Below are 576716 nucleotides of genomic sequence, written 5' to 3'. Positions count from 1 at the left end.
GAATGTCAAGGGGAGGTGGTTAGACTCTCTCTTGTTGGAGATGGTCATTGCCTGGCACTTATCTGGCGCGAATGTTACTTGCCACTTATGAGCCCAAGCCTGGATGTTGTCCAGGTCTTGCTGCATGCAGGCTCGGACTGCTTCATTATCTGAGGGGTTGCGAATGGAACTGAACACTGTGCAGTCATCAGCGAACATCCCCATTTCTGACCTTATGATGGAGGGAAGGTCATTGATGAAGCAGCTGAAGATGGTTGGGCCTAGGACACTGCCCTGAGGAGCTCCTGCAGCAATGCCCTGGGGCTGAGATGATTGGCCTCCAACAACCACGACCATCTTCCTTTGTGCTAGGTATGACTCCAGCCACTGGAGAGTTTTCCCCCTGATTCCCATTGACTTCAATTTTACTAGGGCTCCTTGGTGCCACACTCGGTCAAATGCTGCCTTGATGTCAAGGGCAGTCACTCTCACCTCACCTCTGGAATTCAGCTCTTTTGTCCATGTTTGGACCAAGGCTGTAATGAGGTCTGGAGCCGAGTGGTCCTGGCGGAACCCAAACTGAGCATCGGTGAGCAGGTTATTGGTGAGTAAGTGCCGCTTGATAGCACTGTCGACGACACCTTCCATCACTTTGCTGATGATTGAGAGTAGACTGATGGCCAAGGATTGTGCCAAGGATTGTGCCAGACTTCAGAATGGGCAAATTGGAATGATATAAAGAACAAGGGTGGATTAATTGGGAAATGGTAATAATTAGCTGATAGAAGAATTGCAGACAACTGGCTTTTTGGGACATAAACTTTATTAGTTTATTTCCGTATCAGGTATATAAAATTTCCAGGGAGATATTACATATTACTTCAGTCACTTTCTCAACGGTAATCTAAATTCATTTAATCAGTAATCATATAAAGTAAAGTACACAAATGATTACATACGCTCCCAATGCCATCTTCAACACTGAGAAGACCGAATTAATAACTGTCTTACAGAAAGTTTTAGAGGCAGGCAAAGAAATCTGTAACCATTCAACAATGATATTTGACACAGCCTTTTTTGGATGGATACAGATTATTAAATTGCAGCTACCTCAGCTGTTTGGGTTTCCTAACACAGTCTAGCTTAAGCACTTGTGTTGATGCACTGCTCACAGTCTTCTACATCACTGACAGTCTGGCCACAGTTCTACACCACAAGTACTGTGGAATAGAGTAGTTAGTCTAAAGTCTACTGTGGAGAAAATGTAGAAACACACATTATAGGGGACTATCAAAGCCTGTCTAAAGAGCACTGAGACAACAAGGTGCAATCAGCATGGCTTTAAAAGCATATGGTCATGTCTAATGAATCTATTGGAATTCTTTGAGGACGGTATTTGAAAAAGGATATGCAATCTGAGCAAATTATCAAACTAGTTTAAGGAATTGAATAATTTCATGTGAACAAATGTGAAATAATGCATATTGCTACACAAAACACAAATACAATGCAAAGGTGGAATTTTTCATTCGTTGAAAGTAGGCAGTCAAAGCAAGACAATTATTAGCAAAGCTAATCAAATATTTGGGAATTGAAAATGAGATGGTGGATGCCCTCATATAATCAGGAATGGAGGCCTGATGCCTGATTCTTCTAGCACGCCTCAATATAGCCGGCCAGTGACTGGAGCACTCTGCACAAGCCCGAGCAAGGGTCATTAAGGCCATAATGTGATTGGAGCACACGAACAATGTTCCAGTCACACAATGCTTGTTTGGAATGGGTGCTGAAGGGGAGACCCAATTGTAAAAAATGTACATTTTTTGCTTGCTGACATTATCAGGCAGGGGTCAGCTCAGTTGCCTGCAGACAGCACCTATGGGGTATTGTTTGGAATGTGGTGAGGCTACATCGGAAAATTGCACATTTAGGCAACTTCCCTTCAAAAGGACATTGATTCTTTGGAGGGAGTCAAAAGAAGCATGACAAAGATGATTTCTAGAAGTCAAATATTCAAACTATGTGGAGAGGCTGACAGAATTCAACTTGTTTTGAATGATGAAAAGGTTGGCAGACTACATGATCCATGTGTTTATAATACCGAAAGGCAGATAATATGGACATATCCAGGATATTTAGATTATAGGAGTAGAAGTCACAAATATAGAATTGCAAGCCTCAAGCAAGACTAGAGAAGAAAGAAAAGCACAAGGTACTGAAGTCACAAGCAAAAGCGGTTAATTCCATGTCACCAAGCTCCTTTAAAAAAAAGCTGGTTAAAAATTGAATTGAATATTTTAAGGATAAATGTAAATAAGAATGATCAAATACTTCATGGAACATGATGGTTCCTGTGCTACAGGGATCATAGAAATGTCACTTGTGGAATGCAACTGGTTAGAGCTGAATGATGCAGGTTGTGATATTAGCTTGACATCCTGGAGTTTTACAAGATAACCTTGAGGATTCAAGGAAAAATTTCATGGAGCTTTAAGTTTTTCACAGTTTTACTGTGTCACCTTCCTTAGCACATTAAATAGGCTGGGTAGGGGCCGTAATAAAGTGAAGTGTAATAAGGGAATAGTTTTAAGGGCTGAATAACTCTTTCTGATCCTAATTTTCTTATAAGAACATAATCATTTGCCCATATTACACTGCAGATTGATAGAGGCCTTGGAATTGGTCATCTATCTATTTGTCCTCTTAGTTAGGAAACATGGCTTGTGAGAGTCTAAAGAGTAGAAAATATTGTTTTAATGTGGGATTAAGTGAAATGCAGGAAAAAAAAGCACATCCTCAGTGGGAGAAAAATTAAAGCGACTATTTTGAACCAACTATCAAAACAAGATAATACTGGAGGAATGATAAGGACACATACCTGTTTCCCAACTGGAATGCACAAATGTGATGAAGGCTGCATTCTTAATGTTTCCACATACGCAAATGCAAGTGTTACAATTGCAATGCCAAGGCATAATATGTAGCTAATATCCATTTTGTGTTTAAGCAGAAAAATTTAGCTAATAGCATTGCATTAGTGCTGCCTCAAATTACTTGGGGAGGCAAGGGGATATCAGGAACAACCTCAATTGAGAACAATCTCAATCCTTTTATTCTCTCCTTATTTCACAATTTCAGCCAAGTAATGCAGCAGGATTTTGGCAATGCAAGATGACATTATCAGCATAATCTTTCAAGCTCCTGAAATATATTGGATGTAATTCATGCATTACAGACAGATTACATTGCTTATTTGACCACACATGGCAGGCAATGACAGAAGTAGGATAAGGATAAAGATATGTTTGATTTTACAGAGATCTTTGTTTCACAGATGATCAGTAAAAATGGACAATTGCTCATACATAGTCATATTATTAGCAATGGTTGCTACAGTTCAATACATGGTAAGAAGCCAGATAAATAGGACATTTTCTGTAATAAATACTCCTTTCTAAGTCTATTGCCAGTTCTAAATCTATTTATAATTTTATTTTTACTTTGATGCATTTTGGTAGGAAGAATGAAGAGAGGCAATCTAAACAAAATGGTACAATTTTAAGGGAGGTGCGGGAACAAAGAGACTTGGGGGTTTGCATGTAGAAATCTTTGAAGGTGGCAGGATATGTTGCTAAGGCTGTTAATAAAGCATATAGGACCCTTGGTATATAAACAGAGGCAAAGCAAGAAGGTTATGCCACACCTTTACAAATCACTGGTTAGGACACAGCTGGAGTATTGCGTCCAATTCTGGGCACCACACTTTAAAAAGGATGTCGAGGCCTTGAAAAGAGTGCAGAGGAGATTTACTAGAATGGTACCAGGGGTGCAGGACTTCAGTTACGAGGAGAGACTAGAGAAGCTGGGATTGTTCTCCTTAGAGCAGAGAAGGTTAAGGGGAGATTTGATAGAGGTGTTCAAAATCATGAATGGTTTTCATAGAGTAAATAAGGAGAAACTGTTTCCAGTGGCAGAATGGTCGGTAAGCAGATTTAAGGTAATTGGCAAAAGAACCAGAGGTGAGATGAGGAGAATGTTTTTTTACGCAGTGAGTAGTTATGATCTGGAATGGACTGCCTGAAAGGGCGATGGAAACAGACTCAATAATAACCTACAAAAGGGAATTGGATAAATACGTTCATAGTATCATCGTAAGTACAGCACAGGAGGAGACCATTTGGCCCATTGTGCCTGTGCCGGCTCTTTGAAAGAGCTATCCAATTAGTCCCATTCCCCTGCTCTTTCCCCATTGCCCTGTAATTTTTTTCCCTTCAAGTATTTATCCAATTCCCTTTTGAAAGTTATTATTGAATCTGCAACCACCAACCTCTCAGGCAATCCATTCCAGATCATTACAACTCGCTGCGTAAAAAAATGTTTCCTCATGTTGCCTCTGGCTCTTTTGCCGATCACCTTAAATCTTTGTCCTCTGGTTACTGACCCTTCTGCCACTGGTAACAGTATCTCCTTATTCATAGAATCATAGAATAGTTACAGCACAAAAGGAGGCCATTTGGCCAATCGAACCCGTGCCGGCTCTTTGTAAGAGAAATCCAGTTAGTCCCATTCCCCCGCCTTTTCCTCGTAGCCCTGCAAATTGTTTCCCTTCAAGTATTTATCCAATTCCTTTTTGAAAGCCACGACTGAATCTGTTTCCATCACCCTTTCAGGCAACGCAATCCAGATCGTAACTACTTGCTGCGTAATAAAGTTTTTCCTCATGTCGCCTTTGGTTCTTTTGCCAATCACCTTAAATCTGTGTTCTCTGGTTCTCGACCCTTCCACTAATGGGAACAGTTTCTCTTTATTTACTTTATCTAAACCCTTCATGATTTTGAATACTTCCATCAAATCTCCTCATAACCTTCTCTGCTCTAATGAGAGCAACCCCAGTTTCTCTACGTAACTAAAGTCCCTCATTCCTGGCACCCTCTCTAAGGCCTTCACATCCTTCCTAAAGTGCAGTGCCCAGAATTGGACACAATACTCCAGCTGTGGCCGAACCAGAATTTTATAAAGGTTCAACATAACTTCCTTGCTTTTGTACTCTATGCCTCTATTTATAAAGCCCAGGATCCCATATGCTTTTTTAACCACTTTCTCAACCTGACTGCTACCTTCAAAGATTTGTGCACATATACCCCCAGGTTTCTCTGTTCCTGCACCCCCTTTAGAATTGTACCATTTAGTTCATATTGTCTCGCTTCATTCTTCCTGCCAAAATGTATCACTTCGCACTTCTCTGCGTTAAATTTCACCTGCCACATGTCCGCCCATTCCAGCAGCCTGTCCATGTCCTCTTGGACTGTATTACTATCCTCCTCACTGTTTAATATACTTCCAAGTTTTGTGCCATCTGCAAATTTTGAAATTGTGCCCTGTTTTAGGGGAAAAATGTGCAGAGCTATGGGGAAAGGGCGCGGGAGTGGGACTAATTGGAAAGATTTTTCAAAGAGCTGGCACAGGCACGATGGGCAGAATGGCCTCCATCTGTGCTGTATCATTCTATGATACTATAATTATTACTGAACGCACGTACTTGCTACTGAAAAATCTATCCCTCTATATGGTCTAAATTTTTACTCCAAGCAGGAAGACGGTGGAGAGGGGAATGAATTCCTGACGGGAAACCCAGAGGAACGGGCTTCCTGGACGCCCTTACGATTTTGAAGTAAGAACGTTTTTTTTTTGTCATTTTCCCACCCGACAGCTCAGTTGGACGGGAGAAGAGGAAGGAAACGGATGCGAGAAGGTGATTCTTAGATTGGGGGTGGGGAAGGGGGCTCAGTCATGGGGGAGTGCGGAGGTCGGGGTCGGAGATCACCAGTGGGGGGGAGAGGGGGTCAGAGGCCTCCTAAGACTTGTTAGACCTCCTAAGAGCAGGTTGGTCGCTCGCCCCTCGTCGGGTTGGAAGCGAGTTTTAGATTTTTAAAATTTTTACTGCCCAACCCACCCATTTTTCTGAGTTAAAATTTAGGGCTATATATCAGTAATATTTAGAGTGTTCTCTTTATGAGGGTTTCTGTGCTAGTTTGAGATCTCAGGAGCTGGGAGACAAGTCTGAGATTCAGGTAAAATACACATCTCATCATTTTCAACCTGAGCTCTTTGGTTTCATCAGTGTTCACTTAAGGTACTGAGGAACCTGCCATGGTCTCTTGTGATATCTACAGATAAAGCAAAAGAACCTAGAGAAAAGGTGCATCCCCAAGCAAAGCTCTCACCCTCCTGAGTGCCTTATCCCACTGCCCTATCCCACTGACGTTGGGATAGGGCAGCAATATTCAAGAGGATGACAAGAATGGAGGGGTCAGAGGAAAGATCATAAAAGAACTACATGTATTTAATTGCAAGGAAATTAAACCTTAAAGATTTCTGCTTTCTCTTGTGAGTCAGGATAGTAGCTCTGGGGATCAATTTTAACCCAACCCACCCGGCGAGGACGACAAGGAGGAATAGCGTACCAAGGTCATGCTTTGAAGGCAGTGCTATAAAATACATTCACCCCTTGGTTCATTCTTGGGGTAAGTTATCCTGCTTTATACTTTGCTTGACTTCTTCACTAACATTACAGAGAAAAATATACCCACTTATGTCCTTTCATTGAAATTCATTTAAAATTTAGCCTGCTGGAAAAGGATTCCATACATATTGTGTGACTGGCTGGCACATGCTCCCAGACCTGCTTTCCCATGTAGCTTAGCGGAACTAAGTTTATCTTTTTTAAACATAATCTTTTATTTCACTGCTCTCCCTTTCTCTGGCCTCTCTGCCACCTCCCCCTCTTATCACTGGCCTTGCTACTGCCACTCCCCCTGGCTGCTGACCTCACTGTGGTCACTCCTCCTTGCTTCTTGTCTTGCAACCATTGCTCTCCCTGGTCTCGAACCTCATTACCGCCGCCTCTGCTTTCGACCTCAGTCACCTTACTCCACCAGCTGTGGCCGCCTCACTGCTCCCCCTCACTACGGTTGCCAACTCTGGTTAGATGTATTCCTGGAGGTTTCAGCACATGATCTCCCGTCTCCCACCGCCCTAGCCAGTCAAACAGACTTTTTCTCCCCATCTCCAATATTTGCATAACTAATAAACAAAAGTATTGAAAGAAAATGAAAAAAACAAGCTTTTTTTAAAGCCCCTATGATTTTCCTCCCGGGTTGCTCACATCAGTATCCAAGGGATTAATCCTTAATTCCTGAAGACTCCAGGAAAATCCTGAAGGGTTGGCAACTGACGTCCTGATTGGGAGAGGAAAAGGAGTATAAATTCCTTTTGGGCAGTTGAGCAAAACGGGCGATAACGAATCAACAGCCCTTTTTACATTCCGCCTGATTTTCTTTTCCATGGACTGGTTAAGTGCCGGGGGGGGGGGGCGGTGGGGGGAGAGGGGGTGGCGATCGCAACCACTGTGGATTTGGGGAGGCACCCTTGTTCCTCACAGTTACACAGGAAGAGTTTTTTTTTTGAATGTTGTATAAACTTACCTTTAGTTGGCGGCCGCTGAAGAATTCTGTACGGGACAAACCCAATGCCTGTCCTGCTCATCGAGAACTCGTTTTGCAAAGAGGTCCTACAACAGGTGTTAGGCCCCTCATTACTATTTTCAACGGGTCTGTTTTAGGCGTCTGCCTGGGATACCTAAAAATGGGCCCCACAAAAATAGCAATCGGACCAACGCCTGCGCAGATTGGACGCGGGCCATTCCACGCTAAATTGGTATGCTTTGCTCCTGTTTTATGCATGAAAAATGGGCACAACGTATAACAATTTCTACCCCATGATATCAAACTACCAACCTGGCTTGGACTTACTGTTTAAAAAATAATCAAAATCCAGCACTTAACAGTAACAATACAACAATATTATGGATAATTCAGATGTGCTTCATAAACATGTCATTCAATAACAAAAATAATAATGGCAATATTTTATTATGTATTTAATGCAGTTTTTACGCGCCTGACACATCGTAAAAGTTCAGGTATAAATGTAATAATAAATCAATTGCACCATTGTGCCAGTGAAAAGGATAGATTACACCAAATGTGAGAGAGTTTCTAAAGATTGAAAAACCACTATGTTTTGGAACATATTTTAAACAGTGGCAAACATTTTACAAAGTTTTATAGTTCAATCTTTCGAGCATTCCTGAATTTACACTCTAATTATTTTCATGGAATAAAATAGACACCCAGGAGTGTGCTACAGAGATTCTTGAGAGGTTTCAATGTCCTAACGGCAAAAGTCTTGAACACACTTACATGTGAATATATGAAATGGATTGCCAAGGGAGGCAGTGAGGGCTGATTATATCAGCAAATCTAAGAGAGAGTTGGATAAGTACCTGGTGATAAATTTAATAGAGGGTTATGAATGACATCAAGAGATTAAATTACAAAGAGACAGTGATAGATTAAGTGAGCAGGTAGAATTGTGGCAGATGGATTTCAACGCAGGTAAGTGTGAGGTCATCCATTTTGGACCAAGAAAGGAAAGATCCAAGTAATTTTTAAATGGTGAAAAGCCAGGAACAGTGGAGGTCCAAAGAGATTTAGGGGTCCATGTACACAGGTCACTAAAATGTAGTAGTCAGATACGAAAAATAATCAAAAAGACTAATGGAATGTTAGCCTTTATAACTAGAGGGCTAGAATATAAAGGGGAGGAAGTTTTGCTACAGCTATACAAAGCCCTGGTTAGACCACATCTGGAATACAGTTCTGGGACCTGCACCTTAGAAAGGATATATTGGCCTTCGTAGGAGTGCAGCACAGATTCACCAGAATATTACCAGGGATCCCAGGGTTAGATTATGAGGAGAGATTACAAAAACTAGGCTTGCATTCCCTGGAATGTAAAAGGTAAAAGGGTGATTTGATTGAGGTTTTTAGGATTTTGAAAGGAATTAATAGGGGAGATAGAGAGAAACTTTTTCCGTTGGTGGGGGAATCTAGCCCAAGGGACATAACCTTAAAATCAGAGTGAGGCCATTCAGAAGAGAAGTTGGGAAACACTTCTTCAACCAAAGGATGGTAGAAGTGTGGAACTCTCTCCCACAAAAAGCAGTAGATGCGAGCTCAATTAAGAATTTAAATCTGAGATCGATAGATTTTTGCTAGCCGAGGGTATAAGGGATATGGATCCAAGGCAGGTTGATGGAATTAGGATACAGATCAGCCATGATCTCATTGAATGACAGAACAGGCTCAAGGGGCTGACTGGCCTACTCCTGTTCCCATGTTCCTAAGTTCCTTTATGCGGCTAGAAATTAGGGAGCCCCCGATTTTAGGAACTGATCCTGCGCACAAATGGTGAGGTCCGAGGAGCCCCTGGTATTGGGCTTCAGATCTCATTGCCATACTGAAGGCGCTGCGGGAGGAGCCCCAAACAGGTAAATGCAGGAAGTTCAGGCTGCAGCTATCGCAAAGGTAAGTGATGGTCGTGGGGTACATTGCTAGCCTCGAGGGAGGCATCGCAGGCCTCGAGGGGTGGGATCACGGCTCACAAATAAGAGATTGCGGTGTTCAGAAGAGCGATCGGTGGCCTTGGGGGTTGAGAGTGTGGAGGTCGGGGAGCCTGGAGGTTGGGGCCAGGAGGGGAAGGAGATCAGAAGACCAGAGCCTGGTCCGGGATCTCGGGGGTGGTGGGGGGGGGGGGAGGGAGGAAGGAGATCGGAGGTCGGGCCGGGGAGCCCAGAAGTGGCGGCGATCGGGAGGATGGTTTACAGATAAGTTACTTACTTTTATTCTGCAGGCGTTCTGCAGGATTGGTTTCCCTGAGTGCAGCCAGTGATGTTGTTGGCTGGCTCAGGGCAAACAATGTTGCAGTGGGGACCTCAAGCAGGTGTGAGCCCCCTTATTTGCATATGCAAAGGGCCTAATGCCTGCTTCAGGTGTGGGTAAAGGACACCTCTTGATTGTTCTTACCCAATATAGCAGGCTGCGTGCTTCCTGCCTGCCATTTGGGGACTTCGGAGGCCACGTAGCACCTGAAAAATGGGCGTTGCATGACCCAATTTCTAGGTCATCATATCGCCTGGAAACAGGACCCAGCCAGATGGACTGCAGTGATCTTTCCCAGTCCTATACATCCACAGTTCCCCTTCCTACCGTTCTGAACTAGGGATTGTGACTTTGGACTGTTGCTTCTCTTCCAACCAATGTATGGGTAATATTCCACTTTGGTATCATGACTCCATGCAATGGATCCTATTTAGATTGACAGAGGGAAAAATCAAGCAAAAGTAAGCTTAGTTTTACAAATACAAAAATTCAATGTGTATTGAACAAATACTGCACACCTTCAAAGCACAAAACCTTTTCCCCCTCAACCCCCATCCGATTAGGCTATCAGTGTGTAGACTGAAATTTTTAAAATGCAGGAGCCTTTACCAAAATGGCGGGCGGCGCTCCTCTGGTGCTGAATGAGCGTGCGCTGTCCACCATATTGGATGCTTATGAGCCTGTTTCACACCTGTAAAACAGGCATGACGCTAAAAAAAATTTTCTAGGCCTAGATTTCTGTTCCTGGCTTGTAAAGAAAGTCAGGAAAACAGCAGTGAAATAATGAAGTGCTTTAGTGTTTCATTTTGTTACTGTGAATATTTGTAACTCACAAAATGGCATATCCTGCTGTCCTGTCAAATCAATGAGGATTTTGATTGGTGCTGCTGAGCTCAAGAGACCAAACTGTGATAAAAGAGCAGGTGGAAATCAATCTGACTGCCAGAACTTCTGCAAATAAGTGTTTTCTGCACATAAATGTATTCAATTAAGCAAGCTTGTACAGGAAATAATGGGTGAAAAATCAATTCTGGAAGCTCTTTATGGGAGAATCCAGAACAAGGGGGCATAATCTTAAAATTAGAGCTAGGCTGTTCCGGGGTGATGTCAGAAAGCACTTCTTCACAAAGGGTAATGGTAATCTGGAACTCTCTCTCCCAAAAAGCTGTACTGCCATTTACAGTTTTTGAATAATTTTCAACTCCAACCCCCAAGATTTCCTTCTGACCCTGTCATACTATCAAGTTCAGACCTTTTTCATTCACTACATGTTCCTCCAATAAAGGATGCAATTTTCCTACCAGGCGCTGGACAGATGTAGCATGCCCAAAGTGCACTGCATCTGTCGAGACCCAAGAGTACCAGTATGTCTTGTCCCAAAGCAATAGCATTTGTGCCTCCCCCACCAACCCCCTCCCCCACCCCCCAACCATCCGAAATGGCCTGCCTTGGACCCATATCCCTTGATACCAATCCCTAATAAAAATCTGTCAATCTCAGTCTTGAAAATTTCAATTGACCCAGCACCCACAGCCTATGTGTGAAAAAGTTCTTCCTAATTTCACTCCTGAATGGCCTAGCTCTAATATTAAGATTGTTCTTAATCCACTTATTCTGGATTCCTCCACCAGATGAAATAGCTTCATGGTATCTACCCTATTGAATCCTTTTATCATTTTAAATGTCGTTCCTTCATCGTCGCTGGGTCAAAATCCTGGAACTCTCTTCCTAACAGCACTGTGGGAGAACCTTCACCACACGGACTGCAGCGGTTCAAGAAGGCGGCTCACCACAACCTTCTCAAGGGCAATAAATGCTGGCCTCGCCCGCGACGCCCACATCCCATGAACGAATAAAAATAAATAAATAAATACAATCACCCTTCAACCTTCTAAGCTCAAGGGAATACAAGTTAAGTTTATGCAACCTGTCCTCATAACAACCCTTTAAGGCCTGGTATCATTCTGGTGAATCTGTGCTGTACCCACTCCAAAACCAATATATCCTTCCTGAGGTGTGATGCCCAAAACTGAACCCAGTATTCCAGATGGGGTCTGACCAGAGCTCTGTACAACTGAAGCATCACTGCTTCATTTTTGTATTCCAGCCCCCTTGAGAGGAAGGCCAACATTCCATTAGTCTTTTAAATTATTTTTTGTATCTGTCCACTAGCTGTTACTCAGCGACATCATCCAAAAACACAATGCCAGATTCCACACGTACACAGACGACACCCAGCTTTACCTCACCACCACCTCTCTCTACCCCTCCACTGTCTCTAATTTGTCACACTGCTTGTCCGACATCCAGTATTGGATGAGCAGAAATTTCCTCCAATTAAATATTGGGAAGACCAAAACTATTATCTTCCGTCCCTGCCACAAACTCCGCGACCGACTCCATCCCCCTCCCTGGCCACTGTCTGAGGCTGAACCAGACCGTTCACAACCTTGGCGTCCTATTTTACCCTGAGATGAGCTTCTGACCACAAATCCGCTCCATCACCAGGACCACATACTTCCACCTTCGTAACATCGCCCGCCTCCGCCCCTACCTCAGCTCATTTACTGCTGAAACCCTCAACCATGCTTTTGTTACCTCTAGACTTGACTATTCCATTGCTCTCCTGGCCAGCCTCCCACCTTCCACCCTTCGTAAATGTCAGCTCATCCAAAACTCTGCTGCCCGTATCCTAACTCGCACCAAGTCCTGTTCACCCATCATCCCTGTGCTTGCTGACCTACATAGGCCAGTCTGGCAATGCCATGAATTTAAAATTCTCATCCTTTTGTTCAAATCCCTCCATGGCCTGACCCCTGCCTATCTTTTAAACTCCTCCAGCCCTACAACAACAACTTGCATTTATATAGCACCTTTAATGTAGTAAAATATCCCAAGGCGCTTCACAGGGATGATTTTCAAACAAAATTTGACCCACCAAGATCTCTGCGCTCCTCCAATTCTGGCCTCTTGTGCATCCCTGATTTCCATCACCCCACCATTGGCAGCCGAGCCTTCAGCTGCCTAGGCCCTAAGCTCTGGAATTCCCTCACTAAACCTTTTCACCTCGCTACCTCTCACTCCTCCGTTAAGATGCTTGTTAAAACCTATGTCTTTGACCAAGCTTTTAGTCACCTGTCCTAATATCGCTTTATGTGGCTCTGTGTCAATTTTTGTCAGTTAGCACTCTTGTGAAGTACCTTGGCACTTTTTACTACTTTAAAGGCGCTATATAAATGCAAGTTGTTGTTAGTTATTTGTCTACCTGGACACCCAAATCTCTTCCCTCCTCCACAGTTCCTAGTCTCTCACCATTAAGAAAATATTCCAATTTGTCTTTCTTGGATTCCAAGTGGATGGTCTCACACCTCCCAACTTTGAACTCCATCTGCCACAGTTTTGCCCACTCATTTATTCTGTCACTGTCCCTTTGTGACTTCCTGTTCCTATCTACACAACTTACTGTACCTCCTAACTTAGTGTCATCTGCAAATTGGATATAAAACTCTCTATTCCTTCATCAAAATCATTAATACACATGATGAAAAGTTGAGATCCCAGTACAGATCCCTGGGGAACATCACTTGTCATATCCCGCCAATCAGAGTACATTTCCTTTCTCCCTACTCTCTGTCTCCTACCTCTCAACCAATTAACAACCCATATTACAAGGTTACCTTCAATTCCGTGCGCTTTTACTTTTGAAAATAATCTCTTGTATGGAACCTTATCAAATGCCTGGAAGTCCATATAGGTAACATCCAAAGACAGGGGAGTATTGGTTACCTCCTCAAAAAATATCAACTGGATTAGTCAGACATGACCTATCCTTCACAATTCCATGCTGGCTGTCTTTAATCAATTCATACTTGTCCAGGTGCTCAGTCATTCTGTCCTTGATGATAGATTCCAGTAACTTCCCCACAACTGACTTTATCAGGACTTCAAAACTGTGGAACTCCTTATCTCATTTAGGCCAGGAATTTCCTCACAGCTGGTCCAACTCTGCCGCTGTACAACGCATTATCTGGTTTTCCACCGCACTTTTGACGAAGATATGGCAGCGGAGGAGGAGCAGCTCCAATAAAGTTCCTGGCCTTACTCTTCTCTTCTTCCTACAATCTATAAGCATTTAAAACTCAACCTTTACATCAACCGTCAATACTTATTATTTTATCCTTTCTTTTACTCTCCTCAACCTTTGTGCTGAGCTTGGTCCTTGGCTCAATTCTCACCTAGAATTTTTATATTATTATTATTATTATTATTATTAATAATAATAATGATGTGATGAAGAATTGCCTAAAGAACAATGACATCAAAATGTCATAGACACTCATTACAGTTCTGGCATTGGGAGTCAAAGTGTTACAGTGTGACCCATGTTTATAGAGGTTTCATTTTCAGCACACGACTAGCAATAGTGCCACAACTGATCACGAATTGTTGTGCCACAGAGCCGAAAATATCATCAAATTTTAATGCCGACACTACAAATATTGTGCTGAACTGTCAGTAAAAATGGTCACAAACAATGGTAGGAATTAAAGAGGTAATTAAATTTCTGGGCAATTTGAAGAACCACCTTGAAATAATTTGAAGAAAAGAAGACAAAAACCATTCAGAATGCCCAGCCTATCAGAGTCTATACTTTTTTTAATCAATAGAAGATAACATAATTGTCTCTGTCGTTCTGCTAAACCTGTGCAAGGTTGTCTTATTGTAACATTAATCCAAGGCCCATGCAGCAGCAATTCAAAATGGTGTTGGCACTTATTCCCACCCCAGATAAAAGGGTTTATTTGACTCTGCCCCTCACTAGCAGTGAAGCACAAAACTGCATCATTCATCACCAGAGAAAGAAATGATGCATTATATTTTTGTGTGAAATTACATGGCGTTATTATGTGTCAGCAGGTAGCACTTTCACCTTTGGGTCAGAAGGTTGTAGATTTCAGCCACCCACTAGGACTTGAGCACATAACCTGACACTCCAATGCAGTACTGATGGGCTGAATCATTGTCAATGCACTGGTCTTTGGATAAGATCTTAACAAAGTCCTGTTTGCGTGTTCCAGGGAACTTTAAAGAGCCATTGGCACTACTTAAATAAGTGTAGGGTGTTCGCCCAATGTCCTGGCCAACATCCTTCCCTCAAGCAATACCACCACAAAAACATATTAGTTGGTCATTCTTCTCATTGCTGTTTGTCAGCTATTGCTGGATCAGAATGGCTATTATGTTTGTTTACATAATGATAGTCACTACACTCCAAAAGTAATTGACTGGGACCAATTTTGGTCTTGTTATCGCCCCATTTTTCGCGTACAGGGTGGCAGTGAGACCAAAGTCACCGTGCAGTACTTTCCACCCCATTTTTGCCAACATCCAGTCTACCACGATTTTAGAGCAGGCCTGGAAATAGTTGTCCGGCGCTCCCATTCGAAACAGGTAGAAGCCTTGTTAATTTATGCAAATTGAGATCCTGCACAAGCCCTATGGAACTCAATGTAGAATTGCCTAACCAGCGGTCCTTACCACACACACACACACACACACACACACGCACACACAATAGTTAAGATGTCTGTCAGCACTACAAATGCGCAGACAGTTCGCTGAGATTATTTTATGAAAATGATTCGGGCCTCTGACAAAGTTCATTGAGCAGGTGGTGGGTTTGCTCTGCTCAGTGTCAGCCCGATGAACAGGGTTACACAAAAAGTCTTCAAAATAGTAAGACCTAATATATAAATGCTATTATTTATAGCTGCAGATGTCATCATACTAACAACGTATGGTGATGCTACAAATTGTTAAATGATTTTCCTAGAGTGAATTGTACAGTTTTTGCATTAGTCCATAAACAATACCTGTTGTGCCAGAATTCAGGGATGTCGCACAGCATTAAAGGAAAAAGCTACTGAATAAACATTACTTTTCTCACAGAAAACACTCTGAGATTCTGTCCGCGAGGAATATCCTTCACAGGATTTTATGCGCATTTTCTGAAGACACTGATCTTAACATATTGCAGATGCTGTGTTGGCATCAACAGCCAAATGATTATTAATTGGGATTTATCTGCAATTAGCAGACTCAAACAAAGATTCAAACAAGGATACAAAAGCTGTTTTTTTGTTGCATTGCTATTCCCAGCTGCCTCAAAGATGCCATACGTCTCTGTTGACGTGTATCACTTCAGTGCACAGGTCAGTGAACCCATCATCACCTGAAATGCTGCAGAGGTAGATTTACTTTCAGAAGCTATGTCCTGCACTACATCCTTTGTACCTCCAGCCAAAGTCAATATATTTCCGCCTTAGTGAAATAACATTTTTATTACCACACATTATTCTAAAAGTATGGCCATTTGTCTATTTTTAAACTTCTAACAATAGGTTATGAATTTCTATTTGTTTTGTCACCAATTAGATGGGATATTAAACAGATCTGACTTCAGTTAAATATTTTGTGTGTGTGTCTGTGTCACTTATTCATCCACAACCAAATAAACATTGTTGTCAGGAATCTGTATGGGGTTTTTACACTTGATGATTGCAGCAGATAGTGAACACACAGTTTCACCCATCACTGGTTGCAATTCCACCCCCCACCCCTCCCATCCAGGGAGCTGATGGCATCATAGGTCCATGAAAATGATGGGTCTGTGAACATGCTATCAGGTCAAGGTTTCCTGTTCCAGCAAAATAAATGCGGGGAGCTGCCTCTGTGTGTTTGCGCCTTCAGCAATTTGACCTGCCGGTGTGTTTGTTTGGATGCCCCTACTATAGTAGGAAGGGATTGCAGTGTCTCAGATGGAAATGTTGTAAGGGTCCCACTATTTCAGGAAGGAAAGACCTTCTGGCTTGAAAGATTTGAACTACTTCTCCACATACCTGCGCAGTAGGAATTCCTCAGGATAATGAATTCTGCAACGTTTGCAAAGGACATAACATAATCCAAAAAGGAATGTGCTCCTCGGTCTGCCCCCTGAACAAGTCTCTGGTGGGCTAAACAGGGATCGGAATAAAGCACCAGTATAACCATGTCAGAGTGGTACATAAAGGTCGCTCACCATACATTGCAACACCACCAAAGTAATATAAAAGCACCTCTGTCTTACAAGCTAGAGATCCCTGTATTCAAACAGTGGGCAGCATGGTGTTACAGATTCCACTGATGTCCTGATATCAGGTGCTCTGCTGTGCAGAAGGCATCTAATGGAGGCTGGGTATTTTCCTGCATGGATGGGGGAAATAAATCAGTAGAGGTGTCTCCATGCTGCTGTCATGTACCTCCTAGTAGGTATCTAGGAGCGGCACTGGCAGAGGCCTGGGAGCAGGTCATCTGTCATCTTGGTCGCAATCAGTTCATGGCCTAGAGTAAGTGAGGTGGACCAAAGGTAAGTAAAAACATCAGTCAGTTCAGAGCAACAAGGGTATCAGCAGCCCATTCACGGAACCATTCCCAGCATAAGTTAAGAGAATAGGAGGCGAGAAAATCGAAAGGAACAAAGGAACATTTAAGAAATTCACTTCTTTATTGCCACTTTTGGGGATAAATTTTAATGCGGAGCCAGGAAGAGGGTGGGGGTGTGGGTGGCGGGGGGGGGAGTTCCTGATGGGAAACCCGGATGTATGGGTTTCCCAGAGGTCCATACAATTTTGACGTAAGGACGCCTTTCAATTTTTTCATTAGGTTTCCCGCCCAACAGCCAGCCAGATTGACAGGCTAGCTTTCGGTCAGACGGTAGAGCAGCCAGGGAGTGGATGCCAGAAGGTAAGTCTTAGATGGGGGGGGGGGGGGTCATTCATTGGGGGTGGTCGGTCATCAGGGAGGGTCATCGGTGGGGGTTGGTCATCAGGGGCTCAGTCATGGGGAGGTTGGACATGGGGAGGTCGGAAATCGTGGAGGGGGTCAGAGATCGTCGGGGGGTGGGGTTGGACATGGGGGGGGTCGGAGGTCATGGGGGGGTTGAACAAGGGGGGGGATATCGGAGATGGTGGGGGGGTCAAACATAGGGGGGGATTGGAGGTCGTGGGGGGGTCGGTCGATCGTTTGTGTGGGATCGCAGGTCATTGGGGGGGTCGGTCGATCGTTTGTGTGGGATCGTGGCATGTAGGCTTGTTGGGTCTGGAGGAAACACTCCTGCTCTTCTTGGCCCACAAGCAGTGCAATAAAGGCACTTACCTGCTAAGCTGGGCAGTCTCGTCTTCTCACATCCTCTTACGTGGTGTGAAGCAGAAGGCCCGGGAACCCTGGCCCCCAGGAGTTAAAAATAAAAAACCTATTAAAATGAAGGCCCGCAGCCTCCTTTAAAGATTTCACTGACCGACTCTCCTCCTGAGAGCAGGTTGGTCGCCCACCCCTCGACCCGTCTCCGTTAAAACCGGAAGTCGGCGGGTTGGGGTCGGGTTTTACCTTTTTATGATTTTTACCTTCCCACTACACCTGAACTCTTTCAGAGAAAGAAATGAAAACTTTCCGAAGCAGAAAATGCTAGCACATGTCCAGAATGTGTTTTTGTACAGTACGGACCTCCTTATTCAAAAACTAAGCCAGGCAAGTTTCAGATAGGAAATGGTGCCTTATCTACCTTTCTGATTCCTATACTTGTTTGTGTTTTAAAAGTTTACTAGAATTTCATTCCCTGGTGTCTGATGTTTACTATTCTTTTAATTCAATGGCATTCCTCCATTAAACCAAATAGCAACCTTTAATTCACGGTACAATGGATTGAAATTACGCTGTGCAATATTACTAACACATCAACATTTAAAATAAATGGGTTAACACCTTCATTAAAACAGTGGTTAAAGGAATAAATGTTGTAAATATCGCATAGTACAGTTCCAACTGGACTAATAAGACCAAATAACATCTAAACCTTTCTGTATCAATCAGGAAAAGACAGCCATCTTTGTCTCATTGAAAACAATAGAATTCCTGAGATTGTTGTGAGTTAATGGCCCTGAAATTCGGGAGCGCCCATTTTTGGGTGCGCGGGGAGGTGCAGAGTACAATCCCTGCGGCAGAATGGAAAGGTCTGAAGAATATTGGGCCTCGGTCCTCATTAACATCAAGCCAGTGTGGCGGGAGGAGCCCTCCAGTGAAAAGTTAAGTGAAGGCTGGGGTGTGGGTGGGGTGGGAAAAAGAGAAATCAGGCCTTGGGGAGGGATCGGAGATGGGGCTGGAAAGAGATCAGGGATCTCGGAGGGAGAGATTGCGGGCTTTGGTGCGGGGAGCGATAGGTAGCCAGGAGAGTGGGGTGGGGGGGGAATGGCGAATGGCGAATGGCAGCCGGCAGCGGCCCACATTCTTTTGATGTGGGGCTGAGAGGATCACTTCTGCTTCTCCCAGCTCCACGTTCAAGTAAGTATTGGGGCCTTCCTGCCGGTTTGCACCACATTGTGCTGTGTGAGTTCAGCACGTGGCAAGTGAAGCACTGGGGCAATTGGAAATCGAAGCTTCTCACAGGACACTAGCTTACATAAATTATTCTGTGATTAAAATGTTCCTGACATGCGGTCCTGCCGCGAGCGCATCTACCTTTTCCAATATGGCGGTTGGTATACTTCTGACTGGAAATGTGAGCACACTTCCTGCCCGCCATATTGGAGGCTTAGGCCTGAAAAATGGGTGCCGTGCAGCCGAATTTCTAGGCCAATGTATTTTGCCTAACAAGAAAGACAATTTTTCAATGACATCCAGAGCTATTGGTAAAAATGTGCACCCTGCAGAAAAACAAATAATCATGGCCCTCGTAGGGGGAGCTGGGAAATTCAAAACCAATCATAATAATTAAAGTTACAATTTCCCAACCTCACGTTATTTGGCATCTGTCTAAGATATTAAAAAAGGAAATGTGTCAAACTTTCTCCAAAGCTGGATTTCTAACACAGATGTTAAAAATTCAGAGTCAGATGTTATTAAAATGTAATAATGTAGTTTGAAGAGCATGGAACAGCTATTCCCCAACTATTAAAATAGGCAAAGCCATAAAGATTATTGTCACTCTTTTCTTTATGCATCACATCACTGCTTGGTAGCGTAATTTTAGAAATTTGTTATTTTAAAACTGTCATTTTTTTATTGCACATTTGCTTCCTATAGTATTCATCAATCTTGTAGGAGTGAGCCTTTGTCGGAGTGGTAGTATACCTCCCTCTGAGTGAGAAGGTGCTTGGTTCGAACCCCACTCCAGACAGTACCAGCAAGCAGAGACTGGAGCTCCGGCTCAGAATTTTGGGTTGACATCTGGTGGGATCCTCCTGTCCAGTGGGTGTAGGTGCCCCCCACCGCCCTACTTTCATCATATGGGTTGTGGGATCCCATAAAATCACTCTATCAGTTGGTATAAAGATGGTTACGGCCAAGGAAGGAGAGTTCGCACCGTAGCCTGTAGACTGTTAATCAGCATGCGAATCCTTCCCCAACTTTACATTATTCTCCAAGGGACGAGTGTGAAGATAAAATTAAAAAATAAATGTTGTCATAAACCAAAGGTTATGAAGCTGGCTGCATTATTTTTGAAGTAAAATACACTGCAGTATTATACTCCTATTAAATGACACCATCACCTCTACAGCAATTTCATTATTTGTTACATGGGATTGAACGGGAGAATGTATTCAACATCCACTTAAAATAAACATGACTCTCTTTTACATTTTAAAAGTTTCTTTTCTGATTCCTGAAGGGGAACTGTGCACTCCTGCAATTAAATCCTGGAAATCTTTACACTGATAATTCTTTCAATGTACATGCAGAAATGAAATCATGTTGAAGTGGTCTGAAAATGGCTAAAGATGTTTCTAACTTTGTGTTACAGCAGAAACTAGTAACTTTGAACACTCAGCATACATTCTATATCATACAAGTATCCCACAACATGAGTCCCCCATAGCCACAATTATTTAACCACATTTAGAGACAAAAAGAAAATAGATGATTAGACTGCAAGGTGCCCATCCTTCAGCTCTGGATAATCAAATGCGCAAGAACTGAATAGATTATATTTTAAAACTGAGTACAAAGACCTCTGCTGAATCTGTAGAAAAAGATACCATCACAATCTCTAAACAAGCTAGGTGTACACCATATTTGGTCACAATCATATCCAATATTTGCATATATCTCTCTCTCCAGAGATTCTCACAGAAAGAAATCACAACACCCTCACTGAACGAAATGCCTTCCTCTGCAATAATCAAGAATGCACCCCAGGTAGTTTCTGTCTCTCTACCAGTACCAGTCTGTTGTAATCGACACTCTCAAAGGGAAATTGGTAAGTAACAACAGTGTTTCCGAATGATGTGATAAAGAAAATGATCTGGATAGTCATTTGGTCAAATACATCTAATCCAAAATGTTCAGTGACATCATAAGATTAAAGGTCCCATAGTCCCTTTAATCTTAGCAGGCAGAGAATACTGAAGTATAGCCAGAACAAAATGCTTCCATTTCCCCGTAGCATATGATGACCAGCCTATTCACAGGATTGAATAGAAATATTAATCAAAGCAGTTATCATGACCTAAGATTTCCATTAATTCAAAGAAGCTGAAGACAAGACAATCAATTAACTCCATAGATCCTAACCCTGATATCAAAACTTGCTGATTCATCATTAAATCGTTGTAAAACAATCAGTTGGTTATATGTACGCCATCAGCTATAAAAGCTAAAAAAGGTATAAAGTGTCTCTTTTCTACAATACACAAAATATTAATTTCACTTATATTAAATCCCACTGCAACAAGTTTCCTTCTTCAAATATCAACCATCCAATAATTATTGTTTGCATGCAATATCTATTCCAAGGCTTTTATATTATTTTGCTCTTATATATTTGTCCTTTTTGTCATGATAGTCAGGTACCAGATGGATGCATATCAATGAGAGGAAAAAGGCTACATCCAGCTGCACTTTCTGGGATGCTTTCCTCTTGCAATTCTAGCGGTCTACTTCATTAACCTTTGCTGCAATCAATATTCATCACCCCACCCTTAGCAGGTTAGCTCACTGCATCAGCATCAACCACCTACCATTCCGTGCCAACTGAAGAGAATCCTGATACGGCAACAGTCTTCCACTGCAATCTGGATTCAAAACATTTTGTTTTTCATGAAAGAAAGACAAAAAAAAACAATGGAATGTAGAGGATGCACAGAAAGAAAGGGAGAGAGAGAGAAGAAAGCTGCTGGAGAGGAGAGACTTTGCTGAATCACCGCCTTCACCCGTGTTAAACCATTGTGCAGTCCAATGCTGGCTGTACCACTGTGGAACCTACCAGATGAAGCAGACAGAGGGCCTGGGGAATAGGTTGCTATGGCAACTGAAAGGAGCACACATGACGTCAAAGCTCACAGAAGCCTGGGGTTGGTGGGGGGGGGGGGAAGACTTTCATATCTGCAACTATCTCCTGGTAAGCCACTATGCTTCCAGTAATTACTTATATAGAAGCCAATGCAAAACAGTTTATCCGATACACTGTCACTTACAACATAAAGGATGCAGATTTGGCTAGCAATAATTAATACAGGGAGTGCACAGATGCTGCTCAGGTCAAATGCTGTTTATTCCAATAGTCTTTAAAACATGCAGAATAATAATTTTGTCACTGAAATTTTGTAGGAGAACAAAAAAGAATGCACATTAGTTCACAATAATTATACATTATATAACACACATATATATAATGAATATTTACCCTACACAATATATCTGAATACAGTATCATCATCATAAAAATAATAAAAGTGTTACTTCTTGAGTTAATCTTTAAAATATTCATACAGTTCTCTTGTACAACAATGACAGGAAGTGACACCTCCCCACACGCACATCCCCGCACAGTCACACACATTCTCTCACACAAATTTTCACATACACATTCTCACATGTCCATCTTTAACTCTTTGAAGGCTCGAATGCTATATTATTACTGCATTAGTGCTGTGTTTATCTTGAGAACACCAGCCAATGTCCTTTGTCATTGTGTCTATAGGTATTTACTGCATTGAAATTCAATGCTTTGGGGTTAATGCACTGTATGATGTTCATTAGCCAATCGGGTTATCACAGCCAGTATAAGAGTTGTTCCACAGTTCAAACACCTATGGCAATTGTACAGTTCACAGAGTAATGATTTCCATTTGCAGTAGAGAAGGTGACTTTGATGACACACTTAACTATTAACATTTTAATTTAGTGTAGCCTCAGCTGATCTATTTTCAAAATTGTTCATTTTGTTAAATTAGAATAAATTACTATTAATATTATTATACCTTAAAAAAGGACAGTTAAGCTAATACTAATAAATAATTAAAACTATCAACTCAAGCACAGCTCAGACATTCAAATAGAATACCACATCATTCTGTAAATTAAAACATTCTGTATGTCTGAGTTTCTTAAACACTTCTAAGACCTAGAAATGCATGTAGACTATTAACATATCTTTCACAACTTACATCAAGGCAACATCACTATAGGAGTGGAATAATAAAATTAAATTAAACTTAAAATTGCTTGCATGAAGTTTGCTGAAATACTGTACAAAAAATATACTTCCTCAAGTTGTCTTTAAAAAGCAATTAACAGGTATAATTTACCAAGTTACCTTTTTCTCTTGAACAGATCCAGTTCTTCAGCTTCAACAGTTACAGACATTTAAAGTAACAGGCATTTTACAACTTTTCACAATACAATGAAAAAAGTCATTTCCACCTTGCCACCTCCTACCCTCAAAAACCTCCTCCAAGCCTTAATTGTGCCTTTGGTGAGATCCCCCGCACCCCGCTTGGCATCCAATGTTTGATCCCCTTTTGAGTGAAGTGCTGTGAGACATTTTTTTTGCACGTGAGGAACATCACAGAAACATAAGTTGTTGTTTACTACTTAAAAATATTAGTGGACGTTAGAACCAAATATAATGCTTTCTCCTTCCATTTTGAGTTTACCACTAACAGGATGATAGGACCTAAACACTGCAGTTAGTTATGCCACCCTTTTATTTGCTTCTTTAAAAAAATCTTAGTCTTATATGCTTGATACATATCACAGCTATCCAGAGGGGATTAAAATTGGTTGTTAGGATACATAAATTGGCAGCACATGTTCCTGTGTTCACCTGTGCCACTGGCTTCCTAACACTGACATACACAAAGGAATAAATATAATTTGGCTTCATTTGTTGCTGCAAAATCTCCATTTACACCAGTGATGTCGGTTACTAAACATTCGCACCAGCACTGAGCAGTGTTTGGGCTGTTCTGTCAAGATCTAAACCTAGCTCCATGCTTATAAAAAAAAATACACATTATTTCAAATTTATTATATTAATAATAATTATACTTTAAATCTGATGTAAGATCACTTTGTGTGCATATCTTTTAAAAAATCAATTAGGTCACTGCATTGTTGGAACTATCATTAATATCACAATATATGTACTAGGATTCTGTATTTTTAACTGACTAACTGCATTCTGCCTTTGTAAACTTTGTTGTTTCAAATTTCTGTGTTGTGAGTCTTCAGTGTGCTGTTCAATGAAATTGCATTTATATAGTGCCTTTCACAATCTCAGGATGTCCCTTTACAGCCAATGAAGTACTTTTTGAAGTGTAGGCACTGTTGTAATGTAGGAAATGTAGCAGCCAATTTGTGCACAGCAAGCTCCCACAAACAACAATTAAATAAATTACCAAATAATTTGTTTTAGTGATGTTGGTTGAGGGATACATTTTGGCCAGAACACTGGGGAGAATACCCCTGCTCTTCTTCGAAACAATGTCGTGGGATCTCTTACACCTCCCAAATGGGGAGACAGGGCCTCGGTTTGACATCTCATCTGAAAGGCAGCATCTCCAACTGTGCAGCACTGCCTAATTTCTTAGATTATATCCTCAACTCTCCACAAGAGTGGGGCTTGAACCCACAACCTTCTGACTCAGAGGGAAGGGTGGTACCACTGAGCCAAAGCTGGCACACAAGGATAACTTATCAGCCTATGGCAATGCATCTCTTGAATCAGTAAACCCTGATTCTCCTGGTGATCTTACTTTAGATTTATTGTTAATAATAATGTTCATTAAAATACTTCATATTTTAATAAATGCATTCAAAATAGTAATGACAATTAACTTGGCACATTCATAATGTGGAACAAATTATTTGTTTTTAAAAAAATTAAATAAGGAAATCAGCACAGTTTGTCACTGGCTCAGCCTTCTCATACGCACCCCGTATAGAATGACTGTTTGCTATCCTTGTACGGTTCCTTATATGTAAGTCATGTCAGATAGATGCAGTGTTAGTGAACCAATCAATGACTGGATATCTAGTGACATAATACACTTCTACTGCTGCTGCTATTTTCCCCCGACCTTTCAGTTTTTCTGCATTTAGAACCAACTTCTCTTAAGTAGTTCTTTTAAACTTAGAAGCTGCAGTGACAATCATTATTACTTAGATTAATAAAACATAGATATTTATTTTAGTCAAGAACTCAATTAAGTTATTAACATGAAAAATTGCATGCGGCAATGTTCTGATAAAGGTCCTAACTATATAATTAAAAAAGGCGTAGAGTCGAGACTAAGTCATGTCTCGTGACCTCCTATATTCCAATTGTGCATGTTTTCTCCACACTGCTTTGCTCCTACAAAGTCAACAGCTTTTAATGAATCTGAAATGCTCTGTTGCCATAGCATGGCAATGGGATTACTACAATTAAGGCAAGGCCTTTTTTTAAAAAAAATCCTTTGAACAAAGCATTAGTCAGTGCAAGTGATATTTGGTTTCCACCTAAGATCGGAAAAATACAAAGCAATTTGGACCCCCATGCTGGAGACTTACACAAGAACATAAGAAATAGGAGCAGGAATAGGCCAAACGGCCCCTCGAGCCTGCTCCGCCATTCAATCAGATCATGGCTGATCTTTGACCTCAACTCCACTTTCCAGCTCTATCCCCATATCCCTTGATTCTCAGAGTCCAAAAATCTATCAATCTCAATCTTGAATATACTCTCTCTCTCTCTCTCTCTGCCATTTTGAGTTTCTTTCTGCCTGCCTGTGTAATCGACACAATGTATATCCAGTGTACTGGGACGTGCTGTTCTCCGTGACTGGCCTGTTTGAATAACAACGACACCTTTTGATTGGTGTGATGCTGTCCCAACATAGTATAAGATATGCGATTTGAGAACCTTTTCACTCATTCATCTGACGAAGGGGATAATCTCCGAAAGCTTGTGATTTTAAAATAAATTTGTTGGACTATAACCTGGTGTTGTAAGATTCCTTACATTTGAATATACTCAACAACTCAATCCACAGCCACCTGGGGTAGAGAATTCCAAAGATTCACAACCCTCTGAGTGAAGAAATTTTTCTCATCTCTAAATGGCTGACCTCTTATCTTGAGACTATAACTCCTAGTTCTAGACTCTCCAGCCATGGAAACAGCCTCTCAGCATCTACCCTATCAAGCCCTCTAAGAATTGTATATGTTTCAATGAGATCACCTCTCATTCTTCTAAACTCCAGAGAATATAGGCCCATTCTACTCAATCTCTCATCAGGACAACCCTCTGATCCCAGGAATCAATCTAGTGAACCTTTGTTGCACCCTCTCTAAGGCACGTATACCCTTCCTTAGATAAGGAGACCAAAACAGTACATAGTACTCCAGGTGTGGTCTCACCAGAGCCCTAAATAATTGCAGCAAGACCTCCTTACTCTTATACTCCAACCCCCTTGCAATAAATACCATTTGACTTCCTAATTGCTTGCTGAACCTGCATGCTAACTTTCTGTGATTCGTGAACAAGGACACCCACATCTTTCTGACTACCAACCTTTCTTAGTCTCTCACCTTTTAAAAAAATATTCTGCTTTTCTATTCTTCCTACCAAAGTGGATAATTTCACATTTCCCTACAGAATACTCCATCTGCCACCTTCTCTCCCACTCACTTAACCTGTCTATATCCCTTTGCAACCTCTTTGCGTCTTCCTCACAGCTTACTTTTCTACCTAGCTTTGTATCGTCAGCAAACTTGGATACATTACACTCGGTCCCCTCATCTAAGTCATTGATATATATTGTAAATAGCTGAGGTCCAAACACTGATCCTTGCGGCACCCCACTAGTTACAATCTGCCAACCCAAAAATGACCCGTTTATTCCTACTCTTTGTTTTCTGTCCATTAACCAATCCTCTATCCATGGTAATGTCTTACCCCAATCCCATGAGCCCTAATCTTGTGCAACAACCTCTTGTGTGGCATATCGAAAGCTTTTTGAAAAGCCAAATACACTACATCCACTGGTTCCCCCTTATCTACCCTGCTAGTTACACCCTCAGAAAACTCTAATAAACTCTAATAGACCAGCGTCGACAGCGGCGGAGGAGGAGCCTTTCTTTCTCTCTCCCACAGAGCGGTCGGCAGCGGGGAAGGAGGAGCGGACCTGGTTGGAGCGGCGGGAGCGGCGGCGAGTCGATAAAGGGAGCAGCGGAGGCCTGAGGTGAGTAATTAAACTCACCTACGTGAGTCTTTTTCCCCAGCGGGGAAGGAGCTTCGCGGGCTTTTTCAAAGGCAGGGGGCGGGGCCAATTCATTGGTACCCGTATATAGGTGGAGCGGTTGCTAAACCCGAGACACGACACGAGTAGTGACTCCCACCCTCCCACCTCCTCTAACCTTTTGGGGGGTAGAGGGAATTTAAAGGGTAGGTTCGATTTTATATTTTGTTTTCAGGGACTTAACTCCTGGACCAAAGATAAATAAGAAGCAAAAAGTAATCCAAGTGGGACGTCACCAAGGAAGAGGTAAGTGATTGGCTGGTGAGTATTTTCCTGCTGAATTTGTCTAAGGTTAGAGTTTGTGGATTCTCTGGTCTCTGTTGTGTAGTGGGGGACTGCTGTTCAGCAAGGGCCCTTGAGTATACCTTTTAATTGAAGTGAAATTGGTGGGATTCATTTAATTTGAATTAATTAGTTAAAGGGTAAGTCATGTCAGGACAGCCCAGCCCCGTGTTATGCTCTTCCTGCTCTATGTGGGAAATCAGGGACCCTTCCGGTGTCCCTGACGACCATGTGTGCGGGAAATGTATCCAGCTGCAGCTACTGACAAACCGCATTGCGGCACTGGAGCTGCGGATGGATTCATTATGGAGCATTCGCGATGCTGAGAACGTCGTGGATAGCACGTTTAGTGAGATGGTCACACCGCAGGTAAAGGTTGTACAGGCAGGAAGTAATTGGGTGACCACCAGGCAGAGTAAGAGGAGCAGGCAGGCAGTGCAGGGGTCCCCTGTGGCCGTCCCCCTCTCAAACAAATATACCGCTTTGGATATTGTTGAGGGGGATGACTTATCAGGGGAAGGCAGCAGCAGCCAACTTCCTGGCACCAGGGGTAGCTCTGCTGCACAGGCTGGGAGGAAAAAGAGTGGAAGAGCTTTAGTGGTAGGGGATTCTATCGTAAGGGGAACAGACAGGCGTTTCTGTGGCCGTAAACGTGACTCCAGGATGGTTTGTTGCCTCCCTGGTGCCAGGGTCATGGATGTCACTGAGCGGCTACAGGGCATTCTCAAGGGGGAGGGTGAGCAGGCAGAGGTCGTGGTCCACATTGGGACCAACGACATAGGTAGGAAGGGAGATGAGGTCCTGCATCATGAATTTAGGGAGCTAGGTAGCAGATTAAAGAGCAGGACCTCAAAGGTTGTAATCTCTGGATTACTCCCAGTGCCACGGGCTAGTGAGTATAGAAATAGGAGGATAGAACAGATGAATGTGTGGCTAAAGAGTTGGTGCAGGAGGGAGGGTTTCAGTTTCCTGGATCACTGGGCCTGCTTCTGGGGAAGGTGGGACTTGTACAAGTCGGACGGGTTGCACCTGAACCAGAGCGGGACAAATATCCTTGCGGGGAGGTTTGCTAGCACTGTTGGGGGAGGGTTTAAACTAACTTGGCAGGGGGATGGGATACAGAGTGGAGCTACAATAGGGGGTGATGTGCAGCCAAATATAGAGAAAAAAACAAGTCAGCTTGGAAGACAGGGCAAATATGTAAGGGCAAGGCTGGATGGCATCTATTTTAATGCAAGGAGTCTTGCGAATAAGGTGGATGAACTGAAGGTGTTGATAAACACATGGGAGTATGATATTGTTGCTGTCACAGAGACATGGTTGAGGGAGGGGCAAGACTGGCAGCTCAATATTCCGGGGTACAGAATCTTCAGGCGAGACAGAGGGGGAGGTATAAGAGGGGGGGTCACAATATTAATTAAAGAATCAATTACTGCCATAAGGAGGGATGATATATTAGCAGATTCCTCTAATGAGGCCATATGGGTGGAGCTTAAAAACAAAAAGGGGGCAAGCACTTTGATGGGAGTGTACTATAGGCCCCCAAACAATCAGGGGGGGATAGAGGAACAGATATGTAGGCAAATCTCAGAAAATTGTGCAAATAATGGGGTAATAATAGTGGGGGATTTCAACTTCCCCAATATTAACTGGGATACTCAGAGTGTAAAAGGCTTAGAGGGTACAAAATTCTTAACGTGCATCCAGGAGAGCTTTTTGAGCCAGCATGTAGAAAGTCCTACAAGAGAGGGGGCGGTACTCGACCTAATTCTAGGGAATGTGGCCAGCCAAGTGGAAGAAGTGCTAGTAGGTGAGCACTTTGGTGACAGTGACCATAATTCGGTGAGATTTAAGGTGGTCGTGGAAAAGGACAGGGAGGGGCCGGAAATTAAGGTTCTAAATTGGGGGAAGGCCGATTTTAATAGGATAAGGCAGGATCTGGCCAAAATGGACTGGGATCAGCTGCTTGTAGGAAAATCCGCATTGGAGCAATGGGAGTCTTTCAGAAGGGAGATTGAGACCATACAATGGCAACATGTTCCCGTAAAGGTCAAGGGTGGTTCCAAGAACTCCAGGGAACCTTGGATGTCAGGGGATATACGAGAATGGATTAGGAAAAAAAGGAGGGCTTTTGGCAGATACAAAAGGCTAAAGACGGAGGAAGCCCTAGAGGAGTACAAAAAGTGCAGGGGGATACTTAAAAAAGAAATTAGGAGATCAAGGAGGGGCCATGAAATAACACTGGCGAGCAAAATAAAAGAAAATCCTAAGATGTTTTATAAGTATATTAAGGGTAAGAGGATGACTAGGGAAAAAATAGGGCCCATTAGGGACAAAAATGGCAATCTGTGTGTGGAGCCGGCAATCTGTGTGTGGAGGGGTTCTAAATGAATTTTTTGCATCTGTTTTCACTATGGAGAAGGACGATGTAGACATAGAAATACGGCAGGGGGACTGTGATATACTCGAACATATTAACATCGAGCGGGAGGAGGTATTGGCGGTTTTAGCAGGCCTAAAAATGGATAAATCCCCAGGCCCGGACGAAATGTATCCCAGGCTACTGTGTGAGGCAAAGGAGGAGATTGCGGGGGCTCTGACACATATATTCAGAACCTCTCTGGCCACAGGGGATGTGCCAGAGGACTGGAGAACCGCTAATGTAGTACCATTATTCAAGAAGGGGAGTAGGGAAAAACCGGGGAACTACAGGCCAGTGAGCCTAACATCAGTGGTAGGAAAATTATTGGAAAAAATTCTGAAGGACAAAATTAGTCTCCACTTGGAGAAGCAAGGATTAATCAGGGATAGTCAACATGGCTTTGTCAAGGGAAGATCATGTCTGACTAATTTGATTGAATTTTTTGAGGGGGTGACTAGGCGTGTGGATGAGGGTAACGCAGTGGATGTGGTATACATGGATTTCAGTAAGGCCTTCGATAAAGTCCCGCACAGGAGACTGGTCAAGAAGGTACGAGCCCATGGAGTCCAGGGTGCCTTGGCACTTTGGATACAAAACTGGCTTAGTGGCAGAAGGCAGAGGGTGATGGTCGAAGGTTGTTTTTGTGACTGGAAGCCTGTGGCCAGTGGGGTACCACAGGGATCAGTGCTGGGTCCCTTGCTGTTTGTGGTCTACATTAACGACTTGGATATGAATGTAAAAGGTATGATCAGTAAGTTCGCTGATGATACAAAAATTGGTAGGGTGGTAAATAGCGAGGAGGATAGCCTCAGTCTGCAGGACGATATAGATGGGTTGGTCAGATGGGCGGAACAGTGGCAAATGGAATTTAACCCGGAAAAGTGCGAGGTGATGCACTTTGGAGGGACTAACAAGGCAAGGGAATACACAATGAATGGGAGGACCCTAGGCAAGACAGAGGGTCAGAGGGATCTTGGTGTGCAAGTTCACAGATCCCTGAAGGCGGCGGAACAGGTAGATAAGGTGGTAAAGAAGGCATATGGGATACTTGCCTTTATTAGCCGAGGCATAGAATATAAGAGCAAGGAGGTTATGATGGAGCTGTATAAAACACTGGTTAGGCCACAGCTGGAGTACTGTGTGCAGTTCTAGTCGCCACACTACAGGAAGGATGTGAACGCTTTGGAGAGGGTGCAGAGGAGATTCACCAGGATGTTACCAGGGCTGGAGCGCTTCAGCTATGAAGAGAGACTGGGAAGATTGGGTTTGTTTTCCTTGGAGCAGAGGAGGCTGAGGGGGAACATGATTGAGGTGTACAAAATTATGAGGGGCACAGATAGGATGGATACTAAGGAGCTTTTTCCCTTCGTTGAGGGTTCTATAACAAGGGGGCATAGATTCAAGGTAAAAGGCGGGAGGTTTAGAGGGGATTTGAGAAAGAACTTTTTCACCCAGAGGGTGGTTGGAGTCTGGAACTCACTGCCTGAAAGGGTTGTGGAGGCAGGAACCCTCACAACATTCAAGAAGCATTTGGATGAGCACTTGAAATGCCATAGCATACAAGGCTACGGACCAAATGATGGAATATGGGATTAGATTAGACAGGGCTTGATAGCCGGCGCGGACACGATGGGCTGAAGGGCCTCTATCCGTGCTGTATAACTCTATGACTCTATGACTCTATTTGTCAAACACGACTAGATCCTCTCATGAGCACCACAGCATCACCCCTATTTAGTGACACACAGGCTGATAAGAGAGATAAGATAATATCCCAATCCCTCCTGCTTAAGATACCACAAGACCAGTAATCCAATCCAACAAAACTCTTTATCAAGGTAAGGTAACCCTTATTTTACAGGCATAAAATAGACGCAGTGGGGCCTAATTTCAGGGACCAATGTCCTGTGCCCCAAAGACGCCTGAAAAACATCAGACCCGAAATTGGGTTGGGCCATTCCTCAGGCGTTCATGGCAGTGACCTAAAACAGGCATTAAGTGCCTTAAATATGTTTAAACTAAAGTGGCAGGGGGTTGGGAACCTGAGCAGGGAGAGAGAGGAAAGCGTAACAGGAAGGGACAGAAGGTATGGAGTAATAGGTAAAGTGTTAAAAAAGGAAAAAGCAGGAACTAAGCGTCACAAAACAGATTTGAAAGTTCTTTATCTGAATGCACGTAGCATTCGTAATAAAATGGACGAGTTAACGGCACAAATAACTACGTATGGGTATGATCTTGTGGCCATTACAGAAACATGGCTGCAGGGTGACAACGACTGGGAATTAAATATGCCAGGGTATTTAACAATCAGGAAGGACAGGCAGGAAGGAAGGGGAGGTGGGGTGGCTATGTTAATAAAGGAAGGAATCACTGTAATACAGAGAAATGATATTGGGACAAAGCATCAAGATAATGAAACAGTTTGGGTGGAGATAAGGAATAATAAGGGAAAAAAAACATTAGTGGGCGTAGTATATAGGCCTCCTAATAGTTGCAACTCTGCTGGAAGAAGTATTAATCAGGAGATAGTCGGGGCATGTCATAAGGGAACAGCCATAATTATGGGGGATTTTAATTATCATATTAACTGGACAAATCAAATTGGGCAGAGCAGCCTTGAGGACGAGTTCATTGAGTGCATCAGGGATGGATTTCTTGAGCAGTATGTAACTGATCCTACAAGGGGGCAGGCAACCTTGGACCTGGTCCTGTGTAATGAGTCAGGATTAATTAATAATGTCCTAGTTAAGGATCCCCTTGGAACGAGCGACCACAACATGGTTGAATTCCATATCCAATTAGAGGGTGAGAAGGTTGATTCTCAAACAAGCGTACTAAGCTTGAATAAAGGAGACTATGATGGTATGAGAGCGGAATTGATTAAAGTGGACTGGGAAAATAGATTAAAGGGTAAGATGGTACATGAGCAGTGGTGTTCATTTAGGGAGTTATTTTACAACTTTCAAAATAAATATATTCCACTGAGGAAAAAAGGGTGTAAAAGAAATGACAGCCATCCGTGGCTAAGTAAAGAAATCAAGGATAGTATCCGACTAAAAACAAGGACATATAAGGTAGCCAAACTTAGTGGGAGGATAGAAGATTGGGAATTCTTCAAAAGACAGCAAAAAGTAACTAAAGGATTGATTAAGAAAGGGAAGTTAGATTATGAAAAGAAATTAGCAAAAAATATAAAAACAGATAGCAAGAGTTTCTATAGTTATATAAAAAGAAAAAGGGTGGCTAAGGCAAACATAGGTCCCTTAGAGGATGAGACCGGGAAATTAATGGTGGGAAACATGGAGATGGCAAAAATGCTGAACAAATATTTTGTTTCAGTCTTTACAGTAGAGGACACTAAGAATATCCCAACACTGGACAAACAGGGGACTCTCGGGGGGGAGGAGCTAAATACGATTAAAATCACTCAGGAGATGGTACTCAGTAAAATAATGGGACTCAAGGCGGATAAATCCCCTGGACCTGATGGCTTCCATCCTAGGGTCTTGAGGGAAGTGGCAGTAGGGATTGTGGATGCTTTGGTGATAGTTTTCCAAAATTCCCTGGACTCAGGAGAGGTCCCGGCTGATTGGAAAACTGCTAATGTAACACCGTTATTTAAAAAGGGTAGTAGGCAGAAGGCTGGAAATTATAGGCCAGTTAGCTTAACATCTGTGGTGGGTAAAATTTTGGAGTCTATTATTAAGGAGACAGTAACGGAACATTTAGATAAGCATAATTTAATAGGACAAAGTCAGCATGGCTTTATGAAGGGGAAGTCATGTCTGACAAATTTGCTTGAGTTCTTCGAGGATATAACGTATAGGGTGGATAAAGGGGAACCAGTGGACATAGTGTATTTAGACTTCCAGAAGGCATTCGACAAGGTGCCACATAAAAGATTATTACTTAAGATAAAAAATCACGGGATTGGGGGTAATATTCTGGCATGGGTGGAGGATTGGTTATCGAACAGGAAGCAGAGAGTTGGGATAAATGGTTCATTTTCGGACTGGCAACCAGTAACCAGTGGTGTTCCACAGGGGTCGGTGCTGGGTCCCCAACTCTTTACAATCTATATTAACGATTTGGAGGAGGGGACCGAGTGCAACATATCAAAATTTGCAGATGATACAAAGATGGGAGGGAAAGTAGAGAGTGAGGAGGACATAAAAAACCTGCAAGGGGATATAGACAGGCTGGGTGAGTGGGCGGAGATTTGGCAGATGCAATATAATATTGGAAAATGTGAGGTTATGCACTTTGGCAGGAAAAATCAGAGAGCAAGTTATTTTCTTAATGGCGAGAGACTGGAAAGTACTGCAGTACAAAGGGATCTGGGGGTCCTAGTGCAAGAAAATCAAAAAGTTGGTATGCAGGTGCAGCAGGTGATCAAGAAAGCCAACGGAATGTTGGCTTTTATTGCTAGGGGGATAGAATATAAAAACAAGGAGGTATTGCTGCAGTTATATAAGGTATTGGTGAGACCGCACCTGGAATACTGCATACAGTTTTGGTCTCCATACTTAAGAAAAGACATACTTGCTCTCGAGGCAGTACAAAGAAGGTTCACTCGGTTAATCCCGGGGATGAGGGGGCGGACATATGAGGAGAGGTTGAGTAGATTGGGACTCTACTCATTGGAGTTCAGAAGAATGAGAGGCGATCTTATTGAAACATATAAGATTGTGAAGGGTCTTGATCGGGTGGATGCAGTAAGGATGTTCCCAAAGATGGGTGAAACTAGAACTAGGGGGCATAATCTTAGAATAAGGGGCTGCTCTTTCAAAACGGAGATGAGGAGAAACTTCTTCACTCAGAGGGTGGTAGGTCTGTGGAATTTGTTGCCCCAGGAAGCTGTGGAAGCTACATCATTAGATAAATTTAAAACAGAAATAGACAGTTTCCTAGAAGTAAAGGGAATTAGGGGTTATGGGGAGCGGGCAGGAAATTGGACATGAAGCTGAGTTCGGATCGGTCAATGCCCTGTGGGTGGCGGAGAGGGCCCAGGGGCTATGTGGCCGGGTCCTGCTCCGACTTCTTGTGTTCTTTAGATTTGTGGTTGGGATCAGATCAGCCATGATCTTATTGAATGGCGGAGCAGGCTCGAGGGGCCGATTGGCCTACTCCTGCTCCAATTTCTTATGTTCTTATGTTCTTATGTAAATGAGGGGCCTAACGTCTCATTGGACAGCGGTGAGTGGGGAAGGCACCAGACCTTCCTCGCTGAGGATCCGTCAGTGGCCACCATCAAAGGCAAGGTTTTGAGAATTTTTTTTTTATAAACTTCCTTTGGAGCCTGGAGGAACAGGACTGCTCCCTGACTCCGCAATTGTCACAATTGAGCCCCCACCTCGGTTGCCCACTCCAACCCCCCCCCCCCCCCCGCCAGAACTTGCCTTCAAGCCGCTGCCGGCAAGTAAATTCGCGAGCTGCCTGTGAAGGCGCAACAGGCACTAGCAGCTCACAGGAAAAATTTTAATGAGGCCCGAGGCCCAATTCTGGGCTGACCTCGGGTCTCCCTGTTGGGGTTCTCACTATATGTGCAGCACTGGTTGAGGGCCCGAAAACGTGTATTGACTAATGTGTTAATGTTACTTCAAAAGGGTTTGAATGATCATCACAGATGACTGCAATTATTGGAGCGCTGACTAGCCCATCAGGAAATAGGCTATCAACCATTATATCAGACGTGCTGTTCTATAGGTGTACACATTATAGGATGAACATCCTTGGGCCCACTCCTCTGGTGCAAGTGAAATAGAGCAAGTGCTGGTGAACTTCACTCCTGGCCTACTATTTGGTGAGCACCTGTGCTACTATGGGAAAATCGTGGGTGCCCGCCACTGGAGAAGGGATGGGAAATCAGTTGAAGGATGGTCACTTGAGTGGGGGAGTCATCATCTGAAGTTCAGGCAGCAAAGCAGAACAGCCTCCTTGATAGGAGAGCTGGTGCAGGCAGATGTTTCCAGTATTTCCAGTGTCTACCAGGCTATCTCTCTAGCTTGGAGACTCAGGTGTTCCCCACATCCATCCCCTGTAAGATCTGTAGGCCGGATTCATCTCCGCATCCAGTTCGGCAGGCCAGAGCTGAGGAAATTCCTGGTTTGGGAAATCCTTCCCTTTGGCCCCACACCTTCCAACATAACGGGCCATTTTTGTGCTGCCCGCCTCAAACCCTATTGAAAACATCCAGTGTTCTGGGGTCCCACGAGAGTTCCTGCCTCTGTTGGGTTTCCTGTTCCCATATTACACCCCAGGACCGCTCGGCCCCATTTAAGGAAAACTTGCCAGCCAGTTTCTATGCCTCAGAATACATCTTCAAGTAGCAACGTTGTGCAACTGGGAAAGTCATCTTTGTATTTTCTTCTTTTGTCCCAGTTCAGATTTAAAGTAAAGCCAGGCAATAATTGGAAACAAGTTTCAAGATTGTTTCAGTGAATCTCTACTTCGCCGGTCAGCTAATGAAGTGGGGCAAAGAAAACATCATGAGTATTCAATTTCACGTATAAACTTCACTTCGCAGGTGCTGGTTGAAAGTAAAAGTGTAACACTACAGAGATAGGCAGAATTTCAAGACATTTTATTGTTTTATAATAGATTCTGTAAATTAAGAGAAACACTGACTTATCTGCTTGCAGTTGTGTTTACCTTAGCTTCTGCTGATTTTAAAAGGCTGTGGATGCTGGGTCAATTGGAGCTTTCAAGACTGAGATAGATAGGTTTTTGTTAGATAAGGGTATCAAGTGATTATGGAGCAAAGGTGGGTAAATGGGGTTGAGATGCAGAGCAGCCATGGTCTAATTGAATGGCGGAACAGGCTCGGGGGACTGAAAGGCCTACTATTGTTTCTAATGGTCCTTTACTTCACACATAAGGTCACATTTCCTTTTATTGAGAGCACGGTCTTGACTTTGGTAGCTGGTCTTTCCATTGGGGATGAGATAAAAGGCATGATTTTAGCCTGGAAAAACGGGTGGGTTGGGGGCAGGGGGGGAAGTAACAATTGCAAAAACCCACCCCAACTCACCTATTTCCAGTTTTCACGGGGGCAGGACAAGGGTTGGGCAACCAATCCACTCTCAGGAGGCGGGTCGGGCGTTAAAAGCTTTCAAGGAGGCTGCGGGCCTCCATTTTCAAAGCTATTTTGATTTTAGCCCCTGGGGGCTGAGATTCCCGGGCCTTTTCCTTCACTCTACGTGATAGGAGACGAGAAGGCCCGAGACTACAGTTAAGTGCCTTTAAAGCACAGCTTGTGTACCTGGAGAAGAAGACATGCTGCCCCCAGACCCACCCCCATAATCTCCGACCCCCCGCTACGATCTCCAACCCTGCGATGACCCCCGACCCCGACCCCAACCACCCTCCCCGATGACTGACGCCTCTCCCCCCCACCCATGACTGACCACCCCCCCACCCTGATGGCCTCCGACCCACCCCCCCCAATCTAATGCTTACCTGATCACGTCCTCTTCCTTGATCTTCTCCCGTCTGACTGAGACTTGCCTGTCAATCAAGCGCCCAACAAGCCTATCTGCATTGACCTCCCAACGATCGCAAACCCCGCCCCCCCAATCCCCCCCAACGAGTGTGGACCCCCGTGATGACTCCCAATCCCAACCCCCCCCCCCCCCACCCCGTGACTGACCCCCAATCTCTCTCCCCATGACTGACTTCCCCCCCCCCCCCGCTGTGACCCCCATGCCAACCGGTGCCCCATGCCTACCCATGCCCCCCCCCCCCATCCATAAAATTCAAAGACTTACCTTAACACATCCTCTCCCTGGCTGCTCTCCCATACTTTTGGGTTTCCCGTCCACAATTTGACACCCCCGCCCCCTTCCTGGCTCGGGGTCAAAATGATGCTCTATGTCTCCAGTCAGTCACAACTCTAGAACACTTTGTACAGGATAATCTACTGTCCTGATTTATTTACAATTAAAATAATTTGCAGAAGCAGACAGATAAGCAAAATACTACGCAGCACAATTGGTAGTTTACAATAAATACAACTGGGACGACCATTTAAAAGAATCTGTTGTTCATCCAGCTCCTTTTCACAAACTCTTAGATAGACACAGGGGCTAATCTCCCCTAGTCAGATGCAGTGCACCTGAAGAGTATTACGCCTCGTCTGAACTGGCTTTGTGATTTCCGATCAGAGGGCCTAAAGTCACTTCTTCTGGTGAACAAAGAGGAAAATGAGGCAGAGGGGTCAAGGAAAGGCCCCTCCTGCCTCTTTTAACATGATTGACTTTAGCCTGCACCTTCTGTAGGTGAAGTCATTCCGTGCCCATCAAGGGATGCCCTGGAAATCGTAGAATAACGTACAGGAGATGGAGACTCAGCTTGACAGGCCTCCATCCTGTTCCCTGTGCTTCGCACCTGACGAATAAGTGGTCCCTGGGCGCAAAGCACTGGAAAACCAGCTCCACAGTCTCTGGTAGTAAATACATAAGCGCTGCTTGCAGATATCTACGTACCTCCAAATGTAGGGCACAATAAACAGAAACTGGTGATTCGTTTTTCCCCTTAGAAATTACCAGCAAATCCTAACAGCTTTAACATTTCCATAAACAATGGAATGACAGCATGGGAGTTGTAACCTTCCCCTGGAATGTCCCTACATTACCACCTAACACGTGACAACCACTGGGAATTACACGTTAGTTCGCCCTGTCACACCAGGGCAAATTCACACAAAATATTCCAGCTGCAGTTTTCATGGCATGTTAATGAAATACATATTTTCTGGATTAATAGAATCATAGAAAGGTTACAGCACAGCATCAGGACACCAGCAGGCAACCTAGCTCGCAATAATCAGAAGCACACAATCTATTTCACGTTCAGAGTAGGTGGCTGTCACTCAGACTCCCTAAACAGCCATTTCAGTGATCAGATGAAGCAGGGTTAGAGGGTGGGGGGCAATTGGACCAGCACCTGCAAAAAAAATTCTGTCCCCATTTTAAAGTCAGGTATTCTGTCCTTGTTATATTTCCATTATAAATTCCTACGTCCATATTTATCATGGAGAAATGGTGGCAGGAAATGGGTGCAGAGATAAGATATAAAATATAGATTTTAAAAGATATATATGTATTTTTAAAAAAATGTGGAATATTTTTTCGATAATGTGTATAAACTGTTGAACATAATTTTATGTAGTATCATAAATGATATAATAAAGTTTAATATTTGTATAAGTGTATTTCTGTGGTGATTTCAGTGGAAATGCAAAGTTCACCATGTGACAGTTGAGAAGGGTAGGTTGGGGAGTTGCACTGAAGTGGTGGGAGGGAATGAAATGTTAAGGGAGGAAAGAGTTGGACTCTGGAAAAGTTGGTCGTAGTGAGTGGAAAAGAGGTTGTGGCTGGCAAACGTTGAGTGACAGGAAGTGCTGTAATGTTTGAGAAGGAAATTTAGGGGCTTTCAGAAGATTTGGTGGTAGTGAGTGGTGAGCACAGCAGAGCATTAGTGGGATGAGGCCTGTGTAGAAAAGAAAGAGTTGGGCCAGTTACAATCAAGGGAATAGTGAGAGGAAACATAGGGAGGAAATTGGAAATAATAATTATTAGGCAGAGGAGTCGTGGGAGATTTAATAGTCTGTGGACTGTCAGCAAAAGAAAGCACAAAATTAAATAGGGTGAAAACAGCAGAAAAGTAGCAATTAAAAAAAAACAAAGACCAGCTGGGACACGATTTAGCATAGCGGTGGGAAGTCAGCGGGCGGTGGATTTGCACGTGAGGAACCTGGAGGCAAAGTGAGCATGTTTAAATCTGCGAATGTATCTCGATTGCAGCCAATTACCTTTGCTTTCAGGTTTTGCGTCTCCAAACTGTGCAGTGGGCCTGCTCACCCAAATGACGCGATTTAAAGCCCACTATTTAAAGGGCCAGTCCAAGAGTGGATTTTGAAGAAGAAAGGAGAAATGGAGTCCAGGAAAGCAAAGGCTGCCTCTAGATTTAATGATGCCTCCCTGGATGTACTGCTGTAAACAATTTTACAACACCAAGTTATAGTCCAGCAATTTTATTTTAAATTCACAAGCTTTCGGAGACTTCCTCCTTCCTCAGGTAAATGTTTCAGGAGCTCCTTGAAGCCTACGCATTTATACATATAGAACAATACATGGTGTTTACAGACTGCCCCTGCAACTGCCCGTTGCCAAGGCAATCACCGTGTTCAGACAGAGAGGTGTCACCTGCAGAACCCCCGAATACACATTCAACAAAAAAACAAACAGGGAAAAAAACAGAGAAAAAAAACAGAGAGAGGCAGAAACATCCGGAAGGCAGAGAGAGCCAGCAAATGACCCATTATATTAAAGGATGTACTGCTGGCTGCAGTGAAAGCCAGGATGGAGGTAATGTTTCCAATGGATGGCAGGAACCTGGCTCTGTAACCAAAAATGCTTGGCTGGAGGTTGCAGAAGAGGTCAGCAGCAGGAGCACGGTGTCCAGAACTTGGCTGCAGTGCAAGAAGCAGTCTAATGACCTAACCAGGTCAGGAAAAGTGAGTACATTTACTGATTCATTCACATCTTGTGAAATGCAACAACCCACCACCCCCCCCCAACTCTGTGTTGGCAAGCCTACTCCGTCACATTACTCTTCACACCACTTAAGTTTCAGCATCAACCATCCTTCACTTTCTGTGCACTTCCTCATTTCCCCATTTATTCATCCACCACTGCCACTCACCCCAATCCTGATGAAATGTGATGCATCTGACTGATAGACACCCACTGATGCATCTCTTTCATTGTCCGCCTCACACAAAGCAATGCATCCATCGGGTGAATACGTCACCTTCAGTCACCCACAGGTCTGTTCTTTCTCCCCTTGTAGGAGAAGAGAGCACAAAACGCAAGGGAGAGGACGAGGACTGGAGATGGACCTCTACAGATAGAGCATCTAACAGATGCGGAGGAGGAGGCCATGGAGATAAGTCACACCGTGGCACACCTATCCGTCAGAGATGGAGAGACTGGCAACCCGCAGATGGCTGGTGACAGAGCTTTGACATCTTTCACACACATGATGAATTGCATTTATCAACGATTGAATTGTCCCAGACCTCAGTATGGTCAATGGAAAGATCGTCAATTTTCCAAAGAATAATTAATAAAAGCTTCTGTTGTCTTCCAGGGCGTTGTTCCAGGAGGCCTGAGTATTTCAGTCTTTAATTTACACATTTCATTATAAGAACCTGTTAGGCAGTGGGAATCCCTGGCATTAGGGGCAGCAATGTGCGCCGCTGCTCTGGCGATGGGTTCCCCACCTTCCTTTTCCTCCTCCTCTTCCTCCTCATCTTCTTCAATGTTGCCACCAGATAAGGATGCTTGATGACCGCATTCGACCTCCTCCACCTGTAACCATCACTGCTGCGCTATGTTGTGCAGGACACAACAAACGATGATTATTCTGCACACTCTCGCTGGTGAGTACTGAAGGGACCCCCAGATCTATCCAGGCACCTGAAGTGCATCTTCAACATTCCTATGGCTTGCTCAATGACACACCTGGTGATGATGTGGCTCTGGTTGTACCGCTGCTGTGCCTCATTGGTGGGGTTTCTCAGAGGTGTCATGAGCCATGTCTGCAGGGAATATCCCTTGTCTCCAAGGAGCCAGCCCTTAAGTCTGTCTTCTGTGTGGAAGAGGGGCGTGATGTTGGACTCGCGCAAAATGAATGCATCATGGCAGATGCCAGGGAATCCAGCACACACCTGCAGAAATCTCTTCCGGTGGTCGCAAACCAGTTGTGCATTGATGGAGTGATATCCCTTTTGGTTGATGAACAGTCCTGGCTCATGTACAGGTCCTTGGATTGCCACATGTCTGCAATCAATTGTGCCCTGCATCCGTGGGAAGCCAGCCAGAGAGTTGAAACCCACTGACCTCTCAGTCCAGCTGATATCGTTGCGGGGGAAGTTGATGTAGTGGGATGCCCTGGCAAGCAAGCATCCCTGACCTGTCGTATACACTTATGGACAGACGACTGAGAGATCCTGGAGATGTCACCGGCAGTGCCCTGGAAGGATCCAGAGGCGAAGAAATTGAGGGCAGTGGTGATTTTCACTGCAACAGACAATGCATGGCCACCAGCAGGGAGCAGTTCTTCATGAAGGAGCTTGCAGATATCTGCGACCATCTGCTGACTGACTCAATCTGAGCCTGTGTTGGCACTGCTCCTCAGAGAGGTCCAGGAAGCTCAGCCTCTGCCCTCTCACGTGGGTAGTGCCTCCTGCAAGACTCTACTCTTCTCCAGGTCCTTGTTGCGCACCTCTGTCTTGTGCACTTGCAGATCCCAGAACTGCACGCCGTGCTTGCCGTGAATAGTGTTGTACCTCCTTCTTAGATGTTCTGTAGAATAGACCCATTGTGTCCCCCATCCTGATCTTGTCAGTTTGAGTGGCTCCGAAATGTAGGTAAATTTGTATGAACACAAGAATGCCCAGTCTCAACAAAGAAATCTCAGTCTAAACACTAAGAAATCTCAGCCAAACGTTTGTCCGAGAGAACTGAGTAACCAGCTGCAATACCTCACCTTTTATCCAGATGTTTCAATCATTGGTTTAAAGGGCCAAATGAGAGTCAGCTGCAACTCGCCTCCGATTCAATGGCGTGTTTCAGAAGCCACGGGAGACATGTTCAGAAGTATATAAGTCCATTTCTGTTGCAGAATCCACAAAAAGTTAAGTACCTAAAGTGTTTCAACTACCTGAACTGGACCTTTAAATATCGGCCCGCCGGCTTTAAGTGGGGACAGGACTTCCGGGTTTCTGTTCCACGCGAGCATCCTAATACGCCTGGGCGCGTTGGAGCTGGGATGAGGTCCCGCTACACAAAGCCGGTACTTGAACCTCCCACCCGCCCCCAATTCTCCAGGAGTGGGATTGGGATAAAGGAAAACAAAACTAAAACAAAACTGGAAGTGGGAGTTAAGAGAAAAGAGAGCTATATTTAAAAAACAGAAATACTGAGAGCGGTGATACAAAACACAGCTGGGCCAACACTAAATAATGAATAAATACTGGGAGTGGGAATAAAAGTGAAGAGCAGTGCTGTGGATAAAAGAAGAAAAACTAGAAGTAGCAACTGAAAGGCAACAGCAAAAACATATTTACAAAAAAGAATGAGTAACACTAAAAGAAAGTGCAGAAAAAAATTGGAACAGGATAATCGGATAAAAAAGCTGTTGTCCTGCAAATTCAACTATTCACATCAGAATTACACCTGAGTTAAGTTACATCTCACTTTACTGGGCACACTGGTCACGACTATGACGTCGGGCTCCTCTGTGAATCATGAACGGGATACTCCGTCATATGTGGTAACCGGGTCCTCGCAAGAGATACAAGTGGAGACCGGTGGAACACCCGAGGAATTTCAGGGCCTAACTCTTCAGCCTGAGTCAGTCTTTCATAGTTTTTTGTAGCTGAGAATTTTTCTAGAAGGATTTATCTTGTGATGTACCGCAAGGTATCTTTCAAAATTGGATGCTGAAGAGAGAGGATAGACAAGATTCAAAATTTGAAAAAAAGGAAGTGGGCTGCAAAAATTGTTCGGGCATTAGAGATAGGAATTGTTTTACTATGGCCTCCACTCCACTACGTTTGAAACAACTGAGAAACGTTTACATTATCTCACAATTTCCTGAGAACGCTTCTAATTTAGACATGCATGGTAGCTTGTATCAAGAGAGACCGCTTTCTCTGGAAAAAGAAAACTGCACTGAATATAGGGACAAAGGAACAGAATGCTGTGATTTGCCTAGTGATGAAGTGCCAATAGCCTGGGGCTGTATCTGTTAACATGGAAAATCCATGAGATTGATAAACAACAGTAGTCTATTTCTTTGAGTATAGGTTACAGTCAACTATTACTGCCTTATAGCCACGGTGATGCATCCGAACTACATCACCAAAACAGGTCATCTCTTCATTTATGTTTGTGGGACCTTGCTGTGTTCAAATTGACAGCTACATTACAACAGTGATCACACTTTAAAATACTTAATTGGCTGTGAAGCACTTTGGAACGTCTTAAGGTTGTGAAAGGCACCTTCTTTTACCTGAAAGCAGTCATCTTGGCCTCCACTTCAATCTATAAAAATGCCCCTATGGTGGGGCACCCAATGGTTCCATTCAAATGAAAGTGAGGTGGGAGGTTGAGCACACCCCATCCAGCCTCATTAAAATGATAATGCTGGGCCTGCGGTTAGTGCAGGTGCAGGCCCAGTAACATCAATTTAGGAAGATGGAGGAAATGCCGAGGCAGCACAGTGCAGGTGGAGACGTGGTGTAACAGGTCTATGCCCCTTTTTCCTCTTCGCTGCATCTGGGAAATTGCTGCAACAAAGAGGAAACTCCCCCCCCCCGCCAGTTGTTTTCCTGTTCTCCCCTGAAGGCAAGAACTTGCTGAACAATGGTTCCTACAGCAGCTATCATCCAATACCTCATCCAAATGGTTCTTCTTCATCTGAGCCTAGAGAGTGAGTTGCAGCAAACTATTCTTCCATGAAGGTAACACTCACGCACGCATGCACACACCCACACGGTTTTCCATCAGGACTCGCTCAATGGCACTCAAGAAAGCAAGCTGTTTTTCTTCCCTCCCGAGTCTGGGATGCTGAGTTCAATTATAGCAACCCAGCTGCTGTTCCAGCAGAGATCAGCTAACTTAGCACAGACTGGATCAAACCCTGGTCTGTATAGCTCAGTTCTAAATGAGACAGTGTACTTATAAACTGAGGCACCAAGGCAGCTCAGGATTGCTTTTATATACTGACCAGTTCACCAAAAGCAGAATCAGCTTTTCTATTGTGAGCATCTCAGAATAATTGAATTACAGCTTGTACATGTTTATAAACTGTTTTATGTGTTCATAAGCCTCACGTTAGATGACCTGCTAGCTGGCCTGAAATTATGATGAACAGCTGGCATTCTATCTACTACCCAGTAAGGGTGACCTTGTAACTAACATGCCAAGGTCAGCGCCTTGGAGACAATAAGGTTGTTTTGAGAAAAATAGTCATATAGATTACAAACCAACTGAAATTAATAGCACTGGATTTTTTAAATGATCACACTTGATTGTTTTTTTTAAAGAAAAAGCAGCGAGTGTCACTGAAATAAGTGAGACTTTGATGAGTTTGCAAAAGAAAATGAGAACTTTTTGGAACAGGGAAAGACCGTTCGTGTCACGGTGGTCCTTTTTTATAGACCAACCCCACCTAACCACCTTCTCACCACATCCCTCAGTCCTTTTTCTTTCCAGAAACACATCTAACTTTTTAAAAATACATTTACACTATCTGTTACAAAGATCTTCTCTGATAGCATATTCCACAATACTATTACCCTTTGGGTGAAAAAGTTAGTGGGAATGACATCAGAGCCGGCAGATGGGAGTAGGTGCTTTATGCCAAACTACTCAATAGAGGAGATTGGGAAGCAAAGTGTTAACGCCACACTGGAAAAGAAGGTTATAGTTTCCTTTGCATTAACTGGAGATTTTTGTAGAAAGTGAACACAGCTGTGGTGAGTGTCAACATAATGTTTTGTTTGTCCAAATTTCACTATGAGCCCGTGTGTACCTTTTGTATATTATTTTAAAAATCATGTAATAGGCCACATATTTGAAATTGCAGCACTGATTTATAATTGCACAAACAGCTAAGTTCAACAAATCATGGCCCTGAAATTCCGTGGGGGTTCTACCAGTCTCCCACCATAACCCCAGCGGGAGGTTGGCAGAGTTCCCAGGGAAACAATGTAAGCAGCTGTTTTCAGCCATTCAGGCTGCTTCCCTTCAGGTTCTGCTGCCTCTGGAATTTCAGGGCCCATCTATCAATATTCAACTACTTGTACCAAAGATTATTTTTGTTCTATTTGTTCTTAGGATGTGGGAGACACTCGCAAGACGACATTTATTGTCCATCCCTAGTTTTCCTGAGAAGTTGGTGGCGGGACTATAAAAACAGGGAGGTATTGCTGCAGTTATATAGGGTATTGGTGAGACCGCACCTGGAATACTGCATACAGTTTTGGTCTCCATACTTAAGAAAAGACATACTTGCTCTCGAGGCAGTACAAAGAAGGTTCACTCGGTTAATCCCGGGGATGAGGGGGTGGACATATGAGGAGAGGTTGAGTAGATTGGGACTCTACTCATTGGAGTTCAGAAGAATGAGAGGCGATCTTATTGAAACATATAAGATTATGAAGGGGCTTGATCGGGTGGATGCGGTAAGGATGTTCCCAAGGATGGGTGAAACTAGAACTAGGGGGCATAATCTTAGAATAAGGGGCTGCTCTTTCAAAACTGAGATGAGGAGAAACTTCTTCACTCAGAGGGTAGTAGGTCTGTGGAATTTGCTGCCCCAGGAAGCTGTGGAAGCTACATCATTAAATAAATTTAAAACAGAAATAGACAGTTTCCTAGAAGTAAAGGGAATTAGGGGTTACGGGGAGCGGGCAGGAAATTGGACATGAATTTAGATTTGAAGTTAGGATCAGATCAGCCATGATCTTATTGAATGGCGGAGCAGGCTCGAGGGGCCGATTGGCCTACTCCTGCTCCTATTTCTTATGCTCTTATGTTCAAAGTGATTGTTTTAAAACTGAGTAGCTTGCTAGGCCATTAGCAGTCAACGTGCATAGTATGAGACTGGAGTTGCATATGAGCCATACCAGGTAGGGGCTCAGGTTCCCTTTCTTAAAGGATGTTAGTGAGCCATTTTGGTTTTAACAACGTTGCTTTCATGGTAATTTTTTTCTGGTGCTATCTACAAATTACCAAATTTATTGAAATCCATTTCAGAAACTTGCTATGGAGCACTTTAAACTCATGATCTCTGGTTTGTTAGTCCAATGTCATAACCACTACATTACTGTACCCATAAATAGAATCATACAGCACAGGCCCACCGTGCCTGTGCCAGCTCTTTGAAAGAGCTATCCAATTCGTCCCACTGCCCTGCTCTTGATACCCGCAAATATTCCCTTTTTAATTATATATCCAATTCCCTTTTAAAAATTACTATTGAATCTGCTTCCAACACCCTTTCAGGCAATATATTCCAGATTTAACACCTCGTGCGTAAAAAACATACATTCTCCTCATCTCCCCTCTGGCTTTTTTGCCAATTATCTCAAATCTGTGTCCTCTGGTTACCAATCCTCCTACCAGTGGAAACAGCTTCTCCATTTCTACTATATCAAAACCTCTCAATGTTGAACTCCTCTATTAAATCTCCCCTTAACCTTCTCTGCTCTAAGGCGAACAATCTGATCTTCTTTAGTCTCTTCACATAACTGAAGTCCCTCATCCCTGGTACCATTCCGCTAAATCTCCTCTGCATCCTCTTCAAGGCCTTGATATCCTTCCTAAAGTGTACTGCCCAGAATTGGACACAGCACTGAGGTCTAACCAATGATTTTTAAAGGTTCACCTTAACTTCCTTGCTTTTGTACTCAGTGCCTCTATTTAGAAAGACAAGGATCCCTTATGCTTTATTTACAGCTTTATCAAATTGTCCTGTCATCTTCAAAGAGTTGTGTGTGTGATCCTCTCTGTTCTAGCACTCCCTTTAAAATTGTACCATTTCATTTATATTGCTTCTCCCCATTTTTCCTTCCAATATACATTACTTCACACTTCTCTGCAATAAATTTCATCTGCCACGTGTCCGCCTATTCCACCAGCTTGTCTATGCCTTCCTGAAGTCTGCTACTATCCTTCTCGCTGTTTATTATATTTCCAAGCTTCAAAAAATTTTCCTCTTTTATATGTAGAGGGTTAATGATTGACTGAGGGCTTCCTATAACCAAACAGGTAAAAATCGGATTGTTTTTCCTCTTATTCAGTGTGTCCATACAGCATCACCAGCTCATGACAAAAAGGCCTGAAATCACAAATCTCTGAACATGCAGTTTTCCCTTATTTGGCCAGTGACCCTTAAGCTCAGACCAAACCCTCAATGTCATTACTTTTTTGGAACTATTCATGTTGAAGCACTCAAAGATTCAACGGGATTCTGCTAAATTATTTTTCTGTACTGTAGGACCTAAGTGTCCTATTAAACTGAATATCATCAATTCTTGGTCTAGGTCAGGCTTAAAGCTGCAGGCATTGAAAAGGCTGACATTGGTAGTCACCCTGTTAGTGGATCTCCTGTGACTAAAGTAGACAAAATCAAAATACTGCAGATACTGGAAATCTGAAATAAAAACAGATAATGCTGGCAATACTCGGCAGGTCGGGCAGCATCTGTAGCGAAAGAAACTGAGTTAAGGTTTCAGGTTGATGACTAAAGTAAACACCTCAGTTGGACAATTAATATTATGCTATGTTGCATTTATTCACTTAAGTAGGTTAGCTATTTTCTCCAAGAATCTAATAATTATATTGTTTTTTATTTCGGATCTATGTTGTGTTAATGTTCATTGACGATGCTACCAGAACCTTTCTCTATGACCTTGAAAATATGCTTCGTGAATGTAAACTATCAAAGTTTAGCACATTTATATGATATCCATTTGGCTGCTATTTTAACAGAGGCATTAACAGTCCATTTTGTCAGACCCATCAAATTATTGAAGTTTCAGATTCACTACAGACTCTAACCTAGAAATTCGGATGCTAAACAGATGTCTAAGCCACAAATATGGTGAGCAGAGAGCACACACTCATTACGAGATGGAAGTGCACTGCCCACCTTATTGGTGTAGGCAGAAAAATAGGCATGCTGGGGCAGCTAATAAAGGGCCTAACCCCTGTTTCAGGCCACCAGTGTTCAGGAAAACTAAATCTACATGCGGCCTAACTGGGGACACTTAAAGGGACCGTTGCAGGCTGCCACCAAAAAGGTAAGTTTGTAAAACAGTACTTACCTGAATGTGGAGCTGGAAGGAGCAGGAGTGCTCCTCCCATAGGAACAGAAGTAGGCCATTTAGCCCCTCGAGCCTGTTCCACCATTCAATGAGATCATGGCTTCTCTGTGACCGAACTCCACATACCCAACTTAGCCCTTAATATCTTTGGTTAACAAAAATCTATCAGTCTCAGACTTAAAATTAACAATCGAGCTAGAATCAACTGCTGTTTGCAGAAGAGAGTTCCAAACTTCTACCTCCCTGTGCATATAAAAGTCTTTCCTAACTTCACTCCTGAAAGTCTTGGCTCTGATTTTTAGGCTATGTCCCCTAGTCCTAGACTCCCCAACCAGTGGAAATAGTTTCTCTCTAACCTATCAATTCCCCTTAATATCTTGAAACCTTCGATCAAATCACCCCTTAATCTTCTAAATTCCAGGGAATACAACCCTAGTTTGTGTAATCTCTCCTCGTAATTTAACCCTTGGAGTCCAGGTATCATTCTAGTAAATCCACGCTGCACTCCCCCCAAGGTCAGTATATCCCTCCTAAGGTGCAGTGGCCAGAATCGAACACAGTATTCCAGGTGTGGTCTAACCAGGGCTTTGTACAGCTGTAGCATAACTTCTACCCCCTTGTATTCTAATCTTCTAGATATAAAGGCCAACATTCCATTAGCCTTTTTGATTATTTCTGTACCTGTCCATGACATTTAATGATTTATGTACATGGACTCCCATGTCTCTTTGGACCGCCACTGTTTCGAGCTTTTCACCATTTAGAAAGTACTCTGATCTTTCGTTTTTAGGTCCAAAGTGGATGACCTCACACTTGTCTACATCGAAATCCATTTGCCACAGTTTTACCCATTCACTTAATTTATTAATATCGCTCTGTAATTTTATGCTTCCATCTACACTGCTTACAATGCTTGCCTATCTTTGTGTTGTTGGCAAACTTGGATATGTGACTCTCTATCCCATCATCTAAGTCGTTAATAAATACAGTGAATAGTTGAGGCCTCAACACAGATCCCTGTGGGACACCACTCGTCACATCCTGCCAATTTGAGTACCTGCCCATTAACCCCAATCACTGAATCCTGCCACTCAGCCAATTTCCTAACTGGGTCAATAATTTGCCTGAGCTTCGACTTTAGTTAACAGTCTCTTTTAAGGGATTTTATCGAATGCCTTCTGGAAGTCCATATAAACAACATCCATAAACATTCCCCTGTCCACTACTTTAGTCACTTCTTCAAAAAATTCAATCAGTTTCATCAAGCATGACCTACCCTTTACAAATCCATGCTGGCTCTCTCTGATCAGCTGAAAATGTTCAAGGTGTTCAGTCACTCTATCCTTAATTATAGACTCTAGTAATTTCCTGACAACAGATGTCAGGCTAACTGGTCTACAATTCCATGGTTTCCCTCTCTCATCTTTCTTACATAGTGGAGTGAAGTGCAATTTTCCAATCTAAAGGAATGGTTCCTGAATCGAGAGAACTTTGGAAGATTATAGTTAGGGCTTCTGCAATATTCTCATCTGCTTCCTTTAAAACCCTGGGATGGAAACCATCTGGTCCTGGGTATTTGTTACTCTTTAGTGCCATTATTTTCTTCAATTTACTATTAATTTGCTTACGTTAATTATGGTGAATCCCCGACCCTGATCCAAATTTGTTTCCTTGGGGCATCCAGCATGCTATCCTCTTCCTCTACTGTAAATACTGACGCAACATAATTGTTTAACATATCCGCTATTTCCTTATATTCATTTATGATATCACCATTATCAGTTTTAAGGGGCCCACACTGCTCTTGACCACCCTTTTTTTCCTAATACAATTGTAAAATTTTTTGTGTTGATTTTGATGTCCCTTGCAAGTTTCTTTTTATACCCCCTTTTTGTAGCTCTATCTGTTTTGTCAACCTTTGCTGTTCTTTGTATCTCTCCCAATCGCCAGGATCCGTGCTATTATTTGCATTTTTGTATGCTTTTTCTCTTAGTTTTATATTGTCCCTTACCTCTTTTGTCATCCATGGCTTTTTTTTGGCAAGGGGAGCTTTTGCTCCTTAGGGGTATTAACCAGTTCTGTATCATGTTAAATTCTTTTTTGATCTTCTGTCATTTTACCCATTAACAGATTTGCCCAGTTTACTGTGGACTGTCTCTGTCTCATCCCGTTGAAGTCAGCCTTACCTAAATTTAAAATTTTAGTAGCTGATACGAGTTTCTCCCTTTCAAACATAATGTTGAACTCGATCATGTTATGATCGCTATTAGATAAATGTTCACGCATCGTTAGGCTGTTAACAAAACTGGCTCATTTCTCATTATTAAATCTAATATGGCCTGCCCCCTTGTTGGTTCTAGGACATTTTGTTGCAGAAAGCTGTCCTGAACATGCTCAAGAAATTCGCTACCTTTCTGACATGAGCTCGTCTGCTTATCCCAATCTGAAAGCTAAAATCCCCCATTAAAACCACTCTGCCTTTGCTACATGCTTGTCTAATCTCTGTATTTATACATTCTATGGTCTGAGGATCCTAGAAAAAAATGCCCTCCCAAAACCCATAACAGGATCCCTGCTAGATATGTTCAAACCTCTATTTTCTAACCTATAATACTCTGCAAGTAAAACCTTAGCTTTATAGTATTTTTTTAATATTCATTCATGGGATGTGGGCGTCGCTGGCAAGGCCAGCAGTTATTGCCCATCCCTAATTGCCCTTGAGAAGGTGGTGGTGAGCCGCCTTCTCGAACCGCTGCAGTCCGTGTGGTGAAGGTTCTCCCACAGTGCTGTTAGGAAGGGAATTCCAGGATTTTGACCCAGTGACGATGAAGGAACGGCGATATATTTCCAAGTCGGGATGGTGTGTGACTTGGAGGGGAACGTCCAGGTGGTGTTGTTCCCAGGTGCCTGCTGCTCTTGTCCTTCTAGGTGGTGGAGGTCGTGGGTTTGGGAGGTGCTGTCGAAGAAGCCTTGGCGAGTTGCTGCAGTGCATCCTGTGGATGGTACACACTGCAGCCACAGTGCACCGGTGGTGAAGGGAGTGAATGTTTTGGATGGTGGATGGGGTGCCAATCAAGCAGGCTGCTTTGTCCAGGATGGTGTTGAGCTTCTTGAGTGTTGTTGGAGCTGCATTCATCCAGGCAAGTGGAGAGTATTCCATCACACTCCTGACTTGTGCCTTGTAGATCGTGGAAAGGCTTTGGGGAGTCAGGAGGTGAGTCACTCGCCGCAGAATACCCAGCCTCTGACCTGCTCTTGTAGCCACAGTATTTATATGGCTGGTCCAGTTAAGTTTCTGGTCAATGGTGACCCCCAGGATATTGGTGGTGGGGGATTCGGCGATGGTAATACCGTTGAATGTCAAGGGAAGGTGCTCACCCCTCTACTGCACAGTATCCTCCTTTTACTACTGACTGCTTTCTAATTATACCAACATACAGCATAACCGTCCCTTTCTGCTGATTCAGCAGACAGTGTAGGGTTGAAGTTTCATAAGGAGCCAAAAGGCTACCAGGTAATTTCTTCATCCCATTTAAAGGCAATGTCACTTTGAAGAAAGATACAAGAGGTGATTTACATATTCAAACAGTATTGTATTTTTAAACTTCAATTAAGGACCCAGTATTCATTCAAATAGTAAAGTCAATGTGAATAAGGCATTGAGTCAAAAAATGCAAAACTTTCCTCTATCTCTCCTTTATATTCTGCTTTAGGGAAGTGGAACAAAATGTCAAATGTGCTTGGTAGACTGCCAGAACTGACAAAAGGTATCATCCATCCTTCTCTTTCATTTTTTATTTTAGATTTCTACTGTTCGTGTTTTTTCCTCACACTGTAGGATCTTCCGAGATTGTCAATGTTCTAAAATACCTAGTTTTGGATGAAGGATGAAGGTTCTCAACTCTTTTCACCAGACAGTGACACCAGCCAACCCCTTCCTGCCTACACAGGACTTTCCTTTTTTTCTTTTCACTGGGTTGACTGGGCAATATTGCTGGGTTTACTTCATTTTATCCCATTGATTGTAGATGAGCACTTTTTGTGTTGTACAAGTTTTTCTGCTGATATACTAGAATTTTCTCACGTTCTTACATACCTGGAAAAGTTCATACATTGGGAATTTCCTCAGGGGTTCTCCCAATCGGCCAAGTAACTGTGGCGGAAACCACACTCATCTGGGATTTCCGCTGATCTTCTACTGAAGTTACAGCAGCCGATCAGGAAAAGCCCTGAGGAAATTCCCGGCGATGGTTTCTTCCCAAGTACACAAGGTAGCCTTTTTTTGAAAAAGGAAGACTTGTATTTATCACATCTCTAAGAAACATCTCAAAGCACATCACATGCAATGAATTACTTTGAAGTGCACTGACTGAATTTTAAGCGCTCATTGATACAATTCTCTTTTTGTGATAGCAGAACAGTTGTCTTTTTAACATCACACAATGTTTATTCTATTATAATAATATTATTACATAAAGTTACTTTAAGACAGCTGGAAATACCTTCATATCAACGGCTTCATTTTTAGTTGAATTGTTTCAATGCAGTAACTTTAGAGGCTACTTATATTTATAGTACTGTATTACATTACCTATTGGGCCTTGATTTGTCCAGTCCAGTATGATTTCTGGTCACTTCAAGCTCCTATATATCTCCATAGGGTATCCTGAATGTCAGTGGTAAATATAGAGTGTTGCAGCAGGGAGCCACTAGAAGATCAAACAAAATAGTGCTTCAAAATTATTAAATATATCAATAAATTTATCGAATTTATTATATTTAATTAGGGGCTTCATAAGCGAGACAGAGGTTGCATCCCTTATACAGGCTGTGGCCTTTGCTATGTCCAGTGCGCTCAGTCGTTTCTTGGTGTCACGTGGAGTGAGTCGAGTTGGCTGAAGACTGGCTTCTGTGATGGTGGGGGTCTCGGGGGGAGGCCGAGGTGGATCATCCTCTCGGCATTTCTGGCTGAAGATGGTTGGACCCACTGTTGGACAAGATCAAGGTCAAGGACTGAGGCTCGTCCATCACTGCGTTCTGGGTCCCCATACCTGCCTGACTCGTAGTCACATCCTCCTCTCCCTGACCACAGAACGAATCTAAACTACTACCTAATCTAAGGGGTGTGACTGACTCCTGGATCAAAGTGTCGAAATGACTCTTCCCCCTCCCTGATGGATCACAGTGTCTGCAGCTCGGACTCCAACTCAACAACTCTGAGCCGAAGTTTATCGAGTTGCAGATACTTACCGCAAATGTGGTTGTTCGGGATCTCGCTAGTCTCCATGAACTCCCACATGCTGCAGTTATGACACACCACCTGCCCCGCCATCTCCATATAATCTTGTTTTATTTATTTACTAAATTCACTCAATATTTTTAGTTTTATTAACTAATTAGTTTATCTGCTTTAAGTTATTAATTTAAGCACTTAGTTTAACCCATTGCCATAACTTAGAGAGAAAAAAAACACCAACTAGTCACCTTCCTGCTGTTCTATGACATCACTCTTTCAAATTTCTGTCTGTGTGAGATGATGCCAACTGAAAGTGTGCTCTTACTCCGCTCGGCTCCCTCTCCCGCTCGGCTCAGCTCAGCTCCCACTCTCGCTCAGCTCCCGCTCTCGGACCTGTGCGGCAGCCAATCTTTATCTCCCCGCTCTCGCTCCGCCACGACTCTCGCTCAGCTCCCGCTCCGCTCTGCTTCCGCTCTCGCTCCGTTCAGCTCCCACTCTGCTCTCGGGCCTGTGCTGCTTTCGATCTTTATCTCCCCGCTCTTGCTCAGCTCCCGCTCCGCTCAGCTCCCGCTCCGCTCAGCTTCCGCTCCACTCTCGGGCCTGTGCTGCTGTCGATCTTTATCTCCCTGCTCTCGCTCAGCTCCCACTCCGCTCTGCTCACGCTCTCGCTCAGCTCCCACTCCGCTCTGCTCACGCTCTCGCTCAGCTCCCACTCCGCTCTGCTCACGCTCTCGCTCAGCTCCCGCTCCGCTCTGCTCACGCTCTCGCTCAGCTCCCGCTCCGCTCTGCTCACGCTCTCGCTCAGCTCCCGCTCCGCTCTGCTCACGCTCTCGCTCAGCTCCCGCTCCGCTCTGCTCACGCTCTCACTCAACTCCCACTCCACTCCGCTCAAGCTCAGCTCAGGCTCACGCTCTCCTCCCGCGCCCGCTCTCACTCAGCTCCCATGTCCACTTAGCTCCCACTCCGCTCTCGAGCCTGTGCTGCTGTTGATCTTTATCTCCCCGCTCTCGCAAAGCTCCCGTTCCGCTCAGCTCCCTCTCCCGCTCTCGGATCTGTGCTGCCGCCGCTCTTTATCTTCCCCATGACTGGAATAAACTTTTTCCAATGCAGACAAAAGCAGTCCAGCTCCAGCTGTTGTTAACAAAGTTGTTAACAGAAGTCAGAATTCACTTGTGGATTGCAGAAAATAGCCAAAAAAGGCCCAGAAGTTAACTAACAGCCTGAGGATAAATCAGCAACTAACCTGTATGGAGGGGATGAACCCTTTACAGAGCTTCTGCAGGCCGGGGCAGCGGGACTAGATGGATTGCTCATGCATAGAGCCGGCGTGGATTCGATGGGCTGAATGGCCTCCTTCCGTACTGTAACCTTCTATGATTCTTTGGCTTCAATTTCTGACCCATAATTGCTATACTGCTGAATGATTGCAATGGACCAGAGCATGCTAGAATTTGTAGTTTGCAATTATAAAAAGATTTAAAAATATTTAGGGCCTGATTTTAGCAGGCCTGCGGGTTTCCGGCGGGATGGGTTTCGGGAGCGTGGTCAACACGCTCGGTGAAATTAGTGGGTTGTCCGCGCGATCGTAGCAGGCAAACCACTAATTGGAGCCACTTACCTGCTCCTCCGGGCTCCGCGCTGCTGGGCTGCGCGTCGGGCGGGCTGCGCATGCGCAGTACTATCTGTCAGCTGGAGGCTCTCTAGTTAAAGGGGCAGTCCTCCACTGACAGATGCTGCAACCAATAGAACACATTACAGCATGGAGCAGCCCAGGGGGAAGGCTGCTCCCAGTTTAATGATGCCTCACCCCAGTCATCACCAGATGGGGTGAGGAGGAGGGGGAGGACAGAGATCTTCCACCCGGCGGGCGGGAGGAAGCGGCCTGCCTCTGCCACCAAGAAGGCCTGGCTCGAGGTGGCAGAGGAGGTCACCTGCACCACCAACATATCGCCCACCTGCATACAGTGCAGGAGGCGCTGCAATGACCGCAGTAGGTCAGCCACAGTGAGAACACGTAGTCTTTCCCCTACACTCCATCTGCCACAACACTGCCCCCACCCCACATCTCCTTCGGCACCGCCAACACCACTCTGTCACATGACCCCTCATACCCACTCAAACCCCATCCTCATCTTACCTGCACCTACTCACCTCGCCAGTACTCATCCCGCCACTACCACTCAACCCAATCCTCATATAATCCCATGGCTCTATCCCATACGCACCCTCTCGTGCATCTCCCTCACGGCCAGCCTCACTCAACCTGCCACCACCTGTGCTGCAGCCACAGGGCATGCATCACATATGTGCAGTAGGCAGCGTAAGGCAAACGTGTCGTGAGCATGAAGGGGATGCACAAAGGTGTTTGAGGGTTTGTCATGGGTGTTACCTATATTGAATTTCAGAACAACTCACATCACACATTATATTGGCACCACTACTGCCATGTCTCCACGAATCTTGTCTGTTTTGCGCAATAATGCCCGCTCCTGGGTATCACTATGAGGACCCACCACTGATGCCACCCATTGTGTCACTGCAGAGTAGGTGCAGGTGTATTTGCAGGGCTCCTCTGCGCAGACGACTGAGAGATATCGGCGGTGTAGCCGGCTGCACCCTGGAAGGATGCGGAGGAGAAGTTGTGGAGGGCAGTGGTGACTTTGACAGCGACAGGTAAGCAGATGGTGCTGGGGCCAGGCAGGAGCAGCTCGGCATGAAAGAGGCTGCAGATGTCCACGACTACATGTCGAGTGAATCTGCGTCTCCGTCTGCACTGCTGCTCGGAGAGGTCCGGGGAGCTGCGCCCCGGTCTATGGACCCTGTGGCGAGGGTAGTGCCCTCTGCGACGCGTCTCTCTCTGCAGTAGCCCTCCCTCCTGCTGTACAGGTGGATGTGTCACAGCACTCTGTTGTGGAGCTCCACGTGTCAGAGGTGGACGGCGTGGATGGCGAGGCTGGTGAGGCTGGTGATGCTGTTCGCCCTCCGAGGGGGTCATGACTGCAGCTACAACGGCCCCCATCCGCAATATGTACATCTGAGGGGGTCCGCAAGGTAGGCACATGTCTCCGGACCCCGGGGTGAGTGTGCAGGTTGGTGACTTTGACCGTCAGGAGGGGGGGTGGTGGAGGCCACACTTTGTCCCAAGTGACAGAGCGGCCTCCTGCAATGGGTGAGGGTCTCCCCCCCCACCTGTCAAATGGACCTTTGCAGCTGCCACAGGATGATGGATGCAACACGTCCAGTTCAACTAGGACTGTTTCCCCCAGTGTGTGAAACAGTCCCATGTTTCTCCAAAATCACACACAGTCCCTTAATCAGGTCAGTTAATGACCTGAACAAGCGAAATAAATACTGTCAAGTGGCATCCCGCTGGCTTTAATTGCCTGCAGGATTCCCACCAGCGGGGGCTACGCACGCACCCCTGCACGTCATTGGGGAACCCGGAAGTGGGCGGGATCGAGGCGCGATCCGGTCACGTGCCTGGATATCGGGATTTTCGGGGCACCCCCGCTGGAAACGCACAGGAAACCCGACGGTAAAATCGAGCCCTTAATGTTTAATAATGTTACTAAACTTATAAATACGTTAACTTCAAGAAAACCTGATATAATTTCTATTAAATCTACTCTCACAGCAGCCATCAAAGTTTCAAATGGAGCCTTGCTGCAGTGCCAGCGTATATTTGGTTTTGTACTTTATAATTATATAAGTGGTAGCATCTTGCAAAATGTTGTTGCATGAAGCTAAATTAGAAATATCAAACAGAACCATGCTGTCTGATGTGCTTTAATTGTGGCTTTCACCAGTTTCAAAGATGCTATCTAAACTATGTTAAGATGTTTTAAAAATGATAACATACGCCATCAGGATTGGCAAACCATCAATAGAATTAAGGAACAAACTTAATACACAACTGTATCAGATGTCTGAGCTAGTTTGGTTGTGAAAATTCAATTCTTCACCAAACTTGTCTGGTAGTATTTGCTCTACTTAGCAGTAGCAAAGATCTTGGCCTAGAAATTTGATTGCGCAGTGCCCTTTTTTCAGGCGGAAAACAGGCGCTGCACAGCCAATATGGCATGCAGCTTGTGTGTGTGCTCAGTCCACACCAGAAGTGCGCTGTACGTCATATAACTAAGGGCGGCCTTTAGTCGCCCAGGTTCCTTGCCCATAACTGGTGTTAGGCCTCTAGGTTTTGCACATCAGGGTCCTAACTCCTGCTTCAGGCCCCTTTATGCATGTTGCAGTCTGTTTTCTCAGGCGCTTAATAGCCAAACCAACGGTCCTGAAAGCAACCGCTTGAGGCTGCCACCCAAAAGTTTTTTACTTAGCTGAATGTGGAGCCAGGAGGAGGAGACGTGCACCTCCTGGCTCCACATAAAAGCTACAGGCCACTGCTGGTACGCCAACGCCCATCCCCCACACCCAATTGCCTTTTCCCCCTCTGGACATTCCTTAGGCCCTTGCTCAACACCCTCCACCACCCCCCGCCATGCACCGACATGCTGCCTCCGGGTCTGCGGCTGGCGCCCGCAGCTCATCATTAACATAGGCAATAGCGAATTGGTAGCCCATTTTACACCATTGTGGAAAAGAAAATTGGGCACGGTGTAAAACGGGCTGCCGATCCGCTATTGCCCATTTCGTGCTAGTGCCAAAGATGAATTTTGCCCCCTCTGATTTGATATGTTCGAATTTTATCCACAATTTGTTCATCCCTCACTGCAGTAACATACAGAGAGGGACACCATTCTTTCCAACCGACTTCTCCCAGTGTAACAAAGGGAAAGCTTTAACTATTTTCATTTCTTGAAGGGGGAAACATGGAGGTTAAAATACTATTGAATTATTAAGCAGCTCAACTGTATGGGCTAGATTTTGCTCTTAGCAGAGGATAGCAGCTTTTTGTTAGCAATTCTGCTGAATATCTGCAAAATTACCCCAAAGGGCAAATGTGGTCACTTCTACTTTCAGCCTGGTGGTAAATTTGTCAGTTGTATACCTAGCGACTCAATCTCCTTCAAGTTGAAATGAAGCTAGTTAGTGCACTTACCTTTAAAATAAACTGCTTGACCTCTTTAAATGAATTTATGGTAAATGTAAACCAGCAGTGGTATAAACCATATTTTCAAGGGAGAAGTTGGAGTGCTGGTGGAGGGAGTTTTAAAATATGGATGGATCATTTCTGAATCCAGAGGAAAAATTAAACGCTGGAGAAGATTTTTTTTCAAAGTAGGAATGGAACAACCAGCACATGGGAGAACTATAATTTGTAATCGAAACTGGACTAACCCGAATGGATAACCCCACCATCAGATGCACACAATAGTGCAAATCAGTTACAGCAAGTGGCTGAGCAGGTTGATTCACTGCAAACTCAATCCATCTCCAAACCTCTCCCACTCAACTCAAAGATCATTTCAGTCAGGCAGCCCACTGATGATTTGAGTGGAATGTTGTAAAGCTATCTATTGGACTGTTTATATAATCAGTGCAAACTAGTTCCTTGTAAGGAAATCAGTCTCAGCTGCTCTGTATAAGAGCAGTCCTATACTGAAAGCTTTTTTCAGTGAAGACTCTTAGCAAAGGCTTTCTTAATTTTGTGATGTTGCTAGTCCCCAAATAATGCAGATGTGTGAACACAATTATAATGCTGTGACATCATGGCCAATGTCAACTTTGACTAAACACCACCATAAAGCAGCAATGGAATTTGAAGTTGAAAATTACAGGGGACTATTATTTCTACCTCCTGTAAAACCTGGATATAAAACATTGCAGCTCTGCAGCAATTTCTTCTCAGTGAATTTACCACCACAACATTCCTTCAGCTGCTACTATTATAAAAGAAAATCTAACCAAGATGCTGTTTTTATTTGAAATACAAAAGGTTTTAAAACCTTGTTCATGAACTAAAAGTCACACCTTACCAGAGTCACATTTAGATTCAGACTATATTTTTGAACTGATCTGAATATTTGGATAAATTGAACCACAAGCAGGCTTTTGCTCTGTCATTTTATTTTAATGTGCCAAATGAACACACCATCTATGCTCAAAAAATTGTCCTAGAATCCTGCAAAGGAACCACGAGTTTGACAATCCAGTCTGTACCTCTCGAAGCTATTGTGATAACTGGACAAAATTATTGCTTGAATGAAGATACAGCAATTTACATAAATCTGTGTCTTTAAATGTTGCCAGTGATAAATTAAGACTCTAATCAGAAGTTGGCTGTCATTACGCAAATCTGTAACCCTAACAAAACTATTTTTTTTATTTGTTCATGGGATGTGGGCATCGCTGGCGAGGCCAGCATTTATTGCCCATCCCTAATTGCCCTTGAGAAGGTGGTGGGGAGCTGCCTTCTTGAACCGCTGCAGTCCGTGTGGTGAAGGTTCTCCCACAGTGCTGTCAGGGAGGGAGTTCCAGGATTTTGACCCAGCGACGATGAAGGAACGGCGATATATTTCCAAGTCGGGATGGTGTGTGACTTGGAGGGGAACGTGCAGGTGGTGTTGTTCCCATGTACCTGCTGCTCTTGTCCTTCGAGGTGGTGGAGGTCGCGGGTTTGGGAGGTGCTGTCGAAGAAGCCTTGGCGAGTTGCTGCAGTGCATCCTGTGGATGGTACACACTGCAGCCACAGTGCGCCGGTGGTGAAAGGAGTGAATGTTTAGTGTGGTGGATGGAGTGCCAATCAAGTGGGCTGCTTTGTCCTGGATGGTGTCGAGCTTCTTGAGTGTTGTTGGAGCTGCACTCATCCAGGCAAGTGGACAGTATTCCATCACACTCCTGACTTGTGCCTTGTAGATGGTGGAAAGGTTTTGGGGAGTCAGGAGGTAAGTCACTCGCCCCAGAATACCCAGCATCTGACCTGCTCTTGTAGCCACAGTATTTATGTGGCCGGTCCAGTTAAGTTTCTGGTCAATGGTGACCCCCAGGATGTTGATGGTGGGGGATTCGGTGATGGTAATGCCGTTGAATGTCAAGGGGAGATGGTTAGACTCTCTCTTGTTGAAGATGGTCATTGCCTGGCACTTGTCTGGCGCGACTGTTACTTGCCACTTATGAGCCCAAGCCTGGATGTTGTCCAGGTCTTGCTGCATGCGGGCACAGACTGCTTCATTATCTGAGGGGTTGCGAATGCATATTATAATGGCCCAGAATTTGCTCTTAAAATAACAGCTATGCTAACAGGGCTCACCGTTATTTCAGGGCAAATGGAAGAGCAACTTCTGGTGAGTGCACATGTATAGTCAAATGCGGAAATCCGGACATGGCTCTAACAGATGCTCTGCTCCTCCAAAAGCTGTGCGGGGAGGACAGCTCACCGGCTGACTCACCATTAGAATGAATCGACCAGCGTGAAGTTGCTCTCCTGCCTAGCTGGAAACAAATTATTTTCGCCATAGAAAGGTACGTCAAGTTTTATTAGTCTAACCAAAATTTTAATGCCGTTGTAAGTCTTAATGACTGCTAAACAACCTCTCTGGCACTGAAAATTGACTTTTAAAAATGTGGAGTCTTATTCCTTCAGATTTTAATTCTTGTCGGACATTTAAAAATTTTAAAATTTTTTTACTTTTTCTTTCTGTCTCTTTTACCTCCGTCTTTTATTCAATATTTCTTACCCTCTTTTTATTTCGTTCTCCGTAACTGATTTTACATTGAATTTACTGTTCTAGTTTGTACTTCCTGGTTCTGTGTCTGCGTGGCTTGTTAATGATGCTTCAATCTGATTGGTTGAGGGGACAGACAGTTCCTTTCCCCGTTCACACAGCTTACAGATGCCCGGGAGAGGACGCTGCACTTTTTTCCACTCCCTATTGCAGGAAGTTGTCACCCAAAAGCCTGTGGATAGTTTGTGGGTAAGTTTAAATCTAACAAGCGGCGGGCACCGTTCGTTCACCGCTCAGCGCAAAATCCGGGCCAATATATGCTAATGGTTGTAAATTAGCATGATTTCAAAAGCTGCTGGTTGTAAAGGTGCAAATGGGAGTCCAGCAAAAGACAACATGTGCGACTCTCAGTCTGTGCTTTTTATTTTTGGTTAAAACATTCTGCCAATCAAATTGCTTTCCTAGGAACAGTCACATTGCTAACAGCGTTAGAAGGTAGGGCACATGATTAGACAATTATAGTAAAATAAAATTAACAAAATATCAAAACTTGTTAAAACTGCACAAGATGATCTGAAAAGAATCAATAACCTGAAACTATTTGTGAAAAGTATAATGAACTGCTGTGGTTCAAGGAGAAGGCTCACCACCACCTTCTCAAAGGCAACTAGAAATGGGCAATAAATTCTGGCCTTGCTAGCGATGTCCACATCCAAAGAATAAAAAAAAATACAACCTCAAAAGAGGAAAAGGGGATGCCTCTGAAAAAGTCAAAGTAGTTGCACTGTGCATGAAGTTAACATGCAAGATGCCAAAAAATCTACCTTTAAAGTCTCTGATCAAAAGAAAAAAAACTTGCAAGTGCTGGAAATCTGAAACAAAAGCAGAAAATGCTGCAAATACACAGCAGGCCAGTCAACATCTAAAAAGAGAAAAGATGGGTTAATATTTCAAATATACCCATCATCAGAACTATTCGGATGAAGGGTTATACCTGAAAGGTTAACCCATCTTTTATCTTTACAGATGCTGACTGACCTGTTGTGTAGTTCCAGAATTTTCTATTTTTGTTTTAAAATCTAAAATACATGTAATTGTTTTTGTATACAATAATATATCGTTATATATTTGTAAGTTCTTCCAAAATGGTGATTACAGATGACTATCTCCAGTTCTACTGCATTGGTGCATTTAACAAATGAGGGTACAAATACACACCCCTGGCATGAACTTTGCCTGCCGCGAGGACATATTGAGAATTCAAGCGTGGGCCCCGCAGAATTTTCCATCCATTCCTGCAGAGCCCACTAACTTCTATGCCTGAATTCCCAATATGCACTCCTGGTAGTTAAATTTACCCTATAACTTGCATACTGTTATTTTTTCCACTGCTCAGCTAGGTCATCATCTTCCAGCTCCACTCCATTCATTGCAGAAGCTATTTTGCATTTCTGTGGACTCTGAGGAGACTGGCAAGATGTTTCTCCTACCTCACTGACAGTGAGCAAATGGGCTTCTGACAGTAAATCAATGGATCGCATCGACAGAGACACTCAAGTTTACAAAATGATTCAGGAAAGTATCTACCCAGGAAGGGGAGTGGTAGGAGGACTGTTGCAGATTATCCATTGGATCTGCCCCAAAGCGGCCTCAAACGTTGTGCACCAACAGATGAGGGGACATGTCAGCTACAAGTTGCCAGCCATCTTACTGCCCTCTAACTGTCCAGACTCTTGTGAGAAAAAGTATTACTGAAGCCAGCCATGGGCAATGTCCGGGTCAGTGTGTGATCTGGCAACAATGAGATGAACACTGATGTGGTCTACTTGCATAATATACAGATGGAATGGGAAGAGTTCGCTGGGCAAGATGAGCTGTTGGGTTACTCTGCTCAACAAACTGGTGCGTAGCAGCAATCCTCCACATTACTCTGGGAGGTAGGCATACAGAACTCAGTAGAATCATCTGAAGGCCTTTCTCTTTGGGGGCGAGGGAACGAAGCATTTGCTTTGCCTGTACTTTAAAAGTTACCCACCCAGGTTATCATCCTGTGTGTCAATGGGAAGATGTTCTCAAAGCCTGGCAGACAGTCTTTCTGTCAACTGAAAAATAAAAAAAGGCACATGCTAGTGTTTTCTTACAACCGCAAGTATCCTGTACACAGTGATGTAGGGTTATTGCTGTTTAAGTAATGTTATTTATCTTTTACAATATTTTTGCATATCACATTTTTATTGAAATACAACTTGGTGCAAGAAATTGCAGAGGGATATATTTAAGTGTTATGTACATATCATCCATTCAAGTGAACAAGCCTTTCAGCCTGTCTTGGGCCTAACTGCAGTTATATGTATGTAACTCTTGTGTATTATTTCTCCACAGTAAAACAATATTTTGTTTAGCTGTAAATTTTTTTAGTTGCCTCAGTGAAACATGTTAATTCTTCTCACTAACATCTTCAGTGACTTCTCTCTCTCTATCTTCCAACCCATTCTTTCAAATTCAGTTCATATGCTGGTTGCACTCTTCAGCCTGGTGGTTGCTTACCCTTCTTCCTGGGTGGAACTGCCCTGTTACTGGAACATTCAGTCGGATCCGGCATTCTTTCTGCAGGATACTCAGCAACATTATGGTACACATGTGGATTGCTCAGCCGAGTTCCAATTGTGAAACTATGTTACTACTGCATAACTACCCTTTTACACTTAGATGTACATGGTGGGCATTAAATCACTGCAAGACACTCCCCCCTTCCCCCATGCTGCTCGGCCTTTAAAAGTTGCTTCCTATCTGCTGTGGCTCAGTGGGTAACACTTTTGCCTCAGAGTCAGAAGGTCATGGGTTCAAGACCTACTCAAGACTCGAGCACATAATCAAGACTGACACTTCAGTGCAGAACTGAGGGAGTGCTGCACTGTCGGGGGTGTTGTCTTTCAGATGAGACGTTAAACTGAGGTCCCGTCTGCCTTCTCAGGTGGATACAAAAGATTCTGAAGAAGAGCAGGGCAGCTCTCCCCAGTGTCCTGGCCAATATTAGCCCTCAACCAACATCACTAAAACAGATTCTGTGGTCATTATCACGTTGCTGTTTGTGGGACTTTGCTGTGCACAAATTGGCTGTCATGCTTCCCGACATTACAACAGTGATTATACTTCATAAGTACTTAATTGACTGTAAAGCACTTTGGGATGTCCTGAGGTCGGGAAGGATGCTATATAAAAGCAAGTCCTTCTTTTCTTTTTTTAAAAAAAAGTATTAATATCTGCAAAAGATGATTTGAGCAGACAACATTATTGGTGGCATTTTATATGAATCATAGAATCATAGAACGGTTACAGCACAGAAGGAGGCCATTCGACCCATCGAGCCCATGCCGGCTCTTTGTACGAGCTACCCTGCAAATTTTTTCCCTTCAAGTATTTATCCACTTACTTTTAAAAAGCCTCGATTGAATCTGCCTCCACCACCCTTGCAGGCAGCGCATTCCAGATCATAACAACTTGCTGCGTAAAAAGGTTTTTCCTCATGTTGCCTTCCGTTCGTAGGGGTAAACTGGTCATTTTCAGGATGGCAGGCTGTAACTAGTGGGATGCCACAAGGATCGGTGCTTGGGCCTCAGTTGTTTGCAATCTATATCAATGGCTTAGATAAAGGGACTGAGTGTAATGTATCCAAGTTTCCTGATGATACAAAGCTAGGTGGGAAAGTAAGCTGTGAGGAGGACACAAAGAGTCTGCAAAGAGATATAGACAGGTTAAGCGAGTGGGCAAGAAGGTGGCAGATGGAGTATAATGTGGGGAAATGTGAGGTTATTCACTTTGGTAAGAAGAATAGAAAAACAAAATATTTTTTAAATGGTGAGAAACTATTAAATGTTGGTGTTCAGAGAGACTTGGGTGTCCTCGTACAAGAAACACAAAAAGTTAGCATGCAGGTACAGCAAGCAATTAGGAAACCAAATGGCATGTTGGCTTTTATTGCAAGGTTGGAGTACAAAAGTAAGGAAGTCTTACTACAATTATACAGGGCTTTGGTGAGACCACACCTGGAGTACTGCGTACAGTTTTTGTCTCCTTATCTAAGGAAGGATATACTTGCCTTAGAGACGGTGCAACAAAAGTTCACCAGATTAATTCCTGGGATGAGAGGGTTGTCCTATGAGGAGAGGTTGAGTAGAATGGGCTTATATTCTCTGGAATTTAGAAGAATGAGAGGTGATCTCACTGAAATACGTAAGATTATGAGGGGGCTTGACAGGGTAGATGCTGAAAGGTTGTTTCACATGGCTGGAGAGTCTAGAACAAGGGGGCATAGTGCAGGATAAGGTTGACCATTTAAGTCTGAGATGAGGAGGAATTTCATCACAGAGGTTGTGAATCTTTGGAATTCTCTACTCCAGAGGGCTGTGGATGTTGAGTCGTTGAATATATTCAAGGCTAAGATAGTCAGATTTCTGGACATTAAGGGAATCAAGGGATATGGGGATCGGGCAGGAAAGTGGAGTTCAGGTCAAAGATCAGCCATGATCTGATTGAACAGCGGAGCAGGCTCGAGGGGCCGTGTGGCCTACTCCTGCTCCTATTTCTTATGTTCTTATCCCGTATGCTTTTTTAACCACTTTCACCTCATCAAAAAACACAATCAAGTTAATTGAACATGATTTACCTTTAACAAATCTGTGTTGGCTTTCCTTTATTACTCCATACTTGTCCAAGTGACCATTAATTTTGTCCCGGGTTATTGTTTCTAAAAGCTTCCCCACCACCGAGGTTAAACTGACTGGCCTGTAGTTGCCGGGTTTATCCTTATACCCTTTTTTGAACAAGGGTGTAACATTTGCAATTCTCCAGTCCTCTGGCACCACCCCTGTATCTATGGATGATTGGAAGATTATGGTCAGCACCTCTGCAATTTCCACCCTTACTTCCCTCAGGATGCATCTCATCCGGACCAGGTGACTTATCTACTTTAAGTACAGCCAGCCTTCCTACTACCTCCTTTTTGTCAATTTTTAGTCCATCCAGTATCTCAACTACCTACTCTTTTACTTTGACTTTAGCAGCATTTTCTTCCTTGGTAAAGACAGATGCAAAGTTCTCATTTAGTACCTCAGCCATGCCCTCTGCCTCCATGTGTAGATCTCCTTTTTGTTCCCTAATCTGACCCACCCCTCCTCTTACTACCCGTTTACTATTTATCTGCCTAAAGAAGACTTATGGATTCCCTTTTATGTTAGCCACCAGTCTTTTTTCATACTCTCTCTTTGCCCTACTTATTTCCTTTTTCACTTCTCCTCTGTACTTTCTATATTCAGCCTGGTTCTCACTTGTATTTTCAATCTGACATTGGTCATACACCCCTTTTTTCTGCTTCATCTCACTCTCTATCTCTTTCATCATCCAGGGAGCTCTGGCTTTGGTTGCCTTTCCTTGCCCCCAGGGTAGCCCTACCTGTAGCCAGGTAGAAGTTCTTCAGCAAATTATCCAAGCAATTGTATGAACACAAAAGCAAGGCTGAGATGTTTAGCAACCTGCAGTAGTAGGGTTACTGCAAATATTTATGTGGCATGTGTAAATCCACATTAGCCCTCTGCGTGCCTGGAATCAGATCTCACAGTTTAAATACAAATGAGGTTTGTAGAAGCTGTTGTATGTGTTGTATTTGCATTCATCGCCTGACAGTCAAAATGAAACTATGTTCAAAGCAATGACTATAGGAGTATTGTTTTCCTTTGTGTTCACTGGGATGAGCTGCCAACAATTCCAGATCCTTCCAGGTCAGGCAAAGTGAAAAGTTGTTCATTGTAGACCAAACGAAAAGGCCATTTGGTCCATTAAGCTCATTCCATTTACTGAACTGATGCTACAATAGGCCCTTTCCACTGAAATTCTCTGATTACCTCAGGCACACAACCACAACCCTCTTTTTCATAATCTGCCCCTGGCATAAGATTAAAGTTTAATCATTAAACACTTCCATGGTCTATGAGCCTACAATTAATTGATCCCAGTTGCTAAAGTTAGAATTCTGAGCCTCTTTATTCTTTTTTACTCTAGATATCATTGGTTTCCATGTGTCAGATTTCCCTTGTAGCTGAGACTCAGCTCCTTAAATCCCAGAGAGGGTGTTTGCACTTCACTAAATGTCTAGTTAAATTTGTAGCAAACCCAGAGAACAAACAGAGAACCCTCTTCAGTTTATTTTGGCCACTGGTTTACTTCAGCTGCAAGTGGCAGAGCTCAGGTTATTTTGTTCTAAGGATCAGACAGTGAGTGTCAGTAGACTATTCGATTAGAAGCATCACAATGGAGCCCAATCGTGACTTCATCCAACTTCTACACAGATGCACTTGCTAGCAGGGATCACTAGATAGCAACAAGGAGGGGTTCCTGCCCAGTTTCTCCTACCTAAGCTAATAGCAGAGCCCCAGCTGAGATCAGCTAATAGCACCAAGCGATTGAACTGGGGATGTTTCTGGTATGTATAGCTCAGTGTCACATCTGAATGTTCATTCACTGACTCCTAATAGGGGAGCCATACTGCTTGATTTTGTAATAACGAAAATGAATCAATAAATTCTTTGCATTAAAAAATGAGTCGTAATATTAGCAGGCATTCATCAGTGCAGGTATATTATTTCAAATACTTTAATTCTAATGAAGTGTTTTTAATTATATCAAAATACTACAAGACTCAGCCACCAAGCCTACAGCATCTCTGTAACATTAGTGTATGCTTCATATTTACAAGGATTGTGATCCTTGCGTCACACTTGTATTCTATAGTGCCCTCTAGTGATATTTTAAAAATATAATCTAATTAGCACTTTATAACCTATGCTCAAATTTAAATACAACATTATTTTTGTGGGTCTAAATATATTTATTTATTATTCTCCCATTTCAATTGTGCTCTCCCTATTTTTAGGCTGCTTGGTCCCATGCTTCTGCAATAGACCTATGGAACTCGACAAGGGGGTGAATAGGAAAAGTTCAGCAACACTTGACTGGCAATTGTTTCCTGTGTCCTTATAAGGAAGTACCTCCATTCGCACCTGATCACATGGATAAACCAAGATCAAGAACACTCTGGGGGTTAAATTCGCTAACTCCCGAATGCGGGTGTGAAGGTCGCGGTGCGCGATTAACCCGCGCCGTGTTTCCGATGCGTGAGATTTGTAATGCCGGCTCATTACCATGATTCCCACGTGCAGCCAGAGCTACCTGCGCAGTTGAGTGGCTGCACGCACCAGCAGGAGGCCCAATATGGGGCATGGCCAGCACTACTTAAAGGCAGCCTGCATCTCTTAAAGGGGAGGTGCACAGTCAATGGAAGTAGTGCACGATGACAGGCAAAATGGCTTGAGTGGAAAGAGAGCGTGCCCTGAGGTTCTCCGACAACGCACTGGAGGCCCTAGTGGAGGGAGTGGACAAAAGTAGAGCCATCCGGTGCCCGCAGAGTGGCAGGAGACACTCCAGACTCCATTTGAGGAGGCAGCGGGAGGAAGTGCGGATATTACACAGTGTGCTGAGAGTTCGGTAAGTGTGGGAGTTTGGTGAAGTGGGGGAAGGAGGTGCTGCTTTGCCTTGCTTTTCCAAACTTTTCCTGCAGAGCGGTAGTGGACCTGAGAGGAGAAGACTGAGATTGTGGAATAAAAGCAGCAGCAGACCTGCACCAAGAGACAACTACTGTGCGACATCACAGGGACTTAACTCCTGGACCTAAGATAAATAAGAAGCAAAAAGTAATCCAAGTGGGACGTCACCAAGGAAGAGGTAAGTGATTGGCTGGTGAGTATTTTCCTGCTGAATTTGTCTAAGGTTAGAGTTTGTGGATTCTCGGGTCTCTGTTGTGTAGTGGGGGACTGCTGTTCAGCAAGGGCCCTTGAGTATACCTTTTTAATTGAAGTGAAATTGGTGGGATTCATTTAATTTGAATTAATTAGTTAAAAGGTAAGTCATGTCAGGACAGCCCAGCCCCGTGTTATGCTCTTCCTGCTCTATGTGGGAAATCAGGGACCCTTCCGGTGTCCCTGACGACCATGTGTGCGGGAAATGTATCCAGCTGCAGCTACTGACAAACCGCATTGCGGCACTGGAGCTGCGGATGGATTCATTAAGGAGCATTCGCGATGCTGAGAACGTCGTGGATAGCACGTTTAGTGAGATGGTCACACCGCAGGTAAAGGTTGTACAGGCAGGAAGTAATTGGGTGACCACCAGGCAGAGTAAGAAGAGCAGGCAGGCAGTGCAGGGGTCCCTTGTGGCCGTCCCCCTCCCAAACAAATATACCGCTTTGGATATTGTTGAGGGGGATGACTTATCAGGGGAAGGCAGCAGCAGCCAACTTCCTGGCACCAGGGGTAGCCCTGCTGCACAGGCTGGGAGGAAAAAGAGTGGAAGAGCTATAGTGGTAGGGGATTCTATCGTAAGGGGAACAGACAGGCGTTTCTGTGGCCATAAACGTGACTCCAGGATGGTTTGTTGCCTCCCTGGTGCCAGGGTCATGGATGTCACTGAGCGGCTACAGGGCATTCTCAAGGGGGAGGGTGAGCAGGCAGAGGTCGTGGTCCACATTGGGACCAACGACATAGGTAGGAAGGGAGATGAGGTCCTGCATCAAGAATTTAGGGAGCTAGGTAGCAGATTAAAGAGCAGGACCTCAAAGGTTGTAATCTCTGGATTACTCCCAGTGCCACGGGCTAGTGAGTATAGAAATAGGAGGATAGAACAGATGAATGCGTGGCTAAAGAGTTGGTGCAGGAGGGAGGGTTTCAGTTTCCTGGATCACTGGGCCTGCTTCTGGGGAAGGTGGGACTTGTACAAGTCGGACGGGTTGCACCTGAACCAGAGCGGGACAAATATCCTTGCGGGGAGGTTTGCTAGCACTGTTGGGGGGGGGTTTAAACTAACTTGGCAGGGGGATGGGATACAGAGTGGAGCTACAATAGGGGGTGATGTGCAGCCAAATATAGAGAAAAAAACAAGTCAGCTTGGAAGACAGGGCAAATATTTAAGGGCAAGGCTGGATGGCATCTATTTTAATGCAAGGAGTCTTGCGAATAAGGTGGATGAACTGAAGGTGTTGATAAACACATGGGAGTATGATATTGTTGCTGTCACAGAGACATGGTTGAGGGAGGGGCAAGACTGGCAGCTCAATATTCCGGGGTACAGAATCTTCAGGCGAGACAGAGGGGGAGGTATAAGAGGAGGGGGGGTCACAATATTAATTAAAGAATCAATTACTGCCATAAGGAGGGATGATATATTAGCAGGTTCCTCTAATGAGGCCATATGGGTGGAGCTTAAAAGCAAAAAGGGGGCAAGCACTTTGATGAGAGTGTACTATAGGCCCCCAAACGGTCAGGGGGAGATAGAGGAACAGATATGTAGGCAAATCTCAGAAAATTGTGCAAATAATAGGGTAATAATAGTGGGGGATTTCAACTTCCCCAATATTAACTGGGATACTCAGAGTGTAAAAGGCTTAGAGGGTACAAAATTCTTAACGTGCATCCAGGAGAGCTTTTTGAGCCAGCATGTAGAAAGTCCTACAAGAGAGGGGGCGGTACTGGACCTAATTCTAGGGAATGTGGCCGGCCAAGTGGAAGAAGTGCTAGTAGGTGAGCACTTTGGTGACAGTGACCATAATTCGGTGAGATTTAAGGTGGTCATGGAAAAGGACAGGGAGGGGCCGGAAATAAAGGTTCTAAATTGGGGGAAGGCAGATTTTAATAGGATAAGGCAGGATCTGGCCAAAATGGACTGGGATCAGCTGCTTGTAGGAAAATCCGCATCGGAGCAATGGGAGTCTTTCAGAAGGGAGATTGAGACCATACAATGGCAACATGTTCCCGTAAAGGTCAAGGGTGGTTCCAAGAACTCCAGGGAACCTTGGATGTCAGGGGATATACGAGAATGGATTAGGAAAAAAAGGAGGGCTTTTGGCAGATACAAAAGGCTAAAGATGGAGGAAGCCCTAGAGGAGTACAAAAAGTGCAGGGGGATACTTAAAAAAGAAATTAGGAGATCAAGGAGGGGCCATGAAATAACACTGGCGAGCAAAATAAAGGAAAATCCTAAGATGGTTTATAAGTATATTAAGGGTAAGAGGATGACTAGGGAAAAAATAGGGCCCATTAGGGACAAAAATGGCAATCTGTGTGTGGAGCCGGCAGATGTAGGAGGGGTTCTAAATGAATTTTTTGCATCTGTTTTCACTATGGAGAAGGACGATGTAGACATAGAAATACGGCAGGGGGACTGTGATATACTCGAACATATTAACATCGAGCGGGAGGAGGTATTGGCGGTTTTAGCAGGCCTAAAAATGGATAAATCCCCAGGCCCGGACGAAATGTATCCCAGGCTACTGTGTGAGGCAAAGGAGGAGATTGCGGGGGCTCTGACACATATATTCAGAACCTCTCTGGCCACAGGGGATGTGCCAGAGGACTGGAGAACCGCTAATGTAGTACCATTATTCAAGAAGGGGAGTAGGGAAAAACCGGGGAACTACAGGCCAGTGAGCCTAACATCAGTGGTAGGAAAATTATTGGAAAAAATTCTGAAGGACAAAATTAGTCTCCACTTGGAGAAGCAAGGATTAATCAGGGATAGTCAACATGGCTTTGTCAAGGGAAGATCATGTCTGACTAATTTGATTGAATTTTTTGAGGGGGTGACTAGGCGTGTGGATGAGGGTAACGCAGTGGATGTGGTATACATGGATTTCAGTAAGGCCTTCGATAAAGTCCCCCACAGGAGACTGGTCAAGAAGGTACGAGCCCATGGAATCCAGGGTGCCTTGGCACTTTGGATACAAAACTGGCTTAGTGGCAGAAGGCAGAGGGTGATGGTCGAAGGTTGTTTTTGTGACTGGAAGCCTGTGGCCAGTGGGGTACCACAGGGATCGGTGCTGGGTCCCTTGCTGTTTGTGGTCTACATTAATGACTTGGATATGAATGTAAAAGGTATGATCAGTAAGTTCGCTGATGATACAAAGATTGGTAGGGTGGTAAATAGCGAGGAGGATAGCCTCAGTCTGCAGGACGATATAGATGGGTTGGTCAGATGGGCGGAACAGTGGCAAATGGAATTTAACCCGGAAAAGTGCGAGGTGATGCACTTTGGAGGGACTAACAAGGCAAGGGAATACACAATGAATGGGAGGACCCTAGGCAAGACAGAGGGTCAGAGGGATCTTGGTGTGCAAGTTCACAGATCCCTGAAGGCGGCGGAACAGGTAGATAAGGTGGTAAAGAAGGCATATGGGATACTTGCCTTTATTAGCCAAGGCATAGAATATAAGAGCAAGGAGGTTATGATGGAGCTGTACAAAACACTGGTTAGGCCACAGCTGGAGTACTGTGTGCAGTTCTGGTCGCCACACTACAGGAAGGATGTGATCGCTTTGGAGAGGGTGCAGAGGAGATTCACCAGGATGTTACCAGGGCTGGAGCGCTTCAGCTATGAAGAGAGACTGGGAAGATTGGGTTTGTTTTCCTTGGAGCAGAGGAGGCTGAGGGGGGACATGATTGAGGTGTACAAAATTATGAGGGGCACAGATAGGATGGATACTAAGGAGCTTTTTCCCTTCGTTGAGGGTTCTATAACAAGGGGACATAGATTCAAGGTAAAAGGTGGGAGGTTTAGAGGGGATTTGAGAAAGAACTTTTTCACCCAGAGGGTGGTTGGAGTCTGGAACTCACTGCCTGAGAGGGTTGTGGAGGCAGGAACCCTCACAACATTCAAGAAGCATTTGGATGAGCACTTGAAATGCCATAGCATACAAGGCTACGGACCAAATGCTGGAATATGGGATTAGAGTAGACAGGGCTGATGGCCGGCGCGGACACGATGGGCCGAAGGGCCTCTATCCGTGCTGTATAACTCTATGACTCTATGACTCTAAGTGGCCCTGGAGGTGAATGGCAGGAGCATTGCACAACACACGTGGACACAGTGCCGGAAGGAGTTCAATGATTTGACACGAGTGGTCAAGATGAGTGAATTCAAGTGTCAAGTGGCACATCCTACCAACCGCAGCACTGCTCCACGCACGACACCCTATCACCCACCCACCAACAAACGCTGCCTATCCGTACACAATGCCGCACTTTGTATGCTACATCTCACCCTCACATAGTACCACATCCATCACTCGCAGGTCACACACACTGGCATATATTCGACTATGACAGGCACATTGCAGGAGAATTACTGACACACTTCCCTCTGTCTTGCAGAAGGAGGTGGCCCATAAAGCTGGCAGCACGATAGACCTGAGGTTGGACAGGCACACCTACATGTCCTGACCCCCATGGAGGAGACCGTACTGCGGATCGTTGGCCGGGCCATCACTGCGGCCGTGGCCACTGGTGGCAATGGAGGTCCCAACGATGGGGGTCTCTGCATACCTAATCCTCCTTCTCCTTTCCCACATCTCCCTCATCCCACAATCTTTTCAGACTCACGTGCTGCAGATGGTGTCAGCACGCACATCTTACTTTCTCCTCTCCCCACTCCACAACTCAACCCGTCTCCCTTTGTCATTGCAGATATCCAAGAACTGGAGCTGGCACCGTCCGAGGAGGAGGGGGAGGTTGACACTGACAGTGAAGCCGCACTGTCACTCGATCTGACACTCGCATCTACCAGCTCAGAGACTGACAGTGCACATCCTTTAGATGCTAGTTTGGAGGAGGGATCTGCACGTGGTGAAACACCAGGTACAAGTGCGCAGGAGCCGGGGCGGGGGGAACGGATACCACAGGTGCCAGTTTGCCAGAGGGCGAGGTCGCTCACTAGTTCTGCTGCAGAGGAGTCAGATGGGGACTTTGATGGGCCAGGCTACAGAAGAAGGCTGATGGACGTATACCACCAAATTCACTGGAAAGCCTGTCAGAAAGCCTGTGCACAATGACAAAGGGCATGGAGGAGTCCACCTCGAACTTGGCACAGGGCTTTGCGCAGAACTTGGAGCCGATCCTTACCCACATGGGTGGTCACCTCCATCAGCACACCTGTGGAACCTACCATGTTGCAACTTCTGATGGCCGGTGTTGCGGCTTCCATTGCAGCATAAACAACTGTCATTGCAGCACAGACTGATGTCATCAAAGGTCTGCAAGCTTCAGTTGAAGCTCAGACTGCTGCAATGGCAGCTCAGACCGCTGCTTTGGAAGCGCAGCCCGCTGCTATCGTGGCTCTAGGTATCACTGTGGAACGGGGCTTCCAGGACGTCACAGCATTCCAGCAGAACACCAGAATTGCTGAGGCGCCGCCTCTCTCAGGATGACAGCATTCCTGCTCCCACCCCTGCCACTCCACCAGTGCCCTTGCTGTTGCCTGTCAACCAGCCAGGCCAGACTGCTGCAGCCCAGGCCAAGATGGTGCAGTCTGAAGCTGGGCTCTGCCGGCCCAAAGCTGCTCGAGGTCGTCCTCCAAGGCCATCTGCACGCTCCTCCATTGAAGTTCAGCAGCCTTCTACCACCCATGCTCCAGCCACTGGGGATGCACCTCGTCGGAGCACAAGGAAAGGCAAAGGCACACGAATGACAGGCGCTGAGGAAATGCACAAGAGTGAACAGTCTAATGTTGTATACTTGAGCTCATGTGTAACATTATAAATATGTATTTGAAGTCGCAGTTGGTGGTGATTTTTATGTATGCGATAAGCTGCAGGAGGAAGCATTGTGTAATCATACAGAGGGCGATTTGATGATCATGTGGGAGAGAACGGGTGGGGAATGTAGGACTGTTGGTGACTTGGGAGGTGTTTTTGAGGTTATTGATGTCGCTTATGAATAAGGTGAGCTCGCAGACCCCTGACAGACAGAGCCTCCTTGCGCCTTTCTCCACTTCCTACTCCGTCTCCTCAGCCTCTTCCTCCTCCTCCTTCTCTTCCTCAGAGTCTTCCTCTTCCTCCTCCACCACCTCTTTAGCCTCTTCCACCTCATCCTCCTCTTCCTCTACCTCTGGCTCAGGGTCTTGCCGGATAGGCGGTGGCAAGGGCTGTTCCCTCATAGGGACGAGGTTGTGCAGCATGCAGCATACAATGACGAATCTTGACACCTTCTCAACTGAATACTGCAGGGCTCCTCCAGAGCGGTTCAGGCAGCGAAAGCATTGCTTTAGGATGCCTACGGTGTGCTTGATGCCAAATCGTGTGGCTGCATGGCTCTCGTTGTAGGCCTACTCTGCACGTGTGCGTGCGTTCCTGACCGGAGTCATGAACCACCTCATGAAGGGATAGCCCTTGTTGCCCAGTAGCCAGCCTTCGACTTGCTGTGACAGTTGAAAGATAGGTGGGACGTTGGACTGCCTCAAAATGAAGGTGTCATGACTGCTGCCAGGGTAATGGGCATTCAACTGAATGATATACTGCGTGTGGTTGCACACCAGCTGCACATTGAGGGAGTGGAACCCCTTTCTGTTCATGAATATGGCTGAGTTCTGATGTGGAGCATGCATGACAATATGCATGCAGTCAATGGCACCCTGCACCATGGGGAAGCCTGAAATGCGAGCAAACCCTCGTGCTCACTTGTTCTGCTTCTCTCTGTCAAGCGGAAACGTGCTGAACCTGTTGCATAGCTCGTACAGTGCCTCCAGGACCTCCCTTATGCAGCAATGAGCTGCAAACTGCGAGATGTTGTTCACATTGTCAGCAGAGGCCTGAAAAAATCCAGATCCGTAAAAGTTCAGCACCACGATTACCTTCACAGCCACAGGCAATGCTGTCCTTACCCTGCTCTGAGGCTACAGTTGTGGCTGCAGCAGTTGACATATCATGACCTCTTTCATGAACCACAGCTGTCGGATGCACTGATCTTCGCTCATGTTGAGGTAAAAGTATTGTTCCCTGAAGAGCCTCATGGGATATGGCCTCCTGCTCAGTGCCCTGTGCCTCCTCCTCCTCCACCTCTCTCTCCTTGCAGCTTGACCTGATCTGCGTGGCCTCTCTGCATGCTCCCAGTCGTGTTCTATGCCCAGCGGGTGCCCTAGCAGGCCATCCATGGTTGCCAGGAATCTTGTTCAGTACACTGTTATAAATGACACTAACAGTAATGCTGGACCTGCCAAACCACTCTCTATATAATATTGCAACTTTCTCCAAGTATGGGAAACTTCAATAAACATGTACAATTTTACCAGTAGCCAGAGGCAATAATCCAGCAATTTACCTTCAACACCTGCCTGATCCCATTAAATAGCACTGGTGGGGGATCCCCCAGGCTGTCTAAGACATGTTCAGCTGTTCGTGGTTAAGACAATGCATTGGCTGGAGCGTTGAGTGCCAAAATGGTATGAATGTATCAATGCTAGAAGCATGTGCTCGCATTCCAAACACCATTTGGTGTGGACACTTGGGGCCTGAAAAACGGACGCTACACGGCCTAATTTATAGCCCTCTGTTTGGGTTGAACTCATGTTCTACCATTCTTTTAAGTCTTCGGCTCTCATTGGAGCCATTATGGCATTAGAGACCTTATTCTACTGAAGATTTGGGGCTTTCAGAGGGCCTCAAATTGACTCACGCAGGGTCTTAACTGGTGTGACTTCTGCTGAGGCTTATTAAGGGCATAAAGTTAGTATTCTCAGGGAAGTGCCAGGAACTCACGGACCCACAACACACCAGATTCGCCAACGGCCCTTGTAGTTGAATTTTATAGTGCTTGTTTAAATGGAGCAGAATACCAGTGGAACCAGGTTATGCCTCATTTTCTGGGACACTCGCCCCCTTTGGGCACAAATCAGACTTCCGTCTTCTCCAGCCCTAGGAATTTCAGGACATCAGTGTCTGGGCTCATATATGAAGAATGGCCAATTGGTTCATGTACCAGAGGACAACCAGAAACTGTGCAACCACATCCCAGCAAGGAGTCAGCACCCTCTGGAGAGGAGGGAAGAAAATTGGTGGAAAAAAGGGACAAAAAAATGTCAGATTGTGAGTTGTTCCATGATGCCTGTACTTTTACAAATGTAGAAAAAGATTTACAGTTGTCAGATATCAGGTTAAAATTGTTGCAGTAGTTAATGCGACCATCAATTAAACAAATTTATATGAAGGATTTCTTTCAAAGGCCAGTGCCATGTTCAACTAGATTAATTGTCCAGCATGCTGCGATAAGAACATAAGAACATACGAACATAAGAAATAGGAGCAGGAGTAGGCCCTACAGCCCCTCGAGCCTGCTCCGCCATTCAACAAGATCATGGCTGATCTTCGACCTCAACTCCACTTTCCTGCTCTATTCCCATATCCCTTGATTCTCTTGGTGTCCAAAAATCTATCGATCTCAATCCTGAATATATTCAATGACTGAGCATCCACAGCCCTCTGGGGTAGAGAATTCCAAAGATTCACAACCCTCTGAGTGAAGACATTTTTCCTCACCTCGGTCCTAAAAGGCCGACTTCTTATCTTGAGACTATGCCCCCTAGTTCTAGACTCTCCAGCCAGGGGAAACAGCCTCTCAACATCTACCCTATCAAGCCCTCTAAGAATTTTATATGTTTCAATGAGATCACCTCTCATTTTTCTATACACCAGAGAATATAGGCCTATTTTACGAATCTTAATTACTTCAAGTTCCTCACTCTCATTAGATCCTTGGTTCCCAATTATTTCCAGTATGATTTTTGTGTCTTCTACTGTGAAGACAGATGCAAAATATTTGTTTAATGTCTCTGCCATTTCCTTATTCCCCATTATAATTTTTCCTCTCTCTGCTTCTAAGGGACCCACGTTTACTTTCGCTAATCTCTTCCTTTTTACATACTTGTAGAAGCTCTTACAATCTGTTTTTATATTTCTTGCTAGTTTACTCTCATATTCAATTTTCTCCCTTTTTATCAATTTCGTGGTCATCCTTTGCTGATTTCTAAAACCCTCCAAATCCTCAGGCTTACTGCTCTTTTTGGCAACATTGTAAGCCTCTCCTATTAATCTAATACTATCCTTAACTGCTAGGAGAAGAATTGTTACTGGATTAAACTGGCCTTATGTCCCTGGCTGTTTGCTTCCATCACCAGGTTGTTGCAGCTTCTTGTCCTTCACTAATAAAGCACAAAAAGGAGCCTCTGGAAGATATACAGAAATGCCAAAATGAATGGAAATGCTGAGCAACAACACATTGCAAATATTCTGTAGTCCCTCTCAACCTGCCAGGATAATCAACAGTACATTTTCAAATGTACATGTCAAATGCACATTCTACAGTCATATGAATAGATTTGTGTTCTTCATATCTGAACGTGGAAGGGTCAAAGCATTAAGTGGATAAGTCATTAACCATTTCTTGAGGCTATATTCCTCTGGAGTCGATCATCTCTCTCGAATATTCAGGTCACAGAATGGTGACCTAGCATCAAACCATAATTCGAGCTGGCATAAATGCCACACACACGTGATTACATTTTTGGTATTATATACCATTTCAAAGAATTCTTTCCTATTCAGGTATGGAACTTCATTGTGAATAAGTGCAGATATTTCAATGTGTATGCACCTAACACTGTGGTGTGCTCTTAGACAAGGCCTTTATGATTTTTTTCTGTACGCAAATCAGCTTAATACCTGACTGTTTCCTGCATAATTGTTATTTAGTGTCTGGAAGGAGCATAGAAGTTAATGACTATTCACCATCACATTGGCATTAATGCGTAATGCAGTGGAAATTGCAGATTGTGTATCTGGAACTTACTGAGTAATGTCTGATAACTTTTCTACTGAGCCTAATAGCACATTTGGTTTCCCATACTGCCATGGCAAGCCCACTATTGGCACTGACCTGTAAAGTAAACAAGGAAGCACTGCTGCCTCCAGAGGCTATGCATATTATCCCTTTGAGCCACATGAACAAAATCAGATGTGAGGCAGTTGCTTTTCCTAGTTTTTCCCTTGTTGGGCTGTATACACCCTCCACAGTAATTAGGGGAGGTACAGTGACCAGATAGTCACAACTGACAACTTAAAAACGTTTATTTCATCTGCTGTGTAATCCATGCAATAATATAAAAAGGGCAGTTTCTACACCGTTCTATTTTTGGTATGATGTGGAGATGCCGGTGATGGACTGGGGTTGACAATTGTAAACAATTTTACAACACCAAGTTATAGTCCAGCAATTTTATTTTAAATTCACAAGCTTTCGGAGACTTCCTCCTTCATTTACCTGAGGAAGGAGGAAGTCTCCGAAAGCTTGTGAATTTAAAATAAAATTGCTGGACTATAACTTGGTGTTGTAAAATTGTTTACTATTTTTGGTAGGTAAGGGTATTAATGTATTATGGAACCAAGGCAGATAAATGCAGTTGAGATACAGATCAGCCATGATCTAATTTAATGGCGGAACAGGTTCGAGAGGCTGAATGGCCTACTCCTGTTCCTATGTTCCTACATCACCAAGGACTCCAGTAATACAGAATAATTCAGGAAGCAGTTTGAATTATAAATATACAGTAGAGGCAATTTTCCTGGATCGGCACCTTCTGGGGGCACTGTGACTGGAAGTGAGCTGTGCCCAGGAAAGTAATGGTGCACCAGGACTTCCTGCAGACCCTCATCAGCATAAAGAGGGTGGATCTTGGGTGCATGTGGAGGCATACAATTGGTATAAAGCTACCAGCTGACTGGAAGATTAGGCACATATCGGCTTAAAGGCCAGAGGCTGATTAAAGTGACATGGAGCAATGGAAGGTAAATTAGAAGAACTGTTGCAGAATGTTTGTTTACTGGCCCTGAGATTCCTGGTGTTTTGGCTGCTCCTGATAATTTTAACAAAATCAAAATACTGCAGATTCTGGAAATCTGAAATAAAAATAGAGTTAGCGTTTCAGGTCAATGACCTTTCATTAGAAACAATGGCCCCAATGTTAGAATGGAGGCGGGATGGCAGCGGGGTGGGGGGGTTGGGGGGTGAACAGGCATGCGGGTAACCTGACCAATAAAAAATGTCCGTTTCCCACGCGATCCCAATTGAATTGGTGCCACTTAACGTGGCTTCCGGGTTTGCCGTCGGAAAGCTGTGCAGTGGGCGGACTGCGCACCCGCATCACAGGCTGTCAGCTGGAGGAGCTCTATTTAAAGGGCCATTGCTCCAAAGGCTTTTGCTGGAGCAAAGACCCAGAAACCACAATGGAGCAGCACAGGGGCAAGTCTGCTCCAAGGTTCAACGGTGCCTCACTCCAGGTGCAACTGGACGGGGTGAGGAGAAGGGAAGTGTTTTACCCGGCGGACGGGAGGAAGTGGCCTGCCTCTGCCACCAAGAAGGCCTGGCTCGAGGTGGCAGATGAGGTCACCAGCAGCAGTGACATATCCTGCACCTAGATCCAGTGCAGGAAGCGCTTCAATGACCTAACTAGGTCAGCAAAAGTGAGTACACTGACTGATTCTCCTGCATTCCGTGTTACACATCACCGCCCCCCCCATCCCCCAACTCATTCTGCACTGCCAACACTACTCTAACACATCACGCCTCACACCCACTTAAGGCTCATCCTCAACTAACCTGCATTTCCTCAGCACTTCCTCACCTCCCCATTAATCACCCCACAACTACCACTCAACCCAATCCTCGTCCAATGTGATGGCTCTGTCTCAGACTCAATCTCTGATGCACCTCTTTCACAGTCAGCCTGACCCAAAGCAATGCATTCATCGGCTGGCCACTTCACCATCACTCACTCACACGTCTGTTCTTTCTCCCCTTCTAGAAGAAGAGAGTGCAAAATGCACGCGAGAGAGCAAGGACTGGAGGGGGTGGGGGGCGACAACAAGTAGTGGTCCTCACAGACGCGGAGCAGGAGGCGCTGGAGCTCAGCATTTTTTTAATTCGTTCATGGGATATGGGCGTTGCTGGCGAGGCCGGCATTTAATGCCCATCCCCAATTGCCCTCGAGAAGGTGGTGTGAGCCGCCTTCTTGAAACGCTGCAGTCCGCGTGGTGACGGTTCTCCCACAGTGCTGTTAGGAAGGGAGTTCCAGGATTTTGACCCAGCGACGATGAAGGAACGGCGATATATTTCCAAGTCGGGATGGTGTGTGACTTGGAGGGGAACGTCCAGGTGGTGTTGTTCCCATGTACCTGCTGCTCTTGTCCTTCTAGGTGGTAGAGGTCGCGGGTTTGGGGGGTGCTGCCGAAGAAGCCTTGGCGAGTTGCTGCAGTGCATCCTATGGATGATACACACTGCAGCCACTGTGCATCGGTGGTGAAGGGAGTGAATGTTTAGGATGGTGGATGGGGTGCCAATCAAGCGGGCTGCTTTATCTTGGATGGTGTTGAGCTTCTTGAGTGTTGTTGGAGCTGCACTCATCCAAGCAAGTGGAGAGTATTCCATCACACTCTTGACTTGTGCCTTGTAGATGGTGGAAAGGCTTTGGGGAGTCAGGAGGTGATCACTCACCGCAGAATACCCAGCCTCTGACCTGCTCTTGTAGCCACATTATTTATATGGCTGGTCCAGTTAAGTTTCTCATCAATGGTGACCCCCCAGGATGTTGATGGTGGGGGATTCAGCGATGGTAATGCCGTTGAATGTCAAGGGGAGGTGGTTAGACTCTCTCTTGTTGGAGATGGTCATTGCCTGGCACTTATCTGGCGCAAATGTTAATTGCCACTTATGAGCCCAAGTCTGGATGTTGTCCATGTCTTGCTGCATGCGGGCTCGGACTGCTTCATTATTTGAGGGGTTGTGAATGGAACTGAACACTGTGCAATCATCAGCGAACATCCCCATTTCTAACCTTATGATGGAGGGAAGGTCATTGATGAAACAGCTGAAGATGGTTGGGCCTAGGACACTGCCCTGAGGAACTCCTGCAGCAATGTCCTGGGGCTGAGATGATTGGCCTCCAACAACCACTAACATCTTCCTTTGTGCCAGGTATGACTCCAGCCACTGGAGAGTTTTCCCCCTGATTCCCATTGACTTCAATTTTACTAGGGCTCCTTGCTGCCACATTCGGTCAAATGCTGCCTTGATGTCAAGGGCAGTCACTCTCACCACACCTCTGGAATTCAGCTCTTTTGTCCATGTTTGGACCAAGGCTGTAATGAGGTCTGGAGCCGAGTGGTCCCGGCAGAACCCAAACTGAGCATCGGTGAGCAGGTTATTGGTGAGTAAGTGCCGCTTGACAGCATTGTCGATGACACCTTCCATCACTTTGCTGATGATTGAGAGTGGACTGATGGGGCAGTAATTGGCCGGATTGGATTTGTCCTGCTTTTTGTGGACAGGACATACCTGGGCAATTTTCCACATTGTCGGGTAGATGCCAGTGTTGTAGCTGTACTGGAACAGCTTGGCTAGAGGCGCAGCTAGTTCTGGAGCACAAGTCTTCAGCACTACAGCCGGGATGTTGTCGGGGCCCATAGCCTTTGCTGTATCCAGTGCACTCAGCCGTTTCTTGATATCATGTGGAGTGAATCGAATTGGCTGAAGACTGGCTTCTGTGATGGTGGGGATATCGGGAGGAGGCCAAGATGGATCATCCACTCGGCACTTCTGGCTGAAGATGGTTGCAAACGCTTCAGACTTGTCTTTTGCACTCACGTGCTGGACTCCACCACCATTGAGGATGGGGATGTTTGCAGAGCCTCCTCCTCCCTTTAGTTGTTTAATTGTCCACCACCATGGAGTGACTGTCCGTCGGGGAAGCCGAGACTGGCACCCCACAAATGTCTGATGACACAACTTTAACATTCATCACACACAATATGAATTGATGTTAACATGCCTTGCCATCTTCAACATCTCATTATGCTCATCGCAACATGACACATCTGTGATGAGGCTGAATATTGCCTTATGTTCTCTTACAGGCCGTTCAGCGACCGCAGTGACGGCAGAGGCCGATTCCTCAGAGGAGTTCCCGGCCTCTGAGGGTGCATCGTCACATCTTAGTGAGCCATGGATTGAAAATTGGTTAATGAGACAGGAAACTGAGAGTAGGAATCAATGGGTCTTTTTCGGGGTGGCAGGCGGTGACTAGTGGGGTACTGCAGGGATCGTTGCTTGGGACCCAGCTATTCACAATATATATAAATGATTTGGATGAGGGAACCAAATGTAAAATTTCCAAGTTTGCTGACGAAAACCAGTTGCGAGGAGGATGCAAAGAGGCTTCAAGGCGAATTAAACAAGTTGAGTGAGTGGACAAATACATGGCAGATGCATTATAACGTGGATAAATGTGAAGTTATCCACTTCCGAAGGAAAAACAGAAAGGCAGAGTATTATTTAAATGGTGATAAGATTGGGAAATGTTGACGTACAAAGGGACCTGAGTGTCCTTGTGCACCAGTCACTGAAAGCAAACATGCAGTTGCAGCGACCAGTTAGGAAGGCAAGTGGTATGTTGGCCTTCATTGCAAGAGAATTTGAATACAGGAGCAAGGATGTCTTACTGCAGTTATACAGGGCCTTGGTGAGACCACACCTGGATTATTGTGTGCAGTTTTGGTCACCTTACCTAAGAAAGGATATACTTGCCATAGAGGGAGTGCAGCAAAGGTTCACCAGACTAATTCCTGGGATGGCAGGACTGTCGTATGAGGAGAGATTGGGTGGACTAGGCCTGTATTCACTAGAGTTTAGAAGAATGAGAGGGGATCTCATTGAAACGTATAAAATTCTGACAGGGCTAGACAGACTGGATGCAGGAAGGATGTTTCCCCTGGCAGGGGGAGTCTAGAACGAGGGGTCACAGTCTCAGGATACAGGGTAGGACATTTAGGACTGAGATGAGGAGAGATTTCTTCACTCAGCGGGTGGTGAACCTGTGGAATTCTCTACCACAGAAGGCTGTGGAGGCCAAGTCACTGAATATATTTAAGAAGGAGCGAGATAGATTTCTAGTCACAAAAGGCATCAAGGGGTATGGGGAGAGAGTAGGATTGTGGTATTGAGATAGAAAACATAAGAACATAAGAACATAAGAAATAGGAGCAGGAGTAGGCCAATCGGCCCTTCAAGCCTGCTCCGCCATTCAATAAGATCATGGCTGATCTGATCCTAACCTCAAATCTAAATTCATGTCCAATTTCCTGCCCGCTCCACGTAACCCCTAATTCCCTTTACTTCTAGGAAACTGTCTATTTCTGTTTTAAATTTATTCAATGATGTAGCTTCCACAGCTTCCTGGGGCAGCAAATTCCACAGACCTACCACCCTCTGAGTGAAGAAGTTTCTCCTCATCTCAGTTTTGAAAGAGCAGCCCCTTATTCTAAGATTATGCCCCCTAGTTCCAATTTCACCCATCCTTGGGAACATCCTTACCGCATCCACCCGATCAAGCCCCTTCACAATCTTATATGTTTCAATAAGATCGCCTCTCATTCTTCTGAACTCCAATGAGTAGAGTCCCAATCTACTCAATCTCTCCTCATATGTCCGCCCCCTCATCCCCGGGATTAACCGAATGAACCTTCTTTGTACTGCCTCGAGAGCAAGTATGTCTTTTCTTAAGTATGGACACCAAAACTGTATGCAGTATTCCAGGTGCGGTCTCACCAATACCTTATATAACTGCAGCAATACCTCCCTGTTTTTATTTTCTATCCCCCTAGCAATAAACGCCAACATTCCTTTGGCCTTCTTGATCACCTGCTGCACCTGCATACTAACTTTTTGATTTTCTTGCACTAGGACCCCCAGATCTCTTTGTACTGCAGTACTTTCCAGTTTCACGCCATTAAGATAATAACTTGCTCTCTGATTTTTCCTACCAAAGTGCATAACCTCACATTTTCCAATATTGTATTGCATCTGCCAAATCTCCGCCCACTCACCCAGCCTGTCTATATCCCCTTGTAGGTTTTTTATGTCCTCCTCACTCTCTACTTTCCCTCCCATCTTTGTATCATCTGCAAACTTTGATATGTTACACTCGGTCCCCTCCTCCAAATCGTTAATATAGATTGTAAAGAGTTGGGGACCCAGCACCGACCCCTGCGGAACACCACTGGCTACTGGTTGCCAGTCCGAGAATGAACCATTTATCCCAACTCTCTGCTTCCTGTTAGATAACCAATCCTCCACCCATGCCAGAATATTACCCCCAATCCAGTGATTCTTTATCTTGAGCAATAATCTTTTATGTGGCACCTTGTCGAATGCCTTCTGGAAGTCTAAATACACTACGTCCACTGGTTCCCCTTTATCCACCCTGTACGTTATATCCTCAAAGAACTCAAGCAAATTTGTTAGACATGACTTCCCCTTCGTAAAGCCATGCTGACTTTGTCCTATTAAATTATGTTTATCCAAATGTTCCACTACTGTCTCCTTAATAATAGACTCCAAAATTTTACCCACCACAGATGTTAGGCTAACTGGTCTATAATTTCCAGCCTTCTGCCTACTACCCTTTTTAAATAAGGGTGTTACATTAGCAGTTTTCCAATCTGCCGGGACCTTTGCCGAGGATCAGCCATGATCATATTGAAAGGCAGAGCAGGCTCAAAGGGCCGAATGGCCTACCCCTGCTTCTATTTTTCATCCACCAGCACAGATACTCACACCTCGCTGGGTCCTAGTAGTCAGTTAGTTGGGTAGGCACTTAGTGAGTCAACACACAAGTGAGCACAAGCAGACACTGGTGGCAGGGGCAGCTGTGGAGAGTCCACATCGGTGGGAGCACTCCTCTCTCGGCTCTGTTCAGCTGGACGCAGATGCTGAACCCCGGGGCCATCCTTTACAAGGAGAATGATCGAGGGACAGCAGCACATTTGCGAGGTACTGGAACAGATGCCACGTGTACTCTCCACAATAGTGCAGAGGATGGAGGAGTCCAACTCCTGCATTTGTGGAATGGTGGCACAGGTACGAGAGAGAATCTCTGAGATAGTGTTGCAGGGATGTGAGCAACTGTCTGTGAAATAGTGTTACAGGTAAGTGCGGGAATGTCTGCGATGGGGAGAAGGCTAGCCTCCGTTGAGCTTCAAGCACAGCTCATAAATGAGTCCATTCAGGCCCTGACAACGGCCGTTCAGACTCAGGGTGAACAACATTCTGCCGCCTTAGACAGGCAGACAGATACACAAGCACTGGCTTTAAGAGGCATCACACATGTCCTCCAAACTGTTGTCCAGCAGAGTGGTAGGAGTGATGTGTGCCTGGCCCAGGGGAGGGATGATGGCGAAAGCGGACATTGCCCCACTCTCAACCAGTACCTGCAATGCTGCCTCCTCTCCAGGTGGCCGAGTCTGCCCCTGCACAGGTGCAGGTGGAGCAGTCTTCGGCGGGGCCCTCACGGGCTCTGAAATCCAGAGGGCGTAGGCCCAAAGCATCTAAGCAGTCAGGGCGTGAACATAAGCAACCTGCCACTACCTCTGCTGCAGCCACAGGGGAAGCACCATGTAGAAGTAATCGTAAGAGAAAGGCGAAGGTTTTGTGAGCACGAAGGGGATGCACAAGGGTGTTTGACAGATGATCATGTTTTTCATTTATATTTGCTTTTGTTAAACTCACATTAAATGTTATGATTGTCACCACTACTGCCACGTCTTGCCCATTCTTGACTGGCTTTTGTGATAAGGCCCTTTCACGAGGTTCACCATGAACGGCGACACTTGATGCCACCCATTGGATCACTTTACAGTGGGTGTTTGTGTAGTTGCAGGACTGTTTTGTGCAGGGAGGGGTGGGCGGCCTGGTGTGGCCGCTGCTCTTTCCAGGTGGTCTGAGGACTGGACTCTTCACACTTTCTGATGTTAGGAGAACCGTTCACATATCAGTGATTCCCTGGCCTCACGAGCAGCCAGGTGAGGCGCTGCTCTGCCCATGGGTTCCTCCAGCTCCTCCTCCTCCTCCTCCTCAATGTGGATGGCAGATGTGGAGGGGGCCTCCTCATGCGGCACCCCTCTCTGTTGTGCCATGTTGTGCAGGGCACAACACACTACTATAATGCGTCCCACTCTGGTGCGTATTGAAGCGCTTCCCCATAACGATCAAGGCACCTAAATTGCATCTTGAGCAGCCCTATAGCTTGCTCAATTGTAGACCTGGTAGCGATGTGGCTGTTGTTTTATCGCTGCTGTTGCTCAGTAATGGGGTTCCTCAGAGGTGTCATGAGCCATATGTGCAGGGGGTATCCCTTGTCCCCAAGGAGACAGCCCTTAAGGGTGTTCGATGCGTGGAAGAGGGACGGGATGTTGGATTCCCTCAGAATGAAGGAATCGTAGCAGCTGCCAGGGAGTCTGGCACACACATGAAGGAATCTTTTGCGGTGGTCACAAACGAGCTGAGTGTTGATGGAGTGATACCTCTTTCTGTTGATGAACAGTCCTGGCTCGAGTGGAGGTGCTCGTATTGCTATATGGGTGCAATCGATTGCACCCTGTACCCATGGGAAGCTAGCCACAGAGTGGAATCCCACTGCCCTCTCCATCTGGCTGAGGACATCCATGGGGAAAATGACGTACTGCGCGATTCTGCGAAACAAGCCGTTGGTGACCTGCCTTATGTGCTTGTGTACAGATGACTGAGAGACCCCGGCGATGTCCCCATTGGAACCCTGGAATGATCCGGAGGTGAGGAAGTTGAGGGCAGTGGTGACTTTGACAGCGACGGGTAACGAGACGCTGCTTGGCCCAGCTGGGAGCAGTTTGGCATGAGGAAGGCTGCAGATGTCTGTGACTATCTGGCGACTCACTCTGATCCTCCGTATGCACTGCTCCTCAGAGAGGTCCAGGAAGCTGAGCCCCGGTCTGTAGACCCTGTGGCGAGGGTAGTGCCCCCTGCGACATCGCGCTCTCTGTTTTTGCCCTCTGTGCTCTTGTGCAGGTGCCTGTGGTGCAGCACTGTGTTGTGGAGCTCCAAGTGGCGGAAGTGCACGCCGTGCCTGGCGAGGCTGGTGATGTTGCTCGTCCTCGGATGTAGTGGTGAATGCAGCCATGGCGCCCCCCCCCCACCACCATCCTGATGGTGTGAGTTTGAGGGGGTCTGAAAAGTTGTTAAATATGTGTGAACAGAAGAATTGTGAATGGAAAGTAAGAATTTTCAGTGAAAACACAAAGATCCCTCAGCCAAAAGTTTGTGTGAAAGAACAGAGTGCCCTGCTGCAATAACTCACCTTTTCTCCCCATCTGTCAAACAAGCATCTGAATGTCCTGCTGGCTGAAACACGTCTGGTAGAACAAGGAGTGTTTCCCACAGCACGGGAAATATGCTGAGGATGTTTAAAAATCGGACCATTGCCTCAATGTCCCCAAAATTAAGTACTTCAAATAATTGAAGTATCTAACTAAGTATCTTAACTATCATCCCACTGGCTTTAATTGCTGGTGGAACTTCCGCATTCGGGAGGCAAGCGCGCACCCAGAAGCATCGGTGGGGAACGCGGAAGTCTGCGGGTTAGAACCGGGTTCCGAACCCACTTGGGATTGCCACGATTTTCAGAGACCCCCTTACCCTCAACGCACTCGCTACTTCACTCGAAAATCGAGCCCATTAACTCTGTTTCTCTCTCCACATATGCTGCTTGACCTGCTGAGTGTTTCCAGCATTTACTGTTTTTATTTCTAGTTTTAAACTGTTCAAAATTAAAGCTGCCTGAAGGTTTTGATAAAAATCCTTAAACTGTATTTTTGACTGAAGTGTGCTCTGGAATGTAAGTGCTCTCTGCTGATTTTAAAATTTCATCCCTTTATAATGGTTTTCTGCTCGTTTGGCAGGATAAATGACAGCAACAAATAGAGGAAAGCAAAAAGCTCCATTGTTTGATGAAGCAAACATGGAAGTGTTGCTGCAGGCTGTGGAGAGGCGGAAGGCAGTTTTGTACCCTGCATTGGGCAAAAAAGTCCGAATAACAGCTGGACACACAGCGTGGCAGCAGATAGCTGATGAACTGAGCTCCGCTACACTCTCCAATCAATGCATATGGATGCAGTGCTGGAAGAAGTTCACTGACCTCATCAGAAGGGGTAAGGGAGGGCACTGGATCGCTACTTTTCTCCCCAAGGAGAAGGTGATGTACTTTGTGTGCATGTCAAGAATTTTTCTCTCACAATCTCTCTTCTTTTGCAAGTGTCTTAAATCCTTCTGTCTTCATTCCTTTAAATCTTCTTTCAGTGCCATGCATTCTCACAGCACAAACAAGCCCAAGTCTAGAATACCCACGCTTCAATATCTCCTCATCTGCAGGTAGCATTTTTTCCTCTTACCAGCCCCCTTCTGACATGGGCTTCTTCAATGTCACTTCTCAGTATGTTATAACACTCATCCCTGTTTCATTTCCTACAGGAGAAAGCAGGTCACAACAGAGGACAACACCTGACAACTTGAGGAGGGGAAGTCTCCATAAGGCACCTCACGCACTTTGAGGAGCAGACCACCTCCATTCAAGGGCACCAAATCCTGGAGATTGTGGGAGAATGAAAAAGCCAAAGGGCAAGTCCCAGCAAGGGGTTAGTATCCCAAGGCTCCGTCCAGAATACCAGACTATAACATCCTATCTGAAGGACTGTTTCCACAAGCACTGGACACATGTGAAATCCTTGTCCATGTCATGTTAATATGGTTGTTCTAAGTTACTTATAGTCGCTCTGTCCTTTTTGAGTTCTGCAGGATCTCCTCAGGCTTCTAGAGCTGCCCCCTCCCAGGAGTCATCTGACACCAGCCCCTGGAGAAGGTGCCAAGGTAAGGGACATATCTTATATTGTGGTCCGTGTGGGAACCAATGATGTAGGTAAAGAAAAGCTTGAAGTCCTGCAAGATGAATTTAGGAGATTGGAAAACAAGTTCAGGAGCAGGACTCAGGATTATTTCCCCAGCCGGAGGATGCTAATGTACTGGCAAAACAGTTAAACAGGGAAATGACAAGATATTTAAACTAGGAACGGGGGAAGGGCTGGGAAAATAAAACCAACCAAGATCAGTTAATAGTGAAGGGAGAAATAGATGTGGATAATATTACAATTTAGCAAGAGGGGTATGGAGTTGAGAAATAAATTAAACAGATAAGTTATAAATGGGAAGACACTGATGTAAATGTAGGGAGTAGCTTAGACAAAAACAATCATGGGAAAAGAAATAATGTTAAAAAAAAACAAAAAAAGTTAAATGCATGTATTGCAATGAACAGTGTGAGAAATAAACTGGAGGAACTGGAAGAAATTATTTTACAGGAAGACCTAAACTTAATAGCAAACTGGACAAGGATGGAAAATAAACATATTGAGATTATAATATATTTAGGAGAGAAAGAAAAGATAAGAAAGGTGGTGGAGTGAAAATGTTGGTAGAAGAGGGAGAAAATGCTACAGACAAATAAAGGGCTTTTTACATTAGTAGGGGTGTATTACAGACCTCCAAACTGGGAAGAAATGAAAAAAGAAATCTGCAGTCAGATTAGAGAGATGATTAGGAATAACAAAATTATTGTTCTGGGAGATTATAATTATCCACTTAATGAGAGGGAGTAAATGGAGAAAAGGAAATGGAATTCCTAAAATGTATACAGGTCCCCTTCCTCAAACAGTATTTTAGTAGGCTGACATGGACAGGGACTTACATTGCTAGATCTAGCTATGAGCAATGAGGTAGATGAGTGATTGTGGGTGAACACCTTGGGAGTAGTGACCACGATATGATAAGGTTTAAGATCTAACTAGAAAGGGAAAAAGTCAGTACAAAAACAAGAACACCAGATTGGATTAGGGCAAATCTAAAGTGCCAAGTATGTCAAAAACAGATGACTGATTCATGTGCATTTCCAGAACTCTTTTCAATTGGAAGACTACAGTGCATCTCCCCTCGAAGATGCCAACCTGCAGCATTTCTAGAAGAGATGCATGAGGTTTCCTTCAGCAGTCCACATCTCTAACATTGGTTCATCCTAAGCACTCTTGGCTAGAACCATTGTGTAGGAGTGTGGGAAATATATTCAAAATCTTAACTTGAATCAGATAGAGCTTGACTTCAGAAAAGGTTTTCTGAATACCTTTAGAGACACAGTAACCATAGATATCGGCCAGGCAGTTAGACTTGGACTTATCTCAAGGAAAGACTTAAACTTTACTCTAAAACTAAACCTAAAACGTAAATGCATTTGAAACACACCTAGATGTGTGCTTTTGCATCAAGCAATCTTGTTTCAAAGCAATCTGAATTCAGTTTTCTCCATTTCTTCTAATTAAGGCAATCTGTAGAGATTATTGCATCTGATCCTAATGAAAAGAAAGACTTGCATTTATATAGTGCCTTTCACAAAGACAGGACATCTCAAAGAGCTTTACAGCCAATTAAGTACTTTTGAAGTGTCGTCACTGTTGTAATGTAGGAAACACGGCAGCACAATTTGTACACAAACCTTATCATATCGTGGTCACTACTCCCAAGGTGTTCACCCACAATCACTCATCTACCTCATTGCTCATAGCTAGATCTAGCAATGTAAGTCCCTGTCCATGTCAGCCTACTAAAATACTGTTTGAGGAAGGAGTCCTGTACACATTTTAGGAATTCCATTTCCTTTTCTCCATTTACTCCCTCTCATTAAGTGGATAATTATAATCTCCCAGAACAATAATTTTGTTATTCCTAATCATCTCTCTAATCTGACTGCAGATTTCTTTTTTCATTTCTTCCCACAGTTTGGAGGTCTGTAATACACCCCTACTAATGTAAAAAGCCCTTTATTTGTCTATAGCATTTTCTCCCTTTTTTACCAACATTTTCACTCCACCACCTTTCTTATCTTTTCTTTCTCTCCTAAATATATTATAATCTCAATATGTTTATTTTCCATCCTTGTCCAGTTTGCTATTAAGTTTAGGTCTTCCTGTAAAATAATAAGTTGTAATCTGATAATCTGTTTTTATAGTGATGTTGGTTGAGGGATAAATATTGGCCAGGACATCGGGGAGAACTCCCTTTTTCTTCAAATAGTGTCATGGGATCTTTTACGTCCACCGGAGAAGGCAGATGGGGCCTCGTTTTAACGTCTCATCTGAAAGACAGCACCTCTGACAGTGCAGCACTCCCTCAGTGCTGCACTGAAGTGTCATGCTAATTATGTGCTCAAGTCTCTGAAGTGGGACTTGAACCCACAACGTTCTGACTCAGAGGATAGCACTGAGCCATGGCTGGCATTTATCAGCTAATAGGCCTTGCCCTCCCAGATTACTTATCAATGATGGCTCAGATGCTACACTCCTTCCCAGATGACAAGCCAATGGGATTACCTTCTATTAGGTGGCAATAAGATACCAATTGGGTAAATTGAAGGCAGTTGTGAGGAACAGCCCACGAAAGAATTATTGGCCGAATGCACTGAAGAAGGAACTTTTATTGGTATAGTACCATATCATGTTCTCGGAATGTCTCAAAGCACTTTACGTTTAAAGTGCTGTCACTATGTTTATGTAGTTAAATGTGGCAGCCAAGTTGTGCACAGTAAGATCTCACAAACAGCAAATTAATAAATGACCAGATTGTCTGCTTTTGGTAGTTTAGGTTGAGGGAGTAATGTTGACCAGAGTAATGTTGACCAGATTATTGAGAGACCAGGTGATCTCCCTATTCTTCTTTGAATAGTGTGATGGGATCTTTTACGTCCACCTGAGCAGGCAAAGAGGGTCTCAGTTTACTCACACTGGGTACATTTCCATAGGTCATACAGATAAGTATAGAAATCTACGTTTCCCCCTTCACACCACCTAGAATAATTCCAGAGCTTAAGCCTTCACTATTCTACCCAGAAGCCCATTCCAGGTATTGATCATTCTTTGCTTGAAGAAGTACTGCGTGACAAGAGTTCTGAACTTCTTTTACCAGTCTGTACCTATGTCCCCTTGCCTTGCAATCATGGTTTAACTTAAAACAGTGAGTCCAGATTTACCTTATTTTCCTATATGCATCTGTATGATCTTTTCACCTTCTTTCAACATTGAGCAGTTTAAATGTTTCTAACCTGTCCTCATATCTCAGTCCCCTGACACTAGAGATCAGCCTTATGGCCCATTCCTGCACTGCCTTCAGGGCTTGGATACTTCCCTCATAGCTCCATAACCAGAAATTAGTACAGTACTAAACAGTATCAGCAAGGCAGTCTCAGGTTCATATTCTAATGGTTAAAACTAATTTAGGATTGATGATAGGAAGTTCTTCTTCACACAAAGTGTGATTAACACATGGAATGAAATTCCAGATAGGGTAGTAGAAGTGAAAACCCTGGAATCATTTAAGAAGCAACTGGATGCCATTATGGAAGGTAGAGTCTATCTGGAAAGAGCTAAAATGAGCCCAATGGCATTTCTCATCTGTATTTATCTTGTGATCATGATTTGGCAACATAGCTCAGTAGTCTGTTAGCTTTATTGATCACTGCTCCACTGATGACAGTCCTTGAGCTACTTCATTGAAGTGATCATTTTTTATAAATAAGCCTAGACTGTGAGTGTCAGCAGGAAATTTAACATTGTGGGGAGGGGAAGGAGAAAGGAGAAATGGAGTCCAGGTAAGCAAAGGCTGCCTCTAGATTTAATGATGCCTCCCTGGATGTACTGCTGGCTGTAGTGAGAGCTAGGAGGGAGGTAATGTTTCCAATGGATGGCAGGAACCTGGCTCTGTAACCAAAATGCTTGGCTGGAGGTGGCAGAAGAGGTAAGCAGCAGGAGCACGATGCCCAGGTCTTAGGTTCAGTGCAGGAAGCATTTTAATGACCTAACCAGATCAGGAAAAGTGAGTACACTTGCTTATTCACCCACATCCTGTGTTGTTCAACAACCCCCCCACACCCCCCCTCCCCGTCACTCTGTATTGGCACACTTATCCCATCACATAACTCCTCACACCCACTTAAGTATCAGCAGTAACAACCATCCTTCACTTTCTATGCATGTCCTCAACTGTTCATTTATTCACCTACCACTGCCACTCACCCCAATCCTAATGCAACGTGATGTATCTGTCTAATAGACACCCTCTGATGCATCTCTTTCATGGTCAGCCTCACCCAGAGCAGTGCATCCATTGGGTGAATACATCACCTTCAGTCACTCACAGGTCTGTTCTTTCTCCCCTTTTCGGAGAAGAGAACGCAAAACTCAAAGTAGAAGAGCAGAACTGGAGGTGGCCCTCCACAAATAGTGGAGGTGACAGACGTGGAGGAGGAGGCCACGGAAATAAGTCGGACCAGCTTATGCCTATCCATCAGAGATGGAGAGGATGACAACCCGCAGATGGCTGGTGACAGAACTTTAACATCCTTCACACACATGATGAATTGATTTTATCAATGATGTAACTGTGCCAGACCTCAGTGTGGCCATTGTAAAATTGTCACTTTTGCGATGAATCATTAATATCGCTTTCTGTTGTCTTCAGGGCCTTCATGCCATCACAAGCAATCAGCGGAAATGGAAGAACGTGCTTCCTCAAAGGCGCTCATTTCTTCTGAGGGCAAACTGTCACAGGACGTACAGCCCTGCACCAGCGCAGATACTTGCACTTTGGTGGGTCCTGTTAGCCAGTTAGTTGGGTTGTCACCTGGTGATTCACCACTCACAAGAAGAGCATGAGCAGACGCTGGTGGCATGGGCAGCTGTGGAGAGTCCGCGTCGGGGGACGCACTCCTCTCCAAGCTCTTCTCAGCTGGACATAAATGCTGAAACCCGGGGACCATCATTGAGAAGGAGAATGATAGAGGTGCAGCAGCAACTTTGTGAGGTAATGGAAAAAGTGCCACGCAAACTCTCCACAATAGCAGAGAGGATGGAGGAGTCCAACTCCATCGCTAGTGGATTGATGACATAGGTAAGTGCGAGAATACCTGCAATGGAGAGAATGGAAGCCTCCATTGAGCTTCAAGCACGGCTCTCAAATGAGTCCATGCAGGCCCTGACAACTTGTCTGCCACCTTAAACAAGCAGACAGATACTTTAGCTGTGGACTTACAACGCGGTACACCTGCTCATCAACCCGCTGGTCAGCAGAGTGGTGGGAGTAATTTTGCACTGACCCGGGAGAGGGATGATGGCGAAAAGGGACATGGAAGTGGGGATTCCACTCAAAGCGCTCCCACATCTCACCAATTGCCCCCTCAATCAGTACGTGACATGCTGCTTCCTCTCCCGATGGTCAAGTTTGCCCCTGCACAGGTGCAGGTGGAGGAGTCTTTGTCAGGGCCCTCACGGGCTCTAAAACCCAGAGGTCGTGGGCCGGGAGCATCTCAGCAGTCAGGGCAGGGATCTGAGCAGCCTTCCACTGCCTCTGCTGAAGCCACAGGGGATGCACCACATAGAAGTAGGAAGAGAAAGGCTAAGCAATTGTAATTCACCAAGGGTATTCACAAGGGTGTTTGACGAGCTGACAATATAAATTGTTAATTTATATATTTTTGTTGTTATGGAGCATTAAATTTAATCATTACCACCACCACTGCCACATCGTGGCCATTATTGAGTCCCTTTTGTGAATTCGCCCTTTCATGTGCTTCATCATGAATGCCAAGACATGATGCCACCCACTGGGCATGTGTGCAATGGGTGTATGCATGGTTGAAGGACTGTTATGTGCAAAGGGAGGGAGATGGGGTTGGTGGTGGTCGTTCCAGGCGACCTGAGTATTTCAAAGCCTTCAATTTGCACATCTCATTTTGAGAGCCTGTTAGAGATGAGGGCATCCTCAACGTGCACGGTTGCTCTGGCGATGAATTCTCCATCTACATTTTCCTCCTCCTCAGATGTACTGTGGAATACATCCACTGCACCCCCATATCTTGATTTTGTCAGTTTGAGGGGCTCCAAAATGTAGGTAAATTTGTCTGAACACAATGGGCTCGATGTTAGCAGGGCTGCGGGTTTGCGGCGGGGGGGCTATTGGGCGCGTGGGTAACCACTGCTGATCTGCGCATCGGGTGGGCTGCGCATGCGCAGTAAGATCTGTCAGCTGGAGGCGCTCTATTTAAAGGGGCAGTCCTCCACTGACAGATGCTGCAACAAATAGAAAAAATTACAGCATGGAGCAGCCCAGGGGGAAGGCTGCTCCCAGTTTAATGATGCCTCACTCCAGGTATCATTAGATGGGGTGAGGAGGAGGGGGAGGACAGAGATCTTCCCCCCGGCGGGCGGGAGGAAGTGGCCTGCCTCTGCCACCAGGAAGGCCTGGCTCGAGGTGGCAGAGGAGGTCACCAGCACCACCAACATATCGCCCACCTGCATACAGTGCAGGAGGCGCTCCAATTACCTCAGTAGGTCAGCCAAAGTGAGTACACTTACTCATTCCCCTACACCCCATCTGCCACATCACCACCCCCACCCCACATCTCCTTCTGCACTGCCAACACTACTCTGTCACATCACCCCTCATACCCACTCAAAGCTCATCCTCATCTTACCTGCACTTACTCACCTCACCAGTACTCATCCCGCCACTACCACTCAACCCAATCCTCATACAATCTCATGGCTCTATCTCATACTCACCCTCTCGTGCATCTCTTTCACGGTCAGCCTCACTCAACCTGCCACTACCTGTGCTGCAGCCACAGGGCATGCATCACATATGTGCAGTAGGCAGCGTAAGACAAACGTGTCGTGAGCATGAAGGGGATGCACAAGGATGTTTGAGGGTTTTTACTTATATTGAATTTCTGACCAACTCACATCACATATTATATTGGCACCACTACTGCCACGTCTTTGCGAATCTTGTCTAGTTTGTGCAATAATGCCCTTTCCTGAGGATCACAATGAAGACCCACAACTGATGCCACCCATTGTGTCACTGCAGAGTGGGTGTAGGTTTATTTGCAGGGCTCTTTTATGCAGAGGACTGAGAAACGTCGGCGATGTCCCCGGTGGCACCCTGGAAGGATCCGGAGGAGAAGTTGTTGAGGGCAGTGGTGACTTTGACAGCGACAGGTAAGAAGATGGTGCTCGGGCCAGCCGGGAGCAGCTCGGCATGAAGGAGGCTGCAGATGTCCACGACTACATGTCGAGTGACTCTGAGCCTCCGTGTGCACTGCTGCTCAGAAAGGTCCAGGAAGCTGAGCCTCGGTCTGTAGACCCTGTGGCGAGGGTAGTGCCCTCTGCGACGCATCTCTCTCTGCGGTTGCCCTCCCTCCTGCTGTACAGGTGGATGTGTCACAGCACTCCGTTGTGGAGCTCCACGTGTCAGAGGTGGACGGCGTGGCCGGCGAGGCTGGTGATGCTGTTTGCCCTCCGAGGAGGTCATGACAGCAGCTACAGCAGCCCCCATCTGGAAGATGTACATCTGAGGGGGTCCGCAAGGTAGGTACATGTCTCTGGACCCCGGGGTAACTGTGCAAGTTGGTGAATTTTCTTGTCAGGAGGAGGGTGGTGGAGGCCAAACTTTGTCCCAAGTGACAGAGTGGCCTCCTGCAATGAGTGAGGGTCCCCCCCCCCCCACCTGTCAAATGGACCTTTGTAGCTGCCACAGGCTGACAGCTGCAACAGGTCCATTTCAACTGGGACTGTTTCCCACAGTATGGGAAACAGTCCCAGTTGTCAATAAAATCCCACCCCTCCTCACATATTCACTTAATCAGGTCTGTTAATGACCTGAAAGACCAAGGTAAATACTGTTAAGTGGAACCCCGCTGGCTTTAATTGCCTGCGGGATTCCCACATGCGGGAGCTGCGCATGCACGTCGGCGGGTCTGTGGGGAACCCGGAAGTGGGCGGGTTGGAGCCGGGCTCCAAACCCGCTCCGGGATTCCCCGATTTTCGGAGCCCCCCCGCCAGGAACGCACCCGATAGCGGGTGCTAAAATGAAGCCCAATAATTTTCAGTCTCAACAATGAAATCTCAGTCTAAACACGAAGAACTCCCAGCCAAACGTTTGCCTGAGAGAACTGAGTGCCCAGCTGCAATGCCTCACCTTTTATCCAGATGTGTCAATCATTGGTTTAAAGGGCCAAATGAGGGTCAGCTGCAACTCACCTCCATTTCAATGGCGTGTTTCAGAAGCCACGGGAGACACGTTCAGGAGTAGAGAAGTCCGTTTCTGTTGTAGAATCAATAAAAAGTTAAGTATCTAAAGTGTTCCAACTGCCTGAATTGGCCCTTTAAATACCAGCTTGCCGGCTATAAGTGGGGACGGGACTTCTAGGTTTCCTAATGTGCCTGGATTAAAGCCGAAAGTGGGCGCGTTGGAGCCGGGATGCAGTCCCGCTCCAAAAAACTGCTACTTTAATCTCCCACTCGCCCCCAACCCACCCATTCTTGGGGGTTAAAATTACCCCCAAGGAATCAAGCTGAGAACTTCCTAATCTGTATGTCTCAATACACCGCCGCGTGGCGCATTTACCCACTCAGCCACTGGAGGAGCCAAAAATGTTTTCTGTTTGTTGTCAAGTCCCATTTACAGCTATGTCTTTTTAACATGCACAGATGGGGAACTGGGTGGTGCAGTAGCTTAGACACTGGCCTTTGACTTTAAAAAAAATTCTCAGGATGTGGCTGACACTGGCAAGGCTACATTTATTGCCAAACCCTAATTGCACTGAGACAGTGGTGGTGAGCCTTCACCTTGAACTACTGCAATCCTTGTAGTGCTGGCACTCCCACAATAGTGTTAGTTAGGTAAGGAATTCCAATATATTGACCAAATGACGATGAACGGATGGTAATATATGTCCAAGTCAGGAAGGTGTGTGACTTGTGGGAATCAAGGGATATGGTAGGAAAGTGGAGTTGAGGTGGAAGATCAGCCATGATCTTATTGAATGGCGGAACAGGCACGATGGGCCGTATGGCCTATTCCAGTTCCTATTTCTTATGTTGTGGTTTGCTCATCCAGGCGAATAGTGAGCATTCCATCATCCTCCAAATTTGAGCCTTGTAGATAGTGGAGAGGCTTTGAGGGGTCAGGAAATTAGACACTCAGTCGACCCTGCAAAGTCCTCCCCACTAACATCTGGGGACTTGTGCCAAAATTGGGAGAGCGGTTCCACAGACTAGTCAGACAACAGCCTGACATAGCCATACTCACAGAATCATACCTTTCAGCTAACGTCCCAGAATCTTCCATCACCATCCCTGGGTATGTCCAGTCCCACCTGCAGGACAGACCCACCAGAGGTGGCGGTACAGTGATATATAGTCAGGAGGGAGTGGTCCTGGGAGTCCTCAACATTGATTCCGGACCCCATGAAATCTCATGGCATCAGGTCAAACATGGGCAAGGAAACTTCCTGCTGATTACCCTCTACTGCCCTCCCTCAGCTGAGGAATCAGTCCTCCTCCATGTTGAGCACCACTTGGAGGAAGTGCTGAGGGTAGCAATGGCACAGAATGTACTCTGGGTGGGGGACTTCAATGTCCATCACCAAGAGTGGCTCGGTAACACCACAACTGACCGAGCTGGCCAAGTCCTGAAGGACATAGCTGCCAGTCTGGGTCTGCGGCAGGTGGTGAGCGAACCAACGCGAGGGAGAAATCTACATGACCTCATGCTCACCAATCTACTTGTCGCAGATGCATCTGTCCATGACAGTATTGGTAGGAGTGACCGCCGCACAGTCCTTGTGGAGACGAAGTCCCGTCTTCACACTGAGGATACCATTCAACGTGTTTTGTGGCATTACCACCGTGCTAAATGGGATAGATTCAGAACAGATCTAGCAGCTCAAAACTGGGCATCCATGAGGTACTGTGGGCCATCAGCTGCAGCAAAATTGTATTCCGGCACAATCTGTAACCTCATGGCCCGGCATATTCCTCACTCTACCATTACCAACAAGCCAGGGGATCAACCCTGGTTCAATGAGGAGTGTAGAAGAGCATGTCAGGAGCAGCACCAGGTATACCAAAAATGAGGTGCCAACCTGGTGAAGCTACAACTCAGGACTACATGCATGCTAAATAGCGGAAGCAACATGCTATAGACAGAGCTAAGCGATTCCACAACCAACGGATCAGATCAAAGCTCTGCAGTCCTGCCACATCCAGTCGTGAATGGTGGTGGACAATTAAACAACTAACAGGAGGAGGAGGCTCTGTAAACATCCCCATCCTCAATGATGGCAGAGTCCAGCACGTGAGTGCAAAAGACAAGGATGAAGCTTTTGCAACCACCTTCAGCCAGAAGTACCAAGTAGATAATCCATCTCGTCCTCCTCCCAATATCTCCACCACCACAGAAGCCAGTCTTCAAACAATTTGATTCACTCCACGTGATATCAAGAAACGGCTGAGTGCACTGGATACAACAAAGGCTATGGGCCCAGACAACATCCTGGCTGTAGTGCTAAAAACTTGTGCTCCAGAACTATCTGCGCATCTAGCCAAACTGTTCCAGTACAGCTACAACACTGGCATCTACCCGACAATGAGGAAAATTGCCCAGGTATGTCCTGTCCACAAAAAGCAGGACAAATCCAATCCAGCCAATTAGCGCCCCATCAGTCTACGCTCAATCATCAGCAAAGTGATGGAAAGTGTCGTCGACAGTACTGTCAAGTGGCACTTACTCACCAATAACCTGCTCACCGATGCTCAGTTTGGGTTCCGGCAGGACCACTCCGCTCCAGACCTCATTAAAGCCTTGGTCCAAACATGGACAAAAGAGCTGAATTCCAGAGGTGAGGTGAGAGTGACTGCCCTTGACATCAAGGCAGCATTTGACCAAGTGTGACCCCAAGGAGCCCGAATAAAATTGAAGTCAATGGGAATCAGAGGGAAAACTCTCCAGTGGCTGGAGTCGTACGTAGCACAAAGGAAAATGGTAGTGCTTGTTGGAGGCCAATCATCTCAACCCCAGGACATTGCTGAGTTCCTCAGGGCAGTGTCCTCGGCCCAACCATCTTCAGCTGCTTCATCAATGACCTTCCCTCCATCATAAGGTCAGAAATGGGAATGTTCGCTGACGATTGCACAACGTTCAGTTCCATTCGCAAACCCTCAGATAATGAAGCAGTCCGTGCCCACATGCAGCAAGATTTGGACAACATCCAGGCTTGGGCTGATGAGTGGCAAGTAACATTCACGCCAGACAAGTGCCAGGCAATGACCATCTGCAACAAGAGAGAATCTATCCACCTCCCGTTGACATTAAAAGGTATTACCATCGCCGAATCCCCCACCATCAACATCCTGGGGGTCACGATTGACCAGAAACTTAACTAGACCAGCCACATAAATACTGTGGCTACAAGAGCAGGTCAGAGGCTGGGTATTCTGCGGTAAGTGACTCATCGCCTGATTCTGCAAAGTCCATCATCTACATTTCCACTATCTACAAGACACAAGTCAGGAGTGTGATGGAATACTCTCCACTTGCCTGGATGAGTGCAGTTCTAACAACACTCAAGATGAAGCTCGACACCATCCAGGTCAAAGCAGCCCGCTTGATTGGCACCCCATCCACCACCCTAAACATTCACTCCCTTCACCACCGGCGCACCGTGGCTGCAGTGTGTACCATCCACAGGATGCACTGCAGCAACTCACCAAGGCTTCTTCGACAGCACCTGCCAAGCCCGCGACCTCTACCACCTAGAAGGACAAGGGCAGCAGGCATATGGGAATAACACCACCATCCCGACTTGGAAATATATCGCCGTTCCTTCATCATCGCTGGGTCAAAATCCTGGAACTCCCTACCTAACAGCACTGTGGGAGTACCTTCACCTCACGGACTGCAGCGGTTCAAGAAGGCAGCTCACCACCACCTTCTCAAGGGCAATTACGGATGGGCAATAAATGCCGGCCTTGCCAGCGACGCCCACATCCCATAATTGCAGAATACCCAGCCTCTGCTCTGCTCTTGTCACCACAATGTTAATTTGGCTGGTCCAGTTCAGCTTCTGGTTAATGGTGACCCCCCCACATCAGGATGCTGATGGTGGGGGCTAGGTGATGGTGGTGCCATTAAAGGTCAGGGATTGATGGCTGGGATTTCTTCTGTTCAAGATGGTCATTAGCTGGCACTGATGTGGTGCAAATGTTGTCTGACACTTGTCAGCCTGAATGTTATCCAGGTCATTCTTTAGGCTGGCATGGGCTGCTTCACTGTCAGAGGAGCTGTGAAAGGAGTAGAATTCTGTGGAACACAGCCCCATTCCTGATCTTATGACAGATTGATGAAATAGCTGATAATGGTTGGCTGGGACAAAGATGCTTCCCTGACGATGTCTTGTGACTACGAATGGTCTCTGACAACCACAACCATCTTCCCTTTTGTCAGGCATGACTCCAGCCATGCTTGTGATTGTTGAAAGCTGCCTTTATATTGAGGGCAGCTACTCTCACCTCTCCTCTGGCATTCAGTTCATGTGTCCATGTCTGGGAATTAGGTTCCAATCTAGCTCAGACTAATGAGATGAAAGTCTCCTCCGTCTACTGGTTATAAGGGTCCTATGGTGCATGAGCTTGGACAGTCTTAATCTAATGCCTCATGGACAAGCCCGCAGCGCAAAACTGCTCATAATTTGGCACTCATTGGAAATCTTACTGATAGTAAGAATGGCTAGCATAGTAGAATGGAAAAGTGGTGTAGTATCAGGTGCTCTTGTGAGGTTGAAGTTAAGGCCATTGTTGGGACAAGGTAGAGGGAGCTTTCTGTGCATCTAGCTGTGCTATACCTGACACGAGAGTGCTTAATGCTGAGACATTAAATATGCCTCATCTTGCTAAGCATAATATATACTTTTAAAAGTGCAGATCCTTAAGGTGGAGTGAACAGTTAAGATTTTGAGCATGCTATTTGGAAATTCCTAGGAGGTAAATCAGAATGAAGCTTCTTTCTTTTAAAATAAAAATCCATTGTGCTTATTAACTCCTGTGCAATTAGTAATTATAGAAATTATTGAAGTTTTTGATGAATTTTTTTCAGTAAATCTCAGAACTCAACCTGAATTACCTCTGCTAAATGAATGCTTTTGTCTCTATAGAAAAGCAGAGCAATTACTGATTATTAGCAATTATTTCGAATCCTTGTCTACTTCACCCACTCATTCCCAGAGGCCAGTAACAACGTGACAGTGATTGTGAGCTTTGCATATTCTCCTAAAGATAGGGAAATAACGTTGGAAGCTTTTGTCCAAGTCATTTACATATATTAAAAATGAGTGATGAATTGGAACTATTTCTTCAGTAGAATTTATTCAAAACATATCATGTAGGATTTTAGTACCTGAAAAACATGAGGTCAGAGGGAGATTCTGAAATGTTAGAACTTTAAGACAATGACACCTTTAATTTTGAATGTGGTATGGCATTATACTACATGGCATATTGCACTAGTGAAGGAGGATCATTATAGCAGTTTATTCAGATGAATAAAAGAACTACCATAGTATATCACTGGAGTGACATTGCATTTGTTCCATTGAAGATCAAATTCAACCATTTATTTCTAGCATCAGGCTATTCAATAACACTTTATAGCTATAAGTTGTCACAATGTAGTGAATTGAATTCATAAGGGCTGATTTGAAGTAGGCAGCAACTTGGGAACAATTGTAATGGTAGTTTTGAGGATACAAAACACCCGATTCTGAGTGAGTTTAAGTTTCAGGCTCTGACCGTTTCATTTAGTAGCTTAACTAATGGAAAGGAGAAAAAGTGGCAAACCACTGCAAAAAGCTCATAAAAACTAATTTAAGAAGTGGCAAAACAAATTAAATAACTCTTTAATAGTTTGTCAGTAGTTTCTCCCTGAAATTGTGTCTATTTTGTATGTTAAAAGGCATAAAGTTTGAGAGCCTGAGCAGAAAGACCGGAGTGCGTGAAGGCACTTTATAACTCCTTTAAACCGATAGCAGTGTAAGAGGCTTCATTGCTGGACATCAGTTCAAGAAAAGCGGAAACAATTTCTTTCTGCAGCTTTCCAAATTCTCAATCACAACACTTGCAGCACAATCAGTTACAGCTGATTCCTTCAGAAAATCATAGTGATTTCCAAATTGTGTTTTTTTAAGTATATTATGAACTTATATTTATAGAGATTACCAGGTAAACATAATTGTGCCAGTTATGAATTCATTAGAACAAAGCAGAAGTTTATTCATACTCCTGTGACTCAGCCAACGTTGTCTACCTCATACGTTGCAGGAAAGGATGCCCCAGAGCATGGTACATTGGCGAGACCATGCAGACGCTGCGACAACGGATGAACGGACACCGCGCAACAATCGCCAAACAGGAGGGTTCCCTCCCAGTCGGGGAACACTTCAGCAGTCATGGACATTCATCCACCGACCTTCGGGTAAGCGTACTCCAAGGCGGCCTTCGAGACACACGACAACGCAAAATCGTCGAGCAGAAATTGATAGCCAAGTTCCGCACCCATGAGGACGGCCTCAACCGGGATCTTGGATTCATGTCACGCTACACGTTACCCCACCAGCGAACAAATGTTATCTGTTTTTAATATAATGGGTCATTTGCTGGCTCTCTCTGCCTTCCGGATGTTTCTGCCTCTCTCTGTGTTTTTTTTTCTCTTTTTTTTCCCTGTTTGTTTTTTTGTTGAATGTGTATTCGGAGGTTCTGCAGGTAACACCTCTCTGTCTGAACACGGTGATTGCCTTGGCAACGGGCAGTTGCAGGGGCAGTCTGTAAACACCATGTATTGTTCAATATGTATAAATGCGTAGGCTTCAAGGAGATCTTGAAACATTTACCTGAGGAAGGAGAAAATCTCCGAAAGCTTGTGAATTTAAAATAAAATTGCTGGACTATAACTTGGTGTTGTAAAATTGTTTACAATTGTCAACCCCAGTCCATCACCGGCATCTCCACATCATTTATAAAAGTAGTGTTAGGAATTGCACCTTAACCTATCCAATGCTTTTTGGCAGCTATATACTGCACATTGATTACAAACAGCTGCTTGATGAGTGAGAATAATAAGCTAAATGAGTTTGTTGAAAACCCACACTGTAATGTTTTGACCTTGTTCTTATGTCAACAACGTAAAAATTAACTCATTCACAGAGATAAAGTTTGTGTATCAATATGTGGCCCACTGGATTGTTTGAAAAGGGCTACTGAACTTAAATGCACAGTATTGCCATTGACCATGGTGTGAAACCTGGGGTTCACACAGAAAACTGAACAAATTCCAGGCCTTGGACTTCTGTTTTACAAATCAGACATTCTTTTGTTTGCTATTTAATGGAGGCATTAATCCATTTATTTTATATTAGCAATAGTATGTTATTACTCAGAGTTAAATTTCAAGGCATTCGTGCACAGTTTACATTTTAGACATTTCCTGACAACTGGCTCAAAAACTGAATAATCGGGTCCAAAACTGGAGAGTAGCTATTTTTAAAATTATGTTGCACCAAAAAGAGACTGTTTCCCAGAGCTGTTTGTGCAGAGCTAGAAATACCAGCCTGAGTTTGCAGAGGGAGCTGTTGGCCTGTTTGTTTTTGTTCTGTTAATCTGTCATCTCTAGATGGATTTGCACTGTGGGATTCAGTGATTTAGTGCTATTGTACTGAACAGCACATTGTACTGGACACATCAACACAAGTCCTAATATGAAAGTATGATTTTAAAGATTGTTCCATTCAGATATTTATCTGTTGAATACCATTGTAGCATTCACAGTTCAGTTAGAAGATTAAAGACTAAACAAGCTGGAGTTCTTTTCTCTGGACAATTGGAGACTGAGAGATTAACTAAAAAAGGTCTTTAAAATTATGAAGGGGTTCAATAGGGTGAATGTAGAGAGAATGGGCTATAAAATGGGCTGAATAGCGCCCATTTTCTAGGCGCTTCGCGGCCTCCTAAGGACCCAAAATGACGTGTGGAATGCGTGTGCATACTTCTAGCGTGACGTGCGCCAGATGCCATCTTGGTAAAGGCATTTGCGCTCGCGCAAATAACAAACACCAGCGGCATGTAAAGTAGGGAGAATATGTGGTAGATCTGTATGTAATGCTGATTTAAAGGGACAGATGCAATGTTGGAACTCAACCACGCACAGCTGAACAGGTCGTAAACAGCATGGAGGAACCCCCACCCCCCACATCCCAACCAGCGCTATTTAAAGGGATCATGCAGGAGTTACAGTTGCTGTATTATTGCTTCTGGCTGCTGATGCATTTGTACCTGTTTTTGGAGGTCTCCTATACTTGAATACTAGGACTAGGGGACATAGCCTAAAAATTAGAGCCAGGACTTGCAGGAGCAAAGGGTGGTAGAAGTTTGGAATTCTCTTTCGCAAACAGCAGTTGATGCTAGCTCAATTAGTAATTTTAAATCTGAAATTGATAGATTTTTGTTAACCAAAGGTATTAAGGGATATGGGGCTAAGGCAGGTATATGGAGTTAGGTCATAGATCAACTATGATCTTGTTGAATGGCGGAACAGGTTCGAGGGGCTAAATGGCCTACTCCAACCTTCCTATGTTCCTATAATAACGTTTCAATACTCTACAGGGATTGTGCTGGCTAGCTGACAGGCAACAGCAAGGGCACTGGCAGAGTGGCAGGGGTGGGACAGGAATGCTGTCAAACTGAGAGAGGACAGCAGGTTCATGTTCCACGGAGCCACTGCCACTTGCTGTCTCCTGTTATGCGCCACCGTCTCCTGCAAGAAAGCGGGACGTGTGCCTGTGAGCGTCCTGCAGGATGTTTGGGCGATGTGCCTGTCATGGTTGAATAGCTGCCAGTGTGTGTGACCTGTGAGTTGTGGGTGTGCGGCTTGCCACAATGGTAATGTGTGAGGGTGAGAGGAAGCATCTGATTAGAAGGGTTGAGTACTGATTGAAAGAGTTTGTTGGTATGTTGGTGATGGGGGATGTAGTGCGTGCAGTGCGTGCGGCTAGTGGTGCAGTTGGTAGGAGATGCCCCATAACAGTTGACCTCACTCACCTTGACCACTCATGTCAAAGTATTGAACTTCTTCCTGCACTGCATCCATGTTCATGGTGCTATGAGCCTGTCATTGATTTTGTCCCCTATTTCCTCCCACTGCCTCGGGAGCATATGTCTGGAGGGCCTCTTGCACCCCCCCCACCCCCCGCCAAGGATATAGGATGCCCCTCCTTCTGTCCACCTCTTGCACGAAGACCTCTAGTGCATCATCAGAGAACCTTGGTGCACGCTCTCTCGCAGGTCCTATACAAACTCAGATCGGCAGATTGGTGAGGTCTGACGTGCAGATTGGAGGGTGTAGGATTTAGTAGTGTGCAACCTTTATTCAATGTTTTAACATAACTCAACAGTTTGTAAATATAGGGATGGGACCTGCATCTGTGTTTTATGTGTGCGATGTCTAATCTTCGTTCAGACTCTGTGCTGACCTGTATCTTATATTTTGCAAATTAGAGGTGCAGGCTGTCTAAGTGGTGCTAACCACTCGTGTAATATTGGGGCCTACTGTTGGTGAGCAGCCACTCAACAGCACAGGTAGACCTGGCTGTTCGCAGATATCAGGTAAATGACCAGGCAGCAGGAATGTTACATGCTACCTGCATCTCAACGACCGGGCGTGGGTTAATCGCATGCTGCAACCCCTGCGCCCGGTTTTGGGCATTATCCAATTAAACTCCCAATGTTTCCACTTGTGGGGGAGTCCAAAACTCGGGGCCATAAATATAAAATAGTCACTAAGAAATCCAATAAGGAATTCAGGAGAAACTTCTTTACCCAGAGAGTGGTGAAAATATGGAACTTGCTACCACATGGAGTAGTTGAGGCAAATAGCATAGATGCATTTAAGGAGAAGCTAGATAAGTACATGAGGGAGAAAGGAATAGAAGGATATGGTGATAGGGTGAGATGAAGTATGGTGGGAAGAGGTTCATGTGGAGCATAAACTCCGACATAGACCAGTTGAGCCAAGTGGCCTGTTTCTATGCTGTAAATTCTATGTAAATTGCACTCTTCATAAGAAGGGCGATTTTTTGCTTCAGTTATTATTTTCCAAATTCAAGTTTAGAATTTGGGCTTAAAAAATCAGATCAGAAAATTGGTGAATTGTTTTTTACTTTCTGAACATTCACATATAACTGAGTTAAAACTCTTTGAAATCAGGATTTGGGAAGGCCAAATGTAAACCTATGTTTGTGACCCTTTCCCAATAACTGGATAAACACAAGGCAAAGACAGATTACAGCTTCTCAAAGTGCAGATACCTGAAATAGATTAAATGAAACCTAAATGGCACAACACAGTCTTACAAAATTACTTCTGTAGAGTGTTATGTTTTCCTTTAGTGTGAACAAGTATGGGGTCAATCCAAGTTTATTGCTTTAGAATCAAAGTGGGGTAGGAATCAGATTGCATTTGATGCAATTTAAAAACCATATAAGTATATTTTTAAAAAAAATATTCATAAACATAAAACTAGCTTTCCACCATTAGTTACTTAATTTTTTCAACATAATTTTCTTCCACTCTCTCATGAAAGTGATGACTCATGCTAAGGGAAGATCTTGGCCAGTCTGGAAAAGCTTTAAATGAATGTTGTATTTGTACAGCTATCGACTGTTGCAAAATCTATCTTGCAATATAACCAGGTGAGATTCAACATGAAGTGAAAGTTTATGGAGACACTGGGAGTCATTTTAATCTTTTTTCCGCCCATAAAAAATAAAATTACCCCCACAAGATCGTCCGGTACCCAACAGTAATTACCAAACAGTAATTGCTGTTTGTTTCCTGGGAACATTACTGAAACATTTCCTGGATTTCAAGGCAAGCATGTACACTCCAAAAGCTTTGGGTATTTTGGAATCACCCGTGAGAGTAATTCTGAAATAGCATTTTATTATCCAATTGCCTTCAATGGAAGTGGTTCTGTAATACCTTCATCACCTTCCAGAAATTATAACTCATTCAAAATGCAATGTTGTGTGTCTTTGCCTGCATATAGCCCACACTACTATCACCCCCATCCTTGCCAAGCTCCACTGGTCCCCTGTGCTCCAGTGAGTTGACATTAAGATCCTCATCTTCACTTGCAAATCTCTCCCTGAGCTTTCACATCAGTGATCTTCACCCGCCACTTCTCCAATGCAATTTTACTCCTTGTGCCTCTGGAACTCTCTCCCTAAATACCTTCCATCTTTCCACATTCCTCTCTTCTTTCAAAAAGCCTTCCAAGAACCATACTTTTTAAACTGGGCTTATAGCTTCCCGCACCAGCTATTTTCTTCCCGTTTGGTTTCTACTATTTTCTGCTACCCTATAAAGCACTGAGATATCGTTCTGTGTATGATAAACACTATAGAAATGCAAGTCATTGTTGTGCACAAATGTATATCAGAGGCCGGGTATTTCCCATAAAGGGAAAGGACAATTCAAGGAAGAATTGTCTCCTGGCAACCAGTCTCAGCGCAGCATTACCAGATTGCTTGGTCAGATTCTTGGTTACAATCAGTGTGTGGCTAGAACAATGAGTTAGGTAGAAAACAGAAAGATATGACCACCTGTGAACAAACCAAGAATGTAAATGTTAAAAAATAAACAGAACATAGATATCAACTGATGATTATAATGTAGTTGTATACACTCATTCTGTGTTTGTAACAGATTCATTTTATGATACATCAGTTTCATGTTACAAATATGAGTTTTGCTAACAACTATAGTAATAGACTAGGAACAATTTATTCCAACAATGTGCCTTAACCTCAAAAAAACATTCCCTATGTACAACAAACATCTTGTGCAGTAGTTAATGACCTGGAGATTATTGTTGGTGTTACAAGGGCTGCAAGTGGCTGAGAAGGGCCAGAAAGAATAGAAAAGGGTTGTAGTGATGTCAGATGGCACACAAGACATACTGTGACTTCCCGCCAGTACTCAAGACTCAGTTTCCCATTCCAGACAGTTACCTGGAAATGAATGAAGAGCAATGCCTTAGGAAGTTGAGGCTAAGTAGGGAGGCAGTGACAAAGCCGTAAACATTTCTGAATGTAGACCCCTAGATGCAATCCTACTACATTTTCAATATCAGCCAATTTGCTATCTGCAGATGTATCAAGGAAGTTGCACGTGTATTATTCAGCAGTACCAATAATTTCATTGCTTTCCTTACTGATCAGCAGCAGCATTATATGACAACACAATTCTACAATTTTGCTGGCTTTCCAGTGGTCCAGGGGATCTTTGATCGCACCCATGTTGCCATTGGGCTGCTGTGCACAATGCAATGTCCTAAATGAACCATCAGTGTGCAGCTGGTATAGCACAGAATAATGCAGGAGAATGCCTGCTTCTCTGGGTGCTCTCACAATGCGGTAGATCTTGACTTTGTGAGATAGCGTAAAATGGGTGATAGCGAATTGGCAGCCCATTTTACATCTCTCCCGATTTTTATTTCTATTGACGGCAAACTGTAAAATGGGCTGCCGACTCGCTATCACCCGTTTTACACTATGGCACAGAGTCAATATCTACCCCAATGCCATAATTTTAAGGCAATCACCTGCACCACCCTTATTTGAAGGGAAAGAAAAAGAGGAAAGATGATACCTAGGAGACCAAACTACCCTCTGCAGCCATGGCTCCTGACCCATAGACACCAACCAACAGAAGCAGAGGTACATCGATGATCGTGCTACAAGCAGAATGACTAATGAACATATCAGCTGAACCCTTGAAGCAGCACATCAGATATCTCAGTCAGTCATGGGACACCTTACTGTACATCCCTCCCTAGGGTCTCATAAATAATTACCATCTGCTATATGTTAAGTAACTTTTCCCTGAAGAAAGGACCTACGATGCAGTTTGACGAACAGAATGCCAATGCCATGGAAGAACAGGAAGATAAAAGTGACCATGAGGAATTCACTACAAGGAAGACTGGTGCAACGGGATCTTTGCCCAAATGTGGGATTGTCTTGAGAGACAGCCAAATCATTTGTGACAACTGTAGCCATGCCCTCGTTATTGACACTGTCTCAACATGTCCATTGATCTAAGAGTCGAACTTTGGACAGCTACGAGGTCTCTGAATCCTTAGCTCAAGGTTATTTGTATACTGTTCTCCAAGGATAACGAGCCTGCCCTAGAAAGCATCTTTAAGATTAAAGCTCAAGGCTTCTATAGCAGCATTTTTGAGCATTTCTAAGAGTTACTCCAAATGTGTCCATGAGGGCTATACCACTGAGGGCTTCTCTGTAGATGCCACAAGAGTTTCCCTGTGATCCACTGCAGACTGCACTCTGCACTCCAGACAACTGCAAATGTCAGCCTTGGCTCAGTGATAGTAGTCAGAAGATTATGGGTACTCAAGCCCCACTTCAGGACTTGAGTACATAATCTAACCAATGTCGGTGATGTTGTCTTTCAGGTGAGACATTAAACCAAGGCTCTGCCTGCTCTGGTAGTTATAAAAGATCCCATGGCACCATTTGAAGAAGAGCAGGGGAGTTCTCCCCAGAATCCTAGCCAATATTTATCCCTCAACAAACATCATCAAAACAGATTGACTGGTTATTCATCTAATTTCTGTTTGTGGGATCTGATGTTGGATCAGATAGGCTGCCATGTTTGCGCATATAACACTGACTACATCTCAACAGTATTTCATTGGCTATAAAGCATTTTGAGAAATTCCAAGGATGTGAAAGGTACCATATAAATACAAATTGTTTATATTTAATACTGTGCAGATCTAGGTCACAGTCTTCTCCTGAGACCTTGCATGGACACAAGTTACTCATGCAGATGACCCTGCTCAGGCAGCAACTTATGTTTGCAAGCAGCCCCTGTAAGGCCTCAATTTCTAGGTGCTGCAGAATAGCCAGTAACAATGCTGGACCTCCTGTCAGCATGTGCCTGGCCTTGAGCAGCCAACACAACTTGCTCTTTGTCAGCATACTGTAACTTACGCTGTACTCCCTCAAGTTCACTATCTACATCCTCCAGGATGTGCGTGAACCACGTATGGCGGAAGTGCTGATTATGGCATGATTAGTGCTGTGAGGCGCAGGCCTGATTACAGACAAAGACTATGGGCCTGATATTAGGAAGGAGACGGATTGGCAGCGGGGGGTCAATTGGGTGCGTGGGTAATGCGCCCAGTGAATTTGGGGTGCTCCGCATGCGATTGCAGCCTAATTGAATGTACTTACGTGTGTTTCCGGTTTCCCGTTCCAGACATGCGCAGCGGGCGCACTGCACATCCGCATCACATGCTGTCAGCAAGAGGAGCCCTATTTAAAGGAGCAGTCCTCCAATGCTCCTCCTGCAGCAAAGAACCAATTTTGGAGCATGGAGCAGGCCAGAGGCAAGGCTGCTCCAAGGTTTTCTGACTCCTCACTCCAGGTGATGCTCGATAGGGTCAGGAGGAGGAGGGAAATTCTGTTCCCATCGGATGGGAGAAGGTGGCCTCCCTCCGCCACCAAGAAGGCCTGGCTGGAGGTGGCCGAGGAGGTCAGCAGCAGCAGCAATGTGTGCAGAACCTGGGTCCAGTGCAGGAAGCGCTTTAATGACCTAACCAGGTCAGCCAAAGTGAGTATACTTACGCATTCTCCCACATTCCGTCTTCCACATCACCTCTACCACCACACAACTCCTTCTGCACTGCCACCACAACGCTCTCGCATCACTCCTCACATCCACTCAACCATCATCCTCACCTTGCCTGCACTTACTCACCGCCCCAGTTCCCATTCGAACACTACCACGCAACCCAATCCTCATACAATCTCATGGCTATGTCTCACACACACCCTCTCATACATCTCCCTCACGCTCACCCCCACCCACACCAATGCATGCAGTGGGTCACCATGCAACCATCACTCAATCACGCCTCTGTGCTTTGCCTTGATAGGAGAAGAGATGCCAGAATGCCCGGGAGAGGGCAAGGACCGGAGGGGGCCCGCCACACCAGGTGGTCTTAACAGACGCAGAGCAGCAGGCATTGGAAGTAAGCCGGATGCTGGAGTGCCTGTCGGTGGTGGACGTGGAGACTGGGAGTGCACAAGCGGCTGGAGTCTATAATTAAGGATAGGGTGACTGAACACCTCGAGAATTTTCAGTGAATCAGAGAGAGCCAGCATGGATTTGTGAAAGGTAGGTCGTGCCTGATAAACCTGATTGAATTTTTTGAAGAGGTGACTAAAGTAGTGGACAGGGGAATGTCAATGGATGTTATTTCTATGGACTTCCAGAAGGCATTTGATAAGGTCCCACATAAGAGACTGTTAGCTAAGATAGAAGCCCATGGAATCGAGGGAAAAGTACGGACTTGGTTAGGAAGTTGGCTGAGCGAAAGGCGACAGAGAGTAGGGATAATGGGAAGGTACTCACATTGGCAGGATGTGACTAGTGGAGTCCCGCAGGGATCTGTCTTGGGGCCTCAGTTATTCACAATATTTATTAACGACTTAGATGAAGGCATAGAAAGTCTCATATCTAAGTTTGCCGATGACACAAAGATTGGTGGCACTGTAAGCAGTGTAGAAGAAAACATAAAATTACAAAGCGATATTGATAGATTAGGTGAATGGGCAAAACTGTGGCAAATGGAATTCAATGTAGACAAATGTGAGGTCATCCACTTTGGATCAAAAAAGGATAGAACAGGGTACTTTCTAAATGGTAAAAAGTTAAAAACAGTGGATGTCCAAAGGGACTTAGGGGTACAGGTACATAGATCATTGAAGTGTCATGAACAGGTGCAGAAAATAATCAAGAAGGCAAATGGAATGTTGGCCTTTATATCTGGAGGACTAGAGTACAAGGGGGCAGAAGTTATGCTGCAGCTATGCAAAACCCTGGTTAGACCGCACCTGGAGTACTTTGAGCAGTTCTAGGCACCACACCTTCGGAAGGACATATTGGCCTTGGAGGGAGTGCAGCGTAGGTTTACTAGAATGATACCCGGACTTCAAGGGTTAAGTTACGAGGAGAGATTACACAAATTGGGGTTGTATTCTCTAGAGTTTCGAAGGTTATGGGGTGATCAGATCGAAGTTTATAAGATATTAAGGGGAACAGATAGGGTGGATAGAGATAAACTATTTCCGCTGGTTGGGGATTTTAGGAGTAGGGGGCACAGTCTAAAAATTAGAGCCAGACCTTTCAGGAGCGAGATTAGAAAACATTTCTACACACAAAGGGTTGTAGAAGTTTGGAACTCTCTTCCGCAAACGGCAATTGATGCTAGCTCAATTGCTAAATTTAAATCTGAGATAGATAGCTTTTTGGCAACCAAAGGTATTAAGGGATATGGGCAAAAGGCAGGTATATGGAGTTAGATCACAGATCAGCCATGATCTTATCAAATGGCGGAGCAGGCACAAGGGGCTGAATGGCCTACTCCTGTTCCTATGTTTCTATGACTGTTGCTCAGTTTGTGCTAGTGTTCCAGGTTGATATGTATGCTTTTCTCACTTCCTCAAGAATTGCCTCCATTCTATAGCAAAATTGCTGAGTAAATAACTATGATATGATATTACAGAGGTTTCTATGGCTGCTTAGCATTATTTATGGGTGCTGATCTTGATAACTGATCCTGCTACTCCACCGGATGACCCTAACTGTGAAGGTGCTCCAGCATATGTTTTACTGCAGGTGCTGAAACTAATAAAATTGCAGATTAGCCAGCATGCTTAATAATCCTGGAAAAATTTAAGGAATGCTCCGTTAACTCTTGAATAGCAAACAAGCGTACAATTTCTAAGCTAATAAGTTTCCTCCCCACAACATTAGTCTTGTTGTGTGAGATTGTCCAGTAAATTATGGACACTTTTTATTCCATCCATTGGAAACTAGATTGAGACTGGTCCACTTTGTTTCATGGGACTCTTAACAACAGATTGGAGGCTTTCAGCCTATCCTGACTAGACTGGAACCAGACGTTGCAAGGGCAACACCAAACCCATTTCACCATGCAATGCTTGAAAAAATACAATGATGAATATTATATTGAATAGAATCAAGAGCACCCCTGTTGGCCTAATTTACCTATAAGTCTTAACCCCCAGACAGTCCAAGGTTCGATTCCTAGTATATGTTGCATTTGCAATTAGGGCAGCAATTGGGATGCAACTATTGGCCACAGCACCCCAGGCTAGGGAGGGGGAAATCGGCCAGGGTACCTACTCTTAATTAGTGTCCAATAATGCCTACTGGAAGAATGTTTGTATGGCTATCAGGTGTGGACAGAATCAGGCTTGACTATGATGCCCCCACTGTTAAACTACTGTCAAACTACTATTTTCATTGTTGAGCTTCACACATGAATTATGGCTGTTTTGGTAAGATACCCAAAGGTTGCTGGCACCCAATGAGCTGTCAATGTCTTCAGGGGAAGAAATTAACAAAAAATTGAATCAGAAAAATATCAAATATTTCTTTAGTGAGGTCATTCTTTGAATATATATTTTTTTAAAATTATTTTGGCATAGAAATGTTGCTAAGTCTAAATAAACGTATCTAAATAAAATTCCCAACCAAAATGCATGTTATTATTTAAAGACAGCCTTCCTTTTGTGCTTAAATGTGATTAATACAATTATATGAAATTCAAAGCAATGATTTATTAGGTTTCATAATTATTTGTATGCCTGAGGGAAGTTTACCCTTCCCCCTAGGAAGTACATTAGCTGCCTGACTAATCAATGCCATGTTGTAAAAACAAGTACAATCATGTTTGTTGCTGTCATACAATTATTAAAGCAGTTAATTTAGCCACTCGCCTGCTGGCTCAGTTGTAAAGCTACGGCCCAGAATGAAATTGAGGCATCCAGACCATGAAAGTCACAAATTTGATTCACAGTCTATGTTGAGTTAGTTAAACTGAGCTGGGGCACTAGTAAGGAACTACACTTGGCATCAGTGACCCATGGAGGGGAATAATTAGCCAGGCCTCCACTATCCTGTGACCTAACAAACATGTGGATGTGAGGTAAAAATGAATCCAGGTTTGGCTGTCTCCCTGATAGCCTATTGACACCCAAGGTAGATTTTGACTTTGTGGGATAACGTAAAATGGGTGATAGTGAATCGGCAACCCGTTTTACATCTCTCCTGATTAAAACCAAGAGAGATATGAAACTGGCTGCTGATTCGCTATCACACGTTTTACACTATCGCACAAAGTCAAAATCTACCCCTCACTGTCTTGCTCAATGGTTTTCAAACTGAAGTTAGCAGACCTTTGGGAATTCCCAGAAGGTCTGCAAGGTCCCAGCACTAAGGTCACCCCCCAAACACTGTCTACATTTTTAATATTGGTATTGCAGTGGTTTTTCAATAACTTAGTAGTATGATGCATTCTCCAGCACTGGGGAAAAATAATTGAAAAAAAAACTGGCGCTGCTATACCTGTTCAGTCAGTGAATTAACTCTGTAGGGAGATTAGTCATCCTGATACCACAGTGCCTGAAGAGAAGAAACTGGAATATTTAAATATGTTTCTTCGGGATTAATATCACAGGGCAGTATTCGGCGGAAAGAATGCATACATGCATTTTATGATGTTGTGCTACAGTTTAGTATATACTTACTAGTATACACTTACATGGAACACATTGACGCATTGAGGTTGGTACAGTTTAGCTGTTGCAATTTGGGGATCAGAGTAATTTGGTGATGACCCTCTGGTTCAGTTTTCTATATTCTGCTTAACTGTCATTAATCATGTTCTAAATATTATTTGTTGATTGTGCAAGCCAATCATTATGATATAAGAATCACTAGCAAATAATGAAAGCAATTGAACGATCAAGAATTTCCCCAAATTATTTAATAAAAGAAACATATTTTAAGCCAAAGCTTTTGAAACTCAAATTTTAACTAAATGTTTCATATTAGGATTGCAGCCTTGCTGGGCACTCTAGTGGCTAAATCCTGATTTACAGAAACACCTGCTCCGTTTACTTAATATTAGCCTGAAATTGACATTTTTTATTTCTTCCCTCCTGTGAAATAAAACAGCGGCCAGCAATTGTAGGATTTTAGAATCATCATTTACTGTTATTTTGTAGTGCAAAAATAAACAAAGGGCTTTGATGTTTATTTTAATTGTTTCATTTCTTCCAACACAAAAAAATGCATCACACTGAAAAAATAAATCCTTAGGTGAAGAGGATGTGGTATGACATAAGGAAATAATGGACAAACGAAAAAGCCAGCTGGTCCATCGGGAGTGTCCCATTCAGTCTTGTTGCAATTAAGCATCATGCCCCCAATGTTTTCAGAAGCCATGTAATCTCCTGGGAGAGGCAAAAGATAAAGATTTTTTAAAAACTTAGGCCAATTCAGAGAAAAATCAATTCTGGGAAATTCCTCTCTGACTCTTGAAGATGCTCAAAACGAGTTCCAGGAGATTACAGTGACCAGGAGGCATATCACCCAATAACCCACCTATCTTCTGTCCACAGTGATATCAGCCACAGCCAGGAAATCGTCCAGCTCCCTTTTGAACGTTTGCAGCGAATCTGCACATTATATCGACTTTTTCAGTGCAAGGGCACTGTGATGGAGGCATGGGTGACATCGTTTAAAAGCCTCAGCCCAAAGTCACTGATTTATTGATCCCAGATGCCCCTCCTAATGCATTTTTAAAAATTTACTTAGTTGCTTTTAGCTGTGATGGGGAAAGAGATTCTGAATTACCTTCATTGCATTTTGAAAAGTTCATTTATTCTGAGCAATCCCACAACTAATGATAATATGCCCATCAGACTTCTTTCTCCTGTGTGTGGTGGAATTCTGGCATGTTGATTTGAAATACATTAAAAATACCATTCATTGTGGGGTCATACTGCACAGCTCAAGCTTGGCATTCCTCTCTTCTGTAAAAATGGGAGGAAAGCATGTTTTTCCAGTGGTAATGAAATTGCAGAAATGCATGGGCTTTCAAATGTGCAATTTGTGAGAATGCAATTTTGCTGGCATCAAAGAAAAACTTGAAACCAATAATAAACTGCTGCAATTATGATCATTTGAAGCTTCTTAGGTAACTAATGAGCCGCTTACCTAGTGTAAATGTCAAAATGTTTGGTAATCCAACTGTGAAATGTGTAGTTGTTGGAGAAATTATCTGAACATCAGCAGGGGAAAAAGCAATTTCGTGATGAGGCATTGCAAATGCTGGTAAGCCCAGTAATGAAGCAATGTGAGCACTGTTTTGCTGGGGCAAGGCTGCCTCCTATCATTCATGCTCAGAGAATCTGGCAGAAGGTTCAGAAGAAGGCGCATGTTAAAGAAGAGCATAAAGGTAACGCAAGAACATTATTGTAAAGCAGAAGCACAGCAGATATAGAGGTGTGAATGAAGGTCATAATTCTAAAAGCTATATGCTTACAAATACTGTACTGACACAGAGAAATATTATCAAACATGCAGCAAGTAAGGTAATAGAAGTATGATTAGCAGGATTGTGCAAATTATATTATACACTGCCTATGTGTTGTCAGACTCCTTTCCGACATCCAGTCCTGGATAGGGTGAAATTTCCTCCAATTAAACGCTGGGAAGACCGAAGCCATTGTCTTCGGCTCCCGCCATGAACTCCGTTCCATAGCCACCGATTCCATCCCCCTCCCTGGCCGCTGTGTCAGGCTGAACCAGACTGTTCAGAACCCCGCTGTCTTATTTGGCCCTTCCAACCCCATATCCTCTCCATCACCAAGACCACCTACTTCCACCTCAGTAATATCGTCCGTCGCTTATTTGATAACAGTCCTGTGAAGCATCTTGGGACATTTTACTACGTTAAAGGCACTATATAAATGCCAGTTGTTGTTGATGAAAAACAATATAGGTGGTCACCCTATCCTAACTGGAGAGTGGTGTAAGTAGCGCAACACAACTCTGTGCTACTTGCATGCTATTCTACAAGCAGATAGTAGTGTCAAACAGTACTTGAAGTATAACTGCAGCATAAGATTCCTTCAGTGAAACTAAGCTCCACTTTGCACGATTAAACAAAATGTTTTTTTAGTTCTCCAGGGTGCAGGGCGCTCTTCACTGCTCAGTCCCAACGTTGGTACAGAGGGAAATAAAACCTAGTCCACATTCTTTTTTGATATTTTATACATTTCAATAGTAAAGGCAATATTTTTTAAAGCTTTTTTTCTCTTTACATTTTTGTCAAGCAGGAAACAATTGAGGTACTTTTGGCTAAACAATCACAATTCAGACTTCCTACTTTTCCTGCCTTTGCACTGATTTCATTGGCTGAGACATCATAACTGTGAAATGATATTCAGAAATTTGTTATATGGGCCTTACTCCAAGTCCAGCACTTAGCTCTGACCTCAATCTCAGGGAGTACATGTTGCCTTTGTAATGTTTGCAAAAGTAAAATACAAGTAGCAGAAATATGCTGTCAAGACAGACTGTTAAGACACACTAAATGTTCAGTTGTACATCAAGTACCAGTTTAGTAGCACCATGTGCTTTGAGAGCTCTACGAGAGGACAGCATTGAGTTACAAGCTAAATTTTCAGTCTACAGCAGCAGCAGCAAGGTATGTTGCCCACCACCAGTGTGTGTCAGGATCTCATGGACAACATGCCTGCAATATTGTGATATGCACTGCTGCCGGCATAAACTTGGAAAATTTACCCCATCATGAAAGTTATGAGGGAGTGAATCCACTTAACTTAGGTATCTCGGCATATTCTGACATTTTAAAACCGTTATGCTGTTAGCATAACAGAATAATTATAGATAAGGAAGAAGTACCAAATAAAATAATGGAAATCAAAGTCCTTGGATATGGAAGTTGTGCCAGAGGACTGGAGGGTTACCAATGTTAACACCTCTGTTCATAGAATCATAGAATCATAGAAGTTTACAACATGGAAACAGGCCCTTCGGCCCAACATGTCCATGTCGCCCAGTTTATACCACTAAGCTAGTCCCAATTGCCTGCACTTGGCCCATATCCCTCTATACCCATCTTACCCATGTAACTGTCCAAATGCTTTTTAAAAGACAAAATTGTACCCGCCTCTACTACTGCCTCTGGCAGCTCGTTCCAGACACTCACCACCCTTTGAGTGAAAAAATTGCCCCTCTGGACCCTTTTGTATCTCTCCCCTCTCACCTTAAATCTATGTCCCCTCGTTATAGACTCCCCTACCTTTGGGGAAAGATTTTGACTATCTACCTTATCTATGCCCCTCATTATTTTATAGACTTCTATAAGATCACCCCTTAACCTCCTACTCTCCAGGGAAAAAAGTCCCAGTCTATCTAACCTCTCCCTATAAGTCAAACCATCAAGTCCCGGTAGCATCCTAGTAAATCTTTTCTGCACTCTTTCTAGTTTAATAATATCCTTTCTATAGTAGGGTGACCAGAACTGTACACAGTATTCCAAGTGTGGCCTAACTAATGTCTTGTACAACTTCAACAAGACATCCCAACTCCTGTATTCAATGTTCTGACCAATGAAACCAAGCATGCCGAATGCCTTCTTCACCACCCTATCCACCTGTGACTCCACTTTCAAGGAGCTATGAACCTGTACTCCTAGATCTCTTTGTTCTATAACTCTCCCCAACGCCCTACCATTAACGGAGTAGGTCCTGGTCCGATTCGATCTACAAAAAGGGAGAAAGAGATAAACCAGATAACTATAGACCAGTCAGCCTAACATTGGCTGTGGGTAAGCTTCTAAAGGCCATAATAGGGGATAAGTGTAATACTCATGTCGAAAGACATAGGGTATTTGAGGAGAGTTACTTTGGTTTAAAAAAATCAAGTTCTGTCAGACAAATATAATAGAGTTCTGTTAGGAAATAATGGAGCACGTTGATAAAATTAAAACAATGAATGTTGTGTATGTAGATTTTTAAAAGGCGCTGCATAAGATTGGAAGAATGTTGTTAAAATTAAGGCGCATGGTATTAAAAGAATTGTGGCAGTATGGATAGTAAGTTGGTTAAAAATAGAAAACGGAGATTAGTTGTTAATGAGTTTTTTCCAAACCGGGGGGATGTAAACTGCGGCATTGGGACCATTACTCTTCTCAATAAATATAAATGATCTGGACTTGGATATTGGAGCACAATATCAAAATGTGCAGGTGAGACAAAAATAGAAAACATCAATAAATGTGACTTCAGGAAGACCTAGACAGGTTAGCAGATTGGACAGATAGATGTCAGATGAAATTTAATGCAAAAACATGTGAAGCGATGCATATTGGGAAGAGAATGAGAGGGCGTGTACACTAAATAAGATACAACAACATAAAAGGGAATCCAAAAGTCTTCTACAGGCATGTAAACAGTAAATGGATAGTAAGTGGATGGGTGGGGCCATTAGGGACCATAACGGAGATCTACTCATGGAGGCAGAGGGGATGGCCGAGGTACTAAATGAGCACTTTGCATCTGTCTTTAACAAGGGAGAAGATGCTGCCAGAGTCTCAGCAAAGGAAGATATAGTTGAGATATTGGATGTGCTAAAAATTGATAAAGAAGAGGTACTTGAAAGACTAGCTGTACTTAAAAGTAGATAAGTCACCCGGTCCGGATGGGATGCATCCTAGGTTGCCAAGGGGGGAAATTGCAGAGGTACTGGCCTCCGTAGATATGGGGGTGGTGCCAGAGGACTGGAGAATTGCAAATGTAACACCCTTGTTCAAAAAAGGGTGTAAGGATAAACCCAGTAACTATAGGCTAGTCAGTTTAACCTCAGTGGTGGGGAAATTTTTAGAAACCATAATCCGGGACAGAATTAACAGTCACTTGGACAAGTGTGGATTGATTAACGAAAGCCAGCATGGATTTGTTAAAGGCAAATCATGTTTAACAAACTCGATAGAGTTTTTTGATGAGGGAACAGAGAGGCTAGATGAGGGCAATGCAGTTGATGTGGTGTATATGGACTTTCAAAAGGCATTTGATAAAGTGCCACATGGTAAGCTCATCATCAAGATTGCGGCCCATGGAATAAAGGGGTCAGGAGCAACATGGATACAGAATTGGCTAAGTAACAGGAAACAGAGAGTAGTGGTGAATGGTTGTTTTTTGGACTGGAGGGAGGTGTACAGTGGTGTTCCCCATGGGTCAGTGCTGGGACCACTGCTTTTCTTGATATATGTTAATGACTTCGACTTGGGTGTTCAGGGCACAATTTCCAAATTTGCAGATGCCACAAAACTTGGAAGGGTAGTAAACAGTGAGGAGGATAGTGATAGACTTCAAGAGGATATAGACAGGCTGGTGGCATGGGCGGACACGTGGCAGATGAAATTTAACACAGAAAAATGCAAAGTGATACATTTCGGTAGGAAGAACGAACAGAGGCAATATAAAAGAAAGGGCACAATTCTAAAAGGGGCACAGGAACAGAGAGATCTGGGGGTATATGTGCACAAATCATTGAAGGTGGCAGGGTAGGTTGAGAAAGCTGTTGAAAAAGCATTAGGAATCCTGGGCTTTATAAATAGAGGCATAGAGTACAAAAGTATGGATGTCATGATGAACCTTTATAAAACACTGGTCCGGCCACAACTGGAGTATTGTGTCCAGTTCTGGGCACCGCACTTTAGGAAAGATGTGAAGGCTTTAGAGAGGGTGCAGAGAGGATTTATTAGATCAATTCCAGGGATGAGGGACTTTAGTTACTGGAGAAGCTGGGGTTGTTCTCCTTGGAACAGAGACGGTTGCGAGGAGATTTGATAGAGGTATTCAAAATCATGAAGGGCTTACAATTGTAAACAATTTTACAACACCAAGTTATAGTCCAGCAATTTTATTTGAAATTCACAAGCTTTCGGAGGCGTCCTCCTTCCTCAGGTGAATGCTGTGGAGAAGGGTCTAGACAGAGTAGATAGAGAGAAACCGTTCCCATTGGCGGAAGGGTCAAGGAGCAAAGGACATAGATTTAAGATGATAGGCAAAGAACCAAAGGTGACATGAGGAAAAACTTTTTTACACAGCAAATGGTTAGGGTCTGGAATGCACTGCCCGAGGGGGTGGTGGAGACAGATTCAATCATGGCCTTCAAAAGGGAACTGGATAAGTACTTGAAAGGAAAATATTTGCAGGGCTATGGGGATAGGGTGAGGGAGTGGGACTAGCTGGATTGCTCTTGCATAGAGCCGGCGTGGACTTGATGGGCCGAATGACCTCCTTCCGTGCTGTAACCTTTCTATGATTCTAAATGGTAAAACTTTAAAAGGAGTAGAGGAGCAGAAAGACTTAGGTATGGACATCTTCAAAACTTGGAGGACAAGTTGATAAAGCTCTAAATAAAAAGCATATTGATCCTAGGTTTAAGAAATTGGGGCATAGACTACAAAAGAAAAGAGAATGTTAATCCTACACAAATCATTGGTTAGGCCACAATTAGAATACTATGTCCAGTTTTGGGTGCCCTACTTCAGGAAGGATGTCAAGGCCATGAAAAGGTTACAGACGAGATTTAGTAAGATTATACCAGATATGAGAAGAGACTAGAGAATTTGGACCTCCTTTCATTGGAACAGAAAAGATTAAAAGGAGATCTGATAGAGGTATTCAAACTTAAGAAGGAAAATAGGGTGAAAACTATTTCCACTGGTTGATGAGTCAGCAACTAGAAATCAACACCAAAAGAATGAAGGGACAGGTTAGATTTTTTTTTACACAGACTTGTTAGGGCATAGAATGCCCTGCCAGAAACATTGGTGGAAGCCGAGTCCATAATAGCTTATAAAAGGGAAGTGGATAAATATTTGAAAATAAAAAATGTAAATGGTATAGGAAGAGGACAGGAGAAGGGGAATAAGTGGAAAACTGTTTCAGACAACTGACCCAGGCACGATGGACTGCATGAGCTCCTTCTATGTAATAAAATTCTACAATTCTATGTAAAGAACATATGCATCAGTGACAAATATAAAGCATTATTTTCAATACCTGATAGAATTTCAAATGTAAAATCTTAATGGTGCATTATGATTATGCATTATCATGCAATACTAACAAGCTTCTTTTTGAAAATTGCTGTTAGTCCAATATGTGTTATGGATTGATTGCATTACAATCTAAAACCGTAGCTTCTGAATGGACACTTAGGAAAAGTTTGCAATTCAACATTTTCCTGTAAGAGATCATTTGTATGTTTCAACTGAGAAAAGCCAGATTCCTTTCTGGATACATATGTTAATGAAACAAGATCTAATAGATGAAAGGGCACCGAGAGTGACACAGAATTTTGTAAAGTGTAATCCCTGCACCAAGAAGGATGAACGTGCAACAAGTCTGCGTATAAAATGGTACGGCAGGGCTGGTATGATGGAGAAAGAAGACACTGATATGTGATATATAAAAATATATGGTCAAACAATTTTACAAAATTTCACAGGTACAAAAAAAATCTTCTTGTTATTTCAAAACATTTAGATGAAAAAAGGTACTATATTGAGCATTAAAAATAAATAACATGTTTTTACAATGTTTCAAGTTAAGAAGTAGCTCTTCTCAATGCTTTGAAACGATGTTCTTCAAAAAGATTTAAAAATAAATATATCCTGTTTGTAAATGATGTAAATACTTTGTAACTTTTGTGTTCTCAAACCATGCAACCTGTTCCATTTACAGAATTTACAAAGGAATGGCTGCCCAGCTTTGGAGGGGCCCATCACATGAAGACTCCTTCACAGGGTCATAGCCTTGATTTGGTAACACAGCAACTCCACAACATGGCCTTTAGAGAATTCCAGAAAACTTTAAATGGATACATCGTAGAGCTGTGAGGAGAAAAATTGCTGGTTTCTCATAGGTGCACAGAGCAGAACATGTAAAGAACTCACTTGTTCCACCAACTTTGTCCAAGCACATTTGGTAATGTAATATTACTGTGGTTTTACCAGATTGTACACTGTCACCAACATCATGAAGGCAATGATGAAAGTAGCAAACACCCTCCTCCAGCATGCTCTGGGTATGTGGTCATGGTGTTGAAATGCCAGCACCTGTTGTTTGTGACAGAGGTGTCCCCTTGCCTCTTTTTTATGGGGCAGTCTTTGTGCAGAGTCTTGTCAAGTGTGTAAAGCGCTCTGGCTGCCTGGCAGCACACTAGATAGCCTGAACTCTGATCGTTCCTTCTAGTACTCTTTCATTTCCTTGCACACATAGCTTCTGTGGTTGTTCATCTGCATTCTTAATAACCTCTGAAGCATAATTTTATGTTCTTATCTGTGTGCTGGCCTTCGTGTATATGTACTGAATTATTTGTACATTGAGGTCAGAAAAGTGGCATTTATTGGTGTGAAATGTAATTTTGTGCTATCTAATAAGCTTTCAAGAAGGACACAAGTTCCCAACGACCTTTGTACCATTTTCCCCTTACGGCTTCTCAAATCCAGGGAGGAAACGGTTGATACAACATCATGCAATGCCAACCTGATTCCCTCCAGCAGCATTGCTACATAAATTCAATGTGGTAGTACAAAAGTTAGCAAATTGACATTAATTAAAAATTTGTATTTGCTTACATACTTCTGATTGCTGCCAATTGGATTGAGTCTGTGCTGCTGGTGGAGAGCTTTACCTCCAGGAGAAGCACTTTGCCACTAGCAACCATCTCCTCAGATAGCCAGTTGAAGTCTGGAACTCACTGCATGATAAATCAAGGAGATAACCCAAATCCTAACATTCTGAAATACAGGTTAATGCACTGAGCTGCTGACACAAACAATTTAAAAACATAATCTGAATCTTAAAGTATTATAACATTTAATGTTCTGAGCAGGTATTAGTTATTACCACTATACTTTTGGTGATGCCACAGATGGCAAATTCTAGCATTTCAACACCCCCACCTTACACCCAGAGCATGCTGCAGGAGGGTGTCTGCCCCACTTCAAACAGACCACTTATAATGTTCATAACATTTACAGTCTGGTAAACCCCAGATACACAGTAACATTACAATATTATCAAATGTGACTGGAACAAGTGTATTCTCTAGATATTCCAAGAAATCACGGGCTCGATTTTCGGACCTCCGAGCTGGGGGGTTCGTGGCGGGGGGGGGGGGGGCTCTGAAAATCGGGGATTCCCGGGGCGGGTCCGGAGCCCGGCTCCATCCCGCCCACTTCCGGGTTCCCCAGTGACGCGCTTAGATGTGCGTGCAGCCCCCGCATGCGGGACACCCGCCAGCAATTAAAGCCGGCGGGATGCCACTTAAACTAATTAGGTAGATACTTCAGGTCATTAGCAGACCTGATTGACATGATATTTTAGGAGGGGTGGAATTTGCAACTCAACTGAGACTGTTTCCCGTACTGGGGGAAACACTCCCAGTTGAAATGGACGTGTTGCAGCCATCAGCCTGTGGCAGCTGCAAAGGTCCATTTGACAGGGGGGGGGGGGGGGGGGGACCCTCACTCATTGCAGGAGGCCACTCTGTCACATTGGACAAAGTTTGGCCTCCACCACCCTCATCCTAACAATCAAATTCACAAACTTGCACACTTACCCCGGTGTGCAGACACATTTACCTACCTTGCGGACCCCCTCAGATGTACATCTTCTGGATGGGAGCCGCCATAGCTGCAGTCATGACCTCCTCGGAGGGCGAACAGCATCACCAGCCTCGCCATCCACCTGAAACATGGAGCTCCACAACACAGTGCTGTGACACATCCACCTGCACAGCAGGAGGGAGGGCAACCACAGAGAGAGATGCGTCGCAGAAGGCACTACCCTCGCCACAGGGTCTACAGACTGAGGCTCAGCTTCCTGGACCTCTCTGAGCAGCAGTGCACACGGAGGCTTAGAGTCATTTGACATGTAGTCGTGGACATCTGCAGCCTCCTTCATGCCGAGCTGCTCCCAGCTGGCTCGAGCACCATCTTCTTACCTGTTGCTCTCAAAGTCACCACTGCCCTCAACAACTTCTCCTTCGCATCCTTCCAGGATGCCACTGGGGACATCGCCGACGTCTCTCAGTCATCTGCACAAAAGAGCCCTGCAAATACACCTACACCCACTCTGCAGTGACACAATGGGTGGCATCAGTTGTTGGTCTTCATAGTGATCCTCAGGAAAGGGCATTATTGCACAAACCAGACAAGATTTGCAAAGACGTGGCAGTAGTGCTGACAATATATGTAATGTAAGTTGATTAGAAAACAAATATAAGTAAAAACCATGACAAACCCTCAAACACCCTTGTGCATCCCCTTCATGCTCACGACACGTTTGCCTTACGCTTCCTACTGCACAAATGTGATGCACGCTCTGTGGCTGCAGCACAGGTAGTGGCAGGTTGAGTGAGGCTGACCGTGAAAGAAATGCATGAGAGGGTGAGTATGAGATAGAGCCATGAGATTGTATGAGGATTGGGTTGAGTGGTAGTGGTGGGATGAGTACTGGCGAGGTGAGTAAGTGCAGGTAAGATAAGGATGAGGTTTGAGTGGGTGTGAGGAGTGATGTGATAGAGTAGTGTTGGCAGTGCAGAAGGAGATGTGGGGTGGGGGCGGTGATGTGGCAGACAGAGTGTAGAGGAATGAGTAAGTGTACTCACTTTGGCTGACCTACTGAGGTCATTGGAGTGCCTCCAGCACTGTATGCAGGTGCGCGATATGTTGGTGGTGCTGGTGACCTCCTCTGCCTCCTCGAGCCAGGCCTCCGTGGTGGCAGAGGCAGGCCACTTCCTCCCACCCGCCGGGGGGAAGATCTCGGTCCTCCCCCTCCTCCTCACCCCATCCAGTAAGACCTGGAGTGAGGCATCATTAAACCTGGGAGCAGCCTTTCCCCTGGACTGCTCCATGCTATAATTTTGAATATTTTCTGCAGCATCAGTCAGTGGAGGACTGCCCCTTTAAATAAACATTAATGAAATTCCTGGTGTTGGAACTGTTGTGTCACAGTAATTCACAAAATATGTAATTGTACACAGAAACTTCTGTAACATTCTCTAGTTTGAACCAGAATTTTCTAGAAGTAGTTGAATTCTATAATTGATGTAAACCGCTATACAACTTTCAGCAAACCAGCTATTAATGTTTGCCACAATTATAATAAAGCAACAAAAGAAATATTTTTTTGGGAGGGTGTTTTCACAATCCAGTGCTCCTACTGAGAAGTGGTACTCAAAGGAAGTGCATCTCAGGAGGTAATCCTGTCACAGCTTAATTTGAAGTAGCATCCCAGCTTTTCCTTTTCTATTGCATTTACTGTCTAACATACATCTATAAGATCATCCTTCAGTTGCTTACTTTGAAGACTGAAAAGTCAGATGTTTTTAATAGAAATTCCAGCACTGGGGAGAATGGCTGGTGTAGTGGATCAGAGACTAGCCTTTCACATCTAGCACCTGGATTGAAATCCAGCTCAATCTTAAGGGATGAAAATAAGGACACAATGATTCTTCTCACCATACCCTGTAAACCCTTCTCTTTTTAGAAATTAATCTAACTGTTTCTTCAACCTATTTTTACCAATCTTTTCAATGACTTTCATTGATAACTTATTCTACAGCTCTATTACTCTTTGGATGAAAATATTCCATCTGACTTCACTCTTTACACTTAACTTCCTAATTTAACGTGAGTCCCCTGGTATTTCAACTTTTCACCAGTGAATCATTTTCTTGGATCAACTTTGTCAATTTCCTCTATAATTTTAAAAACTTCAGTAAGATCACATCAAGATCTCCTTTCCAAAGGAAATAAGCATAACTTCCTTAATCTTTCCTCACCGCTTAAATTCATATTATCTGGAATCATATTTGTTGTTTTCCTCTGTAACCTTAAAAATAGCAATCAACATGGATTCAGAAGACGATCCTATCCGACCAACCTCTTTGACTTTTTTCAGGAAGTGACATCCCAATATGTGTGGAAAGCCTATGGTGTGGTGTGTCTAGACTTCCAATAAGCATTTGACAAAGCGCCACATGAAGTTGTGGGGATTCATGGTAAATCTTGGGAATGGATAAGAAATTTCTATCCTACAGCCAATTTCTGTCACCAAGACACAGCCAGTTCTGGTCACCAAGACATAGGGAAGATATTCAAGTGCTGCAAATAGTGCAAAGAAAAGCTACAAGGCTAATACTTAATGTTAGAGATCTGAGTTATCAGGAAAGACCAGAGAAACTTAGGCTTTTCAGCCTTGATGGAGGTGTCTAAGGGGTGATTGTAAAGAGGTATATAAGATAGTAAACAGTATGGAAAAAATAAAGCCAGAAAATTACTTCAAACTAAATTGGGAAGCAGGACAAGGGGACATAAATTCAAACTGGTAAAAGCCAAATTTAGGACTGGTATCAGGAAGCTCTTCATACAAAGAGTGATCAATATGAACAATTTAACCATTTCATGTTTTTACTTAAGCACTTTACAGGTCATTCTATTTCTTTTCCTGTGTGTGTGTGTGTGTTTGTGTGTGTTTTGTGTTTTTCCCCTTCCCCTTGTTCCTTTTTAAATGCTGTTCATCTGTAATATCTTAGTATACTCTGGTTTCTCCTCAGATTGTATAAATCTTTTGCCTTTTACTAAGGATTTCAAGTTTTGACAAAAGGTCCATACCTGAAACATTAACTTGCCTGTTCACTCCACAGATGCTGTGTGTGACCTGCTGAGTGTTCCCAACATTTTCTGGTTTTGTTTAAGAGTGATCAGTACGTGGAATGGACTTTTGGGTGGAGTTATGGAAGCAAAAACCTTAGAAACAATTGGATTCTGTCATGTGGAGATTATAGGTTATTTCTAGATGGATGAACTAAGATAATCAAAATGGTCTTCCTTATCCTCAAATATCGTACACATATATTTTTTAATTAAAACCTCCGCAAAATACACTTCAACAATTAATTTTATCAAATCATAACACCAACTGTTTTGATATGATTTGTTTCAGGTATGTTGCAGTTCGGAAAAAAAACAGAAAAGAATTGAACAGTGTGAACATTTTAATTAAAAAACACACCCATGAATTTAAACTGATACAACTTCACTTAATTTTGCTTTGCAGGATGTGAAATGAAGGGTTCAAACACTCAGATTTGTCTGAAGTCAGAATACAACCAATAGTGTGCTGAGGATGTGCTGGGACCTGTCAAATGCAAAAAGGGTGCAAAAAAGATTCACGAGGATGATACTAGAACTGAGAGGATATACTTATCAGGAAAGGCTGAACAGGCTGGGACTCTTTTCTCAGAGAAAGCTGAGGGGTGACCTGATAGAGGTCTTTAAGATAATGATAGGGTTTGATAGGGTAGATGTAGAGAAAATATTTGCATTTGTCAGGGAATCCAAAACTAGAGGTCATAAATATAAAACAGTCACCAATAAATCCAATAGGGAATTCAGGAGAAACTTCTATACTTCTGTGGTAAGAATGTGGAACGTGCTACCACAAGGAATAGTTGAGGCAAATAGCTTGGATGCATTTAAGGGAAAGCTAGAAATTTACGGCACAGAAGGAGGTCATTCAGCCCATCGTGTCCGTGCCGGCCGAAAAAGAGCTATCCAGTCTAATCCAACTTTCCAGCTCTTGGTCCGTAGCCATGTAGGCTATGGCACTTCAAGTGCATATCCAAGTACTTTTTAAATTCGATGAGGGTTACTGCCTCTATCACCCTTTCAGGCAGTGAGTTCCAGACCCTCACCACCCTCTGGGTGAAAACATTTCTCCTCAACTCCCCTCTAATCCTTCTACCAATAACTTTAAATCTATGCTCCCTGTTTATTGACCTCTCTGTTAAGGGAAATAGGTCCTTCCAGTCCACTCTATCTAGACCCCTCATAATTTTATACCTCAGCCTCACATGAGGGAGAAAGGAATAGAAGGGTATGATGAAGTAGGGAGGAGGTTCGCAAGGAGCATAAATGCAGGCATAGACCAGTTGGGCGGAATGGCCTGTTTCTGTGCTGTAGTTTCGATGTAACGCGATATGTTACTTGTTTGGAGTGGCAATCACTCTTTGCTTTTAAAATGCGACCTAGCATTGTGAAAGATAAAATACACCGACCTTACGTTTAAACGGTTTGTAACCTGGGTCACTGCGGAAAAAATACGTGTCCTGACATGACTTCTTTCAGGACTGACAGATCTGCCTCATGCATCACCTCATGCGGACGGCACAACTGCCTCGAAACAGAGTGAAGAAAAAGGACTCCATCTCCCAGGCTGCATCAACAACAGCGCGCTGGGTCGTGCAGAGTGATGTGCATGCGCCGTGAGATGCGAAAGTCTGAACGACACTACGTTCGATACAATCGGATAGCAGCAACAGATCGCAGGCACACGGCGCTGATACACTGTGTCAAGGCTGGAGCAGCGATACCGTGCAAAAGAGAGAAAAAATACACATAATTACCAATAGAAATGTCCGAGTTGCTGCAGAAGCTGTCGGGATCCCTGCAGTGAGAAGCCCTAACCTGTTGTGAAATGTTCATCTCCTCCCAGACGAGTCATTGCGGAGATGCGGCTGCTGTAAGGAGCACGGCTGCGAGGGCTCCACTGCGCGCCTTGACCGCTGTGCCGCGAGAGCGCCGTGTTTTATCTTTTTGTCACCGCCGGTAGGTTGCAAGAATTTAAATAGATTGCTTCGAGCTGAAGGAGTTTGAACTGAACCCGGGGAGGCGGTGAGATTCAGTCGACTAACGAACGAGTATACGGTAGGATGCACATTGCCAGTGTGGTAGCAGTAGAAGAACTTGTCTTGGTGATTTGTAAAAGGGGGGGGGGGGGGAGTGCAACAAGAGGGGAAATAGGTTAAATCAGTCTTTGTTTTCTCTCAAACTCCTATTAAAACATATCAGGTCGGATTTTAATTTGCAATATAGTGATAGAAATCGGATACTCCTTATTGTATTCAATGTGGAATCGACGTTTTGTTTTCTCACACATTATTGCTAAGTTGTTTTTTGCGTTTTCAGAATTTGGGTTTTGGTAAACAAACATCATTTGACAGAAAAGCGTATAGTTAATGGCATGGTCTTAATGCTTTATGGGGGAAGAGGAATGATTTTATGAACGGTGGGAACTTCAGATCACTTTAAAATTGTGACTTCACTGTGTAAGACGCAATGTTACCTTTGATCGTATTGCTGCACCCGCCGTTGTGTGAAGTTAGTTATATCAGTTGTTTTCTTGAAAAATAAACTGGTTTTGTACTCTCCTGCATGCTTGCTACAAAACATGGGCGGAGATTAGTTGAGATCATCTCGGTAAAGTTCAGAATCGAAAGAGATTAGTGGTTTTCAAATGTTCCAATGCACTTCTTTGTGTTTCGGATGAAGGATTTGGGGGGTGGGGGGAGGAGAAGGCACCTTGTCAGAAACCTTTTTGCTATGTATGATTTTACAAAAGCACGTTCATATACTGCTGTGGTGGTCACGAGTCGTGCATTTTAAATCTAGCAGTCAGAAAACCACTGGATTTGATTTTTAAGGTTGTAATCCGGGTGGCCAGGCAGTGCCACGCTCTATGAACCATTATCCCCATAGCAACGATGCAATTAGCACAATGAGGCAGGAGCAGTCAAACAGTAGGCCTAATGATGAGTCTGCACATGCCAGATTTTTAGAAAAACAGTGATTTACATAGTTCCACTGAAGAGGGCCAATCGGTTTGTCACACACCACTTTGTACTCGGTTATTACAAGTACTGTAAAATCATTATATTTGGCTACATCAAATGAAGTCCAATATTTAAACTTATTTCATTGATTAACTAGTTATCCCAATGCCATTTCTTTCCATTTAATAGATTGTTTGCTTCTCTAGCCTAGTAGTTCATACAAATGAAAATTTAGTGTTTTTCCTTACAATAAGCAAACGTTATTTGTTTTTTCCAGGAAGGGAGGAGGCGAATCAAGACATTTTTCTTGTTTCATAGGTACAGTGATGTGTAGCATTTCAATTTGACAGTACAGTTTCTTAAAATCTTGATTTTGATGGAATTTTTAATAATTTGTAGATCTTTGTTTTATACACACTGAACCCAACATATTTTCCCCAATGTCCAACCTCTGATTTAAACTATCATTACAGACATGGTAATGAACTATTGGATTTGACCTGTACTCTCTTCTGTCTATGAAATGTAAACAATTTTACAACACCCAAGTTATAGTCCAACAATTTTATTTTAAATTCACAAGCTTTCGGAGGCTTCCTCCTTCGTCAGGTGCACATCGTTCACCTGACGAAGGAGGAAGCCTCCGAAAGCTTGTGAATTTAAAATAAAATTGCTGGACTATAACTTGGTGTTGTAAAATTGTTTACAATTGTCAACCCCAGTCCATCACCGGCATCTCCACATCATGTCTATGAAATGGGGTGAGGTTCGCCCTATAGCTGGGTGGGGATGCACAGTTGTGCTAGAAAATGGCTAAAAATGGTTCACTTTAAAAGGAAAATAATCTCATTATAGATGAAAGTGTATAATAAGACTAGAATTAAAGTTGTGTTGAAGTCACAACTTTCTAAACATAATGACATCAAACTAGATGCCCTGGGGCTGAATTTGTACTGTATATGCATTTAAATTTGTCCTTCAAACATTTTTCTACTGCAGATCATGAATGAAATTGTAACGCAGATGCACAGCTAGAATAATTCCATTTATTGACTGGACAGTTGATGTATTAGATGGAGAATTTAATCTGAACAACATTTATTTAGCATGCTGTCAACATGTACTGTACAGACACTGAACTTGGAAACTGCAATGTTTTTATGATGTATCAAGATTTTCAGTAATAGTTGGAGTATTTGGTTACAGTACTAAAATAATCTGCTGGCAAGGTCCTAGGTAAAGTATTTGATCTTGACTGCTTCACTGAATTTGTCTCAACATTTTTTCTATGAATTTGAAAGTATCAATTGAAGTGCACTTGTCATAAATCAACTGGTTTATAAAGGGAGTTACAGAAAGTTGGGCAAAGTTGGCTACCACTGACGGTGGGGGTGTGTGGGGAGATTAGAGTTGGAGGGCTAATGGGCACCAGCTGAGTCATAGGGCTTGAAGAGGTTACAGAGGTAGTTGGGCGAGGCATCAAGAGATTTGTAAATGAAATTGAGGATTTTGAATTTAGTGCATTAGGAAGCTAATAGTAGTTGGTGAGGATGGGGGAGATAGGCAAATGGGACTTGGTGTGGGACAAGATGCGGCCAGCGGAGTTTTGAAGGAGGTGGAATTTCTATTGGCTGGAGCTCGGCAGGCCTAAAAGAAGGTGTTGGAAAAGTTGAGTCTGGTGGGATTGTACTGCCATTTAGAATCATAGGATCATAGAAAGGTTACAGCATGGAAGGAGGCCATTCAGCCCATCGAGTCTGCCGGCTCTATGCAAGAGCAATCCAGCTAGTCCCATGCCCCGTCCTATCCCCGTAGCCCTGCAATTTTTTTTTCTTTCAAGTACTTATCCAGTTCCCTTTTTGAAGGCCATGATTGAATCTGTCTCCACCACCCCCTCGGGCAGTGTGTTCCAGATCCTAACCATTCGCGGTGTAAAAAAGTTTTTCCTCATGTCACCTTTTGCCAATCACCTTAAACCTGTATTCTTTGGTCCCTGGCCAATGGGAACAGTTTCCCTCTATCTACACTGTCTAGACCCTTCATGATTTTGAACAGTTCTATCAAATCTCCTCGCAACCATCTCTGTTCCAAGGAAAACAACCCCAGCTTCTCCAGTCTGTCCACGTAACTAAAGTCCCTCAACTCTGGAATCGTTCTAGTAAATCTCTTCTGCACCCTTTCTAAGGCCTTCACATCTTTCCTGAAGTGTGGTGCCCAGACCTGGACACAATACTCCAGTTGTGGCCGAACCAGTGTTTTATAAAGATTCATCATGACTTCCATACTTTTGTAATCTATGCCTTGATTTATAAAGCCCAGGATCCCGTAAACTTTTTTAATCATTTTCTCAACCTGTCCTGCTACCTTCAATGATTTGTGTTCATATATCCCCAGATCTCTCTGTGCCTGAACCCCTTTTAGAGTTGTGCCCTCTAGTTTATATTGCCTCTCCTCGTTCTTGCTACCAAAATGTATCACTTCGCATTTTTCTGCATTAAATTTCATATGCCACCTGTCTGCCCATGTCACCAGTCTGTCTATATCCTCTTGAAGTCTATCTTTATCCTCCTCACTGTTTAATACCCTTCCAGGTTTTGCGTCATCTGCAAATTTGGAAATTGTGCCCTGAACATCCAAGTCCAAGTCATTAATATATATCAAGAAAAGCAGTGGTCCCAGCACCGACCCCTGGGGAATACCACTGTACACCTCCCTCCAGTCCGAAAAACAACCGTTCACCGCTACTCTCTGTTTCCTGTCCCTTAGCCAATTCAGTATCCATGTTGCTACTGCCCCCTTTATTCCATGGGCCGCAATCTTGATTTGGCAGGCTGCAGAGAAAAAAATGAACCTTATTTGTGAACTCTGGGGCAGTTTAAACAAAAGCTTCGTATTGGAATCCATCCTCTACAACGTTGCAGAAATATGTCTGGGTGCTCAGTCCCATGACTAGAGATGCTTAAGCTGAACATTCATCTTTAGAAATGTGCGAGCTATTGCAGCAGTTAAGCTCCATATTTCTCCTGCCTGTGGAGTTATTTTCCAGTATTCTCATCTGGGATTTTGCCACTTACATGCAGAAGTTCAAAGGCAGAGTAACCTTCATCTACCAAATTGTTGGAGCTTTTGTTAGGTCATGGGGAGAAGTGAGCTCTTGGGGCTTGTCCTTCAGCACTCCAAGACACGTTCTCCAGGCCTATCTACGCTTTTAGCAGCCACTAGGATCACTCTCTGTGAGATGCCTATTCTTCGTCACATATACATCGTGACGTGATTTAGTTTGATAGTTGACTGCAGATCAGAATATTACCCTGTTGGCAGGTTGGAATATTTCCCAATATCGGGCAAAATGTTGAATAACATATATTTATGCACTAGTTTTTGTGAAGATTTAATAGTGTGGGAAGCTAAATGCACTAAATGGTATATGAAAACCGATGAGATCTGAACTTTTGCTTTTGACCCTTCTCAAAAATAATTATAAATCTAGATGTAAGCTGACCTCCAATGCTGTGCCCCTGTGTGCTTATGTTAACTAACAGTTTCCACTATATTTAATTGTGCATATAGCATTTTTTTAAAGTTTAATTTTCTAATCAGGATTCCTTTAACCAATTCAGCTAACAGTTCTATTATTTTTAACTACACTGTAACACTTTTTATAATGTGGAGATGCCGGTGATGGACTGGGGTTGACAAATGTAAAGAATCTTACAACACCAGATTATAGTCCAACAATTTTATTTGAAAATCACAAGCTTTCGGAGGCTTTCTCCTTCGTCAGGTGAATGTGGGAATCCTTGAACGTTTTGCATTTATATTCAGAGAACAATACCTGGTGATTACAGATAATCTTTCCAACTGCCCGTTGTCAAGGCAATCAAAGTGTTCAGACAGAGAGGTGTTACCTACAGGACCACCGAATATACAAACGGCCAGAACACAAAACAGGCCGCCTTGGAGAACGCTTACCCGAAGATCGGTGGCTGAATGTCCTTGACTGCTGAAGTGTTCCCCGATAGCCAAGTTCCGCACCCATGAGGACGGCCTCAACCGGGATCTTGGGTTCATGTCATGCTACACATAACCCCACCAGCGAATAAAAGTTATCTGTTTTTAATACAACGGGTCATTCTCTGTCTTTCTCTTCCTTTCGGATGTTTCTCCCTCTCTCTCTGTTTTGTGTTGTAAGATTCTTTACTTATAATCATTCCACCTCACAAGAAACAGGTTGAGCGTCTTTGGTAAATACAGTACAGTGTCTACTGTACTTAAATCAAAGTTTTGTACAGTTCAAACCCATTGATGCTTTCATTTTGGTCATGATGACCTAAACTGAATATGATCCCTGAGGCCTAAATCGAGCATTTTCATGTGCCAGGAGGAATTACTTTAACTGCCTGATATATGTGCTAACTTTTGATTTCCAGCTGCAAGAGATTTGCACAGGTATTTGTACAGGTTTGATTGAAATCTGCAGCCTGAAACCATGACCAACAGGAATGGGTTTATTTAACATCTATGTATGTATGTATATAAAATCTTGCATTTAGCATTAATATGTCATATTACAGAAATAACACTATAATGAAAAGTGTGAAAGAAAGGCAGACAATCCCTGCAATTTTTTCTGACCTGGAGCCAGGAATTTTTAAGCACTTGTCAACCTCCTCATTTCTCTCACCGAACTAATTGACTTCAGGATGTGCCGACTTCCAGCAATTAGACTTTGTGGCCTCAAACAAAGTAACCACACAAAATACATCTCCATCTTAAAAGCAGAATAACAATTTGGCAATACAAGGTATAACACTAATGTTGTTATAGCGCAGTACATATCTGACTTAACCATGAGTAAAGCCATAGCAGATCAATCATTATTTACTCTAAAGTTGAGCCACAACAGGTTGAACTTCCAAAGTATCTTTAACATAGTAAACCACCGCATGTTTCACTAAGTGGGGCCAAGTAGGAGTTTGAGAGGAGGGTTAGGGAAGGTGATCAAGGCATATTTGAAGCAACATTTGGGTGTGTGAAAAGATGTGACAAGGTGCAAGGCTTTAGAAGAAGTGGTCCATTGTGTTGGAGCATGATGACTGAAAGCAATGCCACTGCTAATACAGCAGAAAGGGGGGGTGGGTAAGATATGGTGAAGATGGGCCCTATTGCTCAGGTGGAATTGGCAGTCTTGGTGATGAACCAGATTTGAAGTTCAGCTTAGAGTAAACTAAGGCACAAAGGTTGCATACCATTGGGTTCTACCTGAGCAAACAACTGGGAATAGGTTTGGAGTCAAGGGTTAGAATGCAAAGCTTCAGTCTTACTGATAAGCTGGAGAAAGTTCCTGCACATCCCGCAACAACACCATTTACAGGAATACATCTCAAAGTGCTTTCATTTAAGGGGAACACAACAATGGGTTTGGTTGCTTAATGGTTATGGTACTGGACTGGCAACACGGAGGTCGTAAATTTAAATCCCGCCATAACAAATTGTGAAATTGAATTCAGTAAATCTGATCATTTGTAGTCTAACACCAGAAAATGGCCATGAAATCTGCTGGATTGCAATGAAAACCCAACTTGTTCATCATTGTTGTTCAAGGAAAGGAACTTGCTGCCCCTACCCAGTCTGGCCTATATGTGATTCCAATCCCACATTATGTGGTTTACTCAAAATGTTCTCAAGGTAACTAGGGATGGAAAATAATACTCCCTTGCCAGTGTCACCCATATCCTAAGAACAAATTTTTAAAAAATGGATGCCCAACGGGAGGGGAATAGGGGAAAAATAATGGAGACAGTTCAGGAGTGTAGGGAAAGGGTCAGGGCATAATTTGAAGAGAAGGATTTTGAGGACGTTTTTGAAAGCTGAAAAGAAGGTGGCAAGGTGGAGGGAACTGGGCAGGGAATTCTAGAGGGAAGCAGCATTGAGACTGAATGAGCAGCCATCAGTGGTGGAACTGGGCAAAAGGAGAAGCCCATGTATTAAAGGAATTTAGAGTGAATGCAATGTTTTGCTTAGACAGTTCAGCAAAATTTGTGGAGTCGAGGGTTTTAGTCCAGTGGTAAAGCTAGGTATCAGTACGGTACATATACAAGCTGTCACAGTCCTTACAAATGATGTTGCTGAAAGGAGCATATAGACATGGAACAGGAAGGGGCTAAGGATGGAAACTTGGCCATGTGAAGGTGACAGGGTGGATCTGGGAGCAGAAGCAATTACAGAAAATGTGGTGACTACATTGGGATAGATTGGAAAGGAACCATGACATAGAAGTGGGCCATGGAGGAGACATAGTGGTAGAGGAGGGTGGAGTGGTTGAGCATGTCAAAGGGCACAAAGAAACCAAAGAGGGTGAGGTATCATGGTTATGGACGCACAGAATATCATTTGTGACTTTGAATTATTTCAGCCTACTTTCAGCACTGAGTTAACTCTGATCACACAGTGATGAAAAAGGTGGGTTTGGAATTGGATGGTGATGACATTTTTGAGAAATTTGGTGAGGAAGGGGAGGTTGGAGATGGGGTGGTAGTTGGAGAGGACAGAGAGGTACAGAGTGGACTTTTGAAGGAGTGATGTAATAACAGCAGTTTTGAAGAGAAGAGAGAACAGCTGATAATGTCGCCTGAGGAGGGGTAGTTAAGACATCAGTGGGCTTGGGAGGAGGAGTTGCTAGGTTTCATGGATGAAGTGATTCTGGTGAGAGCTAAATGGGAGATGCAGGAGAAACTACAGATTGTTCTGGGGTTGGTTGGGTGGATTTGAGTGGAGGAGGCAGTGGGGCATAAGGAGGCTGAGGCACCTAAGACAAAGTTTCAGTTTTAAAGATGCGGAAATTCTAGAGGTCCTCACACTAAGGTTTGAAGGTGAGGATAAAGGGGATTGTTCTTTCCCTCCATGGAAGTGGAAGAGGAGAGACCTTGAGGTGCAAATTCCTAATTCCTTAAAAGCGCAAGTGCAGATAGATTAAAACCATCGAATTAGGCCAGTAGCATTTTGAGTTTTATAATTAGGAGTGTAGAGTACAACAACACAGAATTTATGATAAAATTGGACTACTGTGCACAGTTTTGGGGACCACATTATGGAAAGAACATGAAGGCCACAGAGGGTGTACAGCAGAAATTTACCGGGATGATGTGAGGGATGAGAAACTATATGTGAAGAAACTTGAGGTGTTGGGACTATTTTTCACTGGAGAGATTTAATAAACAATTTTAAAGTTATGACAGATTTTGATAAGGTGAATGGGGAATCGGTGATGAGGGGTCATCAATTTAAAATTGTCAATAAGAGTGAAGAGAGACATTAGAATAAATTTATTTACGCAGAGTTGGAATACTTTGCCACAGTTGTTGAGGCTGAGACAATTGCATCTTTTATAGGAAAAGTGGATAGACATTTGAAACAGTGGCCATAGCAGGTACTGTAGTCTAGTGGTTATGTTATTGGACTAGTAATGCAGAGAACATGAGTTCACCATCATGGCAGTTTGAGAATTTAGATTCCTTTTTAAAAAAACTCTCTGGAAATAAAAAGCTGGTATGAGTTTAAAAATGACCATGAAGCTATCAGATTGTCGTAAAAACCCAAATGGTCCACTAATGTCCTTTACGGAAGGAACTGTCCTTACCCAGTCTGTCCTATATGTGATTCCAATCCCACACCCAACGTGGTTGAATCCTAACTGCCCTTTGAAGTGGCCTAGCAAGCCACTAACTCATCAGAGTAACTAGAGATGAGCAATAAAAGCTGGCTTTGCCAGTGACGCTCACAACCTGGGAATTCATTTTTTTAAAAACATGGCTTTGGGGAGAGAGCAGGCAATGGGATTCATTTTGAACTACTCAGCAAAGAGCTTGCACAAACAAAATGGGCAAATGACCTCATTCTGTGCCATAAACATCTGTGGTTCAGATGTAACAGTAGAAGAATTTGGCAGGTGAGAGGGCAAGCAATATTGCCAGAGGTGGTTGAACTGGATCTGGTGTTGGATGACCAGACCACAGACCAAGTACATTCAAACCTGCTTCCCATAGAATAAAAAATACCATACTTCACCAATTGGTGTGATCATTAACTCATCAACTGTTAACATCTGTTTGCTCAGTATTTTTAAAATTATAGATTAATTAGTAAGATTTTAGAATGAGTCATTGCTTTCATAATTTGTATTGTTTGTTGGGGATAAATGATAAGAGTCCATAAATTCTTTTAAGAGAATTAAATAGTTGCTTGCAAAGGGTAATATTAAATAGTATGGCAACCAAGCATGAGTGTGACTTTGAGCTAAAGTGGAGAAAAACGTTGACGTAGATTTGATGGATGGAATGGCCCATTTCTGTGCTGTTCTATAATTCTGTGATTGTATGTAACACCCTATGAAGTTGTTACACCAGTTAAGTAATTATGTCATATTATTACATCAAACACTAGCAACTGAGCAACTCCTAACTAAATTGCCCCCATAGTGATGAACTGCTCTTCACAGTTACACTTTTTAATGAAGTGTGTACAGCGGCATTCAAAACACCATTTTGCTAAAGTGAGAACCTGGCACAGGTCCAAGTTTCTGTTTACAGTAGGAATTTGAAAATCTTTGATCCTGATCCGGTTAACCGTTGTAGTGATTCATCTAAGATTGCATACATCTGCTTGTAGTCCTCTTTGCTGATACATGCCAGTGCAGTAAGTAGATGAAAAAATACTGAAATTGAAGGCCTTTTCTGGTAAATGTTTTGGTCTAGTCATCATGAGTAAATTTTTGGGAAAAGCAGGAAGAAAAATTAGATATTCAGCTCCTATAGAATTATTTGAACTCATTAATGGTTCAGTAAAACTAATATTCTACCCATCTAGCAGTCACCAATTAATTAATGAGTGGCATATTTGGAAGAAAAAAAATATTAGAGCTCAACTGATAATGTACTAGATATTCAAACAGACCAGGAACCTCCTAGATTTTATTCGTGATCTGTTCTGAGTCAGCTGAATTTAGCCGGGAAGGTGGTGAGGGTGCAACCTGGGCAAAGAAGGGGAACTAATAGGCTATTGGTCAGGTTACAGTTTGTTATCTGGTGGTCCTTGCTGGAATGTACAGCCATGTAGCTGTTGAAAAAAGATGGCTGTGTTGTCCTCTATGAAGAATAGCCTGCTGTCACCCACGCTTAAAAGAGCTTGTGAAAGGTGCTATATAAATGCAAGTCTTTTTTCTTTTTCTTTTTGACTGGAGCATTCTTTTTAATATCTAATCTATACAGGCAGTATGAGTGGGAATGGTTTGATTCCATTTTGTTTGGTGGCTATTATGGCAGATGCAAAGGGTGCTGGGTGCTCGCAGTTGAATTTTGTGATTTAATCTGATATTCCTTTGTACCTCAACATTTGAAATAAGGTGATCTTTCACTGCATGTTCTGCAGATCCAGAATATATTCTATCTTGCAAAAAACAAGCTATGTAAATGCTCTAACTGCACTTTATTTGTTCTATCTATAAAAATGACAGTATATTAAATGCAGTGCATTGAAACTGTTAATGTTCACACCTTTTATATTGTAGCTTGTTTTATGTCCAATTGAAGATCATATGAAATTATTCTAGGTTACAGCAGAGCTTTCACTTACAGATGTGAATTCTGTGCTCTCCATGTTAATCTTTTCACCTATTTGCTAATCTGCACACTCTTAATGCCATCCACATCTCATTCTTTTCAGTCACAGTTTTCATTGTTCTGTGTCTCACCTTCTAATGCAATATTTGTCAATTCCTTTCCAAGCAACTTTCTCTACTTTTTTGTATCAAAAATATTAGCCCCCGTAACTGCCTCTGAATTTGTTTTTGAATATGTGCTTGATGGGGATCATGCTTCAAGTGCCCTGCCCTTGCTTTTTAATAATATACATTTTGCCAATGGATGAGGCATGTAGTACTGTATTGAAAAATGAGTAAATTCTGTACCGTCATTGTGAAATGACTAGATTCTTTTCCCCCTGTGAGTGACATACAATATTGATGCAAATGTGGGTTTCCAGGCACCATGGTGCGTAATGGGATAACTGTTTTGCTGTTGCAATGGAATTTCTTCAGATGTAAAGCTGGCATGGAAGGAGAATGTTGGGTAGGTTTTTTACTCTGGAGGCAAATATTATATCTGATTTAGTGGCAAATGGTAGCTGAATTAGTGAGGGGGCAGAGGAAATGACTCAGTTCCCTTTTGCTCCAAACAAAAGCATGTGTGGCTGGTAAAAGTACCGCATACAACATCCATGAATAGAGATTTTTCCATCCCCACATTTTTAGCTTTAAACTGAAAAGATAAGCAAATTGAGATGCGTTGGAAGAGTGTTTGGGATAGGAGTTTTTTTTTAGTTCCTGTATTGCTTGATCCCAATCGTGTGACTTGTTCTCTTGCCTCGTAGTGAATTGCTGCTGCTAGCTGACACAGCGAGTCCAAGTAAAAAGAGGGAAGCAAATGATAGCTGAGGAAAAATAGAAATATAATTAATTTCTTATAGAATGGTAGGGGAAGCAGTGTTTGAATTCGTATCAGTTAGATTTTTTTGGAGAGGGGTTTGTACGTTTTTTATAAGGAACCTATAGTCAGACTAATTTTTTCATTTAAATTGTGTAATTTAAAAGCCTAATTAACACAAACTTGAATGTTAGGTTACAATGATAGTTGCTTTTTAACCTGCTCTGAACCCAAACACTCTATTTGGATTTGGGTGGAGAAAAAGGAAGGAAGGATTTTTCTGAGTTTTGCATACTTCCTTTTCATCTTCTACATAAGAACATTGGAAAAGTGGAGAGAAGATATTTGGTCGATCTTCCAAGATATTTAATGCTTACTTTCGGAAGAAACTTCATTGTTTTACTTGATTAAATGAGTGGGCAAAACTGTACGAGATGGAGTTCAATGTGGGAAAATGTGAGGTCATTTACTTTGGACTTAAGAAAGATCGATCAGAGTATTTTCTAAATGGTGAGAAATTAGTAACTGTGGATGAGCAGAAAAATTTAGGGGGCCAAGTACAGAAATCACTAAAAGCTAGTGGACAGGTACAAAAAATAATTTTAAAGGTTAATGGAATATTGGCCTTTATTTCAAGAGGGCTGGAATACAAAGGGGTGGAAGTTATGTTGCAGTTGTACAGAGCTCTGGTTAGACCCCATCTGGAGTACTGCATTCAGTTCTGGGCACTGCACCTCAGGATGAATATATTGACCTTGGTATCATAGAATTGTTACAGCACAGAAGGAGGCCATTAGGCCCATCAAGCATGTGCTGGCCCCTGATAAGAGCAATCCAATTAGTCCCTTTCCCCGCTTTTTCCCATAGCCCTGCAATTTTTTTCCAGTCAAGTATTTATCTAATTCCTTTTTGAAAGCCACAATTGAATCTGCTCCTACCACCCTTTCAGGCAGTGCATTCCAGATCATAACTACTCGCTGCGTAAAAAAGAAAGTTTTTCCTCATGTCGCCTTTGGTTCTTTTGCCAATCACCTTACATCTCTGTCCTCTGGTTCTCGACCCTTCCACCGATGGGAACAGCTTCTCTTTATTTACTTGATCTAAACCCTTCATGATTTTGAACACTTCTTTCAAATCTCTTAACCTTCTCTGCTGTAAGGAGAACAATCTGAGCTTCTGCAGTCTATCCATGTAACTGAAGACCCTCATCTCTGGAACCATTCCAGTAAATCTTTTCTGCACCCTCTCTGGAGATTCACCAGAATGATACCTTTGCTAAAAGGGTTAAATTATGAGGACAGGTTGCATAGACGAGGCTTGTATTCCCTTGAGTATAAAAAATTAAGGGGTGATCTAATTGAAGTGTTTAATTAGATATGGGGACAGTGCTGGAGGGCTGATGGATTGCAAATGTCACACCCCTGTTCAAAAAGGGAGAGGAGGATAAATCTGACAATTACAGGCCAGTCAGCCTAACGTTGGTGGTGGGGAAACTTTTAGAGACAATAATCCGAGACAAAATTAATCGGTACTTGGAAAAGTATGGGCTAATAAATGAAAGTCAGCACAGATTTGTTAAAGGAAAATTGTGTTTGAATAACTTGATTGAATTCTTTGATGAAGTAATGGAGAGGGTTGATGAGGGTAGTGTGTTTGATGTGTATATGGACATTCAAAAGGCACCTGATAAAGTAGCACATAATAGACTTGTTGGCAAAATGAAAGTCCATGGGATTAAAGTGACAGCGGCAGCGTCGATACAAAATTGTCTACGGGACAGAAAGTAGAGAGTAGTGGAGAATGGTCGTTTTTCAGATTGGAAGGAAGTAAACAGTAGTGTTCCCCAGGGGTCAGTATTAATATATATATTAATGACCTGGACTTGGGTATAGAAGGTATATTTCAAAGTTTGCAGATGACACACAACTCGGAAATGTAGTAAACAATGTGGAGGATAGTAACAGACTTCAGGAGGACATAGATAGACTGGTGAAATGGGCAGACACATGGCAGATGCAATTTAATGTGGGGAAGTGTGAATTGATACATTTTGGTAGGAAGAATGAGGAGAGGCAATATAAACTAAATGGTACAATTTTAAAGGGGGTGCAGGAACAGAGAGACCTGGGGTACACATACACAAATCTTTGAAGGTGGCAGGACAAGTTGAGAAGACTGTTTCTAAAAAAAAAAAGCATATAGGATCCTGGGCTTTATTAATAGAGGCATAGAGTACAAAAGCAAGGAGGTTATGCTGCACCTTTATAAAACACTGGTTAGGCCTCAACTCTGGGCACCACACTTTAGGAAGGCTGTCAAAGCCTTAGAGAGAGTGCAAAAGAGATTTACTAGAATAGTACCAGGGATGAGGTGCTTTATTTATGTGGAGAGATTGGAGAAGCTGGGGTTGTTCTTCTTAGAACAGAGAAGGTTAAGGGGAGATTTGATAGAGGTGTTCAAAATTATGAACGGTTTTGATTAAGTAATTAAGGAGAAATTGTTTCCAGTGGCAGAACGGTTGGTAACAACAACTTGCATTTATATAGCGCCTTTAACGTAGTAAAACACCCCAAGGCACTTCACAGGACCGTTATCAAACAAAATTTGACACCGAGCCACATAAGGAGGTATTAGGACAGGTGACCAAAAGCTTGGTCAAAGTGGTAGGTTTTAAGGAGCGTCTTGAAGGAGGAGATAGAGAGGCGGAAAGGTTTAGGGAGGGAATTCCAGAGCTTAGGGCCTAGGCAGCTGAAGACACAGCAGCCAATGGTGGAGCAGTTAAAATCGGGGATGCGCAAGAGGCAAGAATTGGAGGAACGCAGAGATCTCGGAGGGCTGTAGGACTGGAGGAGGTTACAGAGATAGGGAGAGGTGAGGCCATAACGGGGTTTGAAAACAAAGATGAGAATTTTAAAATTGAGGCGTTCCCGGTCTGGGAACCAATGTAGGTCAGTGAGCACAGGGATGATAGGAGAACGGGACTTGGTGCGAGTTAGGATACGCAGCAGAGTTTTGGATGAGCTTAAGTGTATGGAGGGTGGAAGATGGAAGGCTGGCCAGGTGAGCATTGGAATATAGCAGTCTGGAGGTAACAAAGGCATGGATGAGGGTTTCAGCAGCAGATGAGCTGAGGCAGGGTTGGAGACGGGCGGTGTTACGAAGGTGCAAGTAGGCGGTCTTGGTGATGGAGCGGATATGTGGTCAGAAGCTCATCTCAGGGTCAAATAGGACACCATGGTTGCGAACAGTCTGGCTCAGCCTCAGACAATGGCCAGGGAAAGGGATGGAGTCTGTGGCTAGGGAACGGAGTTTGTGTCGGGTACTGAAGGCAATGGTAACCAGCGTACACAGGTTTACAGTGATTGGCAAAAGAGCCAGAGGCGACATGAGGAAACATTTTTTTACGCAGTGAGTTGTAATGATCTGGAATGCACTGCCTGAAAGAATGGTGGAAGCAGATTCAATAATAACTTTCAAAAGGGAATTGGATAAATACTTGAAGGGAAAAAATTTATAGGGCTATGGGGAAAGAGCAGGGGAATGGGACTAATTGGATAGCTCTTTCAAAGAGCCGGCACAGGCACGATGGGCCGAATGGCCTCCTCCTGTGCTGTACCTACGATGATGCTTTGATTAGATGATTTGATGGAGTAGATAGAGAGAAATGATTTTCTCTGGTGGGAGAGTCCAGAACAAGGAGGGCATAACCTTAAAATTCGATCTGGGCCGTTCAGGTGTGATGTCAGAAAGCGCTTCTTTACACAAAGTGGAAATCTGGAAATCTCGCCCGAAAAGGTGTTGAGGCCAGGTCAGTTGGAAAATTTCAAAACTGAGATTAATAGATTTTTGTTAGGCAAGGGTATTAAGGGTTATGGAACCAAGACAGGTAGATGGAGTTAAGATATGGGTCAGCCATGATCTAATTTAATGGCAAAACAGAGTTGAATGGCTGAATGGCCAACTCCTGTTCCTATGTTTCTATTATGTATATTAGTTGGAGACCAGGAAAACAATTCTGTACTGAGTAGTGCTTATACATTCTTTACTCTGGAATGGGTACATGGAAGTTCTTTCCAGGTCTGTGGGGCAAACAGGACTTGAGTTCTAAGTGCTTATATGCATGGTCAGTATTGTTTCATTGCGAATTCTGATGTTGGCATATGGTTCACGAAAAAGTTTGCATTGCTTCAAAACCTTTCTTCGCAATGCAGAGATTGGGTGATTCTGCCCAGGCCAAGCCTCTGGCTGTATAGCGTAGAATCATAGAAAGGTTACAGCACGAAGGAGGCCATTGGCCCATCGAGTCCGTGCCGGCTCTATGCAAGAGCAGTCCAGCTAGTTCCACTCCCCTGCCCTATCCCTGTAGCCTTGCAAATTTTTTCCATTCAAGTATTTATCCAGTTCCCCTTTGAAGTCCATGATTGAATCTGCCTCAACCAGCTCTCAGGGAGTACATTCCAAATCCTAACCAGTCGCTGTGTAAAAAGTTTCTCCTCATGTCAACTTTGGTTCTTTTGCCAATCACCTTAAATCTATGTCCTCTGGTTCTTGACCCTTTCTCCAATGGGAACAGTTTCTCTCTATTTACTTTATCCAAACCCTTTGTGATTTTGAACCCTTCTCTGCTCTAAGGAGAACAACCCCAGCTTCTCCAGTCTATCCACGTAACTGAAGTCCCTCGTCCCTGGAACCATTCTAATAAATCATTTCTGCACCCTTTCTAAGGTCTTAACATCCTTCCTAAAGTGTGGCGCCCAGAACTGGAAACAATACTCCAGTTGTTGCCGAACCAGTGCTTTATAAAGGTTCATCATGACTTCCTTGTTTTTGTACACTGTGCCTCTATTTATAAAGCCCAGGATCCCGTTTGCTTTTTTAACCGCTTTCTCAACCTGCCCTGCCACCTTCAATGATTTGTGTACATATACCCCCAGGTCTCTCTGGTCGTGTACCCCTTTTAGAATTGTACCATTTAGTTTATATTGCCTCTCCTTGTTCTTCCTACCAAAATGTATCGCTTCGCATTTTTCTGCGTTAAATTTCATCTGCCATGTGTCCGCCCATGCCACCGGCCTATCAATATCCTCTTGAAGTCTACCACTATCCTCCTCTCTGTTCACTACACTTCCAAATTTTGTGTCATCCGTAAATTTGGAAATTGTGCCCAGTACGCCCAAGTCCAAGTCATTAATATATTTCAAGAATAGCAGTGGTCGTAGTACCGACCCATGGGGAACACCACTGTACACCTTCCTCCAGACTGAAAAACGCTTTTCACCACTACTGTCTGTTTCCTGTTACTCAGCCAACTCTGTATCCATGCTGCTACTGCCCCTTTTATTCCATGGGCTTCAATCTTGATGTCAATCCTATTATGAGGCACTTTATCAAAAGCCTTTTGAAAATCCATATACACCACGTCAACTGCATTGCCTTCATCTACCTGCTCTGTTACCTCATCAAAAAAACTCTATCAAGTTGGTTAAACACGATTTGCCTTTAACAAATCCATGCTGGCTTTCCTTAATCAATCCACACTTGTCCAAGTGACTGCTAATTTTGTCCCGGATTATTGTTTCTAAAAGTTTCCCCACCACTGAGGTTAAACTGACTACCCTATAGTTGTTGGGTTTATCCTTGCACCTTTTTTGAACAAGGGTTTAACATTTGCAATTCTTCAGTCCTCTAGCACCACTCCCGTATCTAAGGATATTTGGAGGATTATGGCCAGTACCTCTGCAATTTCCCCCCTTACTTCCCTCAGCAACCTAGGATGCATCCCATCTGTACAGGGTGATTTATCTACTTTAAGTATAGCTAGCCTTTCTAGTACCTCCTCGTTATCAAATTTTAGCCCATCCGTTATCTCACTTACATCTTCCTTCACTGAGACTTTGCAGCATCTTCTTCCTTGGTAAAGATAGATGCAAAGTACTCATTTAGTACCTCGGCCATGCCTTCTGCCTCCATGAGTAGATCTCCTTTTTGGTCCCTAATCGGCCCCACCCCTCCTCTTACTTCCCGTTTACTGTTTACATGCCTACAGAAGACTTTTGGATTCTCTTTTATATTGGCCGCCAGTCTATTCTCATATGCTCACTTTGCCCCTCTTGTTTCCTTTTTCACTTCCCCTCTGATCTTTCTATATTCAGCCTGTGTTATCAACCTGGCATCTGTCATATGTCCCTTTTTTCTGCTCCATCTTACTCTCTATCTCTTTTGTCATCCAAGGAGCTCTGGCTTTGGTTCTCCTACCTTTCTCCCTCGTGGGAACGTACCTAGATTATACCCGAACTATCTCCTCCTTAAAGGCCGCCCGTTGTTCAGTTACAATTTTGCCTGCCAGCCTTTGATTCCAATTTACCCGGTCCAAATCTGTTCTCATCCCACTGAAATTAGCCCTCCTCCAATTGAGTATTTTTACTTTAGAATGGTCCATGTCCTTTTCCGTAGCTATTCTGCACCTTATGATACTATGATCACTGTTCCCTAAATGTTCCCCCTCTGACACTTGCTCCACTTGGCCCACCTCATTCCCCAGAACCAAATCCAGCAATGCCTGCTTCCTCGTTGGGATGAAAACGTACTGGTCAAGAAAGTTCTCCTGAACACACTTCAAAAATTCCTCCCCCTCTTTGCCCCTTACTGTCCAACGGTGCATGTCCCGTTGAAAGTCATAAAACTGGTAAATTTTTGGTATGGATGGCATGCCTTCTATCTTAGACTCACATCTGTGCACATTTTAAATGGGACGAGTAATTATGGTTGTCTATGGCTCTGCTATGATGATTGGAGTAAAACAGCTGCGTATTCTCCCACAGCCAATTTTAGCCACAATTATACAGAAAATCAACCAAGGAAAGAAGTTTAATTCCTCCTAAAATCGTTATTCGCAAAGTGCAGAAAATAAGAAACAACATTTTTGTGACAGCATTATTGTTTGTTTACTTAATAAGCGGAAGTTGCCACTATATTCCGCCCGTTTAATTTTGCTGATTGATCAGACTAACACTTTGTAGCATGAAATCATAATTGCATCCTGTTCCAAAAAACTTTTTACACTGGGTACAGTTGAATTCCATGCTTAATTTAATCAAAAATGGGGATAATATTTCTCGACCTTTACATATCAAGTTGCAAATAATTTTGCAACTCAGCATGATATGTGACAAAGTTCTTTGTGGAAAACAAACACACAGAGTGCTCCACTGCTACAGCATCTGCTTCTTGGAAATTATAAAAAAAAATGATGGAAACTTACAAAAGCTCAAACAGATTTTTCCACAATTTTTAAACCAGATGGATTTGATGAGTGAAGACGCTTAACAAGACCTGGGTTTAAAATACTGAAGCACCAATCCGTGTTTCAAGATTTGTTTTTACTATTACTTCCATTAGTTCACTTGGTAAGTGCACTCCTGGTGTAGCACTGAACTATACAATCCAGGATGATCCCAGATTTAATCCCCAGTCTGCCATTCCAGAGCACACAATGTTTAGCCATTCCTTAATGCAGAATAATGTTCCTAATCTCTGCTCCGTGACTATGCTTTCTTCCATCTCTTTATCATTGTTCAGATATTCTGCCACAGAAATTCTAGTCTATAAGTCTTCATATCTTTGAGGCTTGGTTTCTCTAATGCTGTCCCAGCTGGCCTCCCTCCTACAGGCTTCAACTCATCAAAAACTCTGCAGCCTGCATCCTGACCCACATTGAGTATTTATCCGGAAAATCAAGTACCGGAGGGATATTGGCACCTGCACAAGTGTCCCCAGCAAGAATTGGCACTTTCAGGCGAGGAATGGGAAAAGACCTCTCACTGCTTTGGAATTGACTCCCCGCGGTTTGAAATTCCCTTCCTAAACCCTTCCGCTGCTCCATTTCACTTTCCTATGATCCTCTTTATAACCCATCTCTTCAACCAAGCTCTTGGTTACCCCTCCTAATAGCTCGTTCTTTGACTTGGCGTCCGTTGCTTCCTTACATCTTTGAAGCGACTTGGGATGTTTTTAATGACCCTATATAAATGCAGGTTGATATTGCTTTAGAACAGTATATATTTGTTTATATTAACATAGCTGAAGTGAAAATTTGGACTTTTTAATGTAGAGTTTTCTCTTTGAAAAAACCTTGTCTCCATGAACTGGAAGGGTACATTTTGCATATTCTGCTCTTTGAGGTTACAGCACCCTAGCAATTACCCCAATTGCAGTAAATTGTGTAGTGGAATTTATGGAGGCTTGCACTATGTCTTCGATCTCCTCTGAATTGTGGAAATAATAAATGCAAGATGGCAGTTGAACAGCACAATGAAGCATAAAGAATATCCTATAATTCACTACAAAGTAGAGAACAATACAATGTAGAAAATCCATTAAAGCATAAAACTGCTGTGATATTTTTCATTAGTAGAAATAGGCTTGTGATTTTAAGAATTCTTGCCGAAACTGCACCTGCAGTGACTTTATGGTGCCTTGGAAAATATCCTCTTCGAGGATTCTGGGATGAATCCAAGATCATTTTCCCTGCAACAGCCAAAAACTTTTTTTTGATGCCAGAATTGCCTATCAGTACTGCTGGGGACACCCAGAAATCATGTTATCAGTCCTAATATTACTTTAAAATTAATTATGTTACAAAAAACAGCATAGAATGCTGATGTAGAACTTCAGCAGGGACCTCTTTTTTTGGTTCAGCTATGGGTGCCAAAACATCAAATGCACTCCAGAACTGTGTCTCATGCTGTGCATAAATTCACAATTTACCTCATCTTAATTAAACAAGATCAAGGGACCAGCCAGACACATTGGAGCCTGACAGTTATTTTGGATGTTGCAGAAAACATGATGAAGTGCATTTCAACTTCAGTTCTGCAAACTTTAAAAATATATACACCAACCATAGGACATATTTTTACTCTTCAGTCAGTAATACAATCCAAACCATCTTTTCATTCACCTTAACTTCACTACACACATTTTTTTTAAAAATCCTAAATCGTAGTCCCAGAAGTTTTCCCTCAATAATCTCCCTGCAGATGTCTGTTACAGCATCTGGAGCAGTGGGATGTGATTTCAAAATTTTAAAAAAATCCAGGTTGAGGGCTGAGTCCAGGTGGCGCTGAAACAAAGAATTGCCAGCTGGCAATTGAAGCTTTGCAGCAGTCCTATTTATATTGAACATAAAATGTGAACCGAATTATTGGGCCATAATTTGCGTAGCAAGGCATCAAATGGCGACTGCCGTTAGTTAGACTTGCCCGTGGACGTTTAGGTTTTTAAATTTTTTGCATGGCAAGTTGCTGAAAGTGTGAGCTGGTAATGTCGCAGTGAGGGAAACAGAGCATCTGGGACCTGAGTGAACAGGGCAAGCAACTATATATCTCCTTAACCAATCAGATTGAAAGATTGTGAAATAAACTGCACAAGGACTGAGAAGCAAGTGTAAATTAGAGTGGGTGAATTCAATGTCAAATCAGGTACAGAAAGAGAAATAAAGAGAGGGTAAGAAAGATTGGATTAAGAGAGAGGAAAAAAAGAGACAAAGGAAAACTAAAAAATGTTACATTTTTAAAATCTCCAACAACAATTAAAACCTGAAGGAATGAGACTCCACACTTGTAATGGTTAATTTTCAGTGCTAGAGAGGTTGATTGGCAGTAATTAACAATTATCACATTGTTTAAAAAAAAAGTTAAAAGGGTACTTAACACTGTAATGATGAGACTTAACTTTCTGTGGCGAGTTTAGTTCCTATCTACCATGCAAAAACAGCAACTTCATGCCATTCAGTGCATTTCAGTGGTGAGGCAGACAGCGAGATGCCGTTTCCGCAAAGCTAATGGCGGAGCGGCATAACTTGGATGGCAACTTTTGGATATCCGCATTTAATTTCAGGCCCCCCGCCTGAAGCTGCTGTACCATTTGCGCATAAATAACGGCGAGCACCATTAGCCTCATCATTATTTTGGCAGCAAATTCTGGGCCAATATATTTCAAAAATATTTTGTCAAATACCCATGGGAGAATGTAGCTGCAATAGGAGCCTAATTGTACCATGGAGCACTGAATTCAAATTAATCTACGTAGATGAGATAGTTTAGCAGTATGGAATTGGGCAAAGAAACCTACTTGCACTATAAATTTCCTGTTGACTAGTTTTTGTATTCTAGCTCATAGAATTACTTAATGCAATATAAAGATTCAATCCATGATCCCACTAAGTTGCATATATCTCGAGTTGCTGATGTTGACAGATCTTGGTGTTCTGATTCAGGATTTATCCACCAATGAGGCAACAATGCTAACAAGAGCCCTTTTCAAAGACTACAGGCCCACAAAATTCAACAGGATAAACTACCAATTAAAAGATATAAAACGTGTGAAAAACAGAAATTTAGCAGGAGGCAATTTGACCCTTTATGGCTGTGTTGATTTTAAGCCTCTCTTGAGGACTGATTTTACATAGTCCCATTTTCCTGCTTTCTCCCATACCTTTTAATACTTTTTAAAGTAATTATGCAGTACCATTTTGAATGCTGTAATCCATTTAGTTTCAATCACTACATTCCACATCCCGATAACCCTCTTGTGTGAAGAAGTTTCCTCTAAGCAAACGATTGCTAATTTTGAGATCATGGGCTCTTGTCTTCAGTTTTCCGACCAATGGAATACTTTGTCTATTCCTTATATTATTCTGAACACCTCTAACAAATACTCCCCTCAATCTTCACTTCAAGAGAATATAGACCTAGTTACTCTAGCCTTGTAACTCAGATTCCTCAGCTCTGGTATCATTGTGGTAAATCTGTGTTTCACTTTCTCCAGGGCTATTATAAACCATCTTAAAGTAAGGAGCCACAATTGATCAAAATATTCCAAATGTGGCCTGAGTGACCTTGACTCTTTAGTTTTTCTATTCAATCCCTCTTGATATAAACCTCAACTGGATTGCTTGGCCTTCAAGGCCCATAATACCATGGCTGAAGGGCTACGTGTGGCCCATGGGCCATAATTCGGACACCCCTGCTTTAGAGGACTGCGTTTGCTTATAGTAAAATTCATTAGAACTGATTCCCTCCCCAAGTTGCTTGTCCAGTTATGCTGCCACCTTCACTCGGTGATGGATCCACTTATATATTAAGAGGTGTGGTGGGCGCGGGGGGAAGAGAGAGGCTTAATTTCTTCCTTAATGATGCCACTGTCGAAAGTGCAGAAATCTGCAAGAAGTTGCCGATTGTAATTGGAATGAAAAGAAAGTAGGTCTCTCACTCCAAGGTGGGAGTGTATGGCAGGGTTGTTAATAGAACCCATCTTTATTTTGCCAAAATGCTGTGGAAACGTAACTGGTGGTGTAATAAAAGGCAGAATGCAGAGTTTTTGATTGAAATATGTTTGGCAAGAAATAGTTCCTCTGCTTTGATTAATTACAGATGCTGAGTTTAATCTGCAGTAGTGCTGCTTATTGCCTCTACCTCCTCACAAACATAGTTTGCCACTTAAATTAATGACTATTAATGAGTACAATGTATGTGTACGGATAGCTGCAGTCCCAATTATCCTGGAAAGCTGGGTGGGGGGAAATGGGTCAACAATGAAAGATTAAAATTAATTGCTCCATTCCTTTTTCGTACATTGTCTGCAAAACAAAAAAAGGTTAGAAGTGCACAAAGTCATGGAGTATTGCAGTATAATTCAATTGATGTTTTAACTGTACTTGGCTTTGATTCCTTATCTAGGGTATTGCTGTACCATATATGCAAGACCAGAATTTATGTATTCAATTATAGGTCAATTTCTCTTTTCCTATTGGGTTGGCTAGGGTGAGAGAGGGGAGTCCCATCCATTATGTTGGCTAAGGAAAGTTCCACTATATTGTAATACGTTGAACACAATACACTGAATTATCTAGATCAGAATATAAATGTTTATAATCCTCCAATATAAATCACCAATGACCCCCCCCCCCAATATGGGTCAAGACTCAATCAGAATGTTTCCATTGGGGTATTGTGTTCTGAATAGGAATAACAAAAGATTTGTTCCTACCACTTGGGAGTATTTGGGGGTTAGATTTGTGAGCAGATAATGTCTAGCTTGTCTGCATTTTCATTGTCTACATTTAAATACAATACCAATCAATTACCTAATCATGAGATGATGTGGAGATGCCGGTGATGGACTGGGGTGTACAAATGTAAGGAATCTTACAACACCAGGTTATAGTCCAACAGTTTTATTTGAAAATCACAAGCTTTCGGAGGCTTTCTCCTTCGTCAGGTGAGTGTCGAGATTCATTGAAAATTACCGCATATATAGTCATAGAACAATGCCTGGTGATTACAGATAATCTTTCCAACTGCCTGTTATCAAGGCCATCAAATTAATTGAATAGCACCCATGAGGACGGCCTCAACCGGGATCTTGGGTTCATGTCGCGCTACACGTAACCCCACCAGGGGAAAAAAAAGTTATCTGTTTTTAATACAACTGGTCATTCTCTCTCTTTCTCTTCCTTTCGGATGTTTCTCTCTCTCTCTCCCTCTCTTTCTTTGGTTCTGGCCGTTTGTATATTCAGTTGTCTGGGGTATCTAAGGTTTCTCTGTCTGAACACTATTCAATTAATTTGATGGCCTTGATAACGGGCAGTTGGAAAGATTACCTGTAATCACCAGGCATTGTTCTATGACTATATATGCGGTAATTTTCAATGAATCTCGACACTCACCTGACGAAGGAGAAAGCCTCCGAAAGCTTGTGATTTTCAAATAAAACTGTTGGACTATAACCTGGTATTGTAAGATTCCTTACATTAATCATGAGATGAGAAAGGAGACACAAGCTATTTCCAGGGGGTCTCACGACATTAGCCAGAATGTTTTACTATTAGAGTCTAATTCCTCAGCAATATTGCATCCAGTGATTAATTCCTAAGAATGGTGCAAGCAGTCAACTATGGTTAGAAACATAGGAAGGTTACAGCACAGAAGGAGGCCATTCGGCCCATCGAATCCGTGCCGGCTCTATGTAAGAGCAATCCAGCTAGTTCCACTGCCCCGCCCTATTCCCATAGCCCTCCAATTTTTTTCCTTTCAAGTACTTATCCATTTCCCTTTTGAAGGCCATGATTGAATCTGCCTCCACCACCCCCTCAGACAGTGCATTCCAGATCCTAACCACACACTATGTAAAAAGGTTTATCCTCATGTCATCTTTGGTTCTTTTACTAATCACCTTAAATCTATGTCCTTTGGTCCTTAACCCTTCCGCCAATGGAAACAATTTCTCTCTATCTACTCTGTCTAGACCCTTCATGAATTTGAATAGCTCTATCAAATGTCCTCGCAACTGTCTCTGTTCCAAGTAGAACAACCCCAGCTACTCCAGTCTATCCACATAACTAAAGCCCCTCATCCCTGGAATCATTCTAATAAATATCTTCTGCACCCTTTCTAAGGCCTTCACATCTTTCCTGAAGTGCGGTGCCCAGAACTGGACACAATACTCCAGTTTTGGCCGAACCAGTGTTTTATAAAGATTCATCATTACTTCCATACTTTTGTACTCTATGCCTCTATTTCTAAAGCCCAGGATCCCGCATGCTTTCTTAATCTCTTTCTCAACCTGCCCTGCCACCTTCAACGATTTGTGCACATATACCCCCAGATCTCTCTGTTCCTGTACCTCTTTTAAGTTGTGCCCTCTAGTTTATATTGCCTCTCCTCATTCTTCCTACCGAAATGTATCATTTCGCATTTTTCTGCGTTAAATTTCATCTGCCACCTGTCCGCCCATGCCACCACCCTGTCTATATCCACTTGAAGTCTATCACTATCCTCCTCAATGTTTACTACCCTTCCAAGTTTTGTGTCATCTGCAAATTTTGAAATTGTGCCCTGTACACCCAAGTCCAAGTCATTGATATATATCAAGAAAAGCAGCGGTCCCAGCACTGACCCCTGGGGAACACCACTGTACACCTCCCTCCATTCCAAAAAACAACCGTTCACCACTACTCTGTTTCCTGTCCCTTAGCCAATTCCGTATGCATGTTGCTACTGCCCCCTTTATTCAATGGGCCGCAATCTTGATGAAAAGCCTACCGTGTGTCACTTTATCAAACGCCTTTTGAAAGTCCATATACACCACATCAGCTGTATTGCCCTCATCTATCTTCTCTGTTACCTCATCAACAAACTCTATCAGGTTAGTTAAACACGATTTGCCTTTAACAAATCAGTGCTGGCTTTCCCTAATCAATCCACTCTCGTCCAAGTGACTGTTAATTCTGTCCCGGATTATCATTTCTAAAAGTTTCTCCACCACTGAGGTTACACTGACTGGCCTATAGTTGCTGGGTTTATCCTTACACCCCTTTTTGAGAAAGGGTGTAACATTTGCAAAACTTTAATCCTCTGGCACCATCCCCATATCTATGGATGTTTGGAAGATTATGGCCAGTACCTCCGCAGTTTCCACCCTTACTTCCCTCAGCAACCTAGGATGCACCACATCCGGACTGGGTGACTTATTTACTTTAAGTACAGCGAGCCTTTCAAGTACCTCTTCTTTATCAATTTTTAGCTGATCCACTATTTCAACTGTGTCTTCCTTTACTGAGACTCTGGCAGTATCTTCTTCCTTGGTAAAGACAGATGCAACATAATCATTTGGTACCTTGGTCATCCCCTCTGCCTCCATGAGTAGATCTCCTTTATGGTCCCTAATCAGCCCCACCCCTCCTCTTACTACCCGTTTACTATTTACATGCCCGTAAGAAGGCTTTTGGATTCCCCTTTATTTTGGCCACCAATCTATTCTCATACTTTCTCTTTGCCCCTCTTATTTCCTTTCTCACTTCCTCTCTGAACTTTCTATATTCTGCCTGGTTCTCACTTGTGTTATCAACCTGACATCTGTCATACACGCCTTTTTTCTGTTTCATCTTACTGTCTGCCTGCATTGCTGTCCAACTGGGGAAAGCAGAGCTCCATATATGCTTAAATATGCATATTCTGTGCAGTGTCCTCATACAACCAGTGTAGTAAATGGGACAGTAAATTTGCTGTGAGAATAACGGTGAAGCTAACAGCACTTACCGTTATTTATGTGCAAATCAGACAGCAAATGCTGGCGAGCGCATGTGCACAGTTAAACATGGAAATCAGGAAGTCGCCTTCCGACATGCGTGGCTAAACAGTAGGCTGTGTGAAAACTGCAACTTGCTGTCTGGGTCCCCATTCAAATGAATTGAATGGCGTGAAGTTCCTGCACTGACGTTGTAGATATGGATCTAAACTTGCCAGAAAAAGTTGGGGCCTGTATGAACTGCTGCAAGGAACTTGTCTTGCCAGTATTTAAAGTTTGTGCATATTTAATTAAGTGAGGATTCAGCTGGAGGTGGTGTTTTAGCTGTCAGAAATTTGTACAAAAAGTCCGAGAGAGCCGGGTGTCAGATTTTTTTCACATCAAGAGTCCTGGAAGTGTTTAAAGAGGCCTGTGTGGAAAAAAGTAATTCCTTTTCCACTCAGGATTCCAATATAGATAAGTTTTTAAAAGTTTATTTACAGTTAAACTAACTTTCTATATTTAAGAGGTCATCTGAAGACTCTACTCACCTCTCTGTAAGGCTGCTGGCTGAATTGGTGAGCATGTCTTCTCTTCACTGTTTGTTTATTGTCCCATGTGATCAGACTTTCTCTTGCACGATTCCAAACGCCTCTCAGATGCCCTGTAGAGAGCACCGCGCTATATTGAGCTGTGGATGACAGGAACTTGCCGTGCAAAAGCCCATGGGAAGTCTATGGGTAAGTGCAAGTCTAATGAACGGTGCCGTTCATTCACCGCTCAGAGCAAAATCCGACCTATTGAGTCCATTCAAGAGATTTGGGTTTTTGAGAGGAATATGGTTTTATACCGAAGTATGGTCAGACCAGGCCCTCAAAAAAGCTCCTCTGATCTTGAGATGGGTGGACGAATGGTCTTCTCCTGCTCCTGTATTTTTAAGTTTATGTATTTCTCATGCAATCCCTAACATTTTTCTCTAGTTTATTTAGAGTGGGTGAAATTATATAAGAATATAATTTCTGCAACCATTTATGGATTTAAAGTTTTGTTCTATCTTTTGGTATACATAGTACAACAATATAAACACTTCAGTGTACCTCTTACCAGTTTTGTTTTGATTATCAGGTAAAATGCATGTCTCACTGGCCGAGGCCCTAGAGGTTCGGGGCGGACCCCTGGAGGAAGAGGAGATCTGGGCTGTGTTAAGTCAGAGTGCAGAATGCCTACAGGATATGTTCCAGAAAGGTATGGGATCATTTAATTTGAACATGTTGCTTGATGTGTATTGCATAGAATTACATAAAATGTGCAGCACATAAACAGGCCTTTCGGCCCAACTGGTCCATGTCAGTGTTTATGCTCCACATGAGGCTCCTCCCTCCCTACTTCATCTAACCCTATCAGGATACCCTTCTATTCCTTTCTCCTTCATGTGTTTATCTAGCATTACCTTAAATGTACCTATGCCTCAACTACTCCTTGTGGTAGTGAGTTTCACATTCAAACCACTCTGGGTAAAAAAGTTTCTCCTGTATTCCCTATTCGATTTATTATTCAATATATCTTATATTTATGACCCCTGGTTCTGGTCTCCCCCACATGTGGAAACATCTTCTCTACGTCTACCCTATCAAACCCTGTCATAATCTTAAAGACCTCTATCGGGTCCTCCCTCAGCCTTCTCTTTTCTAGATGTGGATTATTAGATCCCACTTGTGCCCTGACCTTCAAGCAGTTTTCATGAGCACCACACAGGCCATGGCTTCTCTTACTTCATATACGTGAAAACTGCTTGAAGAGCTGGCAATGGATGTGTTAATTCACTGCTGTAAATTAATTTCCGGTGTTTGTCATGCTGTGAGCTCAGATTTCAGAAAACTTGGCATAAACAAAGCCTTCTATAGTACAAATGTTTATGGAGAACATAAATAGGACATTTCACTTTGATAATTGGCCAGCCTGTTACTATTCCTGGCTTGAATGGAGCTGAATCACCCAATTTTTTTAATGTCAATTTTGGTTCTTATTTGTGAGTGCCAACAAGGTGTTCCATATGTTTAGATGTTCTAGTTTTCATTTGCTGAATTTTTAATGAGCATGTCACATTGATGAAGTGTCTTGCAGGAGAGACCCCTAGTGCTGGAGCCTTAAGTAATTTATAGAAAACCATATTTGCCTTTAATCATAGCTCCATTTATTGCCACAAATGACCTAGCTCCGAATTGGTGCTAGCATCAATAAAACCCACTTTAGGGATTTGTCTGAATGTGTTGCTGATTTGGACATAAAGCTAGGTAGATTGGCAGCTATCTGAATCCATGCTCCTTGCTTCCTTCGCCTCCAGTGCTTACTCAGCTGCTCCCACAATTGAAAATAGCTATTCTGTATAGTCATATATTACAAATACCCACAATATCTATCAAGTATATTCTGTGGGTTATGCACCAATAGTTTACTCGGGACCAAGGAGGAAATACAAGTGTTCAGTGCAACTGTCCATCTGTGCAGCTGAAGCAGCTCCATTGTATTTGGTGCTATGTGTTTGGCAGACTGTGTCTGGATATGGCTCCAGATCTCTGCATAAATGCAATACAGCTTACAGTCATCCTAAGATTGATGTCACTTCCTATTAACTGTAACAAAGGGACATTTATTATTTCCTACGATTTGAAGTGACAAATGCAATTTTATTTCTGAGAACAATTTTCCTAAATACAAATATTTTATTTATAATGTTCTGATTAGTGTTTAACTTAGTGTAAGGAGAAATGGGTAAGAAAGAGTTAAAATGTAGAATACTTTCTTTAGCACACAGTGAAACATCATAGGCAGAATTCCCTCTTGGAGAGAGAAAAAGAGAAAAGCTTCACTTGAGATAAACACCTGCATCTTTATCATGGCATGGACCATGGGAGAGAGACCAGACATGGTACTGCTAGACACTAGCCCATTGAGAGTTAATTAAAATGGACTGGTGACCTCAGGAAGAAGAGATAAGAAGCCTAAGAATGTGGAAAAACAAAATGATGGAACATGAGGTCATCTTCACCCATGTCAATCAATAGTATAATTTTACCCATTGGTCATATATATATTTTGTAGCTAGAGATGTACAGTTGCATGTTTTTTAATGCATTTAGATTAGCAATTTGTAGTTGAGTAAAGTATATAAACCAGCGAATTGGTATGAAAATTTGGATTAGAAGGAATTGTTCAACCTGAATACTGAACTGTAACACATTAGAGTCCCCAACTTGCATCGCCCAGTGTAAGTACTATTTTAAGTGTATGCTTAAGTACTATATACTTAATAAATTTATGAATGCTTGACTTCATTGTTTCAAGAACCTTATTGATTTTGAGGAATAGATAGACCATCTAATCATAAATAAATACATCCTCTAACACTGGCATAAGTGACTTTTTCTTGTTTATATTTGCTAGTGCTTTCATTAAGCTGGATATTTTGGAGGTGCACACGATTGCTGTGAGTTAAGTTGTACACCACTTCCCTAGCCCCCATATTGTGGCAAAGAACCTGACTGACATCAGAGACTTACTCTAGGGAAGAATTCAGATCAGAGTACTATGTTGTGTGTTCAGTGATGCCACTTAACAAAGGCAGCACAACAAACTAATATTAAGTGCATAATGTGAGCTCATGTACTAATATTTTGCTTGGGAGCAAGTGCTTATCCTACCTGTTTCGCTACATTTGTTGCATATATGGACTAACAGAAATCATATTTTTATAACATTAAATGCTTTTCATAATCCTACAAATTCTTATACATTTCAAAACAATTCTATTTGTTCTAATGCTTAAATTTAGTGGTGCCTTTTTGTAAAGTTTGTATAAAAATATGCACTTAATAGTAGTTGGCAAAAATAAGGTGCCTTCATCAGTTTTTATTGAGTACTGTTTGTTTTATTCAGTAAATTCAATTTCTGAGGGGAGCATAAATCTTATAAAATGATAATTTACAAAGGGAGGAGCAGGAAAGGGAATAGGGGCACAAACTTCTCAATGTGTTACATTGCCATTTATATTTGGGATTGGAATGCTCCATTTCTTTGTGTATTTTTGCTAAATAAGATACCAGCAGGTATGTTATAATGTGTTATTGATACAAGTATTTGGATACAGTAAAGTGCTTTAAAAGTACCACTTTATCTGCAGCATTTTGTATTGTATAACATGTCCTAGCTAATTTAGATTATTGTAATAACATTTTTTTTCCTAATAAAACCAGATCAGCAGTCATCTGTAAGATGGGATTCAAATCACCAGCTCATCTCTGTCTATTTAGTAGTGATGCCCATAATGGTTGTATATAGAATTATAGAATTTTACAGCACGGGAACTGGCCATTTAGCCCATCATGGCTGTGCTAGCTCTCTGAAAGTCCGATCCATTTAGTCCTACTCTCTTTATTCCCCATATCCTTTTAAATGTTTCTTCAATTATTTATCCATTTCCCTTTTTAAAAGCTAGTATGGATTCTGCTTCCACCACTGGTTCTGGTACGACATATCATGTCCTACAGCCCTCTACATAAACCACATTCTGTTAGCCTTTTCCTTTGTTCTTTTGGTAGATGATCTTAAATTTATGCCCTCTAGTTACTGGCTTACCGACCAATGAGAATAATTTTTCCCTATTAACTGTAGCAAGTTTGAACATCTGAGTTAGACCTCTGCTTAACTGCTCTATTCTAATAGGGAAAAAAACCCTCAGTTTTTCAGGCTATCCCCATAAGTAAAGCTTCTTATTTTGGTGAATCTCTTCTGCAACTTCTCCATGGCCTTAGCATCCATCCTAAAGTTGGGTCCCCAAAACTGAACACAATATTCTAACTGCACTTAACAAATTATTTGAGAGGTTTTTTTTCCTTGTTTGTTTGCTCTTCACGTTGAGGGATGTTAATACTGGTAAATGGAACAACTTTCCTATTTTGGGCCCTCTGTGTCAGCATCAGACACTTCAAGCTTAGTTACAGCTGGCTCAGGTGCAGAGTATTCTGCATTCTGCCCAAGCCCAACTATGTGCATATCAGCCCCAAACTTAGTAGAGGATTCCATTTTCCACAGGAGCCATCTTTATAGACTTTTTGGGCACAACACGTTTTGCATAGATCCCTTGCAGCCAGCAGAAGGAGGAATCATTGATCCCACAATTGTAGACTATGTTTGAACCCGGCGGTGAAAGGCCACTGTATAACCCATTGCATCAACTAGTCCAATGACTATGTCTAGTACTGTATGATGGCTGTTCTGTACACATGCATATGCATGAGTTAATCATACTGGGTTAATTAATGATTTAATATGACTATCGTACAACTAGCTTATTGATGAAGCTTTTTCTTATGACTGAACAAAATTTTAAGATTTGTGTCTGCTGACTCCCAATCCTTGTCAACAGGAGTTAATATTAAAACGCTTAGCAAACATTGTGAAAACAGACTATGATTGGGTTGTGTCATTATAGGACTACCTACCGTAAAACCAGTTTTAGTAACTAAAGCTGAGAAGTTTATATGGTTGTTTTGAGCATGTTCGGACTTGAACAGTTTATAATTATCATAGAATTTGTTCAGCAGTGTAGTGAATAGGTATCAAAGATTTACTTTGTTGTGGAAATGTTTTGGCGATGCAAACAGACTCTTGTATTGTGCATTTAAATTGACTCTCCGTACTGCTTTGTTCAAACGTCACACTTTCTACTCCTACTGATGGTAGGCAGTCTGGACCATTATCTTTTCTGATGTTGCCATCAATACTCCTTTGTGATTGTCTGACAAAATGTTTCTTTCTGGAGGATGGGGCCAGTTTCTCAATGATATGGAGCACCTACTACCTTGCATTGCGCCTTCTCGTGGCCGAACCATAAGCTGACAAAACTAGGGCAAAGAAGGGGAGGAATTTCTGAAGTGTGCTCAGGAGAGCTTTCTTGATCAGTATGTTTCTGGCCCAACAAGGAAGGAGGCACTGCTGGATCTAGTTCTGGAGAATTAAGTGGGGGAACATTTAGGGAACACCTCTCTGAATATCAACATTTAATAGTTTCTCACCATATAAAAAATATTCTGTTTTTCTATTCTTCCTACCAAAATGAATAACCTCACATTTCCCCACATTATACTACATCTGCCACCTTCTTGCCCACTCACTTAACCTGCCTATATCCCTTTGCAGACTCTTCATGTCCTCCTCATAGCTTACTTTCCCACCTAACTTTGTATCGTCAGCAAACTTGGATACATTACACTTGGTCCCTTCATCTAAGCCAATAATATAGATTGTAAATAGCTGAGGCCCAATCACCGATCCATGCGGCATCCCACTAGTTACAGCCTGCCATCCTGAAAATGACCAGTTTATCCCTACTCTCTTTTCTGTCCGTTAACCAATCCTCTATCGATGCTAATATATTGCCCCCAACCCCATGAGTCCTTATCTTGCATAACAACCTTTTATGTGGTACCTTGTCGAATACCTTTTGAAAATCCAAATATACTACATTCACTGGTTCCCCTTTATCTACCCTGCTAGTTACATCTTCAAAAAACTCTATAATCAATTTGTCAAACACAATTTCCCTTTCGTGAAACCATATTGACTCTGCCGAATCATATTATGATTTTCTAAGTGCCCTGTTACCACTTCCTTAATAATGGATTCCAGCATTTTCCCAAAGACTGATGTAAGACTAACTGGCCTGTAGTTCCCTGTTTTCTCTCCTCCCTCCTTTCTTGAATAGCGGAGTTACATTTGCTACCTTCCAATCGACTGCGACCATTCTAGAATCTAGGGAATTTTGGAAGATCATAACCAATGCATCCACTATCTCTGCAGCCACCTCTTTTAGAACCCTAGGATGTAAGCCATCAGGTCCAGGGGATTTATTGGCTTTTAGTCCCATTAGTTTCTTTTTCTGTACTGATACTAATTACTTTAATTTCCTCACTCTCATTAGCCCCTTGGTTCCCCACTATTTCTGGTATGCTTTTTGTGTCTTCTGCTGTGAAGACAGATACAAAATATTTGTTTAATGTCTCTGCCATTTCCTAATTGCCCATTATAATTTCTCTTGTCTCAGCCTCTAGGGAACCAACGTTTACTTTTGCTACTCTCTTTTTTACATACTTGGCTAAGCTAGATTGGGAAATTAGGTTAAAAGGTATGATGGGTAGATAAGCAATGGCAAACATTTAAAGAAATATTTCAATATTCTCTAAGGGACCAACGTTTACTTTTGCTATTCTCTTCCTTTTTACATACTTGTAGAAGCTCTTACAATTTGTTTTTATATTTCTTGCTAGTTTACTTTCATATTCTTTTTTTTTGGTTATCCTTTGCTGGTTTCTAAAACTCTCCCAATCCTCAGGCTTACTACTCTTCTTGGCAACATTATAGGCTTCTTTTTTTCATCTAATACTATCCTTAAATTCTTTAGTTAGCTACAGATGAATCGCTCCTCCCGTGGAGTTTTTATTTCTCAATGGAATTTATATTTGTTGAGAATATTGAAATATTTCTTTAAATGTTTGCCATTGCTTATCTACCATCATACCTTTTAATATAATTTCCCAATCTACCTTAGCCAACTTGCCCCTCATACCTATGTAATTGGCTTTAATTAAGTTTAAGGCTTTAGTTTCTTAAGTTCATTACTCTCAAACTCAATGTGAAATTTTATCATATTATGATCGCTCTTCCCCAGAGGATCCTTTACTGTGCGATTACTAATTAACCCTGTCTCATTACACAGTACAAGATCTAAAATTGCCTGTTCCCTGGTTGGTTCCATGACGTATTGTTCTCGGAAACTATCTCTAATGCATTCCATGAACTCATCCTCCAGACTACCTTTGCCAATTTGAATTGTCCAGTCTATATGAAGATTAAAATCCCCCACAATTATTGCATTGCCTTTGTTACAAGCTCCTATTATTTCTTGATTAATACTCTGTCCAACAGTATAGCTACTGTTAGGAGGCCTATAAACAATTCCCACCAGTGTTTTCTGCCCCTTGTTATTTCTTATTTCCACCGATACTGATTCTACTTCCTGATCTTCCGAGCCAAGATCCTTTCTCACCACTGTCCTTTCTCACCACTGTCCATATGTCATCCTTTATCATCAGGACTACACCCGCTCCTTTTCCATTCTGTCTGTCTTTTTGAAGCATCGAGTACTCTGGAATATTTAGTTCCCAACCTTGGTCACCTTGCAACCATGACTCTGTAATGGCTATTAGCTCAAACCCATTTATCTCTATTTGTGCAACTAATTTGTCTGTCTTGTTATGAATGCTTCCGTGCATTCAGATAAAGAGCCTTTAAATTTGTCAAAGTCACGACCCTTGCAGTTTTTTTTGTAAGCACTCAGCTGATTCCTTCAAAAATGTTTAAACTTAAACAAGCATCTTTATAATTAAAAGCCTTCTGTTTTACTGTTTTATAGGTTACACAGTACTTGCAGATACATACATTAGACGCCCATACATTAGGGGTCCTGTACAGCTCTGCAGTTCTTCTTACTTCTCAAGGGCAATTAGGGATGGGCAATAAATACTGGCCTCGCCAGCGACGCCCACATCCCATGAACGAATTTTAAAAAACGGCTTGCTAATTGGCAGGCTCAGGCTTTACTCTCATCGGGAAACTCTGATCAAATGGGAGAAGGAGAGCGATGGGTTTGGCTGAGCACTTCCTTGAGGAAATAGTGCAGCTCTTTTGCAGTTTTTTTTATTGCTCATGTCCACTATACTATATTAAATGCAGCATGGCAGGCTGATGTACATATTCAATTTTTTCAGGAGCCACGTTGTCTGTGCATAAATAGTAAATTTGAGCTTTATTCATGCCAACACTGCATCCATAAATAGATTGGGAGGACTAGCTTGCCTGGGAAGAATAACATTAGCCTGTAATTTTAAACCTCGAGGATATAGTTTTGATCATTTTTCATCCATGTTTATATTTTCGATGGCATTAAAAAGAACATTAAGTTGACTTCTGTAACTTTAAAATTCATGTTATGATATTTTACTATGATGACTTGTGTATTAAAATGTTGCAGATCGGGAGGGTGGAAGGTTGGCCATCACAGTAGTAGGGGGAGGGGACAGGCAGCCATCGGTGCTTGGTGGAGGGGGAATGGGGAGGGGTTGGAGATCGGACGTCGTGGCCGGCGGGGGGTGTCAAAGCGGCTGGGGCGGTTGGGAGGGTGTGGTCGGCCATCGCAGTCGGGGGTGGGGGGGGGATACATGGATGTCGGCTATCGTGACATGGGGCGCAGCCATGGTGGGGGTGAGAATGTGAGGATATTTGGGCTGGAGGTCGGCGATCTGGAGGGGGAAGGCCAAAGGCTTCGCCACGGGGGAGCACTCCTGCTTCTCCTGGCCCACAAGGAGTGCTGGAAAAGGCACGTACCGTGTGGAGCGGCAACTCCCGTGCAGCAGCAGTGAAGTTTAAATCGGGCTCCCAGGACTATAAGAGCCTGATTTAAATATGTTCAATGACGGACTCGTCTCTCCACGGCGGGATACTCGGATGCCACGATATCCACTGCCATAAAAACAGCAACGGGTCGTACACAGCGGGTTAGGATCATGTTTCACGCATTTGATGATTTACTGCCCCCCCCCCCCCCCCCCCCCACCGATCCTCTCCTGCCCGTTGTGGGGGGGGGTAATTTCGAGGCCCAAGTATCCATGACAAAGTATCGGTAGATTTACATTGTTTGACATATAAAACTGTTAGGTAGGTTCTTTTGAATGTAGGATCTCAAAATCCTAACTGATGAATTTAATATCCAGCTAATAACTAAGCTAGTTCTATGTAGGCTTGCTGCAGTCAGGTAGAGCAGGGGAATAAAGGTCGGAATAAGGGCATGGAGTGGCTGCCAGGGTAGGAACTGTTACTTAGAGGCCTGTAGCACAAGTCAGCAGTCGATGGATGAGTAAATGATGAGGCAGATAATACAGTCTGACCTGAGTAGGATCAAATGTTCTTTTGTAGTTAGAAAGTACTTTGTTGCCAAAAAGACTACATTTAAAGGTCTTAAAATTATACAACCTGAGTGACAAATAAAGAGTGACAAATTCCCAGGACCAGATGGTTTCTATCTCAGGGTTTTAAAGAAAGTAGATGAGAACATTGCAGAATCCCTAACTATAATCTTCCAACGTTCCCTTGATTCATGAACTGTTCCTTTAGATTGGAAAATTGCACATGTCACTCTGCTATTTGAGAAAGGTGAGAGAGGGAAACCAGGGAATTATAGACCAATTAGTCTGACATCTGATGGGTAATTACTAGAGTTTATAATTAAGGACAGAGTGACTGAACACAATTTTCAGTTAATCAGAGAGAGCCAGCATGGATTTGTAAGGGGTAGGTCATGCCTGACAAACCTGATTGAATTTTTTGAAGAGGTGACTAAAGTAGTGGACAGGGGAATGTCTATGGATGTTGTTTATATGGACTTCCAGAAGGCATTCGATAAAGTCCCTCATAAGGGACTGTTAGCTAAAGTTGAAGCTCATGAAATTGAGGGCAAATTATTGACCTGGTTGGGAATTTGGCTGAGCGTCAGGAGACAGAAAGTAGGGATAATGGGCAGGTACTCAAATTGGCAGGATGTGACTAGTGGTGTCCCACAGGGATCTGTGTTGGGGCCTCAACTATTCACTGTATTTATTAATGACTTAGATAACGGGATAAAGAACCACATATTCAAGTTTGCTGATGGCACAAAAGTAGGCAGCATTGTAAGCAGTGTAGAAGGAAGTATAAAATTACAGAGAGATATTAATAGAGTAAGTGAATGAGCAAAACTGTGGCAAATGGCTTTCAGTGTAGGCAAGTGTGAAGTTATCCACTTTGGACCTAAAAAGGATAGATCAGAGTACTTTCTAAATGGTGAAAAGTTCGAAACAGTGGAGGTCCAATGAGACTTAGGAGTCCATGTACATAAATCATTAACATGTCATGGACAGGTACAGAAAATAATCAAAAAGGCTAATGGAATGCTGGCCTTTATATCTAGAGGACTAGAATATAAGGGAGTAAAGTTATACTACTGCTTCACAAAGCCTTGGTTAGACCACACCTGGCGTGCTGTGTTCAGTTCTGGGCGCTGGACCTGAGGAAGGATATAATGGCCTTGGAGGGAGTGCAGCGTAGATTTACTAAAATGATACCTGGGCTCCAAGGGCTAAATTATGAGGAGAGATTACACAAACTAGGGTTATATTCCCTGGAATTTAGAAGTTTAAAGGGTGATTTGATCAACGTTTTCAAGATATTAAGGGAACTGATAGGGTAGATAGAGAGAAACTATTTCTGCTGGTTGGGAAGTTTAGGACCAGAGGACAGCCTAAAACACTTCTACACGCAAAGGGTGGTAGAAGTTTGGGACTCTCTTCTGCAAATGGCAGTTGATGCTAGCTCAGTTGTTAATTTTAAATCTGAGATTGATAGATTTTTGTTAACCGAAGGTATTAAGTATTATGGGGCTGAGGCAAGTATGTGGAGTTAGGTCACAGATCAGCCATGGTCTCACTGAATGGCGGAACAGGCTCGAGGGGCTAAATGGCCTACTCCTGTTCCTATGTTCCTAACCTTTATTATAAAGATAAAACATTTTTTTGGAAGAAAGCTATGTGGACTGTAGAGTCATACGAGTTCCTGCCTCCGAAAAGTACTTCTGTGAAGATGATCGTTATTAATGGTCTGAAATGCTTGTTAGGGCATGTCAACACACTGATGGTGTCTTTCCATCCAGTATGGCTGGCACTTGAACTTTTTTTTATTTTGGAAGGAAACCTATCAGAGTTGAATATGGTGCGTGGACTAAGATTTTGGTTAATATCATGGAGCTTTTACTTGATTTCTATTTGGAGTGGGAGGGAGAGATATCAGTTGCATCTACTTCAAAGTTTTATTTGCGGTATTTACCCCTCTCAGGGCACTTTGTTATGTATTAAATTGTTGGAAGTAGTGGGCTCTGGTCAGAATAGCCTTTTTATGCTCTTTTGCTCATGTTGTTTCTTGCTGTATAATTTATACTTGTTTGTTACTTAGTTCTAATTTTCTCCTTGGTCTTTCTTTTTCTTTTGAAGGGTGGGGGTTTCTGACCAGCGCAGGATGAAGTAATGACTGGATATTATGTTTGTAAAAATCAGACCAATTTTTAGATGTGACCAGAGAAGGAAGATGATATTTCAGAATAAAACCAGTAGAGTTTTTTTTTACAGTTTCCAGTGTAAATCCTGTCAAAAATAATCATTCAGTTTAAAGACAGTACAGGAGCTGTGTGACCAGTTCTTATTTATACTGGAATAAAAGGCTAGAAAATACTTGATCTCCGATTTTAACCCTGCCTGCCCAGCGGACGCTCGTGCCCCCTGCCATTTTAACACTCGGGTTTTTGGGAGTGGCGAGGCTGCCCGTCATAGGCATGCCCTCACAAGTGTTTAAATGTAGGTAAGGTCATTCAGATCCTGACTCTGTTTTAACTCTGAAATGCACGACTCACACACAGTCCCAGAGCTGCCTGCAAAACCTGGCGGCAAGCATGTTCAGGGTTAGAAGAGACCCAAGTAAGTTAATTTACCCCATATTTTTTAAGGTTTCTTTGTGGGCCAGGAGGAGCATTCTTCTGAACAGTGCCAATGCAATTGACAAAAAGTATCCATCACATTTGAGCCTGACTGTGTCCTCACCTGACATCCATACACATGCAGTTCCAGCAGAATTGTCTGTATAGATATCAAGAGTGACAACTCTTACTAATTTTTCCCTTTCCCTAGCCTTTGGGTGCCAAGTTCAATTGTAGTATCCCCATACTTTTCCTAGCTGAGGTCTGCTAGCTCATCATAGACCAAAGATCAAATCTAGGAGCTTCCTGGTCTGTATAATGCAGCGTCCTACCATGTTCATTTAGCTTCTGAGCTTTTGAGGTGGGACATTTTAATGTGAGGGTGGGGTTTAGTTATGTTCTGGTAGTTCACTTTCTACCCAATAGCAAAGTGTCACTAACAATACATCCAACTTGGTAGCTTTTAATACCACAATATTTGATTGCGTTGTCACCCTGATGTTTAATTGTGTTTGGATCTGCCTGTACAATCTTGAAAATAGCTATTGCCGAGTATCAGTAATAGCAAAAGTGAGCCGCCTAAAAGAAAAATGTAGTCAGAAGTAATCAAAAAATGAGAAGACAGTTGTTCATGATGAAAAGAAAATTGCTATTTAAAAGAAAGATTAAATGGTTGAGCAAGCATGGTAATGCTGAATGTGTTCATTGTAATAAGATGTCATTTATTGTATCTTTTTCACAAACTCAACCGAATAGGTAATTTCCAGATGTCTGGAGGTGCTAGTATACCATAGCGAGGGAGGGTCGGTGGGTGTAAGGCTGGTCAGGATGCTGGTCTGTGTTAATGATTTGTTGGTGTTTTCTCTTTCTACAGCTGACCCCGTTGCTCTAGGCTTTATCATCTCTCCCTGGTCTCTGCTGCTGTTGCCCTCTGGCAATATTTCTTATACTGATGAGAATGCTTCCAATCAGGATCTGCGAGCATTTACAGCCCCTGAAGTTTTGCAGAGTCAGACTTTGTCCTCGCTTTCAGATGTTGAAAAGGTATGAGAACAAACTATCAGCTGTGTGGGAAGTTATATTTGCTTAAATTCACCGTGTGCATTGTCAAAAAGCTGAAATTTGAATGCAATGTGAAAGCATTGGGGCAGAACTTGCTCCTGAAATAATGGAGGAGCATAACAATGCTCTCCGTTTTTAATGGCGAATTGAAGGATCAAGTTCCTACGTTTCGACGTGCGCACTAAAATGTGGAAATCGTGAACTTGCTCCTATTGGTTCACCGGTGATTTGACAGCTGCGAATTAAAGGGCCATCGCACGCTGCAATCATTGAAATCACTGAAAAATCGCAAACTTGCTCGTCTGCCTAGCTGGAAAGTGACTAATTACGCCACCAAAAGATACACTTAAAATTACCAGGTCTAAACTAAGTTTTAAAAGCATGGTTAGTCTTAATGACTGCCAAACAACTAAAACTTAAATTTTAAAAATGTAGAGTCTCCTAATACTCCTTATTTTCATAGTTTTTGGTCATTTAAAAAAAAATTTAAAATTTAAAAATGAATTTTGTTTTTAACTTTTCCCTTCTGTCTCTTTAATTTAATTCAATTATTTCTTTGGCTTTTTATAAAAAGCCAAAACATTTTTATGTACAATGACTTCCAGAATTCTAACTTTAAATGAAAGGAGTCTGCTTGCCTACTTGTGGGCGTGACTTCTCTTCCTGACAGATTTTGTGGGTGTGCCTTCTATTGTCACAGACTGTTCCATGCGCATCAACTTACCCTGCCCAGAGGCTGAGTTGATAGCGCACAATTTTTTAAAAGTTCAAAATGGAGCAAGTCGATGATACAGAGCTCGCAGTAAGTACATTTGTTAATTTAATTTGCAGGAGCTGCAGCGAGCATTGACACGGGCTCTACGCAAGTTTTGGTCCATTATGTTTAAACATTCTGTGTTACTCGCTAAGACCGATGCTTTCATATAACCTGTTGCATTTAAAAAAACTAGTGGCATCATGTGGCTGCACAGGCAGAATTTTACTTTTTGCTAAGGCAAACTATTACCGGCTATGTAACGTTTGGAATTATTGAAATACAAGGAGCATTTAGGGAGCAGTGATCATAGTATCATAAGGTTTAGATTAGCTATGGAGAAGGACACGGACCACTCTAAAGTAAAAATACTCAAATGGAGGAGGGCCAATTTCAATGGGATGAGAACAGATCTGGCCCGGGTAAATTTGAATCAAAGATTGGCAGGCAAAACTGTAATTGAACAGTGGGCAGCCTTTAAGGAGGCGATGGTTCGGGTATAGAATAGGCACATTCCCACGAGGCAGAAAGGTAGGGCAACTAAAGCCAGAGCTCCTTGGATGACAAAAGAGAGAGTGAGTAAGATGAAACGGAAAAAAGGGGTGTATGACAGATGTCAGGTTGATAACACAAGTGAGAAACGGGCAGAATATAGAAAGTTCAGAGGAGAAGTGAAAAAGGAAATAAGAGGGGCAAAGAGAGAATATGAGAATAGATTGGCGGCCAACATAAAAGGGAATCCAAAAGTCTTCTACAGGCGTGTAAACGGGTAGTAGGAGGAGAGGTGGGGCCAATTAGGGACCATAAAGGAGATCTACTCATGGAGGCAGAGGGGATGGCCGAGGTACTAAATGAGTACTTTGCATCTGTCTTTACCAAGGAAGAAGATACTGCCAGAGTCTCAGTAAAGAAAGATATAGTTGAGATACTGGCTGGGCTAAAAAATTGATAAAGAAGAGGTACTTGAAAGTCTATCTGTACTAGATAAGTCACCCATTCTGGATGGGATGCATCCTAGATCGCTAAGGGAAGTAAGGGTGGAAATTGCAGAGGTACTGGCCCATAATCTTCCAAACATCGGTAGATATGGGGGTGGTGCCAGAGGACTGGAGAATTGCAAATGTTACACCCTTGTTCAAAAAAGTGTGTAAGGATAAACCAAGCAACTATAGGCCAGTCAGTTTAACCTCAGTGATGGGAAACTTTTAAAAACGATAATCCGGGACAGAATTAACAGTCACTTGGACGAGTGTGGATTGATTAGGGAAAGCCAGCACTGATTTGTTAAAGGCAAATCGTGTTTAACTAACTTGATAGAGTTTTTCGATGAGGTAACAGAGAGGGTAGATGAGGGCAATGCAGTTGATGTGGTGTATATGGACTTTCAAAAGGCGTTTGATAAAGTGCCGCACGGTAGGCTTATCTTCAAGATTGCGGCCCATGTAAAAAAGGGAGCAGTAGCAACATGGATACAGAATTGGCTAAGGGACAGGAAACAGAGTAGTGGTGAATGGTTGTTTTTCGGACTTAGGGGAGGTGTACAGTGGTGTTCCCCAGGGGTCAGTGCTGGGACCACTGCTTTTCTTGATAAATATTAATGACTTGGATTTGGGTGTACAGGGTACAATTTCAAAATATGCAGATGACACAAAACTTGGAAGGGTAGTAAACAGTGAGAAGGATAGTGATAGACTTCAAGAGGATATAGACAGACTGGTGGCATGGGCGGACAGGTGGCAGGTGAAATTTAATGCAGAAAAATGCGAAGTGATACATTTTGGTAGCAAGAATGAGGAGAGGTAATATAAACTAAAGGGCACAACTCTAAAAGGGGTACAGGAACAGAGAGATCTGGGGGTATATGAACACAAATCGTTGAAGGTGGCAGGGCAGGTTAAGAAAGAGATTAACAAAGCATTCGGGATTTTTTCTTATTCGTTCATGGGATGTGGGCGTCGCTGGCAAGGCCAACGTTTATTGCAGGGATCCTGGGCTTTATAAATAGAGACATGGGGCTCGATGTTAGCAGGGCTGCGGGTTTGCGGCGGGGGGGCTATTGGGCGCGTGGGTAACGCGCCCGGTGAAATGAGTCAGTTCCCCGCGCGATCGCAGCACAATTGGATCCACTTACCTTGTCTTCCGGGTTCCCCACTGCTGATCTGCGCGTCGGGCGGGCTGCGCATGCACAGAAAGGTCTGTCAGCTGGAGGAGCTCTACTTAAAGGGGCAGTCCTCCACTGACAGATGCTGCAACAAATAGAAAAAATTACAACATGAAGCAACCCAGGGGGAAGGCTGCTCCCAGTTTAATGATGCCTCACTCCAGGTATCATTAGATGGGGTGAGGAGGAGGGGGAGGACAGAGATCTTCCACCCAGCGGGCGGGAGTAAGCGGCCTGCCTCTGCCACCAGGAAGGCCTGGCTCGAGGTGGCAGAGGAGGTCACCTGCACCACCAACATATCGCCCACCTGCATACTGTGCAGGAGGCGCTCCAATGACCTCAGTAGGTCAGCCAAAGTGAGTACACTTACTCATTCCCCTACACTCCATCTGCCACATCACCGCCCCCACCCCACACCTCCTTCTGCACTGCCAACACTACTCTATCACATCACACCTCATACCCACTCAAACCTCATCCTCATCTTACCTGCACTTACTCACCTCGCCAGTACTCATCCCGCCACTACCACTCAACCCAATCCTCATACAATCTCATGGCTCTATCTCATACTCACCCTCTCTTGCATCTCTTTCACAGTCAGCCTCACTCAACCTGCCACTACCTGTGCTGCAGCCACAGGGCATGCATCACATATGTGCAGTAGGCAGCGTAAGGCAAACGTGTCGTGAGCATGAAGGGGATGCACAAGGGTGTTTGAGGGTTTGTCATGGTTTCTACTTATATTGAATTCCTTACCAACTCACATCACATATTATATTGGCACCACTACTGCCACGTCTTTGCGAATCTTGTCTGGTTTGTGCAATAATGCCCTTTCCTGAGGATCACTATGAAGACCCACAACTGATGCCACCCATTGTGTCACTGCAGAGTGGGTGTAGGTGTATTTGCAGGGCTCTTTTGTGCAGACGACTGAGAGATGTCGGCGATGTCCCCGGTGGCACCCTGGAAGGATGCGGAGGAGCAGTTGTTGAGGGCAGTGGTGACTTTGAGAGCGACAGGTAAGAAGATGGTGCTCGGGCCAGCTGGGAGCAGCTCGGCATGAAGGAGGCTGCAGATGTCCACGACTACATGTCGAGTGACTCTGAGCCTCCGTGTGCACTGCTGCTCAGAGAGGTCCAGGAAGCTGAGCCTCGGTCTGTGGACCCTGTGGCGAGGGTAGTGCCCTCTGCGACGCATCTCTCTCTGCGGTTGCCCTCCCTCCTGCTGTGCAGGTGGATGTGTCACAGCACTCTGTTGTGGAGCTCCACGTGTCAGAGGTGGACGGCGAGGCTGGTGATGCTGTTCGTCCTCCGAGGAGGTCATGACTGCAGCTACGGCGGCCCCCATCCGGAAGATGTGTATATGAGGGGGTCCGCAAGGTAGGTAAGTGTGTCCTCACACCGGGGTTGCGGTTCCAGGTCGGTGAATTTGATTATTAGGAGGAGGGTGGTGGAGGCCAAACTTTGTCCAATGTGACGGAGTGGCCACCTGTCGAATGGACCTTTGCAGCTGCCACAGGCTGGTGGCTGCAACACCTCCGTTTGAACTGGGCGTGTTTCCCCCAGTATGGGAAACAGTCTCAGTTCAGTGTAAAATCCCACCCCTCCAAATAAAACAGCTCAATGAGGTCTGTAAACGACCTGAATGAGCAACATAAATACTTTCAAGTGGCATCCCGCTGGCTTTAATTGCCTGCGGGATTCCCACCAGCGGGGGCTGCATGCGCACGCCGGCGCGTCAGTGGGGAACCCGGAAGTGGGCGGGTTGGAGCCGGGCTCCGGTCCCGCTCCGGGATTCCCCGATTTTCGGAGCACCCCCACCAGGAACGTACCCGATAGCGGGTGCTAAAATGATGCCCATGGAGTACAAAATTATGGAAGTCATGATGAACCTTTATAAAACACTGGTTCGGCCACAACTGGAGTATTGTGTCCAGTTCTGGGCACCGCACTTCAGGAAAGATGTGAAGGCCTTAGATAGGGTGCAGAAGAGATTTACTGGAATGATTCCAGGAATGAGGGACTTTAGTTACGTAGATAGACTGGAGAAGCTGGAGTTGTTCTTCTTGAAACAGACGGTGCGAGGAGATCTAATAGAGGTATTCAAAATCTTGAAGGGTCTAGACAGAGTAGATTGAGAGAAACTGTTCCCCTTGGCGGAAGGGTCAAGGACCAGAGGACATAGATTTAAGGTGATTGGCAAAAGAACCAAAGGTGACAAGAGGAAAAACCTTTTTACACAGCAAGTGGTTAGCATCCAGAATGCACTGCCCGAGGGGGTGGTGGAGGCAGATTCAATTATGGCCTTCAAAAGGGAACTGGATAAGTACTTGAAAGGAAAAGATTTGCAGGGCTATGGAGAAAAGGGCGGGGGAGTGGGACTTATTGGATTGTTCTTGCATAGAGCCAGTGCCGACTCGAAGGGCCGAATGGCCTCCTTCCGTGCTGGTACCTTTCAAACCTTTCAAAGTGTTAACTACCTAGTGGTATGCTGAATTTAAATTGTGAAATGATGTTTGCACCTATTTCTAGAATTAATTATGTTTAGCTTTAAGCACTCCTGGCAGAGGGAGGTCTCGCTCACCAGAAGTGCATTTTGGGAAATAACTGGCATGCTCTCCATTAAGATTGATGGTCATAATATTGTGGGGATTGCATTGATGCAGCGAGCTGCTAAAGGGACATACACTCCTAAACTTTGCCTATTGGTATGCTCAGAGCTGCCGACATTGAGCAAATCCTATGAGTGAGATTTTCAGTCATGACTCAAGTGCATACACATACATAAATCTGATTAAAAGCGTCCAGCTGCTTATGTTCCATTGGTACTGGGCATGGCCTGTTTGTGCCTTAATCAGAGTTTATAGTCCTATTACTGCTGATGCAGCTGCCCGTGGTAGCTACAGGGAGAAACATTTTAGCCAATCGCCTGGAAGAGATTGTGTCACCGGGAAGGATGGCCGTTGGTTGTAGTATTAAAATTAGTTGGTGTGCAGCCATGCCAAAAAACGAAAGCTTTTGCAGTTTTTTTTAAAAAGCAATTATGGTAGCCTGCTGTAGCACCATTCACATTTTAATGATTAACAGAACTGACTGTGTTCACAGTTACTTTCAGTCATTAAAAATCACACTGACGGTGCGAGTAAGCGCATTTATCTGAGTAATGTAAGCTGGCAGTGAAAATATGCATTAGGGTTTCATCAGGGTGAAAATCGAGCTAATCCATCAGTGCAGTCAATCCATCATGGCATTAATATGATCGGCCCTCCTTCTCTCTATTTATGTTTCCTTTCTCATTTTTTCTGGATAGTGATTGGGAGTGGGGACACTGCTGTATTTTTCCTCCATAACTGAGGGGCACTGAGACCAATTGTGAAGCCTCTACCACTGCCTCAGTTCAGATTGGCTAACTGATCATGGACCATGGGTGGACGTGGCTACTCCCTTAATCTGCACGCCTCAGTTACTCACTACTTTAACCGGCTGTGCCACAGAGGGAGTGAAGCATTGCTTTGATTAATTTCACTGGTGCCTGTGGTTAAATATTGAGTAAATATGTCTTCAGAGTGTCTCAAAAATTTGATCTACTACTTCGCTGCCTCAGAAATGTTTTACAGGTTATTGTGCTATAGTCCACAAACCATTACCTAGGAAAAAAGTGACTATAAAGTGTGAATTTCTAATTAATTCTTGGTCAATAACTAACTTAGATTTCTTAGTCTGGCAAATAGTAACTTAATACTGTAGTTACAGAAGATGAAGAAATATGTTAGTATCTGGTAGAATATGACTGCTTTAAATTGAATCAAAACTCTGTCATGGACTAGAATATTTTTCCAGCCAATGCCCCCAGTTCAGGTGTAGAATGTGCTCCCTCTAGCATTTTCTCAGCAACTTGCTTTAACACTGACCTCCAAAGATTACAGTAATGCTGTTAGTTTCTTCATTTCGTTCACCTGCCATCCTTGTAGTCTCTCCAAGTCTGACGGTGTTATGCAGAATTTGGGTAGTTTTGTGGCATCGACTCTTAACCAACATGAATTCCATTAGGATTACCCAAACTCATTTTATATAGGAGCCTTAGAGGCAAGGAAAGGGAGAGAGAATCACGAACGACAACAATAACAGCATGGATTTTTAAAGCATTTTTTAAATTTGAAAAATTTCCTACGGTACTGCACGGACAGAGGTAGGTGAAGGAACAAACGCCAAGCCATGAAAGAAGTTATAGGAGGCATGACTGAAAAGATGAATTTTGAGAAGATTTTTAAAGATTAAGAGAGAAGTGGAGGGACTTGGGGAGGGAGTTCCCAAGAGAATAGCCAAGGCAGCTGAAGACTCTGCCACCAATGATGGATGAAGGGAGGAAGAATGCACATAATGCTAGAGTCTGAGGACTGGAGGGAGCAGGAAGGACATAGGAAGGGAGAAATGGGTGAGAGCTTGCATCCCATTAGGCTGAATAAGATTCAAACCCAGATCCTTGAGATTGAAAAATTAATGTGCTAATCCATTGCACTATCCAGTCCCCAAAGTGAACTGTACGTCTAAAATTTCACGCAGGAAAATTGATCAGTTATCTCCATGTGGAGTGGATCACTGCTATGTCCTAGGTTGCAGCAGGTGCTTGGCAAAGGAATTATTTGTAGTGGTGTGATGTTTAAGCATAGGCTGCAGCCTAGGCTGCCATGTGTATCAAAAAGGCAAGATTGTTTATGTTCATAAGGGAGCTCAAGTTAACTGGTAAGCCTCCACCATCATAATTTTGGTCCTATATATAGTCTGTATAATTAATGCTTGCTCATGTGTCAGAATTTTCAATTTACTCAGATAAACTTTCTTTAAAAACCCAGAATCGATATATTGCCAAGTTGTTTTGATTTGTGACAATTTAAGATGAATCACTTTGAGCTTATTAATATGAACGTATTCGAGGTAATATATAATGGAAATCTACGTGAAGAACAACTCCACATTTATCTTATTATTATCCATTGTTTAAGAACAACAGTTGACTAAATTGACTTCATGCTCCTCAAATGGATCTATGAAGATTTGTTTTGTGGGCTATTTGTTCCAGTATGTTTGGAGAATAGGGTCATTTTATTTAGGATCTCAATGTAATCAGTAAAAAGAATTACTGAAAATTCTGACTAGCAGGAGCTGTATATTCTGAATGCTGAAATGCAGCTTTGATTCTAAAATGTTATTTTAATTCCTGAACTCCACAATAATTGTAATTCTTTTGTAAATTCTACTGAATTGTGACTTGTTTTTGCAGATGCATGTGTATTCTGTTGGCATGACTTTGTACTGGGGAGCCGATTATAAAATACCTCTGAATCAGGTGAGTATAAATTACCTTTGAACCAGGTAAGTGTATGCTACTTCATTTCAGGGAAATGTCACAACTACAGTTGGGACTAGAGGTGAAAGTTCAGTGGAAACCAAAACCTCCATGTTTCTGCGTTTAAAGAGATACATTTTCCTTAACATAGTTGACTATCCTCCTCACCCCCAACCCCGCTTAATGTAATGGGAAGGAACTAAGTCTACACTCTTCAGAGAAGTTTTTTTTAAAAAAAGGTCTTTTAAAATGGACTTCACAAATCATTAACACCCATTCTCAGGCACTAGGCAGAGGGAGAGCAGCTTGCTGGAGTTTTGTAAGTTGTGCATGTGAGGCTGTTTGGAAGCTGCAGGTAGCTAGGAAAGGTACGCACAAGCCAGTCATTGAGATATTGTCTGACTGGCCTGTACAAGTGGGCTGCATGCCTAGCTGGCCCACAGCCTCTATCAACAGCAGTAGCATTTTGTATTTGCCAATGGGGGGTGTTGTTGTGTCTGGAGTTCAAAGCTAAAACTATTTCTTTGGCACTGTAAAACAAAGGAGGCATACATGCCTATTTTATTTTACAGGATTTTCTCGCATTCCTTGCAAACTTCAAAAATACATGAAACATTTATATTCTTTTGTAAAAATGCTGGATAGATAGTGGTCAGAAGCTGCACAGTTATTTATCTTTACTAGATACATGAATTGGCTTAGTTAGAAGTACTAACCAGCAATGAAGAAGCTTTATTCTTTGCCCACAAGCAACTGTATTCTCAAAAAGAATACATGAGACCTCTCTGCTTACAGCAGCAAGATTTAATTATAGCTAAGAAGGGGCTTCATTTGGTAAACAGGATTTTGGAAATTCTGAGCTAATGAAGTGTCTGCCAAGAAATTAGTGCTACAGTTTAAGTTTATTAACTTTTCAGTCCACGTTAAATACCTTCAAAGATGTTTCACCAAATCACAATTTTGTGCATGTTTGCAGTGCATGTGTTATCTATGCACTTTGAGGTGTGTTTGTTGTGTGATGTTTATGAATGAGAAAGTCAGATATAATAGATGGGAAAGAGATGTAAAAGTTTTCTATTGATAATTAAAGCTTTAGGAAAGGGTTAAGACATTAGAGTGGAGGATACGGGAGCTCATAAGGGCAAACAAAAACAAGATGATCCTTGAAGGATTACACTCAGTAAATGAGACATCACAGGTCGGTAAAATTGAGAGCAAGTCACTGGGGACTGGAGCTGGAGACCAATGCAACCAGATAGATCATTGCCATGAAAACGAGACAAGTGTAGAGAGAAACCAAGGAAATGGGAATATTGCATAGATTAAGGATGAAAAAAATAGAAAAATGTACGGAAGTTTATTACCCATGAGATCATACCAATAAGCAGATACCATACACTGTCTAATAATGACACTTGTAAACAATTTTACAACACCAAGTTATAGTCCAGCAATTTTATTTTAAATTCACAAGCTTTCGGAGGCTTCCTCCTTCCTCAGGTAAATGTTTTACTATAGTTTAGCCTTCCTTATTCCAGAGAGTAGGACTGAGGCAACAGAATGCTTTTTCACTAGTAATGGGGCAAAGGGATTGGGGGATGCATTGGCAGACACCAAGGGCTAATAAGGAAGGCTAAACTATAGTAAAATGCTTATACATGAACATTGTAAGCAACAACAACGTGCATTTATATAACGCCTTTAACGTAGTTAACGATTCACGGGAGCATTATCAAACAAAATTTGACACTGAGTCGCATAAGGAGGTATTAGGACAGGTGACCAAAAGCTTGGCCAAAGAGAGAGGTTTTAAGGAGAGTCTTAGAGGAGGAGAGAGAGGCGGAAAGGTTTAGGGAGGGAATTCCAGAGCTAGGGCCTAGGCGGCTGAAGGCACGGCTGCCAATGATGGAGCAATTAAAATCGGGCATGTTCATGAAGCAAGAATTGGAGGAGCGCAAAGATCTTGTAGGGTTGGAGGAGGTTACAGAGATAGGGAGGGGTGAGGCCCTGGAGGGATTTGAAAACAAGGATGGGAATTTTAAAATCGAGGCATTCCCAGACCAGGAGCCAGTGTAGGTCAGTGAGTACAGGTGATGGGAGACCGGACTTGGTGCGAGTTAGGCTACGGGCAGCAGAGTTTTGCATGAGCTCAAGTTTATGAAGGGTGGAAGATGGGAGGTTGGCCAGGAGAGCATTGGTATAGTCAAGTGCAAGAGGTAACAATGGCACTGATGAGGGTTTCAGCAGCAGAAAAGCTGAGGCAGGGGCCAAGATGGCCGATGCTATGGAGGTGAAAGTAGGCGGTCTTGGTGATGGAGCGGATATGTGGTCGGAAGCTCATCCCAGGGTCAAATAGGACGCCATGGTTGTGAACAGTCCGGTTCAACCTCAGAGGGTGGCCAGGGAGAGGGTTGGGGTCGATGGCTAGGGAATGGAGTTTGTGGTGGGGACCGAAGACAATGGCTTCGGTCTTCCCAATATTTAGTTGGAGGACATTTTTGTTCATCCAGTACTGGATGTCGGACAAGCAGTGTGGACAGTGGAGGGGTTGAGGGAGGTGGTGAGGTAGAGTTGGGTGTCGTCAGCTTACATGTGAAACCTGACGACATGTTTTCTGATGATGTTGCCAAGGGACAGCATGTAGATGAGAAAGAGGAGGGGGCCAAGGATAGATCCTTGGGCGACTCGACGCAACGGTGTGGGAGAGGGAAGAGAAGCAATTGCAGGTGATTCTCTGACTACGACTGGATAGCTAAGAACGGAACCACGCGAGGGCAATGCCACCCAGCTGGACGACGGAGGAGAGGCATTGGAGGGGGATGGTGTGATCAGCCGTGTCAAAGGCTGCAGACAGGTTGAGAAGGATGTGGAGAGATAGTTTACCACGGTCACAGTCATTTGTGACTTTGATAAAGGCCGTTTCACTACTGTGGCAGGGTTGGAAACCTGATTGGAGGGATTCAAACATGGAATTATGGGAAAGATGGGCACAGATTTGGGAGATGATGACACGTTCAAGGACTTTGGAGAGGAAAGGGAGGTTAGAGATGAGGTGGTAGTTAGCAAGGACAGAGGGTTTTTTGAGGAGGGAGGTGATGACAGCAGAATTGAAGGGGAGGGCGACAGTAACTGAGGAGAGGGAACCGTTCACAATATCAGCTGACATGGGGGCCAAGAAGGGAAGTTAGGTGGTTAGCAGTTTGGTGAGAAAAGGGTCGAGGGAGCAGGAGGTGGGTCTTATGGTCAAGGTGAACTCGGAGAGGGCATGAGTGATGTTAGGAGAGAAACTATTTCTCATTAGAAGTAAACTGCCAGACAGGAGGCTGTTGTGGCAGTAGGAATATCAGAAACATGGCTGACGATAGTAATTTAGTGTTAAGGAAAGACAGGGCAGACAGGAAAGGAGTTTGTGTAGCCCTATACATCAGGGACACCTGGGAGACTAATGAAGTTGATCCTGTGTGAGATGGAAAATTAAAAATGAACTACTCTGGTAAGACACTTTTAATGTGAAAAAGATAAAGCTAACACCTGCTACAAATCACCAGGTCAGTAAAAGGACAACCATGTGCTCTCTGAAGAGATAAGAAAGATATTTGTAAACAGGAACATTTATTTTAATTTCAATTAACCAAATAGAATTTGAGAATGCCTAAATGGTTTGAAGTCCAAGTTGGTGAATGTAATAATGCATGACTGCTTCATGACTCAGTCTGTCAGGGAGGCATTGAGAGGCAGTGCTTATGTTGACTTGGTAATGGTAAGTGACCCAGCGAGCATGCAGGAAATGAAAAGCATGGTATCTTTAGGTGATAGTGATCACAGAGCATTCAAATTCAACACGAGATGGGATTCAGAAATACCAAGAACCAGGGGCTCGATTTTGCCAGGCCTGCGGGTTTCCGGCGGGTTGGGTTTCGGGAGCGTGGTCAACACGCTCGGCGAAATTAGTATGTTGCCCGCGCGATCGTAGCAGGCAACCCACTAATAGGCATCAATTACCTGATCCTCCGGGGTCCGCGGCGCTGGCCTGCGCGTCGGGCGGGCTGCGCATGCGCAGTACGATCTGTCAGCTGGAGGCTCTCTAGTTAAAGGGGCAGTCCTCCACTGACAGATGCTGCAACCAAAGGAACAAATTGCAGCAAGGAGCAGCCCAGGGGGAAGGCTGCTCCCAGTTTAATGATGCCTCACCCCAGGTATCATCAGATGGGGTGAGGAGGGGGGGGAGGACACAGATCTTCCCCCCGGCGGGCGGGAGGAAGCGGCCTGCCTCTGCCACCAAGAAGGCCTGGCTCGAGGTGGCAAAGGGGGTCACCTGCGCCACCAACATATGGCCCACCTGCATACAGTGCAGGAGGCGCTGCAATGACCGCAGTAGGTCAGCCACAGTGAGAACACGAAGTCTTTCCCCTACACTCCGTCTGCCACAACACTGCCCCCACCTCACATCTCCTTCGGCACCGCCAACACTACTCTGTCACATCACCCTTCATACCCACTCAAACCCCATCCTCATCTTACCTCCACCTACTCACCTCGCCAGTACTCATCCTGTCACTAACACGCAACCCAATCCTCATACAATCTCATTGCTCCATCCCATACTCACCCTCTCGTGCATCTCCCTCATGGCCAGCCTCACTCAATCTGCCACCACCTGTGCTGCAGCCACAGGGCATGCATCACATATGTGCGGTGGGCAGCGTAAGGCAAACGTGTCGTGAGCACGAAGGGGGTGCACAAGGGTGTCTGAGGGTTTGTCATGGGTGTTACCTCTATTGAATTTCAGAGCAACAAACAGCACACATTATATTGACACCACCACTGCCATGTCTCCGCGAATCCTGTCCGTTGTGTCCAATAATGCCCGCTCCTGGGTATCACTATGAGGACCCACCACTGATGCCACCCATCGTGTTACTGCAGAGTAGGTGCAGGTGTATTTGCAGGGCTCTTCCGCGCCGCCGACTGAGACACATCGGCGGTGTAGCCGGCTGCACCCTGGAAGGATGCGGAGGAGAAGTTGTGGAGGGCAGTGGTGACTTTGACAGCGACATGTAAGCAGTTGGTGCTGGGGCCAGCCACGAGCAGCTCGGCATGAAAGAGCCTGCAGATCTCCACGACTACATGTCGAGCGAATCTGCGCCTCCGTGTGCACTGCTGCTCGGAGAGGTCCGGGGAGCTGCGCCTCGGTCTGTGGACCCTGTGGCGAGGGTAGTGCCCTCTGCGATGCGTCTCTCTCTGCGGTAGCCCTCCCTCCTGCTGTGCAGGTGGGCGTGCAACAACACCGTGTTGGGGGGCTCCACGTCTCTGCGGCGGACGGCGTGGACTGCGAGGCTGCTGGGGCTGGTCATGCTGTTCGTCCTCCGAGGGTGTCCACGCACCACCCATCTGGCAGGTGTTGGTCTGAGGGGTTGTGCAGGGTAGGTGGGTGGTTCCTCGGACTGGGGCTGCGGTTTCGTGGCGGTCTGTCCTCTGGCTTGGCGGGGGGGTGGTGGGGGGCAGGGGTTGCCCTATGTGACGCGATGGCCTCCTGCGTGGGTGAGGGCTCTCCCCCGTGGAGTGCACCTTGGCAGCTGCCACAGGCTGCTGGCTGCAACACGCCTGGTTGGAGAGAGACTGTTTCCCCCAGTGTGTGAAACTCACTGCCTTGAACCGAAAATCCCACACTTCCTCTTTTGACAGCTGCTTCAGCTCATTAACTGACCTCAACAAGCAAGGTAAGTACTCTCAAGTGGAACCCCGCTGGCTTTAATTGCCTGCGGGATTCCCACCAGCGGGGCTTGCGCGCGCAGCCCCGCACGTCAGCGCGGTACCCGGAAGTGGCCGGGATTTCGTCGCGATCCGGTCACGTGACCGGATATCGGGATTTTCGGGGCCCCCCCGCTGGAAACCCGACGCGAAAATCGAGCCCCAGGAGTTAGGATTATAAACTTTAAAAGGGGTAACTTCAAAGTGATGAGGACATCATGTTTAAGCAGCTTGATTGGTGATGGGTCTGGAGGCCTGAGAGCGATTGTTCAACAACACTTAAGTAGAGGACAAATGGAAAAATTTTAAGATATAGTTTGGAATGCAGGATAAATACATCCCTAGGACCGTGAGCATATCCTAAACAGCACGACATTAAATGGATGAATTTTTTTTTATTCGTTCATGGGACGTGAGCATCGCTGGTGAGGCCAGCATTTGTTGCCCATCCATAATTGCCCTTGAGAAGGTGGTGGTGAGCCGCCTTCTTGAACCGTTGCAGTCTGTGTGGTGAAGGTTCTCCCAGAGTGCTGTTAGGAAGGGAGTTCCAGGATTTTGACTCATCGACGATGAAGGAACGGCGATATATTTCCAAGTCGGGATGGTGTGTGACTTGGAGGGGAACGTGCAGGTGGTGTTGCTCCCATGTGGCAGCTGCCCTTGTCCTTCTAGGTGGTAGAGGTCACGGGTTTGGGAGGTGCTGTCGAAGAAGCCTTGGCGAGTTGCTGCAGTGCATCCTGTGGATGGTACACACTGCAACCACAGTGCGCCGGTGGTGAAGGGAGTGAATGTTTAGGGTGGCGGATGGGGTGCCAATCAAGCGGGCTGCTTTGTCCTGGATGGTATCGAGCTTCTTGAGTGTTGTTGGAGCTGCACTCATCCAGGCAAGTGGAGAGTATTCCATCACACTCCTGACTTGTGCCTTGTAGATGGTGGAAAGGCTTTGGGCAGTCAGGAGATGAGTGACTCGCCGCAGAATACCCAGCCTCTGACCTGCTCTTTTGGCCACAGTATTTATGTGGCTGGTCCAGTTAAGTTTCTGGTCAGTGGATGTTGATTGAGGGGGATTCGGTGATGATAATGCCGTTGAATGTCATGTGGAGGTGGTTAGACTCTCTCTTGTTGGAGATGGTCATTGCCTGGCACTTGTCTGGTGCGAATGTTAATTGCCATTTATCAGCCCAAGCCTGGATGTTGTCCAAGTCTTGCTGTGTGCGGGTACGGACTGCTTCATTATCTGAGGAGTTGCGAATGGAACTGAACACTGTGCAATCATCAGCGAACATCCCCATTTCTGACCTTATGATGAAGGGAAGGTCATTGATGAAGAAGCTGAAGATGGTTGTGCCTAAGACACTGCCCTAAGGATCTCCTGCAGCAATGTCCTGGGGCTGAGATGATTGGCCTCCAACAACCACTACCATCTTCCTTTGTGCTAGGTATGCCTCCAGCCCTGGAGAGTTTTCCCCGATTCCCATTGACTTCAATTTTACTAGGGCTCCTTGGTGCCACACTCAATCAAATGCTGCCTTGATGTCAAGGGCAGTCACTCTCACCTCACCTAAAAATTAGAAGCAAAAATAACAACATGCATTTATTTGGTGCCTTTAACACACCAAAAAAAAGTCCCAAGAAGCTTGACAAACAGGCATGATAAAAACAGATGCCGAGCAAAAAGGAAGAGATTAGGACCTAGCGGTTAGCTTGAAAAGTTGGGTTTTGATGAGGTTTTTAAACGTGGTGAGACAGGTGCAAGGGCAGAGATATTTAGGGGGTCGGGGAAGTCAAAGAGTATGACCAAGTGTCTCTGATCCAATGGCAGGGCGAAGACAGGTTGGGGTGGACACAACTAGAACCAGAAGAATGGAGTTTTTGCAAGGGAATATAAAGCTGGGGCAGAATACAGAGATTAGGTGGGATGAGACCATGGAAGGATTTGTAGACAAGGACCAGGATTTTGAATTGAATGCATTAGAGAATGGGGATGCTTAGTGGGACTTAATCCGGAACAGAATGTGAGGCAGAGTTTTGGACAGGTTGGAGTTTATGGAGGCTGGATGATGAGAGGCCAGCAAGGAGATTGTTAGCATGGTTGAATCTGGAGGTGACAAAGGTCTATATAAGAGGTTCAGTGTTGGAGTGGCTGAGTTAGGGACAGAGATGGGCAGTGTTGTGGAGGTAGAAGTATGCAGTCTTGGTAATAGATAAGGTGTAGTTTTAAAGCTTACTGCAGGGATGAACAGGAAGTAAGATTGGTAGTGGTCTGATTCAGCTTGAGAGAATAGTGGGGGAGGGGCATGGAGTTAATGGCAAAGGAATGTAGTTTGTGGCGAGGGCCAGTGATGACGACTTTGATCTTCCTTATATTGAGCTTGTAGATAAGAAAGAGGGAACTTGCTAAAATGCGTTAGAAGGCTGTTTAGAGGGGCAAAGAGAGATCTAGAAAACATAGCTAAGAATTTAATGGTAAGAGGCCAATAAAAGAAGAGGTGAGAACATTAGAAGATGCCAACACAGCCAAAACAGAGGAAGAATGTAAAATAATTAATATTCTGAAAGATTGCTTCCTCCAAGGTACTCTTAAGGGAAGCTTAAGGAACATGCCTTTTCCTAAGTAGCTATTGATAACTTTGATATAGGTGAAATGGAAGTCCTAGATAGGTTGAAAGGATGTAAAGCTCCCAAGCATAAATGGTATTTGTCCCTGAAGAGAGACAACGGAGGAAATTTTGAAGCATTGCCGGTGACCATGAGGGATTCGCTGAACACGGGAAGGTACAAGTAGACTTTAAATAAGCTAATGTGATGCCCATATTCAAAAATTAACAAAGGGGATGTAGACAACCATTGATCCATTAGTCCTGCTTCAATATTGCGTAAAATAATGGAATTATTTAAAAAATAAATTTTGCAATTATCTAAACAATTATAACCTCTTAAACAATGGTCAACATGGATTCAGAATGGAAATATTCTACGTGTCCAACCCCCTTGACTTTTTTCAAGAAGTGGTGTCCTAACTTGACTGTAGAAAGCCCTACTATTTGGATACCTAGACTTCTTAAAAACCATTCACCAGAATTTTACTTGAAGGTCAGCTAGTTAAGCTCACAGCTGTGGGAATTCAGGATAAATTTTGGAAACTGACATGAGGGGACGAAAACCGTAGGTACTTACTAAAGAAATTACATCGGGGTGGGGAAACTGCCGAATGGGTTTCTGTAGGGATTGGTACTGGCAGTGTTAGTGTATCTAATTTGCATCAACCTGAATTCAGAAACTCAGTGGAACTTGGTCAAATTTGCAGATGATACCAAACTAGAAGGGGCAGTTGGTTCTGAAGAGGCCGCTCATAAATACACAGTGAGTTGGACAAAATATGACTTGGGCAGAACAATGGCAGATTAAATTTAATACCGACCAATGTAAAGTACCTCACATAGGAAGAAAAGATGGGTGACATTTGTACTCCATGAATGGTGTTGACGAACTACGGATGAAATTGAGAGATTTAGGGACCATTGTAAACTAAACACTGAATATGTACCTGTACTGTAGAATAGCAATCATCGAAGACAATAGAATACTGAACTATAAAGCCAAAATAGTAAAATACAATTTAGAAGTCATGTTCAAAGTATATAATGCCCTAGTCAGCCCACAGCTTGAGAACGGTCTTCAGTTCGAGTCACTGAGACATTCAAACATTACATGCATTTCAAGGAAGAGCCACAAGGGTGATTTCTAGTGTGAGAGATTTGAGTTCTGAGGATAGGCTGGGTACATTTTTTATTCCTTGGAAAGGAAGAAGCATAAGATAATAAATGGTATGGAAAAGGTAAATCTGAAACAATATTTCAAAGTAAATTGCAAAAGTAAGGCAAGGGGACACGGGTTGAAATTCGTAAAACAGAAATTGCTGGATTGTTTCCATTGTTCAGTGAGAAAGTAATGAGAGAGCACAAATTTAAGATGATCACAAAAAGAATCAAAGGAGAGAAGAGAAAAATATTCTTTACACAGAAGGTGGTTAGAATGTCAAATTCTCTGCCACAAAATGTTATTAAAATCTATAAATTCATTTGAAAGGCAATTGCTTGAGGTTACTGTTTTATTTATTTTGACATGTAGTTTTACCTTAAGGAAGTCATGCCACATCTTTTTAGTTCCATTGTATGTACTTGAATTAAGAATCCATTCTGGGCTTGAATCGGCTGACATGCAAATAACTTGCTTTGTCCACTTTCATTCCCTTTTACCCTTGAATGAATTCAAAGTTCAATACGATGAGCTTGTCTGTCCCTGCCTTTGTCTCTGTATGTTCTACATTGGTATGTTCTACATCTTACTCCAAGTCTTTCTGCTTTTTTGAACTTCTCCCTCTGGCTCATTTGCTTCTCTTGATATGAGTTTACTCTTTTTACTGCTTTGATGTCCCTTTGGACTTTAGGCACTGTACTTTCTTTGTTCCGGGGACATAGCAAGGCTAGCACTGTTATTTGGTGCAGTGCTACCTGTGTGGCACCAAACAGCAACTGTCTTGATTCCTCTTGCCACCATCCCCTTGACCACGAACCCACAAAAAAAGGAATTGGCTTTTACAATCTGATGGGCAGTTTAAGTTCGCTGTCTATGGGAACATTAAAGAAAATAAACTTAATCAAGTTCTTGCCAAGGAATGTCCATCGAAAGGGTCTTGCACTTCAGAAAATGTTCAGTGCATGTCGTGTTCACTTACATTGAGTATTTTGCAGAAATTTTTTTTTACTCATTAATGGGATGTGGGTGTCGCTGGCAAGGCCAGCATTTATTGCCCATCCCCAATTGCCCTTGAGAAGGTGATGGTGAGCCGCCTTCTTGAGCAGCTGCAGTCCGTGTGGTGAAGGTTCTCCCACATTGCTGTTAGGTAGGGAGTTCCAGGATTTTGACCCAGCAATGATGAAGGAACGGCGATATATTTCCAAGTCAGGATGGTGTGTGACTTGGAGGGGAACGTGCAGGTGGTGGTGCTCTGTCGAAGAAGCCTTGGCGAGTTGCTGCAGTGCATCCTATGGATGGTACAAACTGCAGCCACAGTGCGCCGGTGGTGAAGGGAGTGAATGTTTAGGGTAGTGAATGGGGTGCCAATCAAGCGGGCTGCTTTGTCCTGGATGGTGTTGAGCTTTTTGAGTGTTGTTGGAACTGCACTCATCCAGGCAAGTGGAGAGTATTCCATCACACTCCTGACTTGTGCCTTGTAGATGGTGGAAAGGCTTTGGGGAGTTAGGAGGTGAATCACCTGCCGCAGAATACCCAGCCTCTGACCTGCTCTTGTAGCTACAGTATTTATGTGGCTGGTCCAGTTAAGTTTCTGGTCAATGGTGACCCCCAGGATGTTGATGGTCGGGGATTTGGCGATGGTAATGCCGTTGAATGTCAAGGGGAGGTGGTTAGATTCTTTCTTGTTGGAGATGGTCATTGCCTAGCACTTGTCTGGTGTAAATGTTACTTGCCACTTATCAGCCCAAACCTGGATGTTGTCCAGGTCTTGCTGCATGTGGGCACGGACTGGTTCATTATCTGAGGGGTTGCTGTTGGCCAGGGGCTGCAGAAAGTAACCTGAGATTCCCCAGCTGCTGACACACAGGCAAGAACAACTTTTGAACTGAAGTAACCTGAGTTCAGTCGCTGGCCTGAGCTGGCTGGAACCGGTTTGAATTAGCTAAGTTTTGTGAAAGACAAAGGAGATGTGATAAGACACAAGTCCTTATTTAGAAAAGGAGTAATGAGGTAATGCTCCCTAAGTCCTTGGGACAGAGCCAATGAGAAGACACAGGCTAAGGCGAGCAAGCCTAAACCAAAGGGAGAGAGACAGCACAGCTTGAAGAGATAAGAATAAGAATGAAGAATCTGGGGCGTGGAGCCAGAGCGAAGACTCCGGAGACCAACCATCGCGGAAGTGGAAGAACCTACGTCAGGGACGTAGAGACAACGTATATTCTGTGACCACTCAGGGAGTGTCAGAGAAACCTCGAAAGAGAGAGAGCGAAGACTCCGGAGACCAACCATCGCGGAAGTGGAAGACCCTACATTAGGGACGTAGAGAGAGAGAGAGAACGGAACGCCTGGCCAGCATCAGCTCTCCTTTTCGGGAATTATCCTTTATATTCTGTGACCACGCAGGGAGTGTCAGAGAAACTTAGTGGGTGTGCGTTTAGATACGAGTTTGGGTATAAAACTGTATAACCTGGTGCAAACTGCATGTCTATATCTAACCAGACGTATAAGCTATATGTATATGATCTAACGGCGTGAATAAAGCGAATTGAGAGTTAAGAGAGAATTGACTCTTCTCTTTGTACTAAGCCAATAACCGTAACCGGTGACCACTGTGCAATCATCAGCGAACATCCCCATTTCTGACCTTATGCTGGTGGGAAGGTCATTGATGAAGTCGCTGAAGATGGTTGTGCCTAGGACACTGCCCTAAGGAACTCCTGCAGCAATGTCTTGGGGCTGAGATGATTGGCCTCCAACAACCACTACTGTCTTCCTTTGAGCTAGGTATGCCTCCAGCCACTGGAGAGTTTTCCCCCTGATTCCCATTGACTTCAAATGGAGCCAGTTCAATACCAGCATAACCGATATAATGGGCGTGTAAAGCAGTATTTAATTGAAACTAAATGAGATTCGCAGTCAGGCTGAAGACGTTTAATCCTTAATATAACTGAATGGACCAAATCTAATCTTTGTAACTGATTCCTGTTCACCTTCACCATAAGAGCGGTTGGTTGACTATTTTCCAGCGGTTCTGTTGTGTGTTAGGATTTTACTATCTCTGTGTGGAGAAAAAAGAAAAACCTGTCCTTAATTTTACTCTCCCCAAATTATTATCGATGCGAAGCAGCATAAATATTGTCTGTCTTATTGCCTTAATATTACCTTACTATTGTTTTGAAGTTTCTACACATCAAAGGGATTTGCCATTAACAGCTGTTAACTGTTAACTAAAAACAGATGATTTTAGAAACTCAACAGATGGAAAGTGTTGCATTCTGAAAAACGTTTAATTGAAGAGGAGGTTTATACAGCTTTGCAGATTTAAAAAAATATAATAAATAGCAAATTGTTGGACACAAGCTGTTTTGAGATATAACATTTTTATTAAACATTTGTTGTTCCACCAATGACCTTCACAATAATTGCTAGTAATCTATTATATTTAAGCTGCAGCTGGTACAGTACGCGAAGGAAAAATTTGCCGAGGAATGTACTTTCATTATAAAGTACTTCGTTGGCAAATCTAGATTGTGAGGTGTTGTAAAGCATTTTTTACCCCCACCCCCATAGGGGGCCCTGCTCAGCTTCCATCAACTATCGCAACAGCAATGTAGAAAATTTGATACCAGTTGAGTATACAGCAGGACCCAGACTGCATTGAATTTTCCAGGCTTGAATACGTGCTGATTGGCATCCAGAGATGGAAGGATATTGATTTGCAAGGTTTCTTATGGAATTGCTTACTTTTGTTCCTATAGCTGATGCAGTTAAGCAGGGCCTTGCAGAGAAGAGAGAGTCACAATGGTGGGTCTCATTGGAGAAGGAGAACACTAGGAGGTGAAATTCCTATTTCTGGTAAAAGTAGAACTTGTTAAGTGTAAAATACCTCATTTTACTTGTGTCTACTTTTTTCACTAAAATTTCACCTCCTAATAGCATGAATGTCTCTTGTGAGGTAGTTTTTGTTTTACTTAATCTTCAAAGAAAATGGTTTACATTGGAACAACTTCCTTCACAACCTTGGCATCCTATTTGACCCTGAGATGAGCTTCCAACCACATATCCTCTCCGTCATCAAGACTGCCTAGTTCCACCTCTGTAATATCGCCTGTCTCCACCTCTGCCTCAGCTCATCTGCTGCTGAAACCCTCATCCATGCCTTTGTTACCTCTGGACTCGACTATTCCAATGCTCTCCTGGATGGTCTTCCATTTTCCACCCTCCATAAACTTGAGCTCATCCAAAACTCTGCTGCCTGTATCCGAACTCGCACCAAGTCCCGTTCACCCATCACCCCTGTGTTCACTGACCTACATTAGCTCCCAGTCCGGGAACGCCTCGATTTTGAAATTCTCATCCTTGTTTTCAAATCCCTCCATGGCTTCGCCACTCCCTATCTCTGTAACCTCCTTCAGCCCTACAGCCCTCCAAGATCTCTAAGTTCCTCCAATTCTTGTCACTTGCGCATCTCCGATTTTAATCGCTCCACCATTGGCGGTCGTGCCTTCAGCTGCCTAGGCCCTAAGCTCTGAAATTCCTTTCTTAAACCTATTCGCCTCTACCTCTCTCTCTTTTAAGAGGCTCCTTAAAGCCTACGTCTTTGACGAAACCTTTGGTCACCTGTCCTAATATCTCCTTATGAGGCTCGGTATCAAATTGTGCTTCATAACGTTCCTGTGAAGCGCTTTGGGATGTTTTACTATGTAAAAGGCACTATATAAATGCAAGTTGCTGCTGTTATATATTGTCTGTGAAAAAACACTAAAAATACCACATTAATCCTCTGGTAGCAGAAAATATAAAAACGGATTGTAAGAATTTCTACATGTAAAAAGGAAGAGAGGAGCAAAAGTAAACGTTGGTCCCTTAGAGGCTGAGACAGGAGAAATTATAATGGGCAATCAGGAAATGGTAGAGACGTTAAACAAATATTTGTATCTGTCTTCACAGTAAAAGACACAAAAAGCATACCAGAAATATTGGGGAACCAAGGGGCTAATGAGAGTGAGGAACTTATCAATAGAGAAAAAGTACTTGAGAAACTAATGGGACTAAAAGCCGATAAATCCCCCGGACCTCATGGCCTACATCCGAAGGTTCTAAAAGAGGTGGCTGCAGAGATAGTGGATGCGTTGGTTATGACCTTCCAAAATTCCCTAGTTTCTAGAATGGTCCCAGCGGATTGGAAGGTAGCAAATGTGACCCCGCTATTCAAGAAAGGGGAGAAGAGAGAAAACAGGGAACTACAGGTACATAGGAACGGGAATAAGCCATTCAGCCCCTCGTGCCTGCTCCGCCATTTGATAAGATCATGGCTGATCTGTGATCTAACTCCATATACCCGCCTTTGGCCCATATCTCTTATTACCTTTGATTGCCAAAAAGCTATCTATCTCAGATTTAAATTTAGCAATTGAGCCAGTATCAATTGCCGTTTGCGGAAGAGAGTTCCAAACTTCTACCACCCTTTGTGTGTAGAAATGTTTTCTAATCTCACTCCTGAAAGGTCTGGCTCTAATTTTTAGATTGTGCCCCCTACTCCTAGAATCCCCAACCAGCGGAAATAGTTTCTCTCTTTCCACCCTATCCGTTCCCCATAATATCTTATAAACTTCGATCTGATCACCCCATAACCTTGGAAACTCCAGAGAATACAACCCCAATTTGTATAAACTCTCCTCGTAACTTAACCCTTGAAGTCCGGGTATCATTCTAGTAAACCTACGCTGCACTCCCTCCAAAGCCAATATGTCCTTCTGAAGGTGCGGTGCCCAGAACTGCTCACAGTACTCCAGGTGCGGTCTAACCAGGGTTTTGCATAGCTGCAGCATAACTTCTGCCCCCTTGTACTCCAGTCCTCTAGATCTAAAGGCCAGCATTCCATTAGCCTTCTTGATTATTTTCTGCACCTGTTCATGACACTTGAATGATCTATGTACCTGAACCCCTAAGTCCCTTTGGACATCCACTGTTTTTAACTTCTTACCATTTAGAAAGTACCCTGTTCTATCCTTTTTTGATCCAAAGTGGATGACCTCACATTTGTCTACATTGAATTCCATTTGCCACAGTTTTGCCCATTCACCTAATCTATCAATATCGCTTTGTAATTTTATGTTCTCATCTACACTGCTTACAATCCCACCAACCTTTGTGTCATCGGCTAACTTAGATATGAGACTTTCTATGCCTTCATCTAAGTCGTTAATAAATATTGTGAACAATTGAGGCCCCAAGACAGATCCCTGCGGGACTCCACTAGTCACATCCTGCCAATGTGAGTACTTACCCATTATCCCTACTCTCTGTCGCCTTTCGCTCAGCCAACTTCCTAACCAAGTCCGTACTTTTCCCTCGATTCCATGGGCTTCTATCTTAGCTAACAAGTCTCTTATGTGGGACCTTATCAAATGCCTTCTGGAAGTCCATGTAAATAACATCCATTGACATTCCCTTGTCCACTATTTTAGTCACCTCTTCAAAAAATTCAATCAAGTTTGTCAGGCACGACCTACCTTTCACAAATCCATGCTGGCTCTCTCTGATTAACTGAAAATTCTCGAGGTGTTCAGCCACCCTATCCTTAATTATAGACTCCAGCATTTTCTCCACAACAGATGTTAGGCTAACTAGTCTATAATTCCCTGGTTTCCCTCTTAAAAATCGGAGTGACATGTGCAGTTTTCCAATCCAGAGGGACAGTTCCTGAATCTAGAGAACTTTGAAAGATTCTAGTTAGGGCATCTGCAATGTGCTCACCTACTTCCTTTAAAACCCTGGGATGGAAACCATCTGGTCGTGGGGATTTGTCACTCTTTAGTGCTATTATTTTCTTCATTACTGTTGCTTTACTTATGTTAATTTTATCGAGTCCCTGTCCCTGATTCAATATTAGTCAGTTAGCCTGACATCAGTCATCGGGAAAATGCTGGAATCCATTATTAAGGAAGTGGTAACAGGGCACTCAGAAAAATCATAATATGATTAGGCAGAGTCAACATGGTTTTATGAAAGGGAAATCGTTTTTGACAAACCTATTAGAGTTTTTTGAGGATGTAACTAGCAGGGTAGATAAAGGGGAACCAATGGATGTAGTATATTTGGTATTTCAAAAGATAAGGTGCCACATAGAAGGTTGTTACGCAAAATAAGGGCTCAAGGGGTTGGTGGTAATATATTAGCATGGATAGAGGATTGGTTAACGGACAGAAAACAGAGAGTAGGGATAAACAGGTCATTTTCAGGATGGCAGGCTGTAACTCGTGGGGTGCCGCAAGGATCGGTGCTTGGGCCTCAGTTATTTATAATCTATATTAATGACTTAGGTGAAGAGACCGAGTATAATGTATCCAAGTTTGCTGACGATACAAAACTAGGTGGGAAAGTAAGCTGTGAGAAGGACACATAGTGGGTGATTTTAAACCCCAAGAACGGGTGGGTGGGAGTTGAAAATAGTTGTTTTTTGGGTCGCGACCGCAACCTGGCTTTATTTCCAGGTTTAATGTCGGCGCATAAAAGTACAGGCTTCCCACTGGGAATGCAAAGTCGGAAAATTTTGTGGTTGTGACCCAAAAAAACAACTCTTTTCAACTCCCACCTGCCCCCAACTCACCCGTTCTTGGGGTTTAAAATCACCCCCATAGACTCTGCAAAGGGATATAGACAAGTTAAGTGATTGGGCAAGAAGGTGGCAGATGGAGTATAATGTGGGGAAATGTGAGGTTATTCACTTTGGTAGGAAGAATAGAAAAGCAGAATGTTTTTTAAATGGTGAGAAACTATTAAATGTTGGTGTTCAGAGAGACTTGGGTGTCCTGGTACAAGAAACACAAAAAGTTAGCATGCAGGTACAGCAAGCAATTAGGAAAGCAAATAGTATGTTGGCCTTTATTGCAAAGAGTTGGAGTACAAGAGTAAGGAAGTCTTCCTACAATTGTACAGGGCATTGGTGAGACCTCACCTGGAGTACTGTGTAGAGTTTTGGTCTCCTTACCTAAGGAAGAATATACTTGCCCTATAGGCAGTGCAACGAAGGTTCACTAGATTAATTCCTGGGATGAGAGGGTTGTCCTGTGAGGAGAAATTGAGTAGAATGGGCCTACATTCTCTGGAGTTTAGAAGAATGAGAGGTGATCTTATTGAAACCTATAAGATTCTGAGGTGGCTTGACAGGGTAGAGGCTGAGAGGTTGTTTCCCCTTGCTGAAGAGTCTAGAACTAGGGGGCATATTTGTAGGATAAGGGGTCGGCCATTTAAGACTGAGGTAAGGAGGAATTTCTTCACTCGGGGTTGTGAATCTTTGGAATTCTCTCACCCAGAGGGCTGTGAATGCTGAGTCGTTGAGTATATTCAAGGCTGAGATGGACATATTTATGGACTCTAGGAGAATCAAGGGATATGGAGATCGGGCAGGAAAGTGGAGTTGAGGTTGAAGATCAGGCATGATCTGCTTGAGTGGTGGAGCAGGCTTGAGGGGCTGCATAGCCTACTCCTGCCCCTATTTCTTATGTTTCTTATGCAGAATGGTTACATCTGTACCAAAAAAAAATTGCTTCCAGTTCTTTAAGACTGAAAATGAGAGAGGTGTATATTTAGTTTCCTTTTTCCGTCAATAGATCTATTTGTGGAAAGGAGGGTTTCCGATGGCTGGGGAGTCCAGAACCAGGTGTCACAGTCTCAGGATATGGGGTATGCCATGTAGAACCGAGATGAGGAGAAATTTCTTCACTCAGAGGGTGGTGAACCTGTGGAATTCTCTACCACAGAAGGCAGTGGAAGCTAAGTCATTAGATGTATTCAAGAAGAAGATAGATAGATTTTTTAATGCTAAAGGGATCAAAGGGTATGGGGAAAAAGCGGGAACAGGGTACTGAATTAGATGATCAGCCATGATCGAAGGGCCGAATGGCCTACTCTCACTCCTATTTTCTATGTTTCTATGTATGTACCACCTACAGTAAAGATTTGGATGTGAATGGCTGGAATTGTTTTGACAGCACTCTAGAGCATCAATCTGTGGGTTTTCAGCTTTGGCTCCTATACCGCCTGTGTTGCAAACTCACCGGAAGTAAAATTGTATACTGCTAGTGTAAAACCAAGGGATTAAATGGTTTTATAATAAGTCTGTATTGTGATAAAACATTTAACAATTATGCAGTAATTGCAGACCTGTCACTTAGATGTTAAGCCAATTACACACTGAAATGTGAGTGGTTTGAGTATAAAATAAAACCTTTTCAGATTTCAATGTTTTTAACAAATGAAACCCAACAGAGAATGGGAAATTTAACTAATTTTACCCAGAAGTCCAGAAAATTTTGTAAAACAAATGATCTTATTGAATTGGGTTGAAAATTTAGCTCACTGAAGGGAATGCAAAATAAGTCTGATCTTAATTTTGTCCGGCCATAGTCTCTAACTTATCTATGAGAGAATTACATTTCTATGTAGACTAGTACAGTGGAAGGAGCAGCAGCAGCTAGCGTGACACCCCAACAATTCCAGGGATTGAGTTAACACACTTGTTTTTATGTTGGTGCTCTGATTGTGAGAAGTATCGAAATGCAATCCTATAGAAAAAGAAATAGAGCATGTAATTAGAAACTGACAATGAAACCCAAGGAATCAGGCTTCACTATTGGCATGTTGCTATTCTAGTTTAACCATTTTCTCTCTCCTTCGTTGCGCACACTTTTTCTTCCTCTCTCAAAACATTAATATTGAAGTTATTTGTTGGGGTGGGCAGGGTTGCCTTTTGAAACTGAAATATTGACGTGTTCAGCTTTTGGAAATTCTCAAGTTTGAGATGATTGGAGTTTAGAATAAATATATTTTTATAAGGTGAAAAGGGGATGCAGCTGAGAATAGTTTTCCATGGATAAATAGAGAGATTGAAAGTATACTGAAATTTAGAAGGAAGGCATATGCTAAAATTTAGGCTAACATACTAAAGAAAATTCTGAAGAATATAAAAAGTATATAGGAAAGGTGAAAAGGGAGACCAAAAGGACTAAAGGAGAATATGAAAAATGAATAGCAGATAATATAATAGGAATTAGTAAGGGCTTTTATAAGCAGATAAAAAATAAAAGAATTGGAGAGGGTAGGACTACTTAGATAAAGGAGGAAGTCTAATTGTGGAGGATGACGGTATGACAGAGTTTATCAATGATTTGGATATGGACTTCGATGCGTGGTGTCAAAAATTTGCAGATGATACCAAAATAGTTAATTCTTTAGAAGACCAAAGGAAGAATCTGTTCAAGTTGACCATTGCTCAAATGTTCAGCATGCCTGTTGAATCCCATCGTCTTGCCTGAGCTACCATCGTACAATTTTACAGCACAGAAGGAGGCCAATTAGCCCATCGTGCCTGTGCTGCCTCTCTGAAAGAGCTCTCCATTTTGGTCCAATCCACTGCCCTTTCCAGTTTTAAATTCTTCTTTTTCAAATATTTACTTATTTTCCTTTAAACACTATTATGGATTCTGCTTCCACTATGGTTTCTGGTAGGACATTCTACGTTTAAACAACCCTTTGCATAAAGTTTATTTCCCTACACCCTCCCTCACCCTTTTTATTCTTTTGATAATGATCACTATAGAGATAAGTTATACACTTCCAGCTTAAAATAAATCAACAAATTATTTTTCAAATCAACAAATCATGAATTAGCGAAGTTTTTCAAGTGAGCTGCTTCCAACAGCTGTTTCAGATCTTGCCATAGCTCCCAGTATTCTTGATTAGTCAGCAATTTAGGAAGAAGCTATACAGGTTCTTCTCTCATCCTATTGCATGTGTTTGTTGCCATGCTGTGTGTCTTACCTTGATTTCATCAATCTGTGAGGTTAGTGAAGTATGCAGTCTTTTTTCTTCCTTAGATGACAACTGTTTCTCCTCAGCCTTTGTCCACTTTCTGTAAGAACTTTATTGGATCTGTTGTCTACTTGTCTTCAGAACTCTGCTTTCTTCCATTCTTTCTCATGACCCATTAACAACACCCTTTTGTATCTCTTCTTTCCAGGTGAACGATCTTAGGCTCCTTGTTATTAGAGGAACCAATTTGTGATTACTTTCTCAATTTCTGTTGCACATTTTTGCTCACATTTGGTTTGAGTAAGTTGCCTGTTGTAGATAGCAGAGTCTTTGTTCTTTTCATCAACCTCGGCCATAGACTTTTCATTCCTTGTGTAGGGGTATTTCAACATTAGGAGACTGTCCCGGCTTTCTTTTCTCATTAGAGATTTTGGACTGCTCATTCCACTTTTCCATTACTTTGAATATCCTGGCAATGAAGTAGCATGCTTGAAATTCCTCTGTCTGATGAACTTGAATTCTTCAGAGGTGAACTCTGCACCATTAGAAAATAAGGTCACTGCAGTAATTTGTTTTCTTTGCTTTTTAGCCAATCAAACTTGGGGATCACCTGAATAGCATATTATTGAATATGTGTGAAGACCTGATGTACACACGAGTGACAATACGGACCATTCTAGATGCTTGCAGTGCTCATATCCGGAACAGCAACTGTGCACCAGCTTTCTCGTACATCAAACGGCTGGTAAAACTTGTCTTGGGTAGTCTAACTAATGTAAGTACTTGTCGGCTGTGAAATTCAATTATTTTCTATGTTAATTGTGATTAATGTCACCAGCCCATTGCAAATGTAATAATATTCTGTATTGTGAAGAGGTTTATTAGTGAAACAAGACATAAGTTTTAAAAAGGCACCATCAGTGGTAAAAATGTTTGACGAAGAGAGGGGGAATAAACACACAGTATGACATATTCACCAATGAAAATTATCAATGGGTAACTGACATGCTGGATTATAACAATTGGCAGCTTTTGTTCTTTTCTTCCCAACTAGCATGATTTCCTTTTAAGAGATTGGGTATCAGTTTTAAAATGGGAAACGTGAATCTTTCACTATACGTAGTAATAATAATCTATATCATTGTTTTTAATTAGATTAATTTTGAACAAAGTGATATTGATTATTAGGCCTAATGCCTGGTGTATTCAATGTTGTAGCTGAATCAGCGGTCCTTAAATCCAGTCAGCAAGCCAGATCGTAACCAGGAAATTCGGGATCGACTGAGAGGCAAGGGCCTTCTGACAGGTGAGTTTACAAAAAAAGCTTGCTCATAGAAAACTTGTTCGAGAATAAAAATAAATGTGAGTATCTCAGTGGCTTAATAAGTAAAATAACCACCTAGTGCGCTGTTGAGCCATAACAAATCTAGATTCAGTCCCTGGTCTGTGCTGAGGTTGGCCTTGGTGCTCTTAGGGGAGGAGGAAAACATCATTAAAGGTTCCTGCTCCTGATCGTTATTTGAGGCTCCATGCTGGAAAGTGGGTGTTGGACGAGGACAGAATGGCACCCCACTTTTGAATAGGATCATGTGAGCAATTCTCCCGTGGTATTTTAGGGTTGCCATAGCCTGGGAAGCTGTATGCCAACATGAGTCAGTGGCCTAGAAATTTGATCACGCCTCACCTGGTTTTTAGGCACAAAACGGGCGGCGAGGTGTTCAATATGCCGGAAGTGCTTCGCCTGCCATGTTGCCTAGGGCATCCATGGAAGCATGCAAAAAAGTCATTATAATAAAATAAGGATCCTACGCTGGTTGTAGCACCTTTTTGTGAAATTGGTCTGTTCCCAACGCCTGACTCGCCATGTGATAAATTGGCCTAGCAAATCACGATGCTAACAGTCAACAAGGACCCTGCAGGAGTGCTATTTAAAGGGGTCATCCTCTCCACATAGCTTAGTTGCTGGTTTGTTCTGTTAGGCTGCTATTCAATTACTGGTTTTTTTTTTGTTGACTATTATCTCTGTTGCACAACTGAATTGTGAGTTCTGGAAAGAACTTCTTGCTGGTGCTGGACCTGCAAATATTTTCTCCCTCATGGGTGGCCTGTTAGGTCTGACTTTGGGGCTGGAAGAGGAGGAGAAGCAGCAAAGAAGACTGGAACAAAGAGGAGCAGCTGGTCACAATCACCATCTGAATGCCCTCCTGCAGTCCCACCTCATGGATGTCGCCCTTACTTTACTCAAAAATATTAAGACTAATACCAAATCCAGGAAAAAATAAAGTTTACCACAACTCACTTCATATTTGGTAATTGTCAACTTGCAAAATTAAGATTTTTCCTTGTGAAAACCTCCAGAGCCAGTGTTGTGTGCTCCTTTAACTATCCTAGTGCTCCTATGAAGTGGATCCCCAGTTTCTACAGCTTGGGAGGTGGAACGCTGCTGAGCTTCCCTTGAGGACATATCAGATGGCTATAGCAGACGACCTCCAGCAGCTCTGAACCTTGAGAGCCTGGCTGTAGAGTGCAGCATCTTGGCATGGGTGGGAGTAGTATGGTCCAGCTGCCTGTGTGGCACTGCCAAGGGCACTGGCAGAGTGGGTGGTGGGGGAGTAGGCATGCTGTAATTCCTAAGGGATGACAGATGGTACATCTCCCATGGAACTAATGCTACTCACCTGGGGTTGCGCCTCAGCACTCCTGCTCTGCACGAGAAGAGAGTGCAGAAGTGGTGAGACTTTGGAAGCCCTTGCCAACCTTGGACCCCAGAGCCACAATGGCAGCAGTGTGAGCTACGTGGTTGACAACATGGTCTCCATGCACTGCACTAAGCCCCGACTTAAGTTGGAGCTCGACTCGAAAAGGAGAGACCGAGAGCGGGAGGAGAGTCTGAGAGTCTAAGACAAGTCATGGCAGCACAGCTCGCACCCGTGATATGCTCCTCCTGCACTATGTGGAAGTCATGGACACTACCAGTGTCCCTGGCGACCATGTGTGCAGGAAGTGTGTCCAGCTGCAGCTACTGGCGAACCGTCTTTCAGAGCTGGAGCTGCGGGTGGATTCACTGTGGAGCATCCGCGATGCTGAGACTATCGTGGATAGCACATTCAGTGAGGTGGTCACACCGCAGGTAAAGATTACGCAGGCAGAAGGGAAATGGATGACCGCCAGGCAGAGTAAAAGGACGAGGCAGGTAGAGCAGGAGTCCCCTGGGGCCATCTCCCTCTCAAACAGATATTCTGCTTTAGATACTGTTGGGGGAGATGGCTTATCAGGGGAAAGCAGCAAGAGCCAAGTTCGGGGCACCACGAGTGGTTCTGCTGCACAGGAGGGGAGGAAGAAGAGTGACAGGGCTATAGTGATAAGGGATTCCATTGTAAGGGGAACAGATAGGCGTTTCTGCAGCCGCAAATGTGACTCCAGGATGGTATGTTGCCTCCCTGGTGCTAGAGTCAAGGATGTCACGGAGCGGCTGCAGGACATTCTGGAGGGGAGGGTGAACAGCCAGTAGTCGTGGTCCATATTGGTACCAACGACATAGGTAAAAAAAGGGATGAGGTCCTGCAAGGTGAATTAAAGGAGTTAGGAGATAAATTAAAAAGCAGGACTTCAAAGGTAGTGATCTCAGGATTACTACCGGTGCCACGTGCTAGTGAGTATAGGAACAGGAGAATAGACAGGATGAATGCATGGCTGCAGGGATAGTGTAGGAGGGAGGGATTTAGATTCCTGGGATATTGGGACCAGTTCTGGGGAAGGTGGGACCTGTACAAGCGTGACGGGTTACACCCGAGCAGGACCGGGACCAATGTCCTCGCGGGGGTGTTTGCTAGTGCTGTTGGGGAAGGTTTAAACTAAAGTGGCAGGGGGATGGGAACCTGAGTGGGGAGTCAGAACAGAATAAAGTTGAGAGCAGCAAGAGAGGGGAAGACCCAGGGGAAATCTACAATGCAAATAGTACAAACAGTTGTTCAAGAACAAGTGAAAGGGAAAAACGTAGAGCAGCGGAAAGAAAGTGTACTTTAGGCACGACAGATAAAATAAAAACTAGAAGGCGTAAGGCGATTAACCCAGCATCAAAGCTGTGGCAGGGGGTTGGGAACCTGAGCAGGGAGACAGAGGAAAGTGTGTCAGGAAGGGACAGAAGGTATGGAGTAAAAGGTAAAGTATTAAAATAGGAAAAAGCAGGAACTAAGTGTCAGAAAACATATTTGAAAGTTCTTTATCTGAATGCACGTAGCATTCGTAACAAAATGGAAGAGTTAACGGCACAAATAACTACGTATGGGTATGATCTTGTGGCCATTACAGAAACATGGCTGCAGGGTGACAACGACTGGGAATTAAATATGCCAGGTTATTTAACAATCAGGAAGGACAGGCAGGAAGGAAGGGGAGGTGGGGTGGCTATGTTAATAAAGGAAGGAATCACTGTAATACAGAGAAATGATATTGGGACAAAAGATCAGGATAACGAAACAGTTTGGGTAGAGATAAGGAATAATAAGGGGAAAAAAACACTAGTGGGCGTAGTATATAGGCCTCCTAATAGTTGCAACTCTGCTGGAAGAAGTATTAATCAGGAAATAGTTGGGGCATGTAATAAGGGAACAGCTATAATTATGGGGGATTTTAACGATCATATTAACTGGACAAATCAAATTGGGCAGGGCAGCCTTGAGGAAGAGTTTATTGAGTGTATTCGGGATGGATTTCTTGAGCAGTATGTAACTGATCCTACAAGGGGGCAGGCAACCTTGGACCTGGTCCTGTGTAATGAGTCAGGATTAATTAATAATGTCCTAGTTAAGGATCCGCTTGGAATGAGTGACCATAACATGGTTACATTCCATATCCAATTAGAGGGTGAGAAGGTTGGTTCTCAAACAAGCATACTGAGCTTGAATAAAGGAGACTATGATGGTATGAGAGCGGAATTGATTAAAGTGGACTGGGAAAATAGATTCAAGGGTAAGATGGTACATGAGCAGGGGTGTTCATTTAAGGAGTTATTTTACAACTTTCAAAAAATATATATTCCACTGAGGAAAAAAGGGTGTAAAAGAAATGACAGCCATCCGTGGCTAAGTAAAGAAATTAAGCATACTATCCGACTAAAAACAAGGACATATAAGGTAGCCAAACTTAGTGGGAGGATAGAAGATTGGGAAGTCTTCAGAAGACAGCAAAAAGTAACAAAAGGATTGATTAAGAAAGGGAAGATAGATTATGAAAATAAATCAGCAAAAAATATAAAAAAAGATAGCAAGAGTTTCTACAGTTATATAAAAAGAAAAAGGGTGGCTAAGGCAAACGTAGGTCCCTTAGAGGATGAGACCGGGAAATTAATGGTGGGAAGCATGGAGATGGCAAAAATGCTGAACAAATATTTTGTTTCAGTCTTTACGGTAGAGGACACTAAGAACATCCCAACACTGGACAAACAGGGGGCTCTCGGGGGGGAGGAGCTAAATACGATTAAAATCACTAAGGAATTGGTACTCAGTAAATTAATGGGACTCAAGGCGGATAAATCCCCTGGACCTGATGGCTTACATCCTAGGGCCTTGAGGGAAGTGGCAGTAAGGATTGTGGATGCTTTGGTAATAAATTTCCAAAATTCTCTGGACTCAGCAAAGGTCCCGGCAGATTGGAAAACTGCTAATGTAACACCCTTATTTAAAAAGGGTAGTAGGCAGAAGGCTGGAAATTATAGACCAGTTAGCCTAACATCTGTGGTGGGTAAAATTTTGGAGTCTATTATTAAGGAGACAGTAGTGTAACATTTGGATAAACATAATTTAATAGGACAAAGTCAGCATGGCTTTACGAAGGGGAAGTCATGTCTGACAAATTTGCTTGAGTTCTTTGAGGACATAACGTACAGGGTGGATAAAGGGGAACCAGTGGACGTAGTGTATTTAGACTTCCAGAAGGCATTCGACAAGGTGCCACATAAAAGATTATTGCTCAAGATAAAGAATCACTGGATTGGGGGTAATATTCTGGCATGGGTGGAGGATTGGTTATCTAACAGGAAGCAGAGAGTTGGGATAAATGGTTCATTCTCGGACTGGCAACCAGTAGCCAGTGGTGTTCCGCAGGGGTCGGTGCTGGGTCCCCAACTCTTTACAATCTATATTAACGATTTGGAGGAGGGGACCGAGTGTAACATATCAAAGTTTGCAGATGATACAAAAATGGGAGGGAAAGTAGAGAGTGAGGAGGACATAAAAAACCTACAAGGGGATATAGACAGGCTGGGTGAGTGGGCGGAGATTTGGCAGATGCAATACAATATTGGAAAATGTGAGGTTATGCACTTTGGCAGGAAAAATCAGAGAGCAAGTTATTATCTTAATGGCGTGAAACTGGAAAGTACTGCAGTACAAAGGGATCTGGGGGTCCTAGTGCAAGAAAATCAAAAAGTTAGTATGCAGGTGCAGCAGGTGATCAAGAAGGCCAACGGAATGTTGGCTTTTATTGCTAGGGGGATAGAATATAAAAACAGGGAGGTATTGCTGCAGTTATATAAGGTATTGGTAAGACCACACCTGGAATACTGCGTACAGTTTTGGTGTCCATACTTAAGAAAAGACATACTTGCTCTCGAGGCAGTACAAAGAAGGTTCACTCGGTTAATCCCGGGGATGAGGGGGCGGACATATGAGGAGAAGTTGAGTAGATTGGGACTCTACTCATTGGAGTTCAGAAGAATGAGAGGCGATCTTATTGAAACATATAAGATTGTGAAGGGGCTTGATCGGGTGGATGCGGTAAGGATGTTCCCAAGGATGGGTGAAACTAGAACTAGGGGGCATAATCTTAGAATAAGGGGCTGCTCTTTCAAAACTGAGATGAGGAGAAACTTCTTCACTCAGAGGGTAGTAGGTCTGTGGAATTTGCTGCCCCAGGAAGCTGTGGAAGCTGCATCATTAAATAAATTTAAAACAGAAATAGACAGTTTCCTAGAAGTAAAGGGAATTAGGGGTTACGGGGAGCGGGCAGGAAATTGGACATGAATTTAGATTTGAGGTTAGGATCAGATCAGCCATGATCTTATTGAATGGCGGAGCAGGCTCGAGGGGCCGATTGGCCTACTCCTGCTCCTATTTCTTATGTTCTTCCATTGTGCACACTGGCAGGTTGCCGAGTGCACGTAACATTTTCTGATATATCATCAAAAGCCGCCTTTAGTAATTTGTGCCCTCAAGGTCAACATCTGAGTCCTCTGCAGCAAGGCTAGGTTGTGCTCTTGCCCTCTGTCGAGCTGTCTCCTGTGCCGTTGTATTCCCTGCCTTAGCTCCTGCACACTTTTGCCCGGTTATTCACGTGTAGCCTATCCTCTAAAGTAGATATGGCCCTAGTTGCTGAGCTGATTATTACTATGGTCAGATCAAGTGATGCATCTTCAGAAAGGCTGCCCTCTTCTTGTTCAACTGCCACAAGGCCTTTTACATTTTCTGCACCTGAGATGAAAGAGAGGGACAAGGGTTAGCTCTTAGTGTGAAGGGAGAGCAGAGAGAGATGACTGTGTTGAAAGCAGCTGCAATTTGTAATGCAGAGTGTGTAGGGTGAGATAATGGGAAATAAAGGGGAAGGTGTGCTATATCATTCTTTGATTCTAGGAGACAGGATATGTAGGTGGCCTTGCCCTCTGGTTGCCGTTTGTTCTGTCATGTTGTGTGATGCCTTCTCCTGCAAGAAAGAAGGGAGCATATTAGTGGTAGCCTGGTGAGCTGTTTTGAGACTGTCCGGGTCGAATAATGTTATATGCAAGGTGTCAGGTGTGGGGAAGTGAGGGTTCCAATAGTGCTGAGAGTAGGAGCTGAAAGAGGTGGATTGAGGTATGGTGCAGTGATTGTAGGAGAGTGAAGGGAAGTAGGCAAGGGGAGTGTTGTGAATAGTGGGGATGCAGGTGTGAGCAGAGAGTTAGGAGTCTTACCTTGAAAACCCTGGTGAGGTCATTACACTTCTTTCTGCATTGCAGCCCGGTCCTGGGATCTAGTTGCTGGCATTGACATCTTGAACTATATCTTTCCACTGTCTGTGCATATGTCTGTCTGTGCATGTGTTGCCTGGAGGGCTTTCTGCCTGACACCGCCCCCCCCCCCCCCCCACCGAGGGAAACAAGATCTTCCTCCGCCTGGGCAAGAGCCTCCAAAGCTGCATCTAAAATTTGGGGGGCCTATCTGAAGCTCTTCCAACGACGTTGCGCAGTTTCAAACTGCTGTCTTCAGCCATAGTACACCTCCCCTTTAAGAGTGCAAGCTGCCTTTAAGTGGCGCCGGTACACCTGATTTTCCGCTCCCACAACGAGACACACTGCTAATAATCAGCGCGGGTAATGCTGGCTGCACGCCTGTCTCATTATAATAAACTGCCAACACGAATTTCCCACGGTCCCTGCATTTTCGGGCATGATCAAATTTCTAACCCAGTGTTTTCAGGCGAGGGGGGAGAGAAAAGGGAAGATGGGGGAAGTTGGAAGAAGGTGTATGAGCTTCACAGGATTTCAGTTAATCCGTTGATTATAAAATTGCTTAACTGGCTTCAGAAGGATATTTTGAAATTTTATACATAATTGCACATCTTTAAGGTGATCATGTTGAGCCATGTCAAATTTATTAATCAGACTTCAACCTAATGCTTTGCAAATGTGAAATAATTAGCTAGTCATTCTGCAAAGGCTTTGTAATTGTCGTGATTATCGTATTACTGTAGTAAGTTGGCTACTCTACTTTTTATTCAGATGTGTCATATTGGAAAGAAAACAGGAAATGATTCACAAATCTGAGCAGAATGCAGAGATGTTGAAATATTATCTGCTAAAAGAATGAGTAATCGCGCACAGATAATGCAGTAATTATAGTTTGTTGCAACCTAATGTAATAGAGAAATCCATGAAATTACACCTTTCATGTTGCGCAGTTATGTCCAAAAAGCAAAATTTACTTGGATATCTGCTTCCCTCCTTTCCTCTGCTCCTCTCTTAAAGGTGGTTATTCATGTTAGGGTACAGTTGCTGTCAGCCTTGTGGGTCATAGGTTAGCTATCAGGAGAGGGAGCCCATCAGTTTCATCATCTCACTGTATCCTGGGACCACTGAAACAAATTGTCCTCCCACACACTGCTGCCACAGTTAAGATCAGTTAACTCAGCTCAGACCAAAGATGTAAGGTGGCTCCTTCTTAATCTGTGTGGCTAGTGCTGCACCAGGGGGTTCAGTTAACCACTGAGCCATAGGATAGGTGGATAGAAAATTGTTATACCAGCACGAAAGCCTTTGGCAACACACTTCAGACTCCTGAGGTTGAAGCTAAGGCAAGTTGTTGGGCCATTGTAGTTGGAACATTCCTCTGCATCTAACCCATGCTTTACTTGGGACTGCTGATGCTGGATGTCAAAAATGATTGTATCCCTTTCTCCATTACTAAAATCTCTCAACTTCAGTGCATAATTTGCCAAAAACTTATTGCCCACTTGACATTTATTTCTGTTACTATTTTCATTTGATTTTCCTGATTTGTCCTTAACCCATTTCTTTTTTCAGGTTTCTCTCCTGTTCTATTTAAAAATTCTATACATTTGTATGTTCTCAATTTTTGGAACTTTTACCTTCCTTAAATTTCTAAAGTATTTCTTCTTTATTGTTTGTTTGTTTGTTTCCCCATTCTTGTGCGATTTCTTCTCTACACTGCCTCATTTTTAAGGGGGACAGTGGGGTGTCTGGTGTGTATGGAAACCCATTATCATGTTTGAGTCTCTGAACCAAGCTATTAAGAAATATGCATTTAGAACCTCCGTCTGCCTGATAGAGTGAAAACTCTGTCTCCATAGGGACATACCCTACCTGACTAAGTTCAGGGTAAGATTGGCAGAGTGCAGGCTTAGGGACCATCAAATGTGTGTATGGGTACTGTTGGAGTTTAACCAGTTAAAATTGCGCAGCTTACTAATGCAGTCTTGGTAAGCTTCCAACTGCTTGCCCAACTAGGACCACTCTACCCATTAGGGCATTGCTTGCAGTGTCATTATCCTGGCATTCTCTACCTAACACCACCATGAGAGCCCATCAACATAAGGATTGCAACGGTTCAAGGAGAAGCCCTACCACCACCACAACCTCAGGGCAACTTGGGATGGCCATTTATTGCAATCTTGCCAGCATTTATTGCCCGTCTCCAATTGCCCTTGAGAAGGTGGTGGTGAGCGACCTTCTTGAACCACTGCAGTCCGTGTGGTGAAGGTACTCCCACAGTGCTGTTAGGTAGGGAGTTCGAGGATTTTGACCCAGCGACGGTGTAGGAACGGCGATATATTTCCAAGTCAGGATGATGTGTGACTTGGGGAATGTGCAGGTGGTGGTGTTCCCATGCGCCTGCTGCCCTTGTCCTTCTAGGTGGTACAGGTCGTGGGTTTGGGAGGTGCTGTCGAAGAAGCCTTGGCGAGTTGCTGTAGTGCATCCTGTAGATGGTACACACTGCAGCCACGGTGTGCTGGTGGTGAAGGGAGTGAATGTTTAAGGTGGTGGATGGGGTGCCAATCAAGCGGGCTGTTTTGTCCTGGATGGTGTCGAGCTTCTTGAGTGTTGTTGGAGCTGCACTCATCCAAGCAAGTGGAGAGTATTCCATCACACTCCTGACTTGTGCCTTGTAGATGTTGGAAAGGCTTTGGAGAGTCACTTACCGCAGAATACCCAGCCTCTGACCTGCTCTTGTAGCCACATTATTTATATGGTTTGTCCAGTTTAGTTTCTGGTCAATGGCGACCTCCAGGATGTTGATGGATTCGACAATGGTAATGCTGTTGAATGTCAAGGGGGGGTGGTTAGACTCTCTCTTGTTGGAGATGGTCATTGCCTGGCACTTATCTGGCACGAATGTTACTTGCCACTCATCAGCCCAAGTCTGGATGTTGCGGGCAGAGACGACTTCATTATCTGAGGGGTTGTGAATGGAACTGAACACTCTGCAATTATCAGCGAACATTCCCACTTCTGACCTTATGATGGAGGGAAAGTCATTGATGAAGCAGCTGAAGATAGTTGTGCCTAGGACTCTGCCCTGAGGAACTCCTGCAGCGATGTCCTGGGGCTGAGATGATTCGCCTCCAACAACCACTACGATCTTCCTTCGTGCTAGGTATGACTCCAGCCAATGGAGCATTTTCCCCCTGATTCCCATTGACTTCAATTTTACTAGGGCTCCTTGAGGCCACACTCGGTCAAATGCTGCCTTGATGTCAAGGGCAGTCATTCTCACCTCACCTCTGGAATTCAGCTCTTTTGTCCATGTTTGGACCAAGGCTGTAATGTGATCTGGAGCCGAGTGGTTCTGGCAGAACCCAAACTGAGCATCGGTGAGCGGGTTATTGGTGAGTAAGTGCTGCTTGATAGCACTGTCGACAACACCTTCCATCACTTTGCTGGTGATTGAGAGTAGACTGATGGGGCGGGTAATTGGCCGGATTGGATTTGTCCTGCTTTTTGTGGACAGGACACACCTGGACAATTTTCCACATTGTCAGCTAGTTCGGGAACACAAGTCTTCAGCACTACAACCGGGATGTTGTAGGGGCCCATAATCTTTGCTGTATCCAGTGTACTCAGTCATTTCTTGATATCATGTGGAGTGAATTGAATTGGCTCACGACTGGCTTCTGTGATGGTGGGGATCTTGGGAGGAGGCTGAGATGGATCATCCACTCGACACTTCTGGCTGAAGATGTTTGCAAACGCTTCAGCCTTGTCTTTTGCATTTACGTGCTGGGCTCAGCCATCATGGAGGATGGGGATGTTCACGGAGCCTCCTCCTCCCGTTAGTTGCTTAATTGTCCACCACCGTTCATGACTGGATGTGGTAGGACTGCAGAGCTTTTATTTGATCTGTTGGTTGTGGGATTGCTTGGTTCTGCCTATAGCATGCTGCTTCCAATGTTTAGCATGCATGTAGTCCTGTGTTGTAGCTTCACCATGTTGGCACCTTATTTTTAGGTTCACCTGGTGCTGCTCTATGCTCTTCTGCACTCCTCATTGAACCAAGGTTGATCCCCTGGTAATGGTAGAGTGAGGAATATGCTGGGCCATGAGGTTACAGATTGTGGTGGAATACAATTCTGCTCCTCCTGATTACCCACAGCGCCTCATGGATGCCCAGTTTTGAGCTGCTAGATCTGTTCTGAATCGATCCCATTTAGCACGGTGGCATGTGCCACACAACATGGTGGAAGGTGTTCTCAGTGTGAAGACAGGACTTTGTTTCCACGAGGACTGTGCGGTGGTCACTCCTACCAATACTGTCATCACAGATGCATCTGCGACAGGTAGGTTGGTGAGGACGAGGTCAAGTAGTTTTTTCCCTCATGTTGGTTCTCTCACCGCCTGCCGCAGGCCTACTCTGGCAGCTATGTCCTTCAGGACTCGGCCAGCTCAGTCAGTAATGCTGCTACCGAGCCAATCTTGGTGATGAACATTGAAGTCCCCCACCCAGAGTACGTTCTGTGCCCTTGCTACCCTCAGTGCTTCCTCCAAGTGGTGCTTAACATGGAGGAGGACTGATTCATCAGCTGAGGGAGGGCGGTTGGTGGTAATCAGCAGGAGGTTTCCTTGCCCATATTTGACCTGATGCTGTGAGACTTCATGGGGTCCAGAGTCAATGTTGAGGACTCCCAGGACCATTCCCTCCTGACTGTATACCACTGTGCCGCCACCTCTGGTGGGTCTGTCCTGCTGGTGGAACAGGACATACCCGGGATGGTGATGGAGGAGTCTGGGACGTTGGCTGAAAGGTATGAATCTGTGGTTATGGCTATGTCAGGCTGTTGCTTGACTAGTCTGTGGAACAGCTCTCCCAATTTTGGCACAAGTCCCCAGATGTTAGTGAGGAGGACTTTGCAGGGTCGACTGGGCTTGGTTTGCCTTTGTCGTGTCTGATGCCTAGTGGTCCGATGCCGGGTGGTCTGTCCGGTTTTATTCTTATTATGACTTTTTGCACCAGGATTTTACAACTGAATGGCTTGGCAGGCCATTTCAGAGCGCAGTTAAGAATCAACTGCATTGTTGTGGGTCTGGAGTCACTTATAGGCCAGAATCGGTAAGGACGGCAGGTTTCCTTCCCTAAAGGACATTAGTGAACCAGATGGGTTTTTATGACAATCCGGTAGTTTCATGGTCACCATCAATGATACTAGTTTTTTTTTATTCTAGGTTTTATTTAATTAACTGAATTTAAATTCCCCAGCTGCCGTGGCAGGATTTGAACTCATGTCTCCGGATTATTAGTCTGGAGTACTGAATTACAGAAGATTAAGGGGTGATCTAATTGAAGTGTTTAAGTTGATTAAAGGATTTGAAAGGGTAGATAGAATCTATTTCCTGGTGGGAGAGTCCAGAACAAGGGGGCATAACCTTAAAATTAGGGTGGCACCACTCGGGCGGAGAGGCATGTGGTTTGGCAGAAGTCTGGAGAGGAGGGAATCTAGCAACAACGAAAAAATGATGCATTGCTTTAGGTCCATAGTCTTCTTAATATGCTAATTCCTGCAATATTTACAATACACCAATCTTTCTGCATAGTAACTATTTCCTAGTCTAATGTTAATCCATTTATGCTTTATTTTGTTTTTGAGGTCCAGGAATGTTGTTAGTCAGCTTTCACCTATATGAAGACCCAAACCAGCAGAGTATTAATTTTTAAACGCATAATAATAAATGCAAAATATTCCAAATAATGCCATGTAGTGGTATTAAATTGTGGCACAGCTTACACTTATAAGAGTAAGGCGGAATCAACAGTGAAAATGAGCTATTTACCAAATAGCATATGTTCAGTTTGTGCATTTATAACCTATGCTCAAACACAAACATTAGGTTGGATGTGCACTGTGGAAACCTAAAAATATATATATATTAGCTGTACTGCTTACTGTTTGTGTGGGATTTGTTTGGAGATTTCTTAAGTGTGTGTCAATATACTTAACACAGTTGAAAGGTCACCTGACAAGATTTTAACTGGTCAAAAGCAGTTGTTTGTAAGACATTTTGTGAATGATGTTTGGAAATGCAGCTTTGATTTGTGGGTTTTTGTTCTCTCTATTCCAAGTTTATCTGTAGGTTGTATTTTTGTAATACATATGCATAGAAATCAATTCTGTGATGGTCTTGTTTATTGTGATATCAGTTATCTTACTGATTAGTTTATCTTAAAACATGTTTTTAAATAAACACAGTTGTGGAAAAAAGCTATACTATGGAGGAATCTCTTAGAAAACAGACAAAATGAAAGTCTGTATCAAATGATGTAATGCTGGGGGAGAAGGAAGGGAAGGAATGAAGATTTCCCATAAGATTTTGGATAGGGCTCCAAGCTTATAAACAGTTGTATAAGGTTAGTACTGGTCAGAGCAATTAGCTATCGTATTGAGATGAACAACAGTGGAAGCTGGGAATTGTAGCTGGAAACATTGCTTTCTATTGAGACAGTTGATTTAGTTAAATTTATACATGTACGCACATGTGTCTTTCAAACACACCCCACATCAATGAAGTATGTGATTTATGTTAGCTATTCTCCTAAAGCAAATTAGGCAATTACAATAAGCTACTGTACAGCAAAAACAAAATAAGCCACTATAATCATATAGGGAAATCAGCTTACAGAAAACAAGTAACTGCATCTTACAGCTTCACGGTATAGTGAGGTAACTTCAAAGCTTGGGTACAGACTATCTAAGACCTTACATATCAGATTTCAAGTAGGCTACCTGAATACAGTAAGTAACAGACTGTGGTGTTGAAAGCTGAGCTTGTGATGGACCATTCCCTGCATGACAGCATGAGAAACTTTCTCAAATTTTAGAAGTATGCTGAATGACAATGCAGGTCATTTCTTGCTGTTCCTTTCCATAGCTGAGGAGGGTGAGGAAAATATGGAATCAAATCATGGGCATTCTACCATGCCTTTGATGAAAGGCAGATGTAAATGTTAGCATCCCAGTTGGGCAAAGGACCTATGATAAATTTGCTGCACATCTTCTTTTCCATTCCTTTAGAATGAGAATGCAAATTTATCAGTTTAAGGCTGATATCAATGATGGGGCTTAATTAGTAAGCAATTGTACAAATATGAATCTCACGCCATATAGCAATCCTACTAAAAAGATACATTACTGCATTTATAAAGTTATAAAATAAGTGATCATATATAAAAGCATCCGGTTTGGAGACCTAGACCATTAGATTTTTAGCGACTATTCCTGGGGAGGCTGAATTAAAGGAGCATATGAGTCTGCAAATAAGCACCATCTTGCAAACCACCTCTCCAATTTTATATGATTTTGTTTGAAAAATTCTGCATTTACGTACACACGAACATACATAAGAATTAAGAGCAGCAGTAGGACATTCGGCCCCTTGAGCCTGCTCTGCCAATTGAACTTGAGCCCATCCAAAACTCTGCTGCCATATCCTAACTCCAACCAGGCCCCGTTCACCCATCACCACTGTGCTCGCTGATCTACATTGGCTCTCGGTCCGGCAACGCCTCGATTTTAAAATTCTCATCCTTGTTTTCAAATCCCTCCATGGCCTCACCCCTCCCTATCTCTGTAACCTCCTCCGAGATCTCTGCACTCCTCCAATTCTGTCCTCGTGTGCATTCTTGATTTTTATCATTGCATCATTGGCGGCCGTGCCTTCAGCTGCCTGGACCCTAAGCTCTGGAATTCCCTTCCTAAACCACTCCTCCTCTCTACCTCTCTCTCCTCGAATATACAAATTAAGAGCAGGAGTAGGTCATTCGGTCCCTCGAGCCTGCTCTGCCATTTGATAAGATCATGGCTGATCTGATTGATCCTCAAGCTCACTTTCCCATGTACCTACTATAACCTTTGACTCCCTTGTTAATCAGGAATCTATCTAACTCAACCTTAAAAATATCCAATGACCCTGCCTCCACCGCTCTGTGGTGAAGGGAGTTCCACAGACTCACGACCCTCTGAGAGAAAATTTTTCTCCTCCGTCTTAAATGGGAGACCCCTTATTTTTAAACTGTGTCCCCTAGTTTGGATCTTTCCCACAATGGGAAACATCCTCTCAACATCTACCTCTTCTAGTCCTCTCAGGATTTTATGTTTCAGTAAGGTTACCTCTCATTCTTCTAAATTCCAATGTATACAGGCCCAACTTGTCCAACCTTTTCTCATAAGATAATCCCCTCATCCCAGGAATCAGTTGAGTGAACCTTCTCTGAACCGCCTCCAAAGCAATTATGTCCTTTCTTAAATAAGGAGACCAAAACTGCACACAGTATTCAAGATGTGGTCTCACCAGTGCCCTGTACAACTGGAGCAAAACATCTCTACTTTTATATTCCATTCCCCTTGCAATAAATGACAACATTCCATTTGTCTTCCTAATCACTTGCTGTACCTGCATACTAACCTTTTGTGATTCATGTACCAGGACACCCAGATCCTTCTGTACCTCAGAGTTCTGCAATCGCTCTCCATTTAAATAATATACTGCTTTTCTATTCCTCCTGCCAAAGTGGACAAGTTCACATTTTCCCACATTATACTCCAACTGCCAATTTTTTGCCCACTCACTTAACCTAGCTATATCCCTTTTCAGACTCCTTATGTCCTCATCACAACTTACTTTCCTACCTATCTTTGTGTCATCAGCAAATTTAGCAACCATACATTTGGTGCCTTCATCTAAGTCATTGATACAGATTGTAAATAGTTGAGGCCCCAGCACTGATCCCTGTGGCTCTACTCGTTACACCTTGCCAACCTGAAAATGATCCATTTATGCCTACTCTCTGTTTCCTGTTGGCAAACCAATCTTTAATCCATGCTAATATGTTACCCCCTACACCATAGGAACATAGGAACAGGAGTAAGCCATTTAGCCCCTCGTGCCTGCTCCGCCATTTGATAAGATCATGGCTGATCTGTGATCTAACTCCATGGGCTCGATGTTACCAGGCCTGCGGGTTTCCGGCGGGTTGGGTTTCGGGAGCGTGGTCAACACGCTCGGTGAAATTAGTGGGTTGCCCGCGCGATCGTAGCAGGCAACACACTAATAGGAATCAATTACCTGCTCCTCCGGGGTCCACGCTGCTGGTCTGCGCGTCGGGCGGGCTGCGCATGCGCAGTACGATCTGTCAGCTGGAGGCTCTCTAGTTAAAGGGGCAGTCCTCCACTGACAGATGCTGCAACCAATGGAACAAATTTCAGCATGGAGCAGCCCAGGGGGAAGGCTGCTCCCAGTTTAATGATGCCTCACCCCAGGTATCATCAGATGGGGTGAGGAGGAGGGGGAGGACAGAGATCTTCCACCCGGCGGGCGGGAGGAAGCGGCCAGCCTCTGTCACCAAGAAGGCCTGGCTCGAGGTGGCAGAGGGGGTCACCTGCGCAACCAACATATCGCCCACCTGCATACAGTGCAGGAGGCGCTGCAATGACCTCAGTAGGTCAGCCACAGTGAGAACACGAAGTCTTTCCCCTACACTCCATCTGCCACAACACTGCCCCAACCCCACATCTCCTTCGGCACTGCCAACACTACTCTGTCACATCACCCCTCATACCCACTCAAACCCCATCCTCATCTTACCTGCACCTACTCACCTCGCCAGTACTCATCCTGCCACTAACACGCGACCCAATCCTCATACAATCTCATGGCTCTATCCCATACTCACCCTCTCGTGCATCTCCCTCACGGCCAGCCTCACTCAACCTGCCACCACCTGTGCTGCAGCCACAGGGCATGCATCACATCTGTGCAGTAGGCAGCGTAAGGCAAATGTTTCGTGAGCATGAAGGGGGTGCACAAGGGTGTCGGAGGGTTTGCCATGGGTGTTACCTATATTGAATTTCGGAGCAACAAACAGCACACATTATATTGGCACCACCACTGCCATGTCTCTGCGAATCCTGTCTGTTGTGTCCAATAATGCCAGCTCCTGGGTATCACTATGAGGACCCACCACTGATGCCACCCATCGTGTTACTGCAGAGTAGGTGCAGGTGTATTTGCAGGGCTCTTCCGCGCAGACCACAGAGACATCAGCGGTGTAGCCGGCTGCACCCTGGAAGGATGCGGAGGAGAAGTTGTGGAGGGCAGTGGTGACTTTGACAGCGACAGGTAAGCACTTGGTGCTGGGGCCAGCCAGGAGCAGCTCGGCATGAAAGAGCCTGCAGATCTCCACGACGACATGTCGAGCGAATCTGCGCCTCCGTGTGCACTGCTGCTCGGAGAGGCCCGGGGAGCTGCGCCTCGGTCTGTGGACCCTGTGGCGAGGGTAGTGCCCTCTGCGATGCGTCTCTCTCTGCGGTAGCCCTCCCTCCTGCTGTGCAGGTGGGCGTGCAACAACACCGTGTTGGGGGGCTCCACGTCTCTGCGGCGGACAGCGTGGACTGCGAGGCTGCTGGGGCTGGTCATGCTGTTCATCCTCCGAGGGTGTCCACGCACCACCCATCTGGCAGGTGTTGGTCTGAGGGGTTGTGCAGGGTAGGTGGGTGGTTCCTCGGACTGGGGCTGCGGTTTCGTGTCGGTCTGTCCTCTGGCTTGGCGGGGGGTGGTGGGGGGCAGGGGTTGCCCTATGTGACGCGGTGGCCTCCTGCGTGGGTGAGGGCTCTCCCCCGTGGAGTGCACCTTGGCACCTGCCACAGGCTGCTGGCTGCAACACGCCTGGTTGGAGAGAGACTGTTTCCCCCAGTGTGTGAAACACTCTGCGATGCAGGTAAAATCCCACACTTCCTCTTTTGACAGCTGATTCAGCTCATTAACTGACCTCAACAAGCAAGGTAAGTACTCTCAAGTGGAACCCCGCTGGCTTTAATTGCCTGCGGGATTCCCACTAGCGGGGGCCACGCACGCAGCCCCGCACGTCATCGGGGAACCCGGAAGTGGTCGGGATCGAGGCGCGATCCGGTCACGTGACCGCATATCGGGATTTTCGGGGCCCCCCCGCTGGAAACCCGCAGGAAACCCGACCCTAAAATCGAGCCCCATATACCTGCCTTTGGCCCATATCCCTTAATACCTTTGGTTGCCAAAAAGCTATCTATCTCACGTTTAAATTTAGCAATTGAGCTAGTATCAATTGCCGTTTGTGGAAGAGAGTTCCAAACTTCTACCACCCTTTGTGTGTAGAAATGTTTTCTAATCTCACTCCTGAAAGGTCTGGCTCTAATTTCTAGACTGTGCCCCCTACTCCTAGAATCCCCAACCAGCGGAAATAGTTTCTCTCTATCGACCCTATCCGTTCCCCTTAATATCTTATAAACTTTGATCAGATCACCGCTTAACCTTCTAAACTCGAGAGAATACAGCCCCAGTTTGTGTAATCTCTCCTCGTAACTTAATCCTTGAAGTCCGGGTATCATTCTAGTAAACCTACGCTGCACTCCCTCCAAGGCCAATATGTCCTTCCGAAGTTGCGGTGCCCAGAACTGCTCACAGTACTTCAGGTGCGGTCTAACCAGGGTTTTGTATAGCTGCAGCATAACTTCTGCCCCTTTGTACTCCAGTCCTCTAGATATAAAGGCCAGCATTCCATTAGCCTTCTTGATTATTTTCTGCACCTGTTCATGACACTTCAATGATCTATGCACGTGAACCCCTAAGTCCCTTTGGACATCCACTATTTTTAACTTTTTACCATTTAGAAAGTACCCTGTTCTATCCTTTTTTGATCCAAAGTGGATGACCTCACATTTGTCTACATTGAATTCCATTTGCCACAGTTTTGCCCATTCACCTAAGCTATCAATATCGCTTTGTAATTTTATGTTTTCATCTACACTGCTTACAGTGCCACCAATCTTTGTGTCATTGGCTAACTTAGATATGAGACTTTCTATGCCTTCATCTAAGTCGTTAATAAATATTGTGAATAATTGAGGCCCCAAGACAGATCCCTGCGGGACTCCACTAGTCACATCCTGCCAATGTGCATACTTACCCATTATCCCTACTCTCTGTCGCCTTTCGCTCAGCCAATTTCCTAACCAAGTCCGTACTTTTCGCTCAATTCCATGGGCTTCTATCTTAGCTGACAGTCTCTTATGTGGGACCTTATCAAATGCCTTCTGGAAATCCATATAAATAACATCCATTGACATTCCCCTGTCCACTACTTTAGTCACCTCTTCATAAAATTCAATCAGGTTTGTCAGGCACGACCTATCTTTCACAAATCCAAGCTGGCTGTCTCTGATGAACTGAAAATTCTCAAGGTGTTCAGTCACCCTATCCTTAATTATAGACTCCAGAAATGTAGACTCCCCACATAAGAACATAAGAAATAGGAGCAGGAGTAGGCCAATCGGCCCCTCGAGCCTGCTCCGCCATTCAATAAGATCATGGCTGATCTGATCCTAACCTCAAATCTAAATTCATGTCCAATTTCCTGCCCGCTCCCCGTAACCCCTAATTCCCTTTACTTCTAGGAAACTGTCTATTTCTGTTTTAAATTTATTTAATGATGTAGCTTCCACAGCTTCCTGGGGCAGCAAATTCCACAGACCTACTACCCTCTGAGTGAAGAAGTTTCTCCTCATCTCAGCTTTGAAAGAGCAGCCCCTTATTCTAAGATTAAGCCCCCTCGTTCTAGTTTCACCCATCCTTGGGAACATCCTTACCACATCCACCCGATCAAGCCCCTTCACAATCTTATATGTTTCAATAAGATCGCCTCTCATTCTTCTGAACTCCAATGAGTAGAGTCCCAATCTACTCAACCTCTCCTCATATGTCCGCCCCCTCATCCCCGGGATTAACCGAGTGAACCTTCTTTGTACTGCCTCGAGAGCAAGTATGTCTTTTCTTAAGTATGGACACCAAAACTGTATGCAGTATTCCAGGTGCGGACTCACCAATACCTTATACAACTGCAGCAATACCTCCCTGTTTTTATATTCTATCCTCCTAGCAATAAAGGCCAACATTCCGTTGGCCTTCTTGATCACCTGCTGCACCTGCATACTAACTTTTTGATTTTCTTGCACTAGGACCCCCAGATCCCTTTGTACTGCAGTACTTTCCAGTTTCACGCCATCAAGATAATAACTTGCTCTCTGATTTTTCCTGCCAAAGTGCATAACCTCACATTTTCCAATATTGTATTGCATCTGCCAAATCTCCGCCCACTCACCCAGCCTGTCTATATCCCCTTGTCGGTTTTTTATGTCCTCCTCAGTCTCCACTTTCCCTCCCATCTTTGTATCATCTGCAAACTTTGATATGTTGCACTCGGCCCCCTCCTCCAAATCGTTAATATAGATTGTAAAGAGTTGGGGACCCAGCACCGACCCCTGCGGAACACCACTGGCTACTGGTTGCCAGTCCGAGAATGAACCATTTATCCCAACTCTCTGCTTCCTGTTAGATAACCAATCCTCCACCCATGCCAGAATATTACCCCCAATCCACAACAGATGTTAGGCTAACTGGTCTATAATTCCCCGGTTTCCCTCTCTCTCCTTTCTTAAAGAGCAGAGTGACATGTGCAATTTTCCAATCTCGAGGGACAGTTCCTGAATCGAGAGAACTTTGATTGCAGATGCCCTAGTTAGGGCATCTGCAATCTGCTCACCTACTTCCTTTAAAACCCTGGGATGAAAACCATCTGGTCCTGGGGATTTGTCACTTTTTAGTGCTATTATTTTCTTCATTACTGTTGCTTTACTTATATTAATTTTATCGAGTCCCTGTCCCCGATTCAATATTCGTTTTCTTGGGATTTCCGGCATGCTATCCTCTTTTTCTACTGTAAATACTGACGCAAAGTAATTACTCAACATGTCCGCTATTTCCCCATTGTCAATGACAATATCCCCACTTTCAGTTTTTAAGGGGCCAACACTGCTCCTGACCATCCTCTTTTTCCTAATATAACTATAAAAGTTCTTCGAATTGGTTTTGATATCCCTTGCAAGTTTCTTTTCATACTCCCTTTTTGTAGCTCATACTATCTGTTTTGTGACCCTTTGTTGATCTTTGTATCTTTCCCATTCGCCAGAATCTGTGCCATTTTTTGCCTTTTTGTATGCCCTTTCCTTACGTCTTATACTGTCCCTTACCTCTTTAGTTGTCCATGGCTGTTTTTTTGGCAAGTAGAGTTCTTGCCCCTCAGTGTTTAAAGTGGTTCTGTATCTCGTTAAATGTTTCTTTAAACATTTCCCACTGATCATCAGTCATCTTACCCATTAACAGATTGGCCCAGTTTACTGTGGACAGTCTCTGTCTCATCCCATTGAAGTCGGCCTTACCCAAATCTAGAATCTTAGCAGCTGATTCACTTTTTTCCCTTTCAAACACTACATTGAACTTGATCATGTTATGATCGCTATTGGATAGATGCTCAAGCATAGTTAAGCTGTTAACTAAATCTGGTTCATTACTCATTACTAAATCTAGTATGGCTTGCCCCCTTGTTGCCTCTGGGACATACTGCTGTAGAAAACTATCCCGGACACACTCAAGAAATTCACTACCTTTCTGACAGTTGCTAGTCTGCTTTCCCCAATCTATGTGAAGGTTAAAGTCCCCCATTACGACCACTATGCCTTTCTTACACGCTTGTCTAATCTCTGCATTTATACAATCTAGCACTTCAGAGCTGCTGCCAGGGGTCCTATACATAACTCCCACTATAGTCTTAGATCCTTTCCTATTTCTTAATTCAACCCATAAGGTCTCTGTTGGCTGCTTACCTCTCGTTATATCCTCCTTTATCATTGAATTGATTTCATCTCTAATCACTAAGGCTACTCCTCCCCCTCTTCCATTTTCCCTATCTCTCCTGTAGACCTTATAACCCGGTATATTTAGTTCCCAATCCTGACCATCCTGCAGCCATGTCTCAGTAATAGCTATCATGTCATACCCTCCAATTTGAATTCAAATCTGTAGTTCATTTAATTTATTCCTTATACTCCGTGCATTTGTATATAGAACCCATGAGCTCTTATTTTGTGTAGTAGCCTTTGATGTGGCACCTTGTCAAATGCATTCTGAAAATCCAAGTACACCACATCCACAGGATCCCCTTTATCCATGTTGCTTGTTAGTTCCTCAAAGAACTCTAATAAATTAGTCAAACACGATTTCCCTTTCACAAAGCCACGTTCACTCTGCCTGATTGCATTAAGATTTTCTAAGTGCCCTGCTATAACTTCCTTAATAATAGCTTCTAGCATTTTCCCGATGACAGATGTTAAGTTAACTGGCCTGTAGTTTCCTGCTTTCTGTCTCCCTCCTTTCTTGAATAGAGGAATTTTCTATGGAACCTTGTGTACAGCCACTTGCTGGATAGGAATATGGGGTAGACATGCTGCAGTCATGGGGAACAAGACTACAGCATGTCTACAATGCAGCATTGTAGACTATATTTACAGTCAATAGACACTGATCTTGGGCTTACCTTTTCCCCCTCAAGTCTTTACGCATTGGTGATTAATATAGCTGATAGCACCAAGTTTCACATAGAAGCATGGCACAAGGCACTTGAAAGAACATTTACTTACAACATCTAAGATCAAAAATCAATGGATTTTTCTCATGTTGATTAAGTTCCAAGGTACCAGTCTACCTTTACAAATTACAACAATGTGGTTCTTGTGATGCACTTTGTTAAAGTGAACCTTTAAGTCTATCTATGAATGAGGAGGAATTTCAAGTAGTTTGTAACAATCTTTTACTTCAATAATGCAATATATTGGGAGATATTGTAATTTTAATACAGTTGACCCATGACACTAATTTGGGTTGTCTTTGGTTCAGAATTTCAGGTGTGCATACAAGTCTGTTCAACTTGTGCAACTAAAGCATCAGTTTTGCAAGTAGCTGTTTTTAAATTCAGTAGAATGAGAACAACGTTATAGAAAAGTACACTGCATTTTCACATCTCCTTTTGCTTTTACAATATTGTGTGCTTGTGAAGAAAATGCCATACTTTGGTAACGGTAGGTACGTTACAGTGAAAACCTGTGGTCATTTCCTGCTTACATTATTTTTTTCTAGCAAATGGGGAGTGACCATAGAAGAACTCATTTAAAAATAGAAAATAGTGGAAATCTACAGTCAGCATCTGGAAGAGAAAGACGGGTTAACATTTTGGATGTTTCTCTATTTTAGTTGCTGTTTTTTTCAATCATTTTCTATTTGAATTTCAGATATCTATCATTCACGGGTGCTCATTTCTGTTACAGAAACATTACTATCTGTTAAGCTGTATGCTAATAAAGTGTAGATATAACTTGATATTTTTTAATTTTGTAGAAAGAAGCACAGCTCCCAATGCAACAGAAAAATACAAAGCACAATTCTGTGAGCAGGCCTCACTGAATCGAGGACTTAGTAAGTCTATGGGGTTCTTGGCGATTACTGAGAGGGTATCAGAAGTGGACTCTTACGACACAGCCTCTGGACATGAGGGTGCAATAGACGTATACTACAAGCATCGATCTAGACCTAATGGTTTGGAGAGGAAGCCCAATTTCAGTGGTGATTCCGGTCGTAGGAAGCTCTGGACCTCCACAGTTGATCTGGGTTATTATGGTACTAAAATAATGACACCTGGGGATAATACTCATCGACGCAGCCTTTGTCCACAGGGGATAGGCAGGCAGATTAAGAATACCTCCCAAGCCAGAGAGGTAAAATACACAGACGTTGGGCAAGTACCAGCTACACTTGGTCTTCAAAGATCTCACCAAACGTCGGAACTTTCTATCTCGTCTGCTCTTTCGGGTGCTTATGAAAGGATTAAAGAACGGCAGAAGAAATTACGAGTTCTGAGAGAGGCAATGGATGTGGATGGTGAGCACAGCACTATGTATTCTTTACATATCATCATCCTTACTAAGATTTAAAAGAATTCCAAATGTAGAGATTATTTTTGATGGATGAAGGAGAGTATTTGATATTGATATCGTGTTTTCTTAACAGCAATTCTGGATTAGAGAATATTGCAATACTATTGAGTCCCTTTTTCCCGTGCCACTAGCTCCTTTTTTAATCTATTTTTGTATTATCAGTTTTCTTTTAGGTTTTCTGTGATCTTTCTTCTTTATTCTATTTGAGGGCATCTAGAAATAGGAAACACGTACACTTAGGGGGACAGAACTTGCCAAGGAGGAAGTTGCAAAAGATGTAGGACTGTTGGTTGATTCGTCACGTATCATGTTCAAACATTGTGAGGTATCCTATCCTGCACCAAGTCCTGTTCTCTCACACCCCTGTGCTCACTGACCTGTGTAGGCTCCCTGGTATCCAATGCCTCTGATTTAATATTCTGATCCTCATGTTAAATTCCTTTCACGGCCTCACCCATCCTTGTAATATTCTCCAGCTCTAGAACTTTGTGCTCATCTAACTCTAGCTTAAGAACATAAGAACATAAGAAATAGGAGCAGGAGTAGGTCAATCGGCCCCTCGAGCCTGCTCCGCCATTCAATAAGATCATGGCTGATCTGATCCTAACCTCAAATCTAAATTCATGTCCAATTTCCTGCCCGCTCCCCGTAACCCCTAATTCCCTTTACTTCTAGGAAACTGTCTATTTCTGTTTTAAATTTATTTAATGATGTAGCTTCCTGGGGCAGCAAATTCCACAGACCTACTACCCTCTGAGTGAAGAAGTTTCTCCTCATCTCAGTTTTGAAAGAGCAGCCCCTTATTCTAAGATTATGCCCCCTAGTTCCAGTTTCACCCATCCTTGGGAACATCCTTACCGCATCCACCCGATCAAGCCCCTTCACAATCTTATATGTTTCAATAAGATCGCCTCTCATTCTTCTGAACTCCAATGAGTAGAGTCCCAATCTACTCAACCTCTCCTCATATGTCCGCCCCCTCATCCCCGGGATTAACCGAGTGAACCTTCTTTGTACTGCCTCGAGAGCAAGTATGTCTTTTCTTAAGTATGGACACCAAAACTGTATGCAGTATTCCAGGTGCGGACTCACCAATACCTTATACAACTGCAGCAATACCTCCCTGTTTTTATATTCTATCCTCCTAGCAATAAAGGCCAACATTCCGTTGGCCTTCTTGATCACCTGCTGCACCTGCATACTAACTTTTTGATTTTCTTGCACTAGGACCCCCAGATCCCTTTGTACTGCAGTACTTTCCAGTTTCACGCCATCAAGATAATAACTTGCTCTCTGATTTTTCCTGCCAAAGTGCATAACCTCACATTTTCCAATATTGTATTGCATCTGCCAAATCTCCGCCCACTCACCCAGCCTGTCTATATCCCCTTGTAGGTTTTTTATGTCCTCCTCACTCTCTACTTTCCCTCCCACCTTTGTATCATCTGCAAACTTTGATATGTTACACTCGGCCCCCTCCTCCAAATCGTTAATATAGATTGTAAAGAGTTGGGGACCCAGCACCGACCCCTGCGGAACACCACTGGCTACTGGTTGCCAGTCCGAGAATGAACCATTTATCCCAACTCTCTGCTTCCTGTTGGATAACCAATCCAGATTACCCCCAATCCAGTGATTCTTTATCTTGAGCAATAATCTTTTATGTGGCACCTTGTCGAATGCCTTCTGGAAGTCTAAATACACTACGTCCACTGGTTCCCCTTTATCCACCCTGTACGTTATGTCCTCAAAGAACTCAAGCAAATTTGTCAGACATGACTTCCCCTTCATAAAGCCATGCTGACTTTGTCCTATTAAATTATGTTTATCCAAATGTTCCACTACTGTCTCCTTAATAATAGACTCCAAAGTTTTACCCACCACAGATGTTAGGCTAACTGGTCTATAATTCCCAGCCTTCTGCCTACTACCCTTTTTAAATAAGGGTGTTACATTAGCAGTTTTCCAATCTGCCGGGACCTTTGCCGAGTCCAGAGAATTTTGGAAAATTATTACCAAAGCATCCACAATCCCTACTGCCACTTCCCTCAAGACCCTAGGATGTAAGCCATCAGGTCCAGGGGATTTATCCGCCTTGAGTCCCATTAATTTACTGAGTACCAATTCCTTAGTGATTTTGATCGTATTTAGCTCCTCCCCCCCTCGAGCCCCCTGTTTGTCCAGTGTTGGGATATTCTTAGTGTCCTCTACCGTAAAGACTGAAACAAAATATTTGTTCAGCATTTTTGCCATCTCCATGTTTCCCACCATTAATTTCCCGGTCTCATCCTCTAAGGGACCTACGTTTGCCTTAGCCACCCTTTTTCTTTTTATATAACTGTAGAAACTCTTGCTATCTGTTTTTATATTTTTTGCTAATTTATTTTCATAATCTATCTTCCCTTTCTTAATCAATCGTTTAGTTACTTTTTGCTGTCTTCTGAAGACTTCCCAATCTTCTATCCTCCCACTAAGTTTGGCTACCTTATATGTCCTCGTTTTTAGTCGGATACTATCCTTAATTTCTTTACTTAGCCACGGATGGCTGTCATTTCTTTTACACCCTTTTTTCCTCAGTGGAATATATATTTTTTTAAAGTTGTAAAATAACTCCTTAAATGAACACCCCTGCTCATGTACCGTCTTATCCTTGAATCTATTTTCCCAGTCCACTTTAATCAATTCCGCTCTCATACCATCATAGTCTCCTTTATTCAAGCTCAGTACGCTTGTTTGAGAACCAGCCTTCTCACCCTCTAATTGGAAATGGAATGTAACCATGTTATGGTCACTCATTCCAAGCGGATCCTTAACTAGGACATTATTAATTAATCCTGGCTCATTACACAGGACCAGGTCCAAGGTTGCCTGCCCCCTTGTAGGATCAGTTACATGCTGCTCAAGAAATCCATCCCTAATACACTCAATAAACTCTTCCTCAAGGCTGCCCTGCCCAATTTGATTTGTCCAGTTAATATGATCGTTAAAATCCCCCATAATTATAGCTGTTCCCTTATTACATGCCCCGACTATTTCCTGATTAGGAGGCCTATATACTACGCCCACTAGTGTTTTTTTCCCCTTATTATTCCTTATCTCTACCCAAACTGTTTCGTTATCCTGATCCTTTGTCCCAATATCATTTCTCTGTATTACAGTGATTCCTTCCTTTATTAACATAGCCACCCCACCTCCCCTTCCTTCCCGCCTGTCCTTCCTGATTGTTAAATACCCTGGCATATTTAATTCCCAGTCGTTGTCACCCTGCAGCCATGTTTCTGTAATGGCCACAAGATGATACCCATACGTAGTTATTTGTGCCGTTAACTTGTCCATTTTGTTACGAATGCTACGTGCATTCAGATAAAGAACTTTCAAATATGTTTTGTGACACTTCGTTCCTGCTTTTTCCTTTTTTAACACTTTACCTTTTACTCCATACCTTCTGTCCCTTCCTGACACACTTTCCTCTGTCTCCCTGCTCCAGTTCCCAACCCCCTGCCACAGCTTTGATGCTGGGTTAATCGCCTTGCACCATCTAGTTTTTATTTTATCTGTCGTGCCTAAAGTACACTTTCTTTCCGCTGCTCTATGCTTTTCCCTTTCACTTGTTCTTGAACAACTGTTTGTACTATTTGTATTGTAGATTTCCCCTGGGTCTTCCCCTCTCTTGCTGCTCTCAACTTTACTCCCTTCTGACTCCCCGCTCAGGTTCCCATCCCTCTGCCACTCTAGTTTAAACCTTCCCCAACAGCACCAGCAAACACCCCCGCGATGACATTGGTCCCGGTCCTGCTCGGGTGTAAACCGTCACGCTTGTACAGGTCCCACCTTTCCCAGAACCAGTCCCAATGTCCCAGGAATCTAAATCCCTCCCTCCTACACTATCCCTGCAGCCACGCATTCATCCTGTCTATTCTCCTGTTCCTATACTCACTAGCACTTGGCACCGGTAGTAATCCTGAGATCACTACCTTTGAAGTCCTGCTTTTTAATTTATCTCCTAACTCCTTAAATTCACCTTGCAGGACCCCATCCCTTTTTTTACCTATGTCGTTGGTACCAATATGGACCACGACTACTGGCTGTTCACCCTCCCCCTCCAGAATGCCCTGCAGCCGCTCCGTGACATCCTTGACCCTAGCACCAGGGAGGCAACATACCATCCTGGAGTCACGTTTGCGGCTGCAGAAACGCCTATCTGTTCCCCTTACAATTGAATCCCCTATCACTATAGCCCTGTCACTCTTCTTCCTCCCCTCCTGTGCAGTAGAGCCACCCGTGGTGCCCCGAACCTGGCTCTTGCTGCTTTCCCCTGATAAGCCATCTCCCCCAACAGTAAAGCAGAATATCTGTTTTGAGAGCTTCTCGTGCATTCCCCGCTCCCATCACCCCACCACTGATGGCTGTGCCTTCAGCCATCTAGGCTGTTAACTCTGGAATTCCTTCCCTAAACCCCTCTGCCCATCCATCACCCTCTCCCCCTTTAAGACCTTCCTTAAAACCCATCTCTTTGACCAAGCCTTTAGTCACCCCTCTTAATACCTCCTTTGTTGGCTTTGCGTCAATTTTTGTCTGATTTCACTTCTGAGAAGCACCTTGGGACGATTTACTACATTAAAGACACTATATAAATGCATATTGTTGATAGTTACGACAGATATCAGGAAGTATTTATTTACATAGGTGAACAGCAGTTGAAACAGGGCATCAGGAAAAGTTATTGAGACTACAACACCAGACTCTTTTTAAAAAAAACAAGTAGATGGTGTGTTTTTCCTATTAATTCTTGAGATGTGGGCATCACTGGCAAGGCTGGTATTTATTCTCCATCCCTAATAGAGAGACAGTAGGGTTTGTGTTCTGGAAGGATGAGATGAAATGGGCTGAAGGGAGTTTTCTTTTATCCAAACTGATCTTGTGACATATGTGTTCCTCCTCTTTCTCTTAACAGAAAGTGCTTTTTTTGGTGGAAATGACTGCTTTTATCTAATAAAGGGAAAAATTGCAAATTCTGGAAATCTGAAATAAAAATAGAAATGTTACAAATAAACAGCAGGTTAGTCAGCATCTGTGACGATAAAATACAAGTTGTAACATTTCAGGTGTGTAACTCGTCATTGGCACTTGTTTCTTTTTCTTTTCCTTTTTAAGGCTTTGCCCTTAACTCCAACACATTTTCATGACTTCATCCTATGTGGCTTACAGTGTGAGATGCTTCTGTGGAAAGACCGTTTTCTGTAATCAAACTCGTTTTCTGATGAAGGGTTACACACCTGAAATGTCATTCACCCAAGTTAATCCTATGCAGCTGCTGACTAACCTGCTGTATATTTCCTGCAATTTTTGTCTTTAGTATTAAAGTTTTTTAGAACACGATATGCCTGTAAACTTGCAATCAAGAACTTTATATACAGCAGTAGCATAAAGTGCTGAAAACATGTTGATGTTAGAAAGGGGGTAAAGTCTTAAAGGGGAACGTAACTCCATCACTGGTGGGTAGTTACCCATAGAGTCCATCTTTGGTTCTTTACTTTTTATTACTTTTGGAATTATTTTAGTTTACAGAACTCCTTTGTGAAGCATTAAGGGGTCAATAGTAACACCCTCCCCCTCCGAAACGTGACCTCAACCAGCCGCGTACACGCTGGCCACCATTTTGACGGCAGTGGGTTGCAAGGCGTGTGTATGCCCCATCTTGGAGAGGCGGGACACTTCATTATAATATTTAAATCAGGCTTCCACAGCGTAATCAGAGCTTGATTTAAATTTAACGGTTGCCAGCCAAGTTTCCCGGGCTCAGGAAACTTGGCAGTGAAATGGAGACGGCAGCTGCCGCAATCAGCCGACCCTCCCCCCAACCTCCGATCGCGAGCTCCAGCCCCTCAATCGCACAACCCCGCCCCCGTCCAAGCCCCCGTTAAATTCAGCAGGACCTTCACATCCCCAGGATTTCCGGATTTCCCCCGCGCTCCCTCCCTATAAATATCAGGACCTAAGTGTCTATTTACAGTAGCAGTGTGTGAAAGATGTATGCTGCTGCATGAAATGGATAGAGCTTCAGGGAACTTTTGTACCAATGTAGGTCATTCAACACATAAGAAAGAAGGTAAGTACCTGCTAGCTGAAGTCCCGTAAGACAAAATAAACTTATTTGACAAAGCTGGCTTTTATTATCCCTCCATTGTGGATTGAAATCAATGGTTTACAGTATAAGGTGCTTCTGTTGAAAAGCTGTTTAATTGGAGTCATGTGGTGGATAAAAGAATTCCAGGCATTGCTGTGTTATGCCCAGGTCTTAACATTTGGTTGCAAGGTTAATTGGATTGAGAGGGGAGGGGGTGCCTTATAAAGTGTTAGCCTCGTCACCTTCGCTAACGTCGTGATGCCATAGCCCTGCACCGACAGCAACAATGATGAGCTCATTCCAGGCACCAGTTCAAGATCTGCAAGCCATCTGACCTTTTAATTCAGTCATGTGGGCAGTATGCAGGGATGGCAGTTTGATACACAAGTCGCCACAGTGACGTCTGTTGTTGGCTAAAGATGTTAATGCTGGTTTTAGAGTCAGCCTCTCACCTGTTTACACTGTGCCAGAGGAGTTACTTAAAACCTTATGGTTAGTTGTCCCTTTAATATATATGGATTGGAGGCATTTAAAGCATATCAGGCTTGATGTGGTATAAGGAAGATAGCATAAGATCCAATACTTTTTAAATGCACTTCCATTACAGAAATCGCAGCCTTGTATTGGCCTGAGACTTGTTTGTCAGTCTTTACTACCTCCTTTCTTTGCATTGTTTTTGTCATCAAATAAGGCTGTGTCAGTGGGAGTTGTATAGTCCCATTCCCCTGCTCTTTCTCCATAGCCCTGCAAATCTTTTGTTTTCAAGTATATATCCAATTCCCTTTTCAAAGTTACTATTGAATCTGCTTCCACCATCCTTCATAACAATGCATTCCAGATCACAACAACTCGCTGCGTAAAAAAAATTCTCCTCTTCGCCCCCTGGTTCTTTTGCCGGTTATCTTAAATCTGTGTCCTCTGGTTATCGACCCTCCTGCCAGTGGAAATAGTTTCTCCCTATCTATTCTATCAAAACCCTTCACAATTTTGAACATCTCTGTTACATCTCCACTTAACCTTCTCTGTTCTAAGGAGAACAACCCCAGCCTCTCCAATCCCTCCACATAACTGAAGTCCCTCATCCCTAGTACCATTCTAGTAAATCTCCTCTGCACCCTCTCTAAGGCCTTGACATTCTTCCTAAGTGTGGTGCCCAGGATTGGAAACAATACTCCAGCTGGGGCCTAACCAGTGATTTATAAAGATTACTGATGGACTGGACTAGTACATGGGGGAAGTGGATGGAGGTCGCTCAATGTAAAAGTGCAGACCCCACAAATATCAATCAATAGATGAAACACACCAGTTTAAAAATGTAACTATTTTTGATGTCTGTCACTACTGAGAGTAAACACTTATTCAAATGGGTTCAGTAGCTGTGTCATTCTTACTCATCATAAAGGTAATTTCTAATATTTCCCATGTTGATGGCCCTGAGACTGAACTGAATTTAAATCCCTTTAACATAAACACAATCTCCATACGAAAAGTAATACTTTGAACACAAAAAAGGAAACAGTTTTAAAGAGAAATTTACGTGGCAAAATATCATCATATTTTAATACAATTAATACATGTAAAAGTTATTACATGTTAAAACTTCATGGTTTAGTAGATCTCATAGGGCAGTTGTAGGGGGTACTACAATTAGTCTTCGTACCCGTGAGTTGAGGAGGGCAAAAGCCAGGGCTCAGGTTCTTGGTTGCTATCCATTGCTGAAAATTGCACATTGAGCTTGGCTGTGGTTATTTTTTCCACCTGCACCGCAGTTAAATAACCTGCTGTCTTGGCTCACACATGAAATAAGGACATGACAGGCATTAAGAGTTGTAAACAATTTTACAACACCAAGTTATAGTCCAGCAATTTTATTTTAAATTCACAAGCTTTCGGAGGCTTCCTCCTTCGTCAGGTGAACGATGTTTTTCACATCGTTCACCTGACGAAGGAGGAAGCCTCCGAAAGCTTGTGAATTTAAAATAAAATTGCTGGACTATAACTTGGTGTTGTAAAATTGTTTACACTTGTCAACCCCAGTCCATCACCGGCATCTCCGCATTAAGAGTTGTGACCTCTTCTCAGAGGCAACAGATTTTTAAAATATTTTTTGGAAGTGAAATATGAATATGTTACAGTACATGCAGGGTGCTAACATACGAACATAGTTGCCGACATCAGACTGTTATAGACGGTGAGTTTGTTAGAAGGCAGATGTGCATCTCTGCTAAAATGAATCAAAATGTGTATCTCTCTTGCATTGATTGTGGGAAGGTATGTATTTTCAGAAAGAAGTTTGTTGCTGGAAATAAGTGAACATTAACAGTTCCTGTAGAAACATAGAAAATAGGAGCCAGGAGCAGGCCATTCGGCCCTTTGAGCCTGCTCCGTCATTCAATATGATCAGGGCTGATCCTCGATCTCAATACCATATTCCCGCACTCTCCCTATATCCCTTGATGCCTTTTGTATCTAGAAAACAATCTATCTATCTCCTTCTTAAATATATTCAGCGACTTGGCCTCCACATCCTTCTGGGGTAGAGAATTCCACAGGTTCACCACCCTCTTTGAGTGAAGAAATTTCTGCTCATCTCAGTCCGAAATGTCCTACTCCGTATCCTGAGACTGTGATCCATCGTTCTGGACCCCCCAGCCAGAGGAAACATCCTCCCTGCATCCAGTCTGTCTAGCCCTATCAGAATTTTATACGTTTCAATGAGATCCCCTCTCATTCTTCTAAAGTCTGGTGAATACAGGCCTAGTCAACCCAATCTCTCCTCATACGACATCCTGCCATCCCAGGAATTAGTCTGGTGAACCTTCGCTGCACTCCCTCTATGGCAAGTATATCCTTTCTTAGGTAAGGAGACCAAAACTGCACACAATACTCTGGGTGTGGTCTCACCAAAGGCACTGTATAACTGCAGTAAGACATCCTTGCTCCTGTACTCAAATCCTCTTGCAATGAAGGCCAACAGAGGGTGGTTGTAGAGGGTTGTTTTTCAAATTGGAGGTCTGTGACCAGCGGTGTGCCTCAGGGATCGGTGCTGGGTCCGCTGATATTTGTTATTTATATTAATGATTTGGATGAGAATTTAGGAGGCATGGTTAGTAAGTTTGCAGATGACACCAAGATTGGTGGCATTGTGGACAGTGAAGAAGGTTATCTAGGATTGCAACGGGATCTTGATAAATTGGGCCAGTGGGCCGATGAATGGCAGATGGAGTTTAATTTAGATAAATGTGAGGTGATGCATTTTGGTAGATCGAATCGGGCCAGGACCTACTCCGTTAATGGTAGGGCGTTGGGGAGAGTTATAGAACAAAGAGATCTAGGAGTACAGGTTCATAGCTCCTTGAAAGTGGATTCACAGGTGGATAGGGTGGTGAAGAAGGCATTCAGCATGCTTGGTTTCATTGGTCAGAACATTGAATACAGGAGTTGGGATGTCTTGTTGAAGTTGTACAAGACATTAGTAAGGCCACACTTGGAATACTGTGTACAGTTCTGGTCACCCTATTATAGAAAGGATATTATTAAACTAGAAAGAGTGCAGAAAAGATTTACTAGGATGCTACCGGGACTTGATGGTTTGACTTATAGGGAGAGGTTGGATAGATTGAGACTTTTTTCCCTGGAGAGTAGGAGGTTTAGGGGTCATCTTATAGAAGTCTATAAAATAATGAGGGGCATAGATAAGATAGATAGTCAAAATCTTTTCCCAAAGGTAGGGGAGTCTATAACGAGGGGGCATAGATTTAAGGTGAGAGGGGAGAGATACAAAAGGGTCCAGAGGGGCAATTTTTTCACTCAAAGGGTGGTGAGTGTCTGGAACGAGCTGCCAGAGGCAGTAGTAGAGGCGGGTACAGTTTTGTCTTTTAGAAAGCATTTGGACAGTTACATGGGTAAGATGGGTATAGAGGGATATGGGCCAAGTGCAGGCAACTGGGACTAGCTTAGTGGTATAAACTGGGCGACATGGACATGTTGGGCCGAAGGGCCTGTTTCCATGTTGTAAACTTCTATGATTCTAAGATTCTAACATACCATTTGCCTTCCTGACTGCTCGCTGCACCTGCATGTTTGTTTTCAGTGACTGGTGTACAAGGCCACCCAGGTCCCTTTGTACATCAACATTTCCCCATCTATCACCATTTGAATAATACTCTTCCTTTCTGTTTTTCCTTCTGAAGTGGATAACTTCACATTTATCCATGTTATACTGCATCTGCCACGTATTTGCCCACTCACTCAACTTGTTTAAATCGCCTTGAAGCCTCTTTACATCCTCCTCACAACTCACAATCCCACCTAGTTTTTGTCAGCAAACTTGGAAATATTACATTTGGTTCCCTCATCCAAATCATTGATATATATTGTGAATACCTGGGTCCCAAGCACTGATCCCTGCGGTACCCCACTAGTCACCACCTGTCACCCCGAAAAAGACCCATTTATTCCTACTCTCTGTTTCCTGTCTGTTAACCAATTTTCAATCCATGCCTGTACATTACCCCCAATCCCATGTGCTTTAATTTTGCACACTAACCTCTAACCTCAGAGGCCTTCTGAAAATCCAAATACACCACATCTACTGGTTCTCCCTTATCTATTCTAACAGTTACATCCTCACAAAACTCCAGTAGGTTTGTCAAACACGATTTCCCTTTCATAAATCCATGTTGACTTTGTCTAATCCCACTGATATTTTCTAAGTGTCCTGTTATCACATCCTTTATAATAGACTCTAGATTCTTCATCCTTCAACCTTTTGTCTAGAGTTCCCCTATACCATGGGCGTTTCTTTGGCTGAGATTAAGCTGGAGACCTGTCTCCAAGCCTTTAATATTGCCAGTGTGTAGCTGGCAGCTTGGTTGGTTATATGGCTATATAGTGTCCATGGTTATTAGTGCTCTAGTCCCATGCTACCTGTGGGATGATGACTATTGTCTTCCCTTAATGGAGAACGTTGAGAGTGATAATTTCCTTGTGCAGAGAAAAGAGTGGATCGTGAACCGAGTGGGAACTTGAGCATTTGGTGAGAGTGGGAATTAGATGTAGAAGGGGAAGGAGGTGGTAATTTTTTTTTTTAAAAAGCAACAAAAAAAACCCAAAACAAACTAAAATGTAATTAACTATAAATAAATATAGACTAAGATATGGCAGAGCTGGTTGTGTGTTTGGACTGCAGTATGTGGGAGTTTGTGGACAGCGAGAATGTCCTGAGCGAACACATCTGCAGTAGATGTCTCCGCTCAGAGTCATTGAGCTGGAGTGTGAATTGGAGACACTCCGACGCAAAAGGGAGGGGGAGGAGTATCTGGACAGTTTGCTCCAGACCTCGGTCACACCTCGTAGAGAGGTACAGGATCAGAACGGGGTTAGTGTGACCGATAGTGTACGGAATAAGGGGAACCCAGGTGACATAGAGAACGAGGATCCGCAGAAACTGATCCTATCCAACAGGTACAATGTACTTGCTACCTGTGAGGATAAGGATAAAGACTGTCAGAAGGACAGCCAGAATTCTGACAATTGTGGGAGCTTGCTGTGCGCAAATTGGCTGCCACGTTTCCTACCTTACAACAGTGACTACGCTTCAAAAGTACTTCTTCGGCTGTAAAGCATGGTGGTACATCGTCAAGTCATGAAACACGCTATATAAAATGCAAGTTCTTTCTTTATAACCATTCGATAACAATGTGTTAGATTTCTATTACTCTATGCAACATCTCATGAATAGGACAAGGCAAATTAGTACAATACTTAATTCTTTTAATCACTAGATGTCTCTATAAGATGTCCTAAAGACTATACACACCACGTAGTCTTAATAAAATGTAGCAATAACAACTAACCCAGTGATAACTGGTAATGCTCTAGTCTGGCTTTGTCTACACCTTCAGTTATTTCCCATGCTGTCCATCTTGGCCTGCTTCAGAAGCTACAGCCCCGATATTTACTGGAAGGTGGGGAGAGAGGGGGGAGGTTTAGCGGCTGGGAAACCTGGAAATACGGGTTGGATATTGTTGGGGTGGGGGGGGGGTCATCGGAGATCATGGATTGGGCATCAGTGGGGTGTCGAAGATCGCGGATAGGACATCGGGTGGGGGCTCGGAGTTCGCGGGTCAGACATCGGGGGGTTGGACTTTGCGGATCGGACAACGGTGGTGGGGGGGGTCCGATCGATAGAGAATATTTTCAGACAACATTGTGATGCATACATAGTAAGAACCCTATTTTTCTGCAAACGCTGACCATCTTTATTCATAATGATTGCGCCGTAACCTCTTTCCTGTTGCTAGATTAAGATTCTAATTTACAATTAGATTAGCTTGGTGCACCAGGAGGAAGCACTCCTAATCCTCCTGGCCCACATGCAGTGCTGGAAAGGCACTTAACTGTTCGATTGGCCATTTTAGCCTTCCTTCAGCTGTTGGGTTTCCTGAGGCCTGGGAAACACAGCCAGCTAACGTTAAATCTAAAACACAGCTAAAATGTGAGGCACGGAACCTCATTAAAATATTTAAATTTTGGACCCACCTCCGGAGATCAGGTTAGATGCCAGCTCCCAATCCCCACTCCTCCCGCACCCCCCCCCCCCCCCAACCCACCTCCGTTAAAACCGGAAGTAGGCAGGTTGGGGTCGGGTTTCCCATTTTAAAATTTTTATCCTCCCCCTCCCATCCTGGGGGCTTAAAATTACCCCCTTTTATTGTATCAATGAATCAAAGCTAAACAGGATATTGATGCTTGCTCCATTCATTTCTCTTGCCTTTTACATCCCCCAACCCCCTCCCCTCTCACAAAACTGGCTCTGCTGATGGGGTCTGTTTAGATCTGGACATTATTGAGTGTCAAATTTCAAGTTGCACACTTAAAGGATCAAACAAAATAAAATGAAAAGGTTTAAAAAAAACTTGTCAATCTGACACACAGCCAAAAAAATGTTGCAATTAACCTGACTGGTTGCATAATTTTTTTTAAAAGTGGGATTTGTGTACCTAAAAGCAGATAGAGTACATTAATTTAATTTGGTGAAATTTAATGTCTGGTGAAGCTGCAGAACATGCTGTCCAACACAAATTGAATGTTCCCTGGCATGCATTCAGTCCACGTGGAAAGAGATTGTCCTGATGAAAAGTGTTTTTCAAGAGGATGAATTGCTAGAACAATGTAACTATTGTGTAAGCTCACTTGATTTCCAATTATGTACAAAGCCTTCAGATCTTTCTCGGGCATATTCCTCTTACTTTGATGTGCACTTTTACAGTGCAAGCACTGAACTCGTCCATTTTATCATGGAGGGAATTTTTCAGTCCATGCCTTGAACGTAAAAGCTTTAACAGATGAACAATTGATAGGTATGAGCTACAGAAGCTTCACTTACAGGTTCCCATAACAACACCTTTTATTTGGAGGAAGTGAGTGGAGTCAAAGGAGAAGTTGTTCAATTAAGAACAAGTTCAGCCAGGCGGAGGAGGGTGGTGGTGGATGGGGACTGGTTGGGCCTCCATTCAAGGAAGAAGCAGAGAGCCCGCAGGCTGTCCTGGTGGGGGATGGAGGTTTAGAGGGACTGGATGTCCATGGTGAAAAGGAGACGGGTAGGGCTGGGAAACAGTTTGTGGTGGAAGGTGTTGGAAGAGTCACAGATGTAGGTCGGAAGAGACTGGACAAGGGGAGAAAAAATAAAGTTGAGATGGGAAGAAATAACTTCTGTGGGGCAAGAACAGGCTGAAATAATGGGTCTACTTAGGCAGTCCTGTTTGTGGATCTTGGGAAGGAGGTAGAAGTGGGCTGTGCGGATTTGGGGAACTACGAAGTTGGAGGATGTGATTGGGCGGGGGGGGGGGGGGGGAAGTGAGGAATGGGGAGGAGAGATTTCCAGGGGAGATGGTGTCAGTGACGGTCTGGGAAATAATGGCTTGATGTTCAGTGTTCGGGTCATGGTCCAGGGGGAGGTCGGAGGAGGTGTCCATGAGTTGGCGTTCAGTGTCCGCAAGGTACAAGTCTGTGCGCCAAACAACAACAGTGCTGCCCTTGTCAGTAAATTGCAATTTTAACTCTATTATTTTCTTTATTCCCCACAGATGTAAAACTTTATTAACATATACTTGGCACAGCTTCTGTTTTGAGAATATAACCTCAAGACTGTGCTTACTCCCATAGCATAGCTGTCAGCTAAGCAGTTTTATAGTGCAGGGGAGTTGAAAGAATATACTTAACACTGAATTAATTCTGCCCTAGTAGCATTATAAATTTACATTCAGTTACATAGAGTCTACAGGACAGAAACAGGCCATTCAGCCCAACTGGTCTATGTCAGTGGTTATGCGCCACACGAGCCTCCTCCCTCCCTACTTCATCTACCCCTATCAGCATACCCTTCTATTCCTTTCTCCTTCGTATCCTTATCTAGCTTCCCCTTAAATGCATCCATGCTATTTGCCTCAACTACTCCTTGTGAAAAACAGAATATTTTTAAATGTAATTATTAAATGTTGGTGGTTAGAGGGACTTCGGTGTCCTTGTACACAAAACACAAAGTTAACATGCATGTACAGCAAGCAATTAGGAAGGCAAATGGCTCGATGGTCTTTACTGCAAGGGGTTGGAGTACAAGAGTAAGGAAGTCTTGCTGCAATTGTACACGGCTTTGGTGAGACCACACCTGGAGTAGTAAATACAGTTTTGGTCTCCTTTACCTAAGGAAGGATATACTTGCCTCAGAGGTGGTGCAACGAAGGTTCACTAGATTAATTCCTGGAATGGGAAGGTTGTCCTATGAGGAGAGATTGAGTAGAATGGGCCTATACTCTCTGGAGTTTAGAAGAATGAGAGGTGATCTCATTGAAACATATAAAATTATTAGAAGGCTTGACAGGATAGATGCTGAGAAGCTGTTTCCCCTGGCTGGAGAGTCTAGAACTGGGTCATAGTCTCAAGATAAGTGGTCAGCCATTTAGGACTGAAATGAGAAAAAATGTCTTCACTCAGAGGGTTGTGAATCTTTGAAATTCTCTACCCCAGAATGCTATAGATGCTCAGTCGTTGAGTAGATTCAAGACTGAGATCGATAGATTTTTGGACTCTAGGGAAATCAAGGAATATGGGGATCAGGCGAGAAAGTGGAGTTAAGGTCAAAGATCAGCCATGATCTCATTGAATGGCGGAGCAGGCTCAAGGGGCCGTATGGCCTACTGCTGCTCCTATTTCTTATGTTGTTATGTGGTGCGTTCCACATTCTTAACACTGGGTAAAGAAGTTTCTCCTGAATTCCCTATTAGATTTATTAGTGACTATCTCATATTGATGACCTCTAGTTTTGGAGTCTCCCACAAGTGGAAACATTTTCTCTACATCTACCCTATCAAACCCTATCATTATCTTAAAGACCTCTATTAGGTAACTCCTCAGTCTTCTCTTTTCTATAGAAATAGCCAAAACCTGTTTAGTCTTTCCTGATAAGTATATCCTCTCAATTCTGGTATCATCCCTTGTGAATCTTGTTTGCATCTTTTCCAATGCCTCTATATCCTTTATATAATATGGAGACCAGAACTGTGCACAGTACTCCAAGTGTGGTTTCAGCAAGGTTCTATACAAATTTAACATAACTTCTCTGCTTTTCAATTCTATCCCTCTAGAAATGAACCCCAGTGCTTGGTTTGCTTTTTTATGGCCTTATTAACCTGTGTCGCTACTTTTAGTGATTTGTGTATCTGTACCCCTAGATCCCTTTGTTCCTCTACCTCATTTAGACTCTTATTACCCAAGCACTATGTGGTCTCCTTATTCTTCCTACCAAAATGCACCACCTCACACTTATCTATATTGAAATTTATTTGCCAATTACACGCCCATTCTGCAAGTTTATTAATGCCTTCTTGCATTTTAATTCATTCTTCCTTTGTATTAACTATACCCCCCAATTTTGTGTCGTCCACATATTTTAAAATTGCACTTCTGATTCTCGAATCCAAATCGTTGATATAAATAGTGAACAACAATGGTCCCAGCACCGAACCCTGTGGAACACCACTTCCCACCTTTTGCCAGAACCTTAACCCCTACTCTCTGTTGTCTGTTTTGTAACCAGCTTGCTATCCATTCTGCTACCTGTCCCTGACTCCACATGCTCTGACCTTAGTCATGAGTCTATAATGCAGTACCATATCAAAGGCCTTTTGAAAATCCAAATATATTACATCTACTGCATTACCCTTGTCTACTCTGTCTGTTACTTCTTCAAAGAATTCAATAAGCATGGTCTAGCATGACTTTTCCTTCTGAAATCTTTGTTATATTTTCATTTTCTAGATGTTTTTCTTTACATCTTTGTGTAAAGATTCCATTATCTTTCCTACCACCGACGTTAAGCTAACTGGTCTATGGTTCCCTGGACTTGTTCAATCTCCCTCTTTAAATATAGGAATAACATTAGCTGTCCGCCAGCCCTCTGGCACTATTCCCTTTTCTAAAGAATTTTTATATTTTTGTAATAGTGCCTCTGCTATCTCTTCCTCAACTTCTTTTCATATGCACAGATGCAATCCGTGCAGACCTGGGGTTTTATCCTCTCTACGTTTGATTAGTTTATCGATTATATCCCCCCTTAAATGTCTTTATACCTTTTTTGATCTCCTCTTCTAATGTCATACTCGCCTTGTTAGTCTCCCTGGTAAATACTGAGGCAAAGTAGCTATTCAATATTTCTGCCATTTTGCTGTCATTACCTGTGAGTTTATCTTGTGCATCCCTTGGTGGCCCTATCCATATCCTGATTTTTCTTTCGTTATTTATGTGTCTGAAAAGTATTTTACTATTTCTATTTCTATTTCTATTCCTTGATAATTTAATTTCGTAGTTCCTCTTTGCTTTCCTAATTGTTTTTTTGACATCTTTCCTAGCCTCTTCGTATTCCCTTTTGTCATTCTCTCCTTTATTGTCTGTGTACTTAGAGTATGCCTTTTTTTAGAGTCATAGAGAGTTATACAGCACGGATAGAGGCCCTTCGGCCCATCGTGTCCGCGCCGGCCATCAGCCCTGTCTACTCTAATCCCATATTCCAGCATTTATAGAGTCATAGGGCTCGATTTTAGGATCGTGTTTCCGGCGGGTTCCCAGCGGGGTGGCCCCGAAAATCCCGATATCCGGTCACGTGACCGGATCGCGACGAAATCCCGGCCACTTCCGGGTACCGCAGGCAATTAAAGCCAGCGGGGTTCCACTTGAGAGTACTTACCTTGCTCGTTGTGGTCAGTTAATGAGCTGAAGCAGCTGTCAAAAGAGGAAGTGTGGGATTTTCGGTTCAAGGCAGTGAGTTTCCCACACTGGGGGAAACAGTCTCCCTCCAACCAGGCGTGTTGCAGCCAGCAGCCTGTGGCAGGTGCCAAGGTGCGCTCCACGGGGGAGAGCCCTCACCCACGCAGGAGGCCACCGCGTCACATAGGGCAACCCCTGCCCTCCACCACCCCCCGCCAAGCCAGAGGACAGACCGACACGAAACCGCAGCCCCAGTCCGAGGAACCACACACCTACCCTGCACAACCCCTCAGACCAACACCTGCCAGTTGGGTGGTGTGTGGAGACCCTCGGAGGACGAAGAGCATGACCAGCACCAGCAGCCTCGCAGTCCACGCCGTCCGCCGCAGAGACGTGGATCCCCCCAACACGGTGGTGTTGCACGCCCACCTGCACAGCAGGAGGGAGGGCTACCGCAGAGAGAGACGCGTCGCAGAGGGCACTACCCTCGCCACAGGGTCCACAGACCGAGGCGCAGCTCCCCGGACCTCTCCGAGCAGCAGTGCAGAGGGAGGCGCAGATTCGCTCGACATGTAGTCGTGGAGATCTGCAGCCTCTTTCATGCCGAGCTGCTCCTGGCTGGCCCCAGCACCAACTGCTTACCTGTCGCTGGCAAAGTCACCACTGCCCTCCACACCTTCTCCTCCGCATCCTTCCAGGGTGCAGCCGGCTACACCGCCGATGTCGCTCAGTCGTCTGCGCGGACGAGCCCTGCAAATACACCTGCACCTACTCTGCAGTAACACGATGGGTGGCATCAGTGGTGGGTCCTCATAGTGATACCCAGGAGCGGGCATTATTGGACACAACGGACAGGATTCGCGGAGACATGGCAGTGGGGGTGTCAATATAATGTGTGCTGTTTGTTGCTCTGAAATTCAATATGGGTAACACCCATGACAAAACCTCAGACACCCTTGTGCACCCCCTTCATGCTGACGAGACGTTTGCCTTACGCTGCCTACTGCACATATGTGATGTATGCCCTGTGGCTGCAGCACAGGTGGTGGCAGGTTGAGTGAGGCTGGCCGTGAGGGAGATGCACGAGAGGGTGAGTATGGGATGGAGCAATGAGATTGTATGAGGATTGGGTTGCGTGTTAGTGGCAGGGTGAGTACTGGCGAGGTGAGTAGGTGGAGGTAAGATGAGGATGGGGTGTGAGTGGGTATGAAGGGTGATGTGACAGAATAGTGTTGGCGGTGCCGAAGGAGATGTGGGGTGGGGGCAGTGTTGTGGCAGACGGAGTGTAGGGGAAAGACTTCGTGTTCTCACTGCGGCTGACCTACTGCGGTCATTGCAGCGCCTCCTGCACTGTATGCAGGTGGGCGATATGTTGGTGGCGCAGGTGACCCCCTCTGCCACCTCGAGCCAGGCCTTCTTGGTGGCAGAGGCAGACCGCTTCCTCCCGCCCGCCGGGGGGAAGATCTGTGTCTTCCCCCTCCTCCTCACCCCATCTGATGATAGCTGGGGTGAGGCATCATTAAACTGGGAGCAGCCTTCCCCCTGGGCTGCTCCATGCTGCAATTTGTCTCATTGGTTGCAGCATCTGTCAGTGGAGGACTGCCCCTTTAACTAGAGAGCCTCCAGCTGACAGATCGTACTGCGCATGCGCAGCCCGACCGACGCGCAGGCCAGCGCCGTGGACCCCGGAGGAGCAGGTAATTGATGCCTATTAGTGTGTTGCCTGCTACGATCGCGTGGGCAACCCACTAATTTCGCCGAGCGTGTTGACCACGCTCCCGGAGGACCACCCGCTGGGAACCCGCAGGCCTGCTAAATTCGAGCCCATAGAGTTATACAGCACGGATAGAGGCCCTAAAATTATTAGTTTCAATTTTAGCCATATCTCTTTATTCATCCATGGTGTTTCATTATTGGCTGATTTGTTCTTATTTTTAGAGGAATGTATTTCTTTTGAACTCTATTGATCACCGTTTTAAATGTTTCCCACTGCTGTTCTATCTCTTTGTCAATTTTTTTTTCTGGTTTATCTTCCCTAGTTCCATCATGACCCCCTCAAAATTAGATTTTTTTATCAATCTATTACTTTGGTCTTTGTCTTACTTATGTCTTTCTCACTCATAATTTTAAACCTTATTATGTTATGATCGCAATTGCCTCGATGTTCCCCTACACTTTCTTCTCTCGTGTTCCAGTTCATTTCCCATTACAAGATCCAGCAGTGATTCCTCTCTAGTTGGGCTTCTAACATATTGGGTAAGAAAGGAGTCACGTGCACACTGCAAAAAGTTCATTCTCCTTTCCCCTTTCCCTCCCTCTTCATACCAGTTTATTTGGCGGTAGTTAAAATCTCCCATGATTATTATTTGAATGTTTTTTACTCATATTTCACATATTTGTCTACATATTTCATCCTCCACTTCCCTTCTACTATTAGTTGATCTGTAGAATATATCTTTTAACGTGATCGATTCCTTCTTGTCTTTTGTCTGAATCTATATGGATTCTCTTGCTATCATAGTATTAGTTATGTCCCTTTTTTCTATTGCCATTACCAAGGAAGATGATGCTGCCAAAGTGAAAGTAAAAGAACAGGTCGTTGAGACACTGGATGGGCTAAATATTGATAAAGAGGAGGTACTAGAAAGGCTGGCTGTACTTAAAGTAGATAAATCACCCAGTCCGGATGGGATGCATCCTAGGTTGCTGAGGGAAGTAAAGGTGGAAATTGCAGAGGTACTGGCCATAATCTGCCAATCCTTCTTAGATATGGGGGTGGTGCCAGAGGACTAGAGAATTGCAAATGTTACACCCTTGTTCAAAAAGGTGCATACGGATAAATCAGGCAACTACAGGCCAGTCAGTTTAACCTTGGTGGTGGGGAAGCTTTTAGAAACGATAATCTGGGACAAAATTAATAGTCACTTGGACAAGTGTGGATTAATAAAGGAAAGCTAACACAGATTTGTTAAAGGCAAATTGTGTTTAACGAACTTGATTGAGTTTTTTGATGAGGTAACAGAGAGGGTTGATGAGGGCAATGCAGCTGACGTGTATATGGGTTTTCAGAAGGGGTTTGATAAAAGTGCCACATAGTAGGCTTGTCAGCAAAATTGAAGCCCATGGGATAAAAGGGGCAGTGGCAGCACGAACACGAAATTGGCTGAGTGACAGGAAGCAGAGAGTAATGGTGAACAGTTGTTTTTCGGACTGGAGGCAGGTGTACAGTGGCGTTCCCCAGGGGTCGGTACTAGGACCGCTGCATTTTTAAAAATATATATATATATATATATAAATAACTTTGACTTGGGTGTACAGGGTACAATTTCAAAATTTGCAGATGACACAAAACTTGGAAGTGTAGCGAACAGTGAGGAGGATAATGATAGACTTCAAGAGGACATAGACAGGCTGGTGGAATGGGCAGACATGTGGCAGATGAAATTTAACGCAGAAAAGTGCGAAGTGACACATTTTGGTCGGAAGAACGAGGACAGACAATATAAACTAAAGGGTACAATTCTAAAAGAGGCGGAGGAACAGAGAGATCTGGGGGTATATGTGCACAAATCTTTGAAGGTGGCTGGGCAGGTTGAGAAAGCGGTTAAAAAAGCATACAGGATCCTGGGCTTTATAAATAGAGGTATAGAGTACAAAAGCAAGGAAGTTATGGTGAACCTTTATAAAACACTGACTCTGCCACAACTGGAGTATTGTGTCCAATTCTGGGCACCACACTTTAGGAAAGAAGTGAAGGCCTAAGAGAGGATGCAGAAGAGATTTACTAGCATGGTTCCAGGAATTAAGGACTTCAGTTACGTGGAAAGACTGGAGAAGCTGGGGTTGTTCTCCTTAGAGCAGAGAAGGTTAAGAGAAGATTTAAAAGAGGTATTCAAAATCATGATGGGTCTACACAGAGTAGATAGAGAGAAACTGTTCCCATTGGCAGAAGGGTCAAGAATCAGAGGACATAGATTTAAGATGATTGGCAAAAAAAACAAAGGTGATATGAGGAAAAACTTTTTTACACAGCGAATGGTTAAGATTTGGAATGCACTGCCTGAGGTGGTGGTGGAGGTAGATTCAATCGTGGCTTTCAAAAGAGAACTGGATAAATACTTGAAGGGAAAAAATTTGCAGAGCTACGGGGAAAGGGCAGGGGAGTTGGACTAGCTGGATTGCTCTTGCAGAGAGCTGACACAGACTCGACGGGCTGAATGGCCTCCTTCCGTGCTGTGACCATTCTGTGATTCTAAGACCACAGCAAATGTACATTTTAATGAAGGTGAAATCTCAGTGGATTCCATTCCCGCTATTTGATCAATGTTTTTTTATGAAAGAATGTAACCTTGTTCTGACCCAGACATTTTGGAGTAGTGCATCATTCTGTATAATTATCTACCACAGGCAGATTAACAGAATAAAATAAGGGCCAACAAAGTAATAAATGTTGCTATCCAATGGGAAAGAACCAGCCAGCATTGTTAATTAACAGTACATGAGAATGTTCAATTCTCTATCACTAGTCCAGAAGTGAGAATATTATTAACTCTGCCAACTGGCATAGATTTACCTCTTTTTGGTCAGCACAGTCTCATTTATTATGTTGACGAGACAAGATTTAAAACAAATACTCGTGCCTCTCTTATGGCATTGCTTATGGATTTGTATAGATTGGGCTCATAGTTGACAAATAGATCATTATTCTGAATTCCCTTACAATGTAGTAATTAGGTGATTTTTTGGGGGGGGGGACGGAAAGTGCTAATTAATTAAATCATTATCCAGATCTTGCACCTATAATATAATGTTCATATTCCTTTTATATGTTTTACTAGAACCCACAGGAGTATATTCAGCTCACCATAGTGATACGTACAGTACATCAAGTGAAAGCCCATCTCTTATTTCTTCTGACCCAGATTATCGACAAGGTAACTTTTAACATGCAAAAGTTTTATGATGTTTCTTGATTGTCATCGAGACCCACCTCCAGCTCTCTTGACCCCATCCACTAATCTGCTGACCACCCAACTCCCCTTCCTGTCCTCCATGCTAGCTGACAATATAAATAGTTCCCTCTCCTTGGGTACTGTCCCCCACCCTTTCAAAACTGCTGTCATCACAACCCTATTCAAAAAAGCTCAACCTCAAATGCTCAGTCCACGCAAAATATCGCACCATCTCCAATCTCCCTTTCACCTCAAAACTTCTTGAACCTCTTGTCACCGTCAAAATCCATGCCTATTGTTCCCTCAACTCCATGTTTGACTGTCTCCAAACAGGTTTCTGCCCCTGCCACAGCACCAAATGGCTCTAACCAAAGTCACAAATGACATCCTCTGTGACACTGACCATGGTGCATTATCCGTCCTGATCCTTGACACCCTCCCTGAAGCCTCTGGCATGGTCGACCACACCACCCTCCTCTAAGGCCTCTCCATTGTACATTGTACAGCTAAGTGGGACTACCTTGCTTGTCTCCACTCTTATCTATCCAATCGTAGGCAGAGCATCTCCAGCAATAGCTTCTATTCCTGCTCCCGCACCAGTACCCCTGGAATCCCCCAAGGATCTGACCTTGACCTCTCCCTCATCTACATGTTGACCCTTGGTGATATCATCCAGACATATGGGGTCAGCTTCCATGTGTATACTGATGACACCTACCGCTCCACCTCCTTTCTCGAGCCATTGACTGCCCCGTGTTGTCAGACTGCATGTCAACATCAATTCTTGGATGCCCTGCATTTTCCTTCAGTTAAGCTTTGGGAAGACCAAAGCCATTGTTTTCAATCCGTGACACAAACCTTTTACCATTGCCACTAATACCATGCCCATTCCTGGTCATTGTCTGAACCAGGCTGTTTGCAACCTCTATGTCCCATTTGACCCTGAGCTTATCTTCCGACCCCATATCCTCTCCATCCTAAAGACCACCTACTTCCACCTTAAGATCACCAGCTTTGTGCCCTTACCTCAGCCCGTCTGCTGCTGACAGCCTCATCAATGCCTTTGTCATCTCCAGACTTGACTATTCCAATGCCCTCCTGCCGGCCTTCCTCCTCCACCTTCCGTAACCTTCAGCTCATCCAAAATTCTGCTGACCATATGCAATCCCAGGTCATTCTGCTCACTCATCCTTCCTGACCTACACTGGTTCCTGGTCCCCCAACGCCTCAAATTTAAAATTCTCAGCCTCATGTTTCAGATAATCGCTATTGCACAGCTCAACAAGCTTGGGCGAAATAGTCTACCATAGATCTTCACAATACAAAGTCATACATGGGTTCTGCAAATTGCCAATCTACAGTACTCAGATCTCTAGATATAACTATTGATACTGGGAGAAGCTTCCAATATATTTCAGGCCAAAAACTCCTATGGGCAGAGCTGTCAATCAACCATAATTATTTCAAAAGTACGTGGTACAAAACACACAAATCTTCCTATTTGTCATCAGTAAGTTAAGATGCCATGGTTAAGAAAATTGCAAGTTAGTAGCCCCGCAATTACTGAGTGTGCATAATGCCTATTGTCAAAAGTACCTTTGTGTCTGGAAGTCTGAATGCAGGGTCCCACATATATTGAAATATCCTGAACTAACCTATGAGATTGCTGAGAAAAAGTGCTTTGTAGTCTCTAACCTTTTTTAGTGAAATATTTGATAGCTAAATGTGTCTGTGAATAATTGTGTGATCTAGATAATCAATAGTTCTTTGTTTTTTTTTCCGCTCCTGACAGTCCACAGGAATGAAGAAATTAGAAGGTACAGTTCTCAAGCAGGTCTTGCTGGGGAAGATGAGTTCTTGGCAGACTGTTACATTCCAAATAGAAGATCCAGGTATATTTTTTGCAGTTACATATTTAAAATTCCTAAAATAGATGCAGCAATTTATTAAGATGTGGGAACTTTCTTTATCCAAACTCCAATCACAAAATGTGTATGGTACTTGGCTTCACTTACATGATCTCGATTATTCACCAATTTCCATTATCCTCTGGGGAGGGGCTTCCATTATGAGGGAAAATGGAAGTTCTACCATAAATTCACTAGAAAGTTTTTTCCCCTGTGACTTATCCCTTTTTTTAAACAGATCATATATACTTTGGCAATTCATTAATACCTATTATAGTTTATGTGCAACAATCCCTGAATTTTTAGCTTTTCTTGTATCGTGGTAAACATATGTACTACATAAAATGTGTATCCTAGCTTTACACTTCAGTTTTAGACAACTAGATTATTTTGTAATTCGACCATAAAGTAATCACTTGAATTGTCCCAATTATACAAATCAGTAATAAATAACTAACAAAATAGTATAAAATTTGATGTTGTTGTGGTGTCCAGAATTTGGGTATTATGTGTTTTTTAAATAATCATCAAAAGCTCCGTTACTAGGGCCGCAGGTTGAAAAGGAAGGTAACTATGTGGATAAGCTCCATCACTGATAAATGCTTATATGTAGAATTAACCTCTGGTCTCAATAATATGTTTTCACTGTTTTAGTGTAGTTTATCTGAATTTATAAGATCCTGCATAGAATTTGGAAAACATGCATTTCAGAAAACAGGTATGGAGGAAACACACTGGAGTGTCAGCAAGTAAGGGGCTGGTTCAGTGCATCTGCCCCAAAATGTGATTCTCAGTTTGCCAGTCTCCAAGATTGATTTGCGTCTTCCCTCCATAAGTTAGTAATCTGAGACCAGGGTGGAGCTCTAGTGATAAGAACTGATCAGTGGACAGTTTCCGTTGTCCTTAAAGCACACATATTATAATTGTGCCACCTACAGTACAAAGGGGATAACACAGATTCATCTAGCTCTCACAATGATTCATATCAGTTCAAATTTTCAATAGGCATCCAGCGTATAATGGATTTCTCTTGCTGGTTGATCAGAATGGCAAGTCATTGTAAAATATTTTCCACCGTTGAGCAACACTTACCATACCAGGTTATTGAAAGGACATTCACCACATGATGTCTTTAAACAAAGTGAAGATGGTACAGGATCCATTTTAAAGCATACATTATTTTAATGGCATGGGCTTGGGGGTGAGAGGCTAAATATCTTGGTGCAGTTATATTGGTTACCATTTGAGAAATGGTGATTTATTTGAGGCCAAGAGATACTGAATGCAATTGCATCCCATGAGAAGCAACCATCTCTTACTCACACCATCTTTTGGATAATTCTACTGAGAATCATGTCTATAGTTACACCAACACAACTAAAGAAGAATCCCAACATATTTTTTGTGCCTTGATGTCTCAAGTTAAAACTGGGAGATATGTGTGAAGCTTGTGGCACTAGTAGTCTTGAAAAACAGAGTAGAATGAGAGTGATATGCCATTTCACATTTTAAAGTTTTATTTGAATGAGAAATTTAGTATATGGTAGAATGAGAAATGCACTTTTAAAGGGATAGGCAGTATAACTTGTAAATAGAACAGAAATTAACTCAAAGGTTTTACTATTACAGCCACAATGATTATTCACAGAAAGTATAATGAAAAACATAGCCTTGCTACTCTTTTTTTCTCACTTTTTTAAATACAAATGAGGCATGGTAGTTTTGGCTGCATTTTGGTGGTGTTGTCATTGTTGCCATCGCTGTTATTTAAAGAAAGAAAATAAATTTTAAAGCTTTTTCCTGAATCCCCTGTGAGTCCGTTTGCCCCCATTTCCCATCAATTTATTAATGTTAACAGTAGTCTGACAATAATACAGACAAAGTGTGCTTTTGTATTTGTTTTGGAATTATTTTTTGTTAAATTAATAAGCTGACCTAGTGGCCTAGTGTGTTGTTGAACCAGCTGAGCCATAGAGTGCTAGGAATATTAGTAATTTCCACACACAATAAGCCAGGCCACCACTGATTGTCCTGAGCAAAAACAGATGGAGAAAAAAAACAGTGAGTCATCCTGTGCTGTTGCTCATATATCACTTAGTTATAGGTCAATATTGGCAAGTTGTCAGACAGTTGACAAATGGTCCACGGCACAAAGGAGGATAAAAAAAAATCTACAGGGAGAAGTGAGAGAAATCTTTTATTCTTTTTATTATTACAAATTTTTTAAAACAATGTAACATTTGACTGATCAACGAATGTTTTCATAAACCGTCTAAACCTTTTAAATTCTGCAGTCCATATGAGGTTCCGGGGGATGAGAATATAATGAGCCAGGAGTTAATGCTGAAACGTCAGGAGGAAGAACTAAAGCAGCTCCAGAGCAGATTAACTCGAAAGCATTTCCAATCAGGACTTCACCAAGCTGACATGGTCAAAGCATCCATGTTAGATATCACCAGGGATCCTTTGAGAGATGTAGCAATGGAAACATCCCTGACCCAAAGAAAACTGAAGGTAAGAGCATCACTTGGTTTTAATCAGGAAACCATCAGCTCTGGAGTAAAGCAGCAAGTTTTGTACCTTTAATTCTCCACATGTTCCTGATTGCGACTTTCCCATCCTGGTTTAGTGCAGATTGGGATCTGGTTAAGGGTTAATAGGCTGCTCCTCTACTGCTGGAATTCCGGTTTGAATTCTTTGCAGACCGGTGGATGAAGATATCCCATCTCTACCAGCTGTGAATTAAGATTGCATGCACTAACCTTGTGGGCGCACCAGTGAAACTTCCATCTTTTGATATTAAGTTTGCAACTCCACTCAGGTGCCACAAGGTTAGCTGGCATAAGAAATGGAAAAGTCACACTGGTGTAGTAGGGGTTGTTTTTCTGAGGTTGGGTAAAACATAATTTTTGGGGTATTGTATTTATCCTGTACTATATCTAACCTAGGAATGCTCAATCCAGATGATGGATATAAATGGTTGAAGACTGTGCTATTTCTCAACGCTGACTTTTACTTTATGTTCAGGATGTGAGTGCCACTGGTAAGGCAGCAATTATTGCCCATCCTTAGTTGCCCTGAGAAGGTGCTGATGGGTCTTCTTGAGTAATGTCTGTTTTTACAAATGAGTGGCCTGCTGCGTCGTTTCAGAGGGTATTATATACACACCATAATAGTGTGGGATTGGAGTCACTTCAGTCAGTTTTTAATACAATCCGGCTGCTTTCTTGATCATTTTTATTTCTGGTGCCAGCCCACAAATTACCAGGTTTATTGAATTTATTTTCAAAACTGGCCATGTTGGGATTTGAAATCTCAACTTCTGGGTTGCTAGTCCAGCATCATTACAACTTGTCGCGGTTCAGAATTCTTTGGCCATTCCTCCTTGAAAAGTATGTGGCATAAACAATTTTAACGTATTTTGGGCAGTAGCTTGTCGGAAAGGGAGTAGTTTCCCCATGCTGGGTTGGCCATCCATAGGCACACAAGAGGATTTGGAATGAGCAGTTGTTTTACGACGATCCCAAACAATGGTCTATTTGGCAAGAATGTCTTGTCATTCAGGAAGATATCTAGCACCTTAGAGTCAAGGCAGCAGAAATGTTGCGAAAGATCGTTCGGCTGCAGTAGGCTGCGAATCAGGAACCGCTGCCCTGACAGAGCAAGTTTTTCAATCTTACGTTAAGTGAAAGGGCTCCCCGACGCATACGCATGCTCTTTATATTTGTAATGATATGTGAACAGCAGTTAAACTGATTGTGTCAAGTGACTTTCTTCATACTCAACATTCTGTATTTGTTACCCAAGCTTACAAACCAAACCAAAAGTTGCCTTGCTTAGTGTTAACATGGTCTGCCTTCAGAGATATTGGCCAGGAAATTGCTCTGAGCGGCGAAGCAGTAGTGCTCAGCGCTCATTAGATTCAAATTTACCTACTAAGTTACCGCGTTCTTTTTGGTGGCAATCTCCTTGAACTGGGAGTTCAAATAACATCAGCATTCTTTCCCGGGCTGTGTGTAAGGCTCCTCAACCAATCAGCTTGAAGCAAGCCATGCTGTGAGAACTGGGAAGTGCAGTTCATAGACAAACAGTGCAGACGTAAAACCCGGATGTGCCCGATAAGATATTATAAAATGATATAGAGAAAGCAAAATAAACAGAGGATAAAATTAAAAGACTGAGATAAAAGGGTCAGAAGGAAAAAGTTATAAAAAATTTTAATTTAATTTTTTTAAATGTCCAAAAAACTATTGTACTCAGAAGTAATGAGACTCCACATTTTTAAAAGTTAATTTTTAGTACCTGAGCAGTTGTTTGGCAGTCATTAAGACTTACCACACTGTTAAAAATTAGTTTAGATTTAAAAAACTGAGCGTACCTGTTTTGTGTTGATATTCGTTAGTTTCCAGCTGGACTGGAGAGCAAGTTGGCGCTGGTCCATTGATTCTATTGATTGCAGCCGGCTTATGTCCCTTTAGGGTGTAGCTGTCAGATTGCTGGCGGACCAAGACGAGCAAGTTCCGGATTTCCGCATTTGATTGCGCATGTGCGGTCACCGGAACTTGCTCTTCGATTTCACCACTAATAAGGGTGAGTACTGTTGGGCTTACCGTTATTTTGAAAGCAATTTCTGGCTCATTAAAGCAGTACATGCATTTAAGGCACAGAGATCTGGTCTAGATCACAAGGGAGTTTCATTCTTACACTACCAGGTCCTACCACCACGCTAGCAGATACAGGGCAGGGGAGTCAACTTCTGTTTTTTTAAAAAAAAGGCAACCAGACCGTTTAATGGAATGGCTGACACCATGGAACCTGAGTGGATACCTGTGACAGACCCGAATTCATAACATCACTACACTTCCTTCCTTCACCTTGATAAGCAGAAAAATTCACCAAAATTTTTTAAAAATAAAAAGCTTAATGCTCTGTCAGGAAAAAGAAGGAAAAATTCCTTGTTGAGTTGCTCCGGATTGATCTCATTGGTACAAAAATGATAAAGCAGGGTTCCAAACAGCCATTCACCATATATATTCTATTTATTTTGAGCGCAGATCTTAGAAGTTTGTTATGATACTTTTTTAATTGAAGTTTTAGAAAAAGCACATGAAAAATTGTTATGCATTACTGAAGCAAGTCTGACTGTTGGTGAATTTGTCTCAAATTGTGGCTACATTAAAGAGCAATAGTAATTTCCTATTAAAACATTCTTTATTTTTTCCCCTCAGAATTTCTTTGGACCTGAGTTTGTTAAAATGATCAGTGAGCCTTCTGTTGCACTGGATCTTCCTACATCAATTCTGGTAAGATTAAAGGAAAAAATATTTCCTGTTCAATAACCAGCTAAAATTGTTCAAAATTTACCACCCATTTAAAAACAAAATACTAGCCAGTCTCCTGTAGTGATGCACGTGGGGAGTCAAGATCAAGTGTGGGATTCATGTCAAGCGGGGTTAGAGACTAGGGAATAAGTAGACCACGGCAGGGAAGGCGGTAAAGGATGGAGAGGGAGACCAAGGATAGGAGAGAAAAGGGAGGAGGAAGGTGGGGAAAGTTAAGAGGGACTGGAAGAGATGACTGGAGGGGGTGGAGGTATTGGAAGAGAGAAAGGGAAGAGGTTGCATTCTGGTCTGCCTGCGAAATCTTCTCGGGGGTGGGGGGCAATACCCAGTATGTTCAGCCATTGTGGGATGGCGGGGAGGTTCAGTATCAATTTGGGATACTGAGGACTCTTTTCAGGGTTTGAAATATTGGGCTGAAAGCGATGCTGCATTACGATGCTTGTGTCCATTGGCAAGCTGCAAAAATTGCGTTATGGCTGCTGTTGCTTTGCTTTTTCATAGTTGCACATGGTGTGTGGATAGAATGATTATTATAATGAAAATGAACAAGGAGGAAGTAACATTTGAAAGAGCAGCAGACATTGGAAGAACCAAACGGATTGAAATTTAATTTGGGTTAAGTTTGTTAATGGCTGAGTGTAAATAGACACAGCAAAGGCTATGGGCCCCAACAGTATCCCGGCTACAGTGCTGAAGACCTGTGCTCCAGATCTAACCGCATCCCTAGCCAAGCCGCTCCAGTAGAGCTACAACACTGGCATCTACCTGACAATGTGGAAAATTGCCCAGGTATCTCCTGTCCACAAAAAGCAGGAGAAATCCAATCTGGCTCTATAAGCTTACTCCCAGTCAGCAGTAAAGTGATGGAAGGAGTCGTCAACGGTGCTATCAAGCAGCACTTACTCACCAACAACCTGCACACTGATGCTCAGTTTGGCTTCTGCCAGAACCACTCAGCTGCAGACCTCATTACAGCCTTGATGCATACATCCCAAGAATAAATTTTGAAAAATGTTTATTTAAACATTTGTTTTGCAGAAAAGTAGATTGTTGTGTAGTGCACATGTTCATTTTTGTAAGCATCTGTTGACACTTTGTACTGCTTACACAGGCATGTAAATTGGGTGTGCACACTGCCTTTTTAATATCTGGCTAACTATATTTTAACAGACTGTCACAGCCTTTTAAGATTTTTTTAAAATAACTGACATTGAGATTCCAAAAAAAAATAAAACCCATTTGCTTGAATTTAGACAAATGGACAGTATTTAATCAACTTCCCCTGCGTTTCCCCGTCCCCCCACCTTTTCCCTGGCTCCATACTTGCTTAAAAACTGTTAAATCTTCAACTTCTTCCAATTCTGACGAAAGGTCATTGACCTGAAACGTTAACTGTTTCTTTCTCCACAGATGCTGCCTGACTTTGCTGAGTATTTCCAGCATTTTGTTTTTATTTCAGATTTCCAGCATCCGCAGTCCTTTGCTTTTGATTTGGTGTATTAATCAACTTGTTTTCTCATCTTATTCTGTGATCTCTTGCTCCAAAGAAAATATTCTGATTAATGTATGATTACAGACTAAGAATGGAAAGGGTGAGGACCTTCGTCGGAAAGTGAACATCATGTTGCTAAGTGGACAATGCCTGGAGTTGACCTGTGACACCAAGTCTACATGCAAGGATGTGTTTGATATGGTGGTGGCTCACATTGGTCTGGTGGAACATCACTTTTTTTCTTTGGCATATTTAAAAGGTACATGAATAGCTGTTAAAAGTTGCAGTTTCTAATTATTGTTTTTTGAGTGTTTGATATTTACAGCAAAGAGCTGAGGTTTGAGTATTGGGGTAGCAATTCTTTGGACAGCAAGTGTTTGTGTGCATTTTCTGCACTTGCAAGATATTGAGATATGAGAGGTGGACATTCTGATTTCTACCAGTATAAACCAAGATCTTGAAAATCAAGATAACTCACAACAGCATTGTCACAGAAAATTAAATTTTGTCTGGCTTCTCTGAACTTTGCTTAGTTTTCAAATAGCAGTTTTAAACCCTGCACTCAAAATGGAGGTTACTGCTTCATTAAACAGCAGCATTTTTGGCAGAGATGAGATGTGTAGTTTACTGCCATGGCACCTCTATGAAGAGACACAGGGAAAAATTTGATAGGGTCCGTTTTTGGGTGTAGGTAGCGTGATGTGCTATTACCCCGCGCCCAATGGCCCCTGTGCAGGCAGGACGCAAGTTTCGGCCCATCCAAGGAACTACCTGCAATCAGCGTTCCTTTCCAGGCCTTGCACGTGGAATCAATGCAATTCACACTTTCCACCACCAGAGGGTGCTCAATCTCTTAAAGGGAGGATGTTTCTTAGAAATCTCTTAAAGGTAGCTGACACCTGTTATTTGCTGAAAATAACAGCCTACTGTCTGCACGGATTCTGAACGGAGATCAGACATTGCACACGTAAAACACAGATGCAGATCCCATCCCTATGGTTACACACTGATGAGTTATGGTAAAACATTGAATAAAGGTTGCGCACTACTAAATCCCACATCTGCCGATCTGAGTTGGTACCAGGCCTGCGAGAGTGCAAGGTTCTCTGCTGATGCACTAGAGACCTTGGTGCAAGAGGTGGACAGAAGGAGGGACATCCTATATCCGCAGGGGGGTGGGGGGTGCAAGAGGCCCTCCAGACATATATCCAAGGGAGGCAGCAGGGGACGAAGTCAATGCCAGGCGCACAGCATCATGAACGTGGATGCAGTGCAGGAAGAAGTTCAATGTTTTGACATGTGTGGTCAAGGTGAGTGAGGTCAACTGTCATGTGGCGTCTCCTACCAACTGCACCACGCATTACACCCCCATCACCCACATACCAACAAACTCTTTCCATCAATACTCAACTCTTCTAACCAGATGCTTCCTCTCACCCTTACACGTTACCACTGTTTCAAGCCACCCACCCACAATTCACAGGCCACACACACTGGCAGCTATTCAACCATGACAGGCACATCACCCAGGCACAAGTCCCGCTTTTTTGCTGGAGAAGGTGGCGCATATCAAGAGGCAGCAAGTGGCCGTGGCATTTAGCCCGTCGAGCCTTTTCCACCATTCAGTGAGATCATGGTGGACCTGTGACCTAACTCCATATACCCGCCTTAGCCCCATATCCCTTAATACCCTTGGTTCACAGAAATCTATCAATCTCAGATTTAACTTTCACAATTGAGCTAGCATCAACTGCCATGTGCAGAAGAGCATTCCTCACGCGTCCCACCCTTTGCATGTAGAAGCATTTCCTAATTTCACTCCTGCATGTCCTGGCTCTAAATGTTAGGCTATGTCACTGCGTCCTAGTATTGAAGTTTAGGAGACCTCCAGAAACAGTTATAAATGTCTCGACAGCCAGAAGCAATAATCCAGCCACCAACCTGTAAATCCTGCATGTTCCCTTTAAATAGTCCTCCAGGCACTCTAAGACACGTTCAGATGGTTGGGGTTAAGTTGAGCGTTAAGTGCCAAAATGGTATCTATCACTTTAAATCAACGTTGCACACTGATTGAAGCCATTTTCTCCCTACTTTACATGATTCAAGCGTTTGTTATCTGCGTCTGCGCTAATTCCTATACCAAGATGGCGTCCAGTGCACGTCACGCTGGAAACGCGTGTGCACATCCAAGAAGTCATCTTGGATTTCGGAGAGCCCGTGTAGCGTTGAAACAACGGGCGCTACACGGTCCAATTTAGCGCTCACTGTATTTTGACATGCTAATGTTCTAATTGCAAAATTGTTGAAAACTATGATAAAAAACATCTTGTTAATTGTTCATATAAGTTGTCTATGAATTTAATTTGATAGATCATACCTCACTACCTTGTAGGATTGCTTCATGAATAGTGTATTTGCCCTGTAATCTCATCCAGACAGGCTACTGAAAATTGGCAAAAAGGAAAACACATTTAGATCAAAGTGGAATCCTGGATATAAATATTACAGAACTGGCAATTACGGCTCCATATTGTTTGTCTTGCTGCAGCACACAGATGAATTAAGCTCTGTAAGCTCATACTTAACTGTAATTTGTATAAAGACTGTATTCTGTTTTGCTGAGGAACAAGATCGCTTATTTCGCTGAGAAGTATCTTATCTCATCTTCTTTATGAACAATTCAAAAGGTTGTCTGAATGATGGTTTATTTGATCAACTCCTTGTACACTGTTTCCAGACTTCCAGTATTGTATTGCCTGATTCTGTAAATAATTCTATTTTGAATAAGCTTGTTTAATAGCTTAGCTTGTTACAAAAAGTTGCCGGCATGGTTGGTATTATTTGATATCTGAAGTGAAGTGAGATGTAGTGGAATTCTTCTTTTTGTCAAGCAGCAAGTTTATAACAAAAGGACGAATTGTTGGCCATGCAGCATGCTATATCCCATATGCTAAATGCTTCAGATCATAGCGAGCAGGAGATCATAGCGAGCAGGAGATCACCTATATGGAGTCAATGACTAAAAAAATATTGGGAACAAATCTGAATTGTCACAGGCACCAATCAGGTTTGTAAGGATGATAAAAGATCTTGACAAAAACAAAATGCTAGCTACTGTGTCACACAATATGTATCATGGAGCTGGCTCTGACTGGGATTAGCCGTTCTTTTCTTCCTTAAATTTTACCCAGGGTAATTGTCATAATTCTTATAATCTGAATATTCTTAACTAATTTTATTGTAGTGTTTTTAAATTGGCATTTTCTGTTGCCTTCCTAGGAGCAGGAGGGGTGGGGGGAACACATCCCCAAAAGGACGTGCGGGATTCTCAGGGGAAAAGTGGGGGGGACGCCAATAATACAGTGCTATGGAATCATTCATGGGGACACACTCGATTTCCCATATGGTCAGTCCACCCCTGCTCGTAGATCTTTTAGGATTGTGAAGCATTTAGCACATGAAAATGAAAATCTGCATTTTCTTTAGACTGCACTGTAAATAGAGATGTTCATGATTGAGACCAACCATGATTACTTTTTGTCTTAGTTTGTAAAAATTTGGAATTATTTTAGGTTAGCATCCTGGGGGATGAGGGGCAAAGGATCATTTATGGCACGTTTGAATCTCTCCAATTCGGTTAGGGCTGTTTCATGGATGGAAACCTAAATCACAAATTACATCCTCTGTGACTGTGACTGTGGTGCATTATCCATCCTCACCTTCTCTGCACCACTGACATGGTGAACCACACAATCCTCCTCTATTGTCCAACTCTGTAAGTTTGCTCTTGCTTGATCCACTCTTACTTATCAAATCGTAGTCTGAGCATCTCCAGCAATGGCTTCTCTTCCCATCCCATCCCATTTCTCCAGAGTCTCCCAAAGAATTGGTCTTGGCCCCCTCCTCTTCCTCATCTAGATGCTGCTCCTTGGTGACATCATCCACAGACATGAGGTCAGCTTTCATATGTATGTTGACGACACCCAACTCTACCTCTCCACAGCCTCTTTTGACCTGTCCACTGCCTTTGTGTTGTCAGACTGCTTGTCCAATATCCAATCTTGGAACTGCAATTTCCACCAGGTAACATTTGGATGACTGAAGCCATAGTCTTCTGCACCCGGCACAAATTCCATACCTTCACCACCAATTCTATCCACCCCCCCCCCCCCCCCACCTCAGCAATTGTCTCAGGCTGAAACAAACTCTTTTGCAATCTTGGCGTTCTATTTAACCCCGAGTTGAGCTTCCGACCCCATATACTCTCCATCGCAAAGATTGCTTACTTCCTCCTCGCCCGTCTCTGCCCCTGCCTCAGTTCATCTGCTGCTGTAACCCTCATCCATGCCTTAATCACCTCCAGACTCACCTATTCTAACGCTCATCTGGCCATCCACCCTCTGCAAACTCCAGCGCATCAAAAACTCTGCCCATATCCTATCCCGTACCAAGTCCCGCCCATCCATCACTCCTGTCCTTGTTGACCTATGTTAGCTTCCGGTTCCCCAACACCTCAGATTTAAAATTCTCATCCTCGTGTTCAAATCTCTTCATGGCCTTCACCCTTCCTATTTGCGTAACCTCCTCCAGCCCTACACCCCCCCACTTCTTCCCCAAACTTTCTATTCCTCTGAATCTAGCCTCTAGTGCATTCCCCCTCCATTCCTTTGCCCCAGCATTGGCAGCCGTGCCTTCGGTCATCTAGGCCCCAGGCTCTGGAATTCCCTCCCTAAACCCTTCCACCTGTTTAACACTCTCCTTAATACCCACTTGTTCGACCAAGTTTTCGATCACCTCTCCTAATGTTTTCTCCTTTATCTCACCGTCCATTTGTATAATTGCGCCTCTGTGAAGTGCCTTGGAACATTTATCGACATTGAAATTTCAGTATAATTGCAAATTGTTGCTGGAAGTAATTGCAATCATATCGAGTGTGTCACACAAAAATATATAAAACCGCTAAAAACGTGTAAACCAGATATCAAAATGTTTTGTTTTTTAGAAAATGAATTCTTTTTTGCTGACCCTGACACTAAATTGTCCAAAGTGGCACCAGAGGGATGGAAAGAGGTGAAGAAAAAGAACAGAATTACCGTAAATTTCATCCTTTTTCTCCGCATAAAGTTTTTTGTAGAAGATGTCAGTTTAATCCAGTAAGTACTCTTCTTTATCCATGAAAAATCTAGTCTGAAAGATCAAGAAACTCTCAAGATTAACTAAACTAAAGATGATTCATAATAATCTCTGTAATTTGTCATTTAAAAAAATGGTAAGATTTAGAATTACCTCCCAAATTTAAGTTTGAGTACTGTGCACAGTTCTGGTCACCACATTACAGGAAGGATGTAATTGCACTAGAGAGGGTGCAGAGGAGATTTACGAGGATGTTGCCAGGACTGGAGAATTTTAGCTATGATGACAGATTGGATAGGCTGGGGTTATTTTCCTTGGAACAGAGGAGGCTGAGGGGTGAATTGATTAAGATGTACAAAATTATGAGGGGCCTAGATAGAGTGGATAGGAAGGATCTATTTCCCTTAGCGAAGGGGTCAATAACCAGGGGGCATAGATTTAAAGTGATTGGTAGAAGGATTAGAGCGGAAATGAGGAAATATGTTTTCACACAGAGGGTGGTGGGGGCCTGGAACTCACTGCCTGAGAGGGTGGTAGGGGCAGAAACCCTCAACTCATTTAAAAAATACCTGGATGTGCACCTGAAGAGCTGTGACCTGCAGGGCTACGGATCAAATGCGGGAAAGTGGGATTAGGCTGGGTGGCTCGTTTCTCAGCCGTCGCGGACACGATGGGCCGAATGGCCTCCTTCTGTGCCATAAATTTTCTATGATTCTATGAATATAATTACTAGTCCTCTGTTTTGGGAAGAAAACATAAAACCTTGAATTTTGGGCATTTTTTACATTAAAATGTACGATATTATTTTGTCATAGTTATGCATCTCCACTGTTTTATGTTCATTGCAAACTGATTTTTTTACCTGTCTGGTTCACTAGTGATAGCTTAATCCCGAAGTGTCTATTTGTTAATGTAGAGATCTGAATTCATTTCAGCTTAAAAATAATATAACTGTTTTAAGATGCAGAAAATTCAATAAGCACAAGGTAGCTTCTCTCTTCTTCTCCCCCCACTCCCCAAATCTTTGCAGCATTTTTAACGTGATATTCTGTCACTGAGCCTTAGTTCCTAGCACCCCCTGCTGTTCACTGAAATCAGTGTAACACCGAGACTGTAGGTATTGAAATCTTCAAAAGAAATGAAGCCTGCAGTGGTTTGATGGCACTGCAACTTCCATTCCACAATTATAACAAAGCAGTCCTATTCTACTCTCTTCTCCACTACTCCGCCCCACTCCCCCCATCCCCCGAAGTAAAACACATTTGGTATCTGTATGAATTTTTTTTGAATTGCTGAATAGCTTTGCTCATCAAATTGTAGGAATGTTAATGCATGAGAATTAAACATCTTCCGACATTTGCACTCTGTTTAGATATAGCAAGGTTGGATACAGAGTAAAACTTCCCTCACTCTGCCCCAGCCTCAGCAAAGCACCAATGCAGTGTTTTTTCGACATACTTCAGCATCGTTCCTTGTGGTCTCCCTGTTAGAGATTGCTGGTTTAGTGTTGTATTTTAAGCAGTTTTGTTCTGTGAAATCTCATCCATTAGGAAATGGGTTAAGAATGACCAGATAAATTTCAGTTAGGACCCTTGTATTCAGCAGAAAGGGGAGACTTTCATTCCATTTGTCTGCGCTGGAGTCAGACTCTGAAATGAAAGGGTGGTGTTCTAACCCATTGCACCACCCAATCATTATAATCATTGGGCCTCTTTGACTATATTTACGACACAAATTTGTGTACAATTTAGTGGCACTTAATTCTAAATTATAGCAGCTTTGTGCACTAGTAGAAACTGAAAATAAGACTGCCTAAATTAGTTGCTTGTAGGTCCCTTACAGCTGTTAAAGGCAGGGAACTTTCATCCTATCTGACATAGGTTCAAAACCTGTTTCCTGCTGTACCACCTAAATCCTGCTGTCCTTAATTTTGGAATGAATAGTAAAAGAAAAAAAATCACAGAACTGATATTTTGCAGTAATTGATTTCTTGTTTCAGGATAATTTATCACTTATTTAAGTCACTCTTAATTTTTATGAAGGCACACACTGACCAGGCATCAGTACTATTTGCAGTTGCGGAGGGATATCTTGGAAGAGAGGTTGCACTGTAATGATGAAACAGCCTTGTTGCTTGCTTCGTTAGCTCTTCAAGCTGAATTTGGGGACTACCAGCCAGAGGTATGCTTCTAGCTACTGCTCTGTAGTATTTTGAATAAACTGCAGGTACATTCTGCATGCTATATTTTTCTCTGGGCTTTATGATTGAGGCAGATAGAAGGACAAAAATGAAAAGGAGGACACCTGTCTGAGGCAAAGGGGTGTGGGGGAGGCATGGCTAGAACACAAATGAATTGGAGAGGCCAGGAGAGACACTGATGATCAAGAAACAGGAGATTATAATCTGTCAATGTAGCAAATAAGATGTTTCTTTAGTTCATAGGTTTTCAAACAGGACCAGGATTAGCAGGGTCACTGGGTTTCTGTCTGTCTTATCAGCTTTCTGTATTTTTGTTTATTTGCTGACTTGCTGTCGTGTTATTTCTGTTGCTGTACACCAGTAAAAATGTTTTCTGCAATAATAACAGCAATTTTCTTTGGGTAGTTGACGCTGTCTTTTGCAATTTGGGACAGGGAGTCTCTGTGAGTGTGTCAGTGTTGGCAGAAAAGTTTGAAAACTTCTGTTTCAATTGTGTGAGACAATACATGCACACCTCCCCTCCAAACAAAAATCGTACTCAATCAATATTGTGTCATAAAAATATTTAATGTGTTTCACTTCTGTTAATAGTTTCATGGGAAGAGTTATTTCAGGCTCGAGCATTATTTGCAAATTAGAGTGATGGAGTCTTTGGAGCAGTCTTACATGAAGGAGGAGCTGCCTAAACTGCACATCACATATTGTGGAGCCACAGAAGCAGAATCTGAGCTTGAGTTTCTAAAGGTAATTCATCTTAATGTGGAAAATGGGAGGGAGAAACAGCATTTCCATTTTTGTTGATCATTGTTGGAGTAAGTAATTGCCCCCTAAAATCTGTCTGTCATTTCAACTCGAGGGTGGAGTAATAAACTTTGCACCTTTAGGTGATGTTGTGCTGATAGTTACATTCATAAAGAGAAAAAAAAAATCAGTGGGTCAGTATAGAATCTTTTTACCTGTTTAATAAAATCAGACTGTTGATTCAGTTGGTAAAATAGTGTCATTTACTCTTTGTTAGATTGTTAAATACATTATGTACATGTATTTGAGCATTCAGAGAATTCAACAGTAAGAGAGTCGGAAGCTGGTAAGGTTACTTGTTTTTTTCTCCTGCCTGCCTAATACCCTCAGCAGGTTTACTTTTGCTATTTGCTTAGATTGAAGGAACAGTATTTACTGCGAATCAATTTCTGATTTTCTTATAAACTGCTATATCAAAAGTGCAGTATTTGGAGCACTTTTGAGTGGGCTCTGAGTGGGAAGCTGCAGTTGTACTGTCCACTCATGCTTTTTTCAAATTGTGAGAAGCTGAACTTTTGTGTATATGCTGCTCGCTGGCCTGTGACATCTGGTGAAATTTCTAATATTACAGAAGAGCTGATGGACGTTTGACCTCTTTCTAATGTTAGAAATTTAAAGAGTAGTACAACAGATTACTTGAGTACTTTTTTGGCACTGCCTGCTGTTACTAAACACAATCAATTAAATAAATAAATAAACAGCTATCCTGGAGGTGCACATCCACAGAGGCCTGCACACCACCATTGGGCGTTCTCTTGTATTTTTTTCATTGTAATGTTGATTACTGTTTAGATTTGCAATCACAGCAGTGACACAAACATGCACACACAAATCAAATACATGTTGACTAGCAGTTGGAGAGGTGATGGTAGGCCTGGGTTCCTGTGGAGTATGCATCTACCTGTTTCCTACTAGATTAATGGACATTCCAACAGCCACCTATACAACCCTGGATGTTCAATGGAGATGGCAGGATCCAGAGATCTTTATGGTAAAGTTATATTCATGTGCTTTGATGCAGTGCAGCTCACAAGCTGCTGACAGGTTTAGATACTTTTCCACAAAAACCTGAATTTTAATTGTTTGAACCTGACTTCTGAAGGGGGAAAAAAAGCATTTTCATCAGCGTGCTCACTCTTTATTACACCACAATGCTCTCAAAATTGCAAGGTGTTTTTTCACTGGGGTTTTTTTTGTGTGTGTGTGCTTATTTATCTGTTACTTTTTTATTTGGCTTGGCTTTCAGATATGTCAAAGGCTGCCTGAGTATGGAGTGCTGTTCTATCGGGTTCTGCCAGAAAAGAAATCTCTGACTGGAATAAATCTGGGCATTTGTTCCAAAGGCGTAATTGTTTATGAGATTCAAAATGGGGTCAGAACAGTAGTTCTTCAGTTTCCATGGAGAGATACAAAAAAAATCGCTTTTAGTGTAAGTGTGTTTCAGCTCCGATCCATCATCATGTACAGTAGCTAAGGCTGGTTTTATTGCTTTACTGATTTAACTGTTGCTAGTAGTGTTCTGTCAGGTATTGACTTGTTTCGTAAATTAAGTTTCAAATACACGCTGAAAGTTTTTTGTTAACGATTGAAAACTGTTGGACAGGGATATGTAAGAAAAACTAGTTCACAAGGAAGTCTTTTACACATAGTTTTTATTTCTGTTTCTTCTTAAATTGCAGAGGAAAATTATTTTGAAGTAATACAACAAATAACTGAAAAAATTAATGGACGTTGAAATGATAAGGCATTTTAACGAGTGCTCTGTGGTTATCATCTGTAGAAGAAATTGGGGGTGATTTTAATCTCCAAGAACGGGTGGGTTGGGGGTGGGTGGGAGTTGAAAATAATAGTTTCTTCGGGTCGCAACCACAACCCGTCTTCACTTCCGGGTTTAACGTGGGTGGTAAAAGTACAGGCTTCCCACTGGGAATGCAAAGTCCAAAAATTTTGTGGTTGCGACCCAAAAAAACAACTATTTTCAACTCCCACCTGCCCCCAATCCACCCATTCTTGGGGGTTAAAATCACCCTCATTGTCTTTTTGTTTCCCCATTTTTTAAACCTCCCCTGGATGAAATTCAGTTTGATATATTGGAGGTTATTTTCGAAGCTCAATTAATTTATGGCCTTACAACTGTCTGGTGGAGAATAGAAAGAGAAAAGTCTTGCATTTCCAGAGTCTGAATTGGATTTAAGTTATTTACAGAGGTGAAAGGACAGTGTTGTAACTCACTATGCCACCAGTTCCCCCTTTTTACCCGGCATTGCGATCCTTTCGGATTTTCAGAATTTTGCTTCTGTAATGTTCTCCCATTATTCTTCCTTCAACTAAGAAGTGATAAATGATTTATCTGTTGAGTTCCCTTATCCATCATGATCACATTTTCTTTTCCAATTGTGTCCCAATTATTTTGAAAGCAAACATTTTTCTTTTTTTTTTATTCGTTCATGGGATGTGGGCGTCACTGGCGAGGCCGGCATTTATTGCCCATCCCTAATTGCCCTTGAGAAGGTGGTGGTGAGCCGCCTTCTTGAACTGCTGCAGTCCGTGTGGTGAAGGTTCTCCCACAGTGCTGTTAGGAAGGGAGTTCTAGGATTTTGACCCAACGACGATGAAGGAACGGCGATATATTTCCAAGTCGGGATGGTGTGTGACTTGGAGGGGAACGTGCAGGTGGTATTGTTCCCATGTACCTGCTGCCCTTGTCCTTCTAGGTGGTAGAGGTCGCGGGTTTGGGAGGTGCTGTCGAAGAAGCCTTGGCGAGTTGCTGCAGTGCATCCTGTGGATGGCACACACTGCAGCCACAGTGCGCCGGTGATGAAGGGATTGAATGTTTAAGGTGGTGGATGGGGTGCCAGTCAAGCGGGCTGCTTTGTCCTGGATGGTGTCGAGCTTCTTGAGTGTTGTTGGAGCTGCACACATCCAGGCAAGTGGAGAGTATTCCATCACACTCCTGACTTGTGTCTTGTAGATGGTGGAAAGGCTTTGGGGAGTCAGGAGATGAGTCACTCGCCGCAGAATACCCAGCCTCTGACCTGCTGTTGTAGCCACAGTATTTATGTGGCTGATCCAGTTAAGTTTCTGGTCAATGGTGACCCCCAGGTTGTTGATGGTGGGGGACTCAGTGATGTAATGCCGTTGAATGTCAAGGGGAGGTGGTTAGACACTCTTGTTGGATATAGTCATTGCCTGGCATTTGTCTGGCACTATTAATATATCCTGGGTTGATTTAGAAGCAAGTATTCCACCTTGTCTTTTTTTTGGGGGTTGGGGGTGGGGGTAGTGGTGGTGGTGAGTAGCAATTGTAAAATCATCTGATCTAAGTTTGTACATTTAGAGTAAGCATTTACTTACAAATGAATGAGCGTGTGTAATCTGGATAGTAAACCTGCTATCATTTCATATTGGGTAAACATTATACACTTGAACACGCATGAGGTTTGCATTGTACTGAAGTACGGATATGTTCTATCAATTTCTGCTCAATCCAGTGCATCACTTATGTTTATTCCAAACTCTGTATTGTCCTCCTGATTGACACAGAAAAAGAAGATTACATTGCAGAACACTTCAGATGGCATAAAGCATCTGTTTCAGACAGATAGCAGCAAGACCTGTCAGTATTTCCTGCATCTGGCCTCATGCCAACACAAATTCCAGCTGCAGATGAGGGCACGAAAGAACAATCAGGAAATTGGTATGGATGTAACCTTTTTATTTCCACGTACTTTGTAGGACTTTGTTCTGTGGAAAGGAGGACATTTCCTAACTCTTGCAATCAAATAGTTGGGAAGAAAAAAATTAAATGTTAAAATGGAGATTCAAATATCCCCCAAGCCCGCTATTATCTTCCCATTTGTCATTCCCATTAAAATAAATCGATTGTAACTGATAACATACAGTTCATGATTATAATCCAGCCACTTGTTCCATGACTTTTACACACTACTGATTTTAAAATCTGGCAGCTTCTGCAAAAGACAGTGTAGAGTGTTGGAAAAGAGTGTGGGTTTTCAGAAAAATAAATGGATTACTGCAAGTATTCAAATAACCCTGATGGAGAAATCCAGATTTAATTGTTCAGTGCTTTGGATGGAAACATTGAAATGAGTGGTTTGCAGGCTCACGTGAAATAAAACCAGGTACCCCTGTGTTGAGTTGTTTTATCATTTGGAAATGAGATAAATGGGGATGTAGTGTTAAAGCCATGACTTTATTCTTACAGTATATGCTTCAGTAATGATCTAGCTATGATGGCTGCACAGCTACTCATAATTTTAGCAAACAGTAGTAATAGGTGTAGGTAACTGGTGAAGCTGCCAAAGATGGCCATTGAGATCACTATTTACAAAATTAGTTGAGAAAAAGTTTGCTTTTTTCCAGCTGTTACCAGCATACTTAGTGTAATATTGCAAAATTTAATAGCTGTGATGGCACAGTACTGAAGCTTCAACCCACTGGACCACTGAGAGGCAAGATATGCGTTTGTGTCTGCAGTTCCCCATACCTTGAATTCCCAGTCTCAACGTGGGAGCCTAAGCCCCTCTCATAAGGAGTAAAACAATTAAAAATGTCATCACTGTCTGCCACTTTCTCTCATTTCCTAAGAGGCTGGGTATAGTATGGAACTAGTGAAAGTTTGAGAGAAAGATGTATGCCACAGAGGAGCTTGGGGGAGGGAAGTAATAACAATGTGCTTACTGAATTTAATTTTTTTCCCCTCCCCGTTCCCCCTTTTTAGAAAGTTTATCTGCCAGCAACCTGAACTATAATGGAGACTCTGCAGGTTTATTCACCATGGGCAGGGTGAATAGTAGTATTAGTCTTGCTGTCAGTGCATACAGCAGATTAACTGATCAGTCGCAGCTGATGCGTTCCGAACTCCTGAAACGCATGTCCAGGTCGGAGGCGGCTTTGAATCAGCCTCTGCACAGCCTCTCAAAAGACCAGGTATCCGGAACTCTTTGGGACCAACGTCCTCCCATCCTCAGCAAATCTTATTATGATCTTAGCCAAGTTTCCGAGTCAAAACGAAGAAGTACGCCCGTTTTTAGCAGCCAGTTGTTTCGTTCTTCAAATCTGCTGGAAGGGGACTCTGAACTCAAAGTGAAGCATTTACATCCTCGGTCAGACACCGAGTCCGTGGCGGGAAGTGAGCGACGAATCAAAAGCAGGTAAATTTTCATCTTGTATATTATCTTTGTTGGTATAAAGAATGGTTTTAGATGTGAAGTAGGTCTGCAGTATTGGAAATAGATGGTCGCAACTGCATTATCAACGGTCTGAATAGCCAAAATAAAGTATTTGGTCTGAGAGTGCTCATCCAGAATTGTCATCGTCTTCAACAACAACAAAACAGCACGTTGCATTTATGTAGTACCATTAAGGTAGAAAAAGAACATCCCAAGGCACTTCAGAGCCTTAAGGAAAAGATGGACAACAAGACAAAGGGAGCATTTTGATATATCTTTGAAGAGGGGATTAGCTCTTGTCATAAAATGATAATGCTACAGTCCAAAGTGACACAGATTTTAAATTTATTTAGTGTGATAGATAAATTCCATGGTGGAACAAAACTGCAGCCTGAGAGATTATTTTGTCTTAAAACAGAATTCTAAATACGATCATTGTAATCACCTGGAAGATCAGTAAGAAAATGTTTAGTAAATATAAATCAGTTTTGTGAATAAATCAGATAGATTTTTAAAAATTGTTCTCGGGACCTGGGTGCTGCTGGCAAAGCCGCATTTATTGCTCATTCCTAGTTGCCCTTAGATTTATTACTTTAAAATACATTTTGCATATATATGTAAATATAAAATAATAAAATTAATGTTATTAAAGAAGTGTGTATTATCTCTCTTGCTCTTAAAGGAAATGGTGGCATTAAGTAAAAAAAATTATAGTGCCTCTTCTGAAACAGCTTTGCAGTCCAATAGTTAGGGTGCTGCTTTCTGATTTGTAACTTGTATTATATTGTCATAGTACTTACCAAGTGATCCTCTAAACATCTAGCTCTTTAGAGAATGGTTTTGAGCCTGCAGCTTTATCTTCCTCCCTAGAACATTAACAGATTTCTTCTGCCCCCTCAAAACCTACACATTCTTCGTCATTTATGCATCTCTTGCACACCATAAGAACCTGCTGAATCTTGATTGGTTCTGAGGAATCGAGCAATTCTTTTTGTATTGATGTCATCAGAACCTGCCCTGTATAATGACCCAGGATCTGCACAATAGCTCAATTGCCCACCCACCCAGTTTTGAGAAGATTCTCCAAGCTCCCAACATCATTACTTTTATTCAACTTGCAGAGCCAGGCCCTGCCATTTTAATCAGGTTTTGGAAAAGGTAAATAAAGTCTTTTTTAGCTCTTAAATGCTTAGTGGTTTTACTTTTGCCTGTCATATCAGTTGATCAATTGCTACTCTAATCCATTACAAGGAGTGCTCACGTCCAATCCAGGACTCAAAGCAGGGAGTCATGATGCAAAGGCTGTTAAGCAGGCAAGAATGTATGCTCTTGTCGAATTCCCAATTTGTATCAGCTTGGTTGGTTAGACTCGGCAGCACAGAATCAAATGAATGATGGATCCAGACAAGAAACTCCAAAAAAATTCAATCTCATAGGTTTTGATAAGGTAATAGGGAAAACCTTTCATAATTTTGAACACCTCATCAGATAGTCTCTTAACCTACTCTGCTCTAATGAAAAGAGTCCCAGTTTTTCTGATCTTTCTTCATAACTAAAGCCTTTCATTTCTGGTATCAACCTGGTGAATTTCTATGTACCCTCATCATGACCTTGACATCCTTCCTAAGGCAAGGTACCCAAAATGGGACACAATAATCTCGGCCTGATCAAAGATTTGTATTGGTTTAGCATTATCCCTGCTTTTGTACTTTATGCCCTTATTGATAAAGCATAGGATCCCATATACTTTTTTTTACAGCTTCATCAACTTGTTCCCTCATTTGTAAAGATTTGTACATCTGAACCCAAAAGTGTTTCTGCTGTTCTACTTTTAAAGTTTTACCATGTAGTATATATGTTCTCTTGTTCTTCCTCCCAAGATATAACACATTTCTACACACAAAATTTCATTTGATGTCCATCTGCCCAATCTACTAACAAGACTATGTCCTCGAGAAGTTGCTAGCCACTTAGTTGTTTTGACAGTTAACCATTTTATGTGTCATATGCAGATTTTGCTGTTATGGTCCATTGTACCCAAGTCCATGAACAGTTGTCCCAAAACTGACCCCAGGGCGGGCACCACTGTTTACACCCACAGTCCACACCCACAGTCCAAAAAAATCCATTGACACTTGTGTCTGTTTTCTGTCCTTTAACCAATTTCCTACCTATGTAGCCATATTCCCTTTAATACCATGTGCCTTAATTTTATCATCAAACCTCCTATGTGGCACCTTATCAAATGCCTTTTGAAAATCCATATGCACAACATCCCACTGTATTTCCTTTATCACTACACTGTTATTTCCTCAAAGAACTCGATTAATTTCATCAGACACGACTTGGCTGTTTGCAAATCCATACTGGCTGTCCTTACTTGACCCATGTCTTCTAAGGAAGTATGAATTTTATCCTGTATTATGATCTCTAGAAGCTTAACCACTGCCGATGTTAGGCTGCCTGTCCTTTTGTTACGTGCTTTATCCCTTGCTTTTTGAACAGAGGTGTCAAATTGGCAACCCTCCAAACATCTGGCACAACTTCCATATCTGAGGATGTTTGAAAGATTGTGGTCAGAGCCTCTGCTATGTCCTCTCTGATGTCCCTTGGCATTCCAGAATGCATACCATTATACAGTATTTCCACTCATTTGGCCTCATCACATTTACCATTTTAATTTGCTTTAGAAAATTGTTTCTGTATGGATGTAGACAACATGTGTTTTTTTTTTAAATATATAAAATCCAAATCTCTTCCACCAAAGACCTACTACAAAATTAGTTCCTGAGCCTATTTTTCCCCCTTCAATTCATATTGCACTTGCTATTAATTAGATGGAGTTCATGCCCTGCATTAAATTGTATGAAGAAGCCTCAAGTTCCAAACAACTTCTATTTAATACATCAAATGCTTTTGCAATATCTAGATCCAGGCAGAAAATCACTTTTTTTAAACCACTTAACCAATACACTGAGAACAGAGGAGATCTACGAGTAACTGCCCTTGACATCTAGGCCGATTTTGACCCAGTATAACACTAAGGAGCCCTTGTAAAACTGAGGTCAATGGTGGTCAAGGGAAACAGTCTCCAGAGGCTGGAGTCATGCTCGACACAAAGAGAGATGGGTGTGGTTGTTGGGAGACCAATCATCGCAGCGCTGGGTCATCATCGCCCGAATTCCTCAGGGCAGCAAACTTGGCCCAATTGTCTTCAGCTGCTTCATCAATGACCTTTCCTCCATCATAAGGTCAGGTGTGGGGCTGTTTGCTCAAGATTCTACAGTGTTCAACTCCATTCACAACTCCTTTTGATAATAATGCAGCCTATGCAAGCCTACAGCAGGACCTGGACAACACCCAGCTTGAGCTGACAAGTGGCAGATAATGACCATCTACAACAAGAAAAAATGCAACCACCTCCCCCTAACCACCATCGCCGAGTCCCCCATCATCAACATTCTTGAAGGCACCGTTGACCAGAAGCTTAACTGGACCAGCCACATCAACACAGTAGCTACGTGAGCAAGGCGGAGGCTGGCTCACCTCCTGTCCATTCAAATCTTCTCAATTAAGTCAGGACTGTATTGGAAAACTCAGCATTTATCTGGATGGATGCAGCTGCAACAATACTTAAGCAGCGCAAAACCATCCTGGACAGAGCAGTTCAACTTGATTGGCACCCCTGCCATGGATTTGATATCCACCACTGGCTGCAGTATGTACTACTTACAGCATGCACTGTAGCAACTCACCAAACTTACTTCATTAGCAGCTCTCAGCCCCCTGACCTCTACCACCAAGGACAAAAGCAGCAAAATCATTGGAACACCATCACTTCCAAGTTTCTCAATAAATCACACCATTCTGATTGGGACATATAATGCCATTCCTTCATCATTGCTAGGACAAAATCCTGAAATTCCCTACCTAACACAATTATGGGAGTACTTAGCAAAAGAACTATGGTAGTTCAAGAAACATGCCTATCAACACTTTCTCAGGGCAACGAGTGATGGGTAATAATGCAGCCTTGCCAGCATTGTCCACAACTGGAAATCATTTTTTTTAAATTGCAAAAATGCTTCTGCTTACTGATAATAGCAATTCCCCCCTCCAGAGGGACCATGATTATTTAATCACCAGGCCTCCTCATGCTGCCTGCTGTTGGCTCAAATCATAAGAAAACCTAGCATCTATGTAATTTTTTTCTCGGTGGATGGATGGATTATTAGCAAATGCTTTTTTTCCTGTAAGTCCCCAGTTAAAATATGTTTGTTTCTTTATGTAATTTTGCTACCGGGGTGTAATAATTAGTTTGTTTTTATTACTTGAGTCCAAATTAATTAAGGACCATGGTATTGTGGAGTTTTGTGTGTGCAAAGTACAAGTTATTTAGAAAATGAATTTTTATATGGTTAAAATTTACAGTAAAATATTTTAACTCTGGCATTCAGTTCACTTCTCTGTTTGATTACTTTTATTTTATTTTGTGGTTTTGTTCAAGTATCATCAATCCAAAGAAGTCCCAGGCTATCTTATACAGAAGCCCTGCCCGAAGAAATCCTGGGTCCGACTCATCATCTACTGAAGACTCTAATCAGGCATATGCCATAGGTCAGGCGCAACATATTTGATAGAGGAACTAATTAGTTTTATATATTCACTATAGTACTTCACATAAACAGGAATTTACTTCTGTAATGTCCAGTTCAAGTTTAGGGATCTTGCTGTACTTCTCTTCACCATGTCACTTCTAAAAAGATTCCTCCTGTATATTTATATAGTAAACTTTTCCTTTATTGATGCAGTTCAGAAGGTTTACTGAACTTCAAAGTTGAGAACGAACACAGTTAATTTTCCATTTTTATTATTAAAACAGTTAGTCTTAAGCATTCCAGGTGTGTAGATAGTAAACTTAGCCTTCTACAAGTGTGGAGTATGCTTGCATTATTAATAATATATGTAGAGATAATAATGGTTTACTCAACAGAAGATCAATATGTGACAGCAAGCTATTTGATGCACAGGGCTAAAATGATATATGGGACTGGTAACAATGCAGTAATATCCTAGAGGGCTTTAGATGATGTCCTTAAATCACAAGAGTAAAGTTTGAGTGCTTTAAGACCTGTATAAATTCAGAGTTGAGATTAGTGCCTTTTAAGTCAGTTCCAGGTATCCATCATTATTATTATTGCATATTGCCTAATAATGTTGTAGTCACTTTGGAGGTTGTTTTAACATGAAGCATGGAATAAGAAAAGACCTTTCTGCCATGGAGCTCACTTCTTCCTCAGACCATATGCAAACTCTCTTTACTCTCCTGAGGGAACAAATATTCCCTGATCCTTAAATATGTGAAGTGAACCTTCAGAACATTCACCCATCTTCACAATTCGATCCTGGCTGGTTGCCCTCCACAGGTGCCTCAGTCCTCTAGTTCTGCACTTGTAGTCTGTTTCTATCTACATCATTCATACTCCTCAGCATTTGAAAGACTTGGATCACAGATACCAATTTTACAAATACATGCTCCTGATATGGTGCCTCACCTGTAGGGACTGCACAATGGGCGATCGTGGGTGTGCTCCTCATGATTTTCTGTCCATTAATTTTAATCAGCCCTCATGCCTTCTCTCAATCTTCAATGAAAACAGCTTAAGCTCTGAAGGTCTCCATTTGTAACTTAGAGCCCTAACTTGGAAAATATGTAGTACTCAGTGTTAAACTGACAAATGGCAGTACTGATGCATCATAATTGTTTGAAATACAGCAGGCTGTGCAGAAAAATGGTACGGTACAGGCTCCACAGAGAATTTTTGTGGGAGCTGGAATTTGAAGCATCAATTCCCACCAAAATTCTAGCTAGAGATAAGGGTTTTATAACTGCTGTAAGCTGAAATGTTTTAATTTTATTTTTGTCATTACTGGCAGCCCAGACTCCTGCTGATCTTCTGAACCCACCTCATGCTAAAATTCTCACAGTCCCAACTTTTGCCAGAATTTTTGGTGTATAACCAATAGCATGGATAGTTGAAGTTCCACTGTTGTATCAACCCAGGACAGAGCCTGTGGAACTCCTGCAGTCACTTTGTTCTGTTTTCATCACTTGTGTTTTTCTCTCAAGGGTATGTCATACTGGACACCAGTCAGGTTGCTTTTTATTTCGTTAATTCGGATGACACACGCATTAAATAATTAATTGTGATAATTTCATGATTATCCAGTGATAATCAGCCATGGATTATGAGAAAATAACACTATATATTGCACAAGGTTTTCTTTATTTGAAATGATCACTCAAGTTATTTTTGATTTCACTGCATTTTGATTGTTTTCAGGTAAAATAGAAGTGTTTACAGTGTATATGGATTTTTTCACTTCTGAGTAAAATTCCTTGTTATAAATTCAGATCTCTTAATATGTTAATATTGTTTTACTCTTATTGTCTTAAAATAATAGCCTACTATGATCAGAAATCTCCTGACTCTTTAAATGCCTCAATCCCAGGCCAATGGGAACCTAAACTCTAGTAGTGAAATAATTGTTTACTTCTTTCCTTTCTGTTTTCTCCATTTAATCAAATTGATCATTTCTTGTATCTCTGGTCAGAGCGCTTAGGGTACATTTATGCTACAACTGTAGTGGAAGTGTGAAGCAATTTACTTTACACTGACGCTGCAGTTATAGTATAAAGGCAGCTGGAGTCGGCCTGATCTGAGAACTGAGTGAAGAGAAGTTAGACTTCCTGGAAGAGGGACTCATGCTTCGCTTTGCTTTGGATTCAGCCTGTAAATCAACTTGGTGCTACCAGCGAGGAGCCCACCAATCAGGAGCGCATGTCAAAAATTGACCCCTTCAATATAATTTAAATTAGGGTTGTTAGCATTACTAGTATATGTTCTTAGCAATGTTCACAAAAGCTAAATCTAAAAAACTGCATGAAATGTCCTGGCAAAATTATTAGAACAAATATTTCTTAGAATTTTGTAACTCAAATGTTATGAAATTTTAATTTTCAGTTTTTTGATTTATTATTATTATATGTTTTTGTTATCAGGAATTAGCATGCACAGTTCTGGCATCCCATCAACCCCTGCTACCTTGACAGCCAATGGTAGGCAGCAGAACGAACTGAGTTTACAATGTACAAGTGTCTTCACTGTTTAAAGCCTTGGTGTGACTGTACAACATCGGCTTCTCAAACTTCTGTTTTTCTACTTCTGTCACTTTCTCTGTTTCTCTCACTTTCCCTGCCATCTAAAAGAAACCTCTTGCAGGTAATGTTTGGGTCTTTTATTTTCCTTTCACTGATTTCTATTTATCTTTTTAAATTTTGTTTTCACAATTTATATTAATATATCAGCCTGTACCCCAGCAAATTTCAGAATGGAAAAATGCCAAGAATATTTTCAGGGTCATCTATTTTAATCCGAATAGCTTGTTTCACATAATTATTTTAATCTCCCTCCTTCATGCAGCTAGAAAAGCATTTAGAAATCACCCGTGGTGACTGGTTTTGGTCGATAAGCCCATAAAATTAGGCTATGTGAGAGCTATTGACTAGGAGACCATTCTCTATAGCCATATAAAGGTAACACATAATGTTTCTAATTAAATATGTTAAATGGGAAAAGCAAGCAATTGCCAGCAGAGTACCACCAATTCTAACATCAGTTGCTAAATCAAATGAGTTGGAGAATAAAAAGCATAGGAGAAATTCATGCTTTAAGAATATTGCATATAATTTTAAATATGATATGATATGCACCAACTGAATACAATTAACACTAATTGATATAAATCACATGGATACACTTAACATAAATACCTAATCATTCAGAATATATTGCAAAGTGACTGAAATGTATTTATGCACCTCATATAGTTGTGTCTAAATACCTAATCATTCAGAATATATTGCAAAGTGACTGAAATGTATTCACAGCATGTTTAGATTTAGAACAATTTCCAACTTTTTTTTCTATTACTACATTTATCATAGGGATTTCTAGTTTGTCAATAGTGCTCAATTGAAATGTAAAATAATATAAAAATGTAAGATAGTATAGTTAATCATTTTACAGACAAGTATCTGAGAAGACGGTTTTCTGTGCTGGAACGGCATTATTTTTCCTGTACTATGAATCGACTCTGGCTAACTGATATTGAGAGCACCAAAATATCTTCCATGCATGCATGATTTTGAGCTTAATAATGAAGTGTTTGGCAAACCTTCAAAATGCATCATTATGTTATTTTCCTGTGATCTCCTTAAGCATGTCTCTCCTCTTACTCCAGATTAATGAATTTGCAAAACACTTTTAATATGAAGACAGTGTCCCTTTAAAGATTATTGTTAATTTCTTCCATCACTGACCTTCAGAAGATATTTTCTTGCCCCTTGAAAGATTTTTTTTTCTTGCTTCTCTCTTCTTTCCTGGTGCCCAAGGTCCCTGTGCATTTTTTTCAAATTAAGCAACCTGGCAGCCAATCTGTTCCAGGATCTATGGTGGCATCAGACTTGAACCAGCCACTGGCAAGTGTATGATAGTGGTACAGGTTGGTTTGTGCTCACGTTTTCTGCCCCTTCCTCTGATGAGTGCAAAACCTGTGTTCGGTACTTACCCCAGATGGTTCAGCTGAGATCAAGGACTTGCCTTGTGGAAAATCATTCTTTTGTGCTCAGAGCAAGAAGGCAAAATCCAATTTTTCCAACTATAATATTTTTGTTTGGATATAATCCAAGTTTATTACAGCCCTTAATAAGTAGGGTATTTTTAGATTTTGATTAACTTTTTTCCATACAGCTGTTAAGAAATTGGAATCATGTGGGAAGTTTGACCCAAACAGGTGTGGTAGAATAAGTTTGCTTAGTAAATTTCTTGGGTTAGAATAAATTTGCTTATGATTGGGTGACACAAAAGTATTATAGGAAGTGTGTGATTGGTGTGCAGTATATGCAAGACTTTTAATATATTGATAGGTAGATATTGGATTTAAATTCAAACATGAATGATCAAATTATTGTATAAAGCACGCTAGAAAATCTTCAACTACTGATTTAAATGTGGTTTAATTTGGCTTTTAAAGTGCAAATGAGCAAAACCAAATCCACAGCTAAACACTAATCCTTTAGTATTTGTTTTTGGCAGTGATAGGTTTATAAACTGCCTGAAAACTTTCTTTGTATATTGTGCTCAACAGTTCAAACAGAACAATTGGAACTGCAACCCTTCTAATTATTCAGTCAAACTATTGTGTGACCTATTATTTCTAAAGTGTTTAAGTCCTTCACATTCACTATCTTAATTGCTGCTTCTAAATAATTTTTAAGTATGTTGAGACCACAGTGTACTAATGAGCCTTATATGGAAAGCAGCTGTAGAGTTCTAGGACAAATTAAATGATTTTATAATGTAAACATAGTGCAAAGGGGATTAGAGATGCAAAGGGAATTAGAGATGCAAAGGTTGAAAATATTTATTGTATTATCGTTGCAAAATTCTAATGTCTGCTTTGGAATCAATTGAGGGTTTCCTTTATTAAAATTTGTGTTTTTATTTATTTATAATTTATCTAACTGTTACTGTAGTAACTTGGTGTCTGAACTGTTCATTTTTGGTAGATACGCTTCATCAGAAATTTAGTGCCTTGCCTTCACCCGAGAGAGAACTTAGATTTATAAAGCTGAAGAAGGATGTGAAACACGGTTTAGGTATGTTGAATTGGTGGGTTTGGTTGATTTTTCTATAGATGACACAATGTCAGGCAGTGGTTTACTTGACTGTAACATCTACGTAATTTTACAGTAAAGACCAAGGATGAAAATGTAATTGTTTTCCGGGTAAAAAAGGCCAAAATCCTTCTTGCCAGTGGGTGGATTCCATACTGGAACCAGCTGAAAAGTTTTTTTTTTTGCATGACCTAATGATATCAAAGGTATAAGAAAGTACATGATGAGAAATAATGAACTTAAATTGAGATGCTCAACATCACAATGAAGTTCTATTGTGTGTGGAATGAATCTCTAGGCTAAAAAGTGAAGAATTGGAAATATGCTATTAATGTGGTCTATCAATTGAATTATTATTTAAAAATAGGTTTTCAGATTGTCGGTGGAGAAAAGACTGGTAAACTGGATTTGGGAATTTTTGTCACTACAATCATGCCAGGAGGGCCAGCAGAGCTTGATGGACGATTGAATCCAGGTACTGCATATGCTTTTGTTGTAAATAATCAATAGTAATTGAAAATCCTCGGCCCTTCCAGCACACTCCCACCACACTTCTGGCAGGCCTTGAAAGGGGCGGAACCTCCAGGCAAGTGGTGCAGGAGGGGGTAAGAGCAAGGACTCTCAACGTTGGGAATTCCTACATCCCAAGTCCTCAGGGAGATCCAGCAGCTACCAACTGGGAGTCCAGACTGCAAATGTGGCCTGGGTGGGCAAAGAGGAGGTAGTAAGTTTTCTTTCAAATATTTAAACGTGGCCCCCATACAAAGTAGCTGGCAGAGAACAAGTTTAGTTGTTTCCCGGAGAAGGGAAGTTTTACCGCAATTTATGGCCTCTTCAGCGAGTGGTGACCGAGGTGCTTTATCTCCCAATAACATTTGGAGATGTGAACGTTTTTGCAGCTTGCAGGCATTTAATACAAAGTATGTACCAATGATTTTGAGATATCTGATTTGAGAGAGATATTTTAATTCAATTATCCTAACAGTCATGTATCCTCAGTGGTTTTATATTGTAGTCATTCTTCTTATTGACCATTTTAATAACAAACCAGAAGTTTAAGTTGTAGTTCAGGGGTAATGTCAGGAAGCACTTCTTCACACAAAGGGTAGTGGAAATCTGGAACTCCCTCTCCCAAAAAGCTGTTGAGGCTAGATCAATTGATAATTTCAAAACTGAGATTGATAGGTTTTTGTTAGGCATGGGTGTTAAGGGTTCCGGAACCAAGGCGGGTACATGGAGTTAAGATACTGATCAGCCATGATCTAATTGAATGTCGGAACAGGAATGGCCTATTCTTATGTAGTCCACTAAATTGAGGTGGTCCCGTTTTTAAAAAAAAATCTGTTTCCATTCAATGTTTTATTCAAAATGCCCCATTAAATATTTCAGTATGGCATATTTGAACTGATCTAGTAAAGAACATTTTAACCAACGCAGAACTTAGTGCTTCATTAAGAGCACTATGAAAAAAGTCTGCATTAGCGCAGTTGCATTAGTTGCATTTCTATGAGGTGAAAAGTTGTGAAATTCCATTTAGGGGGCACCTAAATGTTTTGAGGGGGCACAGCCTTGCTGTAATATTGTTGCATTTGTTGCAAGGTATGAAATTGTTCTACCCATTGGCAGTTTCATCCCTTCCTTTTCAACATACACCAAAAATACCTGTGAAATTGCTCTTCGTTAAATTGCCGTTATGTTTTTACTGCCTGCAGGTGATCGCCTGATATCTGTAAATGGAATAAGTTTGGAAGGTGTTACCCATGACGGAGCAGTTGAAATTTTACAAAATGCTCCTGAAGATGTGACCCTGGTGGTCTCTCAGCCTAAAGAGAAACTTTATAGAGGAAGTGAACTTTCTTCAGGTACTAATTCTGTATTTCAAGAGTCAAAATCTCAAAAGTCTGAATATGAAAACCTAGATATGATGCTACATGTGTTCAGTGCACTCCAGTGCAATCTAGCATTACAGTCTTTAAATTTCTGCACCCCTCCCCATCCGAGGAAAAAAACTTGCTTCCTCATCTTTGAAACTTTGAGCAAGAAGTATACACAAAGAACAATCACCAGGAAGAGCCAAACAGGATGGTGTGAGCCACAAGTTTTTCTTATTATAGTGTATTTCATCTACTCTGCCAGTTGGAGATCAGAACAGATTTGGCAGCTATCCAAAGCCAACCCTCTGGTTGAAAATATAATCCTGTAACTTCCATTTTTTAATCAATCCTTCAGGATAGAATACATGCTGGGATTAAGACACTGGGACTCAGTCAAAACAAGGTTTTGGACTGCTTTCAGTGTCAGCCAGTGGGAGGTGAGGTTTGAGTGAGACAAGTTACCAGATGTTGAAGTTCTTGTGATCCTAGCCTTGCCCACACCCCTGAGTCACCGCTCCAAAGCCTAAAAATGACAACACATGCCATGGCTCTGTAATTAAAGGGTGATTCTGGGTAGGCTCAGTTCCCAGCCAATTTCTAAGATATGCTAGTTGTCAGGGAATGCCATTGTTCCTGCTGTAGAGAAGAATGTCACACCTATGAAAATGAAGAAAAACTGTTGAACAGCATTAACCCAAATTTCCACTAATTGCGATTCTAGCACTTACACTAGAATTGTGCCCACTGGTGCTCTCCAGCATTGACCCCACCAGAACAGATGGGATCAGCAGAGGGCCTTTAATTTGCATGGCGGCTCTCAGGGCCCCCGTATTTGCAGAGGACTGATTTGACGAGATTTTATGTGTAATACAAGGTAATAGTCCAGTGACGGTACAAATTATATTTATCTTTTATTCATTATGCAAAAAAAAAATTTACTTCCAGTAAATACCTTGAAGTAAATAGTTTTTTTTTAAATGAGATTTGTAGCCGTAGGGGCTATATACCTTCATATGGTATTATACCAGCAACTTAAGAATCCACAAAATAAAAATACTTTTGCTAAGTAAACTTGCTATGACACCAAGCTACTATTTTGGATGTGGTCCTGTGTGTAGCTACAGTTACCATCCACCTGCAGCTGTCTTTTTTTTATTCATTCATGGGATGTGGGCGTCGCTGGCAAGGCCAGCATTTATTACCCATCCCTAATTGCCCTTGAGAAAGTGGAGGTGAGCCGCCTTCTGTCCACTGCAGTTCGTGTGGTGAAGGTTCTCCCACAGTGCTGTTAGGCAGGGAATTCCAGGATTTTGATCCAGCGATGATGAAGGAACAGTGATATATTTCCAAGTTGGGATGGTGTGTGACTTGGAGGGGAACGTGCATGTGGTGTTGTTCCCGTGTGCCTGCTGCCCTTGTCCTTCTAGGTGGTAGAGGTCGCGGGTTTGGGAGGTGCTGTCGAAGAAGCTTTGGCGAGTTGCTGCAGTGCATCCTGTCGATGGTACACACTGCGCCGGTGGTGAAGGGAGTGAATATTTAGGGTTGTGCATGGGGTGCCAATCAAGCGGGCTGCTTTGTCCTGGATGGTGTCGAGCTTCTTGAGTGTTGTTGGAGCTGCACCCATCCAGGCAAGTGGAGAATATTCCATCACACTCCTGACTTGTGCCTTGTAGATGGTGGAAAGGCTTTGGGGAGTCAGGAGGTGAGTCACTCACCACAGAATACGCAGCCTCTGACCTGCTCTCGTAGCCACAGTATTTATGTGGCTGGTCCAGTTAAGTTTCTTGTCAATGGTGACCCCCAGGATGTTGATGGTGGGAGATTTGGCAATGGTAATGCCGTTGAATGTCAAGGGGAGGTGGTTAGACTTTCTCTTGCTGGAGACGTGATGGTCTCAGTATCAAATTTGCCGCTCCAGCTAACCTGAAGACAGGATGAAGTTAAGTGTAACAAGGAATTGATTTCCTAATTATTTCATCACAAAATAAAATTTTAAAAATACACTTCTCACCTCCTTAGAAATAAGAAGGAATAATATTGGACATGATTTTTTTTAAAAATAGCCTTGATTTTCTGAGGCTCTACTCGCAGCACAGAGCCTTGCTATTGGTGAGGGCAGGTGTGAAAATTAGGCACCCAACCTCGTGCAAGTGCAACCCACTTATAAATAATCATATTACTCGTGTTGAACAAATCTAACCAGGCTAATTACTGGCCAGCAAGCTCTCCCCAATCATCTGTAAAGTGATGGAAGGAGTCATCAATAGTGCCATTAAAGGACGGCTGGGGTCAATTTTAGGATGGCCGAGCGGGTGCATTCGTGGCGGGGGTGGGGGGGGGGTACCTAAAATTGGGGAATCCCGGTGCGGGTCTGCCCACTTCCAGGTTCCCCAATGACGCGAATCGGTGCGGGCGCAGCCCCCGCATTCGGGACTCCCACCGGCAATTAAAGCCGGCGGGATGACAGTTTAGATAGTTATGGAGGTACTTGAGGTCGTTGACAGACCTCATTGGGAAGAGATTTTTGCAGGGATGTGATTTTGGACTCTCCTCAGCGTGTTTCCCAATGGCTGCTGACTGAAACAGGTCTGCAACAACAGGGAGTGTTTCCCACTCCCTGTTGTTGCAGACCTGTTTCAGTCAGCAGCCATTGGGAGATGCAGAGGATTCCTTAACAGTTGGGGGGAATACCTCATTCATTGTAGCAGGGCACTCTGTCACCTCAGACAAAGTTTTGCCTGCCACACCGTTGTCTCCACACTCAAAATTATCACATCATACCCTAAACTCTGCTGTCCAAACACATTTACCTACTTTGTGGATCCCCTCACACTCACACGGTCAGGATGGGATGGGGGGTTCTATAGCTGCATTCGTCACTCCATTGGAGGACGAGCAATATCACCAGCCTCGCCAGACATGCCATCCACCTCCGCCACGTGGAGCTACACAATACAGTGCTGCGCAACAGGCACCTGCACAAAGTAGTCGTGCAATGACACATACACCCACTGTAGGGTGACCCAATGGGTGGTATCAAGGGTGTTCATGGAGAACCTCATGAAAGGGCATTATTGCACAAACCAGTCAAGAATGGCCAAGACGTGGCAGTAGTGGTGATAATATAATATGTAATGTGAGTTGATCAGAAATCAAATATAAGTAAAAGCCATGACAAACCTTCAAACACCCTTGTGCATCCCCTTCATGCTCACGACACGTTTGTCTTACGCGTTCTACTACACATAAGTGATGCATGCCCTGTGGCTGCAGCACAGGTAGTGGCAGGTTGGGTAAGGCTGACCGTGAAAGAGATGCATGAGAGGGTGAGTATGAGACAGAGCCATGATATTGTATGAGGATTGGGTTGAGTGGTAGTGGTGGGATGAGTACTGGGGAAGTGAGGAAGTGCAGGTAAGATGGGGATGAGGGCTCAGTGGATGTGAGGAGAGATGTGATAGAGTAGTGTTGGCAGTGCAGAAGGAGATGTGGAGTGGGGACAGTGGTGTGGCAGACGGAGTGAAGGGGAATGAGTAAGAGTACTCATTTCAGCTGACCTGGTTAGATCATTGAAGCGCCACCTGCATTGTATGCAGATGCGTGATATGTTGGTGGTGCTGGTGACCTCCTCTGCCACCTCAAGCCAGGCCTTCGTGGTGGCAGAGGCCACTTCCTCCCGTCCGCCGTGTGGAAGATCTCCCTCCTCCTCCTCCTCCTCACCCCCACCCCATCCAGTAGGACCTGGAGTGAGGCATCATTAAACCTGGGAGCAACCTTCCCCCGGGCTGCTCCGTGCTGTAATTTTGCCTATTTTCTGCAACATCGGTCAGTGGAGGACTGCCCCTTTAAATAGGGCTCCTCCAGCTGACAGCCTATGATGCGGGTGCGCAGTCCGCCCGCTGCGCAGCTTTCCAGCGCAAAAGCCAAGGTAAGTGGCTTCAGATTACTTACGATCACGTGCCAAACCCACCGATTTCACTGAGCGCGTTACCCACGCGCCCAGTCGACCCCCCCCCCCCCCCCACCACTGCCAACCCGCCTCCCTCCTAATATCGGGCCCGATGCTCAGTTCAGGTACTGACAGAACCACTTAGATCCAGACAAGAATGCAAGAACTGAATGTCAGAGTAGAGGTGAGAGCAGCTCAAATCAAGTCAGCATTCAACTGAGAATGGCACTAAGGAGCCCTAGCAAAACTGAGGTCAATGGGTGCAGACTGCACTTCCTGCTGTCAGTATGGGTTTGCTCACACCGTGTTTGAGTGCAGACTCTTTTTTTCATGCAAAGTTGGGGCTAATGGAATAATTGTCATTAAGCCTGCCTAAACTCTGCTATGGAGAAAGTAACCAACCAGTTGATTTAAAGGGGAGGAAAGTCTAGAGGTATTACTTTAGGTTCAAAGTGCTTTCCTGTTGTAGAAAAAAAATCTTACAGTAAATTTCTTTGATGTTGTTTATAAATGCCAATTTAATTGCTGCCATGGAAACCTTTAAAAGAGGCTCACCCTTCCTCCCAGGCTGCTCTGGTGATGTCAGTTATTGGGAGCATTCCAAAACAATAGGGAACATGACTTCAGATCAACCTGGGATCCATTCTGGAACTGCCCAAACCCAGGAAAACACACTTCAAGGCTGAAGTACAAATTTGACATGATCACGAATGGGGACAAACAAAATGTTTACTTAAAGATATCGAAACTGGTTCTTAAATGTCAAGTGTTGTACCAAATTCCAGTTACAAAATGTAATTGAGTGTTAGCCTTTGTGACTTACAGTTGTGTAGGTGACGAAAGCAGATGTAAAGGGCATCCTTTTGGTTTTATTGTTTACAAATGAAGTTATGCTAAACCTTTATAAAACACTGGTTAGGCCTCAGCTGGAGTATTGTGTTCAATTCTGGGCACCACACTTTAGGAAGGATGTGAAGGCCATAGAGAGGGTGCAGAAGAGATTTACTAAAACGATACCAGGGTTGAAGGACTTCAGTTATGTGGAGAGATTGGAGAAGCTGGGGTTGTTCTCCTTAGAGCAGAAAAGTTTAAGAGGAGATTTGACAGAGGTGTTCAAAATCATGAACGGTTTTGATAGAGTAAATAAGAAGAAACTGTTTTTAGTGGCAAAAGGATTGGTAACCAGAGGTCACAGATTTAAGGTGATCGGCAAAAAAAACAGGTGACATGAGGAAACATTTTTTTAAGCAGAGTTGCTATGATCTGGAATGCACTGCGTGAAAGAGTGGTGGAAGCAGATTCAATAATAACTTTCAAAAGGGAATTGGATAAATACTTCAAGGGAAAAAATTTACAGGGCTATGGGGAAAGAGCAGGGGAGTGTGACTAATTGGATAGTACTTTCAAAGATCCGGCACAGGCACGATGGGCCAAATGGCCTCCTGTACTGTAACATGCTATGATACTATAAATTGCACAAAAGGTCTGGATTGAAAATGACTTCTAAAACCAGTGTAGTGCTGGAAATGTACAAACACACCTCCACAGATATGAGAACCAACTCTAAAATTTATCATTGTTACAGAGGGAAAAAGATAGTGGGCCCGAAAATAGGAGGGAGGCGGGTTGGCAGCGGGGGGCCAACAGGGCACGTGGGTAATGCGGCCAGTGAATTCAGGGTGCTCCGCACGCGATCGCAGCCTAATTGAAGGCACTTACCATGGCTTCCGGGTTTCCCGTTCCAGACCTGCGCAGCGGGCGGGCTGCGCACCTGCATCACAGACTGTCAGCAGGAGGAGCCCTATTTAAAGGGGCAGTCCTCCAATGCTCCTCCTGCAGCAAAGAAACAATTTTGGATCATAGAGCAGGCCAGAGGCAAGGCTGCTCCAAGGTTCTCTGCCTCCTCACTCCAGGTGCTGCTCGATGGGGTGAGGAGGAGGAGGGAATTTTTTTTCCATCGGATGGGAGGAGGTGTCCTCCCTCCGCCACCAAGAAGGCTTGGCTGGAGGTGGCCGAGGAGGTCAGCAGCAGCGGCAATGTGTGTAGAACCTGGGTCCAGTGCAGGAAGCGATTTCATGACCTAACCAGGTGAGCCAAAGTGAGTATACTTACGCATTCTCCCACATTCCGTCTTCCACATCACCTCCACCACCACATAACTCCTTCTGCACTGCCACCACAATGCTCTTGCATCACTCCTCACATCCACTCAACCATCATCCTCACCTTGCCTGCACTTACTCACCGCCCCAGTTCCCATTCAAACACAACCACGCAACCCAATCCTCATACAATCTCATGGCTATGTCTCACATGCACCCTCCCATGCATCTCCCTCACGGTCACCCCCACCCACACCAATGCATGCAGCGGGTCACCATGCAACCATCACTCAATCACGCTTCTGTGTTTTGCCTTGATAGGAGAAGAGATGCCAGAATGCCCGGGAGAGGGCAAGGACCGGAGGGGGCTCGCCACACCAGGTGGTCCTAACGGACGCGAAGCAGCAGGCATTGGCAGTAAGCCGGATGCTGGAGTGCCTGTCCGTGGCGGACGCCGAGACTGGGAGTGCACAAGCGGCTGGTGATAGAAATCTAACACTCAGCACTCATGATAGCGAATGATCTTAACATCACTTGGCATCTGCAGCACCTCAACATCTGTCCATATGCTTAATATTGCTTTCTGTTCTCTTGCAAGGCCATCTGCGACCGCCGTGGCGGCGGAGGGGGATTCCTCAGAGGACCTGCCGGCCTCTGAGGGTGCATCGTCACATCTGAGCCAGCCATCCACCAGCGCAGATACACACACCTTGGTGGGTCCCCGTCCTCACTTAGTTGGGCTTGCACATGGTGAGTCACCACGCACATGTGAGCACGAGCAGACCCTGGTGGCAGGGGCAGCCGTGGAGAGTCCGCGTCGGTGGGAGCACTCTTCTCCAGGCTCTGCTCAGCTGGATCCAGATGCTGAAACCTGGAGGCCAGCCATGAAAAGGAGAGTCATCGAGGGCCAGTAGCACATCACCGAGGTACTGGAACAGTTGCTACGCGCACTCTCCACAATCGCACAGAGGATGGAGGAGTCCAACTCCTGCATGAGTGGAATAGTGGCACAGTACGGAGGGTATCTCCGAGATACTGTCACAGGGACGTGAAGGCATCTCTGAGATAGTGTCGCGGGTAGGTGCGGGAATGTCTGCGATGGAGGAAAGACTAGCCTTCATCAAGCTTCAAGCATGGCTCAACAATGAGTCCATTCAGGCCGTGACAACGGCCGTTCGGATTCAGGGTGAGCAACATTCTGCCGCCTTAAACAGGCTGACAGATACCTTACAACTGGCCTTCCAAGGCTTCACACAAGTCCTCCAAACAATCGTTCAGCAGGGCGGAAGGAGTGATGTGGGCCTGGGCCAGGAGAGGGATGATGGTGAAAGGGGACATGGAAGTGGGGCCACTCAAAGCGCTCCCACGTCTCACCCGTTGCCCCCCTCCCAACCAGTACCCACAATGCTGCCCCCTCTCCAGGTGGCTGAGTCAGCCCCTGCACAGGTGCAGGTGGAGCAGTCTTTGGAGGAGCCCTCACGGGCACCGAAACACAGAGGGCGTCCACGCAAAGCATCTCATCGGTCAGGGCGTGGACAAGAGCAACCTGCCACTACCTCTGCTGAAGCCACAGGAGAAGCACCACGTAGGGGTTCCCGTAAACGTACGGTGAAGGTTTTGTGAGCACAAAGGGGATGCACAAGGATGTATGACAGAATGTCATGTTTTTGATTTACTTTTGTTTGTTTTGCAAAAAAACATTAAAAATTGTTATCACCACTACTGCCACGTCTTTGCAAATCTTGTCTGGTTTGTGCAATAATGCCCTTTCCTGAGGAGCACCATGAAGACCCACACCTGATGCCAACCATTGTGTCACTGCTGAGTGGGTGTAGGTGTATTTGCAGGGCTCTTTTGTGCAGACGACTGAGAGACGCCGGCGATGTCCCCGGTGACACCCTGGAAGGATGCGGAGGAGAAATTGTTGAGGGCAGTGGTGACTTTGACAGCGACAGGTAAGAAGATGGTGCTCGGGCCAGCCGGGAGCAGCTCGGCATGAAGGAGGCTGCAGATGTCCACGACTACATGTCGAGTGACTCTGAGCCTCCGTGTGCACTGCTGCTCAGAGAGGTCCAGGAAGCTGAGCCTCGGTCTGTAGACCCTATGGCGAGCGTAGTGCCTTCTGTGACACATCTCTCTCTGCGGTTGCCCTCCTTCCTGCTGTGCAGGTGGATGTGTCACAGCACTGTGTCGTGGAGCTCCACGTGTCAGAGGTGGACGGTGTGCCCGGCGAGGCTGGTGATGCTGTTCGTCCTCCGAGGAGGTCATGACTGCAGCTATGGCGGCCTCCATCCGGAAGATGTACATTTGAGGGGGTCCACAAGGTCGGTAAATGTGTTTGCACACCGGGGTTGAGGTTGAAGTTTGTGATTTTTTGTGTTAGGAGGAGGGTGGTGCAGGCCAAACTTTGTCCAAAGTGACTGAGTGACCTTCACCAATGAGTGAGGGTCTCCGCCACCCCCCCCCCTCCCTCCCCCCCCGCCTGTCAAATGGACCTTTGCAGCTGCCACAGGCTGGTGGCTGCAACACGTCCATTTCAACTAGGAGTGTTTCCCCCAGTACGGGAAACACATTCAGTTGACCTGAAAATCCCACCCCTCCTAAAATATCCTACAAATCAGGTCTCCTAACGACCTGAAGTATCTAATTAATTGATTTAAGTGGGATCCTGCTGCTTTAATTGCCGGTGGAAGTCCCGCATGCGGGGGCTGCGTGCGCATCGAAGCGTGTCATTGGGGAACCCGGAAGTGGGCGGGTTGGTGTCGAGCTCCGCACCCACCACGACCGTACCCGCTGGGACATCGGAAAATCGAGCCCAGTATGTAAGTTTCTTAGGGCTCGATTTTACCAGGCCTGCGGGTTTCCGGCGGGTTGGGTTTCGGGAGCGTGGTCAACACGCTCGGTGAAATTAGTGGGTTGCCCGCGCGATCGTAGCAGGCAACACACTAATAGGAATCAATTACCTGCTCCTCCGGGGTCCGCGCTGCTGGTGTGCGCGTCGGGCAGGCTGCGCATGCGCAGTACGATCTGTCAGCTGGAGGCTCTCTAGTTAAAGGGGCAGTCCTCCACTGACAGATGCTGCAACCAATGGAACAAATTGCAGCATGGAGCAGCCCAGGGGGAAGGCTGCTCCCAGTTTAATGATGCCTCACCCCAGGTATCATCAGATGGGGTGAGGAGGAGGGCGAAGACAGAGATCTTCCACCCAGCGGGCGGGAGGAAGCGGCCAGCCTCTGCCACCAAGAAGGCCTGGCTCGAGGTGGCAGAGGGGGTCACCTGCGCAACCAACATATCGCCCACCTGCATACAGTGCAGGAGGCGCTGCAATGACCTCAGTAGGTCAGCCACAGTGAGAACATGAAGTCTTTCCCCTACACTCCATCTGCCACAACACTGCCCCAACCCCACATCTCCTTCGGCACCGCCAACACGACTCTGTCACATCACCCCTCATACCCACTCAAACCCCATCCTCATCTTACCTCCACCTACTCACCTCACCAGTACTCATCCTGTCACTAACACGCGACCCAATCCTCATACAATCTCATGGCTCTATCCCACACTCACCCTCTCGTGCATCTCCCTCACGGCCAGCCTCACTCAACCTGCCACCACCTGTGCTGCAGCCACAGGGCATGCATCACATATTTGCAGTAGGCAGCGTAAGGCAAATGTTTCGTGAGCATGAAGGGGGTGCACAAGGGTGTCGGAGGGTTTGCCATGGGTGGTACCTATATTGAATTTCAGAGCAACAAACAGCACACATTATATTGGCACCACCACTGCCATGTCTCCGCGAATACTGTCTGTTGTGTCCAATAATGCCCGCTCCTGGGTATCACTATGAGGACCCACCACTGATGCCACCCATCGTGTTACTGCAGAGTAGGTGCAGGTGTATTTGCAGGGCTCTTCCGCGCAGACCACTGAGAGACATCAGCGGTGTAGCCGGCTGCACCCTGGAAGGATGCGGAGGAGAAGTTGTGGAGGGCAGTGGTGACTTTGGCAGCGACATGTAAGCACTTGTTGCTGGGGCCAGGCAGGAGCAGCTCGGCATGAAAGAGCCTGCAGATCTCCACGACTACATGTCGAGCGAATCTGCGCCTCCGTGTGCACTGCTGCTCGGAGAGGTCCGGGGAGCTTCGCCTCGGTCTGTGGACCATGTGGTGAGGGTAGTGCCCTCTGCGATGCGTCTCTCTCTGCGGTAGCCCTCCCTCCTGCTGTGCAGGTGGGCGTGCAACAACCCCGTGTTGGGGGGCTCCACGTCTCTGCGGCGGACGGCGTGGACTGCGAGGCTGCTGGTGCTGGTCATGCTGTTCGTCCTCCGAGGGTGTCCACGCACCACCCATTTGGCCGTTGTTGGTCTGAGGGGTTGTGCAGGGTAGGTGGGTGGTTCCTCGGACTGGGGCTGCGGTTTCGTGGCGGTCTGTCCTCTGGCTTGGCGGGGGGGTGGTGGGGGGCAGGGGTTGCCCTATGTGACGCGGTGGCCTCCTGCGTGGGTCAGGGCTCTCCCCCGTGGGGTGCACCTTGGCACCTGCCACAGGCTGCTGGCTGCAACACGCCTGGTTGGAGAGAGACTGTTTCCCCCAGTGTGGGAAACACGCTGCGATGCAGGTGAAATCCCACACTTCCTCTTTTGACAGCTGATTCAGCTCATTAACTGACCTCAACAAGCAAGGTAAGTACACTCAAGTGGAACCCCGCTGGCTTTAATTGCCTGCGGGATTCCCACCAGCGGGGGCCACGCACGCAGCCCCGCACGTCATCGGGGAACCCGGAAGTGGTCGGGATCGTGGCGCGATCCGGTCACGTGACCTCATATCGGGATTTTCGGGGCCCCCCCGCTGGAAACCCGACCCTAAAATCGAGCCCTTAGCATTTGGGTAGAACAGCAAAGTGGGCAATACATGTTATGGTTTAATCGGTTGCAGTGTATCAAGCTGATTTTAACTAGCTGAAATCTGCGTTAACAGGCCGATAACTGTGATGTAGTTCAAACCCTGAGTGCAATTTTAAGGAACCCATGGCCCCAAAACTTGTTCAACGTTATATTTTTGTGGAGCCAGAAGGAGCTTGGCTCCACAAAAAAACTCAGGGCCGCTGCCGGCCAGGGCTCGCCCCTTCTGCTTCCCCCCCCACAACCTTCAGGATCTACCTACAGGCCGGGTTGGCATAGGACCCGGCCAAAATTCTTCTGCCTGAAACCAGTGAGCTATATCAGGATGCCCATTTGGAACCCCCAGCTCGCCTGTTCCATTTAAATGAGGCTTGTGTCAGCCTTGGCTCAGTGATAGCACTTTCGCATCTAAGTCAGAAGATTGTGGGTTCAAGCCCCAATCCAGAGACATGAGCACATAATCTAGACTGACACTTCAGTGCTGTACTGAGGGAGTGCTGCACAATCGGAGGGGCCATCTTTCAGATGAGAGATCTGCCTTCTCAGGTGGACATAAAAGATCCCACGGCACTATTCAAAGAAGCGCAAGAGAGTTCTCCCTGGTGTCCTAGCCAATATTTATCCCTCAACCAACATCACTAAAACAGTGTATCTAGTCATTATCATACAGCTATTTGTGGGACCGTGTACAAATTGGCTGCCGTGTTTCCCTATATTACAACAGTGACTAAATTGGCTGCGAAGCAGGTTGGGACATCCTGAGCTTGTTACGGGTGAGTTCAATGCGAGTTCTTTCTTTCAAAATGGCTCTGGCCTCTTTGACCCCGGAACTTGCGGGCAGCCACCACGCTCCGCCAGTTGGCTGCACAAGAGTTAAAATCTACCCGAATGTGTTGGTTGGGTTAATAATGGTACTCATTGCCTGTCCTCCTTTATTTCTTTTGTGTAAAAAAGTATAACTTGATATCCAGAAGCCTCAGTAATTTTTGGCACCAAGAGCATTCCCATTTAGACATGATGAGAAAATAGCCTTCATTCTAGATCTTTTAGATTTGTAACTATAATACTATTTTAAATGGGAAAGGAGGATTGAAATAACTATGTCTACATTGTCTTCGTAAACAGTACAGTTAAATGCTTCAAACAGTATGTCTAATTGTTTTTGTATTATTGTCAAGCATCTCCTCTGAATAAAAAAAGAACAAGGAGCCAGTCGAGGAGTCCTTGTCTTAATTTGGGAAAGCGGGATTATGAAGAAGTGTCATCTTCAGAAGAACATAATCGATCACGAGGTCACCAGAAAACTCATCCAATTGGAGCCTCAGTTCCACCTGAAGGAAAACGAAGAGGAAGTACAAGCTCCCAGGACTCTAGAACGGAAAGTGCCGGCCTTTCACAAAGCCAAGTGAATGATTTCCACAGAAATCAGACTGCCTCTCGAACACCACAGTGCACTAATTATGAAGAAGTCTCTGCTCTTATGGCACCGAGGCAGGATACGATCCAAACAGTTCTAGACAGCACAGGACATTTAAGCGTCATTAATGCTGAAACACCTAAAGAAACTGATTGCTCTGACCGAGGTGACTCTGACATGGATGAAGCAACATATTCCAGCAGTCAAGAGCAACAAAGTCCTAAAAAGGTGGGTGTGATTTTCCTCAACCTTGGCTAATTTTTCCACTACCCCCCAACTATTACTTTGGGCTCGATATGAATACCACCCTCCCTCCCCCATGATGATGGGAGAGAGTTGGGTTGGGGGATAAAAATGAAAAAAGTGAGATGTCTCCCAATCCGCTGCATATGGCGATGGATTTCAAGGCGTCCCAGTGTCCTGCTGTGGAGAGGCGGGACAGTTCATTAAAATATTTAAATCGGGCTCCTACAGTGCAGTCGAGAGCCTAATTTCAATTTTACAGTTACTGCGCGGATTTCCCAGGGGTCGGGAAACCCGGCAGTGAAGGGGAGGCGCGGGAGCTGCCGGCTTCACAAGGTAAGTGCCTTTTACAGCACTCCTTGTGGAGGAGGAGTTCCCCCCCCCTCTCCCTGGCCCCTCAAGGAAGTCCTTGGCCTTCCCTCTACTGATCACGACCACTCTCTCCCCCCACAAACGCCGACCTTCCCGATTGCCAGGGACCATCTCCAGGGCCTCCTGCTGCTGGTTTTCCCACCCGACAGCCAGGCAGGCTGTCAATTTAGTCAGCTGCAAGGCAGGAAACAGGGGGGAGAAAATGATGATGAGTTCTCGTTAAATTCGGCAAGACCTCTGTGTCCCCGGCCTGCCGGGTTCTTTGGCCGTTTTCGGCCTCCCCCGTACCATCCCGGCCTGCCCGTAAATATCTGGGCCTATGTGTCTATATGGAAACTACATATTGCAATAGTTTCAATATAATATTAGTTGAAGTGGTGCCAGAAGTTTATCTTTCCATATTTCTTCTCCATATAACTATTCAGTTTGATTTTCTTTCAGGTCATAGCATAAAACTTTTGTTTGTTTACATACACAGCTGTTTCATCTGTGTATCAATATCAGATCCATTAGCTTTCCTGAACCAAAAATTCTTCCATTGGTTCTGATCTTATTTCTACAAGAATCTGTTGCCCATTGCATGGGCATGATGTGCCGAATGTTCTCCTGTACTGTATCATTTTATGTATCATTCTATTATTACCCTGCTAGCAATAGGGCTAGTTTAGATATGTTAGTGTAGATTTTACTAATGTTAATTGACAAAATCCCAATGGCCCACTGACCCCCATACCCCAGTTCCTGATGTGTGCTTCTGGCATGCAAACCCATAAACTCTTTGTTTTTTTACAAATCATATTAGACACAGTTTCAGAGTTAAAGGCGGAATAATTCTGCCAGAGCCATAGCTTCCAGATTAAAGCTGCACCTTCACCAACCAAAACAAACACTGCTCAGAATCTGCCCTGTCTGAATTCAGGCTTCAGCATTGCCTGTGTATTTTCAATATTTTTTCCCCCTTCCTCCCTCTTCTGAAGGCTCAAGTCCAATTAAATGGATGACGATAATTCATTTTTTTTTATTCGTTCATGGAATGTGGGTGTCGCTGGCGAGGCCAGCATTTATTGCCCATCCCTAATTGCCCTTGAGAAGGTGATGGTGAGCTGCCTTGAACCGCTGCAATCCGTGTGGTGAAGGTTCTCCCACAGTGCTGTTAGGAAGGGAGCTCCAGGATTTTGACCCAGCGACGATGAAGGAACGGCGATATATTTCCAAGTCTGGTGTGTGACTTGGAGGGGAACATGCAGGTGGTGTTGTTCCCATGTACCTGCTGCTCTTGTCCTTCTAGGTGGTAGAGGTCGCGGATTTGGGAGGTGCTATCAAAGAAACCTTGGCGAGTTGCTGCAGTGCATCCTGTGGATGGTACACACTGCAGCCACAGTGCGCCGGTGGTGAAGGGAGTGAATGTTTAGGGTGGTGGATGGGGTGCCAATGAAGCGGGCTGCTTTGTCCTGGATGGTGTCGAGCTTGAGTGTTGTTGGAGCTGCACTCATCCAGGCAAGTGGGGAGTATTCCATCACACCCCTGACTTGTGCCTTGTAGATGGTGGAAAGGCTTTGGGGAGTCAGGAGGTGAGTCACTCGCCGCAGAATACCCAGCCTCTGACCTGCTCTTGTAACCACAGTATTTATGTGGCTGGTCCAGTTAAGTTTCTGGTCAATGGTGACCCCCAGGATGTTGATGGTGGGGGATTCAGCGATGGTAATGCCGTTGAATGTAAAGGGGAGGTGGTTAGACTCTCTCTTGTTGGAGATGCTCATTGCCTGGCACTTGTCTGGCGCGAATGTTACTTGCCACTTATGTGCCCAAGCCTGGATGTTGTCCAGATCTTGCTGCATGCAGGCACGGACTGCTTCATTATTTGAGGGGTTGTGAATGGAACTGAACACTGTGCAATCATGAGGGAACATCCCCAATTCTGACCTTATGATGGAGGGAAGGTCATTGATGAAGCAGCTGAAGATGGTTGAGCCTCGGACACTGCCCTGAGGAACTCCTGCAGCAATGTCCTGGGGCTGAGATGATTGGCCTCCAACAACCACTACCATCTTCCTTTGTGCTAGGTGTGACTCCAGCCACTGGAGAGTTTTCCCCCTGATTACCATTGACTTCAATTTTACTAGGGCTCCTTGGTGCCACACTCGGTCAAATGCTGCCTTGATGTCAAGGGCAGTCACTCTCATCTCACCTCTGGAATTCAGCTCTTTTGTCCAAGTTTGGACCAAGGCTGTAATGAGGCCTGGAACCGAGTGGTCCTGGCGGAACCCAAACTGAGCATCGGTGAGCAGGTTATTGGTGAGTAAGTGCCGCTTGATAGTACTGTCGACGACACCTTCCATCACTTTGCTGATGATTGAGAGTAGACTGATGGGGCGGTAATTGGCCGGATTGGATTTGTCCTGCTTTTTGTGGACAGGATATACCTGGGCAATTTTCCACATTGTCAGGTAGATGCCAATGTTGTAGCTGTACTGGAACAGCTTGGCTAGAGGCACGGCTAGTTCTGGAGCACATGTCTTAAGCACTATAGCCAGGATGTTGTCGGGGCCCATAGCCTTTGCTGTATCCAGTGCACTCAGCCGTTTCTTGATATCACGTGGAGTGAATCAAATTGGCTGAAGACTGGCTTCTGTGATGGTGGGGATATCGGGAGGAGGCCGAGATGGATCATCCACTTGGCACTTCTGGCTGAAGATGGTTGCAAACGCTTCACCCTTGTCTTTTGCACACACGTGCTGGACTCCACCATCATTGAGGATGGGGATGTTTACAGAGCTTCCTCCTCCCGTTAGTTGTTTAATTGTCCACCACCATTCACGACTGGATGTGGCAGGACTGCAGAGCTTTGATCTGATCCGTTGGTGGTGGAATCGCTTAGCTCTGTCTATATCATGTTGCTTCCGCTGTTGCATGCATGTAGTCCTGAGTTGTAGCTTCACCAGATTGGCACCTCATTTTTCGGTACGCCTGGTGCTGCTCCTGGCCTGCTCTTCTACACTCCTCATTGAACCAGGGTTGATCCCCTGGCTTGTTGGTAATGATAGAGTGAGGAATATGCCGGGCCATGAGGTTACAGATTGTGCTAGAATACAATTCTGCTGCTGCTGCTGATGGCCCACAGCACCTCATAGATGCCCAGTTTTGAGCTGCTAGATCTGTTCTGAATCTATCCCGTTTAGCACGGTGGTAGTGCCACACAACATGTTGGATGGTATCCTCAGTGCGAAGTCGGGACTTCGTCTCCACGAGGACTGTGCAGTGGTCACTCCTACCAATACTGTCATGGACAGATGCATTTGCGACAGGTAGATTGGTGAGGACGAGGTCAAGTAAGGCCCGGTCCAGCAGCCATGTCCTACAGGACTCGGCCAGCTCAGTCAGTCGTGGTGCTACCGAGCCACTCTTGGTGATGGACATTGAAGTCCCCCACCCAGAGTACATTCTGTGCCCTTGCTACCCTCAGTGCTTCCTCCAAGTTGTGTTCAACATGGAGGAAGACTGATTCATCAGCTGAGGGAGGGCGGTAGGTGGTAATCAGCAGGAGGTTTCCTTGCCCATGTTTGACCTGAGATTTTATGGGGTCCAGATTCAATGTTGAGGACTCCCAGGCACACACGAATGTTGGCAGACTGTTCAACCCAAGAGGGAGAGGCATTACTGCTGATTCTGTTCTTACTTTATACACACTTCCAAGGTCACTGTATAGCAACTAGGAGCAGGAACCCTTGCCAATATTTCCAATCCCATTGCTCAGTTAGTAGCACTCTCACCTACGCTAAGTCAGAAGATGTGGGACTTGATCCTTTGGTGCAATGCTGAGGGAGTGCTGCATTGTAAGAGGTGCCATCTTTTGAATGTAACATTAAATTGAGCCCTGTCTGCTTGTGCAAGTGGATGTAGAAGCTGTTATGGCACTACTGAAAAAAGAATTCTCCCACTGTACTGGCCAACATTCCTTACTGAAACCACCACTGTCAAAAACGGAATCACCTCAGTCTCTATTTGTAGAACCTTGTTGGCCTCAAATTGGCCTCATTTGCCTGCATTTTTAAAATAATCCATTGGTTGTGTGGTGCTTTGGGACACCCTGAGGGCATGATAATGAAGTTCCTTCTTCTACTTTCTGTACCCATAACGTGAAGGCGCTGAAGTCAATTGTTGCCATCTTTCCTCTGCCCTGGGTGAGATTAGCTAATACAGCATGGACCAAAGATCGAGGCTAGAACTTTCTTGATCTGCTATTTACGAGATAAACTTGCTGAGCCATTGAGGGAGCTTTTCTTCTCTGAATTGCAATACATAGCTATTGGAAGCAATTCCAGTGTTTCATGTTGTCATATAGTAATGTATCACATAGAGCTATTTTTGTCAACAGTGTATTAAAATTGGAATTGTCTCCTAAAGTCTAAGGCAAGAATATTTCTACAGTAGCTGCCATTTTTCATTAGTAAAGTACTTAAAAAAAAAAACAAATTGCAAAGGGCAACTGTAACACCTAGTTGTAGAAAATCAATACTACACCTCCTATTATGGCTTGGCCTTTAACTTTGTGTTATGTTTTGTCAGCCATGTGTTAAATCAATTTATTTTCCTACAGTATTTATGAAATAGAGTATGGCTCAAAACACTGGAAAAATAATATTTATGAAGTGAAATAGTATGTCGCTATACAAGTCATAAAACAGAGATTAAGCCCAATTGTTTTTTCAATGTTGCTGTTTAAACTAACTTTAACTTTGTTTGCATAAAGGATTCTGCAGCAGATAAGACAAAAAGAAGAGCTTTTTCTGATATCAAACACAGCACTGTGCTAAAGCCAGGAGACATTTTCGAAGTGGAATTGTCAAAAATAGAGAACAGCCTGGGCATAAGTGTCACGGTACTGTTTGGCAAGGTTTTCAACTTTCTCCTTCTCTACTTTAGTGAAAATTTAGAGTATGTAGAATTTACATTCAATGGGACCAATTTTCAGAAATTACAGGGCAATTTGGCCGCATGCATTTGTTTTCACAAATCATTTGTGATACTCTTTCCTGTGCAAACCAATTGGAAACCTACACGGGGTTGAATTTCCTGGCCTTCCATTGCCGGGCACTGGATGGGCAAGGGCACCCAAAGGTCTCAGAGGGCCTAAATTTGATGGGTCAGGTCTTTAATGTTGCTTGGTCACCCCAAATCACAAGACTCCCTGTGAGGGACCTTGCAATGGGAATCGGGCTGAAACAGAAGCGTAGCTGCTGACTTGAGAGGGTTGTTGCTGTGGGACTGGCAGCCAGCCTCACGGCCGCCTTACTCCTATTAGAAAATAGCAGCCAGAAGGCCTTTAGGCCCAAAGAACTAGGTTGAAACATAGAAAAAATTACAGCACAGAAGGAGGCCATTCGGCCCAGCGTGTCTGTGCCGGCAGAAAAAGAGCCACCCAGCTTAATCCCACTTTCCAGCTCTTGGTCCATAGCCTTGTAGGTTATGGCACTTCAAGTCATATCCAAGTACTTTTTAAATGTGATGACAGTTTCTGCCTCTACCACCCTTTCAGGTAGAGTGTTCCAGACCCCTGCCACCCTCTGGGTGAAAAAATTTTCCCTCAGCTCCCCTCGAATCCTTTTACCAATTACTTGGTAAATGCCCCCTGTTTATTGATCTCTCTGCTAAGGGAAATAGGTCCTTCCTATTCACTCTATCTAGGCCCCTCATAATTTTATACACCTCAATTAAATCACCTCTCAGCCTCCTCTGTTCCAAAGCAAACAACCCCAGCCTATCCAATCTTTCCTCATGGCTAAAATTCTCCAGTCCTAGCAACATGCTCATAAATCTCCTCTGTACCCGCTCTAGTGCAATCACATCTTTCCTGTAATGTGGTGACCAGAACTGTATGCAGTACTCCAGCTGTGGCCTAACTAGTGCTTTGTACAGTTCTAGCATAAACTCCCTGCTCTTGTTTCTATGCCTCGGCTAATAAAGGAAAGTATCCCGTATGCCTTCTTAACCACCTTATCTACCTGTCCTGCTACCTTCGGGGTTCTGTGTACATGCACTCAAAGGTCCCTCTCTTCCTCTACACCACTCTGTATCCTCCCATTTATTGTGTATTCCCTTGCCTTGTTTGACCTCCCCAAATGCATTACCTCACACTTCTCCAGATAGAATTCCATTTGCCACTTAACTGCCCACCTGACCAGTCCATTGATATCTTACTGCAGTCTACAGCTTTCCTCCTCACTATCAACCACACGGCCAATTTTTGTATCATCTGCAAATTTCTTAATTATGCCCCCTACATTTAAGTCTAAATCATTAATGTATACCACAAAAAGCAAGGAACCTAATTCTGAGCCCTGCGAAACCCCACTGGAAACAGCCTTCCCGTCACAAAAACATCTGTCGACCATTACCCTTTGCTTCCTGCCACTGAACCAATTTTGGATCCAATTTGCCACTCTTCCTTGGATCCCATGGGCTTTTACTTTTTTGACCCGTCTGCCACGTGGGACCTTGTCAAAAGCCTTGCTACAGGGAGGCTGCAAGAGAAAGTGGGCACTTACCTTTCCGGTCTCCCATGCCTTCTTATCCGGTCCCTCAGGCCTTCCAATCTGTGGGAGCCCCAAGAGCAAAGCCTACCACCAGCTTCATCAGGTACCCTGTGTCGGTGCCCTTCCAGACCAATGACAAGAAAGTGAAGCAGGAAGGTCAGGATCACCCCCTCCTGTCTCATTTCAGTGGCAGCACTTCGCTTGTGCCTGGTGCAGGCTTTAGGAAGTCCCAGAAATCCTGAGACAGTGTAAAGTGGGTGGAGACCTGGCATCATGGGTCTCTGCCCCAATTTTCTGTCCTTAGCGCCCAGAGAATAACCATTCCCGGGAGCTACTGATGGGAAAATCTACCCCACAATTTTCAGAAATGCCAAAGTTGTTTAAAAAAAGAAGACATCTTGGTTGGAGGGACACAATGGGGTAGAAATCTGTCTCTGGCGGTATTGCATGGGCTGCCCATTAAACGCCCCGGAACTGAATATGGGTGGGGCATATAATGGATGGTTGATATGCTTTTGCACTACTGCCCAATTTCTCCCCCTATGTTAGCTGTTGCTATTCCTCCACCACCGTCAGCACCTCCAGTGAAGACTTTTAAATCTTGTTGGCCTTTTTTCTTCTCTGTTTGAAAGGGTTTGTCTAATTCACCACCCTCTATCGCTATGCACACGGATCACCCAAAGAAGGGGTTAAATTTGTGAAAACTACCTCTTATGAATTTTGAAACAAATAATTTTGTCATCATCTAAGAAAACTTACAAGTGCTCCAAAATAGCATGCTTTGAGGGTTTTTCATATTGGTCATGTTGCAATACAGCTTTTTACTCAAGACTGAAAAATTCTATCTTGAGAGCTAGAGCATTGTGAAAATATATTGTATTTATCAAACCAACACAAGTTATTGCAAAAAGGTTTGCAATTAGTAATTCATTTTAAAAAATCATTCAAGTTGAATGTGTCAAAGCAGTTATTACTGGAAAGTGCCTTTTGTTTTTGTAAGTTGTTTATATTTTCTTACTGTGCCTGACCCTGTACCATACCCCAGCTGAGGAGGTACGATGGGACCTGCTCCCATAATTACTTTTTTTTCTGTCTCACTCTCTCTCGCTCTCTTGATGTTTAATTCCCACTTTGCCATATGAGTGATAATCCTTGGTTTATGCCCCTTTATTACCAGTTCACCTACAGGTGGAAATAATCTTTCACTATTGACCTGTTCAAAACCTTTCCTAATTTTGAAAACTTTAATTAGATCCTTTCTTAAAACTTCCCTGTTCCAGTGGAAAAATACCACAATTATTCAAGCTTCTATAACTATAAAATCTTATCCCCAAAGTAATTTCTTGAGTGTATTGTTCCAAGGTTCTAATGTCCTTCTTATAATGGGATGGTCAAAACTGCAACAATGCTTCAACTGTGGCCTGACCAATTTCCTGTATAAATACATCATTACTTGCTTGGTGTTATAGTTAGTATCCCTATGTATAAAACCAGTATTCTTCCACCCTTTTATGACTCCCAGCTTTAAAGATCTTTGTATCTGCACTCTTCAATCTCTGTTCTTTCCTCTATTATCACGGATTTTAGCATTTGGGGAAAATTTCTATTTGCTGTTCTTTTTCCCAAAATGCACAACTTCACAATTCTCTGCATTGAACTGCAGGTGCCATCTATCTGTCCACTGTACTAACCTATGTTCTCTTGCATTCTTCCTCACAAGGAAGAAGGGAAAGATTGAACAGGCTAAGGCTGTTTTCTCTAGAAAAGAGAAGGCTGAGGGACCTGATAAAGTTCTTTAAGATTATGAAAGGGTTTGATAGGGTAGACGTAGAAGAGATGTTTCCACTTGCGGGGGAGATCAAAACTAGGGGCCATAAGTATAAGATAGTCATTAATAAATCCAATAGGGAATTCAAGAGAAACTTCTTTACCCAGAGAGCAGTTAGAATGTGGAACTTGCTACCACAAGGAGTAGTTGAGGCGAATAGCATCGATGCATTTAAGGGGAAGCAAGATAAGCACATGAGAGAGAAAGGAATTGAAGGATATGCTGATGGGGGTAGATTAAGTAGGGAGGGAGGAGGCTCACATGGGGCATAAACACCAGCATGGACCATTTTGGCCGAATGGCCTGTTTCTGTGCTGTACATTCAATGTCATTTGTCTTTCAGTAACAACAAACTGTAAAATCATAAATTTTTAAAAAATAATTGGCTGTGTGAACTTATTTTCACAGCTTCGACATCTTTCTGTCGATGTCTTCCATTTTATGAATTTGTAGTACTTTCCTCTAGGGTGGTATAAACACAAGTGTGAGACATGGTGGGATTTATGTGAAAGCCATAATACCAGGTGGAGCAGCTGAGGCTGATGGACGTATTAAAAAAGGTAAGTTGTCTATATTTCTGCTGAAAAGACAGTATATTTGATGGCATTCAGTTTAAGTTACTGTTCTACTGATTGTAATCTGCAGTATAATTATATTTAAAGAATTGTATTTCCTTATACAAAATGATAGTCTGCAATTTTTAGCAACTGCCTAGGATAGTGCACTAACCACTAAATTTCTGAAAGGACTTCTAGCTCGTACATGAAAAAAATTCCTGTGGTTGTACCGAACAAATACTTATATGAAGAAGTTGAAGTAATCGTACATTTGCAGAGTATGCACTTGCACATAAATAATAAGTTATCTCAGTACTAATCATTTAAGTATTGTGTATGCTGTACTATGTTATGCTGTGACTTTTCTTTAAGGCAAGGTGCATGTTTGATTTTTTTAAAAATTACTTAGTTAATTTAGGATTCTGTTCTGAACAGACTGAAATAGAATGTGTAAACATATAGAATATTTGATTACTTTAGATCTGGTGTCTTATCAGTGTGTACCATCGCTCAGTAGTAGCACACTCGCCTCTAAGTCAGAAGATCATGAGTTCATGCCCCACTCCTGAGACTTGAGCACGTAATCTAGACTGACACTTCACTGCACTACTGTTGTAGGTAACATCTGTCAGATGAGATGTTAAACCGATGCCCTGTCTGCCCTCTCAGGTGGACGCAAACAATCCCATGCCTCTATTTCAAAGAAGAGCTGGGGAGTTCTCCCCAGTGTCCTCGTCAACATTTATACCTCAACCAACAGCACTGAAAACAGTTTATCTGGTCATTATCACGTTGCTGCTCGTGGGAACTTGCTGTGCGCAAATTGGCTGCCGCATTTCCTTACAACAGTGACTTCATGTCAAAAGTACTTCATTGGCTGCAAAGGCTTTGGGATGTCCCGAGGCCATGAAAAGCACCATGTAAATGCAAATTTGTACTTTCTTTCATTTTTTCTTTCTTTTTTTATCCTGTGTAAGTGACATTCAAATGTTCAGGTTCTTTTCCTCCTCCCCTCCAAAAAAAAATCAACAAAATTCAGTGGGTTCTAAAATGATTCCTCTTTTTCAAATATGAAGTTAATTTCAAATATTTTCAGTGAAGCTGTGCGCCTTATCTTGACATAATTAGTAGAGATGATGGCCCCAAAATTCCGATTCAGAGACAGGGCGGTGAGTGGACAGGTGTGTCACCTGCCTGCTGCTAGATCTTGGGGCTAAACCCGGTTGCGCTGGGATTCCACCGCAATTCTTATGCGTGGCCATTTTCTGATAAGGGGGAGCATGGATGGCTTCCACCCACCCTCCCCTCTTCCCACAACATCAAGTGGCATGTGTGGGCGTATTCACAAGCTATCCAAAAAATTCCACCCATTATGCCTTTCTAATGCCTTGCCAGCTGAGAGCTGGCATGAGTCCTGTTGAAACCTTCTGAAAATCACCAAACCTTTACCAAGTTAATTGATTTCCCCCTGCTAGATGGCACCGCTTCGATTTTCCGGGCTGATGTTGGGACAGCTGCTGCTGATGTGGCCTTGCTGCACTGGCAGCCCACTCTATCCATGCAAGTGGTCCCATTCCCTGAGATTTGGGACAGGGTCTGGCCTGTCTGTTCAGGCGAACTTGGTGTCCACTCTGCTACTGTTCTGCCAATGGAGTAGCCGTACAGAAATTTTGGGACAATGATTCTACCATTATTATCTTTGAAATGGGAAATAATTTAGCTTTGGCACCAGTTCCACAACCACGCCTTGCCGTATGCAGGTACCAAATCCAAGTTCAGGAGTTTGTTGATTATATTTTTTCCCCTAAAACTTTTGCTGACTCATTGCTAGGTGACCGTGTTCTTTCTGTGAATGGAATCTATCTGGAGGGTGCAACTCATAAACAGGCTGTGGAGACTCTGAGGAGCACGGGACAAGTATGTAGATCCACCATTTTGGGCACATTACTAATCTGTAACTGAATGCAGGAAAAGATGAAAGAAACTAACCTGTTCATTGGGCACTATCTGGGCTTCCTCTTCTGCCCACAACATAACTTTCCTCACAGCATAATTGACCTATAGAACAGACTCTCATCAAAAATGGTTCATACTGTGTCATTAAATGCTTATTTTTTAAAAAGTTGTGGTGGAGGGGGGGCTGCATGAACATCTGGTTAAGAGCAGGATTGAAGTTTACAAAATAAGTATCTCTATATAAATGTTAATTAAATACTGTGTAGAACGCTATAGTTCCAGTCACATGGAATGTCATTGTGAAATGTCAGTTGGTCCTTGTTAAGTATTATACCTTGACATTCTGGAGCTTCACTCGGATGCCTTCAGGAAAGACACGAAGCCTAAATATCAAAGTTTTCTTGTAAGTATAATCCGTAGTTATTTACTTTCTTGGGGAGAATTCATGATCGTGCAAATTCTGAATGTTTGAGGGGATAGGATTTTTGGGCTCAAATCACCATTTCTTATTCCATACTTAATATTCCTGTGTAATTTACCTAACTGGCTGGTACAGGTTTACCTTAAAATTCTGCTACACAAGCAACATGCCTGGAAGAGTATTTTACTGTTTTGCCTTGTGAGTCTTCTAAAGGTAGATATTGACTCACGTTCGATGTTTCTTCTTCCTTTGTTTTGTGTGTGTTATTCTTTAACTTAAACCACTGATCATACGCAGCCTGAGATACGACATTTTGTTTAAAGTCCTCACTTGGTGACTTTGCAAAGCTCCTCACCTCTTAGAACGTTTAGCATTATGTTCCAATGCAACAGAATATACTGCACTTTTAAAGCACCCACACGTTTTGCTTGGCTGTCAGGTTGAAGATGTGTCCAGCTCTCTTAAGGCAGTTGACAGTATTGATAATATATGTAGAGTCATGTATGCACAAAGTGAACGTATCAAACAAACTCTGCAACTGAGAGAATCACTAAGTTTCAGATGTTTTGGTTATTGTGATAAAGGAACTGCTGAATGCAATAGGAATGCATTGTAAATTCCATTTTAAATCAAAAATGTATAAAGCATATTCTTCTCTCCAGGTTGTTAATCTGTTACTAGAGAAGGGACAGCTTCCTGCAACCAGTGTTCATGCTCCTGTTACTCCACAATGCACGCCTCCATCTGCAGGCAATCAGAATGAACCATGTGAATCATCGGGCAAACAAGAACTAGTAACAAAACTGGTGCCATCAACTGCCAAAGATTACACTTTTGTTGTTGATGGTAAGGAACTGTGATGTTTAAAATTGTTAAGAACATAGCTGTGTTGTAAAGAACATTTGCAGATACCCCTGATGGCTCAGCTGATTAATTCAGTGAGAAGCTAAGCCTAGCATAACAGAATGGTCCCAGGTTCCTTCTCTATTGTCCTGGTAGCTGATTTTAATGGGATGGCAATCCAGTCACTACAGTTGGCTTAAGAAGGGAAACATTGGCTTTGAAAGCAGCTGTTGAAAATGGAAAATTTTAGGCTGGTGCAATAAAGGGATATTTTACTGAGGCTGAGTTCAAGACATGCTGTTGAGGAAAAGTGGGAGTGTTTTCCAGTGTCTACGGCTTTAAAATAAAATTGTTCCATGTATCTTTCAATCCCAGACAGAAAATGATCTCTGAAGTTTTCCCATTCTGTGCGAGTTCATTTTCTCCCGATGACCATATGATTTGATTTTTTTTTTAAAAACACAAATGAATGGGCTAATGGATATTTAGCATTCTAAACCAGCATTTTGAACTGCCAAATACAATTGCCAATGTAGTGCTACAAATCCTAACTCTAGTATAATGCAACTATGGACTCATCATTAAGGAATAAAGTTCAGCCCTTTTAGAATCAAGATTTATTCTGTGAACTGGTTTCAGTATCCATTTTACTTTAAATTAGAAATGATTTTTCATTCATCGTTACAGGCAACATATTTACGGTGAAGTTATTGAAAGGTTCCTCAGGATTGGGTTTCAGTTTTATTGAAGGCAATGAAATTGTTCCTGAACACTGCAGAAATGTAGTAAGAATAAAGAAACTATTTCCTGGGCAACCAGCAGCAGAGTGTGGGAAGATTAATGTTGGCGATGTCATACTGCAGGTGAATGACATTCCTTTGAATGGGCTGTCAAAGCAGGTATGATAATTTTAATATTAATTTTAATAAGATCGTATTATATATACTGATTGACTTTTGAATTGTTGAAATAATTTGCTGCAAAACTATTCAGAAATATTTTGAATAGAGAAGTGAAAGTATCTAATGTGTAAACTAATATCCTGGAATTGACTGGGGTACAAGTCTCCATGAAAGACACGGAGAGCATGTGAGCAGAGTCAACGCTGACAGTTTAATTTGGTCATTGAAAGAATTAATCATAAAGCTGTGTTATTACATTAAAGTACAGTGTACATTTCATAGTGCTCATAATAAATGGCTACAACAACAACTTGCATTTATATAGAGCCTATAACGTAGTAAAACATCCCAAGGAGCTTCACAGGGGCGTTATCAAACACAATTTTACACCGAGCCGCGTAAGGGTATATTAGGACAGGTGACCAAAAGTAATATTAAACATCTTTTGAACAGTATACTTATAAAAGTTCTCTTTAATATGCATTTATGTTTTGTGTCACAGTCCTGCAGTATTGATTCCACAAGTAGCACTTAACACACATTTATGAGTACTAGTCAACCAGTCCTATGGAAGGCTTCTGGAAAAACACTTAAAAACAAAAAAAATTAACATTTTTAAAAAAAATTATTCCTAATTTGGATTTCTAGATCCAATGATAGCACCTGCTAGATGCAAGTTTTACTAACAATATTCAAATCAATCACTGTTTCCCACCCCCATTGCTCCTCCGCTACGGTGCCACCCTCCACTCCCTCAAGTTAGAGTGGCACAAACTCGAATGCTTGGGCTGCACAACTGGCCAGTCACCAATCCCCAGTTCTAGCTTGATCAAATCAAGCAAAATCATGCCTCACTTGCCTCAGCCAAAACCACCTACTACTTCAGGATCATTCTGAAGGTTAAGGATGGCATAAGATCAGCTTCCACATGTATGCTGATAGCACCCAGCCCTCTCCACTGCTTCCATTGACCCTTCAACTGCTTCCATGCTGTCAGACTCTTTGTCTGACATCAAGTCCTGAGTGAATTTTTAACTTGCCCCAACTCAACATTTGGAAGATCAAAACACCGCCTTCAGTTTCCATCCTAAACGCTTCTCCCTTGCCATCGATTTCATCCCCCTTCGCAATCACTGTCTCGGTAAACCAGACCAGAATCTTGGTGTCACATTTGACTCTTGAGATTGAGTATCCATCACCAAGATCACATACGTTCACCTCCACAATATTGCCCTCTTCCACCCCATTACAGCCCCTCCACCGCTGAAATCTTTATGCATGCATTCATTACTTCCAGACTCAAATATTCCAATGCCCTCCTTGCTGATAGCTCATTCTCCTCCCTCCATAAACTCCAATTTGCCCAAAACTCTGTTGCTCATGTCATTTGCTGCATCAAGTCCCATTCATCCATCACCCAGTATATTAAATTTAAAATTCTTGTCCATAAATCTCTTCATGGCATTGCTCCACCCTATGTCTGTAAGCTCCTCCAGCCCAATGATACTCCCAAGCATTCCTTTATTCTGATTCTGGCTTTCTGTCTTTGTCCCACTATTTGCTGCTTTGGGCCTTCTTCCTGGAGTTCTCTTCCTAGAGCTTGCTACCTCTCTTTCTACCTTTTAAAGTACCCTTTCAAAACCCATCTTTTTCACCAAGCTTTCTGTCACCTCTCCTAATCGCTCTCTTAGTTCAACATCAATTTCCATTTCCTATGCTGACCAGTTGACCTTTGGACATTCCTTATGTTAAATGTTTAATTTAAGTTGTTGTGTCACTAAAAGTATTCCATCCTCTGCTGCATGTAGAGCTTCTATTTAAACAGTATGCCCATTTAAAGGTATTAAAAACATGTTCCCATGTGAGCAACAACAACTTGTGTGAGGGGCAGATCCAACATCATGCATTCAGAACCTTATCACATGTGTCATTCAGTCAGGTCATTTCTTTAGTTAAGCACTGTAGTCAAGCTGTGTGCATTCTCTGTAAAATAATGATCCGAGGGAGGAGCTGAATGGCTGTAATATAATGACTGGGTTCAGAAGACATTTATAAACTCATTTAACTTTGTTCTCGTAAGTTAGAACAGATCCATAACATCTTTATTTATTTATTCATTTATTTATTTATTTGTCTTGATTCAAAGTTTCATAAGTAAAAAAAAGACCACACTCATTGTGCCACCCAGTGTCTATCATATATGTTTTATGCTATTAACGCCAGATTCCAACTTGAGGTCCTTTTTTTCTCTCTCAAAGTACAGTAATCAGATTCCCCATTGGAAGGCTTTATTATAATTATTATTTCAGGGGTGCTGGGTAAGTAAGCTACTCTATAAGGAATAAATACTGAAATAGAAAATCTCAAAGCTAAAAAAGATCATCAATCTGTTTAATTCAACTTCCTGCCTTTTTAGTAGTTGTAACCAATGATGTGTTGATATTTAACCTTGATGTTCCTTTCAATCCTTGAGTTTATGACTTCACATTTCATTTATGTGGAGAAGCTGGGATTGTTCTCCTTAGAGTAGAGATCCATGTATGGATCCATATACTGAGGACTGAATGTGCATGTTATGTCCTTGTATATCTGATCCAAGAGTATTTGTTAATAGAGTCAGCACTGTAACATCATACAGGTGAGTTCCAGTAAGTTCCCAATTTCTAGGGTCATTGGCAGCGGGGAAGAAGAAATCCATGTGTTACTGGGGCACTATAGAGCATATCTTAGTTTGAGGATATAGGCTTAGTGGAGTTAGGATACTGTCCTTTCACATCTGGGATGAAAGTCTCTGCCACCTAGTTGCTGTAAGAGGTCTTTCAGAAATTGATTTAAGTAGGCTAAGGGTGTTCTTGAGGCTCAGGCATGTCATTGGGGTAGGGTAGTGGGATCACTAACATTTCCCATCTTGATGAACATAAACATTTGCCACTATATTAAATAAATCATTGGCTGTACCCTCATATTTTTATTTTTCCCTCTTTCTGCAGGAAATAGTGTCTGTTCTCAGACGGACATCTCAAGAGGTCACTCTGTTACTTTGTAGACCTGAATATGGTGTGTTACCAGACATTGATTCCTCTTTGGTGAGTTCCATTGTTAGAAATTCATGGTCGGCAGTTGCAGAATTGTTCGATCAAAACTCTGTTGCCCATATCCTATCCCCCTTCAAGTCCCACTCACCCATCACCCCTGTCCTTGCTGACTTACGTTCCCTCCTGGTCTCAAATTTAAAATGAAATCCCTACATGGCCTCTATTCTCCTACCTCTGTAACCTTCTCAAATTCTACAAATCCCTGAGAACTCTGCGTTCCTTTAACTCTGGCGTCTTGTGCATCCCAGCCCTTTGCTTCACCATTGGCTGCCTTGCCTTCAGCTGTCTAGGCCCTAAGCTCTGGAATTCCCTCTCCAAACCACTCTGTCTCTCCTCCTTAAAGCCCAAATCGTTGACCAAGCTTTTAGTCGCCCTTCCTAATATCATCTTCAGCTCGGCATCCATTTTTGTCTGATTACGCTTCTGTGATACACCTTGGGCCGTTTTTCTATATTAATGTACCTACATAAATGCAAGTTGTTTTGAGTGACTAGAAAAACCACATAAGGTATATAAAAATTGGATTGCTGTAGATCTTAATAGGGAATCCAAAATTGGAAGATGCTGGTCATTAGAATACATAGGCACACATCGATGATGTGATCTTACTTATAGAATGATCTGCATGTTTTAAAAAGCCAGCTGAGGTCAGTGGATACAGTGGCCCAGAAAACTGGTCCGCGCAGTGCATGTTTTTTGGGTGCTACTCTGATTACTAAGGTCCCAATATAGTGGGCAAGAAGCATGCACACATTTCTGGCTGGAAGTGCGCCGGCTGCCATATTGAATAAGGACAAAAAATATGTGCCCTTATGCATTTGCAAATAAGGGGCCTGTTAGAGGCCCCCTCTCCTAGATTGGTTGGCCCTGAGAAAGCCGGTGCCAGTGCCGGGTGCATCAGAGAAACCAGGCCTAGGGATTGCCTGCTAGGCCCAACCAATTAGGTAAGTAACTTGCCTGAATGTGGAGCTAGGAGGAGCAGGAGTGCTCCTCCCGTCCTCACATTAAAGGAACCAATCGCCACCGCTCATGGCTCCAACCCTCCCGATCTCCCCCGTTTCCCTGACCCGAACCCCAGACCCACACGCATCAGGGCCGCTGCAATTTTTTAAAATTTGTTCATGGGATGTGGGCGTCGCTGGTGAGGCCGGCATTTATTGCCCATCCCTAATTGCCCTTGAGAAGGTGGTGATAAGCCGCCATCTTGAACCGCTGCAGTCCGCGTGGTGAAGGTTCTCCCACAGTGCTGTTAGGAAGGGAGTTCCAGGATTTTGACCCAGCGACGATGAAGGAACGGCGATATATTTCCACGTCGGGATGGTGTGTGACTTGGAGGGGACTGTGCAGGTGGTGTTGTTCCCATGTACCTGCTGCTCTTGTCCTTCTAGGTGGTAGAGGTCGCAGGTCTAGGAGGTGCTGTCGAAGAAGCCTTGGCGAGTTGCTGCAGTGCATCCTGTGGATGGTACACGCTGCAGCCACTGTGTGCCGGTGGTGAAGGGAGTGAATGTTTAGGGTGGTGGATGGGGTGCCAATCAAGCGGGCTGCTTTGTCTTGGATGGTGTCAAGCTTCTTGAGTGTTGTTGGAGCTGCCCTCATCCAGGCAAGTGGAGATTATTCCATCACACTCCTGACTTGTGCCTTGTAGATGGTGGAAAAGCTTTGGGGAGTCAGGAGGTGAGTCACTCGCCACAGAATACCCAGCCTCTGACCTGCTCTTGTAGCCACAGTATTTATATGGCTGGTCCAGTTAAGTTTCTGGTGAATGGTGACCACCAGGATGTTGATGGTGGGGGATTCGATGATGGTAATGCCGTTGAATGTCAAGGGGAGGTGGTTAGACTCTCTCTTGTTGGAGATGGTCATTGCCTGGCACTTTTCTGGCACGAATGTTACTTGCCACTTCTGAGCTGAAGCCTGGATGTTGTCCAGGTCTTGCTGCATGCGGGCTCGGACTGCTTCATTATTTGAGGGGTTGCGAATGGAACTGAACACTGTGCAATCATCAGCGAACATCCCCATTTCTGACCTTATGATGGATGGGGTCATTGATGAAGCAGCTGAAGGTGGTTGGGCCGAGGACACTGCCCTGAGGAACTCCTGCAGCAATGTCCTGGGGCTGAGATGATTGGCCTCCAACAACCACTACAATCTTCCTTTGTGCTAGGTGTGACTCCAGCCACTGAAGAGTTTTCCCCCTGATTCCCATTGACTTCAATTTTACTAGGGCTCCTTGGTGCCACACTCGGTCAAATGCTGCCTTGATGTCATAAGAACATAAGAAATTGGAGCAGGAGTAGGCCAATCGGCCCCTCGAGCCTGCTCCGCCATTCAATAAGATCATGGCTGATCTGATCCCAACCACAAATCTAAAGAACACAAGAAGTAGGAGCAGGACCCGGCCACACAGCCCCTGGGCCCTCTCCGCCACCCACAGGGCATTGACCGATCCGAACTCAGCTTAATGTCCAATTTCCTGCCCGCTCCCCATAACCCCTAATTCCCTTTACTTCTAGGAAACTGTCTATTTCTGTTTTAAATTTATCTAATGATGTAGCTTCCACAGCTTCCTGGGGCAGCAAATTCCACAGACCTACCACCCTCTGAGTGAAGAAGTTTCTCCTCATCTCAGTTTTGAAAGAGCAGCCCCTTATTCTAAGATTATGCCCCCTAGTTCTAGTTTCACCCATCCTTGGGAACATCCTTACCGCATCCACCCGATCAAGCCCCTTCACAATCTTATATGTTTCAATAAGATCGCCTCTCATTCTTCTGAACTCCAATGAGTAGAGTCCCAATCTACTCAACCTCTCCTCATATGTCCGCCCCCTCATCCCCGGGATTAACCGAGTGAACCTTCTTTGTACTGCCTCGAGAGCAAATATGTCTTTTCTTAAGTATGGAGACCAAAACTGTATGCAGTATTCCAGGTGCGGTCTCACCAATACCCTATATAACTGCAGCAATACCTCCCTGTTTTTATATTCTATCCCCCTAGCAATAAAAGCCAACATTCCGTTGGCTTTCTTGATCACCTGCTGCACCTGCATACCAACTTTTTGATTTTCTTGCACTAGGACCCCCAGATCCCTTTGTACTGCAGTACTTTCCAGTCTCTCGCTATTAAGAAAATAACTTGCTCTCTGATTTTTCCTGCCAAAGTGCATAACCTCACATTTTCCAATATTATATTGCATCTGCCAAATCTCCGCCCACTCACCCAGCTTGTCTGTATCCCCCTGCAGGTTTTTTATGTCCTCCTCACTCTCTACTTTCCCTCCCATCTTTGTATCATCTGCAAATTTTGATATGTTGCACTCGGTCCCCTCCTCCAAATCGTTAATATAGATTGTAAAGAGTTGGGGACCCAGCACCGACCCCTGTGGAACACCACTGGTTACTGGTTGCCAGTCCGAAAATGAACCATTTATCCCAACTCTCTGCTTCCTGTTCGATAACCAATCCTCCACCCATGCCAGAATGTTACCCCCAATCCCGTGATTTTTTATCTTAAGTAATAATCTTTTATGTGGCACCTTGTCGAATGCCTTCTGGAAGTCTAAATACATTATGTCCACTGGTTCCCCTTTATCCACCCTGTACGTTATATCCTCAAAGAACTCAAGCAAATTTGTCAGACATGACTTCCCCTTCATAAAGCCATGCTGACTTTGTCGTATTAAATTATGCTTATCTAAATGTTCCGTTACTGTCTCCTTAATAATAGACTCCAAAATTTTACCCACCACAGATGTTAAGCTAACTGGCCTATAATTTCCAGCCTTCTGCCTACTACCCTTTTTAAATAACGATGTTACATTAGCAGTTTTCCAATCTGCCGGGACCTCTCCTGAGTCCAGGGAATTTTGGAAAACTATCACCAAAGCATCCACAATCCCTACTGCCACTTCCCTCAAGACCCTAGGATGGAAGCCATCAGGTCCAGGGGATTTATCCGCTTTGAGTCCCATTATTTTACTGAGTACCATCTCCTGAGTGATTTTAATCGTATTTAGCAGCTCCCCCCGTAGAGTCCCCTGTTTGTCCAGTGTTGGTATATTCTTAGTGTCCTCTACTGTAAAGACTGAAACAAAATATTTGTTCAGCATTTTTGCCATCTCCATGTTTCCCACCATTAATTTCCCGGTCTCATCCTCTAAGGGACCTACGTTTGCCTTAGCCACCCTTTTTCTTTTTATATAACTATAGAAACTCTTGCTATCTGTTTTTATATTTTTTGCTAATTTCTTTTCATAATCTAACTTCCCTTTCTTAATCAATCCTTTAGTTACTTTTGCTGTCTTTTGAAGAATTCCCAATCTTCTATCCTCCCACTAAGTTTGGCTACCTTTTGTTTTTAGTCGGATACTATCCTTGATTTCTTTACTTAGCCACGGATGGCTGTCATTTCTTTTACACCCTTTTTTCCTCAGTGGAATATATTTATTTTGAAAGTTGTAAAATAACTCCCTAAATGAACACCACTGCTCATGTACCGTCTTACCCTTTAATCTATTTTCCCAGTCCACTTTAATCAATTCCGCTCTCATACCATCATAGTCTCCTTTATTCAAGCTCAGTACGCTTGTTTGAGAATCAACCTTCTCACCCTCTAATTGGATATGGAATTCAACCATGTTGTGGTCGCTCGTTCCAAGGGGATCCTTAACTAGGACATTATTAATTAATCCTGACTCATTACACAGGACCAGGTCCAAGGTTGCCTGCCCCCTTGTAGGATCAGTTACATACTGCTCAAGAAATCCATCCCTGATGCACTCAATGAACTCGTCCTCAAGGCTGCTCTGCCCAATTTGATTTGTCCAGTTAATATGATAATTAAAATCCCCCATAATTATAGCTGTTCCCTTATTACATGCCCCGACTATTTCCTGATTAATACTTCTTCCAGCAGAGTTGCAACTATTAGGAGGCCTATATACTACGCCCACTAATGTTTTTTTCCCCTTATTATTCCTTATCTCCACCCAAACTGTTTCATTATCTTGATGCTTTGTCCCAATATCATTTATCTGTATTACAGTGATTCCTTCCTTTATTAACATAGCCACCCCACCTCCCCTTCCTTCCTGCCTGTCCTTCCTGATTGTTAAATACCCTGGCATATTTAATTCCCAGTCGTTGTCACCCTGCAGCCATGTTTCTGTAATGGCCACAAGATCATACCCATACCTAGTTATTTGTGCCATTAACTCGTCCATTTTGTTACGAATGCTACGTGCATTCAGATAAAGAACTTTCAAATCTGTTTTGTGACGCTTAGTTCCTGCTTTTTCCTTTTTTAACACTTTACCTATTACTCCATACCTTCTGTCCCTTCCTGTTACGCTTTCCTCTCTCTCCCTGCTCAGGTTCCCAACCCCCTGCCACTTTAGTTTAAACCCTCCCCAACAGCACTAGCAAACACTCCTCCTAGGACAGCGGTCCCGGCCCTGCCCAGGTGCAGACCGTCCGGTTTGTACTGGTCCCACCTCCCCCAGAACCGTTTCCAGTGTCCCAGGAATTTGAATCCCTCCCCCTTGCACCATTCCTCTAGCCACGTATTCATTTGAAATATCCTCCTATTTCTACTCTGACTAGCACGTGGCACTGGCAGCAATCCTGAGATTACTACCTTTGAGGTCCTATTTTTTAATTTACCTCCTAACTCCCTATATTCTGCTTTTAGGACCTCATCCCCTTTTTTACCTATATCGTTGATGCTTATGTGCACCACGACAGCTGGCTGTTCGCCCTCCCCCTCCAAAATGTTCTGTAGCCGCTCCGAGACGTCCTTGATCCTTGCACCAGGGAGGCAACACACCATCCTGGAGTCTCGGTTGCGGCCGCAGAAACGCCTGTCTATTCCCCTTACAATTAAGTCCCCTATCACTATAGCTCTTTCACTCTTTTTCCTCCCAGCCTGTGCAGCAGAGCTACCCGTGGTGCCAGGAAGTTGGCTGCTGCTGCCTTCCCCTGATAAGTCATCCCCCACAACAGCATCCAAAGTGGCATATCTGTTTGAGAGGGGGATGGCCACAGGGGACCCCTGCACTACCTGCCTGCACCTCTTACTCTTCCTGGTGGTCACCCATTCACTTCCTGCCTGTATACCCTTTACCTGCGGTGTGACCAACTCGCTAAACGTGCTATCCACGAGTTTCTCTGCATCGCGGATGCTCCACAGTGAGTCCACCCGCAGCTCCAGCTCCGAGATACGATCGGTCAGTAGCTGCAGGTGGACACACTTCCTGCACACATGGTCGGCAGGGACACTGGTAGTGTCCATGACTTCCCACATCTTGCAGGAGAAGCATATCACGGGTGCGAGGTCTGCTGCCATGACTTGCCTTAGCTGAGTTACCCCTTTTAAATTACGTTGAAATTAGAAAATGTTAACTATACTAGGGACCTAGGTTCACTAAAAAAAAACACTATCTGCTATAAAACCTGCAGATCTTCCCTTTCTTATTACTTTACTTACAGTAAAATGGTAGAAATACTCACCTGAACCTACTCACCAATCAGCTGCCTCCCCTGTGCCGCGTCACTTTCTGACTGGTGACGTCATCCCGAACTGCCGCTGGTCTCAGAGTCTCGCTTTCAGAGTAAGCTCTGGTCTCGCTCTCTCCGCGCTGTTTATATCCCCGCTCTGGTCTCGCTCTCTCCCGCTCACCGACTGAACTCTCGCTCTCTCCGCGCTGTTTATATCCCCGCTCTGGTCTCGCTCTCTCCCGCTCACCGACTGAACTCTCGCTCTCTCCGCGCTGTTTTTATCCCCGCTCTGGTCTCGCTCTTTGCCGCTGCTCACCGACTGAACTCTCGCTCTCTCCGCGCTGTTTTTATCCCCGCTCTGGTCTCGCTCTTTGCCGCCGCTCACCGACTGAACTCTCGCTCTCTCCGCGCTGTTTTTATCCCCGCTCTGGTCTCACTCTCTCCCGCTCACCGACTGAACTCTCGCTCTCTCCGCGCTGTTTTTATCCCCGCTCTGGTCTCGCTCTTTGCCGCCGCTCACCGACAAGGGCAGTCACTCTCACCTCACCTCTGGAATTCAGCTCTTTTGTCCATGTTTGGACCAAGGCTGTAATGAGGTCTGGAGCCGAGTGGCCCTGGCTGAACCCAAACTGAGCATCGGTGAGCAGGTTATTGGTGAGTAAGTGCTGCTTGATAGCACTGTCCATGTCAAGGGCAGTCACTCTCACCTCACCTCTGGAATTCAGCTCTTTTGTCCATGTTTGGACCAAGGCTGTAATGAGGTCTGGAGCCGAGTGGCCCTGGCTGAACCCAAACTGAGCATCGGTGAGCAGGTTATTGGTGAGTAAGTGCTGCTTGATAGCACTGTCGACGACACCTTCCATCACTTTGCTGATGATTGAGAGTAGACTGATGGGGCGGTAATTGGCCGGATTGGATTTGTCCTGTTTTTTTTGTAGACAGGACATAGCTGGGCAATTTTCCACATTGTTGGGTAGGTGCCAGCGTTGTAGCTGTACTGGAACAGCTTGGCTAGAGGCGCAGCTAGTTCTGGAGCACAAGGCTTCAGCACTGCAGCCGGGATGTTGTCGAGGCCCATAGTCTTTGCTGTATCCAGTGCACTCAGCCGTTTCTTGATATCACGTGGAGTGAATGGAATTGGTTGAAGATCAGCTTCTGTGATGGTGGGGATATCGGGAGGAGGCCAAGATGGATCATCCACTCGGCACTTCTGGCTGAAGATGGTTGCAAACGCTTCCGCCTTGTTTTTTGCACTCACTTGTTGGACTCCGCCATCATTGAGGATGGGGAAGTTTGCAGAGCCTCCTCCTCCTGTTAGTTGTTTAATTGTACACCACCATTCACGACTGGATGTGGCAGGACTGCAGAGCTTTGATCTGATCCGTTGGTTGTGGAATCGCTTAGCTCTGTCTATAGCATGTTGCTTCCGCTGTTTAGCATGCATATAGTCCTGAGTTGTAGCTTCACCAGGTTGGCACCTCATTTGTAGGTACGCCTGGTGCTGCTCCTGGCATGCTCTTCTACACTCCTCATTAACATAAAGAACATAAGAAATAGGAGCAGGAGTCGGCCAATTGGCCCCTCGAGCCTGCTCCGCCATTCAATAAGATCATGGCTGATCTGATCCTAACCTCAAATCTAAATTCATGTTCAATTTCCTGCCCGCTCCCCGTAACCCCTAATTGCCTTTACTTCTAGGAAACTGTCTATTTCTGTTTTAAATTTATTTAATGATGTAGCTTCCACAGCTTCCTGGGGCAGCAAATTCCACAGACCTACTACCCTCTGAGTGAAGAAGTTTCTCCTCATTGAACCAGGGTTGATCCCCTGGCTTGTTGGTAATGGTAGAGTGAAGAATATGCCAAGCCATGAGGTTACAGATTGTGCTGGAATACAATTCTTCTGCTGCTGATGGCCCACAGCGCCTCATGGATGCCCAGTTTTGAGCTGCTAGATCTGTTCTGAATCTATCCCATTTAGCACGGTGGTCGTGCCACACAACACGTTGGATTTTTATTCAAACATGAAGAATGGGGCTTATTTATAATGTACAACTATATATTGCTTACACATTTTAGAATTCATTTCATTGTGAAAAATGAACTAAACTATGGTTCAGAAATTCAGGCATGCCCACTTTTGGGCACGTGGAAGGCGCAGTGTACCGATCTTGCACTCCTCTTCACTGGCGGGCTCTCATCGTCGTGCTAGCTCCAATATAATGAGGCCTGCGGCCCAATATCTAGAGAGCCTCGGACCTCACCGTTCAGGTGCAGGGAATGAACCCTGCACCTTCCGCGTTCCCAAAAATGGGCATACCTGAATTTCTGAACCATAGTTTAGTTTATTTTTCACAATGCAATGAATTCTAAAATGTATAAACAATATATAGTTGTACATTATAAATAAGCCCCATCCTTCATGTTTGATCAAAAATTCATTTTTGTTTAACAGTTTTTAATTCTTCTGCTTTGAGAGATGGAATTGGAGGGGAGGGGGAGCAATGTTGCAGCATTATCCATCCATTACTTAAGTGACTTACAAAAAGAAATATTTTCACTAAAATTGTTAAGTAACTTATTAGACTTCTGGTTCCTCTTGGAAATCAGTACAATACTTAGGACGCTAACAGTATGTTAATCCCACACCTATACCTGTGTCTGGAAAAAAATATATTTTTGTTATCAAACCCGTAAGTATTTGTTACTTTGAACTACCTTTTAGAAAGTTATACCATACGAATCTTCTCAGTGTAATGATGAAGGCCTAATTTAGTATGCCTAACACAGCCAGGACACGTTTCTACATGCTGAATTGTTTCACTGAATCACTGCTGCTAACCTCAAAGCACTTCAAAAGTTTTAACTACACTTCAAAAATGTATCGTGCTTTATTTGTGCAGCAATCCTGTAGGCATTGCATTCCATTTAATGAGGAATAATACAGTCTTCCTAAATTTTATCTGGAAGCCCTTGTGCTGAATCTGGGATTGTATTCTCTTTTTACCATTTTGCGTTTTCTGCTAAGCATCGGCCTTTTTCATTCCTCTAACCTTCAATTTGTTGAAATAGTGGCTTTCGGGTGGTGCTTGAGGTGGGATTGCATTTTTCTCTAAAACTGCCAAATGAGCTGATTTTGCTTGCTTGAGCATCTTGCAAGACAGTGCTTGTCTCGGCAGCTCTATGTAATGTTCAATTAGAGTGGGACTAGGTATGTTTTGTTTCCTCCTTTAGCCCAAAATTAGAAACCAGAAAAGTAACAAAGCAAGTCAGAGATAGGAAGGAAGAAAAATGGAGACAAGGCAATGGAAGGGCAGGAGAAGCAGGCGTAGAATGAAATTATACCAAGACAGTCAGTCCAGCTTGTATACAAATTTTCTGGGGGAGAAATTGGAGTTCCATACAAACCAGCAGAACTGTTTCAGTATTATTGTTTGGCATGCATTCAGTTTTCTGTATGGATGGTAGAATGGTAGTAGTATTTTTTTTCTTTGAACATGTGAAATCCTAGTTTCTCCCTTTCCTCCCTCGAAAGAACATGCTAGGCCACGTACTACCTTTGGATTGGAGGATGTGTTGCTCCCAGACCTCACCAGTTGGTCACTAGAAGGCATGGCAACTCTCCCTCCAGTTTTCCCTCTCCCACACTTGATCAGTGTCAGGTGTCTCCCTGCAGCAGTGTGCCTGAAATCAGAAATTCAGCGGACTGAGGAAATTGCATCTGCCTCCCATTCTGTAAAGCCGTGCATTGATTCTGCAGTATAATCGAGCTGTTTTTTAAAATTCTAATTGTGAACTCTTAATTTACTTTTTGCGTTCTGTGCTTGCATTTTCTCTATCAGAATTGATTATTTCTCCAGTACTAAGTGTGTACTTAATCTTTATTTCAGATATTTTGGTCATTGTGGTTGTCCCTGCTGTTACTGATGCTACATTCCCTCCTCCCCAAAATTTGCATTGGCCCTGATTACTTCATCAATAGTCCGCCCATATTGTTCTTTGTAACAGCCTTCTCACAAAAATAGATCTAATTCAAGTTGTTATGCTTTCAATATAAATGTATCTACGAAGCATTTGGCATTTTAAGAAAGTATTTTTCTGCTTTTGCATTGCAGTAGATGTGCACTTAAATATAATTATGGTGGCTGCATAATTAATAAGGGAATGCAATCCCTTGGAAGCATAGAGGTAAAAACAAAGCTTCAGATTGTGCAACAGTTGAAAACTGCTTTTTAAAAAATAAATATCTATAATTTGACTAAAGGGCATTCCGTGATTGTTACAGAGTGTAAATGATGCCCTGCCAAAAGAGATATATGGAACTAAATTACAGAAACAGTGCTTGGACAGCTCTCTGATGTCTGGAAAGACGAGTAGCAGCACAGTGGATGAAGATGACCTCGAGATTGAAAATGAATTTCAGAATCCAAGATTGAAATCTCCTTCTCGAAGGGATAGCTATAGTGACAGCACAGACTGTGATGATGTTGATAAGCATTCCATGTTAAAAGGGGATGTCAGGCTCAACAAAAACATCACCCTTTGTCAAACATCTGGGAGTGTGATATCTTTCTCCAGCAACCAATATGAAATGCCATGCAGCCAGGAAGGAACCATCCAAAATATTTACTTTTCCCCACAAGAATCTTCTAAACCAGAGCTAATTAACAGGTTGGTTTTGAAGCATACATTTCCACATTTTATGCACCTTCGAACATTTTCTGTTTAATGTTGTATAAATGATCAGCATATATGGTTCAAATGAAAAGCAGCAGGACTTTGTTCAGGTTCTGTGGTATAATGACTAGCAGTCCTTGTAAGGACAGAAATAAATAAAATCTTTATAATCGATACAGCAATCAAGGCCAACTCTAATAGTGATTTTGTAGGTTTTATGTTTTATTCTGTTTTATATTCAATTAATATTTTTGGTGATTTTTCTTTGCTAATCAAAGTAAGGAATATCTGTAATGGGGACTGGAAACTATTGGGCACTGGTGTCACTGTGAAGCACTCCCAGGTCAGATATATCATGGCCAGATGCAGAGCAGTGCTCTCTTCACTGAGCTTCCACAATACAACTTAACTCCAACCTTAGATGAGCACTATTGCACCAATGCGAGTTTGCCACTTCCACACTAGCTTGTACCCTCCCTGAGTAGCATTGCCAGTTTGTGCCAAATTCTCTGCTGGCTTCTGCTACTGCACCACACCTACAGGGGTTGAAACTAGACACACTTATTTATCATGATACCTTTGCAGCCAGCAGAGTGGTGGATACCTTTCATTTCATTTGTGTTGAATTGAAACTCAGGTCCTGAAGAATGGAAAAGGGTCTAGAAATTACATGGAATTTTGCCCAATCTCCTGTCATAATTTCAGCAGGAGACCTACAGAATCCTCAGTGAAATGGTATAAACAATCATTTCCAGCCATTTCTCTTGAGGTTCTGCCAATCTTCCATTGAAATTACAGAAGGGGCAGGATTTTAAAAGGGAAAAACGGGTGGGTTTGGGATGGGGGTCAATCAAAATCGCTGTTTTTGGGAGCGGGCATACATCCCGGCTGGAACCCATACATTTTTGAATGAGTGTCAGGCAAATCTGTGTGCGTGTGTACAGCAGTCACCAGGAAGTCCCGCCCCCACTTAAACCCAGCGGGCCGATAATTAAAGGAGCAAATGTACCTCATTGAAGTACTTATGGTAGTTTATTTTTTGTGTATTGGACAGTTAAAAAGATTTTAACATTACCTAGGCGGCTTTCCCACGGTTTCCAATTCACGCCTGGTAAAACCAGGCGGGAAGGGCCAGATCAGTGAAAAATAAACTAAATAAATTAAATTAAATTACAATTTCCATTGTAAAAAAAAGTAATTAAACACACCTTAAAAACGATGTTGCTTGGACAACCCGCCACCCCCTCCCCCAAATCGATCCCAATGTCTCCACTGTTCCCGACTCTGTTCCCGATGTCCGATGTCTCCCCTCTAACCTTTGCTTCTCCCCGCCCCCCCCAAATCTCTATCCTAACTGCCGATGAGCTCTCTCTCTCTCTCTCCTGCCCCCCCCCCACCCTCGGATGTGCAGCTCCTGTAGGCAGCCAGCCTGTCAGGCTATTAAAATCCTGCCCGAGGAGATCGGGAGAGTCCTCATGGAATTTCAACGACAGTATTCTTTAACCCACTGCTTTGTCCAATCTCTTCATATTTCTTACAATAATGTGCAGGATATTTGATTTGTTTGAAAATAACTAGTTCATTATCAATTTAAGTGTGAAACCAATTTCACTTTGCAAAAAAAGCAATATTGTACAAGCCCCACTCATTAAAACAAAAAGCAAGCCTACCCTCATCTTACTGCAATGCAATCTTACTGTTTTGCTTTTCTTTCCATATGCCATTCTCTTTCATTAGATAAAGCAAATTACTGTTGTTGTGGACGAATGCATCAGCCAATCTTGCATGCCAACTGAGATGACTAAGCAAATAATCTGTTTTTGGTGGTGTTGATTGATGAAAGAAAGTTGACCAGAACACTGGGAGAACTCCCTTCCCTGGGATCTTTTACATCCACCTCAACAGGTGGATGGGACCTCCATTTAACATCTCATCTGAAAGATAGCAGCTTTGATGGTACAACATTCCCTCTGTATTGCACTGAAGTTTAAGCCTAGATTATGTGCTCAGGTCTCGGAGCAGGGTTTGAACCCACAACCTTCTGACTCAAGAATAGAGAGTCTTTCGGATGAGGCAATTAACTGAGGCCCCGTCTGCCCTCTCGGATGGACGTAAAAGACCGTATAGCACTATTTGAGGAAGTTCTACCAGTGTCCTAGCCAACATTTACCCCTCAACCAATATCACTAAATCAGAGTATCTCGTCATTTATCTCATTGCTATTTGGGGGCGTCTTTCTGTGCGCAAATTGGCTGCTACATTTGCCTACATCACAGCAGTGACAAGACTTCAAAAGTACTTAATTGAAGCACTTGGGACATCCTGAGGATTGGGAATGGTGTTATATAAATGCAAGTTCATTTTTCTTTCTAAATCTAGAACAGTATTGTCACAGTAAACTCCATTCTGTGCCTGAATAGAAGATGATAAAGGAATACTCCCATTCACCAACATACACACACAATTCAGGTACATTCTGACATGTGCAAGGGGCTACAGAGAGTACTGGAGCTAATTTTATTTTTATACCAGATGTTGGATAACTATTGGGTAGAAATTATTGTCACCTGTTTTACAATACGAACATTTAATGGGTTAATGCCTCCATCACATCATTGGAAGGATGAATTTAGTACTAATGTATTTAATGTTCATATGATCAAATCGCCAATAGGAATTTCTACATTCCCGTGTCACTTTTGTTTTTAAAACATTCCATATTTCAAATTGAGCTGTTGATGATCTGAGCAATTTAATGAAAAAACAAGTCATTGCTTGAAAAGACACTCCTTTGTTGAAGAAAGCTCACTTATGATTTAGATTGTTAATATAGACTTCCCTAGTTTAAGCCCTTCTTAATCCTAATTATATTCTAGAAAGCCACCTTCACCAATTCTTCGGGACGTTGCACTGGATCAAGGTTTTGGATTTGAACCTGAGGTTCCCTCACCTACTCCTGTAGATAAGAACTGCATTAGTTCCACTTCAAGATCTGAAATGGAATCTTCAGATGTAATAAGTACTTCAGTGCAGCATCAGGACACCAAGAACCTTGAAGAGGAGGAGGAAGATGCTGAATTACAGCCTGTAAGTATTAATGATACTGGTTACCTGTTACACCTATTTTGACAAAATAGTGGTCATTGTGAAGTAATCACGACAATGGATTTAAATTTGTGATTGATTTATCAATTACTGTCACACTGTTTGAATAAAGAATGAAAATCCAGTGTATTTAAAATTTGTTAACTCATTTAATTTCAGACCCTCTTATGAACAAGCTAGTTTATTCTAATGGGCACTCTTATATAATTCACAGGTAGATTTTTCTTGTGTGTCGATGCCTGCTGCTTGTTCTAAAATAATTAGCATTTCCATTTCAATAGGAAGCAGAGCTGCATGTTACTTTGAAGAAATCAGAAAAGGGGAGTCTAGGATTCACTGTGACAAAAGGGGATGAGAACATTGGTTGCTACATCCATGACATCATCCAGGACCCTGCAAAAAGTGATGGAAGATTGAGACCTGGTGACAGGCTGATCATGGTATGCCCAATCAGTTCAAAAATAATTAGCCTAAATATATATTGACATAATTAATGTAAACTTGAGAATTATGTATACAACGATAATCTAATAAACAGCAGTTCACATGGGTCGAGAAGGGAAAGATCGAGCCTGAACAACACCTAGACTTTATTGAGGAAGTGACAACTCAAGTGGACTGTGGGAAACCGTACTATGTGATGTACCTCAACTTCCAGAAGTCATCTGACAAAGTTTCATACATGGGGTTATTAGTTAAGATCAAAATTGTAGGGATTTATGGTAAATCATGGAAATGATTTAGATATTGGCTGAAGAGTAGAAAACAAAAGGTGCTTGTTAAGAGGAATTATGTCAGGGCGGGGGAAACTCCATCCAAATCAGTCAAGTTTGCTGATGATGCCAAAGTTGGAGGAGCAGGGGAATCAAAGGAAGCAGCTCAGAAATGAAAGAATGAGGCAAACAGAATATATATGAAGGCAGAACAATGGCAGATGAAATTTAATGTTGACAAGAGTAAAGTATTATACATAGGAAGGAAAGGTGGGAGACACATCTGCTCCATGAATGGTGTTGAAAAAGTTCAGGAAGAAGTTGAAAGAGACCAAGGAGTCTTAGTAGACTCTACGCTCAACATGTCGAACCAATGCAGAGCAGCAGTCAACAGAGCCAATAGGATGTTGAACTGCATAACCAAAACAGTACAATATGTCAGAGGAAATCATGATCAAACTGTACAGTGCTCTGGTCAGCCCATACCTTGGGTACTACACTCAGTTATAGCCACTGAGAAACAAAGGAGATATTCATGCACTGGAGGCAGTGCAGAGAAGAGCCAAGAGGCTGATCCCCAGTGTCAGAGGTTGAGTTATGAGAAAAGAATGGAAAATATGGGCCCCGATATTTACGAGGACAGAGCAGGGGTTGGGGGAGGTCGTAGCGGACAGGAAACCTGGAAATGCAGGTAATCCAGAGGTCCTGCCGAATTTAACGGCAGGACCGCATATAAATTTATTGATTCTGTTTCTGGTCCGGCAGCCAGCCAGATTGAGAGGCTGACAGGCTGGCGGCGGGACGGCCTGCGATAGAAGGCCACGGCTGGGGACCTGAGAGGAGGGGGTGGAGGGAGAGATCGGAAAGGCGGGAGGGGGATCCGATCATGGGGGAGAGGGGGAGTCCTGGGGATGTAAGCAGGTTTGATTGGGGGGCCGAGGGGAAGCACTCCTGCTCCTCCTGGCCCACAAACATTGCTGGAAAGGCACTTACCTGCTGGATCCGGTCATTTTCGTTTTCCATCAGCTGCTGGGTTTCCCGAGCCCTGGGAAATCCGGCCCGCAGGCGTTAAGTCTAAAAGCCTTCTAAAATTTGAGGCATGCAGCCTCATTAAAATATTTAAATGACAGACCTGCCTTTGGAGAGCAGGTTAGTCACCTACCCCACAACCTGCCTCCATTAAAACTGGCGGATTGAGGTCAGGCTTCCCATTTTTGAATTTTTAACCCCCTCTCTCGCCCATCCTAGGGGATTATTTTTCCCTATGGGCTTTTCAGCTTCAAAAGGATGTGTCTGATAGGTGATCTTATAGTTATATAAAGTAGTTAAGGGAATGGAAAAAGTAAATCTGGAACATTACTTAAAACTGCGAGAGTAGGACAAAAGGACACAGGTTCAAACTATTAAAAGTATAGACAAGACTGATAGCAGGAAGCACTTGGAATGGATTGCAGACAAAGTAGTGATGGAGAAAATCATTTAAGATGATGAAATGGGGGGATTGTGGTAGGGACTTTCGGGATAGATGAACTAAGAAGGGCCAAATAGCCTTCCCAATCTGTAATTATCTTGTGATCTTCTAATAAAATTGGGTCTCTAAATGGTTAAATATTAAGTGACTGCTCTAAGACTTCTCCATTAAAACAAATTCTTCTCCAAATCTTTAATTGAGATAATAAATATATGAGCAGAGCTTTATAATCAAGATTTTTTTGAACTATAGGAACATTACTTCATTATTGTCTCCTCTTGTCCCAGCTACTTTTGTTCTCTGTAGTATAGTGACTGGGCTTGCAGTGTTACGTTATGAGGTGGATCCAAGTGTTTAATTTTTTGACTTTTCATGTATTTTAAAAATAAATGAAAAATAAGAAATGTCTAATTTCCAAATCTCTCTCTTGAGTATTTAGCAGTGATCCTAGAACTGGTTAAAATAAAATGATTAGCTGGTGTGTTAATTCTAGGATATCATATCTATATTGAGACATATTGCTTGAACTTTTTTACCAGAGCATGTCTATAGTGATGGTCCTTTTAAAATGCAACAAAATGTTTCCTAAATGGCATTAATTGACACTTGAGCAGAGCTTTTGTTGCAATGAAAGTATAAAGTATCTGTGAAGCAATTGCAGTTTAATAAATGTTATTAGGTACAGGGTTTCACATTAACAGTTGAGTAACTAACAGAATCAGATTGCAAAACAGGCTTCATGTGAGCAAAATCTACCAGACAAAACAAGCCCAAGCACAAGCAGAGATGCAGTAAGCGTGCGAATGGGCGTTTAGTTGGGTGACTCATTTATTTGGAAAATGTGTCTTACATGATAACTGCTTTAGTTTCTTTTGCCACTGCTTGCCATAGGTGAATGGTGTTGACATCACCAGCATGAGTCATGCAGAAGCAGTGGATTTTCTTCGATCTATCCCAGATACAATCACTTTAGTAATTGGACGGGTCCTGGAAATACCAGAGTTTCCAATAAATCCACAAAGTCTCCCTGATATCACAATGCTGTGCCATGAGCATGAACTAGGTAAAGCTTTTTAAACCATTCTGTTTGTTGTGTTTGTAATAATAGATAAGGATGATGTAAGTTTGAACAGTGTATATATTGTGACTGAATTTAACTGAGAGACTGTCATTGTTATTGGAACTTCTGTCCTTTCTGTCTCCCACAGTATAGAATGTACCTGGAAATGAATCTGCTATAGTGAACATGCACATTTTACACAACGTAGGCTGTTTTGCAATTTAGAAAAATGCTATAAACTTGGCTGCCTGGAAGTTAATACTGTAGATTGATCATGATACTTTAAAAAAAATTGCATGTGTTAAAATATAACAGTAAAGTGACTAAACAGTCTTTATTTAGGTGAAAGTTAGGGTCCAGGAAACATTATAATTTCATTATATGTTCTTCTGTTACAATTTTGTTGGATCCAAAATTAAAGCCAAGTTAAAATCTTTTTCATTGTTTTATATTTGTGGATCATTAAAGTTTGGGTTTATTGCCAATTTAAAAACCTGGGTTTTTTAGGGTGTTTTTCAGGTTTTTTTGTGTCAGACTCGGAAGAATCAGAGGTGAAATGGACCCCAGTAAACCTAGGCAAAGTCAGAGAAAATTTGTAAAAAATTAGTTTCTATTTGGAACATAACTAAGAGTCAAGAAAACAAGCAAGAGATTTGAAAAGTCTGGGATTGTTCCCAGTGACTGGAGAGAGGCCCATGTAGTGTCTATATTTTAAAAGGGCAGTAAGTCAGAACCAGGAAATTATAGGTTCATTAGTTTAACTTCAGTTCTAAACAAGTTGCTGAAAGGAATTATTAGCGATAAGTTGAATGCTCATCTGAAAGAGAGGGGCTATTAGAGAAAGGAAAAGGAGGTGCTATCTCACCAATTTGATTGAAGTTTTGAAGAGGTTATAAAGTTGGTGGATAATGGAAACCCAGTAGATACTATGGCCTAGAAATTTGATGGCATTGCACCTGTTTTTCAGGGGCAAAATGGGCATCTAAGCATCAAATATGGCAAGCTTATAACAAGATGGAAGTGCGCCGCCTGCCATATTGGCTCAAGCTGCTCCATAGGCATCCAGCGCGCACACCAGATCATTAAAGTTACTGATTAAAACATTTAAATAAGGGTCCTTTGTGATACTGGGCCACCCCAGCACCTGACTCTCCATGTGATAAACTCACCCAGCAACTCATAGCACTTACAGGCAAGAAAGACCCATTCAGCAGTGCTATTTAAAGGCCTCACCCACTACTCACAGGTTAGTTGCTGGTTTGTTCTTTTAGGCTGCTGGTTAACTTCTGGACATTTTTTGGCCTGTTTTCTGACTGACTGTTGAGAAGAAGATTTTGCATTGTTTCGGCTGCCTTCACAACAGTTGTACTGCAGTCATGAGCAGTGAGGTAGAACTGCCTTTGGGGCTGGAGGATGAGGGAACAGCAAGGTAAACTGGAGGGAGAAGGAGCAGCTGGGAGGAGTAGGAGGCCATACCTACAATGGAACTTCAGGGAGCACTTCTCCTACCTGAACTTCTCAGAGGAGCACTGTCTGAACTGAGCATTCATTCCAGTTTGCAGTCCACAACTGTATCGGAGATCACTGAGGTTGCCTACTCCAGGAGGAACACCTACATATCGCTCCCCATGGACAGAGCAAAGCAGGTCGAGAGAGCATTAGGCTGTGTCCACATTACTGGCTTCCTCAGGCTCCAAGATGCGATAAACTGTACCCAGATTGCCTTGCATGCTCTCCATCACCAGCCTGACATCTTTATCAATTGAAAGGAACCCTACTCCCTCAATGTGCAGCTGGTTTGTGACCACAGGCAGCACATCATACAAGCCTGTGCCCGCTGGCTGTATGGCACTGACAAAGGCACTGGTCGAGTGGGTGGTGGTGGTGGGGTGCAGGTATGCTGTCATCCTGAGAGAGGACAGCAAGTGCCTCTCCCATAAACCCAAGGCCACTCTCTTGGGAATGCGCCTCAGTACATCTCCGGCTCTGCGTGAGAACAGAGTGCAGGAGTGATGTGATGCTCCGGAAACCCCTGACAACAGTGGCCCCCCAAAGCCAAGTTTGCAGCCGTCTGAGCTTCATTGACTGCTGTCAGGAGAGGCTCCATCATGGTGGCTACAGTCCTGTTGATAAAGCTAGCTGACTGGTCCATATTGGACAGAATGGTCTCCATGCTTTACGCAAAGTCTTGACACAAGTTGGGACGGGACTCCTCCATGCTCTGAGCCATTGTGCGCAAGCTCGCTAATGGGCTGCTCAATGCACCCAACATTTCCTGGTGTAGGTCAGCATCTGAGTCATCTGCAGCAGAGCTAGGACGCGAGCTGACATCTGTGGCATCCTAGCCTCCTGCCCTAGCTCCTGCTCACTTGTGCCCAGTGATTCAACACAAGAAGACCCGTCTTCTAGCCCATCCTCTAAAAGTACGTGTTGTGCCAGTTTCTAAGCTGGTGCTTGTTATAGTGAAATCGAGTGACAGTACATCTTCAGGAATGCTGGGCTCCTTTTCCTGAAGTGGCACAGAGGCTTCCACATTTTCTGCACCTGAAATGAAAGAGGAGGACACGGGTTAGCTTGTGGTGTAAAGGAAGAGCAAAGAAAGAAGTGGCTCGTGAAAACATCTGCAGTTTGTTATGCAGTGTGTTTAGGGTGAGATAGAAGTGAAAAGCGGATACGGTGTGAAGAAACCCTGCACGTCATCGTCTCAAGCGTGGCCAGTCACTGCGACCATTATTCTGTCCCTGCTCATGATGGCCAGCACACTTTTTTCAACAGGGGAGAGGATGTGCAGGCCTACTCAGCCTCCTCCACTGGCAGCCTCCTGTCTGGAGTTGCGGGCGAGCTACTCTTCCAAGAAAGAAGAAATTGTCAATGACATCCTTGTAAGGTGTTTAAAGAATGTGCCTGTCGTGGTCAAACTGCTCATTTGCATTGTGTAAGATGTGAGCTGAGGGGAAGTGAGGATTGCATAATAGTGAGTGTGCGAAGAGAAGGAGGTGTAGGGAAATGCGGTGCAGTGATTGCAGGAGGGTAAAGGGAAGTGGATGACAGGAGTATTGTGAGTAGTGGAGGTGTGAGCAGAGAGTAAGTGAGCAGTATCCTTAAGCTTGACAAGTCTGGTGAGGTTATTGAACATTTTGCGTAATTTCAGCCATATCCTTGGAGCTAAGCTCCTGACATTGACCTCCTTTGTGATCTCTTCCCACTGACGGTGGAGGTGTTGCCTGGAGGGCTTTCTGCCCCCTGGGGGGGTACAGGATCATCTTCCTTCCACCATCTATACCAGATCTGCTAAAGCAGCATTGGAGAATCTGCGTGACCTGTCAGTGCTTCTACCAGCCATTTCTTTCTTCAGAAGCTTTCCCTGTTCTCTGTAGCCAGAATGCACCTCCCCTTTAAGAGGTGCTAGCTTCCCTTGAGTAGCATCAGAAACACCTGATTTCCGCACCCCCCCCCAAGAAAAAACAGATGTGCAACCAATGAATAGTGCGGATAGCGCTGGCTGTACATCTGTATCATTTTAATAAGATCCCAGCACAAATTTAACGTGCTGCCTGGGTCCGTGTCTGCACCCCGTCTGCTGTGCACCCATTTTTGGGTGCAATCAAATTTCTAGGCCTTTGTATCTAGATTTTCAAAAAGCCTTTGATAAGGTGTTGCACAAAAGGCTGCCAAGTAAGGTTGCATCCTGTGAAATGGCAACAGATCTTAGGTTGGATAGAGAATTTTTTTTTTTTAATTATTCGTTCACGGGATGTGGGCGTCGCTGGCGAGGCCAGCATTTATTGCCCATCCCTAATTGCCCTCGAGAAGGTGGTGGTGAGCCGCCTTCTTGAACCGCTGCAGTCCGTGTGGTGACGGTTCTCCTACAGTGCTGTTGGGAAGGGAGTTCCAGGATTTTGACCCAACGACAATGAAGGAACGGCGATATATTTCCAAGTCGGGATGGTGTGTGACTTGGAGGGGAACGTGCAGGTGGTGTTGTTCCCATGCGCCTGCTGCTCTTGTCCTTCTAGGTGGTAGAGGTCGCGGGTTTGGGAGGTGCTGTCGAAGAAGCCTTGGCGAGTTGCTGCAGTGCATCCTGTGGATGGTGCACACTGCAGCCACAGTGCGCCGGTGGTGAAGGGAGTGAATGTTTAGGGCGGTGGATGGGGTGCCAATCAAGCGGGCTGCTTTATCTTGGATGGTGTCGAGCTTCTTGAGTGTTGTTGGAGCTGCACTCATCCAGGCAAGTGGAGAATATTCCATCACACTCCTGACTTGTCCCTTGTAGATGGTGGAAAGGCTTTGGGGAGTCAGGAGGTGAGTCACTCGCCAATTGATTGTATTTGCATAGGCAGATGGTAATTATTAATGGTAACAGCTCTGCATGGGACCAGAATTTAATCGAGAGAACTTCTTTTACCAATGAAAACAATTCCAGGAATTTATGGTGTAAAATGGTAAAAACACAACTTTAATGATCCTTATTTGTGTTGGATAAGGAAGCTAATGTGCTTAGTACTTTGCATACATTGGCGTAATCTTGATTCCAATCTAAATAAAAATTTGGAGAGATGTAAAATAGGCTGCCAATTCGCTATCACCCGTTTTACACTGTCGCACAAAGTCAAAATTACCCACATTATCTTTTTAATATTCCAAACTATTTAATAATTAAGAACTGAATTCTACAGAATGCGGATTACAGTAATAGTTTGGAAAAGATTAAATAATTGATCCATTTCCCGGCGTAAAACACTTGACTGTAAATTAATCGTCTCTTTTGTATAGGCCTGACTGTGGCAGGAGGCAGTGATACTGCATACCAGACGATTTATATAAATGACATTACCCCAGGTTCAGCTGCTGATACGGAAGGAAGTCTGCAACCATTGGACCTTATCCATCATATTAATGGGGTTAGCACACATGGAATGACAATGAATGAGGCAAGGAGAGCTCTTCAAAATGCAGGTCCTGCCATCACCTTAAAAGCTACAAGGTACCATGGAAAAAATTGTTTACGTAGTGTGATTCATCCTCTGTTGTTGCAGTGTAAAATTACAAAATGTATAATACTCATTTCATGGTGTTCCTTTACTTTGTTTCTGTTTACTGATAGCAGGAGCTATATAATACATAGTCGAATTTAATTCTTGTCCATTACTTTTTATATCTATTGAACTATATCATAAATCTTGCATGGTGTATATATCCTGTTACTTCCTGTAACACTTTCCTATTGTACCTATTTTCTGTGATACCTATCTGTAAAGCTTTCCTATTGTGATTAATCTTAAACCTATTCACTTTACTTATCTCTGATTGTGTCCTCCAAGGTTGGTCAACAAGGTAGGTGGAACTGTTGCCCACATCCCGCTCATATGTACCAGTTGTATCTCTGAGTTGTAGTAGTGTTCTCCATCTTGGAGCTCCTAAAATTGGACAACAGGTTCTGCCTCCTCATTGCTGCCCACTCCTCTGCCCTTGCGCTCCTCCACCATGAAGCTGCCTTCATCCTCACCTCAAGAAACCTACAGAACCATAAGGAGTTTACAGCACAGAAGGGGGCCATTTGGCCCATTGTGTCTGTACAAGCTCTTCGGTAGAGCAATCCAAAACTAATCCCTCTGCTCTGCTGTCTCCATAGCTCTGTATCTTCCTCTGTATAATATATTTAAAATAAATACTCGGCTGTATTTGAAACAATACAGGTTTTCCCAACTCGCTGCTCAGGCAGCCCTTTTAAGTAATAATCTGCCTGCATGGGACCTTCTCTGCTGTTACTTCGCCTTCCCACTGCAACCTCAAATTAATTTGCCCTGAGCACCCACATCTTCTCCCTTCTTGTTCCTTCCTGCCACTTCTCAGTGCTCTCACCCACCCCCATGGTGAACATCCACGCCTTTCCCCACACTGCTGACCTTCCCCCACTTTTGACAGCAGCATCAAATAAACCCGCTCCCACACTCCACCATTGCCATCCCAGTATTGCCACATCACAAGTTAACCCTACGACCATGAACACACCCAGCACCCCCGTCCCCCAGTGCTGCTGATAGCGTACAGTTCCAGGGCCATTGGCAGCCATCCAATTCTTCATCTGTGTGCCTAGATCATGAGTTTTGGCAATGTATTTTGTTGTGATGGCACTGCAGAAAGCTCAGTCCTATTGTGTTATGGAAGTTAAGTGGGTCATTATCAGTGATAACAGTCACACTGATCTCTTGGAGCTTGCTTGATTGCCTTTATTTCAGTCAGTGGAAATGAAAAGCTGGAGAGATATATAACGGGCGGCTAAATTGATATCGCCATTTTAAACTCTCACCCAAAGGCAAAGTTACCCCTCGAGAATTTTTTCTTAAATTGACGCATGGTTTTTAATCCTTCTAGTTTTTTGTCTTTCTCGGGGGATTCCGTGACTGCTGCCCCCCAACAGTCACCACTGATCCCCAGCTGTCACACAATCTCCTGGGAGAGACCAAGGAAAATGTTGATGGTGTGTGTAGATTGCAGCATGTTGGAATGCAACAGGCTTGTTGGACCAGTTGGTCTTTTTCTGCCCTTTTTTGTATGTTTGTATCCTCATTGCATGTACATTTTCCAGCATGGGTTTTAGATATTTTTTTCTCCCCATCATAACAAAGCCCAGAACAGGAATTGATTCTAATACTTTGTTGGTCTCCATAGACCACTACGACACTGGGCAGTGGAGGAGGCCTTGGTATTTTTATTTAGGGTTCAGTTTAGAATTAATCAAAAGGCTCTTGAATAGCTTGCATAGAATCCCGTATTTATATGGGATCACGTTCATAGTTGCATGTGTAGCCTCTATACAGAGAGTAAATGCCAGTTTCCCTGAAATACATTTTGTTTTTAGCCTTATTAGCTGAAGTTTATTTATTCCTTCTTGGGATATGGATGTTGCTGGCAAGGCCGGCATTTATTGCCCATCCCTAGTCGCCCTTTAGAAGGTGGTGGCGGGCCTTCTTCTTGAAGCGCTGCAGTCCGTGTGGACTGACCCCTAGCCATCCCTCTATCCGTGCAGCTAAATTACTTTTAATACTATGGCCCTTAATTTTCTGTACAAGCCTCTTACGTGGCATCGTATTAAATGCCTTTTGAAAGCCTATGAATATGACATCCACCACTGTGCCTTTCTCCACACACAGTGACCTCAAAGAATTCAGGTAGATTGGTCAAGCATGACCTCTTTATAGATCCATGCTGACTGATTCTGATTGGCCTATACCTTTCTAAGTGTTCACTAAATTCATCCTGTATTATGGATTCTGGAGGACCGCTATTCCGAATGTGTGCTGTCAGCAGAGAATCTTGCCGCTAGAAGTATATTGGGAGCTCACGGATGCATTCCTTGCAATTTTCTACTCATTATGGTACATCGGTGGTTATTCAAATTGCATGATTTTATCACTGGAACTTAAGCCTGTAGCACACAGTTGGAACACTGGCCCGTAAAAGTTTATCCACAGTCGAGATAAAACAATGATCTATAATTTCCTGACTTTTCCCTTTCCCCTTTCTTGGAACAGGGGTGTAACGTTTGCTATCCTACAATGTGGTGCTCCAGTCTTAATGCCATTCGTGTTTATATCTTTCACTGTTGCAGTTGTGTTTTATCATCTGATTTATTTACAGTTGCATTTTTGAGATTTCACTGTCTGTTACATGGAATAAATTTCAATCTTTACATTGCAATTAGAGTATTTTACAGCACAGTGATCCTGCCAGTTGTGCCTCCTAATTTCAACATAATTTTATTGGTGTTAAAAAAAATAGAAAGATGTCTGCCCACAACAAAATCCTTCACTGGCATTTCCATGAAAGATAAATGTGTTGTGCAAAAGTGCATTTGTTGTGACAAATATGGAGTAAATGCATTTTTGGTATGCTACATATTAAATGTACTTTTACACAACACTCTCAAAAATGAAATTGAGTAGTTGTATTTTTAAGTAAATGTGATGGTTCAGAACATAAGATGAAGGTTTCCTTTATGAATAATTTTCTTCAAAGTCTACAGAATTTTAGGGATTTTGTTTTTCATTTTGCAGAGATGGAGAGCCTGTATTTGCAAAAACAATGGAATCTGCCTTTCAAGACGATAACAGAAATACAAAACTTAATGAATCTGTTGAAGTTAATGGTAAGTTTTTTTTTTATGAAATATTTTTAAACTACTTGTGGGTCTTCTATTTAAACAAAATCCAAGTTTGTTTTCAGTTGGCATTTAAATTAAAATCACACTGATAGCTGCTTATCAAATATAGAAGGACGCACAGGACTGTGTTACAAAGAGTAATCTCATTTAGGAATTCCGATCCAAGCTCAGTTAAATACATTTATATGTAGATGGACAGTTTTATTCCATTGTTGGCAAGATTTTTTTTCTCTTTCAATGTGTCAATCCGTACAGTGGGCTCAAATTCCTGTGATTAGATCATACAATTTGAATAACTGCTGTCAAAGCATGTTTCACTTCCCTTAATGTTACCTTATAGAAGATACATATTAAACATCTAGAATTCAGAGCAGAAGAGCACAATTGTGAAACCTGTGAGTTCAAACCACTATTGAGTTTTTGAAACTTTTTCCATCACCACCATGTTGAACATGGTTAATCTGTTCTCCACTTTGTTTCTTAGAAAGTTACAGTGGAACTTAGCATTCCATGCATACCAGACTGTTCATGTTCCACGAGTAGTTCAGAGAGACCAGCAAGCACATTACTGTGCTGAATTTAACAGGCTTATTTTGGCTTAAAAACAGAAAATGCTGGGAATACTTAACAGGTCTGGCAGCATCTGTGGAGTGAAAAAAAGAGTTAACGTTTCAGATCGATGACCTTTCATCAGAACTGGAAGAAGTTAGAGATTTAACAGTTTTTAAGCAGGTACAGAGGGAAAGGGAGTTTGGGGGTGGGGGGGTGGGTGGAGAAGGAAAGAACAAAGTGGAAGGTCTGTGATAGGGTGGAGGGCGGGAGTGATTAAATGACTCCTGCCCTTCACAATACCCAGCAAGTATTTCCAGCATTTTCTATTGTTGAAATTAATGTCGAGTCCGAAAGGTTGTAGAGTGCCTAATCGAAAGATGAGATACTGTTCCTCGAGCTTCCGTTGAGCTTCATTGAAACAGAGTAGGAGGCCGAAGACAGAGGTCAGACTGGAATTGGGACGGAGAATTAAAATAGGTATGGGGACGTGTTGGCTAAGGTTGATTGGGAAATTAGATTAATAGATATGATGATAGATAAGCAATGGCAAACATTTAAAGAAATATTTCATAATTCTCACCGAATATACATTCCATTGAGGAATTAAACACTCCACGGAGAAAGTGATCCATCTGTAGCTGACTAAAGAAGTTAAGGATAGTATTAGATTAAAAGAAGAGGCTTATAATGTTGCCGAGAAGAGTAATAACCTGAGGATTGGGAGAGTTTTGGAAACCAGCAAAGCATGACCAAAAAATTGATAAAGGGGGAGAAAATAGAATATGAGAGTAAACCAGCAAGAAATATAAAAATGGATTGTAAGAGCTTTACAAGTATATAAAAAAGGAAGAGAGTAGCAAAAGTAAATGTTGGTCCCCTAGAGGCTGAGACGGGAGAAATTATAATGGGGAATAAGGAAATGGCAGACATTAAACAAATATTTTGTATCTGTCTTCACAGTAGAAGACACAAAAAACACACCAGAAATATTGGGGAACCACGGGTCTAATGAGGATGAGGAACTTAAAGTAATTAATATTGGTAAAGAAAAAATACTGGAGAAATTAATGGGACTAAAAGCTGACAAATCCCCTGGACCTGATGGCTTACATCCCAGGGTTCTAAAACCGGTGGCTGCAGAGATTGTGGATGCATTGGTTGTGATCTTCCAAAATTCCCTCGATTCTAGAACAGTCCCAATGGATTATAAGGTAGCAAATGTAACCCCGCTATTCAAGAAAGGAGGGAGAATGAAAACAGGGAACTGCAGGCCAGATAGCCTGACAGCGGAAGCAATATGCTATAGACAGAGCTAAGCGATTCCACAACCAACGGAACAGATCAAAGCTCTGAAGTCCTGCCACATCCAGTCGTGAATGGTGGAGGACAGTTAAACAACTAACGGGAGGAGGAGGCTCTGCAAACATTCCCATCCTCAATGATGGCGGAGTTGAGCACATGAGTGCAAAAGATAAGGCTGAAGCGTTTGCAACCATCTTCAGCCAGAAGTGCCGAGTGGATGATCCATCTCGGCCTCCTCCCGATATCCCCACCATCACAGAAGCCAGCCTTCAGCCAATTCGATTCACTCCACGTGATATCAAGAAACAGCTGAGTGCACTGGATACAGCAAAGGCTATGGGCCCCGACAACATTCCAGCTGTAGTGCTGAAGACTTGTGCTCCAGAACTAGCTGCGCCTCTAGCTAAGCTGTTCCAGTACAGCTACAACACTGGCATCGACCTAACAATGTGGAAAATTGCCCAGGTATGTCCTGTCCACAAAAAACAGGACAAATCCAATCCGGCCAATTACCGCCCCATCAGTCTACTCTCAATCATCAGCAAAGTGATGGAAGGTGTCATCGACAGTGCTATCAAGCGGCACTTACCAATAACCTACTCACCGATGCTCAGTTTGGGTTCTGCCAGGACCACTCAGCTCCAGACCTCATTACAGCCTTGGTCCAAACATGGACAAAAGAGCTGAATTCCAGAGGTGTGGTGAGAGTGACTGCCCTTGACATCAAGGCAGCATTTGACCGAGTGTGGCAGCAAGGAGCCTAAGTAAAATTGAAGTCAATGGGAATCAGGGGGAAAACTCTCCAGTGGCTGGAGTCATACCTGGCACAAAGGAAGATGGTAGTGGTTGTTGGAGGCCAATCATCTCAGTCCCAGGACATTGCTGCAGGAGTTGCTCAGGGCATTCCTAGGCCCAACCATCTTCAGCTGCTTTATCAATGACCCCCTCCATCATAAGGTCAGAAATGGGAATGTTCGCTGATGATTGCACAGTGTTCAGTTCCATTCGCAACCCCTCAAATAATGAAGCCCGCATGTAGCAAGACCTGGACAACATCCAGGCTTGGGCTCAGAAGTGGCAAGTAACATTCGCGCCAGACAAGTGCCAGGCAATGAGCATCTCCAACAAGAGAGAGTCTAACTACCTCCCCTTGACATTCAATGGCATTACCATAGCCGAATCCCCCACCATCAACGTCCTGGGGGGTCACCATTGAGCAGAAACTTAACTGGACCAGCCATATAAATACTGTGGCTACAAGAGCAGATCAGAGGCTGGGTATTCTACGGCGAGTGACTCACCTCCTAACTCCCGAAAGCCTTTCCACCATCTACAAGGCACAAGTCAGGAGTGTGATGGAATACTCTCCACTTGCCTGGATGAGTGCAGCTCCAACACTCAAGAAGCTTGACACCATCCAGGACAAAGCAACCCGCTTGATTGGCACCACATCCACCACCCTAAACATTCACTCCCTTCACCACCGGCGCACAGTGGCTGCAGTGTGTACCATCCACAGGATGCACTGCAGCACCTCCCAAACCCGCGACCTCTACCACCTAGAAGGACAAGAGCAGCAGGTACATGGGAACACCACCACCTGCACGTTCCCTTCCAAGTCACACACCATCCCGACTTGGAAATATATCGGCGTTCCTCCATCGTCGCTGGGTCAAAATCCTGGAACTCCCTTCCTAACAGCACTGTGGGAGAACCTTCACCACACGGACTGCAGCGGTTCAAGAAGGCGGCTCATCACCACCTTCTCAAGGGCAATTAGGGATGGACAATAAATGCCAGCCTCGCCAGTGATGCCCACATCCCATGAACGAATAAAAAAAAAACATCAGTAGTCGGGAAAATGTTAGAATCTATTAGTAAGGACGTGGTAACGGGTCACTTAAATCATAATATGATTAGTGAGAGTCAACATGGTTTTTATGATAGGGAAATCACGTTTGACAAATCCATTAGAGATTTTTGAGGATTTAACTTGCAGGGTAGATAAAGAGGAACCAGTGGATGTAATATATTTGGATTTTCAAAACGCATTCGATAAGGTGCCACAGAAAAGATTATTACACAAGATAAGGGCTCATAGCTCAAGATAGGGGTAATATATTAGCATGGATAGAGGATTGGCTAACGGATAGAAACAGAGAGTACGAATAAACTGGTCATTTTCAGGTTGGCAGGCTGTAACTAGTGGGGTGCCGCAGTGATCAGTGCTTAATCCCAGCTATTTATAATCGATATTAATAACTTAGATGAAGGGACCGAGTGTAATGTATCCAAGGTTGCTGACGATACAAAGCTAGGTGGGAAAGTAAGCTGTGAGGAGGACACAAAGGGGCCAATTTTCGGATGGCTGAGCGGGTGGGTTGGGGGCGGGGGAGGGCTCCTAAAATGGCGGAATTCCGGAGCGGGTTCGGAGCCCGTCTCCAACCCACTGACTTCCAGGTTCACTAGTGATGCGTTTGGGTGCGCGCGCAGCTCCCGCATGCGGGACTCCCACCGGCAATTAAAGCAGGCAGGATGCTGCTTTAGATAGTTAGGTAAATAGTTAAAGCACTTGATAGACCTCATTGAGTGGAGATTTAGGCAGGGGTGCAATTTTGAAGGATCCTCAGCGTGTTTCCCGTGCTGTGGGAAACACTTCCTGTTGGAGTAGACGTGTTTCAGCCAGCAGCCAGTGGGAGATGCAAAGGATTATTTGACAGGTGGGGGGGAAACTCATTTATTGCAGCAGGGCACTCTGTCATTTCAGACAAAGTTTTGGCTGCAACACCTTTGTCTTTCCACTCAAAATTATTAATTTATACCCTAAACTCTGCTGTGCAAACACATTTACCTATTTTGCGGACCCCCTCAAACTCACACCGTCAGGATGGGGGGCACCATAGCTGCATTCATCACTTCATCCAAGGACGAGCAACATCACCAGCCTCGCCAGGCACGCCGTCCACCACCGCCACGTGAAGCTCCACAACACAGTGCTGCGCCACAGGCACCTGCACAACGGCACGGAGGGCAACAACAGAGAGAGCGGCGTCACAGGAGGCACTACCTTCGCCACAGGGTCTACAGACTGAGGCTCAGCTTCCTGGACCTCTCTGAGGAGCAGTGCATACGGAGGCTCAGAGCCAGTCACCAGGTAGTCGCAGACATCTGCAGCCTCCTTCATGCCGAGCTGCTCCCTGCTGGCCCGAGCAGCATCTTCTTACCTGTTGCTGTTGAAGTCACCACTGCCCTCAACTTCTTTGCTTCCAGATCGTTCCAGGGTTCCACCGGGGACATCGTTGAGGTCTCTCGGTCATCACCGATGTCTTGTTTCACAGAGCCTTGCACTATATCAACTTCCCCATGGATGACCTCAGTCAGACGGAGAGGGCAGTGGGATTCCACTCTGTGGCTGGCTTCCCATGGATGCAGGGTGTAATCGATTGCACCCATGTAGCAATATGAGCACCTCCACACGAGCCAGGACTGTTCATCAACAGGAAGGGCTATCACTCCATCAACACTCGGCTCATCTGTGACCACCGCAAGAGATTCCTTCACGTGTGCACCAGATACCCTGGCAGCTGCTACGATTCCTTCATCCTCCGGGAGTCCAACATCCCGCCCTGCTTCCACTTACTGAACACCCACAAGGGCTGGCTCCTTGGGGACAAGGGATATACCCCCTGCATACGTGGCTCATGACACCTCTGAGGAACCCCAGCACTGAGCAACAGCGTTGATACAACGACAGCCACATCGCTACCAGGTCTTCAATTGAGCATGTTATAGGGCTGCTCAAAATGCGCTTCAGGTGCCTTGATCGTTCTGGGGGAACACTTCAATACGCACCAGACAGAGTGGGACGCATTATAGTCGTCTGTTGTGCCCTGCACAACACGGCACAACAGAGAGGGGTGCCGCTGGAGGAGGCCCCATCCACATCTGCCACCCATATTGAGGAGAAGGAGGAAGAGGAGGAGGAGTAACCCATGGGCAGGACAGTGGCTCAACTGGCTGCTCGTGAGGCCAGGGAGTCACTGATATGTGAACGGTTCTCCTAACATCAGACAGTGTGAAGAGTCCAGTCCTCACCACTTGGACAGAGGAGCGGCCACAGCAGCACCCTCCCCCACCCCCTGCACAAAATAGTCGTGCAACTACACATACGCCCACTGTAGAGTGACCCAGTGGGTGGCATCAAGTGTGGGTGTTCATGGTGAACCTCATGAAAGGGACTTATTACACAAGCCGGTCAAGAATGGCCAAGACGTGGCAGTAGTGGTGACAATAATTATATTTAATGTGCCATTAACAAAAATCAAATATAAATAAAAAACATGACAGACCGTCAAACACCCCTGTGCATCCCCTTTGTGCTCACAAAATCTTCGCCTTATGCTTACGAGTACTCCTATGTGGTGGCTCCCCTGTGGCCGCAGCAGAGGTAGTGGCAGGTTGCTCTTGTTCATGCCCTGACTGATTAGTTGCTTTGGGCCTACGCCCTCTGGGTTTGGGTGCCCGTGAGGGCCCCTCCAAAGACTGCTCCACCTGCACCTGTGCAGGGGCAGGCTCGGCCACCTGGAGAGGAGGCAGCATTGCGGGTACTGGTTGAGAGGGGGGCAACGGGTGAGACTTGGGTGCGCTTTGAGTGGCCCCACTTCCATGTCCCCTTTCGCCATCATCCCTCTCCTGGCCCAGGCCCACATCACTCCTACCACCCTGCTGGACGACAGTTTGGAGGACATGCTGAGGTGTGTGTATCTGCGCTGGTGGATGGCTCGCTCAGATGTGACGGTGCCCCCTCAGAGGCCAACAGGTCCTCTGAGGAATCACCCTCCATCGTCATGACGGTTGCTGAAGGCCCTGTATGAGAACAGAAGGCAATATTAAGCATGACGACAGATGTTGAGGTGCTGTAGATGGCAAGGCATGTTAACATTGTTTGCTATTGTGAGTGCTGAATGTTAATGTTCTGTCACCAGCTGTTTGTCGGGTGGCAGTCTCGGTGTCCCCGACGGACAGGCATTCGAGGGTGCAGCTTAGTTCAAGAGCCTCCTGCTCCACGTCCATGAGGATGACCAGATGTTGCGGCCCCCCTCCGGTCTTCACCCTCTCCTGTGCATTCTGGGCTCTCTTTTCCTACAAGGGGAGAAAGTAGAGAGGCGTGAGTGAGTGATGGTGACGTGGCCAACCGCTGAATGCATTTGTTTGGGTGAGGCTGACCATGAAAGAGATGTATCAGAAGGTGAGTATGAGACAGAGCCATGACGTTATATGAGGATTGGGTTGAGTGGTAGTGGTGGGATGAGTACTGGGGAGGTGAGTAAGTGCAGGTAAGTGGCTTCAATTTATTCGCGATCGCGTGGGGAACCCACCGATTTTACTGGGCAGGTTACCCAGGTGCCCAATCGACCTCCCGCTGCCAACCCGCCTCCCTGGTAATATCGGGGCCTATGCCTCTAGTTCTAGACTCTCCGGCCAGGGGAAACAGCCTCTCAGCATCTACCCTGTCAAGCCTCCTCAGAATCTTATACGTTTCAAAGAGATCACCTTTCATTCTTCTAAACTCCAGAGAATATAGGCCCATTCTACTCAATCTCTCCTCATAGGACAACCCTCTCATCCCAGGAATTAATCTGGTGAACCTTCGTTCTGCCGCTGCGAAGGCAAGTACATCTTTCCTTAGGTAAGGAGACCAAAACTGTACACAGTACTCCAGTGAGGTCTCACCAGAGCCCTGTACAATTGTAGCAAGACTTCCTTACTCTTGTACTCCAACCACCTTGCAATAAAGGCCAACATACCATTTGCCTTCCCAATTGCTTGCTGTACCTGCATTTCAACTTTGTGTTTCGTGCAAAGGTCACCCAAATCCCTCTGAACACCAATATTTAATAGTTTCTCACCATTTAAAAAATATTCTATTTCTCTATTCTTCTGACTGAAGTGAATAATCTCCCATTTCCCCACATTTTACTCCATCTGCCACCTTCTTGTCCACTCATTTAACCTGTCTATATCCCTTTGCAGACTCTTTGGCACCGATATTACCAGGGAGGTGGGTTGGCAGCAGGGGCGGGTGACTGGGCGCATGGCTAACCCGCCCAGTAAAATCCATCCATTCTCCATGCGATCGTGCGTAAATTGAAGCCACTTACCGTGGTTTCCAGGTTTCCCGTCGTCAACCTGCGCAGCGGGCGGACTGCAAACCCGCATCACAGGCTGTCAGCTCAAGGAGCCCTATTTAAAGGGGCAGTACTCCAATGCTGCTCCTGCAGAAAACAAATAAAAATTAGAGCATGGAGCAGCCCGGGGAAAAGGCTGCTCCCAGGTTTAATGATGCCTCACTCCAGGTCTTACTGGATGGGGTGAGGAGGAGGAGGGAGATCTTCTACCTGGAAGACGGGAGGAAGTGGCCTGCCTCTGCAACCAAGAAGACCTGGCTCGAGGCGGCAGGGGAAGTCAGCAGCACCAGCAACATATCGCACCTGGGTCCAGTGCAGGAAGCGCTTCAATGACCTAACTAGGTCAGCCAAAGTGAGCACACTTACTCATTCTCCTACATGCCGTCTTCCACATCACTGCCCCCACCCCACAACTCTTTCTGCACTGCCAACACTACTCTGTCACATCACTCCTCACACCCACTCAAACCTCATCCTCAACTTACCTGCATTTACTCACCATCCCAGTACTCATCCCACCACTACCACTCAACCGAATCCTCATACAATCTCATGGCTCTGTCTCATACTCACCCTCTAATGCATCTCTTTCACGGTCACCCTCACCCAACCTGCCACTACCTCTGCTGCAGCCACAGGGGATGCATCACGTATGAGTAGTAGGAAACGTAAGGCAAAGGTTTCGTGAGCACAAAGGGGATGCACAAGGGTGTTTGACAGTTTGTCATGTTTTTTATGTATATTTGACTTTGGTTCGACTCACATTAAGTATTATATTGTCACCACTACTGCCACGTCTTGGCCATTCTTAACTGGCTTGTGCAATAAGTCCCTTTCATGAGGTTCTCCATGAAAACCCACACTTGATGCCACCCATTGGGTCACCCTACAGTGGGTGTATGTGTAGTTGCACGACTATTTTGTGCAGGTGCCTGTGGCGCAGCACTGTGTTGTGGAGCTCCACTTGGCGGAGGTGGACGGCATGCTCGTCCTCGGATGAAGTGATGAATGCAGCCATGGCGCCCCCCCATCCTGACGGTGTGAGTTTGAGGGGGTCCGCAAAGTAGGTAAATGTGTTTGCACAGCAGAGTTTAGGGTATAAATTAATAATTTTGAGTGGAAATACAATGGTGTTGCAGCCAAAACTTTGTCTGAAGTGACAGAAAATCCTTTGCATCTCCCAGTGGCTGCTGACTGAAACACATCTGCTCCAATAGGGAGTGTTTCCCACAGCACGGGAAACACGCTGAGGATCCATGAAAATTGCACCCCTGCCAAAATCTCCTGTCAATGAGGTCTGTCAAGTACCTCAACTAGGTAAGTAAGTATATAAATTGTCATCCTGCTGGCTTTAATTGCCGGTGGGAGTCCTGCATGCGGGAGCTGCGCGCACACCCGAACGCGTTACTGGGGAACCCGGAAGTGGGCGGGTTGGAGCTGGGCTGTGGACCCCGTTCCGGGATTCCCGATTTTAGGAGCCCCCCCGCCCCCAATGCACCCGCTCGGCCATCCAAAATCGATCCCATAGTCTCAGGATAAGGCATCGGCCATTTAGGTCTGAGCTGAGAGCAAATTTCTTCAATCAGAGATTTGTGAATCTTTGGAATTCTCTACCCCAGAGAGCAGTGGATGCTCAATCGTTGAATATATTCAAGACTGAGATCCATAGATTTATGGACTTCAAGGGTTATGGGAATCGGGCAGGAAAATGAAGTTCAAGTCGTAGGTCAGCCATGATCTTATTGAATGGCAGAGTAGACTCGAGGGGCCATATGGCCTACTCCTGCTTCTATTTCTTATCCCACTAAAAAGCAAGAACAAACTAGCCAGTAATGATACACCGTGGATGAGGGTCCAGATGGATTGCATATTAAAAGAAGTTAGGGAAGAGATAGCAGAGGCAATTCTTTAGAAAAGGGAATAGTGCCAGAGGACTGGCGGACAGCTAATGTGATTCCTATATTTAAGAAGAGAGACAGAACCAGTCCAGGGAACTATAGACCAGTTAGCTTAACGTCGGGGGGAGCAAGGATAATGGAATCCTTACTCAAAGACATAATAGAAAAACATCTAGAAACCAAAAGTACAAGAAAGAATAGTCAGCACGGATTTCAAAAGGGGAGGTCATGCTTGACCAACCTTATTGAATTCTTTGAAGTAACAGAAAGGCTAGACAAGGGTAATGCAGTAGATGTAATATATTTGGATTTTCAAAAGGCCTTCGATAAGGTACCACATAGTAGACTCATTACTAGGGTGAGAGCATGTGGAGTCAGGGGACAAGTAGCAGAATGGATAGCAAGCTGGCTACAAAACAGAAAACAGAGAGTAGGAGTTAAAGGTTACTCAGACTGGCAAAAGGTGTGAAGTTGTGTTCCACAAGGGTCGGTGCTCGGACCACTGTTGTTCACCATTTACATAAACGATTTGGACTTGGGAATCAGAAGTACAATTTCAAAATTTGTGGATGACACCAAATTGGGGGATATAGTTAATACTGAGGAGGACTGCAACAAAGTACAAGAAGACATTAGTAAACTTACAGAATGGGCATGTAATTGGCAAACGAATTTCAATATAGATAAGTGTGAGGTATTACATTTTGGTAGGAAGAACAAGGGGGCCGCATACTGCTTGGATAATAAGAGTCTAAGTGGCGTAGATCAGCAGAGGGATGTGGAGGTACAGACCTGAGAGAGGTCTTTAAGATTTTGAAAGGGTTTGATAGGGTAGACGTAGAGAAGATGTTTCCACTTGCAGGGGAGACCAGAACCAGGGGCCATAAATATAAGATAGTCACTAATTAATTCAATAGGGAATTCAGGAGAAACCTCTTTACCCAGATAGTGGTTAGAATATGGAACTCACTACCACAAAGTATAGTCGAGGTGACTGGCATAGATGCATTTAAGGGGAAGTTAGATAAACACATGAGGGAGAAAGGAATAGAAGGAAATGCTGATAGGGTTAGATGAAGTAGGGAGGGAGGATGCTTGTGTGGAGCATAAGCACTGGCATGAACCTGTTGGGCTGAATGGCCTATTTCTGTGCTGTACATTCTGTGTAATTCGATGTAATCTGGTAATCAATTGAAGAACGGCTGTTATAATCTCTGGATCAAGCCATTCTCAACCTCTTTGGCACAGTTCAAACTGTTCTCTTGTAAAATGGATTTGCTTACATTACAGAGCATGTGGTGCACAAGTTTGCATGCCAGATATCCTTATCCATGATTGTTAATGCTGGTAAAACCATGCTATATCCTTGGAGAATAGTTTTGGTTAGGTACAAAATATTTCCCATTGGTCTTGCATACCAAGTATGTGAGTCCTTGCCTCTCGTAGGCAAAGGAAGGAAGGCAATTTCAACGACAATTTGCACTTATCATCCCAAGAAACATCCCAAGGCACTTCACAGAGGAATAAAAGAATTTATGTGAGTCTTTGTGGAAGAATTTGACTGAAAGCTTAGTGAAACAGATAGGTTTTAAGGAAATGATGAAGCAGAGGGAAGTGAGGATACAAAGAAGGCCAGAGTTATAGGATTGGAAGGGACATGAGTCGGTTGCAGATGTAGGGTGGGGCACAGCCATGAAAGAATTTGTAGATTAAGACCAGAATTTTAAATTCCCTGAAGCAAGGACTGAGCAGGACGTGGTGCAGGACAAGATGCTAGCAGTGGTGCTTTGGAAAAATTGGAGTTTGTGGAGGTTGGGAGAATGGTAAGAACTGTTTCAGTATATTGTTTTATCAAGCATCTCTGCAGACTCAAATTTCAAATCCTCTGAAGCTAAATTAAAAGTATAGATTTGCCCAGATTCTTATACTTAATCAAGAGTAATTTTGCTGGTGGTTGTGATTTTTTTTTTGAAAGTTGCTAACCTCCATTGCAGTTTAGTTTTTAAGTACCACTTCTGTCCACAGGACATCTGCATGGAAACAGTAGAAGTGAATCTGATCCAGTGTCTGATGTAAATATGTCAGAGGTAAGAATGTATTTTATCACTATAGACAATAATGAGAAAAGTCATGTTTGTGAATATTAATTAATGATCATGAAGTACAGATTATGTCTGTATAATTGACCCATAGAAATACCCTCATTGCTTATGGTATACTTGTCCTAAAATTTCAAAAACAAAATTGGCATTATCTTTCATGATGACTGATAAAACTGGTCTAATAATGAAGTGTGGCTGCTTTTGTCATGCAGCTTTGATCTGTCAACATCATATTTTGTAGTTTTGTAATTTCCTGGGCCCCATTAAAAGGTTGTACATTTCACAGTGTAAAATGGAAGGGATAAGGTGAGTGATCAGATGAAAATGCACATGGAGGGGTGGGGGTTGGGGGAATGGTGGGGGGGAAGAGGGGAATCAAGCTCCAATAGTGGATTACATTTTGTCAAAGTACATATTACAGTAGTTATCTCATCTGTGGGTCCATTAGTTGTTCCAATAATATTTGAGTAATCCGACACAATACATTTTAAAATACATTTCAAAATATGTACCTGTATATTAGTGATTTTGCTGTACAACACATACTCAATAATTTTGATATTAAATTAAGCTTTTTATATATAATTTTGCAGTGGAAGCATCTAGTTTCCTGTGAATATTACAACCAGTAAAAGTAGAGAGCAGGTACCTTCATGTGAGCTTGGCTGAAATGTGTTTTCTAAAAATATAATAAAAGCAAATTAAGTATTTGGGAGACTAATTGTACTTACAACTTCTGATCTCTTAGGAACTAGTTTGTACCATGACAGGTGTCAGGAGGACATCAAAATTCAAGGAATGGAAACAAAAGAATTACAATTTTATAGCATCTTATCATATCTCTCAGACGCCCCAAAGCATCTCAAATACAATTAATTATTTTAAAATGCAGTCACCCTTGCATAGGGAAATTCAGTATCTTTATTTTTCTCTCTCTACAGAATGATGTGATACACTTTGAGCTACAAAAACCTATCTCAGGAGGACTAGGATTCTCCCTAGTAGGTGGCGAGAATGGTATTTTTGTAAAAAGTGTTCATCCAGGTGGTGCAGCTGCTGTAGATGGAAGGCTACAAGTTGGTGACAGATTACTTCAGGCAAGTCAACTTCATAGAATCATAGAGCATTACAACGCAGAAAAGGCCCATCATCTGGCCTGTGTTTTTCTCCACGAGTGTAATTTCACTCTCCTGCTTCCTCCCTACATGTTTAATATTTCTTTTTCAAGTAACCATCCAATTTCCTTTAAACAAAGTATGGACTCTGCTGCAAGAAAGGTTTCTGGCAGAGAATTATACATTCTAACCGCCCTCTGTGTAAAGATTTTATTTTATAACCTCTTTAATTAATTTTTGTGATTATCTTTGATTTGTGTTCTCTTATAACTGTCTCACTCACCAATGGGGATGCTATTTCCCTTATCATTACCTTTCATAATCTTGTATACATCTATCAGATCACCCTTTCATCTTCTGAGCTCCAGTGAAAAATCCCCAACTTCTCACGTTTCTCTTCATAACTGTAACTCCTCATCTCTGGTAACATCCCAGTGAATTTACGCTGCAGCTTTTCCATTGCTTTTATGTCCTCCTTGTAATGAATGCCCCAAACTGTACATAATACTCTAACTGTGACATAACAATGGACTTGTACAAGTTCAGCATTACCTCCTTGGTTCTATATTTTATGCCCCTAGATACAGAACCAAGGGTGTACATAGAATATTAAAAAAAAGGTAATGTTGAACTTGTACGAAACTTTAGTTAGGTCACATTTGAAGTATTGTGTATAGTTTTGGGCACCCCGTTTCAAGAAAGGACATACAGGCACTGCCATTTATGTTTCTGCAAGAGCTTCGTACCTTCATCCCACATTAGAGACTACAGTAGTTTACCAACAACTGAAGACTATAATGACCTATAATTTCTTGGCTTATTCCTTTTTTTATTTCTGAAGAGGGATATCAGACATGCTGCCCTCCAGTTCTCTGGTACAATTTTTCTTTCCGCAGGATTTTGGAATTTATAGTCTGACCCTCCACTATTTCTACCTCAGCTTCCCTCAGGATCCCTGGAAGTAAACCATCAAAGTCCTGGTGAATTGTTTTACCTTAAATTTAACTAATTTCTTTAGTATCATTTGTCTTTGAGCAATTATCTCCACTAACTGTTTACACCCTTTTCTTGTAGTTTTACTATCCCAATATACATCTCCTCTGAAAACTGAAACAAAGTACGTATTCTTCAAAACAAGGTTGCCACCTTCATCGCTAATTGCCCTGCCCCTTGAATAACTTCTTGCAGCTAATGTGCCGATAGAAAGCTTTTTTTTATTGCCCTTTTTTTTGCTAATTTTCTATTATACTCCCTCTTAGGTTAGATTATATTAGAAAAGCTTTATTTCTGCCCTGACTTTCTTTTTTACTATCTGTCCTATAAATGCTAAATATTTAATTTTAGTTTCAAATTTGATCTAATTTCCCTGTTCTTCCATGGAACTCCAGCCTTCGATAGACTTTTTTTGTTGCTGGAATATACTTTCCACCTCCAGTTTAAATATTTCCTATTGCTGATTTATGGCTCTATTGCCAATTTTCCTTTCATTTAATCTAGGAACGGTCCCTTTTTACTTGGCTATAATTTGTTTTTTTCTTTTCCGTTCTTGAACCTAATTATATTCTGGTTACTACATCCCAAATATTCCCGTACTTTTAGGTCACCAGGTGCTCCACTTCATTATTCAGAACCAGGTCAAGTGGTATTTCCTTCCTTCTAGCAACATACTGACTAGAAATATAAGTTACAATTTCCAGGGTTGATAGTAGGGATTTTATCTTGTATGTAAGTTATTGCGATGGATGCTACTGTAATCCTACCAGATTCTACTCTCCTATTCATATTGCAAAAGAAAGGTGTGTCTTTTAATTTTCAGCCTGTGCTTTTGAATGTTTGATATAATTTATTTGTATTTCTCCTACAAGGCTTGCTTGCTTGTGTGAGTTCACCTTCAGTAGGAGAATGGGGTATTAGCTACAAGTCAGGGTGAGATGGGAGATGAGGTTGAGTCCCAGTTTGACATGTAGCACGATCAGGTGTTAGCGCACCAGTGAGATGAAGAGCAGGCAGTGGAAAATATCTCTCCAATTACCTAGGATTGGTGCAAGGGTGACTGATTGGGCTAGAGGCTGTAGGCCCGGTCTGAGATTCACGTTGAGGTGAGGTATGGGAGAGATGGTCAGCTGGCGAATGGGGAGATCGTAGAGTTGGGCTAAGACCATAAGAGATAGGAACAGACTTGGGCCATTCGTCCCCTCGATCCTGCTCCGCCATTTAATGAGATCAGGGCTGATCTGATTTTTACCTCAACTCTACTTTCCCGCCCTTTCCCCATATCCTTTGACTCCCTTGCTGATCAAAAATTTGTCTAACTCAGCCTTGAATGTATTCAATGACTCAGCCTCCACAGCTCTCATTTCTGTCTTAAACAGGCGACCTCTTATTCTGAGACTTGCCCCCTAGTTTTAGATTCCCCCATGAGGGGTAATATCCTCTCAGCATCTACCCTATCGAGTCCCCTCAGAATCTTGTATGTTTCAATAAGATCTCCTCTCATTCTTCTAAACTCCACTGAGTATAGACCCAACCTGTTCAATCTTTCCTCATAAGACAACCCTTCCATACCCGGAATCAACCTAGTGAACCTTCTCTGAACTGCCTCCAATGCAAGTATGTCCTTTCTTAAATAAGGGCCTCAGAACTGTACGCAGTACTCCAGGTGTGGTCTCACCAGCACCCTGTACAGTTGTAGCATGACTTCCCTGCTTTTATACTCCATCCCCCTAGTAATAAAGGCCAATATTCCGTTTGTCTTCCGGATTAACTGCTGCACCTGTATGTTGACTTTTTGTGTTTCATGCACGACGACACCCAGATCCCTCTGTACCGCAGCATTTTGTAGTATTTCTCCATTCAAATAATATTTTGCTTTTTTATTTTTCCTCCCAAAGTGGATGACTTCACATTTTCCCACATTATATTCCATCTGCCAAATTTTTGCCCATTCGCTTAACCTGTCAATATCCCTTTGCAGACACTTTGGGCCCGATTTTAGCACCCGGTCCCGGGTGCGTTCTCGGCGGGGGGGCCTCTAAAATCCCGATTTCGAGGAGCGGGACCGGATCGCGCCCACTTCCGGGTTCCGCGCTGACGTGCAGGGGTGCGTGCGTAGCCCCCGCTGGTGGGAATCCCGCAGGCAATTAAAGCCAGCGGGGTTCCACTTGAGTGTATTTATCTTGGTATTTCAGGTCATTAAATGACCTGATTGAGCTGTTTATTTAACAAGCGTGGGATTTTACAGTGAAATGAGACTGTTTCCCATACTGGGGGAAACACTCACACTCTCAACGGACGTGTTGCAGCCAGCAGCCTGTGGCAGCTGCCAAGGTGCATTCCACAGGTGGGGGGGGGGGGCGGGGGGAGAGCCTTCACCAACGCAGGAGGACACTCCGTAACATTGGGCAACGCCTGCCCTCCACCACCCTCCTCCAAGCAAGAAGATTCACCGGCGTGGAAGTGCAACCCCTGTGCGAGGACACACTTTTCTAGCGTGCACAACCCCGCAAACCTACACCTGCCAGATGGGTGCTGCGTTGACATCCTCGGAGGACGAACAGCATGACCAGCCTCAGCAGCCTCGCAGTCCACGCCGTCCGCCTCAGAGACGTGCATCCCCACAACACGGTGCTGTGGCACATCCACCTGCACAGCAGGATGGAGGGCATCCGCAGAGAGAGATGCGTCGCAGGAGGCACTACCCTCCGCACAGGGTCTACAGACCGAGGCTCAGCTTCATGGACCTCTCTGAGCAGCAGTGCATACGTAGGCTCAGAGTCACTCACCAGGTAGTCGCCGACATCTGCAGCCTCCTCAATGACGAGCTGCTCCCGGATGGACCAAGCAGCATCTTCTTACCCGTCGCAGTCAAAGTCACCACTGCCCTCAACTTCTTCGCCTCCGGATCCTTCCAGGGTGCCACGGGGGACATCACCGGGGTCTGTCTGTCGTCTGCACACAAGTGCATAAGGCAGGTCACCGATGGGTTGTTCCGCAGGGCCTCGACCTACATCAACTTCGCCATGGATGAGCGCAGCCAGACGGAGAGGGCGGTTGGATTCCATGCTGTGGCTGGCTTCCCACGGGTGCAGGGTGTAATCGATTGCACCCACATAGCAATACGGGCACCTCCACATGAGCCAGGGCTGTTCATCAACAGGAAAGGGTATCACTCCATGAACGCCCAGCTCATTTGTGACCACCGCCAGAGATTCCTACACGTGTGCGCCAGATACCCTGGCAGCTGCCACGATGCCTTCGTCCTCAGGGAGTCCACCGTCCCGCCCCTCTTCCACGCACCCAACGCCGGCAACGGCTGGCTCCTCGGCGACAAGGGATATCCCCTGCACACGTGGCTTATGACACCTCTGAGGAACCCCATTACCGAGCCGCAGCGTCGGTATAATGACAGCCACATTGCTACCAGGTCTACAATTGAGCAGGCTATAGGGCTGCTCAAGATGCGCTTCAGGTGCCTTGATCGTTCCGGGGGAGCGCTCCAATACACGCCACTCCGAGTGGGAAGAATTATAGTTGTCTGCTGTGCCCTGCATAACATGGCACTACAGAGAGGGGTGCCGCTGGAGGAGGCCCCATGCGCACCCGCCACCCACATTGAGGACGACAATGAGGAAGAGGAGGAGGAGGAAGAGGGAGAGGAGGAGGAACGACCCATGCGCCGAACACCGGCTCACCTGCGTGCTCGTCAGGCCAGGGAGGCACTCATATGCCAACGGTTCTCCTAACATCACACTGTGTGAGGCGTTCACATGTCATAACGTGCACAGACGAGGGTCCATACAGGCTCCCTCCACAGAAGAGTGGTGCCTGTACACCTGCACCCACTGGATTATGCCCAATGGGTGGGACGGGGTGGTCGTCGTCATGATGAGGCGCACGGAAGGGACATATTGCACAAGCCGCAGAATTATGGACAAGAGATGGCTGCATTGGTGAGAAAAAGTGAGTTTATTTTGTGGTGACATTCAAAGAGTGGAAATTAAAAAAAACCAAATAGACAAACACCCTGGTGCAATCCCTGTGTGCTCACGGAACTTTAGGCTTTCGTTTCCGGGTACCCCTACGTGGTGCTACCCCTGTGGCTCCAGCAGAGGTGGTGGCAGGTTGCTCCTGTTCGTGCCCTGACCTGGTAGATGCTTTGGGCCGACGCCCCCTGGGTTTCGGTGCCCGTGAGGGCACCTCCACAGACTGCTCCTCCTGCACCTGTGCAGGGGCAGACTCGGCCACCTGGAGAGGATGGACTATTGCAGGCACTGGTTGAGAGGGGGGCAACGGGTGAGACGTGGGGGCGCCTTGAGTAGCGTCCACATTTCCATTTCCCCGTTCACCATCTTCCCTCTCATGGCCAAGGCCCACATCACCCCTTCCACAGTGCTGGACGGCAGTTTGGATGACGTGGGTGAGACCTTGCAAGGCCACCTCCAGTGTATCTGTCAACCTGTTGATGGCGGCAGAATGTTGCTCACCCTGAATCCGAACAGCCGTTGTGAGGGCCTGGATGGACTCATTGGTGAGCTGTGCGTGACGCTCGAGGGAGGCTAGCCTGTCCTCCACCGCAGACGTTCCCACACCTACCCGCGACACTATCTCAGAGATGCCTTCACGTCCCTGCGACACTATCTCGCCGATACCCTCCTGCACCTGTGCCACCATTCCCCTCATGCAGGAGTTGGACTCCTCCATTCTCCGTGCGATTGTGGAGAGTGCGCGTGGCACCTCTCCCAGTACCTCAGCAATGTTCTGGTGCCCCTCGACGACTCTCCTTTTGACAGGTGGCCCCCTGGGTTCAGCATCTGGGTCCGGCTGAGCAGAGCCTGGAGAAGAGTGCTCCCACTGACGCGGACCCTCCGCGGCTGACCCTGCCATCAGGGTCTGCTCATGCTCACGTGTGCGCGGTGACTCACCACGTGCAATCCCAACTAACTGAGGGGGGGGACCCACCGAGGTGTGTGTATCTGCGCTGGTGGATGCAAGGCTCATGTGTGACGATGCACCCTCAGAGACGGGCATGTCCTCTGAGGAATCGCCCTCAACCGAAACGTCGATCGCAGACGCTCCTGCAAGAGAACAGAGGGAAATATCAGGCATGTGACCAAATGTGGCGGTGCGGCATATGCCATGTGATGCTAAGATCATTCGCGCTCATGAGTCCTGAGTGCCAGCTTTCCCTTACCGGCCGTTTTGCCAGAACCAGACTCGCCATCCGCCACCGACAGGCAATGCAGCGTGCGGCTGATCTCCAGTGCCTCGACCTCGGCGTCTGTCAGGGCCACCTCGTGTGGCGGGCCCCCTCCGGTACGTGCCCTATCGCATGCGTTCCTGGCCCTCTTCTCCTGTGAGGGCAAAACACAAAAACGTTATTGAGTGATGATTACAATGTGAGACGCTTCAAGCATTGGTGTGAGTGGGTTGAGCGTGTGCCAGATGGATGGGAGGATGCGTGTGCCACATGGCCATCCCATTGTATGGGCATTGGGGTGTGTGGTAGTGGTCGAGTGGGGACAGGGACGGTGGGTACGTGCAGGCACTGTGAGGATGATAGTTGGGTGGCTGTGAGGATTGGTGCGGGAGCGCAGTGCTGTCAGTGGAGATGGGGTTGTGAGGTGTTTAAGGTGATGTGGAAGACGTAGTGACGCAGAGTGCGTTAGTGTACTCACTTTCCCGGACCTGGTGAGGTCATTGAATCTCTTGTGGCACTGAATCCAAGTGCGGATGGTGTTTCCCCTGCTTGTGACCTCAGCGGCCACCTCCTCCCATGCCCTCTTGGTGGCGCTGGCAGGGCACCTCCTTCCATCTGTGGGGAACAGCGTCTCCCTCCTCATGCGGACCCCGTCCAGCAGCACCTAGAGGGCGTGGTCCGTGAAACGGGGAGCAGCCTTACCTCTGTGCTCCTCCATCCTTCATGGAGTATAGTTTGTGGCTGGAGGGGCTTTGGTGGACTGCCCCTTTAAATAGAGCGCCACCATCGCTCAGACGTCAATGCGCATGCGCAGGCCGCCGGCACGCAGGTGAGAAGCGCGGAACCCGTAACTGCCGGCTAATTACATCAATCATCCCCCGATCGCGCGCGCAACGCACTCAATTTGGACGGCGCGTTTTCCTCGAGCCCGACTGACCACCCGCTGCCAACCCGCACCCCTGGTAAAATCGGGCCCTTTGTGTCCTCATCGCAACTTGCTTTCCAACCCATCTTTGTATCATCAGCAAATTTGGCCACAAGACACTCTGTTCCTTCATCCAAGTCATTGATATATATTGTAAATAGTTGAGGCCCCAGCACTGATCCCTGCGGCACCCCACTAGTTACAGATTGCCATTTTGAAAATGACCCTTTTATCTCGACTCTTTGTTTTCTGTTGGTTAGCCAATCCTCCATCCATGCCAGTATGTTACCCCCAACACCATGAGCTCTTATCTTGTGCAGTAATCTTTTATGTGGCACGTTATCAAATGCCTTTTGGAAATCCAAATATACTGCATCCATTGGTTCCCCTTTATCCACCCTGCCCGTTACTTCCTCAAAGAACTCTAATAAATTTGTCAGACACGATTTCCCCTTCATAAAATCATGTTGACTCTTCTTGATTGTATTATGAGTCTCCAAATGTCCTGCTACTACTTCCTTAATAGTGGATTCTAGCATTTTCCCAATGACAGATGTTAGGCTAACTGGCCTTCGGTTACCTGCTTTCTGTCTCACTCCCTTCTTGAATAGGGGTGTTACGTTTGCGGTTTTCCAATCTGCTGGGAACTTTCCACAATCTAGTGAATTCTGGAAGATTACAATCAATGCATCCACTATCTCTGTAGCCATTTCCTTTAAGACCTTTGGATGCAAGCCATCAGGTCCAGGGGACTTGTCAGCCTTTAGACCCATTAGTTTACCTAATACTTTTTCTCTAGTGATAGTGATTGTTTATGTTCCTCCCTCCCCTTTGCCCCTTTATTTTCTACTATTATTGGTATATTATTAGTGTCTTCTACTATGAAGACAGATACAACATATCTGTTCAATTCTTCTGCCATTTCCTTGTTTTCCCTCCATTATTTTTTCCCCAGTCTCATCCTCTAAGGGACCAATGTTTACTTTAGCTACCCTCTTCCTTTTTATATACTTATAGAAGCTTTTACTGTCAGTTTTTTATATTTCTTGCTAGTTTACTCTCATAATTTATTTTCTCCCTCTTTATTATTCTTTTAGTCATCCTTTGCTTGTTTTTAAAGTTTTCCCAATCTTCGGGCTTACCAGTAATCTTTGCCATGTTGTATGCTTTTTCTTTTAACCTGATACCATCCTTGACTTCCTTAGTTAGCCATGGTTGGTTCACCCTTTTTTGTGGAGTCTTTCCTCTTTCCTCTTCACAGGGATATATTTTTGTTGCGAGTCATAAAATATCTTTTTAAATGTTTGCCACTGCTTATCCACCATCATACCATCTAATCTGTTTACCCAGTCCACTTTAGCCAATTCCGCCCTCATTCCTTTATAATTACCCTTATTTAAGTTTAATACAGTAGTTTCAGACCCAAGATCCTCGCTCTCAAACTGGATGTGAAATTCTATCATGTTATGACCACTGCTTCCCAAGGGATCCTTTACTTTGAGATCATTAATTAATCCTGTTTCGTTACCCATTACCAGATCCCAAAATGGCCTGTTCCCTGGTTGGTTCCCTGACGTATTGATCTAAGAAACAGACCCTAATACACTCTATGAACTCCTCCTCAGGGCTATTTTTGCCAATTTGATTTGTCCAATCTTTGTGAAAGTTAAAATCACCCATGATTATTGCATTACATTTATATTTTGTCCGACAGTGTAGCTACTGTTAGGGGGCCTATATATTACTCCCACCGGTGATTTCTTTCCCTTGCTATTTCTTACCTCCACCCAAATTGATTCAACAGCTTGATCTTCTGAGCCAAGATCATTTCTCACTATTATACCAATTTCATCCTTTATTAACAGAGCTATCCCACCACCTTTACCTTTTTTCCTATCCTTCCGAAATGTTAAATAACCCTGAATATTTAACTCCCAACCTTGCTCACCTTGCAATTACGTCTCTGTAATGGCCATGAGATCATACCCATTTGTTTCTATTTGTGCCGTCAATTCATCTATCTTATTACGAATGCTGCGCGCATTTAGATAAAGAACCTTTAATTTTGTCTTTTCACCATTCTTTCCTACCCTGGCCCCATTTGCTAGTGCACTCTTATATTTGTACGCTCAGTCCCTTCCTGACACACTCTGTTTGTCATTACCCCCATCACTTTCCTGTACTACTTCCTTGTCTTTTCTCTTTATCAATCTAAACTTCGCCCCACCTGAGCCCTCCCCCCCCCTCTATTTAGTTTAAAGCCTTCTCTACGCCCTAGTTATTCAGTTTGCCAAACACTGGTCCCAGCATGGCTGAGAGCAGGGAGAGAGCGGATGCTGGTGGGATTGGGCTGGCAAGGAGGAGGATAGCTGCAGAGTCAGGTGGGGAGCAGTGAAGCTGGTGTGGAATCAGATGTGGCTGCTTAGTTATGGTTCTTTGATCTGATTGGTTCCCAATAACCATGTGACCAGTAATACCACTTGCTTTCCACCAATTGGGTTAAACAAAGTGGACAGATATCAGACAGAGCCAACTTTTTAATAACCCAAATAGATTTAACACTTGTTACTAAAGACTTTTAATTCAAAAATACAATGAGCATTCACAACTTAATTGCCTTACTACAAAGCAAAAAACAAAGCATTGATTATCTGTCAGCCTGTTGTTTTCCCCATGTCAGTAGTGCCACACTTCCCCTCAGGGTAAGAAGGGAAAATGATTGATATCAAACTACATAAATTTACTGTGTTTTTTTTTTAGTATCTTGAAGTTATTTTAGGGAAACCTGTATCAGTGTTGCTTGGGGGAAAGTAGTGAATTGTAATTTTTACCCAAACTATTTTTAAGAAGATGGAAATCAATTCTTTTTTTCCATTAGGAGCTAGCTGGTCATTTGAATTCGAAAATAAGTATGCAAAATTATAAAGCATATAGAAATATTTTTTGCAATTATTGGCCATTAATAATACTGTTGCGCACACGGAGCCACACTTTATCACAATTTCTTCAATCTCTCTTTCCCCACTTTTGTACCAAGTAACTATGGGGGTGAAGGTAACCATATAAAACAACAAAAGGCTCGCAGTGATTGAAAGGTCTTACAATAATAACTTGCACACCTACCATTATCGATATTCTTCAATCGCAGGTAAACGGGGAATGTATAGTTGGAGTCTCCCACACTAAAGCAGTGACAACAATCCGCAGAGCCAAGGGACTGTTGAATTTAACTGTCTCCAGAGTCAAGTCCTTCAGCAAAGTGAGAAGTGCAAATAAGGGTGCTGATGCAGAGTGTTACTTCTCCAAGGTGCAGAGTGATACAGGTATGAATAAAACTGAGAGTGATTGGGTTCAATTTGTACAATTCTTTAACCCTTATCTATACATTGCTATTTTTGCAAAAACCTGTTGCAGGTAACTGCTGATTGAACTCAAAGCATTAATTGAAGCAGTTAACTAATACACAAACTAAACGTTCGGCATGATGGTAAGCAAACTGATCAGCTTTTTTCAGTTGGACTGATTTTTTTTTAAATATGTGGCTCTGTGAAGACTCAGCTTTTGCAATTTCTTTTTATTGATCATCCCACGTTAACTAAATCTGAGATGGTACAGTTCACACCTAACCAATCAAGAGCAACTAGGCACTTCGAAGCCACAGGAGGGCAGCCAGAGGCAGACACCCAATTCAATGTCTACAAGCCGCACTTCATAGTGTAAAGGAGCAGCAGTTCTGGAAGCCATTGTGATGGCAGTCTAATTTTCAATTGGATAAAAGGAGCCATATTCCATGACTTGAACACCGGGATCTAGTCCCACATTTGGACTCTAGGTTTCTGCATTATAGAGCAGAGCCCAGCAATGCAACAGAAACGAGATCCTGAGTCTCTACCTAAAAGCAGCAGAACAGCCAATGGAAGTTGCTGTCCTGAAACAGAATCCTGGGACAAATGCAAAAATTGCATTCCTTCTGTTTCTTAGCACCAAGAGAACTGTGTCTTCAGCTTCAAGTCAATCAATATGCATGTTTTTTTTTAAGTTGTGAATTAATTTTCTTCAGGTCTGCAATTCAATTAAAGAAAATTACTGTTTTGCAACTACAGGTTTGATTTATTTTAATATTTTGAGTTTACACTTCTGAACATTATTTGTGTCAGTGAAGTTGCTGACAGTCTATTTGGCATGGAAAGTTTTATACCAGATCTATTCTATCAGATCTGTTACCGCATGTTAGCTGAGTCATATCACACATAGTGCATTGATCAGTTCAACTTTACCTCTGCTCGTGATTTCTATAAATCTACTAATTGGAACTGCTAAATGTAAATTTATTGAAAAGCGTCAACTGCTGTTTTCCTGCACCTGCAGTAGTCATTCCTTCATGTCTCTTGCTAAAGCAATGTGTTGTAACTTCTGAGACTCCTCCTTTCCAACCTCTCCTCCCCTTCCCTCCCCCCTTATATCCTGATGGTATAGTTACTAGCTGTCCTAAAGAGGTAATATTTTTGGTTCACTTTAATCTTCCAGTTCTAATCTCAATGATTCTGGTAAAGAATCTTTATTGCTCATTCTGTTCTACCATTATGACATCAAATTTTATCCCTGTCAGGTCTGTCAGATCTTCAACATTCTCATTCTGAAAATATCCCTTCCATCATCCTTAAAATCTATGCTTCTGAATTTATCAATGTGCTGTGCCATCTCTTCAGTCTCTCTTGAATTCAGAACTGCTCAACTGCACTTCATAAAATAAATGTACCTGGAGACTGGCAGCTGAAAAACATGACCATTGGCAAGTTGAATGGCCAAAACCATATGGTCAAGAACAAGGTTTCACTACACCTACCCTGTTTGTACCATTTGGACCCATTGGAGAAGGTAGCAGCACTGAACGAGATAGTTGTAGACTGTATGTGCAGCTGTTTTAACTAATATAAACAGCATTGTTTAATAGCAGCAGGACTGAGAGGTAGCCATAAAATTAAGGCACTACATATCCCAGCATTATTCCGGCCCTATCTCTACTAAATCTGTCTTTTTCTTCCCTTTGTGTTTAATGTAGATATCAGTGACCAAGAAGCTGAAGTTCTGCAGTCTCTGAGTGATATTGTTCAGCAGGAAGTCAATAAATATTTTTCTTTGAATCCAATGACCTCTACACCAATAGAAACTCCAACAGGTAACTTCTCAGGGTTGAGGGACATAAATTTACCTTTTTTTTCAATTTTAGTCTGTTTCCTTTTAATTAAAATTACCATTGGTTGATGTTTTAGAATTTGTGACATAGAATTGTGCCATATAATTGTTTCCGTGGCTAACCAAAGTAACGTCACAACCAGTTTTTCAGTTATCAACCGATCTGCAAATGGTCTGACATTCTGATCGTACGGTACTATGGACACATTGGGCTCGAATTTAGCAGGCCTGCGGGTTCCCAGCGGGTGGTCCTCCGGGAGCGTCGAAAACGCGAACGGCGAAATTAGTGGGTTGCCCACGCGATCGTAGCAGGCAATCCACTAATAGGATCCAATTACCTGCTCCTCCGGGGTCCACGGCGCTGGCCTGCGCGTCGGGCGGGCTGCGCATGCGCAGTACGATCTGTCAGCTGGAGGCTCTCTAGTTAAAGGGGCAGTCCTCCACTGACAGATGCTGCAACCAATGGGACAAATTGCAGCATGGAGCAGCCCAGGGGGAAGGCTGCTCCCAGTTTAATGATGCCTCACCCCAGGTATCATCAGATGGGGTGAGGAGGAGGGGGAGGACACAGATCTTCCCCCCGGCGGGCGGGAGGAAGCGGCCTGCCTCTGCCACCAAGAAGGCCTGGCTCGAGGTGGCAGAGGGGGTTACCTGCGCCACCAACATATCGCCCACCTGCATACAGTGCAGGAGGCGCTGCAATGACCGCAGTAGGTCAGCCACAGTGAGAACACGAAGTCTTTCCCCTACACTCCGTCTGCCACAACACTGCCCCCACCCCAAATCTCCTTCGGCACCGCCAACACTATTCTGTCACATCACCCTTCATGCCCACTCACACCCCATCCTCATCTTACCTCCACCTACTCACCTCGCCAGTACTCATCCTGCCACTAACACGCGACCCAATCCTCATACAATCTCATGGCTCCATCCCATACTCACCCTCTCGTGCATCTCCCTCACGGCCAGCCTCACTCAACCTGCCACCACCTGTGCTGCAGCCACAGGGCATGCATCACATATGTGCAGTAGGCAGGGTAAGGCAAACGTCTCGTCAGCATGAAGGGGGTGCACAAGGGTGTCTGAGGGTTTGTCATGGGTGTTACCCATATTGAATTTCAGAGCCACAAACAGCACACATTATATTGACACCACCACTGCCATGTCTCCGCGAATCCTGTCCATTGTGTCCAATAATGCCCGCTCCTGGGTATCACTATGAGGATCCACCACTGATGCCACCCATCGTGTTACTGCAGAGTAGGTGCAGGTGTATTTGCAGGGCTCGTCCGCGCAGACAACTGAGAGACATCGGCGGTGTTGCCGGCTGCACCCTGGAAGGATGCGGAGGAGAAGTTGTGGAGGGCAGTGGTGACTTTGCCAGCGACAGGTAAGCAGTTGGTGCTGGGGCCAGCCAGGAGCAGCTCGGCATGAAAGAGGCTGCAGATCTCCACGACTACATGTCGAGCGAATCTGCGCCTCCCTGTGCACTGCTGCTCGGAGAGCTCCGGGGAGCTGCGCCTCGGTCTGTGGACCCTGTGGCGAGGGTAGTGCCCTCTGCGACGCGTCTCTCTCTGCGGTAGCCCTCCCTCCTGCTGTGCAGGTGGGCGTGCAACCACACCGTGTTGGGGGGATCCACGTCTCTGCGGCGGACGGCGTGGACTGCGAGGCTGCTGGTGGTGGTCATGCTCTTCGTCCTCCAAGGGTGTCCACACACCACCCAACTGGCAGGTGTTGATCTGAGGGGTTGTGCAGGATAGGTGTGTGGGTCCTCGGACTGGGGCTGCGGTTTCGTGTCGGTCTGTCCTCTGGCTTGGCCGGGGGGTGGTGGGGGGCAGGGGTTGCCCTATGTGACGCGGTGGCCTCCTGCGTGGGTGAGGGCGCTCCCCCGTGGAGCGCACCTTGGCACCTGCCACAGGCTGCTGGCTGCAACACGCCTGGTTTGAAGGGTCCTGTTTCCCCCAGTGTGGGAAACTGACTGCTTTGAACGTAAAATCCCACACTTCCTCTTTTGACAGCTGCTTCAGCTCATTAACTGACCACAACGAGCAAGTTAAGTGCTCTCAAGTGGAACCCCGCTGGCTTTAATTGCCTGCGGGATTCCCACCAGCGGGGCTTGCGCGCGCAGCCCCGCACATCAGCGCGGTACCCGGAAGTGGCCGGGATTTCGTCTGAATCCGGTCACGTGATCGGAGATCGGGATTTTCGGGGCCCCCCCGCTGGAAACCCGCAGGTAACCCGACCCTAAAATCGAGCCCATTGAAGATTCTGACCCAAAATGATTTCCCACATTCACTTAATTTAGGATTTTATTCTGATTTTAACCCTCACTGTAGTTTTAAGCCGGAAATACTTTTTCATTGCATCGGCGCTCGTGCTTTGCCAGGGTATGCTGAATTCTTTAGGCGATCCAATCGTCCTCATGACTCCAGCGACCCCTAGACCCTGGACAAGTCAGTAAGTTATGGCTTATCTGATAGTTTATGAAATGAATTCTGTACTACTACTTTGTGGCCAAGAGACCTTCAAGATCAGTGAAGGTAAATTTCACTAGCTACATGGCTACAGCTTGGAGGTTTTTCAGACAGATTCCCATTTGTGTCCTGTTGTGTCGCTATCTGAAATAATCTGCACACCATTATTGTCTGGATTTACCCAGGGATGCCTGTACCTTTGGGTGATCTGTCTTGGCGATAGACATCTATTTCCTTGCAAAGTCCTCTCTCATGCTAATCTGGCACTAGGTTGTCTGTTTCTACTGATGTATAGGATGTGATCAGAAAAGAAAAGAGAAATTAACTACCTTAGGGTTTTCTCTACACACCATGCTCCGACCCAGCTAACCCCACAGACCATATTGTTCCTTTTCAGATATTTGGAGACAAAAATAAACTAGGAGAGTAGATGGTGCAGTTGGACCTTTTAAACTCTGCAAGAGTGTAAAGAGTCACTTCCAACACTGTGATGTCCCAAAATGTCTCAAAGGGAGGTGCCTCCTTGCATGATTTTTCCCAAAAAACATGACTTGCTGCAGGCTCACTCCAGTATTTGTACTATCATGAGAGGCACTGGGTGTGGGAGGGAGAAGCCCAACAAAGAAACCACTGTGTTAGCTGTCAGAAGGCGTAGAAATCAGCAGTGGAGCCGGTGGCTGATGGGACAAATTAAGAGTAGTTGACGGCTGAGATCTGGAGCAGGCTAGCCAACATCACCACTGATCTGTATGCTGATGGATTGGCCTTGAGCCTCCTTATTGGTGCATGGATAGTCTCGTATAACTAATCACCATCACTGATTCTGTCAGAATCTCACCTAGCTGCTCTTCTGATGGAAAACCTGTAATGAAACAAAGAGAAGCTGATTACATAAGATTAAATTGCGTGCCTGCGCCTCATCAGGCAAATGTATCTCGCCGTTTCAGAGCCCTCAGAGTAGAGGGATCATTACCCAGGTATCATTCTCTTTCATTTTCCAGTCTACCTGTACAGCCAAAACATTTTGCCACCTTCATGGAGAAAGTCACCTCGAGACACTGTCGATTTGAAGAATTTTGCATTATTTTAACCTGATGATTCATCCACCCTGAGTTGTGCGTGTATATATATAGCCTTACTCTGGTCATATCCTCAGTTCATTTCTCTTGTTAGCAGCAGTCTCAATCATTGGTTAGTATATCACAAAGTCCAAGTTCCCTTGTACATCAGTCTTCTTTTGCAAATTTTGATAGATTGGGAGGTCACACAGACTTTGTACTTTGTGAAGGCAACTTATCGAAACTAGCAAAACAGCTGAGACATAAAACTGAAAGAGAAGAAAATATTTAGTAAAAAAAAAGGTAGAAAATACACAGCAAGTAGAAAAGTAACAAGATTAAATAAAGTAGAGTTAAAAAACAGTACTAAGAACTGCTGAGATAGAAGGAAATCACAATAACCATTATCCCGAGCCTGGGCAGTGACATAACCAAACTAACGGTGAACCTTAGGAAGGACCTTGGGAGATGGAAAGTTCTTTCTGCTTCATTATTAGGTGAGGTATTAAGATGAACATAATGCGTAGGCTGAATTATACCTTTAAGTGTGATTCCCATGATACTGCAAATCTACTGATTCAGGAAACTTAAATTCATGTTCCTGCATTTTATATGGCAGGGCAAAATCCTCAGAATATATTTAAGCAGGCTGCAGAGGAACAGAATTGAAGGATAGAGAGAAGAGACCTTGTTGATTCAATATTGTATTCTTAAGCATTCAGATATAAGTACAGTGGGGTTTTCTTCTTTTGGAGGATGCTGGTAAGTGGAGGCTTGATGCGTGCATGAAGGAGAAGGGAATAAAAAAATGTGGGGTCAGGGTGGGAAGAGGTAATTAGACTGGAAGGCTCACATGGAGTATAAACATCGGCATAGACCATTTGAGCCAAATAGCCTGTTTCTGTGCTGTGGATTATATCTATACCTACTAGATGAGGGTCCAGAGCGTAAATCGGCTGTTATGGGAAATGGAAAATTTGCACTGATGCATTACAAGAAGCTCTTGCCAGATTGTGGTTAAGGCACATTTGTGGGGAGAGAAAAGGGAGGAGCTTCACTCTGAACTTGGCTTATCCTATATTTAACCAAGGACTGCTCAATTGGTGCGAATGGATACAAAAACTGGAAAATTGTTCAGTTCCCCTCTGAAATCTCTTACCGTGATAAGGCACAATAAATTCACCAAAATATTTGAAACCATAACAATCAATTTCCATAAAAAATTTTAAGGTCATTCTACACTCTAAAGTCTTGTTGTGTCATAACTGATTTATAATTCTTTACCAGAATACCATTTATGTAATAACATTTTTTTTTGAATGGACATTTGTTGGAAAAACAAGCAATGGGTCGTGGGAGAACAAGTAAAAGGAGATCCACAATTAGTGGATGAAAAGTTGTGTAAAGTGGTTTCAAATAGACAATATTTAAGGTAAAGCATGTTGTGAAAAGATTTTAGCTGCAGAGTGTTAAAAAATGTCTTCAAGAAGCTTTAGGACAGAGAAGAAAAATTGTTCTTTTAAAGATATTCAAGATAGCCTCATCAGCCATTTCAAGAAATGAGCGCTATCAGAGAAATTAAAAGAAGAAAGTTTAGTGGAACAAATAGCCTTTCCCTCATACCTAAAGAAATGTGAAATAGCCATTTTGATAAATAGGTGCATGCCGCTCAAAAGCCTAACCGTAGGACTGCAGCTAACAGAGAAGGATGACTTCTGGATAGGTCCCAGAGGTGAAAGGGCAGTTAGGGCGACTGAGTGGTGCTGTGGGCTTGCAATCAAATATTCTTAGAAAATAGGAGCAGGAGTAGGTCACTCAGCCCTTCGAGCCTGCTCTGCCATTCAGTATGATCATGGCTGATCCTCTATCTCCAATAAATATCCAATAAATCTATATCTAAAGCCTCATTGTACCAAATATTGATGTTTTAAAGGAAAAGCTGGTAACGGTGTGGTTTTATTTCTTGGACAGAGAAAGATGTCCATCATGTGAAGGGACCTGATACTGCTAAATACATAGGTGAACTGATGGAAGAGGAAAAGTCTGTTAAATCTGAGGATACGGATTGTGAAGGTTTTTCACTGCCTGAAGACTCTCCTGAGGTAATTAACAGTTCTAGTTTGTAACCCATTTTATACAAATGAGACTGCCGACAATGTTAGCATGATGCACAGACTGCACCTAGCACGTTTTACCTAGGTAAGAAAGATGTCCTTTAGCATTTAACCCCAGGACTGATTGATGTCAGACTGCCTTAGTGGTAACACTCTCACTTCTTGAATCAGAAAATCAAGCCCCACTCCAGGACTTGAACACACAATCTAGGTTGGCACTTCATTGCAGTACTGACAGTGCTGCACTGTCAGAGGTGCCGCCTTTCAGATGATACTTTAAACGAAAGCCCGTCTGCCCTCTCAGGTGAACATAAAAGACCCCATGGTGCTTTTTGAAGAAGAGCTGGGCATTTCTCCCGATGTCCTGGTTAATATTTATCCCGCAATAAACACCAACATAACCAGATTATCTGGTCATTTATCTTATTGCTGTTTGTAGAACTTTGCTATGTGCAAATTGGCTGATACATTTCCCTACATTACAACAGGGACTACATTTCAAAAATACTTTGTATGAACTGCTTTGGGACATCCTGAGGTTATGAATGGTTATATTATAAATGCAAATTTCTTCTTCTTTCTTTGTTATAGCCTAGTTTCTGATTAAGTACTCTTGTATCCCTTTAATTATAGTAGAAGTGATTCTTTAATATGCTGAGCTGTGGAATCCAGTCATTTATATGAAATGAAAACAGAAAATACTGGAAATACTCAGCAAGTCAGCATCTGTGAAGAAAGAAACAGAGTTAACGTTTCAAGTCAATGACCCTTTGATTTCCAGTCATTTATAGTGTGGGGCAGATTCTAAAGCATTGGTTGTAGCAAAACACAGTCAACAATACTACTGCTTACACTTGTACAGCACCTTTAACATAATTCTCATTTACATATAAATGATTTTATTAAGTGAATGGCAGTAGAAGATTTAGCAGAAGTGACCAAATACATAGTCAGAAAGATAGATTTTGAGGAGGGTTTTAAAAGTGGTATAGTAAATAGCAAGGAAAAGAGGTTTAGAAAGGAAGTTCAAGGGTAGGACTGAGACGCACTGCCCAAGTAAGGAACATGGGGGTGCGGGTTTGGGATGGGTTACAGAGTTGGAAGATAGTGCTTTGCAGGCTGCAGCTCAAGGAGAGTGGGTTGAGGCCATGAAGAGATTTGTGAATAAGGAGAAGGATTTAATTTTTTTTTACTGGGAGTGGGAAGCCAGCAGAGGTTCATGTAGGCAGAGCTTATGGATGTGTGAAACCAGATGTGGGTGGCAGAGTTTTAGACAAGTTGGAGTTTGTGTTAGGAGTCGGTTGAGGTTATGAATATGTGGATAAGGGATTTCGTGACTTTGGAGTGAGGTAGGGCTGAAAGCAGGTAATGTTGCAGAGCTGGAATATGCTGTCTTAATGATGGATAGGGTGTGGGGTTTAAAGTGCAGTTCCAAGGTTCTGCACATGTAGTTTAACCTGAGTGAGCACCCTTGAAGGAGATAGGAGTTTGGGTGCAAGCATACTTGCGTTTTTGGTGGGAGCTGAATAAGGTGGTTTCAGTTTTCCCGATGTTTAACCGAAAGTTCTAGTTCATCCCCAACTTGCTGTCAGATAGACAGTCTGACAACGTGAAGGTGGTTCTGCTATTGAGAGTCATGGTAGAGCTGGATATCGTCCACATACATATGAAAACTGTCCCTTCTGTCTGCAGATAATGGCCCTGAAATTCCTGCAATCCAGAAGAGTAGAATGGAAGATTCTACCTGTGGGGAAATGGGATTGACAGGAGTTTGGGGCATAATCTAATTCTGCTCTGTTTACAGTGGCCCTTCAAATTCTGGTTAGAGATTGTGAGTGTATCTTCTGCCCACCTCCTTGTGCCCTCCCCACATCAAGGGGACATATCTGGGGAGTTCTTGGGCTCCCCTGGGAAATTTTGCCCCGATAAAGCCCAAAAGCACCATTAGCTGAGAGCTGGCATTAATCCCGCTGAGAAACTTAAAGTGACCCCAAATTTTTACTAGAGAAAAGTAGTTAGTCCCAGAGGGGATTGATTACCTTCCTCAAGTGACTAGTTTGCACCACTGGAAAAAGAAAAGTTTCATCAGGGCCCTTCTTGGGCCTCCTTTCTGCTATTAGAGTGCCATGGTGCTGTTTTGACACTGGTGGTTCAAGGTGGGAACTGCTGAAACATCCTTGAAGGTGCAATATGCCAGCCCTAGACATTCACATGATCCTGTCCCTGCAGTTTAGGACAGGGATAACATCTACAGATATGGGCAGGCTGGGTTCCAAGAGGCAGGTAAATGTGAATACTCTGCAGATTGCTGTTTATGGTGCTGGGGGAAAAAACACTGCTGGAGATGTGCTGGCACCAACCAGGAGGAGCTTCACAGTAGAGGAAGATGGAATGGTCAATAGGGTCAATGCCTATGAGAGATCAAGGAGACAAAGAACATATCACACACCATGGTCACAATCATCGGGAATGTTAGTGACTGACTAAAGCGGTGTCAGTGCTTTGGATATGGTAGGAACTAGGTTCTGGGGATTTAACGGGGAAATATTGGAGAAGTGAACAAGGAATTGGGTGGCAACATCATATTCAGGGACTTGGAGATGAAAGGGAGGTTAAATATGGGACAGTAGATGGAATGGGGTCGTCAGTGGTTTTTTATATGGAGGGGGCTAATCGAGTCATTTTGAAAGTCATAATTTGTGACTTCATTACTGACCTTTCCTATATTTCATACAGACCAGCATGTGGGAAACAGCATGATAAGAGCTCAATCTGCATATGGCCAGAAATCATGGCTATGACAGCTGTTTATATTTGCTGTATCACCTTGGCTTAGTGGTAACACTCTTGTCCCTGAGTTATACAGTTGTAGCTTCAAGCCCTAATGTAGGACTACAGCACATAATCTAGTCAGACACTTCATTGCAATGCTGAGGGAGTGCAACATTGTCAGAGGTGCTGTTTTTGGGTGGGACATTAAACTGAGGCCAGATCTGTGTTTTCTGGTGGACATAAAATATTCCATGGCACTATTCAAAGACGAGCACGGAATTCTCCTGGTGTCCTGACCAATATTTATCCCTTCAACCAACACCACCAAAACAGATGAGGGTAGGTATGAGGGGCGAGTTAACTAAGGTATATTGGGAAATTAGATTAAAAGATGTGATGGTAGATAAGCAATGGCGAACATTTAAAGAAATAATTTATAATTCTCAATGAATATGCATTCCCTTGAGGAATAAAAATTCCATGGGAAAAGTGATCCAACTATGGCTAACTAGAGAAGTTAAGGATAATATTAGATTAAAAGAAGAAAGCTTACAATGTTGCCAAAAATTGTAGTAAGCCTGAGGATTGGGAGGGTTTTAGAAATCAGCAAAGGATGACCAAGAAATTGATAAAGAGGGAGAAAATTGAATCCAAGAGTAAACTAGCAAGAAATATAAAAACAGATTGTAAGAGCTTCTACAAGTACGTAAAAAGGAAGAGATTAGCGAAAATAAACATGGGTCCCTTAGAGACTGAGACAGGAGAAATTATAATGGGGAATAAGGAAATTGCAGCAAAATTAAACAAATATTTTGCATCTGTCTTCACAGTAGAAGACACAAAAATCATACCGGAAATAGTGGGGAACCAAGGGTCTAATGAGAGTGAGGAACTTAAAGTAATTAAGATTAGTAAAGAAACAGTAGGCATAAACGGGTCATTTTCGGATTTGCAGATTGTAACTAGTGGGGTGCCACAAGGATCAGTGCTTGGACCTCAGCTGTTTACAATATATATCAATGACTTAAATGAGGGAACCGAGTGTAATGTATCCAAGTTTGCTGATGATACAAAGCTAGGTGAGAAAGTAAGCTGTGAGGAAGACGCAAAGAGGCTGCAAAGGGATATAGACAGGTTAAGTGAGTGGGCGAGAAGGTGGCAGATGGAGTATAATGTGGGGAAATATGAAACTATCCACTTTGGTAGGAAGAATAGAAAAACAGAATTTTTATAAAAGGTGAGAGACTAAGAAATGTTGGTAGTCAGAGGGATTTGGGTGTCCTTGTACACAAATCACAGATAATTAACATGCAGGGACGGCAAGCAATTAGGAAAACAAATGGCATGTTAGCCTTTATTGCAAGGGGTTGGAGTACAAGAGGAAAGAGGTCTTGCAATGATATAGGGCTCTGGCGAGACCACACCTGGAATACTGTGTACAGTTTTGGTCTCCTTACCTAAGGAAGAATATACTTGCCTTAGATGTGGTGCAACGTAGGTTCATCAGATTGATTCCTGGGATGAGAGAGTTGTCCTATGAGGAGAGATTGAGTAGAATGGGCCTATATTCTCTGGAGTTTAGAAGAATGAGAGGTGATCTCATTGAAACGTATAAAATTCTTGGAAGGCTTGACAGGGTAGATGCTAAGAGGATGTTTCCCCTGGCTGGAGAGTCTAGAATTAGGGGGCATAGTCCCAAGATAAGGGGTCAGCGATTTAGGACCGACATGAGGAAATATTTCTTCACTCAGCAGGTTGTGAATCTTTGGAATTCACTTCCCCAGAGGGCTTTGGATGCTCAATTGTTGAGTATATTCAAGACTGAGATCGATAGATTTTTGAACATTAAGAGAATCATGGGATATTGTGATAGAGCGAGTGAGTGGAGTTGAGATAGAAGATCAGCCATGATTTTATTGAAAAGCAGAGCAATCTCAAGATCATATGGCCTACTCCTGTTCCTATTTATTATGTTCTAGATTATCTGGTTATTTATCTCATGGTTTGCGAGACCCTCCTGTGTGCTAATTAGCTGCTGTATTTGCCTACATAACAACAGTGACTACACTTCAAAAGTAATTAATTGGCTGTGAAGTGCTTTGGGATATCTTGAAGGCAAGGTTGACACTCCTGCTTCTGGAGTGCCCTGGCTCTTGACGTGGTTCTCTTTTTTTTAAACCTATCTTATGGTGGCGGTTGCTGCTTAGGCTGCAGCGACTGCTGAAGGATCCTGAGTAGATAAGGCCCGAAGCCTATTTAGTGCAGGGTTCCTGAAACACTTGTTAGGCTCCTCATTTACATGTGTGAGGGGCGTAACACCTGTTTCAGGTGGACACCATGAGTGCTTGGGCAGCTGCCTATGCCAATATAGCAGCGCCTATATCCCTGGCACTGATTGTTGTAAAACGGGCGCAGTGAGGTCCGATTTCCAACTCCTGGTCTCCTCAATAGAATGAGCTCAATCGAATTTTAATAAAATCTTGTTTATTCTCGCCCTTTACCATGCCAGCAAATTAATGCAACTTAGATTGGAGAAATCTTCCTGCTTCCTTTGTTTTCTCTTTGGCTACAGGCTTTATGAGGTCCATAATGTTCTACTCTTAGAGCTGTGTGGTCACATTGCAATGATGCAATCTTGTGTGGGCCAAATTCATTCAGATAATTATTGCAGTTAATGCAAATAAATTGGTTATAATTTGTAAGATTTGTCTTAGTTAAATTTACTGGATAAATAAATCCACTATATATTAATTGAAATTTCATTAAAACAATGGCCCCAATTTTAACTCCCCCTCTCTGGCAGAAACTGGGCAGGGGACAGTTAAGGTGAGGCCAGTCACTTACTCCCTCTGATCCTGTTGCTTTCCTGCCATGTCCCAATCTTAACCTGCTCTTTTGAGCAGGTGAGCAGGACACTCGCAGGTAGGAAGCAGAGTCCTTCTTTAAATATGCAGATCGTGCCCGAAGATGTCATCAGGACCCGATCTGTAAATTTAGTTGGTGGTCTGAGCGGGGGAGCAGTGGCAGTGAGGGAAATCATGGGCCAGAAGAGGCTCCGCAGGTAAGTCTGAAACATTTAATTGTAAGCCTCTTTGTGGGGCAGGAGTGCTCCTCCGAGCGTCACAAGGAAGCCTTGGGCCTCCCTTGCACCGGGCACCCAGTCCCTGATTGCGGCTACTGGCACAAGCTCCCCACCCACCCCCTCCCTCCCTCCCATCCCCCGATCACAGCTACGTGGCCCCCTCCCCCCCACCCCCTGCTTGTGGCTACAAACCTCCTCCCCCCCATCACCTCCAGAGCCCCCTCTCCACCTCAACTGAGGTACTGCTCCCATGGGTCTCCGGCTGCGCCCATCTGCCGCTGATCTCCCGCTCTTGCCCGCTGGCCAGGTATCGGATCAGGCCGGGTTCAGGCTTCCAGGAGAATTTATGTAAATTAGGCCATTAAGATCGGCTGGGCCTCCATGTCCCTGGAGTCCCTGGGTTCCCCGTCCGCTTTGGGGATCACACACTCCATTCCCATCCCCACTTTAAAATCGGGGCCAATAGTTCAACTTCATCCACACAAGTCAGCTCATTAAGCCAGCTGAGCTTGCAAAGATGAATTTGTCAATTTGTTGTCGGAACCTTTACTTGGTATTGAAAATGCAATGCATCTTTATAGAATTACTGCCTTTTGTTAGTGTTTTTTACCATTCGTTATTACTGGTTAACAATATAAACTTTTGTTAAAATTATACAGCCATCCAGAAAGAATGGCTTTCATTCCTCAACTATCATAGAAAAAGCAATTCAAGAGTGCTCTGTTGAAGATGCGGCATCAGAAAGGTAATATATCCCAACAGGTTCAAAGAATAAAAGTGCTAGGCTGCTAGATAACCAAGATCTTGCACCATATCCACCTGCTCAAAATACTCAAAATACAATACTCCAAAAAGTCTGTTCAGATATTTTAACTTGCCATTATTGTAAAATATAACTTCACAGTAAGACTACATTATGATTGCTACATTTCATGGCAACCAAGGAAAATAATGGTGAAAAGTTGTTATTTGAGGTGTGGTTAAAGGTTACCTGTAAATTCAGTGCAAGTACTTGCAGTTTTTTACTTAAAAGCAAACCTGTTTTTCAAATGAATTTCTGAACTTGTGACCAGTATTCATGTTTGAGGTCCAGTAACTTTTTTTAAAATGCAATTACGGCCCAGATTTTGCTGCAAAAATAATGGTGAGTTCACGGCGCTCACCGTTATTAATGCATAAATAAAACAACAATTTGTGGTAAGGAAGAGATACGCGTGAGTAGCAAATCGCCACAAATTGCTGGACGATTTGCGCCGTTAGCCTCATTGTCAACCTCCCCATGAACATCAAGAAATTGCTGTATTTACACTGTAGAAACAAATTAAACTCATAGCAGAAAATAAGGGCTGCTATTTCACAGCGTAAGGACCCTGTTATTTTGAAATCAGCTAGCAATTAATGATTATTCTGCACATGCCAACTAAAGCACACAACCAGGACTCAAGTTAAACTGGGGAAATAATAAAAGGAAGTAAATCCTTCACAAAGAAACAAAAATGCTTTGGGAAATACAACTAAATGATAGAACTGAAAGGAAACGAAGAGACCACCGATTGGAAAGTGCTTTACTGGACACGAATGTTGCTGATTGAGAATATGTGAGCTGCTAACAAATGTTTCTGACCAGCAGAGAGGAAGATCATCAAATTTGATTTGTTCTGAATTGCTAGAAAATATATAGCTTTCGCATCTAAGTAGCAGCTGCCTTTGAATTTCATGAATTAAAATACAATCTGAACTCTGTGCAGGAGGCTGTCTTACTTGTATGTTTGTGCCATGTTCCATAGGCAAAAAAAAATAGAACTACATATTTCCTGCGTGTAATTCGGTGATAAACTTTGTTCAAATAATCAGATGTCCAAACTGTCACTTCAGAGTTTTGCTAACCGTTCAAATCCTTACATTTCATTAATTAAGGAAATAGACTGTTGGTCCCGTCGTTCACCAAGGTCCCAGATGCCCCATTATCAATTTGCACTTCCAACAATTTGCAAAATTAATTGGCCATGAAGGGTGAGGAAAACAATCCAACTCGCAGCACTCACCGTGAGATGCCCTACTCCAGCAAAATCTAGGCCTACATATTAGTGAAATGAAGACCCAGATATTGTTGCAATAACATTTCAAGAACTATCTCAAAAACTCAAGGAAAGTTTTAGTGTTGTATCAAAAACTTTTATAAATACTGTGTACTGACCTCATTCCACCAAAAAATAAAAATATATATAGTTTTTAATTTTAAACAGAGCTTTTGTCTGAGTGTTAGCCTAACAACCTCAGTCTAAATATTATAAGTGATTCAGATTTGAATCTATATTGGAAAGAATACTTGAAGTCCATGTCAATTGTAATCATTGTATGCCAATTTTACTGGAGCAATGATGGGTTATGAAAACTTAAATTATTATTTGCCTGAAAAATACCAGACCTGTATATAGTCAGTGAATTCTGATCCCACTGTGGTTGGTCATTGGTGCTTCATAGAATGGCTCAAAACCACAAATTTGTATCAGCAATTTTACATCAACCCCTAATCCTATATTGTGATTATCTGATTATCTTATTATGTGCTAAATACAGATTTGTACTGACAATACCATGTTAAATGTCTGCAGTATTATTGTTCAGTTCCAATAGGGTACCCACACTGTCACACATGGAGAACCCAGAGGACGACGAGATTACTTGGGGGAGTGATGACCTTCCAATTGATACTCTGCAGCAGGACCAATCACCCATCGGTAAAATAGAATTATTCCTTTTGCTAACTACATTTCAATAAACTTAAGTTGTGGCCATTATTGTATATTTATCAAATTATCAGCAATTGGATTGGATTATAAATTGAAGCCATCAAGAGATAATACCAGTTTTCATTCAAAGTTTTTTTTCACCTTAAATATTCACGACAGATATTTGGAATGCAAGATTTAAAATAAGTTATAAAAATTTGATAAATCCTCATGGTACCATTTTCAAAGGGGTGAGGTTGGGAGTGAACTCTTTCCACTCCAGATCCCTAAAGCCATTTTTTTTTATCATCAACTTCCCTAAGAGGCTCTGAGCCATAATCAATCTGGAAGCTTCTATTTACTGGTATTGAGATGTTGTGTTGTTAGTAGTTATATCGTTATGTTAGTGAGGTTAATTTCTGCTCTGCTAGCATCCATGTAGGTACTATCAAAGATGGCAGTGTAACAAGAGACCAGTATGTTTATTAGCAGTGACAATTGTAGGACTTTTAACGAAAGCTTCACGTGAAAGCTGAAGATAAATATTCTATTAAACAGCGTAAAAAAAAAGTTTTTTCTAAGAGCAAGTCAGACTCCTATTTTGCTACCATTTTTTGTTGTGCAGTCTGAGTGTCATCCACTCATTCTACAAAATATTATTACAATAATGGCTCAGGATAGACTGTAAGGGGTCGAAAATCTGCTGCCCTGGCAGCGCACTCCTGTATTACTCTGGCGGGATTGCGCTGCAAATTAGGCCAAGAACATGGGATTTGCCCCGTCGGGCCTCACGGCGGGGATTCCACAGGGCCCTGTGAGAGCAGAGTCTCTACCTGCCCCAAATAAGGCAGGCAGCATAAAAGAGGCTGGGGAGGATTTCCAACTTTGGGGCAGTATTTGCACAGCTGGCAAAATAAGCATGTAATATAGTGTATGTCTGTGTGTGTAATTGCATTTGATTAAATAGAACAAACTTTAAATTGTAATAACTCAAATGATTTTGCCAAGTACTTAAGAACTACACGAAAAACTGTGAGAATATAATTTTGATCTGTTCTCCATTTTAACAATAATCACTGCATATCTGGATTATGAATTAATAATGCTATATTTTATTTTATTCACTGTTGTTGGATTATTTTGAGTTGATCACAGCTTTTTTTAAAACTAATATTGTAGATGAATGGCCAATAACTAAAGAGAAACTTGCCACACTTTCTACTGTAAGGGTGCCGTCTGCAAGCCAGTACACAGGTTCCAAACTGGAGGCAATCATTAAAACATTGTGTGGACTACTAGAACAACATATTCCATTGCAGGAGTTTGAGGTACATGCTGAAATTAAAAGTGTGCTGCATGTTCAGTTATTACTAAATGCAGAAAACTTAGTTTTCCGTAGCATTGTATAAGAATCATGATGCTGAAAGATACATTGAAACTGCTTCATATACTTGGCTGAGTCCAAGACAGCCCCTTCTCTCCACCCCCCCTCCCCCCAAGGCTGATACTGGTAAGCAAGTACAGTGTGCATTTGGTAGGTTGCATGTATTTGGTACTGCAGTTTCCTGCAAAACATGGAGTGAAATCCAGGTGCACAAGCACATACTGACACATGGCCAGACATGTAATAGTAGTAGTCCACTTCAGAGAAAACAGGAGCATCATTAACTTGATAGTATAACCTTGTTCGTACGAATCAGTGTTCAGTACACTTGTGTATTAAATTGTGTTCTCGTAATGAAAGGAGACCTCTCGGGCTGCCTGTCACTTTAACCAACTTGGCTTAGTTGTCTATATTTCTTTAGTATCACCTAGAGAGCAACCAGTCATTCTCAGAGGAGAGGGAATCCATACTGACTGGATAGCCCCTCTTGAATTTGCACCTAGAATCATAGAACTTCATGGCACAGAAGGAGGCCATTCGGCCCATTGTGTTTGTGTCTGTGCTGGTCATGTGTCAGTATGTGCTTGTGCACCTGGAGTGGCACTCCGTTTTGAAGGAAACTGTAGCACCAAATACATGCAGCCTACCAAATGCACACTGTATTTGCTAACCAGTATCAGCCTTGGGGAGGGGGGGGAAGGGGCCGTCTTAGCCACTTCTTTTGGTAGTCGGGGGAATATAATGGTAAGTATTGTTTACTTTTTTCCTTTAGTGCAGGTTTGTGATGGAAATGTTTTCCTTTGTAGACTATGCATTTGTGTTTGATTTCAGAGTAATTCAGTTAAAATATGATCATAAAAGTATTCCCATATTAATTTTTCAGCTACACCACAAAATAATCTCCTTTGTTGTAGTTGTCCATCTCCTTAAGAGAACAGCATAATTTTTTTTTAAAATCAATCTCAGGATGTGGGCGTCACTGGCAAGGCCGGCATTTATCGCCCATCCCTAATTGCCTTTGAGAAGGCGGTGGTGGGCCTTGAGCAGTTTTTGATACAACTGACTGCCTTGCTAGGCCACTTCAGAGAGCAGTCAAGACTCAACCACTTTGATGTGGGCCTGAAGTCACAGGTGGGCCAGACGGATTAGGACAGCAGGTTTCCTTCCCTATTGAACATTATGGTTACTTTTACTGGTGCCAGCTTTTTTTTCTTCCAAATTTGTTTTAAACTGAATTAAAATTCTCAAACTACCATGGTGAGTTTTGAACTTGTGTCCTCTGGATTATTAGTCCTGGCCCCTGGATTACTAATCCAGTAACAACCATTACACCACAGTACCCACTTAAATGAAAGTGTTGCTTTTTCAAGATGTTTTTTTTTCATCATTTGTAACTCAAGGTATTATGCAATGTTATGTACAAGAGCCACATTCTTCTAGGTTTATAATGTATATGTTTTAATAGCATCTGCAAGATGTGAAACCTTTGGATGAATGTTTGATTGGACAAGCAAAAGACAACCGGAAGAAGAACCGATATAAAAATATACTGCCGTGTAAGTAGTGACGCAGGTTATCTACGAATGGCAATTTCATTTTATTTACATTAATTGAATACTTCTACAGTGGTCTTGCATATAACTTTCATTTAAAACACATCAAAAGTATTAGATCTCCATATATACCAACCTACAAAGCTCAGAAAAGTTGACTAACTGTTACAAAAAAGCCAACACAGCCCCAAAAAGCTGATAATTCAAAAAGCAAATTGTGTTGATTTTAATTTATTTGCAATATTCAAAAACCAGAAGAAATTTATAGGAAGAAAGTGGTAGACAACAAAAATAGTAATTTCTCCAGCCTTTTTGTTTGTATTTGTAATAAGAACAGATTGAGACAGCAGCAACTGTGATGTAAGGATAATGCACTGCACCATTCCAGAAATTAAACCAGAGAACATTCCCAGTAGAGTTGCACCTGACTTTTTGTTTATTCATTGATGGGATGTGGGCATCACTAGCAAGGCCAGCATTTATTGCCCATCCCTAATTGCCCTTGAGAAGGTGGTGGTGAGCTGCCTTTTTGAACTGAGTGGCTTGCTAGGCCATTTCAGAGGGCAGCTAAGAATCAACCACATTGCTGTGGGTCTGGAGTCATAGATAGGCCAAACCTCGTAAGCACGTTTTCCTTCCCTAAAGAACGTTAGTGAACCAGATGGGTTTTTACGACAATCCAGTAGTTTCATGGTCACCATTACTAATACTAGCTTTTTTTTAAAATCCAGATTTAAATTCCCTAGCTGCCGTGGCAGGATTTGAACTCATGTCTCCAGATTACTAGTCCAGTAACATAACCGCTATGCTACCATACCCTTAAACCTGACATAACGTACAGGGTGGATAAAGGGGAACCAGTGGACGTAGTGTATTTAGACTTCCAGAAGGCATTCGACAAGGTGCCACATAAAAGATTATTGCTCAAGATAAAGAATCACTGGATTGGGGGTAATATTCTGGCATGGGTGGAGGATTGGTTATCTAACAGGAAGCAGAGAGTTGGGATAAATGGTTCATTCTCGGACTGGCAACCAGTAGCCAGTGGTGTCCCGCAGGGGTCGGTGCTGGGTCCCCAACTCTTTACAATCTATATTAACGATTTGGAGGAGGGGACCGAGTGTAACATATCAAAGTTTGCAGATGATACAAAGATGGGAGGGAAAGTAGAGAGTGAGGAGGACATAAAAAACCTACACGGGGATATAGACATGCTGGGTGAATGGGCGGAGATTTGGCAGATGCAATACAATATTGGAAAATGTGAGGTTATGCACTTTGGCAGGAAAAATCAGAGAGCAAGTTATTATCTTAATGGCGTGAAACTGGAAAGTACTGCAGTACAAAGGGATCTGGGGATCCTAGTGCAAGAAAATCAAAAAGTTAGTATGCAGGTGCAGCAGGTGATCAAGAAGGCCAACGGAATGTTGGCTTTTATTGCTCGGGGGATAGAATATAAAAACAGGGAGGTATTGCTGCAGTTATATAAGGTATTGGTGAGACCGCACCTGGAATACTGCATACAGTTTTGGTGTCCATACTTAAGAAAAGACATACTTGCTCTCGAGGCAGTACAAAGAAGGTTCACTCGGTTAATCCTGGGGATGAGTGGGCAGACATATGAGGAGAGGTTGAGTAGATTGGGACTCTACTCATTGGAGTTCAGAAGAATGAGAGGCAATCTTATTGAAACATATAAGATTGTGAAGGGGCTTGATCGGGTGGATGCGGTAAGGATGTTCCCAAGGATGGGTGAAACTAGAACTAGGGGGCATAATCTTAGAATAAGGGGCTGCTCTTTCAAAACTGAGATGAGGAGAAACTTCTTCACTCAGAGGGTAGTAGGTCTGTGGAATTTGCTGCCCCAGGAAGCTGTGGAAGCTACATCATTAAATAAATTTAAAACAGAAATAGACAGTTTCCTAGAGGTAAAGGGAATTAGGGGTTACGGGGAGCGGGCAGGAAATTGGACATGAATTTAGATTTGAGGTTAGGATCAGATCAGCCATGATCTTATTGAATGGCGGAGCAGGCTCGAGGGGCCGATTGGCCTACTCCTGCTCCTATTTCTTATGTTCTTATGTTCTTATGACTCCATAAGTGTCCCCAGAAGAGAGAGAGAGAGAGGCCGGAAATAGTTATCTTTCCATCCCAGGACTTTTTTTTCCTAGAGTTATCACTGCATGTATTGATAAATGTTATCATAAAAGATCAAATTTCTCCACTGTAATCCTAGTAACAAGAAATGTTAGCGTTGTCGGAGGGAGTGATCATTGTTCAGACACACGTTCCATTTTTGGTTTTCCTGTTGGGTATTGATGCTTTCATGTGGACGCCAAAGACCTCCAGAAATGTTGGCCTGTCCTAGCCCAGTGACCACTTGCACACTTGGACGCCTCTCCTTTACTAATTTATGAACATTCTGCAATCTTTTTCTCACTATTTTTGCAGCTTCATGCATTAAATTTCGATACTGAAATTCCAAGCACTTAAGACCTGGGGGAAGCTACTTTGGGTTTTCTGTTGAATTCTACCTGCCTGATAATGGGATGTATTTTCCTTCAGCTTTTATGTTTGCCACTGAACCAGTTCATTCATTATTAGAGAATTCCAGAAAAATGGTGGTGCAGCTGAGCACTGCACCAAGGACAAGGGTTGCATCTGCAATCCTTGCCTGATGATGCAGAAGTTAGCAGTCCAGTATCGAGGTGAGGAGGTGCTGAGTGACAGGCAAATGCATCCACACAATATGCGTACCAACCTTCGAGCCCTGCTCATGTTAATTCCTGGGAGCCAGAAACAACTGACTAAATTTGCCCCATAAAGCATTGCAAGCCATCTCCTGTACATGACCTGAAACTTCACGCATGTGCAGCAAGGATGATTTGCAATGCTTTATGGGTGACGACATGCTGTAAAAATAAGCAGATTTCTCAGCCTCTCAGCGAGCAGTGCAAACATAAGCCAAGAACACCAGCCATTTGAGTGAAAAACAAATGTTTGGCAACCATGCCTTTACTGTTTACTGTCACAGTGCTCTAACTTATTATTGGATGCCATAATTTACTGGCAACAATAAGCAACAACAGATCAGTCTATTCATTGTTAACAGAGCAGTAGTAAATATACATGATTAATGACAGCACAATGGCTTTTACTCCCAACAGTGAATATCTGCCCAATTATTTTTTATAATGGTTTTCATTTCTTCTATTATTCTCGTACACCTCATTCACTTTTCATGGCAGTTCGTAGTCATGAAAAGCTGAACTCCTGATCAGTCAAGAGGAGGTGCACTTGAGTATTTTTCTGAGTCTTTGACAGGTTGTCCTTCACAAGAATTAGTGTATCAACTGCAACATGACCAGTGCTGAACTCGAACATAGAACTTTTATATCACTCATAAGACCTCCTGTTTACCCGAGTATTTTTGTGAGCTTATGCATTCGTAACAAAATCCATTCAGTTTTTTCTTATTGCATATATTCCCTAATATTCTCTCCTCTCTCCCTCATACCTTACAGCTTACTGTGGCTTTTTTCAGCTAAAAGGCAGGAACTTCTCGATGACTTGATCATTGGTTTTGTGGTGTGCAGAATTACTAAAAGATATACATGCTGTGTATCGTATACAAAAACAAATCGTGAAACATTTCTGTGCGTGTGTGTGTGTGTCCCTTCCCGTTCACATCAGGGCTCTGAAAACAGCATTTCTGGACATAATTTGAACTTGCTCTGTAAAGTGTAGCGATTTGCCCCTCTCTGCATTTACTGAAGTCTCGACATGTATGGCGTGAATGAGGGCCCAAAAAGCTGTTTGCTCACCAAAACATGAACATTCGGCAACTATAGATCTCCTAATTAGGAGCCATTATCTTTCTGGCACAGTGGAGCAGGATTGTTTCTGTGCTGCTAGAACCATAGAAATATCATACATAGCATGAATGGATGACTAACATGGATTGTATTCACGGATTGTAATGTTGAACACTACTTGGAGGAAGCACTGAGGGTAGCAAGGGCACAGAATATACTCTGGGTGGGGAACATCAATGTCCATCACCAAGAGTGGCTCGGTAGCACCACTACTGACCAAGCTGGCCGAGTCCTGAAGGACATAGCTGCCAGACTGGGCCTGCGGAGGTGGTGAGCGAACCAACACGAGCGAACCTTGACCTCGTCCTCACCAATCTACCTGTCGCAAATGCATCTGTCCATGACAGTATTGGTAGGAGTGACCACTGCACAGTCCTTGTGGAGACGAAGTCCCGTCTTCGCGCTGAGGATACTATCCAACGTGTTGTGTGGCACTACCACCGTGCTAAATGGGATAGATTCAGAACAGATCTAGCAGCTCAAAACTGGGCATCCATGAGGTGCTGTGGGCCATCAGCAGCAGCAGAATTGTATTCCAGCACAATCTGTAACCTCATGGCCCGGGATATTCCTGTCTCTACCATTACCAACAAGCCAGGGGATCAACCCTGGTTCAATGAGGAGTGTAGAAGAGCATGCCAGGAGCAGCACCAGGCGTACCTAAAAATGAGGTGCCAACCTGGTGAAGCTACAACTCAGGACGACATGCATGCTAAACAGCGGAAGCAACATGCTATAGACAGAGCTAAGCGATTTCACAACCAACGGATCAGATCAAAGCTCTGCCGTCCTGCCACAACCAGTCGTGAATGGTGGTGGACAATTAAACAACTAACAGGAGGAGGAGGCTCTGTAAGCATCCCCATCCTCAATGATGGCGGAGTCCAGCATGTGAGTGCAAAAGACAAGGCTGACGCGTTTGCAACCACCTTCAGTCAGAAGTTCTGAGTGGATGATCCATCTCGGCCTCCTCCCGATATCCCCACCATCACAGAAACCAGTCTTCAGCCAATTTGATTCACTCCACGTGCTATCAAGAAATGGCTGAGTGCACTGGATACAGCAAAGGCTATGGGCCCCGACAACATCCCAGCTGTAGTGCTGAAGACTTGTGCTCCAGAACTAGCTGCGCCTCTAGCCAAGCTGTTCCAGTACAGCTACAACACTGGCATCTACCCGACAATGTGGAAAATTGCCCAGGTATGTCCTGTCCACAAAAAGCAGGACAAATCCAATCTGGCCAATTACCGCCCATCAGTCTACTCTCAGTCTTCAGCAAAGTGATGGAAGGTGTCGTCGACAGAGCTATCAAGTGGCACTTACTCACCAATAACCAGCTCACCAATGCTCAGTTTGGGTTCCGCCAGGACCACTCAGCTCCAGACCTCATTACAGCCTTGGTCCAAACATGGATAAAAGAGCTGAATTCCAGAGGTGAGGTGAGAGTGACTGCCCTTGACATCAAGGCAGCATTTGACCGAGTGTGGCACCAAGGAGCCCTAGTAAAATTGAAGTCAATGGGAATCAGGGGGAAAACTCTCCAGTGGCTGGAGTCATACCTAGCACAAAGGAAGATGGTAGTGGTTATTGGAGGCCAATCATCTCAGCCTCAGGACATTGCTGCAAGAGTTCCTCAGGGCAGTGTCCTAGGCCCAACCACCTTCAGCTGCTTCATCAATGATCTTCCCTCCACCATAAGGTCAGAAATGGGGATGTTCGCTGATGATTGCACAGTGTTCAGTTCCATTCGCAACCCCTCAGATAATGAAGCAGTCCGAGCCCGCATTGAAGCAAGACCTGGACAACATCCAGGCTTAGGCTCATAAGTGGCAAGTAACATTTGCGGCAGACAAATGCCAGGCAATGAGCATCTCCAACAAGAGAGAGTCTAACCACCTCCCCTTGACATTCAATGGCATTACCATAGCCGAATCCCCCACCATCAACATCCTGGGGTCACCATTCACCAGAAACTTAACTGGACCAGTCATATAAATACTGTGGCTACAAGAGCAGGTCAGAGGCTGGGTATTCTGCGGTGAGTGACTCACCTCCTCACTCCCCAAAGCCTTTCCACCATCTACAAGGGACAAGTCAGGAGTGTGATGGAATACTCTCCACTTGCCTGGATGAGTGCAGCTCCAACAACACACAAGAAGCTCGACACCATCCCGGACAAAGCAGCCCGCTTGATTGGCACCCCATCCACCACCCTAAACCTTCAATCCCTTCACCACCGGCGCACTGTGGCTGCAGTGTGTACCATCTACAGGATGCACTGCAGCAACTCGCCACGGCTTCTTTGACAGCACCTCCCAAACCCGCGACCTCTACCACCTAGAAGGACATGGGCAGCAGGCACATGGGAACAACACCACCTGCACGTTCCCCTCCAAGTCACACACCATCCCAACTTGGAAATATATCGCCGTTCCTTCATCGTCGCTGGTCAAAATCCTGGAACTCCCTTCCTAACAGCACTGTGGGAGAACCTTCACCACACGGACTGCAGCGGTTCAAGAAGGAGGCTCACCACCACCAAAGGCAATTAGGGATGGGCAATAAATGCTGGCCTCACCAGCGATGCCCACATCCCATGAACGATTAAAAAAAATTAATTATTTGATATCCTGAAGTATTGTATGATTATCTCTGGTAGTTAGGGTGAGTTTTTAAAACTTTCAATCCCCTTCGTAGTTCACTTGTAGTTAGATGATTAAATTGGACAAAGTGGATCTCTGGAAGGAACACACTTAATGGGCCAACTGCTGACTGTTGCTTACATACTTGCTATATTTCTGTGGTTCGGCATGAGAACAGAAGGTTTTTTACATCTGTGTCAGATCCCAGCATCTCTCCTGTCCCCCTGCTCTATCCTCCCCACCCCCACCTGCTATTCATCAAAAGCAATAGAAAATGTCTTTAATTCCTATGTAAAAGGAAGCTAACCGGAATTTAGTATTTATCTAATTTAGAACTGTGACAACCTTATAAAACAAGGATGTAATTTTTTTTCTATTAACTTTTTATGTAAAATGCTTGCTTCCAATTGAGTTTTCATAGAAATATGAAGACATGGTCGATAGATATTAGATGTGGAAATGAATGTAAACATATGATTAATTATATATTTATTAATTGCAGATGATGGCACACGAGTTCCTCTGGGAGAAGAGTGTGGATACATTAATGCCAGCTTTATAAGAATCCCAGTGGATGAGAAAGACTGTGCATACATTGCATGTCAAGGCCCTCTACCTCACACACTGGCAGATTTTTGGCAAATGGTTTGGGAACAGGAGTCTAATATCATTGCCATGATGACCCTGGAGGTTGAAGGAGGAAAGGTCAAATGTCAAAGATACTGGCCAGAACTTCAGGGGAAATCAATAATAGTAAATAACAGGATTCAGATAATCTTTCAGAGTTGTCAGCCACTGGAAGACTTTATTATTCGGAAAATCGAGATGAACGACTTGCAGGTATGTGCTAAATTGTGATAATTTCTTTACAAAAATCTTATAGTACAATCAGTTAACTGTACCAACACGCTATGTCACAGAGTGCTAGAACATGATTCACATGTTTAATTGCTTATATGTTGATGTCACAGTCTTTGCTAACTCATTGCGGGAGGGGCCAGCTGGCGAGTGAATCATTGTTATGCATCTCCTAATGCCAGCTGCAAAAGGTGCAGGCTAAGGACAGTCATTCAAATGAGGTGGGAGGGGCCATCCCTGACCCGCCTCATTTTCTTGCCTGTGGGATGTCCATTTTGAAGGGCACCGAGAGGCTTTGCCAGCCCTCTGATTGGTATGGGGCAGGCAGTAAAAGGGCAGGACCCAAAGATCATCGGGTCAAGGAATGGCTCTAGAGTCCTTCTTTCTGCTGCTTTTGGACAGCAGCCAGTAGGCCCCAACTGCTGACTTTCGCCCTCCTGCTTCCGGCCATTTGGCGCTGCCAGGGATGGGCCTCCACCGGAGGAATGCCAGACCTTTTAAATGACCTGAATCTGCAAATGCAGGTTGGTTCAGATCATTGCAGGTGGGGCACACCCAAGTTCAGGAAAATTGGCCCTCATATCTCCATTTGAGTATTTATTTAACGTTTCACGCCGGGGGTTGTTTTGTGGTTTAAATGCGGCTACCAAAACCGTTCCTTTGTTTGTACAGAGCGGCAAGTCACGACAAGTAACCCATCTGAACTTTACTGCCTGGCCAGACCATGGGACTCCACAACAACCAGAACAATTAGTTGCCTTTCTCAGCTACATGAGACACATCAAACAATCTGGCCCCATAATTGCCCACTGTAGTGCAGGGATTGGTCGTTCTGGGACCCTTATTTGTCTAGATGCAGTGTTGGCATTCATCAGCAAAGGCCTTGATGTAAGTATTTCTTCAAAATAGAGATTTATATGAAATCCTTCTTAGCTTACCACTCCAGGGACTTGAGCACATAATATATGCTGACACATCAGTGCATTAGCGAGGGAGTGCTGCACTGTCGGAGGTGTCATCTTTCAAATGAGACATTAAACTGAGTTTGCCTGTTCATGTGGACATAAGAGATCCCATGGCACTATTCAAGGAAGAGCAGTGCCTGGCTAATATTTATCCCTGAATCACTACCTTCTAAAACAGATTAATTGGTCATTTATCTCATTGCTGTTTGTGGGGCCTTACTGTGTGCAAATTGGCTGTCATGCTTGCCTATGAAACTACAATGACTATAGTTCAAAAACAATTCATTGACAGTTTGAGAGATCCTAAGGATGTGAAAGATGCTATATAAATGTAAGTTCTTTCTTCTTTCTATACTTTTTTTTCCAGCAAAAATAATCTGCACTCAAAATCATATGCTTTGGTGCCTTAGTGTAAAAGTCATGTTATTTTATAATTTCTACATGACAAACCATTTTACAGTGAAAAATAACCCTTAAACAGGTGCACATTATGCAAAAAAATTAGATATTAAGAGAAGTGAAAAATTACAGCAATGAGGCTTAAATAATTAGACATCCAAACTGGGACATATTGGTAATGGAATTTTGAATTTGGGACCAGTGAGATTGTGTTAGTGTATTGATAAAAGGGAAGAGTCAGGCCAAAATCAAGTTGAATACCACGGGTTTCACATTTATTAAAAATGATAACTAAAAGTGTCTTAAACCTCTCATCCATTGTGCGGCTGAAAATCAGCTATCTTTTGCAGTGTACTCCCATCATAATTTTGGCAAGAACATGCCAGAATGGCCAGAAACTAGGCTAGCACCCTGATACTCTAGTTGCCAGCCTAGGGCCAAAGAATGGCCCTATGGGGCTGACAATTCCACCCAGCCCTTTGCATGGCCGTCATCTTAAGAGGGTGCAGGGGGTCCGAGAGTTCCCGCACCCCAGGCTATCATTGGGCCGCAGAATATGGTCAGTGCAGGATGCCTGCTGAGACACGGTATACTGGCCAACCATGGAGTGGATGTAGGGACCACCTGGGGTTTCAAGCTGGGATTATGGCTTGGGCCCCAAAGATTTGGTTCCTTTGGGATTTTTTTTTTTAATGGCCCTTTTTGTAAGAAAATGACTAGGGGGCCACTGAACTTAGTTTCCAGGGTAGGGTGGGGTGGGGAGGAAGGGGTCAGGCTGCCCAATGGCTTGGGCCATTTAAGTCGGCACTGCTGCAATAGCGGGCATCCTAGATGCAACACTAGTGGCTCAGACACCTGCCAATGAATGGTGAGCAAATGAAGGCACTCCCCCATGCTGTAGAATATTTTCACCTTCAGCAAAATCTGGACTCTTCTGTGTATGTTTGTGCTTAGTGGATATAATGCACCATCCAGTGTGCTAATGAACTTTGCAAACCAGGAAGGGCCCAGGTTCAATCCCCCGACTGTGGTGTATCAGCTGACCTAAGCCATGGCAGCAATAGGACACTATAATTGGCCTTGGTGCCCCTGAGCTGGGAAGGGAAAGATAAGCCAGGGTTCAGCTCCCAAACACTTTCCTGTGACTGCACAGATGTGGGTATCAGGTGAGAACAGGATCGTGCTTGGCTGTAATGTCTACAGTCAAATTGCCTGTTGACATTTACTGTCTAGGCTTATGATTGGAGAATGGCCCTGTGTGTAAGTACCTGTGGACTGTTGGAGCTTGCAATGCCATATCACAGCAGGCAATAGAGTCTTCTGGAGGGAAGAAAAATGGAAACAATATGTTTTTTTAAATGCACAGGATATGTTTTCTGTATTTAATTTGGTGTACTACACCTGGAGAAAACATGTTTCTTAGCATATCTGGAACTGTACAGCATGTTTTGATTAGAACTCGTCCCCGGGGCTCTTTCAGCTGGTAAATGGCTGCTTCAAAAGGGACTTACAGATCCAAATGGTATGCATGTGTTGCACTGGTGTTCACATTCAGCAGTAAGAGGGTTTCTTCTGAGAAAAATAAATCGTCATTTGAACAAACATTGCAGCAAGTTTCACTACTGCACGGAGATGTAAAGAGCTTTAATTTTTAACAGTTGTTAATAATGAAGGTGAAGTGTAACAACTACAAGCTCTGGGGGCGGTGGGGTGGTAGGGGTAAAGCAACTAAGTCAGCACTTTAGATCCTGCAGACTACAAATAAATCCTCAATAAGTGTCACATGTCACACTAGTATTAAATGGTGCACAATTTCTTCAGATAGTGAGGAAAATTTTATTTTTTCAAGTTACTGCAATCTGATGATTTCCCTGCTCCCCTCTCCCCACCAAAAGTGTTCATTCTAAAGTCAGAGAATTTCATAATTTAACTCTTTCCTCCACTCAGCCAGCTATATAGGACCAAATCTTGCTGGAAAAATAACGGCAAGTTCACGAAACACGCCATTATTAATGTGCTAATCGGCCAGCAAGTTCAGGCGGAGAACTTGCCATAACTTGCTGGTCGATTTACGCTGCTCCGCTGTTTGCCTCGAACAAACAACAGCTCGCCCTCAACCCCCCCGTTATTTTTAAGAATTTGCTGTATTTGCACATTAATTGCCAATTAAACTCGATGCAGAAATTTAGAACTCATACTTAACAGCACAAGTACCCTTTTAACGATGTGATAATTGTTAATGCAATGCCAATCAACCTCTCCAGACCAGAAAGGGACCAATTTAAACTGTTGAGTCTCATTCCAGCAGGTAGTAAATTCTTCTTAGAGATTTTAAAAATGTTAAAATATAATGTTTTTCTTACTTTTCCTTTTTGTCTCTTTTTTTTCTCTTAATCCAAACTTTCTTTCCCTCTCTTTACTTCTCTTTCTGTACCCAATTTGATTCTAATTCACCCCCCTTTTCCGTCGTTTCCTGTTTCATTGCTTAAGGAGATACACTGTTGGTCCTGTCGTTCACCAAGGTCCCAGATGCCCCATTGCCCTCATATTTCCAGCAACTTACAGAGCAAAACATTTTCGAGGTAAAGGGTGCAGGAAAAAGTCTAGCTAACTTGCACACAGTAAGATTTGGGCCATAGTTTCTTTCTGCTGAGGTGATTTCCATTTGGTGCTGTATTGAATGTTGAACTACAGGTTAAATCTGGATGTAATTAGGTGGTATGCTTCTGTACCTCTATATACCTCATTGTACTTTATTAGGAAAATTTGCAGTTTACAGTCTCAGATGTAACCTTGTGCAGTTAGTTGAATGGCATGGAATTTTAACTTTAAATTTGTTAGTACAAAATTGTTTTATTGTGTGTCAATTCAAAACTCTAAGCATACAGAAAGCATTTGATTATACCATAAAATACAACGCATGGGATTGCAATCAAAATAGTTTAATTAAATCTGATGTCACGTTATTAAGAACCTTTTAGAACCTAGGACCTAATTACAAAAGTGGATCCAAAAGCAACAAGTATGTGATGTATTCAGTGTGATTTTGACAATGAAAGTCACAGCGTGCATTTGTGTTACTAGGAAGGACAGGAAAAAAGGAAAAGGAGGTGGGGTGGAATTGTTAGCAAAGCAATAGTGAGAAAGGATATTGGCTCAGAAAATCAAGATGTAGAATCAGTCTGGGTGAAGTTAAGAAGTACCAAGGGGCAGAAAACACTGGTGGCAGTTGTCTATAGGCCTCCAAACAGTAGTGGTAATGTAGGGGACGGCATCAAACAGGAAATTAGAGATGCATGTAACAAGGGTACTACAGTAATCATAGGGTGACTTTAATCTACATATAAACTGGCCAAACCAAATTAGCAATAATACTGTGGAGGATGAATTCTTGGAGTGTATACGAGATGGTTTTTTATACCAGTATATTGACGAGCCAACTAGGGAACAGGCTATCCTAGATTGGGTATTCTGCAATGAGATGGGGTTAATTAATAATCTTGTTGTGCGGGGTCCTTCAGGGAAGAGTGACCATAACATAATAGAATTCTTCATTAAGATGGAAAGTGAATCCAATCCGAAACTAGGGTCCAAATCTAAACAAAGGAAACTACGAAGGTATGAGGAGTGAGTTGGCTATGATAGATTGGCGAGCTTCATTAAAAGCATGAATGGTGGATAGGCAATGGCTAACATTTAAGGAACGAATGCATGAATTGCAACAATTATACGTCCCTAATTGACCGTGAGAAGGTGGGGGTGAGCCGCCTTCTTGAACCGCTGCAGTCCGTGTGGTGAAGGTTCTCCCACAGTGCTGTTAGGTAGGGAGTTCCAGGATTTTGATCCAGCGACGATGAAGGAACGACGATATATTTCCAAGTCGGGATGGTGTGTGACTTGGAGGGGAACGTGCAGGTGGTGTTATTCCCATGTGCCTGCTGCCCTTGTCCTTCTAGGTGGTAGAGGTCACAGGTTTGGGAGGTGCTGTCAAAGAAGCCTTGGTGAGTTGCTGCAGTGCATCCTGTGGATGGTACACACTGCAGCCACAGTGCGCCGGTGGTGGAGGGAGTGAATGTTTAGTGTGGTAGATGGGGTGCCAATCAAGCGGGCTGCTTTGTCCTGGATGGTGTCGAGCTTCTTGAGTGTTGTTGGAGCTGCACTCATCCTGGCAAGTGGAGAGTATTCCATCACACTCCTGACTTGTGCCTTGTAGATGGTGGAAAGGCTCTGGGGAGTCAGGAGGTGAGTCACTCGCCACAGAATACTCAGCCTCTGACCTGCTCTTGTCGCCACAGTATTTATGTGGCTGGTCCAGTTAAGTTTCTGGTCAACGGTGACCCCCAGGATGTTGATGGTCGAGGATTTGGCGATGGTAATGCCGTTGAATGTCAAGGGGAGGTGGTTAGATTCTCTCTTGTTGGAGATGGTCATTGCCTGGCACTTGTTTGGCGCAAATGTTACTTGCCACTTTTCAGCCCAAGCCTGAATGTTGTCCAGGACTGCAGAGCTTTGATCTGATCCGTTGGTTGTGGAATCACTTAGCTTTGTCTTTAGCATGTTGCTTCTGCTGTTTAGCATGCTGTAGTCCTGTGTTGTAGCTTCACCAGGTTGGCACCTCATTTTTAGGTACGCCTGGTGCTGCTCCTGGCATGCTCTTCTACACTCCTCATTGAACCAGGGTTGATCCCCTGGCTTGTTGGTAATGGTAGAGTGAGGAATATGCTGGACCATGAGGTTACAGATTGTGCTGGAATACAAATCTGCTGCTGCTAATGGCCCACAGCGCCTCATGGATGCCCAGTTTTGAGCTGCTAGATCTGTTCTGAATCTATCCCATTTAGCACGGTGGTAGTGCCACACAACACGTTGGATGGTGTCCTCAGTGCAAAGATGGGACTTCGTCTCTATGAGGACTGTGCGGTGGTCACTCCTACCAATACTGTCATGGACAGATGCATCTGCGACAGGTAGATTGGTGAGGACGAGTTCAAGTAGGTTTTTCCCTCGTGTTGATTCGCTCACCACCTGCCGCAGGCCCAGTCTTGCAACTATATCAGTCAGGACTCGGCCAGCCGTGGTACTACCGAGCCACTCTTGGTGATGGACATTGAAGTCCCCCACCCAGAGTACATTCTGTGTCCTTGCTACCATCAGTGCTTCCTCCAAGTGGTGTTCAACATGGAGGAGGACTGATTCATCAGCTGAGGGAGGGCAGTAGGTGGTAATCAGTAGGAGGTTTCCTTGCCCATGTTTGACCTGATGCCATGAGATTTCATGGGGTCCGGAGTCAAGTATGTAAGTATGTATGTAAAGTATATACAAGTATGTAAAAAGAAAAAGATTAGTGAAGACAAATGTAGGTCCCTTACAGTGAGAAACGGGAGAATTTATACTGGGGAACAAGGAAATGGCAGAGCAATTAAACAAATACTTTGGTTCTGTCTTCACGGAAGAGGACACAAATAACTTCCCAGAAATGCTAGGGAACCAAGGGTCTGGTGAGAAGGAGGAATTAAAGGAAATTAGTATTAGTAAAAAAATAGTGCTGGAGAAATTAGTGGGACTGAAAGCCGATAAATCCCGAGGGCCTAATAATCTGCATCCCAGTGTACTAGAAGAGGTAGCTGTGGAAATGGTGGATGCATTGGTTGTCATCTTCCAAAATTCTATAGATTATGGAACAGTTCTTACAGATTGGAGGGTGGCAAATGTAACCCCACTATTTAAAAAAGGAGGGAGAGAGAAAACAGGGAACTGCAGACTGGTTAGCCTAACATTAGTAGTAGGGAAAATGCTAGAGTCTATTATAAAGAATGTGATAACAGGACACTTAGAAAATATCAAAGGGATTAGACAAAGTCAACATGGATTTATGAAAGGGAAATCATGTTTGACAAACCTACTGGAGTCTTTTGAGGATGTAACCGGTAGAATAGGTAAGGGAGAACCAGTGGATGTGGTGCATTTGGATTTTCAGAAGGCCTTTGATAAAGTCCCACATAAGAGGTTAGTGTGCAAAATTAAAGCACATGGGATTGGGGGTAATTTACTGGCATGGATTGAAAATTGGTTAACAGAGAGTAGGAATAAATGGGTCTTTGGGGCGGCAGGCAGTGACTAGTGGGGTACCACAGGGATCGGTGCTTGCGCCCCAGCTATTCACAATATATATCAATGATTTGGATGAGGGAACCAAATGTAATATTTCCAAGTTTGCTGACAACACAAAGCCAGGTGGGATTGTGAGTTGTGAGGAGGAAGCAAAGAGGCTTCAAGGTGATTTAGACAAGTTGAGTGAGTGGGCAAATATGTGGCAGATGCAGTATAATGTGGATAAATGTGAAGTTATCCACTTCGAAAGGAAAAACAGAAAGGCAGAGTATTACTTAAATGGTGATAGATTGGGAAATGTTGATGTACAAAGGGACCTGGGTGTCCTTGTACACCAGTCACTGAAAGCAAACATGCAGGTTCAGCAAGCAGTTAGGAAGGCAAATGGTATGTTGGCCTTCATTGCAAGAGGATTTGAGTACAGGAGCAAAGATGTCTTACTGCAGTTATACAGGGCCTTGGTGAGACCTTACCTGGAGTATTGTGTGCAGTTTTGGTCTCCTTACCTAAGAAAGGATATACTTGCCATAGAGGGAGTGCAGCAAAGGTTCACCAGACTGATTCCTGGGATGGCAGGACTGTTGTATGAGGAGAGATTCGTTCGACTAGGCCTGTATTCACTCGAGTTTAGAAGAATGAGAGGGGACCTCATTGAAACATGTAAAATTCTGACGGGGCTAGACAGACTGGATGCAGGGAGGATGTTTCCCCTGGCTGGGGGGTCTAGAACGAGGGGTCACAGTCTCAGGATACGGGGTAGGACATTTAGGACTGAAATTAGGAGAAATTTCTTCACTCAGAGGGTGGTGAACCTGTGGAATTCTCTACCACGGAAGGCTGTGGAGGCCAAGTCACTGAATATATTTAAGAAGGAGCTAGATAGATTTCTAGACACAAAAGGCATCAAGGGGTATGGGGAGAGAGCGGGAATATGGTATTGAGATAGAGGATCAGCCATGATCATATTGAATGGCGGAGCAGGCTCGAAGGGCTGTTGGCCAGAAGCGAATTGAGAGTTAAGAGAGAATTGACTCTTCTCTTTGTACTAAGCCAATAACCGTAACCGGTGACCTCCGGTCAATCGAGGGCAATTAGGGATGGGCAATAAATGCCGGCCTTGCCAGCGACGCCCACATCCCGTGAACGAATTAAAAAAAAACAGGACCGAATGACCTATTCCTGCTCCTATTTTCTATGTTTCTATGTACATTATATGACAACAATACAAAAGTTGCAAGAAGGTAAGATTTGCACCAATCCTTCTGCTCTCCACAGACTCCACAGGGATGGAGGGAAACTGATAAAAGATCAGCGGTGCTTCTGCTGTTTTTTTCTGCCCTACAGAATCTCTTGAACCTCAGTCATTTGCAAGGCTGTGAAAATGAGGTTTGAAAAATGGCTCAACTTGATTGCCCTTGACTTAAGATGGTTTAAGGGACACAATTTTGGTATTGTACTGTTATTTGAAATAAAACAAGGCCTCAAAGTCCCTGGGTTGCATGCTGAGAATTTAGATGGATTCATGCTTCTGATCACCATCCTTCTGAAAATGCATTTGGTTGAACAGCCTGTGAACTGTCTTGTTCACACATAGAGAATGACATCTTGGGTGATGTACTAGAAGGTAGCTGTCATATATGGATTGAGCCCAGCGTAAATCAATGCCCTCAAGAGAAAGGGGAATTAAGTTTACACCTTTAGCCTAAATTAAGTCTCTTTTTAAAAATAATCTTGAACTGACTGCTGAGTAAACTGTCCCTTGTTGGAAGTACATTATCTGTAATGCAGTTTTGTTTAATACAAAATGAAGTATCTTAAGAATATTATCCCTGATCTTACATAATTCTAGAACTCTTTGGAAGTTGAAATTTGAAAATGCAGAAGATGTGGGGCTTTCATCACCTTCCTAAACAAACCATACTCGGCAGTCATAAGCTAATATTTCCAAGTTAGTTTCATTTGCACAGCTGCTTTCTTTCTTAGCTTGATGATATTAACCACTTTATGGATTTTTTTTTTGGTTTGAAATCTTTACTGGTTTGCATAAAGCCCTAATCTTGACTGTTTTATTTGTTTGATACACACTTTCTAACTTTTCCTCTTGTCTGCCAACAGTTTGACATTTCTCATATTGTTGAAACTATGAGACGCCAACGACATGGGATGATCCAGACTGAGGTGAGTTTTCAGGAACATAAAACCTGCTCCATTGCTGAGTTGATAAGTCCCTTTCAGAGCAGAGTAATACTATTTTGTGAGCTGGTGGAATCACTTGAAGGATGAAAGAATATACCTGAAGATTTTCAGGAAGTGTGCAGCAGGGTTGTGATCTGGTCTTTTAACAATACACTGTATTTACATTAAATTACATGTTTTGTGAAATGGAAAATAAATACAAAAATTACTTTGAGATTATAATTTTGCTTCTGTTCTAAGTCTTAATGAAGTTCTATTAGGGAAACAAGAACCCCAAAATATAGTAGACTTTTTCCCCCCAAAGTCAGATTGATGGAGTTTTTTTCGTTATATAGCTCTGTTGCCTTATAAACCTATAACAAGAGTGTATTTATTCAATAAAGGCCGTTATTGTAAAACAGTCTGATTTAAAACATGCACAGTATTCTGTAATTGTCACAGAGCAGTATTTCCAATCGTCTCGCTGTTTTTCACTGTCCTAAATATCTTCAGTGGAAACCAACTAAATATTACTGAACTTCATAATGCAGCCCGTTCAATGAAATGCCTTTGTAACAGCCACCTGTTGTACAAGTTTAATGGGCTAATACTCCTTGTTGAGGTGGATGGTACATGGGATATTACAAGTTTTACTGCATTCAGTAATAAAATTCTGATCACCAATGTACAACTTTTAAAAGATTTTATGTTTTGCTATATGTAGGCGCAGTATGTATTCTGCTATCAAGTCATCCTACACATTCTCACACAACTCCAACTGAAGGAGAAAGAAACGGTAAAGGCACAGTGAACGTTTCCAAAATGGCTATAACTCTGGAAAGTTGTCTCCTTACTACAGGAACAAAAACTGCCCTTATCACCAACATACCTGCCTTATTCTAGAACTAGATGAATACTTTGTATTATTTTGACCTCAAAGACAATTTGAATGTGTCTAAAGAACAATGTTCAGGAGGAAAAAAAACAGAATTAAGCAAGATATTGTCAAAAGCTGAATGTTTTGTAGTTGCTTGGGTCTAATGTAAAATTACTAAATCCTGTTAATTTGCCTGATGCAAATGTTGAACTGTGGTAATATTTAAGAATTCATGACAGCAGCAGCATTTGAAACACATATTGCTAATGTTGACCATGTTACATGTGCATTCAGTACAGTGTGGTATTAGTTGGAAACTGTTCAATGCATTTTTTCTTAATTATTGTATGTTTACCACTGTATAGACAAAAATGAAAACAGTATTGATTTTATGCCTTTCATGGGATTATGTACAATGGCATGAAAAATTTCCTGTATAATATACAATTTTAAATTTCTTTTCATTTATAATTTTTCATGTACATATTTACATTTAACAAATTTATCTGGATATATCTAAACGTATTGTTTACTGGATACTCCAAAATTGTAAATAAAAAGTGGAAATGTCCTGATATGGTGTTTTGTTGTTAAAAGTAAAATCTGTAATTCAGTTTCATCATATTTGCCAGAAAGGAATCTGATTTCTCACCTCTCTTGCAGCTTGTACTTAATGTAGGCACATAGACCAGCCGAGAAGCACCGTTTTTAGCTGGATGATTGATTCTTTCTAAAATGGGTAATGTGCATTTGTCTTTGTAATGCTACGTAGTAAAAGTCCAAATGTGGCCCATTGTGTGAGAGGTGCTGCACTTCTGTTCTCTTTGCTCTACCTATTGTATGCATTTATGTTGCAGCACTGCTAATGAAAGCAGACCCAACTCTAGCAGGAATGCTGTAATATAAATAAGGTGGCACTAATGCTTCCAGTTGCAGAGACCACCTCAAGAAATGTCTTTCTAGCCCTTTTGCTGGTGGGTGGGGGGGATTTTGCTGGATACCTCATGCCGCCAATTTTTTCTGGACACAGTAAGGTTGAGCTTTCAGCATATTACATATGATTTCCACATTGTGGTTCTGTACAGACCTTGGGAGAGGTCTAGGGACAGAAGACGCAAGTTACAAATGTGACTGTATACATACATGTTGGTTTCCCATTGTTGCTGGTGCTGTGTATTCCAATTTCCCAATAGAGTGGATTTCAGTGTACCAGGAGCTAACTCACACTGCAGAACCACATCACATAGAACTGATATAAGCACAGAATTAGTGTTTTCACTATATAGAGTAGTTTAAATCTCCATAGTCATAGAGGCTATGCCGAGGATGATTTAAGCTGAACTCATTTGATAGAGAAATGGCAACTGCCCTGGAGTATTCAGGCCTCAAACTAAATTGTATGTGATTGCCCATACATTGATTTATTGGCAGTGGCTTTACACCAGGAATATGCATACTGATCTGCAATGACCCAGGCCAACACTTCATCATGGTGATAGATTTTTAATTGTGATTCATGGTCCGTCAAGCTCAGGGAGTACGTTAAAATTGTTTCGTTATTCTAGGTTGTTCAACTACCACTGCACTTTGATTTTTATATTAAACCAAAGGGGGAAAATAGTTCTTTGGACAGCTATAATGTAAATACACTCCAGCCAGAATCAAATTGGGAAACAAATGTTCAAATAGGCTTTATTTACATTGTAATTTCTACACAACAGTTTACCTTATAGCTATCAATCCTATCCCAATGATTCCCTGGTGTTTCACCTTACAATCTAAATGCATTATTGTCTAATAAAAACATTCCCCAGTTGAAGGCAGACCATCACTTCTGATCAATGACTTTGAATTTCATAAGTACAACAGGTACAAAAAATTATTTTCCCTGTAGCCCACTTAATTAAAGATCATGGCCCCTAGCCTCTCCATTTCCTGTTGTAAAGCAACTATAGTAATTATCTCTATAATACTATTAACCTTGTATTAATTTGGCCTAGCTATTAATTTGCACTGTCCCTAGCTAACCATCACTGAACGGGAATGTTGGTCCTCCTTCTAACGGGCCTCTTGTGTCTGCCTTACTTCAAGAAATTAGTACCTAAGGCAGGAGGCTGCGCCATATTATGATTGGTTAGACAAATCACAGGAGTCAGTCTGAGCTGTTGCTTTCTCTCAAGATGCCACCTGTTTCCTGATTGGATGGCTCAGCACATTGTAATGTACTATGGCTGAGAGCCAGCCGGTAAGAAAACATTTTATTTTTAAATACCTTCTTAAATTCAACATTCTAATTCAACAACAGTTGACGACCAATTTGGTCTCATCTTAAGTTAGTGTTTATGATTTGATTTTAATAGTGATTGGTTAATGTTGGAATATTCAGGCTTTCTTTTGGGCACAGACTGCTGGCCTATCCGTGGGAATCTCCTAAACCTAGTGACTAGGTTGAAGTTCCTTTTTCACTATTACAGTATTTTATCATGTGTCCCCCTTCTCTGCTCTTTTACCTGCTAATCCTGTCTTAATTTATGGATGAACTCCTATTAGATTGCTCTCATAGAGTGATGGGAAATAACTGCTACAGAAGATGTTAGCCCAAAAAAGACCAAATAGAATGTAGGGGAAAGTGCACTTAGGGTGGTACCTGTCATAGCTTGAAATCCTGTCGACACCTAAATCTCCTCCTTTCATTAGCCTACAACACAACTCACAAAGCGTACTTTTAATTTAAAACAAAAAATTGCATAGGCAACAGATATCAGGATCCAGGTAACAAACTGAAATCCACTCTCACCATTATGACATCAAAACTTTTCTACTGGATTACTACACTCCTGCCTATCCAGCACATTCTATATAATCATTAGGATCAATGTCCTTTCTTTAACAGTATGAGACTTCATGTCATGATGTTGGTCTCAAATTAGCAGTATGACATATTATTGCACACACAAGAATACAATCAAATATTTATTATTTTTATCAGGTACTGTACAGAAGGGCTTTTGTTGCTCCTGAGAAATGGTGGGTATTCCATTATTCTGTTGATTCACAATATGCATCAGACAATTCCCTCTACTTTAGATAAGCCTATGAGTATTGTTCCGGTAATAGCAACAGCAAGCACAATACCCAGTATTACAAAATTCTGTGAACCCTGTAGACAGAACAGTTACATTTTAAAAATGAGAAAGAAAATATATTTTAAATAAGCAATGCATTAAATTACTAAAAATGTAGTGATTTGGTAGGCAATTACACCAAAATGTACAGTAAAATAAAAGCCCTTTTTTAAATTGCTTTTGTGCTGAGATTCCGGGGAAGCCTGACTTCTTGAATTTTTACCCATCCATTGTCCTGTTAAATGTGTATCTATTCAGCACAGCTTCTCAAGTAGAACGACATTTTGTAAAGATGTTAGAAACACATCACCTGTTAAATTGATGTGATTGGTTGTGCTTTCAGCTTAGTAGAGTGATGGGAATGTCTCATGGATTTGCTCCTTTTATACGCAGCGGTTATGTTTTTGGGCATTATGTAAGAAATTCTACTTTGGTTCAGTGTCACAGACCACTCCTGTAAACAAACTTTGCATCCCTTACGAACTGGAGTATGTCTAAACCTCCCCAATAAACAACCTAAGATCAAACCTTTACATGGTACGCTGGCTTACTGGAATGTACAATGTGCTACCACGATTCCCCTTTCTTTGATAGGTGGATTGTACATACACTCTATCAGACAGTGGATCAGGCTATAAACCAACAGCCAATTTATTTAACGTAGGGCAGGTAAATGAAGAGTATAGCAGTACAATATAATTTATTTATAGTAATTTTGCAAACTTTACTATCCTTCACTATTTATCAAAACAACAAAGACACTTCCCTGAGCTATCTTTCAACATAGCTAGATTCCTGCAAACAGTTCCTCATTTCTTACATAGCAAAACAGTGCCACAGAGTTAATCTCTTCCAAACCCCCAGTAAGCTATAGGCTGAGTAGCAGGGCTCATGCAACCACAGGTAAACTCCCAATTGGCCACAGAGCTATCAATCAAAGCATAACACCCAATCATTGATCCTTCCCCTTTTCATAGGTCTGTGAGTGGTGCCATATAACGTGACTGACCTGTTTCAAGATCTTTTGAAGACATGTCGAAACAAAAGACATAAGCAAACTGTAGCACTTTTAATTAATAGAATGGCTGCCATTTTCCAGTATTCATACACAGAAAATGCCTGTGGAATGAGCCAGAAATGTTTTGTGGTTCATAAGCTTTGAAAGAAAAGCTTGGCATTTAAACAATTAACATATTAAACTCTCATCAATCAGGAACCAGCCTATGGATATACTAATTCATATTTGCATATCCAATCAACACTAATAAAGTCAACTCATCTATATTTAGCTACAGTACATGGAAAATTCCTAATTGATTTTTAAGTGAACCTAGATTTTTAACACTTCCGATGCTGTTACTAATAAAGTAATTCAAATTAATAGTCTAACGCAGGCAAAAATGTTTCATTTTTGTTACAAGCACAGAAGAGCAAAAAAATATATTTTTTATGCTTTGATGATTTTAATTCTCGTGGACAATGCATAGTATGAACTTACTGTGCATGTGTGAGCTGTAATTAGGTTGGGCACAAATGAGTAAAGCTTCCTGCTAATGCTTTAGTAATTTTCAAATTTAGTACATTTTCTGTACCTCTCCTCCTTTAAGACGCTTCTTAAAACTTACCTCTTTGACCACCTATCCTAATATCTCTTTATGTGACTCGGTGTCAAATTTTGTTTAATAATCCATGCATACTAAAAGAAGTTAGGGAAGAGATAGCAATGACACTATTACATCTATATAAAAATTCATTAGAAAAGGGAATGGTAGCAGAGGACTGGTGGTGTGATTCCTATATTTAAAAAGGGAGATAGAACAAGTCCAGAGATCTGTAAACCAATTAGCTTAATGTCAGTGGTAGGAAAGATAATGGAATCTGTACTCAAAGATATAATAGAGAAACATCCAGAAAACGAAAATATAATAAAGAATAGCCAACACGGATTTCAAAAGGGAAGGTCATGCTTGTCCAACCTCATTGAATTCTTTGAAGAAGTATCAGAAAGTGTAGACGAGGGCAATGTACTAGATGTAATATATTTGGATTTTCAAAAGGCCTTCGATAAGATACCGCATTGTAGACTCATGACTAAGGTCAGAGCATGTGGAGTCAGGGGACAAATAGCAGAATGGATAGCAAGCTGGCTACAAAACAGAAAACAGAGAGTAGGGGTTAAAGACCCAGACTCGCAAAAGATAGCAAGTGGTGTCCTACAAGGATCGGTACTGAGACCACTGTTGTTCACCATTTACATAAACAATTTGGACTCAAGAATTGGAAGTACAATTTCAAAAATTTGCAGATAACACCAAATTGGGGGGATATAGTTAATATCGAGGAGGACTGCGACAAAATACAGGAAGACATTAATAAATTTGCAGAATGGGCATGTAATTGACAAATGGATTTCAATATAGATAAGTGTGAGATGGTACATTTTGGTAGGAATAATATGGAGGCCACATTATCCCTGGAAAATAATTGTCTAAACAAAGCAGAGGAGCAGAGGGATTTAGGGGTACAGATACACAAATCACTAAAAATAGCGACGCAGGTTAATAAGGCCATAAAGAAAACAAACCAAGCAAAGGGGTTCATTACTAGAGAGGGATAGAATTGAAAAACAGAGAAGTTATGCTAAACTTGAACAGAACCTTGCTTAGACCACATTTGGAGTACTGCAAACAATTTTGGTCTCCACGCTATAGAAAGGATATAGAGGCATTGGAGAAGGTGTAAAAACGATTTACTAGGATGATACCAGAAATGAGAGGTTATACCTATCAGGAAAGATTGAATAGGCTGGGGCTCTTTTTTCTAGAAAAGAGAAGACTCAAGAGTGCCCTCATGGAGGTCTTTAAGATTATGAAAAGTTTGATAGGGTAGACGTAGAAAAGATGTTTCCACTTGCGGGGGAGACCAGAACTAGGGGCCATAAATATAAGATAGTCACTAACAAATCCAATAGGGAATTCAGGAGAAACTTCTTCACCCAGAGAATGGTAAGAATGTGGAACTCACTACCACAAGGAGTAGTTGAGGCAAATAGCATAGATGCATTTAAGGGGAAGCTAGATTAACACATGAGGGAGAAGGGAATAGAAGGATATGTTGATAAGATTATATGAAGAAGGGTGAGAGGAGGCTCATGTGGAGCATAAACACTGGCATGGACCTGTTGGGCTGAATGCCTGATTCTGTGCCATATGTTCTTTGTAATCACTCCTGTGAAGTGCCTTGGGACGTTTTACAACGTTAAAAGCACTATATAAATGCAAGTTTTTGTTGTTATCCAAGTGAGGGACACATCAGGGAAATGGGGCACTTTTCTATTTTAGGTAACTCGCAACATCATCAAACACTCCCAGGTCATGTGTAGGATAGCCAGCTACAGAGTGAAGCTCTACTAATTCCAACAATGTGCATTAGCCCCAGCTGAGCCAATGTGAAGTTTTCCATTTTCCTCACTAATCATCCTTCTATCATTGTGGCCTGTCTCAATGGGACTGTCTAATTTGGAAAGTTTCGGACTATGGTATGACGCCACAACACGGCTGTCGCCTTTCGTCTAGCCTAAAATAAGAAAGGCAAATCTACAATGCATGAAACAGATCCGATTTTATGTGCACAAGCATTTATTTTTTAAATTGCAAGTGTCAACAATTGGCTTTTACTGACCAGTTTTGAATTATCAGGCAGCTACCACCAGAAACAACTGTTCAGTTCAAATCGGGCTGCCCAAACTCATTTTATATAAGACCCCTTATGTTCATCTAACAATCTAGATTGGGTCAAATAAAGAATCCAAAGGCTCATTTATCAATTCCGCCTTCTGCAAATTTTATAATTCTTCTGCAGTTCAGATAATTTAATAATTTGGTGCCTGCACTTTAACTTGTGCTACAATAATCCATATAAGTAACGATCTTTTATAAAATAAAGAATTATTTTGACACTATTGTTATTACCTACATGAAAGGCACCATCTCAGTCCACATAAATGCAATGCATCATCAAAGTTGAATAGCTACCAGCAGCTTATGAAGTCCCCCCAACATCACGAGGGGCAGAGAGCATTCAGATGGATTTTCGCCCAATCTGTAGCAGCACCATAAGTGCTGAGTAAATGAAATGGTCTTGTCAAATTAAAGAATAATATTGTTTCCACTATATCTTTTAGTCGTTTAAAGATGGAATTCTATGTGCAAGCTATAAATTATTTTGAAAGCTTGCTCATTTCATGGTGAAGAAAACAACATACTATTCAGTCTATCCTTTTTTTCCTCCATTCTGTTCTCTCCAGGCCAAGCACCTGTTTGAGACAGTGACCTGGTTTCAGGTCACCCACAACAGTGCTCTTGTTCCTGCTGCTCAGAAACACACAAGTGCAGCTTGGGCACGATGCTAACCTATAGCAGTCTGGCTGAGCTTGCACCTCAGTGTAGTAGCCCAGAGATTGAACCTGCATCCCACCTGTTCGTAGCACCAAGTGTCAACCCTTTAATCACCGCTGCAGGAGAATGTTATAGTTTCTGTTTATTGTAAGCTGAGCAATTCAGATCGCTTCAGTTTGAACTGACCTTTATCTCTTTAAAGTAAAACACTCCCCATGTTAGAGAGATCACAGCAGGACCCTGAAAAGCAAAAAAAAAAGTTGGAGTCATTTTTTTTAACAGAAAAGGTGCGATACTACTTTTAGTGCAGCCAGTAAAAGTTAATTCTTCCAATCCGCTTACTTGTGTAACAGATTGACACTCACAGTACTTCATCCACATGAATGAAATTCATTGAAATATTACTTTCACCACATTACAATTTAAAATTGCACTAAATTCATATCTGTAACATACTAAAATCATTGAGTTGGTAATGCTGTCATGCTTCCCACAGAGAAATCACTGGGTAACGCTGTAATGGTAATACAAAAGCAAAATACTGCAGGTGCTGGAAATCTGAAATTAAAACAGAAAAGCAGGTCAAGCAGCAACTGTGGAGAGAGAAACAGAGTTAATGTTTCAGGTCAATGATGCTGCATGACCTGCTGAGTGTTTCCAGCATTTTCTGTTTTTATTTGCTGTAATGGTAATGCCTGTTATTCTTACTGGCTGCACAAGATGGCACTGTAACTTCTAAAACAACAATATTTTAAAAAATTAATCCTGTATACTCCAGGCTGTAACCTCTCTAAATGAGCACAGATAAAAGACATATCATTTCTTACCGTGCAAGGCCACGGGAAATTTGCCAGTGTTTTTTTTTCAAAATCATACTGCAGCTAAAAAGGTTCTTTTGATTGTCTAACATCAAGGGGCAAAATATATTCTATTTCATCGCTGTTTGATAACACTACAGTGTAGGATATACAACAGGCAGTGCTTCCCATTTTTTGTAATAGCAAAAGCTTTTGCTCACAGATGGTAGTCCTGCTGTTATACAGAGGGATCAGGCCTTAATCCATACCTATCTATCCAGTCGTAAATTGTAAACAATTTTACAACACCAAGTTATAGTCCAGCAATTTTATTTTAAATTCACAAGCTTTCGGAGATTTCCTCCTTCCTCAGGCAAATCCAGTCGTAGCCAGAGTATCACCTGCAATGGCTTCTCTTCCCTCTCCCACACCATTACCTCTGTCGTTCTCCAAGGATCTATCCTTGACCCCCGCCTATTTCTCATCTACACGCTGCCCCTCAGCGACATCATCCAAAAACATGTCAGATTCCACATTTACGCTGACGGCACCCAGCTCTCCCTCATAACCACCTCCCTCGGCCTGTCTACCACCTCTGATTTGTCACGCTGTTTGTCCGACATCCAGTATTGGATGAGCAGAAACTTCCTCCAACTAAATATTGGGAAGACCGAAGCCATTGTCTTCGGTCTCCGCCACAAACTCTGTTCCCTAACCACCGACACCACCCCTCCCCCGGCCACTGTCTGAGGCTGAATCAGACCGATCGCAGCCTTGGCATCCTGTTTGACCCCGAGATGAGCTTCTGACCATCACCAAGACCGCCTACTTCCACCTCCGTAACATCGCCCGTGTCCGCCTCTGCCTCAGCTCATCTGCTGCTGAAACCCTCATCCATGCCTTTGTTACCTCTAGACTCGACTATTCCAATGTTCTCCTGGCCGGCCTCCCACCTTGCACCCTCTTTAAACATCAGCTCATCCAAAACTCTGCTGCCTGTATCCTAACTCACACTAAGTCCCGCTCTCCCATCACCCCGTGCTCACTGACCTTCATTGGCTCTGGGTCTGGCAACACTTCAGTTTTTAAATTCTCATCCTTGTTTTCAAATCCCTCCATGACCTCACTCCTTCCTATCTCTGTAACCTCCTCCAGCCCTACAACCCTCCGAGATCTCTGCGCTCCTCCAATTCTTGCCTCTTGTGCATACCCGATCTTCATTGCTCCACCATTGGTGGTCATGCCTTCAGCTGCCTGGGCCCTAAGCTCTGGAATTCCCTCCCTAAACCTCTCCGCCTCTCTACTCCTTTAAGATGCTCCTTAAAACCTACCTCTTTGACCAAACTGTTGGTGACCTGTCCTAATATCTCTTTATGTGGCTCGGTGTCAAATTTTGTTTGATAAATCTCCTGTGGCGTGCCTTGGGACATTTCACTACTATATAAAACCATGTTGTTGTTGTTGTTGTATTGTGCTGTGCCTCCTGATTTATGGGTTTATTAATATGTCTTTTGCAGCAACACTGTGTAATGAGTATCTGTGGAAAAGGGCCATCTGGGAAAATAGCACATAAGGGTTACATGATATAAATGGTACCCAGTTCCAGACTGGTTCCTGTTTAAAGAGATATCTGTTCCATAATGATTTCTCACATCTACGAAGCTGATTGTAGTTAATACATTTTCTTGCTGTTGAACATTAAGTTTCTCCTTGTAATGTAGTTGCGTCTGACATCTCAATTTTACCGACACCATAAAACATGCAGGTCACACACACTGTGTGTTTGGTGCCTTAAATTACAGTTGTAGCCTAACTTTATAACTTAATATAATATTTAAAAAAAATGTTTAAAAGGAACTCCTGCACTAGCACTAATATCACCAGAATGGCATTTTGAGGTTTTGTTTTACATACGTTACATCAAAGGCCAGTATCATAACAGAAGCGTTCCTGAACCCAAATCATATATCTCAGTACAGTAAACAAAACAAGATGACTGCTGGTGTACAGCAAAAACTCTGTATCTAAGCAGCCTCGTCATTAACATACAAAAAGTAGTGCTAAGCAGGGAGGCAAAAATGCAGTTTGTGATCCTTATTGCAAATGCAAAACTATCAGTTTTTGCTCTGGCATATTGCTAGCTCCATTTTTTTCACAGATATTGTTGAATAAGGATATGTATCACAATAAACTTTTTTTAAATGTGCAAGTTTCAAAAAATGTATTTATCTAACATAAGAATTTATCGTATCTGTGATGCGATCATCTGGAATGCTAGTCTGGTCTCCCCAGTGGAAGAGTGTTTGATTCCTGACCCCTAGGGAGTTGTTAATGTGAATCCCAACCTTCATAGTTCATTGTCCAATCCATGCGGAATTTTATCAGTTTTTATCCAGGCTACCTGCACAGTAACAAGCATTCCATCATGGGGAGAAAGGTCCAACCCCACAGTAGTGGGCCCAGAGGGTGGGGGAAGTGAAAAAAGTTCCACCCATACAACATCAGAACTGTAAAGGGAGAGCGATAAATTACATTTTCATCGCACAAGAAAGAAGGAAAGTTCAATTATGCTAGAGCATGGTGTAACCTTGAGCATGATTATTGAAGAAACCCATTAGCTAGAGGCAGCAATAGGGATTGAAAGGGGGGATTTAATTTTTCAAATGAAAAAAGAAAATCAGCATTTAAGAGGCAACATCTGGGAAAATGGTGGTGTTCTAGTGTGTCTCTCTCAGTGGCTGGAGCTGTCTGGCTGCTGGGTCTGAATGGAAGCCTCTTGGAATTGAGGTAGCCCTTTGCTTCCGTTCGTTGGATCATAAAATGTTCCTCCATCTGGCTCTACTCCATCTACTTCTGTGGCAGCTGCCTGGTCCTGCGATGTTGCACCACATTTATTGTCATTTCATGGCTGTAGGGGTAGAGACTGGAGGTCCACATGTCTGGCCCTGAGAGGCAGCAACCTTATCTGTGTCTACTCCAACCCATGCCCCTGTTGCTGGCCACTGATCTGCATGGGGATAGACCCCTGTGGAGCTATGAAGGCAGTGAAGCATTGCAGAATGACTCTCTCCACCCAAATCCCCAGCCAGAAAGGAGAGCTTATTGTAGATTAGAGCTCAAAGCCTCTACAGCAATAAACTGCACATTATCGAGAGATATCCAACTGAGCTTAGATCCTGAGATACTGGGAGCTCCGCTGCAGATATCCCAGGAGTTACTGTGCGCTCCGTGGCAGACTGCAATGAGGAGAAGCCATTGTGCGTGACAGCATAGATGTGGGTAGTGGACTCCTCCACACTTGCCCTCGGACAATGCAGAGTGCTTGGTACATCCTCTGATGACTAGAAACTGTGGTGCTTCAATAACATCCATTATAAATTCAGGTCCATGAAGTCAGAATCCAAGGGCTGAGTAGCTGAAAAAGGGCACGAGTTGGCCCTTTGGCCTGCAGGTTCCTTTTCTTCCTCTGCCACCATCTGCTTTTCTTCTATTGTGCTCTGTGCATGACCTGTGCTGCCCTGCTCTAACTCACAATCAAAATTCCCCCAGGGTGCATTATACCTGTGCTGGTGCTTGGAGCAGAAGGAGTGAGTGATGCAGGATGCTGTGAACTATTTTCTTGGGAGGCACAGGAACCTGCGCTGCTTCCTGTGGCACATCTACAGAAAGTGAAGAGAAACACATGTTAGAATGCTGGCTGCATGATACATCTTCAAGTATTGATTGTGTGACAACAGACTGTCACATGGCATTGTGTTTGAGTGTACGCCTGCAGGGCAGTGAGTGAGTCGGGTGAGAAGGGGCATGACCATAGCACTCACCCTGGGCCCCGAGGAGGCCTTCAACTTCACTTTCTCCCATTTCTTGTATGCCATCTGGCCCAATGATCTGCAAGTATGTTGGAATGCACCCAAGAATGTGTTCAATCCCCTTCAGTCCATGTCTGCTCTCTTCCGTTATGCACTGCCTTGCCCTGCAAGCGCAAAAGCAGAGTTCAGAGGTTAGAAAGTCAGGAGCACACACAGTGAGACCCAAGTGGTCATCCTGCAACCCATCGTGGGTAACCCTGATTTCCATCGCCTCACCTTTGGCGGCCGTGCCTTCAGCTGTCCAGGTCCCAAGCTCTGGAAGTCCCTCCCTAAACCTCTCTGTCTCTCTACCTCTCTCCTTGTTTAATATCCTCATTAAAACCTACCTCTTTGATCAAGCTTTTGGTCACCTGTCCTAATATCTCCTTATGTGGCTCAGTGTCAAATTTTGTTTGATAACGCTCCTGTAAAGCGCCTTGGGACGTTTTATGTTAAAGGCAAGTTAATGCAAGTAAATGCAAGTAATTGAACGATTACAATTACATGGATCCTGCAAAGATTTTTTGGGTGGAGCCCTTCAAGGACACGGATATATGTATACGTTGCTATCGCAATGAGTGCCCAGCTGCAAAATGGACATGCATTGTAAGCAGTCAAGGGACTGTGCAATAGTGGGGTATCATGTCCCATGGGAAGAAGGGATGCAAAGCTGCACATGAAAGGAAAATTATAATGTATGTATGCAGATCTGAAGGATGACATCGAAGACTGGGGCTGGTGATGCCATTCAAGGTGCGCTGTACAGAATTTCTGGTTGCCTTACTTTAACTTTTCCTTAGGCTGTGAGCAGGCAACAGAAGACAATGATTAAGAAGGCAGGACGTACTGTGGAAATGGGATCGATGTGGATTTATCATCAATCTAACATAGGAAGTTCACAAACCCAACTTCACTCTTGTGATGAGGCTGTTGAGGACCCATAGCTCTATGAGATCCTGAGTTTAGTGGGCCAAAACCTCTGGTGAGTTGTGCCTAGCCTGGGAGAAGGGGGAGGGGAAGTTATGATGTTTTGGAATGAAAATGTATGTAAGCTGAAATACTTCTTAACAACATGGAGGGTTAAGTAGTGAATTTTATGTGGATACGGTAGTGAAGTGGTTATGTTCCTGGACTAGTCATCCAGAGGCCAGGACTAATAATCCAGAAAATATGAGTTCACAATCCCACTGTGGCAGTTTGACAATTTGAATTCAGTTTTTTTTTTAAATCTGGAAATATAAAGCTGGTATCAGTAGAAGCTGTCAGATTGTTGTAAAAACCCAACTGGTTCACTAATGTCCTTTAGGGAAGGAAACCTGCTGTCCTTACCTGGTCTGGCCTATATGTGACTCCAGTCCACACCAACGAGGTTGACTCTTAACTGCCCTCTGAAGTTTCCTAACACACCACTCAGTTATATCAAACCACGACAAAGGACTGCAGCGTTCAAGAAGGCCCACCACTACCTTCTCAGAGCAGCTTGCTAGCGATACCCACATCCGAAGAATGAATTCTCTGTCTCCTTGGGCTACAATGGTGTTGCATGCAGTTATATTTTTAGCGACAGGATTGCTATAAGAGCCTAAGCCAGTGTGTTTTACCTGTGATTTTAGAGTCAGTGGCGCTGCAGAGCTAATAGCCAATCAATACTTCCCAGTGCCTTTCAGTTTAAGCTTCAATAATAATTCAGATTTTTCCTTTCTGTTTTACATTATCTATTGGCACAGGTACAAGTATAAACAATACCTTTAAGATACTCACAGCGGTAACAAGAGGAAAAGTGATAACTGCACCAAGGAAATAATTTGCCAGAAACCACGCACTGTTTGCTATTCCCCACAGGAGTCCTGAGAAGAAAGCTAAGAATGAAAGAAATTGGGAAGCATTAATTGTCTGCAGATGGACAACTTGTTTCTGGAAAGGAATTAACAGAAGAATTGACGGTAAATTTTAGGAGACTCTGTTCCCAGTTCAGAGCCTGTTCAACAGGACTGCAATCGGAGAATTGAGAACTAGTGACCAGAATTGAGAATCAGATACATTGACCCTGCATCTGATTCTCCAGTCTGTGCTCCTATTGAGCAAGATAGCAATGGAGGGAACAGAGTCTCTGGAAATATACCTTTTAATCTGTATCTGGAAGATTAAAAAAAACCCAAGGAACTATTCATTAGAGTTTTCTAGCAATTTCCTTAAATACAGTGCCAGCAACAAAATTATCCCGAATAATCAAAGCATTGACAGTGGCTCCCATTACTGTATAAATAAAAATGTTCCCATCTCCCATCAAACTATTTAGTAACATTGATCGACTGTGATAACACACGAGGAACATCTGGACTTTTAAATGCATCATTTCGCATTGAGTTAATATGTCTGGGAATTTTTGGCTGAATTAATCTTTCATATTTCCAATATTCAATGGTTTCCTGATAAGCCCTGATATAATTTCTGGTATCATATTTTACCTGGTTTTTAAACCATCCAACTCATGTGATGAAAACCTTTTCTGTTTCTTGTAAGGATGCGATCTGAAATTAGTTTGAGCAGCTTCACAAGATAAACATGGATAAGGAAGGCCTTTGAGTTCAATGATAAAGACTTTACACTCCCTCATTGTACGTCCAACTGTTATCACCTCCACTGTTATCTCCAAAAATCTGTTCCATGTGTTGTTCACTTTTTGTGAAAAACAACTTCCTGATAAAGTGCTAAATTTGCCATTCACTACTTTGAGCCGGTGTTCCTTTATCCTGGTCGAGCAATTTAGTTTGAAGTAATTTTCTGGATTAACCTTTTCCATTCCATTTATTGTCGTATATGTCTCCACAAGATCAGCCCTCAATTTCCTCCTGCCCAGGCTGAAAAGCCCAAGTCTCTCCAATCTTTCCCCATAAGCCAGTCCTGGGGATCAGCCTTGTGTCTCTTCTCTGCATTGCCTCCAGCACCTGAATGTCTCCCTTGTGTCTCAGTGACCAAAACTGGACACAGAAATCAAGGATAGCTGGCAGTATCGCATCAGCCGCCCACTTTACTCCCTGACGATTTTTCTTTCCAACTTCAAAGGAAAAGACAATGGGGCAGGGTGCATAATGGGCAACCAATCCGATACGGCCAGTTTTTCAGCCCAACTGAAGTTGAAAATTACTCCTGTGGTGTGACCATAGTATCATACAGTTTGATCAGGACTTTGTCTGAGTGATACTCTACAGTTTGACTATGTGGTTCAATATTCCATTGGCTTTGTTAATTGCTGCTCTGTATTCGTTGGACACGTTGAGTGTTGAGTTTAATCCTTTGCTATTTCAACACCATTCTTGGATTGTGTCTCTTACCCAATTTCCTTCCAATGTGCAATGTTTTACACTTGTCCATATGGTTCCCTCAATCATGTATTTTGTCCAATTCATTCTACATTTACTAAGCTCTCCTTCAGAAAGACCTGCCCCTCCCAATTTGGTGTTATTTGCAAACTTTGTCAATATTCAATTTCTGAATCCAAATCATAAATCCAGATCCTATAGGTGATTACATTAACTAACTGATGTCTGGAGGTTAGTTAACTATTTCTCCTCAGCCCATCTTGAAATAGTGTTAGCAATCAATGAGCTCACACTTATTAGTATAAAAGACAGTTGTAACAAATTTTGTGTCTGCTTTAGATATTCTCAAGGGTACAATGGGGCCGGTCATTCCTGTAAACGGTGCAAGCTTCTTATGTTCAGGACTGTTCCTATGCTATCCAATATCTAATTATACAATTGGGTAACCCAGGAGTATAATAATAAGAGCCCCTCTGATCTGAACTGGATATCATGGGCACGATTTTAACATTGAAAAATGGGTGGGTTGGGGGCGGGAAGGCATTGAAAATCGCAATCATTTCAGACCCGTCCCCAATCCGCACGTTTCCGTTTTTTACCGGGGTGGGATGAGGGGCAGGCAAGCAACCCACTCCCAGGAGGCAGGTGGGTGACTAAAATCTTTCAAGGAGGCTGTGGACCTCCATTTTTACAGATTTTGCAACTCCATCCTCTGGGGTGCCGGAATTCCCAGGCCTTCTCCTTCATGCCACGTGAGAGGAGGCAAGAAGACCCGCAACTGCAGGTAAGTGCCTTTCTGGCACAGCTTGTGGACCCGGAGGAGCAGGAGTGCTACACCCCTCCCCTCCCCCCCGAACAAGCCTACCTGCAGCGACACCCCAACTATTGGGGACCCCACCCCGATCTCCGAACCCCCCCACAACGATTGCAGCCTCCCCAAACTCCGACCCCTCCACAATGATTGCGGAACCCCCCCCCCCCCCCGATTTCCGACCGTCCATGATTGCGGACCCCCGCAATGATCCCCAACCCCCCCAACAATCGCAGACCCCCCGATCACCCGCAACCCTCCCCAACGATCGTGGACCCCCGCGATGAACCCCAATCCCAACTCCCAACGATCGCGGACCCCCGCGATGACACCCAATCCCAACTCCCAACGATCGCGGACCCCCGCGATGACACCCAATCCCAACTCCCAACGATCGCGGACCCCCGCGATGACACCAAATCCTGACTCCCAATGATCACGGACCCCCGCAATGACCCCCAATTCCGACTCCCAATGATCACGGATCCCCACGATGACCCCCAAACCGTCCCCCAATGATCACGGATCCCCAACGATGACCCCCGATCCTGACTTTCCCCCCACCCATGACTGACCCCCCTCCCCCTCCCTCATGACTCACTCCACCCATGCCCATTGGTGCCCCTATGCCCATCGGTGCCTCATGCCCATCCATCCCCCCGTGCCCACCCATGCCCCCCCCCAATCCAAACAGTCAAAGACTTACCTGAACACGTCCTCTCCCTGGCTGCTCTCCCATCGGACTGAGACCAGCCTGTCAATCAGGCCAGTCAGTCGGACAGCAAACCAACAAAAAAAATAAAAGACATCCTGTCGTCAAAATCGTAAGGACGTCAGGGAAACCTGTACTTCCGGGTTTCCCATCCACAATTTGCACCACCCCCCCTCTCCCCACCCCCACCGCACCCTTCCCAGCTCAGGGTCAAAATTATGCCCATGTCTTTGACGTGCCCTCATGTGCGTTTCTCCAATTTTTCTGAAGAGGGACTGAAACACAGAGTGTGATGAGGCCAGACACAAATCGTTAAGCTGCTTTATTTTACAGAAAGCAAATGAACATACAGCGTAATAAATGTAATCAAATCTCACCTTGATTCAACCAACTGTGGAAACTTCCTTGAGAATAAGATAAACAGTAAAAAGATGTCACATTATCCCCATTAGTGGGTTCGAGTAACTTCCTCTGGCCACCTTTCTGACTAGATTGCCTTTGGACTTGAGAAAGGAAAGTTTCTCCTCACTAGGCCAGTTTTCCTCCTCAGACATAGTTGGCTGATTGACTATGTGTCTCTTTGTTCCTTTACTCTGTTTACCCAGCCAGAGGGAAAGTTGTCCCTCTCACTCCTTTCCCATTCAGTGATTCACCAGTAGGCCTGTTGCTAAAACCAGCTACCTCTCTCTCCTCACTTTGGAGTGCGGGTTTAATAAAAAATACGCCCTGTTATTCTCAAAATGAATAAGGGGCAACCTGGCTTGATAGGCCTGCGATGTATCAGTTTGAAATAGAATGTGAGCTGCAACATTCCACAAACTGGTCCATCTGGATTTAATACACATCTTCAATGCTTGCAGTCTATGACTTTTTAAAAACCTGTGCAAATTCTCTGTTTTAAAATGCAACACAAACAAAACTCAAACTGAAAACCCATTCCATGAAAAAAATGATCAATAATCCAAAAACATGATGAAAGCATAGAATGAGGCTTAGTATGACTGTTCCTTTACAGACGATCACAATTTATATCATGGATTTCACCTCACTCATTCTGTCTGCTGAGAGAAAACATTACAACTTCCTTCACAATTTCCAAAGGTAATTATGCAAATCCAGAATATCTGTTTATCTTTATACCTTCATTTTTCAACCTTATTCAGTTGTTTTCTACATATGAATAAGAGTGGTCATGTTCTGTGCAATATATGATCATCTCAGTCTTTCCTTATCCTTATATATTTCCTGACTAGACAGTTCTGCAACTTTCTTTTACTAAAGGAGCCAACTGGCACATTTTTGCTGGGAGTCTGATCCATATATCCATTACACTTTTGAAAATCATTTCTCCAGTCTCTGGTCTTGCTTAGGCTCTTGAATTTTGTCCTCTAGTCCTTTGCTCACTGTTCCAATTCACCAACTAACTTATACCAATAGAACATGAGTTAACCAAAAATTCCTGCTCCATCAAACAACTGTTTAACACCTGCAGATCTCACCACTGAGCAAATGGCTTCTCAGATCAATAGTAAGGCCTAAGATGTTAAACCAACACCCCTGGCTCATCAACCTAAAAACAGAAGTTCAGCATCATTATATTTATTAAAGATAGTTGGGAGTTACTGTCGGTTGGCCCGAGACCCACAGTATTGGTACATTGTACTGGAATCTTTAGAATCACTGATAAAGACCACTGTGACCACTTTATTGAAGTTGTCTGATTATCTAAGGATAATCGGACTAGGAACATTATACAGAGACTGTGACAGTTGATCACTTCACCTTACCAGGTAATATTGCTGTTGAATAAACACACGGCTTGTTTTTCTTCACTCCACAGTATATGAGAAAATAGATTGTACTGGTTAGAATAATCCCACTGCAGTATGCAAAAACATAATCCATGTCTAAAATAGAAGAGAAGACAGTGTTAGATGTGGGTATCGAGATAATGACATACGATTATGCTGCTATATTGGTAGAAACCAGTGCTTTATAACAGTCTCCATACAACAGTTTATTCAGATATTTCGCATCTATTGAACACTGTCATGTTTTGAGGTTTTTCACTATTTGGCCTGGAAGGAATTTTAAACAAGTTATATTAACATACTGTTATTAAGTTAAGTTTAGCTTACAATGGATTAAATCCTCAGAATACACATTCTGAGAATACAAATTAGATCCAGTCAAAGTGTCTTCCCAGGATAGTATTTCTTGCATACCACCATGGCTGTAGGCAAGGAGGTTCGTTAACACATCCCAAAGAGGAAATTGGCTATAATGTTGGAATGACCCCTTTTCTAAAAGCCCACTGGGATGGTAGCTTCCAAAAAAGTCCACATTCAAGAAGGCAGGAGCCAGTTTGATTGGCAGCTCAGCTGGCCAAACCCCAGACACAGAGAGCTGGTTAGGAGTCACTGGTCAACCCTTTGGCTTCCTGTCCAGCTATGAAAGGACACAGTTTTCAGAAGTCTAGAGTAGAAATAGAGGGCATGATTTTAACCAGGAGCTGGGATCTCAATGGGGCAGTCAATAATCAGGTGGGAAACCCAGACAAAAAAATTGCGTTGTTTCCCGCACGATCGCAACTCAATTGGAGCCACTTAACTCAACTTATGGGTTTCATGTCCTCAAGCTGAGCAGTGGGCGGACTGCACACCCGCATGATGCGTTTAAAGCCCACTATTTAAAGGGTCAATCCAGCAACGCACGTGGAAGGAAAAAGGAGGAAAAAATGAGTGGGGAATGTCGTAGAGCATAGCCAGCACCTGGATTCTCTGACGCCGCCCTAGAGACATTGCTGGGCACAGTAAGAAGCAAGAGAGAGGTGCTGTACCCAGCAGACCGCAGCAAGAAACCTGGTCATGTCACCAAGAAGGCGTGGCTGGAGATGACAAACGAGGTGAACAGCAGGAACACGGTGTCCCGGTCATGGCTGCAATGCAGAAAGAGATTTAATGACCTAATCAGGTCAGGAAAAGTAAGTACAATTACTGATTGATCTGCATTCTGTGGTGAACATCACCCCCCCCTCCATACTGCCCTGCAAAGCCTACTCTATCACATCACTCCTCACACCCACTTAAGGCTCATTGTCAAGTTACCTTCACTTTCTGTGCACTTCTTCACCCCCGAATTTGTGCACCGACCTCTCCTACTCACCCCAATCCTGATCCAATGTGATCAATCTGTCTGATAGTCACCCTCTGATGCATCTGATTAATTGACACCCTGACCCAAAGCAATGCATCCATCGGGTGACCACTTCACCCTCACTCACTCACACGTCTGTACTTTCTCCCCTTGTAGGAGAAGAGACCTCAAAATGCAAGGGAGAGGGCGAGGACTGGAGTCGCCCTCACAGAGGTGGAGGAGGAGGCTTTGGAGATAAGCCGGATGGTGCAGTGCCTGGCCACAGGGGATGCCCAGACTGGCACCCTGCAAATGTCTGGTCATAGAACATTAACATCTCTCACACACAACATGGATTGATGTTATCAATGATTGACCTGTTGCACACCTCAGTACGCTCATCACAACATTAGTTCTGCAATGATTATTAATATTGTTGTATGTTTTCTTCCCGGGGCATCACGGACTGAGGATGTGGTCGAGGGTGATTCCTCAGAGGAGCTCCCTGCCTCTGAGGGCGCATCGTATCATCTTAGTGAGCCATCCACCAGCGCAGACACTCACACCTCTGTGGGTCCTATTAGAGAGTTAGCTGGGTTGTCACCTGATGAATCAACAAATACAAGTGACCACGAGCAGACACTGGTGGCAGGGGCAGCTGTGGAGAGTTCGTGTCGGTGGGCGCACCCCTCTCCAAGCTCTACTCAGCTTGGCACAGGTGCTGAACCCTGGGGGCCATCCTCGAGAAGGAGAATGATAGAGGTACAGGAGCAACTTTGCGAGGGAGTGGAAAACGTGCCACGCACACTCTCCACAATAGGACAGGATGGAGGAGTTCAACTCCATCGCTAGTGGATTGGTGGCGCAGGTAAGTGCGGGAATGTCTGCGATGGAGAGAATGGCAGCCTCCATTGAGCTTCAAGCACGGCTCTCAAATGAGTCCATTCAGGCCCTGACAACGGCTGTGTGGACTCTGGATGCCAACATGTCTGCCGCCTTAAACAGGCAGACAGAAACTTTAGCCATGGCCTTCGAACGCATCATAGATCTGCTCCATACTGCTGTTCAGCGGAGTGGTAGGAGTGTTGTGGCCGTGGCCCAGGAGAGGGATGATGGCGAAAGGGGACATGGAGGTGGGAACACATTCAAAGTGCTCCCACGTCTCACCTGTTGCCCCCCCCCACCAACCAGTACCCACAATGCTGCCTCCTCTCCAGGTGGCTGAGTCTGACCCTGCACAGGTGTAGGTGGAACAGTTTTTGTAGGGGCCCTCACAGGCACCAAAACCCAGAGGGCGTAGGCCGAAAGCATCTAAGCAGTCAGGGTGTGAACATGAGCAACCTGCCACTACCTCTGCTGCAGCCACAGGGGATGCACCACGTAGAAGCATTAGGAAGAGGAAGTCAAAGGTTTTGTAATCACCAAGGGTATGCACAAGGGTGTCTGCCAGACTGTCAGGTTTTGCATTTATATTTGGTTTATGTCAACATCACATTAAATGTTATGATTCTCACCACCGCTGCCACGTTTCACCCATTCTTGAGTCCCTTTTGTGAAAGTGCCCTTACATGTGGCTGCTCATGAAAGGCGAGTTGATGCCACCCATTGGGTGCGTTTACAATGGGTGTATGTGTCGTTGTATGACTGTTTTGTGCAACCTGAGTTTGGGGGGGGTCGGGGTAATGGTGGTTCTTACAGGTGGTCTGAGTACTTGGTTGTAGTCACTTTGCAGATCTCTCTATGAAAATCTACAAGTATGAGTGACTCCCTGGCATGATGAGCAGCCAGGTGAGACGCTGCTCTGCCAATGGTTCGCCCATCTTCGTCCTCCTCATCCTCATCATCCTCCTCCTCCTCCTCCTCCTCCTCATCCTCCTCTTCCTCCTCCTCATCCTCATCCTCTTCATCTTCTTTAATGGTGATGGTAGGTGCAGCTGCTTCTGGAGCACATGGGAACTCACCCACCGGTAACCCTCTCTGTTGAGCGATATTGTGCAAGATGCAACACACGAGTATTATTCCACACACCCTTGCCGGTGAGTACTGAAGGGCTCCCCCATATCGATCCAGGCACCAAAAGTGCATCTTCAGTAATCCTATGGCTTGCTCTATGACAGACCTGGTAATGCTGTGACTGTCATTGTACCGTTTCTGTACCTCGCTGGTGGGGTTCCTCACAGGTGTCATGAGCCATGTCTACAGGAGATATCCCTTGTCTCCAAGCAGCCATCCCCTAAGTGTGACTTGTGCGTGGAAGAGGGCCGGGATGTCGGATTTGCGCAGAATGAAGGAATCATGGCAGCTGCCCGGGAATTTGACACACACCTGCAGAAACCTCTTCCGGTGGTCACAAACCAGCTGTGCATTGATGGAGTGATATCCCTTTCTGTTGATGAACATTCCTGGCTCATGTGGAGATCCTCCAATTGCTACGTGTGTGCAATGAATTGCGCCCTGTACCTGTGGGAAGCCAGCCAGAGAGTGGAAACCCACGGCCCTCTCAGTCTGGCTGATTTCGTCGATGGGGAAGTTGAAGTCGTCGGATGCCCAGGCAAACAAGCCATCCGTGATTTGTCGTATATACTTACGGGCAAACGACTGAGAGATCCTGGCGATGTCACCGGTGGCGCCCTGGAAGGATCTGGAGGTGAAGAAGCTGAGGGCGGTGGTGATCTTAACTGTGACGGGCAATGCATGGCCAACAGGCCCAGTTGGGAGCAGCTCTGCATGAAGGAGCCTGCAGATGTCTGCGACCACCTGGCGACTCAATCTGAGCCTGCGTAGGCACTGTTCCCCAGAGAGGTCCAGGAAGCTCAGCCTCTGTCTGTGGACCCTCTCATTAAGGTAGTGCCTCCTGTGAACTCAGCCCCTCCATTGTTCCCCTCTCTGCTCTTCTGCAGGTCCCTGTGGCACACTTCTGTCTTGTGGAGAGGGAACTCCCAGAACTGCACGCCGTGCCTGACACGGTTGGTGATGTGTCTCCATTCAGAGAATCATAGAATCATAGAAAGTTACAGCACAGATGGAGGCCTTTTGGCCCATCGTGTCCATGCCAGCCGAAAAAGAGCTATATAGCTTAATCCCACTTTCCAGCACTTGGTTCGTAGCCCTGTAGGTTATGGCACTTCAAGTGCACATCCAAATGTGATGAGGGTTTCTGCCTCTACCACCCTTTCAAGCAGTGAGCTCCAGACTCCCACCGCCCTCTGGATGAAAAAGTTTCTCCTCAGCTCCCCTCTAATCCTTCAACCAATTACTTTAAATCTATAGCCCCTAGTTATTGACCTCTCTGCTAAGGGAAATAGGTCCTTCCTATCCACTCTATCTAGGCCCTTCATAATTTTGTACACCTCAATTAAATCACCCCTCAGACTCCTCTGTTTCAATGAAAACAACCCCAACCTATCCAATCTTTCCTCATAGCTAAAATTCTCCAGACTGGCAACATCCTCGTAAATCTCCTCTGTACCCTCTCTAGTGCAATTACATCTTTCCTGTAATGTGGTGACCAGAACTGTACGCAGTACTCAAGCTGTGGCCTAACTAGAGTTTTATACAGTTCAAGCATAACCTCCCTGCTCTTATATTCTGTGCCTCGGCTAATAAAGGAGAGTATACCGTATGCCTTCTTAACTACCTTATCTATCTATCCTGCTACCTTCAGGGATCTGTGGACATGCACTCCAAGGTCCCTCACTTAGAAACATAGAAATATAGAAAATAGGAGCAGGGGTAGGCCATTCAGCCTTCGAGCCTGCACCACCATTCAATATGATCATGGCTGATCCTCTATCTCAATACCATATTCCCGCTCCCTCCCCATACCTCTTGATGCCTTTTGTGTCAAGAAATCTATCTAGCTATATTCAGTGACTTGGCCTCCACAGTCTTCTGTGGTAGAGAATTCCACAGATTTAGCACCCTTTGAATGAAGAAATTTCTCCTCATCTCAGTCCTAAATGTCCTACCCCATATCCTGAGACTGTGACCTCTCGTTCTGGACCCTCCAGCCAGGGGAAACATCCTCCCTGCATCCAGTCTGTCTAGCCCTGTCAGAATTTTATATGTTTCAATGAGATCCCCTACACCTCTCAGTATCCTCCCATTTATTGTGTATTCCCTTGCCTTGTTTGCCTTCCCCAAATGTATAATATTACAAGGAGCCATGGAGATCAGATTAAATTTCAGTGTGAACTGTATTCTGCTTGTTTATATATTACATGTAAAATAAACCAGATTCTTTGTTTAGAATTGGCTTTGACTCACTTGAGTGTTTTCTAAGTCTGTCTTCTGGAAGATATATGTGGGGGCATGTGTAAGATTACAATATCCAGTACACAAAACAAAGTGTTTCATTTTTAGGGCCGCCGGGTTACATGATCATACAGCTAGATATTGGGCAGTAAAAGTAAACTCTTGATCGTAGAGGGGTGAGAGACCTGCTTATAAGAGAAACCCGTGACTATCAATCTGAGAGAATATCAGGGCATAGTGATTGGTAGAAGGATTAGAACAGAAATGAGGAAAAGATTTTTCACCCAGAGGTGATGGGGGTCTGGAACTCATTGCCTGAGAGGGTGGGAGAGGCAGAAGCACTCAACCCTTTTAAAAAATACCTGCAGGAAAGTGGGATTAGGCTGGATAGCTCGTTTGTCAGCCGGCACAGACACAATGGGCCGAATGGCCTCCTTCTGTGCCATAAATTTTCCATGATTCTGTGATTCTGTGATCTAATGCAGACTCAAAATTTGTAACAAGCACATCAAAAGATTGTGGTTAAAATATAAAGCTTCATTATAACTTTGTTTCCCTGTGTTATGGTGGATTAATGTGACATGAAATAATTTTATAAATGAATAGAACTGGATCTGTCTGTGGACATCCAATGCAATAAATTCGGTCTTCAGTGCAACAAATACCAAGAATTTATCTAAAATATTTTCCAAGCAACTTTAAAAGAGAAATCAATCTCCAGCTTCTTTTAATTATTGAAGCTATAGTTTCATCTCCTGTGGCACTGCCCACTATTTTTCTATTTGTCTTCCACTTTCTATATACACAGTATGGTTCTCACGCTGTCCCCCTCTGCTTTCTCTCTACTTCTATGTTTGTCTCAGACTGGTTTTCCCATTCTCATTCCTGGATACTTGCCCCATCAGTTTTGCTAGGGGGTTTGCTACCACTGTGCCATCAACAAATGGACAGAATGCCGGGTGGGCTCCATTATGTAAGTGCATTCCTCCCCCACTGATTTTCCTCTGTTCACTGCACCCAGGTAATCGAATATGTCCAAGCACAGAAAGAGGAAAATCTGCCCCACTGAGTCTACCCTCAATCTACACCAAATGAAGTTTGTTGTATTTGGGAGAGTGATGAGCTTTATCCTTAATTTAAGTGTATCTTATTTTCATCACTCCATTAGCTTCCCCTTGGCCCAGAAGACAAGCAGGTAACCCACTCCCTTCCAGATCTCTGCCAATGTCGCACTTCAGAAATTGTTAACATCTTATTAAAGCTCTAGTTATCCCCTTCAGGTATAGAGACCACAACAAAGCTGATTATTAGAATATCTTTTCCTTTGAAGTTCAAATAATTTCTTTGCTGCAGTCAGGTGATCAAAATTGTACCAATCTGAGCACCTTGTCAGACCAAGTGATAGTGGTTGACTTCCTGGTTCAACACAAGTGCATTGTTTCGACACCTGACAGTAACTGGAAATTGTTAAGCAGATTTTTCCTCTTTTGCATTTGGGCATAAATTATCACCTGCACAGAGTACATAGAGATGAATTGAGCAGGGAGGATCACAAGCCCATAACAGAGTCTACACGATTTTCCATCCATTAAGTTAAATGAATGGAAAATTGTCAGGCTCTGTTACACACATGCGATCCTCTCTGTCCAGTTTCCCTCTATGTGCTGCGCTCCAAGTGTAATGAGAGGAAAATCTGCCCCAGTGTCTCCTGTCTTCCATTTAGAGATTAGTGAAGGAGGACAGCCTCCATTTGAATCCAAGATCTTTACAAGCTATGTTAAAAAAAAATCGAAGACAGAAATTCCTTTTTTGTCACAGTTTGGTGTTCCAGCACTACACCAATGGAATATATAAGTTTTATTATTGTTCTGACTAGTATCTTGATAATCTTAGTGCTTCTGTATACTTCACCCGTAAATACAGGTGCACGGTAATAGTAGCCTGAATACAGTGGCCTATTTTCCACCTCAAGGTGACCAGAGAAAATGGTAGGCACCCCACATATTCTTAAATATAAGATCAATTGTTAGACCTGATTTTGCTAATCCACAAATGTAAGGAATCTTACAACACCAGGTTATAGTCCAACAGTTTTATTTGAAAATCACAAGCTTTCGGAGGCGTTCTCCTTCCTCACCTGACGAAGGAGAAAGCCTCTGAAAGCTTGTGATTTTCAAATAAAACTGTTGGACTATAACCTGGTGTTGTAAGATTTCCTACATTTGTCCACCCCAGTCCATCACCGGCATCTCCACATCATTGCTAATCCACACACAGCAGAGTATATGGGCAAAGGTTTTGGCACATAACAGACTCTGTGACCAAACTGTTGGCAAAAATTCCGAGCTAAAGCACTAGCCAAGCAGCAGAGGGAGCCTCCCGTACAGTACCACCAACTTTATAAACAGCACTGTAACAGCAACAAACTTCAGACTGATCATCACGTTGATTTCTTTGGACATTACAGTCATTACCAGACTTTGACATGTTCACTTCCTCGGATCTGCAAAGCTTTGTAAAGTAATGTCCTTGTTACATTGATCAGTATGTATCTCTGACACAGAAATTACTGTGCCTCTCACTATTAGTTTGGAATGGCAAGATGGAACAAAAATATTTTACAGTTCCGTTTTTTTAGTCTGCTTGAAGTAAATACATTTCTTACCAAACTGACTTGCACCAAAAAACTCGGTTTCATTTCTCTCAGCGTGGTTTTTAATGTAGAGGACAGGTGCAAAGCTGGAGCCATACAGTAAACCTGCACACATTGCAAGACTGCAGCCTCTGGGAAATAATATAAGACAACAAATTAGGCAGGTATCTAAAAAAACTGTCTTATTCACTTCACAATAGCCACTTTTATATTGGCACAGTTTTAGTTTGAATTATGGGTCTATGAATTTGCTGCCAGAATAAGGGAGACAGATTTAGCAGTGTAAATAGGAACATAGGAAGAGTAGACCATTCGGCCCCTCGAGCCTGTTCCGCCATTCATTTAGATCATGGTTGATCTATACCTCAACTCCATTTACCTGCCTTTGCTCCATATCCCTTTATTCCCTTACTTAACAAAAATCTATCCATCTCAGTCTTGAAAACGTCAATTGACCCAGCATTCACAGCCTTTTGAGGATGCTGGGAGGCATCTCACCGAATCCAAACTAAAACAGTTCCAGTATAAAAGCAACTAATGAGAAAACTTGAAATTCCTTTGTTCTTTGTACAGTGTTTGAAGTACTCTATGTGTTCTTCTATTCCCGAGGTTCTGCAGTTTATATAAGGGAGCATTTTCTCTGCTGCTATTGAAAGAATGATGCGATTATATATTAGTTAAGTATCTTCACAGGACAGTTTAGAAATAGAAAGTGCTGGAAATGCAGAGCAGGTTAGTCCATAGCTGAAATAGAAAAGATAAGAAAACTTCAATAATGAAGATCCTACCTGAAATGGTAATCTAGAATTTTCAAGCCCGGCTTTAAACCCAGCCCACACGGCATGAATAGGGTGGGCGGATAGTTAAAATGATGGCGGGGGTGGGGGGGGGCGATTTGCATCATGTTCCTGCATGTTCTCACCCCACACCTTTTTAACTCAGAAGAAAGCTTGTTTGGGAGGGCAGCCTGCCCCAAACAGGTGGTGGCCTACTTTACATGCAAAACTCGTGGCCTGATGACGTTCTCAGTGCTGTGACTTGATTTTAGCTTGTTGAAACGGGAGCCCTGCCCAGCTTGAAACCTGCCAGTAAAACCTGCCACTGATGCTATATAAAAGGGGCACGCTGTCTGGCTTGTCAGGAGAGTCTCCAGCTTCCACATCACTTTTCTCATTCTGTTTTACCTTATTTTACCTCATAAACCTTTCTCCAAACATCATGGGTGCTGTTACTGTCAATCTTTTCTGAATGGAGGAAGATGGGCAGCAGAAACCGCAGGAACCTCAGGGAGAAGCACCTTTCCGGTGAGGGGGTTTGATCGTAGGAGCCCATACCCAGCACACAGGGTGTATGGGCCCAGAGTAACTTTCCAGGACCTGACTGAGGTGCAGTGCCTCAGGAAGCTTTGCTTCACTAGGCAGGCTGACTCAGACATCTGCAACCTCCTGCCTGCTGGACCAGGGACCCATGCTTTGCCAGTGGCTCTCAAAGTCACCACAGCCCTCAATATTTTCACCACCGGCTCTTTTCCATCTGCCATAGGAGACATCATCCGGACCTCCTAGTCTGCAGTACACCGCTGCATTAAGCAGGTCACCGATGCCTTCTTCGCTAGGGCTAACCACTGCATCAACTTCCACATTGACCTCAGTATTAAACAGGAGAGAGCTCGGTATTTGCAGCAGTTGTCACCTTCCCCCATGTGCAGGGTGACATTGACTGCAATGTTGCCATCAGGGCAGCACATCACCAGCCAGCAGTATTCATCATTAGGAAAGAATCCCACCCCATCAGTGTAGTGGCTGATCACAAAAAAAGGATCATGCAAGTTTCTGCACAGTACGCAGGCAGCTCTCACAAAACATTTTGAATCATATAGTCATTGTATCATACAACACAGAAGGAGGCCATTCGGCCCATCATGCCTGTGCCAGCTCTTTTAAAGAGCTATCCAATTAATGTCCCACTCCCTGCTTTTTCCCCATAGCCTTATAATGTTTTTCCCTTCAAGTATTTATCTAATTCCCTTTTGAAAGTTAATACTGAATCTGCTTCCACCACCCTTTCAGACAGCGCATTCCAGATCATAACAACTCGCTGCGTAAAAATGTTTTCCTCATGTTGCCTCTGTTTATTTTGCCAATTACCTAAATCTGTGTCCTCTGGTTACTGACCCTTCTGCCACTGGAAACATTTTCTCCTTATTTACTCTATCAAAACCCTTCATGATTTTGAACACCTGTATCAAATCTCCCCTAAACCTTCTCTGTTCCAAGGAGAACAATCCCAGCTTCTCCAATCCCTCCACATAACTGAAGTCCCTCATCCCTGGTACCATTCTAGTAAATCTCCTCTGCACCCTCTCTAAGGCCTTGACATCGTTCCTAAAGAGTGGTGCCCAGAATTGGCCACAGTACACCAGCTGGGCCTAACCAGTGTTTTATAAAGGTTTAGCATAACTTTCTTGGTTTTGTACTCTCTGGCCCTGGTATTTATGGGGCAGCAGGGAGTGGGCTAGCGTGTTTGCTGGGAAGAAACCCAGAAATCCCAGGAACACGGGGGTGCTGCCGAATTTAATGGCAGGACGTCATTATCATTTTCTTCATTCCGTTTCTCGCCCAGCAACCGGCCAGACTGAAGGCTGGCCGACTACCGGGCAGGAAAATTCCTGATAAAAGGCCGCAGCTGGGGAACTTTGGGGACGGTCCCCGGCAATCGGGAAAGATTGCGGGGCGGGATGGGGGGTCGTCTCGGCAACTGGGAGGGATCGCGGGGTTGTGGTGGGATTGGGTTAGGAGATCACTGCAACGAGGAGAGGTTTCCTTGAGGGACCAGGGGGAGCACTCCAGCTCCTTCTGGCTCATAATCAGTGCTATAAAAACACTAACCTGCTTGATACGGCTGCTCCCGAGCCCTAGGAAACCCGGCCGGCCAGCGTTAAATTTAAATCAGGCTCCCAACTGTACTGTGGGAGCCTGATTTAAATATTAAAATGAGGTGTCCCGTCTCTCCGAGAGAGGGCACACAGGCCTCGCAGCCCGCCGCCATAAAAATGCAGGACTCCTATATCATAAAAATGGTGGCAGACGCGTACACGGCGGGGTGGGGCCGCATTTTGTGATTTTTTATTTCTAACCCTCTCCCCACACCCCCTTCCGACCCTCTCCTGCCAGTTGTGGGGGGGTTAATATTGACCTAGATGCCTCTATTTATAAAACCAAGGATCTTGTATGGTTTGTTAACAGCCTTCTCAATTTGTCCTGCTGCCTTCAAAGATTTGTGTACATACACCCCCAGGTCTCTCTGTCCCTGCACTCCCTTTAAAATGGTACCATTTAGTTTATATTGCCTCTCCTCATTCTTCCTACCAAAATGAATCACTTCACACTTCTATCCTGAGACACTGTACCATCCCCCCAGTACTTGAACCTTCCAGGAACGTGGCAGGATGGCTGCTGGGGAACAAGGGATACCCTCTACACACATGGCTCATTGCACCCCCTCGCAAGCCCACCACTCCTGAATAATACCGATATAATAGAAGCCATGGAACCACCAGGATCATAACCGAGCACACCATAGCAATGCAGAAGATGAGGTTCAGGTGTCTTGACAGGTCTGGAGGGGTCCTACAACATGCCCCACGACGAGTCTCCCACATAGTCGTTGTGTGTCACAACTTTGCCTTGCAGGGAGACCAGCCTTTGATGGAGCCAGAGGAGCAGCAGCAGGCCTTACCAGCTGAGGGGGAAGCAGCAGCAGAAGGAAGGTCACCTCAACACCTTGCAGCAAGAGATATAAGGGATCAGCTCATTGCTCAGTGATTCCAGTCACCTGCTCAAAGCACTCCTATATCAATGAAATATTGAGAAAGTGGACTCAGAAGCTGCTGTAAAACCCCACTGTAAAGCAAAATTTAATAAAAGTGCTCAATTTATAACCAAACACAGTAATTGCCTTGAATTCATCTCTCACCCAAGCGCTCAACTCAGTGCTTTTCTTAAAAGGTTTCCTAAGTCTACTACCCCAACGAGGTGCTCCCCCAGTGGCCTCGGAAAAGCTGGTGGAAGGCTGCTGTTGGTCTTGTTAGGGCCCTGCAGGCGCTCGTGGCCGGTAACTTCTAGGTGCTGGAGTCTGTGAGATGACAGCTGCAGACTGCAGTACGTTGGCTGCTGCCGGGACAGTCTGCTGACCTGCTGGCACCATGATGGGTAGAGGTTGGGAGGTTGGCGAAGGAGCAGACATGCTGACATCCTGTGAGGGTAAAACGTACCGCTCCCATTGCGCCATTGCCACTCCCGCGGGGCTGGAGCTCATCACTTGCACTGATCTGCGGGAGAGCAGACAGTAGAAGATCAGTGGCTTCTTCAATGCTCCCTGCCTATTCATTCCACCAAGCTTTCCAGGGTGAAGACCACTTGTCTCTCGACACTGGAGCCAACGTTCTGCAATGCGGCTGTTTGAGCTTCCACCAAAGCTGGAAAATGTATGAACATAGACTCCTGTTATGAGGGCCCGGCTGCAGTACTACAATGACATTTTTTTGAGACTATGATGAATACCCTGCAAAGAGTGACACAGCATGTGCAGTGGTTTACCTCTCAGCAGCAATGTGTGAAAGATTTTCAGAACTGCAATACAACGGGAGTCACGTGGCAACTCCACAACCATCTGCAGGGATCCCCAGAAGACAAAGGCATCAAGCCCAGGCACAGTTGCGCTGCTGAACGCTGTGACTGGGGCTGTACAGACCCTGGGCTCCCACTTACAGGAGTCTGTTGCTGCCAGAGTTTACAGGTTTGGCCAACCAGATCAATAGGATTACGATTGTGGTCTTCACAGTTCTCGGGGATACCCTATGGTCTGCTCTTATGCAGATCGCTGCATACAGCAGGAATGCCCAGCACCTGGAACATAGCAGAAGGGTCAAATAAGGCACCTTCCTCTCAGGTTAACTGAACATCTATTGAAACCACCCTTTCAAGGGCTTGAAACTATGCCAGTTAGTGGGCAGATGCTGTGCAGCAGGGCCGTCTCATGACCTTGTACCCAGAATTACAACAATACCTCGGTCCCTTGAGAAAAATACAATTTAATGGGATTGGGGCAATTAAAGGGGAGTGTCACAACAGGGGAACAGAAATTCTGAAAATTTTTGGAGAGCCCCCAAAGGCATCTTAACTCATTATCAGCCTTTGCAAAGGAGGCTGGGGCATGAGATTAATAAAAGACAGGCAAATAATAATGGGAAAGGAAGCCCAAGCTGTCTGCATGAGTCTGCAGGCAAGTGGAGAAGCAGCCTATCACCCGACCCCATGTTTGTTGGCTGTTGAAGTGTAAGTGGTATTGCATGAGGTGGCTGCAAGGAGACTGCTCTTGTGCTATTCCATGGCACCATCCTCAAAAGTCAGCATTGTAGAATGCCTTAAGCAGCCCAGTTTTAGGCCACGACTGGCCATTACGGTCACCAGCTGTGCCAGTCCTATGCTGCACAATAGTTCCAGGTGTCCCTTCAGCAGATGGCACACCACTGCCTCTGCTGCTCTGCCATTTGATGTCCTGTATACCACAACCGTGGTAATGGTTTGCAGGATTGGCGCACCCACCAAATTAACATTTAAAATCAGCTGCTGCCTGTTTGAGGCGGGCACTTCCATTGCCAGTGGCCTCACCCATTTTCTGCTCTGGGCCATCCCAAAATCGGAAGGACAACAGTGTAAAATCCAGGCTTTCTCCTCTATGGCCTTTCACATCAATGTGCAGCATATGTTTTAAAAATGTATATTTATATGACTAGTTAGGAGTTTTTTTTCTAAATACAGACCCAGTACTGGACGGTGACATTTGAGCTTTTACCACAGATTGTAACTAAAAAAAAACGAATCATTTTCTTTAGACATGAGCCATTGTCCCGAGACCTGAGTTTCAATCCAGCCAGCATAATTCAAGCCATCTAAGAACATAAGAAATAGGAGCAGGAGCAGGCCTTACCGCCCCTCGAGCCTGCTCTGCCACTCAATAAGATCATGGCTGATCTTCTACCTCAACTCCACTTTCCCGCCCTATCCCCATATCCCTTGATTCCCTTAGTGTCCAAAAATCTATCGGTCTCAGTCTTGAATATACTCAACAACTGAGCATCCACAGCCCTCTGGGGCAGAGAATTCTAAAGATTCACAACCCTCCGAGTGAAGAAATCTTGCCTCATCCCGGTCCCTAAATGGCCGACCCCTTATCTTGAGACTATAACCCTTAGTTCTATACTCTCCAGCCAGGGGAAACAGCTTCTCAGCATCTACCCTGTCAAGCTCTCTAAGAATTTTATACGTTTCAATGAAATCACTTCTCATTCTTCTAAACTCCGGAGAATATAAGCCCATTCTACTCAATCTCTCCTCACAGGACAACCCTCTCATCCCAGGAATCAATCTAATGAACCTTTGTTGCACCCGCTCTAAGGCAAGTATATCCTTCCTTAGATAAGGAAACCAAAACTGTACACAGTACTCCAGGTGTGGTCTCACCAAAGCCCTGTATAATAGCAGCAAGATCTCCTTACTCTTACACTCCAACCACCTTTCAATAAAGGCTAACATACCATTTGTCTTTCTAATTGCTTGCTGTACTTGCATGTCAACTTTCTGTGATTCGTGTACAAGAACACCCAAATCCCTCTGACTACCAACATTTCTTAGTTTCTCACCTTTTAAAAAATATTCTGCTTTTCTATACTTCCTATCAAAGTGGATAATTTCACATTTCCCCACATTATACTCCATCTGCCACCTTCTTGCCCACTCACTTAACCTGTCTATATCCCTTTGCAGCCTCTTTGCGTCCCCCTCACAACTTACTTTCCCATCTAGCTTTGTATCATCAGCAAACTTGGATACATTACACTGGGTCCCCTCATCTAAGTTATTGATACAGATTGTAAATAGCTGAGGCCTAAGCACCAATCCTTGCAGTATCCCACTAGTTACAGCCTGCCAACCCGAAAATGACCTGTTTATTCCTACTCTCTGTTTTCTGTCCGTTAACCAATCCTCAATCCATGCTAATATATTACTCCCAATCCCATGAACCCTAATCTTGTGTAACAACCTCTTGTTAAATGCCTTTTGAAAATCCAAATATACTACATCCACTGGTTCCTCCTTATCTACCCTGCTAGTTACATCCTCAAACAACTCTAATACATTTGTCAAACACGATTTCCCTTTCATAAAATCGTGTTGACTCTGCCTAATCATATTGTGATTTTCTAAGTGCCCTGTTACTACGTCCTTAATAATAGATTCTAGCATGTTTCCTACTACTGATGTCAGATTAATGGCCTAAATTCCTTGTTTTCTCTCTCCCTCTCTGCCTGTAAAGGCCCTGTATGAAATGGGTTGTCCCAACAGTTCCTAATTGGTATTGGGCCAATAGCATTAAATTGCCCCTAATTTGGCATTAGTTATAGAGAATAGCAGAACAGGTTGGCGTGGAAAGTGGAAAAAATATCACACTGGTTCAGTTGGGCCTAGGGCATATTGATGGGGCAAAATAGGGAGAAATTTACCCTGTAGCTGGCTGTGTTATACCTGACCTGAGAGTGCTTGATGCTGGCATTGAGTGCCTGAAATATGGTGTTTGAAGGTGTTTCATTCTCCAGTAGTAACATTCCTTACCTCATACAAAATCTCAGAATTACAATTAGAAAGGAAAACTTTAAATTCAGTGAGATATTTTAAGAAAGATTGAATGAATTTCTCAGGCACTCGATAATAGATTGTTCTCTTAAGAGAAAATAAACAAAACAATATATTATTCAAGGCAAATCTGGATTCAAGTGGACTCCTAAGTGTCCTTAATTAATAAGCGCACACTTCCTCCCTTGATGCCTTCTCTATCTGTCCTGAAAATATTATAGCCTGGACTAGGGGCATCATTTTAGCACCCGCTATCGGGTGCGTTCCTGGCGGGGGGGGCTCCGAAAATTGGGGAATCCCGGAGCGGGACCGGAGCCCGGCTCCAACCCGCCCACTTCCGGGTTCCCCACTGACGCACCGGCGTGCGTGCGCAACCCCCGCAGGTGGGAATCCCGCAGGCAATTAAAGCCAGCGGGATGCCACTTGAAAGTATTTATGTTGCTCATTCAGGTCGTTTACAGACCTCATTGAGCTGTTTTATTAGGAGGGGTGGGATTTTACACTGAACTGAGACTGTTTCCCATACTGGGGGAAACACGCCCAGTTCAAACGGAGGTGTTGCAGCCACCAGCCTGTGGCAGCTGCAAAGGTCCATTCGACAGGTGGCCACTCCGTCACATTGGACAAAGTTTGGCCTCCACCACCCTCCTCCTAATAATCAAATTCACCGACCTGGAACCGCAACCCCGGTGTGAGGACACACTTACCTACCTTGCGGACCCCCTCAGATGTACATCTTCCGGATGGGGGCCGCCGTAGCTGCAGTCATGACCTCCTCAGAGGGCGAACAGCATCACCAGCCTCACCAGCCTCGCCATCCACGCCGTCCACCTCTGACACGTGGAGCTCCACAACACAGTGCTGTGACACATCCACCTGTACAGCAGGAGGGAGGGCAACCGCAGAGAGAGATGCGTCGCAGAGGGCACTACCCTCACCACAGGGTCCACAGACCGAGGCTCAGCTTCCTGGACCTCTCTGAGCAGCAGTGCACACGGAGGCTCAGAGTCACTCGACATGTAGTCGTGGACATCTGCAGCCTCCTTCATGCCGAGCTGCTCCCAGCTGGCCCGAGCACCATCTTCTTACCTGTCGCTCTCAAAGTCACCACTGCCCTCAACAACTGCTCCTCCGCATCCTTCCAGGGTGCCACCGGGGACATCGCCGACATCTCTCAGTCGTCTGCACAAAAGAGCCCAGCAAATACACCTACACCAACTCTGCAGTGACACAATGGGTGGCATCAGTTGTGGGTCTTCATTGTGATCCTCAGGAAAGGGCATTATTGCACAAACCAGACAAGATTCGCAAAGACGTGGCAGTAGTGGTGCCAATATAATATGTGATGTGAGTTGGTAAGGAATTCAATATAAGTAGAAACCATGACAAACCCTCAAACACCCTTGTGCATCCCCTTCATGCTCATGACACGTTTGCCTTACGCTTCCTACTGCACATATGTGATGCATGCCCTGTGGCTGCAGCACAGGTAGTGGCAGGTTGAGTGAGGCTGGCTGTGAAAGAGATGCAAGAGAGGGTGAGTATGAGATAGAGCCATGAGATTGTATGAGGATTGGGTTGAGTGGTAGTGGCGGGATGAGTACTGGCGAGGTGAGTAAGTGCAGGTAAGATGAGGATGGGGTTTGAGTGGGTGTGAGGGGTGATGTGACAGAGTAGTGTTGGCAGCGCAGAAGGAGATGTGGGGTGGGGGCGGAGATGTGGCAGATGGAGTGTAGAGGAATGAGTAAGTGTACTCACTTTGGCTGATCTACTGAGGTCATTGGAGCGCCTTCTGCACTGTTTGCAGGTGGGCGATATGTTGGTGGTGCTGGTGACCTCCTCTGCCACCTCGAGCCAGGCCTTCCTGGTGGCAGAGGCAGGCCGCTTACTCCCGCCCGCCGGGTGGAAGATCTCTGTCCTCCCCCTCCTCCTCACCCCATCTAATGATACCTGGAGTGAGGCATCATTAAACTGGGAGCAGCCTTCCCCCTGGGCTGCTCCATGCTGTAATTTTTTCTATTTGTTGCAGCATCAGTCAGTGGAGGACTGCCCCTTTAAATAGAGCTCCTCCAGCTGACAGACCTTACTGCGCATGCTCAGCCCGCCCGACGCGCAGATCAGCAGTGGGGAACCCGGAAGACCAGGTAAGTGGATCCAATTAGGCTGCGATCGCGCGGGGAACTGACTCATTTCACCGGGCGCGTTACCCACGCGCCCTATACCCCCCCCCCCCCCCCGTGAACCCGCAGCCCTGGTAACATCGAGCCCATATGTCTCACCCTGGCTGAAGTTAACATTCCACCAAGGCTACAATGTCGTGTTTCTCTATTTTAATTATTGCCTCTAGTTCCTTAATTTTATATCTAATGCTTTGCACATTCATATTAAAACATAGTGGGTGCTAAATTGGACCATGTAGTGCCCATTGTTTCGGTGCTACACGGCCTCTCCGACATCCAAGATGGCGTCTTGGTTGCGCACACACGTTTCCTGCGTGACGTGCGCCAGACGCCATCTTGGTATAGGAATTAGCACAGGCACAGATAATGAACGCTGGAATCATGTAAAGTAGGGAGAAAATGGCAGCAATCAGTATGGCTTTAAATCAGCTGATTTAAAGTGATAGACACCATTTTGGGACTTAACGCTCAACTCAACGCACAGTCTTAATCCCGACCATCTGAATGTGTCTTAGAGTGCCTGGAGGACTCCCCATCAGCTCTATTTAAAGGGACCATAAAGGATTTACAGGTTAGTGGCTGGATTATTACTTCTGGTTGCCGAGACATTTGTAACTGTTTTTGGAGGTCTCCTATACTTGAATACTAGGACGCGGGGACATAGCCTAACATTTAGAGCCAGGACGTGCAGGAGTGAAGTTAGGAAATGCTTCTACACGCAAAGGGTGGGAGACTTTTGGAACGCTCTTCTGCAGATGGCAGTTGATGCTAGCTCACTTGTGAATGTTAAATCTGAGATTGATAGATTTTTGTGAACCAAGGGTCTTAAGGGATTTGGGGCTAAGACAGGTATATGGAGTTAGGTCACAGGTCCACCATGATCTCACTGAATGGCGGAACAGGCTCGACGGGCTAAATGCTACTGCCTCTTGATATGCTCCACCTTCTCCTGCAAGAAAGCAGGACGTGTCTGGGTGATGTGCCTGTCATGGTTGAATAGCTGCCAGTGTGTCTGGCCTATGAGTTGTGGGTGGGCGGCTTGTAACAGTGGTAATGTGTAAGGATGAGAGGAAGCGTCTAATTGGAAGAGTTGAGTACTGATGGAAAGAGTTTATTGGTATGTGGGAGATGTGGGGTGTAGTGCGTGGTGCAGTTGGTAGGAGACACCACTTGACAGTTGACCTCACTCACCTTGACCACTCATGTCAAAGCATTGAACTTCTTCCTGCACTGCATCCATGTTCATGATGCTGTGCGCCTGGCATTGACTTCGTCCCCTGCTGCCTCCCACTGCCTTTTGAGTATATGTCTGGAGGGCCTCTTGCTTCCGCACCCCCCCCCCCCAGATATAGGATGTCCCTCCTTCTGTCCACCTCTTGCACCCAGGGTCTCCAGTGCATCAGCAGAGAACCTTGGTGCATGCAGTCTTGAAGGCCAGGTACAAACTCAGATCGGCAGATTGGTGAGGTCTGGCATGCAGATTGGAGGATGTGGGATTTAGTAGTGTGCAACCTTTATTCAATGTTTTAACATAACTCATCAATGATTGGACCTGCATCTGTGTTTTACGTATGCGATGTCTAATCTCTATTCAGACTCCATGCAGACAGTAGACTGTTATTTTCAGCAAATAACAGGTACCAGCTACCTTTAAGAGATTTCTAAGAAACATCCTCCCTTTAAGAGATTGAGCTCCCTCTGGTGGTGGAAAGTGCAAATTGCATTGATTCCACATGCAAGGCCCGGAAAGGAAGGCTGATTGCAGGTAAGTGCTCCCTTGGGTCCAAACTAGCATCCTGCCTGCACATGGTCCATTGGGCGCTGTGTACTAGCGCATCGCACCACCCCCGCCCGAAACGGACCCTTATCCAATTTTCCCCGAGTAATCCTGATCCATTCATTCCACAATTTACTTTTCCCTTTATTCTTTCTTTCACTATCCTTCTGCATACTCTAAAGTATGTTTCTCCATCTCTTCTCCCCACTATTGCAGAATTTCACTACATTTATTTTTAACCTGTCCTCCATACATTCAAGGTAAGAGATGTCATTTGTTCTACTTTTGGAACCCAGTGTCAGGATCAAGCACTCCAGAGGCAGGTATTCAGCAGCGTCAATTGTATAGTGAAACTGCCTCTATTCTGCTCCAACAACATGCCTTACCCACAAGCTCAGAATAGCACATTTTGTTGCACAAGTGTGAATTTCGTCACATCTTACAGTGACCATCCTTGTTGCGCTCCAAATGAAACTATTAATTCTGAGGCAATCTGTGCTGAATTATGAGCAGGTTTGTGCTATAGGCCGACACCCATTAGGAACTGGATTGAGACTGTCCAAATTCATTTTGGTTAGGACTTTTGCAGCCAAAGAGAATTTACTTGTTGTGAAGTATTTATACGAGGTAAATAATCCTTTGAACAAATGGTTTATTTCTCAGTAGGCCCTGTCAATGGTTGACTATAAAGTGTACTTATGTAATTACTTGATATCACAGTATTCTGCCCATGGTGTGGACTTGTTTTACTTACACCAACTTCTTTTGTGATGGTTTGAGTTTATCAGTCCAGCAGGTGTCTACTCGTCCTGTAGATGTCTCCTCTAATGATGAAGACTGTCAAAAAATAATGGTAACCATGAAACACAGTCCAAATTTCCTATCACCTTTCCCTTCATACTATTTTCAGATAAAACTGAAGTTTCCTTGTATTACAAGATCACAGCACTGCAAGGAGACACCTTATTTTTTTCCAGACAGAACTAAAGAAGGTACCGAATGAACTGAAAACCAGCTCCAAAATTCAGAATAGCCTCACATTTCATCCGGTTTTAAAATTTATCATCGTTCTACATCAGAGCTGTAGCTGTGAATCACGGACCACACCACCAAATAAATTCACACATGTTCTGTCTAATAATAATGGTGGCTTGAGGCCGTGAGTATATCTGGCTTTTAACATGTCGGGTCTATTTTGGGCCAAAACCACCTCTGTTTAACAAAGGACATGGAAAATGTACAATTTCCATAGATCACTGATTAAGTATTCACAATAAAAAGTTACAATAGAGATGACAACAATAATTTCATCATAAAATTTAACAAAGCACTGAAGATAATTCCCTTCTGCAAACACATCTGTGACTAGGGTTGCCAACTCTCGTTGGACACATTTCTGGAGGTTTGATCACATGATGCCTGCACACAGTTTGCAAATATTAGTGTAAAGGTTGGGTCCCCTGTAGTTGAATGTCTTTGCTCATGGTTTTGTGCTACAAGTTGTCACACTGGAAGTTCTGAGAACACGAACCGGTGGAGAAAGTACACAGAGTGCAAACCACAGGCATGAAAGTCCAAAGTAATGAGTGCCTGGGAAAGAATTAGTTAGTGGGAGACAAGGTTTGCTTTCAGCACAGGGAGGATACAAGCAGGAGGAAGAGCATGTGGATGTATTTGGAATTCAACCATATGGAGTTGAGAAGGAAGAAGAATGTTGACAGGACCACAACAGCATTGATGTAATCGAAAGACAGGAAAGGACATAATGGAGAATGGGAGGTCAGAGGTGAGACGGAGACATTTTATGTTGGATCCAGTCTGGGAGTGTGTCAGAGTTGTTGGCATTGGTAGAGTCGAGAAATGTTGAGGGGAAAATAATTGTTCAGTATGAAGGGAGATGGTGAGTTCTGGGAGTGGGGGGATTGCAGCGACCCAAGTGATGTGCGAGCGGTGGTTTATGAGTTTTGGACCATTTAGAGTTTATGTCGCTGAGTAAGGAGGGTGTTAGAGATAACATCACTCCCTGGTATTCAGTCAGGGAGAAATTTTCATCATGTTTAAACTATGGGTTGTGTTTCTTCCCACATCCAAATGAACTCCCTCCCTGACGCTGAAGTGCTTTCTGATATCAAAAACAGCGAGGCCTGAATGATAGTGCCGGATACCCACAATTCCCCACACCGCTGAAACCACTCTACATGAGCAGAGTGGCCCACGTGTACAGACTCACTCCACTGGCTGAGGGAGCAGCTGCACCGCGTCAGGAAGGAGCCGGGAGAGAACAAACTGCGGTGGTCACCAGGTGATCTTGCAAATTTTTCTCCCGGGTTGCTCATAGGAGCGTCCAGGAGATAAATCCTCAATTACGGAAGACTCCCGGACAATCACGGAGGGTTGACAACCCTACCTGTGACACGAGATTTATTCTAGCATGGTTAATTCAATGTGACAAAAATATAACTTTTGTTCCGTTAGGCTGGTATAAATTGATCTGTGCAAATCATGTAATCACCAGATCTGCACCAGATCATATGACCACCAGATTTCTCCTGTTATTAAACATTTTGAATGGTTTGGTTAACAGGATATCAGCCTAATATCTTCTGATTGGTTGCTGGTAATGGAGATTATTTGCCCCAGTGAACCATAAGGTCAGGTTTTCTGCCTAGCAACAGTAGCACCATAAATCAAAGACCATTTTTTTTCTGTTATATCATTTTTTAGGACAGTATCTTAAGATGAAAACAAACTGTAAGATTCTGTAGTAATGAGGAAGCCTCTGAGAATCTTAACAAGAACACAGCTAACCAACCCTCTGATGGAAATGGATCAATATCAAAGTATTAGGCAGGAGGCAGAAAATGGAAGAAATATTTTACTGGACTGTTTTTACTTGAAGAACAGGGTGAACGAATTCCAAGTGGTTTGTTTCTTCATCTTTTATATACTATTATTTATTGTATTTCTTACTTTTTACCCAATATCTCTGCTCCTGTAAAATGTTCAGTAGAAATAAATTTGATTAGTAGTGTTAGCCTGTACCAGTCAGATTCTGAGAGTGATACTTTGCACATTTTGGTTCTAGAGGAGACATATTAAGAATATCATATGAATTTTGATGTACAGTATTACTGATAAATGGAGCAGTTGTTGGCTGATTCACTTCTGCTCAAGGAGAGATCCTGATGACCATTGAGAAATGGAGGGAGATTTTTGTCTTCAGCACCTGGACAGTAGACTGGCAGATTTCAACAGGCGGGTTCTACAGTGGGCGGGTGGTCCACTTTATTAGATTGCTGTCCAGGTGGTGAAGACAAAAATTTACCCTGTGGTATTTTAAAAGAAAACCCGCCCACAACATGCAGCAAGGTTTAGTAACAGCAGTTGCTTTCTAAAGTATGGAGCCGAAATTCCATGGTGATTCTGCTGATCTGCTGCCATAACTCTGGTGGGAAACTGAAAGAGCTTCCCAGAAAATGGCAGAGATCTGTTAGCACCAGGTTTCCACTGTTCCCACAATTTTCCGGCATGCCTACTAAGAAGGGATACCTCCACCCACCCTTATCAAAGCAAATGCTATTGAGAACTGGAGCCAGGAATGATACCAGGTCTTAATGGGTTAAATTATGAGGACAGGTTGCATAAGCTATGGTCGTATTCCCTTGAGTTGAGACAGTTATGGGATGATACAATCAAGATGTTTAAAATGATAAAAGGATTCGGTAGGATAGATACAGAGAAGCTAGTCCTCTGGTGGGAGAATCCAGGACAAGGGGCATAATCTTAAGAACATAAGAAATAGGAGCAGGAGTAGGCCATTCGGCCCCTCGAGCCTGCTCCGCCATTCAACAAGATCATGGCTGATCTTCTATCTCAAATAAGAACTAAAACATAAAATAAAAGTTAGGCCATTCAGGAGTGAAATCAGGAAGCACTTTTTCACACAAAGGGTACTAGAAATCTGGAACTTTCTTCCCCCAAAAGGCTGTGGATGCTGGGTCAATTGAAATTTTCAAAACTAAGATCGATAGATGTTTGTATTGCAATGGTATCAAGGGATACGGGCCCAAGGCGGATAAATAGAGTTGAGGTACAGATCAGCCATGGTCTAATTGAATGGCAGAATCGGCTCAAGGGGGTGAATGGTCTACTTCTGTTCCTACATTCCTCTGAGCAGGGATTCCCTACTCCAGGAGTTCCCACTAGCCTGGCTCATTCGGAATCCAGCGCATTTCTGGAAGCCAGTACACCAAGTGAGTTGAGGTATACCGACCTCCAGATGGGGGAGAAAAGCAGACTGGACCCCTTAGGAAAAGGGGTATTTTTTAAAAATTTCAGATTGGCCCCCATATATACAGGGCCAAGAGGAAAATGGCTGGGGTTAGAGGGTGCTAGATAAATCTCCACACCCCCCACCCCCCCAACCCCCGTCATAATGGAGGGTGGGCGTCAGATTTTCCAGCCACATGGAGCAGATGAGCACCAGAGCTGTGCCCATTAGTGATGCTTGCACCCTCCTGCCTCATACAAATTAGGTGCCCACTCACTGACCTGGGATCAGAACTGCTGGGCACCAGCGGGCATTATCCTGGTGTAACTGCCAGTATTGCTTCCTGAGGAAATTCAGGGTATATATATTTTAAAAGTTGTTTGTTTAGTACACAAAATTCACTTAACGTGCTGCTAAGACATACTTTTGTCCATTTGCCAAACCTGTAAGGCTTCCATTTCCTTGTCCTGTATTAAGGGGGATTTTTCTTCTGGCGTCGGCTCTTTACTCTCAGTTTTCACAAAAATAAGAATCCCAGCACTGAAACGAGTTAGAATAACTGGAATGAAACCTGCAGTTAGGCCCCTGGAAATACTTTATCTTTTCAAACCAGTAGATCTCTACAAGATTTCACTTGTGAAGGGAGTGGAAGGATAGCAGAGGAATGGACTTCACACCCTTATTATGTTCACAGTCTATGCTCACACCACACTTCAGTTGATTCTCCCAAGTGAATATATGACAACAGGTTTACCAAGTATCATTCATTAGGAGTAGCAATCATACATTTTTGCTTCCAAAATATGACCTATTTTGATAAATGTCACTCTTCATACATTTAAATGGGTTTGCAATCTGTATCACTTTTGTTTGCCTACACAACAGTCAGAGTAATTAATTGGCTGTGAAGTACTTCCAGACTTTTCAGAGAGATGTGTTAAAGGTACTAATTAAATGTAAGTCTTTCTTTTTCTATCATGAGTAACATTTTCCTAATACAGACAGCTCTGGTGTTTTTTAACGTTACTTTAGGTGTATTTGGATAGGAGAGCCCCTTGACTGGATATATTTTTATCTCCTTTCCTTCACATTTCCTACATTACAACAGTGACGACGCTTCAAAAGTACTTCATTGGCTGTAAAGCGCTTTGGGATGTGAAAGGGGCTATATAAATGCAAGTCTTTCTTTCACCAGCAAAGACGGTGGGTGCATCGAGGTGGTGTCAGACTTTCACCTCTGCTCCTCCTACTCCCACCCCTTGTGCCACCACCCACCCCACTGGGATGAAAATTTCTTTTAAATGAATAGAAACTTCGAAATGCAGTGTTAGTGAAAAGCCTTGGAGAATCAATGAACTGTGTCACCCAGCAGGATGACCCATGTATACGGCAGTCAATCCTCACCCAGCGACTTATCTCGATGCGGCAAGGCAAAGGCTCAGGTAGGATGGCAAACTTAGTGTTCCTGAAGCTCTCACACGCACATTCTAATGGCCAACTCCAGGGTGGCAATAAAACAAGATTTGGGGGCGAAATTGAGCCATGTAGCACCCATTTTGTAGGCGCTACACAGACACCTAAGCCCCGAAAATAGCGTCTGTAATGCAAGCGCATACTTCTGGTGTGAAATGCTCAGGACGCCATCTTGGTAAAGGTTTTTTGTGCGCCCTCCTAACGACCGCCGGCAGCATGTAGAGTAGGGAGATTTTGAGGTAAACAGGGTGCAACGCTGATTTGAAGCAACTGGCAACATATTGGAACTCCCTTCTCCAGTCAGTGCACTGTCTTAACCTCGCACAGCTGAACAAGACTAAAACTTAGGGATGGGCAATAAATGTCGGCCTTGCCAGCGACGCCCACATCACGTGAACGAATAAAAAAAAAACGACAGGATGGACCCCCCCCACCAGCACTATTTAAAGGGATTGTGCAGGAGTTACAGGTTAGTTTTTGGATTATTTATTCTGACTGCTGGTGCAATTGTGGGTGCTTGTGGAAGTTTCCTATACTTGGCTAAAGTTGCAATATTCTATAGAGAATGGTCTGGCTGGTCTCTCAGTACTTTTGGTGGCATTTAAAATAATGTGCTGGAAAAAGTTGCTTTCAAACATGGGTGGCCTGGTGGGGCTTCCTCTGGAAATTGAACATGACTGGGAGAATACAGAGAGGCCACGCAGAGCAGAACAAGCTGCTCGAAGAGGGAGAAGGAGGAGGAGCAGGGCACTCAGCAGGAGGCCATATCCAAGGAGGGTCTTCAGGGACCAATTCTCTTACCACAACTTCAGCGACGACCAGATGTCTACAGTTCACTGAAGAGGTCGTGACTGAAATTTGTCAACTGCTGCAGCCACAACTGCAGCCTCAAAGCAGGACAAGGACAGCATTGCCTGTGGCTGTCAAGGTAACCATGGTGCTTAATTTTTACAGCTCTGGCTCCTTTCAGGCTGCTGCTGGCGATATAAGCAGCATCTTGCAGTTTGCAGTGCACTGCTGTATAAGAGAGGTCGCTGAGGCTCTGTTCGCAATGAGAAACAGATTCATCTCATTCCCTCTTGCCAGTAACAAGCAGCAGGAATGAGCACGCGGGATTGCTCGCATTGCAGGCTTCCCCATGGTGCAGGATGCCGTTGACTGCACACATATTGCCATGCGTGTTCCACATCTGAACTCGGCGATATTCTGGAACAGAAAGGGATTCCACTCTCTCAATGTGTAGCTGGTGTGTGACCACAGGCAGCACATCATGCAGGTCAGTGCCCGCTATCCTGGCAGCAGTCATGATTCCTTCATTCTGCGGTAATCCAACGTACCACCTATATTTCAACTATCACGGCAAGTCAAAGGCTGGCTACTGAGTGACAAGGATTATTCCCTCATGAAATGGCTCATGACTCCGGTCAGGAACACATGCACATGTGCACAGCAGACCTACAATGAGAGCCATGCTGCCACACAGAACATCATCGAGCACACCATAGTTGTCCCCAAGCAACACTTCTGCTGCTTGGACCGGTCAGGAGGAGCCTTGCAGTGCTCAGCTGAGCAGGTATCAAGATTTGTCGTTGTATGTTGTGTGCTGCATGCTGCACACCCTGGCCATTATGAGGGAACAGCCCTTGCCACCGCCTATCAGGTGAGAACCTGAGCAACAGGAAGAGGCAGAGGAGGAAGAGGAAGAGGAAGAGATGGTGAAGGAAGTGCAGCAGGGAGTGGAGGAAGAGGCAGTGAGGTAACAAGGTAGACAGGCCCTGTCTGCCAGGGCTCTGTGTGATTGGCTGATTAATGAACGACACCAGTAACCTCAATGACACCACCCCATTCACCCACTATCCCACACTCCTTACCTCTCCTTTCCCACATGACCATCAAATTGTCCTCCTTATGATTATACATGGCTTCCTCCCTCAGCTCATCGCATAAATAAAAACCACCCAAATGCAAATTCAAATCCACATTTATAAATTAACATATGAAATGATTCAAACAAACTGATACTATTCACCCTTGTGCATTCCCTTCGTGCCTGTCGTTCATGTGCCTTTACCTTTCCTAATGCTCCTATGAGGTGCATCCCCAGTAGCTGGAGCATGGGTGGTGGAAGGCTGCTGACCTTCAATGGAGGAGCATACAGATGGCCTTGGAGGATGACCTCGAGCAGCTCTGGGCTGGGAGGGCCCGGCTTCAGACCGCACCATCTCGTCCTGGGCTGCAGCAGTCTGGGCTGGCTGGCTGACAGGCAACAAGAAGGGCACTGGCAGAGTGGCAGGGGTGGGAGCTGGAATACTGTCTTCCTGAGAGAGGACAGCAGGTTTGACTGCCATGGTGCCACTGCCACTCACCCGGGTGGCGCCTCAGCAATCCTGGTGATCTGGTGGACAACAGATTGCTGGAGTGCTGTGACGCCCTGGAAGCTCCTTTCAGCAGTGCTACCCAGATCCACGATAGCAGCAGTTTGAGCTTCCAAGGCAGCAATCTGAGTTCCAAATGCAGCAGTCAGACCCTTGGTGGCAGATGTTTGTGCTGCAATGGAAGCTGTGACATCGGTCATCAGACGCTGTATCATAGTGGGTTCCACAGGTGTGTCGATGGAGGTGACCACCCGTTCCAAGTGAGAAAGGATGGGCTCCAAGCTCTGCGCAAAGCCCTGTGCCAAGTTGGAGCTGGACTCCTCCATCCCCTTGACATTGTGCTCAGGCTTTCTGGCAGATTTTCCAGTGTCCCAATCATTTGGTTGTGTACGCCCATCAGCCTTCTTCTGTAGCCTGGTCCATCGAACTCTCCATCTGACTCCTCTGCAGCAGAACTAGTGTGTGACTTTGCCCTCCGGCGAGCTGGCACCTGCGATATCTATTCCTCCTGCCCTGACTCCTGCGCACTTGTGCCCATGTCTCACCACGTGTAGATCTCTCCTCTATTCTAGCCTCTAAAGTATGTGCCGTCTCAGTCTCTGAGCTGGTGGCTGCGAGTGTAAGATCAAGTGACGGTGGGTCTTCATCATCACTGTCGTCTTCCTCTGCCTCCTCTAACTGGTCAGGTTCCGTTTCTTGGGTATCTGAAATGACAAAGGGACACAGGTTGAGTTGTGGTGAGGGGAGAGGAGAAGGTAAGACGTGCGTGCTGACACCATCTGCAGCACATGAGTCAAAAAAGATTGTGGGATGAAGGAGAAGTGGGAAGCGAGAAGGAGGATTGGGTATGCAGAGACCCTCATCGTCGATACCTCCAGTGGCCACGACCTCAGCGATGGCCCATCCAATGATGGTCAGCACTGTCACCTCCATGGGAGTTAGGACATATAGGCGCGCTTCCAGTTCTTTCTTGCTGCCTCCTGTTATGCGTCACCTTCTCCTGCAAGAAAGAGAGAAGTGTGTCAATGAGTGTCCTGCAGGATGTTTGGGTGATGCGGCTGTCATGGTTGAATAGCTGCCAGTGTGTGTGACCTGTGAGCTGTGGGTGTGCAGCTTGCAACAATGGTAATGTGTGAGGGTGAGATGAAGCATCTGATTTGAAGGGTTGAGTACTGATTGAAAGAGTTTGTTGGTATGTGGGTGATGGGGGATGTAGTGCGTGCAGCAGTAGACAAGGCTAGTGGTGCAGTTGGTTGGAGATGCCCCTTGACAGTTGAACACACTCACCTTGACCACTCATTTTAAATCATTGAACTTCTTCCTGCTCTACATCCATGTTCGTGGTGCTATGCTCCTGGCATTGACCTCGTCCACTACTTCCTCCCACTGCATCTTGACCATATGTCTGGAGGGCCTCCTGCCCCCGTGAGGATATAGGATGGCCCTCTGTTTCTCCACCTCTTCCATCAATGCCTCTAGTGCATCATCCGAGAACCTTGGTGCACGCTCTCTCACAGGCCCAGCCATTCTTCAATATATTGCAGCATAGATTCACTTCACCATTGACTTTCACTACTTCCTGCAGTCATAGTGCACCTCCCCTTTAAGGTAGCGCTGGCTGCTTGCAGCGATCATTGAAATCATCAGGCAGCATGAATATAATGTGCTGCCTACATTGCAACCAATGAGCGTGGGTTAATTGTGCCTGTTTTCAGGGGTTATCCAATATAACCCCCGTTGCATGCTATGGTGAGGAAAACAAAACTATTTTTAAATGGGAGGAGGGGAAAAAAACTAGCAGCACAGGACAATAATCAACTCCTATTTACCTAAAGTATTGATCATAACAAAGATATGATCATATCAAGCATATCATAACAACTGAGAAAGAACAGTTGATCACAGGCATAGCAGACTGGCACATTCTGATGCACAGTGTTAGAAAAAAATTGACCAGCAAGAGGCCAAAAACATTCAATCTTCAGATTTCTGCACCACAAGTCTGAAACCTATTAACTTAGCAACTTACAAAGCCCAAGACCTGGGGAGTGATTTTTTTTTCCAAACAAAATTATGGTTTGCAGTTTTTAGTTGAATAAATATTGGAAGAATTGCTGTGTTGCACAGATAGCAATCTTTCAGCATGGTTTCTTGTTGCATAAATATTCCTAAATGTGGAATACAGCTCTGTACATCTCTGAACCTGCGAGTTATTACCTTAAAGCTGCCATTGCTGTTCCAATGTAGTTTAGGATGGGACTTGGAACTTTCTGTACGTCCAATCCAAACCAGCCAAACCTGAAGAAAGACCATTTTAGACATCTGATCGCATTAAACAGGTGGTATCCTCTTTTGTATACCACTGAATTATGATATAATGGGGATAATATTTAGTTAAAGAAAAGCAATTAACATTTTCATATACAAGCAATTTTTTTTTAAAAACACAATAGTACAATTCAAACTAATTTTTGCTTAAACACCATCAAGTCTAGGGGAATCAAGGGATATGGGGATCGGGCAGGAAAGAGGAGTTGAGGCTGAAGATCAGCCATGATCTTATTGAATGGCGGAGCAGGCTCGAGGGGCTGTATGGCCTACTCCTGCTCCTACTTCTTATGTTCTTATCAACATTGAGTATTTTAATAAACTTCCCTGAAATAACCTTCAGTATGTATTAACAACAAAAAAAATCATGGAATTTTATGTGCAGTCTTCCTATCATTGCAGGATTATCGTCAGACTGTGGTGATCAAGAGAAGAGTGTAAGGTCTTTAGACTGATAAATGCCATTTATTACCCCATTAATATTACAGCCTTGCCTCTGAAGGAAGCTGTGAAATAAATAAGGCATTATACATGTCTTCTTAGGCACAGCACCTTGTGAAATGATTTCACTGAAGGAGGCAGCCTAGAAACTACAGAATGAGCTAAACAAATACGTGAGTGGTCTAAACAATGGCAAATGACATTTAATGAAGACAAGTGTAAAGTACTACACATACAAAGGATGACATTGAAAGAGACTTGGGAGTCTTAGTAAACTCAATGGTCAACATGTTCAACAGATGCACAGCAGCAATCAACAAAGCTAATAGAATGTTGAACTACATCACCAAAACCATGGAATACAAATCAGAGGAAATCATGCTCAAACTGTACAGTGCTCTCAGACTGCACCTTGAACATTGTGTCTAATTCTGGTCATTGAGAAACAAGGGAGCAATTCAAGCACTGGAGGCAATGCAGAGAAGAACTATGAGGTTGATCCCTAATGTCAGGGTCTGAGGTTTGAGGAAAGACTGGAGAAAATGGGGCTCTTCAGTTTGGAAAGGAGGCATCTGAGAGGTGATATTTTAGAGGTATATAAGATGGTAATTAGTATGCAAAAGGTTAATCCGGAATACTACTTTAAATTAAACAGTGGGAGTAGGACAAGGGGACACAGGTTCAGACTATAAAAAGTTAACTTTATGACTAATATCAGGAGGTTCTTCATGCAGAGAGTGGTCAAGATTTGGAATGGACTTCTGGGCAGAGTGGTGGAGATGAAAACCATGGAATAATTTCAGAAACAACCAGATGCAGCAATGGTAGCAATGTAGGGCAAATGGCATCCCTCATCCACAAGTATCTTGTGATTTTGTGTTGCAGCTCGGGGCAAAAGTAATCAGCCACCAGTGATGGCACTGGACACCAGAGTTACCATTTTGTTCTTGCTACAGGTTGCTAGCTCATGCATACCTTCCTCTGGCATTGGGGAATGTTTGATGTCAGAAACATAAAGTTGCAAATGGAACTTTTGAACACAGCTTACTGTGCCTCCTAACCTAGTATCATTTGCAAACTTGGATATACAAATCTCTATTCTTTCATCCAAGTTGATGAAAAGCTGAGGCCAAGTACAGATCCCTGAGAAATACCACGTCACATCCCACCAATCAGAAAATGTTTTATTTATCCCTACTCTCTGTCTCCTACTTCACAACCAAATACCGACTTATATCACAAGGTGAATTCCAATTCCATGCACTTTCATTTTTACGAATAATCTCTTGTGCGGAATCTTATCAAATGCCTTCAGCAAGTCCATATAGACAATTTCCATAGACACTCCCCTATCCACCATGCTAGTGACCTCCCCAAAAAATTCAACTCAATTAGTCAAACATGATATACCCTTCACAAATCCATGCTGATTCTCTTTGGTCAGTTCATACTTGTCCAAGTCTTCGGTCACTCTGTCTGAGGATAGATTCCAGTAACTTCCCCACAATTGATGTTAAACTGACAGGTCTGCAATTACCTGGCTTCTCCCTTCCTCCCTTCTTAAATAATGGAGTGACATTTGCAATTTTTCAATCCAAAGGCACAATTCCTGAATCGAGAGAGCTTTGGAAAATTATGACTAACGCATCTGCAATTTCCTCACCTATTTCTTTTCGTACTCGGGTGGAAACCATCAGGTCCTGGAGATTTGTCTATTTTAGTCCCATTATTTTGTCCATTACAATTTTTTTTTTGTTTATATTAAATCCACTAAGTTCCTCACCTTGATTTATTTTTAGATTCCCTTGTACCGTAGATATTTTGTCCTCTTCCTCCACTGTGAAAATGGATACGAACTACTCGTTTAACAAGTCTGCCATTTCTTTATCGTCCATTATAGTCTTGCCAGCATCTGTTTGTAAGGGGCCCATATTTTCTCTTTCTGTTAATATATTTATAAAAACTTTTGCTGTTAGTTTTGATATCCCTTGCTAGTTTTTTTTAATATTCCCTTCTTGTCTCTCATTATTTTCTTGGTATCCCTTTGTTGTTTTTTTATAGCTCTCCCAGCCTGCCGAATTTTCACTCTTCTTTGCATTTGTGTAAGTCTTTTCTTTTAGCTTGACACTGTCTCTTACCTCATTTGTTCACCATGGTTGCTTAACTACACAAGTGGAGCCTTTACCTTTTAGGGGGATGTACTGGTTTTGTATTGTACCAAATACTTAGTGGATTTAATATAAACAAACAAAAAATTGTAATGGACAAAATAATGGGACTAAAATAGACAAATCTCCAGGACCTGATGGTTTCCACCCGAGTACTAAAAGAAATAGGTGAGGAAATTACAGATGCGTTAGTCATAATTTTCCAAAGCTCTCTGGATTTTATGATAATTATGTGTGATCAACAAATATATCCACTGTTTGTGAGGAAGGAGGAGGTTAACAAGTTCCTGACAGACGTTACATTCATGTCATTGGCATAGTGATAAAAATCCCCATTTAGGAATGAATTTCCATGAGGGGTGCTGTAATGAAAAATTCCAGTGAGCTGTTTAAGGTACATAGAATAGACTTGCAATATGTAGATTATCCTTTAGTAAATTCAGGTGCGGCTATCGATCTCAGAAGGAGGCTGCTGGGTATAGGTTCCAAAACTGTGAACATAACAATAACTGATATTTTGCTGGAGCTTGCTGCTTTGTTGTGATCTTACGTTTTCATGACTAGTTCATATTCTGCCAAATATATAAAACAACTGACAGAGTGTTTTATCAAAATCAACGGCAGTAAAACCAGGAGAGTAAATTATGTACCAATACAACTTATCATCTGGATTTTATGATAATTATGTGTGATCATCAAAATTTAATGTTAATGTGGCTTTGATAGACACTTTGAGTAACACAGTACTATAAACTGCATTAGAAATGGTTTAACTATGTTATAGTTTTACTGTCCAAGTCCTATAAACTAGTGTGTGGGTTTGCCAATGCAGATTTAGTGCAACTGTCCTGATTATTTTCCAACTTTCAGTGCATGAGTTCAAAGGCATAATTTACTTTGGCACACAATTCAATACATGCTCACATGCTAAATGTGGACAAATTCATTTCATTTTAAAATTATGTGTTTTTTCAAGGTCAGGGAATATTATAATTAGATTCCCAGGCCGGAAAAAAATGGCATGTTTGTGCTAGGTTGGGGCTCTACTTTGTGGAATTTCCCCTGATTAAACACATTTGATGTCCTTGTTCACAGTGTAGCAGTATATTATATTAATGTTAAAGTAAAAAGCTATTAAGGCTTTGAAATAACGGTGTGCACAGCAGTGTAATCTGTACTCTTCCACCCCCCCCCCCCCAGATAGGGAGGTGCAGCAAGTAAATGGCTCTCACATACATGACAACCTAGATGGCTCAGAGAAAGCTGATCAAAAGCTTCAACCCAAAAAAAAGCTGACAATTCAAAAAAACAAAGTACAATTGAAAAATAGCCCTGAATAAAGGCCAATGACCAGGGGCTGCTTTAAGGTGACTGATTAAGTTGAATCCTTTTTTCTAACATCGGATTTCAGGATTTTCATTTGTGTTTTGGGATCCCATCCCACAATTCAGTTTGTTCAGTAGGACATGAACTTACAAATTAACCTGGAGCTATACCCAATATTCCATCAGTTTAATATAGGTGGGGGGAACTAAAGTGTAATTTTTGCAGTGGTAGATTAGAAATTTTTGAAGCGGGGAAATGAGTTCCAGTGATGCAAAATGTATTTCATACTAACTCCTGGGGACACACTTCCCCCAGAAATCTTTGATTTTTGACACTTTTTTGTGTGCATTTTCCAACATTTTCAAGTGTACTGTGATCCTTTTGCACTAGGTTGACCTATAAGGAAAGTTTTTTTATTCTATAAAGTTCATTCATAAAGAACCAGATGGTAATAGAAGCAAGACTTCCCTGTATGTCACAGAAAGTGACTGAAATGGGACTCTTACATCCTTACAAGATCCAACAACTAGTCAGCATGACGGAGTATTTTCTTAAATCTAAATTGGATGCACCTAGTTTATGTACCTGAACTCAGCTGGTGAGATAACAAGGACATCTCTCAGCTCGGGAGCCTTTATCACTTAGTTTTATCTTTCCTTTAGGGGTAGAATTTCTGTGAGAGTTTTCCTGATCATCCACTGTAACTGCAGCAGAGCCAGTGAAGTGGCTTACCCTGACAGAATTCCTGCTGCCCCCACCCCCGCACAGCCCCCACCTCCTTTGCACCTAACGATCTGAATGCCAAACAGCAACTGGCATCCAGGTCATTGGAGGAATGCAAGTAGATCCCACCAGGGTCTCCAAGCTGTTGTCATGACCTGGAATATCCTGGAATTGATCCTTAGCAATTTTTGCCATCAAGGGCCGATCACTTGGAGAGCTGGAACCTGGTGGGGGCCCCCATCAGCAGCATCTCGCAGTGGCTGCATGGCACCACCTTTCTCCCGCCCCCATCACCAGCTAGTGCCCGAGGTTTGCCCACACTGTCATGGGTGCCCACCAGAAATATGTTAAATAGCTGTCCCGGATACTCCTGCAGGGTCACGAGTAGAGGCCAGTGGCAGAACAGGATGCTATTAACAGCAGTGCAGTAAGTCCAAAGAATTTTGGCTCCATTATTTAAATTGAAATAAATTGATCGACACAGGCTCAGGCTAGCAATGGGGAGAGACATGCTGAGATTAGAGAGATCTCTTGCACAGGTGGAGCAAAGAAGAATTAAAATTAAAACCCCTTCCATAACTGTATTCCTCAGAAATTGACCTCCTTCTTCCTCTCTTAAATAGACGCAAGTTAAACTATTGTGGACTCCACCCAATCCATTTAATTGTGCATAAAAACCCCATGATCCCCAGAGGTAATCAAGCAAAACTCCAAAGTATTTATCCATCCCACGAGTCTACTGTTCAAATCTGGCTTGATGCTCTCCAGGCAACATTCCAGCATTGTCCAAGTAACACAACAACTTTCAGCAAGCGAAGTGAATTGATCCTGTAGGGGATCGATTACCTTATTTTAAAAGAATCCTGCCTCCCATTGGAGACTTCTTAAAGAATTTTTCCTTCAGCCCAGGAAGGGCCCAGAGGGACCTGTGGTGGAGCCTCCAGCTGTCGGCCTTACTAGGGCGGATTGGGTTGTGTGTCGCTAATATGTTCTCGCAAGCGCTGGTAGCCCACTCCGAATATGCAAATGACCCTGTACCCACGATTTGGGACTGGGTCTACATCCATGGAGATGGAGATTCAATTCCACTGCACTCGTGCCAGTGGAGCGAGACCCCACAATTTCTGGCTTGTGGGTGGAATACTTCATCCTCCTAGTCTGTACCTATCCCTACCACCACCAGTGCTTTTTTGGAACAGATAGTTGTCCAGTTCTTTCTCAAATTAGCCGATTGTCTCAGCCTCAGCCACTCTTGCCGGATGTATGTTCATCGCGTCTACTACTGTTCTTTTAGGGAAAAAAGCTTCTTCTGACCTCAATTCTTGCGTGAGGCTTACCCGAGTCCTAATTCTGTGCCCACAGTCAAAGTCAAATAGGCTCATTCTGAAGCTCTGTGTATTTTTGGTTTCCTATACCAATGGAAACTCCACTGACAGCAGAATACTTGCCAGGGTGCTTCAGTTCTTTGCCAATAAGGTAAATTTTCACAACTTCTTTATTATTACAAGACGCACTAAATCAATATTAATTATAGATAAAGGTGTTTACCTACCTTGAACTAGCCCAGCCCATTAAAAGGCTAAAGGTAGCCCAGATTAAAACTCCCATGCCAAGCCCAACTGTTTTCAATATGGGAATAACTGTGATATTCCCTAAAAAAATGGAAATAATTTAATCAAAAACGTTCCGTTTTTACTTTAAGTACTATTATAGGTTTCTGATATGCTGTTGCTATTCTTCAAAAATAAACCTCATTGGCTACCTAGGGCCTTCTGTCATTAACATACAAAGATGACTGGTCACTGCTCCACCACCTGGAATAATGATTGCCATGTTAGTAAGGGTGAAATGTATTCATTTTGTACAATAAACACACATTTCCCACCCAACTTCTCTGATACTCTGATGATAAAGGCACTGCCGAGCCATACAGATCAGGAGGTCTCCAGTTTCCAGCTCCCAAATTTGACCACTAGTCCGTGCCGAGGTAAGAGTGCTACTATTGGTCCTGTGCCCTAGGAAGACCTGAAGGTTTCATTCCTGACCACAAGCAAGTGACTGCTGTTGGAAGTGAGTAACTGTAAATAATGGGTAAGGAAATGATTGGGCCTGAAGAGCCTTCCACAGTAATGGTATAGTTCTCCAGGAAAGGTTGAGAGAAAACTGCAGGGGAGGAAATAAATTTCTCAGATGTTTAGGGGGAAATTTGATCTTTTTTTACAAAGTGCACTTCACACATTTCCTAACTGAAGTAAATTTTGAGATCATATTTTCACAATTCTGAATTTGAGTACTGCTTTAATAGGAAATCTGGGTTTGATTTTTGTGGTGTTCAATTAGATTTTAACATGGATTGAATATGAACAAATATGGAAAGTGAGGTTTTTTTCTGGGGGATGGGGTGGATTTTGTACTCATCAGAATAAGAGATGTCAGTGCTGAAGGAATGGAAGAGGTGTCCACTTGTGGCACCCAGTGACAGCAACAAGCCCACAATCTCAGGTGAGAGAGCTGGGCTGGATATAGCCAGTGTGAATTTTAAAATTTCCCACGCAGTTACGTTTGTGCTGAATCATGGGGAATTTATGTAAACTGAGGCCAGACTGTCCAAACATATTTCATTCATAACCCTTGCAGCCAGCAGTCAGAAAATAAATGTTCACCGCGTCTCTCTGGTTTGTATCAAATCCTATCTCATAGAGGTGTCACATCACTGATCTACTCCAGTGCACCATCCAATCCCTCATGCAACAAGCAGTTAGTAACTACATGACAGAATAAAATGGGCCCAAAGCAAAGTGCACTTTCAAGTTCAGTAATGCTGCTGTATTAAAGCTTGTGTTTGGATAGTCATATTTTCTGAAGAATCACTAAATATTTCTCCTTATTCCATTTATAGTCTAGAAACACATCCATACGCCCATCACATAAAGAAAAGTTTCTTCATTCCGAGTGTATGAAATCAAGTAGCAATTAATCATACCTGTAGCCCACAGAAATCCACCCAACATCGTAAGAGGCCAGAACTTTGGACACCTTTGGATTAGATGGACCACCAGTGAAACAACCCATATTGCAGTACAAAAAATCCACTGGAAAAATAAGCCTGTAAAATACAGAGTTCAAGATCTCAGCAAGATTTGTCAACACAGTGTACTAAACGAACAATGTATGTCGATCAGGAGAATAATTTTTAAATGCCTTTTACAAGTATTGATTAAACTGCCAGTCTATGTCCACTGATAAGATTTTTTATACAGAAATAAAAGTTGGCCAAGAATGTTATAACCTCTGCCATAAGCAATGCTGAGCAATAGCACCAGACTTTCAAAAGCAGTTGAACTTGTGTTGTCCTCAAAAAAATGAACTTCAGACAAATGGGGTTGAACAATTCACATCTAACTTATCCATGTGTGTTCTACTACATCGTCTGTAAATTATCTTTAAACATAACTCATAGGTTCTCCATTTTCTGTGCCACAACTTCTCTCTTTTTGTTGGTAACTACTTTGTAATTTCCAGATTTATGTTAGATCTTGAAATTACGCTGTGCAGATTTTGGCAATCAAACACTTCACATGCTCATATGAAATGGCTACGTCCACTATTTTAACAGAGGCCTATTTTAAACAAATGTAAAGAATCTTACAACACCAGGTTATAGTCCAACAATTTTATTTGAAAATCACAAGCTTTCGGAGATTATCTCCTTCGTCGGGTGAGTGTGGGAATCCTTGAACGTTTCGCATTTATAGTCAGAGAACAATACCTGGTGATTACAGATAATCTTTCCAACTGCCCGTTGTCAAGGCAATCAAAGTGTTCAGACAGAGAGGTGTTACCTACAGGACCACCGAATATTTGTGACCCCACCACTACCATTCACCCCAATCTTGATCCAATGTGATGTTTCCGTCTCATGCTCACCCTCTGATGCATCTCTTCCATGGTCAGCCTCACCCAAAGCAATGCATTCATCAGCTGACCACTTCACCATCACTCACTCACACATCTGTACTTTCTCCCCTTCTAGGAGAAGAGAGCGCAAAATGCACGGGAGAGGGCGAGGACTGGAGGGGGGCCACAACAAATAATGGTCCTCATGGAGGCGGAGGAGGAGGCCCTGGAGATCAGCACATCCTCGAGTGCCTGTCCGTCGGGGACACCGAGCCTGGCACCCCACAAACGTCTGGTGACGCAACTTTAACATTCATCACACACAACATAAATTGATGTTAACAATGCTTGGCATGTTGAACACCTCAGTATGCTCATTGCAACATGACACATCTGTGATGATGCTTAATATTGCCTTCTGTTCTCTTATAGGCCATTCAACGACCGCAGTGACGGCAGAGGGTGATTCCTCAGGGGAGCTCCCGGACTCTGAGGGTGCACCGTCACATCTTAGTGAACCATCCACCAGCGCAGATACTGACACCTCAGTGGGTCCTAGTAGTCAGTTAGTTGGGTTGGCACCTGGTGAGTCACCACACACAAGTGAGCACGAGCAGACACTGGGGGCAGGGGCAGCTGTGGAGAGTCCGTGTCGGTGGGTGCACTCCTCTCCAGGCTCTGCTCAGCTGGACACAAATGCTGAACCCCGGGGCTATCCTTTGAAAGGAGAATGATCGAGGGACAGCAGCACATTTGCTAGGTACTGGAACGGGTGCCACATGCACTCTCCGCAATCGCACAGAGGATGGAAGAGTCCAACTCCTGCATTAGTGGAATCGTGGCACAGGTATGTGAGGGAATCTCTGAGATAGTGTGACAGGGACTTGAGGAGCTGTCTGAGATGGTGTTGCATGTAACTGCTGAAATGTCTGAGATATTGTCGCAGGTAAGTTTGGGAATGTCTGCGATGGAGAGAAGGCTAGCCTCCATTGAGCTTCAAGCATGACTCACAAATGAGTCCATTCAGGCCCTGACAACAGCCGTTCGGACTCACAGTGAACAACATTCTGCTGCTGTAAACAGGCAAACAGAAACTTTACAGCTAGGCTTCCAAGGCATCACACATGTCCTCCAAACTGTTCTCCAGCAAGGTGATAGGAGTGATGTGGGCCTGGTCCAGGAGAGGGATGATTGTGAAAGGGGACATGGAAGTGGGGACGCCACTCAAAGCACTTCCACGTCTTAGCCGTTGCCCCCCTCTTAACCAGTATCCGCAATGCTGCCTCCTCTCCAGGTGGCCGAGTCTGGCCCTTGCCCATTCTTGACTGGCTTTTGTGATAGCACCCTTTCATGTGCTTCATCATGATCAGCGACACTTGATGCCATTCGGTGGGCGACTTTACAGTGGGTGTACATGTAGTTGCAGGACTGTTTTGTGTGGGGGGGTGGGGGGGCTGCTGGTGTTGTCACTGCCCTTCCCAGGTGGTGTGAGGTCTGGACTCTTCTCACTTTCTGATCTTATGAGAACCGTTCACATATGAGTGACTCCATGGCCTCATGAGCAGCCAGGTCAGCCACTGCTCTGGTCATGGGTTCCTCCATCCCCTCATCCTCCTCCTCTTGCTGCTCCTGCTCCTCCTCAATATTGATTGCTGATGCGGATGCTGGATGAGGGCATGGGGCCTCATCAACTGGTACCCCTCCATGTTGCATCATGTTATACAGGACACAACACACTACTATAATGCGACCCACTCTTGCTGGTGCTTATTGAAGCGCTCCCCCAGAATGATCGAGGCACCAAAATCGTATCTTCAGCGGTCCTATCGCACGTTCAATGACCGATCTGGTGGCGATGTGACTGTTGTTGTATCGACGCTGGTGCTCACTGATGGGGTTCCTCAGAGGTGTCATCAGCCACGTGTGCAGGGGGTATTCCTTGTCCCTGAGGAGCCAGTCCTTAAGGGTGTTCAACGTGTGGAAGAGGCCCGGGTTGGATTCCCTCAGAATGAAAAAACCATGGCAGCTGCCAGGGAATCTCGCACAAACTTGAAGAAATCTTTTGCGGTGGTTACAAACGAGCTGAGTGTTGATGGAGTGATGATGTGTCATTTACCTGAGGAAGGAGGAAGCCTCCGAAAGCTTGTAGATTTCAAATAAAAATCGTTGGACTGTAACTTGGTGTTGTAAAATTGTTTACAATTGTTGATGGAGTGATAGCCCTTTCTGTTGATGAACAGTCCTGGCTCTTGTGGAGGTGCTCGGATTGCTATATGGGTGCAATCGATTGCACCCTGTGCCTGTGGGTACAGAGTGGAATCCCACTGCCCTGTCCTTCTGGCTGAGGTCGTTAACGGGGAAGTTGCTGTACTGTGAGGCCCTGCGAAACAAACCATCAGTGACCTGTCTTGTGCATTTGTGTGCAGACGACTGAGAGACCCCAGCGATGTCACCGTTGGCACCCTGGAATTATCCAGAGGTGAAGAAGTTGAGGGCAGTGGTGACTGTAACTGCGCGGGTAATGAGATGCCACTGGGAGCAGCTCAGCATGAAGGAGGTGCTGCAACCACCTGGTGACTCACTCGCAGCCTCCGTAAGCACTGCTTCTCAGAGAGGTCCAGGAAGCTCTGCCTCGGTCTGTAGAACCTCTGACGAGGGTAGTGCCTCCTGCGACGTCGCTCCCTCTGTTGTTCCCCTCTGTGCTGTTGTGCAGATGCCTCTGGCGCAGCACTGTGTTGTGGAGCTACAAGTGGTGGAAGTGCACGGTGTGCCTGGTGAGGATGGTGATGTTCCTCATCCTCGGATGTAGTGATGAATGCAGCCATCGGGCCCCTGCCCCCCCCCCCATTACTGATGGTGTCAGTTTGAGGGAGTCTGAAAAGTTGGTAAATATGTGTAAATGGAACAATTCTGAGTGGAAACCAAGAATTTTCAGTGTAAACACAAAGATCTCCCAGCCAGAAGTTTGTCTAAGAGAACTGAGTGTCCTGCTGCAATAACTCACCTTTTATCCCCATCTGTCAAACAGGGATTTAAATGTCCAACTGGCTGCTGGCTGAAACCCGACCACTTCCCAATACCATATTTCACACAGCACAGAAAACATGTTGAGGCAGCGTTGAAGTAGCTTGCCTTCAATCTAAATTACATTTATTCATTTTTTAACGAGTTTAACTAGTTGATTTAGTGGTTAAAATATCGTCCCGCCGGCTTTAATTGCCGGAGAGACTTCCGGGTTCGGGAATGGCATGCACACAGACAACTCTGGGTCACGTGGGTTCTTCAGCGTCTTGGAGCCGGGATTTCTGCCCACTCCTCAAAAAGCCGATTTTCATTGCCCCCCGCCCCCAATGCACCTGGACTTTTGTTTTAAAATCGAGCCCAATATATGGAATACAATCAGGGAGAGAACAGAGCTTATAGAATGCAATACCTTTATTTCTACTTCTGAAATATTTTGCACACCTCCTGCTTGAAGCTTTATTCTTACCTGATGCAGAGATCCACAGCACATGTGCTACACCTGGGCTCCACTGCTACCACTTAGAAAGAAATGAGCACTGTACACACCCAGTAAGACACACCAGCACAGAGCAAATGTTCCCGTAACATGGTTCCACTCAGGATATAAGAGTTGCCCAGTTTCAGGCAAAAATGAATACATCCATGGCCTTACCTGTTTCTGTGTTTCCTACAGCCCCGAAATATGCTAGACATACAAAGGTGTAGTACAACACACATGGACAGCAGTCAAGTTAGAAGCTAGCTGACACCCATTGTCTCGCTCATCACATGAAGAATGGCCAACATGGATAAGGTACGAGGGAGTGACAGCCTCAGCATGAATACCTTTCAGCAGAGCAGGCAGAAGAATTGGAAAAACATACTGGCATGTCATCTTGGGGAAATGATAGGGACGACATTTTAACAAGTATTTGTGAATAAAGATATACAACGAGGCCACTGATAATGTGAGGTCAATCGTGACTGCACAATAAAAAAAATCATTTTTAAAATGCTTATGAAAAGTAAGCACATTACAAAGGCTTATGCTACAACAGATATATTGCAGTCTTTCTCAGCAGACAATATGGCAGCTGTAAAATGGAGGTTTAGGATCAGGCCATTCCGAGCTGATCTTGGAGTGAGCTTACTCCAAAAAAAAAATCCCTGGAAAGAAACTTACCATCTCCTGTATCAATTTTCTTCACTGGGACAAAATTACTGCCAAAACAAATCACAGCAACTGCTGTAGCGACAAAACCTTTGACCAGTGGCAAGGTGCCTGTGATGTTCTCTGTGACCGCTTTTGTTGTATGAGTAAACCCAGTCTCCGGAGTGCCATTTTTCAGTATCCTGTCTTGTAGAAGAAAATTATAATGAACAATTTTAATATTTTGTCTTACAGTTGCTAATTTTTATCCAGAAATGTGCAACATTTAACTTACTGTTGCTGAAACTGCTTTTGTGGGTTGCTGAATGACATCCAATAACATACACTGCTCCAATGCAAATCGATGCTAGAGACCATCTCAGGCTAAATGACATGCTGCTTGACAGAGAGCCACGGTTCTGGAGCGGTCAGTCTCGCAAAAGCTGAGATACACAGTGTGACCAGGCATGAGGAAAATAATGCCGTGCTCCTTTCACAGGTGTTGATATGGGTCTTTATTCAGCCTATGGTGTCATCGGTTATTTGCAAATTACCTGCCAAAGAAATGCCCATTGGATTTTAAAGCAGTAAATGTATTCACTATGAACACTACGTAACAAGAGATGTTGCCCATAAGTAGGAATGAAAGGAAATCCAGGCCTGAACTTATTTGAGCATAGGTCAGTGAAATCATGCTAAAACTGAGCCTTCTTTTCATTTAGAAAATGGCAGCCGGGAGCTAAGCTTTGTTGTTATGTCCGAATAAACACTCAGATTGGGGTGGTAGTTACTACTTTTATTTCCAGACCCTTCAGAGCATTTCCATCAAAAAAAACCAAAAGAATATAAGAGAAGTGTAATTGCTACAAGGTGCTTACTCCTATCAGGGGGCCATCGAGTATTCAGTTAACAGTATGCAAGCATCATACATATCAGCTGTTAAATGGAAGCAGGGAATGTGTTCAGACATAGATTAGATTTGGTTCACATTTTGTAAGAGGCCGCTTGCTCATCCCTAAATGTAAGTTACCTTACCTAGGAAAAGAAGCATCTTTAGGAACAGGAAAAGGACAACAAACCTATCCCTTTTTCACAAACCTATACTATTGCTATGGGTGGCCCAGTGGTTGTAGTTGTGAAAAGATTAACTCCAATTTAAGGGGAACGCAACTGATATACAACCTTGGCTGCCCTGTCTGAGAGTTTCAAAAGTTCTTGGCCAGCAAGGATAGGGTTAAGGTCAAAGAATTGGAGGTGGTCAAAGTCCAGATTTGGCTGACTTGACACACCACAGCCACAACAACATCTTCCAATGAAGTGTTGCCGTTCATAGTATCATAGTGATAGTAGGTACAGCACAGGAGGAGGCCATTCAGCCCATTGTGCCTGTGCTGGCTCTTTGAAAGAGCTATTTAATTAGTCCCATTTCCCTGCTCTTCCCCATAGCCCTGTAAAAAATGTTCCCTTCAAGTATTTATCCAATTCCCTTCCTTAGATCTCCTCTGTACTTTCTGTATTCAGCCTGCTTCTCTACTGTATTATGAACCTTACAGTCGTCATAAGCCTCTTTTTTGTTTCATTTTAATCTCTATATCTTTAGTCATCCAGGGTGCTCTAGCTTTGGATGCCCTTCCTTTCCCCTTCATAAGGATGTGTCTACTCTGTACCCAAACTATCTCCTTCTTGAATGCCTCCCATTGTGCAATTACTGTTTTGCCGACCAATTTTTGATTCCAATCCACCTGGGCAAGATCCCTTTTTAACTCACTGAAATTTGCCTTCCTCCAGTTAAGCATTTTCTCATTTGATTGATCCTTGTCCTTTTCCATAATTATTCTAAACCAAATGATATTATGATCACTGTTCCCCAAATGCTCCCCCACTGAAACATGCTTCACCTACCCACTTCATTCCCCAGAACTAGATCCAGCACTATTTCCTTCCTGGATGGCCTGGAAACACATTGTTCCAGAAAGTTCTCTTGAGCACATTTCAGGAATTCTTCCCCCTCTTTGCCATTAACACTGTACTGTCCCAGTCTATATTGGGATAATTGAAGTCCCCCATTATCACTACTCTATAGTTCTTGCATCTTTCTGTAATTTGCATACAAATGTTCTCCTCTATCTCCTTCCCACTATTTGGTGGCCTATAATATACACCCATTCGCGTAATAGCTCCTCTATTGTTCCTTAATTCTAACCATATAGGTTCTGTCTTTGACCCCTCAACTACATCATTCTTTTCCAGTGCTATAATAGTTTCTTTGATCAATACTGCCAGTCCCCCCCCTCAACCCTTTCTTTCCTTCCCTATCTTTCCTGAATACCTTGTAGCCAGGAATATTAAGTACTCAATCTTCCCCTTCTTTGAGCCAGGTCTCTGTTATTGCCACTATATCATAGTCCCATGTGGCGACTTGAGCCTGCAGCTCACCAACCTTATTTACCACACTTCATGCATTTACACACATGCATTCCAATCTCATAGACTGCCTTGCATTTGCCCCCTTGTCTGATCCCTCCTATTTCTGAACTATTCTTTACTCTAGTGCTACTTGTCCCTCCCAGTCCTCTGTGCGCCTTGTTTCTCCTCTCTAATGTTTCATCCTGGTGTCCAACCCCCTGCCAAATTAGTTTAAACCCTCCCCCACAGCACTCGTTAACTTCCCCATGAGGATATTGGTCCCAGCTCTGTTGAGGTGCAACCTGTCCATCTTGAACAGATCCCTCCAGCCCCAGAACTGGTCCCAAATCCCCAAAAATCGGAAGCCCTCCCTCCTGCACCATTGCTCCAACCACACATTAACCTGTCTGAGCCAACTATTCCAATACTCATTCGTGTGAGACTGGGAGTAATCCAGAGATTACTACCTTTGAGGTCTTGCTTTTTTAACTTCCTCCCTAGCTCCTGAAACTCTGACTGCAGGGCCTTGACCCTTTTCCTTCCTATGTCATTGGTTCCCATATGGACCACAACTTCTGGCTGTTCCCCCTCCCCCCTCAAAATGTTCTGCACCCTCTCAGTGATGTCCTACACCCTGGCACCAGGGAGGCAACAAATCATGTGGGACTCATGTTGCCGGTTGCAGAAATGCCTGTCTATTCCCCTGACTATCGAATCCCTTGAAACAACTGCATTTCTTTTGCCGCCCCCCGTGCAGCCGAGTCTCCCACAGTGCCGTGGATTTGCTCCTGACTGCACTCCCCCAGGGTGTCAACACCCTCACTGGTATTCACTGGATTATGAGTGCAACACTCCGAGGGGACTCCTGCACTGCCTGCCTATTCCTCCTAGTCCGTCTGGTGGTCACCCATTCCTTCAGTAGCTGCGGGGTGACCACCTCCTGAAAAGTGCTATCCACAAAACTCTCAGCTTCCCATCTGCATTGTAGTGAGGCCAGCCACCCCTCAAGCTCAGAAACCCTGAGCTCGAACAGTTGTCGGAACTTCCTGAACATATGGTTCTCCAGGACACACAAAGTGTTCTGGAGTTCCCACATAGTACAGGATGTGCATGCGACGGGCCCCAGCTGTCCTGCCATGTTAGCTAACAGTTATTTAACTGTTGTTTAGCTTTAAGTTAATTTACTGTTTATCTGACACTAAAACACTAACAACTAAAAAACAACAACCAATAAATTAAATACTTACTGACCTACCCTTGGCACTCCTCCTCACCTTGTTTTTGATTCTTTGTGTGGCTCCCTTTATGTTCCGCTCAGTCTTAGTCTATAGTTGCTTTGGTTTAAATCACTTAGCACCTCCTTCTCTCTCCGCATCTAATTCCCACACTCACCAAATTCCCAGTTGAAAGTCCTCACTCTGTTAGCGCTTCACTCCGTTAGAGCTTCACTCTCTGTCTTTCCCAACCTCTGTGCTCAAGCATGTCTGACTCAAAGCAGTAGCATGCACTCAATCAGGAATTAAAATGTTGTACGTCAATTATTTGTAGTCTGTTTTGGTAGAGTCTTGACGTGCAAAATTGGCTGACCTCAAAGTGATTGGGGGGGACAACAAATCTGCCCCCCACTGGTTATGCCACTGTTGACTAGAGTACAAGATGGCGAACAGCCTGCTACTGGGGTGCTCCAAGGAAGAAAAACTAACAGGCAAGTCTTCTCACTTCAAAAAGGGTCAATGACAGCCTTCACTGTACCGTGTGGCTGGTTCAGTCTGACCTGGATTTTTCTGCTTTTGCTCTAAACTACCGAGTTGGCTTTTTAGACTGTGTCACTCACTTCCCCAGAACCGCGTGGATTGAGATAGAACGAAGGGGTGGAATATCCACAGGATTCAATTTACTAGGGAGTGTCAGCCTTCTTCTTGACCATGATCCAGGGATAGGGCTGTCTAAGACTATCTACCTTTTACATCACCCTTGCTTTGTTAAGAGAAAACATTCCTATGTAGCACATGTAACAATGGTTTTCTGGCTAAATGAGATGTACCAAAACTGAGTCACCCTGAAGGTCCCTGGGCAGAGGAAGCGATGGGTGTGAAAATCTGTGGATCAGACCCAAGAGAACTTTATTGGGTTTCTATCACAACAGAATTGTGATGTATTTTTCTTTCAGTCGTCCGACCATAATTTTTTTTAATGTTATGTTACTGTTATTTTTGTATTCAGCTTTGTTGACTTGCTTTCGCAGCAAATGTAAATAATTGTTATTTCAAAGAATAGTTGTTTTAAGTTTACTTGTTATTAAAATTTATGTACCTTCTTGCTGATCTCCACCTTGGTGACCTATATTCCATGTTGGTACTGCAAAGATTACCTTTTTTAGGGAATTGAATTCTGGTTATCGATTTGGCAGGACTGGAGTGAGACCTCATGGGCACTTTCTTCGCATTGAACCTCTCCCTTCCCTATCCAATCCTCATGCCCTCTCCATCATGTAGGAGCTGCATTTCTTTCAGCATCCTCTGTTCAAACTGTTGGATGAAGGCTGAAAGTCCTGAAATTCTTCATTTTGTTCCTGAGCACTTCCATTATAAGCACAACGAACTGCGACTTGTCAGAACGGTGTTGTCCCAACTTACTCTACTCTGTTGTCACACCCATTATTGTTTGGCTGTTATCAGTGTGAATGGGGAACTGTCTCTGCACTATGGCCTGTGTGCAGATTGGCACAGATAGCGGCAAAGGAGAATCGTGACCTAGAATGTTCCAGCCTCCTCATTAATGAACAGTATTGAGACAAGTGGTAAATTTTCCGGCAAGCAGAGATTGGAGTCCCAAAACTTAGTTGCTCCGTGTTTGTTTCATTGGACACTGAAATTCCATTCAAATGAACGCATTACGATACAGTCCTCGATTTCATGGGTTTACTGCCCAGACCCCATCTAGCATCACCATTTAAATTGGGTATTAAAGGTTGGCAAGATGGGAAGAGAGTTGTAAAGGTGCAATGTAATATTGCTTCAGGTTAACGGATGTATTTGCAGGACCGAGGCATCTGCTACAAGGAGATTTGTGGATTTTCAAAAGGCTCTCGATAAGGTGCCACCTAGGAGGCTTGTTGATAAAATGAAGGTACCTAATTATTAAACTTTGATAGGAGTCGAAGAGCAGCGAGACTTAGGAGTTTTTTTAAGTGGAAAGGCAAGTTTGATAAAGCTGTTAAAAAAGAGCATATAAGATCCTAGGTTTTATAAATAAAGGAAGGCACAGAACACAAAAGCAAAGAGATATTTCTGAACCAGGTAGCCATCATTAGTTTACTGGTCGGGGCTTTCTGCATCTGCACTTGTCAGCACATGATTTTCTGCCCTTTCCCTTGAACAGGGAGAAAATCACTTGTCAGTGAGCACAGAAACTGTGTTCAATTTCAGGCAGCCTACTTTAGAAGGATGTGAAGGCCATGGAAAGAGAAGGGATTTACTAAGATGATCTCTGGGATAAGAGGCTTTAGTTACAAGGAGAGACAAAGCAAAACTGGGGGCCAGTTCACTAAAACGGAGAAGATTGAAAGCAGATCTGCATTTCCTCCATGATTTTTCTGCTGACTGAACCTGAAGGGGGCAGACCATTGTAGAATCCATACCAATGAATGTCTGATGGCTTTGCACACAGATTTATTCTAACGGCATCAGGTAACGTTCAGGAGCAGACTGCCCCATAAAAACTGAGTGCTGCTGCTTCCTGAGGTGCCATTATTTCAGTGCCAGAATACCCATAAGCTCACAAATCGCACAGCAGCTTAACATAAGAAATAGGAGCAGGAGTAGGCCAATCGGCCCCTCGAGCCTGCTCCGCCATTCAATAAGATCATGGCTGATCTGATCCTAACCTCAAATCTAAATTCATGTCCAATTTCCTGCCCGCTTCCAGTAACCCCTAATTCCCTTTACTTCTAGGAAACTGTCTATTTTTGTTTTAAATTATTCTGGGAAATTGTAATGGAAAGCGACTTTGCACAAAAGTTTTTTTTTAACTCATTATAAGTAACACTGAAGAGGAAGTCTGTGTCTGGAAACATTTCCTCTCAATATTCCAAAAGTGTTACTTGTATAGTTATGGTACTATAATAACTCATAACAGCTTACATTCTGGTCAACAACAGCAGCCAATCTAATGTGATTCAGACTGTGAGTTTACTGTGACTTTTTCATTAACGGTATTTATGGATCAGAATTCATTGCTTGCTCCTGGGGCTCCTTCTGCACTAGACCCTTTAATTATGCTGCTACCTCTAAGGCCTCAGAAGAGATCAGATTTCCTTTGTGCTGTGGCTCTGCAACTAATAATGCCCCCCAACGAGCGCTCAGTGTGAGCCGGTGCTATTTAAATTAGGCCCTATAATGACCTCCCTAAACAAATTCAAACAAAGGTAAACCCTATCTTTTCTACTGGTTAAACAGAATAACATCTGGAGTCCCTTTCTCTCCACATTACTGTAAAATAACTTACAAAAATGTTCCAAACAGGGGTGGCCTTTGCCTTGCAGGGACCGGTGCAAAGGTTCCATTTGGGGCCCCTTCATTTTACTAGACAATAATACTAAATACTACCAACTTAATTTGGTGTCAAATCTGCACGATTGTGGAAAGGCATGCTTGCAATAGGTAATATAAAAATAGTTAACAAAATAATTAGTGACAAATAACACACGAGTAAATGACTTCGAGCAATTATAAAGGCCTTGAAATACCGATGTGATTTCAGTATATGAGCTGTATGGCAACTCAGAAACTAGCTTTTCGTGCTTAAGGTGCAGTTCAGTTTTGTATAATATCTGACTTGTGAGTGGTACTTATAGTTCGTAAGAACTGAATTTTGTCTTTTCCTCTCCCACCTCGGCCATGACTGCGAGCAGGAGAGTGGGGTAGGTGAGAAGGCGAGTGCTGAGGTCAGAGCCGGCTGCAGGCTGCTGCCAGTCCCCTGGATTACAACTCCTGTTATAACTCACTCGCTCACTCGCTTGCACTCATTCTCCAACGCTCACTCAGTGACACAATCTTGCATTCACTTACTCATGCTTACTCACGCTCATTGTGGCAATGAGTGTAAATGAAAGTCTGTCCCTGGAATCAGTGCCTAAAATGAGGCCAGGACCCGAAGACCAGGGCTCCACCCGGGACAGACCTCCACTAACTTCTGCCACTGGGACCGAGTTCCTGTGATCCTCTTTCCTTTACCAGAGGCAAATAGTTTTTTTTTTAACAATATAAAGGCGGGCTGCCTATTTAATATAATATGACAACGAAATAACCCTCCTGGTTGTGCTCAGTGCTATATTGTACATCAGCGTGTCCCATGGGGCATAGGTGTCCTTTCACTGGATCTGCAGAGCCCCTGACTGGGTTGGAGCCCCATGCAATTGCACAGGTTGTGCGGTCCTAACATCACTCCTGGTTCCAAACAAATACAACGTATAGAAATGGAGGAAACGCACAACTTTCTTTCATCCTGAATTAATTTGCAAGCATTTTAAAAGCCCTCCGTTAATTAGCATCCTGTTGCCATGAAATTCCTCGATCCTGATCCTCTGCCGTAAATATGATGGAGTAGGGTTTGTGCAATGTCAGTCAGAGGAGAGCTCAACCCCAGCAGGGTCAGGCCATTCACATAAAAAGGCAGGTTCCCATTCCAGTATGGGAACATCTTGGGCACCAACTGGGGAGGGGGTTGCACAATGTGAAGATGGACAGTCATATAGGCACGAAGCCTGTGGGACAGATTGAAAATTGCATGGACTGTGGAAATCGGCCCCCTTTATAAGGAAGAAAACTTTCAACCCCTCCCCAGTTGATGCCCAAAATGTTCCCAGCTGGAATTCCAGTAGGTGATGCCATCCTGCTGGTCCTGCCTCTTCTTTGATGTCCAGGCCGGTATATTCAACATATACCCAGTTATACACTTTTTCTTGATCCAAGTTAATAATGTGGATTGGGAACTCTTTTGAAAAATTTATTGTATTCCTCAACAATCTGTAAATATCCTCTACTGATTAACCTGGGTCCCCATATGTCTGCTGTGGGTGAATAATTGGCCCAAAATTTACTGTGAAAATAAAGGTCAGGCTAACAGCATTCACCGTTATTTATGCACAAATCGGACAGCAACTTCTGGCATCGCACATGTGCAGTTAAATGTGAAAATCCGGACATTGCTGTCCGAGATGCATGGACCCTCCGTAAGCTGTGTGAAAACAGCATCTCGCCGTCTGGCTCCCCATTCAATTATTGAACGACATGATGTTCCTGTACTGACTTCGTAGATTCGGACTAAGTTAGCCACAAAATGTTAGGGCTTACCCATTCCAGTCTAAGTGCCCTTTTAATGACATGATAAGTCTTAATTACTGCCAAACAACCACTCTGGCCCTGAAAAATAACTTTTATAAGTGTGGAGTCTCATTCCTTCAGCTTTTAATTGTTGGAGATTTTTTTAAAAATGTAAATTACATTTTTTTTTACTTTTTCTTTCTGTCTCTTTTTTCTCTCTCTCTTAATCCAATCTTTCTTTCCCTCTCATTATTTCGCTTTTTGTACCTGATCTGACATTGAATTCACTATTCTAACTTAAACTTCCTGCTTCAGACACTGCGCTGTTCATTAACGATGCTTCAATCTGATTGGTTAAGGAGGTACACAGTTGCCTGCCCTGTTCACACAGGTCCCAGATGCCCTGTAGAGGGCGCCACGCTGTTTCCCTCTCTAACATACAGCAACTTCCAGTGCGAAAGCTCATGGAAAGTCGATGGGCAAGTACAAATCGAACGAATGGCGGGTGCCGTTCATTCGCTGCTCACAGTAAATTCTGGCCCATTATCTTTTACACTTGTGAGGCCAGAAGGTTAGTCAAAATTCTACAACCAGTGTTTAACTAAATGATAGGTGTTCAATTTCCAATTTTCTCTCTACTTTTCATATCTGTATAAATTAAAGTCCTTATTTTCTTTCTCATTGAATAACTCATTACTTTTTTTTCCAATGATTTTCCACATAACTCTAGAATTTTCCCCTTTATATTTCTGATAATATTGTTAAGACTCCACGGCCTAGCCCAGTTGGAAGTCCGCCACCCATCATATTGGATAAGGTGGTTACATTAGCATCAGGAGCGCACATTGGGAATATTTAAAGGTGGAAATAATTTATTTAAATTAAGGTCCTGCGCTTCTTGCAGGACCCGATTCGATCGCCCAGCTCTTCACTCGCCACTTGAGTACGCACAGCACAACGTGGCGCTAACCGGCTGAAGGCCCCCATACTAACCTGAACCTGGAGCTGAGAGGAACAAGAATGCTTCTCCTGACCCCACATTAAAAGAACGAGGGCCGCTCCCCCCTCCCCGGCTACCAATCCCCCCAGTCTAATCTGCCTCCACTCGTGTGAGTGCTAGGTGTGCTAACTTGTAACATTTACCCTCCTATCATCGTTCAGTGCTGATGTACTTGCCTAAAAAATTGCTCAATCTCTATTAATGTTCTATATGACAGAAGCCAGGGTCTATTTTATTCTAATTTGCTTTTTAGTGATGCTGTAACTTATGCCTCACAAGGCTAATTTCATCTTTCTCTCCAAAACTTAAAGAAAGCAGTTTACTCAAACACTGCAACTTCTTTTCTAACCCCCTTGCTCCCTATCTCTTTTCTTTTCATAGACCTCAGTTTGATTATATAACTCTCTTACTATCTCATCGCCCCAACAACATTTTATTTAACTTCCATATTCGTTCCTTCATCTTTATTCTATTGAGAAACGTCAACTCAACTCTTAACTCCCGGTAATCTGAAAAAAGCACTGCCTTCAAAAGGAACCTCATAACCTTCAGAACTTTGGATCTGAATATAAAATATTTTCTAGTCTTACGTACTTTACTCCATGTGCAATCCAATTTTCATTTCCCAACTGCAGTTACATAGAATTTACAGCACAGAAACTGGCAATTCAGCCCAGCTAGTCTATGCCGGTTAGGGTTCCCAACCCTCCCAGAATAACCAAGAGTTTTCCAGAATTGGGGGTTCATAGAAACATAGAAAATAGGAGCAAGAGTAGGCCATTCGGCCCTTCCGGCCTGCTCCGCCATTCAAAATTATCACGGCTGATCGTCTAATTCAGTACCCTGTTTCCACTTTTTCCCATATCCCTTGATCCCTTTAGCATTAAGAAATATATCTATCTCCTTCTTGAATACATCTAATGACTTGGCCTCCACTGCCTTCTGTGGTAAAGAATTCCACAGGTTCACCACCTCTGAGTGAAGAAATAGCATACCCCGTATCCTGAGACTGTGACCCCTGGTTCTGGACTCCCCAGCCATCGGGAACATCCTCCCTGCATCTAGTCTGTCTAGTCCTGTTAGAATTTTATATGTTTCGATGATATCACCTCTCATTCTTCTAAACTCTAGTGAATACAGGCCTAGTCGACCCAATCTCTCCTCATACGTCAGTCCTGCCATCCCAGGAATCAGTCTGGTAAACCTTCGTTGCACTCCCTCCATGGCAAGGACATCCTTCCTCAGATAAGGAGACCAAAACTGCACACAATACTCCAGATGTGGTCTCACCAAGGCCCTGTATCCTTCCCCGAGTGCTGCCTCCATCAGCCCAGGAGATCAGCGATTTAAATTTCCCGCTGCAATGCGCCTTCCACCATGGCCCTCCCACCCCCGCTTCATGACATCACTGGCTGATGTTAGAAGCCTCCGGTTGGATGACGTCACCCGCAGAGCCGTGACCACGTGGAGTGCAGTCGAAATGAGGCTGGAGAGTCGGGAATCAGGGGTGTCGGTGTTCGGGGAGTCTCAGCAATCGGGAATGGTCTGAAAGTGGTGTTGGTCTGATATCGGGGGGCTCAAGAGTGGGGGGGGAAGAGACGGAGACTGGGGAATGGAGGCTTGGGAGAGGGAGACTGGAAATGGGGAATCGGGATGGGGAGTCAGGGGAGAGAAGGGGTCGGGGGTCAGGTCATTGGACTCAAGCTGGGGGGATAATGGGGTGGGGGTGGGGACCAGTATTTCCTGCAGAGCCAGAAGCAGCAGCAGCAACGTGGTGAGTGGGAGTGGCACTGAGAGAGGAGAAGCCAGTAAAGGAATGAGTGAAACTTGGGGACCTTACTGTGGGTAAATAGTGAAAGCTTATTTCCACTGGTGGGCGAATGGAGAACAAGGGTATGGAGACAAAGGATTCTTACTGGAAGAACCAAGGGGGAAGGGAGGAGGAAGGTTCTTGAACTGAGGGCCATTAGACCGTGGGATCTTTCATGACATGCGGTTATTGAGGTAGAGACTAAAACATCATTTCAAAGGGAATGGTGCGAAACCATGAGCAAAAATACTCAACTACAGGAGACCCAACCTTTATAAGGTTATTAGCTTTTTAAGATAAATGTGATAACATTTGTAGAAGTCATGTGATCAGCTGTCACATGATTGGTGTCAGCTGATCAGGCATCACATGGTCAGATATCATATGATCAGAATGTCATTTTTTTATTCGTTCATGGGATGTGGGCGTCACTGGCAAGGTCAGCATTTATTTCCCATTCCTAATTGCCCTTGAGAAGGTGGTGGTGAGCCGCCTTCTTGAACCGTTGCAATCCGTGTGGTGAAGGTTCTCCCACAGTGCTGTTAGGTAGCGAGTTCCAGGATTTTGACCCAGCGACGATGAAGGAACGGCGATATATTTCCAAGTTGGGATGGTGTGTGACTTGGAGGGGAACGTGCAGGTGGTGTTGTTCCCGTGTGCCTGCTGCCCTTGTCCTTCTAGGTGGTAGAGGTCGCAGGTTTTGGAGGTGCTGTCGAAGAAGCCCTGGTGAGTTGCACGGCATCCTGCAGATGGTACACACTGCAGCCACAGTGCACCAGTGATGAAGGGAGTGAACGTTTAGGGTGGTGGATGGGGTGCCAATCAAGCAGGCTGCTTTGTCCTAGATGGTGTCGAGCTTCTTGAGAGTTGTTGGAGTTGCGCTCATTCAGGCAAGTGGAGAGTATTCCATCACACTCCTGACTTGTGCCTTGCAGATGGTGGAAAGGCTTTGGGGAGTCAGGAGATGAGTCACTCACTGCAGAATACCCAGCCTCTGACCTGCTCTTGTAGCCACAGTATTTATGTGGCTGGTCCAGTTAAGTTTCTGGTCAATGGTGACCCCCAGGATGTTGATGGTGGGGGCTTCAGCAATGGTATTGCTGTTGAATGTCAAGGGGAGGTGGTTAGACTCTCTCTTGTTGGAGATGGTCATTGCCTGGCACTTGTCTGGCGTGAATGTTACTTGCCACTTATCAGCCCAAGCCTGGATGTTGTCCAGGTCTTGCTGCATGCGGGCACAGACTGCTTCATTATCTGAGGGGTTGTGAGTGGAACTGAACACTGCAATCATCAGTGAACAGCCCCATTTCTGACCTTGTGATGGAGGGAAGGTCATTGATGAAGCAACTGAAGATGGTTGGGCCTAGGACATTGCCCTGAGGAACTCCTGCAGCAATGTCCTGGGGCTGAGATGATTGACCTCCAACAACCACTACCATCTTCCTTTGTACCAGGTATGACTCCAGCCACTGGAGCCACATGTGATCAGATGTCATGTTATCAGGCATCACATGGTTCAGATGTCATGTGGTCAGAATGTCACATGATCAAACCTCCAGGAATGCCTCCAATCAAAGTTGGCAAGCCTGATGCTGGTGTTTATGTTCCACATGAGCCTCCTCCCACCCTACTTCATCTAAACTTATCAGCATATCCTTCTATTCCTTTCTTCCGCATGTGTTTATCTAACTTCCTCTTAAATGCATCTATGCTATTCACCTCAGCTACTCCATGTAGTTGCAAGTTCCACATTCTAACCCCTCTCCAGGTAAAGAAGTTTCTCCTGAATTCCCGATTGGATTTATTAGTAACTATCTTATATTTATGGCCTCTTGTTTAGGATTCCCCACAAATGGAAACATCTTTTATATATCTACCCTATCAAACCCTTGTATCGTTGTGTTACAAATTTTGGGTTTGCCTTAGGTAGTCTCTCGAATACGGCTGGTCAATCACGTAAATGGTCCCCACATCTTATGTTCAGGAGTGTACCTGTATTGTCCATATCTAATCATTGGACAGCATAACCTGGGTGTATAATAATAATACCCCCTTGTGATCCAAACTGAATATTTTATCTTTTACAAATGTTCTCATGTGTGCTTCTCTGATCTATCAGTCGGTAGACTGAAAACATTTTGTGAGACGAGGCCAGATATCAATTGTTAAGTTGCTTTATCTTACAGATAGCAAATACACATAGAGTGATGGGTATAATTAAAACTCAATTACTTCATTTAACTACAAATGCTTTCTTGTCAATAAGAAAAATAATATATCACGTCACACTATAAGTGGGCTAACAACTTTTCTTGATCTTCCTTCTGATTCTGGCCAGTTCTTAGCTTAGGACTGATATCAGGAGGTTCCTCTTCACACAGTAAGTGATCAATACTTGGAATTGACTTCCAAACAGAGTGGTGGAGGTGAAAACCCTGGAATCATTTCAGAAACAACGAGAGGTGAGGGTAGAGTAACTGCACTTGACATCAAGGCAGCATTTGACCAAGTGTGGCACCAAGGAGCCCTCATAATATTGAAGTTAATGGGAATCAGGGGGAAAACTCTTTAGTGGCTGGAGTCATACCTAGCACAAAGGAAGATGGTAGTAGTTGTTGGAGGTCAATCATCTCAGCCCCAGGACATTGCTGCAGGAGTTCCTCAGGGCAGTGTCCAAGGCCCAACCATCTTCAGCTGCTTCATCAATGACCTTCCCTCCATCATAACGTCAGAAATGGGGATGTTCGCTGATGATTGCGCAGTGTTCAGTTCCATTCAGAACCCCTCAGATAATGAAGCAGACCTGGACAACATCCAGGCTTGGACTGATAAGTGGCAAGTAACATTCGTGCCAGACAAGTGCCAGGCAATGACCATCTCTAACAAGAGAGAGTCTAACCACCTCCCCTTGACATTCAACGGCATTACCATCGCCGAATCCCCCACCATCAACATCCTGGGGGTCACCATTGACCAGAAACTTAACTGGACCAGCCATATAAATACTGTGGCTACAAGAGCAGGTCAGATGCTGGGTATTCTGCGGCGAGTGACTCACCTCCAAACTCCCCAAAGCCTTTCCACCATCTACAAGGCACAAGTCAGAAGTATGATGGAAAAGTCTCCACTTGCTTGGATGAGTGCAGCTCCAACAACACTCAAGAAGCTCGATACCATCCAGGACAAAGCAGCCCGCTTGATTGGCACCCCATCGACCACCCGAACCATTCACTCCCTTCACCACCGGTGCACAGTGGCTGCAGTGTGTACCATCCACAGGATGCACTGCAGCAATTCGCCATGGCTTCTCCAACAGCACCTTTCAAACCTGCGACCTCTACCACCTAGAAGGATAAGGACAGCAGGCACATGGGAACAACACCACCTGCACGTTCCCCTCCAAGCCACACACCATCCCAACTTGGAAATATATCGCCGTTCCTTCATCGTCACTGGGTCAAATCCTGGAACCCCCTTCCTAACAGCACTGTGAGAGAACCTTCACCACACGGACTGCAGCGGTTCAAGAAGGCGGCTCACCACCACCTTCTCAAGGGCAATTAGGAATGGGAAATAAATGCTGGCCTTGCCCGCGACACCCACATCCCATGAATGAATTTTTAAAAAGATGCAGCAGTGGGGAAAGTATACGGTTGTTCTGGATGGATGAATTAAGATGGGCCTAATGGCCTTTCTCTCCTTAAGTATCTTATGATCTTGTGATGAGCAGCTCTGAAAAAAAAAGTTCTTCTTGTTCAGTCTTCCTTACTCAGCTGCTGTTCCATGTTTGCCACCCTGACCCTGATCACTCCTTAAACACATATCCAAATCTTCCCACATGCATTACATTTCCTTTGTGCAATATACTGATTCCTGCCTTATGTCCAATCTCCCTTGTTGTTCTTTTGCCTACATATTCTGTTCTCATTTACAAATTATGACAACATGAGACAATTCCCTAAAAATATAGGATTAACGGAGTATAGCTTAAGGTTTTTGAGCATTGTTAAGCATGATCATTAACCCTCAGAGTGGACCCTTAATGGACTGGCAGAATTGATAATACTAACTAGCACCTGTTAAATCCACTAACCGCCATATAAACCCTTTAAATGGTGCAGGGTAGTCGGGCAACTATTTACTCAGCAACTTTCCTCAACATTGAAGCCTTCTAGATAAAGAAAAGCAAATTACTTGACTTGCTAGCGAAAGGAGATGGAGGGAGAGAAGAGTCACAATTTAAGAGATAGATGCTTCTCCAGAAGCACCTGGTAAAGCAGGGATGGGAAGAAATACCAGCTGGACATTGAGGGAATAAAAGCCCTTTCAGTTCATATATTGTATAGCAACGTGCACAGAACCGAAATGGCAAAATGGGTACAATCAATCACCCCTTAGGTTCTTAGAAAGCCCACAGATCTGTAGAATTATGATGCTGCTTCTGCAGTTCAATGAGAAAATTGATGAAATTGTTTGCCCTGCTCAATAATACACCTGTGCACAACACACTGACACTGCACACGTCACTAGTGCTAGCCTAGTAGGAGCCAGATGCATAAAAACAACTGCTGTGGTGATTTTGTTGACCATTGGCAGTGCTACACGAATATTTGTTTGTAGCTGGAAGTCTTCTCAAAGGAGATGGCACAACTTCCCTGCTTAGCCTCCTAACGCACCGCTGTTCTGTTATTCCTCGGTAGCTGTGCCTGGGATAGCGTTGCACATCAGAGGGACCTGTCTGCCACCTGGCATCAGTTCAAGAATGTAGCAGCATATTTGTCAAGACTGCCAAAAGGTTTTCAAGGCTCTGCCGTGATGCCAGATTATGTGTGGGCTAGGAATAGGAGGTCCAATACCCCAGTCCTGTGCACTGGTAGGGCAGGTGCACTACCAACACAGAAGGAGCAGGGAATTGGGAGGGGAGGCCATGCATCAATTTCTTTCAAGGATGCAATTCCCACTCTTTTCGTTGTTGGAGAACAAAGTGCTTGCACCTATTTCCTAAACAAGCCTTGTTAAAGCCGTGGATTTGTTGCAAAAATACTTAAATGAACACTAATCACAATTCACTGAGATTTGTGCTGGGATCGCATTTTAGAATGGGTGCAAAAGAAGATCAATGGAAGAAGGTTCTCTGAAATAGCTATGAAAGGGTTTTTTGTAATGTTTATAGCACCTTTTAAATTGAGTCTACATAGATGTTTAACTGCACTAAACGATTAAAAGCAAGTGCATGTGTTCTTAAGTCAAAACCACTTAAAGTGTTGTGGTAATGCAGTAATTTTTCTTAATGAGATTTCTTCAATTTTTATGAAAATATTAATGTTGTGGGGAAAAATTGACAACCATTTTTGCTCACAGTTTAAGGTAAGTTTGATATTAAAGCAGTTCAGTTTCATGATAAGAGATAGTAAAAGTTGAAGTAAGGTATGTCACAAAGATCAGCAAGTCACAGAGCATCACACAGCCCTTCTCACAATCACTTGCCAATTATGCAAGGCAACAATCTCAACTTCCTCCAGGTCAACAGGACAGAGTTGTGTTATCTGCAGCAACCTTGCAACATAGGGTCCATATACCAGTGGTTAGCAAGTTCACTGCTGCTGTCACTTGTCAAGCATATGACCCAGTCCTGCCTAGCACTGTAATATCAGGTACTATGTTAACCAGATATGCATCACAGAGATGATGCATTGGGCAGAATGGCCAGCATTTGTATTTCCTTTTTCACTAAACATCATGGGATAGAATTTCTACGCTTTTTATCTGGTGTTTCCACCGATCTTCTGCCAAAGAAAATCTTCTCCCCCTGACATGCACACCCATTGTGGCCACATTGTTGCATTTCTCAAAGTGCAGAGAGACACTGATTGCTGCCATATGTCCAATCTGAAGCCATTGGCGGATGTGAGTCTGGCAAGGCTATTATTTTACATTGCATCTTGACCGATTGCTCTGCTAAGGTATGCATATGTAGGAGAGGCAATGAAAGAGCTTTGTACCACCAAGAGCAATTTTAAGGTATTAGCTATGGCTCAGTGGTAGCAGTTTCACCTTGGAGTTAGAAGGTTGTGTGGTTCAAGTCCCACTCCAGAGGCTTGAGCACAAAATCTAGGTGACACTCCAATGCTGCATTGTTGGAAGTGCTGTCTTTCAGGTGAGCTGTCTACCCCCTCAACTGGATGTAAAAAATGGCATGGCACTATTTGAAGAAGAGCAAATGAGTTTTCTCTGGTATTCTGGCCAATGTTTATCACTAAAACAGATTATCTGGTCATTTTCACATTGCTGTTTGTGGGATCTTGTTGTGTGTAAGTTGGCTGCTGCATTTCCTATATTATAACAGTGACTACACTTCAAAAGTATTTCATTGGCTGAAAAGTGTTTTGGGATGTTGTGAAAGGCACTATATAAATGCAAGTCCTTCTTTCTTTTCAGGCTAATATTTTTTCAGCCACATTTCAATGCCATGGCCACATACAGCTTCACGATATACTGTTAAAACTTTTATTTCATCCAATAGTTCCCACCACAATAGAATAAACATTCCTGGGCCTCCTATAGCCAGGATGTTACCTGCCATCAGCTTTCGATGACAGGTTTGAGACTGTGCAGGCCCTAGTTAGCAGTTAATATGGTGTACACATGCCGATGACATAATTATAGGATCATAGAATCATAGAAAGTTAAAGCATAGAAGGAGGTCACTCGGCCCATCGTGTCCATGACGGCCAAAAAAGAGCTATCCAGCTTAATCTCACTTTCCAGCACTTGTCCATAGCCCTGTAGGTTATGGCACTTCAAGTGCACATCCAAGTACTCTTTAAATGAGTTGAGGGTTTCTGCCTCTACCACCCTTTCAGGCAGTGAGTTCCAGACCCCCACCACCCTCTGAGTGAAAAAAATTCTCCTTAACTCCCCTCTAATCCCTCTACCGATTACTTTAAATCTATGCCCCCTGGTCACTGACCCCTCTGCTAAGGGAAATAGGTCCTCCCTATCCACTCTATCTAGTCCCATCATATTTTTGTATACCTCAATTAAATTGGGGACATGACTCTCCCGTTTAAAATAGGCCTCTGCTCCTCTGGGGTGGGCGGCCTTCCCGTGCTGGATTTCAGGTAAGTTGAAATGGAAACGTAGAATGAACCACCCCCACCATTTTAACCCCCATCCCACCTGCACTGTTTCCACGGGGTGGGGGGATAACCCCCTTGGAAGTTCAGATTCTCAAAATCTGTTGTTCTGTGTTTTTTTCATTAAAAAGCTCCCAGAAGACTCTCAGCAGCTGAGCACTTTTTTGATGCTCTCTCTAAAAATGACTTAATCTCCTGGAAGTTTAATTATACAGATTAAGTTGCAGTGTTCAAATTCGAGTACCTTTCGCAGAACCTTGTCTATTGAAGTCAAATCCAGTGAACTTCTCTCCCTCTCCTTTCCTCATCAACACCATCCTTGCAGTATTAAAAACTGCCGCACACCCATTTGGCCTAAGACCAGCATCTTCTCTTCTCACGTCCCCTCCAAAAGGTACAGATGCTTCGAAATGCCAATAGTAATCTGTATTCTTAAGTTTTGGTAAAAAAAATTTTAAAACCATCACACTCAGGTGGTCAATGTCTTTACAACAAAGGTTTCCCTTAACTGCTTTTATACAAAGCATCTATGATTGTCTAATGTAGAACCAGTTTGCGCTGACTGCATAAACCAACAAATAGATATTGTTACATTCCTACAGCAGTGTGTTTATGATTCTGAACTCATTGATAGGAGTGGTCGAGCCTATGGCTTATCACTGAGGTGACAAAATCTGCTGTTATTCCATTGGGCTGCACCACTGCGCCATCCTTATAACATTAAAATTATAACATTTTACAATCTGGTACCTTTACAGTTGCAAACATGTCAAACCAAACTCTACTAGTGACTTTGTGCAGGGCTCTGTTATATCAGAGCTGTTTCACACAGTGCATTGTGATGACTCTGAAGGAGCAGTTTTCTGACTTTGTGCCAGGAGCCTCACCCACCAGCAGCCAATGCCGGTTATTCAGGAGGGTGCGACGCTTGTTTTTCTCAGCGATTTTTCGCGCTCCCCGAATTTCCAATACGCAACTTCCATCAGGTGATGTCCCCCACAGGCAGCATGAAGTCAGCAAAATAGGCTTAAATTTGCTCTTTGTAGTCTGGTCAAAAAATATACAGCAAGAACATATGCACATTTTGAGAATGAAAGGAGGCCATTAAGCTCAACAAGTACATCCTTTTTTGTTCAACATCACCTATCCACCTTCTCACCATATCCCTCCATCTATGCTCTCCTCAGAAAGACAGCCACTTGAACCTACTTGTGTCTCTCGATTCAATGGCTTCCCTGGTCATTTATTCCACAATTCCATTACCCTTTGGGTGAAAAGGTTCTGTCTAACTTCACTACTAACTTGCTCATTTTTGAACATAAGACTCCATTCTGTTCTATCATTATGACTGACATCAAGTTTTATTCCTGCCAGGACTGTTGGATCTCCCACTCTCTGGACTTTAATAAGGCCTCTGGGCCTCACTGTATCACTCCCTTTGTCCTCCAGGTGTGTTGCTTCAGTCTCTATTACTCCCAATCTATCTTGCCTTCTTGAAAATTTGCACATGTTCACCCTATTCCTAAAGAAGTGATCCCTCCCCCCTTAAAACCAGAGCTCTATCAACTTTACATTAGTAATTCCTGCCTTGGTAGTCAGGAGGTAGCCCATGATTTCCTTCATTAACACTGACATAAGCAAGTCATTTAGGATACCTAGAACTGCACATCTGTACAAGGTTATGTGCTCAGCAATAGCCAAGTGGTGTGGTTACTTAAATGTTCTGCCAAATGCTTTATCCCTCTCAGTAGCTATCAAATGCATAACAGATTAAAAACAGCCAAAGTTCACTTTGACCTCAGCAGCTGCTGATTAAATTAAGTTGTTGGTAATAGCTGGTATGGTGGACAAGAATCCAGTATGCATTGTGATTGTGTGAGGAACTGTTAAAATAAATGTCTTATTTTGATTTAGTCAACCAAATTTATTGCAGCTGAAGTTAATTGTGCGTGTTTGTTTTAGGCACATTTCTGTTGAATAGAACGGTTGCTAAAGTAATCAAAGTAGGATTAATAAAATGGGGCTATGCCAAACTTTTAGAATCATGATGCTGGCACCATCTGCTCCTGCAATGGCAATCTCTTCTGTTCAGTGTATGTTAAAGACCCTGGTGTAAAGATGTAGATGTAAACTATTCAATTTGTCTTATATTCAGCTCCAGTAGAGGTACTGCAATGTCTTTTTACCAATGCCACTCCTGAGCTGAGTTAACTTTCTCTTCCCCCCTCTCCCGCCCCCACCCCCCCGCCCACCAATCTTTCTTTCATTTCATATGGAAAGACCTCAGATTTGTTTGGCTTCTCCGCCAGCAGCACAGCTGAGAACAGGAACTCATCCCATGGGAAATCACCAGCACAAACTTATATCCTACCACTCATTGCAATCATGCATTGGAGCGTCAATGCACTGTGCCATCTACATATAAGCATTGGAAAAGTCAATGCCAATATGCAGAAACTAAAGAGCTTAGTATGAAAAGGTTGGTTTGAGGAATGACACTAATGGGTAAGTCGATTACACTGCAGATATAATCATTTGTATCTTAATGGAAATGTATACCTGTCTTCTATCAGTATTATTTTATACTCACAAAGCTGGCAATGCTTTTCAAAGCAACAAGAACTCCAGTTAGCTCCTGTATTTATTCCCGTATTTTGTTTCTCTTGTTTCCCTTCATACTGCAGGTGTGACGGTACAAACCATTGAACCCCCTTTGCTAATGCACTGTAGTTGAGTATCGCTTTTTTATGATGTCACAACAGCAGCTCTGATCTAAGTGCTTCTTTGTGACATCACAATAACCTTCGCTGTTTTCAGTGTAAGTGCATGCTTCAAAATAATAGCAATATAAAATGCTAGTTTGTCTCTAAAGTTTTGCCTGTGGGACAATCCTAACAGTGAAAATCTTGTATTGTTTTTGCCCTACTTATGCATTCAGCTTTCATGGGAGAATGAACTCGTGGAACAAACTGGACAAGAGCAACACTATTCCCCATTGTGAATCAGCCGTTTCTTAAAGCAGAAGAGGGCTCATTGGTCCATCCTACATCTACCTCATCCCAGTGGCCAATATACATTTGTGAACCTGGAACAATGAGTGTCTGAAGCCTGAAGGTCTGATCCCATTTCTTCAGTGGATTCTAGGTCAACTTTTGAGAATGCTGATGGGTGACTGGGTGGTGAAGTGAAAGCTGACCTTTCATTTGTGAGGCCTTGGTTCAAATCTAACCCAGAATGATAAGCTGAAAGTATTTGTAGTCTGCTGACCATTAGTTCTCTCTCTCAATATCTATATATAGGAGGGGAAATTTTACAAAACCACAACTCTCAGCAAGCGAGGCTCCCTGCTGGGAGGGTGATGTCATAAAATTACCCACATACGTTTGGGCCATCTCAATCCAGTTCCTATTGCAACTGTAGAATCCATAAAACACCTAATTCAGCATTAACTGAGGCCACAGGATGGCCGTTAATGAAAATGGAATATGTCACTCTGATACAGTAAGGGGTGCTCTTCTGAGGCTGGGGCTGAACAGAGGGAACATCAATACTATACCTGACATGAGAATGCTGAATGCTGACATTGGGGCATGGGCTTTCTGCTTGTCTTGCAGAGAAAAAGTGGAAGTGGAAAGGACTGCAAATCAGTGTAGGATCAGGCAGTGCTGGAGAAGCAACCCAGAATGCACTCTCTGCTCTCTGGTCTGCCATACCAGTGAAACACTTTCTCACCCAAGGTTGCAGGGATGTATATGATGTCCCTTATCCTTATAATGTCATTCACTGTAACCCTCACATACTCCACCACTGTTTTGGGTGCCAAACAGTGTGTTCACCTGTGTAATACAGGCACTCATGTTGCCTGGATACAGTGAATGGTGGATGCTTATACTGAGGCCAAAAACTTGCTATTGTTTGTGAGTGCCTCTAGTGATTACACTTATTCTTCATTTCACTATTAGTGAATTCACTAATAGTGGATATAGTATTAGTACATCGTCTGTAAGGGATCAACATTTCTCCTAACTCCCTAGTTCCCATCTCCCCAACCAAAACGGCCAGAAAGCCAATCAACTACAACTTGACCCTGGAATCCCATTATTCCCAGCTGCCACAGAGGATATGGAAGAGCAGAATCAAAGGGAGAGGGCCAGGGTACAACTGCACTGGAGGCATCTGCATGCCATACACCTGTACCTCCCCCTCCCCCAACTCTAGAGGTACAGAGACAAAAGAAGTTTTGAAAGCTTCGTAGATGAACAATGCCTCTAAAGGTTGAACTTCTGAAAGGAAATCATTCAGGAGATATGTAGAACTCTCAACGTGGATTTGAGACCTATTTCAAGGAACCTAAGTGGCCTCTCAGTCGTGAAGGTCACAGTGGCCCTTAATCTCTATGCATCTGGATCCTTTCAGGCTACAAGTGCGGACATTAGCAATATGTCTAGATCTGCAGAACAAGGATATATTCAGAGTGTTACAGATGCAATATTTGAGAGAGCATCAAATTGCATCAAGATGCAATTACAGCATGAGGGGACTGTTGGCTCCTACAGGATGGCTGACTTTCCCAAAGTACAAAGTACCATTAACAGAACACACATTACCCTAACAGCCCCTTTCATTGATGCCACTTCATATATGAATAGAAAGGAGTTCCATTCCATCAACGTTCAACTTGCCTGTGACAACAATCAACGCATCATTCATGTAAATGCCTATTACCCTGGTAGCTCTCATGATGCCTTCATTCTAAGGCAGCCCAGTGTGCCAGCTACATTTCAGAGTCCTGCTTGTACATGTGACTGGTTGTTTGGCAACAGGGGATACTTTCTACAGCCATAGCTGATGAACCCTGCACGCTTTCCGAGGGGCATTGTTGAGGAGAGATACAACAAGGCCCATTCTTCTACAAGAGTAATAACTGAGCACAGCATAGAGACTCTGAAATGATGCTTCAGATGGCCGGACTGGTCAGGAGGAACCTTACAGTACTTCCCTTCAAGGCTCTCCACGATAATTGTGATATGCGACATGTTTCATAACCTGGCTCTGGCAGGAGAAATAGACATTCAGGGGCCCCAAGAAGAAATGCCAGATAGGAGAGCCCAGTCATCAAATGAGTTGTCCTCAATAGTAATCAGGAAGATGAACAACGCTCTTCAGTTACTGTAAACGTCTGAAATAATCAGATCAGGGCCAGTTCAGCTGAGCATCAGGCATTACTTAAAATAAAGTCCACTCATGACTGTACAAAAGTATATACATTGAAAATGAAATGGACTACACCCCTAAGCCTGTGAGACCCTCATCTCTATGACTCACAGCTATATCATTTTACAAAGATAATGCTATCCAAACACAGTCAGAAATTGTCACAATTTGAATGCCCAACTGGATAATTTATTAGTGCAGGCAAATCATTTATTGAACCATTATAGCTGTACTTATAATATCCAGAGTGCTTGCCCCTCTCTGCTCCTTCTTGGTGCATCCTAATGTCAGAAGTGAGAGAACTGACTTGCTGTTCCTGTACAAGCGTCTCACTGACGTGCAACTGGCGAAGATCAATTTCACCTTCCTAGTATCTTCCGTTGACTCGTCTGAGTCTGGTGCTGTGAATAATTATGCAAATGAGCTCATACTGGAGAATTGTGTGCCATTTGCACTTTGTCTTTTGGGTGATACTTGCACTACTTCTTATCCATTTAGCACTGACATACAGTATGAAAATCAGTCCCACCTTTGCCAATTTGTCTACCTAGTGTCAACATCCTGCCCTGCCCTTTTAGGACAGGGCAGGATGTATAGCACAGCCAAGATGCTCCCTCTACTCAAAGTGTTCCTCAACCCCAAGTTCCTAAAACCATTTCCCATTGCACCCCAGTAGGAATCTTTCCACTTCTCTTTGATTAGAGATGCCAAATTACTGCCTGTTTATGGGGAGTGTTGTGCCATGGGCCCATGTTCCTTAGGACCTGGGAATTTTATTTTCCTGAGGGCCCTTACAACAAACTCATTGGGACATCCAACACCCTGACAAGCACTAATTTGAAAGAACGTTTTGAGGCTGTATATCCCCAGGGTCAACATCCTGGCCTAAGTGCTGGGATGTGCCTGGCAGTGGCCTTAGCTCCTGACCCCGCCATGGTTGAAAACTGACCATTTTGGTGACATTAGTAGACAAATGCATGTTGTTTGATATTGTTCTTTCTGCTATTTTAATGTGGCACCATTTATTTAACCCATTTAAGTAGCAGACAAAGAAATATTATACAAATCTGATAAATTTACATTTGTTAACACTGCCAACAGTAATTTTTAGGCTCCATGTTTTCAATTCTATGTCTTATGTTTAAGGTTATTAAGATATCAGTGAATTTTCATCAGCAGCAATCTAATCGTGTCTGCAAACATAACTTTACTAAGACATAATGTGATCTTTTTCATTGAACATAGCTGTTATACTGTAATCAACAGAATAGAGCTACCACTGATATACTGCAATGCCATGAAACTGGATTTGGGTCTGTAATGATTTAGACTCTGTCAGTTAATAATATGTATATCTAAATATTTATTATTATTCCTAATCCTTAACCTGGTGATGACATTAGATGTGTTAACATAAGTTGTTATTAAATAAAGTAGTATTAGTTAATGCATCTCTGTGTTTGACTTTGTCTTTGATGACTCTGATAAAAAGTTAATCAATTCATTCAGTGCTACACTATGATTGGCTTGATGTATAAGAATTAGGATCATTTGTACCGGTAATGGAAGGCATTTTAATGGTGAGTTAATAAACTTTAGATGCGAATGCTGGATTCCAGACCAGAAAGATTGATCTGATAACCATTGACAAATAAAGACTTAATATTGAAAATTCAGATCATACATTCCCTACGTACTGCACAAGATTTAGCATTGCTATCTTACATATTAAACAGAAGTTGTCAGTTTGAACCCCACAGCTATTAGTGATTGCATCATTTTTTTCCCACTTCTGCACTGTTGGTTACCTTATCCTGGTAGAAAATATGATAGAACCTCCAAATTTCTAACACACTTCCACTGTCGGCCAAAGCCCTGGGAATTAGGCCAGGACATGGATACACTGGGTTATTGATCTTCTCCACCAACTTCCGTCCTAAACAAGGTCACCTGCATCAGAGGGGAAATGGCCAGGGGATGAGAGTAGGCAGGAAGATATGGATGATAAAGGAGACAAGAAAGTGGTTGGAGGTGGCCATATCAGTGATCAAGAACTCGCACGTAGTGAGGCCATGTGAGGTGTGCACAGTTGAGGTGGTAGATGCGGGTATGATGTGAAGAATAAATTATGGGAAGACAGAGAAATTAGAGGAGAGGGAGTAAGAAGAATTAAGGTGAGGTTGGAACTGTTGAGAATGAGTAAACACTTGGTGCACAGACTGATGAGGGAAGGGAAGAGAGGCAAGAAAGTAGCCTGAGATTTGGGAGGACAGTTGATGAAAAGGTCTTTAAATGAAAAGTAGGAGGGCAAGATGCTTGAATGAGGGAAAAGTTGCACAAGGAGTAAATGGAAAGCCTGAGATGGGACTTAGCAATGAGAGCCACTGCAAGCTGTGCTTTGCACGAGGCACATGATGAAACATGTAATCTGGTGGGGAGGCTTTAATAAATGGGAAGGCAACACCACCTATAAGACAGATTTCTGCCAGTACCAGGATGTCATTTGATTCATCCATGAGGAAGTTGCCTTGTTTGAGAGGAAGTGAATATCTTGGAGGGCAATATAGAGCAGGCCGGCAGTTTGTAACGTTTGGGAAAGTAGCTAGGGCAGGGTGGTTGCTGGGCACAGAAGATGATACACTTGGGCTTATTACACTGCAAGAGCCAGCAATGGGTGCAGCAGACAATACCATGGCTGGAGCAGAGCGAAACTACAAGCTCATCAAGGGTAGACTTCAGCCTAGGATGGTGGAAAGAGATAAATGGGCATAGAATCAGATGGCTTGGTGGGGGGTGGTGTACGTAAAAGGAAAGTAAAAAAGGAAGGGGTAAAGAGGAGAGAGGAGGTGGGAGAGGAAGAGGGGCGGCGGGAGACCAATAGGGGAAGTCTTGCATCTGGGTGACAGCCGATATGCACTATTAGACGTAATGCTCGAATTTTGTGTTCCTGTAAATAAATTAATTAAATAAATCCAATACGGAATTCAGGCAAAACCTCTTTACCCAAAGAGTGGTAAGGATATGGAACTCGCTACCACAAGGTGTAGTTGAAGCAAATAGCACAGATGCATTTAAGGGGCAGCTAGATAAGCAAATGAGGGAGAAAGGAATAGAAGGGTATGCTGATAGGGTGAGATGAAGAGATGATGAGAGGAGGCTCGTGTGGAGCATAAACGCCGGCATAGACGAGTTGGGCTGAATGACCTGTTTCTGTGCTGTACATTCTACGTAATTTTTTGTAATAGTTGGGAGCCTTGTTCGCCAGCAATGCATTTCAGAGATTTTGGTGGTGTCGCACATGACTTTCTGACTATTTAGATTGATGGTCAGAAAATCACGCGTCACGCAGGCCTGAATTTCCGATGTGTGCTGCCAATGGGTGAGGTTCCCCCACCAGCAGCATGAAGTCGAAAAATTACCCTCACTGTGTGGGATTTCCTGTCACTTTGCTGTAATAAAAACCTCTTTCTTTTCATGTCCAGCACTCCATTCAAACCTGCATAAATGAGTAAGGGGATATGACTGCATCCTGGGAGATACAGGATTGGTTAGGCAACTATTGCACCTCTTGCTACATGTACATGCCACAAGACCTCAGTATCACACTCTCCGCTCTGTCAACTCCCATGTCTGTCTGCCTGTTCTCGCTTATCTAGTCGGGTTCTCCTATACACAGATCCAGCATTTGTGTTTTGGCCTTCCTTCCATGGATTCATTCAATCACAATGGGCTGGAAATTGCTTTAAAAGAACGGTGAGCTCAACACCATTGTTAGTGACCAAATAAAAGTGCAACTTCAGGCAGCCACACATGCGCAAACACCGAAATCCAGAACTTGCTCTTCCTGGTTCGCTGGCGATCTGATAGGTTCACCTTAAAGGGACATCGCTGGCTGCAATCAACAGAATCAATGGACCAGCTGCAACTTGCTCACCTGCTCAGCAGGAAACTAAGTCTTAAAGGCTGCCAAACAACTAAAAATTAACTTTTAAAATGTGGAGTCTCATTACTCTTTATTTTAATAGCTTTTGGTCATTAAAAAACAATTTTTTTTAATTAAAATTTTAAACCGTTTTTTTACTTTTTCCTTCTGTCTTTTTTATTTAATTCGATATTTCTTACGTTCTTTTTTCCACTGTCTATAACTGTTTTTACAGATGATTTTATTGTTGTAGTTTTCACTCCCTGGCATTAACGTTGCAGCTTGTACTTCAAGGTTCTGACTCCTCACGACTTTTCAAGGATGCTGCGATCTGACTGGTGAAGGGGAGAGATCGCTCCTCTCACTTCTCCCGGGGTCCTAATGCTGGGCTCTTCTCAGCTTCCTATTAGAGGAAGTTCCCGCAGTAAAGACAGTGAGTATAAATCTATGGAGCGGTGAGCACTGCCCGTTCACTGCTCGGCGCAATTTACAGGCTATTGTATGGTTTAATGATCTTCATCTAGCATAAGATAGAAGCCCATGGAATCGAGGGAAAAGTACGGACTTGGTTAGGAAGTTGGCTGAGCGAAAGGCGACAGAGAGTAGGGATAATGGGAAGGTACTCACATTGGCAGGATGTGACTAGTGGAGTCCCGCAGGGATCTGTCTTGGGGCCTCAATTATTCACAATATTTATTAACCACTTAGATGAAGGCATAGAATGTCTCATATCTAAGTTTGCCGATGACACAAAGATTGGTGGCATTGTAAGCAGTGTAGATGAAAACATAAAATTACAAAGCGATATTGATAGATTAGATGAATGGGCAAAACTGTGGCAAATTGAATTCAATGTAGGCAAATGTGAGGTCATCCACTTTGGATCAAAAAAGGATAGAACAGGGTACTTTCTAAATGGTAAAAAGTTAAAAACAGTGGATGTCCAATGGGACTTCGGGGTTCAGGTACATAGATCATTGAAGTGTTATGAACAGGTGCAGAAAATAATCAATAAGGCTAATGGAATGCTGGCCTTTATATCTAGAGGACTAGAGTACAAGGGGGCAGAAGTTATGCTGCAGCTATACAAAACCCTGGTTAGACCGCACCTGGAGTACTGTGAGCAGTTCTGGGCACCGCACCTTCGGAAGGACATATTGGCCTTGGAGGGAGTGCAGCGTAGGTTTACTAGAATGATACCCGGACTTCAAGGGTTAAGTTACGAGGAGAGATTACACAAATTGGGGTTGTATTCTCTGGAGTTTCGAAGGTTAAGTGGTGATCTGATCGAAGTTTATAAGATATTAAGGGGAACAGATAGGGTGGATAGAGAGAAACTATTTCCGCTGGTTGGGGATTCTAGGAGTAGGGGGCACAGTCTAAAAATTAGAGCCAGACCTTTCAGGATTGAGATTAGAAAACATTTCTACACACAAAGGGTGGTAGAAATTTGGAACTCTCTTCCGCAAATGGCAATTGATGCTAGCTCAATTGCTAAATTTAAATGTGCGATAGATAGCTTTTTGGCAACCAAAGGTATTGAGGGATGGAGTTAGATCACAGATCAGTCATGGTCTTATCAAATGGCGGAGCAGGCTCGAGGGGCTGAATGGCCTACTCCTGTTCCTATATGCCTATGTTCCTAATATCATGAGCTATCATTAGTTACACATGACTTAGCAAAGTTATGATTTTTATGCCAAAATGGCTGATGAGGCAGAGGTATACCACTGCAAAATGCCAGCAGTTTAAATCAGTTGTAGAGAAATATTCCAGCTTCACAGTAACAGGTGCAAGTATTTGTGGCGCCTGCTAAAAAATCCAATCTGAGAGATTAAAAGAGAGCAGAGAAAAACAGAAGAATGAAAGGTGTGTAAAAATAACGAGAAATTGGGACAATCCACCCAAAACTATCCTAAATAATACAACACTATGCATGAAGAAAGAAGGGCGCTAAATTGGGCCGTGAGGCGCCCGTTGTTCCGGCGCTACACAGCCTCTCCGACATCCAAGATGGCGTCTTGGATGCACACGTACATTTCCTGCGTGACGTGCACCAGACGCCATCTTGGTATAGCATGCGCTAATCCCGAACATTGGAAGTATGTAAAGTAGGGAGAAAATGGCTGCAATCAGTGTGCAACGCTGATTTAAAGTGATACACACAATTTTGGACCTAAACGCTCAACTCAATGCACAGTCTTATCCCCGACCATCTAAACGTTTCTTACAGTGCCTGAAGGACCCCACACCAGCACTATTTAAAGGGCCATGCAGGTGTTGCAGGTTAGTTGCTGGATTATTGCTTCTGGCTGCTGGAGGAGTAGGAAGTGTTTTTTGAAGCTCCCTATTCTAATTGAGAGTTTCTACATTACTTTTCAGAGTGCTTTGGCAGGTATTGCCTTACGGGTCGGAAAGTTACAACCATGGTGGAACAACATTCCTGCCAACCATGGGCGGTCTGCTAGGGCTCCCATTGGGCATTGAGCATGACTGGGAGCATGCAGAGAGGCCACACCCAGCAGGTCAAGCTGCGAGGAGATAGAGGACGAGGAGGTGCAGGGCACTGAGCAGAAGGCCCTACCCAATGAGGGCCTTCCGGGATCAATTCTCTTACCTCAAAATGACCGAGGAGGATTGCATCCGACGCCTGAGGTTCACCAAGGAAGCCGTCACCGAGATCTGTCAACTGGTGCGGTCACAACTGCAGCCTCAGAGCAGGGCGAGGACAGCATTGCCTGTGACTGTGAAGGTCATTGTGGCACTGAATTTCTACGGCTCAGGATCATTTCAGGCCTCTGCTGGCGACATGTGCAATATCTTGCAGTATGCAGTGCACTGCTGCATAAAGGAGGTCACAGACGCACTGTACCACATGAGGAACAGGTTCATCACCTTCCCTCTCGACAGAGACAATCAGAACAAGCGAGCACGGGGGTTCGCTCGCATTGCTGGCTTCCCCATGGTGCAGGGTACCATGGACTGCACGCATATTGCCCTGCGTGCCCCGCACATCATCTCGGCTGTCTTCGTCAACCGAAAGGGCTTCCACTCCCTCAACGTGCAGCTGGTGGGCGACCACACCCATTGCATCTTGGAGGTCGATGCCCGCTACCCTGGGAGCAGTCACGACGCCTTCGTCATGCAGCAGTCCAACGTGCCAGCTATCTTTCATCCGACTCAGCCAGTCAAAGGCTGGCTACTGGGCGACAAGGGATATCCCCTCACGCCATGGCTCATGACACTGGTCAAGAACCCCCGCACACGTGCACAGCAGGCCTATAATGCAAGCCATGCTGCCACATGCAACATTGTGGTGCATACCATAGGCCTCCTCAAACAACGCTTCCGCTGCCTGGACCGGTCTGGAGGAGCCCTGCAGTACTCCCCTGAGCAGGTGGGCAGATTCGAGGTGGTCTGCTGCATGCTGCACAACCTCGCCATCATGAGGGACCAGCCTTTGCCGCCAACGACTGCAGAAGATCCTGAGCCAGAGGTGGAGGAGGAGGAGGAGGCTGAGGAGGAAGAGGCTGAGGAGCAGGAGGAGGAAGAGGCTGAGGAGGAGCAGGAGGAGGGGGTGGAGCCAGAAGAGGAGATGGAGGAAGACGCAAGGGTGCAACAGGAACCACATGCCTTGTCTGCAAGAGCTATGCGTGCTCGCCTGATCCTTGCCCGCTATCAATAATTGGAACTACATCCCCCAACTCACCAACAGTCCTACATTCCCCACCTTTCCCCTCCCACAAGACAATCAAATCGCCCTCCATCTGATTACACATTGGTGTCCCTCTCAGCTCATTGCATAAATAAAAACCACCACCAAATGCAAAATCAAACTCATTTAAGGATTAATAAATGAAAATATGCAAACATAACAGAACTATTCACCCTTGTGCATTCCCTTAGTGCCTGTTGTCTGTGTGCCTTTACCTATCCTAGTCCTCCTACGAGGTGCTTCCCCAGTGGCTGGAGCATGGGTGGTGGAAGGCTGCTGGCTTTCAATGGAGGAACATCCAGATGGCCTTGGAGGATGACCTCGAGCTGCTCTGGGCCTGGAGGGCCCGGCTTCAGACTGCACCATCTCATCATGGGCTGCAGCAGTCTGGCCTGGCTGGCCGAGAGGCAACAACAGGGACACTGATGGAGTGGCAGGGGTGGGAGCAGGAATGCTGTCATCCTGAGAGAGGACAGCAGGTCCGACATCCATAGCGCCACTGACACTCTCCCGGGGCGGAGCCCCAGCAATCCTGGTGATCAGCTGGAGAGCAGATTGCTGGATTGCTGTGATGCCCTGGAAGCCACGTTCCACAGTGATCCCCAGAACCACGATAGCAGCAGTCTGAGCTTCCAATGCAGCAGTCAGACCTTGGATGGCAGATGTTTGTGCTGCAATGGATGCTGTGACATCAGTCATCAGACGCTGCATCATGGTGGGTTCCACAGGTGCACTGATGGAGGTGACCACCCGTTCCATGTTGGAAAGGATGGGCTCCAAGCTCTGCGCAAAGCCCTGTGCCAAGTTGGAGCTGGACTCCTCCATGTCCCTTCTCATTATGCACAGGCTTTCTGGCAGGCTTTCCAGTGCCCCAAGCATTTGTTGGTGTACGCCCATCGATGTCCTCATCTGACTCGTCTGCAGCAGAACTAGTGAGCGACCTCGCCCTCCGGCAAGTTGGCTCCTGTAGTATCTGTTCCCTTCGCCCCGGCTCCTGCACACATGTGCTCGGTGTCTCACCACATGCAGATCCCTCCTCTAATCTAACCTCTAAAGGACGCGCAGTGTCAGTCTCTGAGCTGCTGGATGCGAGTGTCAGATTGAGTGACGGTGTGGCTTCAGCGTCCTCCTCCTCCTCCTCCTCCTCGGGTGCCGCTACATGATCTTGGGTATCTGCAATGACAAAGGGAAACAGGTTGAGTTGTGGAGTGGGGAGAGGAGCAAATAAGACGTGTGTGCTGGCAGCATGTGCAGCACGTGAGTCAGAAAAGATTATGGGAGGAGGGAGATGTGGAAAAGGAGAAGGAGCATTAGATATGCAGAGACCCCCTTGACCGGGACCTCCAGTGCGGCACGCTGTGACGGCTGCAGCGACGGCCTGCCCAATGATCCGCAGCACCGTCTCCTCGAGGAGGGTGAGGACGTGTAGACATGCCCGTCCAGCCTCAGGTCCCTCCTGCTGCCGGGTGTTATACACCACCTTCTCTTGCAAGACAGAGGACAGTGTGTCAGTGAATGTCCTGCAAGGTATGCGGGTGATGTGCCTGTCATGGTCGAATAGCTGCCAGTTTGTGTGACTTGAATGGTGGTTGTATGGTCTGCAAGTGTGTGCAATGTGCGGGTGAGATGCAGCATTGTGTATAGATGGGCGGTGTTTGTTGGTGGGTGGGTGGGTGACGAGAGGCGTCGTGTATGGAGTATTGGTGCAGTTGGTAGGATGTGCCACTTGACACTTGCATTCACTCACCTTGACCACTCGTGTCAAATCATTAAATTTCTTGCGGCACTGCACCCACGTGCATGGTGCAATGCTCCTGGCATTCACCTCCTGTGCCACAGCCTGCCAATGCCTACGCAGCTATAGTCTAGACGGTCTCCGGCCACCCTGCGGGTGCATGCCTGCCCTCCTTTGGTCCATACCTTCCACCAGGGCCTCCAGAGTATTGTCGGAGAATCTTGGTGCCTGCTGTCTTGCTGGTGCAGCTACTCGTGATGCCATTCTCCCTTCTCCTACTTGGCTGTGGTAACTGCCATTGGAAATGTGCCTGCACCTTTAAGTAGTGCAGGCAGCTGATGATGTGCGCTGTCCACGCCCCATTTCCAACTTCCTCATTCTCCGTGCAGCCTCTCAGCAGCGAGGGCTGCACTTGCTGCACGCAGATTTCATGGTAAGTATCAGGCAGCACAAAGTTCACGTGCTGCCTGCGTAGGGTCCGTTGGGCACGGGATGGTAGCGCATCGCACCGCCTAGAACGGACCCTTATCCAATTTTTCCCCCGAAACTTCTATCGCCCTCTGAAGGGGAGATTAATGTACCGATGGGTAATACATTAAACAGGCTAACACATCCTGGGTTTCCTTCACAGACTGACTGATTCTACAGTGTTTTGGGAGGTTTGAGTATTAAGTCAGGAAGTATCAGAGGGTATGCAGAGGGAAAATGCAGTTCATAATAGACCTGGATAATTTCTGAACATTTCTCCTGATGAAATTCTTCTAATGTCATAATATTGAATATAAACATTTGGTATCTAAAAGAAATTCTCAGGTAAAAAATCTCTGATTTAAGAGAATGGCTCGCTTAAAATGTGCGTGTTATTATTTGTACATTGAACATTATTGCAGTCACAGTAATAGAAGATGGAGTTGGTGTACTTGTCGATGAAAAAATACTATTAAACAAACCAAACTACTAAAAGATAACTATAACTGCGTGTTAATGACATGATAGATGCAAAATCTTCAATGCTGAAGAAAGTTTAACTCATAAATCTTGTTTAATTTTCGGTACCTTCTCATAGTGCCATCCTGGGAGTACACAATCTAGTTAAATGTATTTCACTTGTATAATACGAGGTAAAGTGCAAGTGATAATGTGTACAAGTAAGACCCAGCTAAGTTCAGCTTTGCGGGATCGTCACTACTGTTCAGCTTGAATTTGAAACTAGCCATCCAAAATGTAAGTGTGATTTTTTTTGTCAAAGTTCCCACAAACTATAATTGTACGTGTTGGGATTTGTGTCTGCTCAACAATGGCTTTTGTAAAGTTAAAAAATTGTTTCTGAATTCAATAAAAGCACAGCTGCAATTGCACAGGAATCACAGTGTATATTAAACAATCTTAGGATATTTGAAGCAAATCCTAACTGAACTTAGAAATTCAGTTAGTGGGGAGAGACAGGTGAAGCCCAGGAAATTCAGTCAGTGGGGTTGGGGATTGGGGGGAGGCAGGAATTTCAAGCAGTGGGGCTGAGTTCCATTCACTGTCAATCTCCAATTCAGTATCGGGACATTGAGCAGTCTTTTCAGGGCTTGGAGTTTGGAGCTGAACTCAATGTGTCATATGTCAACCACACAATTGGGAAAGCTGCATTGGCCCTTCAATTCCCTTCTGTATGTGTGTGCAACAGGTTATGCAACAATGCGTATCAGTAGCCAGCATGAGGAATGGATGCAAATGGGTACTAAACTCTGCCTGTGGAAAGGGAGGAGCAGAAGTATCTCAGGAATGCCCCTGATATGGGCAACAGTGCAGCAATTAGAGCAAAGTGCGGGATTAGGGCTGGGATTTGGAATAACATTTTTTTATTATTCGTTCATGGGATGTGGGCGTCGCTGGCAAGGCTGGCATTTATTGCCCATCCCTAATTGCCCTTGAGAAGGTGGTGGTAAGCCGCCTTCTTGAACCGCTGCAGTCTGTGTGGTGAAGGTTCTCCCACAGTGCTGTTAGTAGGGAGTTCCAGGATTTTGACCCAGCGACGATGAAGGAACGGCGATATATTTCCAAGTCGGGATTGTGTGTGACTTGGAGGGGAACGTGCAGGTGGTGTTGTTCCCATGCGCCTGCTGCTCTTGTCCTTCTAGGTGGTAGAGGCCGCGGATTTGGGAGGTGCTGTCAAAGAAGCCTTGGCGAGTTGCTGCAGTGCATCCTGTGGATGGTACATACTGCAGCCACAGTGCGCCGGTGGTGAAGGGGGTGAATGGTTACTGTGCAGTGAGGTTTTTTTTGGCTCAATAATCATTGACTTCACTAAAAGGTTACTTTTCACCCCCACATTGAGATCTTCTGATAAGAGCTACTATGTTCCTGTGCTGGTACCCAGTGTCTTTAGACTGTAACTGCATGCTGACTCTCAGAGCCAGAATGCACTAATGGCAAGGCACTTTGCACCTAATGTTATCAGATAAGCCTCTAACACTGTAGATGCCAATCACAGTACCACCTATAGGCATAACAGGTACTACAGGTGAATGTTGACACTTTTAGAATGGGGTTTCCCATTGATCAAGCCTGACGTAGGAGTTTTCAATGTATTTTGAGACAGAATCTTGCAACCCACTCAGCACTTTTAACATATTTTTCCTATCTATAAGCCCACATTATTCTGAGGATCAGATTTTTTAAAGTTATATTATTGGCCTAAATATTTTCAGTACATACAGTTTCTCTGCCAACAGTACATACTTGGAAAATTACTCCCACTGTCATCCTTGTAATATAAGGCTCAAAATTATTGTGGGTGATGTTTTTGTACAAATATGTGCTCAAATCAAATTCTTTTTTCAGCTATTTTAGCAGAAGCACTGGTTTACTTTATGTCCTTTTTCATTCAATCACTTCTTCGTCAATACTGAGTTGCTGAAATCCCAGTTTATCATTCCCCTCCTGCTGTCATTGGTGCACTTGAGTTTAAGTAGACAAATGTCTGAACATTCATTCTTTTATTGGCAATGCAACAATGCAATGTGAAGGCCAAGAGTCTTAGTACATCATATTACCAAAGTTACAAAGAATAAAAGGGGAATACGGAGTATATCAGATATCATAAAGCAATAGGAATATATTTAGCAAGTATTAAAGGAAGAAATCTATTCTTTTCATAGGATCTGCCAGTCTCTGAAGAGTTCAACTCTGCTTGTTAAATTGACTTAGCCATTTTAGAAGCGTTGTGTTCAGCTGGTGCCTTGTCCTGCCTGCTTTGGGTGTTGACTTTCTTCTTGCCTTATATCACGGACTGAGATGAATCCATAGATGCAGCAGAGGGCTTTTTAAATCTCCTGTATAGCTGGTAAGCTGATTGTAACAAAAAAAAATTATAAACAAACAAAACTAATATATTATAAATGATTTTCAGTTGCCAAATGTATTTTACAGCTGGTAGCATTCATATTTTTGCATCAGGAAGTTTGAATGTCTTAAGGTCAAAAGGCAAGTTGTCATGAACAGAACCAACTGTTTCACTAGATCCATGACAGACTGAACATTCATTTCATTGCCCGCAATAGACTTCCTAGCTTACGTTCATAATGTTCTAAACAGTGAAGCTAGAATTATAAGTATATATATGTATGTATGTATATGTTTGTGTTTATGTTTGTATATATGTATACATGTATCATCCAGCACCATTTTACCCTGATGATTGACAAGATTGGGTTCCTTACTTGCTTAGAGGTTTTTGGTTTCAAAATCATGTAATCTAAAATGGCATTTGTTGACTGATGGTCAGAATACAGTGCAATGTTTTTGTTTTATTCCCCCGATTACAAATTTATTTTCTTATCTACTTTTTGGTATCCTGCATCATACACCATCCCACAACTTAGAAGGCAAATAGCCTACTCCCAGGCCTTGACGTCACGCCATCCAGGATGTCAAACATGAAATTGACTGGAGACTACACAGTACAGTGCACTAAATACCATGCAGTTGATTTTCCTGCACCTCCTCTGTCCAGTGTTGGAGAGGGGCGGAGCACTCAAGGATAACGGCGCTGGACTAAAAAAAGGCAAAGATCCTCGAGTTGAGATGGGATCTGACACAAAGGGCACGATTTTAGAAGAAAAGTGTGGGTGCTTTGGGGGCGGGGGACAAAGAAAATCGGGCTTTTGAGGAGCGGGCAGAAATTCTGGCTGCAACACGCTTGAATTACTGCTTTACATATTGTCCCGCTGGCAATTAAAGCAAGGGAGACAATATGTAAAGCAGTAATTCAAATATTTAAAGTACCCCCTGCACACGTGGCTGATGACACCTCTGAGGAACCCCATCAGCGAGCAACAGCGTCGTTACAACAACAGCCACATCGCCACCAGGTCGGTCATTGAACATGCGATAGGACTGAAGATACGATTTTGATGCCTCGATCGTTCTGGGGGAGCACTTCAATACACACCAGCGAGAGTGGATCGCATTATAGTAGTGTGTTGTGTCCTGCACAACATGGCGCAATAGAGCAGAGTACCAATTGATGAGGAAATCCACAATTGGATCCAACTGCTCTACACAAACATCAGTAGTGCAGTTTCAATCAACGGGTGGGAATCAGAAAGCTTTCCGATCAAATCTGGAGTCAGGCAGGGCTGTCCTCTCTCCTCCGTCTTGTTTGTGTGTTGCATCGAGCCCTTTGCTGAGTCCATCAGGAGGGATGCGGGCATAAGAGGGGTGACGATCCCAGGCAGCGGAGGCACTCAGGTCAAGGCCTCCCTGTGCATGGACGACGTCGCCGTCTTTTGCTTGGATCAGCTGTCGGTCCGCAGATTGATGAGCATCTGCGACCAGTTCGAACTGGCCTTGGGGGCCAGGGTAAATCGTAGCAAGAGCGAGGCCATGTTCTTTGGGAACTGGACCGACCGATCCTTTGTCCCCTTCACCGTCAGGTCGGATTACCTGAAGGTGCTGGGGATCTGGTTCGGGGGGGCCGGGGCGTGCACCAAAACCTGGGAGGAGCGTATTGCCAAGGTTAAGCAGAAACTGGGACTGTGGGGTTGACGATCCCTCTCGATCGTGGGCAAGAACCTGGTCATCAGGTGCGAGGTGCTCTCGGTGTTGCGGTACGTGGCGCAGGTCTGGCCCATACCTCGCTCCTGCGCTGCGACAGTCACCCGAGCCATCTTCCACTTTGTCTGGAGATCAAAAATGGACCGTGTCCGCAGGGACACAATGTACAAATCTCCAGAGAAAGAGGGGAAAGGCGTGCCCAACGTGGCCCTCATCCTGATGGCCACCATTGTGTGTGGCTGCATCAAGCTGTGCGTAGACCCTCGGTACACAAACACAAAGTGTCACTACGTGCTGAGGTTCTACCTGTCCCCGGTGTTGAGAAGGATGGGCCTGGCCACGCTGCCATGGAACGCTCCATCCAGTTGGACCGTTCCACCCCACCTGTCCTTCATGGAAAAGTTTGTGCAGAAAAACACCTTTGACCACAAGGCGATCAGCAAGTGGTCCGCATGCAACGTCCTCGAGACCCTGCGGGAAAAGGAGATGGTGGATCCTGTCGGTTGGTTCCCCGAGCAAACTGTCAATGTCATTTGGCAGAACGCCTCATCGCCAGAGCTTTCAAACAAGCACCAAGACCTAGCTTGGCTGGTGGTGAGAAGGGCCCTTCCCGTCAGATCCTTCATGCACTCTCGGAGTCTCAGCGCCACTGCGCGCTGTCCCAGAGGAGGCTGCACTGGAGATGAGACCGTCAGCCATCTCCTTCTGGAATGTGCCTTTGTAAAGAAGGTCTGGAGAGAGATGCAGTGGTATCTGTTCAGGTTCATCCCGAGCAGTTCCGTAACACAGGATTCTGTGCTCTACGGGCCATTCCCGGGGACGCACACTGAGATGGACATCAACTGATGCTGGAAGACCATCAACTCGGTGAAAGACGCCCTTTGGTCGGCCCGAAACTTGCTGGTCTTCCAGTGCAAGGAGCTGTCCTCGACCGAGTGTTGCAGACTGGCACATTCCAAGGTCCAGGACTACGTGCTCAGGGACGCACTGAGGATGGGTGCGGCCGCCGCAAAGGCTCTGTGGGGAAAGGCAACCGTTTAGAGCCTTCCCGCCATTGTATACCGAGGGGCTGCAATCAGGGAAAAAACTCCCTCGGGCAGAATGTAAAATTCAAATTGATGTAATGTAACTGTAATGAATCTGTAATGTACCTGTAAAGAATCTGTAACGTACCTGTTATCAAAAATCTGTATTGAGTATAATGCAATGAGGCACCCTAGAGTGTCATGAACTGTAATTATGTCCAATGTGTTCATTGAACTGTACTTGATTTAACCTGCAAATTGTATAATCTGTATTGTGAACGTTTGGAATGTGATATGACAACTGTATTGTATGTAATGCTGCAAATCTTATGAATAAAGTATATTTTTTGAAAAAAAAAGGGTACCAGTTGATGAGGCCCCATGCCCTCATTCAGCATCTACATCTGCAATGAACACTGAGGAGGAGCAGGAGCAGGAGCAGCAGAAGGAGGAGGAGCAGGAGGAGGACAAAACCATCAGCAGAGCAGAGGCTCACCTGGCTGCTCGTGAGGCCAGGGAGTCACTCATATGTGAACAGTTCTCATAAGGAGATCACAAAGTGAGAATAGTCCAGTCCTCACACCACCTGGAAAGAGCAGCACCAACACCAGCCCCACCCCTGCACAAAACAGTCCTGCAACTACACATACACCCACTGTAAAGTCACCCACTGGGTGGCACAAGACTTGCCTTTCATGATGAAACACATGAAAGGGCATTATCACAAAAGGCAGTCAAAAATGGCCAAGACATGGCAGTAATTGTGAGAATGATAACACTTAATGTGACTTTAACAAAAAACAAATAAAAATGAAAAACATGACAGTCTGTCAAACACCCTTGGGTAAACCCTTCGTGGTCACAAAACCTTAGCCTTTCTCTTCCTACGACTTCTACGTGGTGCATCCCCTGTGGCTGCAACAGAGTTAGTAGCAGGTTTCTCATGTCCATGCCCGGACTGCTTAGATGCTTTCAGCCTAAGCCCTCTGGGTTTTGGAGCCCAAAGATTGCTGCATCTGTACTTGTGCAGGGGCAGATTTGGTCACCTGGAGAGGAGGCAGCATTGCAGGTACTGGTTGAGAGGGGGGCAACGGGTAAGACGTGGGAGCGCTTTGAGTGGCGTCCCCACTTCCATGTCCCCTTTTGCCATCATCCCTCTCTTGGACCAGGCCCACAGCACTCCTACTACCCTGCCGGAGAAGGTTTGGAGGACATGTGTGATGCCTTGGAAGCCTAGTTATAAAGTTTCTGTCTGTCTGTTTACGGTGGCAGAATGTTGTTCACTGTGAGTCCGAACGGCCGTTGTCAGGGCCTGAATGGACTCATTTGTGACCCTGCTTGAAGCTCAATGGAGGCTGGCCTTCTCTCCATCACAGACATTCCCGCACTTACCTGCGACATTATCTCAGACATTTCCACAGTTACCTGCAACACTATTTCAGACATTTCAGCAGTTACATCCAACACTATCTCAGACAGTTCCTCATGTCCCTGTGACACTATCTCAGAGATTCCCTCACGTACCTGTGCCACCATTCCACGAAGAGTTGGACTCTTCCATCCTCTGCGCCACTGCGGAGAGTGTGCGTGGCACCCGTTCCAGTACCTAGCAAATGTGCTGCTGTCCCTCGAACTTTCTCCTTTTAAAGGGTGGCCCTCGGGGTTCAGCATTTGTGTCCAGCTGAGCAGAGCCTGGAGAGGAGTGCACCCACCAACACGGACTATCCACAGCTGCCCCTGCCACCAGTGTCTGCTCGTGCTCACTTGTGTGTGGTGACTCACCAGGTGCCAACCCAACTAACTGACTACTAGGACCCACCGAGGTGTGGGTATCTGTGCTGGTGGATGGCTCGCTAAGATGTGACGGTGCATCCTCAGAGGCCGAGCGCTCCTCTGAGGAATCGCCCTCTCCCGTCACGGCGGTCGTTGAATGGCCTATAAGAGAACAAAAGGCAATATTAAGCATCATCACAGATGTGTCATGATGCGATAAGCATACTGAGGTTTTCAACATGCCAATCAATCATTGTTAACATCAATTCATGTTGTGTGTGATGTATGTTAAAATTGTGTCACCAGACGTTTGTGGGGCACCAGTCTCGGCGTCCCTGACGGACAGGCACTCGAGGTTGCGGCTGATCTCCAGGGCCTCCTCCTTCGCCTCTGTGAGGACCACTATTTGCTGTGAAGCCCCTCCAGTCCTCGCCCTCTCATGTGCGTTTTGCACTCTCTTCTGCCAGAAGGGGAGAAAGTACAGACGTGTGAGTGAGTGATGGTGAAGTGGTCAGCTGATGAATGTATTGCTTTGGTTGAGGCTGACCATGAAAGAGGTGCATCAGAGGGTGAGCATGAGACGGAAACATCACATTGGATCAGGATTGGGGTGAGTGGTAGTGGTGGGGTCACAAATGGGGAGGTGAGGAAGTGCTCAGGAAGGGAAGGGAAGTTGAGGATGAGCCTTAAGTGGGTGTGAGGAGTGATGTGATGGAGTAACCTTGGCAGTGCAGAATGATGTAAGGGCTGGCGGGTGGTGGGGGGGGGGGGATGATGTGCAACACGGAATATAGGAGAATCAGTAAGTGTACTCACTTTTGCTGACCTAGTTAGGTCATTGAAACGCTTCCTGCACTGGACCCAAGGGGTCCCAAGTTGCTCCTGCTGGTGACCTCCTCTGCCACCTTGAGCCAGGCCTTCTTGGTGGCAGACGCAGGGCACTTCCTCCTGTCGGCCGGGTAAAATAATTCCCTCCTCCTCCTCACCCTGGCCAGTAGCACCTCAAGTGAGGCATAGCTGAGTCTTGGAGCAGCCTTGCCCCTGTGCTGCTCCATTGTGTCTCCTTGCTTCAGCAAAATCTATTGGAGCAATGGCCCTTTAAATACAGACGCTCCAGCTGACAGCCTGTCATGCGGGTGCGCAGACGCCCGCTGCTCAGCTTTCGGACGGCAAAACCAGAAACAGGATTAGTGGCCACTAATTAAGTTGCAATGATGTGGGGAACAGTAAGTTTTTATTGTTCGGATTACCCACGCGCACGTTCACCCCCACCCGCTGCCATCCCACCGGCCTTTTAAAACCCAAACTAACAGGGCAGAAAAGGTAGCAAAAACATTGAAGGATTGACAGTGGGAAATCTTCAAAAATGAGCTCAATAGAGTGCAAAAAAATATACTCCCATTAGCAAAAATGGGGTGCACCAAAGAATAGAGTTCCATGGATAAACAGAGAGATTAAAACTAAACTGAAACTTAAAAGATAAAATTGGGGCTCACAATACTAAAACAATTATGAGGAGTATAGAAAGTGTAGTGGGCAGGTAGTAAGGAAGATTTGAAGAGCTGAAAGAAAATATGTAAAAAGGCTAGCAAATAATTGAAAAGGAAATAGCAAGGGCATTTATAAGAATATTAAAAGTAAAAGAATAGCTAAAGAGATGGTAGGACCACTTGGGATGAAAAAAGAAACTCTAATTGTGGAGAATGAGGGTACGGTAAAATAAATATTTTGCACTGGATTTTACAAATGATGAAGTGAGCATGTAGGCATACTAGAGGAGAATATGGAACAATTGTTAGAGATAACTCTAGAAAAGGAATTGGTTCTGAAAAAATTAGCAGAACTCAAGATGAATAAGACATCGGGCCCTAATGACATGCACCCTAGGCTGTCGAAAGAAAGTCGGAGAGCAGAAAGCAGAGGCTGTGATCACAATTTTTCAATCCTCCTTAAATATGCATAATATGCTGTGAAACCATTGTAACACCTCTGTTCAAGAAGAGAGAGAAGGATAAACCGGGTAATTATAGATCAGTTAGTCTAACATTAGTTGTGGACAAACTCTTAAAAATCCATAATTCGAGATAATCTTAAATTTAAATAAAGCTAATTACATAGGTATGAGGAGCGAGTTGGCTAAGGTTGAATGGGAAATTACACAGCAGATAAGCAATGGCAAACTTTTAAAGAAATATTTCATAATTCTCAATGAACATACATACCATTGAGAACTAAAAACTTCACGGGGAAAGTGATAAATCCGTGGCTAACTAATGAAGTTAAGGATAGTATTAGATTAAAGGAAGAGGCTTATAATGTTGCAGAGAAGAGTAGTAAGCCTGAGGATTGGGAGAGTTTTAGAAACCAGCAAAGGACGACCAAAATATTGATAAAGAGGGAGAAAATAGAATGAGAGTAAACTAGCAAGAAATGTAAAAACAGATTGTAAGAACTTCTACAAGTATGTAAATAGGAAGAGAGTAGCAAAAGTAAATGTGGGTCCCTTAGAGGCTGAGACAGGAGAAATTATAATGGGGAATAAGGAAATGGCAGAGACGTTAAACAAGTATTTTCTATCTGACTTCACAATAGAAGATGCAGAAAGCATACCAGAAATAGTGGGGAACCAAGGGGCTAATGAGAGTGAGGAACTTAAAGTATCTATATATTAATGACCTGGACTTGGGTATACCCGAGTATTGATGTCAGGTTAGCCTGACATCAATACTCGGGAAAATGCTGGAATCCATTATTAAGGAAGTGGTAACAGGGCACTTAGAAAATCATAACATGATTAGGCAGAGTCAACATGGTTTTATGAAAGGGAAATTGTGTTTGACAAATCTATTAGAGTTTTTTGAGGATGTAACTAGCAGGGTAGATAAAGGGGAACCAGTGGATGTAGTACATTTGGATTTTCAAAGGCATTCAATAAGGTGCCACACAAACATTGTTACACAAGATAAGAGCTCATGGGATTGGGATAATATATTAACATGGATAGAGGATTGGTTAACGGACAGAAAACAGAGAGTAGGGATAAACGGGTCATTTTCAGGTTGGCAGGCTGTAACTAGTGGGGTACCGCAAGGATCAGTGCTTGGGCCTCAGCTATTTACAATCTGTATTAATGACTTAGATGAAGGGACTGAGTGTAATGTATCCAAGTTGCTGATGATACAAAGCTAGGTGGGAAAGTAAGCTGTGAGAAGGACACAAAGGACATGATTTTAACCTAGAAAAACAGGTGGGTTGGGGCTAGGGGAGGAATTAAAAATTGGAACAATTTCAAATCCACCTCCAACCCGTCCATTTCCAGTTTTCGCGGGGGCGAGAAGAGGGCCCGGCGACCAACCCACTCTCGGGAGGCAGCTTGGTCACTAAAACCTTTCAAGGAAGCTGCGGGCCTCCATTTTTTCAGATTTTGTGATTTTAGCCCCTGGGGCTTGGGATTCCTGGGCCTTCTCCTTCACGCCGCGAAACTGCAGGTGAGTGCCTTTATAGCACAGCTTGTGGGCCCGGAGGAGCAGGAGTTCTTCCCCCAGGCCCAACAAGCCTACCTGCAGCGACCCCCACAACGATCGCGACCCCCCCCCCCCGCCATGATCATGGCCCCCACAATGATCGCGACCCCACCCAACAATCGTGACCCCCCCCATGACCCCCGATCCCGATCCCCCCCCATTACTGACCCCCTCTCCCGATGACCCACCCCCCAGATGACTGACCTCCCCCCAATGTCTGACCCCCCCCCCTCCCCTCCCAATAATTAAGCGCACCACCAATGACTAATTCCCTGCCGGTGACTCCCATGCCAGCCTATGCCCCCATGCCCCCCAATGCCCCCCAATGCCCCCATGCCCTGATGCCCCCATATACCCCCCATTCCCCCCTCCCCATCCATCCACCTAAGACTTGCCTGAACACTTACCTCTTCCGGGCTCTTCTTCCATCTAACTGAGACCAGCCTGTCAATCAGGCCGGCCTGTCAGGCCTCATCCAAACTGTAAGGACGTCCAGGAAACCCGTGCTTCCGGGTTTCCCTCCGCAATTCAACCCCCTCGCCCCCTTCCCGGCTCCGGGCTAAAATTATGCCAAAAGAGTATGCAAAGGGATATAGACTAGTTAAGTGAGTGGGCAAGAAGGTGGCAGATGGAGTATAATGTGGGGAAATGTGAGGTTATTCACGTTGGTAGGAAGAATACAAAAATAGAATATTTTTTAAATGGCGATAAACTATTAAATGTTGGTGTTCAGAGGGATTTGGGTGTCCTTGTCCACGAAACACAGAAAGTTAACATGCAGGTACAGCAAGCAATTATAGAATCATAGAATGGTTACAGCATGAAAGGAGACGTTCGGCCCATTGAGTCAGTGCCAGCTCTCTGCAAGAGCAATCCAGCTAGTCCCACTCCCCCGCCCCAAGTTGTTGTACAGAGCGGCAGGCGGAACTTTCAACACCACGGCCAGTATCTACTCTCATTTCATACGTTAACTTTTCTCTCTCCACCTACGTGTTGTATGCAGGTTGACTCTCAGCTGTAGGGTACGTAGGAAAGCAAATGGAATGTTGGCCTTTATTGCAAGGGGGTTGGAGTACAAGAGTAAGGAAGTATTACTACAATTATATAGGGCTTTGGTGAGACCTCACCTGAAGTACTGTGTACAGTTTTGGTTTACTTACCTAAGGAAGGATATACTTGCCTTAGAGGCGGTGCAACAAAAGTTCATTAGATTGATTCCTGGGATGAGATGGTCGACCTATGAGGAGAGATTGAGAAGAATGGGCCTATATTCTCTGGAGTTAAGAAGAATGAGAGGCGATCTCATTGAAACGTATAAAACTCTTAGGGGTCTTGACAGGGTAGATGCTGAGAGGCTATTTCCCCTGGCTGGAGAGTCTAGAACTAGGGGTCGTAGTCTCAGGATAAGGGGTGGGCAGCTTAGGACTGAGAGGAGGAGGAATTTCTTCACTCAGAGGGTGGTGAATCTTTGGAATTCTCTACCCCAGAGGGCTGTGGATGCTCAGTCATTGAGTATATTCAAGTCTGAGATCACTAGATTTTTGGATTCTAGGGGAATCAATGGATATGGGGATCAGGTGGGAAAGTGGAGTTGAGATCGAAGATCATCCATGATCTTATTAAATTGCGAGGCAGGCTCAAGGGGCTGAATGGCCTCCTCCTGTTCCTATTTCTTATTTTCTCGAGATAAAATTAGCGAGCGTTTAGAAATGCACGGCCTAATCGAGGAGAGCCAGGGTAGCCCGATGTGATCGGGAATCTGACAGAGCATGAAATATTATACATTCACTGGAACTACCTAATCACAATTTTTGAAGCTGAAATCAGCTGTGTTAACAACATGGCAGGAACTCTCAGATTAACCACTGGGGCTAGATCAATGGAAAGTCACAGCACATTTTGTCGATGGAAAACTGGGAGTCATTATCTGTGGAGTAACATAATTGAAGTGTTGAGATAATCTAAAAATGTCTATATTTCTCACCCAACTTCCCGTCCCCCACAAGCCCAAATCCTGTCAGTAATAGCACTACTGCTGGTCAGAAAATGTATGCTAAGGTGTGGAGTGTGCACACAACTTCCTAGTCACATCTTTCATTTCACGACAAGTGCACCTACCTGTTACAAACATTAATCCATGAAAGATTTGAAAGCAAATATAAATTAAAGGGTATGCAAACATGGAGCGGAGTTCTTCTTGCTTGAAGGATATCATTAGGATTGTTATACATAGATGTCCACTTTGTGCTCCTGTTTCTAATGCTATCGTTCGACACCTGTGAGAGAAAACAATACGATTGAAATTAGAATAATCAGTGCATCTGTTAACATGTAATTAAGCTACCTTCAATGTGAAACAACCATTCTTAAATTATATTACATGTTTATACAGCACATTTATTAAATAACTGTTCAACTCACTTTATCTATAAGTCACAACTACTAACCACAAATCTTAAATAAACTATATACCAAAATGACAGCTTCCCTTCTAAAATATTCTTATGAACTCATAATATCTTAAGTCAGAAGGGCGGTCAAGCAACAGCTCAAAGAATCGTGTCTATCAGACAACATCCCAGACTCCTCCGTCGCCATGGGTATGTCCTGTCCCACTGAGAGGGTGGACCCACCAGCAGTAAAGACACAGTAATATATGGTCAGGTGGGGTGACCCTGGGAGTCCTCACATTGACCCAGATCCATGAAGTCACATGTCTTCAGGTCAAACAAGGTTCAAGGAAACCTCCTGCAGATCACTACCTACCAACCATCCTTCCCCCCACCCCACCCCTTGCTCATTAACTGATAAATTAGTACTCCTCCATGTTGAACATCACTCTGAGGAAGCTCTGAGAGAATCAAGGGCACAGACTATACTCTGGGTGGGAGACTTCAATGTCCACCACCAAGAGTGGCTCAGTAGTACTGCCAGCATCCAGGCTGGCTGAGTCCTGCAGGACATAGCTCCTAGACTGTTCTTACATCAGATGGTGAAGGAACCAACATGAGGAATTAACCTTCGAGACCTCATCGTCACCAACCTACCTGTTGCAGACACATCCGTCCACAATAGCAGTGGTAGAGGTGACCACCACACAATCCTTGTGACGTCTCGATTCCATCATGAGGACAGCCTCCATCATATAATGTGGCACCAACACCATGGTAAGTGAGAAAGACTAAGAACAGATCTGGTAGACCGAAACTAGGCATCCATGAGATGATGTGGGCCATCATCAGCAGAAAACTTGTATACTACCAGGAGACCAACCTTGGTTCAAAGCAGAGCATAGAAGGGTGTCCTGGGAGCAGTACCAAGAATACCTTAGAATAAGGTACGAACATAGTGAAGCTACCACTCAGGTCTACCTGCATGCTAAGTACCTGGGAGAAGAATTTCCACAAGGGTTCGCCTGATTGTCCACCATAACTTTGATGGAAGATTGGCAGAAATCGCGGAGAAATGGCATAAACAATTGCACTCGCCATTTCTCCAGTCTAGCTGCCAATCGCGAGCTGAAGTTACAGTGCACAATCGGGAGAACCCCAGCTGAAATTCTAGGCGTAAAAGCAGCAAGCTATAGAAAGAGCTAAGTCATCTCACAACCAACAGATCAGACCAAAACTCTATAGCCCTACCATATTGAGTTGATAATGGTGCTGAACAACCAGACAACTAAAGGGAAGAGGCTGTATGAACACCCCCATCCTTAACAATGATGGAGCCCACGTGACTGCAAGAGACAAGGCTGAAATGTTTGTAAGTGTCTTCAGCCAAAAGCATTGAGTGGATGATCCTATTCAACTCTCCCCACGGTTCCCATCGCTAGTGTCCAGTCAACTTGGTTCGCTCCACATGACATTAAAAAGCAGCTGAGAGCATTGGATACAGCAAAGGCTATGAGCTCTGACAACATTCTGGCTATAGTGCTGAAGGCCTATGCACCAGAGCTAGCAAATCCTCTCACCAAGCTGCCCAGTACAGCTGTGACACTGGCATCTACCCAACAATGTGAAATATTGAACATGTATATCCTATCCATAAAAATAGGGCAAATCTTAGCTGGCCAATTACTATCAGTCTATCAGTCTTCTCCCAATCAGTAAACGATGGAAGGAATTATCAATAATGCCATCAAGCAACACCTAACCACCAATAATCTGTTCGCCAACACTCAGTTTAGGTTCTGCCAGAACCGCTCAGCTCCAGACCTCATCACAGCCTTGATCCAGATATAAACAGAAGAGCTAAAAGTCAAAGGAGAAGTGAGAGTAGCTGCCCTTGACATCTAGGCAGCATTCAACTGAGGATAACACTATACAGCCCTAGCAAAACTGAAGTCAACAAGGGTCAAGGGGAAAACCACCAGTGGCTGGAGTCATACCCAATACAAAGGAAATGGAGGACAGTTCTTGGAGGCCAGTCATTATAGCCCCAGAACATCACTGCAGGAGTTCCTCAGGGAAGAATCCCTTGCAAACACCTTCAGCTGCTTCATCAATGAACTTTTTACCATCAGAAGGTCATGAATGGAACTGACAATGTTCGCTGACAATCCATAGTGTTTAGGTACAATCACAGATCTTCTGATAATGAAACAGCCCATGCCAGCATGCAGAAGGACCTGGATAATATCAAGGCTTGGGCTGACAAGTGGCAGGTAAAATTCGCGCCAGGTAATGACCATCTTAAACAAAAGAAAGTCCAACCATCGCCCTTGACCTTTAACAGCATCGCCATTGCTGAGTTCCCCATCATCAATATCATGGGGGCGGGGGGGCTCACCATTAACTAGAAGCTGAACTGAACCAGCCATATCAACATCATGGCTACAAGAGCAGGGCAGAGGCTGTGTACTCTGTGACAAATGACTCTTCAAAGCCTCTTCACCATGAATAAAATTCAAGTCAGGAGTGTGATGAAATATTCACCATTTGCCTGGATGGGAGAAACTGCAACAATGTTCAAGAAGCTTAACACCATCCAGGGCAAAAATGTTCACTTAATCAGTTTCCATTAACACGAGACTCAATATTATAGAATCATAGAATAAGACAGCACAGAAGGAGGCCATTCAGCCCATTGTACCTGTGCCGGTTCTTTGAAAGTGCTATCCAGTTAGTCCCACTCCTCTGCTCTTTCCCAATAGCCCTGCAAATTTTTCCCCTTCAAGTATTTATCCGATTCCCTTTAGAAAGTTACTATTGAATCTGCTTCACCACTTCCAGATCATTACAACTCGCTGTGTAAAAAAATGCTTCTTCATATCACCTCTGGTTCTTTTGCCAGTTACCTTAAATCTGTGTCTTTTGGTTACCAACCCTTCTGCCACTGGAAACAGTTTCTCCTTATTTACTCTATCAAAATCCTTCATGATTTTGAACACCTCTATTAAATCTCCTCTTAACCATCTCTGCTCTAAGGAGAACAACCCCAGCTTCTCTAGTCTCTCCACATAAATGAAGTCCCTCATCCCTAGTACCATTCTAGTTGATCTCTTCTGCATCCTCTCTAAGGCCTTGACATCCTTCCTAAAGTGTGATGCCCAGAATTGGCCACAAAACTCCAGCTAGGGCCTAACCATTGTTTTATAAAGGTTTATCATAACTTCCCTGCTTTTGTACTCTATGTCTCTATTAATAAAGCCCAGGATCCCATCTTCTTTTTTAACAGCATTCTCAACTTTTCCTGCCACCTTCAAAGATTTGTGTACGTATATCCCCAGGTTTCTCTGTTCCTGCACCCCCTTTAAAATTGTACCATTTAGATTATATTGCCTCTCCTCATTCTTCCTACCAAAATGCATCACTTCACACTTCTCTGCATTAAATTTCATCTGCCATGTGTCTGCCCATTTCACCTGCCTGTCTATGTCCTCCTGAAATATGCTACTATCTTCCTCACTGTTTACTACATTTTAGAATTTCACGTCGTCTGCTTTGAAATTATGCCGTGTATACCTAAGTCCAGGTCATTAATATATATATCAAAAAGAGCAGTGGTCCTCATACCGACCCATAGGGGACACCACTGTACACTTCCCTCCGATATGAAAAACAATCGCTCATCACTACTCTTTGCTTTCTGTCTCTTAGCCAATTTTGTATCTACTCTGGCACTGCTCCTTTAATCCAATGGGCTTCAATTTTGTTAACAAGTCTATTATCTGTACTTTATCAAACACCTTTTGAAAGTCCATATACACAATATCAACCACATTACCTTCATCAACTCTCTCCGTTACTTCATCAAATAAATATTTACCCTCTCCATCACCGGCACTGTGGGGACAGTATGTACGATCTATAGGATGCATTGTAGCAACTCACCAAGATTACTTCGACAGCACCTCTTTCTTCTGCTACCTCTACCACCGAGAAGGACAAGAGCAGCAATGTTATCCCCTCCAAATGACACACCATCCTGACTTGGACAAATATTGACATTCATTCATCATCGCTGAGTCAAAATCCTGAAATTCCCTACCTAACACCATTGTGGGAGCACCAGCACCATTAGCATTGCAGCTTCTCAGAGCAATTAGGGATGAGCAATAATTGCAGCCTGGCCAGCATAATTCACGCCCTGAGAACAAATCTAAACAAAAAACAGTAATTTATTTGTTCTCATTTAGCACAATGCCAGAATGCCATAGGGAAGAGCAGTCCTACGATCTAACATGGTCCTTCTGGGGCATGAGGACTGTGTGGCTTGATAGGTACATAGGTTAATTTACCTCTTCCATGATTGCTGTAAAATCACAGCCAAAATGAAACCAACCACGTAACCAATCAGTGGGTTGATGATTCCGATAATCAACAATGGCAAATCAGCATTCCACGACCCTCTGTACAGCAGCGAGATTACCACTGCTAAGACGATTAATACGGTTGCACCTACGCCAGTTCCAACCTGTGGAGAAACACAATTGGCGGTTATTTGAGTTGGGACACAATTTAAGGTAAGAGTTCTCTGAGGAGAGCACAGTGTGTGCTGCATCACCAAGCAATCACGAATGGAAGGGAGCAGTAGGAAAGGAGGGTCACGTCTGTTATTTGCTGTGTGGTGTGAACGGACTCCAAGAAGAAAAGGATAAAGGGGGAGAGACAGAAAGAAAGATAAGAACATTTTTGAAAATAAAACAGAAAAAGGCAGTTTCCTCTTAACTTTCAGAAACTAGCAAACATAAATGGCCCCAAAATTCTGATCGGTGAGCAATGAAATGTTTGAAGATTAATGCTAAGATGTTTATGTTGTGGTAGAAGCTGTTTAGTCTGTTTAATCTCAAGGGCAATTAGGGATGGGTAATAAATGCTGGCCTCGCCAGTGACGCCCACGTCCCACGAATGAATTTAAAAAATCGTGCTTTACTTTATGTAAAAATACTCCAATCTGTCCAGCTGTGTAAACATTTAAGCCAACGTTTACTGCCGTCTATCTGATACTCCCTGTCAGTTCCTGAGTATCTCACTTGTGTGAGTGGAATAGAGATTAAAAGATTATTGTGCTTATTAGTTATTTGGCACTGTGACACTCACTGATTTATTTTTGACAAATCATTAATGTATCTTTGATAATTCCTGAAACTCTTGGCACACTGACAACATAAAAGGGTTTCATTCAATCCATCTAACAAAATGTACATGTGCTCACATCTGTGATGGGCTGCAAGAACAGCACTTGGGCGTCCTTTAACACATTCCTGATACTTTAAATCCAAACACTGCTTCCCTGCTTACAGCAGAAGACAGTACATAACAGAAGGGAGCAGATAGGCATGGGGTAGAGGGCACCTTATCTTCAAGCCATTGTGTGGGTTTTAAGAGATTGCACTGGAAATCAGAGTTCACAGAGGTATCCCCAAGCTCAGGGCAAGTACCATCCTTCTCATATTCTTTCTTCTCCACCTATTCACCCATCACCATCCCCAAGGCGTACACTGCAGCACAACGCTATGTCACACAGCACATTGCCATGTCATGAAGTAACTTCAGTGGGAGACTACTGGAATGGCTAGAAACCAGATGGCACCTGGATATGCCTTATGTGGAAATTTCTACTTGGCCTCGTAAGTGGTAGAGCCTCTGAAGGTTGAAGTTCCCAAGTTCCGGGCCTACCTACGGACCTGTGGTCAGTGCTGGTACACCTGGTGATGTACTGGCTGACCAATCATCATAAGTAGGGCCCACCTGGGGGTTCAGATCAGGATCGTTCCATAGACCCCTGAAGATTACACAGGTAAAAATTGTTTTTGTAGATTTTAAGGTGGCCCCGTTTGTACAGGGACCATGGGGGCACCAAAGTTTTTCTTCTGGGGGGGAACTGACAGCGCCGTTCCTTTCCATCTGGCTCTTCACTAGGCTTTCCGACCACTTCAGTAACAAAGGATGCCCCAGTTATTCAAATTGGGTGACCACCCTCCCCCCCCTCCCAGCAACTTCGGCATGGTCAGTGGTGGAAGTGAGAACAGATCCACACAGATTTTCAAGGCCACTTTCTCTACAGTCAGTTTCTCTGTGATAATGGGAACAGAAATAACATAAACATTTCCTCCAACTTCTGATCCAAAAAGAAAGTATTTTGCAACCAGAAAAAAAACCTTAATTACTTTAACACCTGCCTTTCACATGCAGCTTAATATAAAAACTTCTGGTATGAAGAGGAGGAAGGAGCACTGGGCAAGATATCTGCCAGTTGGTTAGGAAATACTTCAGGACACCAAAAGTCTTTCATCTGAACCAGGTGAAGCTGTGCAAGAGCAAATTACGTCAGCTTAAAACCCGATTGAAAAATCGTGAATGGGGGTTTCCGGCAGAAAACAACCAAGATTCCACAACATTGAGACTTCTGATCCTCAATACCTCCAGCACGACCTGATTCACCGGGAAAATCAGCCCTCAAAAATGTGCAAATAAATGCAATACCAGAGGAAGAATTTTAATTATTAAAAACTTCCAACATTTCAAAATAGAATGGCTGAGGTTTCCGACTTCTCCCCGAAACATCTGTGTGACATTAAGTATATTTACATATTTTCTGCCTCCTTTCCAATATTTTTTTTTATTATTCGTCCATGGGATGTGGGCGTCACTGGCGAGGCCAGCATTTATTGCTCATCCATAATTGTCTTTCAGAAGGTGGTGGTGAGCCGCCTTCTTGAACTGCTGCAGTCCGTGTGGCGAAGGTTCTCCCACAGTGCTGTTTGGTAGGGAGTTCCAGGATTTTGACCCAGCGACGATGAAGGAATGGCGATATATTTCCAAGTCGGGATGGTGTGTGACTTGGAGGGGAACGTGCAGGTGGTGCTGTTCCCATGTGCCCGCTGCCCTTGTCCTTCTAGGTGGTAGAGGTCGCGGGTCTGGGAGGTGCTGTCGAAGAAGCCTTGGTGAGTTGCTGCAGTGCATCCTTTCCAATATTTTTTGGATGGGTACACACTGCAGCCGCAGTGCGCCAGTGGTGAAGGGAGTAAATGTTTAGGGTGGTGGATGGGGTGCCAATCAAGCGGGCTGCTTTGTCCTGGATGCTGTCGAGCTTCTTGGGCATTGTTGGAGTTGCACTCATCCAGGCAAATGGATAGTATTCCATCACACTCCTGACTTGTGCCTTATAGATGACGGAAAGGCTTTGGGAAGTAAGAAGGTGAGTCACTCGCCGCAGAATACCCAGCCTCTGACCTGTTCTCGGACTGCTTCATTATTTGAGGGGTTGCGAATGGAACTGAACACTGTGCAATCATCAGCGAACATCCCCATTTCTGACCTTATGATGGAGGGAAGGTCATTGATGAAGCAGCTGAAGATGGTTGGGCCGAGGACACTGCCTTGAGGAACTCCTGCAGCAATGTCCTGGGGCTGAGAGGATTGGCCTCCAACAACCACTACCATCTTCCTTTGTGCTAGGTATGACTCCAGCCACTGGAGAGTTTTTCCCCTGATTCCCATTGATTTCAATTTTACTAGGGCTCCTTGGTGCCACACTCGGTCAAATGCTGCCTTGATGTCAAGGGTTGTCACTCTCACCACACCTCTGGAATTCAGCTCTTTTGTCCATGTTTGGACCAAGACTGTAATGAGGTCTGGAGCTGAGTGGTCCTGGCGGAACCCAAACTGAGCATCGGTGAGCAGGTTATTGGTGAGTAAGTGCCGCTTGATAGTACTGTCCATGACACCTTCCATCACTTTGCTGATGATTGAGAGTAGACTGATGGGGCGGTAATTGGCCGGATTGGATTTGTCCTGCTTTTTGTGGACAGGACATACCTGGGCAATTTTCCACATTGTCGGGTAGATGCCAGTGTTGTAGCTGTACTGGAACAGCTTGGCGAGAGGTGCAGCTAGTTCTGGAGCACACGTCTTCAGCACTACAGCCGGGATGTTGTCGGGGCCCAAAGCCTTTGCTATATCCAGTGCACTCAGCCGTTTCGTAATATCATGTGGAGTGAATCGAAGTGGCTGAAGACTGGCTTCTGTGATGATGGGGATATCGGGAGGAGGCCGAGATGGATCATCCACTCGACACTTCTGGCTGAAGATGGTTGCAAACACTTCAGCCTTGTCTTTTGCACTCACATGCTGGACTCCGCCATCATTGAGGATGGGGATGTTTGCAGAGCCTCCTCCTCCCGTTAGTTGTTTAATTGTCCACCACCATTCACGACTGGATGTGGCAGGACTTCAGAGCTTTGATCTGATCCGTTGGTTGTGGAATCGCTTAGCTCTGTCTATAGCATGTTGCTTCCGCTGTTTAGCATGCATGTAGTCCTGAGTTGTAGCTTCACCAGGTTGGCACCTCATTTTTAGGTACGCCTGGTGCTACTCCTGGCATGCTCTTCTACACTCCTCATTGAACCAGGGTTGATCCCCTGGCTTGTTGGTAATGATAGAGTGAGGAATATGCCGGGCCATGAGGTTACAGATTGTGCTGGAATACAATTCTGCTGCTGCTGATGGCCCACAGCGCCTCATGGATGCCCAGTTTTGAGCTGCTAGATCTGTTCTGAATCCATCCCATTTAGCATGGTGATAGTGCCACACAACACGTTGGATGGTGTCCTCAGTGCGAAGACGGGACTTCATCTCCACGAGGACTGTGCGGTGGTCACTCCTACCAATACTGTCATGGACAGATGCATCTGCGACAGGTAGATTGGTGAGGACGAGGTCAAGTAGGTTTGTCCCCCATGTTGGTTCGCTCACCACCTGCTGCAGGCAGGTATGATATGATTCTGAAAGGCTCGAGGGGCTGAATGGCCTACTCCTGTTCCTATGTTCCTATGATATAGAGGCAGAGAGAGAACGCAACATTGCCTGGTAATGCAATCAGATGTGCCCCATTGCTATGGTGCATGGTTAGACGCCAAACTGATCTGTGTGAGACTGCATTGAGCAAACATTATTTTGCAGTTATAGGGGCCAGGAGTAGGCCATTCAGCCTCTTGAGCCTGTTCCGCCATTCAATCAGATCATGGCTGATCTGCACCTCAACTCCATTTACTTGCCTTTGCTCTATATCCCATGATACCCTTACCTAACAAAAAATCTATCCATCTCAATCTTGAAAGCTCCAATTGTCCCAGCATCCACAGCCTTTTGGGGGAAAAGAGTTCCAGATTTCAACTACCTTTTGTGTGAAAAAGTACTTCCTGATTTGACTCTTGAATGGCCTCTATCTAATTTTAAGATTATATCCCCTTGTTCTTGATTTCCTCACCAGAGGAAATAGTTTCTCCATATCTACGCTATCAATTCCTTAAAAAAATTATACACCTTAATCAGATCACCCCTCAATCTTCTGTACTCAAGGGAATACAAGTGAAGTTTGTGTAACCGGTCCCCATAATTTAACCTCCTTAGCCCCGGTATCATTCTGATGAATCCACGCTGCACTCCCTTCCTGAGGTGCGGTGCCCAGAAATGAACGCAGTTCTAAATTATCACTACTTAAAGAACTGAACTTGCAGCCACAGTGCTAATTCAACACATCAACAAACATGTGCTGACTTTTGTATTTACAGTTTTATACACCATTGGTTTAAGAATTGATAAAACAAATACACACTCTGGGACAAATTTTAACCACAAAGAACAGAACAGCTTGGAGCAGATCTGTGACGTGTTCGAAGGCCACGACTGAAATATTTGTCTGCCTGTTTAAGGCGGCAAACATGTTGGCATCCAGAGTCCACACAGCCGTTGTCAGGGCCTGAATGGTCTCATTTGTGAGCCGTGCTTGAAGCTCAATGGAGGTTGCCATTCTCTCCATCGCAGACATTCCCGCACTTAACCGCGCCACCAATCCACCAATGCTGGAGGTGGACTCCTCCATCCTCTCCGCTATTGTGAAGAGTGAGCATGGCATGTTTGCCAGTACGTCGCAAAGGTACATCTGTTACTCGATCATTCTCCTTTTCAAGGATGACCCCCTGGGTTTCAGCATCTGTGTCCAGCTGAGCAGAGCTTGGTGAGGAGTGCGCCCATGACGCAGACTCTCTACAGCTACCCCTACTACCAGTGACTGTTCGTGCTCACTTGTATGTGGTGGATCACCAGGGGACAACCCAACTAACTCACTAATAGGACCAACCGAGGTGTGAGTATCTGCGCTGGTGCATGGTTCACTATAATGTGACGGTGCGCCCTCAGAGGCCTGGCGCTCCTCTGAGGAATCACTCTCGTCCACGTTGTGCATCTCTTCAGCAATCCCTGAAGGCCCTGAAAGAGAACATACAACAATATTAAGAATCATCGCAGAAATGGCATTGCGATGAGCATCCTGAGGTGTGCAACAGATCAATCATTGATAACATCAATTCATGTTATGTGTGAGGCATGTTAAAGTTCTGTCACCAGACGTTTGCGAGGTGCGAGTCTCAGCATCTCTGACAGCCAGGCGTTCCTGCGTCTGTCAGGGCCACTGTTTGTGGTGGTCCCCCTCCAGTCCGACTCCTCTCCAGTGCTATTTGCACTCTCTTCTCCTACAAGGGGAGAAAGAACATTCCTGTGAATGAGTGAGGGTGACAGGGTCATCCGATGGATGCATTGCTTTGGGTGAGGCTGCTCATGAAAGAGATGCATCAAAGGGTGACTATCAGACAGATTCATGGATGCAGGTGAATCAGCAACTGTACTCACTTTTCCTGACCTGGTTAGGTCATTAAAGCGCTTCCTGCACTGTACCCATGACCGTGGCACAGTGTTCCTGCTGCTCACCTCCTCTGCCACCTCGAGCCAGGCCTTCTTGGTGGCAGAGGCAGGGCGCTTCCTCCTATCGCCAGGGTATAGGACTTCCATCCTGCTCCTCACATCGGCCAGTAGCAACTCAAGTGAAGAGTCAGTAAAGCGGGTTGCTGGCTTTGTCCTTCGTTGTTCCATTTCTTTAAATCACTCCTTTCTCCCTCAAAATCCAAAGTTGCAATGTCTCTTTAAATACTCCAGCTGCCAACACATCATTCGGGTGCGCAGTTCGTCCGCTGCGCAGCTTGGTGACACGAAACCCGGAAGTCACATTAAGGCCCTTCAATTGAATCGCGATCGCTCGAGAAAACGCACAAAATCTTTTTCCTGGTTTCCCACCCGCATATTGACCCCTCCCCCCGCTGAGATCCCGCCTCTATGTTAAAATTTACCCCTCTGTAATATCAAATAATACTGACTGCTCTAGAATTCTATGGAAGAGTTTCACATTTATTTTACACAAACAGAAGAATAATACTAACTTACTTTTAGAATGATTTTTGATCCATCTGGCCACTTCCTTTTCACAAAAATTCCAAATGATAATGGGATGATCAAAGCAATCAATGTCATACCTGTTTCAGAAACAAAAATAATATTTTAAAGTAACTAGTTAATTGGAAGCATACCTTAAATTATTTTTCTTTTCATTTATTCCTATATTCGCATGTTCTGGAAGTTGATTACATACTTTGTTTAGTGTTCTTTCTTATTTGTGTGGAACTCTGTATATTTTTTAAATCTAATTCTGCAATACTGAAGGGTTTTTGGAACTCTACTGATGAATCTAATTTAGGCCGTCAATTTTGGTTTGGTGGGGCCTCTGGATTTTCCCACAATGTCTGATGAATGTACAAAAGCTTTCACCTGGCCAGTTAGATTTAATTACCACTGGGAGCCCAGGAGGGAGGGTTCCCAATCCTTCCACTTTCAGCGGGAGTCTCCCAAAATTATCGGTTCGTCTCTCGAACGCTGCTGCTGGCAACTCGGGAGCGAAGTTTCTTTGGAGATGACCCACCTTTTGTTACACGTTATTTTATTTAGATGGAGAGATTCAACGGTCGCTGGGCTGATGTTTTTAAATAGTTTAGCAGACTGTTCCTCTCCCCCCACCCCGTATGCCGCACTTCCGACATTGTGGAAGTTTGTGGTGAGGGGAGCTGCTGCCTGGGAATGTGAGTGTGCAAGGTCGGGGTAGTTACAGCACCTGGTTGAGCTGCTGCCTGGGAATGTGAGTGTGCAAGGTCAGGGGTAGTTACAGCACCTGGTGGAGCCGCTGTGTGGGAATGTGAGTGTGCAAGGTCAGGGTAGTTACAGCACCTGGTGGAGCCGCTGTGTGGGAATGTGAGTGTGCAAGGTCAGGGTAGTTACAGCACCTGGTGGAGCCGCTGTGTGGGAATGTGAGTGTGCAAGGTCAGGGGTAGTTACAGCACCTGGTTGAACCGCTGCCTGGGAATGTGAGTGTGCAAGGTCAGGGGTAGTTACAGCACCTGGTGGAGCCGTTGTGTGGGAATGTGAGTGTGCAAGGTCAGGGGTAGTTACAGCACCTGGTGGAGCCGCTGCGTGGGAAAGTGAGTGTGCAAGGTCAGGGGTAGTTACAGCACTTGGTTGAACCGCTGCCTGGGAATGTGAGTGTGCAAGGTCAGGGGTAGTTACAGCACCTGGTTGAACCGCTGCCTGGGAATGTGAGTGTGCAAGGTCAGGGGTAGTTACAGCACCTGGTGGAGCCACTGCCTGGGAATGTGAGTGTGCAAGGTCAGGGGTAGTTACAGCACCTGGTGGAGCCACTGCCTGGGAATGTGAGTGTGCAAGGTCAGGGGTAGTTACAGCACCTGGTGGAGCTGCTGCCTGGGAATGTGAGTGTGCAAGGTCAGGGGTAGTTACAGCACCTGGTGGAACCACTGCCTGGGAATGTGAGTGTGCAAGGTCAGGGGTAGTTACAGCACCTGGTGGAGCCGCTGTGTGGGAATGTGAGTGTGCAAGGTCAGGGGTAGTTACAGCACCTGGTGGAACCACTGCCTGGGAATGTGAGTGTGCAAGGTCAGGGGTAGTTACAGCACCTGGTTGAACCGCTGCCTGGGAATGTGAGTGTGCAAGGTCAGGGGTAGTTACAGCACCTGGTGGAGCTGCTGCCTGGGAATGTGAGTGTGCAAGGTCAGGGGTAGTTACAGCACCTGGTGGAGCTGCTGCCTGGGAATGTGAGTGTGCAAGGTCAGGGGTAGTTACAGCACCTGGTGGAGCCGCTGTGTGGGAATGTGAGTGTGCAAGGTCAGGGGTAGTTACAGCACCTGGTGGATCGGAGGAGGACAGACTGGATGCAATTCAAGTTTGTGTCTGAACATAAGCAATTGTTTGAAATGAATCACTGCCTTACTCAACATTGAATTAGTTTCACACAGGTGCACCTTGCCTTATAAAACCCTGTGGTAGTTCCTTTTTGGAGTATCACTTGCCAGGGTTTCAAATTGAATTTACATTTTCTGAATGTGATGCTACAGATACAAAGATAAAAGGTGCTGAGATTTTTTTTGCCCACGAAAAGCGGTGCCTTTAATTGGATTACATTAGTTTCAGGAACTGAGAGACTCGGGACTTGGGAGGGAGTGGGAGGGGGGGAAGGCTCAGGAGTCGGGTTTTGGGGGAGAGAGGTTGGGGAATGGAGGGAGGGTGGTCAGGGAGAGAGGGAGACTGTGAAATGGGGGCTCGGAGGAAAGAGGGAGATTGGGGGTTGGGGTTTTCGGGGAAGATAATGGGATTGGGGTGGAGGGAGACTGGGGAATGGGTTGGACGTGGGGATAAATATTTTCTGCCGAGCCAAGAGCAGCAGCAACGTGGTGAGTGGGAGCAGCCAGTAATGGGGTGAGTGCAACCTGGGGACTGGCCAGGCCTTGTGCAGTGCAGGGGTATTCTGGCTGTAGTTTCAGGGTATCAGTGGGTTGTAGGATTACTACTGGTTACAAGTAGGATATTGGAACATTACAGTCACATATAGACTATAGTGAGTTATTATTGATGTTGGTTATGAGGGGAAATCTGATTTTTACCAGTATTACTATTAGTTATTGGTGGAATTAAAGTTCCTCCCACCTCTGGTTACCCCCTGCGAATTGTTCTTCCTTCTTCGGTTTCCCTTTGTCACCTGGTTCTCAGAATTTCTTGCACAACAGCTGCTGGCACAAAACCGCGAGCAAAGATACTCAATTACAGGGAACCTAACCTTTATAAGGTAAATGCAGTAACATTTCCAGACGTCACATGATCAGACGTCACGTGATCGACCGCCAATGCTACAGCAAAGGGGGGATGCACAAGAGGCCAGAATCAGAGGAACGGAGAGTTCAGTCGGGGTGGGGGGGAGGTTAGAGTTAAAGGAGATTACGGAGATTTAGTGATAAGGTCCATACAACTGCTGCAGAGGTTTGGGCGTAGCAGGTGGTGGAAAATATAGCCAGGTGGGAAGCATTCAGTAAGGGCACCGTGTTGTCACCCATGAGCCAAGTATCCATCAAAGTCACAATATCAATACAATTGTTCACAATAACGATGTGGATGGCAAGGGCCTTGTTCACAAGTGAACGGACATGCTGGAGGGAAATGCGGTGAGGGGCAGCAATTGTTCTCCACTGGCAGAGTCCAAGAGATCAGCGATGGGAGGGGTGAGTGGGACTGGAAGATGGTTGGTGAGATTAGCCCCCAGTGTGCGCATTGGGTGGGAAGGTTGACAAAAGAGGAGGATAGGGCATTTTGGCTTTCTGCTCATAAGGAGGCAGCAACAAGTGCCCCAATGGACCCTATGGAGAATGCTGAGAGAGGCACAGAGGGTAGCTGTAGGCTTATCCAAGGAGATTCAAGCCTGGGATGGCAGCAGGAGAGCAGGAAGTTGGAGGAATAGTGAAGGGATGGAGTGGCGATTTGGGGGGTCAAAGTAACTGAGAAGGGAGAAATGAAAGGTGGCATAACTGGGTGACAAGAAGGGGAGGAGACAGGAGAGAAGAGCCCAAGATAGAAGGAATGGGCTCGGGTTGGTGTGGGCAAGCAGTAAATGTGGAACAGGTTGCCAGGCTACAGTTTGTGGCATACATACAACCTAAGAGGTCTCGTGGAGGGATGTAGTTGACTTGTAGATAGTGTGGAGTCAGTTTGAGATCTAGGCGCAGAATCTGAATTTAATTACATAGAGTGCCTCCCTCCCCATTTATACTATTTAATGAATAAGTACCGCACTTCCATGCTGAACCTAACCAATCTGGTTGAGGTTCAATCTGAGAGATGTCACAGAGCACTGAGACCAACAGCTGAAGAGGAGAAACCTCATGCTGTTATTCTGAGCTTGCTGCACTAGTCAGAAACACGGAGGATTCTGGTTGCTCTTCAGAAGCAAAGAGCATTACATTTCCAATCACATCACAAAGATCTTATGAAACAATGAAATATGATATAGTTTGTCTCCTGGCTATTTCTCTGGGCATTTAGCCAATATCAGTTTGGAGTCAAACTTATTTCCAAATCAATGATGAAGCAGATAAAATGATGCTGATTAGACATAACAAAAACAATTGATTTACGCTGACTTACAAATGATAAATTCCAGGTAGTTTTGGGTCAAACCCTGTTTGAATCCAATGAAACAAATTAAGGAATTAATTAAAACTAATTACATTTCTAATGGAATTTAAAAAAAATAAAATTATAGATATACATACTGGTATTTCATCTCCCCCACCCCTTTGATGTTTAACCTCCCCAACACTGAGCAGTATATTTGCAAAGGGTGCCCCAGCAGCCACAGAGGTCATTTTGCAATTCATCTGTCTCCAGCTGCTCCTTGCAGTTATCTCAGCTGTTGTGCACTAAATAAATAAATATCGAAACTACAGCACAGATACAGGCCATTCTGCCCAGCTGGTCTATGCTGGTGTAATGCTCCATATGAGCCTCCTCCCTCCCTACTTCATCTAACCTTATCAGGATACCCTTCTTTTCTTTTTTCCCTCATGTGCTTAAATAAATAAGAGCATCTGAACATGTTGCCCATTCTCTTAAAACTTTATGAAGAAAAATGAATAAATATAATTTTGATCACCTATCTGTTTATAAGGTACTTCAATGTTACTTGCTTGTGTCGAGTTGCTGGAATTATTGAATTCTTGTGTTAAGGTAGTTGAGTAAATAGAAAGACTCAATGGCATGAAACCAATGGCCAGGATTGTGGAGCAAAGAGTCATGACAACACTGCAAAATATAAAGTGGTTATTATTTTTAAAATAGGAAAATACTGATATTCAATCCCTCTTTAAGAATGTTGGTTGAAAGAACATAAAATCTAGAAGCAAATATTAAGATGGCAGTTTTTACAGGCAGGACAAACTAGCACCTGACACATTGGCCCCACAAGCTCCTGTGGTGCTCCCAGTGCATGATGTGCTATGCACGGGAAGTGACATTCAAATATTTAAACAAGGTGACCTTGCATCGTCATGAGCCGATTGACACCAAGTCAGCTAGTTTCAATATTTTCGTGGCATTGCAAGTAGATAGTGCATTGCACTGGGTGCAGCCCAGGCCTCGGGGGTGGAATGTCAAGGGTCAGCCCTGCTGCTGTCTAGAGCCACCCATTCTCATTTAACTGGGAGAAACGGCCTATTCGAAGATTTTCCTTGCACTCTGTAACTGGCTTACAGAAGCTAAACATCTCCAGGATGTTGTGGATCCTGAGAAGTAATGACACTTGGCCAATCAGGGACCAACGGGGTGTGGGGGAGGGGATTATCCTGGATGTCACTCGGTGTTTGGATTTCAACTCCTGAATCTCTAGTTGGAAGCCAATCCTCTACCGCAGAAGTATTGGGCAGTCGATCATCACCTGAGCTTTGCGTGAGACCTCTCACCTCAAACTGCATTTCCTAACTGATCATTTTAAACATTTTAAATTCTAATAAAAATTTAAGGACAAGGAAAGGCAATTCAGCTCATCTAACCCACCCAAGCATAACAAGACAGATTTGTTGGGTGAGGGTATCAAGGGATATAGAGCAAAGACAGATAAATGGACTTGAGGTACAGATCAGCCATGATCTAATTGAAAGGCAGAGCAGGCTTGAGGGGCTGAATGGCCTACTCCTGTTCCTAATGTTTCCATGTTCATAGATGGCCATCCAGGAGAAAAAATTGTTAACTTTTTATGCAGGCCTTTCCTAAAACATCCAATGGAATAGCTGCTCAGGTACTCCAGGTGCATTATGGGAAGGCCTTCTAATTTGCATTGAAGTCAGGTCCAAACTAGGTGCACTGCTCTGAGCACTTCAAGGATGTTTTACAGTACCAGGGGTGAACAGGGCACTGAGCAGACTTCAGGTTTCAGCTCCTCAAAATGCATGGAGCCATCATCAGATGCATATCAGCACCATGAGTTTTCCATGATTGACCTGTAAGTGTGAAGTTATTGCTCATCAAGTTGTATTTAGCTTAAGGTTTCTTAAACTTATTTGCTTTGTACTCTGAAAATATTGAGAGGGCAACAGAGATCAGAAAGGATCTTACATTCTCCTATTGCGGTGTACATCCTAACTGGCACAGCTACTTGTAAAACCTTTTAAACTCATACATTCCTGCAATCTACCCTTTTTTGATTGCAGGATCAATGGCTGCATTTTATAATTGTAGAGCTGGTCAATGAGGAGTTTTCCAGTTTTACAACTTTTTCATTCTGATCAATCACAATTCATCTTTTCTAATAGAACGATATTGGGTATTTCAACACATTCTTATGCTGACTGTCTCTGTCCATGCTACTAACTTTCTGTACTATCTCCAGTCATTTGAACCCTGCATCTAGAGTCAAAATTCTGTAGTCATTTTTAATCTGGCAAGGTTAGTGATTATTATCCTAGACAGAGTCTGACAACCCAATGCAGTCCTGAGGGAGTGCTGCACTGTTGGAAGTGCCATCTTTCGGATAAGACATGAAACCCAGGCCACATCTGCCCTCTCATGTGGACGTAAAAGATCCCATGACACTATTCGAACAAGAGCAGGTGAGTTATCCCGGTGTACTGGCCAATATTGGTCCCTCAACCAACATCACTAAAACAGTTTAATTGGTCATTTGCGTCATTGTTGTTTGTGAGACCTTGCTGTATGCAAATTGACTGCTGTGTTTCCCTACATTACAACAGTGGCCACATTTCAAAAATACTTCATTGACTGTGAAGTGCTTTGGGACATCCTGAGATCATGAAAGAAAAGATATAAGTTCAAATTCTTTCTATCTAATTGCAGGTTTGCCACCTTCGGCAGCATGGCTGGATTTGTTAAGTTCCAGGATACAACAAATCGAATATGGTCCATGAACAGGAATAGACTCAATGGGCACGATTTTAAAAGGCCGGCGGGTTAGTAGAGGTGGGGCGAATGTGCGCACGGTTAACCGGAATAATAGAACTTACCGTTCTCCGGGCAATCGCAACTTAATTAGTGGCCATTAATCCTGTTTCCAGGTTTGCCGTCCGAAAGCTGCGCAGCAGGCGTCTGCGCACCCGCATGACCTGCTGTCAGCTGGAGCGTCTGTATTTAAAGGGCCATTGCTCCAGAGGATTTTGCTGAAGCAAGAAGACACAATGGAGCAGCACAGGGGCAAGGTTGCTCCAAGATTCAGCGATGCCTCACTTGAGGTGCTACTGGCCAGGTGAGGAGGAGGAGGGAATTATTTTACCCGGCCGACAGGAGGAAGCGCCCTGCCTCTGCCACCAAGAAGGCCTGGCTCAAGGTGGCAGAGGAGGTCACCAGCAGGAGTAACATATCCCACACCTGGGTCCAGTGCAGGAAGTGTTTCAATGAGGTCAGCTAGGTCAGCAAAAGTGAGTACACTTACTGATTCTCCTACATTCCATGTCGCACATCACCGCCCCCCCCTCACATCATTCTGCACTGCCAACACTACTCCATCACACCACTCCTCACACCCATTTTTAGGCTCATCCTGAACTTACTTTCACTTCCTGATCCTCACCTCCCCATTTGTGACCCCACCACTACCATTCACCCCAATCCTGATCCAGTGTGATGTCTTTGTCTGATACTCACCCTCTGATGCATCTCTTTCACAGTCAGTCACACACCATCCTGATTTGGAAATATATCGCTGTTCCTTCATCGTCGCTGGGTCAAAATCCTGGAACTCCCTTCCTAACAGCACTGTGGGAGAACCTTCACCACACGGACTGCAGCGGTTCAAGAAGGCGGCTCACCACCACCTTCTCAAGGGCAATTAGGGATGGGCAATAAATGCTGGCCTCGCCAGCGACGCCCACATCCCATGAATAAATTTTTAAAAAGCATCAACCAAAGCCATGCATTCATTGGCTGACCACTTCACCATCACTCACTCACACGTCTGTGCTTTCTCCCCTTCTAGGAGGAGAACGTAAAATGCACATGAGAGGGCGAGGACTGGAGGGGGGCCATAACAAATAGTGATCCTCATGGAGGCGGAGGAGGAGGCCCTGGAGATCAGCCGCACCCTCGAGTGCCTGTCCCTCGAGGATGCCGAGGCTGGTACCCCACAAACATCTCAGTATGCTCATCACAACATGACACATCTGTGATGATGCTTAATATTGCCTTCTGTTCTCTTACAGGCCATTCAACGACCGCAGTGACTGGAGAGGATGATTCCTCAGAGGACCTGCTGGCCTCTGAGGGTGCACCGTCACATCTTAGTGAGCCACCCACCAGTGCAGATACTTACACCTTGTTGGGTCCTAGTAGTCAGTTAGTTGGGTTGGCACCTGGTCAGTCACCACACACAAGTGAGCACGAGCAGACACTAGTGGCAGCTGCGGAGAGTCGGCGTTGGTGGGTGCACTCCTCTCCAGGCTCTGCTCAGCTGGACGCAGACGCTGAACCCCGGGGGCCATCCTTTAAAAAGAGGATGATCGAGGTATAGCAGCACATTTGCGAGGTACTGGAACAGGTGCCACGCACACTCTCCACAATAGCGCAGAGGATGGAGGAGTCCAACTCCTGCACGAGTGGAAGGGTGATGGAATCTCTGAGATAGTGTCACAGGGATGTGAGGAACTGTCTGAGACAGTGTTGCACATAACTGCAGAAATGTCTGAGATAGTGGTCGCAGGTAAGTGCGGGAATGTCTGCGTTGGAGAGAAGGCTAGGCTCCGTTGAGCTTCAAGCACGGCTCACAAATGAGTCCATTCAGGCCCTGACAACGCCCACCCGGACTCAGGGTGAACGACATTCTGCTGCCTTAAATAGGCAGTCAGAAACTTTACAACTGGGCTTATAAGGCATCACACATGTCCTCCAAACAGTTCTCCAACAGGGTGATAGGAGTGATGTGGGCCTGATCCAGGAGAGGGAGGATGTCGAAAGGGGACATGGAAGTGGGGACTCCACTCAAAGCGCTCCCACGTCTCACCCGTTGCCCCCCTCTCAACCAGTACCCGCAATGCTGCTTCCTCTCCAGGTGGCCAAATCTGCCCCTGCACAGGTACAGGTGGAGTAGTCTTTGGCGGGGCCCTCACGGGCTCCAAAACCCAGAGGGCGTAAGCTGAAAGCATCTAAGCAGAACGGGCATGGACATGAGCAACCTGCCACTAACTCTGTTGCAGCCACAGGGGATGCACCACGTAGAAATAGTAGGAAGAGAAAGGCTAAGATTTTGTGATCACGAAGGGTTTGCATGAGGGAGTCTGACAGACTGTCATGTTTTTCATTTATATTTGGTTTTTGATAAAGTCACATTAATTGTTATCATTCTCACGTCTTGCCTATTCTTGACTGCCTTTTGTGATAATGCCCTTTCATGTGCTTCATCATGAAAGGCGAGACTTGGTGCCACCCAGTGGGTGACTTTACAGTAGGTATATGTGTAGTTGCAGGACTGTTTTGTGCAGGGGTGGGGCTGGTGTTGGTGCTGCTCTTTCCAGGTGGTGTGAGGACTGGACTATTCTCACTTTGTGATCTCCTTATGAGAACTGTTCACATATGAGTGACTCCCTGGCCTCACGAGCAGCCAGGTGAGCCGCTGTTCTGCTGATGGGTTCCTCCTCCTCCTCCTCCATGTTCGTTGCAGATGTGGATGCTGGATGAGGGCATGGGGCCTCATCAACTGGTAACCCTCCATGTTGCATCATGTTATACAGGACACAGCACACTACTATAATGCGACCCACTCTCACTGGTGCTTATTGAAGCGCTCCCCCAGAATGATCGAGGCACCGAAATCGCATCTTCAGCAGTCCTATCGCACGTTCAATGACTGATCTGGTGGCGATGTGACTTGTTGTATCGACGCTGGTGCTCACTGATGGGGTTCCTCAGAGGTGTCATCAGCCACGTGTGCAGGGGGTATTCCTTGTCCCCGAGGAGCCAGTCCTCAGGTTCAGGAACGGCGTGTGCACTCAGATGAGTCTGGGTCACACGTGTTCTTCGGCATGTTGGAGCCGGAATTTCTGCCCACTCCTCAAAAACCCGATTTTCTTTGACCCCCCACAAAGGCACCCCACACTTTCCTTTCAAAATCATGCCCAATAGATCAAGTGACTCCTTGTCGTTCAACACTTAGTTACTTACATAATGTTTACTAATTACGAAACAATACTTAAGCAATAAAATTTGGTATCATTATTTTTCCACAGCACATACTGACGTTCTTCTCACATTTATATAAATAAAACCATATTTTTGTTACTTTTAGTAATTAATCAAAATACTGGCCAAACACATGTCAACAATAATGAATTAAATATTTAGCAACATAAATATTTTACCAAAAGCAAAATACTGGGGATGCTAGAAATCTGCAATAAAAACAGAAAGTGCTGGAAATATTCAGCAGATCAGGCAGCATCTGGGGAGAGAGAAACAGAGTCGACAGCCTCGATATTAACCCCCGCCACGATGGGCGGGAGAGGGTCGGGGTGTGGGGGGTTAAAAATGAAAACACGGGGAACGCAATCTTAACCTGCCGCCCATTGCCGTTTTGACAGCGACAGGTTTTGTGGCGTCCGGGTGTCCTGGCGTGGGGAGGTGTGACATTTCATTAACATATTCAAATCGGGCTCCCACAGTGCAATTGGGAGCCCGATTCCAATTTTACAGTTACTGCGCGGGTTTCCCAGGGATCGGCAGTGAAGGGGAGGCGGGAGCTGCCGGCTTCACAAGGTAAGTGCCTTTTACTGCACTCCTTGTGGGCTAGGAGGAGCAGGAGTGCTCCCCCCAGCCTCTCAAGGAAGCCTTTGGCCTCCCCTCTGCTGATCTCAGCCTCATTCTCTCCCCTCTTACAGTGGTGCAAACCTCTCCGCCCCCCTCCAGCCCTGATGGTCAGGAAATGGAACAAAAAAATGATAATGAGGCCCTGCAGTTAAGTTCGACAGGATCTCCGCCTCCCCGTAAATATTGGGGCCAACATTTCAGGTCGAGGGGGTGGGGGGGCAGGGAAAGAACAAAAGGGAAAGGGTGGGGGGTTGGAATGATTAAATGACAAAAGTGATGATGGTACAAGGCAAAAGGAGGTGATAATGAGACAAGTATAGAAACAAAAGATGGGTCCAGAGGAGGTATAAATGGTTACAGCAAAATAGCAGAGGGGGAGGGAAGCATGGAAAAGCTGGCAAAGAGCAGAAGGCTCTCGGGGCTCTGGAATGTGATAGAAGAAAGGCAGGTAGACCGTAGGGGTGCGGACCATCCCGCGGGCCATGTACCGATAGGGGATCCCCACCACAAGCACCATTTTAATCTTGTTAATGGGAAGGTTATTGGTCCTTAATACAACTGAAATTTAATCTCTTCCTCTCCTTCCCTTTGGACCTGCACTTTTCAAATAGTCCACGGACTGAGGAGAATATACTTTCCTTTCAAATTACAAATGAGCTTTAGTGATATCAGAACACTTCAGAGTAACAACCTTTATTAGTGGCCAACAGTGAAAACATTGTTTAAGAAATTGGAATACTTGAACAGCAACAACATGCATTTATATAAAATCAAAAGCAAAATACTGCAGTTGCTGGAAATCCAAAATAAAAACAGAAAATGCTGGAAATACTCAACAAGCATCCGGGGAGAAAGAAACAGAGTTAATTTTTCAGGTCGATGACCTTTCATAAGAACATAAGAACATAAGAAATAGGAGCAGGAGTAGGCCAATCGGCCCCTCGAGCCTGCTCCGCCATTCAATAAGAACATGGCTGATCTGATCCTAACCTCAAATCTAAATTCATGTCCAATTTCCTGCCCGCTCCCCGTAACCCCTAATTCCCTTTACTTCTAGGAAACTGTCGATTTCTGTTTTAAATTTATTTAATGATGTAGCTTCCACAGCTTCCTGGGGCAGCAAATTCCACAGACCTACTACCCTCTGAGTGAAGAAGTTTCTCCTCATCTCAGTTTTGAAAGAGCAGCCCCTTATTCTAAGATTATGCCCCCTAGTTCTAGTTTCACCCATCCTTGGGAACATCCTTACAATCATATATGTTTCAATAAGATCGCCTCTCATTCTTCTGAACTCCAATGAGTAGAGTCCCAAGCTACTCAACCTCTCCTCATATGTCCACCCCCTCATCCCCGGGATTAACCGAGTGAACCTTCTTTGTACTGCCTCGAGAGCAAGTATGTCTTTTCTTAAGTATGGACACCAAAACTGTATGCAGTATTCCAGGTGCGGTCTCACCAATACCTTATATAACTGCAGCAATACCTCCCTGTTTTTATATTCTATCCCCCTAGCAATAAAAGCCAACATTCCATTGGCCTTCTTGATCACCTGCTGCACCTGCAAACTAACGTTTTGATTTTCTTGCACTAGGACCCCCAGATCCCTTTGTACTGCAGTACTTTCCAGTTTCTCGCCATTAAGATAATAACTTGCTCTCCGATTTTTCCTGCCAAAGTGCATAACCTCACATTTTCCAATATTGTATTGCATCTGCCAAATCTCCGCCCACTCACCCAGCCTGTCTATATCCCCTTGTAGGTTTTTTATGTCCTCCTCACTCTCTACTTTCCCTCCCATCTTTGTATCATCTGCAAACTTTGATATGTTACACTCGGTCCCCTCCTCCAAATCATTAATATAGATTGTAAAGAGTTGGGGACCCAGCACCGACCCCTGTGGAACACCACTGGCTACTGGTTGCCAGTCCGAGAATGTACCACTTATCCCAACTCTCTGCTTCCTGTTAGATAACCAATCCTCCACCCATGCCAGAATATTACCCCCAATCCAGTGATTCTTTATCTTGAGCAATAATCTTTTATGTGGCACCTTGTCGAATGCCTTCTGGAAGTCCAAATACAGTACGTCCACTGGTTCCCCTTTATCCACCCTGTACGTTATATCCTCAGAGAACTCAAGCAAATTTGTCAGACATGACTTCCCATTTGTAAAGCCATGCTGACTTTGTCCTATTAAATTATGTTTATCCAAATGTCTCCTTAATAATAGACTCCAAAATTTTACCCACCACAGATGTTAAGCTAACTGGTCTATAATTTCCAGCCTTCTGCCTACTACCCTTTTTAAATGATGGTGTTACATTGGCAGTTTTCCAATCTGGCGGGACCTTTGCCGAGTCCAGAGAATTTTGGAAAATTATTACCAAAGCATCCACAATCCCCACTGCCACTTCCCTCAAGACCCTAGGATGGAAGCCATCAGGTCCAGGGGATTTATCCGCCTTGAGTCCCATTAATTTACTGAGTACCAATTCCTTAGTGATTTTGATCGTATTTAGCTCCTCCCCCACTAGAGCCCCCTGTTTGTCCAGTGTTGGGATATTCTTAGTGTCCTCTACCGTAAAGACTGAAACAAAATATTTGTTCAGCATTTTTGCCATCTCCATGTTTCCCACCATTAATTTCCCGGTCTCATCCTCTAAAGGACCTACGTTTGCCTTAGCCACCCTTTTTCTTTTTATATAACTGTAGAAACTCTTGCTATCTGTTTTTATATTTTTTGCTAATTTATTTTCATAATCTATCTTCCCCTTCTTAATCAATCCTTTCGTTACTTTTTGCTGTCTTTTGAAGACTTCCCAATCTTCTATCCTCCCACTAAGTTTGGTCGGATACTATCCTTAATTTCTTTACTTAGCCACGGATGGCTGTCATTTCTTTTACACTCTTTTTTTCCTCAGTGGAATATATATTTTTTGAAAGTTGTAAAATAACTCCTTAAATGAACACCACTGCTCATGTACCATCTTACCCTTTAATCTATTTTCCCAGTCCACTTTAATCAATTCCGCTCTCATACCATCATAGTCTCCTTTATTCAAGCTCAGTACACTTGTTTGAGAACCAACCTTCTCACTCTCTAATTGGATATGGAATGTAACCATGTTATGGTCACTCATTCCAAGGGGATCCTTAACTAGGACATTATTAATTAATCCTGGCTCATTACACAGGACCAGGTCCTAGGTTGCTTGCCCCCTTGTTGGTTCAGTTACATACTGCTCAAGAAATCCATCCCTAATACACTCAATAAACTCTTCCTCAAGGCTACCCTGCCCAATTTGATTTGTCCAGTTAATATGATAGTTAAAATCCCCCATAATTATAGCTGTTCCCTTATTACATGCCCCGACTATTTCCTGATTAATACTTCTTCCAGCAGAGTTGCAACTATTAGGAGGCCTATATACTACGCCCACGAGTGTTTTTTGACCCTTGTTATTCCTTATCTCTACCCAAATTGTTTCATTATCCTGATCCTTTGTCCCAATATCTTTTCTCTGTGTTACAGTGATTCCTTCCCTTATTAACATAGCCACCCCACCTCCCCTTCCTTCCTGCCTGTCCTTCCTGATTGTTAAATACCCTGGCATATTTAATTCCCAGTCGTTGTCACCCTGCAGCCATGTTTCTGTAATGGCCACAAGATCATACCCATACGTAGTTATTTGTGCCGTTAACTCGTCCATTTTGTTACAAATGATACGTGCATTCAGATAAAGAATTTTCAAATATGTTTTGTGACACTTAGTTCCTGCTTTTTCCTTTTTTAACACTTTACCTTTTACTCCATACCTTCTGTCCCTTCCTGATACGCTTTCCTCTGTCTCCCTGCTCAGGTTCCCAACCCCCTGCCACAGCTTTGATGCTGGGTTAATCGCCTTACGCCTTCTAGTTTTCATTTTATCTGTCGTGCTTAAAGTACCTAAAGTGCCTAAAGTGCACTTTCTTTCCGCTGCTCTATGCTTTTCCCTTTCACTTGTTCTTGAACAACTGTTTGTACTATTTGTATTGTAGATTTCCCCTGGGTCTTCCCCTCTCTTGCTGCTCTCAACTTTATTCCCTTCTGACTCCCCGCTCAGGTTCCCATCCCCCTGCCACTCTAGTTTAAACCTTCCTTGAACAACTGTTTGTACAAATAGTACAAACAGTTGTTCAAGAACAGCACTAGCAAACACCCCCGCGAGGACATTGGTCCCGGTCCTGCTCGGGTGTAACCCGTCACGCTTGTACAGGTCCCACCTTCCCCAGAACCAGTCCCAATGTCCCAGGAATCTAAATCCCTCCCTCCTACACCATCCCTGCAGCCACGCATTCATCCTGTCTATTCTCCTGTTCCTATACTCACTAGCACGTGGCACCGGTAGTAATCCTGAGATCACTACCTTTGAAGTCTTGCTTTTTAATTTATCTCCTAACTCCTTAAATTCACCTTGCAGGACCTCATCCCTTTTCTTACCTATGCCGTTGGTACCAATATGGACCACGACTACTGGCTGTTCACCCTCCCCCTCCAGAATGCCCTGTAGCCGCTCCGTGACATCCTTGACCCTAGCACCAGGGAGGCAACATACCATCCTGGAGTCACGTTTGCGGCCGCAGAAACGCCTATCTGTTCCCCTTACAATTGAATCCCCTATCACTATAGCCCTGCCACCCTTCCTCCCCTCCTGTGCAGCAGAGCCACCCGTGGTGCCCCGAACCTGGCTCTTGCTGCATTCCCCTGATAAGCCATCTCCCCCAACAGTATCCAAAGCAGAATATCTGTTTGAGAGGGAGATGGCCCCAGGGGACTCCTGCTCTACCTGCCTAGTCCTTTTACTCTGCCTGGCGGTCACCCATTTCCTTTCTGCCTGCGTATTCTTTACCTGCGGTGTGACCACCTCACTGAATGTGCTATCCACGATAGTCTCAGCATCGCAGATGCTCCACAGTGAATCCACCCGCAGCTCCAGCTCCGAAAGACGGTTAGCCAGTAGCTGCAGCTGGACACACTTCCTGCACACATGGTCGCCAGGAACACTGATAGTGTCCATGACTTCCCACATAGTGCAGGAGGAGCATGTCACGGGTGCGAGCTGCGCTGCCATGACTTGCCTTAGCACTTTTAGTGCTGCACTGGCGGAAGTGCCGTCTTTTGGATGAAACGATAAACAAAGGCCCTGTCTGCCCTCTCAGGTGAATGTAAAAGATCCCATGGCCCTATTTCAAATTAGAGCAGGGGAATTCTCCCTGGTGTCCTGGCCAATATTTATTCCTCAACCAACATCACAAAAACAGATTATCTGGTCACTATTTAATTTCTGAGGGACCTTGCTGTGTGCAAATTGGCTGCCGTGTTTCCAACATTACAACAGTGACTACACTTCAAAAGTACTTCATTGGTTGTAAAGAGTTTTGGGACGTCCTGAGATCATAAAAGGTGCTATATAAATACAAGTCTTTCTTTTTTCCCAATGTTTAACTGGAGGATATTGCAGCTCATCCAAAACTGGAGATTGGGCAAGCTGTCTGACAACACAGAGGCAGTGTTGGATCGAGGCAGTGGTGGAGTGGTAGAGCTGGCTGGCATCAGTGTACATGCGGAAGCTGACAGCATGCCTGTAGATGATGTCGCCAAGGGGCAGCATGTAGATGAGGAAGAGTAGTGGGACAAGGATAAATCCTTGGCTGCTCCAGAGATAACGGTGCAGGGGTGGTAATATAAGTTATTGCTGGAGTTGCTCTGGCCAGGATTGGATAGGTAAGAATGGAACCAAGCAGTCCCACCAAACTGGACAATGGTGGTGGGGCACTGGGGGAGGATGATGTGTTAACCATTTCAAAAGCTGCAGGGAGGCCAAGAAGGTGAGGATGGATAATGCACCACGGTCACAGTCACAGAGGATGTAATTTGTGACTTACATTAGGGACATTTCAGTGCTGTGACAGGGACAGAAACCTGAGTTAAGAGATTCAAACGTGGAGTTGCGGGGGTAATGGGCACGAATTTAGGAGGCAACAACACGTTCAAAGACTTGAGAGAAAAGGGAGGTTGAAGATGATGCGGTAGCTTGCAAGGGCATATTGCTTCAGCAAATGCAGGTGAGGATAGAGGTTCTTTTCCCCTGGGATGGCAGAGGATGAGGAGGCACACAACGCCAGTATGCTTGGCAGGAGGTAGCAGATCCAGTGACTGCAGCAGTGTCATACAGAGGATCGTTCTCATTGTTCTGTTCCTAATTCAGCTCTTTTTGAAGGAGTTAATCAACCCAGTGGCTGACGATCATCGAGTTACTGAGGACTCTCTTTTGTTGCCAACAACTGAATATACAAATAAAAGCAAAAAAAAAGCAAAAGTTAATCCTGTCAAGTAACACTTAGTTTCACCTTGAGCGAGCAATGAACACAATGAATTGAAGTTGACAGGGAAAACTTTGTATTATGTTATTTGTATTATGTCCCTCTTTTAAGTTTTTAATGACTAAATAGAATAATGTGATTTTCTAGAAGCTTTGAAACAAAAAATATTCAGAAATGGGTATATTAGCAGTGTAGTTATATTCAGAAATGGGTATATTTGTAGTGTAGTTATATTCAGAAATGGGTATATTTGTAGTGTAGTTATATTCAGAAATGGGTATATTTGTAGTGTAGTTATATTCCTCCATATTTCTGATCATGCAGAAAGTAGATTGAAGGTCAAATACTGAGTATTTTTTGCACACAAGGCTTTTATAAGATATGGCAGCTTGTAATATTAAGTCCTTCTCTTTGATCTGCATGCATTCATTTGTAAAAGAAGCACTGATTTCTGGTTAAAGGAGAAAATTGCAAGGCTATGGGGAAAGACGAGGGGAGTGGGACCAATTGAATAGCTTTTTCAAAAAGCTGGCATAGAAACCTTGGGCCGAATGGCCTCCTTCTCTGCTGTATCACTCTATGCTTACAGGAGGGATTTCAGTGGACTACGTATAAAAAAATGGATAACTTTATTGTCGACTTGTTGTTGTCACCACATACATAGTGTTGCCAAGCTTGGAAAAGTGTTGTGCAAAGCACTTTATGCAGGTGATATCATAGTAAATCCATAACATACTCACAGAATCATACCTTTCAGCCAACATCCCAGGCTCCTCCATCAGCATCCCTGGGTATGTCCTGTCCCACCGGCAGGACAGAACCACCAGAGGTGGCAGCACAGTGGTATACAGTCAGGAGGGAGTGTCTCTGGACCCCATGAAGTCTCATGGCATCAGGTCAAACATGGGCAAGGAAACCTCCTGCGGATTACTAACTATCGCCCTCCCTCAGCTGATGAATCAGTTCTCCTTCATGTTGAGCTCCACTTGGAGGAAGCACTGAGGGTAGCAAGGGCACAGGATGTACTCTGGGTGGGGGACTTCAATGTCCATCACCAAGAGTGGCTCGGTAGCACCACTACTGACCGAGCTGGCCGAGTCCTGAAGGACATAGCTGCCAGACTGGGCCTGCAGCAGGTGGTGAGAGAACCAACACGAGGGAAAAACCTACTTGACTTTGTCCTCACCAATCTACCTGTCACAGATGCATCTGTCCATGACAGTAGTGGTAGGAGTGACCACCGCACAGTCCTCATAGAGACGAAGTCCCATCTTTGCACTGAGGACACCATCCAACGTGTTGTGTGGCACTACCACCGTGCTAAATGGGATAGATTCAGAACAGATCTAGCAGCTCACAACTGAGCATCCATGAGGTGCTGTGGGCCATCAGCAGCAGCAGAATTGTATTCCAGCACAATCTGTAATCTCATGGCCCGGCATATTCCTCACTCTACCATTGCCAACAAGCCATGGGATCAGCCCTGGTTCAATGAAGAGTGTAGAAGAGCATGCCAGGAGCAGCACCAGGTGTGCCTAAAAATGAGGTGCCAACCGGGTGAAGCTACAACACAGGACTACGTACATGATAAACAGCGGAAGACAGAGCGAAGCGATCCCACAACCAATGGATCAGATCAAAGCTCTGCAGTCCTGCCACATCCAGTCGTGAATGGTGGTGGACAATTAAACAACTAACAGGAGGAGGAGGCTCCATGAACATCCCCATCCTCAATGATAGCAGAGTCCAGCATATGAGTGCAAAATTCAAGGCTGAAGCGTTTGCAACCATTTTCAGCCAGACGTGTTGAGTGGATGATCCATCTCGGCCTCCTCTCAAGATCCCCACCTTCACAGAAGCCAGTCTTCAGCCAATTCGATTCACTCCACATGATATAAAGAAATGGCTGAGTGCACTGGATACAACAAAGGCTATGGGCCCCGACAACATCCCGGCTGTAGTGCTGAAGACTTGTGCTCCAGAACTAGCCGCACCTCTAGCCAAGCTGTTCCAGTACAGCTACAATACTAGCATCTACCCAACAATGTGGAAAATTGCCCAGGTATGTCCTGTCAACAAAAAGCAGGACAAATCCAATCCGGCCAATTACTGCCCCATCAGTCTACTCTCAATCATCAGCAAAGTGATGGAAGGTGTCGTTGATAGTGCTATCAAGCGGCACTTACTCACCAATAACCTGCTCACCGATGCTCAGTTTGGGTTCTGCCAGGACCACTCGGCTCCAGACCTCATTACAGCTTTGGTCCAAACATGGACAAAAGAGCTGAATTTCAGGGATGAGGTGAGAGTGACTGTCCTTGATATCAAGGCAGCATTTGACTGAGTGTGGCACCAAGGAGCCCTAGTAAAATTGAAGTCAATGGGAATCAGGGGGAAAACTCTCCATTGGCAGAAGTCATACCTAGTACAAAGGAAGATGGTAGTGGATGTTGGAGGCCAATCATCTCAGCCCCAGGACATTGCTGCAGGAGTTCCTCAGGGCAGTGTCCTAGGCCCAACCATCTTCAGCTGCTTCATCAATGACCTTCCCTCCATTTTAAGGTCAGAAGTGGGGATGTTTGCTGATAATTGCACAGTGTTCAGTTCCATTCACAACCCCTCAGATAATGAAGCAGTCCGAGCCCGCATGCAGCAAGACATTCAGGCTTGGGCTGATAAGTGGCAAGTAACATTCGCGCCAGATAAGTGCCAGGCAATGACCATCTCCAACAAGAGAGAGTCTAACCACTTCCCCTTGACATTCAACGGCATTACCATCGCCGAATCCCCCACCATCAACATCCTGGGGGTCACCATTGACCAGGAACTTAACTGGACCAGCCACATAAATACTGTGGCTACAAGAACAGGTCAGAGGCTCCGTATTCTGTGGCAAGTGACTCACCTCCTGACTCCCAAAAGCCTTTCTACCATCTACAAGGTACAAGTCAGGAGTGTGATGGAATACTCTCCACTTGCCTGGACGAGTGCAGATCCAACAACACTCAAGAAGTTCGATACCATCTAAGCAAAGCAGCCCGTTTGATTGGCATCCCATCCCCACCTTAAACATTCACTCCCTCCACCACCGGCGCACTCTGACTGCAGTGTGTACCATCTACAAAATGTACTGCAGCAACTTGCCAAGGCTTCTTCGACAGCACCTTCCAAACCCGCGACCCCTACCACCTAGAAGGACAAGGGCAGCAGGCACATGGGAACAACACCACCTGGACGTTCCCCTCCAAGTCATACACCATCCCGATTTAGAAATATATTGCCGTCCCTTCATCGTCGCTGGATCAAAATCCTGGAACTCCCTACCTAACAGCACTGTGGGAGAACCTTCACCATACAGACTGCAGCGTTTCAAGAAGGTGGCTCACCACCACCTTCTCAAGGGCAATTAGCGATGGGCAATAAATGCTGGCCTTGCCAGTGACGCCCACATCCCATGAATGAATAAAAAACAAAATTGCAAATTGTTAAGAAAATAAAGTGAGGTACTGATAAGGTAAAGAGAACACAGAGGGAAAGATTTTCCAATTTATTATCAGCGATAAAATTATTAATGTTTTGCAGAAAGGACGTGCAGAGAGGAGAAAATATGCGTAACTTGATAAGTGAAAGATGGAGAGGAAACCATAAACACTCACCTGAGATCCATGTCTCCATCAGTCCAATAGCTCATTACATTTGAAATAGTTCCTCCAGGACAAGAGCCCAAAACAAGTACAGCAATTGCTGGAGCGGGTTTCAATTTAAAAGAAACCGCCATGGTAAATGCAATAAGTGGCATAAATCCAAACTGGCAAACGATGCCCACAGCTAGTCCCCACGGTCTCTTCAAGAGAGCCCATAGCTTGTTCAGGTCAACAGTGCAGCCCATGGAAAACATGATCAATAGGAGTGCTCCAATAAGTGGTGCACTTACATTGTTCATCATAAGCTGATTAAAGGCTTCATCAATTGTTGTCCTATTTTGATTAAACTCTTCATTGCTGGGTGTAGTAACGCCGAGAAGCATTTGACTGTTTGTGAAATTTTGCATTTTCTCTTTTACAAATGTGCAACTTGCACTGGCTGTGTGCAGCTGGTTGTATTCTTGTGTTTTAAAGGTTTTAACTTTTACATGGAAACTCCCCAGACAGAATTTCTACGTCAGACTGGAATGGGTGTTGATATTGAATACAATAAATCTGACATGGTATTGTGCAAATATTAACATCTTGAGGACTGGAGCAGTGCACTGCAGATTAACTCTAAAACAAGACTTTGTTTTAGAGGATATCGTAGAAACACTATATTAAATGATAGAGTCATAGAGTTATACAGCACGGATAGAGGCCCTTCGGCCCATCGTGTCCGCGCCGGCCATCAAGCCCTGTCTAATCTAATCCCATATTCCAGCATTTGGTCCGTAGCCTTGTATGCTATGGCATTTCAAGTGCTCATCCAAATGCTTCTTGAATGTTGTGAGGGTTCCTGCCTCCACAACCCTCTCAGGCAGTGAGTTCCAGACTCCAACCACCCTCTGGGTGAAAAAGTTCTTTCTCAAATCCCCTCTAAACCTCCCGCCTTTTACCTTGAATCTATGCCCCCTTGTTATAGAACCGTCAACGAAGGGAAAAAGCTCCTTAGTATCCATCCTATCTGTGCCCCTCATAATTTTGTACACCTCAATCATGTCCCCCCTCAGCCTCCTCTGCTCCAAGGAAAACAAACCCAATCTTCCCAGTCTCTCTTCATAGCTGAAGCGCTCCAGCCCTGGTAACATCCTGGTGAATCTCCTCTGCACCCTCTCCAAAGCGATCACATCCTTCCTGTAGTGTGGCGACCAGAACTGCACACAGTACTCCAGCTGTGGCCTAACCAGTGTTTTATACAGCTCCATCATAACCTCCTTGCTCTTATATTCTATGCCTCGGCTAATAAAGGCAAGTATCCCATATGCCTTCTTTACCACCTTATCTACCTGTTCCGCCGCCTTCAGGGATCTGTGAACTTGCACACCAAGATCCCTCTGACCCTCTGTCTTGCCTAGGGTCCTCCCATTCATTGTGTATTCCCTTGCCTTGTTAGTCCCTCCAAAATGCATCACCTCGCACTTTTCCGGGTTAAATTCCATTTGCCACTGTTCCGCCCATCTGACCAACCCATCTATATCGTCCTGCAGACTGAGGCTATCCTCCTCACTATTTACCATCCTACCAATCTTTGTATCATCAGCGAACTTACTGATCATACCTTTTACATTCATATCCAAGTCATTAATGTAGACCACAAACAGCAAGGGACCCAGCACCGATCCCTGTGGTACCCCACTGGCCACAGGCTTCCAGTCACAAAAACAACCTTCGACCATCACCCTCTGCCTTCTGCCACTAAGCCAGTTTCGTATCCAAAGTGCCAAGGCACCCTGGATTCCATGGGCTCGTACCTTCTTGACCAGTCTCCTGTGGGGGACTTTATCGAAGGCCTTACTGAAATCCATGTATACCACATCCACTGCGTTACCCTCATCCACACGCGATACCACTCAACCTCTCCAGCCCAGAAAGGGAAGATTTGAAACCTGCAGGTAGTAAATTGTTCTCAGAGATTGAAAAAAAATAACAATTAAAATTTAAAAATTATTTTCCATGCTCTTTTTTTCTCCCTCTTTTAATCCAGTCTTTTTTTCCCTCTCTCTATTTCTCTTTCTGTATTTGATTTGACTCTAATTCACCCTATTTCCTTTTCCCTTGTTCCTCTGCTTCTTTCTCTATCCTGAAACCTTGGTTAAGGAGATAGACTATTGGTCCTGTCGTTCTAGCTGCACCGTTACCAGCTCGCACTTTCAGCAATTTACGGCGCAAAACACTTTGAAGGGTGAGGGAATAAGTCTAACTAACTGGACACGGGGTGAGATGCCCCACTCCAGCAAATTCTGGACCAATTTAACTAATTTTCACCTGCTCACACTGCTCTATAAGCAAGCACTGATATTGAACATAAATCAGTGTGTGTTACTGAGATATGTAAAAGCAGTAAGTGGATTTTAGTCTAACAAAGAGTTTTGACTGGCAGAGGCAGTAGCTGTTCGATCTATAACCTTTGCACTTGCAAAACCAAGTGGAGAAAATAAAGCTACTAACTAATGAGTAGAAAAACGTACAGAAGTCACTTGGAAACACTCTGCAGGTCAGAGCCAGTTTTGAAAGATCCGTACTTGAAACATTAGCGTGTCTGTTTCTCTCTCCACGGACGCTGTCTGACCTGCTGAGTTTTTCCAGCATTTTCTGTTCTTGTTTCAGAGTTCCAGCATCCGCAGTATTTTGCTTTTTGTATTAACATGCAAGTTGTTTGCGTCGTCAGTGTAGAAACAATCTGCCTCCATTGCCAGTGAAAAAATACAATTTGAAGTAAACGAGGACCTGAAAATACTCTTCACTATACAAGACTTCTTTCAAATGTTGCTCCGCAAGCTCAAATTCATCCCAACAAACAACAATAACTTGCATTTATATAGCACCTTTAATGTGGTAAAAACATCCCAAGGCGCTTCTTAGGAGCGATAATCAGACAAAATTTGACACCGAGCCACATAAGGAGATATTAGGACAGGTGACCAAAAGCTTGGTCAAAGAGGTAGGTTTTAAGGAGCGTCTTAAAGGAGGAGAGAGAGGCGGAGAGGCGCAAAGGGTTAGGGAGGGAATTCCAGAGCTTAGGGCCCAGGCAGCTGAAGGCACGGCCGCCAATGGTGGAACGAAGAAAATAGGGGGGATGCACAAGAGGCCAGAATTGGAGGAGCGCAGAGATCTCGAAGGGCTGGAGGAGGTCACAGAGATAGGGAGGGGCGAAGCCATGGAGGGATTTGAACACAAGAATGAGAAATTGTATTCATCCATGTGCTATCATGGTAATGAAAGTCGAGGGCTGGCAATGGGTTACAAGGCAGTAATTCAATTGAGTGGTCCTGATGATACCATAAACCACAAAGATATAGCTCTAGTGATTCATGTCTGTGAGCAGAAACCTAAGATTAAATTACTGCCTTAAACTCACTGCCAGGCTCCAATCTTTCTGCTCCCCTCACTCAGACTCCAGTCTTTCTGCTCCCCTCACTCAGACTCCAGTCTTTCTGCTCCTCTCTCTCAAGCTCCTGTTTCTGCAACCCTCTCTTAAGCTTCTAGTATCCCTCTCATCATGTCAGTGTGCATTAGAATCAAATTTCCCACACTCTGCGGAGCTGAGTAACTGATGGGTCTTTTAAAAAAAAATTCAGCTGGAAAGTAGGGGAGACATCTTGTACATCAGTTACCTTTTTTGGCAAGTACAATTTATTTCCCAGATATTAAAAAAAATCTTTGTATATCACTACAGTATTAATCACACCATATGGTTAATGTTATCTCGGTACCTCTCCGCAGTATAAAATTGCAAGAAAAATATGTTTTTAAGTAATATTTCTATACTGTTATAAATGCTCCTCAATTGAAACAGCAAGTTTATTCAGTGAGTAGAACCAATGGGGGTCATTTTGACTTTGCGTGATAATGTAAAATGGGAAATAACGAATCAGCAGGCCGCCTGATATCTCTCATAACTTCAATATCAATAAAAATCGGGGAGAGATGTAAAATAGGTGGCCGATTCACTATCACCCGTTTTCCACCGTTGCACAAAGTCAAAATTAGCCCCAATAAGTTCCCAGAGTGGTGATTGGGGCACTTTCGGTTGACCTCAACGCCACTGGGTTAGGGAGGTGGGGGGGGGTGGGAAATCAGCCAGGGCTTCTAATCCTAATGCTGACCAACAAACCATTTGTGTGCATATTGGGTGAGGGCCAGGTCGGGGTCCTCTGTGATTAAATAGCTTGCTGACCCTCACTAAAGGATCGCACTTCGATCAGGGCCACTTGGGCCAAGGTGCTGGAGGGCAACTGGGATTGTGGAACTGAGAGCTGGCGAGGACCCTCCGCCTTCCGAGTGGGGGAGAAGAAATTTTAAGACGAATTTTGCAAAGAATAACAAATTGCTGGCAGTGGGTTAAAGGCTGTAAATCTAACTCACTTCGTCTTAAACAGTTTATAAAGTCATCAGACCTGCCCGATTAATGATTCATAGCATTGGCAACAATCTATTAACCCATATTTCTGTGGTGTTTTATGCTGGAATAACGAACCTTGAACAGTGGAGCATTTGATTGCTTTAATCAGCTGTCAGCTAGCCTCCACAACACACTGGGATGTCCATAATCACTGCCGTCCAATGTCTTGCTGTGTTGACTATGAGCGAGTCCTATTTTTGCTGAGGCCTGATTGCAATAAATTGTACACCCTCCTTCAGACCTCTTTATTTCACTGGCTGCAAAGGCTGAAATGTTAGTAAGCCATGAAACAAGCAAAGTGGGGGTGGGGTAATTTTGACTTTGTGCGATAGCGTAGAACGGGCGATAGCGAATTGACAGCCCGTTTTACAACTCTCCCGCATTTTCATTTCCGCTGAAGTCAGTGAGACGTAAAAGTGGCTGCCGATTCTCTGTCGCCTGTTTTACACGATCGCACAAAGTCAAAATCTACCCCCCACCAAAGTGTCCGCATTGGTGACCAAGCTCTGCTTGAAGCAGTGGTGGCAAAGTTGTAGGAAAAAGTGCGGCTGCATGAACTTGACACAGTGGAGCATTACTGCGCGAGATGGCATCGCAGGATAAGATAAGGTCAGCTCTTGCTTAGTGCTTGAAGTGCTGGCAGCACCAAGAGGGCCAGGGGTCGTAATGTCAGGCGCCGGCAGCAATGGAAGGGCTGCTGGCTGCCCTTAAAGCAGGTACAGTTTTTTGACCAGAACGGCCCCATTAATGCATTGACAACAAGAGGGCCAGCACTTTGGATCAAAAAAGGATAGAACAGGGTACTTTCTAAATGGTAAAAAGTTAAAAACAGTGGATGCCCAACATTCACCTGAGGAAGGAGGAAGCCTCCGAAAGCTTGTGAATTTCAAATAAAATTGCTGGACTATAACTTGGTGTTGTAAAATCGTTTACAATTGTCAACCCCAGTCCATCACCGGCATCTCCACACCAGAGCGGCAGCGGACCTGATCGGGAGCAGAGGAGAGAGAGACCGAGAGCGGGGATAAAAGAGCGGCGGACCGAGGCCCGAGACCAGAGCAGCGGCGGACCTGATCGGGAGCAGAGGAGAGAGACCGAGAGCGGGGATAAAAGAGCGGCGGCCCGAGGCCCGAGACCAGAGCGGCGGCGGACCTGATCGGGAGCAGAGGAGAGAGAGACCGAGAGCGGGGATAAAAGAGCGGCGGCCCGAGGCCCGAGACCAGAGCGGCGGCGGACCTGATCGGGAGCAGAGGAGAGAGAGACCGAGAGCGGGGATAAAAGAGCGGCGGACCGAGGCCCGAGACCAGAGCGGCGGCGGACCTGATCGGGAGCAGAGGAGAGAGAGACCGAGAGCGGGGATAAAAGAGCGGCGGACCGAGGCCCGAGACCAGAGCAGCGGCGGACCTGATCGGGAGCAGAGGAGAGAGAGACCGAGAGCGGGGATAAAAGAGCGGCGGACCGAGGCCCGAGACCAGAGCGGCGGCGGACCTGATCGGGAGCAGAGGAGAGAGAGACCGAGAGCGGGGATAAAAGAGCGGCGGACCGAGGCCCGAGACCAGAGCGGCGGCGGACCTGATCGGGAGCAGAGGAGAGAGAGACCGAGAGCGGGGATAAAAGAGCGGCGGACCGAGGCCCGAGACCAGAGCGGCAGCGGACCTGATCGGGAGCAGAGGAGAGAGAGACCGAGAGCGGGGATAAAAGAGCGGCGGACCGAGGCCCGAGACCAGAGCGGCAGCGGACCTGATCGGGAGCAGAGGAGAGAGACCGAGAGCGGGGATAAAAGAGCGGCGGCCCGAGGCCCGAGACCAGAGCGGCAGCGGACCTGAACGGATCAAAAACAACAACAGAAAACCAAGGAGTGACGTCACAGGACAGCAGGTAAGTGATTGGTTGGTGAGTATTACTGTTTTTTTTTCTTCTCTAAATTAGGGCATTTGTTTAAACTAAGAGCTGGGAAACTAAGCAGCTTTTATAGCAGGTAGTTTTTTTTTAGTGAACCTAAGTCCCTGGTATAGTTAACATTTTCAAATTTCAACGTAATTTAAAAGGGGTAACTAAGCTAAGGCAAGTCATGGCAGCAGACCTCGCACCCGTGATATGCCCCTCCTGCAAGATGTGGGAAGCAATGGACACTACCAGTGTCCCTGCCGACCATGTGTGCAGGAAGTGTGTCCACCTGCAGCTACTGACCGATCGTATCTCGGAGCTGGAGCTGCGGGTGGACTCACTGTGGAGCATCCGCGATGCAGAGAAACTCGTGGATAGCACGTTTAGCGAGTTGGTCACACCGCAGGTAAAGGCAGTACAGGCAGGAAGTGAATGGGTGACCACCAGGAAGAGTAAGAGGTGCAGGCAGGTAGTGCAGGGGTCCCCTGTGGCTATCCCCCTCTCAAACAGGTATACCGTTTTGGATACTGTTGTGGGAGATGGCTCACCAGGGGAAGGTGGCAGCGGCCAGGTTCATGGCACCGTGTCTGGCTCTGCTGCACAGGAGGGCAGGAAAAAGAGTGGCAGAGCTATAGTGATAGGGGACTCGATTGTAAGGGGAATAGACAGGCGTTTCTGCGGACGCATCCGAGACTCCAGGATGGTATGTTGCCTCCCTGGTGCAAGGGTCAGGGATGTCTCGGAGCGGCTGCAGAACATTCTGGAGGGGGAGGGTGAACAGCCAGTTGTCGTGGTGCATATAGGTACCAACAATATAGGTAAAAAATGGGATGAGGTCCTACAAGCTGAATTTAGGGAGTTAGGAGTTAAACTAAAAAGTAGGACCTCAAAGGTAGTAATCTCAGGATTGCTACCAGTGCCACGGGCTAGTCAGAGTAGGAATGACAGGATAGCTAGGATGAATACGTGGCTTGAGAGATGGTGCAAGAGGGAGGGATTCAAATTCCTGGGACATTGGAACCGGTTCTGGGGGAGGTGGGACCAGTACAAATTGGACGGTCTGCATCTGGGCAGGACTGGAACCAATGTCCTAGGGGGAGTGTTTGCTAGTGCTGTTCGGGAGGGTTTAAACTAAAGTGGCAGGGGGATGGGAATCGATGCAGGAAGTCAGTGGGAAGTAAAGTGGTGACAGAAACAAAAGGCAGTAAGGGAGAGTGTACAGAACATGACCGGACAAATGGTCTGAGAAAGCACGGCAAAGACCAAGGGAAGTCTAGATTAAACTGCATTTATTTCAATGCAAGAAGTCTGATGGGCAAGGCAGATGAACTCAGGGCATGGATGGGTACATGGGACTGGGATGTTATAGCTATTACTGAAACATGGCTAAGGGAGGGGCAGGACTGGCAGCTAAATATTCCAGGGTACAGATGCTATAGGAAAGATAGAGCAGGAGGTAAGAGAGGAGGGGGAGTTGCGTTCTTGATTAGGGAGAACATCACGGCAGTAGTGAGAGGGGATATATCCAACGGTTCGCCCACGGAGTCGATATGGGTAGAACTGAAAAATAAGAAGGGAGAGATCACGTTGATAGGATTGTACTACAGACCCCCAAATAGTCAACGGGAAATTGAGGAGCAAATATGTAAGGAGATTACAGACAGCTGCAAGAAAAATAGAGTGGTAATAGTAGGGGACTTTAACTTTCCCAACATTGACTGGGACAGCCATAGCATTAGGGGCTTGGATGGAGAGAAATTTGTTGAGTGTATTCAGGAGGAATTTCTCATTCAGTATGTGGATGGCCCGACTAGAGAGGGGGCAAAACTTGACCTCCTCTTGGGAAATAAGGAAGGGCAGGTGACAGAAGTGTTAGTGAGGGATCACTTTGGGACCAGTGATCATAATTCCATTAGTTTTAAGATAGCTATGGAGAAGGATAGGTCTGGCCCAAAAGTTAGAATTCTAAATTGGGGAAAGGCCAATTTTGATGGTATTAGACAGGAACTTTCAGAAGTTGATTGGGAGAGTCTGTTGGCAGGCAAAGGGACGTCTGGTAGTGGGAGGCCTTCAAAAATGTGTTAATCAGGGTTCAGGGTAAGCACATTCCTTATAAAGTAAAGGGCAAGGCTGGTAGAAGTAGGGAACCTTGGATGCCTCGGGAGATTGAGGCCCTAGTCAGAAAGAAGAAGGAGGCATATGACATGCATAGGCAGCTGGGATCAAGTGGATCCCTTGAAGAGTATAGAGATTGCCGGAGTAGAGTTAAGAGAGAAATCAGGAGGGCAAAAAGGGGACATGAGATTGCTTTGGCAGATAAGGCAAAGGTGAATCCAAAGAGCTTCCACAAATACATAAAGGGCAAAAGAGTAACTAGGGAGAAAGTAGGGCCTCTGAAGGATCAACAAGGTCATCTATGTGCGGAACCACAAGAGATGGGTGAGATCCTAAATGAATATTTCGCATCGGTATTTACGGTTGGGAAAGGCATGGATGTTAGGGAACTTGGGGAAATAAATAGTGATGTCTTGAGGAGTGTACACATTACAGAGAGGGAGGTGCTGGAAGTCTTAACGCGCATCAAGGTAGATAAATCTCCGGGACCTGATGAAATGTATCCCAGGACGTTATGGGAGGTTAGGGAGGAAATTGCGGGTCCCCTAGCAGAGATATTGGAATCATCCACCGCTACAGGTGAGGTGCCTGAAGATTGGAGGGTAGCAAATGTTGTGCCTTTGTTTAAGAAGGGCGGCAGGGAAAAGCCTGGGAACTACAGACCGGTGAGCCTGACATCTGTAGTGGGTAAGTTGTTAGAGGGTATTCTGAGAGACAGGATCTACGGGCATTTGGAGAGGCAGGGACTGATTAGGAACAGTCAGCATGGTTTTGTGAGAGGAAAATCATGTCTCACGAATTTAATTGAGTTTTTTGAAGGGGTAACCAAGAAGATAGATGAGGGCTGTGCAGTAGACGTGGTCTAAATGGACTTTAGCAAAGCCTTTGACAAGGTACCGCATGGTAGGTTGTTACATAAGGTTAAATCTCACGGGATCCAAGGTGAGGTAGCCAATTGGATACAACATTGGCTTGACGACAGAAGACAGAGGGTGGTTGTAGAGGGTTGTTTTTCAAACTGGATGCCTGTGACCAGCGGTGTGCCTCAGGGATCGGTGCTGGGTCCGCTGTTATTTGTTATTTATATTAATGATTTGGATGAGAATTTAGGAGGCATGGTTAGTAAGTTTGCAGATGACACCAAGATTGGTGGCATCGTGGACAGTGAAGAAGGTTATCTAGGATTGCAACGGGATCTTGATAAATTGGGCCAGTGGGCTGATGAATGGCAGATGGAGTTTAATTTAGATAAATGTGAGGTGATGCATTTTGGTAGATCGAATCGGGCCAGGACCTACTCTGTTAATGGTAGGGCGTTGGGGAGAGTTATAGAACAAAGAGATCTAGGAGTACAGGTTCATAGCTCCTTGAAAGTGGAGTCACAGGTGGATAGGGTGGTGAAGAAGGCATTCAGCTTGCTTGGTTTCATTGGTCAGAACATTGAATACAGGAGTTGGGATGTCTTGTTGAAGTTGTACAAGAAATTAGTTAGGCCACACTTGGAATACTGCGTACAGTTCTGGTCACCCTATTATAGAAAGGATATTATTAAACTAGAAAGAGTGCAGAAAAGATTTACTAGGATGCTGCCGGGACTTGATGGTTTGACTTATAGGGAGAGGTTAGATAGACTGGGACTTTTTTCCCTGGAGAGTAGGAGGTTGAGGGGTGATCTTATACAAGTCTATAAAATAATGAGGGGCATAGATAAGGTAGATAGTCAAAATCTTTTCCCAAATGTAGGGGAGTCTATAACGAGGGGACATAGATTTAAGGTGAGAGGGGAGAGATACAAAAGGGTCCAGAGGGGCAATTTTTTCACTCAAAGGGTGGTGAGTGTCTGGAACGAGCTGCCAGAGGCAGTAGTAGAGGCGGGTACAATTTTGTCTTTTAAAAAGCTTTTGGACAGTTACATGGGTAAGATGGGTATAGAGAGATATGGGCCAAGTGCAGGCAATTGGGACTAGCTTAGTGGTATAAACTGGGCGACATGGACATGTTGGGCCGAAGGGCCTGTTTCCATGTTGTAAACTTCTATGGATAGTAATGCTGTTGAATGTCAAGGGGAGATGGTTAGATTCTCTCTTGTTGGAGATGGTCATTGCCTGGCATTTGTCTGCGCGAATGTTACTTGCCACTTGTCACTTGCCGGCCTTGGCAGAGATCAACTAACTCTGCATACATTGAGAATTTGAACCTAGGACCTTACGGTCTGCAGGGCTCAGTAACACACTACATGGTGCACATGCAGTTCGTTTTTTTTAATAGGTTGAGGCTACTTTACAGCCCAACAAGTTGGTGTTTGTTTTTTTCATAGAAGATTGTTTAATTTCAATTTACGGTATTTGATATTCACAAAATAGTCTGAAAGATATCCGTTCTCATTAAAAGCACAGGGAGGGGGGCATGGGGAGGTGACAAGGGGACTCTCATCCGCCAACTAGAGAAGAAACAGTTGAGAACTCAATGACATTGGGCGAGAGGCAAGCTGAGGATTGCAATGCCTGCTTCCTTCCTTCGTCAATCTTGGAAGAAGACCTTTTCTATCTAATATGTTAAATTCTTGCATTAGTGTGCATTTCCTGTTGTGCAACACTTACTTCCTGAAACCGCCATGTTTTTTTCTGTCAGAGTTACATTTTTCCATCACGCCATTCCTGTCACACCTTGGCTCAAAGTAAAACAGTAGCAAATCAGAACTGAAGAGGTAGGAAACATAAACATCAAAAGTGGGGAAATAACCTTTTGTGGATGACAGGAGAAACCACCAATAAAAGAAAGGCGAACCAATCAAATCACACAAAATATATATTTTTTTAAAAACACCCACCATTTTTTTCTATCGTAATTGAGATTTGTAATGTCCAAAATAAGGGGTTCAATTTTCTTCCTTCCCCCTCCCCACTCCAGTGGAAGTCAGATGGTACATTTTTCACACGTATCCAATTTGACCTTCACTGGGCCCAGCCTGTTTTCTGGATTCAGCTAATTTACATGTGTCAGGCGAGCATTGGTCAGGACTACAGCCCTGGAATGGGCACTTCCTCAAAATAGGGGAGGGAGGTTGTGTGCTGCAATAAGGCCTTGAAGGCCTGTAGCAGTAGAATATTCCAGCTTACTTTGACCTGGTGGCGACTGTCAGAAATAGCAACCAATTAGCCTCTACCTATACAATGTGGCCCTGCTGCAGTTAAGAATTGGGAGTTTCTCATTCTCCGACCACAGTAAAGGCAGCCCCCAGCCCCAAATGGGGCAAGGACACAGTTTTACAGATTCCACTATTCCTATTTCCTACTCCTAATTCCCAGGAACTGGTACACATGGGGTACGGGGGACAAGAAACTCACCCTAAGGTCGGACTGGCAACCAGTAGCCAGTGGTGTTCTGCAGGGGTCGGTGCTGGGTCCCCAACTCTTTACAATCTATATTAACGATTTGGAGGAGGGGACTGAGTGTAACATACCAAAGTTTGCAGATGATACAAAGATGGGAGGGAAAGTAGAGCGTGAGGAGGACATAAAAAACCTACAAGGGGATATAGACAGGCTGGGTGAGTGGGCAGAGATTTGGCAGATGCAATACAATATTGGAAAATGTGAGGTTATGCACTTTGGCAGGAAAAATCAGAGAGCAAGTTATTATCTTAAAGGCGAGAAACTGGAAAGTACTGCAGTACAAAGGGATCTGGGGGTCCTAGTGCAAGAAAATCAAAAAGTTAGTATGCAGGTGCAGCAGGTGATCAAGAAGGCCAATGGAATGTTGGCGTTTATTGCTAGGGGGATAGAATATAAAAACAGGGAGGTATTGCTGCAGTTATATAGGGTATTAGTGAGACCGCACCTGGAATACTGCATACAGTTTTGGTCTCCATACTTAAGAAAAGACATACTTGCTCTCGAGGCAGTACAAAGAAGGTTCACTCGGTTAATCCCGGGGATGAGGGGGCGGACATATGAGGAGAGGTTGAGTAGATTGGGACTCTACTCATTGGAGTTCAGAAGAATGAGAGGCAATCATATTGAAACATAAAAGATTGTGAAGGGGCTTGATCGGGTGGATGCGGTAAGGATGTTCCCAAGGATGGGTGAAACTAGAACTAGGGGGCATAATCTTAGAATAAGGGGCTGCTCTTTCAAAACTGAGATGAGGAGAAACTTCTTCACTCAGAGGGTAGTAGGTCTGTGGAATTTGCTGCCCCAGGAAGCTGTGGAAGCTACATCATTAAATAAATTTAAAACAGAAATAGACAGTTTCCTAGAAGTAAAGGGAATTAGGGGTTACGGGGAGCGGGCAGGAAATTGGACATGAATTTAGATTTGAGGTTAGGATCAGATCAGCCATGATCTTATTGAATGGCGGAGCAGGCTCGAGGGGCCGATTGGCCTACTCCTGCTCCTATTTCTTATGTTCTTATGTTCTTATGTAAACAAAAGAAAATATCAAAAAATTATAAATTTCATAACAAAGTGATTAAATTTACCCACTGAATTATCTTTTGTAAGCTATCGGTGGAACCCAGGCCAGGCAAGGTGATCCCCATGAGCGGGATCCAGGCCAGGCAGGAGGATCCCCATCGGTGGGATCCAGGTCAGACTAGAGGATCCCCATCGGTGGGATCCAAACCAGGCAAGATGATCCCCATCAGCGGGATCCAGGCCAGGCAGGACGATCCCCATCGGTGGGATCCAAGCCAGGCTAGAGGGTATCGGTGGGATCCAAGTCAGGCAGGAGGATCCCCATCGGTGGGATCCAGGCCAGGCAGGAGGATCCCCATCGGTGGGATCCAGGCCAGGCAGCACGATCCCCATCGGTGGGATCCAAGCCAGGATAGAGGGTATCGGTGGGACCCAGTACAGGCAGGAGGATCCCCATCGGTGGGATCCAGGCCAGGCAGGAGGATCCCCATTGGTGGGATCCAGGCCAGGCTAGAGGATCCCCATCAGTGGGATCCAGGCCAGGAAGATGGATCCCCATCGGTGGGATCCAGGGGAGGCAATAGGATCCCCATCGGGGGGATCCAGGCCAGGCTAGAGGATCCCCATCAGTGGGTGTTAGCGGTTTTCCCCAATTACTGTCGCAACTATGGGTTGTTAATCCATCAACAATAACCTCCGCTTGATTCTAGACTGAGTGATTATAAAAAAGCAAGATTAATAGATTGATTTACAATAGAGTTGCACTGCCGTTGCCTTCAACATTACATTCAACAGTATTATAGTTATAATTATATTAATGACAAGCAATTAATACAACTTGATCTGTCCGCTGAACCCAAGTTGATCAGACTTAGCCTTCACGGACTGCCTGTGGCAATCGACTTCCAACCATCCCCTCTCAAGAGCTCTACCTTTTGGGAGGGAACATGCCCTATCTTTATACTATTTGGCTGCGTTTTCCTGGACGTAAGCACCGCTGGTCTTATCTCATGGTCATAAACCACTTTGCTGATTCTCAGAAAACACCAAGGACTGTTTAACGTCTTAGTGTTTACCTAGCCTTTCCCTGTTATCAGGTCTTAGTATGTTGATACTAGGTTGGGACACCATGGGCTCAATTGCAGGTGCGTTGGGGGCGGGGAGGCTCTGACAATCAGGGCAATCCCATTCGGGTTCGGAACCCGGCTCCAACCTGCAGACTTCCGGCTTCCCCACTGACGCGTCCGGGTGCGTGCCGCGTCACGAATGCGGAAGTCCCACCGGCAATTAAAGCCGGCGGGATGATACTTGATACAGTTGTTCAGATAGTTTAAGTAGTTGAACTACTTAATTTCCTCCACATTGAGGCGGGGTGTGATTTTAAAGCATCCTCAGCGTGTTTCCCGTGCTGTGGGAAACACTCCATGTTGCAAGAGATGTGTTTCAGCCAGCAGCCAATGGGACATTCAAGTGCTTATTTGACAGATGGGGAGAAAAGGTCACTTATTGCAGCAGGGCACTCAGTTCTTTCAGACAAAGTTTTGGCTGCGAAATCTTTATGTTTTCACTGAAAATTCTTACTTTTCACTCAAAATTCTTCCGTTCACACATATTTAACTACATTGTGGACCCCGGCAAACTCACACCGTCAGGATGAGGGGATGGGGGCGCCATGACTGCATTCACCACTACATCTGAGGACGAGCAACATCACCAGCCTCGCCAGGCACGGCGTCCACCTGCGCCACTCGGAGCTCCACAACACAGTGCTGTGCCACAGGCACCTGCACAAGAGACAGAGGGCAACAACAGAAAGGGGTACCGCTTGAGAAGGCCCAATCCATATCTGCCAACCACATAGAGGAGGAGGAGGAGGAACCCATGGGCAGAGCAGCGGCTCATCTGGCAGCTCGTGAGGCCAGGGCTTCACTGATATGTGAACGGTTCTCCTAACATCAGAAAGTGCGAACAGTTCAGTCCTCACACCACCTGGAAAGAGCAGCGTCCACACCAGGCTGCCCGCACCAGGCCGCCCACCCCTCCTTGCACAAAATAGTCCTCCAACTACACATACACCCACTGTAAAGTGACCCAATGAGTTGCATCAAGTGTCGCCGTTCATGGTGAACCTCATGGAAGGGCCCTATCACAAAAGCCAGTCAAGAATGGGCAAGACATGGCAGCAGTGGTGACAATCATAAAATTTAATGTCACTTTAACAAAAATTAAATATAAATGAAAAACATGACAGTCTGTCAAACACCCTTGTGCATACCCTTTGTGCTCACAAAACCTTCGCCTTCCTCTTGCGACTATTTCTACATGATGTTTCCCCTGTGGCTGCAGCAGAGGTAGGGCAGGTTGCTCATGTTCATGCCCTGACTGCTTAGATGCTTTGGGCCTACGCCCTCTGGGTTTTGGAGCCCGTGAGGGCCCCTCCAAAGACTGCTCCACCTGCACCTGTGCAGGGGCAGACTCGGCCACCTGGAGAGGAAGCAGCATTGGGGGTACTGGTTGAGAGGGGGGCAACGGGTGAGATGTGGGAGCGCTTTGAGTGGCGTCCCCACTTCCATATCCCCTTTAACCATCATCCCTCCCCTGGGCCAGGGCACATCATTCCTACCACTCTGCTGGACAACAGTTTGGAGGACATGTGTGATGCCTTGCAAGGCAAGTGCTAGTGTATCTGTCTGCCTGTTTAAGGCGGCAGAATGTTGTTCAGCCTGAGTCCGAACGGCCGTTGTCAGGGCCTGAATGGACTCATTTTTTTTTAATTCATTCATGGGATGTGGGCGTCGCTGGCGAGGCCGGCATTTATTGCCCATCCATAATTGCCCTTGAGAAGGTGGTGGTGAGCCACCTTTTTGAACCGCTGCAGTCCGTGTGGTGAAGGTTCTCCCACAGTGCTGTTAGGAAGGGAGTTCCAGGATTTTGACCCAGCGATGATGAAGGAACGGCGATATATTTCCAAGTCGGGATGGTGTGTGACTTGGAGGAGAACGTGCAGGTGGTGTTGTTCCCATGTGCCTGCTGCCCTTGTCCTTCTAGGTGGTAGAGGTTGCGGGTTTGGGAGGTGCTGTCGAAGAAGCCTTGGCGAGTTGCTGCAGTGCATCCTGTGGATGGTACACACTGCAGCCACAGTGTGCCAGTGGTGAAGGGAGTGAATGTTTAGGGTGGTGGATGGGGTGCCAATCAAGCGGGCTGCTTTGTCCTGGATGGTGTCAAGCTTCTTGAGTGTTGTTGGAGTTGCACTCATCCAGGCAAGTGGAGAGTATTCCATCACACTCCTGACTTGTGCCTTGTAGATGGTGGAAAGGCTTTGGGGAGTCAGGAGGTGAGTCACTGACCACAGAATACCCAGCCTCTGACCTGTTCTTGTAGCCACAGTATTTATGTGGCTAGTCCAGTTAAGTTTCTGGTAAACGGTGACCCCCAGGATGTTGATGGTGGGGGATTCGGCGATGGTAATGCTGTTGAATGTCAAGGGGAGGTGGTTAGACTCTCTCTTGTTGGAGATGGTCATTGCCTGGCACTTGTCTGGCGCAAATGCTACTTGCCACTCTTCAGCCCAAGCCTAGATGTTGTTGAAGTCTTGCTGCATGCGGGCACGGACTGCTTCATTATCTGAGGGGTTGCGAATGGAACTGAACGCTGTGCAATCATCAGCGAACATTACCATTTCTGACCTTACGGTGGAGGGAAGGTCATTGATGAAGCAGCTGAAGATGGTTGGGCCGAGGACACTGCCCTGAGGAACTCCTGCAGCAATGTCCTGGGGCTGAGATGATTGGCCTCCAACAACCACTACCATCTTCCTTTCTGCTAGGTATGACTCCAGCCACTGGAGAGTTTTCCCCCTGATTCCCATTGACTTCAATTTTACTAGGGCTCCTTGGTGCCACACTCGCTCAAATGCTGCCTTGATGTCAAGGGCAGTCACTCTCACCTCACCATTTGTGAGCCGTGCTTGCTCTCCATCGCAGACATTCCCACACTTACCTGTGACGGTATCTCAGAGATTCCTTCACATCCCTGTGACAGTATCTCAGAGATTCCCTCCAGTACCTGTGCCACCATTCCACTCGTGCAGGAGTTGGACTCCTCCATCCTCTGCGCTATTGTGGAGAGTGTGCGTGGCACCTGTTCTCGTACCTCGCAAATGTGCTGCTGTACCTCAATCATTCTCCTTTTAAAGGATGGCCCCCGGAGTTCAGCATCTGCGTCCAGCTGAGCAGAGCCTGGAGAGAAGTGCTCCCACCGATGCGGACTCTCCGCAGCTGCCCCTGCCACCAGTGTCTGCTCGTGCTCACATGTGTGGTAACTCACCGGGTGTTAACCCAACTAACTGAGGACTAGGACCCACCGAGGTGTGAGTATCTGCGCTGGTGGATGGCTCGCTAAGATGTGGCGGTGCACCCTCAGAGGCCGGCAGTTCCTCTGAGGAATCGCCCTCTCCTGTCACAACAGTCGCTGAAGGCCCTGTAAGAGAACAGAAGGCAATATTAAGCATGATCACAGATATGTTATGTTGCAATGAGCATACTTAGGTGCTGAAGATGGCAAGGCATGTTAACATCAATTCATATTGTGTATGATGAATGTTACAGTTGTGTCACCAGACGTTTGTGGATTGCCAGTCTCGGCATCCCCGACGGACAGGCACTCGAGGGCTCGGCTGAGCTCCAGCGCCTCCTGCTTCGCCTCTGTGAGGTCGACGAGTTGTTGCGGCCCCCTCCGGTCCTCAACCTCTCCCATGCATTCTGGGCTCTCTTCTCCTATAACGGTAGAAAGTAAAGAGGCGTGAGTGAGTGATGGTGAAGTGGCCAAACGATGAATGCATTGTGTTGGGTGAGGCTGACCGTGAAAGAGATGCATCAGAGGGTGAGTATGAGACAGAACCATGACATTGTATGAGGATTGGGTTGAGTGGTAGTGGTGGGGTGACTAATGGGGAAGTGAGGAAGTGCTGACGAAATGCAGGTAAGTTGAGGATGAGCCTTTAAGTGGGTGTGAGGAGTGATGTGATAGAGTAGTGTTGGCAGTGCAGAATGAGTTGGGGAGTGGGGACGGTGATGCAGAAGACGGAATGCAGAAGAATCAGTAAGTGTACTCACTTTGGCTGACCTAGTTAGGTCATTGAAGTGCTTCCTGCACTGGACCCAGGTGCGGGAGATGTTGCTGCTGCTGGTGACCTCTGCCACCTCGAGCCAGGCCTTCTTGGTGGCAAAGGCAGGGCACTTCCTTCCTTCCGCCGGGTAAAACAGATCCCTCCTCCTCCTCACCCCATCCAGTAGCACCTGGAGTGAGGCATCATTGAATCTTGAAGCAGCCTTGCCCCTGTGCTGCACCATTGTGGTATTTGGGTCTTTGCTCCAGGAAAAGCCATTGGACGACTGCCCCTTTAAATAGAGCTCCTCCATCTGACTGCCTGTGATGCGGATGCGCAGTCCGCCCGCTGCGCAGTTTTCGGACGGTAAACCCTGAAACCACGTTAAGTGGCATCAACTGAATCGGGGAGCGGAAATTTTTTATTGGGTGAGTTAACCGCGTGCCCAATCACCGCCCCCCCCCCCCCCCCCGCTGCCATCCCGACTCCACTCTAATGTCGGGGCCCATGTCTCTTTAGTCTTACTGTTTTTCACTATTCTAATACCTCAGCACTCTTTCAATGGCCTCTTGGGTTCCTGTAAGTTATTTTCCTCACAGAAATGCAGACTTTTGCCCTCCTATTTTCTATGCTTATTTTAAACCATGTTCTTACAGTGCGATCAGGCCAGGTTAGAGGATTGCCATCGATGGGATCCAGACCAGGCTAGAGGATCTCCATCGGTGCGATCCAGGTCAAGCAAGCGGCCTGAGCCAGTGAAGTGTTCAAAATTTTCTCAGGGGGCTTATTGCCGGGACTGGGGAGGGTGCTCACCAAACCGCACAGGCAGATCAGTGCTGAAGTAGTCCTTGTACTTGTACTTTCCTTCCCCATGCTAATGAGGACACAATCCCAGCATAAATGCCAGGATCATGACCTAAGGAATTTCAGGGGACACTGAAAAAAAAAAGAGATTGAATTCTCAAAGTTTTACTTCAAGCACATCACATTTTAAATATGAACGACTGCTCCTTTTTTATTATAAATCTCTCAATTTTTACTTTGGGGGGAAGAACTTGCCATAAGCTATGATTTATATGGACAGCCGCCAATCAGAGAGGGACCCAATAATTCAAATTCAACTTCCAGCTAGGTTTAAACCACTTGGATAAATAGACTGAAACTGTTTCTCTGGGGTTTCTAACAGACCTCAGCAATCTCCCCAATACTGCCAGAACAAGGCCCCTCAAAACTCCGAGATCTCTTCCCCTATCCACCTGGATCCCATGCCCCAGGGCTTCCCTTCACCTGCTGCAATATCCCAGGACTCCCCGCTTTCAGTACTCACAATCCCCTAGACCACCCTCCAACTACTCCAAGAACCAAGCCAAGCCCAATGCACCCAGACTCCAGGACTTTCCTCCCTAATGCTCCCAGATCCCAGTGCCCCTCTCCTAGTAATCCTATATCCTGGACCTGCCCCAGTGCTTCCAGGGCTCCTCCTCACAATGGGCATGTATCATGCTGGCAGCAGGAGATTGGGGTGGGGGGGTGGAATTTTGGGTGCGAAACCCGGAACAGAAGTAGGCAGGTCGCGATGAGGCCAATCAATGCCTCTTCCAGGTTTCGTGCCCGGCAGAGAGGAGCTACTCGATGCGGGGGGGGGCAGGGGGTGGGGGCGTAGAGAAAGAGAGAGAGACCTCATCGGCCATTAGGAAAGAGATCTGGGGGGAGATCCAGGTGACATCGGAGATTGGGGGGAGGGGTCCAAGCGCATCGGAGTTCGGGGGGAGGGGGGGGTCCAAGTGACATCGGAGATCGAAGGGGGAGGTCCAGGCAGCATCGGTTTTAAACTATGTTTGTTAACTTTTTTTACAATGGAAAATGTCATTTTATTTAATTTAGTGTATTTTTCATTGATCCGTCCCGTCCCACCTGCTTTCACCAGGCGCAAATCAGAAGCGATGGGAAAGCCACCCAGATAAGGTTAAAATCATTTTAAGTGTCCAACACACAAAAAGTAAAGCACCTTAAGTACCTCAATGAGGTACATTGCCCCTTTAAGTATCGGCCCGCCGGGTTTAAGTGGGGGCGGGACTTCCTGGTGACTGCTGTGCGCATGCACACAGATTTGCCTGAGTCTAATGCAAAAATGGGAGGGTTCAAGCCGGGACGTCTGCCCGCTCCCAAAAATATTGATTTTGTCTGCCCCCCCGCCCCCAACCCACCCGAACTTAGGGGCTAAAATTGAGCCCAATGTGTCCAAACCCCTCCAAAATTTCTACTAGTGGGTTGAAGGGTATGGGAACAGGGTGAGTAAGTGTGATTAGAACTATTTGCTTGCGTGGAATGTAGACACAGACATGGACTGGTTGGGCCGAATAGCCTGTTTCCGTATTGTAACTTCTATGTATTCATAATTACCATGTCCCACCCTTTCATAATTTTAAATACTTTTATCATATCGCTCCATGATCTGCGTTGTTCTATCAAAAAAAACTTTTCAAGTCTCTCTTCATATTTGCATTTCATCATACTCTGGCAGCATCCCAGTGAATCTACACTGTATTCTCTCTAAATTATCAAGAAATCATTCATGTAGTGTAGAGCACAATACTTATTAAGGTTTTATATAGGCTCACCATTGTTCTACAGCTCTTGTGATAAAACCTAGAATTTCATTATCTTTTTTTACAGCCTTATCAACCTGAGATGTGGCCTTTAATGTTCTGTGAACCTGTACCTCCAAATCCTTCTGCTCTTCCAAAGCACCGAGGCTAAGTTTAGATTGATAAAGAGAAAAGACAAGGAAAGTGGTGGGGTAATGGTAAACAGAGTATGTCGGAAGGGACAGAGCATCCAAACATAAGAGTGCACTAGCAAATGGGGCCGAGGTAGGAATGAATGGTAAAAAGACAAAATTAAAGGTTCTTTATCTGAGTGCGCGCAGCATTCGTAATAAGATAGATGAATTGACGGCACAAGTAGAAACAAATGGGTATGTTCTCGTGGCCATTACAGAGACGTGGTTGCAAGGTGACCAAGGTTGGGAGCTAAATATTCAGGGTTATTTAACATTTCGGAAGGATCGAGGTGGTGGGGTAGATCTGTTAATAAAGGATGAAATTGGTATAATAGTGAGAAATGATCTTGGCTCAGAAGATCAGGATGTCGAATCAATTTGGGTGGAGGTAAGAAATAGCAAGGGAAAGAAATCACTGGTGAGAGTAGTTTATAGGCCTCCTAACAGTAGCTACACTGTCGGGCAAAATATTAATCAGGAAATAAGGGGGGCTTGTAAAAAAGGTAATGCAATAATCATAGGCGATTTAACTTTTGCATAGATTGGACAAATCAAATTGGCAAAAATAGCCCTGAGGAGGAGTTCATAGAGTGTATTATGGATTGTTTCTTAGACCAATATGTTGGGGAACCAACCAGGGAACAGGCCATTTTGGATCTGGTAATGGGCAACAAAACAGGATTAATTAATGATCTCAAAGTAAAGGATCCCTTGGGAAACAGTGATCATAACATGATAGAATTTCACATCCAGCTTCAGAGCGAGGATCTTGGGTCTGAAACTACTGTATTAAACTTAAATAAGGGCAATTATAAAGGAATGAGGGCGGAATTGGCTAAAGTGGACTGGGTAAACAGATTCAATGGTATGATGGTGGATAAGCAGTGGCAAACATTTAAAAAGATATTTTATGACTCACAACAAAAATATATCCCTGTTAGGCGGAAAGACTTCACTAAAAGGGTGAACCAACCATGGCTAACTAAGGAAGTCAAGGATGGTATCAGGTTAAAAGAAAAAGCATACAACATGGCAAAGATTACTGGTAAGCCCGAAGATTGGGAAAACTTTAAAAACCAGCAAAGGATGACTAAAAGAATAATAAAGAGGAAGAAAATAAATTATGAGAGTAAACTAGCAAGAAATATAAAAACTGACTGTAAAAGCTTCTACAAGTAAATAAAAAGGAAGAGGGTAGCTAAAGTAAACATTGGTCCCTTAGAGGATGAGACTGGGGAAATAATAATAGAAAACAAGGAAATGGCAGAGGAATTGAACAGATATTTTGTATCTGTCTTCACAGTGGAAGACACTAATAATATACCAAAAATAGTAGAAAATCAAGGGGCAAAGGGGAGGGAGGAGCTAAAAACAATCACTATCACTAGAGGAAGAAGTATTAGGTAAACTTATGGGTCTAAAGGCTGACAAGTCCCCTGGACCTGATGGCTTGCATCCGAGGGTCTTAAAGGAAGTGGCTACAGAGATAGTGGATGCATTGGTTGTAATCTTCCAGAATTCCCTAGATTCTGGAAAGGTCCCAGCGGATTGGAAAACCGCAAATGTAACACCCCTATTCAAGAAGGGAGTGAGACAGAAAGCAGGTAACGATAGACCAGTTAGCCTAACATCTGTCATTGGGAAAATGCTCGAATCCATTCTTAAGGAAGTAGTAGCAGGACATTTGGAGACTCATAATACAATCAAGGAGAGTCAACATGGTTTTATGAAGGGGAAATCGTGTCTGACAAATTTATTAGAGTTCTTTGAGGAAGTAATGGGCAGGGTGGATAAAGGGGAACCAGTGGATGCGGTATATTTGGATTTCCAAAAGGCATTCGATAATGTGCCACATAAAAGATTACTGCACAAGATAAGAGCTCGTGGTGTTGGGGGTAATATATTGGCATGGATAGAGGATTAGCTAACTAACAGAAAACAAAGAGTCGGGATTAAAGGGTCATTTTCAAAATGGTAATCTGTAACTAATGGGGTGCCGCAGGGATCAGTGCTGGGGCTTCAGCTATTTCCAATATATATCAATGATTTGGATGAAGGAACAGAGTGTCTTGTGGCCAAATTTGCTGATGATACAAAGATAGGTGGAAGAGCAAGTTGCGATGAGGACACAAAGGGCTCTATTTTAGCACCCGCGATCGGGTGCGTTCCTGGAGGGGGGGCTACGAAAATCGGGGATTCCCGGGGCGGGTCTGGAGCTCGGCTCCAACCCGCCCCATTTCCGGGTTCCCCACTGACGCGCTGACATGCGCATGCAGCCCCCGCATGTGGGACTCCCGCTGGAAATTAAAGCCTGCGGGGTGCAACTTAAGCTATTTATTTTGGTATTTCAGGTCGCTTACAGACCTGATTAACGTGATATTTTAGGAGGGTTGGGATTTTACAAACAACTCGGACTGTTTCCCGTACTGGGGGAAACACTCCCAGTTCAAATGGACGTGTGGCAGCTGCAAAGGTCCATTTGACATGTGGCGGGGGGAGACCCTCACTCATTGCGGGAGGCCGCTCTGTCACTTTGGACAAAGTTTGGCCTCCACCACCCTCCTCCTAACAACAAAATTCACCAACTTGCACACTTACCCCGGTGTCCAGACACATGTACCTACCTTGCGGACCCCCTCAGATGTACATCTTCCGGATGGGGGCCGCCGTAGCTGTAGTCATGACCTCCTCGGAGGGCGAACAGCATCACCAGGCTCACCGGCCACGCCGTCTACCTCTGACACGTGGAGCTCCACAACAGAGTGCTGTGACACATCCACCTGCACAGCAGGAGGGAGGGCAACCGCAGAGAGAGATGCGTCGCAGAAGGCACTACCCTCGCCGCAGGGTCCACAGACCGAGGCTCAGCTCCTGGACCTCTCTGAGCAGCAGTGCACATGGAGGCTCAGAGTCACTCGACATGTAGTCGTGGACATCTGGAGCCTCCTTCATGCTGAGCTGCTCCCGGCTGGCCCGAGCACCATCTTCTTACCTGTCGCTGTCAAAGTCACCACTGCCCTCAACAACTTCTCCTCCGCATCCTTCCAGGGTGCCACCGGGGACATCACCGACTTCTCTCAGTCGTCTGCACAAAAGAGCCCTGCAAATACACCTACACCCACTCTGCAGTGACACAATGGGTGGCATCAGGTATGGGTCTTCATTGTGATCCTCAAGAAAGGGCATTATTGCACAAACCAGACAAGATTCGCAAAGACATGACAGTAGTGGTGCCAATATAATATGTAATGTGAGTTGGTCAGAAATTCAATATAAGTAAAAACCATGACAAACCCTCAAACACCCTTGTGCATCCCCTTCATGCTCACGACACATTTGCCTTACGCTGCCTACTGCACATATGTGATGCATGCCCTGTGGCTGCAGCACAGGTAGTGGCAGGTTGAGTGAGGCTGACTGTGAAAGAGATGCATGAGAGGGTGAGTATGAGATAGAGCCATGAGATTGTATGAGGATTGGGTTGAGTGGTAGTGGTGGGATGAGTACTGGCGAGGTGGGTAAGTGCAGGTAAGATGAGGATGAGGTTTGAGTGGGTGTGAGGGGTGAAGTGACAGAGTAGTGTTGGCTGTGCAGAAGGAGATGTGGGGTGGGGGCGGTGATGTGGCAGATGGAGTGTAGGGGAATGAGTAAGTGTACTCACTTTGGCTGACCTACTTAGGTCATTGCAGCGCCTCCTGCACTGTATGCAGGTGGGCGATATGTTGGTGGTGCAGGTGACCTCCTCTGCCACCTCGAGCCAGGCCTTCTTGGTGGCAGAGGCAGGCCTCTTCCTCCCGCCCACCGGGGGGAAGATCTCTGTCCTCCCCCTCCTCCTAACCCCATCTAATGATACCTGGAGTGAGGCATCGTTAAACCTGGGAGCAGCCTTCCCCCTGGGCTGCTCCATGCTGTAATTTTTCCTATTTCTTGCAGCATCAGTCAGTGGAGGACTGCCCCTTTAAATAGAGCTCGTCCAGCTGACAGACCTTACTGCGCATGCGCAGTCCGCCCACCGCGCAGCTCAGCAGTGGGGAACCCGGAACAAGAGGTAAGTGGATCCAATCAGCCTGCGATTGCGCACAGGGCAGACTGATTTCACCGGGCATGTTACCCAAGCGCCCAATCGCCCCCCCCCCCACCCCACCGCGAACCCGCTGCCATGGTAATATCAGGCCCAAAGTGTCTGCAAAGGGATATTGACAGGTTCAGTGAATGGGCAAAAATTTGGCAGATGGAATATATTGTAGGAAAATGTGAAGTCGTCCACTTTGGGAGGAAAAATAAAATAGCAAAATATTATTTGAATGGAGAAATACTACAAAATACTGCGGTACAGAGGGATCTGGGTCTCCTCGTACATGAAACACAAAAAGTCAACATACAGGTGCAGCAGGTAATCCAGAAGGCAAATGGAATATTGGCCTTTATTTCTCAAGGGATGGAGTATAAAAGCAGGGAAGTCTAGCTACAACTGTGTAGTGTGCTGGTGAGACCACACCTGGAGTACTGTGTACAGTTCTGGTGCCCTTATTTAAGGAAGGACATACTTGCATTGGAGGCAGTTCAGAGAAGGTTCACTAGGTTGATTCCGGGTATGGAAGGGTTGTCTTATGAGGAAAGATTGAACAGGTTGGGTCTATATTCATTGGAGTTTAGAAGAATGAGAGGAGACCTTATTGAAACATACAAGATTCTGAGGGGACTCGATAGGGTAGATGTTGAGAGGATGTTACCCCTCATGGGGGAATCTAAAACTAGGGGGCATAGTCTCAGAATAAGGGGTCGCCCATTTAAGATGGAAATGAGGAGGAATTTCTTCTCCCAGAGGGTCGTTAATCTTTGGAATTCTTTACCCCAAAAAGCTGTGGAGGCTGAGTCATTGAGTACATTCAAGGCTGAGTTAGACAAATTTTTGATCACAAGGGAGTCAAAGGATATGGGGAAAGGGCAGGAAAGTGGAATTGAGATAAAAATCAGATCAGCCATGATCTCACTGAATGGCGGAGCAGGCTCGAGGGGCCGAATGGCCTGCTCCTGCTCCTATCTCTTATGGTCTTATTATGGTCTTACATTTCTAAGCGCTTTTACATAAGATTACATAGAATGTACAGCACAGAAACAGGCCATTCAGCCCAACAGGTCCATGCCGGTGTTTATGCTCCACACGAGCCTCCTCCCTCCCTACTTCATCTAACCCTATCGGCATATCCTTCTATTCCTTTCTCCCTCATGTGTTTATCTAGCTTCCGCTTAAATGCATCTATGCTGGTCACCTCAACTACTCCTTGCGGTAGCGAGTTCCATATTCTAACCACTCTCTGGGTAAAGAAGTTTCTCCTGAATTCCCTATTGGATTTATTCATGACTATCTTATATTTATGACACCTAGTTCTGGTCTCCCCTGCAAGTGGAAACATCTTCTCTATGTCTACCCTATCAAAGCCTTTCATAATCTTAAAGACCTCTATCAGGTCAATACTCAGTCTTCCCAGCCAATCTTTCCTGACAGGTATAACCTCTCAGTTCTGGTATCCCCCCATCCTAGTAAATCTTTTTTGCACCTTCTCCAGTGCCTCTATATCCTTTTTATAATCTGGAGACCAGAACTGTTCAGTTTTACACTACAGTTTTGGCATAGGTGCCATATCCAAACACCAACCTGACACCCAAAGTGCTGTATAAAACTGACCAAAGTGGATCTGAGATTTGCATGATTGGCAAGATCACCTGGAAGAGTTGATCTTGCAGTGGTAACAATACGCATCAGCTGCTGTATAAAAGCTACTGTTGTGAAGCTTACCAAAACAGGTTAGCTTTAACGGTTGGAAAAACAAACTCTGCTGGCCGGTTGTACCGTTGCTCACATTTTAATGATTGAAAAGAGTTGACAGGATAGTCATCTTTTTTCAATCAGTAAAACTGCCACTAGCCAGTGAGCAAAACTCTTTTCATGCCTTTTCGAAATCCCTAGCAATGTGGATGACTTGGATAAACATGGCTCACTACTTGAATTGATGTTGCAAATGGAGTCACTTCTTCACTCTTGTAGTATGAAAGAGACATCTGAGCACTGATTTGTAGCTCAATAATTTAAAACTGTTTGAATTCTTTGCCAACTTTGACAAGTCATTTCCCTGCATTATAGTGTTCCATTTGGAGCAGAAATGTTGAACATATTAAGTCATCGCAACAGACTGTACATCTGTAAACATTCTGTACTTGAACACATATAAATTGCCTCAATCACTTAAAAACAATTTGTTTGTTTTTCATCAAATTTGATGAAGCCCTTTCTCAGTTGGGCTTCTATTCCCTTTCTTTTAGATGAAGTGGAAGGTGTCGTTGACAGTGCTATCAAGCGGCACTTACTCACCAATAACCTGCTCACCGATGCTCAGTTTGGGTTCCGCCAGGACCACTCGGCTCCAGACCTCATTACAGCCTTGGTCCAAATATGGACAAAAGAGCTGAATTCCAGAGGTGAGGTGAGAGTGACTGCCCTTGATATCAAGGCAGCATTTGACCGAGTGTGGCACCAAGGAGTCCTAGTAAAATTGAAGTCAATGGGAATCAGGGGGAAAACTCTCCAGTGGCTGGAGTCATACCTAGCACAAAGGAAGATGGTAGTGGTTGTTGGAGGCCAATCATCTCAGCCCCAGGATATTGCTGCAGGAGTTCCTCAGGGCAGTGTCCTAGGCCCAACCATCTTCAGCTGCTTCATCAATGACCTTCCCTCCATCATAAGGTCAGAAATGGGGATGTTCGCTGATGACTGCACAGTGTTCAGTTCCATTCGCAACCCCTCAGATAATGAAGCAGTCCGAGCCTGCATGCAGCAAGACCTGGACAACATCCAGGCTTGGGCTCATAAGTGGCAAGTAACATTCGCTCCAGATAAGTGCCAGGCAATGACCATCTCCAACAAGAGAGAGTCTAACCACCTCCCCTTGACATTCAACGGCATTACCATCGCCGAATCCCCCACCATCAACATCCTGGGGGTCACCATTGACCAGAAACTTAACTGGACCAGCCATATAAATACTGTGGCTACAAGAGCAGGTCAGAGGCTGGGTATTCTGCGGCGAGTGACTCACCTCCTGACTCCCCAAAGCCTTTCCACCATCTACAAGGCACAAGTCAGGAGTGTGATGGAATACTCTCCACTTGCCTGGATGAGTGCAGCTCCAACAACACTCAAGAAGCTCGACACCATCCAAGATAAAGCAGCCCGCTTGATTGGCACCCCATCCACCACCCTAAACATTCACTCCCTTCACCACCGGCGCACTGTGGCTGCAGTGTGCACCATCCACAGGATGCACTGCAGCAACTCGACAAGGCTTCTTCGACAGCACCTCCCAAACCCGCGACCTCTACCACCTAGAAGGACAAGGGCAGCAGGCGCATGGGAACAACACCACCTGCACGTTCCCCTCCAAGTCACACACCATCCCGACTTGGAAATATATCGCCGTTCCTTCATTGTCGCTGGGTCAAAATCCTGGAACTCCCTTCCTAACAGCACAGTGGGAGAACCGTCACCACACGGACTGCAGCGGTTCAAGAAGGCGGTTCACCACCACCTTCTCGAGGGCAATTAGGGATGGGCAATAAATGCCGGCCTTGCCAGCGACGCCCACATCCCGTGAACGAATAAAAAAAATAAAATAAAAAAAAATTCATAAACCATGACTTATCACTGCAGTAAGTTAGGGATTTAAGGGTCCAGAGGGGCAATTTTTTCACTCAAAGGGTGGTGAATGTCTGGAACGAGCTGCCAGAGGCAGTAGTAGAGGCGGGTACAATTTTGTCTTTTAGAAAGCATTTGTAAACAATTTTACAACACCAAGTTATAGTCCAGCAATTTTATTTTAAATTCACAAGCTTTCGGAGGCTTCCTCCTTCGTCAGATAAATGTTTACCTGACGAAGGAGGAAGCCTCCGAAAGCTTGTGAATTTAAAATAAAATTGCTGGACTATAACTTGGTGTTGTAAAATTGTTTACAATTGTCAACCCCAATCCATCACCGGCATCTCCACATCAGAAAGCATTTGGACAGTTACATGGGTAAGATGGGTATAGAGGGATATGGGCCAAGTACAGGCAATTGGGACTAGCTTAGTGGTATAAACTGGGCGACATGGACATGTTGGGCCGAAGGGCCTGTTTCCATGTTGTAAACTTTTATGATTCTATGATTCTACTTCCATTCAGAGCGTAATTACTGCTGTGTTTTTTACCGAAATGCATTACCTCACACTTGATGATACTGAATTTTAGCTGCCACTTTTTAGCCATTCTCCCGTCTTACCAATATCCTTTTGTATGGTCTTCCTTACTTTGTATGGTCTCCTTTGGTCTTCCGAGGAATTAACTATACCTCCTACTTTGGTATCATCTGCAAATTTTGACACCATTCCCTCTGGGTCTATATCCAAATCATCGCTATACACAGTGAACAGAAATGGCCCAGAATTGAACCCTGTGTGCCACCACCACCCACTGCCAACCACTCTCAAAAATTCTCCTTAACTCCTAAAGGCTGATTTTAACTCGGGGCAGGATTCAGAGGGGCCGAAGTGGGCGGTGAACCATCCAGCCCCCGAGGATTTTAACTCGGGGGCCTCATTTGCATGCCATGGCACTGACCCCCACCCGAGCTGGGAGGAATGCCATCACCGCCAGCGGGCATGAGTCAAAATTGGTGGAGGGTCAGGTCACCACAGGGGACCCATGGAAACCGTCCCTGGCAAAGTAAGTACAGATTTGCAGGGTGGAGGGGGAGGGGGTGAAAAGTCTGCAATCGGGGGAGAAGGTGAATCCTGGGACAGGGAGGCCCGAGGTATCTTTGTGGGGTCCAGAGGAGCACTCCTGCTCCTCCTAACCTGCAAGGAGCCTGTAAAAAGTTTTTTAAAAATCGCTTACCCGGGCCTCCTGTGGCCAGGATCCGTGCTGACACCAGCTTTCGCTGAAGACTGTGCAGGCTTTAGTTGGGCCTGCGGTTAAAATGACGGTGATGTCATTGGGACGGTGGCACTGACAATTTAATTTAGGCCCCGATCCCCTGTGCCTGAATTCAGGCCAAAAAAATGGTGAGGGGCGGGAACGGGTCGGGAATGTGCTGTTTACTTCTAACTATTTTATTTTTATCCAGATACACTGTAATTTCATCGTAAGTTACAGTCTCAAAAATGTTTCCCTACCACAGATATTAAACACTGTGTAACAGTTTGGATTCCCGGTGAACGCATTTTAAAGCAGGGGCTTGGTATAGAAAGAATATAAAATACTTGCCGCTGCCTATGTAACACCTAAAAAAAATGGTCTAAAACAAATCTCCTGTCTTATAATGTTCAGCCCGTACGTGCCAACCTAGAAAACTAGTAAACGCTGACACAGGCACAGAAAATCTGACAGCTAAAGAAACCATCCTAAAACATGAAGACAAGGGGTTGCACTGAAAGTACAGTGGCATTTGGGAAGGTCATAACTTAAGCTTAGCCTTGGCTCAGTGGTAGCATTCTTGCCTCTGATCAGAAGGCCATGGATTCAAGCTCAGAATTGGGTTTTAATGTGGAAAATAGCCAAACATACAAAACAAATTTACAACAGCAACCGGTTCAGTTCAGAATATGGAGCTAGAAGAGCTGCTCTGCCTCTAGACTGCTTGTCCTTCTCCAGTTGCACACGTAAAGGCATCAAAACTCTACAAGTCCAGCTCACTAAAGCGGTGTGTGTAGTTCATTCGTTTCCAGCAGTGTTACTCTCCTTCACTGCTATTTTTGCTTTGGGCGTCTTGTGACTGTCCCCTCTGCATTTATTGGTGGGATTTCGATCCACTGTTTATTCTGCCTTTCGAAAATCTTCGCCAGTCTCAGAGTGTTAATGGATCTTTCGAATTCAATCGCTGGTAATGAAACAAATATTTCCGGTTATATTTTGATATGTTCTCAGTATTGCTCTTCATGCCTGCACTGTTACTAGTCATTGGATATAAAGCTATCAATTACAATGCGAGTTAACACAACTCAAATAACCTGAAAAGATAAACTGGATGGGCTTGAAATCAAATCCTGCATACTCAAAGAGACAATTGAGTCTTTAAAGTGTTTCACAAAACACTAAGAACTGGTGACACAAATTGTGCTGAAATGATTTACTGCACTGCCAAGCTGCCATTGTGCTCCTTAGGTGAGAGGTTATTATAACGAAATAACCTGTGACTGTTTTGCTGTTCTCCACCACCAGGATTAAGTACAGTGCCTCTTAAAAAAAATAGATTCACCAAGCCAAACCATCAGAGTCCTCTTCTCCCACCTCCCCCATCACCACTTGCATATTACTGTCTCTTTTACGAACATACCAAAGAGAACAGGAAAAGGCCAGCTAGCCCATCAAGCCTATCCCATCCTGACATGGTGCAATCTACACACACCATCAACTCCAACTCTCCCCTTCTATTCACAGTCACACAATCTCCTAGGAGAGGCAAAAGTAAACAGAAAAAACCTTAGACAAATTTAGGAAAAAGCTTTGGGAAATTCCATGCTGACTCTCAAAGGCATTTGAGCAATTGGACCACTAGTAATTGGAGTATTACTAATCCCAGCTAACTGACCTACCCTCTATACCTCAGGATGTCATTGACCCACAGGAACTTGTCTAGCTCCCTTTTAAGGCTTGTAGCGAATCCACATTCAAAGCACAGACTGGCAACCTATTTCAAAAATCAATGACTGCGAAAAGATGGACTTTCTGACATCTAACATAACTCGATGCTTTTGTAACTTCTACTGATGCCCCTTAGTCCACCATTGCCTTTGTAACTCAAATAACCTGTCCACATGGACAGAATTTAATCCCTTCATTATTTTAAGACTTCAAACATATCCCTTCAAAATCTACACTATTCAAAGTAAAAAGCCCTAGTTCTTTCTCCAAGACAGTCCTGCTAACTAAGGGTCTTTAAACAAGGTATCAATCAAATGATCCTCCTTTGAACTTTTCCAGAGTCTTGATATCACTCACCATGTAAAGGGACCAAATTGGACACAGTGATCTAGACGAAGCAAGACTAAGGCCTTGTACATGGTTAGGATTGTACTTCTGGTTTTATATTTAATTGTTCTAACTATATATCCTAGCACCCTATTAATTTTCGCAACAGCCTCATGACACTGTCATGGACCATTAATGATTCATTCAATGTGTAGGGCTGATTTTCCTCAGCTCTGCCCCAGGAGAATGCTCAGTTTCCAGCTGCAAAGCAGAGCAAAAAGGTGTAGAGACCCGTTTCATTGTCCAGGGATTTTCTGGGTGGGCAGAGAAGCTTTATCCACATCAAGTGCAACCATGCAAATGGAGGGCAAGGGGAAGCAACCAGCTCTCCCACCTCATTTTACTGTTAGACTACTGGACGATCACCCATTTGGAGGGACACCCAGAAGAAGTGGCCATTGGTCCTTTGCTCAGCCTTGCTCAGGTAACAGGATCTGAGAGGCGTAAGCTGCAAGAGATGCAGCCTAGAAGAAGATAAGTATCTTTTTTCTGCCAAGTATTGGGCACCATCTTTGGGGCTTGAGATGTTCTAGCTATTCTTTTTGGACAGCAGCCAGATGGATCCACAACCCTCAGCCAAAAAGAATTCTGCATACAGATCTGCTCATCAGCACAAGTGAAGCTCGTCTGGGAGCGGAAACCAGGACCCTCAGAAGAATTCTGGCTGCATGAGCTAAAGCTAAAGAAGGCCAACTAGGCAGCTGTTTAAAACTGCTTGGAGTCTGGCCATAGAGCGACTTGCCTGCGCTGCCTTCCCCAGCTCCACACCCCACCCCCCCTCCCCTACGCCTGTTGTGGCGGGGCACCCGCCACTTATATGCAAATCAGGTGATCCCATTCTGACACTGGATATTCTGGCGGGGTCAGAAGCAGAGGTCACTGGAACTTGCTCCATCACACGTTCGCTGGTGGAGCAGTGTTGGATTTTCAAACCTGATTTCTCCATTGTGTTGAGTTTTATTTGTCATTGGTTAGAATGAAGCAGGAACTGTCCAAGTAAATGTAGAAGAAGGTGGTACTGGACACGTTACTTTGTGTATGTGGATTAAAGGTTGAAGAAATGGGGCAGCTCTGACACTTATAGGAAGGCATCTTGGACTGGCCACACAAATGACTATAGTTCATATAAGGCACGAGTATTCAACCTATTGGAGCACTGGGTTGGATCCTTATGGTTTAACTAATGAATGTACTGTCTAATTTAGGGTGCAATTACACTATAGGGCCAATTTTCTGACTCAGCAAAACCACTTTGCCCCAATGCAGAAGTTGTATTGTACATACACCTTAAATTGCTCTCTCCTCCTTCACTTCAGTCTCTCTCTGTCTGTCTCTCTCTTTTACTTCTGTCTCTTTCCACCTCCATTTCAGGCTTTTCTCCTTCACTTTCATCTCTCTTTCTTTGCATTAATTTCTGTCTCTCTTCCTCTCTCTGCCTTCACTAAATCATAGAATCACACAGCACAGGAGGCCATTTGGCCCATTGTGCCAGTGCCGGCTCTTTGAAAGAGCCATCCAATTAGACCCACATCCCTGCTCTGCCCCTATAGCCCTGCAATTTTTTTCTTTTTCAACTATAAATCCAATTCCCTTTTGAAAGTTACTCCTGAATCTGCTTCCAGCACCCTGCCCCACTCGGGATACTTCAGCAGCCCCCGTAACTGGCAACTAAGGGTAAGTCTTTTTTAAAATGTTTTTAAACCTATTTGGAATGCTCCCCACTACTCCACAGTCCTAGCGATTCCCCCTCCCCCTCATTCCTTGCCCGATCCAACCTCCCCTCCTGGAACTACCTGAGGCCTGCTGCTGGCGGCCTGAAATTCATTTCTCTCATGGACCAAGATACCTGTGGAGGGGCGACTGCCATTGGCAGCTCAGCCCAAAGATGTAGATGAGGCCTGAGGTACAATCTTGGGACTTCCTTGTGCACACGCTGCTCAGGCAGGGCTGAGACAGGGTCCAAAGGCAGGCCCAGACTAATCTCTACCCCAAATGTTTAAGTGGAAGATTTATTTTCAGAGCTTATGTTTCAAAGGGGATTCAGGGTTATTGGATGACTTTCAGGATGCATATAATTTGGGAGGAATTTTTATAATTGTGGGAGAAGTGAGGAAGATAATTCTAGGTTATGGGAGAATTGGGAGTGGGATCACGGGATATGCAAGTAGTGGGATTGGCAACCTGGGGTCTTGGAGTAATGTACAGGGATGTGGTATTGGTGAGAGAGATGGTACCATGAAAAAAGTGATGATTTATTTTCAGATATTTTCCCCTTTTCTCCCCACTGTTGCGACGTTGAGTCATATACTGAAGACTAAGGAGGTCACCTCAGTCAGGGCGGTGGTGGGGGAATTACAATTGGCCCCGAAAGTCTACCGCACTTGGCTTCCACTTAAGCAGAATCAAATAGTTGTTACACAACTATACTTAAAATCTATTATTTGATTACCAATCATTACAAACAATTGCACTTAGAAATATCTGCTTGGACTATCAAGATAATAGTTATAATTATGAAAAGAGTGAAAATGGAAGAGTGCTTAATTGTTTGAATTTCCGTCTTTCACATGAGATAACCTAAGGTTCTGTCTACTTATTCAGGTGAACAATAAAATTCCCACTACAATACTTGAAAGAGATTAGGAAATTTTCCCAGGGACATGGCCAACATTCCTCCCTCAGCTAATAGCACCGAAAACAGAATCCAGAAACTGTGTACATGTGAACAGATTATTCCAAAGGGGACATGAGTATACGTTGACTTAGTAATAGGTTGCCAGCTTTTGCAGTGGGTGCAGATTAGGCACAAATGTTCAAAAGGGAGTTGGACAGGTTCCTGGAGGAGGCTAATATCACTGCATATAAAGGATACTTGAGATGTTGATTAATGTACCTCGAGGTCACTGGCATCCCTGATTTTCTTCGCTCCACCAGTGGTGGCCGTGCCTTCAGCTGCCTAGGCCCTAAGCTCTGGAATTCCCTCCCTAAACCTCTCCACCTCTCTCTCCTCCTTTAAGACCCTCCTTAAAACCTACCTCTTTGACCAAGCTTTTGGTCACCTGTTCTAATATCTCCTTATGTGCCACAGTGTCAAATTTTGTTTGATAATTGCTCCTTTGAAACACCTTAGGCCATTTAGAACGTTAAAGGTGCTATATAAATGCAAGTTGTGTTGTTGTTATCTCCTGAAACTCATTTCACTCGACTTTGGGGGTCAAGAGAGAAATTTTTCAGAAAGCTTTCTTTCCTCAATTGGCTGAATGTTTTCTTATATCTGTTATTTTGCCTCTCCCAGGAGATTACATGGCTGCTGGTGGGTGGGGAATATTGTGTGTTGCATTGTCTAGTTCAAACAGAGCTGAATGGAACGGACTTGATGAGCCAGCTAGTTTTTTTCTGTACGTCCTTTTTGTACGTTTGTATTTCAGGATCTGGGGTAGTGAGGCCACCTTTCCTTCCTTTATTGGCATCTGATCCCTGCGGCCTGCAAGCAATGTGTTATTTTCACCAGTTGAATTCTGAGGGCAGCAGGAATCTGGCCTGGGGGAGTGGATCTCAGGCTACTTGGAGGCCCAAGGGAGAGAGAAGCGGGACGCCCATGCCAGCTCCAGGCACTGGAGGAGGCCTGTGAATTGGGGACAGAATGCATGGTGGCTCCAGCCATCATGGGAATCCGCCAGCATGTGGAGTAGAATACCGACAGGAATGGGAGCAGATGGCCCAAGGCTGCCGAAGTGGGGTAACCTAACATAAATATATGTCGTTTTAAGTTTTACATTTATTTTATATTAAAACAAAAGGTTACAATTTAACAAAATTAAAAATCTCACCTGCGTACTCAACTCAGACTGTAGAAATCCATTGTGGTGATGAGTTAGAGCTGAAAAGAATGAAAGCAAACAGCTCCACAGCATCAACCCCATGGCGAGAGCCTGCAAATGCATGCAGACCGAATGCAGTTCTTGAAGTTTTAACTCCCTGTCCCTTTTGAGCATTAAATTTGAAATCCTCATCCTCATCTTCAAATCCCTCCATAGTACTCTAGGTCCCTTTCCTGAATGTACTATCAACACAATTTCGTGCAGCTGGGATAATTTTATGAATTTGCAATCATGCTGGGAAGTTTCATCCACCAGAAGCAAATACAGTCTCCGCTACTTATAGCGGGTGTGTTGGTGTTAAGGTGCCCACTATAAGCGGCGGATGGTAAAGCCAATCTCCATTGCTGTGATTCCTGCGGGCTCTACTGGCCACTGCAATACAGATTAGCAATACAGATTAGCAATACAGATTAGCAATTGGCCACTGCAATACGACCAAGCTTCCCCTGGTACCACGGTTGCAACCACAGGGAAGTCTATTGTCAATTTATCCGACCACACCCTTCAACCAGACGAAATCGAAGTTCTCAGCCGAGGGCTCAATTTCTGCCCCACTACCAAAATGGACCCCACTAGTCTCGCGGCGGACACAGAGGAATTCATCAGGAGAATGAGGCTCCGGGAATTCTACCACAAACCCCAAGATTTCAGCAGCGAACCCAATGAGACAATCGACGATCCGGAACAGCAGACAGAGGGATCCGCGGTACAGCAACCGAAGAGGAAAGAGTCAAACTGGACTCCTCCGGAGGGTCGCTGCCCTCAGCTGGACATGTATGCTCAAGCTGTCAGGAAATGCGTCAATGCCAGATTCATCAGCCGCACTCAGAAGACAGTCCAGAATGTCACCCGAGCACAACGCAACGCCATCAACGCTCTCAAGACCAACCGCAACATCGTCATCAAACCAGCGGACAAAGGAGGAGCCATAGTCATACAGAACAGAACAGACTATTGCAAAGAAGCATACCGACAACTGGACAACCAGGAACACTACAGACGGTTACCCGCAGATCCGACCAAAGAACACACCCACCAGCTCAACAAACTGATCAAGACCTTCGATCCAGACCTTCAAAGCATCCTACGCATTCTCATCCCACGTAATCCCCGCGTGGGAGACTTCTACTGCCTCCCAAAGATACACAAAGCCAACACACCCGGACGTCCCATCGTATCAGGCAACGGAACCCTGTGTGAGAACCTCTCTGGATACATCGAGGGCATCCTGAAACCCATCGTACAGGGAACCCCCAGCTTCTGTCGTGACACTACAGACTTCCTACAAAAACTCAGTACCCACGGACCAGTTGAACCAGGAACACTTCTCACCACGATGGACGTCTCGGCACTATACACCAGTATCCCCCACGATGACGGCATCGCTGCGACAGCATCAATACTCAACACCAACAACAGCCAATCTCCGGAAGCCATCCTACAACTCATCCGCTTCATCCTGGATCACAATGTCTTCACCTTCGATAACCAGTTCTTTACCCAAACACACGGAACAGCCATGGGGACCAAATTCGCACCCCAATACGCCAACATTTTCATGCACAAGTTCGAGCAGGACTTCTTCACTGCACAAGACCTCCAACCAACACTATACACCAGATACATCGACGACATTTTCTTTCTATGGACCCACGGCAAGGAATCACTAAAGAGACTACACGATAACATCAACAAGTTCCATCCCACCATCAAGCTCACCATGGACTACTCCTCAGAATCAGTTTCTTTCTTGGACACACGAATCTCCATCAAAGACGGGCACCTCAGCACCTCACTCTACCGCAAGCCCACGGACAACCTCACGATGCTCCACTTTTCCAGCTTCCACCCTAACCACGTCAAAGAGACCATCCCCTATGGACAGGCCCTGCGAATACACAGGGTCTGCTCAGACGAGGAGGAACGCGATGGACACCTACAGACGCTGAAAGACGCCCTAGTAAGAACGGGATATGACGCTCGACTCATCGATCGACAGTTCCGACGGGCCACAGCAAAAAATCGCATAGACCTCCTCAGGAGACTAACACGGGACGCAACCAACAGAGTACCCTTTGTCGTCCAGTACTTCCCCGGAGCGGAGAAACTACGCCATGTTCTCCGCAGCCTTCAACATGTCATCAATGAGGACAAACACCTCGCTATGGCCATCCCCACACCTCCACTACTCGCCTTTAAACAGCCACCCAACCTCAAACAGACCATCGTTCGCAGCAAACTACCTAGCTTTCAAGAGAACAGCGTCCACGACGCCACACAACCCTGCCACGGTAACCTCTGCAAGACATGCCAGATCATCGACACAGATACCACCATCACACGAGAGGACACCACCCACCAGGTGCATGGTTCATACTCCTGTGACTCGGCCAACGTTGTCTACCTCATACGTTGCAGGAAAGGATGCCCCAGAGCATGGTACATTGGCGAGACCATGCAGACGCTGCGACAACGGATGAACGGACACCGCGCAACAATCGCCAAACAGGAGGGTTCCCTCCCAGTCGGGGAACACTTCAGCAGTCATGGACATTCATCCACCGACCTTCGGGTAAGCGTACTCCAAGGCGGCCTTCGAGACACACAACAACGCAAAATCGTCGAGCAGAAATTGATAGCCAAGTTCCGCACCCATGAGGACGGCCTCAACCGGGATCTTGGGTTCATGTCACGCTACACGTTACCCCACCATCGAACAAATGTTATCTGTTTTTAATATAATGGGTCATTTGCTGGCTCTCTCTGCCTTCCGGATGTTTCTG

General features: G+C 44.2%; 3 protein-coding genes and 1 long non-coding RNA gene across 9 annotated transcripts in view; 1 reads left to right on the top strand and 3 right to left on the bottom strand.

Moving 5' to 3' along the window:
* Positions 1 to 131901: 131901 nt before the first annotated feature.
* Positions 131902 to 397823, top strand: ptpn13 (protein tyrosine phosphatase non-receptor type 13). 5 transcript variants are annotated; one of them, XM_067990445.1, is made up of 49 exons: positions 131902 to 132197; positions 159871 to 159990; positions 172233 to 172402; positions 180622 to 180687; positions 201602 to 201787; positions 202231 to 202318; positions 225308 to 225847; positions 248134 to 248229; positions 250040 to 250139; positions 252449 to 252668; positions 255383 to 255457; positions 257073 to 257247; positions 261991 to 262141; positions 264164 to 264302; positions 264913 to 265065; positions 266369 to 266551; positions 268666 to 268819; positions 269864 to 270296; positions 274822 to 274931; positions 277378 to 277434; positions 279946 to 280035; positions 280421 to 280528; positions 281766 to 281915; positions 294057 to 294523; positions 299661 to 299789; positions 303738 to 303831; positions 305660 to 305745; positions 306868 to 307051; positions 307736 to 307947; positions 310941 to 311036; positions 321822 to 322207; positions 325090 to 325300; positions 325600 to 325758; positions 328394 to 328565; positions 333336 to 333546; positions 336620 to 336711; positions 348692 to 348753; positions 349710 to 349865; positions 360153 to 360327; positions 362067 to 362183; positions 367707 to 367837; positions 374363 to 374448; positions 376332 to 376444; positions 377615 to 377763; positions 379285 to 379375; positions 386392 to 386729; positions 387420 to 387635; positions 396338 to 396400; positions 397122 to 397823. In XM_067990445.1, exons 2-49 carry the CDS (start codon positions 159876 to 159878, stop codon positions 397206 to 397208), a joined length of 7842 nt encoding a protein of 2613 aa, XP_067846546.1. In that variant the 5' UTR covers positions 131902 to 132197; positions 159871 to 159875; the 3' UTR covers positions 397209 to 397823. The 5 variants fall into 5 exon arrangements, with proteins under 5 accessions (XP_067846546.1, XP_067846535.1, XP_067846561.1 ...); XM_067990434.1 differs by having other exon boundaries at positions 299661 to 299804; XM_067990460.1 differs by lacking the exon at positions 277378 to 277434.
* Positions 397824 to 403912: 6089 nt separating this feature from the next.
* LOC137313443 (transmembrane protein 144-like) lies at positions 403913 to 466613 on the bottom strand. The gene is made up of 12 exons (XM_067979632.1): positions 466610 to 466613; positions 459168 to 459341; positions 454068 to 454190; positions 452637 to 452736; positions 446316 to 446396; positions 440694 to 440790; positions 436735 to 436817; positions 424342 to 424460; positions 416075 to 416194; positions 411203 to 411300; positions 404983 to 405036; positions 403913 to 403975 (listed from the first exon to the last, which is right to left on the bottom strand). Exons 1-12 carry the CDS (start codon positions 466611 to 466613, stop codon positions 403913 to 403915), a joined length of 1116 nt encoding a protein of 371 aa, XP_067835733.1.
* A 28803-nt stretch (positions 466614 to 495416) lies between these two features.
* Positions 495417 to 538677, bottom strand: LOC137340753 (sodium-dependent organic anion transporter-like). The gene is made up of 6 exons (XM_068003535.1): positions 538250 to 538677; positions 522082 to 522230; positions 517485 to 517573; positions 510503 to 510678; positions 505882 to 506039; positions 495417 to 495734 (listed from the first exon to the last, which is right to left on the bottom strand). Exons 1-6 carry the CDS (start codon positions 538642 to 538644, stop codon positions 495664 to 495666), a joined length of 1038 nt encoding a protein of 345 aa, XP_067859636.1. The 5' UTR covers positions 538645 to 538677; the 3' UTR covers positions 495417 to 495663.
* A 29875-nt stretch (positions 538678 to 568552) lies between these two features.
* LOC137340694 (uncharacterized) overlaps positions 568553 to 576716 on the bottom strand; it is a 26189-nt gene continuing 18025 nt past the window's right edge. For both annotated transcript variants that reach the window (XR_010966859.1, XR_010966866.1), the window contains exon 4: positions 568553 to 568901. This is a non-coding gene — a long non-coding RNA (uncharacterized lncRNA). The remainder of the gene's footprint in view (positions 568902 to 576716) is intronic.

This window comes from Heptranchias perlo, chromosome 1, assembly GCF_035084215.1.
Source record: "Heptranchias perlo isolate sHepPer1 chromosome 1, sHepPer1.hap1, whole genome shotgun sequence".
Classification (NCBI taxonomy): Eukaryota; Metazoa; Chordata; class Chondrichthyes; order Hexanchiformes; family Hexanchidae; genus Heptranchias; species Heptranchias perlo.
The sequence above is the reverse complement of the archived record's forward strand: the minus strand, read 5'-3'. Positions and strand labels throughout refer to the sequence as shown.

Bases quoted from the DNA above. Each gene is read 5' to 3' on its own strand.
- ptpn13 (XM_067990434.1), top strand. From the start codon at position 159,876: ATGCATGTCTCACTGGCCGAGGCCCTAGAGGTTCGGGGCGGACCCCTG. The intron at 277,435-279,945 runs GTAGGCAGCAGA...CATTTTTGGTAG, and splicing joins TGCTACCTTGACAGCCAATG to ATACGCTTCATCAGAAATTT. The intron at 325,759-328,393 runs GTATGCCCAATC...TGCTTGCCATAG, and splicing joins CTGGTGACAGGCTGATCATG to GTGAATGGTGTTGACATCAC.
- LOC137313443 (XM_067979632.1), bottom strand. The intron at 446,397-452,636 runs GTAGGTAAACAC...GTCTTTCTTCAG, and splicing joins ATGGGCTGGGCTAGTTCAAG to GTTTGGCTGGTTTGGATTGG. The intron at 440,791-446,315 runs GTAATAACTCGC...AACTCGTTTCAG, and splicing joins ACAGCAATGGCAGCTTTAAG to TGCTGGGATTCTTATTTTTG.
- LOC137340753 (XM_068003535.1), bottom strand. From the start codon at position 538,644: ATGCAAAATTTCACAAACAGTCAAATGCTTCTCGGCGTTACTACACCC. The intron at 522,231-538,249 runs GTGAGTGTTTAT...TATATTTTGCAG, and splicing joins GATGGAGACATGGATCTCAG to TGTTGTCATGACTCTTTGCT. The intron at 517,574-522,081 runs GTGATCAAAATT...TTTCTGAAACAG, and splicing joins AGTACCTTATAAACAGATAG to GTATGACATTGATTGCTTTG.